At 42.0% G+C, this 546,929-nt stretch overlaps 13 protein-coding genes, 1 long non-coding RNA gene and 1 pseudogene across 35 annotated transcripts; 9 read left to right on the forward strand and 6 right to left on the reverse strand.

Annotated features, from left to right (window-relative positions):
* The first annotated feature begins 10,504 nt into the window (after positions 1 to 10,504).
* On the forward strand, positions 10,505 to 12,817 carry GUCA2B (guanylate cyclase activator 2B). Its single transcript, XM_042953149.1, has 3 exons — positions 10,505 to 10,594; positions 11,714 to 11,900; positions 12,635 to 12,817. The coding sequence occupies exons 1-3, from the start codon at positions 10,505 to 10,507 to the stop codon at positions 12,694 to 12,696; spliced, it is 339 nt and encodes a 112-aa protein (XP_042809083.1). The 3' UTR covers positions 12,697 to 12,817.
* Positions 12,818 to 16,383: 3,566 nt separating this feature from the next.
* GUCA2A (guanylate cyclase activator 2A) lies at positions 16,384 to 22,197 on the reverse strand. Its single transcript, XM_042954123.1, has 4 exons — positions 22,178 to 22,197; positions 17,474 to 17,582; positions 16,841 to 17,036; positions 16,384 to 16,448 (listed from the first exon to the last, which is right to left on the reverse strand). Exons 2-4 carry the CDS (start codon positions 17,546 to 17,548, stop codon positions 16,384 to 16,386), a joined length of 336 nt encoding a protein of 111 aa, XP_042810057.1. The 5' UTR covers positions 17,549 to 17,582; positions 22,178 to 22,197.
* A 5,203-nt stretch (positions 22,198 to 27,400) lies between these two features.
* Positions 27,401 to 174,540, reverse strand: FOXJ3 (forkhead box J3). Of its 3 annotated transcripts, XM_042950254.1 has the most exons (13): positions 174,389 to 174,540; positions 151,970 to 152,030; positions 123,723 to 124,047; positions 110,592 to 110,666; positions 87,084 to 87,167; positions 69,635 to 69,736; positions 56,933 to 57,061; positions 53,569 to 53,743; positions 49,254 to 49,670; positions 45,406 to 45,507; positions 44,587 to 44,778; positions 32,465 to 32,572; positions 27,401 to 30,420 (listed from the first exon to the last, which is right to left on the reverse strand). In XM_042950254.1, the coding sequence occupies exons 2-13, from the start codon at positions 152,011 to 152,013 to the stop codon at positions 30,305 to 30,307; spliced, it is 1,869 nt and encodes a 622-aa protein (XP_042806188.1). In that variant the 5' UTR covers positions 152,014 to 152,030; positions 174,389 to 174,540; the 3' UTR covers positions 27,401 to 30,304. The 3 variants fall into 3 exon arrangements, with proteins under 3 accessions (XP_042806188.1, XP_042806189.1, XP_042806190.1); XM_042950255.1 differs by lacking the exon at positions 69,635 to 69,736; XM_042950256.1 differs by lacking the exons at positions 110,592 to 110,666; positions 123,723 to 124,047; positions 151,970 to 152,030; positions 174,389 to 174,540 and adding an exon at positions 100,017 to 100,228.
* Positions 100,146 to 144,449, forward strand: LOC122226687. 4 transcript variants are annotated; one of them, XR_006205720.1, is made up of 7 exons: positions 100,146 to 100,511; positions 107,360 to 107,470; positions 107,693 to 107,749; positions 111,759 to 111,872; positions 129,622 to 131,247; positions 133,189 to 133,270; positions 143,712 to 144,449. It is a non-coding gene; the product is annotated as an uncharacterized LOC122226687 (long non-coding RNA). The 4 variants fall into 4 exon arrangements; XR_006205719.1 differs by lacking the exon at positions 111,759 to 111,872 and having other exon boundaries at positions 107,355 to 107,470; XR_006205718.1 differs by lacking the exon at positions 111,759 to 111,872.
* Positions 174,541 to 206,629: 32,089 nt separating the features above from the next.
* LOC122225861 (translation initiation factor IF-2-like) lies at positions 206,630 to 227,914 on the reverse strand. Its single transcript, XM_042948585.1, has 5 exons — positions 227,785 to 227,914; positions 227,496 to 227,731; positions 226,715 to 226,782; positions 211,841 to 211,880; positions 206,630 to 206,820 (listed from the first exon to the last, which is right to left on the reverse strand). Exons 1-5 carry the CDS (start codon positions 227,912 to 227,914, stop codon positions 206,713 to 206,715), a joined length of 582 nt encoding a protein of 193 aa, XP_042804519.1. The 3' UTR covers positions 206,630 to 206,712.
* On the forward strand, positions 227,913 to 260,888 carry RIMKLA (ribosomal modification protein rimK like family member A). The gene is made up of 5 exons (XM_042950257.1): positions 227,913 to 228,075; positions 243,863 to 244,093; positions 248,179 to 248,265; positions 253,647 to 253,850; positions 256,325 to 260,888. Exons 1-5 carry the CDS (start codon positions 227,913 to 227,915, stop codon positions 256,813 to 256,815), a joined length of 1,176 nt encoding a protein of 391 aa, XP_042806191.1. The 3' UTR covers positions 256,816 to 260,888.
* Positions 260,889 to 272,687: 11,799 nt separating this feature from the next.
* Positions 272,688 to 300,500, reverse strand: ZMYND12 (zinc finger MYND-type containing 12). The gene is made up of 9 exons (XM_042950488.1): positions 300,415 to 300,500; positions 299,908 to 300,158; positions 289,337 to 289,478; positions 288,057 to 288,228; positions 279,562 to 279,731; positions 277,131 to 277,253; positions 276,787 to 276,898; positions 274,688 to 274,833; positions 272,688 to 273,045 (listed from the first exon to the last, which is right to left on the reverse strand). Exons 2-9 carry the CDS (start codon positions 300,015 to 300,017, stop codon positions 272,920 to 272,922), a joined length of 1,101 nt encoding a protein of 366 aa, XP_042806422.1. The 5' UTR covers positions 300,018 to 300,158; positions 300,415 to 300,500; the 3' UTR covers positions 272,688 to 272,919.
* PPCS (phosphopantothenoylcysteine synthetase) lies at positions 300,189 to 303,936 on the forward strand. Of its 5 annotated transcripts, none has more exons than XM_042950490.1 (3): positions 300,189 to 300,489; positions 301,280 to 301,383; positions 303,085 to 303,936. In XM_042950490.1, the coding sequence occupies exons 2-3, from the start codon at positions 301,291 to 301,293 to the stop codon at positions 303,406 to 303,408; spliced, it is 417 nt and encodes a 138-aa protein (XP_042806424.1). In that variant the 5' UTR covers positions 300,189 to 300,489; positions 301,280 to 301,290; the 3' UTR covers positions 303,409 to 303,936. The 5 variants fall into 5 exon arrangements, with proteins under 5 accessions (XP_042806424.1, XP_042806423.1, XP_042806425.1 ...); XM_042950489.1 differs by lacking the exon at positions 300,189 to 300,489 and adding an exon at positions 300,509 to 301,108; XM_042950491.1 differs by lacking the exon at positions 300,189 to 300,489 and adding an exon at positions 300,572 to 300,663.
* Positions 303,937 to 310,025: 6,089 nt separating this feature from the next.
* Positions 310,026 to 310,158, forward strand: LOC122228868 (annotated as a pseudogene).
* A 1,914-nt stretch (positions 310,159 to 312,072) lies between these two features.
* On the forward strand, positions 312,073 to 438,121 carry CCDC30 (coiled-coil domain containing 30). Of its 4 annotated transcripts, XM_042950487.1 has the most exons (20): positions 312,073 to 312,096; positions 315,155 to 315,229; positions 315,984 to 316,040; positions 317,360 to 317,480; positions 321,418 to 321,611; positions 325,035 to 325,124; positions 326,940 to 327,093; positions 336,754 to 336,825; positions 343,215 to 343,330; positions 345,924 to 346,022; positions 382,920 to 383,099; positions 392,977 to 393,186; positions 396,797 to 396,951; positions 407,177 to 407,342; positions 408,173 to 408,285; positions 423,899 to 424,040; positions 428,092 to 428,228; positions 430,864 to 430,978; positions 437,336 to 437,403; positions 437,761 to 438,121. In XM_042950487.1, the coding sequence occupies exons 2-20, from the start codon at positions 315,221 to 315,223 to the stop codon at positions 437,957 to 437,959; spliced, it is 2,397 nt and encodes a 798-aa protein (XP_042806421.1). In that variant the 5' UTR covers positions 312,073 to 312,096; positions 315,155 to 315,220; the 3' UTR covers positions 437,960 to 438,121. The 4 variants fall into 4 exon arrangements, with proteins under 4 accessions (XP_042806421.1, XP_042806419.1, XP_042806418.1 ...); XM_042950485.1 differs by lacking the exons at positions 312,073 to 312,096; positions 315,155 to 315,229; positions 315,984 to 316,040; ... (5 more) ...; positions 343,215 to 343,330; positions 345,924 to 346,022 and adding exons at positions 360,289 to 360,343; positions 362,965 to 363,090; positions 364,432 to 364,569; positions 366,540 to 366,709; positions 378,974 to 379,217; XM_042950484.1 differs by lacking the exons at positions 312,073 to 312,096; positions 315,155 to 315,229; positions 315,984 to 316,040; ... (5 more) ...; positions 343,215 to 343,330; positions 345,924 to 346,022 and adding exons at positions 361,545 to 361,648; positions 362,965 to 363,090; positions 364,432 to 364,569; positions 366,540 to 366,709; positions 378,974 to 379,217.
* A 1,987-nt stretch (positions 438,122 to 440,108) lies between these two features.
* On the forward strand, positions 440,109 to 456,764 carry PPIH (peptidylprolyl isomerase H). 2 transcript variants are annotated; one of them, XR_006206104.1, is made up of 11 exons: positions 440,109 to 440,221; positions 440,564 to 440,628; positions 440,950 to 440,973; positions 441,244 to 441,288; positions 441,558 to 441,600; positions 445,118 to 445,210; positions 448,563 to 448,650; positions 449,127 to 449,167; positions 449,996 to 450,084; positions 456,383 to 456,533; positions 456,630 to 456,764. XR_006206104.1 is itself a non-coding variant. In XM_042952115.1 (10 exons), exons 1-9 carry the CDS (start codon positions 440,156 to 440,158, stop codon positions 450,062 to 450,064), a joined length of 534 nt encoding a protein of 177 aa, XP_042808049.1. In that variant the 5' UTR covers positions 440,109 to 440,155; the 3' UTR covers positions 450,065 to 450,084; positions 456,383 to 456,566. The 2 variants fall into 2 exon arrangements, 1 of the variants encoding a protein (XP_042808049.1); XM_042952115.1 differs by lacking the exon at positions 456,630 to 456,764 and having other exon boundaries at positions 456,383 to 456,566.
* Positions 456,765 to 461,273: 4,509 nt separating this feature from the next.
* On the forward strand, positions 461,274 to 481,473 carry YBX1 (Y-box binding protein 1). 2 transcript variants are annotated; one of them, XM_042950982.1, is made up of 8 exons: positions 461,276 to 461,596; positions 462,296 to 462,359; positions 472,022 to 472,055; positions 474,899 to 474,988; positions 475,285 to 475,587; positions 475,869 to 475,951; positions 479,957 to 480,222; positions 481,088 to 481,473. In XM_042950982.1, the coding sequence occupies exons 1-7, from the start codon at positions 461,431 to 461,433 to the stop codon at positions 480,189 to 480,191; spliced, it is 975 nt and encodes a 324-aa protein (XP_042806916.1). In that variant the 5' UTR covers positions 461,276 to 461,430; the 3' UTR covers positions 480,192 to 480,222; positions 481,088 to 481,473. The 2 variants fall into 2 exon arrangements, with proteins under 2 accessions (XP_042806917.1, XP_042806916.1); XM_042950983.1 differs by lacking the exon at positions 474,899 to 474,988 and having other exon boundaries at positions 461,274 to 461,596.
* Positions 481,474 to 499,189: 17,716 nt separating this feature from the next.
* On the reverse strand, positions 499,190 to 507,104 carry CLDN19 (claudin 19). 4 transcript variants are annotated; one of them, XM_042953165.1, is made up of 5 exons: positions 504,401 to 504,753; positions 503,211 to 503,375; positions 503,017 to 503,101; positions 501,082 to 501,234; positions 499,190 to 500,327 (listed from the first exon to the last, which is right to left on the reverse strand). In XM_042953165.1, exons 1-5 carry the CDS (start codon positions 504,621 to 504,623, stop codon positions 500,279 to 500,281), a joined length of 675 nt encoding a protein of 224 aa, XP_042809099.1. In that variant the 5' UTR covers positions 504,624 to 504,753; the 3' UTR covers positions 499,190 to 500,278. The 4 variants fall into 4 exon arrangements, with proteins under 4 accessions (XP_042809099.1, XP_042809098.1, XP_042809100.1 ...); XM_042953164.1 differs by having other exon boundaries at positions 500,253 to 500,327; positions 503,017 to 503,375; XM_042953166.1 differs by lacking the exon at positions 499,190 to 500,327 and adding an exon at positions 506,851 to 507,104 and having other exon boundaries at positions 500,970 to 501,234; positions 503,017 to 503,375; positions 504,401 to 504,527.
* Positions 507,105 to 510,256: 3,152 nt separating this feature from the next.
* P3H1 (prolyl 3-hydroxylase 1) lies at positions 510,257 to 530,895 on the reverse strand. 3 transcript variants are annotated; one of them, XM_042952008.1, is made up of 16 exons: positions 530,390 to 530,888; positions 527,315 to 527,467; positions 525,290 to 525,479; positions 524,953 to 525,084; positions 523,546 to 523,685; positions 518,654 to 518,713; positions 517,891 to 517,980; positions 517,541 to 517,593; positions 517,245 to 517,366; positions 515,305 to 515,432; positions 515,084 to 515,179; positions 514,514 to 514,664; positions 512,051 to 512,168; positions 511,581 to 511,656; positions 511,147 to 511,287; positions 510,257 to 510,729 (listed from the first exon to the last, which is right to left on the reverse strand). In XM_042952008.1, exons 1-16 carry the CDS (start codon positions 530,852 to 530,854, stop codon positions 510,595 to 510,597), a joined length of 2,250 nt encoding a protein of 749 aa, XP_042807942.1. In that variant the 5' UTR covers positions 530,855 to 530,888; the 3' UTR covers positions 510,257 to 510,594. The 3 variants fall into 3 exon arrangements, with proteins under 3 accessions (XP_042807942.1, XP_042807943.1, XP_042807944.1); XM_042952009.1 differs by lacking the exon at positions 518,654 to 518,713; XM_042952010.1 differs by lacking the exons at positions 510,257 to 510,729; positions 511,147 to 511,287; positions 511,581 to 511,656 and having other exon boundaries at positions 512,065 to 512,226; positions 530,390 to 530,895.
* Positions 530,896 to 531,188: 293 nt separating this feature from the next.
* CC1H1orf50 (chromosome C1 C1orf50 homolog) lies at positions 531,189 to 539,761 on the forward strand. 3 transcript variants are annotated; one of them, XM_042953140.1, is made up of 5 exons: positions 531,189 to 531,299; positions 531,419 to 531,534; positions 538,133 to 538,219; positions 538,715 to 538,846; positions 539,409 to 539,761. In XM_042953140.1, the coding sequence occupies exons 1-5, from the start codon at positions 531,221 to 531,223 to the stop codon at positions 539,592 to 539,594; spliced, it is 600 nt and encodes a 199-aa protein (XP_042809074.1). In that variant the 5' UTR covers positions 531,189 to 531,220; the 3' UTR covers positions 539,595 to 539,761. The 3 variants fall into 3 exon arrangements, with proteins under 3 accessions (XP_042809074.1, XP_042809075.1, XP_042809076.1); XM_042953141.1 differs by having other exon boundaries at positions 531,189 to 531,290; XM_042953142.1 differs by lacking the exon at positions 539,409 to 539,761 and adding an exon at positions 538,322 to 538,383 and having other exon boundaries at positions 538,715 to 538,769.
* The last annotated feature ends 7,168 nt before the right edge of the window (positions 539,762 to 546,929 follow it).

A 546,929-nucleotide genomic window follows, 5' to 3' on the forward strand; every position in this document is an offset into this window, starting at 1 on the left:
AGGCTGACAGTAGGGTCCATCCACCCCACTGAACGGCCGCTGGAGAGCTTCAGCTGGGGGGTAAGGGCGAGAGAGAAATAAACACACAACTGGACAATACGTGGAGGAGAAGAGGGTCCCTAATATGTTTCGCAAGCTAGAGGTGTCTGTTACAAAAGCTTGGTAACCCTGGTCTGAGGGTGTCACCTATGCCATTTGAGTCACCCGTTTATTCAAGACATACTCTCCAGTACATGGCCCTGGGAGGCACACACCATGAGCGCACCACCCAGGGTTCCTGCCTCGTGATGGAGAAGACACATCCGGGCAGGAGTTGCAAAGGCACTGAGTGCCATGAGGAGGTACAAAGAGATTTGGGACCATCTTAATGGGGACCGGCCTCCTCTGAGAATAAGGACAAGCTTGCCAGAAGGAGGCACATTTTAGCTGAGTCACTTATGCTAAGTGAGGAGGAGGGAAGTTCTAAGCCAAGGGGAAAACGTATGATAAGGTCATAATGTTGGAGACTGTCCAGAGCATCCGAGCACCTGGGAGAAAGCCCATACGACTTGTGTGTAGGAGAAGAGGGGAGGGACATGCTTGGTGGAGCCTGGAAGGCATTCAGGGGCCAGGCTTTTCCGGACCCTTCATCCTGAAGCAATGAGGGAGCCACAGAAGCAGTGGAGCACTCCAATTAGGGTAAGCCAAACTGCTATCGCAAGTCAACCCCAAAACGTACGACAGAACTTTCCGGCACAGATTCAGTCCTGGCTGGTAGACTGCTGTGTCGGCTACCTATCGTCGTGATGCCACGTAACGAACAACCGCGAAACTTCAGCGGCACACAACAGTGTCTATTGCGCAGACATCTGGAGTCAGATGGGGCTCGGCGAGATAGCTCTGCGCATCTCACCGGGCTCATTCAGGCGTCAGGGATTGCTGGTTGAAGGCTGGTCTAGGCTGGCCTTGGCTGCACAACTGGGGGACTAGGCTTACTCCATGCAGGCCAAACTCTCAAGTGGCCATTCGATGGGGTGGGTGGGCTCTGTTGCCTGGGTCCAAGGCCTGGATCTACTTCTTACCAACTGTGACATCTCCAACAAGCTTCCTAGGCTCATCTCGTCTCCTCTAGCAGACAAGTCAGCAATGTTCACGTGCAGATGGCAGAAATGAAAGCCCACACACAGAAGCATGTGGGGTTTCATGAGATTTAAGCTTGGAAGTTTTGCCTCATTTTACTGATTCCCCATTCCTCTGATTTGACCAGTATACTTCACCTTTTTGAGGGGAACTATGAGTTCACATAACAGTAAGACGTAGATGCACACGGGGACAAGACGTGGAACCATTCGATGTACTCTATCTGCCATGGACCCTATCCTGAAGGTATCGATTTAAGGACCCTGGCTCCTTCCCCTTTGTGACCCTGCCATCTTATAGAACATTGTCATCATCTGAAACTAACCAGCAAAAGAGGGAAATAAGGATGGAGGAGGCATGTTGTCTCTCAAGAGCCTTGAACTTCAAGTGGCCCGCATCACTTCCTGACATACTCCAGCGATGAAAGCTAGCTTTATGACCAAGCCTAGCGGCATGTTCCCAGCTAGACAGCTGCTTTCCAGCCATGACTGTATAGTTCGGGAGGGGAAAGGGAGCTTCAATGGACGACCAGCCATCTCTGACATCGGGAGTGACTCACCATTGTGCTACCTTAAACTCCTGAGAGGATGAGAAGGAGGGTAATAATCTCTTGCATCATGGCACTGCCCCAGGTAGAGGTGATGGCAAAGCCACATCACCCAGCCAGATGGTTCAGAGAGTCACAGGGAGCAGCGTATGTACTGGGGCATCATCGGGTGGGCCACGATGCCAGTCTTCGCAGACCCTAATGCAACTGACAGAGAGATACAGAGGGGCCAGACAGGTTACATTGTCCCTGGGCTCCACCTACCCTCCTGAAGTTCAGCCAAGCTCCCAGTGGGGCTTATGTGAGGGGATCCCCCTCCCTCCACGCAGATGTCCTCTCCCACGAAGAGGATGCCATGCAAATACTCGGGACACCCAGCCAACATCAAGCTCAACAGGCTCCACTACAAGGCAAGGAGGAATCCCGGCACCCCCTGCCTGCTCCCTCTCAGAATGATGCCCCAGGAGCACGTGTCTCTGGAAAGCAGTGGGTCGGCTTGGCAAGCCTCTCTCCAGAAAGCCGAGACATGACGTGAATGCCAATGATCCCCTACGCCCGAGAGGAGGGGGACGCAATTATAGCAAATTCTGCTTACGGTTCAGATTCAATATTTGGAAGGGATAATCCTGAAATAAGAGATTGCCTGATTTCTCTCCCAAGCCTGTGAATGGTTCATTAGCTCCTATTTGACATTTGATGGTTGAGTCTGATTGGCTTTATTGTGGAGTTGGACTTTAAGACGTCCCCAAGACAGAGCAATCAAGTTTCACAATGATCCCCAACTGCAAATTTTAAAACATAAATGGCAGCTGTGCCTTGGACATCGATCCATGAATGCTGCGGAGAATTTGTGTTTCAGCCCCACTTAATGAAACGCAATCCTGCTTGGCAAAGCTGGGCCCTGACTCAGCACTTAGGATTTCCTCAGCAGTTCAGCCCCGGGGGCTGCAAACAAAGAACCCCCAGACTCAAGCATCAGTAAAGATGAGTGTGTCCCCATCTTGCGTGGGACCACCTAGGCACGGGCGTCCCTGAGGAACGTGACATTGAGGTTGTACCCTGGAGGGGACACAGTCTGTGCAGATGGGTCCCTTGCACCAAAAACAGAATTATAAAGATAGCAGACACTCGGTTCCACTGTGGGGGGCCCAAAGACTGCAGGAACTCCTCAGAAGAGGAGAGAATGGGGAGCCATGGTCTGGGCTGGTGCTCCAGTAGGGTGGGAGAGGGCATTCCAGGCATGAGATGTAAGCAAAGGGCTGAAGGAGCCTGACAGCTCCCTGCTTCCTCACTGGAGGAAGGCGGTGCCTTCTCGGGGTTCCTGCACCTCCTGAGCTTCCGCATTCCCTGCATCTAACACATGACATGGTCCTCATCTGTCCTTATCGACCATGGGCCCTTTGCAGACCGACACTGTCTTCTCCATTTCCAGGTGCCTAGTAAACGTTTGTGGGTCAAACGAAGCATCACGCCTAACCATGTTCTACACTCTCCATATGTTGTTGCTGTGATGTTGCCAGCGGTGTGGTTACACGAGCCAACATCTGAGTCTATTCTTCAAGCAACCAGGATTCCAGGAATCCAGGAACTTCCCGTGGTGTAGTGGTGTTCACAGGGGACGGGAAGAAGACTCATTCTCTCCCTCAGTTGATCCCTTAAGCCCTAGGAGGGACAGAGAGTGGAGGGGATGAGGGGACACCTGTGGAGGGTCTACGATGTGCCCAGCACTGGGAGGGGTGCCTCATAGTCACTTATGGCTCACGGAGGCCGATCGTACAGTGCTTAGGGCATCAGCGCGGGGGCTCTGCCACTTTAAAGGTGTGGGTTCTCAGGCAGGTCAGCAAAGCTCTCTGTGCCCCGGTGTTCTCTCTAAAAAGGGAGTTGCCTACTGCCCAGGCTTGTAGGAGGAAGCCACGTGTTTGCACTTGCAAAGGCCTCAGATCGGGGCCCGGCGCGTCGTCGGCTCCCAGCGAGCGCTAACGGGCACGACTGCCCCCATTCACCCTCATCACCCCCACTTTGCAGCCAGGTGTCGTTCCCACCTCACCACTGAGAGCTCACACTGAGACAAGTGGGTGACCGGCCCCAGACCCGGCAGTAGTGGGACCTCACTCGGCCTGACTCCAGAGCCATACCATTCAGGTGGCCACTGGCAGGAGGGAGGAGTGGAAGAAGGGAGAACGTTCTGATATGGCTGCCACAGGCTGGACACCCTCCCGGCTCCTGCGTCACTTCAAGTCAGCTGCCCGAAGGCCCACCTCCGCCTGGCTCCAGCCTCCATCTGTCCACACCGCGAGCCCTCCCCTCACCCTGGCACCACGCCACAGGGTCTCCCACGTGGGACGGAACCCTCTCAGCCACTCTCCGCAGGCAAACGCGCGTGGCCTCCCTTCCAACACCGGACACGCACTCACACACCCTCACCTGTACACACTCATGCCGACCCAAAAATACACACACACACATGCTCCTATGCACCACTCGCACACACATCTGCTCACCCTCGTGCTCTTGCACGTGCCTACACACACGCACTCAGATACACACACACCCACGCTTTCACACCTACAGGTGCACGGACACAGAAACCGTACCCATATACAAATGCACGCTATTCTCACACATGCACGTACGTGGACACATAAACACACTCACACGGGCGCACAGTCACAACACATCCTTCTCACCCTTACGGGCACAGATACACACAAACACACTCACGTGTACGCACACGCACACACACACGCTCGTTCACACGTGCGTGTTCATACACACACACACAACTTGCCACGCTTGCCTTTGACACAGGGGAGGGAAGGCAGAAATGCCGGCAGAAGTCAGGGTCAAAGGCACACACCCACCCCTTGTACCAGAACAGCCCGGCTCAGGCAGCACCGGTCTCCGGAAGCCCAGTGTCTCTTCTCAGTTTCTCTTGCTGCCCCAGCAGGCCCTTGGCTGCCCCCCAAGACCCGATTTCAGTGCCAGGTCCCCCCTCCCCATGGCCTGAACATTCTCTTCCCCATTTCAGCCTTTTTGTTCACCTCAGCATCTGCTATCTGGAGACCACAGGACTTGGGTATCTGCCAGCAAACAGGAACTTTTCCGAAACAACCTCACACGTTTTCCTTCCTGGCACCTCCAAGGAACATCACTGATGGTGACCATCATGATCGTGCTGGTAGGAGCCCCCCCCCCCCGCCCCCCACCTAGGCATACACATGGGGACCAAGCCTTCCCATTGCCCCTCACATCAGAGACTATAAATGTCTGCTCACCCATTAACTCTCAAGCAGCGCCTCAGAAAGACGTGGATTCTTCGAGGATTAAAGGCAATTCATCTTTCTCTGTCTGCAGTGTCACCTGCCCATCACCAGGGGGCAACCCTGATTCACGTATTTGTGTTTAAACACTTCTTACCCCACCCCCAGTCCATAAAAACAGTGAAGCTGGTGAGAATATACACAAGCCAGAAAGGAGTGTGTGGGGGGTGGGTGGGTTTGGGTAAGTGGGTGTGTGTGAGTGTGTGTGGGGGTGTGGAGGGATGTGTGGTGTGGGTGGGAGTGAGGATGACTTGGTGAGGGTGAGTGCGTGGGTGTGTGTGGCTGTGGGTGGGGTGGAGGAGGGAGGGGGAGGGGGAGTGTGTGTGGGTATGGGTGTGTGGGTATGTGGGTGTGTGTGGGGTATGGGTGGGGATGTGTGGGTGGGGTGGGGGTGAGGATGAGTAGGTGAGGGTGAGTGTGGGTGGGGGATGAGAGTGAGGGTGAGTGGGTGGGGATGTGTGGGTGGGGGGGGGGGGGGTGGAGGTGTGTGGATGGGGCTGAGTGGGGGAAGGTGAGTGGATGGAGGGGGTGAGTGGGTGTTAAGTGTGTGGGGTGGGGTTGGGGGTGTGTGGAGAGCAAGATCAGTGCAATATGGATAGACTGGGAAAAGAGACAAAGGGGAAGACATAGACTGGATGAGATTCAGTGTGGTTACTACTATTGGGGTATATATTTGATTCTGAGTTTCCTTTTGGCCATAGAAAAAATAGAACCATGCCCTAGGTCACCCACTTCTCCAGGGACAGGCCAAAATTTCATTTGGGAGGCTGCTGGGAAATCCACCACACCTTGGCTTATACAGCTGCCCACACAGGGCCTTCCAGATCGATCCTGCTCATGCATTGGACCCAGTATGCTGACCCTTCTGTAAATCTGTCATTTTCCCATTTTAGCCTTGAATGTAAAGGGATAGCTAAGAGCTCTCACCCTACAGCCACACCTGCACTCCCACCAGGTCCTGCCCTGGTGCTTGTCGCATGGTAGGCCATCAGTAAATATTTGGTGACTAAGTTATTGGATGCCTTAGAGTTTGCCAAGCACATAAGACACAAAGAGGATTCTGTTTCTTGATAAATGATTTCTCAACTCCGAAAATAATAATCACCAGCATTTTTTGAAGACGCACCACGTGCCAGGCTCCTTGCCTGTGTCAGGAAGGTGCTAGATGAGATGAATAAGGCTCAGAGAAGTAGGATACTGTCCAAGGCCAAACATCTAGTGGTTCCTGGAGTAGATATTTCAAATATATTCATTTATTCAACTCATCAGGTGTTAGCTGAGCACCAGCCGTGTGCCAGATACTGTTTTGGGAGAACAAAATGGACAAATTCCTTACTCTAATAGAGCTTACAATCCAGTAGGGGGAGAAATGTAAGAAGTAAAATGTATATATAGGACCAGTGCTACAGGAAAGCAAGTTAAGAAAACAAGGATTGATGGGGGAAGCTCTCTGAGGTAGGATGGCCAGGCAAGATCTCTTTGGGCAAGTGGCATTTAGGCAGAGACCCGGATGAAGTGACAGGTGAGCCACATATATAGTGGGTGAAGAGCAAAGACCCGACGTAAGCAACCTTTAGTGTGTTTGGGTGACAGCAAGGAAGCTAGTGTGGCCAGAATCCAGAGAGTGAAGGGCGGAATCTTTGGAGATAAGCTCAAAATCTTTGGAGGGATGCCAAAGGAACCTTACAGAACAGTAGAAGCCTTTGGGTTTACCCTGAGTACACTGGAAAGCTGTTAGATTTGAGCAGAAGAGAGACATGGTCTCACTTAGACTGTGATAGGATCACTCTGGCTGCTTCAGGTGGAGAAGGGCCTGAAGAAAGCCAAGAGCAGGTACAGAGAGATCTAGCCGAAGGTCTCCCTTGGCCAGGCTATGGTGCCCAGTTGTTCGGTCAAACAACGGTCTGGATGTCGCTATGAAGATATTTGTTCAGATGTGATTAACATTTACAATCAGCAGACTTGAAGTGAATAACACGGATGGGCTTCACCCAATTAGTGGGAGGCCTGAAGAGCAAAGACTGAGGTTTCCCAAAGAAGAGGGAAATCTGCCCCAAGACAGCCGCAGAAAGACCCTGCCTGCGTTTGCCACCTACTGACCTGCCCTACAGGTTTCCGACTCAAGACTCAGACTCAAGACCCAGACTCAAGACCCAGACCCAAGACTACAGTGTCAACTCTTACTGAATTTCCAGCCTGCCAGTCTGCAGTCTGCCCTCCAGATTTCAAACTAGCCAGCCCCACAACGAAATAAGCCAGTTCCTTAAAATACATCTAGATAGATAGACAGACATAGATTAGATGATTGATTGATAGGTAGCTGATAGGGGGATAAATAGATTGTACAAAGAAAGGAAGGATAAAATATAAATTATATATATATATATATATATATATATATATATATATATATATATATATAGGATATGTGTGTGTGTGTGTGTGTGTGTGTGTGTATTCATATTCTGTTTCTGTTTCTCTGCAGAATTCTGACTAATACAAGGCTGTTGGAATAATCTGTGAGACCAATGACCAGGGATGATAGCTTGGACCTCGGGGAGCAGTGGACATGGTGAGATACGGTTAGAGTCTAGAAATATTTTAAAGGGAGAGCCAACTGGATTTGCTAATGAATTGAATTTGGCAGATAAAAGAAAAAGAGGCATGAGGGATGACTCAGATTTTCGGCCTGAGCAATGAGGTGATGTTAGTGCCATCGACTGTTATGGTAGATGCTGAGCTCGTAAATAAAGGAGTCTGGAACAGAGGGGAGAGGCCAGGTTAGGGAGAGAATAGGGCACTGGTGGCATTTAAGTCCTTGAGACTGGATCAGATCACTGGTGACTATGGACACAGGAAAGTGGTCCGAGGATCGAGCCCTGGGGTCCCTGGGTCATTCTGAGGAAACAGAGAAGATGAGCCAATGAGATTGGCAGAAAATCTGGGGAGCGGGTGGCCCAGTCGGCAAGTGGAAAAAATGCTTTATTCCAAGAAAGACAGGGTGGTCTGCTGTGACAAACGCTGCTCTGCTGGGGAAGGGGTTCGTTTAGGGGCAGGGAGGGTCACAGGCTCTGGGGCACCACGGCGGGGGGGCCCTGAGTGGGGAGCCCAGTGTGGAGATAGACGTTCCCAAACATACACACAGTGAGCTGTCACTCACTCCGCTGGGGTGTTTGAGGCTTCCGCACAGGGACCAGAGTACAGGCTAGCGCGACAGTCGTTTCCCAGGTCCCTCAAGAAAGAAGCGCCCCGAGAAACGTCAGAGTATGCTGGCCGAACGGGGCGGCGGGCAGGGTTTGTGTCTGTGACTGGTTTAGTTTTGATAGATAATGGGTCATTCGTGAAGTGATTAGGAGGAGCTGGGCTGAACTATGAATTTGAGTCATGTTAGGCAGATAGGGAAGTCACACAACTTGTTCCCAGGGAAAGAAGAACACATGAGGGGCCCTGGCTGGCAGAGCTGGAAGGCAGAGAAGAGAAAGGGGGGCCTCCAGCCCCTCCAGGTTTGTTCCTCACCCTTTGGTGTGGGGGCAGGGGGGCTGAGCTTGCTCTGATGGGGAAAGCAAGGGTTCGGGAGCCAAAGATCAGAACTGTTCCAGCCGTAGGTTCAGAGATGGGGCTTGTCAGGGAGAGCTCCCTGGAGAAGGAGAGGTGGACGACCCAGCACTGACTGCGTGGCCACCGTGGACCAGACGCTGGCTGGGGAGACAGTCCGCTTGGGGACAGGGGGAGTCACCAGTTCCTCTGGGATCGGACTGGTCCCATGAAGCCACGATGAGGTCGTCCATTATTTCCCACACTTACTGATGAAGAAACAGAGGCTCGGAGAAGCTAAGTGAGGTATCGAAGGTCACACAGTTGAGAAGCACTGAGATCTTCTTGCCTCCAAGGCCCAAGTTCCATTTTCTAGAACACCATCAGCTGAGCAGATGCAAGAATCTCAGCGATAAAGGCTGCTCTCCCCTCTCACTCACATGGTGCTTGACCTTGTCAGGCCTCAGGTTACTCATCTGGAAAATGGAGACAACCATTACACCTCTCCTAGAGGATTCGAAGGACTCGTGCACATAAACCAGGCCTAGCACGCGGGGCCTGTTCAAGAAACGAGAGCTATGGTTCCCGACGATTCTTTTCAGTTTGCCGATGAGAAAGCGTGTAAGGGCGCATTAATTCCTTCATACTCTAAACAATAAAGGCTGAAGTCTGGATCCAGAGCTAGACATAGGAAATGCCAGAGTTCACTCCAGCCCTTCTCCATTTCCTGCCAAGTTAAGAGAAAGGGACATGGGCATCCTAGGCAGGTAGAATGCGTCAGCAAAGGCATGTGCAGGTAGGGTTTGTCTTAGGACATGTGATGACAGCAAATTTGAACCACAGGTTGGAGAGTGAGCCTCAGATACCTAGCTGGGCCACCTGGGCTTCAATTCAATGTCACGTGTGGGGTGCCTATCACATGCCAGGCTCCCTGTCCGGCAGAGGTGAGTCCTGACTCTCAGGCACTGTTTACAGCTACCTGGTGGCAGTGGTGATAACACCCTCGCGGACTTTGTCCTCTTCTCTCTGACCCCACCTTCAGCCACGGATATAGTGGGTTACACATTGCCTAGAAGGAGATTAGGGGGCAAGTATTACTCAGTGGACCCGGCCCCATCACCCCCACAGCAACCTCATGCAGTGGATTTTGTCATTATGCCCATTTGATGGAAGGGGAAAGAGGCTCAGTCAGCGTTGAGGTGACTTGTCCAAACTGATAGAGCTGCAACAGGACCAGAATTCGAGCCGAGGTCAATCTGTCCCCAAGGTCGGCATTCTTTCCTCCTCCTCTAACCCAATAGCATGCTGGGTTAGGCGATTGGCTTCTGCAAGGCACGGACAGGCGAGATGGGTCAAACATGGCCTGAGGGTCCCGAGCACCATTTGCAGGTGGCAGAGAGAGGCAGGTTAAGGGCCCGGGTGGGGACTGATCAGGAGGAGGGGCCTTAAACTGAACCCGGTAGAGGGTCAGGAGACAATCAGGTCCAGAGCCACGGAGAGTGCTGACATCAGTCCTGTGTCTGCCCATCTCACCCTGGACCAGCCCGTCTATCTGCCTCCTTTGCCCGGAGAAAGGACCATAGGCTGACCTGAGTCAAAGACGCTTGAGTCCCTGCTGTGTCACTGACTAGCTTGGTGACCTGAGGCAAGTGAATTCACCTCCTGGGCCTCACTTTCCCAGTCTGTACAATGGTCTCTCCATCATTCCATGTGAATAGGTGTCTCGCGGAGCTAAAGAGAGGGGTGGATCCAAGGCCCTCCCACAGAGCCACCCGCACAGGTGCCTGACACATAGTATCTTGTTTCTGAATTCTCTGGGCCTCTCTGCCCTCATCACCCCCAGCCAGCCAACCAGCTGTCAACCCCGCCCCAGCTGGCCAGTTAATGAGTGGCTAGGGTACTGGAGCCTGGCCTATAAAGAGCTGCTCGCTGGGGAAGCAGGTGGGAGCCTGTGGGAGCAGCAGCAGGATACAGACGGCGTGAGATGCGCGGCAGGATGGCGTCAGGACTCCTGTCCAGGATGGCTGTGTTCCTCCTGGTGCTCCTGCAGGGCACACAGTCAGTCTACATTCAGGTGAGTCCCTCCGGCCAGTGTGCCCTTTGCCTGAAGGTCCCCCCGTGAGGGGCTGGGATGGAGAGGGGACGTTAGAAACGTCATGGGATATAGGGGAGCAAGAGCTGGTGGGCCCAGGGCTCAGCCCAACACCCAAGCACGACCCAGGGACCAAGACAGCTGGTGGGTGGCGGCAGCGAGAAGGCTGAAGGGAGTGATGATAGCAGTGATGGCAATAATAAACCGCTGCTATTCAGCATTGCTCTATCAGAAGGCCGGTCCTGGCCAGAGGTCAGAAGGTGGAACAAGACATAGTCCCTGCCCTTCGGGAGCCCAGAAGGAGGGGGGTCTCCCACAGCTCCCTATATTCTCCCATGAATGGGTGGAGCGGGGGAGAGTCACCCGAAGAGCTTCCCTGGCAGGTAACTGAGCTGATATTGCAAGATGAGCGGGAGGTAGCTAGGCACAGAGGACAAGGACAGTTCAGGGCAGAGGGCACCGCGTATGCAAAGGCTCAGAGAGAAGACAGCAGGGGGGCAGGGGCTCCTTCCTGGACAACCGTGAGGCTGGAGGGAGTCGTGGAAGCAGGGTCCGCCTGCCAGGCGGCGGGATGCCGCTGGCCAGCAAGAGTGGGGAGGTCTGTGGCCCTGTCACATTCCCAACTCTGGGTGGAGCCTCCTTGGGAGGGACGGGAAGAGTCACCTTCCCCCCACCCCTGCATCCCTGGCCTTGGAACCCGGCCAACTTGGGGTTGCCATCATTTTGCCACGTCGGTTCAGGGGTGATCGCCCAGTTACCCAGCGTGGACTGTACTGGTGGCAGGCGCTGGGGAGGGGCCATTTGCCAGATGACGCTCAGAGTGCAGAAGACACAGGCGGCCTATTGGGAAGAGCTGGGATTTGAACCGGGGTGGGGGAGGGGGTTTACACTGGTCTCCAAAGCCCGTGCCCTGAACCACCTGCTCCCCAGCCCCATCGGATCCTCATCTACAGTTCCTGGGGGCCTGAGGCACGATGGGGTGTGAAGTGGCAGGTGCCTGCTCCCACCTCCCAGGCTGTCCTTTGAGTATGGCCTGGACCCCCCATGAGAACAGGGAAAGTTCTGCGGATCCCTCTCATCTCCTCTCCTCTGCCCCCCTAGTACCAAGGCTTCCAGGTCCAGCTGGAATCAGTGAAGAAGCTGAGTAACCTGGAGCAGCAGTGGCTGCCCAACCCCCGCCTCCAGGCCCAGAGCGTCGTGCCCTCCGTGTGTCACCACCCAGCCCTGCCACAGGACCTCCAGCCCATCTGTGCATCCAGGGAAGCGGCCAGCGTCTTCCAGGCTTTGAGTGAGTGCCCCCACCCCTGCGAAGCTTCCTGCCTCTGGCTCCCTCTCCTGCCCACACCCCAGCTCCTCCACTGCCCGTTCTTTCCATTAAGCGCCCAGTGGCCGGGCCAGGGAGAGTCAAGGCCTGCCCCCTCAGGCCCTGGCAACCTGGACCGTCGATTGTCCTACCAGACGTCACGGATGGGAGGGAAGGGGGCACCGGACAACAGACCCGTAGGCCATGCCTGCAATACGGTGGCTGATGGGGAAGCACGGGGGACACAGAGGAGAGATGGCTCATGTCTGGGGTGGCATAAGGAGTCTGAAAGACTTCCAAGAGGAGGTGACATCTAAGCTGAAATGTGAGGGAAGAAGCAGAACTGGCCAGTGACAATAGCGACTTACTAGCATTTGTTGAGCACCTACTAAGTGCCAGGCCTGTGTCAGTCCCTTTGCTGGTCTTCTCTCTTCACGGCCACCCTGTCAGTTGATGCTGTCCACAGAGTCAGCAGGGAAACTCCAGCCCAGAGAGTGTAAGAGGCACGCCCAGGCCCCGCTAGGAAGGAGAGGGCCGGGACTTGAACCCGAGTCACTCTCTGCTTCTCCAGCATCATGCTCCTGATCTGTGAGAAAGATGCTGGTCCTCGCCCTCAGGCCCCCTCCGAAGCAGCCTTCTCTGGCTGCCCGGCCAGCAGCTCCCTGGACCACAGGTGGTTCACGGGCAGGGTCAGCTGACCGGTTTTCTCCCCTGCCCAGGGACCATGGCTAATGACGACTGTGAGCTGTGTGTGAATGTCGCCTGTACCGGCTGCCTCTGAGATGGCTGGGCGTCCTGAGCCCACCCCGGACACTTTGTCCCCAGCCCGCTGCCTTCAGAGCCTGCACCCCCACCCGAGTTCCGGGGGGGACCCTGAGGTCATCACCACCAGCCAGAGGCTCGAGCGGCTAGATCGGGCACAAAGCAGTTGGACACTTGGTTGGAGGAGAGTTTGGCCCCTGAGGCAACCCTGCTGCTGAATAAAGATTCCCCACCTACACACGGAGTCTGGAGTCCATTTGTTCATCCCCGGGGGCCATGGGCAGAGGCGCTCGGGTAGCTGAGCGGTTGAGGAAAAAGGTTGATCTAATGATATGGTCAGGAATTTCCCAGTTTCCAGCGCCTGGGGAGTTGGTTCATCAAGCCCTATTTCATATAGGAGGAGGGAGGCTCCAGGATGCGGGCCGGGGGAGTGAAATGAGTCTCAGACCTAAGAAACCATGGAGCACCTGTTCCCACCTGACCCCACAAGCTGAGCCCAAGGGCTGGCCCAGCGGCAGAGCCAGAGCGACAACCAGGGGGCAGGGAGGGCAGGGAGCGTCCCCCAGGAGGTGGGGCTGCAGGAGTAGTGGGTGCAGGGAAGAACCACGTGGTGCCCCCTCCCCAGGCCCGTTTTCTGCTCTGCCTCCACCCCAGGGCTCCCGAGAAGAGGGGCCTTGGCCCTTATCCTTACCTTCCTGAGCTCCCCAGGACCCTCTGGCCAGCTCTAGATGGAAGGAAGACCTTTCCTCCCTCACTCCATCCTGGCGGCCCTGAGGAATAATAATAACAATAATAGCCAACATCTACTGAGCATTCGCTATACCCTAGGCCCTATTCTAAATGCTTTGCACTTATTAACTCACTGAGTCCTCAAAACTGTCTGATGAAGCAGGTGCTACTATAAATACTCCACTTTATGAATAAAGAGACCCAGGTGAAGACAGAGAACCAGCTCGCCCAAGACCACAGGCTCGGCAACGTGGCAAAGCGGACTTCTTCCCAGGCAGTCGGGGACAGAGCCCATGCTCTGAAGCATCTTGTTGCCGCCTCCCTGTGACTCGGCCACGCTGATGACACCTGATGCAACACCCTTGCAGCTGCAGCCCACTCCTTCACTCAAGGCAGGAGCCGTGCTGGGCATTCCCTGAAGAAGGGCCCTTCCACACGATGGGCTCCTCCACAGCCCCTGTCCCAGGCAGCCAGAGAGGAGAGCCAGGCATAAAGGGGTGGTGATCTCTGAACTCAGATCACCCAGGGCCAAGGCCATGGCGAATTTCCCCAGACCAGCTCCCCATCCCAACCGCCCAGCTCTGCTCATGAGCCCCACAGCCCCCCATTTGACCAGGCCACAAACCCCAGAGTTCTAGTTCCTTCCTCTCCCTCACCCCACGGGCAAGGCTGGCTGGGGCCTTTGCAATGCCTCCTGTGACTCTCGGGGCCCTCTCTTCTCTTACCACCACTCGAGATGAGCCCTTATCACATTTCCCCAGGCCAGGCAGACCTTCCTCCCTGGCCCTGCATCCTGCAGACTCTCTGTGCCCAACATGCCAGGGGAACCCCGCAGCCCTGCTCTGACAGGGCCCCTTATCCTTCTGGGGCTCCCCAGCACGCCCTCTCCGTTCTAAACTGAGCCCAAAGGTACCATTTGGCCTCGCTCCCACTGCTCCCTTCAGCTACGTTGGGTGTCCACCTGCCTGGGGAGGAGGCAGTGAAGGGAAATGCCACTGACCGACCACCTACTATGTGCCAGGCTCAAGCTGAGCCATCTACACAGAAACTGTAATAATAGCAGCCGCAGAAGTGTCCACTATGGGCCCTGCAGGGCTCTCAGAGTGACTATGTGACTCTGACTATGTGACTCTGACTATGTGACTGCATTTAACCTTCCCTCAACCCTACCAAGTAGGGATTCTTGTGATCCCCATTTCACAGATAAGGAGACTGAAGAGAAAAGACGCTAAGTAACTGGCCAAAGTCACACAGCCGGTAACAGGCAGAGCCAGGATTCACACCCAGAGCTCAGCTCCAGAGTGGGAGCGTTTCATGATTCTGCCCCAGCATGCGTCACATCAAATCCCCTGCAGCCCTGGGAGGTGCTGTCATCATCCCCATTTTCAGATGAGGAAACCAAGTCTCAGGGAGACTTGGTTCGTAGGGTAAGTAGCATTACATACACATTTGCGTGCATTATTTGTACACAGCTTGTAAGTGACATGGTCAGGTTCAAACCCAGCCCTGGGTGCCTCCCAGGACCCACCCTGTCCAGACTGAACCATTCTAGTGCCTTGGACCTTCCCACTTCTAGGTCCGCACCTACTCCCCCTTCTGGAACGCCCTCGGCCTCCCTCCCTCCAGATTGGTTTTGAATGTCCATCCACCCCAGTGCCTATCCCAAACACTCGTGAAGATGCCTGCCACCCCTCCCCTTTGCAGAGCCTCCCCTGACCTGGCCCTGAAGACACCTCGCCCTCTGAATTCTGCGGCCCAAGGACTTCTGCCTCAATCACCCCATGACACTTCTCTGCCTGACTCCCCAAGAAATACCCTGGTCACCTCCTCTTTGCCCATTCCCTCTAACTTTGCTAACAAGCAGCCCTCCATGCCTCGCCTCCTCACCCCTGTCTGAACCATTCTCAGCTTGGCTCTGGTTCCCCATGTTTTGGTTTACTTCTCCCAGCCTGGGTGGCAGATACTAGTACAGTCCTAGTTTTACAGGGAAGGAGATTGAGGCACAGAGAGGGAAAGTGACTTCTCCTAGCATTGCACAGTATGTGGTGTGGGGCTGGAACTGGGTATCTCTGGCTTTTGCCTGCCCTAGGTCATATCCTCATGCAATCATTGGCGTGGTGGGTTTCACCCACTCTGGGGGTCAGGGAGACTCCCCCGGCACAGAAGCCATTATGGCTCAGGGTGGCCAGAGCCTCGCAAGGGGCATGGGTGATCAAAGTGCCCACAGAGCACAGAGGACAAAGCGGGAGCATGAAGACCCCCCTGGGAGGGTAAAGAAAGGCTTCTGGGGAGGGGCCATGGGAGCACAACCTTGGCACCTGAGCAGGAGTTTATCTGGCCAGGAGTGTGGGAAGAGGAGCAGAGCACAGGTGAGGGGAGCAGAGGAAGGGGTGAGTCCCAGGGGGTAGGGCAGGAGGCAACGCTGAGGTGGTCAGGGAACCAGGGCTGGGGGTCCCCTGAACACCGCAGAGTTTGGGGCCAGTCTCACAGCCACCCAAACTGGGCTGGACATGCAGACCAGGGACTCCTGAGCTCACTCAGGGCTTAGAGACTTTGGTGCCCTCCCCCAACCCGCCCGGAGGAGGTGAAAGAAAAGCAGAGGTTCTGCTCCACCACCCCTCCCCCCAGCTGGTGGCCTGCAGATTGAAGTCCCCTCAGTGCCTGTGTGCGATGGCAGCCCCAGTTCAGTAGGGAGAGAGGGTCCTTGCACTTCATACAGTAAACTCTGAGCTTGAGGGCAGGGTAGGCACCCATAAAGCTGGGTGATGAGTCGGCTGGCAGATGAAAGATCGACACCAGGAGTACTCTGGGATCTGGTTTATTAGCTGAGGGTCGGAGGGGATCTTGGGGGGCAGGGGCCGGGCTTGCGCAGGTCGCCCCAGGCCACGCCCTCTTCACGCCTCCCCTGGGGGCAGGGTAGGCCGAGCTGCGGGCAGTGGGAGCATCGGCCGGGGCAGGAGGCAGCGAGCCGACCGTCCTAGCATCCAGCACAGGCAGCGAAGGCACAGATCTCGCACGAGTCCGGGTCCTCGGCGATGGCCTCTGCGCAGGAGAGATGGGGCGCCCAGAGAGCTAAGGCCCCGCCCTCCCTTGAGCCAGAGCTTGGACATCTGCCCCGGAGTCCCCAGGAGAAACCCAAGCCTGTCCTCTCCGACCGGCTGGCCTTTCCCCCTCAAACAGGTAGCGCTCAAGCCAGCCAGTCAAAGTGGAGATGCCGCCCAGAAGGAGCAATTGCTAAGGCCGGAGGGGCGGGATGCAGAACTACCAACGAATCATCAGCCAGAGCGGGGATCTTCCTAGAGCAAGCTCCACCAATTACAACTTAGAACTACTTACGACCGCCTCATCAGACCCACCAATCAGAGCACATCCCCCTCCCGTGCCACCAATCAGGGAGTTCCCAGGCCCCACCCACCAGGGAGGTGGCTACTCACCCAACCTCCGGAGGATCTCCTGGGCATTGGGCTCCTTGCAGAGAGGCTTGAGTTCTTCGGGAAACTTCTGGTGGCTGCAGGCTTTGGGAACCACGGGCCCACCACTCTTCCTACGGTTCCGAATGCTGGGCTCCTGGAGCTCCCGAAGGTCTTTGAGCTTCTTCACTGACTCCAGAGAAAAAGAGAACTCTCCATCCTGAGAGAGACAAGTTGAGTGTCAAGCCAGACTACAGCCTGCTCTGGGATGTCCGCATGGTTCCCAAGACCCAGGTCGATGCTCTGGCTGAGAGGAAGGTCTAGAACTGAATCTAGCTCCTTCACTTCCCAGCCGTGTGCCTAGGGCTAGTTACAGAACCTCTCTGAGGCTCAATTTTCCTCCTCTGAAAAATGGGACTAATAATCCCATTCTCAGTAAATTGGCTAATCAACCCGCTTTCCCAAATGGTGATTTCTCTTCTGTCCAAGTTTGAAGGGGAGGGCATACGAGACAGGACTGAGAAACAGGTTCCTGAGAAAGGGCCACACCTGAGACCTTGCTCCAGCTCCAGAAAGAGGGGGTGCTTTCTCAGGGGACAGGCCCTGGGAACTGGGAGCAGAGAGCAAGCCGGGCCGGGGTAGGGACAGAGGATTTACCTGTACGGTGACTCCCCCTGCCAGGACTGCCCAGGTCCCGAGGAGGCACAGTGCAGAGAGCAGGAAGGTATTCATGGCAGCAGTGCCCAGGAGGGAGAAGCGGTCGGTTCTGGATGCCAGGGGGAAACAGTGGGATTTTTAAAGAGGGCAAGGTTACTGAGTAACCCGGGAACCATGTCAGCATGTCACCAGCTTGCTTTCAACTCAGGCCTAACCAGATAAGGCTGGAGACAGCCCTGGCAAATAAGAGATCAGTCCCAGAAGCCCGGCAGAAGCCCCGCCCCACCCTGAGCTCCTTCCTACTTTAACCCCTAGCCAGGTGGGTCCTGTGTTCATTCACCAACCACACGCACTCACTGACACCTGCTGTAGGCCGGCCCTGGCTGGGGTGGGGCTGCAGACCGAGCCCAGCCCTTAAGGAGGGAGGCCTAGACAGTGGTAATGCAGGGTGGTCAGGGAGTGGGGGTTGGGAGGTAGAGAGGCCAGGGTGGTGCCCCCTCACCCAGCCTGGGGCAGGCAGTTCAGAAAGATTTCCCAAAGGAGGTTGTGCCAGGGCTGAGTTCTGGAGAAGGGGTGGAATTTTCTTAGAGAAGGGGCAAGGGTTAGAAGGCCACTTCTTGCACAAGACGCTATATGCAGAACATCCAGGAGGTGAACACGGTCTGGAATATTCAGGGAAATGCGAGGAGTTCAGCCTGCAGGGAGGAGGGGCTTCCAAGGGGGCTTCAAATGATGAGAGATGAGTCGCAGGCCAAGGCAGGTCCTAGGTTTGGCCACTATGACTTTGAGGGAGGCCTCAGCTCTTCCTGTCCCACAGGCCTGGGTTCAAGTCCTACCTGCTGCCTGATTTTAATGTGCATGAATTTGGGCAAATTGTTTCTCCTCTCTGAGCCTCAGTATCCCTTGTGGATCAATAATTCTAATACCACCCACCTGGTGGGCTCATGCTGGGGATTAAATGATGTCATACAAATGCTCAGCTCGGTGCCTGGCACACAGGAAGCACTCGGTGAAAGCTCATTCAGCTATTATTATTATTATTATTATTATTATTATTATTATTATTATTATTTTGATCAATATCAGCAGCTTCTGGCCCCGGTTGACCCCTCTGGTGACCACCTGCCTGCCTGTGCTGACCTGGCTCTCCCGTCTGTCCTTCAGTCTCAGATGGTCTTAGAATGAACTCCTCCCCTCTCCCTCCAGATACCCTGGCCGCTGCTCCCCCAGCCCTCTCCATCCCGCTGTTTCTGCCTTCCGACTACCCCCACCATGTGTGCCTTTCCTCCTACCCCCTTTCTTCCCCAACTAGACCAGCCTAACCGCCCTGCCCTGGCCTTTCTTACCAGGCTCACCTCCCCAACCCTTCCTGAACATGCTTCCCTGCCTTTGAACGTGCTATTTTATCTGCCACCCTTGTCACTAAGTGAACTCCTCCTCAAACTTTAAGACCCGGACCAAAGAACCCCCACTCCATCCCTAGCTGCCTCTTGTAGCTCCCATAGAAGCAGGCACGTTCCTCTACCGGGAATGTTGGGCAGGATTACCCGGGTGTATGTCTCTGCCCCTCTAGACTCTGATCACCACGAGGACTTGCCCTGGTCCAGTGGGTGTTCATCGGACTCTGTTGTGAGCCAGGCCTCCAGGACACAGAAGAAGGAAAGCCCTGGGAGCTCCGTGGTTCTAATGTACAAACAAACCAGGCTAGAAGCCAGGAAAGCTGGGAGAGGGGCAGGAACCGCTCGGTGGAGAGAGTAAGTATTGAAGAAGGAGCTGGAGGAGTCCAGCCGAGGGTGGGGCACGTTGGAGTGCGTGCATGTCTGTGCATGCTGAGGGGCGTGTGTATGTGTGTGCACCCCAAGGTCTGCACATGCAGTCCAGCCACATGGCGGCCTCTGCTAGCTGAGTGCTGGGTGGGAGCGCACCCGCGGGGAGGGTCAGAGATGGGATAGGGTCTGGTAGGGTTATGGATGGAGTCCAGGTTGAAGGTGAGGCTAGACGTTTGCGTAAGGGTAGAGTCTGCTGTGATTGGGATGGAGGTGAACACCCAGGTACAGATCCGGGGTACAGCTGGGGTAAGGGGAAAGCTGCTTAGGGTCAGCCTGAGGTTCTGGGCTGGGGTCGGGGCTAAGCTGCGGCAAGGCAGACAAGCAGTTAGTGTAGGAGTTCAAGTCGGGAGCCAAGGTTAGAGGGAGCGGAGGGTGGGGCGGGACTTCAGGGTGAGGTTTGGAATTGGGGTGCGTCTGAGATTGAGTTGATGTCGGGATTGCCAATGATGTGGATGCTGGTTAGGACTGGGTTTGGGATCAGGGTTGCGTCAGTGGGGGACTCAAGGAAACTGAAATATAGTTTAAGGATGAGGCTTGGGTGGGGCTGCTGTGTGCTGGGAGAGCCCCATTTCTGGCTTGCTTTGGTTTTTTTTGTCTTTCCCCTCCTGAGGAACAGAGGGACTGAGGGGCTTTGGTTCTTAGAGCCTCTTTGTCCCACAGCCCCCTAGCCGGGGGCTGTCTGGTGCCAGGCGGGACTGGAGTGGGTGGGGGCTGCAGGAGTGACGTAGTTAACACAGTTCACACTGTGGGAAAGAGGAAATAGCTCCCTGCCCTCAGGACTTTGGGCCCTGCCCTACCTAACTCCACCTCTGATGTCTGCCCTGGGAAATGGGAACCAGCTCCCCTTCCCGTACCCTCCCAGCCCAGCCCTGGCCCAGGTGTGAGTTCGGGCCCCCTCCCTGCCGGGGGCTGGATCTTGGGGCCCTTCTGGAACCCCGGGCCCACACCTGAGTCCTGAGGCATTGGTCCCCAGGACACCCAACACCCCTCTTCGTTCCTTATGGGGAGCAGGGGAGGCTGGGTTTGTTGTGCTTTCCACATCCGAGGCCACCTCTTTTGGCAAACTCCTGCTCCTCTGTAGGCTTCCAGGCCATTCTGCCTCTACCACCTGCTGCCCTACACGAAAACCCATCCGTGGCTGTCCCAGACCTTCAGAAGAAAGCCCAGACTCCCTGGCCTGGCATTCAAGGCCCCTCATGATCAGCCCCTGCTCACCCTTCAACCGGAATCCCAAAAGCGCCCCAAAGAATGAACCGGGAGGCAGGGCCCAGACCTGCTGTCGGTGACAAAGCTCCAGCTTTGAAGCTAAGCAGCCCTGGCCTAGAGTCCCAGCCCCATCAGTGAAAGCTGTGTGGCCTTTCCCAGACTCAATTTCTACATCCGAAAAGTGGAGACAAGAACCCCATTGCGAATTTCGGATTGTCCGGGAAACTTTCCTCCCTGACGCCCAGCTCCAGTAAGGCTGGCTTAAGACCATCTCTACCTCCTCTGGGCTCCACCAACCTCCTACCTACCCTTTCCCACTGTAAAACCTGCCAACCTGTCTGTCCTGCCCACTCTCCGGTGAGCTCCTGGAAGCAGAGCCTGTGTCGTGCTTTGTTGTGACCCCAGTGCTCACACAAGGCCTGGCATCTAGTGGGGCCGCTGAGCCCTTAGGGGATCAGGAAGGTAGTGGTTTTTGCAATAGCCGTGGATGGATATTTGTCAGACACCCATTATGGACTAAGTGCTCTACAGGTGTGGAAGCCAGCCACCCCTCACCCCCACCAGCAGCTGCCTGAGAGGATGCCTGGTGCTACTCCTTTCTGCCCAGCGGTTAACTCAGCCTGGTTCCAGCGTGCACGTCAAAGTTGGGTCCGCCGAGGCCCGGTCCGCCAGGGCCAGAGGCCCCCCGCTGACTCTAGCAGGAAAGGCCCGAACCAGAGCCCAGGCAGGAGTCTCTGATATGTGTGACCTTGAAGAGGGCGTGGCTCACATTTCACAGGCTCCCCGTCCGGTTGTAAACATGTGCTGGAGGGTGTAACAGGTTCTGGTTCCTCTAAGAGAAAGAGTTGCAGTGTATGTGAACTTCTTAACACTTCTGGGAATATGTAAGAAATAATATTTAAAAAATTTTTTTTATTTGAGAGAGAGAGAGTGGGGAGAGGGGCAGAAGGAGAGGGAGAAAGAACCTCAGGCAGGCTCCATGCTTCAGCGTGGAGCCTGAGGCAGGGCTCGATCCCATGCCCCCGGAACCATGACCTGAGCCGAAATCAAGAGCCAGACACTAAACCAACCGAGCCACCCAGGAGCCCTGGAAGAAATAACTGTAGGACCCCACTTTATAGATGAGTACACTGAAGCTCAGAAACCTAGAGAGGTTGGGTTGCCCAGGTGGCTCAGTTGGTTAAGCATCCGACTCCGGCCCAGGTCATGATCTCGCGGTTCGTGAGTTCGAGCCCCGCGTCGGGCTCTGTGCTGTCAGCTCAGAGCCTGGAGCCTGCTTCAGATTTTGTGTCTCTGCCTCTCCCCCGCTCACGCTCTGTCTCTCAAAACTAAATAAAACATTAAAAAAGAAAAATAAAAAGGCATTCCTCTCTTTGAAGAAAAAAAAAAAAGTTGAGAGGCTAAGAAACCATGGCTTTCCCAAGGGTGCATACACAGGTGCCATGTACAGTTGTACTGGTAGTGCACTGCTCAGGGCACCCAGCCAGCAAAGAGGATAAAGTGCAGACACGAGCACGTGGCTACCTAGGCCTAGAGGAAGGTGCAACTTTTCGGATTCGTTGCCATATGGGCTTGGCCGCAGCTACGGTCATAAAGCTGAAAAGTTCCAGAAAAGAAGTCAGTTCTCACCAATTCCAAAGAAAGGATTCAACATCTACTCAGTCCATACCTCCGCACTATCTTCCTGGCCCCAGGCTCCCATCTTTAAAGAAGGGGAAGAAGAAAGGAGCAGCTGCTGAGTCAGACTCCAGGAAGTAGGTCAATGATGCCCATTTTACAGAAGAGGAAACAGAGGCTGTCGGAAGAGAGTGCCCAGTGTTACACAGGAAATGCCTGCTGAGTTGGCATCTGAAGCCTATTGGCTTGATCCAAGTCCAGGCTGGGCTGGAGGGGTCCCTCCTCTCCCCCAGGCCCTGGGGTAGGCAGGCTCTTTCACTGATGCTCCAGGGGGCAGCGGGGGAGTGGACAGAGGGTGTGTCTGGTTGTCATCTCACATCCCTGTGGCCTGGCCAGGAGGCGGCAGTGTCGGAGCCCCATTAACTGGCAGCTGCCTCCTCACCCCCCCAGCCCCCAGTCTGCTCTCAGCATTGGCCACTGAGACGCCCTACCTCCCCGAAGACTGTCGGGAAGGAAAGGGACACAGCTGGAGCTCCCACCACATGCTCCGGAGGCCACAGGCTTGAGGGAGGGCAGGACACGAGCACAGGAGCACAGCCTCCCCAGGGCTCTGCAGGAAGCAGACCAAGAGCCACCAGAGAAGATCCCCTGGGGCCAGGTCTGAGAATGCTTGCCCGACCAGGTGGCGTTTGAACTGGGCCTTGGTCACTGGGCAGATTTGAGGCCCCAGAGATGGGGGCCGTGGGGCAAAGGGCAGGAAGCACAGAGAGGAAGGGGGCAGTGGACAGGGCTGAAGCCGAGAATGTGTCAAGAGGTGCTGTGGGCAACAGCCAGGGAGGGAAGCTCTAAATACCGGGCTGAGGCATTTTGCCCTTCACCTCGAGACGGTGACAAGTCGGGGAGGGTTCAGAGCGGGGGAAGATCACGAGAAGAGCAGCGATTTCCAAAGACTACGCTGGCACCTGGGGTGTTGCACCAGTCCAGCAGCCGAGGGATGCATGCCACCCCTGTCCCTGCTCCGGGAGGGCGAGGATGGCGTGCAGGAGACTCGACTGGTCTGGACGGCGCAGCGACAGGCTGCGCGTGGAAGACAAAGAAGGCGGCGGCAGACAGGGCAGGGCAGTGTTCAGGACTGAGATGGGCCGGGGCCGGGCCGGCTGCCTTCCGTCGGGCTTCTCCTGGACCGTCTCATCAACGCTTTGAGATAAGGCGTTTCATCTCCATTTAATAGATAAGGAAACCGAGGCTCAGAGAGGACAGTGTCTTGCCCAAATGGAACCCCAGCTTCTTCTGACTGCAGAGTCTGTGTTCTTACTGTAGCCTCTTGTATTTTTCTGGCCTTTGGGGCCTGCAGGGAACATGCTTAGCCACAGGCCAGCAGCTCAGGATGGACCAGCTTCTGGGAAGCTTTGGGCGGGGCAGGGTGGGGGCTGCCTGGGGACAGGAGCAGGTACAGCTAGATCTGGGATCCAGCTCCGATCAGGAGGGAGGAGTGGCAATGGGGCCAAGGCCGGGGCCAAGATGACAAAAGGGGAAGAATTCTTTTGTATGGGACTCCCAGTCCTCAACCCTGACAGTGCCTGGGAACCCAGCTCTCTTCCAGGGAAGCGTCCTCTGGGACATGGAGGATGTTGCCTCTTTGACCTTTTGGGGCCTGCGTTGAGAGAGGGGCATCATTCACCCGCGATGACGTCAGCTCAGACCCTGCACCGAGGTGGGTGGGGTGGAGTGGGGTGTGGTGTGGTGACTTTTGCGGGGAGGGAAGTCAAGGGCACCTGGACAGTGCTGTGGAAGAGGCAGCGTGCCTCAGTGGGAAGAGCAGACTGGAGGGAGGCAGAGCTGACTTCCTGATCTCTTGCCTGCCTCTCTCACCGGCTGTGACCTTGGGCAAATGACTTCACCTCTCTCAACAGCAGGGACCAGCAGGAAAAGGGAGATGATGACCCCGACCTCCAAAGCAGTTGGGAGTGTTAACTCAGATAGTGGCTGTCAAGCACTGGGCAGAGGGCCTGGCAAATGGTGGCAGTAATCACAATGTTTGTGACGGCCGCGGGAGAGTGTGAGTGTGTGGGGACACCAGAACCTGCTTAGGCTGAAGCAGGGCTGGGAGGGCCACAGCCCTCTCTCCATATCTGCCTGAACAACGCCAGCCCCCAGCATCAGTCGGTCCGAGAAAGGCAGAAACTCAGGACAGTCAGAGTTTGGGGGTGAAGGTGGGCTGAGCTTTCCCACCCTGCCTTCAGTCAGAGTAGGGGGACAGCAGACAGCAGAAGGGCTGGGACAGGGCAGCAGGCTCAGAGGCAGCTCTGGAGTAGGCCCCAGCAGTATGTTTACTGATGAGAACTAGGCGGGCTCCTGGCTCCGTCCGGCAAGCTCTAAATCGGGAGAAGATCCGAGGGCCGGTGGCTGGGCTCCCTACCCAGGGAGCAGCCAGCCCTGGGGGCTGTGGAGAAAGGGAGCACAGCCCCAGTGGGAAAGGCACACAGCCGCAGCCCTCTGCCCTCTGGTGGCCTCCGGTGCTCACTGCAGCCTCGCTGCTTGGAGGCCCTGACGCTCTGACGGGCCAGCCCTGGGAATAGGAATCAAGGGCACGTTGTGATGAAGAGGGCAGAACAGCAGGGCTGGGCGGCCTAGGTCTGAAATGGCAGCTCTCCGGCTGTCGCTGCTATTATTACATCTACTAACTTACGAGCTGGATGACACTGGGCCAGTGACTTGATCTCTTTATAGCTCAGATTCTGCGTTTGCAAAAATGAGGTTGATAATAATAGCTGTTTCGAACAGTAAATACGCTCTACATCAAGCGCCTGGGATAAGTAATATTAAGTAACAATAAACAGTCGCCGTCCTATTCTGTACTTCTGGGGTCAGCGTTACTTAGGGGCACTGCTTGAGATTTAGAGGTTGGAGACAGCCCTGACTCGGGGCTGAGTTCTGGCTCTGCTGCAGCCACCTCCCAGGTCTGTGCTTGGCACATGTTGACTAGTCACACATCATAAATGGAGGGAGAGACACAGGGAGGTGAAGTTCAAAGCCACTCTTGAAAATCCTTTAGGAAGGCACCATGTTGGGGATAAAGAGACCATGTCTCAGTAAGGCCAATAACGCCAGTTTTTCTACTCTTGGTTACAGTAGGTCTTTGAAGTAGCTGGCTTGCATCCAAAAGCAATATTGCACAGAACAGGTGTATCTTAACCCGCCGGAATCACGCTCGGCGACGAGACAGATGCTCACGCAGACAGGTACATGGACGCAGCTACCACTTATGGTCTCAGGTTCAGATTTTCCACCTCGCACTCACAGAGGGGCACATGTTCGTCGCAGGTGGATCTTCGGTATTTCCATTCTCCCTTTTTGGCTGAGCTGAACTAGGAGAGCTTTGATGGAAGGCATTCAGGATGTAGCTGCACTGTGCCTGCTTCTCTGCTGTAAAACGGGGAGTAACATACTACAGCATCAGGTTCTTGCGTAGATCAAATAAGATCTATGTAGGAGTTTTAAATGCTTGCCAAGTAAATGACGTTCTCCACTCCTGCCCTTCCCCAAATCCTCTAGATCTGTGACTTCGAGCAAGTCACTTCCCTTGCTCACTAGGTCATCACTAGACTTCAAAAGCCCCTTCTAGCTGGAAGCCTTTAAGACAGCTCTGTGATCCTAGGGCGTTTACACTGGACCCTCATATGAATGCTAACTGATGCTACTGTGGCTTCTGCAGGACTGCTTTATCCAACTGGTAAGGGCGCATCTGTAAACAGCAGCCCTTTGCACACTGGAACATGTCAAAAGCTCAAGAGTTAAACCTGCATCTTAATGATCTTGTTTACTTTTTTCATTTGATGAGCCCAAATTCAGCTGCACCTGAATCAGCACAAAGTGGCCAGACTTAACCATGCCCCAACTACAGTCCTTCAGAGGCCCTGCTGATGACCAAGATTTACCTCTAACGGGAAAAAAGAGCTCCTCTCTCCAAGGGACCCTTATACGCTGGTGGGCAGGCGTTATCTCTGGCTTTGGGAAAATTCCCTTGTGGAAGGCAGTAGGGCAAAAAGAAATGAGCTTTGGGGTCAGTCCCAGACTGAATTATCCCAGATCCATTGGCTTGGGAGAACTCAGGTAAGTTAACCTTTCTGAGCCTCAGTTTCCCCAACTGTAAAGTTGCAACAAATAGCTTTTCCTAGCAGTGATGTACAGTTAAGTTAGAAGTAGCAAGAGGCCCTGGGCAGGAAGCCCTACCTTTCCTGAGGGAGGCAGACTGCAACTTCAAGTCCACTTCCATCCATGTTGCTCCCTGCCCAGTGCTTAGCCTCTGCACCTGTCATGTCAGTCAAGCTGGGCCACCATCACTTACCTCCTAGGATCACTGTGCTTGGTTCTTCCCTGACAAGCCACAACTACTCCCGCTTCAAACTCCAGCCCTCTGCTGGTCTAGCTTTCGTGCCTGGCCCAGTAGTATAAATGGAAAAACCTTCTCCTGTGTGTCCAGGGCCCTTTTAAGACTCAAATGAAACAGCCCATGCCAGCCTGAGGCCTTCCTAAACCATTGCCTCAGCCCTCAGCATGACCCACCTCCTCACCAGCAGAACTTTGCTGTGCCAAGGCTGCTCCCCCCGGCTGCTGTCCACACCTGTCCCGGAGAAGTCTGCACTCGCTAAAGGCAGGGGTTGTGGCTTTCTCATGGAAAGGCTTGAGCTGGTGTCTGTTCGGCAAACTTTAAGAAGCTCCACTTTCACCTTTAGAAGTAGCTCTCTGGGAAGGCCGCACGGGGGCAAGAACAGGGGCCAAAGATAGGGGGAAGGTAGGGGAATTTCCTGGAAGTAATGGAGGATGGTGTAAAAAGAACACAACATTGGATTCAAATGACCCAGATTCAAACTCAGCTCTGTCACTTCCAACAAAGGATCTGGGGGAGCCATTGTACCCATATCATGAGAATAACAGTATCTACTTAGCATCGCACCTGGCACACGCTGAGTACTTTTTTGTGTTCCGATACTGTTCTAAATGTATAAATGCATTGATTTATTTAATCCCACTACAACTCTAGGAGACAGGTATTATTATTCTCATTTTAGAAGCACTGCAAATGAGGAAAACGAGGCTCAGAGAAACTAAGGAAGTTCTTCTTAGAGCTAGTGAGATATTCCTAAAGGCAGCAACAAATGGGACATACAATCTCCAAGACCACAAGGACTGACTGCAAGTTTCTGCATCAGGACTGGCTCCAATCTTGTTCCCTCAACTGTAGCAAATGACACAGGCCAACTGGTGTTGTAAATAGAGTTAACATAATATATTTATTTTAAGTGCCATTCATGCATATCAGTCTGGCAGCAACAATCCTAATGACACTTGGGATATTTCTTTACAGCACTAAACAGTTACAAAGAATGGGTGCCGTTCATCATAGAGGCAAAATATGAAATCGTGCAATAGCAAAACTGTAGAAACATTAAAACACTGACTGTCCAACAGCAGTACAGAGAGCAGATTGTGTTTGCACAAAAAGCCAATGCATTTTCATCACATATATACAATATAGATATGTACACATCACCCTCTGAATGAACAATATCAAAATACTCTATTCCATTTGAAATAATCCCCGGATTGATTCCCTCCCACTTCAAAGGACATCTGAGAGACATGTATTTACAAGAACACACATGAATACGTTTACATTTCAAAAACTGCCACAAATGCCAGTCGGATTATTCTCCTGGACAGAGTGCCCCCATCTGATTATATGCATTTATTATTCTTTTCCCCAAGAGTCTTCGGTCAATTTAAACCCAAGACAGAGCTTGTTCTGCACTGACAACTAGCAACAGAAACAGCCGCCAGAGGGGATGCGCTGCACCTCACCGGGTAACTCCCGGCTGTCTGGCGCCCCCCACGAAGGCCTGTCCTGGGCTCCCGGGCCACCTGAGTCACAAGGGTGGGATGGGTCCGAGTGGAGGCTCTGCCTCCAGGGCCGTGTGTGGTTAGGTTTAAATTCTCATAAAAATATTGATCACTGCAAATCAGTAAATGATTGCCAAATGGGAAATCAGCTTCACACAATTTGTAAAATCTTCATCAGTGGTTTCTACTCAAATCATTCAATGTAAGACTGCATTCCAATACCCAAATTGTTTAAAGTGCACATTGCTACCCAAGCAATTTAAAGTTTCAAAACAGCTTTTGTGGTATCTAGAAAACAGTGACTTGAGCAGACTATTGAAAATCACCCCCATTTTTCCAAGTGTTTGCTCTGCAGGCTGCTAGCTCATCTTGCCTCCGATCCACGTAAGAGGGGCCTGTTGGCTGCCTTGCCAGAATCCTCCGATTTTCACCGAGCCAAGGGGCTGGAACCGAGCTTCATTTTTCATGCCAAGCAAGGTCCAAACAACAGGAACATAAAAGCCCTTCCTTTCTCCCCAACCTCATCAGCCTTTTACCGTGGCTGGCCTCCCAGTGATTCATTAAAGGCAACACTCCATTAAAACAAAATAGCCACACACAGTGACAAACACTCTCACATACACACATACAGAAACAAAGATGTCTGTCTAGTCCCAGCAGAGGACACTCAACCACAAAATCACTAAGGCTAACTGGAGTGATTTAATAAGCATGGCTGTAGAGACTAGAGATGCTGAAAAGCAACCAGTGAGCAGTGATTACCCCCTGATTTGATGGAACAGATCATTCCCTCATCATAACTGAAAGAAATTCCACCTTTTTATGGTCTAAAGAACCAATTAAAAATCTATTCATTAAAAAAAAAATGTAATTTCTGTTACTTTTATTATAAAACTAAGACAATCAATCCATGCAAAGTAACTATGATATGATATGAAACAAAACAAAACAAAAAAAACAACTAATAAAAACCTCAAAGAGGCAGGCTGCATTTCAAGGAAAGTAACCAAATGTCATGCATACACAGACACAAAGGACAACAGAAACAGCAAACCACTTAATGACATCTGCACTGAAGACTGAGGCAAATAAAATCTATGTGTGGCTCTACCCTCCTTTCAGTGCTTCCTAAGTGGAAAGAGAATGAGTGAGGAAACCTGCTTTATAAACAGTGCCCTGCTGTTCTACTGCCCAAATGAACTCTGATTCAAATTCCAGAAAAATTCTATTTAGCTAGTAAGTCTCAATCAGCAGGAATGCTAAGACAGAGACATGCACTCTCACGGTAAAAGGAGTGCTGACAAAGAGAATGACACAATCTTTCTGATTGTCTTGTCTGTAAACTCTTAAGAAAAACAATTCTGTGCTTTCAGACACCGCACTTCTCCTTAATGAACCCAATAGGAGCTGAGCATTCACAGAAGGTAGCAATAAATATTAAAATAACACTTCTGAATAATAAATACAAGAGTGAATATGGAGGCAATGATTTTGTTAAAGAGCTGAGCAATATGCCCAGCTGCTAATCGATCAAAGAAATTTTAGAACTGTTATAATGCAGATTTAGGGAAACAGACGTGGAAAAGGTACAACATAAACTCTATAATCCCCCCAAGCATCAGAACAAATTTGGTCAGTTCTTTATGCTGCTCAGGAACAACATGCCCCTCTGGACTGTTTGGAAAGCATCAAACTCTGGGTCCTTACTGAGTAGAACTCAATGCCCATGTTTCTGAAAAACAGATTAAATGAGGGGAACTGGGCTTTGAAAAAATCCATTTCCTTTCAGTTGCCTACATCAGTTAAAAGCATCCTGCAGAAAATAGCCTAACGAGGAATAAAAACTCACAGTTAACTTTCTTTCCAAGACGTAATAATCCAATTAGAAAAACTGAAGCCTTTCAGTAATTTTTGTACATATATTTACACATATGTATCTATAAACTGCTTGCAGCAAAATAGGCTCTGTCTGAAAAATCAGTCTGGCACTTGTGGTCAACATGGAACTGACACAAATATGCAAAAGCCGTTCAAATCACACAACAGTTAGGAGCTACATAGGGCAGCTGGCAGGGAGACAAACATGTAGTACTTGTTTGGGTCAGATAAAAGCAGTAATTTATCCAGCTAAAATCTTTTTGATTGTCTTCAAAAGAAATTTTGATAACATCGGTAAAGTGATTAGCAACTTTGTTTTCTCGACTGGATTCTCTGAAACCTTTCCCTTCACTGCACAGAAAGGTGACGCTGGGGTCTGGTGCCTTTGCAGAAACAAGCTCTACACAATTGAATCCCAATCAAAGTCATCCTGGATGTCATCTGGAGGCAGAGAGCGCCGCATCTGGAAGGCTTGGGAAGGCATCATGTGCTGCTGGTTCATGGCTCCGTGATGGCCTAGAAGGAAGGAGGCAATGTCAGCAGTGACTTGGGTAGAGAAGAAAGAAATAAATGAACACTGATTGAGTACTTACTATGTGCCAGGCACTCAGTGCACATTATTGCTCTAATCTACGTAAGAGCCTTCACCGAGGTGGCTCTTATGATCCTCATTTTATAAATAACAAGGCCTGGGTTTAACAGAATGAGCAAGTTACCCATGGTCATCCAACTAGTAAAGGGAAGTGATTTGAACTCCATTCACTTGGCTCCAAAACCCACACCTGTTGGATTAAACCAGGAGATAGCAAGGAGGGCATAAAAAGAATGCTAGAGTGCCCAAGTATGGGCACAACCCTTTCTCTTAGTCTGTCCTGCGTCAATCTGTGTTTCAGCAACATGAATTGGCTCCCATGAGAATGGGAAAAGGAGAATGATGTCAGTGTACCAGTGAGGTCACACTGGGTCATCATGAATTCTCACCAGCAAGTTAACTTTTGAGCCACCAAGTAACAGCGGGTAAACACAGAGGATATCAGCGTGGCTGAGTGCCGGAGGCCCTCCCTGAGTGCAGGACAGGGCGCCCGCTCTCCACGTTCCTCTTCTTAGATCTGTGTGGCCGTGTGCAAGAGCTTGTGCTCTGCAATTTTGGTGTGTTCTACCCTTGTCACCATGGCTTTGACAAACCCCTTTCCAAACCAGACTTTTTTTTAAAAGTAATAATCTCTGTTTACTTGCAGAATTCATTCTTTTATCAGGAATTAAACATATCCTTTTCATGCAGATTTTTTTACTGGATTACAGTTTTTGTTTGGCTTGCTTGACCTGATTACAAAGTTTCAAGTAGTCTGCTGCTAATCTCATTTTTCTTATAAGCCCTGCCATTTTTAATGTACCGTTTTACAAAATGCTAAGGTTTTCAATACATCACAGTACAGCAGAAATGCCTATATTTATTTTTTAACTTATAAATATCTTAACTATGTGCCAAGCACTAATTTAAGTGATTTGCCTATAATTTTCATTCAATTCTCTTAACAATCCTCGGAGTTAGATAGTGTTGTGAGCTCTCTTTAACAGAGAAGGAAGTGGAAATAGTAAGGTTAGGCAGCTATCAAGTGGCAAAGCACCAGAATGCAAACCCTGCGAATCCAGTGCCAGAGTCTTAACTACCCTATCTTGCCACTTGCAAGTTCCTGGTGAGTGCTGAGGACAGATAACACTTATTCTTTCCTGTTCACCAAAGAACAGGTCACTTGGCCCCCAACTCCTCCTTCACTATTACCTGGCACACAGTTCTTTGGGGGTTTTGAGTTCCTGTCTGCACATCACCATTCTGCTCCTCGAGCAGCCTAAGTGGAGGGGGCAGTGTGGTACACGAGAAAAACAATGAACTCTAAATCCAGATATCAAGGCTTGAGTCTTGGTTTGGCAACTTAGCCAAACTGGGGGCTCTGAGCAAGTTATCTCAACTTCTGAGCCTCCATTTCCTCGTCTAGATAATCCTTAAGCTCCCTTCCACCTCTAACCATGTGCCTGCCTTTGCTGCCCTGGTAAATGTAACTTATCCTGTATTCAGGAACCTAGGGGGGAAAGCTTATGAACCAGTGACTCCTGCAACTTACCTCTTCTGTAAGAGGCTTCCTTAGAAACTAGAGGTGGGGAGGGGGGAGGGGGACTTCAGCAGAATGAATGGAACAGAATACGTAGGAGCTAATCAAAGCAAGTTCTTGAAGCCTGCTCAAGTCCCATCAAAGTCAAAAAGCCTCAAAGATTCCTAAGACCCCAGGACAAGCTCTATGCCCTGGACCTCATTAGAGAGGCAGGACAACAATTAGAATCATAGCATCGAAGAGACTTCAGGTCAAATGGCCTAAAGAGCAAATGGCACTTGAATCCCCTTCCTCAGCACTGAAGCCAAGTAACTCTGCACCCCACACCCCATCCTCCCTCACCAAGGAGTTTACTCCCTCCTCAATGGCCTTGTTCACTGCTGAGACAGCTAAAGCTTTTCCGTATCACCCTCTGAGTACCAAATGCAACGCAACACAGCCCAAATTACCTGCAATAGTCGTTCCTGGAGTGCTGAGTGCCTGTGGGATGTGAGGGTAACCAGGGGGCGGCATCACTGAAGGAGGGAGATTTTGCCTGGAGTCTATGTACAAATTTCCTAATCAGATTGAAAAACAGAAAGAAGGAAAACATATTGCCATAAATAAACAAGTTAAACATTAAAATCTTAATACAATTGTTACCTAAAACTAAATTAAGCAGGTAAGGCAAGGAAGAAAAGAGAAAGAAAAATTACTCCTTTCAGATGCTAAAACTACCAAAAGGTGGTGCTGGCTTCTCGAACATGGTGCCAGGCTGGATGTGAGTACACGATGCTAATTCCAGCTCTCTTACCGTCTGGAGGCCTGAAGGCAAGTTATATGTCTCTATTGTTGTTATATACTTCATAACAGTTCAAAAGCATTTTCATATCTATTACCATCTGAGCCTCCCATTAAGTCCAAAATGAGGGCAAGACAGGGATTATCCCCATTTTATGGCTGAGGCAACCGAGGCTCAGAGAGACTAAGCAGACTTGCCCAAAGAATATCAGTTTGACAGGGGTAGGGCTACAATCCAGTTCTCCTAAATCACAGGCTCTTTCTAGTAACCACTGTCCCTATGTCCCTGATTTTCTCACTTTCAAAGCAGACCTATCTGTAAGTGCCCTAGCTGATTAACAAAGTGAATGGGGGCACAAAATGACAGGAAAGATCTGCGCAAGTTTAACAAGTAAAGGTGATCAAAAATGTATTATTCAGAAGTGTGGAGATGGGAAACAGAAATCTCATTTGAATGGCATTTCAGAAGGTTCTTAATATATTTTTGTTGACAGGAGCCATTAAGTGTAACAGCTCTAAAATGTCAATTACATTGCATCCTAATGCAAAGTAGAAAGAGAGGGAAGCAAACATCATAAGCCCACCACCAATTACTCCTGGGGAAAAAGAACCATAACACTGGCTCACATTGTATGGAGCATCTGGAATTCTGGAAAGGCTATTTCTCCCTTAGGTATTCTATTGTGTCACACAAATTACAATTGCATTCTACCACTGCTGTAATCAAACTAGAAAATAGCAACCATTTTCCCAGAGGAAACTAAAACGATACTCATGGTAGGAACACTGTATTTGGCTGCTCACAAGTTTTTACCTGTCACTGGAATGTCAGACTGTCCATGCTTAAAACAGCGTCTGAAACAGTCTAATTCAGGCCTACCTCTGTTCATGCAAATGAGGACCTAAGACCAGAGGAAAAATAAGACAGAACCAGGAACAGAACCCAGACCTCTGACTTCCAGCCACTGCTTCCCAAGATAACATGACTTTTTATAGCAAAGTTTACAGTCAGAACTAAACTCTTTGGCCAATTTCCCATACTGAAGATTTAGGAAGAAAAGAAAGGAGAAAAGTTACACTAAGCTGCAGCTCTAGTATATTCTTAGAGGAAAAATCCTGCCCCCAAGTGCTGATGAGGCTTTACATGAGTGGCTGGTGCAATTTCTAAACACTGCACCAGGGTGGAGGGACTATGCCACTTTGAGTAATATGGTCACTCATTTATCAGTGACTTCTCAGCCTCTGTCTTGTAAAATCTTAGCTCTCTTTCTACTCATCCTTAAAAATTCAAGTCACAATCAAAAGACAACTGATTTTTATGGAGATTTATATCAGTTTAACTTCTATAATACCCAGAACCTCAGTTCCTTTACAGCTCCATCTCTACCCCTTTTGGTTGCTGACATCACATAATCACTTCTTTATACATAGTGTGCCCAAAAATATATATCAGTAATTCCTTTAAATGCATTCGTCTCTTAAATTATGTAGAAAACAACATGTGGAGTTACAAATGAAAGTTACAATAATATAAGCTTCTAGACTAATCGTTTTTAGAAAATATATTAGTCTCTTTAGTCGTGTAGAGAAGAAAAAGTAGTTATAGATTGTTGCTACAGTAATACTAGCTCTTGTGATTCTCATGTATTTACCTTTTTTGAGATCTGTATTTCTTCATACAGCTTTGAGTTACTGTCTAGTGTCCTTTTATTTCACCCTGCACAACTCCCTTGAGCATTTCTTGGAGGGCAGGTCTAATGGTAACAAACTTCTTTAGCCTTTGTTTATCTGGAAATGTCTTATTTTCTCCCTCCCTCTTGAAAAGGACAGTTTTGTTGGGTTTAGCAATTCTTGGTTGACACTTTTTCTTTTAGCACTTTGAATAGATTAGCCCACTGACTTCTGACTCCCAGCATTTCTCATGAAAAATCTTCTATCTTATTGAGGTTCCTTTGTATGTGACAAGTCACTTCCCTCTCCTTTTAAGATTGTCTCTTTATCTTTGGCTTTTGAAAATTTGATTAGAGTGTTATAACTTTAGGATGGTAAATGTAATCCCCATGGCAACCACAAAGCGCTATGCAATATACACAAAAGGAATGTGAAAGAATTCAAATATTTCACTACAAAAAATCAACTAAATACAAAAGAAGACAGTAATGCAAAAATAAGTGTCAAAAACCTATAAAACCTTATAGATGACAGAAATCACTCACCAGTAATTACTTTAAATGTGAAGGGATCAAATTCTCCAATCAAAAGACAGAGACTGGCAGAATATGTAAGAACACATATCTATAAAAGACTCACTTTACATCCAAAGACACACATAAAATGAATGTGGAAGGATTGAAAAAGATATTCCATGCCAAAAAGCAACCAAAGAGAACAGGGATTACTACATTAGTATCAGACAGACTTTCAATCAAAAAAGGTTACAAAGACAAAGAAGGACATTATATATCAACAAAAGGTTCAATACAGCAAAAAGACATAACAATTATAAACACCTTATGCACCTAATAATAGACCACAAAAAATATGAAGCAAAAACTGACAGAATGGAAAGGAGAAATAAACAACTCTGCAATAATAATTGGTGATGTAAATACCCCACACTCAATAATGGAAAGAACAACCAGGCAGAAGAGAAGTAAGGAAACAGAGAACACAATAAACCGACTAGATCTAACAAATATAGAACATTGTACCCAAAACAGTATAGTATACACATTCTTCTCAAGTGCACCTGGACATTTCATAGGACAGATCATATTTAGGCTCCACATTAAGGCTCAACAGATTTTAAATGATAAGATATACAAAGTATCTTCTCTGACCACAACAGGATGAAGTTAGAAATCAGTAACAGAAGTAAACTGGAAAATTCTCAAATTTGTGGAAGTTAAAACAACCCTCAAACAACTAACAGATCAAAGAAGAGATCATTAGAAAAATTAGAAAATACTTAGAGGCAAATGTAAACAAAACAACATATGGAGACTTATGGAACAGCCAGAGTAGTGTCAAGGGGGAAATTTACAGCCAGAGTAGTGTCAAGGGGGAAATTTATAGTCATAAACACATAAAAACAAGGAAGATCTCCATCAAAAACCTAACTTTACAATTTTAAGACCTACAGGGGCACCTGGGTGGCTCAGTTAAGTGTCTGACTCAATTTCAGCTCAGGTCACGATCTCATGGTTCATGAGTTCAAGACCTGCATCAGGCTCTGTGCTGACTGTTAGCCTGCTTGGGATTCTCTCTCTCCCTCTGCCCCTCCCATGCTGGTGCACACTCAATACCTCTCTCAAAATAAATAAACATTAAAAAAAAAAAAAAAAAAAAAAAAAAGATCTACAAAAAAAGAACAGAATAAATCCAAAGCTATCAGAAAGAAGGAAATCATAAAGATTAGAGCAGAGATAAATAAAATAGAGAACGGATAAAATCAGAAATGAAAGTGGTGATAGTACAATGGATAAAAAATGGGGCACCTGGGTGGCTCAGTCAGTTAAACATCTAACTTTGGTTCAGGTCATGATCTCACAGTTTGAGTTCAAGCCCCATGTTGGGCTCTGTGTTGACAGCTCAGAGCTTGGAGCCTGCTTCGGATTCTGTGTCTCCCTCTCTGCCCTTCCCCACTTGTGCTTGCTCGCTCGCTCTCTCACAAAAATAAAATAAACATTAAAAAATTACTAAAACTGATCAAAAAGTAAAAAAACAGGATCATATGAGAGTACTACAAGCAACCGTACACTAATATATTGGATAACCTAGATGAAATGAACAAATTCCTAGAAACACAAGAGCCACCAAGACTAAATCACAAAGAAATAGAAAATCTGAATACACTTAAAACTATAAGATTGAATCAGTTAATCAAAAATCTATCAGCAAACAAAAGCCTTGGACCTGACAGCTTCACTGGTGAATTATACCAAACATTTAAATAACTAACACCAATCCTTCTCAAACTTTTCCAAAACAATGAAAGATAGGAAGCACTTCCTAACTCATCCCATGAGGCCAAAATTAGCCTGATACCAAAGTGAGACAAAGACACCTAACAAGGAAACTACAGACCAGTGTCCTTTATGAACACTGATCCAAAAAGTCTAAACAAAATACAAGCAAAATTAATTTAATACCATATTAGAAGGATTAAACACCATGACCAAGTGAGATTATTTCTGGAATATAAAAGGGTAGTCCAACATATGAAAATTGATCAATGCAATACACCACACTAACAGAATAAAGGGGGGGATAAACCTACATGCTCATCTCAATTGATGCAGGAGAAGTTAATGATGAAAGTTTCATAATAAAAACACAAACTAGGAATAAAAGGAAGCTACTTTAACATGTTAAAAACCATATTCGGAAATCCCACAGCAAACATTATGTTCGATGGTGAAAGACTTGAAAACTTTTCTAAGACCAAGAACACAGCAAGGATGTCGACTTTTACCACTTTCATTCACCATACTACTGGGAGTTCTACCCAGAGCAATTAAGCAAGAAAGAGAAATAAAAGGCATCAAAATCAGAAAGGAAAAAGTATATTTATCTCAGCTCACAGATATGATCTTATATGTAAAAACCTCCAAAGTTTACACCCCCAAAGTAAGCAAACTGTCAGAATAAGTAAATCCAGCAAAGTAGAGGATACAAAGCCAATATGCAAAAATCAGTTCCATTTTTACACAATGAGCAATCTGAAAAAGGAAATTATAGAAATAAGTCCATTTACAGTGGCATAAAAAATGCTTAGGAATTATTACAGAAGTTTAAGACTTGTACAATGAAAACTACAAAAACACTGCTGAAAGAAATTCAAGACGACATAAATTAAATGAAAACGTATCTCATGTTCACAGACTGGAAGACAATACTGTTAAGATGTCAATACTATCCAAAGTGATCTACAGAGTCAATGTGATCTACAGATACAATGTAATGTATCAAAAATCCATTTTTTCTTTTTGGCAAAAACAGAAAATCCCATCCTAAAATGTATAGGGAATCTCAAGGGACCCTGAAGAGCCAAAACTATCATGAACAACAAAGCTGGCAGACTCACACTTCCTGATTTCAAAACTTACTGCAAAAATATAGTAGCTGAAATAATGTGGTGCTGGCATAAAGACAAATATAGTAAGAACACTGGAATAGAACACAGAACCCAGGAACGAACTCTTGCATATATAGTCAAATGATTTTTTTTCAAGTTTGTGTATTTATTTTGAGAGGGGGTGGGGAAGGGGCAGAGGGAGAGGGAGAGAAAATCCTAAGCAGGCCCTGCGCTGTCAGTGTGGGGCCCAATGTGGGGCTTGAACCCATGAACCATGAGATCACGACCTGAGCTGAAACCAAGAGTCAGACGCCCAACTGACTGAGCCACCCAGGAGCCCCTGGTCAAATGATTTTTAACAAAGGTGTCAAAACCTTTCTATGGGGAAAGGACAGTCTTTTCAGCTAGGAAAAGACTGGATATACATATGCAAAAGCAGGAAACTGGACTATTATCTGACAGCATATACAAAAATTAACTCAAAATGGGTCAAAGACTTAAATGCAAGACCTAAACCATAAAATTCTTAGATGAAAACATAGGGAAAGAGCTACATAACATTGGATTTGGCAATGATTTCTTGGATAGGATACCAAAGTCATAGGCAACAAAAAACAGATGAGCTGGACTCCATGAAAAATTTAAAAACTGTGCATCAAAAGATACTATCAACACAGTAAAAAAAGAAAACAAAATAATAAAAGAAAATATCTGCAAATCATGTACCTGACAAAGCGTTAATAACCAGAAATATCAAGAACTACTAACAAAAACTACTAAAAACTCAGCAACAAAACAAAAACACAACCCAGTTAAAAAATGGACAAAGGACTTGAATAGACAGTTCTCCAAAGAAGATCCAAAAATGGCCAATAAGCAGATGAAAAGCTGCTCAGTATCACTAATTATCAACGAATGCAAATCAAAACTACAATGAGATACCACCTCACACCCAATAACTATTTTTTTTAAAAAGAAAGAGAAAAAAAAAAAAAACAGAAAATAACAAATGTTGGCGAGGCAGAAAAACTGGAACCCTTGTACACTGTTAGTGGGATTGTAAAATGGTATAGCCACTGTGAAAAACAGTATGGTGGTTCCTCAAAAAAATGAAACAGGGAAGCTTGCTAAGAGGGTTCTCGGTGAAAAGCCTGGCTCGGCTTTTGGCAGGCCGACCAACTGGAAAAGAGCTATTCGCTGATAACCCTGCTGCTAACCATAGTCAAGCAGTAATTTGGATTACTTCCGCAACCCAGGGTGGAGCTCCCGCCAGTGCTAGACCCTGAGCTTGGCACAGTGGGGATCTCTGAAGACCTAAAGTAGGATAGATCTGCCTGTGAATGAGTGGAAATCATATGTATTTCAGAAGTGGTTTTTGTTCCGGAAGTCCATTCCGGTCACAATCTCTACTGCAGAGACTTTGAGCGATATCTTTCTTCACTCCTCTTTGCTTCTTCAACCTGAGGATGAGATGTTTTTGCAATCCAGGCCTATCTCAAGAAACAAGAAAAATCCCAAATACAAAATCTAACAGCACACCCCTAAAGGAACTAGAAGCAGAACAGCAAAGACACCCCAAACCCAGCAGAAGAAGAGAAATAATAAAGATCAGAGCAGAAATAAACAACATAGAATCTAAAAAAACTGTAGAGCAGATCAATAAAACCAAGAGTTGGTTTTGTGAAAAAATAAACAAAATTGATAAATCTCTAGCCAGACTTCTCAAAAAGAAAAGGGAGATGACCCAAATAGATAAAATCATGAATGAAAATGGAATTATTACAACCAACCCCTCAGAAATACAAGCAATTATCAGAGAATACTATGAAAAATTATATGCCAACAAACTGGACAACCTGGAAGAAGTGGACAAATTCCTAAACACCCACACACTTCCAAAACTCAAACAGGAAGAAATAGAAAACTTGAACAGACCCATAACCAGCAAAGAAATTCAATCAGTTACCAAAAATTTCCCAACAAATAAGAGTCCAGGACCAGATGGCTTCCCTGGGGAATTCTACCAGACATTTAAAGCAGAGATAATACCTATCCTTCTCAAGCTGTTCCAAAAAATAGAAAGGGAAGGAAAACTTTCAGACTCATTCTATGAAGCCAGCATTACTTTGATTCCTAAACCAGAGACCCAGCAAAAAAAAGAGAACTACAGGCCAATATCCCTGATGAATATGGATGCAAAAATTCTCAATAAGATACTAATGAATCTAATTCAACAGCATATAAAAAGAAGTATTCACCATGCTCAAGTGGGATTCATTCCTGGGCTGCAAGGCTGGTTCAACATTCACAAATCAATCAATGTGATACATCACATTAATAAAAGAAAAGAAAAGAACCATATGATTCTGTCAATCGATGCAGAAAAAGCATTTGACAAAATTCAGCATTCTTAATAAAAACCCTCGAGAAAGTTGGGATAGAAGGAACATACTTAAACACCATAAAAGCCATTTATCAAAAGCCCACAGCTAATATCATCCTCAATGGGGAAAAACTGAGAGCTTTCCCTGAGATCAGGAACACGACAGGGATGTCCACTCTCACCGCTGTTGTTTAACATAGTGTTGGAAGTTCTAGCATCAATGATCAGACAACAAAAGGAAATCAAAGGCATCAAAATTGGCAAAGATGAAGTCAAGCTCTCACTTTTTGCAGATGACATGTATACATGGAAAACCCGACAGACTCCACCAAAAGTCTGCTAGAACTGATACATGAATTCAGCAAAGTTGCAGGATACAAAATTAATGTACAGAAATCAGTTGCATTCTTATACAGTAATGATGCAGCAACAGAAAGACAAATAAAGAAACTGATCCCATTCACAATTGCACCAAGAATCATAAAATACCTAGGAATAAATCTAACCAAAGATGTAAAAGATCTGTATGCTGAAAACTATAGAAAGCTTATGAAGGAAATTGAAGAAGATACAAAGAAATGGAAAAACATTCCATGCTCATGGATTGGAAGAATAGTTAAAATGTCAATACTACCCAAAGCTATCTACACATTCAATGCAATCCCCATCAAAATTTCACCATTCTTCTTGAAGCTAGAACAAGCAATCCTAAAATTTGTATGGAACTACAAAAGACCCCGAATAGCCCAAGTGATATTGAAGAAGAAGACCAAAGCGGGAGGCACCACAATCCCAGACTTTAGCCTCTACTACAAAGCTGTAATCATCAAGACAGCATGGTACTGGCACAAAAACAGACACATAGACCAATGGAATGGAATAGAGACTCCAGAATTGGACCCACAAAAGTATGGCCAACTAATCTTTGACAAAACAGGAAAGAATATCCAATGGAAAAAAGACAGTCTCTTTAACAAATGGTGCTGGGAGAATTGGACAGCAACATGCAGAAGAATGAAACTAGACCACTTTCTTACACCATTCACAAAAATAAACTCAAAATAGATAAAGGACCTGAATGTGAGACAGGAAACCATCAAAACCCTAGAGGAGAAAGCAGGAAAAAACCTCTCTGGCCTCAGCCGCAGCAATTTCTTACTTGACACATCTCCAAAGGCAAGGGAATTAAAAGCAAAAATGAACTATTGGGACCTCATCAAGATAAAAAGCTTCTGCACTGCAAAGGAAACAATCAACAAAACTAAAAGGCAACCAACGGAATGGGAGAAAATATTTGCAAATGACATATCAGACAAAGGGCTAGTATCCAAAGTCTGTAAAGAACTCACCAAACTCCACACCCGAAACACAAATAATCCAGTGAAGAAATGGGCAGAAAACATGAATAGACACTTCTCTAAAGAAGACATCCAGATGGCCAACAGGCACATGAAAAGATGCTCAACGTCACTCCTCATGAGGGAAATACAAATCAAAACCACACTGAGATACCACCTCACACTGGTCAGAGTGGCTAAAATGAACAAATCAGGAGACTATAGATGCTGGTGAGGATGTGGAGAAACGGGAACCCTCTTGCATTGTTGGTGAGAATGCAAACTGGTGCAGCCACTCTGGAAAACAGTGTGGAGGTTCCTCAAAAAATTGAAAATAGATCTACCCTATGACCCAGCAGTAGCACTGCTAGGAATTACCCAAGGGATACAGGAGTGCTGATGCATAGGGGCACTTGTACCTCAATGTTTATAGCAGCACTTTCAACAATAGCCAAATTATGGAAAGAGCCTAAATGTCCATCAACTGATGAATGGATAAAGAAAAATTGTGGTTTACATACACAATGGAATACTACTTGGCAATGAGAAAGAAAGAAATATGACCTTTTGTAGCAACACGGATGGAACCGGAGAATGTTATGCTAAGTGAAATAAGTCATACATAGAAAGATACGTATGTTTTCACTCTTACATGGATCCTGAGAAACTTAACAGAAGACCATGGCAGAGGGGAAGGGAAAAAAAAAGTTAGAGAGGGAGAGAGCCAAACCATAAGAGACTCTTAAAAACTGAGAATAGGGGCGCCTGGGTGGCTCAGTCGGTTGGGCGTCCGACTTCAGCTCAGGTCACGATCTCGCGGTCCGTGAGTTCGAGACCCCGTTGGGCTCTGGGCTGATGGCTCAGAGCCTGGAGCCTGCTTCAGATTCTGTGTCTCCCTCTCTCTCTGCCCCTCCCCCATTCGTGCTCTGTCTCTCTCTGTCTCAAAAATAAACGTTAAAAAAAAAAAATTTAAAAACTGAGAATAAACTGAGGGTTGATTGGGGGGGGTGGGAGGGAGGGGAAGGTGGGTGATGGGCATTGAGGAGGGCACCTGTTGGAATGAGCACTGGGTGTTGTATGGGAACCAACTCGACAATAAATTTCATATTTAAAAAACAAAAGAAAAGAAACAGAATTACCACAAGATCCAGGAATTCCAGATATGGATATACACCCAAAAGAACTGAAAGCTGGGCCTTGAAAAAATATCAGTACACTCATGTTCACAGCAACATTATTCACAACAGCTAAAACATGAAAGCATCCTAAGTGTTCATCAACAGATGAGTGGATAAGCAAATGTGGTATACACATAAAGTACACTAGTACACAGCCATAAAAAGGAAGGAAATTCTAACATGTGCCACAACATGGATGAAGAGATGTGAAGTGAAATAAGCCAGTCACAAAAAGACAAATACTGTATTTCACTTACATGAAGTACTTAGAGTAGTCAAAAATCAGAAACAGAAAGTAGAATAGTGGCTTCCAGGGCCTTGGCAGGGGGTTGAGGGATGGTTAGAATGGGGGGCGGGGGATGTATTGTTTAATGAGTACAGAATATCATCCACTTTACAAGATGAAAAGAGTTATGGAGATGGATGGTGGGGACAGTTGCACGCTATGAATATATTTAACGCCACTGAACTATACATTTAAGGATGACTGGGATGGTGAATTTTACATTATATTTTACAATAAAAAATGTTTTTCATAGAGTATATATCAGGAAGATACCAAAAACGAAGTGACAGAGAAAGACACAGACAGGAATGAGCTAAAGAGTTATCAAAACATGAAGCTTAGTTGTCAGGCACATAGAGGGCACTCAACAAATTCAGGTATATGGCAAGCACTGAATGAGGTTCTTGGATATAATTTATGAAATGAGTAAGTCATCAAAATCAAATAGCCACTGAGGGTTTCACGTTAGGTAAGCTATTCAAGTGGAAGAAGCACAGATGATGGAAGATTTCTACCAAAAGACACATAAATAAAGATTTCAGGAAAAGAAAGATCTGGGAATCTTGAGAATATGTAAAGACCAAATATGTGAAATTTGCTAGGATAATGGTTGAAGAAAGCCACTCAGGATAGAAAAGAAAGGACTTTTGGCGGCACCTGGATGCCTCAGTCGGTTAAGCATCCAACTCCTGGTTTCAGCTCAGGTCATAGTCTCACGGTTTGGTAAGTTCAAGTCCTGCACTGGGCTTTGTGCAGACAGCACAGAGTCTGCTTTGGATTCTCTCTCTCTCTGCCCCTCCCCCACTCATGCTGTCTCTGTCTCTCTCAAAATAAGTAAATAAAATGAGAGAACTTTTTAAAAATGCATCAAATATAAAACCAAAATAACAAACAGAAAGTCAACTTAAGAGATAAAAGGTGGAAAGAAATTAAAATGAAGAAAGAACTTGGATATTAAACACCTACAGAACAGAAACTTGAGAAAAGGGAAGGCATTGTAATCAGAGATGGCTACAAAGGTAACGAGAAAAGAAAGTGAGATGAAAACTACAGAGCACAAATTTTGAGTCAAGAGTAAAATACTGAGACTATTTACCATTATGTGCTCTTCAAGTAAACTTTGAAATTTAAATCTTAACATTCTTGGAAGATATATAAAATTAGACATGCTGATTTTCTTTGCAAGTCTATACACATTTAAACTGATATAACTTCATAACTATATTCTTATAAAAATGTATCTAAAACATTTAATTCTTGTTTGAGAACTTAAAAGATCACAAAGGAAAGTCAATTGTAAACAAAAGAATCATAGAAATCATGACAGAAAAATATAGTCTCTTTATCTCAATTTTTCTAAAATATACCTTAAATACATATATTATTTGAGTTCATTTCATTTCTTAAAAATAAAAAGATGCAAACAGATCATTGTCACCATTAATATACCAGGTAACATACCAAGTTACCTCACTTACTGAATTTCACACAAATAAAGAGAGAAAATCGAGAAGATAATTAAATCCATACCTGTTCCAATGTGTTGGGAAGGTTTTGCTGGATGCATGGCACCATGACAGACGTTTTGCTGAACATTACTCTGTGAGTGGATAAGGCCAGTTTGTGTAAAGAATTGGTTAAGAGAAGAACAGAGATCAGCAAACTGAACCTGATCCAAAGACCAGTTCTTGAGATCTGCCTGTCTCATACTCTCCATCAAACCTATGAGAAAAGCATTAGAAATACAGTTAGCATAGGTTGTTCTACAAATATCCCAATGAAAATAACAAGACACAATTTTTTTTTAGCCCTCAAGATTTCCACTGGTAGTGATTTTCCCATGCAATGCAAAATGACATTTAAAAATTATTCAAAGCCTAATTATTCTAAATGTGGCCAAACTTCTTTCAGAACTCTTGTCTGACCCTCTGCTATATCAACTGACTAAAAGACTTAATTATGAATTTTGCAGAATTTTTAAGCATACTCCAACTGCAAAAGAAACACTAGATAAGAAGATATCTGGGGTGCCTGGGTGGCTCAGTCGATTAAGCGGCCGACTTTGGCTCAGGTCATGATCTCACGGTCCATGAGTTCGAGCCCCGCGTCGGGCTCTGTGCTGACAACTCAGAGCCTGGAGTCTGCTTCAGATTCTGTGTCTCCCTCTCTCTCTCTGGCCCTCCCCCGTTCATGCTCTGTCTCTCTCTGTCTCAAAAATAAATAAACGTTAAAATAATAATAATAAAAAAAAAAAGAAGACCTCTATTTCTACCACAACGAAACTTGTATCTATGAGAGAAAACAGGATCATGTGTATTTGGTTATATGTCAAAAAGACCCAATACTCACCTTGGAACTGTGAAAGGTCTACATCTGACCAATTAACACTGCTGGCAATTCGACAACTTTCTTTTAGCATATCAAGTGTTGCATACCAATCATTCGAAACACCTATAAAAATAATATTGACAACACTATAAGTCTTGAATAGTGAGTGTGAAGTATAGAGGGGAAGATAATGAGCTGGGCTTATTCCTGACACTGGCAGATTCCTATCCAGTTTTACAAATGGATTTGCACACATTAATATCATGTATTTCTGGGGGCAGTCATCTCTGTGAAACAGGAAGAGGGGTCTTATTCCTCTTCGTTCCATAAATAAAAAGAAAATGAACCCAGAGAGATGGCATAACTTAGCAAGGTCACCATGATGAATCCAAAACTTGAACCTGGTGCTTCTAAGCTCTAGTCTGACAGCTCACAAATAGCCCTATCACCTTAAAATGTCAAACTTGATTAGTGCTCTTTACATCTGTACAGTACAAATGAATGGCCAGGCACTACAGGTCATATAAATCAATAATACATCTGCCCTCGCCACTATATGAAGTTCATTTTCCTGTCTTGTTATGACATTAAGAGATATGTTCTTTGTAACTCAGAGGTAGGTTCCCATTTAGAAGCAACACAGTATAACTTAAAGCACTGACTTAAGTGACTTAGGGAGTTAAATGAGATTGTATAGCAAGTAGACAAATTTCTTACAAGGCAACCTTAGGAGAGAGAAATGTCTTAATACAGTCCTCCTGGCAAAGTAGCAAAAGAAAGGGTTGAGACCTCTCTAAGAAATGCTGATGAATCCAAACCAGGGCATTTCTAGTCAGGAACAGTGCGCTCTGATGTGACATCATCAGGAGGGTTAAGACTCCACAGTTTGTATGTCAGCAAAGTGATCACTACTCAGGGGCATGGGGCAAGAACTACCCTCAATGAGACAGTACTGAGCAGAGGAAGAAAATCCTCCCTTCAGTGACTGCTGCACAAATTATTCTGTTATCGGAATCATCCCTGGATGGATAAAGGTAAGAACTAGTAAAAAGGATTTTTTTGCCGTAACACGGATAACTCTCTAGCAACTACTGGTTACTTGGTTTACAAAAACCTGCCAATTATGGACTTTTGTTTCAAATAAACAATGAACCAGAGACAACATGACTCTGCCCTTAGGCAACTCTTAATTTAGCGAGAAATTTGTTGGGGAAAAATAATGCCCTAACTGAGGCACAAACATTCAAGTCCATCAGACTTTCAAGTCCATAACCTATAATAAATGCTGACTTGGCAACGCAAAGCAATCTCTGCAAGAGAGTGGCTAGGCAAACAAGCTCTACAAATCAGTAAATGGTTACTGATTTTAGTCCTTTTGGAATTACTAGTGTTACAATCTTTGAAGTCCTGAAGAGCCACAAAATAAATTCCAATTCTACCACTTATTAGCTCTGATCTCAAGCAAACTACTTAATTTTTTTGAGTTACACTTTCCTATCTACTAAATGTGGTAATTCATACTTGAATTGGGAAGATAATATGAGATGATGTATCTAAATTGCCTACCACATAGTGGGAACTCAAACAACTATTAGTTTCTTCCATTCCTTCCCTATTTAAGACAACCTGCTTAGCCTCATCTTATAAATGACAAATTTTTAATTCAAAGAGATTATTATCACAGCCAAAATGTTTATTCCTAACAGCTCCAGGTGAACAGCTACTTTCCTTCTCCTGCAAGCAACTGCTGATATAATAACAGGCGACTAAGACCACATGATGGAGTGTTTTCAGCTGTAATAGTACTTTTTTTCTGCCCTAGCAATCATTAGATTTAATAGAAAGAAAGACCAGAGCATCAGACTTCTACTGGTATCAAATCTCTACAATCATTAGTCAATCCTTAAAATCATATTAAAAACAAGGTGCCTGGGTGGCTCAGTTGAACATTTGACTCTTGATTTCACCTCAGGGTATGATCCCAGGGTCATGGAATCAAGCCCCCCATCAGGCTCCATGCTGGGTGTAGAGCCTGGTTAAGATTTTCATTCTCTCCCCATCCCTCACTCTCTGCCCTTTTCCCCCACTAGCGCTCTCTAAAATAAAATACAATAATTTTTTTAAAGTGTCTTTAAAAAATCATACTAAGAACAAGCTTAACTTTCTGAAGAGTGCACTGACATTAAAAGGTAGGCAAGTGTAAGTGAAGAAAGTCAGAGGAAGTCAAATATCATTAAGATCTCACTTATATGTGGAATCTGAAAACACAGAACAAACAGGTTGGGGGTGCCAAATGGGTGAAGAGGAGTGGGAGGTACAGGCTTCTAATTATGACACAAATCACAGGTATGAAAGGTACAGCGTAAGAAATACAGTCAGTGGTAGGTATTTTAACAGCATTGTATAGTGACAGATGGTAGCTATACTTGTGGACAGAGCATAACATGTAGAGTTGTTGAATCACTGTGTTGTACATCTAAAACTAATGTAACATGGTGCATGAATTACAAGTTCAATAAAAAAAATTTTTTTTAAAGGTGGGCAATAGTGACTAACACTAACAGTTACAAAAGAGGCCTATATTTATACTTTTTTTTCTAGGCATAAACTTAAAAATAATTTTAAGGTGTTTTAGGAGATCTTCCATCAAGGAAAGAACTATACCCAATTTTCAACTTTATTCTAGAACCTACTTAGTTATTAACTGGGAAAACAAAATAAATTATGAAAAGAAACTTACTAAGTTTCAAGTACTCTGATATGCATTTCTGTACCTTAATTCTCCCCTCCCCCCAAATTATATTTTTTCTACTTTGTAAAAAAGGAAACCATTTCAGAAAAACTTAAACTTTATAGCAAAGTCAGAATATAAGAGACAGTATACACTATCTAAAGGTTACTTCCCCCTCAACAGATTTTTAATTGCCTGAAATAATGATCAATTTCTAATTGGTAAGAACTAGCACTGGCCAGCACTTAGAAATTGTCCCTCCAGGATAGAAATCTCATCAGTGATTTAGATGGTTAAGTGGGCAGCCAGGCAAGCTGAGGGAAGGATCTGTACTCTGGCACAGCTCCAAAGGGCCCCAATCACCTTGTAGTCTATGTCTGTGGCACCCCTTGGGAGTGCTGCAATACAGAGAGATGCCTGGTCTATAAGCAATGTCAATTAAGCATGTCACCAGAAACTATCAAGACCTATCTTAAGAGCAATAGATTTTTTAAAAATGAGAATGTGAAGAATGTCTTCTTCCTTTGCAATCTATCTTTCTAAAATGAGATACTTGGCAGGAATAAGTGAAGAAAGGAAGAGTGGGAACATTCTCTGAATACTTAAAGGCTAGGTACCTGACGAGGCATTTCCTATTTGTATTCTCAAAGCAATCCTCATAACAACACTGTATATCAGGGTACTTTAGTTCCATATTTATAGATGAGAAAATAATAAGACTAAGAGAAATACATGAAAGATCATAAGAGCCATAATGAGGACTCAAATACACGTTTTTCTGACACAAATCTATACTTTCTTCTATACCACACTGAATCACAATAGATTGTAGACAGACTGTGCATCCCACTCTTATTTCAAATGATCACAAAAACACTTATTTTCCAGATAACAAACAAGAGTTAAAACCAAAACCTACAAGGTTACTGAGTCTGCCTATGATGTCACGATAAATTTTAATCACAAAAATCTGATACAATGTACAGATTCAATGCGTTACAACTACAGGATTACAGCAAGGAAACACAAAAGGAGAAGAGAGAAGAGTTTTGGTAGTAAATATACATAAGCCCCAGATAACAAAGAACATATCCTAATTCACAGTTAGCCAAACACAAGTCAGGAGACACCAACTTACCAGAATTACAGGATACCTGTTGTGGGGGTGGCGGCGCCTGATGTGTTAACGGCTGATGTTGATGGTTCGGATGGTGCTGTACGTGTTGATGTGGAGAGGGGTGCTGGGGGTGAGGGGGCTGGAGCTGGCTGTGTTGCTGCGGGTGCGATGCCGGGTGCTGGGGACGCTGTGGATGCTGTGGTAAACCATGTGGTCGATGGGATGGGTGTGGAGACGGCTGTGTATGCATCTGGGAGTGAGGCAGTGAGACCTGTGCGACTGAATTACTGCCCGTGGTGCTGAGGCCACTGCCATGATTGTTGGACAGGTTGCTCTGGTTGCTGTGTGGATGAGAGCTCACTGTGTTGCTAGGAGAGTGCTGATATGGACACGAGGTGTGGGACTGCTGGGAAGATTCGGAAGGGATGGTCATCAAACCTAGACATAGTCAGAGAAGCAAGAGCATTCAGGGTCAGATTTCAGTTGTATTTTGTGGCAGACGTTTACAAAATAAACAGACGTTTACAGAGCAGAGGTACACATCCTCAGGAAACAATGCAGTTCGGTTTAAAAAGTGTTGATGGAACATCCACTGAACACCAGACTCTGGAATCACTGAGAAGAGTTAAGAAACACCAGGCTCTGCCCTCAAGTAGCCCATGGCCTAGAAGAAGGACAGACACTCAAGGAGGTTATGTCCAATAACGTAAGTACTAAGGCAGAAGTATACAGAAGGCACACAGGAATTCTGCCTCTTGCCTATTCAGTTAGGAAAGGGCTGGGATATGGAAAAGCTGTCCTTAAAAAGGCAGTATCTGAGGGGCGCCTGGGTGGCTCCATTGGTTAAGCATCCGACTTCAGCTCAGGTCATGATCCCACGGTTCATGGGTTCAAGCCCCGCATCGGGCTCTGTGCTGACAGGTCAGAGCCTGGAGCCTGCTTCGGATTCTGTGTCTCCTTCTCTCTCTGCCCCTCCCCCATGTGTGCTCTGTCTCTGTCTCTCAAAACTAAAAAAATGCAAAACTTTTTTTTTTTTCCCTTAAAAAGGCAGTATCTGAGATAAAGTCTTGAAAGACCGAGTAAATGTTAGGGGAAAAGTGGGAAAGGTGTTGGGTTACGTCCAGGATGGTTCTCTACAGGCCTGAAGACCAAAGGCTTTGACAGAGGTGGAAAGGAAAATAACGCCCTGTTATTTCTGAACTCTTTGACTACTCCAAAAACTCTTAAGTCAAAGGTAGCTAGAATTCTTAAAACTAAGAGAAACAAAACAGCCACCTCCACTGCTTCTTCATTTGGCTTATGGAGTATTCTTGAGACATGTACACTTTAGGGACTAAGACTGCATAATTTACAGCACCGGAAAGTAAGGATTCAAGTCTCTGTACTGCCATCTGCACGCTTGGTAACTTTGAAAAGTTATTAACCTCTGCAAGCCACCATTACCTCAATTATAGATGGGTATGATGTATCTATTTCACAGAATCGTGAGGATTAAATGCCATGGTGCAAGTGCAGGGTGCGGATGAGCTCAGTAAATGTTAGCTGCTATGATGATAATGATGATTAGACCAGAAGCACCTAATGTTAAAAATAATGTACTTTTGGTTTGCAGGTACACATTCATTTTAAGAAATCTTATTCCAATATTTTGTTCTACATGACTACGCTACTTACAGATCCCAAAGGATGGCACATAACACATTTTACTGAACCAAACACAAGAAAAATTTTATTAAATGAAAAATAAAATCTTGAAGCGTAGTGCCAGTCAGTAAAAGAATCAAACCTTTTAAACAAAAGTGATATTATTCTCATACTCCCCATTAATAGTAAAATTACATTAGAGGCACCTGGGTGGCTCAGTCGGTTAAGCATCCGACTCTCAATTCAGCTCAGGTCATGACCTCACGGTTCATGGGTTCGAGCCCTGCACTGTGTTCTGTGCTGACAGTGGGGAGCCTGCTTGGGATTCTCTCTCTCTCCTTCTCTCTCTCTCTCTCTCTGCCCCTCCCCTGCTCTTTCTCTCTCTCAAAAAATAAACTAAATTTTTTTTAATAGCAAAATTGCATTAGAGTACATTGTAAGATAACCTCAAAACCTAATAAATTAAGATTTTATACACGGAAGAGTTAAGTTCTTGCCTTGGCCCTGGAAAGAACTGTTATTTACAGGGAATCTACAAGGTTATTACAGTCACATAAAATAAAGCAGTTACTTCATTATCTATTTCCAATAACATCTTACCATTTTAAAAGGGAACCCAGATATGATCTATTCCATTTTCAATCCCAAATTGTTTAAAAAAAAAAATTTAGTGTGATGAAATATCATTAGGGGTTTCAGAAATTCTTGCCATTGCTATTTCAAAGCCAGTATTTCTCTTTTTTTAATGTTTATTTATTTTTGAGAGAGGCAGATAGAGTGTGAGCAGGGGAGGAACAGAGAGAGAGAGACATCATCTGAAGCAGGCTCCAGGCTCCGAGCTGTCAGCACAGAGCCCGACGCAGGGCAAAGCCAGTATTTTCCTAATATGATCACCACAGCTGGATCTGCTAGCAAAATCTTGTATTAGTCCCTTTTGCACTTTTCTAGAAAGAAAATTTAAAACAAAATTTGAGAAAAATACATGAATCTTACCTTAACCAGAAAAACCAACTTCCTGTACAAGTTACTGATATTCACTGATGCAAATAACTTTCATAGTATTTGACAATGATAATCATTAAAATGTAAACTATAAACACAGGGATTTTTGTCTATTTTATTCACTGCTGTGAACAGGTACGCTCTCTGAGTTGGGGCAGAAATAATTTGTCAAACGAAGCAATTAGAAAGTACTTTAATAGTAGAGTTCCCAACAATTTCTGACTAGTATTTTATGGAGGAAGGACAATGCAACATCTTGATCCTATCACATGACTCTAACTAAAATTAAACCAGCAGCTAAAGGACAGTAACACATAACAGAACAATCTAGCATTTGACTGAGATGCCAACAGAGCATCTCAACCAAAATCACTTTTATTGCTAAAATATGATTTAAGTGTGTTGTATAAAATGGTGATCCTATAGTGTTCACTTATAAGTGCCACACATTAAATTACAAACTTGGTGCTACCATATTCCAACAGCTATCTCTTTGCTAATAACGGTACAGAAAGGCAAGGCACATCTATTCCTGTAGTGCAACATTTACCACTCAAACACTTCACATGCCAGACACTAATTAACCATGGCAGCCTCCCCCACAGGGCACAGATGCAGTGTCAGAACTCTTCACACAGCACTCCTCCAGGACACCACTAGGAAGTGAAGTAAGTATGCAAGATGAAATTGATCTGCATTCTTGTGCTATTATATAAATATACACAGGGCACAGTAAAGGCACAAAGAATATTCAGTTTGATCATGATGATACTGTTCAACCATTAAAGAAATGTAACAGCTGCTATGTGAAAATAAGCCTTAAAAAGATTTTTCAATAAAAATTTCCTTTACAACAGTATCATATGACTTCACTCATATGAGGACTTTAAGATACAAAACAGATGAACAGGGGCGCCTGGGTGGCTCAGTCGGTTAAGCGGCCGACTTCGGCTCAGGTCATGATCTCGCGGTCCGTGAGTTTGAGCCCGTGTCGGGCTCTGTGCTGACAGCTCAGAGCCTGGAGCCTGTTTCAGATTCTGTGTCTCCGTCTCTCTGACCCTCCCCCATTCATGCTCTGTCTCTCTCGGTCTCAAAAATAAATAAATGTTAAAAAAAAAAATTTTTTTTCAAAACAGATGAACATAAGGGAAGGGAAGCAAAAGTAATTAAAAAACAGGGAGGGGGACAAAACATAAGAGACTCTTAAATATGGAGAACAAACAGAGGGGTTGTGTGGGGGGGGATGGACTAAATGGGTAGGGGCATTAAGGAATCTACTTCTGGGGGCGCCTGCGTGGCTCAGTCGGTTAATCGTCCGACTTCAGCTCAGGTCATAATCTCACGGTTTGTGAGTTTGAGCCCCACACTGAGCTCTGTGCTGACAGCTCGGAGCCTGGAGCCTGCTTGGGATTCTGTGTCTCCCTCGCTCTCTGCCCCTCCCCCACTCATGCTCTGTCTCTCTCTCAAAAATAAATAAACATTAAAAAAAAAAAAAAGGAATCTACTCCTGAAATCACTGTTGCACTATATGCTAACTAACTTGGATGTAAATTTAAAAAATAAATTAAATTTTTAGAAAACTTTACTTTACAAAAAAGGTATTTTAAAAAAGTCCACCTGAAACTAATAGGATATGTATGTCAATTACACTTCAATAAAACAATCCCCACCCCCAAGAAAACAAACTCACCTTGTTGACTAAGTGACTGCTCAAAAACTGACTTATAAAGGCTCCGAAATGAGGCACTGAGATCTTCAAAATTATACTCTGAGAAAAGTAGTTGTTTGTCTCGTTCGGGAAGGTTGTACTGTGGCTGCTGTTGAGGAGTTAATGACTGAGAGACCGTTTCTGGATGGTTTGTCACCTAACGTTAAAAGAAAATACCACTAATTTAGTAGCTCTATACATCAGAATTGGTTTGTTACATACAATACAGGAATGAAACTATTTGAATATTGTCCCTGTCTTTGGCTTTCCCATTCTCTGTTAAGTTGGGTACACATAAAGGACAAGACCACAAAATTGTTAACTTGGATTTTAAAGAACCACAGAAATCTAACCCAATCACCACATCTCATAAAAGAGGGGAAAGAGTTCAAAGAAGTTCAATGACCTTCCCAAGATCACACTAATAAATGATGAGCCAGGCCTGGAACCCTTCCAGTTTCTGTAGAATCTTCATCTTGATTCTTCTGAAGCAATTTCGTCTCCAACTCACTCTATTAGGGTATTACTAACATTTCTCATTCATTTATTCAATTAATCTTTAAGTATTTAAACTCAAATACTGTGAGTCAGGTTGTATGGCACTGCCCAAAGCAGCAAGGAGCTTCAATACACCTAACTCTCCATTTCTAAAGAAAATTGTTTCAAATGAAACCAAGGGGAAATAAGAAACGAAAGGTAACAGGTAAAGAAGATTCTGAGAAAAACAAATACAGCCTGGCTTTGAGCTATGCAAAGAAAAAAAAAAAAAAAAACAGCATAACTACCTAAAAAATAAGAATTATCGTTGAAGGCAGCACAACTAGAAATAAAATAAAAAATGATCATCTGTATCTCTTAAAGATTTTATCAAGGGGTGGTACTGGCACTGACACATTGGCAACATTACACATCTCTACACAGGCCATAGAGGCAAGGCTCAATGGCAGGATGACCTAAGCTGTGGCGATTATCCTGGAACATGGAATGCGAGTGGTCTTATGAGGAGCAAGTTCTCATCCATTTCTCATCTGCCTTCCTATTTTGTGGGAGGCAGCCATGGGGCAGTTTCTCATCCCCCTCTCTACCTTGCAGGAAGTTGCCACGAGACAGTTTCTCATCTGCCTCCCTATTTCCAGCGAGGCAGGGGACTTTCTACTTTACCCTCTTAGGGTACAGCTGTAAGTTATACAACTGCTTAGTTGCAGTATGGAATGTGTTCCTGCACTACAGTGACCCACCACTTGTGAAGTCTGTCACCTGGCTCCCCTAGTTTGGAATCATCCTGTGGGATGTGGAGCTGACACCATACTGATCTGGCTTATACATAAGTAGTAACACTGTCCCAGTGCATCTGGGCTCACTGTGTCATTACAGACTCAATCTATACACCTGTGACAAGCCCAACCAGCAGCTGGTGCTATACGATTGCTTAAGAAGTGTTTGATGACCACTTGGTGTCTTGTTAAATGAAAAAGAGCAGTCTAGGGGCACTCAGGTGGCTCAGTGAGTTAAGCATCCGACTCCTAATTTCACCTTAGGTCATGATCTCATGGGTCGGGAGTTGGAGCTCTGTGTCCGGCTCTGCAAGGGCACTACGGAACCTGCTTAGGTTTCTCTGTCTCCCTCTCTCTCTGTCCCTCCCCTGATTGCTCTCTATTTCTCTCTCTCAAAATAAATAAACATTAAAAAAATAAATAAATAAGAGCGGTCTACAATGTCTGGCTTTTCACAGAGAAGTTTAACCCTCCTACGTGTACATAGATAGGTTTGTTCTTTCTTCTGTCACCTAGTTCTACAAATTTAATTTTTTCCTTTCCTTTTATTTTATTTTCTGATACCATACTCTGTGTTCTTTGATTCTGTTTGCTGTCAAGATTTCCTACATTCACATTATTTTAAAAGCAACTTAAAATCATTAAATCTTTGCTTAGTTTGCTTCAATGCACCAACCAATCCTTTTATATCGTGATTTCATCATTACTGAATGCTTTACTCTAGTTCATCTCTTGATCAGCGAAGTAATGTTTTTTAGGAAGGGTACATGAAAACAAAGGTAGGATGCTTTTTAAGCTCCATGTATCAAAGAAGGTCTCTCTCTTGAGTTCACATATGAATGCAAATTTAGCTGGACATAATCCAAACCTATTCCCTCAAAACTCTACATGAAGTATTCCATTATCCTCTGATACTTAGCATTCCAGAAGTATGATTTGTGTTTCTTTGAATATATCTTATTTCTTCTACCAGAGTATTTATATGGATGATTACTTTTGAAATTTTAAAATGTGTCATGATGTGTCTAGGTATAGGTTTTTCCCCATTAACCTTTCCTACAGCTCAGTAACCCTTTTATAATCTCTATTTCTTCTGAAAACTGCTTCTATGCTAACTATTCTAGCTGCTTCTTCAGGGACACCTATAATTCTCAATTCTCCAGATCTAGTACCTTCTTTTACATAACTGTTATTCCATTATGTTACTTCTGCATTCTGAAAGAGTATTTTTTTCCCCAGAGCACTGAAAACAGTTTTGCAGAGCCACCTTTTGTTTTTTTACATTCAATGTGAATTTTAATTCTGCTCTTTCAGTTTGGTTTCCCTGGAGTTGTTTTCTTATTTAAGGTTCCTCCCACCCCTGTGTATCTTTATCCTGTATAAGGTTTTGCCTATTTACTCAATCTGGGATAGGGACTGAACTAGTGAGACCAAATTTAAACCAAAGAACAGAGTAGTATATGGCTCTTGGGCTCTGTTCTATCTTCTAGGGAAGACAGTTGCCAGATGATTTGAAAAGAGGTATCAAATAACACAAGGGTCATGTTCTTATTATAGGTAACAAAATCAGCACACACAGGTCCCTTAATAGCATAGCTTTGTTTTCCAGACTAAAATTAAAAATATAAGGCTGCTTAACAACTGGGTACCAAGTCATCCTAATCTTTGTGGTTTGTAGAATCCCCCTCTCATATCTACAGCTGGAAAACGAGGTGATATGTACATCTTCTAAACTCTTTTACCAAGGACTGTAAAGTATCATCAAGTATAGCTTTGCTAGACTGAAGTAGAATTTTTTTTCCTATTCCAATTACTTTTCATTTGGACACAGAACAGATAAAGTAGACCAAAATAATAAAACATCATACAACCATATATTTGTATCTAACCTGGTAAAATATAAGTCCAATTAATACACTGTCAAGGTAGGAATCTGCTCTACTTATCTAAGCTAATGAATTGATTGTGAAAAATACACATTTTCACTTTTTATTTGCACTTCAATGATATCTGGTTTAGTTTTAAGCACTAAAGGAGTACTTAACAAAGATGTTAACTTCATCAAGACTTACCGGTGTATAATTATGCACACTTCCAACACTGTTCAAATTAACAGATGCCAAACTCTGATCTGAGAGACTGTTGTTAAGGCTACTGCGTGGGCTATCACTACCATCCTGATCAGTGTTGTACAATGTTACCTAGAAAAGAAAAAAACATTTGTATAAGTAGTTCCCACTGAAAAGAGTACTTTTTAAGCAACTCTACAAAAATACAATTAGGCTGGTATATGGCAGGAGGATAAAATGTTAGCAGTCTTTCCTTTGCTGCTTACCTACCCCAACTCCATGCCCTTCATTGCTAACTCCATGTTCACCATTAAATAAACAATTTACTCTCAAACTGAAAAGCATATCCTATCTAGAAGTCATAAATTCGATATATTTTCAGGTATAATTAGTTCATCAACATTCAATAAGGGGATTGTAGATTTTTACTGTTAAACATTTCTACAATGCATACATTTATTTTTACTCAAGCCTTAAACAAAACTGTTATTCTCTTCTGTCAAAATCTTAGGCATCAGGGTGCCTGGGTGGCTCAGTCATTTAAGCATCCGACTCCTGATCTCAGCTCAGGTCATGATGCCACATTTTGTGTGACTGAGCCCCATGCTGGGGCTGTTAGCACAGAGCCTGCTTGGAATTCTCTCTCTTCCCCTCTCTCTGACCCTTTTCCACTCATGTGCGTGCGTGGGCACATGCTCTCTATAAAAAAAAAAAAATCTTAGGCATCAAAAAACACAAAAAAGGAATTTTTAAAAATCACAGGCATCATAGTGGTTGCATTATTGAAAAGTGGAAACTCAACAGTCTAACACATTTGCAAACTCATAGGTATGTGATCTAATTTTTAAAAATAACAAGATGAAGGGGTGCCTGGGTGGCTCAGTTGGTTAAGCTTCCGACTTTGGCTCAGGTCATGATCTCACGGTACGCCAATTCAAGCCCCATGTCAGGCTCTGTGCTGACAGCTCAGAGCCCAGGGCCTGCTTCGGATTCTGTGTCTCCCTCTCTCTCTGCCCCTCCCCCACTCATGCTTTGTCTCTCTCTGTCTCAAAAATAAACACTAAAAAACAAAACAAAACAAAAAAAACCCTCATTAAAAGTAACAAGATGCTAATATAAACATTAGATGTTAAGGTCTATAAATCAAGCTGTTAACAATGGTTAATTGGCAGGTGGCTGGGTATTCCTGAAGACTTATCACTGATATTTTTACAATGCTCAAGTTTGTTTAAAATAAGTAATATAATTTTTAATTAGAAACCAATAAAAATGAGATTTTTTAAAACAGTTAACTAGCCTAAGTATAATTCAACGTTCTATTCAGATGCTACTACCAACTTTCCTTTCTATGCTATTTCCATGGGCACAATACATTTAGCTGTATGGTATAACTAATTTTTATCAAATTTTTATCCACTATTAGACTGTTAGCTCCTTAAGTCCCCAATAAGTAATCATAACCAACATAGTGCTTTCTACCAGTATACAGTTAATAAATATTTGCTAACTTAATAACCAATTGACCTATCACCACCCTTCTGTTTGTGCTAAAAATGGAGTCATGCTAAATGCTACAAATATTTGCCAAGAGGCCAAATATGTAAAAAACTGGGCATGTATGCCTCTATACTTAAGGCAAAACCAAACTGTTCCTCATTCAACATCAGCTAGGAACAATACATGCCTAGGAACTAAATAGGGAAAAGAATATAAGAAAAACTAAGAGGGAGTAAAGGAAACTCTGGCAAAGATTTTTCTGGTAAATACTTCCAATATAAATTTCATTTAAAAAAAAAAAAATCAACCTTACAGGCTCCTAGCCCAACAAATTACAAGCATCCTATGGTAATTTTCTTAGCCGATCACTCTGTCCTGTCCATGCTCAGTTACCTATCACTCAAGTCAGAAATCTTGGACAAAATCTTATCTGGAAGAAGGATAAACATTTTTTATTAAAATGTAACACATACACAGAGTAAAGTGCACAAATTACTAATTTATTACAAAGTGGGCTACTTATGTAATCACCAGCCAGAACAAAGTATAGAACAGTTCTCAAACTGATCTTAGAACACTTTTGCAGTCTTAAAAATTGGAGAGTCAAGGAGCTGTTTGTGCTGATGTATCTACTAATAATTAGCATGTTGTATATTAAAACACATTTTTCATTAACTTAAAGAAAACAATTATAAACCCAACTAAATGTTAACATAAGAAATATTTTCTCCCAATAAACAAATAAAATTAGAGGAGTTCCTTTAGTTTTACATTATTGTAAATCTCGATGCCTGGCTTAAGAGAAAACCACTAGATTCTCTTTCCTGCTGCAGTAAGTTGTTTAGGTGCAACTATAGAAAGCAAGCCCAGTATCTATCTCTCTCTCTCTCTCTCTCTCTCTCTCTCTCTCTCTCTCTCTCACACACACACACACACACACACACACACACATATATATATATTTGGAAAAGGGAAGAATATTTTAACAGGCTTTCAGATCATTGTGGATGGACTTTTTTGATACCATACCAAAACAGGACAAATGACAATTTTTTAAAGATTAGTTGCAATGTGGACCTGAAAACATACCACTAAATTTTTCATACTCTGATACATTAAAGTCCACTGTTGGACCCTGTATTGTGAATGGACCGTTCATCTATGCATGGTTTTGTAACATTATTCACTGCCATATGGAAAATACTCGTTCATTGTTATACAGATCTTCTAAATACGGACACATTTCATTACACAACATCAAAACATCATACTTGCTAATATCACCAATGATCTCATTAGAAGTCTTTTGTGGTGGATACAAGTGTTCCAAACTTCTACTTTTTGCTTCAAAGCTCAAATTTTACCATTGGCAAAGGATACTGCCAACAGTTTTCCTGGAGGTGACAGATTCACTATGTTCATTACCAAGAAAACACCTGCCAAATACCCAAATCTGAATAATCAGTGTCAACTGTTCTTTCAAGTAAAAACAATGATCCAGGGGCACAGGGGTGGCTCCGTCCAACTCTTGATTTCGGCTCGGGTCATGATTCCAGGGTCATGGAATTGAGCCCAGTGTGTGGCTTTGCACTGAGTGTGGAGCCTGTTAAGGATTTTCTCCCTCTCTCTCTCTCCTTCTGCCCCTCTCCCTCAACCCTAAGGAACCCTATGATCCACGAACAAAGCAGTTGGCTTCACATCCACCTCAACCAACCACACAAAACAACCACAGGCAGGTACTTCAGCATGTAGTCTAAGTGTTTTATGCATACTTCCCATTTCATTACAAAGAATGTTAAAAAGACATGTACTCAAAGGTCACAACTTAATAAAACTATTTTTCCTGCTTCACCAAAGAAATCTTTAAGTAAAACTGTTATTCTTTATTTTAATCTGAAGGGTGTGGGCAGCGAAAATACAATGACTATTAATACTTAGGTGTCACTGCCTTGATCTGTGCTAACATTTACATACTACTGCTTCTGCTCCATCAATGAAAATACAAAAATAAAGGAAAAGACAAATAGTATGATAGTATTATTATAAAAATAGTTTTGACCTGATGGAATCCCTAAAAGGGTCTTAGTTACCTAGGAGTCCAAAGACCACAGAACCTGATACAGAACATTACCAGCATTCCAGAAGGCCCACTCAGGTGCTCTCCCATTCACCAGCTAGTCATTATCCATCCCTTTCTCTATCACAGGCACCCACTATACCAACTTCTACCACTATTGACTGGTTTTCCTGTTTTTGAACTAAGTATAAATGGAATCATACAATGTATGCTTTTCTGTCCTTTTATAGTAAAATTAAAGGATTACACAAAGCTTTATTTTCTGTTACACTAATATCTACTCTTAAATCTTTATTACTTCATTACATTTCTTAAAATTCCTTTTCTTTTTCATCCAACTGAGAGTTTTATGGTTTTATCATTTATATTTGTATCTCAGATCCATCTCGAACTGATTTTTGTGAATGGAAAATCTGGTTTCCCTATTGATCCAGCACCGTTCGTTCAAAGACATCACTGAGTTCTGTTCCTTAAGTCTATTTGTGGACTCTTATGCCAATATCACTCTTTCAATTATTGTAGGCTTACTCTTGATATTTGGAAGTATAAATATAAATCCTCTACCATTTATCTTTTTCTTCAACATTTTCTTCAACTACCATTTGCCATTTGGATTCTCATTTACATTTTAAGATCAGTTAGTCATTTTCTATTCCCTTCCCTTCCCCCCCAAAAAACATAGGGGACTTTTGATTGAGATTTTAATCTACAGATCAATTTAGGAAAAACTGACTTTATAATAATCTTCTCAATGAAAATTATACATACATTTATTTATACTTCCTTTGTTTTCTCTGGGTTTTTGATTTTTTATTTTTTTAATTCTTATTTTGTTCTTTCTATAATTTATTTTTCTGAGTCTTTTTTTTATAGTTTTCTGTGTAGAGTTCATCTTCCATTTAATCCTAGGTATTTGATGTTTTTGGAAGCTAACTTAATGGTCATCTTTTTATTTTCTGTCTCATATAGAGAAATGTAATTGATTTCTAAAATCTAATACTGATATCAAGACCTTGTTAATTTATTAGTTCTCAGTTTATCTGTAGATTTTTCTGAATTTTCCATATAAACAATCATGTCACCTATAATAGCTTTGTTTCTGCTTACTCAAAGTTTATTTAATACTTCTTTCCTAACACTTCCATTTCTCCTCTACCTGCCTGAGTACTACTGTTGTCCTATATTTTATTTCTACATGTTATAAACCCAGAACATACTTTTGTTATCTTTAAATAGTTTATTATCGGGGCGCCTGGGTGGCTCAGTCAGTTAAGCCTCTGACTTCAGCTCAGGTCACGGTCTCCCAGTTCCTGGGTTCAAGCCCCGTGTTGGTGTTGACAGCTCAGTGCCTGGAGCCTGCTTCAGATTCTGTGTCTCCCTCACTCTCTGCCCGTCCCCTGCTCACACTGTCTCTCTCTCAAAAATAAATAAACATAAAACATTTTTTAAAAAATAATAAGAAAAAGTTTATTATTTTTTAAAGAGATTTAGATTAAAAAGAAAAAGCTTTATATTTACTCATGTCGTTACCATTTCTAGTCCTAATTCCTTTCTATAGATCCAGAGTTCCATTAGGAACTTCAATTACACATATATTAGGTTGCTTTAAGTTGTTACCAGTGCTAATACTCTATGTATGTACTTTTTTAAAGTCTTTTCACGTATTTCATTTTGTCTAACTTTTACTGCTATATTTTCAAGGTCAATCATCTTTCTGTCTTATCTGCTATTAATTCCATCAAGTGTATTTTTCAAGTCAGACATAATTTTTATCTCTAAGAAGTTTGATTTGTATTTAAAAAAAATATCTTCCATGTGTCTATACAAATGTTCAACCTATCCTTTAGCTCCTCCATGAATACAGTTATAATAACTGGGCTTTTTCCAACTTTGAGATAGAACATAAAAGTTTAAGGTATACAAGGTGTTCATTTGATACACTTATGTACTCCAAAATAAATACCACTCTTGCATCAACATAATTACCATTTCCGTTTAATGATGAGTATATTTAAGATTTACTCACCTAGCCAGCTTTCATGTACACATGAATACAATACTGTTAACAATAATCACCACGCTATACAATAGATCCTCCACACTCAATCATCTTATAACTGAAAGTTTGTACCTTTTGACCAACATTTTTCCATTTCTGCCACCCGATAGCCCCCTGGTAACCACCGTTTTACTTTGTTTCTAGGAGTTTGGCCTTTTAAGATTCCACATATAAATACAGTATATATCTTTCACTTGGTATAATGCCCTCAAGGTCTATCTATGTTGTCATAAATGGCAGAACTTGCGTTTCATGGCTAAATAATATTCTATTTTGTGTCTACACACACACACACACACACACACACACACACACACACACACACACACACACACAGAGCTTCATTACCCATTCATCCACTGATAGACACTTCGGTTATTTCTGTATCTTGGCTTACAGTAATTGTCTATGTCCTTTTATACTAATTCTATCACCTGTGTTATTTCTGGGTCAGTTCTGATTAATTTTCACCTCATTATGGGTTGTTTTTTTTACTACTTCTTGCCAGCCTGGTAATTTTTTATTAGATGCCAGACCACTGTGAACTTTACACTGTTAAGTGCTAGACAGTTTTGTATTCTTGTAAATTTTCTTGAGCTTTATTCTGGAACACAGTTAAATTATTTGACAACAGGGACGAAGTCCTGATATATGCTGCAACATGGCTGAACCTTGAAAATGTGTTTAGTGAAAGAAATCAGACATAACAGGTCACATATTTATTATAGGATTCCATTTATACGAAATGTCCAGAATAGGCAAATTCATAGAGTTAGAAAGTAAATTAACAGTTACAGGAAATGGATGGAATAGGGAATGAATGCTAATAAGTACAGGGTTTTCTTTTTGGGTGATGAAAATGTTCTGGAATTAGATGGTTGTTAACAGGAGCACAACCTTGTGAATATACCAAGAACTCCTGAATTATAAACTTTAAAAGGGGAAATTTTATAATGGCCTCTGAATTACATATGAAAAAAATCAAAATCAAATTTAAAAAACTGATTTATCTGAAAATAGACCGATCTTCTTGGGTTTTGCTTTGAAGGTGTGTAGACAGGACCAGAGCAGTGTTTTAGTCTAGGGCTAATTTTATTCCACTATTAAAGCAAACTCCTGAGTACCTTACCTAATGACCTGTGAATTACGAAAACACTTCACTCTTGTGTGAAAGTTACTATGCCTGGCCCTATAGGAATATCAGTAATTATCCACACTAATCCTTTCAGGTGGTTCTTTCCCTTGTCTTCCTTACTCATGCATGCACTGGTAAGTACTCAGCTGAAGACTCAAGGAGACCTTTTGCATATCACTGGAATTCTCCCTTGGTGCAGCTTTCTCTTCTCTGATATGCTGCCCTGCGAACTCTAGCCACCCTGGAGATTCCATGATCTCCTAGATCCACATGCTCTACTCAGGGAGACCTCTGTACCTTGGAAACTTTCTCCAGACAGTAAGCTAGGACAATCATAGGGCTGACCTTATTTGTTCACAATTTCTCAGGGATCATTGTCCTATGGCCCAATCTCTTAAAAACCATTGTTGCACATATTTTGTCTGTTTTTTCAATTGTTTCAGGTAGCAAAGTAAATTTAGACCTTGTTATCCCACCTTGGCTAGAAATTTTATTAATCCTTACAAAGAATCAACTTCTTGCTTGCTGACTTATTTATAACCTTCGTCTTCTTCAGATTTATTTTGATCTTTATCTAGATGCTTAAATCATTAATATTCAATCTTTCTTCTGTTCTAGTACATGCATTTAGGCTAATACTTCAACTGCATTCTACAGGCTTTCATATTTTATGTTTCTTTAAGTATTTTCTAATTTCTATTATGATTCTTTCTTGATCCTGGGTTATTTATAACTATACTGCTTAATCTGCAAACTTTAGGTAATTTTCTAATTATCTATTTGTTATTATTTCCACTTAAATTCCCCTGTGCTGGAAAAGATACACTGTACGATGGTCTTCTGAAATTTGTTGAGACTTCTTTATAGTCTAGCATTCATCAGTATTACATGATCAATTTTGGTAAATATTCCATGTGCACTTAAAAATGTATATTCTGCAATTGTTAAATGCAATATTCTATATATATCAAATGGGTCAAATTCCTAAATTCATGATTCAAATCTTCTCTATCTTTAATGGGATTTGTTTGATTTGTTATGTTTTAATTTTGATCTGCTTCTTCCAGGAGTTATAGAGAGACATAAAATCTTCCTCTGATCAAGGACTTATCTATTTCTCCTTTTAGTTTTGTTGGCTTTAAAAGGCTGACAAATTTAGTATTACTAAAATGATCCTTTTTCATAATAAAGTATCTTTTATTTTCAGTAATGTGTCTTGTCCTTTAAGATATACTTCTTGTAAGTAGCACATAGTTGAATTTTACTTTTTTATCCAGTCTGACAATCTTTGACTTCTAAATGGAATATTTTGTTCATTTACATTTCCCAACACAATTCAATCTGAATACATATTTATTTTCCTATTTCTCTATCTCTTCTTTGCTCATTTATTTCTCCTTTTGTGTCTACTTCTGGATTTATTATTTTTCCTTGCTTATTTTATATTCTTTTACTCTTCTTGTAGTAAGCAATAATAGGACCAGTATCTGAGTACTATTAGAAATTCAAATTTTCAGGGGTGCTTAGCTGGCTCAGTTGGTAGAACATGTGGCTTCTGATCTCAAGGTTGTGAGTTCCAGGCCCATGTTGGGTGTGGAGACTACTTAAATCTTAAAAAAAGAAAAAAAAGTTCTAATTTTCAGACCCCAAATCCAATGTACTAAATCAGAAATTCTGAGGCTCAGCAACCTCGGTTTTAACAAGTCCTCCTAGTTATTCTGATACATGCTGGTGTGTTAAAATAACCACTGCCCTAAATATCACAACATGCCCTTGACTTCGTACTTTTACCAATTCCCATGTAATGCAAAGGTTTCAACTGTATACACAGCTGGTCCTTAACAACATGGATTTGAACTGCGTGGGTCTACTTATACAGAGAATTTTTTCAATAAACCCAGCACAGTACTAGGGAGTCTGACTGCCTTAGTAGGTAGAGCATGTAACTTTTGATATTGGGGTCATGAGTTCAAACCCCATGTTGGGTGAAGAGTTTGATTTAAAATTAAAAATAAATAGGAGCACCTGAGTGGCTCAGTCAGTTAAGTGTCTGACTTTGGCCCAGGTCATAATCTCATGGTTTGGGAGTTTGAGCCCTGTGTCAGGCTCCGTGCTGACAGTGTGCTGACAGTGCACTGTGCCAGTGAGGAGCCTGCTTGGGATTCTCTCTCTCCCCCCTTCTCTCTGCTCCTTCCCCACTTGTGTGGGCACACATTTGCTCTTTCTCTCTCTCTCTCTAAAAACAAATAAACTTTAAAAAATAAAAATAAAAAAATACAAGGGCGCCTGGGTGGCCTAGTCGGTTAAGCGTCCAACTTCAGCTCAGGTCATGAATTTGCGGTCAGTGAGTTCAAGCCCCACGTCGGGCTCTGTGCTGATGGCTCAGAGACTGAAGCCTACCTCAGATTCATTTTTCCCACTCTGTTCCTCCCCAGCTCTCACTCTGTTCCCCCGCCCCCAAACATAAATAAAGATTAAAAAAATTAAAAATAAATACAAATAAATACATACATACAATACAGTACTGTAAAAATATTTTTTCTCTCCCTTAAGGTTTTCTTAATAACATTTTCTTTTCTCTAGCTTTCTTGTAAGAATACAGAATATAATGCATATAACATACAAAATATGTATTAATCAACTATTTATGGTATCAGTAAGGCTTCCAGTCAACAGTAGGCTATTAGTTAAGTCAAAAGTTATACACGGATTTTCAATTGTTTGGGGGGCATGGGAGGTGGCATCCCTAAATTTCACATTGTACGAGGGTCAATTATATTTCTTCCTGCCTTACCCTAGTATTGTCATGTATTTTAACTTCTGTAGTATTTTAGACTCAAAGGCATTGTGTTATGTAACAGAAATGTTATTGTTTTAAATACTCAATACACATTCACATTTATCAACATACTCTTTTAGTGTTCTCCATTCTTTCCAGCACAGGATAATTTCCTTCTATCTAAAAAATTAGTTCCCTTTAATTGTTTACTACTGATGTATTAGTAACATATTCTCTCTAATTTTGTTTTTATAAAAATCTATTTATTTAACCTTCATTTTCCACAGAAATTTTAATTGCAGAATTCTGGATTAGTAGGTATTTCCTTTAAGCATGATACAAATTTCATTCTCATGTCTAGCTTTTAGCATTTCTATTCAGAAGTCAGTGCCTGGCTTACTGTTGTTCCTTTGAAGTTGCCTGTTTTGCCTCTGATTTTAAGATTTTTTTAATCTTTGTTTTTTTAGGAGCTTGATTTTCTTTGCCCAATAAGGTTTCTTTTCATTAATCTTTCTTGGGGTTCTCAGAAATTCCTGAATCTGTACTGTGTTATCATCAGTTTAAAAACTTTAAAATATTGTTCCTTCCTTATTCCTTTTTCCTCTGGAAGACTAAAAAGTTTGTTAGACCTTTTCCCACATATCCCATTTATCCCTTAAGTTTTTCTGAATTTTCATTGTTTTTCTTTGTGTTTCATTCTATTTTCTACGAACCTTTCTTCCAGTTCACTATTCTCTCCTCTGGTGTGCCTAATTTACTGCTGAACCCATCTATCAAATTCTTAATTTCAGTTATTATATTTTTCAATTTTAGAGTTTCCTCTTGATTCTTCCATACAGATTCCAATTCTTGGATAAATTTTCTATAATTCGACTATTTTGAACATATTAGTCATAGTTATTTTAAAATCCATATCTAGATCACTTGTAGATATGTTTATGTTGTCTTTCCGTACCCACCCCCTTGTCACTTATTTGGTCCTGTTTCCTGGAATGTCTGAAATTTTTGACTGAAAGTTGAGATCTTATGAAAAACTGCAAAAGCTCAGTATGATGCTATCTTCTTCCAGAAAGGATTTAGTTTTCTTTTGGCAAGTAGAAGAATATTAGCAACCACCCGATAATAATTTGCAGTTGGTCTATTTTGGTTTGCTCTTCCTCTGGAACATAACCCTTCTGAGGTAACTTGAAAGCCTTTTACCATGGCTTCCTCCTCCCTGAAGATCATGAACGACAATTTTTGTCCCTTCCTTCTCTGTGAAACTGCTTAATTCTGAGTAGTGAAAAATCCACTTGTTTTGTCTAGGCCTGAGCCCAAGTACATAAATGAATCAGGAGTTAGCAAATGCCTTAAGTGGATATTACTTGCAAGAAGGTAAACTTACTTCTGAGATCCATGAGGATCTAGTCCTCAAGCCCAGGCTGTTTCGTAGCCCCAAACTCCAGTTTTTGTCTCCCTAACCCAATGGCTGCTTTTGGCTTCTGTTTTCTTTTCAGTCTGTATGTCATGCATTAAGAACTGAGAAATGTCCCAAGGCAAAATTTGTAGGGCTTATCTCAATGTATTTCCCTTTTTTATGGGATCTTCATCCCTGAAGGCCTGGCTTTTCTGTTCTCCAGTGCCTCTTCCCTGTTTTTTATTGGTAGTGGGGGATGGTAGTATTTTATATAGATAGGAAGAAGGATTAATCTAAAACTAGCTACTCCGTTGTATCTAGAAGTCCAAAAACTCCACCTCCTTTGACCTCCATATTATTTCATCATGAAGTCCTAGCATTACTAGTTCCTAATTGTTTCTTAACAGCCATAACTACCTATGTTTAAGCCTCCTACTTGGACTACCACAAAGAACAGTATTGGATATTTCTGATCCTAGCCCATTCTGCTTCACCAGAAATTCTCAAGTCTAGTTGGGCACAATAAGGGATGATTTCTTAAAGTACAGATTTCTGAACCCTATCCATAAGTGTAAAATAAATGATCTGGTAGGCCTGCTATAAAACCTTGTAATTACCACCACCACCACCAAACACTCACACATATGCACCCACACAGACCTCTCCTAAGTGATTCTGATGGAATCATTCCATGGACTGGTTATTTGAGAAAAATCAATACTCTACACCTCAGGTGCCAGTTTACTTTCTAAATTGTAAATGTGATCAGTCACTAAAATTATAAACTGTCTTCTATTGGTTTATTATCTTTGTACAAATAAAAAGATCCTGTGTACGCTGTGTCAGTATAGTTATGGGTGTGTGTGTGTGTGCGCACGTGCACGTGTATGTGTTTATGTGTGTGCATGATAAAGTGGAAGAGAAAGAGACAGAAATAAAGTAAGAACAAGTGAAAGCAAGGGAGAGAGGAGATTAGGGTAAAAGCAAGATTTGAAAGTTAGACTGAATGAGAATACAAGCATGAGTGTCAGAAATATATGGCTTCAAGGCGTTCATGGTCTAGGAAGGGAGGAAATGCATGCATAGAACTGAATTACTTCATAAACCTCCCAACACCTTTTAGGATTTTGAGATATGACCTTAACAAATTACCTTGTAAAGATGAGACATGTATTTCCCACTAGGTATCTGACTTGGCATGAAATTTGAATGAGAAGGGAGGGGAGGGGAGGGGAGGGGAGGGGAGGGGAGGGGAGGGACAGCAGATTATAACATACTGTATTTCTGGATATGGACCTACAGTTGAATATCATGAAATAGGGTGACCACCATTCCAACGAACTGTATGAGTTTGTCCACATTATTCATTTTCCTGGATTGTGCTGACTGCTTGGGAATCTGACAATCTTTTCTTTTTCAATCACATATTTAGAGGGGTAATCAATGGTTTTTTTTTAAACAAACTGATTTGATAAAATGCAGACTCAAAATTTTATCATTGGGAACTGGCAGTGTCAAGGATTTAAATTAATATAGAGCTTCCCAATAAGCATCCTCCAACTTGATCTTCAGAGAAATATTTCCTTCTAATTTGTGCACACCTCAAAACATTGTGGATTCAAGCTTTCAAGCTGCCATGAATAGGTTAGCCAAATTTATATCATCTGTAACCTCACTCATACAGAACTCTATTGTTATTATAAAGGCAAATTAAATGTATTATTCAATCACATTTCAAAAGTGTTTAAAAAAACAGAATTACTTTGTTAGTCACAGTGTTGATTGCCAGAGTTGGAGAGGCACTTCCCGAAATAATACACTCCATTCCCAAAGAATCTGAATCTATGCTATATGGAGTTGAGGCCTAAAATACAAGAACAAAATAAATAATTATTAGCTCATATATCCAGCAACTTTAACACAATTTGAAGATATTTCATCAAATTCTAACATCTGGTTTTGTGCTTTGTTCCTAAAAACATGAACTTAAATCCCTGCTTAAATCTCTTGTACTATATTTTAATATGCTACTGACTTGATATCACAAAGTCCATTGGTATGGCTACTTCTTACCAGCTCTTTTAATTGACTGTAGGATAGTTTAGCAAAAATTCTATAGCAGAGACTGCTAATGGTCCTATAAATATCCATATTCCCCCCTTCTTCCTTTTAGTAATAAAACCCTACAGTTACTGACTTATGGCCTGCCCAGCTAAATACTACCTTTTCCAGCCTCATTTGCAACCATCTGTGTCCATGCGACTAAGGTGTATGTGGCCATATAACTAACATGTGTAAAGAAGATGTGAGCAAGAGTGATGTGTGCAAGTTCTGGATCATGCCTGTGAAAAAAAACCTGCTTGTCCTCCACTCTTGTCTTTCCCTACTACTGCAGGCTGGGACACAGAGTGGTGGTAATCTTGCTTCATCATAAAGCTGAGGGTAATACCCTGGGGAACACCGAAAATACAAGATTAGAAGGAACACGGACATCTAAATGAATTTGTGGAACACAGCTGGTTATCTGTCTGGTCCAATCTATCTCAAAACTTCTACTTGAAAGAGAAATAAATCTCTCTGATTTAAGGTTCTCAGTTGTTTCATTTTTCTTCCCTTGTTAGTGCAGCTAAACAGCACTGAAGAACATAACTTCATACACATTGCTTATAGAGCTAACATGGGGGGTCAAAATTCTGTATTTAGAATTTGGGGTATAAATTGTGATAACTCCTCTTTCTTCCATCAAAATGGTGCTTATGGCTTTGATGAGCACTCAAGGGAGTTCAACTTCAATGCTGGAAGTTAAAGAAAGGGAAGATATAAACAATTTGTGGCTATGATGCTAGTTCTATGTACATTCCTCTTCTGGAAAAAAAAAAAGTGCCACACATGATCTCAACTGAATATGCATTTTTAAAAGATCACACTAAATGAAAAAAGAGAGCAATTTCACTGAGACATATTTCTAAGATTAATCTATTTATCAATTAATTCCTCACCGTGAATTTTTCACCAGATATCCTGTGAAAGTAGGGAATAGGCAGCTTATTGAAATGAACAAAATAAAAGATAAGAATCACCCCCCAGATAATAGTATCTGGCACTTAGGTGCTGGGTACACAATGAGAATGAGGTGAAAGTGGCAAAGGGCTTCAGAAATACAAGTAGAAAGGGGCGCCTGGGTGGCTCAGTCGGGTGAGCATCCAACTCTTGATTTCAGCTTAGGTCATTATCCCAGGGTCGTGGGATACAGTCCAGTGTCAGGCCCCACACTGAGCGTGGAGCCTGCTTAAGATTCTCTCTCCCTCTGTCCCTTTCCCCAACTTGTGCACACACTCTCTAAAACAGAAAGAAAAAAAAAGAAAAGAAAGCAATACAAGTGGAAGAACTACACAGACAACTGTGTCTATGCCTCAATTTTGGTGCCAACCAATTTAGCTATACCTGAATTAACATTTACTTTGGAACACTGCAAATCTCATGTTCCTCTAACCCAATTTAGTCATCTCCATTTCGACTATAATTCTCACTCCTCCTCACTGGTAGGAAGAGGCAAGCCTGTGTGGTGTGACTGCAGACAAATTACTCAACCTTTATGCTCTTTTATCCATGTATAAAAAAGAGGATTATGTCACTTCCTTTAGAGGTCTGTTAAGAGCATTAATGAAATAACTTGTGCAAAGCTCTTAGCACAGTACCTGAAATGCATGGTAAGGGCTAGCTGTTATGATAACCACGAAAACTTAGCTGTTACTGATGCTGAATATCTATGATACAGAAGGATATTTAATAGTGATTAAGGAGAAAAGAAAGAGCTTTGATATGAGACACTGTTTTCCTACAAAGGCAGATTCATAACTTCAGCTATAATAAATTAGATGGCAAAATTTAAAACTCTTTTAATTATATATTCTTCATGGATACTTCAGTCTGGTTCCATCAAGAGAATAAACAACATTCTCTTTACATGCTTTGATATGCTCAATAGTATGGTATATATTTTTAGTAATAGGTTCAAGGATTCTACATTATTAACAGACAATAAACAGTCTGATTAGTAAAGCCAGTCATCTAGGTATCCCAAAATGTATCCTGATAACTATTATAATGGCAGCCGAAACTCAAATTCTGGACAAAGCAAGTATCAATGAGTCTAATCTAGGAGAGAGTAGTCAGCTTGTGAAAGGTCCTTTCTGGAGTTTCCTCTTTCTCCCTGTCAAAATCCTATTCATTCAAATTCTACTTCCAGAATGGTGGTGTGATCTTCCCACAGACCAAGCTTCTGCTGATAACAACTACAAGTTGGGGGCGGTGGAGGAGGGAGGCATGGGACACAGAATGAAAACTAGCTGAGGATTCTGAAAAGTAATTCTATGAGGCAGATGTGGAGACAAGTCAAAACTTGGGAGACACCAGCCTCAGTTTCCTGTTTTCTTGCAGCTTTGCCCCAAGACTGGGCAGTAGATGTGGAACTAAGTAGATGTGGCTGAAGTTATCTTTCTGTCAGAGGGAACTAGGGAAGAGAGCCCAGGTAAACACTGCCAGCTATCAGAGAGAAGACTGAATCCCCTGGGGAGAAAGTCAAAAGAGATGCCCTAGTACTATGTATGAAACACCACAAAAGTTTTCACAAAAGGCTGACTTCTGAACCATGCAAATGCAGACTAAAGCACAGACTTAAAGAATTAAATTGAAATTAGAACCACTGTCCACAGAAGGCTAGAGAGAATTAACAGTTTGAGTCTAACGTGGTTACCTGCCAGCTAAAACAAAAATATCAATATTCTATACAAGATTATAACAGACCTCAGAGTCTATATAACATAACACGGTGTCCAGGATACAATCTAAAATTACTAGACATACAAGCAACAGGAAAATGAAACCCATTCTCAAGAGAAAAGCCGATCTATAAAAGCCTACAACAAGAAGACTGAGCTACTGGAATTATGTGGCAAAGATTTTTAAGAAGCTATTACAATTAAGCTCAATGAGGTAAAGTAAAAACAAAACAAAGCACACATGAATGAAAACATAATAAAGGAAATCTCAGTGGAGAAATTAAAAAAATAAAAAGGAACAAAATCAACAAATTTTTCATTTACAAATGAAAAGTACATTATCTGTATTTTTAAAGTCAATGGATAGGCTGAATATTAGAATGGAGATAAAACAGTGAAGAGTCAATGAACTCAAAGGCAGATCAACAAAAATTACCCAATCTAAAGAACAAAAAGAATAAAGACAGAAGAAGAAGAAGAAGAAGAAGAAGAAGAAGAAGAAGAAAAAGAAGAGGAGGAAGAGGAGGAAGAGGAGGAGGAGGGAGAGGAGGAGGAGGGAGAGGAGGAGGAGGGAGAGGAGGAGGAGGGAGAGGAGGAGGAGGAGGAGGAGGAGGAGGGAGAGGAGGAGGAGGGAGAGGAGGAGGAGGGAGAGGAGGAGGAGGAAGAGGAAGAGGAGGAGGAGGAAGAGGAAGAGGAAGAGGAAGAGGAGGAGGAGGAAGAGGAAGAGGAGGAGGAGGAAGAGGAGGAGGAGGAAGAGGAGGAGGAGGAAGAGGAGGAGGAGGAGGAGGAGGAGGAGGAAGAGGAGGAGGAGGAGGAGGAGGAGGAGGAAGAAGAGGAGGAGGAGGAGGAGGAGGAGGAGGAGGAGGAGGAAGAGGTGGAAGAGGAGGAGGAGGAGGAGGAGGAGGAGGAGGAGGAGAAGGAGGAAGATAGATCAGTGCATCAGAAAGCTATGGGATAATCTCAAATGGTTTAATATGTGTCACTAGAGTTCCAGAAGGAGAGGAAAGGGGGGGGGGGGAGCAGAAAGAATATGAAGAATTGATGACTGAAAACTTCAGAAATTTATTCAAAGACAAATGTACAGACTTGAGAATTTCATAGTGAACCTCCATCAGTGTCAATTAAAAAAAAAATCCCACTTGGATACATCATAATTGAGCTGCTGAAAAATAAAGATAGAAAGCAGCCAAAGAAAGATGGCATCCACATACAGAAGAACACTGATTGGAAATGACTGTATTTCTCATAAAGATGACAGAGGTCATTAGACTGTAAACATCTTTAAAGTACTGAAAGAAAAAAATTTTCAATCTAAACTTGTATATCTAATGAAAATATTCTTTAGGAATGAAGGCAAAAGAAAGACCTTCTCAGAGAATGTAAAACCAGGAGAATTTATTGCCAGGAGACTTGCAATATAAGAAAGTTCCCTAAGATGAAGAAAAATTATAGCACAGGAAAACGTGGATCTTGAGGAATGAACTAAATAAAACAAAAGAAATGGTAAACATCTGAATAAAATATAAGACTGTTTTCCTCTTACGTTTCAAAAATCACATATGATTATTTAAGGCCAAACTTAAAACACTGCCTTGCAAGGCTTCCATGTAATACGTCATACATATTACAACTAGGAGAAATGATGAGGAAAGGGGCAAAAGGGACCCATATGGTTGGAAATTTCTGCATCTTGTATGAAATGGTAAAATACTGGGGTGCCAGGGTGGCTCAGTCACTTAAATGTCTGACTTCGGCTCAGGTTATGATCTCACAGTTTGTGGGTTCGAGCCCCGCATCGGGCTCTGTGCTGACAGCTCAGAGCCTGGAGCCTGCTTTGTATTCTTTGTCTCCCTCTCTCTCTCTGCCCCTCTCCCACTTCCTTCTCTGACTCTCAAAAACAAATAGATGTTCAAAATATTATTTTTTTAAATGGTAAAATATGAACTGAGTAGACTGAAAAGGTTAGGAATGTATACCAAAATGCCCAAAAATGTACTGAAATACTCAAAAAGGTGTAGATAAGTTAAAATAGAATACTAAATATAGCTAAGTAATGTAAGTAACATATAAGTAATCTAAAAGAAGGCAGGAAAGGGGGGAAGAAAGGAACTAAAAATGTAGAGGTCAAACAGAAAACAAAATGTAGACCTAAATCTAACAATATCAATAATTACAAAATGCTAATAATCTAAACCCTCCAATAAAACAAGATCATCAGAGATACTAAAAAAGACTTAGCTAACTGCAGCCTACAAGAGTCACAACTTCATATAGACACAGATGAAAGTAATACATGGAAAAATATATACAATGCAAACAGTAAAAATAAGGGTGAAATAGCTGTATTAATATCAGATAAAATAGACTTTAAGACAGAGTATATCAGACATTTTAAAAACATTTGATAAAAGAATAATTGAAGATATAACACTTATAAATGTAAATGTGACTAATAACAAAGCTTCAAAACATATGAAGTGAAAAACTGACAATTAAAAATCAGTAAGAAAAAGAACACTGGGGTACATTAGCAAATGCCTTGATCTGAGAACATTACACTAAACTGTGTAATACATATTCTTTTCAAGTGCACACAGACATTCACAAAGATATAGGAAATGTTGAGCCACAAAATAAGTCTGAATAAATATGTAAAGACTGAAATGAAAAAAAAAAACTATTCTAAAATAATAAGATATCCAGGAAAACCCAACATTTGGAATATTTGGAAATGAACACATCTGTAAGTAATTCATGGGTCAGATAAGGCTCACCAGAGAATTTTTTTAATATTTTGAACTAAATTATAAAAAAGATGCAACATACCAAAATTTGTGAGATGCAGTTAAAGCAGTGCTTAGAGGTAAACCTATGGCTTTACACTCCTATATTACAAGAGGAGGTGCATCAAATGGGTGATGGGCATTGAGGGCACTTGTTGGGATGAGCACTGGGTGTTATATGTAAGTGATGAATCACCTGGTTCTACTCCTGAAGCCAAGACTACACTGTATGTTAACTAACTTGAGAATTAAAAAGAGAGAGTGAGAGGGAGAGGTGGAAGGAGAGGGATGGAAGGAGGGAGGGAGGGAGAGAAATATAATAAACCCCAGGTATTCATGAGGGGAAAAAAAAAAAAGAATGGAGTGCATTTTTACAGCACAGCCTTTACATGCAGGTTGGTTTTTTCCTAAATATTCTCTACTTTCCAATATAAGTATCATTATTATATTCCTCTTCATACAATGAGACCATTAAAACAAGTGTAAGTTTTTCAGGATACTACCTGGATTACTTTTTGGAATTTATCAGAGGATAATAATGTTGTGAATTATCTTTCTTCTTTCTTGATATTTGAGATTCGTAATGGAAATAGTATAATCTGTAAAACTGCAGAAGAGTAAGCAATTTAGGCTAAGTTAAACCTATAATTATACAGACAATAAATGTTCCACTTTGTGTTGAAAAAAAGAAAGAAAATTTTAATAGTCCTATATCAAATAAATTAAATATCAAAAACAGGGGTGCCTGGGTGGCTCAGTCGGTTGAGCGTCCAACTTCGGCTCAGGTCATGATCTCACAGCTCGTGAGTTTGAGCCCCTCGTCCAGGCTCTGTGCTGACAGCTCGGAGCCTGGAGCCTGCTTCGGATTCTGTGTCTCCCTCTCTCTCTGCCCCTAACCCACTTGCATCCTCTGTCTCTCTCAAAAATAAATAAAAATTAAAAAATAAATAAATACCAAAAACCTCCCCCCAAAAAACCCTGCAGGGCCAGATGGTTCCACTAATGAACTTTCTCAAACATTCAAGGAAGATATACCAATCTACAGAAACTTTTTCAGAAAATAGAGGAAAGAATACTACCAACATAAGGCCAATACAACTCTAACACCAATACCTGACAGACATTACAAAAGAATAAAATTATAAATCCATATCCTTCATGAACATACATGCAAAAATCCTTAACAATAAATACAGCAAACTGAATTCAATAATACATGAAAGGGGTAACATATCACGACTTAGTAGGGTTTGTCCAAAGAATGCAAGGTTTAACATTCAAAATACAACCAATGTAATTCAACATGCTACCAGAATAAAGAAAAGCCATATGACCATTTCAATAGGTATGAAAGGCATTTGATGAAATTCTTTCTACATCCATTCATGATAAAAACTCTCAGCAAACTAGACTTAACAGAGAACCTCCTCATTCTGATAAAGGGTATCTACAAAAGCCCTACAGCTTATGTTCCACTTAGTGGTGAAATACTGAACACTTTATACTTTTCCCCTAAAAATGGAATTAAGGGAAGGATGCCCACTTTCATCACTTCTATTCAACAATGTAGTGGAGATTCTAGTCACTATAAGGTGGGAAGGGACAGAAGAGCAAGAGGGAGAGGGACAGGAAAACTATTTGCAGATCACATAACTGTTTATATAGAAAATCCCAAGGCACTATAAAACTATTACCAATAACACGATTACAGGATGCAAGGTTAATATATAAAAATTAATTACATTTTTATATACTAGCAGCAAGCAATTGGAAAACTGATTTTAAAATATATAGCTTCCAAAAACAAAATATTCAGTATTAAATCTAACTGGAATTATCACAGTCCCCTACACTGAACTCTAAAAACATTCCTGATAGAAATTAGAGATCTAATTAATGGAAAGATACAACATTTTTGTGACTTGCAATGATCAATATCATTAATATGTCAAATCCCCCCAGATCAGGGCAGCCTGGGAATGAAAACGGAGGAAGGCATAAATTCCAAAGGGGCATGAGAAAACTTTTGGGGGTGACAGCAGTGTTCATTTGATACTGGTGATAACCTCACATGTGAAAACTCCTCAAATTGTAAACTGTATTTGACGAATTGTCAAATCCTACCCATTCGTCCAAATGACCCCTCATGAAACACTTCCTGGTCAAAAATCTCTAACTGGATAGGATTTCTCTGACTTTAAAACTCCCAGGAAATTCTAGTCACACCTATCTCTTGCAGGCAGCATGTAGCTCCTCCCACATAATGTACACTCTGTACATGTTTGTCCACTTGAAATAAATGTTTTTTTCAGTTCTAGGAGTTCGAAGAGCGGGCATGTAGATTACATTCCTTCCTCTGTTCACTTATACCTTTAAATGAATCCCCCCTTATTCAGACTCACGCAGGCACACAAGTGGGCTCTCTGAATCAACAAGACCACTCCATATGACTGAAACTGCGTCACAAAATAACAACAGAATGACAACAATCTGAGATATGCAGCAAATGCAGAATATCCTGCCTAGAAGAATGTCCTCTTTTCTATTTATCCATCTATCTTTCAGTTATCTCCCCGATTAAACCTGTAATCACCTTTGAACTGTTAACACACAACTTCAAGAAAAAGTAATGTGTTACGCCCCCATCTTTGTTCCAATAAAAGCTGGCTAATCGCAGAGTAGGTGTTTCTTTGCAGAGTCCAACACGCTTAAGGCAGTGAGTTTATATACTTCTATCTGGCCTTTACTCCTTCAAATAATTTCCACAGCAGTGCTTGGAAGATTTAAGCAAAACTATCCACAGCAATTTCCTCCTGATTTGCCTGCTTCTAGTGCTGTTCTCTTACAACTTACACTCCACACAGCAGCTACAGTGTTCCTATGAAAATGTAAGTCACATTATTTCACTACTTTGCTTATAGCCTTCCATTCAATGGCTTTCCACACCTCCCTCAAAGTAAAAACAAAGTCTTTATAAAGGCACACAAGGCGCTACACCATCTTTTTCCTGCTCCCACCATTTACTTCTCTGATGTCAGGTCCCACTACTCTTCCCTCCTCACACATGGCCACAGTGACCTCCTTGCTGTTTCTCAAGGTGCCAGGTATGTTTCTCCCTCGGAGCCTTTGCACTCGAGGGATTTCCTGGGCCTACAGAGCTGACAATCCACTTATATTTAAAGAAACCATGACCAGAAAATTAAATATTTAAGTTATAGTACAATTAATTTTAAAACTAGATCTCCTAACTTCCTGGTTAAATTCTATTTCCCCCCAAATCTTGTACTTAATAAAAGTGACACCTCATGACTCTGTAATATGACTTGATTGTGCTCATAATTTTACTATATTCTTAAACAAAAGAACTTTGAATAATTACATGAAGCTAAAACATAACACAGTCCAAACGTTGTTTTTTTCTTGTTTTTGTATTTAGAATTTCTATTTCCTACCACCAGCAGTACCCCATCCTCCTTCCCAGCTTTGAAATGTTCAGAAATTTTACATTCCTAACAGGGGCATTATTTCCTACTTACAATTCTTTCAAAGCACCTTACTTGTGCCAAGCATAAAACAAAAACACTTCACTATCCATAAGCAGCAGTCACATACAACCATTTCAACAACTTCTCTAACAGTACTAAATTTTGTCCACTTATTTTAAAACCCTGAATGAGGCACCTAGGCAAATACTAACCAGTGACCAGGAAGAGTCTCTTTCAATTACAAGAAATCTACTCCAAAAGATGTACCTTCAATCTACCAATTTAACAGTTGTGCCCATACACACCTTGAAGAGACAAAAGATTTTTTAAAGGATTTCCTGGATTGGATTCAATCAATTTCTTAGGTCAAAGGCTATGAACATGCAAGAGCCTGTGAAACAAACAAACAAACAAACAAAGGTGCACACAGATCTGAAAACACACACATACACTCCACTAGTAGAAAAGAAGTAAAGACACATAGTAAACACTGTCAGAACCCAACCACATTCCCCTCGGGTTCCTCTCTACCCTGCTTACTACAAACACCTCTACCTCTCCACCTGAGCATTTTTTTTCCTAACTGGGGAGCATGCTTTGGCTTTGTGCAGGGCAGGCCAGAAGTGCAGAAAAGGTCATGTCCCCGGTAGCATCATCACTCAATGGGGGAAGAGCTGATGGACAGATATCTTAGCTTGTTGTCCACAATTCTAAACCACCTCCCAACATTTCCCAGTTGGACTGCGCTCTTAAGTGCTCACAGTGGTAACTGACTTGATAATTGCCCTACTTTCCTAGTATCACCCCTCAAACTACCTGCACTCAATTCCTTGTCTACTTGCAGTAGAACTTAAATCATGACAAAGATCTTTTCTCAAAAGGAATGTCTCCTGGAAGAGACAGGAAATCTTCCTTTAATACAATATGCCTCAAATTTTATCTCAGGACCCCTTTGCAACTATTTAAAGTTACTGAGGCTCCCAAAGAGCTCTTATTTATCTGAGTTATATCTATTGATATTTACCTACTAGAAATTTAAACTGAGACAAAACTTATTAATTCATTTACATTGCATGCTAACATAGTTCTGTATGAAAAATACAGTCTCTAAACAAAAAACTAAGTGAGAAGAATGGATTTTAAATTTTTAAACAAACTGCTTTAATGCTCTACTTAATAGAAGACCACTGGATTCTCATATCTGCCTCTGCCTTCAATCTATGGTAAAATCACAGGTCATGTAACCTCTGAAAAATTATGAGTAAAAAAGACAAAGTTCTTTGCCTCAGTATTATGAACAGTTTTCACCTTGTGGGTCCCCTGAATGGGCCTTACACACAGAGAACCACTGCTTTAGCATAAGAGATTCCATGTAAGTAAAGAATAACTACAAAATAACTAAGACACATGATTTAGTTTGGGGAAGGGGAGGGCAATCAAAGCATGAACAGAGAATATGTTTCTGTGATTATCAATATGATAAAGGAAATAATTTACCATACTAATCTTCTGGAGTACTCATTCTCTCAAAGCATTTTTTTTTTTTTTTTAACAAAAAACTGCCCAAAACTGGAGTTACCTTTTCTATTCCTTAATATTTGGTTCCCTTGAAATAGTTCACTGCTTTGCAGTCTTCAAACAAAACTCTGTAGATAATATCCAGCTAATCTTGCTTTTTTTCTACACTAAGCAGCTTCCAGGACAGGGCACTTTTCAGTAATATATCCTTTGGCTGAACTGAACAAGCAAAGCCAAATTAAAAAAGAAAATAAATGCAAAAGGTCAAAGAGAAATGTATTTATTAATCAACGTAAGAACAGAAACTAATAGGACAGAAAAAAATGAAAGTTAGAAATTACTGTCCTTCTTGGACTCTTATGTTCCAGCCACACTAACTAGTCAGTTCCTCAAAACTTTGGGCACTTGTTTTAACGACTAGGCTTACACATGTGATTTCCCCTCACTCTCACATTGCCAACCACCCTCATCTGCCTTATTTCTGCTCATTTAACAGGCCTCACTGCAACATCAGCTCTCTGCTATATGGCCGCAAAGTTCTCAAAACCCTTCTCTTTAGAGTACTTACATAATTTATCATCCAAATGCTATTCTGAGAATGATCAGGGAACTATTAATTATGCTAAGACAACAAGCCATATTATGAGTTATCAGCTTAGCTTTCCTGCTTAAGAGCTTCGTAAGGAGAATCTGTCTTGCGTACTACCACTATTCCCCCGACATTTAGCTCTACGCTTATAAAAGGTGTACACTCACTCTCTCAACGAATGGCATGTATAATGCAAATTAAAGTAAAAGAGGAAAAATTCATCCAGATAAAATGACCTACTATGTTCTCTCCCAAATCCTGACACTATTCCACCCCTATTATCTTACCTTTGATCATGCCCTCGTATCTCATGCCTCTCTATCCACACCCCACCTCAACAGAATATAAACTTCAGGAGAGCAGAGAATGTCTGTTTTGTTAATTGAGGCTTCCCCAGCACCTAAAACAGTGCCTGCTCAGAGCAGGCACTCAACACTCAGTAATTGTGTGCTCAGTGAATGCTGTTCTGTGTTGCCCTGCTTATCTATACTTGAAAGCCAAACCATAGAACCCATATGAAGGTGCCCCAGATATTATGGTAAAACATAATTTCTCCTTCCTTTGTATACAATAACATGTCATATCCTTCTTAAGGATATGTGTTTGTCTTTCTAACACAAAAACACTTTGTCTTTGTGTTAGAATTCTAGGTCTTATCAGGTCTCATTATTCTTGGTATACCGTACATTTTAGCATAATGCCTGACACAGTATCTAGAGAACAAAGATCTGTCAAATTAACGTGGTAAAATGACAGCATTTCACAAAATTATGAGTATGTATTAAGAAACCTGATACTATGCTAATTTTCTAGAGAACTTTCTTATTCATATATATATCCCTAGCCCAGGCCATTGTCATTTCACAATGGCAACTCCATCCATTGAGGGGATTCAGAACAAGGCATCCCAAAACATGCCCCACTCCGGCACATGATTTTTGAGCTGAAGGCAAACAGGACCCAGTAGATTCAGTAAAAATTACTTTCTCCTTCACTGCCCAAAAGAAATGAGAAAGGGATCTGTACCAGGAAGTTTTTACCAGAGAAAACTTTTTATATCTGACTTTTCTGCACACCTGGGAAAACATTTATTTACCAAACATCTGCTCTTCTCTCCCCTTTCTGTGAATTGCCTTCTTCCTCTCTGAAACCCCAGACCACACTCCTTTCCTTAGCTCAGGGTGGTATATAAGCCTCAAATGCCTTTGAGCCTGATATCTTTGTGGGACTTCCATATACACATGTGTAATTAAATTTGTTTTTCTTGTATTAATCTGCCTTTTTATTACAGGGGGGTCCCAGCCAAGAACCTAGAAGGGTAGAGGGAAAATTAATTTTCTCTGCTACAGCATATTCCTTTTGCAAGGAGTATTTTTATAAAGAGCAAGTATCTTCCTTTTTTTTTTTTTTTTTTAATTTTTTTTTTTAACCTTTATTTATTTTTGAGACAGAGAGAGACAGAGCATGAATGGGGGAGGGGCAGAGAGAGAGGGAGACACAGAATCGGAAGCAGGCTCCAGGCTCTGAGCCATCAGCCCAGAGCCCGACGCGGGGCTCAAACTCACGGACCGCGAGATGGTGACCTGAGCTGAAGTCGGACGCTTAACCGACTGAGCCACCCAGGCGCCCCAAGAGCAAGTATCTTTCTTAACTGTTTGATTCCTTTCTCAACACTACAGGTTATCAAATCAAAATAACTTCCTTGATTCCAAGGCTTTAGGCTTTCTACTCCTTATCTAAATGTCCATGCCCTAAATTCTTCACTATTGTTAAAAGGGTTCTCAATTATCCCACCTGCACTTCCTACCTGCCACTCAATCATGCACAGTTTTCTCCAAGTGGAACAACTATTTCTAGGCAAAAAAATTCCACGCCAAGCTTCACTCCTCTTCCCAAAGGCCTTCCCAGGGCAGTATTATCCATATTGTGCTACTTTAGTTATCCTTGCTTGGTGTAACAGATTAACTAGTACTTGTTCTGTCATTTATAATCATATTCATGTCCCTAATTATGTGTCTATGTATGCATATATATTATACATGTATGTTAAATGTTAGGGTTCTCTTTTAAAATCAAGGACCATTAATTAGCTCGCAAGATATGCACACATAAGAAGAAATTTGATTCAGTAATGTGGTCTTCAGCATAGTACATACTAGTGGCAGGACAGGACAGTTGTAAACAGCACAGACTCTAAAGGCAGACTACCTGGGTTCATAATCCTGGTCTTGGTACCCAGTGGTCTTAGTACCCTTTGACAACTTACTCAACATCTATACCTATCCGTTTCATAATTTGGAGTTACTATAAAAATTACAGGAGTTAATATACATAAAATTCTTTAAAGCATCTGGCACATACACTCAATACAATTATCTATTATTATTACAATGTTGTCTTAGCACACAGATTTCTACAACAAATCATAAGCTGGATGGCTTATCAACAAATGAAATGTTATTTCTCACAGTTTTAGAGGCAGGGAGCCCAAGATCATGGTGCCAGCATGGTCAGGTTCTGGTGAGAGCCCTCTTCCAGGTATTCTCATGGGTATTCCCACATGGTACAGACAGCTGGCTAGCTCTTTGGCCTATTCATGTAAAGGCACGAATCCCATTCATGACAGCTTCATCCTTTTGACCTAATTACCTCCCAAAGGGCCCACCTCCAAATACCATCACACTGGAATTAGGCAGGGTTTCAAACATATGAATTTGGGGGGTTTTTGGTTGTTGTTTTTTTTTTTTTTTTTTTTTTTTTTTTAACGTTTATTCATTTTTGAGAGACAGAGAGAGACAGAGAGGGGAAGGGGCAGAGAGAGAGAGGGAGACACAGAATCTGAAGCAGGCTCCAGGCTCCGAGCTGTCAGCACAGAGCCTGATGCGGGGCTTGAACTCACGAACTGCGAGATCATGACCTGAGCCGAAGTCAGACACTTAAACGACTGAGCCACCCAGGCACCCCAAACATATGAATTTTGGAGGAACACAAACATTCAGTTCATAGCAGCTGTCAAGACTTCTATCTTCTTACTTTATAACTGAGGATACTGAAGCTCAAAAAATGTCTAACAATTTGCCAAAAGTCACAAGAACAAGTAAATTGTAAAGCCAGAAGAGAAACACAGGACTCCTAGTAAAGGAGCCCATTCATTTCACCATGCTAAATTTTATTCAATATATTTTTAAGGTCTACAGGTCCATTTTATGATAAAAGTGGTAAGAAAATGGAAGAAATAAGAAAAAGGAAAATGAGAGACATTTATACTCAAGAATTAAGAAAAGAAGAAAGGGACACTGTAATGATCAGGCCAGAACATGGGCTTCTGTTCAAGTAAATAGAGGGACAGGGAGGTGGTCCAGAGAACTGAGTTAAGAATATTAGGCTGGAAATAATGATCATGCTTCATTTTTCATTTAGGACATAAAGACATTGTTACTTGCATTTTTAAAAATTCTTTCTCTTCAGCAGTTTAGAAAGCCAATTCTGTTCCACTACAAGCTCATCTCTTCAAAAATGTGTGAAATATTTTGATTTTTCACATAGAATTCTGATGTTTACACATGGAAAAAAATAACAAATTTCAGAAATTTAATAAGAATCTTTGAGGGATGTCAACATATTTGCCATCTACATTTTAAAATCTTTTAAAAATTTAGAGGTGTCCAACTGGCTCAGTTGGTAGAGCATGTGACTCTTGATCTTGGAGCGCTGACTTTGAGCCCCATACTAGGTGCAGAGATTACTTAAAAAAATAAAAATAAATAAAATCTTTTAAAAGTTTCAACTTATGGGTCATGTTTAGTTTTTGAGAAAACTTTAAATACATGAAAATCACATTCAGAACCATCACTATTTGACTGTCTTACACATTTCCTTAGATAAGACCCAACGGTCATTTAAAATACAAACTCTGTTCTAATAAAAATATTACTACCCCTCTACTCCCAAGAAAACCTCTAAATGAAAAATATAGACATAACCAGCTTGTCAAAGCAATAAATTTTGTTTTGAAAGATTATCGTTTAGAGAATTTGTTAAACAACATCTGTCTCCCTGATTATATGTACTCTGCTTACGGCTAGAATTTTCTATATAGTTTCTCTCTTATGGTAGCAACCAATACAAGCTCAGGCCAAAATAATTATCAACAGTACTAGCCAAAAGGCTCTGGTACTGGATATTTTATGGGACTATACTACAAAGATAAGTTGTTGAAGTTTTTACACACATTTTAGCTTAAAATGAAAATAAAAAGATAAACATCAGAAAATATGTCCAAAATTCAAGAACACATGCTTTGTATGTAAAACATACTTCTGTAATCTGAATCCTTTATTTCTATAAACTTCCACTGTAAACTGGACAATATGGTCTTCAGAAAAAAAAAAAAAAGGACTCTCAGAGTGATTGCTCTAAGAACTATGAAACAAGAATAAAATTTAAAGCTGATACCCAAAAGAAATGCACAGTTGTCAACCCAACAATCAATTCAAATTTCCAAAAATAATTCAAGTTCCAGGCACTGCAGAAAAAGAACAAATGGTTGAGAAGACCACAATTCCTCAACCCTCCAAGATATGCATCCCTGCTGATGCTCTGGGTTAACAATGTGGATACCTCTCTCCTTCCTTCACATTCTGGCAAGAGATGCTAAAAATCTTGTGCTCCACGTTCTCACACAATTAAAGTCCATGTGCTAAGTCTCTTCTAAAAGGCGGAAGTGGGAGGGCAGGAACTGAGGTTGGTTCCCTCTCAAATCATTACATGCATAGTTCATCAGCATCTCAATCTTAAAACTGTTAACAGAAGACCATCCCACCAATATGAAACTTTAATTTCTTAAACTTTGGTATGTACAAAACCAAAAAGTGGGCCTAAGAGTTCACCTCTAATTCCATATAGCTTGGTAACTGGAGTATCAAATTCCTTCTGCTGGCTCCATAAATCTGCCTCACTAAATCCCATTGCACCTATACTTCATGAGCTCGCCTGATCCCAACTTAAACCCTCAGCTTAATTAAGGTCCTTATCTTTAAGATTGAAAAGTTTTATCTCTCTACCAGGAAGGGGCATAAAACAAATTTATCTGACCAAACAATTACCCAGTTTCCTTTATCTTATCTTATTCCCTTTGCCCTGATTTATTCTGAAAACACTTACTGATACTTATAAGCTGTGAAAAATACTAACACTGGAGATACAAATATATTTTCTCTGCTCTTAAGGGATCACAGTCCAGGGAAGGAGACAAATATGGAAACAAATAATTTCTACCAAGTATGAGAAATTCTATAAAACAACTTTGTAAAAGTTCTACAAGAACACAACGAATTGAGGAAAGGTTTCACAATGCAGTTAACGTCTGAAATGAGTCAAAGAATAGTAGGGTAGAATGGGGTCTGTATGTGTTTTAGCTGAGATGGAAATACAGAATGAGGAAAGCTGAAAGGTAAAGTTAATGTCTGATGATAGCCAAAGTGCTGACTAAAAGTATGTTACAATAAGTATCCTAGGATATCAACTAGAGCTCCTTTTCTCTTTCGTTCTTGCAAATTCATTCTAACCATAAATTCCCAAGAATGATCTTACAAACAACACAGAGGCACAGATTTTGTACACAAAATAATTATTCCATGGTTGGAAGCAAGAAAAACCATTTTGAAAGCCATCAGGAAAATTCAATGTAATCAGACTGATTCTCTGCCGTGAAAAGGAACAGCTCTGTTACATAAAACCAGTCCTCGGTGTTGGAGATACAGAAGAAAGAATAGCAAATTACAATTCAAGAGACCTGGACTCAAGTCTATGGGAACAGTTATGCCATAATTACGAAACAAACCTTTTACTTAATTCCTAAACTGCCTACCTCACTCAAAGAGTTATGAAGATCAAATAAAATGAGTCTGAAAGTGCTCTGTAAAAACAGAAATGCTATACAAATAAAATACTACCTTCATTAAGGTTGTAGTTGCTATATAGGAAATGAACTTTAAAAAGCTGTACTGCTGACATAAACCCTGCCATATTCAATTTGTGATAAAGAGCGTTTTACCCGTTCTACAGATCGTGCTCTCTTCTTTGGCCGAGTAGGCAGTGCATCTTCCTTCGGATTGGTGTCTATTGCCCAGTAGGACCCCTAAAGGTAAAGAAAGAAATATTAACAGTATATCACAGCAACTCTATAAGGTTAAAAATGGATTTTTACAATCTTCTGCTCCAGAAGCAAATATTTTGCAGATACAACAGTGGAAAAGTAGCATGAGAAGAAATACTAGCTTTGCACTGAGAAAAATAAGGTTTACATGAGAAAAAAGGTCCATTTACAACTAGATTATTAAAGAGGAAAAAAAAAATCACAATCTGAAGTAGTTAAGTCCAAGAACTTCTGCCACAGCCAAAGAACAAATGAACACACTTTTTAAATATATACTAATTCTTTGGACACATATGATAATTACAACAGCATATGACATTCAAGTCTGGGGAGAGTTTTATATATATAAAGATACTACAGTTTCCATACTCTAGGACCTCAGAAATCTAAATGGTAAATGAAACCATTTATATAAAGACAAACTGCTTGAACACATTTTATATAATAAATGCATCCTGGAGAGCAATGGTCTGTACATAAATCTTTTATTGCTTATTGTGTTAAAGCTTTTTAATTATTTATCCTCTCTTAGATACAAATTCTCAAGACCACTCATTTGAACATACATATTTAGCACCTACTGTGTTCCAGGCACTCAAGAATTGGGACTCCCTCAAAAAATATTTGAAAAGTATAGATCATGAAGAAACCAAAGCTCAAAAAGAGAAGTGGTTTGTTCAACCAAGGGTATGAGAACCGGGACCAGAACCAAGGCGTGCTTCCTTTCTCCCTCAGTTAACTTGTTTATACACACACACACACACACACACGCACACGCACACACACGGGAGGAGGGCAAGGAATGAGGGAGAAAGTAAAAGGAAGGGAGGGAGATATGCATTTCAGAAACAGAAATACAATGCACATCCCAGTTTTATAATTTTACAATTAATCCAGTGTTAAAAGTTTAATCTTTGCCTCTATTACTTCATTAACATTCTCAGGCTGTTTTTTCAGGCAGTATTTGACAATAAGGGGAAATATAGCTCTCATCTAACAATCCTCATTCTTTGTGTCCAACATGAATTATCTGCTTATCGTCTTTTAAGCATACGTACCATGTTCTTTCACACAGCTTTGCCTACCCTACATGCTGATCTCAGTACCACTGACAAACTCACATTCTACCTTCAAAACCCAGCTCAGATCCCATCTAAAGGAATCCTTCCTCTGATCCTCCTACTAAATTCATCACTCTCTCCCTCTGTAAGATCTCCACACATTTTATACATTTAGACCACTGACTGCACTTTACATTATAAGCTTATTTATAGGTCTGTATCCTTTCTGGGCTGACTGAGTTCCTTAACGGTAGAAACTCATTTCTATATCCACTGCGCCAGGTACAATGTCAAATACATAGTAAGTACTCAATAAACATTTTTTGAAAAACGAAGAAGAGCATTTGAACAGTGCCAACAATTTTAAGAGTACAGGGTATGATACCAGGTCTTCCCAGGTCCTAGTCTATAAAGGTACCTCAACTTAGCACTCATTTCATCACCCAGCCATTACTGGAGGATTCATCTCTATCTTTTCAAAGTAGTCACTGTGGTTTCAGCTAATGAATCTAGCAGACCTGATATAAACTTGCCAAGAACCATGTAAAATGTAGACACTACAGAAATTAAGCACTAAAAATGAAAACAATGATTTTTGAGTAGGTTCAGCTAGCAAGTTGCAAAATAAAGAAGGAAAAAAGTTTTATATTCCGTTGTTATAGAAGTTGAAAATTAAAGCAGGAAGACAAATACCAACACTTGTTGAACAATAGTTTAATGTTCATGGAAATGACAAATTCCAGTGTTTCATGCTGTTTTCATGGTGTACACTTGTGTGTTAATCTGGGGAAACGGTTCACTGTCCAAACTTCAGACTTATTAAACATTTTAATAAAACTATTTTTAAAAGTATCTATTCTTCCACACAAAATATGATGGGTGTAGCTTATCACAAAGAAAAAAATTGTTCATACGCCTAACTATTTAGGATATAGTCACAAAACCCTGAATGCCTAAATGCAAACACAAACCGTTGAAATTCACAAAAGAAACTGTAAAATCGTCCACCTTAGGTAGCTCTTGCTAACCTACTGACTGAATTTCATCTGCAAAATCACAGGTTTGGATTAAATGACCTTAAAATTTCCCTTCACAAATGAAAACCACAAGATACCACTTCACACCTATTAGGACGTCTATTATCAATCAATAAATAATAAATAAAATAAAATAAAATAAAATAAAATAAAATAAAATAAAATAAAATAAAATAAAATAAAAATAAAATGTGCTGGCAAGGAAATGGACACACTAACAATGCAAAATGGTGCAGTCACTGTGGAAAATGAGTGGCAGATTATCAAAAAATTAAACACAGAATTACTATGTGATCCATCAATTTCACTTCAAGGTATATACCCACAAGAATCAAAAACAAGGACTTGAACAGATATTCATATCCTCATGTTCACAGCAGTATCATTCACAATAGTTAAAAGGTAAAAGCAACCCAAATGTCCATCAATAGATAGATAATATGTGGTGTATACATACACACACACATACACACACACAATGGAATGTTATTCAGTGTTTAAAAGGAAGGCAATTCTGTCATATATGCGATAACATGAGTGAACCATTATGACATCATGCTAGGTGAAGTAAATCACAAAAAGACATGGTGTAATTCCACTTACATAAAGTACCAAGAATAGTCAAAATCACAGACACAGAAAGTAGAATGGTGGCTGCCATGGGCTGGGGGATGGGAAGAGGAAGAATTACTATTTAGTGGGTGTAGTTTCAATCTGGGAAGTGAAGGAGTTCTGGAAATAGATGGTGGCGATGGTTGTACAACAATGTAAATATGCTTAATGCCACTGAACTATACACTTACATGGTTACAATGATAAATTTTATGTTCTATATCATACCACAAAAGGTCCCTTTCAGCTACCTTTAAAAAGCAGTTATCTTTGTTCTTCCTTAATAATATTTCTCACAGAAACTGAACTGCCCAAATATAACCTATCTACAAACACACATTTCATCGAACTTCTTCCCAGAGTAAGGCCTACTACTCTAGGCTCATGTGCAACAAGTAGGAAACAACAGTTTATTGTTGTGATTTTATTTTTAAAACCAACTTCATTGGAGTATATATATTTTTAAATGAAGTACACCCATTTGAAATATACAGTTCAAGGAGTTCTGACAAATGTATACACTCATGCAATACCAAAATCAAGATACAGAACATTTCCATCACCCCAAAAGGATCCTTTTTGTGACTCAGCAAGCAATTCCCTTTCCTTTGCCCCCACCTCCATCCCATACAACCATTGATCAGCTTCCATTATAAATTATTCGCCCTTTTCTAAAATTTCACATAAATGGAATCAACCTGTCAAACTATTTTCCACACCGACTAGCAATGCATGAGTTCAGCTGCTCTATGTCCTAACCAACACTTAGTATTTTAAGTCTTCAAGGACAAACAATATAGTGGAAGTTGTCATTGTAACTCAGTGATTTTTATGTGTGCTTCCTGAATGAATAATGATAGTAGGCAGCATCTTTGCATGTGCTTGCCATCCATGTATCATTTTGCAAAGTGTTGAAAACTTTTGCCCATGTTTTATTTGGATTATAAGACTTTGGGTTATTTGTATTCCAAGAATTTTTTAATATTTTTTGAGTAACAAAAGAGATATAGATAGAAAGATAGATAGATATAGATATAGATAGATAATATATAATAAATATTTTCTCTCAGTCTGTGGTTATCTCTTCATTTGTATTACAGCATCACCTAAGGAGCAAAAATCTTAAATTCAGCAAGTCCCAATTATCAATTTTCATTTTGTGGTCTGTGCTGTTTGTCTAGCTTCAAAAAATACATTTGCCTACTCCAACATGGCAAATATTTTCCTCCATTTTCTTCTAGATGTTTTATAAAATAGTCTTAATTTTTATGCTAAGGTATCTCATCCACTTAAGGTTAACTGCGTAAGTCTGAGATAAGGATCAATATAAATTGAGTCTATTTCTGAACTCTATTCTATTCCATTGATCTACATGTCTATCCTTATACCAATACCACTGTGTCTTAATTATTGTAGCTAGGTAGAAAGTCTTGAAATCAGGCACTACAAGTCCCACAACTTCATGTTTTGTTTTGTTTTTCAAAACTGTTTGCTTATTCTAGGTCCTTTGCATTTCCTTGCAAAGCTTGTTGGTGGGGTGGGGAGGGGAAGGGAAGGGAGGGGAGGGGAGGGGAGGGGAGGGGAGGGGAGGGGAGGGGAGGGGAGGGGAGGGGAGGGGAAGAAAAGTATGCTAGGATTTTTATTGGGATTGCATTAATGTTATAAATCAATTTGGGGAAACTGACATCTAACAGTGAGTCCTCTATTCCACAAACATGCTGTATCTCTCCATTTACTTAGGTCTTTTATTTCTCTTGGTAATGTTTTACAGTTTTGAGTAAACAGGTCTATATTTATTTTGTTAAAATACATCCCTCAAGTATTTCATTATTTTGCTACTGTAAATGGAATTGCTTCTGTTAACTTGCAGTCATTCCTCAGTAATATAAAGAAATTATACTGACCTTGTATCTTCTGACTTTGCTAAACTCACTTATTAGTTCTAGGGGCTTTCCCATAGATTAGGATTTTCTATATATGCAATAATGTTGCTTCCAAATAAAGACAGTTTCACTTACTATTTTTCAATATGGATGTCTTTTCTTTTTCCTGCCTTACTCCATTGGCTTGGACCTCTAATAGAATGTTGCACAACAGTGAATACAAACATCTTTGTTCTTAATCTCAGAGAGAAAGCATGCAGTTTCTCATCATTAAATATGATGCAAATTGTTAAGTTTTTGATAGATTTCTTTAATCAAATTAAGGAAATACCCTTTTATTCCTAGTCTGCTGAATGAGTGCCAAAACTTTTCTACACTTAAGATGATATGATTTTTCTGTTTCTTCTACTACATGGTGAGTTACATCAATTAGTTTTCCAATTTTAACCTGCATCGCATTCCTGGGACAAATCCCACTTGATCATGATGTATTCTTTTTATGTATCAATAAATTTAGTTCGGTGCTATTTTATTAAAGATTTTTGAGTAGTCTATTTTCACAAAGGATATTGGTCTGTAGTTTTCTTATTGTTTCTTTGCCTGACTTTGGTATCATGGTGATGCTGAACTCATGAAATGAGCTGTAAACTGCTACTTCATCCACTATTTTTTTAAAAGTTTCTGGAAAACTGGCATCACTATTTCCTCAAGTATTTCAGCTTCTGGTTTCGTTGCTTTTGTTTGTCCATTTTCTATTTTATTTATTTCTAATTTTACCTTTATTGTTTCCTTCCACTTACTTTGGGTTGAATTTGCTCTTTATTTTCCTAACTTCTTAAGGTAAATGCTTACATAACTGATTTCAGACCCTTCTGATTTTTCTAATTTAAAGTTTTAAGCTTCTTTCTCAACATGCATTGGCTGTATGTCACAAATTTTTATATATTCTGCTCTCATTATCATACAGTTCAAAATACTTTCTAATATCCCTTATGATTTTTGTTGTTGACCCAGAGGTACTTTAGAAATGTATCATTTAGGGGCGCCTGGGTGGCTCAGTCAGTCGGTTGAGCATCCGACTTCGGCTCAGGTCATGATATCTCACAGCTCGTGAGTTCAAGCCCCGCGTCGGGCTGTGCTGACAGCTCAGAGCCTGGAGCCTGCTTCGGATTCTGTGTCTCCCTCTCTCTCTGCCCCTAATCCACTCGCATTCTGTCTCTGTCTCTCTCAAAAAATAAACATTAAAAAAAAAAAGAAAAAAGAAAGAAATGTATCAATTAGTTTCTAATTTGGGGTTTTTAAAATATATTTTTGTTACTGACTTCTAATTTAATTCTACCAGTCAAAAAATATATATGTAAATTTTCACCCTTTAGTTATGTACTGAAACTTGTTTTCGTGTTACTTTAGTGTCTGGGCATTGTGGACTGATGGGCAATGATGAAATAAGGAGATGCAATCATTTCAAGATTTAGGAAAAATAAGATCAATAAAATCCCATAATGCATGTTAGATTTATAAAGGAATCACATGGTAATTGCAAGAGAGAATAAGTTTTATTCACTTTTTAAAATGCATAAATTTTCTATTTGTCCTTTAGAAAATTTCTAAGAAAGAATATAAGTCATAAAATAACCATCTTTATGAATCAAAACTGCTCAAAAGAGATGCTCAAAAACTGAACCGGGTCCAATGGACTCTGATGAAGTACTGAGGATTAAATAAAACATATATAAAATATTTCCTCCTCCAGTATTTGACCACATATTGCTTCAAATTACTCTTCCAATATTCTTTCTCATCTCCTACAATTTCTATCAAACAGCAAACAAAAAAATATTTGGCAAATCTTAAATTTTAAGGGCTGAAAAGGACCTTTGAAATAATCTATTACAACTTTCATTTGATTGCTTGAAGAGAGCTGTGCCTGAGAAAGTTAAATAATTTGGCTGATCCTAAACTTTCATCTTTTCATTTAACATTTATTTTATTTGTACTTTGCACAAAAAAAGACAAAAGATTAATGATAACAGCCAAACTACATTTAGTAAGGCTTATCAGAAAGTAAATGCAAGAACAGCAAGCTATGCCTAGATATAACCTGAATATTATCTAACCCACCACTGGGAAAATGACACATGTTCAATCACCCAAACTGGTTAAACTTCTCAAACTATGGACAGACACAAGAAAGGTGAACAACCTTTCTCTTAATGACAGTTCATGAAGGGCTGATTGTGTATGTGCTAGTCACAACATTAGCACTAGGAATACAAATAAAAAGTCAGTCTTCAGCTGTGGTGAAGGAGACGGAAAAGATATCTGTATTGTTAACTCTCACCACTTCCATGTTCTTGTTAAAAGTCATTTTCTCAATCAGCTTACCTTGCTTATTACTCTTTTGAAAATGGCAATGCATACTGAATCCACTTTATCCTACTGCATATTTTTCTACAGCATTTATAATTATCTAACATTCTATATAATTCTATATTTATGTATTTGTTTACTGTCATTCTCCCATAAGGCTGTAAGTTCCTCAGGGGCAAAGATTTTTGTTCAGTTTCCTGATGTATTCCAAATACATCAGAATAGTGACTAGCAAATAAAAGGCAAGTAAATAATCAGCAAGTGCTAAGTGAGACAAGTGAGCTAAATCTCAGGCTGATCATCATCAGATGCGGCAGGAGGAAAAGGGAATAAAAAACAATTTTAGGCAGAGGAAAAGAGTGGAAATAGCATTTTTAACCTGGCATTCATGAACTCCGCAAGGGTCTATGCACAGGATTCAGGAACATTATGAAATTGGGTAAGGAGAAAATGCTGAAAATTCAGCATGTCCTTCCATTACAAATGTAAGGAACAAATGACAAATCGATTTGATTCCTGTCACGTTAATAGTTTTTGTCTCAAAAGGTCAGTCATTACTACTCATTATTCATTTCCACTTTTGTTATTTAATAGGCTACCACACTCAAAAATACTACTACTACTATGCTGCCACATTCAATTTTGTTATTTAGTGTTACTAAAGCAGCATGTAGATTACTGAATCATGAATTTGTTATAATATTTTTATAACAATTTTAATATAACTGTTTATCTTTTGCATCCTGATTATTCTGGCTTAAGTAAAATATTATTCTGGGGAGCGCGGGTGGCTCAGTTGGTTGAGAGTCTGACTCTTGATTTCGACTCAGGTCATAATCCCAAGGCTGTGAGCCTTGTGTCGGACTCCGCACTGAGCATGGAGCCTGTTTGGGATTCTGTCTCTCTCCCCTCTGCCTGTAATCCCCAACTCATGCAAAATAAAAAATAAAAATGAAGTTAAATTAAATTAAATTTAATTTAAATTTAAATATTATTCCAAGAGGGGTTCCCAGGCTTCAACAGAACTGCCAAATTCTGGTGCTAAAGTCTCACACAGATCTATGAGACAATAATAAATTAAATAGGACTAGGTTTTAAAAAAAAAAAAAAAAAAAAAAAAAAGGCAAGAAAGGAGTCCAGATAGCTAAAGAGAATTTTTTTCTTTTTTTAGTTTTTCTTTTGCTTTACATGAATGCTGTTTATTTCCTTCAATATTTTAGGTGGCATGCTGATTCTAAGTTTTTTTGTAATTATTAATTCATAAATCCTGAAAATTCATTAAAAATGTATTATTGATACTAACAATCCAAAATTCAAAGTCTTAAGAACCTTTACGGTACTTATTTTTAACTTCTCTATAAGCTATCACAACTAGGAAAAGTTGTGCTAATACACAATTCATAATCACTTTTTCATGTAGCAAAAAGCTTTACACAGTGAAGACTGGCCAACAACTCTCAAGAAATCTTTATCTCTGAACCTAATATACTGTATGAAATTATCTTTATAAGTGATTTCCTCCCTAGACCAGAAGTCTTAATGGCAGTGATCTCTTAGTCATCCTTGTATCTCCAGAGCCAAGCTTAATAACTAGCATAAGTTATAATTTAATAAATGATTACCAAGCTTAACTCCAATAAATGTCTTATTTGAAGATACACTAAAATTATTAAAATAGTTAAAATATTCAGAACTTCCAGAGGTTCATGGGACTATAGATACTGCTGCTCTACTTGTTTTTATACATACCCAGTATTTTATTCAAGTTAAAAGGAATAAAGGATGTAAAAATATATTGTGCTCATGGACTGGAAGATTTAATATTGTTAAGATGGCAATACACCCCAAATTGATCTCTAATTCAATGCAATTCCTATCAAAATCACAGTTTATTTGTAGAAATTAACAAGCTGACCCTAAAATAAATATGTATTTGACCTAGAATAGTCAAAACAATCTTGAAAACGAAGAAAAAGTTGGAAGATTCACATCTCCTAATTTTAAAAGTATGAAATTATAGTAATCCGAATTAAGAGTCTAGAAATAAACCTGTATATTTACAGCCAAAGGATTTTTCCACAGAATACTGAGATAAAACAATGGGGAAAGAATAGTCTTTTCAACAAATGGTGCTGGGAAAACTGGATATCCACATGCAAAAGTATGAAACTGGGCCTCTTCACAGCATACAAAAAATTTACCCAAAATGGATCAGGGACCTAAATGTAAGAACTGAAAGTATATAACTCTTAAAAAAGAAATATAAATCCTCATTACCTGGGATTAGTCAATGACTTTTTAGATATGACACGAAAAGCACAACAACCAAAGAAAAATAGATAAATTTATCAAAATTTAAAGTCTGTGTTTTATCAATAGACACTATCAAGACAGTGAAAACACACCTGCACAATGGAAGGAAACCTGCAACAAACATATGATACCGGACTTGTACCTAAAATAGATAAAGGACACTTAAAACTCACTAATCAAAAGACAACCTGATTAAAAAATGGCCAAAGGATCTGAATAGACACTTCTCCAAAAGAAATATATGAATGGCCAATACACACATGAAAAAATGAACCTCATCATTTACCGTTAGAGCAATGCAATCAAACCCATAAGAGAATGAGATACCACTTCAAACCCACTGGGATGGCTGTAATCAAAAAGGCATAATCAAAAGGGTTGGCAAGGGTATGAAAAAACTGGAAGCCTCATAACTGTGAAAATGTAAAATGGCATATAGTTCCTACAGAAAAGTATGGCAGTTCCTCAAAAGATTAAACATATGACCCAGCAATCCCATTTCTAGAAAAATGAAAACATTATGTTCATACAAAAGCTTGTACAAAAATGATCATAGCAGCATTTTTCATAATAACCAAAGTAGAAACAACCCAAATGTCCATCAACTGATGAACAGATAAATAATTGTGATATGTTCATACATATCACAGAGTATGATTTAGGCACAAAAAAGGGATGAAATACTGCTACATGCTTCAATATAGATGACCCTGAAAATCTTACGCTAAATGAAAGAAGCCAGACACAAAAGGCCACATACAATGAGTCTATTCACATAAAATGTCCAAACTGGCAAATCCATAGAGATGGAGAGTAAAGGCAGAATGAAGGATGACTACTAATGACTACTGAAGGGTTTCTTTTTGGGGTGATAAAATAAAAACGTCCTGAAATTAGACAGTGGTGATGGTCCCACAACTTTGCAAATATACTAAAAACCACTGAATCATATGCCTTTAAACGCTAAATCTTATAGCATGTGAATTAGATCTCAATAAAAAATATTTAAGAAAAAATAAGAATCAAGAGCTCTAATCTAATAAAGTGATATGCTTAACGGTCAAAAGTCACTTTTCACAAAACCAAGTCAGTAGTATTGCCCAGAGAGAACTCAAATCTCTTGATTTCTTTGGACCATGTGAGTCTTTGATACAAGTTCTAACTAGTCATTAATGTCAGAGAAAGTCAAGCAGTTCATCTACTTGAAGAACTCCAAAGATTCTCTCAAACTCGTATTAGTAAACTAATGTTGAGAAATGAAATAAATTGTCTTGACGCTGCCTTACTGATCAAGAGTAAAAGAAGAAATAAAGTGACAACTTCTAAACACCTAAAAACCATCCTTAATTTAAAATACCAAGAGAATTAATGCATAATTAGAAAAGTTTCCTTAAGAAACATACAACAGCCACTTCTTGGTTAACTAGGAAAAGATAAATATCATTCTTGTGATAAATGTTTATTAAACAGCCACTATGTACAGATAAAATGCTAGGTGCTATGGGGGTATGAAGATGTCAAGTACAAAGACCCAATCCCCAAACCTTATCAACAAAAAACTCACAACAGAGTATAACAGATAAAAATACAGATAGCTACCATCGTTCAAGAACTATAATAGTGGTATGCTCAAAGAGCTATGGTAATAAAAAGAAGAGAGGTGAAAATAAACAGAAAGGAAGAAAAGTTGTTACAGGGAGAATAAAGAGTTTTACCCACTGTTCAGAGTAATGTGGACATTTCAGTTGGCCACCAAAGGATGAAGAAGATGGAAAGAAAGACTATTTTAAACACAATGAAGATAGGAAAATACCTTCAGAAATAAAAAGATATAAAACTGCATCATAAATGGAAGAAAAATAATGCAGTATAGCCTGAATATAACTTTAGGGGCATGAAGCGGGGGGCTGGAGTTGAAAATATGACAATAGAGACATGTTTGTGGTTTTACTTGCATATCATAGCTAAAGGTAGCATTGCAGAAGATAGAGCAGAGGGAAACAGATTAGAGGAAGGAGACCAGTTGGAAGTAACACAGTAATATAACTTATCATTAAAATAACTTTATTTCTTAAAATTCTCATTTCTTGTAATAACTTTGTTTTAAACATAAAAACCCAGGATCCAGGGGCACCTGAGTCCCAGTGACTCAGTTGGTTAAGCGTCCAGCTCTTGATTTTGGCTTGGGTCATGACCCCAGGGTTGTGGGATCAAGACCCATGTTGGGCTCCATTCTGAGTGTGGAGCCTACCTGGGACTCTCTCTGTCCCTCTCCCCAACTTGTGTGCATGCTCACTCGATCTCTCTCTCTCTCTCTCTCAAAAACACAAAACAAAACAACTCTTTAAAAACCCAGGATCTGAAAACATCAAAGATGTAAGAAATCAGATGTAAGAATAAACTAGGTTCATGAGCTTCCTAAACCCTGTACAGATCAGGGCAGTACTACATATCTTCTTACTATAAAAATGAAAAAAAAAAAAAAAAAACAACCAAAAAAACAAAAAACACAATGAAGCAGAAGCTCCTGGGCATGTCTCAGGTCCAGGAACTGGCTGGGACAAACAAAAAAGCCCTAACGTCCCAGCATCAAAGCATTTGATTAAACTAATTTCACCAATTATCTGTGAACATACCCAAAAAGACCAATGGAAATTCTAGATTTAAAAATCCAGTAACCGGAATAAAAAGTTCACCAGACAGGTTTAACAGGACAAAGTGAAAGAGAAATCCTGAAGATAGATCAGTAAAAGTGATCTAATATGAGGAATAAAAAGAAAAAAAGAACAAGTGAAAATAAAGCCTCAGTGACCTATGAAACGATGTCAGTCATTTCTGGGGAGGGGCAGAGAAAAGAAAGGAGTTGAGAGAATCCCAAACAGACTCTGCACTATCTGTGCAGAGCCCCATGTGGGGCTCAAACTTATGAAACATGAGATCATGACCTGAGCCGAAATTAAGAGTCAGATGCTTAAAAGACTGAGCCACCCAGGTGCCCCAAACAGTCTATATTTTATTTTACTTTATTTTAAGTCTGTATTTTAACTGGACTAGAAGAAAAGAAAACAGGGCCCTAATTTTTTGAAAAAACTAATGACCCAAATATCCCAAATTTAGATGAAAACCTCTCTTTGTAGATCCTAGAAGACAAGCAAATCCCATGCAGAATAAATACAAAGAAAATTACACTGGGGCACAAACTCCTTCAATCTAAAAATAGAGAAAAATCTTGGAAACCACAAAAGACAGAGAGGGGAGAGCAAGGGGGCACATTACCACAGCCCCCCTTATCTACAGGAAATACATTCTAAGACCTCCACAGCGGATGTCTGAAACTGGATAGCATCAAACCCTATTCATACTATGTTTTTTCCTATACGCACATACCGATGATAAAGCTTAATTTAAAAATTAGGCACAATAAAAAATAAAAATAATAATCAGGTACCATAAAAGATTAACAACAATAATAAAGTAGAACAATTATAACATACTATAATAAAAGTTATATGAATGTGGTCTCTCTCTCAACATATCTTATTGTGCCATACTCACCCTTCTTCCTGCGATGATGTGAGATGATAAAATGCCTATATGATGAGATGAAGTGAGGTGAATGACGTAAGTATTGTGACACAGCATGAGGCTACCACTGACCTTCTGACGATACGTCAGAAGGAGGATCATCTGCTTCAGGAACACAGCTGACCACGGGTAACTGAAACTGCTGAAAGCAAATCCATGGATAAGATGGGTCTACTACAGGTACAGGGGAATAAAAATACAAATGACACCTGACTTTTCACCAGAAATAAGGGAGGCTAAGTACAACAGAACATCTGAAAGGTGGGGGAAACCCTGCAAACTGAAGATTCCACATCCAGAAAAAGGATTCAGAGGATGAAATAAAGACCTTTTCAGATAAATAAGAGCCAACAAAATGTGTTTTCTGCAGACGTGCACTATAAAAAATGCCCAAGGATGGTATTAGGCTAAAGGGGAAAGAGATCAGCTTGAAACTTGGATTTACAGAAAAGAACATCAGAGAAGGTAAATAATTAGGAAAATATTTTCTGCAACATGATTTCCTTAAAACACAGCTATCTAAAGCAAATAAAACAATCCTAAGGTGAGACTTGTGTCGTAAGTAAAAGTATAAGCTATGACAGCACAAAGAAAGAAAAAGATAAATAAATAGAACTGTACTGTTCTAAGGTTATTGGATTTGTCAAGTGGGTGGGAAAAGGTAAGCAGTAAACGTTATGAAGTATGAAATATGAAGTGAAAGGTGGTATATTACCTCTAGACTTTGGTAAGTTAGTATTACACATTTAGCTCTAGCATGACTAACAAAAAAATAAAAAGAGCACAGTTAAGTCAATAAAGGAGATAAAAGAGAGTACTTTAAACTAGTTGATTAATCCCAAAGGTTGCAGAAATGAAGCAACAAAGAAACAAAAGAAAAACAAATTGCAACCATATGAATAATCATATTAAATATGGACTAAGCACCCCAACTAGAAGGCAGAGATTGTTAGACTGGATTTAAAAGGCAAGAGCCAATAACTACATGCTGTTTATAAGAGACATACTTTAAATACAAAAGCATGTATAGGCCAACAGCAAAATACTAGAAAATATATACCGTAAAGCTACATAAGAAAACTGTAGTGGTTATATTAGGATAAGAAAAAGTAAGCTTCAAAACAAAGAGTATTTTAAGAACATTTCATAAAGATAAAAGACAAATCAACAGGAAGATTAAACACATTAATTTCAAATGAGTTACAGACCTAAAAGTTAACTCTAAAACCATAAAATCTGGGGTGCCTGGCTGGCTCAGTCGGTAGAGCAGGCAAATCTTGATCTCAGAGTCCTGAGTTCAAGTCCCACGCTGGGCATAGAGATTACTTTATAAAATTTAAAAAATTAAAATTAAAAAAATGTAAGATCTACAGAAGAAAATAGAGGATAATATTATGGCCTTGGCTGATTTCCTCAACGCAAAACTCACTAATCATTAAATTAAAAATTGGTAAATTAGACTTCATCAAAAGCCAAAATGTCTACTCGTTTTAAGACACTATTATAAAAACAAAGGCAAACCAGTCTGAAAAAATATTTACAAAATTTAAATCTAAGAAAAAAACGTATCCAGAATACATTAAAAAACAACAAAACCCTCCTACAGCTCAGTAATAATGACAACCAAATTTTAAAAAGAAAAAAAAAGGGCAAAAGACTTTAAAGGAAACTTGAGAAGAGAGAATATACAAATGACCTGTAGGCACATGGAAAGATGCTCAACATAAAAAATTCAAAATAAAACCATAACAAGATACCACCTCATACCCCCCAACATGGCTAAACTAAAGAGATAGCTGACACCACCTGTTGACCAGGATGTGGAGCATCTGAAATTCTCATGCACTGCTATTGGGAATTTAAAATACACAACTACTACAGAAAAGGATTTGGCAGTTTCTTATGAAGTTACTCTTCCACCTGCCCTTTGACACAGAAATACTGTATTATTCTAGAGAAATGAAGGCACATGTCCACAGAAAACTTGTACAAGAATTTCTTAGTAGCCTGTTCTTAATAGTCCCAAAATGAAAACTACCCAAATGTCCATCAACAGATCCATGAATAAATGGAATACTACTTAGCAATAATAAACAAAAACTGACATATGCAATAGCATCACAGACATTACTGAAAGAAGTCAGACATAAACAGAAAATACAGTTGCCCTGAGAACATGCTTTGGGGCATGTTCATCAAAATTTAACTTTTGACTCTCCCATACCTTAACTAATAGCCTACTGTTGACCAGAAGAAGGCTTACTGATAACATAAACAGTTAATTAACACATTTTGTGTTATATGTATTATACTCTGTATTCTTACAATAGAGTAAACTAGAGGAAAACAATGTTTAAAACAAATGTAAGAAAAACAAAATACACTTAAAGTACTTTATTTCTTGAAAAATTCCATGTATAAGTGGATCTGCGTTTTCAAGGATCAACTGTATACTGAATGATTTCATCTACGCGAAGTTCCATTATGTGACACTTACAAAAACTAATCTTCTATGGAAAACTCTACCATGGGCTTAAAGATCACCATCTAAAACTGGGGTTTATTGTAAAGATTGAGATAATACCTATAAGTAACTCCCTCATCTGTAAAGTAGTATACAGATGTAGAATTGTTATTAATTCATGTCAACAATTCTGGTACAGCAGGTTAATGTCCTCCTGAGGGAGAAAACTGCAATGTCTTAGTGTGCAAAATCCCAAAGATCACAAACTAGAATTGTACAGCTTTGAACACATCTTCCAAAAACAATCAACTGCCAACTTCAAGATATCCCACATGGGGTACCTGGCTGGCTCACTTGGAAAAGCGTGCAACTCTTGATCTCAGGGTTGTGAGTTTGAGTCCCAAGTTAGGTGTAGAGATCACTTAAAAAAAATCTTCTTGGGGTGCCTGGGTGGCTCAGTAGGTTGGGCGCTTGAACCCTGTGTCGAGTTCCGTGTTGACAGCTCAGAGCCTGGAACCTGCTTCGGATTCTGTGTCTCCCTCTCCCTCTGCCCCTCCCCCGCTCATGCTCTGTCTCTCTCTCTCTCTCTGTGTCTCTCTCTCAGAAATATGTAAACATTAAAACAATTTTTTTAATAAAATATTTTTTAATGCCATTATCTGATTAAATATAAACATAAGAAGTTACTATTTATTTCATACTCCTGGGGAAAACAGTCCCTATCATAAGTTGCTAACCATTCCAAATGGCTAAATCTGTGAATTTTATGTTTTAACGAACCCTACTGCCAAGTATACATGGTTCGCTGGTAAAGTGAATCATCACAGACTATTCTCTGCTCATCCTCATCTCTCAATGCACATCATCAAGAGCCTCAGACACAATACTGGATGCTTTTTGTCCCTGACTTCTTTGGCTTTATACTTCATATTTTGTCTCAATGTTTTATTTCTCTCCCAGTTTAGATTTGCAAATCAGTTTAAAAGGTTTGTTTTGTTTTGTTTTGTTTACCTTCCAACATCTTAGGATGCTGGTAACTGCCTGGTAACTGCCCATAGTTCCATGGTACAGCAGTTGCATGTACCATACAGAGTGAACATACTTCCCAGTTTGTCTTGGTTTATACCTGTTTCCTAAGCATAATTACGAATAGTGCCCCCTTTCATTCTTAGCAGTCTCTAGTTTGGACCAGAAGTTAAACAGTCATTCTACTCAGACCACAAAAACAGACTATAAGCAGTCGAATACACAGGAGGCACTCAAAGGCAGGTAGCGTGGCTAAATGAATATATGGACAAAAATTATCCTGATGCCAGCTCAGTTCCCTGGAATACTCTTGCTGAACAAGTGAAGGTTTTTATTACTTTTAAATATATTGATTATCAAATTAAGCTAAGTGTTGCTCAGGAAAGACTGTTAAGGAATTTACCCCTAATCACTGAATTAAAAATATATAATTAGCATATCAATTATAGTATATCCTTAAATGTTAAGGATACTTAAAAATAATATGCTCTAGTAAGTGATTAATAGTTGGCCATATCTTGTTTTTAAATCATCAGTGCCCTTAGTCCTTTTGGAAATTAATTTCTTAAGCTGGAAATAAATAAAGTTTACTGTATCACAACTGATTTGCAAGAGACAGAATGCTCACCTATATTTAATATAACCCACAAAGCAGTTTAGTATGACTATTACAGGTTATTAGTTTAGATTAATTCAACATTGTCCTGTATCTTAGTATTTGCCAAATTAATTATTGAGTCTAAGCCTAAAAGAAAAGAATTTGATGGTCAAATGAAATTACGGCTGGCAACAACCCACATGTTCTTCAAATGGTGATTAAATGTGGTAAAGCTAAACAATGGAATATATACAATAAAACAGAATGAGCTGCTAATACAACAACATAGATGGAACTCAAATGCCTAATGCTAAGTGAAAGAAGCCAGACTCAAAAGGCTACCTACTTTATGAGTCTCACTTATATGAACTTCTGGAAAAGGCAAAATTACAGGGACAGAAAACAGATCAATAGTGACCTGGGAGTGGAGGAAAGGGCTGACTACCAACGGACAATAATATTCCACAGCTTGATGATAGTGTTGGTTAAATTGTATCCATTTGTCAAAACAACTAGAATTCTACACCGAAAAGGAAATTTTACCATATATAATTTTTTAAATTAATTTGTTGGCAAAATACTATTTTTTAAAGTAGTTTAGATACAGAAAAGAAAACAGGAGGCCAGCAACAACAAAATGTTACCTCCCACCCTTAAAAAGAGAAGAGAGAATATGGTATGGTGCAAATAAAAGGCCACTCTAAACTGCCCTAAGTATACTGTCAAGGCTCTATGGCAGCACTTCTGTCGATTTCTGCAATGCGCTCTCTCTCTCTCCCCCTCTCTGAATATGACCCTCATATCTCTTACTTCACTCAATCTTTCAAACCTCTTCAAATGCTGTGCTCACTCTGGGCTTTCTAATCGTGGTTTGTCTAATGAACAGTCTTACATTCATAATCCACCTTTGCCTTAAAATGCACTCATGGTACCAATCCTTTTTGTCATTCTTGGACCTCATAAGAGTACACTAGTCCCTCCCCTATCCCCAGTTTCACATTCTGCAGTTTGTCACAACTATGGTCCAGAAGCAGATGACCCTCCCTCTAACATCGTCAGAAGGACAAGAGTAGCCCAGTGCGACATACCACAATACCTACATCATTCACCTCTCTTCATCCCATCAGGCAGGCAGGCATTTTATCATCTCACAATCATCACAAGAACAAGGGGGAATAGATGATAATAAGATATTTGTGGGGGGCATGACATTCACATAATTTTTATCATAGTATATTATAAAAATTGTTAATATTTTACCATTAGTTATTATTGTTAATCTCTTACTGTGCCTAATTTGTAAATTAAATTTTATCATAGGTATGTATGTATAGGAAAAAGACATAGTATAGAGCCTCTGTATTATCCACGGCTTCAGGCATCCACTGGGGGTCTTGGAATATATCCCCTGCAGATAAGGGGTGACTACTGTACTTACATTAATTCCCTTAACTCCTGATTCTATCCCAACTTTGTTCTCACTAGTCCCTCAGCTCAACTTGATCATGTCCTGTTCTCAGCCTTCAAGTGGGGCTCTTACCTACCATGAGTTAAAACCACAAAGATTAAGAATTTCATCTATCCTTAAAATGCTTCAGAAGTGGCAAACTCTAAAACATCCCTTGGAACCCTACCAGTGTTTTTTTTCAATCAAATAAATAAGATGCCCTTATTTTTGTCTAACCAAACTCTTGCTTTTGTCTTTACAGCCTATTTCCTGTTTGGTTTTACACAAAGACAAAGATAAGAAGTTAACTTCTTCTTCACAAAAATCATACACCTACTTTAAGATTAGTATTAAAATTACACTCGTATCTTCCTTCTTTACGTTACGCACCTGTGATTGCTACAACACTGTTAAATCACTTAATGTTGTATCTTATGTACTTTCAAACCTCTCCATTTTTTTCTACATCTTTTAACAAATAAAGTGACCAAAACAGGATACCAACAAATAAGAGACAATTTATAAATAAATACAACACAATACTAATAAGGCCAAAAAAAGAATATCCTTTGAAAACAAGAGATCAGTCAACTAAGCTATGGTCTCCATATCATGACAGAGGACAAGAATAGAAAAAAATTACAGTCTCAGAACTTCCAAAAGTTCATTTTCTAGCAGCTGAGTTTGTTTCCTCACCAACCAGGAGACTCCGATATTCACAGCCACGAAGCCTTTACAACTTTCCCATCCCCGGGCAAGAAAAAGCATCACCTCCACCAGCCCCAAAAAGCTCTTCTTACTATGAATTCACTGAAGTTATCTTTCCCAGAACAGAACAGACAGGTGGCCTTCACGGGGTATTCTTAGCTATCACCTCAGTTCTATTAGAACCCACTATTGCTAATTAATTATGCAATTATTGAAACCACTTCCTATTATCTTTCATTTCCTTTAAAATCAAAGTACCATTTTTCTGAGTTGGAGAAGAGGGAAAAGGGTTGAGAAATGATGAAGGTAGAAAGCAAAGAAAGACATTTTTTTTTTAAAGTAAATTTAGCTGATAGGCTCTGTTTTCCCATAATGTGAAAATATTTACCTTCCTTTAAGTTAATTAAGAGGCATGTGTGAATAAAAGGCAGGATAAGAAGACTTTAACAACAACAACAATTAGATTAAAAAAACAGACAAAAATACAGAAAATAAAGCTAATGAAAAGAGAAGAGATAAAAGGCAGAAATAATTAAAAAAAAAAAAATGGAGATGGACTAAAACATACAGAAACATGGTTGTAATCAAGGGAAAAGGGGCACCTGGGTGGCTCAGTCGGTTAAGTGTCCCACCCTTGGTTTCTGCTCAGGTCATGATCTTACCATACATGAGAGTTCGAGCCCCACATCAGACTCTGCACTGACAGCATGGAGCCTACTTGAAATTCTCTCTCTGCCCCTCCCCCACTTGCTCTGTCTCTCTCAAAATAAATCAATAAACTTTAAAGGGGGTTGGGGGAGAGAAAATAGAAATCTGTCCCACAAAAGACAGAGTTATGGCTGCAAAATGTAATTTCATTTTGTGTTTCTTTTTAAAGAAAGTATAATGTGGCTATTTGAAATTAGTTTAAGGGAACATAGGAAAATCAATGTCAGCCCATTAATGTACATGGGAGAAATTCAAATATTAAGGGTTTTTATGACAAAGATTTCTAGAAAATGAAGAAGTGAATCAGGAATAAATAATCATATAAAAATATCTGTAATTCATCAACACTCTTCCAAGTTTAGGTCGGCCTTCATATCTCTCCGGTAATCCACTGAACAGGAAGCCATACAAATGAAAATAGAGGGAAAAAGACGCTGGACACACTACTTCTACCTCTACCTCTTGGACCCAATGTGAGTCATGGCAGCAGCTAGTAAAATCCTAAGGGGTTAAAGTCCACCCCATACCCAAGACCGAAAACTACTCCCACCCCACCTTGGCTCAATGGTTTTCTCCCACTGTGGTGAGGGTGGTTTTGGAAAAGCTCCTCAAATGCCAGGAAACACTGTAATACAAAAAGAAAAAACAATTCATAAGTACCAAAACTTAACTAACATTTTGGTCTCTCTCTCAAGGAAGACTGGTACAGCAGAAAAAGCATTAGTCTAAGAAACAAGGAACCAAGAAACCAGGTATGTTCTGCTTGCTCAGCAGGCATTCTAAGATGTTTGCTCTATTCCAGGTGACTCGGTGGGGGAGGACACCAAACACCCCCCTTCTGCTAAGGGTTAGTAAACTAGTAGAACAGAAGCCAGAATAAACTAGGAGAATAGAAGCCAGAAGCTGCTGATGGTCATCTCTGCCATTAACTGGGATGAAAAAAGAAGCCATCAGAGAAGTTAGCAGAACTAAGGGATGTAAAGAGACATTTGTGGTAGAACCAGGCTCCAGCTCGTCCTGTAGATGTTTAGTCCCTTCAGTTGGTCTGTAGTTGGGTTACTGTGACTGCAAGTAAGTCTGGCCAATTGGGCTCTTATTCCACACTAAACCTGGACAAGTCATTCTTCATTTACTGGCCTGAGTTTCCTCTTCTATCAAATGGGCTAGATCTGAAGTTTTTCAAAATGTTTTTTAGGCAATGGGATTTTTAAACAAAAATCATATTTTGATATCAAAAATTAAAATGATTTGATTCATATAAATTTTATAAGATGAGATTTACAACATTTACTTCTGACCAAAATAAGTAAGAACAATGGGTATTTAAATCTCACCTTGAGACTGGAAAAAAAAAATGTATCTATTATTAATATACTGTACTTTATAAGATTAAATGTATGGTATTTACTATTGTGACCCAAATCAATGATAACAATGATGCATTTTGATTAAAACAAACTTTAAAACTGGAGACTAATGGTAAAAGTTGAAATCTGTTATTAACTTCTCAGGATTCTATTTATTTCTGCATTTTGTTTTGGTTGCATGTTAAGACAATTCTGATTCAAAAAGAATAGTTGAAGAGTAATATATGTTTTCTACATCTGCCTTATCCATGACACTATTTAATTAAAGGTGGAGAAAAGTTTTAGGTTCTGCACAAAAGAAAACCTGACAGCACAAGCTTTTTAAAATAGATCTCCAACTGGTTAAGACTTAGTACATAATATAGTAAAGCACTCAGGTGTGTTGGTTTATTTTTTTAATGATTTAAACCTCATGTAAAAATTAAATCTGAACCAAATATTTATAAAATCCAATTAGTGCCCTCAAAGAACTCTAATAATCTCTAAACTCTTAAGAACATTTTCACTGAGATTCATATATACTCACTGCCCCCCAAAATTGTAATGAAGCAAATATAAAAAGTTACAATTCATTATTATTATTGTTTTTTTACAAATAAGCCTGCTTTAAAGAAAAGAAACAAAACCTTGGAGAATTATGAACACAGACAAATAATAAATTGGACCAAATAACCAGACTATAATAATAATTTATTCAATCTTACTGAGAACCAACTTAATGGGGCAGGTCACAGAAGGTGCTATAGAAAACTTCCACTTTTTAAGAGTGCCTGCTTTATAGTGAAAATGAGTAACTCTCCATCTCTAACCTCAAGAAATTAACCATCTAGAAGAGGATACAATACATTCATTCATTCAACAAGAGTGTGTCCTCCCTCAGTGCCACCAGCTACTGTCCAAGCAACTGGAGCTAAAAAGTGAACAATATACATGATTCCCTACCCTCATAAGTTTAGACTTTAACCCAAGGACAGTAGATAAACAATGAAGATTTTAAACACAGAAAACATGTGATTAGCTTAACATTTTTGAAAGACAGCACTGGCTACTTTGTGAAAGTTACTATACATTGTAGGTAGTAAACCCAAGAATCGAACAGTCAGAAGCTACTGCAATGATGACAAAGTAATAGGAAATCAAGAGGGAACAACAAACTCAGCTGAAGTACATGGAAACAAAAAGCTTCAGAGAAGTAATGCTGTAGCTCAATCTTAAAAGACCCAAGGAGTAGGCCAGGTAAGCAGAGAAAGAGAGTTTGTGCAGCAAGAGAAGATCATATGAAAGGCATGAGAAACTTTAAGTAGTTCCTCACAGTGGGTCTTGAACGAGAATCATAGCTAGAAAGGCAGATCAAGGAAAAGCATAAAGGGTATTTGACAACACAAGGAAACATCTCCAAGACACGGGGAGTACTTTTAAGCAGGGTGGTAACATAACCAGGCTTACTAAAATTTTAGAAACATTCTTTCAGGGATGGTTAGCTTAAAACACCGGCTGGTTCCAGCCAAACAACAATGCACGTTTGCCAACAGATACACTCTCTCAAAGTCCTAATCTAATAATTTATCATGACAATGAAATTATGGTCTAACAGAGTACCCTGAGGTTTAGAAGCCAAGTAACTAGTACCAAGTTCAGGGAACACTGCAGTTAATATGACTATTAAAACCAAAAAGAGGAGAAGTCTCTGTAGATAAAATACTAAAAGTGTACTGGTGACAGGATATAAACGGAATGCAAAGGAAAAAACAGCAACTAAGAAAACAAGGAACATACAATTTTATTTCAGGGTAAGAATTACTTCTATGTGTTGTCAAGATCTACCAAATCTACCTCCTACATGCAATAAATAACAAACTGTGGTTCCTGACAAGCAGTTCAAAAACCAAATTTAAATTAATATACAGTACTTAATAACCAAAGAGAAACAAGATTAGAAGTACTAAACTTTAACAGAAGACCAGCTCTACACTAGCTAACTTCGACTGCTTAAAAAGAATGCTGTCTCTGCCTAGTTGGTCCTTGAAGATTACCAATTAAAATGGGGATGAGGTAGGGTGAAGTGAAAAAGGATCAGGAAGGTTCCTAATCAATGAACTAGGCATGTTCTTGAGTGCTCTCATTCCAATTCTGTTTCTCTATATATAAAAGACATTACTCAGATACAAACGTGATAACAGATATAATGAAGAATCCAATTATTTTATCTTAAGATAATGAATCCTACCTTTCCGGGGTCATCCTTTGATCGAGGCACTTTAAGGAAACACTTGTTCAGTGACAGATTATGTCGTATGGAGTTCTGAAATTAAAGAAGAGAAGCCACAGGGTCATTGGAAATCCAAAAAACCAAATCCCATCTTTACAAACAGAATTAGGGGATGCCTGGTTGGCTCAGTTGGTTAAGCGTCCAACTCTTGGTTTCAGCTCAGGTCATGATCTCATGCTTTCATGAATTTGAGTCCTGCATTAGGCTCTGCGCTAGCAGCACAGATGCTGCTTAGGATTCTCTGTCTCCCTCTTTGCCCCTCTCCCACTTGCGCGGTCTCTCTCAGAATAAACTTAAAAAAAAGTAAAACAACAACAGAATCAGGAGTCTAAATATCTCTATGCATAGAATACAATTTCAAGTAGAATAAGCTTTTTAAATGAGCTTCAGATTTAAATCTTTCTGGGGGGTGCCTGGGTGGCTCAGTTGGTTAAGTGTCCATCTTCAGCTCAGATCATGATCTCATGGTTTGTGAGTTCAAGCCCTGCATCGGGCTCTGTGCTGACAGCTCAGAGCTTGGAGCCTGCTTCAGATTCTGGGTCTCCCTCTCTTTCTGCCCCTCCCCTGCTCATGCACATGTGCACACACACTCTCTCTCAAAAATAAACATTAAAAGAAAAAAATTGTTAACCTTTCCAATTTTCAAATTATCAACGCTGAAAAAAATTCCACTGTGCCATTACAAAATGAGTGTATAAATGCCAATTAGGTTCTTACTACAATGAGAAGATTACTACATGAGAAGACACTGGCTACAGAGGGCTAGCAAGAACACCTACATTCCTCAGTGCGGCAAGAAAGAATAACCATCTTGGATGACAGGAAAATGCACTTGAAGACCTGAAGAATCTGTGAAATAGGAAATCTTTTCATGAATAAGTAGGACTGTGCCATAATTTTTATAGAAAATAACCAAAGGCCATTTCTTTTTAATGAAATGCTCCAAATCCATTCCATAAATTTTGTTCCACAACGGCCAGGTATTTGGTAGAGAGGGACTCCAACTGCATTTAGCCACTACTTAGAATTTTAGGAGGCATATTTTGGCATAATGTCTATTTTATTTTTTAACATAAAATTCAGAACTCTAACAATAATGCCTATATGAAAATTCCCCTCTCACAGGGTAATACTGGCATTAAAAAAGTTTTTAAAAGATGACCATAGAACATAAATTCAAGCCTATCTTATCAAAACATCAATTGAAAACTTATGAATGGGAGTTCCACCTCTGCTTGGGTAAGTAAAAATAAAACCCTATTTTTGAGCCACACTGGGGAGCTAAAGCTACAAGGCAGACCAATAAATTAAATTCCTGAGAAGGACAAGCCCAAAGAGAAAAGGGACAAGTTGTCTCACCTTTTGGCAGAGTATAGGAGAAAGAGGCGGCCACCATCCAAGCATGTAAGAAGCTAGCTAAAATTTGAAAGGCCAAGGGCTAGTGTGTCAGTTTAGAGTACCAAGGGCCCCAAATATAAGGGAAGTTCCCACTCACTCTTCAAGCTCTTCTCCATGGGCCTTTACTATATGCTCACAAAAAAAGAATGGGGATAGGAAAGGAGAACAAAGAAAGTCTCCCTAGTGGCATAGGCAGGAAGTAATAGCTCTAAGTGGAAGACAAAGTCCTACCACGTTTGACAGATTTCACAAAGCCAAAGCCTTAACTGTGAGGTAAGAACAGCAAAACTTCTCACAGGACTCTGGCAAATATAGCTTTCGAGAGAACAGAAACAAAAACCCTTCTCAAGACACAAGCAAAGATCTACCGCTGGCTGGTAGAGGAAAGATAGAAGCAAAAACAGTTTTATCTCTGAGACAACTGTCAGAAACTACCTTGGGTCCAGGACCCTACATCAAAAGCAACTACAGATACAGGCTAGAATGGCTGAAGGAAAGAAACACTGAAGAAGCCCCACCTAAGTCCAAGGGCCTGAGTAAGACTGAGGCTGAATCAAGAAAACAGAAGGGTGCCTGGCTGGCTCAGTGGGTAGAGCATGTGACTTGATCTTAAGACCAGCAGATTAAGCCCCACAATGGGCACAGGTATTACTGAGAAGAGAAAAGAGAAGAGAAGAGAAGAGAAGAGAAGAGAAGAGAAGAGAAGAGAAGAGAAGAGAAGAGGCGATGCGACGCAACAAGACAGCGGAAATGCACAGCCTCTACCACAAGCCTAGCAGTGAATAACACACACTAACGACATATTGACAGAGGAGGCACAGGAGCATGGAGAGAGACCCCCATTTGTAGCAAGGTAGGCAGAGACAACTAACAGCTAAAGAGAAAGCAGGAAAACAGAAAATTCTACAGCACCCATGCCCCTCATTCCAAGCACAGGTAGTAAAACCCTACTGCTAGAGGAATGCAAAATCTATGGTATACTGAAGGTAAAGATACCAACAACAAAACCCAAATCCAACTCAACTATTGACAAATCGACTCAATTTCCCATACAAATGGCCTGAGGAAAAAAAAAAGAGTCTGTGCATCTACAAGTATAAATACCATTTATCTCAATCTCTACCACTCTTTTCTACACACATTATCTGGCACTCAAAAATTATACGACACATTAGAAATGCAAGGAAAAACAAACATATTGACATGAGATAAAATCATCAATACTCAACTGAAAGGTGTTAGAACTATCAGACAGGAAATTTAAAATAACTATGACTAATATGTTCAAGGACCAAGTAGAAAAAGTGGTAACGTGCATAAAGAAGTGGGAAATTTCTACAGAGATATGGAAATTGTAAGAGTCAAATGTAAAGGGGTGCCTTGCTGGTTCAGCTGGTACAGCATGTGACTCTTGATCTCAGTATCATGAGTTCAAGCCCCACAGTAGGTATGGAGCCTACTCAAAAAAATAAAATACACACACACGTGTGTCTGTGTATATATTTATTTATTATATATTTATATATACATATGTGTGTGTGTGTATATATATATATATATACACACACACACACAATGTAAATGATATGAATAAAAAAACATGATCAAAAATAAAGAATTCCCAAGATGGGTTCATCAGTAGACTGGACACAATCAGAGAAAGGCTCAGATATCCTGAGGATACATCAACAGAAATGATCCAAATTGACTCACACATGTACATAAAACTTACACACACAAGATATTTCAAGAACTATGGAATAATATATATATTGTGAGTCCTAGAAGGAGAAAAAAAAAGTATGGGGCAGAAGAAAAATGTGAAGAAGTAACAGCCAAGAATCCTCTGTAAGACATGTAGGACATCAAATCAAAGATGTAAGAATTTCAGAGATCACCAAGAAGAAGAAATTAAAAATTCACACACATATATTCATTATAGATCAAAATGGTGAAAACCAAAATGAAGAGAATGTCTTGAAGGCAACAAGAGGAAAAAAATGATGTACAGAGCAATAAAAATAAAAATCGTAGCAGAACTCTCAAAAACTATGCAAGTTAGGGGCACCTGGCTGGATCAGTCGGTTAAGCTTCCAACTTTGGCACAGGTCATGATCTCAGTGTTCGTGAGTTTGAGCCCTGTGTTGGGCTCTGTGTTGACAGCTCAGAGCCTGGAGCCTGCTTCAGATTCTGTGTGTCCCTCTCTCTCTGTCCTTCCCCTGCTCATGCTCTCTCTCTCTCTCTCAAAAATAAAGAAACATTAAAAAAAAAATTACAAAAAAAAAACAAAACTATGCAAGTTAGAAGACAACAGAATAACATCTTTAAATACTAAAAGAAAAACTATTCATATGCAGTGAAAATATCCCTCAAAAATGAGGGCAAAATAAAGACTTCCAGACAAGAAAAAGCTGTAAGAATCTATTTTGAATAGTGCCAGGGGGCTGGTAATATTATCAGGAAGTCTTCAGGCAGAAGTATGATAAATAGAAACTTGGATCTCAAAAAGAAAGAGTTCCAGAAACTGTAAAAATGAAGGTAAATTTTAAAAACCCTTTTTCTTATTGGGTGCCTGGGTGGCTCAGTAAGTTAGATGTCCCCTTCTTGGTTTTGCATCAGGTCATGATCCCATGGTTTGTGAGCTTGAGCCCCGCATCAGGCTCTGTGCTGACAGTGTGGAACCTGCTTGGGATTCTCTCTCTCCCTCTCTCTCTCTGCCCCTCCCCTGCTCATGCTCCCTCTCTCTCAAAATAAATAAACTTAAAAAAATAAATAAAAACACTTTTTCGTATTTATAATACCTTTAAAATGTAACTGTCTAAAGAAAATGTAACAATTACATGGTTTATAACATGTGAAAGTAAAATGTACAATGATAGCACAAAAGATGGGTCAAAAGAATTAGAAATATAAGGTTTATAAAGTTCTTACACTATACATAAAATGGTATACTTGAAGGTAGGCTGTGATAAGATAAAGATGTATGTGGTAATAGCTAGAGCAGCCACTAAAACAAAATTTAGGAAAAGGTATAATAAACTTATAGCAGAGATAAAATGGAATCATAAAAAATAGTCCAAATATAAAAGAAGACAAGAAAAAAAGAACTAATCAGATAAACTGGCATTCACCTAACCACCTTAGAAGTTCAACAGGGGGGGAAAAAAATCAAGATGGTCATGTTTTTTCTAAATGGCCAAAGAGGAAGAACACATCTCTACTTGAGGCTTCCTCCTCTACAGAAAGTTTAAATGTTGGAAATCATCAAGGCTCTGCTCTAAGTCCTTTTTTCATTTCTACATTTGCTGCCTACGAAAATATCATCTACAGTCACGGCTTCGATGACCATCTGTGACAATCTATCTAGACCTCAAAACTACACCTGTTTCCTGAGTGCCAAACATATATTTTTAACAATCTACTGGACATCTCCAGAAACACCTAAAACTCAGAATGTCTAAAATTAAACTCGATCTTTATCCCCAGTGTGATCTTCCAGTTTTCTCTTCTGAGGTTAAAAGCAGTTATTCACATAACAGCTCCAATCAGAAAGCTGTAAAACATCCTTAACTCTTCCTTCTTCCTCACCATCTAAAACAAATCTGTTACCAGATATTAAGTCTACCTTTGATCTACCTACTTTATTCCATCTCTACCATGCTCCTTCCTGAGGCAGTTATCTCTTCATAAGGTAAATTCAGTATTACTTAAAACTTTTCCATGACTTCCCACTGCACTTAGGATAAAATCCAAAATCCTTAACAAAGCTTCCAAAGGCCCTTCATGATCTGACCCCACCTCCCTACCTTGCTGTCCATACTCATCCTCTCCAATGTTCTTTCTCACTACTAGGCTTTCCATTTGTTGCTCCCCCTGCAAAGATGACTGTCCCTGGTATTACCCCATCCGCTTCACTTAAATGACTCTACTCAACTTTCAATTCATTCTTGACTTAAACATCAGTTCTTTTTTTTTTTTTTTTTTAAGTAGGCTTCACACCCAGTGTGGGGCCCAATGCAGGGCTTGAACTCACGGCCCTGAGATCAAGAGTTGGACACTTAATCAACTGAGTCACCCAGGAGTCCCAACATTAGTTCTTTAGAGAAGTCCTTTCTGACTTTTCTTGACAGGTTAGCTCTCATCATAATAAATTTATCACCCTGGATTTCTCATCACACTTGTAATTATTTAATGTCTTCTTCCTATATACTGCATCCTATACCAAAATGTAAGTAGGCTCCATAAGGGTGGGAACCTTGTCTATCAACTCACAACCTAGAATATAATGCTTTTCATACTGTAATCCCAAATCTGTTGAAAACAATACCAAAAGCATATTGAGAAAGTAAAAATACCCAGAAAGATACCAAAGCCAAGACAAGAATATAGACACACACAATTAAGAAAAGAGATTACTGGGGGACCTGGTGGCTCAGTCAGTTTGATATCGCAGTTCATGAGTTCAAGCCCCACATCGGGCTCTGTGCTGGAGCCTGAAGCCTGCTTTGGATTTGAGGTCTCCCTCTCTCTCTGCCCCTCCCCCACTCATTCGCTCTCTCTCCCTCTCCCTCTCTCAAAAATAAATAAAACATTTTTTAAAATTTAAAAAAAAAAAAAAAAGAGATTATTTCATACAACCTGGGCAGAACCTACCTCTAATAATCACAAGAAAAGAAGTTGGGAGAGTAGAGAGGTAGATATAATTTAAATGGTCTAAGTTAATGTGGAGAAAAATGGCCCAGGTTAAACAATTAACCAAGGCATATTGCTTGGGTTTGAAAATCCAAGCCCCAAGTGTGGTTTCTCAAAAGTACTGTCTACCTGCACTAGAATTAAGATGAATTTTAATGCAGATTCCTAGGCTCCATCCAAGATGACTAATTCAAAATCTCTGGAGTTGTGACCCAGGAATCTAAAATTTAAAAACATTTAAAAAAAAAATTTAAGTTTATTTATTTTGAAGGGGGAAGGGGGAGGGAAAGGAATCCTAAGCAGGCTGCTGTCAGCACAGAGCCCTACGTGGGGCTCCAACTGACAAACCATGAGATCATGAACTGAGCCCAAATCAAGAGTGGGACACTTAACCAACTGAGCCATCCAGGTGCCCCTAAATTTTAAAAACACTCAGGGCGCCTGGGTGGCTCACTTCGTTAAGCGTCCAACTTTGCCTAAGGTCACATCTCACGTTTGCGAGTTCAAGCCCCTCATGGGGCTCTGCTGAGAGGTGGGAGGCTGGAGACTGCTTCAGATTCTGTGTCTCCCTCTCTCTCTGCCCCTCCCCTGCTTGCACTCTATCTGTCTCTCTCTCTCAAAAGTAAACATTAAAAAAAAAAAATTTTTAAACATTCTAAGTGATTTTTACTTTAAACTTGAGTTTAAATGGGAACCTCCAATTCAAATTAACTGCCACATTCCTACCTGTATCTTTTTTTCCCCCACTGTGAGAACCTTGGTTCCCCCACAACATCAATATATGTACTCATTTTTTCTACCCTACCATGCACATAAAATAGTTTCAGAATTGTTCCCAACTTCCCAACTTCTTTTCTCGGGGTTACTGGAGGTAGAGACAGCCTCTAGTGAAAAACCACTAGACAAATCCATTAAGTAAAGGTCATAATTTCTTTGCAATTCTTTTCAACCTTAGTATGTATCCCATGAAAACAACAGAATGCTCTTTAAGTTTTTTGAATTTTTTTTGTGTGATTATTTTATCCATTTGATATGATATACAGCTTATTTGTTTCTGCTTATATTCAGTTCCAAGGTTTCCTTTTTCCATCCTGTTTGATTATATGTAATATTTTTTAGATGTGTAAAACACTTACATGGCTTAGAACTAAATAAAAAGATATACTTGAAGTCTTATTCTTGTCTATATCCCTTCTACCTGAGTTCCATCCAACCTCCATGGTTAACTATGTTCACTACATTTCTAGTTTATTATTCTTAAGTTTCTTTTTGTAACAATAAGCAAATATGTATTTTTCTCCCCCCACACACACACATAAAAAGTAGCACAATATACCCCCACATATATATAACATTCTTTTGTTATTTTTCTTTCTGTACCCTAAACTCCAGTAAGTTAATAGGCTAATTTTCTTTAGTAAAGTGAATAGCACAAAAATGTTAATTCCTTTTCCTCTAGTTCAGATTACATAATTATTCCATTATAGAAACCTAAAGAGTGTTTTTTAAATTCTTCTGGAATATTCAAAGAGTTATTTTTTTTTTAATGTTTATTTATTTTTGAGAGAGAGAAAGAGACAGAGCATGGGGGGGGGGGGGGGCGGGGGGCAGAGAGAGAGGGAGACACAGAATCTGAAACAGGTTCCAGGCTCTGAGGTGTCAGCACAGAGCCCGACGCGGGGCTCAAACTCACAAACCGCGAGATCATGACCTGAGCCAAAGTTGGACACTTAATCCACTGAGCCACCCAGGTGTCCCAAAGAGTTATTTTTAATATTGTAATCTCCCTTCAATACTCTGGCATAAGTGAAAAGGAATTTTACCTAAATATTAGAATTTTATTTGAATTCTTTTAAATGACCATGGCAACATTTGTCCTCTGGGTGATAGAAGAAATAGTGAGCAGCACACTGTAGGAGTGTGCAAAACAAATCTAAGGATAGCAAACTGTAAAATATGAAAAGAGAAATAGGACCTGAGAAAAGGAGAAGATAAACCAGTTTCCATTTGTCTCCATTTGCAATGTTTACTTACACTATTTCTGTGTTTACAAAAATAAAATTAGAAGCATTCATGGCAAGTTCTAAGCACCTAAAACTAGGTGGAAAAGACTTTTTTAAAAGAATAATCATGAGGGATGACTGGATGGCTCAGTCTGTTAAGCATCTGACTTGGGCTCAGGTTATGACCTCACAGTTCATGAGTTTGAGCCCCGCGTCAGGCTCTACGCTGGCAATGCAGAGCCTGCTTGAGATTCTCTCTCTCTCTCTCTCTCTCTCTCTCTCTCTCTCTGTCCCTCCCTGCTCATGTCTTCTCTCTCAAAATAAATAAATAAGTAACTTTAAAAAATAAAAAAATTAAAGAATAATCAGGAGCTGGCAATCTCTGGAAGTATTAAAGGTCTGCCTAAAGCAAGAGACTAGAACAGATAATCTCTTTGGTTCTAAGAGCAACATCATCCTCCACCTTCCCATTTCTCCCGTTCCTCCTTCTTTCCTCGTTATATCTAAATTATATCTTCCAGTTGAAACTGTAACAGTTACCTCCAAACCAGTTTCAGAATATGACTTGGGCTGGCCAGCAGCATGGAATTCAGCAGACTGGATCTGGCACTCTCAGGTGGACTTACACTTTAGTTGAAGCTGAGGTCAGACAAGTAAATGCAGTATGTAACTGATATCCATGTACTATTCACTACCAAATTTGGACCAAGCTCTTCAGCTTGGCACTCATATATTCATGGAATCTCTGCATTCTGGCTCCATCCCAATTCTTATTGGTCCCTCCCAAGAACCCCTGTAACCAACTGTTTCCTAAGAGTGTTTTTTATTTAAAAAAACAAACAAAAGAACCTAAATCTTACTCTTCTTCAAAACAGAGCTCAATTACACTTCCTCAATACTTTTCTACTGATTCACCCTTCCTGTATTCTCATAACACTTACTTAGTCTTTTTGCCACTCACTTTAGAACCTCATCACACTTCCTATAAGCTCTTCTAAATTTTCACAGCACTTATTAGTTTCACCCCTCATTTAACACTCTTTTGCTAAGTCACATATACAGTAGTTATTATTATGGCTTACACACAGTAGGTGTGCCCAATTAGTCAATTCATCGTAGCACAGCACTCTCTCTATTACAGAGCTGTTTACATACCATCATAATTCCTTGTTTATATATATATCCCCCTTATCCATTAAAGATTATAAGCTTCCTTAAGGGCCCTGTGCTATGTTTCTTAGTACTGCCAAAGCCCAACATACTGCTCATAAGAGTATGTAAATAAATCCTTTTCAAATTTAATGAATGAAAGACTAAATTAGCTGAAAACAAGAGGATATGATCTAGAATAGTGATTGGAAATTTGTAGTCCATAAACTGAACTCACTCAACAGACTCATGTTTGGCCTGCACAGTATTTAAGAAAACGAGAACTAACAACATTTAGAAATTGGGAAACTGCACACAAAATCCAGATTTCTGGGAAAAAATTGTTAAGATCTGACATATGCCCTAAAAACCACAAGTGCCTGCTCCACATTAGACATGCACTCCTCAGGCATCTTTTTTGCTTTGCTCTTTTATGTCACCTCTCTGGTCCCTGCAAGTATGTAAGTTTACAACCAGTGATATAGACCCATGAATCTCTGGTGGGCTTTCTAAGCCACTTATTCAAATTTGGGGCATTTCTACTCCCTATCTGTGTTTTTCCAATGCTAAACAAGTTTATCAAAATCTGCTAGCCTTCCCTCATCCTCAATCTTGATAAAAGGACTCTACTGTATAGTAGTGCCTAGTAGTAAAGCCAGAAAACACAGCTTAGATAGATCACTATACTTGGTTAGAATGAGTTTTTTCTTTTTGATTCATGGATCAAATTTTATTATGTATTTCCTCCACTGAAATATTCTGTAAGAATAGACTCTTATTCAAATTATACGATTTACAATCACTTCTCATACCGAGTCAGCCAGTTAAGAGACAGTTCATCCTGGCAAATTAAATTCAATAAACATTTATACATTGTTTGCAAAATTATAGGCCCTGCACAATGGTTAAGGCATGAGATTTGGTATCTCCAAATCTACCAAGTCTGGTACCAAATATTGGCTCCTCTCTTCTATAGCTGAGAAACTCTATATTACTTCTTCTCTAAGCCTTAGTTGCCTTACTTTTCAAATTTGGACAGTAACGGTACTTATTTCCTAATACTGTGGTGTGACTTAAAAAGACAAAGATGTAAGAAGGCACTTTGGCATGTAGTGCCTGACACACAGAAAATAATAAAAGAAGCTATCATTTAAGTACTTGAGTACAGAAATAAAAACTAATGAAACAAGATATTTAAACAAAATTCTCTAAATCTATGATACTGTCATTAACCAAGCATATGGAAACACAAGAGATTAGTTCTATAGGGAGGAGAGAGGTAACATGTGAGCCAAAAGAACAAATAGGATAATGCCAACTAGAAAAAAAGGCAGAAGGGAGAAAGTCTAAGGACACGTAAGAGACAAACAAAAGCAAGAAAAAAAAAAAAAAATCACAGTTTTTATTTCCAGGGACAGCTAGTAGGTTGGAATAGGCAAAAAAAAAAAAAAAAAAAAAAAAAAAAAGATACATGCGAAGGAACTTGAGACACTTGATTGTCTAGCATGGTACACAGTACAATGCATAAATCAGTAAATGCCTTTAATAAATCTAGTCAAACAAAAAAGACAAAAGTGTTGAGACAGGAAGGCTTAAGAAAAAAAAAAGAGTAACTACCATCTAAAGCTCTATAAACTCCCTTTTTTCCACATGCACATACACACATACACAACATACGACTGGGTAATTCCCGTATAGGAAAATAAACATAACGTGTGCAGGCACAAAAATAAGTTGAATTATTTGTTGCAGAATATAAATTAGGTAGGAAACCAATGTGACGGTCCATCAAAAAGCCCAGATGAGGAACCAGGGCTTCTTAAAGAACTGGTTAATTTTAGGGCTAAACAGGAATGAGACAAGATGAGCCTGGAACATCTTGTGGTGCCAGGAAGTTAAGAAGGGCTAAACAAGATAATAGGGCCATGTCAAAAGGGCACAGGAGCCAACTTGCAAGACCCCTGATGGCCAAAGCTGCAACAATTTGAATAACAAATGACAGCACAAAGAATAAATGCCCATGAGTGGATACTATGCAAATAAATGATTAAGTAAATAAAAGGGGAATAAAGAACAAATCTTCCATACAGAAGAGTCCCAATTAGGGGCGCCTGGGTGGCTCAGTTGGTTGGGCATCTGACTTTGGCTCGGGTCATGATCTCACAGCTTGTTAGCTCGAGCCCTGCATCAGGCTCTGTGCTGACAGCTCGGAGCCTGGAGCCCGCTTCGGATTCGGTGTCTCCCTCTCTCTCCCTCTCTCTCTCTGCCCCTCCCCCAACTCACACTCTGTGTCTCTCTCTCAAAAAATAAATAAGCATTAAAAAAATTTTTAAAAGGAGAGCCTGGGTGGCTCAGTCAGTTAAACAGCCGACTTTGGCTCAGGTCATGATCTTGTGGTCCGTGAGTTCGAGCCCTGCATCGGGCTCTGTGCTGACAGCTTGGAGCCTAGAGCCTGCTTCAAATTCTGTGTCTCCCTCTCTCTCTGTCCCTTCCCCATTCACACTATCTCTGTTTTTCAAAAATGAATACATGTTAAAAATTTTTTTTAAAAATTAAAAAAAGAAGAATCCCAATTAATATAGAGAAGGAATGAACGAAAAGAAAAAAATCACTAGTAGAAAATAATAAATACTGCTATAGTTATGATCTACCAATGAATGTTAAAATTAGCAAAAGCCTAAGAAACAGGGTACTTACTTGTATGCCCTCTAAGTAGCTCCCCAAAACATTTTATAACTTACAAAGTAATAGTAATTTAATGCAGAAACCTGAAAGACATCACCTTTACCAAAGAACCAAGGTTAACATTACCTTGTTATAAGACAGACATACTAACAGCAAGTACCTCTTGATATGACATACAGAGAAGGGCACATCATCTCTGCATTATCCTTCCCCAAAATGCATTACCTCAATCTAATCATGAGAAAACACCAGACATATCCATACTATAAAACATACCATCCAATACCATTCTACCAAACATTTCCACAAAATACCTGACAAGGACACTTCAAAAGTATCAAGGTCATAAAAGACAAGTCTAAAGAACTGTTACAGATTAGAGGAGACTAAGAAGACATGACAACTAAACATAATGCAGGATCCTGGATTAGATCCTGAATTGAATCCTGTAATATAAATGGACATTAGGAGAGAAACTGATCTGAATGAAGCCTTGGAAGTTAACAGTACTATTTAGTCAAAAGTATTGTACTAACATTAATTTCTCAGCTTTTATCACTGTACTATGTTTATATAGGTTATTAACACAGAGCAAGTGAATGAAGAACACATGGGAACCCTTTCTACTATTTATGTAACTCTTCCATAAATTTAAAATTCTTTCAAGATAAAAAGTTGAGGTCAAACTTTCACTCTTCGCAGATGACATGATACTCTATATGGAAAACCCAAAAGATTCTACCAAAAAACTGCTAGAACTGATTCATAAAGATAAAAAATTAAAAAAAAAAAAAAAAAAAACAAAACCATAGATGATGAAAACAATAGTAGTTGTAATACTTTTTTTTTTTTAAACCATAAACTCACTATCAACTTACCTGAACCATAGGTATTGTTTTCCAGTGAATGCTACATTATCTCTGGTCTTAATTTATGCTGTCAGTCTTGTAACATAATAAAACTCTAACAAATTGATACTCTACCAAAAATAAAGTTATTCACTTAATAAAAAAACATTTAATTTCCCTTTCTGACATCCTAAAAATGACTACTAATCAGAATTTTTTTAATTATATAAGCCTCTACAAAGCTTTATCTTTAATAGAAGCCAATATTGTTACTGTTCACAGCATAAAAATAATAATTTAAATAAAATCCTTACCTTCCAACCACTGCCAGCCTCTCTATAATATGGGAAGTTATCGCAAATCCACTGGTAAATCTCACTTAGAGTCATTTTCTTTTTGGGTGAACTATTAATTGCAAATGTAATGAGGCTGGCATAACTGTATGGAGGTTTCCCATCTTTGTGCTGTTGGACTTCTTCCTGGTCCAGTGTTGTATTTGGGTCAAGGAGTGCATTCTTCTTGGAAATTCCTGTTCCGTGTGCATTTTGTGTAGCATCAGATTTTTGGATGGCTGCTCTCATGGTGAGCTGTGGTAACCAGTCCATAGATGTTAGGCTGCTCTCCAGTTCAGATGTCATCCTGAAGGTAAATAGACTCCTTAGTCAATATCAAGGAAAGAACCCCTGCTTCTCAAAATATCCAATATTCACAAATCTAGGAGTTCCAAAGTGAGGGAAAGCCTGAGTTAAATCTGGAGGAAAAAGATTGAGTATGTTAATGACCAAACCAAATATTTAAGGGATCAATATTTCCAATCTTGTCTCTTAATTTTTTCCTCTCCAAAACACAACCAATTTGGTTTTAAAATGTTTAAAATACAGGGGCGCCTGGGTGGCTCGGTCAGTTAAGCGTCCGACTTCAGCTCAGGTCATGATCTCACAGACTGTGAGTTCGAGCCCCGAGTCAGGCTCTGGGCTGATGGCTCAGAGCCTGGAGCCTGCTTCCAATTCTGTGTCTCCCTCTCTGTCTGCCCCTCCCCCGTTCATGCTCTGTCTCTGTCTCAAAAATAAACGTAAAAAAAAAAAAAAAATTTTTTTTTAAATGTTTAAAATACAGAACAATACATACACACAAAGTGATCCCAATGCCAATGTTTCTAAAAGACTGTCACTTTAAATAGGGCAACAGGATCACAGTATGAAAAATAACTCTGCAGTCCAGCTCTTTACTCACCAACACCACAGGCCCTTTAAAAACTTAAGATTGTACATCTGGCATTTCTTTTACACAAATTTTAGGGAAGTCACACAAACAAAAGAATACCCAAAGTAGAGGTCAGAGAAGTAACGGAGAAATAGGCACAGGAATTTCCAAGGAGGAAAGAAGGTAGAATTGAGCAGGTGGGAGGTAGGAAAAGCAAGCAGGATACACAAGAATAGTAAGCAGACAAGCTAGCTGGGGGAGCTGATAGAAAAGAGGAATGCAAATTCAAGGACACTGATGAACAAGAGAAAAGAGAATATGCAGTACCCAGGCAGTTAAAAAAAGCAAAACAAAACAAAAAACAAAGGCAAGGAACAAGATTAAGAATACTAAAGATCTGGGAGCATAGGATAGGAGAGATTAAATCATATAAACGGATAGCAAGAAGCATTAAAAGCTCAGGACAGGCTAATGCAAACATCCAATGATCTGGATTCTATAATGCGTTTCTCTCCAAGGCTAAAAAATGCAGGCCATTATCATCCAAAGAAAGAAACAAGAAAAAATCTACCAGGTCGACACATATTCTGGAGAAGGGAGAAAGCTGCTCCAAGAATTGAAGATAAAAATATAGAAACAAAGCCTGACACTTCACACTGTAATTGCTAACTTTCGACGGAGAATACAAACCTCTCTACCATACCGTCAAAGAAACAGGAATAATGACCCTGACAATAGAGAATTAATGAAAGACTTCTAAGTGATATCAAAATAATTGGGGGGGGGGGGGGGGGACAAGAAACTTGAAGTACCTCAGTCAAAAGAAACAATGTGTGGTAAATAAAATCCAATACAGGCCCTTATCCCAAATGGAATATGTGCTTAGGATATGAACTTCTGGGAAGCAATACAGAATTGATAAAGAACATAGCCTCTCAAGTCAGATCAGAGTTCAAGTACTGATTCCACTAGTTATTAGCTGTGGGAAATGAAAATGTTAATATCTCTAAACTCCAGCTTTCTCTTTGGTAAAATGAAATAATAGTTCCTACAGTTAAAATACTACTTTGAGAATTAAATGTGGTAGCATTTACACAGAAGAAACATCCATCGTGTGTTAGTTAATAATATTACTCTAGGATTATCTGGCAAGGCAATGCACTATAAAGTAAACCAGATTAGGCAACAACAATTATAAATCAAAAAACAGCCAGGAGGATTCTATCTACACTGTAGTAGAGTCCTATTACCTTGCTCTTCAGAGATTTTGAACCATCGTTTTACCTTTTTCATTTCCTCAAATTCCCTCCATCTCTACTCTACACATTCCTCTGATATCTAAACTTTAAATTCCTCTACACAGCACCTTCAGAGATGTAAAACAAAAACAAAAACCTTACCATCCTGCTCTATACTCTCAGCATTATATGAAATGCTTTTTTCCCAGCATGAAATAGGTTACGGGAACTTATGGAATAAGACAACAAGATAACTCAGACATCACAGATTGTCAAATGAGTGGGCAAAGTACCCTAGATCTCAAGTTAAAGACTTGCCCCCATTCACAAAGGTAGTTAACAGAACTAAAACCAGAGCCCAGGTCTCCTCATGTTCAATCCAGTAGCTTTTCTACCATACCTCATCTGTAAAGTGAGCGTAACAGTACCTACCTCACCTGATGTGAAGTACTGAGAACAGTGACTGGCAAACAGTAAGTATTCAATAAATGTTAGCTACTGGTGGTGGTGGTGATGATGCTAATAGTAGTTGCTGCTGTTATTATTATTCACATTTCATTTATAAACACTGGCAATTATTATGCCATGCTGTCATCCTATTTGCCTCAATTAAGGCTCCACTGAGTAGCTTTATTTTGTTCAAATTCCCAAAGGAGCCAGTCACATATATATTCAAAGTTACTATAAATGTACATTCCAAATTGGAATATAACTGATATTGCAGATACCCCATTCAGAACCATCTTTAATTTCTGCTTCCTTCCCCCAGTACCACTGAAAGTTTGAGTCTCAGTAATATAAGCATGTAATCAGTAGGTACTTAATACATGTTACAACAGTAAACAAGAATTTATAATTACACATGTACAAAACCGTTAGAGTAAAATTTTGTGTATACACACACACACACACACACACGAAGTATGATAAAATTTCTGGAAAACTGTAGTCCAATTAGGAAGGCCAAACATAAGGAAGAATTGAAAAAGAAAGTAAGGCTGAGCTCTGGGTGCAGTTAATAGTACAAAAAAGGGAGAGGACAACATGGACCACAGTCTTCAGAGGTAGAGAAGAAAGAACTTGGGCTAAGATTTGAAGAAAGTTAAGACCTACACAAACTAGAAAGAAAATGGTTCCTAGTCATCAAAAACACCATGAGTAAGAATCTTTCCATTGCTGTACTTATCTTCATATGGTTCTGCTAAATCAAACGTGAAGTACACTATAAAATATCTTAAACTAAAAAAAAAATTATAATGTCGTTTATTCTTGAGAGAGAAAGCATGAGTGGGGGAGGGACAGAGAGAGAAAGGGACAGAAGATCTGAGAGCAGCAAGCCCGATGTGGGGCTCAAACTCACAAACTGCAAGATCATGACCAGAGCCGAAGTTGGGATGGTCAACCGAGTTACCCAGGTGCCCCTCAAATTTAAACTCTGAAAAAGTGCGGCTTCTGTTTGCAATTTATTAAATTTTATATATTCTTAGCAGTAAGGTAAAAACTGCTTCCATTGTTGATGCATCATCTGGCTGTGGCCATGGTCCTCCATTAAACGCTAAAGCACATAAAAAAATGACCATTAAATTTGGCCAGATCATCAGTAACTTTAGAAAGAAACCTTTTAATGGAATGGTGATGACAGAAGTCCACTTGTATAAAAGAACAGATGGTGACAGAACAACAGCACGGGAGGCTCTGAGGAATCTGGTTATGGAAGTCTGGTTAAGAAATGTCAGGCCCTCATTACCTCACCTCATTCCAAGAGCTTCCTAGCTGGCCTCCTAGACTCTAATTTCTTACCGCCCCTCTCTGCTAATCACCTCCAGAGTCCAAGCATACCCTCTAAGAGAAATCTCTGAGCACTGTTTTCATGTCATCATGCCCAAAGACTTTCAGTGGTTTCCTTTCTCCCATTAAACTACAGGTACTTTAGTTTTTATTAATTCTTTTCTAAATTCCTGGAGCAACTATAACCTCAATTTGGTATTTACCATGCTGTTTCATATGTTTAACTGCATCATATGCTTAAGCTTTCTACCCTCACTCTCTCTTCCTCCACCTCCACATTGAGGACAGTAACCACACAACTAATACTTCAGATGCTACCTAACACCATGCCAGGTACATGTTATCCAAAAAACACAGTACTTGGATGAAGAACATTCGTTTCTGGAATGTCTTTTCCTTCTAATACTGCCTAGCTGGCTTCTACTTTTTCTTCAAGACTCAGCCCAAACACCTCCCTCTCCAGAAAGCCTGGTCAATCCATTCTTCTTATCTTCCATTTCCTAAATTAAACTAGATCCTGCTCCCATAGAATACAAATATCTCTATCCCAGGATTTATACAAGATTATAATGATCTTTATCCACCTCTCCAGAGACCATGAGGTCCTTGGAAGAAAAAACTTTCTTCTTTTCTCTCTCTGTCCAAAGCCTGGGAACATAACGGGTAAAGGGTCAATAAAAGATGGTTAAATGACTGAAATAGTGACTATCCAATGAAGGTGTGGGTGTGGTTCTTCCCAAACAAGTGAGACCATATACTTTTACAAGCTAAAAGGAAGAGATGGGGGGGGGGGGGGGGTAGGGGGGGAAGACCAGTACCAGTAAAGATATCACAAGATTGAAGTCCTTTATGAACTGGAAAAAAAAAAAAAGTAGGACTCAAACTGACAAGTAGCACTACACAGGAACAGAGACAGTTTTAGAAGAGCAGGGAAAAATGGGGAGATGGAAGCAAAGACAAAAAGATAGTGTTACTTATGGGAGAAAGCAGGGCATGAAAACTCACGTCTGAAATTTTTCAATCTATGATATTTATTACTTAAAAAAAGTTCCGTAAGAAATCTTTTCTGCATAAAATGAAAATGTAAAACAGCATCAACATACAACAACTCAGGGTTGCCTGGGTGGCTCAGTCGGTTAAGCATTGGACTTCAGCTCATGATCTTGCAGTTCTGGAGTTGGAGTCCCGCATTGGACTCTGTGCTGACAGCTCAGATCCTGGAGCCTGCTCCACATTGTGTCTCCCTCTCTCTCTCTGCCCCACCCCCGCTTGCACTGTCTCTCTTTCTCTCTCAAAAATAATAAAGATTTAAAAAACAGTTTTTTAAAGATATGACAACTCAACATTAAGTCATGAAATGGGGGGAGAGGAGAGGGTTCTAATCCCACTTTATGAAACACCGCCACTGATACGATACCAAATACGCTTGCTAGCTACTTTAGCACATTGCTTGGCCTCCCTCTGCAACTTCCCTAACTCCCAAGAAGTAACCAAGGATTACTCAGGTAAGTTTTCAAGTTTTCAACAGTATCAAAAAGGGGGGAAGTGGGTAGAGATATTGCTGGCTTCCTAAATAAAGGTAAGAAGAAAACACCAAGGAAAATAAAATAAGAACAATGAGGATAATGATGTCGTGATCTAGATATTCCTGAATCCTTGCACTCTTCCTAGCATGTGGCATTTCATCTTAAAAGACTTAAGAAAAATCGTAACAAAGATTTACTCATAAGAAAAACTGAGCAAGTGAAAACTCAAAAGAAATCCTTGTAATAACCGCAGGAGTACTTCTAGTCACAGGCATTTCAAGGTATGTATATGTATATGTATATGTATATGTATATGTATATGTATATGTATATGTATATATTTTTTTAAATATATATCTCCTGTTACAGCATCTTAGCACCTAAGACAACCGGAAGCAAGGTCTATGGCAGAAAACTACTAACCGCCACCCAACATCTGTTTTTACCTTCTTCCTTAGGAATACAACCTTTCATTCTGGATGGCATTGTACCTCTTACCGTTCCTCCTCTCTGAAATGTGGACACAGTAGCTATTGCTCCAGAAGTCAGCTTGGATCACAAGGTGATCTTTGAAAATGGAAGTGACACACTGAGGATATGAGAGCAGAGAGAAGAGATCTGGGTCCTTGATTTTTTTGTGAAGCAATTGTGAAGCTGCCATCTGAGCCCTGAACTGCCTACCTTCCAGACTTCTTCTGTGTGAAACTACTACAAAAAGATATCTATCAGCAGATGAATTCAATTATTAACAAACATGAAATTTGGGACATGAAGTGGGGTGACACAAATAATAGAACCTAAAATAAGATACTCTTAAAGCAGGAGTTGATGAGGCAAACAATAACTCTGATATTGCAGGCTGGAAAGCTAGTGACCTTATTAAAGAATGAAAAGGATTTGGTCAAATTTGGTCATCTACAGAAGTTAGAAAGCAAACCATATACCAAATGAAGCTAGAGCAAGGAGAGAAATACAGGAAAATTTTAGAATGCTGGCATGTGTTGGCTCCCTCCGGTCACTTAGAACAAAGTTGTAAGAGAAATAAAATAAACTTCGATTAGAGTTGCAAGCAGAGATGGAGAAAATGCAGATTTGCTAAGGGAGGTAACTCCCTATGGCCTGCAATTTAAACTAACACTCCCATAATTTAAAGCTTTGCATAGCTGAAAAAACACCAACTGTTTCTGAAGAAGCAAAGTGAAGTAATTGAATGGTAGCTGCAAAACTGCAGCCTTGGCAATAGAGAAGACTGGTGCCTTGCCACACAAAAGCAATGATGTAAGGGTGTTGTCTTTCCACCCACGATTTCCACCACTGTTTCAAATGGCCTCATCAGAACCATCATTTCTTCAGAACCCAGAAGAGGTCAATGAACTTGAATGGGGGAAAAAATACTCTTCGTTTCCACTAACTTGTGACTGAAATTTAGCATCCCCTTGAATTATGAAGTCAGACAACAAATCATAGTAGCATTAACAGTACTTGTGACTTCTGCCACCAATAAAAATAACAAATATATTCCTATCACATGCAAATGTTGCAGAATCTCAACTATTAAAGTCAACTACTTTAAAATTACGCTACTGTATTAGACTTGCCACTAGATCTTTTATTTCAAGTGTTAAAAGCACAGATATTATGACGTTTTCAAGTTAATATTTTGCCAACCATATTTCAACAGAATCAGTTTCCTGTGTAATCCTAAGTATTTTATTTTGTGAATTTTGAGACATTATTCTGAAACAGATCCACAGGTTTCACCAGACTGTTAAAGGGGTTCCATAGCACCAAAACAAGATTGGAAATTCCTGGGGTAAATGGAGCACAAAGGCCACAGTCTTCACACTGAAAAACTGTCTTGGCAGATACTTTAGATCAAAACGGCAAAAAGCCTACGAAGTATTTTAAAATAACTGTATGGAGGGTAGGGGGAGAGAAAGAGACTAGACACAAAAGCTCTTCTGTTTCCAAAATAATACCCAAGCCCATCAATAAGAAGTGAGCTATAAAAGCTGCACATTTCCCAGAAAGGGCATCTTCAATAATATCCATCTCAGATGTGGCCATGGAAGATAATGGACAAGGTAGGATCTTTCATAGGGCACAGGGGACAATAGAGGCCCTATCAAAGAGCAAAATCAAGAAATTTATTACACTGTTAGGGAGTCACTGTCATTCTTACCCAGTAAGATTTTATAATGCATTAATGACTGTTGAGTGTTACCTGTTATCCTCTTTTCTGAATAAGTTTTTATTGCTGTTATCCTTACTCCTTCTCCACAACTATGTATTAGGTAGAATACAGACAACTCATCTTTGGTTTATAGATCTTTGAACCACAAGAAGCCACACCAGGATCTAATGAAAGAGACTGCAGCTATAGAGCTTGGATCTTGAGCTAATTATAGTAACTGGATGAAACTCTGGGTTGTCTCCCTTGGGAAAAGAGCAAGTAAGTTCAAGATACAGGAGGAAGAGTACATATGAATATTTATGTACTCACAGGGGCAGATTTGTAGTGGAAACCTAAAAAGAAATAAAATAATCCAATATAAATTGACTTTACATTCTATAACCATATGACATGAAATTAATTTTTTTAAGTTTATTTATTTATTTTGAGAGAGAGCAAGCACAAGAGAGTCAGGGGGTGGAGGGGGCACTGGGGGAGAGAGAATCTCAAGCAGGCTCCACATGCCAGCACAGCAAACCATGAGATCATGACCTGAGCCGAAATTAAGAGTCAGATGCTTAACCGACTGAGCCACCCAGACTCCCTGACATAAAATTAAATTTTAACTTACAAATGAAATAATTTATTTCCAAGCAAAAGTAGCTGGTGTTACTTTAGTTTTCATATACCAGCAAAATCAAAGTTTCTACTCTTAGTTCAATTTCAGCAAAGTGGAAAAGATAAGACTTAGTGATTAAGAACACAGGTTCTTGAGCAAGTCTGCCTGGATTAGATTCCTAACTCTCCCACTTTCAGCTATGTGACCTTACACAAGTAAATTAACCTCTTTATGCCTCAGTTTCCTCATCTGTAAGATGAGGATAAAAATAGTACCAAACCCAAAGTATTGCTGTGAGGATTAAATGAATTAACACACACAAAGCACGAAGAATAGTTTCAAAGAGGGGCACGTGGGTGGCTCAGAGCCTCACGGTGGGCTCTGTGCTAACTGTTGCAGAGCCTGCCTGGGATTCTCTCTCTCCCTCTCTCTCTCTCTGCCCCTCTCCTGCTCTCATTTTCTCTCAAAATATATAAACTTAAAAAAGAATAGTTTCTAACTTATAGTCAATAAGCACTCAATAAATGTCCACACTCGATTTTTATGATCAAATTCATACTCTTCAGGATTTTCTAAATTTTAATTTTTTTTTTAGATTTTATTTTAATCTCTACACCCAACATGGGACTCAAACTCAAGACCCCAGATCAAGAGTCACACTAACTAAGCTAGCCAGGTGCTCCAGAATTTTCTAAATTTTAAATGGTTATCACTCTTACTCAGTGGTTTTAGACTTACATGCCCTAAATGACACAACAATCATTTAGCAACCTCAATGGAAATGAGCCCCTCATTCATACACTAAAGTGACCCAGAAAGGATTACATTTAAAATTTTTGTTTGTAGACTGTATATGAGAATTGAGAACATACTTTTCCCCATAAAATAAGGTGATAAGATGACTCCTGCAGCAGCCCACAAAATCCTACTTATTCCATAAAGGAATTCTAGGTCGACAGTTCTTAGAGTATAAAAGCCCCAGTTGGACATCTTGCAGCAGAGAGAAAAAGGAGTTACCCAGGAAAAAAAAAAAAAAAAGAAATAAGATTTACCATTTTCCTGGTGCAGGACCAGCTTGTTCCTGACAAAATTTCAATATGGTTTATATATGGCATACTTCTAACTACCTTCTATTCCTTGGATCTCCCATCTCATATGTCCTAAGTCTCTAATACTGGTCCCCAAGGTTGGTGTTATAAACTCCAAAATTAATTACTTGTTCTTCTTTTCTAGCAAAAACTCCCATCTTTTCAAAACAGTGATCTCTGCTCCATTTAGGAGAAAAATGGACAGCATCAAACTAATCTCCACTAAGGTATGAATAACTGAAGCTTTAAACTTTCTAAGTTTATGGCCTTTTTAAAAGATAAACTGAAAAATCCTCAGTGGTTTCAAGTGTAAATACAGGTGAAGGAATCATAATTGAGGAGAGGGAATCCAATACACAGTGAACTATCCAAAACTCTTGACTTTCTCAACTTCTCTTTCCCCCTAAAATTCCAAGAATATTCACTAACGCAAAATTCTGGGGGATTTAGTAGTGAGACAACCACCATTTGTAAAAACTAATGTGATTTCAGAGTATTTATCATAAAATCAGAGATGAAAAAGAACTTCATTGGATCATTTTTTTTTTTAAGTCCTGGTATTACCCATCTTGGAGACCAACAATATTAAGATCTCCAAGGGAAGAAAAGTTCACAATTTACTCAATTATATACCTGTCTTAAGGTATATAACTCATGGTGTTTGGGGGGGGGGGGGGGGGTGGTTCGTTTTGGGGTTTGTTTTTGTTTTTGTTTTTTAAGTTTAAACTAGCCAAGGGCACCTATGGCTCAGGTGGTAGAGCATGCAACTCTTCATCTTGGGGTCATGAGTTCAAGCCCCATGTTGGGCACAGAAATTACTTAAAAATAAATAAACAGGGGCACCTGGGTAGCTCAGTCAGTTGACTTGTCCAACTTCAGCTAGGTCATGATCTCACCGTTCATGAGTTTGAGCCTTGCATCAGGCTCAGAGCCCACTTCGGATCCTCTGTCCCCCACCCCCTCCGCCCCTTCCCCTTTTGTGTGTGTGCTCTCTCTCTCACACACACAAATAAATAAAACATTTAAATTAACACTAAATAAAAATAAATATTTAAAAAATTAAAAGTTTTGGGGTGCCTGGGTGGCTCACCTCAGCTGAGCATCCAACTCCTGATTTTGACTCAGGTCATGATCCTAGGCTCATGGGATCAAGCCCTGCATCAGGCTCCGTGCTGAGCATGGAGCCTGCTTGGGATTCTCTCTCTCCCACACTGCCTCCCTTGCTCATGTTCTTTCAAATTAAAAAATATATATAAAAAGAAAATGAAAAAAAAAATTAAAAGTTTTAACAGGTTAATCTGTATCTCCCTTGCTACACAGAAGAAAATTTCTTTACATTCTCTCTTGGAAAATTAGAACTGGTCAGAGTTCTATTCATGATGATGCTTCACATATTTTACAGTATTAACACATCTTGTGTTCCTTTTCCTGTAAGTTTCAAGTCCAGAACTTCTCCAACAGGACCGGAATTTGAAGCCCTAATATACTTACTGCCCTTCTCTAAATTATCTCCAAATTACTCCAAATAGAATCTTAAATTCATAAAACTGTATTTTAAATTTATACAAGCTATACTCATAGTTCTAGCTCCACTCAGTGTACAAACTTAGGGATCATGCAATCAAAAGATATTTTTAGGGGCACCTGGGTAGCTCAGTAGGTTAAGTATCCGACTTCAGCTCAGGTCATGATATCATAGTTCTTGAGTTCAAGCCCCGCATCAGGCTCTGTGCTGACAGCTCAGAGCCTGTAGCCTGCTTCAGATTCCGTCTCTCTCTCTCTCTCTCTCTCTCTCTCTCTCTCTGTGCCTCTCCCATTCGTGCTCAGTCTCTCTCAAAAATAAATAAACATTAAAAAATATTTTCATGCTATATGTGTAACTCTCATCTTAGGTATCTTCTGCTCTACAATGTAGGAAGGAAAAATAAGTATTTTTGGACATTGACCACTGAACTACATTCTGTCATTAAGTAAATACTATATTTTGCATTTAAATCTCACTTACTTACTGGAATCTGAGTAGTCCGACAGACTGATGAGCACTAATCCCTTTAACACAAGAACCCCCAAAGCCATCTTTGCAGCTGTTTTTTAAAAATCCAGACAGAATCTGCTATTAATAGTCCTTACACTTAGTTTAAAACACATATATAAAATGTACATACAGTAAAAGTCCTCTGAATAACACGTATTCACTGGCTCATCCTGTCTTAAGTGTACATTTATCCTGACCTCTCTACAACCATACTGCTTCAACCTACCATACAACATTACACAAGTAGTTTGGCATTAGTGCTGGCAGAGGGCTAACATTGGGAAGCTAATCCCATCTTATCATTTAGTGTTAAGTATGATGCACAGAAAATGCTGAAGAAACAGCCTGAACTTTTACACGTGAGGTCTATGATTCAGCTGGTCCTCAAAGTGTGATACAGACACCCTTTCAGGGAATCTGAAAGGTCAAAACAATTTTCATTATAAGATGTTACCTGCCTTTTTCATTCTCGTCCTCTGATGAGCTTTTCAAATGCTATGTGATGGGTGATATCACATCAGACTGAATGCAGAAGCGGAGATGAGAATCCAGCTATCTCTATTAAACCAGTTTTTAAAATTTGCAAAAATGTAAAACCAATGCCAAACTTCTTACTTTTTTTGTTTTGCAAAATACACTTAATGTTTCTTAAAGCACGTTATCATGGGCTTACTGTTGTATCTTTGTAAATTAACAAATGTTTTAATTTTTTCTTAGTTTTAATTCCTAACATAATAAAATTTGATAGATAAAACACACAAACAAAAGCTTTGTGGATACTAAATAATTTTTGAGAGACCAAACAATTTAAGAACCATGTTATAATAACTTATTAACTTAAAGACTAAAGATCAGTTTCTAATATATTACAATGTAATGAAAAAAGAGCTTTCAAGTCACTCAAAAAGCTTGAATTTTCACTCTTCCACTTATTAACTGCATCCTCGAACAAGTCAAACAAACCTGTAAGCCTCACAGATTTGCTTTGAGTTGTAAATGACAAAAAATATGTGGAACACCCTAACACACACTTAATGCCTGGCATACAGTAGACATTCAACAAATGACAACTATTAGAAACCTTTAAAAAAGAAAAAGACACCTTGCTTGTTTTCCCCTTGGTCAGTGAAGTCTCTGTAGTGCACAGCATACAACAAATTTAGTTGAATTCAGTTCCACGTTGCGTATTTTTAAAAATGTTCAGTATCATTTAAGTTTCCCTGGCCACAACAGGTAGGGAACATCAGGCCTTTCATCCATGTCGTGGATTTTTAAAAACGTCCAGTATCACTTAAGTTTCCCTGGCCACAACAGGTAGGTAACATCAGGCCTTTCATGAGATGCACAAAACTTGAAAAGGCCAAAAATCAACCTCTAAATTTCCTGTAAGTCTTAAATAAGCAATCTGACATACAGCTGTTTAACAGTAGGAAATGTCTGTAATAAGTATAGACTACTTGAATTAGAGATGTTCTCAGAGTATCATAAATGTATTCTTCTAATGTCTACTTTTAGACTCCTGGTTATAACTTCAAGTATGGCTAGGTTAAAAGAAAAATCAGACTGAGTCTTACACAACAGACTTCAGTTTTCATAAGAAATGGACCAAAAATTTTAAAGGGTAGAGAGGGAGGGATCTGTGTGAAGAGGACACCCAATTCTAAACTTTAAAACAATCAATGAGGCACCTGGGTGGCTCAGTCAGTTGAGTGTCTGACTTCGGCTCAGGTCATAATCTCACGGTTGATGAGTTCAAGCCCCGCGTCGGGCTCTGTGCTGACAGCTCAGAGCCTGGAGCCTGCTTCGGATTCTGCATCTCCCTCTCTCTCTCTGCCCCTCCCCCTGCTCATGCTCTGTCTCAGTCTCAAAAATAAGTAAACATTAAAAAAAAGTTTTAAACAATAATCAATGAAGAAGAAAATTACAGAACTATACCAGTCAAAGGCATATTCGTTGAGGTAATTCAGAAAAATAAGTGAGAATGAGTTAAGCTAGAATCTAAGGGAATTTCACCATGAGTCAACTGATCAAACTATTAAAATCTAAATACAGACCTTCTATTGTAAGATCACATCAATCAAACATTATCAGTGCACATAATACATCAATACTGATTATCATTCCATGGCGTGAGATGGTCTGAAGAGGATTAACTTCCACAGACATCCCAGTGCTGTTTAGGGTAAAATGTTTACTAGTAATCTATAAAAAGATACTGCAGCTCAAACTTTATTAGACTCTAGGGGAATCTCTCTGCCTAGAGACTTACCTTGCTTATTCTACTATTAGCTCCTAAAGACCTTACATTTCTGTTTTTGTTTTTTGTTTCCTATCATCATCACTTCAAAGTTTCTCAGCTTTGCGGTCTTTAACACAGACTTTATCCTTTTTCTTTTCATCAAGCATGGCAATTTCTTCCATAAATCATCACAATCTTTTCTTAATGGAATAAACTACTTCCATAAACTACTTCCATGTGCTCAAAAAAACCACAGTTCTTTACCATCTTCTAAAAATTTATTTGGCAATTTATAAATATGAAAGTTTTTCTTTACCCTTTTAACCCACCACTAAGCAGATACTGGGTTATCAGGTTCTTTTCTCAACAGAGTACTTAAAACTACCAGATTTCAAGACTTACTGTAAAACTGCAATAATTAAAACATACACACAAACTACAATAATCAAGACAAATGGTCTCAGTGAAAGGATAGATATATAAATCAACAGAACAGGGTCCAAAAATAGACCCACACCTATATGGTCAATTGATTTATTATTATCATTACTGAAGTATAGCTGACATACAATGTTATAATAGTTTCAGGTGGACGACATAGTGATTCAACAATTCTGTATGTTACTCAATGCTCACCAAGTATAATCACCAATATTAACATTATTACAGTATTATGGACTATATTTCCTATACTGTACTTTTCATCTCCATGATTCATTTATTTTATAACTGGTATTCTCTACCTCTTAATCCCTTTCACTTACTTGTTTCCTGGCCAACTGATTTTTGATTAAAGTACCAAGACAAGTTAGGAAAGGAAAAACTTCAAAAAATGATGCTGTAACAACTGGTTATCTATCTGTATGAAAAAACATGCAATGGCCCTTATCTCATATCATAAACAAAAACCTATAAACTGAATTACAGAAATGTAAAAGCTAAAACTATAAAACTTCTAGAAAAAATCATGAGAGAAAATCTTTGTAACATTTGGTTAAGCAAATATCTCCCAGATAAGACATGAAAAAAAATCACAATTCATAGAAGAAAACTGGTAAGTTGAACTATATCAAAATTAAAAATTTCTGTTCTTCAAAAGACACCGTTAGGAGAATGAAAAGACAAGCCACGGCCTGGAACAAAATACAAAGCATGTATCTTAAGAAGGACTTGTATCTCAAGTCCTTTGTATTCTCAAAACTTAGTAATAATAAAGAACACCCAACTTTTTTTTTAATGGGCAAAAGATTTAAATATTTATGTCTCCCTTTTGTGTTGACAGTTTAGCTCGTATGGGAAAAGTCGAGCAGTGTTTTGCAGTTCATTGAAAGTAGTTCTATATATAACAATGTTATAAGCATTTCTTTAGAAATGGTTGAAATGCTTCTAAAATGTGATTATCGGCATATGCATGATTGCTGTAATGGTTGACATTCGTTTTAGAAGTTGTGAAATGTTATGACTTGTGCTTATGTAGACACGATCTTCTGCCTCAGTATAGAGGCAATGGACTTCAATAAAGTCTACTGAAAGAAAAGATGAAAAAGAGAAAAGAAAGGAAAAAGAAAAAATGAAAAAGAGAGAAGAGAAGAGAAGAGAAGAGAAGAGAAGAGAAGAGAAGAGAAGAGAAGAGATAAAGGGAGGGAGGTGGGAGGGCAGAAGATCTGAACAGATACTTCAACAAAGAAGATATAAGATGGTAAAGAAGAAGCACATGAAAAGATGCTCAACATCATTAATCATTAAGGAATCGGAAATTAAAACTACACTGATTATCACTACATACCTATTAGAATGGCTAAAATTAAAAGACTGACCATACCATGTGTTGCCAAAGATATGGAGCAACTGGAATTCTCACACACTGCTGGTGAGAATGTAAAATGGTACAATACTTTCAAAACCAGTATGACAGTTTCTTAAACATAAACCTACCATGTGATCCTGTCATTTAATTCCCAGGTATTTACCCAAAATAGATAATATGTCCAAAGACACACGTATAAATGTTCACAGCATTTTTATTTGTAATAGCTAAAGCTGGAAAACAATCCAAATATACATCAACAGGTAAATGTTGTACACATATCCAATGGAACAAAAAGGTATGAACTATTGATGCATGCAGAGACACAGGTGAATCTCAAGGTAATTATGCTAAATTAAAGAAGATGACAAATAAAAAAATATATACTATACAGTTCCATTTCTATACAACTTGAGAAAATGCAAATATACATATAGGGACAGAAATGCAGATCAGTTGATATCTTGCAAAAAGTGACAAGAACCATACAGGGACTTGGGAGTGAGTTATGTTGTGGTAATAATTTTATGGGGGGGGGGGGGGGGCAAGCTTATCAAATCATACTGTATCTCAATAAAGCTGTTTTAAATATATATACCGTAAAACCTTGGTTTGTGAGCACAATTTGTTCCAGAAACATGCTTGTAATCCAAAGCACTTGTACATCAAAGCAAATTTCTCCTTAAGAAATAATGGAAACTAGGATGATTTGTTCTACAACCCAAAAATATTCATATAAAAACGATTACAATACTGTAATATAATACAAAAAAATAAAGAAAATACAAAATATAAAGAAAGCTAAACAAATTAACCTGCACTTACCTTTGAAAACCTTTGTGGCTGGTATGAGGGAAACAAGAGAGAGGAGGATTATTGTGCAGGACGACTTTCACTAGCACTAACAAAATCACTGCTACCTATTGGTTCAATGGAATCTTTTTCTTTCCATGCAACTTTTAAAGGAACTATCCAATGACACTTTTATTTCCTTTTGAGGATTTCACGGAAATGTGACATTGCATTGTCTTTAAACAGACTCATTTCTCACATTGCTAAAGCCTTATTCGGGTGGTGCTTTTCTACAAGATTTTGAACTGTTTCCCACATTTTACACATCTCCCTAATCTCATTTGAAGTGAGGGATTCCTCTGCCTTTTTCTCCTCCTCCTCTGCAGATGAGATCTCGTCGATAACCTCTTGCTGTTGCTCATGATACAGATCCATCAGTTTGTCAGCTCCTGGCCATGTTCCTCTCCAACTCTTCTTTTTCTTTTTAATGTTTATTTTTGAGAGAGAGAAAGAACACAAGCAGGGGAGAGAGCAGAGAGAAGAGAGGGAGAAGAGAGGGAGAAGAGAGGATCCCAAGCAGGTTGCACACTGCCAACACAGGGCCTGGCAGAGGGCTTAACTTATGAACCATGAGATCATGACCTTAGCTAAAACTGAGTCGGACACTTAACCGATGAGCCACCCAGGCACCCCCCTCCACCAGCTCTTGAATATCGTCTTCATTCACTTCCAGTCCCATGGTCTTCCCTAAGAATATAATTTCATTGACAACTGGCAGCTCCTATCCATGAGTAAGCCCCTCTAAGTCATGTCCAAGAATCCAATCAGGCCACAGTTTTCTCCAAGAAGAATTGAGGGTTCTCTTGCTGATCCCATCTTAGGCTTTACTGAGGACCTTGAGACAGTTCACAATGTAGAAATTATTTTTCCAAACTCTCGGAGGGTAAGGTTTGTTCCTTAGGTCACCTTGAAGCATCAGTGAAATAGTGCTTTGGTGTAAAGCTTTTTAAAGTTAGAAGGACTGGAGGACTGGAGTGGTGCTGGGAAGAAAGAACTTGACTTTAATGAACTCGAATTCCTCCAGTAAGTCATCCTCAAAGCCTGGAGGATGAGCAGGAGCATTATCCATAACCAGCAAGGCTTCAAGTGGCACCTTTTCTAAAAGGTGTTTCTTCACTGCAGGACCAAAGACCTTGTTGATCCACTCAATGAACAAGACACAAGTGACCCAAGTCTTACTGTTGGACCTCAATATAACATTTAGCTGGCTCTTCTGCACCTTGCATTTCTTGAAGGCTTGTGGATTCTCAGAATGATAGATGAGCAAGGGCTTGACTTTTAAATTACCGCTTGCATTAGCACAAGAGAGTGAGACAGTCTTTCATGGGCTTGTGATGGGGTATTGTATTCTCTCCTTCTGTAAAGTAGGCCCTCTTTGGCATCTTTTTCCAAAAAAACTGTCACCTCGCAGTTAAAAACTTACTCCAGCCAGTATCACTCAGAAACCATGAGCTTCTGGAACTCAGTAGTGAACACCTCAGCTGCCTTAGTGTCCAAATTCACAGGCTCTCTGTGCCTCACAACACTTTGGATGCCATTTCTCCTCTTACAGTTATCAAACCATCCCCTGCTTGCCTTGAAGCCTTGTTCCTTTTCTGTTGACGTACATGGTGGTTTACTTACAAGGCTGGTGTACAAGGCCTTTGCCTTACTGCAGATGAAATTCTCTCTCATGGTATCACCTGCTACTTGCTTCTCATTTATCCAAACCAGAAGTAACTTCTCTACACCTTCCAGAACACGTGGCCATTGCTTTGATATTTTGCTGCATCTAGCCCCCTTATTTCTTCTTTAATATTGTGCAAATGGTCGATGTAGACTTCTAAAATCTTGCAATTTCAGCCACTCTCATTCATACTTCACGATTTCCTTAACTTCCATCATAATCATTTTCTTCTTCTTACCACCTTTTTTTTTTCAACCTTTTTCTGTATGGGGGCCATTGTATACACTCTCACAGATGTTGACTATAGTACAGTATTAATAAACTCTTGTCATATACTGTATTTAATGTAACTGGCAATAAGGCAGCAGAGCAAAGAGTCTATATCTGCAGGCAGCCTGACCTAGAATGAAGCAAAGCAATCCTAAGCTTACTCTTGTGTGGAAAAGCAAAGGACTGTCCATAGGTGCATTAAAGTGACCAAAAATACACTAATGCCAGATGTGGACACCTTCCAACATTCTGAAAAATCAGATTTCTGCCAAATACCTTGGCCTGAGACCAGCATCCAAGCAAGGGAGACAATCACCCACAGTCCCACAGCAAGAGAGAGAGAGAAGAACCACTGGCTCAGTTGTGATCATGTGACATTCAACGTCACATACTACTCATACTGCAAGACATTGCTCCTTTATCAAGTTAAAATTTACTAGAAATGTTTGCTGGTCTTACAGAATACTCACAGAACAAGTTACTCACAATCCAAGGTTTTACTGTGTGTGTGTGTGTGTGTGTGTGTGTGTGTGTGTGTGTGTGTGTAGTGATTTTGAGTAAATCACAAAGAAAAAGTAAACTGGAAGAAAAAATTTAAAACCTTTTTTGCTCTAACCAAAAAAATTGTGCCCAGAATATTTTAAGAACTCTTACAATGCAATAAGACAACAAACTACACGGTTTTAAAATGTGCATAAGGTATGAATAAAGACATACAAGTAGTCAATGAGCACATGAAAAGATGTACAACACATCATTAGTCAATAGGAAAAAACAAATTAAAATCACAAGTGAGATACCACTCTATACCCATTAAATATCTAAAATCAATTTGAAAAGCAGTAATATCTTCCTTTATGAATTTAAACCCCGTAAGTTTTGTCTTGATTATCAATAACAAAAATAACTGTATCTGTGCTATACAGTAAAGCATGAGTGATTATCCCCACTTTATATGGCTTCTAATCCATTAATCTGATTACAATACATGGGCTTCTCAGGTTTTTATTTTTTGAATTATCTATAGGCCTACCTGTAATAAAGTAAGCACTGTATTTTTCTCAGGCTCTACTCACTCAAATAGCGTCATCTTTCCATAACCTCCACGAATTATCTTTTTTATACCTTCTTACATAGCTAATATATCACTCTCCAAGTTGGGCGGGGGGGGGGGGGGGAAGGGGGGGAGGGAAGGGGAGTGGAAAGAGTGTTAACTGTGAGGAAATGGTTTCCTATGCTTAAAATTTCCATTCTGTACCATAACCTTCAACAGGGACCTGTCCATCAGCACCTATCCCTTAGGCTCTCAAGTAAGCATCAGTATGGGGCAAAGTCATCTTTCTGCTATCCTTTTCTTTTGTTGTTTCTATGACAATCTTGAATGCTAATAAGCACATAATGAGTATGGATTCAATATGTATCTGTCAAATAAACAGAACTGGGGTAACAGTCCAATTCCAAATCCACAATTCTAAGGATACTCTGTTCCAAAAGGAAGGTAGAAATCCAGTCTTCAATTTATTACCCACATGACTATTAGGAAAGGGTCTGAATCCTAAAAACATCCTCTCTTGAAATCCTAACTCTTCTCACCCAACACAGGATACATGCTGCTTTGTATCAGACACTCCCTGTAGTATTTTGCCTAGCTCACCATGCCCTTTCTCGGAGTTGTCTCCACCCCCAGAGCCCTGAAAGTCTTCTTTACACCATATCTGTATGAGTACTACAACAAATTAAAGGATGAAAACCAGGGTTGATATTTGACCTAAATTGTTCACCTGAATTCTCTTCCTTAGGAATTCAGAATTAGGACTGAAGTGGTCTGGGCTGGTATCTTGAATGAAGAAGCTATGAACTTGAGAGGTATGGGATGACCATGTGCCCGAAAGACAAAGAAAGCTTATTTGCATAAATGAAGAAATAAATTACAGAGAAAAGCAACAGAGAAGAGAGTATACTGCCTAGTTTCCTAAGAACCTAAGTTCTATTTCCTCAAGAGATCCAGCTATCCCTGGGTTCTGTGAAACACCCCTGTATTCTCCATAAATAAATTCCTTTTCTTTTTTGATGTATCCAGTGCTGGTTTCTTTTACTTGCAGCCAAGCAAAGCTTGACTAAAATAAGCTTACTAAATCATAAATCAAATCATATTTCTTTTTTATTTTTCAGTATTTTTTTATACCATATACACTGTTGACAGGCACAGATTTTACATTTAACTCTTTTACTTTGCCAGTATACCCACTGATACTTTTTATTCCCTATTATCTCTTATATTATTTCCCCCATATGTATATGAATTCATGACAACTCAAATTCCTCTACCATCTCCCCATAAAAAAAGCTGATGCTTTTCATAAAAACATTTTTTCAATTTTAGACAATGGATTTCAAAATTAAATCACCAGTTTTCTGTCACTTTTTTCCAGTTTCCTGCATTCATATTTCCCTTTTACAACTATTTTTTATAATATCCTCAATTAAGTGGATTTTTTTTTACAGCCTTCATTTTAAGAAAAAGCCTCAAATGATGATAAATAATGACAACCAAGAGGCAGAACTTCGTGATTAAGAGCATGGGTACTGGAGCAAGACCTACAATATGAATCCCAGCTCTGTCCACTAATTCACTGCATGTGCTTCAGTTAAGCTCAACTTTTGTATTTCCATTTCCTCATTTGTGAAATGAAGATAATGGTACCAACTTCATAGAGCTGTTGGGAGGGGATTTAATTTATATACTTTAAAATGCTTAAATAATGCTTGGTCTAGTAGTAAGAACACCATAAATGCTAGCTTCCAAAGTCAATATTCAGTCACAAAAGTAACTTGTAATAATATGTCCTTAAGTCAATGACTGATCAATGGTACTCTTCAACGCCTAATGCTCAGAAATGGAAGCTCTAGGATATTCGGTCATTTTAGATCAAAGATTAAATTACATTTCGTATACTCCAGGCCAGCACAGTCCAACAGAATTTCCTGCAACAATGGAAAAGTACATGTGCTATCCAGTAGGATAGTCACTAGCCATGTGTAGCTACTGAGCACTTAAAATGTGGCTAGCGTGCCTAAGGAACTGATTTTTCTTCTTTTTATTTTTAATTAATTTAAACAGCCACATGAGGCTAGTGGCTACTATATCAGACAGTACAGCTCTAAAAAATAAGTCAGAGGGGCGCCTGGGTGGCTCAGTTGGTTAAAAGTCCAACTTCAGCCTAGGTCATGATCTCACCATTCCTATGTCGGGCTCTGTGCTGATAGCTCAGAGCCTGGAGCCTGTTTCAGATTCTGTGTCTCCCTCTCTCCCTCTGCCCCTCCCCTGCTCATGCTTGGTCTCTCTCTCAAAAATAAACAAACATTTTAAAAATTTTTTTGTTTTTAAGCCAGAAAAGTTCAAAATATAGCTTAGAAAAATTTGTCAAAATTACATAGTTGTCAAAATTAAGAGGATTTCTCATTACTCCTCATTTAATTGGAATATGCCACATCTAACGTGCAAATTAACAGATTCTATCAATTTCCCCAAAAAGCTTGATAAAGGTGGTAACAATGAGGGACGACCAGGTAGCTCAGTTGATTGTGTCTAACTCTTGATTTCAGCTCAGGACATGATCCCAGGGTCATGATACTGAGCCCCAAGTCAGGCTCTGTGCTGAGCATGGAGTCTGCTTAAGATTCTTTCCCTCTCAGGGTGCCTGGGTGGCTAAGTAAGTTAAGTGTCTGATTCTCAGTTTCAGCTGGGGTCATGACCTCATGGTTTCATGAGTTCGAGCCCTGCATCAGGCTGTGCGCTGCTGGTGTAGAGCCTGTTTGGGATTCTCTCTCTCTTCCTCTCTCCCTCTCTGCCACTCCCCTACTCACGCTGTCTCTGTCTCTCTCAAAATAAATACGTAAACTTAAAAAAACTTAAAAAAAAAAAGGGGCGCCTGGGTGGCTCAGTCGGTTAAGCGGCCGACTTCGGCTCAGGTCACGATCTCGCGGTCCGTGAGTTCGAGCCCCACGTCGGGCTCTGTGCTGACAGCTCAGAGCCTGGAGCCTGCTTCAGATTCTGTGTCTCCCTCTCTCTCTGCCCCTCCCCTGTTCATGCTCTGTCTCTCTCTGTCTCAAAAATAAATAAACATTAAAAAAAAAAAATTTTTTTTAATTAAAAAAAAAACTTAAAAAAAGATTCTCTCCCTATGCCCCTCTCCCCTGCTCACTAATTTAAAAAAAAATTTTTTTTTATTTTTCAAAGATAGTAACAATGATAAACTATGGCATGATCATGCAAAAGCTATTTTTGCCACTGTGTGGGAGAGACCTGACAGCATAAAATTATAGACATAACAAACATATGACATTCAATGTCAGCGAACATCCTTAGCCTGAAGGCCAGTTGCAAACCTGAACACTACTGGTAGATACTCTAGAATCTACGAATTCAGAGTGAAGGGGAGATAGAAGGGAGAAAAGAAATCCCACCCCCCCACCCCCCGCCACCATGTTCTTGAGCTGACAGCAAAGGATACCAATTTGTCCTCTTTTATTCTAAAAATGATGACCTCTTTGCTTCCTACTATTGAAATAGAGAAAAGAGGAAAAAATATGCCAGGTGACTTATGTATACATTTAATCCCATGAATCTTAACAGACCAGTAAGGTAAGCATTAATAACCCTATTATAGCAAAATTGGGAAAAGTGAAACAACTTCCTAAGATCATATGAGTAATATATGGCAGAGATTTAAACCTGTAGCTACTTGATGCTAAGACTACATATCAGAGCTGCCTTATCAATACCAAGCCTATTACTAGAAACAAGGCAGCAAGAGGTCTTAAAATAAATCCACCCTGCTCTGGCCATTCTAAATAGCAAAACAGCAGGATCAACAGTATCAAGAGAAGAGAAATGAGGAAACAGATGGATAGGAAATACATCTGGGATGCTAACACATGAGCTTCACTGGTGCTAAAATATCCCTATGTGTTTCCTAGTATATCCTAAACAGACAGCCTGGATCAATAATCCTCTTTAAGGGAGAGGTATAACAAAAAGGAAAAAGCAAGTGCAAAAAAAAGGGTAAAAGCAGAAAAAAAAAAAACAAAAACCCACAACAACAAAAGGACAAGATCTCAGGTAGAAGTGTCACCAGAAACTACTTATAGTGCTACGAATAACCCAGTGTCCCAAAATTTATATACATATGAATCATAAAAATTCAATCCTATAAAATTACCAGGCAATTCAGAAATGCAGAAAGGACCTCATTTGAACAAGTCTAAAGAAACATCAAATTTTATTTTGCTTTAATCAAACCAAATAATAAGTCTATTGCTACAACATGTGAAAGAAATTATGTACACATATGTGTTGACTTGTCTACATAAAGCAAATGTTCAAGGTGAGTTTCTACTTTCAGTAAGCATTTGCTCTTACTGAATCTGTACTTGGAAATAAAATACAGGTACATCTCAGGATTCAAATCCATCTTATGCAAACTCAGGAACCAAACAAATTCTGCTAAATTTTTAAGATTCTATTGTTTGATAGAAACCATATCCATCATCATCTGAATTCTCACTCTTACTATTCAAAACTGAGGAACTGAACAGATGTACATGACTCAGTATTCACTATCTAGATTATCCAAACTGAGACTATGAATGCAATAGATTTAAACTGCAAGCAATATTTGTGAATCTTATATCAACTTTTAATACAATTTCACATAATTTACAAAATCAGGATTGTTTTTTCTTTTAGAAATGTAAGCATTCTGTTAAAATCACATAAACACTAGCTGCAAAATAGATCTGAAAAAAACATTTTTTTATACATTTTATTCTTAGCGGTTTGCCAGAACAAGTTATTAAGTTACTGCCTCTCAGCTCCAACCAAACCCCAAGCCCTTCTTCCCAATCTGCCTTAATGATGCTAGAACTGGGACTCTGTAAACCACATGTGCTTTGCCAGGTGGTTTCCTATAAGGTTCTGCCAAAAGGGAGCGTTTAAAGATGGACCACAACTCTGGGGAAGGACAAAAGATACTGGTGCCTTCTAGTTTATTCTTTAGGCTTCATAAAAGCATTACCCCACCAAAGATTTCTTCACTCCTACAACAGCAGATCCTCCCCCATAGTACTAAGTGAATCCCGTTTATAGTTTTCCCAACACCTGTGGAACTATTTTCATCATACACAATTGAAAGACACCCAGCACTGATCAATACCCATTCCTCCGAGGTCTGGGTCTCAAGCCCTAGGGACCCCTCTTTTGAACTCAGACACCAGCACAAGTCATACAGTGCCTTCTCCTCAGAGCTCCAAGTTTTGGTTCTACAGGACCCTTCCTTTAAATCTCTAGGTTTTCCCTTCGGTCTCAGAGCCCTTGGGGCTGGTAGATGCTTCTGGAAGTCTCTCTCTCCATGATCCTTAGAGTTTTATTTTTATCCTTTCTGTTACCTAGTTAACATTCTGTTAAGGTATCTCTGTACAAATAAGTGGTGTGGTTTCTGCCCCTGACAGCACCCTGATTTAAGAAAAAAAAAAAAAAAAAAAAGGCTCATTATACAGAATACAGTGTTGTTACAGTAACTTGCAAATATTCAATGCTACCTATACCAACAAGCAAAGAAAAACAAAGTGTTAATTAAAACCAACTTGGTCAAAATTAAAGAGTATACCTTGCTATTGTAGGGAAATAGGTGCTATTTACATAAATGGGTTAGGAAAAAAAGCTTAGGGCTGAAAGCTGCCACCAATGGGGTGAAAACGCCAAAGGTTAGCTAGTGAAATATTGTAACAGGATCGTAAGTAAAACTACTTTCCATCTGACACCAATGTACCATTGTACTTTGATCAGAAACTCCATTTGCCCCCCAGACCCTTTGCTTTTTACACATACAAGTTAATGATTACTATCTGATTGTTTTCTCCACATTCACATATATAAGATCTTGTTTTCTTCATGTTCACCACGTGGGTAATATCTTGTGAGCTCAATAAATTTGGAGCAGAAACCCCTATTTGGGGCTCCTGTCTCCTCCCAGACATTTGCCTCTCTCATATTCAATTCTGCATCTGCTCTATTGCTGGACAAGAGAGAACTCCAGACTCACAGTCTGTGACACCTATCACTACAAAATTTTTTGCAATCATTCTTTTACAGAAATATGGGGTGTCTTTTTCTAATTCATACATTAACACCTACTAGTATAGAACTGTATGATACGAAGACATTAAAAATGGCCATCTCTCTCTGTCTTCCCAAATTTTCTACAATGTGTTATTTTAATACATAAAATACAAGTTCAATTTAAAAAATAATCCTAACATATTCAGATTAAATACTGAATATCTACCAAAACAATACTTAACTTGTTTATTAGCCTAAATATTTAAGGTAGTGGGGCATAATCCATTTACTACCCTTTCCTACCCAACAGATTTTTAAATATCACATACTTTCATTTCAGCCCCTACCTTCATTTACACTAAAAGGTCCACTCCCACTCTCACCTATGCCTACAAATCCCTACCTACCTACCCATTTTCTCATTCTCAGCCACATATCCAGCTCTTCACCACCAACTCATATACTTCCTATTTTGAAGCTAGCCATTTTCTAGATATACAGATAGTACAACCCAAGATACATATAAAGGTAGTACGTACAAGTAAAGTATGTTTATCAGTGCATTTGAGTTAAGAGTTCTGACTATTCCTATTTGGATCGTGTCACTGGGGAGGTCATTTCTGGTTTGGGGAAGACTATGGGAAAGCAGACTAAAATTTGTATGGTTTTAAGTAATCCAGTTTCTATCCCACCACCACCATCAAAGAATAGTCATTCTTTTCTCTTCCTTGTATCAAACTCAAGGCTTGCCTCCAGTTACAAAAAAAATCAATGACAAACGACGGTTTTCTACCCATACATTTAAGGCTAGGAACTCTCTGCTTCGTAAATGGACCGTGCAGAATATTAACAGAAATGAAAGCTGTATATAAAACTACCAAATAACCCAACTCAGACACCAGAGTCCTAATGTTAAATTTATAGCTATATGTTCAAAAAAGATTCTAGAATATTATGCACAATTGTCAGTGTTACAAATTACCAAATTATCAAATAACTCAAGGTTATCTCTTTTCTTTCATCATCCCTTCCAATTCTATAATTCTACCAAGCACAAAAGTTAGATATACATTATTCCTAACCCAATGTCACATGCAAGCTTAAACCTTAACATAAAAACTCAAATAAAGGGGTTTATAATCTCAGTCCATGACTTTGGTATAGGATTATTTCAGCATATTCCACAACTAAAATTACTTTCAGGAAGTCTAATCAACATAAGATCAAAGTCTGAAAAATATCCCAATATGACCATATCCAAAGTTTTAAACATTCAAAAAAAGGGTAAAATGATTCCTCCCATCATACTGGGCAGTAATCACTATTAGGTCAATTAGTTCCACAGGAGCTTTGGGAATTAAAGAAACGATAATAGTCTTTTTTAAAAGGTTCTATTCAGAGCTACATAGGTGTCCCTTGTTTGGAGGCAGGGGCAGAGGACACACAAAGTAGAAAAGCAAATCTCTCCATCTATTTCCTCAAGCTGGAGATGCATTCTCAGGGAAAGAGGTGCCATAATGGCAAAGATTAAAGCTTTCCTAACTGAGGACAAAGGACAGCCATCCCTGACTGGCTGAAAATTCAAGAACATAAAAAGGCAACTTCATTTTTCTTCTGTGGCATTCTAGACAATCAAAACTGCTTTCAAGCCAAGGATTCCTTGAATTCACATTCATCACTCTAATAATTTTTTATCCCTCCTTTCTCTCCTGCCCTCCAAAACTGAGCAATCCCAACTCTCTTCATCACTTACTCTATTTTAGCCACACTGACTTCCTCACTGTTCCTCCAACACACAAGGCAAGTCTCCTGCTCTACCAGTTCCTGGATTCCCTCTGCCTGGAATGCTCATATTCCACATACCCAAAGTGGAAAAGTCCATCTCTCTTTCACGTCTTCAATTGTCACCATTTCAGTAAAGGTTTCCTTGGCTACCCTATCTAAAAATAACACACACCCCTGTATTTCTCATTCCCTTTCTCTATTTTATTTTTTACCTTAGTCCTTATCACTAACATACTTTTTGTGCTCACTTCAGCACCATATATAACAACAGATACTTCTTGTTTATTAATTGTCCCTTCACCAGAAGGTAGCTCCAGATTATAGGATTTTGATCTGTTACATTCACTGTTACAGCCCTAGCATTGAGAATAGTGCTTGACAACATATTAGGTGCTCATATGCTGAATAAATGATGCACTAGTTGAAGCAGTTGCAAGTAGTTAAATGATGCTTCCATCAACACTTCATACGCTAGTCTGAAAGATTTTAATTAACAGATTAGACTTAGGTTATTTTTTCAGACTGTTCTCTGGGACCTGCAACAACCCCTCAGGGGCAACTGTGGGGGTAGAACATGAAAGCCTAAGCAAACAGAAAAAAGTCCTGTATATATCTGTTTTATTCACTGGATTTCACATAAGATTTAATTTGTAGAAAGGACTTAGCAACTTCAAAAAAAATCTAAGACTACTAGGTTGTATGTAACTCAGCTCCTACTTTTTACACTTTATTTATTGCAAATGAGGATCATCAAGGTGTCATGTTTACATCATCATTTACAAAGAGATAAAAACTAGCACTGAGTCTTATTTAATCTGCTACACAAAGGCAACCAAAATTTACTGGGTATTTTCTAATTAAAACAAGTAGAAAGCAGAATCCTTTTTTTTAAAAGGAATGACAAAGAAGTATAAAAATTTTGTTACTCCATATACAAGAACATATGTAAATTCACTAAATGGAAATTAAGACCCAAATCCCATTATCACAAATGTCTCTGTGAGCAAAAATATCTCCCAACCCATCAGATAGCATAGTCTGACAAAACTATCAGTATTTTATTACCTCACCTTGATTTCATCCTAATATGATCTGACCAGCATAACTTTTAAAATGTTACATGTTCCAATAAGGAAAAAAAAGAGTACTCACCTTAATGAAGTTACAGATGGACAAGCTTGTCCATACAAACCCATCTGGCCACAAAGAGAATCTGAAAAGTAAACAAGAGTTAGTTATTAGAAGCTCCAAAGTAAATTAAACTGTAAATAAGACTCATTTCTAATTAAAACACTCTGAAAACAAATAGAAGGCTAAAACATTCACCACTATCTGAACAAATACCCATATGAATCAAAAATGCTATTAAACGATAAGAGGAATTATACTGAAGAAGACAAACATACCAGAGAATAAGAGAAATACACTGTAACATCCAAAGGAGCTGAAAACTCAAAATTTAGCAAATTGTTATGCTTATGATATACAGAGACTGCGTCCAAACTATTTAGTAGAATCCCATGGATTGCAGAGAGGTGTCTAGAGGAGACCAAAGAGCTGAGTATGCAGGTTCCCATCCCCACATAACTGTCCCCCACTCTATCTACTCTTCAATCAAAGCAGTGCTATCTTTCCTGGTTTTATACACCAGACTTCACTAAGACTTCATCTGAAGAATGGTTCCATTATTTAAAAAAAAGAGTTAATAATAACATTTGAACAAAGGAGTTTGGAATAAGAAGTTCCAGGTTCAAATTCTACTGTGACACTGTGAAACTTTGAAGAATTTATGTAACCTCACTGAACCTCAGATTCTTCACCTGTAACATGGGGATAAATACCATCTATGTAATTTTATTTACTCATCAGGGATAAACTGCAGGTTTGTTGTTAGATTAAATAAATTAATGAGCAGATGTAAAAGTCTCTATTAGCACTACTAATTGGCAAAAGGATGATCCACAAGTGTCTACAGGTAACATGAATGAGAGAAGCTGGAATGGATATAAGCATATACACATGAATACACTGCACAAATGGTAGAGACTGCGTGCAACTAAAGAAAACATGTTCATGCTGCAGGGGATGGATCAGCTACTATTCCCAGTTCCAGCCAATTGCTGTTAAGCATGACTGCAAGCCCAGTATTCTAAGAAATAATTTTTATTTTTTTAAGATTTTATGTTTTTTTAAATCTCTACACACAACGTGGGGCTTGAACTCACAACCTCAAGATCAAGAGTTGTTGCATGCTCTTCCAAATGAGCCAGCTAGGTGTCCCTCTAAGAACTAATTTTTGCAGAGAAGCAAGATATCCAAAATTTTATTTATAATCTCCTGATTTTTATTTTCTTAACACTATGTGGACCAAAGAAAACATCAGATTTTGTCCCAAGTTTATAACCTTTAATCCAGAGGCTGACTGAACTCCCTGCATCTAATTGTTCCACACACACTGGACAGAGACAAGGCACTTCTCTTTCTGGCAGAATGACAGACTAGATAGCTTAATCAACATGCCACTGAAAATTAAAAACAATGGATAAAATCTTTTTAAAATCTTTTATAAATTAATCAATAATCCTGCCAAACACTAAATACAAGAGAGAAGCTAAAGAAGTATACAGAGTACTGAAACCAGCTTTCATTCACCTTCAAGGCGTTTTGCCAAACCCTATGAATTTCAGCTTGCAATTACAAGGCCTAACGGGACCCAAGGTACAAGCAGCAAAGTCCAGGTGTTACCCAATAGAATAGTAGCAAGGAAAATGGTTTCTTGGCACTGAGTGCCAAGGAGGACATGGGGGGTGGCTATGATAGCAATAAAACAGTATCTCCTCTGATATTCATAACCATAAGCTGACTCTCACTAGATTATGGTTTAAAAAGCTTCATACTTAAAATTTTCTTTAGGGTAGTCCTAGGATGGTAATGTTCCCCACCCATCCTTGAGAAAAGCAAATGCAAATCCTTTCTGGGGAATCTGCCTTTGATCTAGGCCTAGAAGAATTTCCACAGGTAAGGTTCCAAAATAAATAAATTCACAATAGAAAAATCACAAAACCCAGAAGGAGGGAGGGGAAAAAGTCACAAAACATAGAAGAAAACAAATCACTCAGAATAAGATACAGTTGAAATATCAGTAGGCAGAATCAAAACCTCCAAGACTTCCAGATATGGTAACTACTAGACACTTTACTGTTTCACTTTATGGGTGATTTAACTATCCTGTATTTCAATTACCGTATGAATCTCAAATCTGTATCTCTAGCAGGGATCAATCTCCTAATCTTCACATAAATATCTAGTAACATTCTATCCTGGAAAACCGAAATCTGTCATTTCCAAAACAAAATTCATCCTCTTTCTTTAATGTCTTTCCTATCATAAAATGACACAATCCTATTATCTAAGAATGGCCTTCTAGCCTAACTCCTTTCTTTGCCTTTGTTAGAGCAGAACACTTCTTTCCAACTCTTGATTTCTATGAGGAATGACTGACTTCTCTAAACACTCCTGGGCTCTTAGCCCACTCCTCACCAAAGAGGTAAGTAACTTGGTTACTAGGTAGAGATAACTCCAGGACTCTACATCCAGGACTCTACTGGCAGTGATCTGGGTGTACCTGCTCTGCTGACCCTAACAATCTAGATACCAGGTGGGCTGTCCCATGGTCTAAATTAGGTCAGTGGGGATAAAAGAATGTGGAGAGTGAGCTAGACCATTTGGTTTTTAAATCTAAACCACATTCTACAGTCGTCTACAATATCAGCTTTAGCAAAAACAAAGGTAACTCCTCGAAAAGTTACCATATGAACCAGCAATTCAACCCTAGACATGTATGTATGTGTGTATGGCTATATAAAAAATCTTCTTTGGGACAGATGGACAGACACACACACACACACACAGATTGGTATGTGCACATCCCAAAAGAATTTAAAACATATGTTGACAAAAACTTGCATACAAATGTTCATAGCAATATTATTTATAATGGCAAAAAAACAGAAATAAAACAAATGTTCAACGATGAATGGATAAACAAAATGTGGCATATCTACACAATATCCATACAATATACAATATTATTCAGCCATAAAAAGGAATGATAATCTGTAACATGCTACAACATGGATGCTAAGAGAAAGAAGTCAGACACAAAAGGCCACATATTTGGAAAGCAGATTAGTAGTGACCGTAAGATGGGGGGGATGCAGATGGACTGCTACCAGGTTTTTTTGGGATGATGAAAAGTGTTCTGGCACTAGACAGCAATGATAGTTGTACAAAACTAGCACAAAGTTTGTAAAAAAAAAAAAAAAGAAAAAAAGAAAAGAAAACCCAATTTTAAAAGCAGTAATATTTTATTTTTTCAACTGTCTGTTCTTGTTTAAACTCCTCAGTTCAGAAATCAGGCAAGGGAACAGGATATTTTGAGTCCCCCAAACATCAACACCTTTAGGATCCCCAATGGGTTACCAATTACCACCAACTCTAGCTCCTAGATATCTTTCTAATCTGCTCTAGCCTTAGTTTCAGTTTTTTGCCTTTAATCCAGATAACTGCTGGATCCAGATAACTGCTCCTAAATGGTGAACTCCAGGCTGGGGTTCTGCCAATCTTCTCCCTACCCAGCAAATGATCAGCAACATGGAAATCTCACAAAAGAAGGTTAAGGTTCACAGTTCAGTCAGGAAAGTCTCAGTGTCCTCTGAATTATAAGCTCATATTTCTGAAGCCAACTGTAGTTGAATAATCGTATTAACTAATTCAATTACATCCATAATTTATACAGTTTAAGGTGGTGTCAAAAGTACCTAGAATTTTCTCCAAATGCTTTAAAACCCAACATGCAAGAAAGTCTGTGCAGAATGACACTACCAGACTGGTAGTAAAAACCAGTCATTTCATTTGATGAGTATACTCCAGTAGAAGCTACTGTACTACATACCATTAGCAACACGAGAATATGGAATTCCTTTTAACACAAGCAGTCTTCAAGTGTATATTAAATTGAGTTACAGAGGCACTTGCCTGGCTCAGTCAGTAGAGCATGTGACTTGATCTCGAGGTCATGAATTCAAGCCACACAGTGGGCACAGAGATTACTTAAAAAAAATTTTTTTAATAAAATAAAATTATTTTATTTATATATATAAATATTTATTATTTATATATATAACTATATATATAGTCACATAAAAACTACATATAGTTTTTATATAACTATAAATAGTTATAAACTATTTACACTTAGGAAGCAAATGTTTAACAAACTAAAAGTAGTATAATGATGCATTATTTGGGAGCAGTAGGTGAAATGGGACTAAGTATTTTGAAAAAGCTCCGAAATAATTACCTTAATTCTTATTTTCCTTTCTCCCACCGACACAGGGATATAATGCCTTATAGTTTACAAATTAAGTCAAGACCTAGATTGGAATCCCAATTGTGACCTTTGGTATAGTGTTAACTTCTCTAAGCTTAATTTCTTCATCTCCACAAAAGAGAAGATTCATGCATCAGTTCCTGTGAGCACAGCTTGAATGGAAGCGTAGGCATAATATTAGAAGAATTAAAAGTTTATTCAAAATAAATGCTACAGCACTAGAGGTAAGAGACTATTCCTTCTCTTTTTCTTATTTCCTAACTCAGACCTATCTTTCAAAAGATTTCAAAGTATAAAATTCACTAGCACCCATGAAGGAACAACCCCTTTGACTCATGTTACTTAACTAAGCATTGTGACTTGTTATACCATTAGTCACAGGTAATTATTAAAGCAGTCAAGGAAATAACCTCTCTTAATCAGCCTGAAGAGAAGAAATCTGCCAGAGGATGGAGTAAAGGGAAAAGAATCCCGCTGAGTAGCAATCAGCTGCTCATCTCAGCTCCACTAGATAAACCTGAAGGCAGTGGCACAGCTTGAGCTAAAAAAGTGAGATCTGAGTCCTATACTCTTAGAAAGCAATTAAAATCATGTGAGAATGATGGATTCACCACAGGAATATTAAAGGAAGACGAGAGGCCAACCTTAACTTTGGAGAACTTTAATAGATAATTAAGAGAAGAGGCACTAATTAAAAAAAAAAAAACAACAAAACTTGGGAGAATTGTACTGGAGATGGCTGCAGGTGATTTTAAAGCACAGAAAGGCAACAATGTTATTATTACATGTCAATTAAGATGGACATACACAGAAAACATTGGCTTTTAATACAATATCATGAACACTAAAGAGGGTAGGTTTTGTAGCCTAGGGAAAACAAAAAATAGGCTGCAAAAGGGTTAAGAATTAGGAGAGAGAAATACAAGTTTAGCCACAAATTGTATAAAATGAAAGTAAATGGAAAGTGCAATAAGGTCAAGCAGTAAGAGCAGAGAAGAACAGACTAAGAAATCAGGAAGGGTGAAGAATATGTCAGAATGTTCATCACACTATATCCCCCATTATCCTGTTTTGGAGCCTGCTTGGGATTCTCTCTCCCCCTGCCCCTCTCCCCCGTCCATGTGTGTGCTCGTGCGCTCTCTCGCTCTCTCTCTCTAATAAAAAAAAAGATCTGAATGAAAATTCACCAGACCTTTTAACTATGGTCTTTGTATCCATCAAATACTTCTCCCTACCTCAAGGCAAGTAATTTAGGACCAATCCTCAGTAAGAAGAGCAAGTATCCAGAATATATGAAGAATCTTCAAAACTCAATAATAAAAAGATAACTCAATATAGGGATGCCTGGGTGGCTCAGTCAGTTAAGCCTCCGACTTCGGATCAGGTAATGATCTCACGGTCCGTGAGTTCGGGCCCCACATAGGGCTCTGTGCTTAACAGCTCAGAGCCTGGAGCCTGCTTCAGATTCTGTGTCTCCCTCTCTCTGCCCCTCCCCACTGATGCTCTGTGTCTCTGTCAACAATAAACAAACATTAAAAAAAATCTAAAAATTGGCAAAGATCTGGATACATAGCTCATTGGCAGAGTATTTGACTGCAAAACATGGCTAAGATCAGTGCACCTGGGTGGCTCAGTTGGTTGCGCATCCAACTCTTGATTTCGGCTCAGGTCATGATTCCAGTGTTGTGGGATCAAGCTTCGTGTTGGGCTCCATGCTCAGCATGAAACATGCTTAAGATTCTCTCCCTGCCCTCCCCGCCCCTCTCCCCCACGCTCTCTAAAATAAATAACTAAATAAACAAACAGTATTTTAAAAAATGGGCAAGATAAAAGTTACAAAGATCTACAAATGGCCAATAAGCACATGAAAAGATTAGTCAGCAAGGAAATGCAAATCAAAACCACAATGAGATACCACTTCACACCCACTAGGATAACTATAATTAAAAAAATAGACAATAGCAAGTGTTCAAAGACATGGAGAAATTGAAACTTAAATATTACTAGTGGAAATGTAAAATAGTGCAGCCACTTCAGAAAACAGTTTAGCAGTTTACTGAAAAGTTAAACACAAAATTACCATATGACACGACCATTCCACTCCTGAGATATATAGTTAAAAAATGAAAACATACATTCACAGAAAAATCTGTATACAAATGTTCTTAGTTGCATTAAATCATAATAGCAAAAAAGCGAAAACAATCCATATGCCCATCAGCTAATGAATGGGTAAATAAGATGTGCTATATCCATACAGTGGAATAGCTGGCAATAAAAAGGAACGATGTACATGCTATAACATGTTATGAGCCTCAAAAACACGCTAAGAAGCCAGTCACAAGACTACATGATTTCATTTACATCAACAGGCAAACTCATGTTAGACTATGGATTAGTAGTTATATCAATAATTGCTATTAATTACTATTAATAATTATTAATAAATTACTATTAATAATTGATAGACTATGCATTAGTAGTTATTAGACTATAGATTAGTAGTTTCTCAGGGCGCCTGGGTGGCTCAGTCCTTTAAGCGTCCAACTTTGGCTCAGGTCATGATCTCGCAGTTTGTGGGTTCGAACCCCTGTTGGGCTCTGTGCTGACAGCTCAGAGCCTGGAGTTGGTTTCAAATTCTGTGTCTCCCTCTCTCTCTCTGCCCCTCCCCTGCTAGTGCACTCTCTCCCTCTCTCTTGCTCTCTCTCAAAAAATAAACATTAAAAAAACTTTAAATCAGATTAGTAGTTTCTTAGGGTTGATGGGTAGGGGAGTAAAAGCCACTGGGTATGGGGGTTTCTTTCAGAGGAAGAGGAAAATGTTCTAAAATTAGACTGAAGTAATAGTTTCACAACTCTGTGAATACATTAAAAAACAATGAGTTTCACACTTTAAATAGGTGAACTGTACAATATATGAATTCTAGCTCTATAAGGCTTAAAAAAAAATTTAGAACTCAATCACAGGCAAATGTTCTTTTTCTGTTCAGTTCCTGCTTCCCTGGCTAGTACATCAGGAGCCACCTCAACCTCCCAAACTAGAACAGGAAGGGGAGAGTAAAAGTAATGACTTCACCAGAAGGCAACACTACAATAGCAATTCTTTTCAAATCTATAACCCCCTGAACCATTAGTGGTTCAGGAAAGTTTGTTTTCTGGTGGGCTCTACTATTTCCAAACTATACCATCTATTAATTAAACATGTTTCATGAAAATACATGTATGGTTCATAAAAAAAAGTGTTATACTAAATTCTACAGACAATCATTCTACTAGTATCTACAAATCAACTACTTAGGTCATACCTCCCTTCTCCTAAAACAAAACCAAGGCCAGGTCCTGTTATTCTCTAATAACAGAAGATTAAAAATTCATGCCAACCAACAATCACATTGGCTTTTTAAGACTATTTTAAGACTAAGAAGTCTGACCTGTCTCTTTCCCCACCACAGTTTAGGTCTGGTGTCAATCAAACAGGTGGTAAATGTTGGGGAGAGGAGCTTCTTGGCCAAACATCACAGAGCTATAGCTTCTTCCAAACACCAAACCTTACTTCCTGCAATTTATACAAACAGATCACAGGCCACCCTCTTCAAACTAAATCATAACCCAAGCAAGTAACACAGGATTCTATTTCTGGGTCTGTCATTAACTTACTGGATAATCCTGAAGCTTCAATCGCTCTACTTTGCTCAATAACTTAATCACAATTTCCAGTCTCAAAACCAAATTATGTGATCTAATAAAAAACTTTTTCCCAATTTATAGATTTGGTTTTATGATAATGACAAAAGCATATGATATTAAATGTTGTATGTTTAAACCATTTTTATTGAATGTACACGAAATATGAAAAATTCAAAAGATTGGTCTAAAAATGTTGAGCCTTTCTATTTTAAACTCTTAAAGGTATTCACTAAACAGAGGGAGAATAAGCTTTCAGAGAGGGCTGAAGTATTTTGAGGCTTTAAATTTAAACTCAGTTATATTTAGAAAGTCAAGATGCCACCTCTCTGGATCCTGTATCTTTATCTTGGGCATTTGATTCATGTGCTTTGCCTGGTGTAATTCAAAGCAAGAGATCCTACCATATCCCTAAAAAGTAAACATATCAGAATGTACTGATTACCAGAGGAATGTCCTACTGTACTGCCAATGAAAAGATGGAAAGCTGTAGTCTCCCACTGCTATAGCTGTTTAACAAAATAAAAATTACCTGTCTGGTCCCCAAAGTCAGTCTACAAACCACTTTATAAGAACCAATTCTATTCCATTCTTGAAAATCCTGACTCAAGAGTTCACAGTGAAACCTAGAGAATCTATTAAATAAAAGTATGTCAGGAGATTCTGATGTACAACTTAATCCAGGAACTATTGGTTTAGGACAAGGATAGCAGAAAGGTTCCATATCATTTACCAATTATGCTCAATTGTGCTCAACAGGTAATAGCTACCTGCAGTGCTACACCGAGGTCATGCCTAAAAACAACCGGAAATTAGTAGTTTGCCACAGACATAAATGATGGGGAAGTGGCCACATGCAAACCATCTAGCTGTCATCTGTGATCGAGACTACTGAACGGGCTTTTTTTATGGACACTTTTGGGGTAAGAGAAGAAGAAACTTAGATCTGGATTATTTACTTTTAACTGGCAGAAGCTCTGGCTGATTCTGGGAGGGTAAGAAGCAGCAAGAATAGGCCCACTGGCATATGTATCAGTATTCTCCAAAAGTACTTATTAAGCTTCCCAGTATTATACAGGAAAAAAAAAAGATAAAGTTTCTGCTCTCAAATTGTCAATAATCTTCTGTGACAAATGAAAATTCTACACAATTATATAAATTTGGTTCAGAAAAAAAAAGGTGGATGTGCCTTGAGGGGTTCCACTTTAGGTAAAGGTGGAAGCCAGTAGAACATGGAGTACCATGCAAAAACAACTATAATTTTTTGATTCAAGAGGAAATCAACTGTAGGTTCCTCATCAGTACATGACTAAATTAACATGTTAAGATTTCACTGGCTGCATTTTCCAGGGTGAAAAAACAAAAACAAAAATGGGAGGTGGGGAGAGGCTATATAATCAAGGCATGACCCACTGGAAGGCAAATGATCTGCTTTATATTGTTTTGTATACATCTAACATTCGATTGCTGGCTCATAGGGGGCCAGGTATATACCAAATTAACTTTTCTATGTCCCACAATGCTTAGCTCATGTTTTGTACATAATACTCTAAAAATGTATGAATTGGTGTAAAGAAGGACAACTCTTACAGATATTTCAAAAAGAACAGTAAAAGAACTTGGTACCGAGACATGAAGGGTCAAAGGAGCGGACAGGGTGAAATTATGCCAAAAAGTAAGGGGAGGGGGGAATGTGTTAGGTTAAAAGAGAAAATAAACATAATAACCAAATGTAATATGTAGACATTGTCTGGGTACTGATTCAATTAAAAACCAACTGTAAAAAGACAAACAATTGAAAGCATTTTATTATAAACTGGTTGTTAGCTAACACCAGGAAATATTGTCAACGTTGTTATACACGATGGCATGTGGTTATGTGCCAAGATATCTTTAAGAGATGTATACTAAAGTTTACAGAGGTGAAAAGATTTTCTTTAAAATAGGCAAAAAAGAAAAAGACAGTTGAGGTATATGTGACACATATGGTCAAATCTGTGATGGATAAATAGGGATTTGTTATATATTATCTACTTGTGCATATACTGAGCAATGCAGTTGTGGACCTTCCTGTTACTTGATCAACTCCGGCACTGTACAATTAATTCTTTTTCTTTTCTTAGATTTCAGGAAGCTTAAGAATGACTAGTACTTCTGAAGAAAACAGCCTAGACTCAATGAGAAGAAAACAGGCATTCATTTGTTAGCTCTACTAATAGGAATCTCTCTGAATCTACTCAAAGAACTTCTTGTAAATTAATATGAGAACTGAATATGAGCCAAGAGAGTGACTCAGCTGCTAAAAAGAAACCAAATACAATCTTAAACTTCATTAAAAGAATAGCACCCAGATCAAGGAGGGTAGCAGTCCCATGCACTCTTCACTGCTTAGTTCACAACTGGAGTATTGTGCTCTGTTTTGAGCACCAAATTTTAAAAACACTTACAAGCTAGAATGCTTGCAGGGAGAGATATCAGACCAGTGAGGAGTTTAGAAGCCCAATGTCAAGTGTAGAATGACTGAAAAAACTAGGTGTGTTTAGCGTAAAGAAGAAAACACTTCCCAGTCTTCCATGTCACCTCAACCACAGAGACCCCCAGTATAGTATTTTCCAGAGGATTTCAAGAGTTGGTAATAGGCATTCCACTGCCAGATAAGTTTAAAATAAATATTGTTTTCTCTAATAGATTTATCAAAATGTGCAATATCCTCAAGTGCTTTGTGATTCTTTAAGGATGGTCAGTATTTCCCAAATGTGACCATCTGTTCATTCATACAACAAAAATTCACCAAGCCGCAATTATTTGCCAAACACTCCTCCAAGTGCTGGGGATACAATGAACATTTTTAAGATTCTGGAGCATACCTTGTAAAATAGCCAACCTGAACCTCTTGATATTCCTCTAACTTCCATTGTGCTTCCATATCTCTAGGGTTTTTTTTTTTTATTCTGTCAGCCTAGAAGGTCCATCACTAATCTTGATTCAAACATTATCTCCAACACAAAGCTTTTCTGACCATAAGCAAAAACTCTCTTTTCAACAAGCCAATGGCTCCTTCTCTGTATCCGTTCTTTGTGAACAGACTATGCCTTTTAATCACCTTCAGATCTCTCATAATGCCCAGGACAGTGTCCTGCATGCACAGGTGTTCAAGAAATATTTGCTCAATGAATAATCATTGAATTATTGAAGGATTATCTTGTTAAAGAACACAAACTAGGTCTCTACTGTTCCACACAGGACCAGAAAAGAAATGAAGTTAAAGGAAATTTTGCCTCAGTTAGAGCTAATGACAATCTACCTTACAGGTATCAGTGACTATAGGTGTTCTAAGAGTAGCCAAAGGACTATGTATTAAGTGCTTTAGTGGGAAATCTCACTGGCCAGAATGATTAATTCTCAAGATCCTAGGAACTACTGTATTTCTCACTATAGTAGATAAAAGGAAACTTTTGATATATTTGTATCAATATTAAAATTAAGCTTAAATACCCTTTCATTTACTGCTATAGTGAATATATAATGATGCCTGTTATGTGTTATTTACAGTGCTAAGTATAGAGGATAAATAACAAAAGACACTGTCTCCATCCTAGAAGAGTCAATATAAGGTTGCTCCCAAAGCAAATATGAATGCCTAGGTCATTTACCGCAGTAAGAAATGCTCCTTAGATGAGGAAATTCTTTAGATAAATGATTTTCAATATTTTGCAGGCAGAGAAATAACCATGAAGCCATTAGCTCTTCTTAAAGACATCTACTGAAACCACTAAATACATTAAGTTCTTCAAAAAAACAAAGCTAGCCATTCTGCCTTTTTAGTCAAAAACTAGAAAACAGAAGAAATTCCAGGATACCTCCATATGCCAAGGCTTATCTCTGCAATGTCACTCCCAAACTAAAACCTGTAGTCTTTTACTTGTGTAAGGACCCTTTTACTTGTGTCCCCAGCATTTAGTACATTGCCCAACACACAGCAGATGGTAATAAATGAGCAAACATGTGAGAGAAATTAATGAGCCCAATGTCCCTGGATGAAAACAGTATCTTAAAGAAGCACTAACAAGTGGTTTTTCTTATTAGAAACCTGCCAACAATACAGTACCAGACAAGTAGATCTTAAGTCTAGTTTTCATTATAAATCAAAGTGCTATTTTTAGGTCACTTATTGATAAGTAATTACTGTAAGTAAACCTAAGGTCTTGGTTGCTTCTAGGGAACTAAAATTAATTCCTTAATCAGCAGAGTTAAACGACCAAATTGTAATGCAGAGAAAAACCCAAACACTTAACACACCCTCAACTTGACCCATAGATTACAATAAAATAATTTATTATAAAACTGATTTATTAACATAACCGCCCAAAAAGGAAAGTACTTTGGGGCACCAGGGTGGCTCAGTCAGTTAGGTGTCTGACTTTGGCTCAGGTCGTGATCTCACGGTTCGTGGGTTCAAGCCCTGCGTCAGGCTCTGTGCTGACAGCTCAGCCTGGAGCCTGCTTTGGATTCTGTGTCTCCTTCTCTCTCTGCCCCTCCCTCCCTCCCTCACACTCTTTCTCTTTGCCCCTGCCCCACTAGAGCTCTGCCTCATCTCTCAAAAATAAAACGTTATAAAAAAAATTTTAATAAAAAAAGCAAACTTTGATAACACCAAGTGTTTAAACTGCTCTTCAAAAGTGTTATGATTCACGTTTTTCTAAGTTCTCATATAAACCATAAAAATCATCCTTGTTTATTTTTTCTGATTATAAAAATGGTATGAGCTCACTGTAGAGAACTTAGAAAATATAAACAGGTTCAAAGGAGAAAATAAGGACTACCCATTGTAACGGTTTCTTTCAGTCTTTTTTTCTATCCAGTTATAGCTTCTTTATATACCATCACTCTTCCTACCCACTGGGCAAGAAACAATATCCTAACTATGATAGTAACCCAAATAGCCACAGTAGATTCATGTTCCAGGTACAATTTCTTATGTCTAAATTTTACAGATGTGTACTTCCATAAAATAAGACCAAATCTGCTATTCTGTAATTTTTTTAAGTTTATTTATTTTGAGATGGCATGTGCGTGCACAAGTGGGAGAGAGGCAGCGACAGAACAAGAGCAAGAATATCCCAAGCAGGCTCCACTTGCTGGATCGATCTCACGAACCATGAGATCATGACCTGAGCAGACATCGAGAATCGGATAAGCCACCCAGGCGCTCCACTATTTCGTAATTCTTAAAAGTATCCCTTTTGATTCTGTCTCCTCCTTGCCTCCAGAATTCTACAAAGGAGACTCAAGTAAAAATACATCCAATGACTGGAAATGGACCCAAATTTAACAAGGGAAGAAGGTATTCTCAATAGTTTTATGTCCCTTACTCTGTTATTGTCACAAGACAAGTTCTGCTCCAAGTAGCTCAGGTCCTTTGGGGTCCATAACCTTTAAGTTCTATCTCAAAAACCCAAAGTATGTTCTTAAAACTTTCTCAGTTTCTACTAAACAGTACAAGACCAGAAACAGAATGCAGGATCTGGGTCCCAGTCTCTGCTCTACTAAACAACTGGAGTGACACTGAGTCTTAGCTTGTATCTCATTTTCTCTATTTGTCAATAAGCATATTACTTGCCCTACCTCTATTACTTGGCTGGTGGGAGGTTCCAGAATCCAACAAATTAGAGAAAATACTTTTCAAAAAGTATTATTCAAATGTAAGATGAATATTTTTCCAAAATACACATCCCCTATAATAAACTATATAAAACATGACTTCCCCATTTCATGGGGAAGGCAAAGATGCCTTTTCTGATGGTGATTCCTGTCTATTTACATGAGGATATAATACCTTCAACAGCTCCTTACAAAGGGTAGACAGGTAAAGCATGTCTTAGATTCACAGACCCAACCACACTAGCAGAAACTGAATCCATATATTATTTATCTCCGTACCATGAGTCAGTCAACCTGCTCCTGACTGTAGCATATTTGACTATTGTATATTTCCCGAAGTTCTACACCCAAACCACAGAAACTTTGCATTTTTAACAATTTAATAAGCACCCACGTACCCACCAACTAAAATCTAAGATCTTAACAATAACTTATTTTTACCTCTCAACCCCATCTCTATAAACAAACAATTTAAAATTATTAGCGAGTTCTAGTGGTCTGCCCCCCTCATCCATTCCTCTCACAAATCTGTGTCAACATACAATAAGGACAGGTCTGAACTGTAAGAAAAATTACAATTCCAATTTCTGAGATCTTCAATAAGGTAACATCAGCACTACAACAATCAGATCAATCTTATTTCCTTGATATCACTATACTACTGTCCAGGTAGGTGAATTCAGTTACAGCTTTTAGCTGTACTGAAAATGAAATGTACTGAAATGTACTGAAAATGTTGTATACAGATACACAGAGTCGTCCTGGAATAATCAACTCTACAGTGTCTCTCCCATATGTGACCTAACTCTTCAGGACCATCTCTACATAGGAAGATTATGAAAAAATAGCCAATGTTATGCTACAGTTTGAATGTGTCCTCCCTAAAATTCATCACATGTTGAAATCCTAACCCCCAAAAACGATGGTAGTAGGAAGCGGGTCTTTGGGAGGTGCTTAGGTCATGAGAGTAGAACTTTCATGCATAGGATTAGTGTCTTACTAAAGAGGCTCCAGAGGGATCCTTTGCACCTTTCACCATGTTAAGGTGCCAGCTACAAAGGGGGCCTTTACCAGAAGGCAACCATGCTGGTGTGCCTTCATCTTAGACTTACCAGCCTCCAGAATGACAAGCAATTAACTTCTGTTACTTATAAACTACGTAGTCTGTGGTATTTTGTTATAGCCGTCCAAACAGACTAAGACAGCCAACATGCAAAGTTTGTAGAGACTCTCTCTAAAAACTCCCACACAAGGACTTTCCCCACCCCCAAACTGTTAGCATTTCAACTCAGAAGAGAGTTCTCTAAGATTATGTTTCGACAATAGTGCCTCTTATTGCATTCCATAAGCGTGAGTCCATTACAAACTACTTCACCCATTGATGATGGGAAGGAAGTCAGACAGGGCAGCGTCAACGTAGGTCTGATTAGGCTAAAACGAAATCACTTCAGATTTATGGTAAAAATTCTTAAAGCAACCAGAGTGGTTTAGTTAATTATTAAAACTAGGTTTATTAAATGTGTCAAAGTAAGAGTTCTTATTGAATATGGTTCTAATTATATTCTTATTTATCCTATATTTTATCTTGTTACAGTACTAAAGTTTGACACCATATATGAATCTCATTTGCTTTCTGTTTCAGTTACTTTGTTTCAATTCTATAGAAAAGTGATAACCATTTTGAAAGACATCACATTCTCAGGTAATCAGTTGATATGTCAAGCAGAATAGCAGCCAAAGGTACCTAACTACAAAAGGTTACTTAAAATAAGTAGAATGCCATTGTTATAAATATAAATACAACATCTGGCTCCACATAACAAAGCTATTTCCATATCCCAACAGATGGCCCATAGTAATAATGCTTTGCTGATCTGGTTATAACAAATTATATTAAATCCAAAATCCTGTATAGCAGATGCCTTTTCCAATTTCAGTATAAGTCAATCTCTTGAACCAAAACACTGTGCTTTGGTTCTTGTGATTTGTGCACTAAAATCCAATTACACCAATTAAGATGGTCAAATTTTTTGACAGTTGTTATAAAATGCCACTGTGGGGTTTTCTGAGTTTTGGAGTGAAAGACGGTAGTGTACCTCTATCTAGGACTGAAACATTAACTGCTGAAAATGGAAAACAAAAATTCAGTTATAGGAAAGCTAAGGAAGGTAAAAGTGAGTTTCTGCTGTCTTAAGCCAAGGTTTCTGAACAGTAACAACGTGGTTAAGTTACTAAAGGTTAAGTGACTAACAAAGACAACAGTGAAGACCATGAAAATAATGCAATTTCTGAGCTGAGAGGCTATTAGCAAGGACAAACAAAAAGCAGCATAAACATGTATCCCTGTGCACTACAGTATTAGGTTCACATTTTTTTTAATGTGGACACAATGTCAACTTTAATTTTGCTGTTTGTTTCCCCAACATACTCAAAATCCAATCTTCATATTCTCGTCATGCCCCCTTACTTGAAATATTACCCTCCGTTAACTCCTATAACGCAGTAAGCAGTACAATGTAGTGATTAACAGCCATGGAGTTCTGAAAATAGACTGCAGGCGTTCAAATCCTGCCTCTTTCCATCCCTACCTACACAACCTTAGGCAAACTACTTAATCTCTCTGTGCCCATTTCCTCTCTGTGCCTACAAAATTGATAAAAATAAAATCTTTCAGAGTTGTTATGAGAATTATATAAATAATAAATGTAAAGTACTTAGAACACTTTCAGACCCACAGTAAGACTTCAGAAAATGTTAGCTATTACTATTATCACTACCACTATCATCATCATCACACCCACTGATGTTCTGAAAGAAAAGGCAGAAATATGAGATGACTTATCTAAATCACAAACAAGTGACAGAATCTGGTTAAAAAAAACAACAACTATACAAACACACACACACACACACACACACACACACACACACAAGTGTTCATTTTAAGTCCTGAAGATTAAACATTAAAAATCACTGATTCACTGGGGCGCCTGGGTGGCTCAGTCGGTTACGCATTCGACTTCAGCTCAGGTCATGATCTCACAGCTCGTGAGTTCGAGCCCCGTGTCGGGCTCTGTGCTGACTCAGAGCCTGGAGCTTGCTTTGAACTGTGTCTCCCTCTCCCTCTCTACCCCTCCTGCGCTCATGTTCTGTCTCTCTCTGTCTCAAAAATAAGTAAACATTTAAAAAAAAATTTTTTTTTTTTTTAAATTACTCATGGGGCGCCTGGGTGGCTTGGTCGGTTAAACATCCGACTTGGGCTCAGGTCATGATCTCACAGTCCGTGAGTTCGAGCCCCGCGTCAGGCTCTGTGCTGACAGCTCAGAGCCTGGAGCCTGTTTCAGATTCTGTGTCTCCCTCTCTCTCTGTCCCTCCCCTGTTCATGCTCTGTCTCTGTCTCAAAAATAAATAAACATTAAAAAAAAATTTTTTTTATTAAAAATAAATAAATAAATAAATAAATAAATAAATAATAAAAAATTACTCATTCACTAAGGGGATTTCCCAGCCCCTCTAATTATCCAGAAATTCATATAAGAATCCTTTAAGGGGCGCCTGGGTGGCTCAGTCGGTTGAGCATCTGACTTCGGCTCAGGTCATGATCTCACAGTCTGTGAGTTCGAGCCCCGCATCAGGCTCTGTGCTGATGGCTCAGAGCCTGGAGCCTGCTTCTGATTCTGTGTCTCCCTCTGTCTCTGCCCCTTCCCTGATCATGCTCTGTCTCTCTCTGTCTCAAAAATAAATAAAAACATTAAGAAAAAAAAAAAAAAAAGAATCCTTTAAGTTAGAACAGCAGCACAGAGTAATAGGAAGCAATGAACAAGAAGATCCAATGGACTAAGAAGATCCAATAGCTCCATTACTGATTTAAATTTACAATCTTGGGTAAATAAACTAATCTGAACTTCAAATCGCTCATCTCAAAAAATGCTTTGCCTACATTATAGGACTGGGAATGCTGTATGGTATACGTAAACCATTAACACTACATGAATGTTCGAGGGCCGTGTCTTACTCATTTTTATATCCCTAAGGCCTAGCAGAATGCATAGCAGAGGTTACACTCTAAAAGAGGGGTGGAGGGCATCTGGGTGGCTCAGTCAGTTACACATAAGACTTCACTCTGGCTCTGGTCATGATCTCAAGGTCATGAGATCAAGCCCTGCAGTGGACTCCGTGCTGAGCATGGAGCCTGCTTGGGATATATTCTCTCTCTCTCTCTCTCTCTCTCTCTCTCTGTCTCCCCCTCTGCTCCTCCCCCAGCTAGGGCGAGTGCTCTCTTAAAAAAAAAAAAAAAAAAAAAAGAAGAAGAAGAAAGAGAAGAAAAGAAAAGAAAAATAAAAGAGCTTTAAGAAATTTTTTAAAAAATAAAAAATGAAGTAAAAGGGGTAAAATTGGCAGGGTGAGGATGAAGATGAAGAAATGGAAGGGTTTTTAAAAGTATAAGAAACTCAAAAATTCAATAGATAAATGAATAAAAGGTAGCATATTATTCAGCAATAAAAGAGAATGAAATAGTGATACAAACTACAAGATGGGTAACCCTTGAAACATTATGCTAAGTGAAAGAAGCCAGACACAAAAGACCATATGCTGTATGATTCCATTTATATGAAATGTCCAGAACAGGGTACAGACTTCCTTTTTGGGGATGATGAAATGACTAAAGATGATTGTGGTGATGTGATGGATAAACAACTTGATGAATATACTAAAAACTGTTAAGCTGTCTAAACCAGTGAACTGTACAGTATGTGAATTATACCTCAATAAAACTTTAAAGAATTAAGAAAAAAGTTTGCGAGAACCATTAAAGTATAAAGTCACTGGCTTTAGAACATGTTTCTTTTTTAAAGAAAAAACATCCGGGGTACCTGGGTGGCTCAGTCGGTTAAGCATCCAACTTTGGCTCAGGTCATGATATGATGGTTTGTGAATTCGAGCCTTGCGTCAGGCTCTGTGCTAACAGGTAGGAGCCTGGAGCCTGCTTCAAATTCTGTGTCTCCTCCTCTCTCTGCCCCTCCCATGCTCATGTTCTGTCTCCCAATAATAAATAAACGTTAAAAACAAAAACTTGAGTTTTCTGATATTTGAGTAGCTCTGACATGTGGACAAGAATGAGACTGGCAGAAGCATTAGGAGAAAACACTTAAAATTACCACCCCAGACCATAAGATCTCTACAAATCCTTCTGTGGAAAAAAAATCTGACATCTATTCTTATCCTTCCTTTCGAAATTCTAAGGTTAAAAATTACTTCCTGGTCCTACTTCAATAGTGTTTTCATCATGATCATTGATTCTAAACTTCCAGACTACCTTTGATACCGTGAACCATACTGCCTCTCCTCTTCTTGGCTTCTGAGGCAGTAAGGTATTTCCTGATTCTTCTCAGAATGTTTTACCTGTTAGCCTATATAAAACGACACCCAAAATTCCAAACTTCAAAGTTACTTCACCAGCATACTACCAACTTCCCATCACTCATCTGCTCACCTGTTTTTTACTTCCATCTGTAGCCCTGGTCAGTGAACAATCTACATTTTCATCTGTTAATCCTATAGCAATGTACTACTCTACTCAATTCTTCATTGTCTTCACTAAGGTTGGAAAGCAGTGGTATGGCTCAACCAAAATAATTCCTATGCTATTTCTAAGTGGCTTTGCAACATGGGGTACATTTTTTTCTTCTGAACAGTCTCTGTTTTTCTAACTGTTCTGCTTAAACTAGCCCCCATTTCCAGAGTCAAACGAGCGAAGAGAGAAGGCCATCAGGACTGGCAGGAAACTAGCCTGCTACTGAAAAATTTATTGTACACAATCTAGCGTTGCCCATAACCAATCTTAGCTCATTTTCCTTCACAGTGATACTTCCCTGATTTCCCTATTATCAGTCATCCTCCCAGGACTCTAGGCTTTTTGTCTTTTAATGTTTTATTTGCATTCCTCCCTTTGCCCACAATCATTATTAAGTTGAAATTAATTTTTACTCACATATACATCTTCTTATATATCCTATGCTTCTTAGGACAGTGTAATAACCAAATATAAAAGCTCAAAAATGAGACTGCCTGGGTTCAAATCCTGGCTCTGCAGCTTACTCTATGGGATTTGGAGCAAGTTACTTAACCTCTCTGTAGCTTGGTCTCTTCATAGGAATAGTAAGACCTTATTATGAAGATTTTGAATTAAATACAATTAATAAGCTTAGAACAGTGCCTGGGAAACAGGAAACAATAAACGTTGGCTATTAGTTTATTCCCATAATCATTATGTCAGAACCTAATCTTATTCCTAAAATTCTCAAAGAGCATTCTAGTCAGTCTCCTCGCTCCAGAACATTCAGATAATACAAAAACCTTCATCGGGAACCATATGCATGATCTCAGTCCTAGTCGTTAGAACCCAATATGGCACCTCATCAAACTAAACCTTCCATCCTTGACAGATTCTCCACAAACACCTACTCACCAATCCTGAACTCATCTGTCACTGCTCACCAACACAGATTCTCTGTGCAGGCCAACAGGCTTAGTATCTTTTATAAACACTGTCACTTCTCCACCTTTGTAAACACCCCTCCTTCACCCTCCTGGAATACATCTTCTTCCCTTTGAAAATTCCTATCTTTTGCAAATCTCACTTATACCTTGAACGTTGGTTGCACTGCTATTCCAACCAGGCGTTTGATGATGCTTAATAATTATGAATGACGTCTTACATGCTGTTTCCCCAAAGAAGTTGAAGCATTTGTAGAGACCACATATTTTATTCCTTGAGTCTCTTCACACAGACTACTTCGCACACGGCACAGTATTTTGCCGAAATACACAAATGCAGACGACTTACTAAAAAACTGTTTCAGAATGCATCAGAAAAAGTCTCTATTTTCCACTGCCCCACCCAAACTTAGCATGATGAAAGCAGATAGAATCTGTATTTATTTTTATTTTGCACAGGAGAATACACTAACAGTTGTACCACATAAAAGGAAAATATATTCAAAGAGAACACACAATGCAAAAGAACAAATCAAGAAAAAGTGACAGTGCCAGCCATCTTGGAATCTGAAAAGTGACTTCAAAATATTAAGATTTTATTTCACCCAAACTAATGAACCAAAGAGAGCCAAAATAAACATGTCCTGACTCCATCCAAAAACTACCTAATGAAAGCATGACAAAGTCCCCGGTATCACAAAAAAATCAAGAACAAGATTCACCTCAACTCCGAGAGACACAAAAAGAAAAAACAAATCCTCAGGTGTACATAAAAAAAAAAAAAAAAAAAAAAAAAAACCTAAAAAAGTCAATCACATCTATATATGCCACCAAAACAGAAATATGAAGGGAGTTACTGCTTTTCTACAAATATTTGCTATGGTCTAGGAGGAATAAAAGGCTTCTCTCACTGCTACTCTAGCTACCGGGAGCAATCTGTGGTCACACAAGAGCAAAACACAGGAAGATGGAAACCTTTAACCTGGAAGAGACATTAAAAAAAAAACTACCCAAAACACATGTTTCAAAACCAGTTTCAAAATACAAAGCAGCTCAAAGGTACTCAATAGAACGAAAAGAAAAGTGAAATAAAAGAGCTCCCACGAAATATGTGACTCAGTGAAAACTATCTAGTACCCCCTTGCAAGTAAAGAGCAATGGATGGAATACTTTCATGACATGCACTCGTTCCAGTGGGAAGCAAAATAGAAGGAAAAAATAAAGTGAATGTCAGGAAAAGCCAAGATGCCCACCAACCTCTGACTCCCTGGCCAGCCCAACGCAGCTCATTCAGGAATCCAACTGAACTGCACAACACAGAAAAGGGACATCTTTGCCAGCCAAACACGCGCGCGCACACACGCACACGCACACACACACACACAAAGTAGAACGGAGAAGTGAAAACTATACACCTCAATGCATCAGCAGCTAGAGCCCACTCTTTTAGACGGAGCAACAGAGAAAAGAACAAGAACAGCTAAATGGAGAGGAGGAAAGACGTCTCTGAAAACTAAGCCCTGTCATGTCCCCTACTGCTCTCAATTTCCGAGAGTACAACTCTTGCTTTCTCCCAGCTAACCAACAGTCGGCCTCAGCAAAGCAAACTGACCCTAACACCTTCCACGCCACGGGAGGAAATCAGAGAGGAAAAACCACCGCGTAAACCTCCCTCCTCACCAGCTGCAAAAAATGGAGGGGGGAGGGGGGAGACACCCTACCACGTGGGCAGGATGCAACACACACAGGGCAGCAACACGTCCGCATGGAACGGCGGCCCCTGCCCCAATGCCGGCAGAGGACACGCCGTCAGGATGGGTGGGAACGGAGGCCCCTCGCGCGGGCCTCACCCAGAAGGGCACCCCTGAGACGCGACATATTGCCCGACCCGCCGGCCGAAAAGCACCCCAAGCTTGAAGGGAAGAAGCTGCCATGCCGAGGTAGGGGGCCAGCCCAGGCCAGGGGGCAGGTCGCGGAGAGGAAGAGACGGCCGCTGTCCTCGGACTCGGCGCCCCCGGGAACCCCGTCTGGCTCCCCCGGGCCCCGCCTGGGGGAGGGGCCGGAGGCGCGGAGCTGCCGCTTCCCGGCTGAGGGGCAGCAGCAGCTGAGGAGAAGCGCCGCGGGGGAGGGAGGGACCCAGCCCTCGCCACCCGCCAAGCCCCAGCCCGGGCCCGGGCCCCCTGCCCCGCCCGCCACCCACGCCGCAGCGCGGCCGCGGCCGAGAGAAGGGAGAGGGCGTCTCGCGGAGGGCAGCCCCTGCCTCCGTCCCGGGAGATGCCCCAGCCCCGCCTCCTCGCCCGCCGCCCCGGCCCCGCCGCCCTGGCGGCTGGCACTCACCTCAAGGCTGCGCAGGCCGGGACGGCCCGGCCGAGCCCCCGGCCGCTGCGTGCGTCTCCGCCCCCGGGAAAGATCCCAACGGCGCCTGGTGCGAGCGGCCGAGGCCCCGAGCAGCGCCGAGAGCGGCGGCGGCAGCGGGAGCAGCCAACATCCGGGGCCGCGCACCCGGAACTACTTCCCGACCCGCTCCCCTCCCGCCCCCGCCGTCGCCTCCGCCTCTCGCGACGTCGCTGCGCCACCGGCACGGCGTCAGCGGCGTCCCCTCCCCTCCGCGGTCACGGCCACTTCACCGCGCGCGGGATCCCTCCGCTGGGACAAGTAGTGCCCCTCGACTAGGGGGGCTCTGCCTCGGCGCGGCGGGTGTTTTGGAGCGGCCGGCAGCTCCGAGGAATGTGGGGTGTCCACGCATCAAAGTGGAGACTAGGAAGTTTGGGAGAGGGCTGTGGACAGCAGGGACCTGCGGCCTTGGACCCTGCTCACAGATTTCCCAGACCCCGTGCTCCGGAGGGTTGACGCCTCGTGACCTTGCCCCCCACCCCTTCCCAGCCACCTCACCGTAGCGACAGGCCCCTCGGCCTCTACGGGGAAACCAGACCCCTTTTCCAACTTCGCACACCGCGAATTCTACGGGCCCCAAACAAGGGCACCTTGGACCTTCGGCTCACCCTTCCTTTTAGAACCTCCCAAGTCCCGGGCTCTAGGCCCATCTCTGCCGAGGCCATACCCTGCCCTAGCCTTAGTTTCCTTCTTAAAGCAGCTGGCATTCTAAAGGCCCTTCTTGATTCTAAAGTTAGTTGTTCAGCTTATGGTCCTTGCTATCAACAGGTGGAGCCTACAGAAGGGCAGTTTGGACGACTTGTGAACTTTGGAATTTACCTCTACGTCAATCTTCACTGATTCTTTCTCTAAACTATTAGCACTGCTAATCTGCCCTGTAATTTCACACTTAATTACATTCAGACCTCTAATTTGCTGTTGCTTCATTGGGTTAGTCACATACATAAAAGCAAGCACCCAACATGCTTTTGAACTCACGGTAGGTGCTCAGTATTTGGATACTCGGACATTTGTTAGATGAATACTAGCTTAATCGGATGAAGGAAATAGGAGAGGTTTGAGTGAATTGGCCCTGGGAATCTTTCTGACATGGTCCGGTAGGGATCAGATAAAGACCTCAAGTAGTTAAAGAGCTGAGGACCCAATTCCCTCAGCAAACACGGAACACCTGCCATTTGCCGAGCATTTCTAGGCAATGGGGATTCAAAGTACTCCGATGTTCCTTTTCTATTTAAGACTCTAGCGAGAGTCTGAAAATAAAAAGATTCATTCATGCATTTATCTAACAAATATTTGCTAATTACTGCTAATGTTGTCAGACACGATTTTAGTGCTTGGGATGTATCAGCCACATAGGAGGACACATATCTTTCCCTTTTGGAGCTTTCCTCTGTTATGGGGAGGAAGGCGATTAACCTAACAAAAAATTATTTGGTGTATTAAAAGGTATTCAGGGGGCGCCTGGGTGGCGCAGTCGGTTAAGCGTCCGACTTCAGCCAGGTCACGATCTCGCGGTGCGTGAGTTCGAGCCCCGCGTCAGGCTCTGGGCTGATGCCTCGGAACCTGGAGCCTGTTTCCGATTCTGTGTCTCCCTCTCTCTCTGCCCCTCCCCCGTTCATGCTCTGTCTCTCTCTGTCCCAAAAATAAATAAAAAACGTTGAAAAAATAAATAAATAAAAAATAAAAGGTATTCAGTGCTATAGGGGAAAATAGACCAGAGTAAGGTACAAAGAAAACTGGAGGATGGTGGGGCTTGGGATTTTTTTTTTTTTTTTAAGCAACAGTTTATTTATCAATAAGATGTTTATTTGTTCACCAAATACTTAAGCCAAACCATGTGTTAGGTGCCGGGGCTTGAGTGGAGAACACGCTCAACAAAGTTCCGACCTAGTGGACTACCCAGCTAGTGGGGACCACATACCAGGTACTTTTGCGTGTCCTCTCATGCAATGCTTTCGCAAGTCTGTCGGAAAGAACTCCTGTGCTCGTTTTTGCTGCTGGTGAAACTGCAGCTCAGGAGAGAATCACCAGCTGGGGAGAAAAAACAGCCAGGGTTCAAACCTAATGTCTTCAGAGTCTAACTCCCTTTCTAGCTTCCCCTCAGCTTCATCTCCTGTTTCTCCGTTTCATTATACCTTACCTCTTTCATCATGGAAATGCAGGTGTTAATCTAGGCAAGTGGCCTTAGGCCTATATTGGGGCAAAAGGGAGGGGAAAAAAAAGGAAAATATATTTAGAGGAGGAGAGGGAAGACTTCTCAAAACATCTAGACTCGTGGAGCAAAGTAATACAGGTAGCAAGAGGGTTTAGTAGAAGGGAAATGAAGGTAGATTCATAATATCCCAATTCTGGTTTTAGAGGATGGTTTTAAACAGCCATTAGAGCCCAATTCATAAGGTGACTTTAACGAGAAGCTTGAAAGAGGTAAGGGAGTGAGCCACGCCATTGTCTGGGAGTGTCCCAGGCAGAAGGAATGGCTAGTGGAAAGGCCCTGAGGCGACAGCATTCCTGGAAATGGTAGAATCCAGGACAACTGGAGCGGGTGAGCTACTGAGACAAGAATGGGGAGATAAGGGCAGAGTTGGGTCTTGTAGGCCATTGTGAGCATCTTGACTAAAATAAAACCGCCACAGGGCTTTGAAGAGAGGAACGCTATACAGTTCATGCTTTCAAAAGACTACTCTAGCTACTGTGCTAAGAGTAGATGGGGAGAGGACAACATTGGAAGCCAGAGGCTCCACTATCCTGGTTCAAGGTGATGACTTGGACCAGTCAAATAGACTGAGTAGGAAAAATATGATACAATCTCTCTACTTTAAGAACTCACAGTATAGTGGAAAGCAAATAGATTAATCACAGTACACTATGATAAGGGAAATAGTATCCTAAGAAGGGGCTACCCTTGCCAGCTTGCTTGAGAGAGAGTAGAAGATCTCTCTTCTACCAAGTTGCTAAGGGAAATGGAAGACTCTAGTTCTTTTTTGGACCACTGGGTGAATCCTTGATAACACAGCTAAAATTCATCTTCTTCCCAGTCCTCCAGGTCTCAAAACTCACCATCATCTGAGGGGCTTTAGGCAGAACAGTTCTGAAGAACAGTCTGGGTCATGCAATTAAGAATATGGGAAAAGCTGAGATTATCCCTATTTATCAGAGGAAAAAAAAAACTATGGCAAAGAGTCACCAGGTTTCAACTTTAGACTAGGATCAAGGTCATCAAAGTCCCAAACCAGAAGTCTCTCTGAACCACTTGAGTTGGGTCAGCCAAATGATGGGGTAAAGGAATAGAAAGACTTGTGTCTGGACAGCTGCCAGAATGGGGTTGGGGCCTTGGGGATCAGCAGCCTTTGATAAGGAAAGAAGCACAAGTCCCAGAATGTCAAAGATGGAGAAGCACCCCCCTCACCTACCCCCAGAAGGATGTAATGGCCGGGGAGGGATTCTGGGACCTGGTAGGAGTGGGAAGGAAAAGCTTAAAGCTCGGGCTGGGAAGGCAGACCTGGGTTCAATCATGTTCCATAGCTTACTTCCTGTGTGCCTATATCAAGCTATTTAGTTTCACTTAATCTCTATTTTCTTGCCTACTAAATGGAAACAATAATCACAGCTACGTAGCAAGAGATCACGCACTGGCTGCTATAAAATAAAGGCCGCCAAAGATTGTTATGTACAAGGTTGAGTGTCAGTACAGAAAAGAGTAGTTCACACAGTCTTGGGAAGTGGAGTAGGCTGGGACAGAGTGTGGGGAACAGGAGAGCCCTCAAAGGGATCGACTCAGGGGACAGATCCTTAAGAGAAATAGATTGCTCAAAGCAATGAGATAGAGGTTTTATTGCTTTGTGTTATTTGCAATCTTTTCCTAGCCTCATGTGGATTATAAATTCCCTGAAAGAAACACAGCCCTGAGCTGGGCTGCAATTGCCCTACAAAAACCTTGATTCAGCGGCACTGGCAGTACATCAACAGCAGGGTGTTCAACACTTCACGTGACCCACAGCCACTTAGACAAATGAGGCTTTACCTGATCCTTTTCTCCCTCTTTATTTAGTGTAAGAGGAAAGCAGAAAATGAGAAATGAATTTTAAATGAGCCAAGACCTACAAGAGGGAGAGAGAAAAACACGAGAGAGTCCATCCTATTATTCCCAGTCCTGGAGGATCCTTCCAGATTGCCTGGATATTTTTATATAATATTTTATATTTCATGTATTAGATGAACAACAACAAAGCCTGTATACAAAGGCCACTGGGAAGCTCTTGGCACCACTAATGCTATTTAAAAACAACTCTTGGGAGTTGGATGTTGGTCACTCTGCACACTTAACTGGCATTCAGTAATCATTTATTGAGTTCCCACCCTATACCTTGCATTGGACTAAATACTAGCGGATCAAAAGGGAATTCGTAAATTCTCTATCTTCAATGTGCTCCTAAGCTTCTGGAGAAGCAGACATGTAAACAACCACAATGCTATTTGGTAGAGATTTGTACTTGTGCCACGGAAACTGAGAAGAAACAAGGCTTAACTGAGTCAGATTGGATGGGGATGGGGCACCAAAAAAAGAGGTACCCTGAATGGTAAGGTCAAGGCTAAGTCTGACTAAATGAATAGGAGTTTGCCATGTAAAGACAGAAGCAAGGCTGGAGTAGAGAAAGAAAATCTGGAGTAGAGGAGGACAGCTTGTGTAAAGTCAGAGGTTGGATAAGTAAGAGAAAAGTAGAAGCCATGGAAATTACAGTCATGTAGGTGGTAATTAAACACTAGTGACTAATGGGAATAACTAACTCATGAAGCTACACCATATCAGACTACGTAAACCATCCATAAACTGATTTCCTGCCCTCTAGAAGCTTGATGTTAACTTCAGATTATATCAGTACAGCATAAGAAAGGAATAACTTAGAATATTTTTCCCCAGTAGAAGACAGTAGCCTAAACTTCTTCTAAGTTCTACCAATGCCATTTGCACTAGGGCACTCATGCCATCCGCCTTCCCCACTCCACAGCCCCCATCCTGAGGTGGTACCCCCTTCCGTCTTCCTTGTAACCACCTGGCTCAAACTTTGGCTTGCCTCCACTCATAATCAACCAGGCTAATTAAAAGCATAATGAAAGACAAAAGGGCATGGAGACAGCTGAGCAAACATTAACAGATACGTAGATTAAGTGAAGTATTTACCTTATTATGTGTAAGCAACGGTGTAGAAGAAATTTAGGCAGCACTAGGAAGAGTGAGTCAGGGGATGTTCAAATAGTGGGATTAGAGGAAACCTCCTCTCTTCCAGATAGTTAGCTGTATCTTTTGGAACGATTGAATGAAAAACGTAGTTAGCAGGAAAAGACAGCCAAGGTTTGCAGCTCAAAGGAGGCCGAAACTCTGGATACAAACAAGGTAGTTAAGAAACTACTAAAATTATTTGAGGGGGCACCTGGGTGGCTCGGTTGGTTGGACGTCCAACTTCAGCTCAGGTCATGATTTCACGGGTTCACGGGTTCAAGCCCCACATCGGCTCTCTGCTTTCAGCGTGGGTCCTCTGTCCCCCTCTCACTGCCCTCCCCTGCTTGTGCTGTCTCTGAAAAATAAACTTAAAAAAAAGAAACAATTATTTGATTTCAAGTTGTGAAGTATTGACCTACTCCATGCCTAATGCGCTAAATAAGAACAATCAAGAACCTCCAGCATGGTGGGAGAGTGGCTAATATTTATTGTGTTCCTTGTGCGACTAGGAACATGATAGCCTTTTATACTTTTTAATTTAATCCTTAGAGCAAAACCAAGAGGGAGGTGTCCCTGTTTTATTTATTTGTTTTTCTAAAGATTTTCTTTTCTTTTCTTTTCTTTTTTTTTTTTTTTAAGTTTTTATTTAAATTCTCGTTAGTTAACACACAGTGTAATACTGGTTTCAGGAGTACAATTTAGTGATTCATCGCTTACATATAACACTCAGTGCTCATCACAAGTGCCCTCCTTAATATCAATCACCCATTTGACCCACCCCCTGCCCGTCTCCCCTCCAGCAATCCTCAGTTTACTCTCTATTGTTAAGAGTCTCTCTTACGGTTTTCCTCCCTCTCTTTTTTTTTCCCTTCCCCATGTTCATCTGTTTTGTTTCTTAAATTCATATGTATTTGTCTTTCTCTGACTTATTTTGCTTAGCATAATACACTGTAGCGCCATCCATGTCGTTGCAAATGGCAAGATTTCATTCTTTTTGATCGCAGAGTAATATTTCATATATACATCCCCTCTTTATTCATCAGTCAGTGGACATTTGGGCTCTTTCTATAACTTGGCTATTGTTGATAGTGCTGCTATAAACATCAATGTGCATATGTCTCTTTGAATCAGTATTTTTGCATCCTTTGGAGAAATACTTACTAGTGCAATTGTTGGATTGTAGGGTCGTTTTATTTTTAACTTTTTGAGGAACCTCCATACTGTTTTCCACAGCGGCTGCACGTTTGCATTCCCACCAACAGTGTAAGAGGGTTCCGCTTTCTCTACATCCTCATCCACATCTGTTGTTCCCTGTTAATTTTAGTCATTCTGACAGGAAGTGTTATCTCTTCATAGTTTTGATTTGTATTTCTCTGATGGTGAGTGATATTGAGCACCTCTTCATGCGTCTGTTGGAAAAATGTCTATTCATGTCTTCTGCCCATTTCTTTACTGGATTATTTGTGTTCTGGATGTCGAGTCTGATAAGTTCTTTATAGATTTTGGATACTAACCCTTTATCAGATACGCCATTTGCAAATATCTTCTCCCATTTCATTGGTTGCCTCTTAGTTTTGTTGATTGCTTCCTTCTCTGTGCAGAAGCTTTTTATCTGGATGGAGTCCCAATAGTTCATTTTTGCTTTTGTTTCCCTTACCTCTAGAGACATGTCTAGTAAGAAGTTGCTATGGCCAATGTCAAAGAGGTTGCTGCCTGTGTTCTCCTCTAGGATTTTGATGGTTTCCTGTCTCGCATTTGGGTCATTCATCCATTTTGAATTTATTTTTGTCCATGGTATAAGAAAATGGCCTCATTTCATTCTTCTGCATGTTGCTCTCCAGTTTTCCCAATACCATTTGTTGAAGAGACTATCTTTTTTCCATTGGATATTCTTTCCTGCTTTGTCGAAGATTAATTGACCATATATTTGTCGGTAAGATTTTTTTAAATTTTTTAATATTTATTTGTGGGTAAGATTTTTTAAATTTTTTCAATGCTTATTTATTTTTGAGAGACAGAGAGACAGAGTGTGAGCAGGGGAGGGGCAGAGAGAGAAGGAGAGACAGAATCCAAAGCAGGCTCCTGGCTCTAAACTATCTACACAGAGCCCGATGCAGAGCTCGAACTCATGAACTGAGAGATCTTGACCTGAGCCAAAGTCAGACGCTCAACTGACTGAGCCACCCAGGCTCCCCTGTGGGTAAGATTTTTTTTAAGTAATCTCTACAGCCAATGTGGGGCTCAAACTCACAACCCCAAGATCAAGAGTCACATGCTCTGCCTACTGAGCCAGCGAGGTGCCCCGGTCATCCCCGTTTTGAAGAAGAAGACAGTAGTGAAGGTGGTAGCAGAATTTGAACCCAGAACTGCCTGGTTCTTAAGCTCATCTTCAAAGACCCTCAAAACCATCAATTCACATAGATATGAGAATTGTAGCCTTTTGAATGCCAGGCATTGCAAGAGGGTGTATTTATATCCAAGTACTACTTCAGGAAACCTTTCAAACCTCGTTAGTGACACAATAGGGGCTGGAACCCATACACAACGTCCCAAAGAATTCTCTTCATTTTTTTCTATAGACACACAGACCAAATAGTTTTTACTGCAGGAGGGGGCAGGTAGCTGAAAATCTGTTTGTTTTGCAACAACAACAAAAGGATAAAGAGAGCAACTGTAGACCATTTTGTTGTTCCCAAACATCTACTGTGCCTCTCAGGGGTAGATCCAGGATGGATTGTACTTCCCTCACTCCTTTGACAACACGCTTGATTATGTAACTTGCGTTAGCCACATGAAATGTGTGAGGGGCTATATGAACCACTTTCAGATAGAAGCTTTAAGAGTCAGTGTGCTTCACTGTGTTTTCCTTTCCTGCCGTGCTGATGACCAGGAACATTCAAGGCTAATCCATCTGCCTTGATTCCAGAGTGAAGACAACGTACAGCAAAGCTACAGCTGACTTAGGAAGGACACAAAGCATAAGCAAAAAGAACAACTTTTGCTGACTGAGTCATTAAAATTTGGGAGTTACGGGGCGCCTGGGTGGCTCAGTCGGTTGGGCGTCCGACTTCGGCTCAGGTCATGGTCTCGCGGTCCGTGAGTTCGAGCCCCGCATCGGGCTCTGGGCTGATGGCTCAGAGCCTGGAGCCTGTTTCAGATTCTGTGTCTCCCTCTCTCTCTGCCCCTCCCCCGTTCATGCTCTGTCTCTCTCTGTCTCAAAAATAAATAAACGTTAAAAAAAAAATTTTTTTTTTTAAATAAAATTTGGGAGTTACTACCACAGTGTAACAGAGTCTATCCTGACTAATGCAAACTCCTGTTGAATTTTTTCCTTTTGGTGATCCAAATTTCTGGCGTCATCCCCAGGTATAAAAGGTTGTTTGGGAAGTAGGAGAAAATATAGGAAATGAATGACTGGTGTAATGTAGTGAAAGCCTTTAAAAATACAAAAAAAAACAATTTTTTTAAGATTTTTTTTTTTTTTAAGGAATCTCTACACCCAACGTGGAGCTCGAACTCACAAACCCGAGGTCAAGAGTTGCATGCTCCACTGATTGAGCCAGCCAGGTACCCCATAAAATTAAAGATTTGGAACTCAGTCTTGATCTATAGGCTCAGACAAGCCTTTATAAGATAGGTTCCATAGACCATGTCACGTCTGAGAGAAAGTTTACAAAGATAAAGATACGGTCTCCGTTCTTGAGGCAAGGGCTATCCTCATATTCTTTTTTTTTTTTATTTTAGAGAGAGAGAGAGAGAGAGAGAGAGAGAGCACAAGTGGGGGGAGGGGCAGAGGGAGAGGAAGAAAGAAAGAGGGAGAGAGTCTTAAGAAGGCTCTACGCTCAGTGTAGACCCCTGGTGGGGCTCAATCCCCCAACCCTGTGGGATCATGACCTGAACCAAAATCAAGAGTCAAACATAACCGACTGAGCCACCTAGGCACCCTTCAGATTAAACCTAGCGCTCTGCTGGGTGCCTGGCACCCACAAGACTCTCAATAAATTTTTATAAATTTTTCTTGAACCAATGTAATGGAATGATCTGGAATTATAACTCATGTCTCTTAACTCTCCACCAAGGCTCTTCCTGTGTTGTGTATTGCCTATGTGGGCTAAGAGATCTTAGAGGGTAAGCCTATAGTAATGTCTTTTTTGTTTTACTGAGAAATAATTTACATATGTCAGTCTATAAGTTTAAGGTGTGCAGCATGATGGTTTGATTTACACATATTGTGAAATTATTACCACAATAGGTTCAGTTATTCATCGTCTCATACAAATGCAATAAAAGGAAAAGGAAAAAAGGGGAAAAAATGTCTTGTGATGAGAACTCTCAGGATTTACTTTTTTTTTTTAACTTTTAGTTATTTTTGAGAGAGAGAAAGACACAGCGTGAGCGGGGGAGGGACAGAGAGAGATGGGGACACAGAATTTGAAGCAGGCTCCAGGCTCTGAGCTGTCAGCACAGAGCCCAACACCAGGCTTGGACTCACAAGCTGTGAGATCATGACCTGAGCCGAAGTCAGATGCTCAACCGACTGAGCCATCCAGACGCCCTAGGATTTACTCTTTTAACATCTTTCCTATGTACGTGCAGCAGTGGTAACTAGTCATCGTGTTGTACACTACATCCCCGGTTACTTATTTGTCTTAAAACTAGAAGTTTTTACCTTTTGGCCACCTTCCTCCAAGTCCCCCTCACTCCACCCTCTGCCTCTGTTAGCCACAAATCTGCTCTTTTTCTATGAGTTTTATTTCATTTTAGATTTCACATATAAGTGAGACCAGATAGTATGTGTCTTTCTCTGTCCAATTTATTTCACTTACCATGATGCCTTCAAGGTCCAGCCATGTTTTCCCAAATGGTAAGATTTCCTCATTCTCTTTTATGGCTGAAAAGCATTCCATATGTGGCATATATACCACAACTGTTTTTTTTTTTTTTTTAAATAGGGTTTACACCCAACATGGGGCTTGAACTCTTGGCCCTGAGATCATGAGTCACACACTCCGCTGACTGAGCCAGCCAGGCATCCCCTATACCACAACTTCTTTATCCATTCATCCATCAATGGGACACTTAGGTTGTTTCCATGTCTTGGCTATTGTGAGTAATGCTGCTATGAACATGGGGGTGCAGATATCTTTTTGAATTAGTGTTTTTGTTTTCCTTGGACATATTCCCAGAAGTGAAATTACTGGGTCATATGGTAGTTCTGTTTTTAGTTTTTTGAGGATCCTCCCTACTGTTTTCCATTGTGGCTGTGCCCATTTACAATCCCACCAACAGTGCACAAGGGTTCCCTTCTCTCCACGTCCATGCCAGCATTTATCTCTTGCGTTTTTGATGATGGCCATTCTGACAGGTGTGAAGAAATATCTGACTGTGGTTTTAGTCTGCCTTTCCCAAATGACTGGTGGTGATGTTGAGCATCTTTTCATATACCTGTTGGCCTTTCATATGTCTTCTTTGGGGAAATGTCTACTCAGGTCCTCTGCCCATTTTTTAATTGGGTTATTTGTGGGTTTTGCTATTGAGTTGTAGGAGTTCTTTACGTATTTTGGATATTAACCCCTTATCATATATACAGTTTGCAAATATTTTTTTCCTACTCTGGAGGTTTTGTTTTCACTTTGTTGATGTTTTTTTGCTGTGCAGAAGCTTTTTAGTTTGATGTAGTCTCACTGGTTTGTTATTTGTGCTAAATTTGTTATTCGTGTTGTGTTATATACTTATGGTAATATTACTACTAATTTTTATATGATACCTTATCATTTATATGCACTTCATTTATTTGAAGGGCCACATAAATGAAAAATGTCTAGGATATTAGCATCTGCTGGGCTGGAGCATAGTAGGCACTCAATAAAGTGCACAAATCTCCCTCAGTAAATTACAAAGAGTAGAAAGCCATGAAGAGCCCAGGGGACTTGGCAATAAGAAATCCAGCCTGAAGTGTACTATGAATCAATTTTTTAATGTGACCAGACTAAGAGAATATGCAGGAGAAGGCTAAACTCATACAAACAAAAGTACAGGGCCCTGAGGCATCTCCAAAGAGTACAGAGCAGTAATTGAAAAACTTTCCATGGAACATCCTTGAAGCAAGCATTGAAGACAGTCATGAAAATAAATTAGGACTGCCCAAATCTGTGGATCAGTCCTTCAAAACCAGAAAGAGATTCAACCTGGTATTACTACTATTCATTTAAAAAGCTAAGATCCTGCAAGTATGATTTGCATCTAATACTGAAGTAGAACAGGGTTTGGGCATAATTAGAATATCCAAAGAGCTAATACAAAGCAGAGAAATGGAGAGTTATCCAGGGAGCCTATTTGGGTTAACCTTACCAGGTTAACCAAACTGAAAAACATGTGCAAAAAGATTCTTAAATGTTTATTTATTTTTGAAGGAGAGAGAGAGAGAGAGAGAGACAGTGTGAGTGGGGGAGGGGCAGAGAGAGAGGGAGACACAGAATCCAAAGCAGACTCCAGGCTCCGAGCTGTCAGCACAGAGCCCGCTGCAGGGCTCAAACTCACAAACCGCGAGATCATAACCGGAGCCGAAGTCGGATGCTCGACTGACTAAGCCACACAGGCGCCCCACAAAAAGATTCTTTATATTTTTTGCCAGGAGACCACATTGGGGATTTTTTTGGTAAAAAAAAAAAATAACAAATTTTTGCAACTGAAATATTTAAAATGAACTAACATAATGTCTGGGATTTGCTTTTAAATACTCCAGGGGAAAAAAATGTGGGGGAGATCTGTGAAACAAGACTGGCAAAATGTTAATGTCTATAGAAGTTAAGAGGAGGGAACAATGGCTCCCTCAGGAATAGGAAGTGGAAAAAGGAAGTAATATTTTGTCTTACTAAATTGCTATAATGATACTAAGTTGGAGATCATCATCCCCACTTTACAGGCAAGGAAAATTGAGGTCATATTGCTAGTGAATGACATAAAAACTTGAGCCTCAATACCATGACTTCAAAATCCCTTTTGCTTATACCCCATATTGATTGTCTAAATATATTTTTTCAGATTCTGATATTTTAATGGAAATGGTGAAGAGTTGTTTTTCTGTATAATGGAAACTTATTTGCAATTCCTCCACCTTTCATTATAGGTTTTCATCTCTACTGTGTTGTTGTTGTTGTTGTTGTTGTTGTTGTTGTTGTTGTTGTTGTTTTTACATTTTTTTTTTAAGGTAACGTCTATATGCAACATGGGATTCAAACTCATGACCCCAAGATCAGGAGTCAGATCCTCTATCAACTGAGCCAGCCAGGTGCCCCTCTCATCTCCACTTGTGAGCAACTATTTTGAATACTTTCTGACTCATGAAGTTGTTTTAATTTCATTTAATCTGAATTCATGATCCATCTGTGGTTTGCTTCCATTATTCAGCATAGAATGAATGTGAAATGGTGTTTTTCCTTTTTTGCAACAATTCTCAAAGCAAGAGATGCCAAAATGCCTGCATGCACATGCATATCCACACATAAACACAAAGCTTATGTATACGTACTTAGGTACAGTTTTTCCTTTTTAACTACTTAGTGATTTATCTGTGGCCTGCTATGCACACTTCCTCTACCCAATCACTTTTTCTGCCATGTAGGTATAGCCAAGCTTAACCCTTCTAGTGGGCTTGGTTCCTTGCTACCATGAAAGACATTTGTCATCCTTGTGCCTATAAATTGCATCTGGATTTGATCCATTTCTAAAATGAAATTTACTAGAAAGGCTGATGTGATGGCTATCCATTCATTCAGTAAACATTTATTAAATGCTGACTCTAGGCTGGGTCCTGTGCTCAGGGTTTGGAGCACAAAGAGAAAAGCAATATTTTGGGGACAGTACAGCATAATAGTAATTAAATGACTACGTGGTCGTGATAAGTAAGCACTAGTGAATGCTAGGTGAAGAGGGGCTCCCTTACCCAGGGTGAAATCCCAGCCCTGCCAGTTAGTAGCTCAATGACTTTAGTTGGGCAAATTGCTAATCTCTCTGAGCCTCAATTTCTTCATCTGTAAATGGGTAGAATAATAGTACCTACTGCATAGCTATGTCGTGAGTTAACTGAAACAATTGCACATGTAGAGAGCTCAACATGGTGTTTAGATGTTAAAAAGTGTTATAAATGGGAACTCTTTCTATTCCCCTGTGTGTTCATAGAGGAAGGAGAGTGGAGGAAGAAATTTGACCTGACTGGGGATGGAGTTTTTTTAATTTTTATTTAAATTCCAGTTGGTTAACAAACAGTGTAATATTAGTTTCAGGAGTACAGTATAGTGATTCGACCGTTCCCTACGTCACCCAGTGCTCATCACCCAGTGTACTCCCTAATCCCCATCATCTATTTAACCCATCCCCCCACCAATCTCCCCTCTGGTAACCATCAGCTTGTTCTCTATAGTTAAGAGTCTGTTTCTTGGTTTGCTTCTCTCTCACTTTTCCTTTTGCTCATTTGTTTTGCTTCTGACATTCTACACATGAGTGAAATCATGTGGTATTCTTTTTTCTGACTTATTTCACTTAGCATAATACTCTCTAGTTCCCTCCATGTTGTTGCAAATGGCAAAATGCATTCTTTTTTACGGCTGAGTAATGTCCCATTGTACATATATACCGCATCTTTTTTTTTTAATGCTCATTTATTTTTGAGAGAGAGCAAGTAAGTAGTGGAGGGGCAGAGTGAGGTGGGGACAGAGGATCTCTAGTGCACTGTGCACTGACAGCAGCAGGCCCAGTGTTGGGCTCAAACCCATGAACCACTAGATCACGACCTGACCCAAAGTCCGACACTCAGTCAACTGAGCCACACAGGTGCCCCTACACCACATCTTCTTTGTCCCTTCATCAATTGATGTACACTTGGGTTGTTTCTGTAATTTTGCTATTGCAAATAATGCTGCTATAAACATTGGGGTGCATGTATTCCTTTGAGTTAGTATTTTTGTATTCTCTGGGTAAATACCTACCAGTGCAATTGCTGGATCACAGGGTAATTCTATTTAAAAATTTTTGAGGATCCTCCATACTGTTGTCCACAGTGGCTGCACCAGTTTGCATCCACCACCAACAGTGCAAGAGGGTTCCCATGTCTCCACATCCTTGCCAACACCTTGTTGTTTCTCATGTTGTTGATTTTCGTCATTCTGAAGGGTGCGGGGCCATATCTCATTGTAGATTTGTTGGTTTGTTTGTTTTTGAGAGAGAGAGAGTAGGAGCAGAGGAGGGGCAGAGAGAGAGGGAGAGAGACAATTCCAAGCAGGCTCCACATTCTTAGTGCAGAGCCCACATGGGGCTTGATCTCACCAACCATAAGATCATAACCTGAGCCGAAATCCAGAGTTGGATGCTTAACCAACTAAGCCACCCAGGCGCCCCTCATTGTAGTTTTGATTTGCATTTCCCTGCATAACTGATGTTGAGTATCTTTGCATGTTGTCTGTTGGCCATATGTATGTCTTCTTTGAAAAAATGCCTATCCACATCTTCTGTCCATTTTTTTAATTGGATTATTCATTTTTAGGGTGTTGAGTTTTTAAGTTCTTTAAATACTTTGGATACTAATCCCTTATCAGATATGTCATTTGCAAGTACCTTCTCCCATTGTGTAGATTGCCTTTTAGATTTGTTGATTGTTTCCTTCACTGTGCAGAAGCTTTTTATTTTGATATAGCCCTAATAGTTTATTTTTGACTTTGTTTCCCATGCCTCAGGAGACCTATCTAGAAAGAATTGCTATGACCAATGTCAAAGAGGTTCCTGCCTGTATTCTTTCCTAGCATTTTCATGGTTTCAGGTCTCACATTTATGTCTTTAATCAATTTTGAATTTATTTTTATGTATGGTATAAAAGAAACTAATTAAAATGTCCATGCCACCCAAAGCAATCTACACATTTGATGCAGTCCCTATCAAAATACCAACAGCATTTTTCACAGAGCTAGAACAAGCAATCCTAAAATTTGTACAGAATCACAAAAGGCCCCAAACAGCCAAAGCAACCTTGAAAAAGAAAAAACAAAGCTGGAGGCATCAGAATTCTGGACTTCAAGTTATATTACAAAGCTGTAGTGATCAAAACAGTATGGAACTGGCACAAAAATAGACACATAGATCAATGGAACAGAATGGAAAACCCAGAGATGAACCTACACTTACATGGTCAATTAATCTTCAACAAAGCAGGAAAGAATATCCAATGGGAGAAAGAATGTGTCTTTAACAAATGGTGCTGGGAAAACTGGACAGCAACCTGGGGGTGGATGTTTTAAAAAAAAGTTCACAGACACAGAAACATTTGAGATCAGCCTTGAAGGCTTAGTTCAAGTTTGTTGGGGCAAGGGAAGGAGGAGGGTGATGTCAAGTGTAAAGACCTGGCCCCAGTGCTCCAGGCTGTGTATATTTGAAGGGCCCTCCTATCTCCTGAGCTCCCTAGGTGTTGGGGGTAGCGGTGCTGGATCAGATGACATCTGTTTGGCAACTGGATCACAGGTCCAGTTTACTGGACCTTTACTCTGCCCATTCCTCTTTACTGCATTCCCCACGAGAAATGATCACAAAAGCACACTTCACCCCCTCTTGCCCACAAACTCCCTATCAGAGTCTGTTGTGTTTTTTTTTCAAGGAATTTAACCTACAACATTATGAATGATAATAATTGTAATTTGAAGTGGAAAGATATCATTTGTGTGTACATTGTAGAAACCTCACTGTGGAGGACCAACAAGGGGAGACATATACATTAATTTATTTGTTAAACCAACACGGTGTATTCGTCCAACACTGCAGCATGGAATATCCTGTATTTCTTTACATCTGAGCATCTTTATTGTGCATACAATCTTGGATAAATGCACTTCCTGTTTTAAATATGATTCTTTAATCCTCTTCAAACAGAGGCAAATAGACAAATAATACAATGAACCCTCCCCATCATCTAGCACCAACGGTTGTCAAGTAGTAGCCAATCTTGTTTCATCTAGACCCCACCCTCACCTTGCCCCTTCTGTGTTATTTTAAAGCAATTCCAGATACCATACTTCATCAATATACACATATCTTTTTTTTTTTTAATTTTTTTTTCAACGTTTTTTATTTTATTTTTGGGACAGAGAGAGACAGAGCACGAACGGGGGAGGGGCAGAGAGAGAGGGAGACACAGAATCGGAAACAGGCTCCAGGCTCCGAGCCATCAGCCCAGAGCCTGACGCGGGGCTCGAACTCACGGACCGCGAGATCGTGACCTGGCTGAAGTCGGACGCTTAACCGTCTGCGCCACCCAGGCGCCCCAATATACACATATCTTAAAGCTATATCTGCAAAAAGTTAAGAACAGTTTTTGTTTTAATGTTTATTTATTTTTGAGAGGGAGAGAGAGAGAGAGAACACGTGAGCCAGGGAGGGGCAGAGAGAGAGGAAGACACAGAATCCAAAGCAGGCTCCAGGTTCTGAGCTATCAGCACAGAGCCCGATGCGGGACTCGAACACCAACCTCGAGATCATGACCTGAGCTGAAGCAGGAAGCTTAACCGACTGAGCCACCCTGGTGCCTCAATAACAGTTTTTTTTAAAACAAATCATACCATTCTCTTATCTAAGAATTAATGGAATCTTTGAAGTCAGAAAATAAATTAAAACATATGTGAAGATATATCTTTTATCCATCCTGTCAGTGTTTAAATTTCCAATCCCCTTATGAATTTCTTAAAATTTTGTTTGTTTGAGTCATGGCTCAAGTAACATCCACAAATGGAAATTGGATGATATGTCCCTTAATTTTTGTTTTTGTTTTTGTTTTTTTCTAGGGAGAGAGAGAGAGAAAGAGCATGCATGTATGTGCGTGAGTGGGGGAGGGGCAGAGAGAGAGACTCTCAAGCAGACTCGGGACTATCAGCACAGGGCCCCATGGGACCCATGTGATCATGACCTGAGCCGAAACCAAGAGTTGGATGCTTAACCGACTGAGCCACCCAGGTGCCCCAAATCTTTTTTAATTTAGAAGTTCCTTCTACTTCTTTTTTTCTTGCAATGTATTTGTTGAAGAAACTACACTATTTTTCCTGTAGTATTTCTCACAATCTGGATCTTGCTGATTGCTTCCCTGTGGTGGTTTTTAACGTGCTCTGCCCTCTGTGTTGTAAATCAGTAGTTGGGTCTAGAGGCTGAATCAGATTCATGTGTGATTTTTGAGGGGTTGGGGGGGGCACAACTACTCCACTGGTAGTATGTTTTTCTGTCTAGGAGGCAACAAAATATGTGGTTCTCTCTCCTCTCCTTTTTCCTCACTAAACAGTTAACAAATTTTTTCTCCCAAGAAGTTACAATCATCATAACTTGGATTGCAAGCTAAGAATTGCAGATGAGGTGGGGTGCCTCGGGGGCTCAGTTGATTGAGCGTCCGGCTTTGGCTCAGGTCATGATCTCGCCGTTCATGAGTTCAAGCCCCACGCTGGGCTCAGTGCTGACAGCTCAGAGCCTGGTGCCTGCTTCAGATTCTGTGTCTCCCTCTTTCCCTGCCTCTTGCCTCTCACTCTCGGTCTCTCTCAAAAATAAATAAACATTAAAAACATACACACACACACACACACACATATATATGTGTGTGTGTATATATATATAAAAGAATTGCAGCTGAGGTATAGTTGGGCGATCACAGGACAACTGATCTTTAAGGACCCTGAAGATTAGATCTAGTTCTACTGTTATCCTATCATCTGTCATCATTGTCGTATTGTTCATCAGGTATTACTAAGTGCTAATCATGGCATCCAGGACTGGGCCTGGGCACAATGTTATAATAATTGGAACTATTTATTGAGTCCCTACCATAGGCCAGCTGCTTTATTTAGGTTATCTGTAATCACCGCAACAAACCCACAATGCAAGTTTTATTATCCCCATTTTATAGAAGACAACTAAATTTCAAGAAGATAAAATGACTTTGCTAAGGCCACACAATTGACAAATGACAGAAGCACACGTGGTATGCAAATGCAAATTTGTCTAGCCCAAAGGTCTTCTTGGTCTCTTTTTTTCCACTAACCCCCAATCCTTTGAAAACATAACTGAATTATACGAATGATCCCTGCCTTCAACAGGATTATATCTATATAGGAGAAAGAGATAAATTGCTAAAATAATTAAAGACTATCAGGCAAGAAAACACTATATAGAACATGAACAATGAAAATGTGTGCACTTTACAAGCAGTGATTGCTATAGATGAACAGGAAGGAGGAGAGGGGCCATCAATGGTGATTGAAGTTCCTGGGGGAGGTTTCATCAAGCAACGCAAGAATTATTGCAAATATAAAAGCTTTACCAATGAGCAAAGGGTCCTTTGCACAAGCATCTTCTCCCTTGGGATCCATGTCACACTGACACAAAGATTTTGTCACCATGGCAACTGGTCATTGGACCAATGAAATAATCAGTTGTCATGGTAACATGATCTCCATCTTACTCCCACCAGGCACCTGTTCCAAATCGTCACCATCCTCCAACAACCTCATGCCACCTCAGTGATCCTTTCTTTTTTCCCTAGTCACCCTGTTATCCCTAGCTACCTATGTCTGAGCCCCTAAATTTATGGCTCAATATATATTTGAGACTATTAAAGCCAGAGCAAAGGAAAGCGACTTTGTAGTATAGAGCTTCACTACAGATGGGGGAACCCCCTAAAATCTAAGAGTTGAATAAGCCAGAGTGCTGAGGAAAAAAAGTATATGATGCTTCCCACCCCTCACCCCCCACATTTCCCTAAGTAAAATTCCTTTGGATTTTGAAACATTGCATTATTCTGATTCTCCTCCTACTTCTGTCTATTCATCCACTGGGTCCATTTCCTCCTCCTATCTCCTAAATGCATATGTCTCTCAAGGCTCCACCCTTTGTGTCTGCTCTTTCTCTAAACAGGACTGTCCAGTTCGGCACCCACCAACCACGTGATGGTCATAGAGCTCTTGAAATTATAGATATACCGAACTGAGATATGCTGTGAGTATAAAATGTGTACAAGATTTTAAAGACTTCATACAAAAAAAAAGAATAAAAAATATCTCATTAATAATTTTGTAGTGATTGTATGTTGAAATGATAATAATTTGGATATGTTGAGTACAATTAAATATGCCATTAAATTTTAATTTTATATCTTCCTTTTTAATGCTTTTAACACGGTTCCTGAGAAATTTAAATTGCAAATGTGGCTCACATTCCTGTTTTGTGTTCTATTTCTATTGCACAACATCGCTCAAAATTTTCTCTTTCAAGCCATCTCCCCCATGCTTCAGGTGAAGCATCTATGAGATGATTCTAGTATCCCGAATCGCACCCTCTTTTCTGAGATCCATTTCAGAAAACCCGCATTTCCAATGGACTTCTGGCCCTTTCACAAATAACCACCTGCTCCTTACCATAGCAAGAGCAAAGCCATGAGCCTTCCTTCAAAACCTTTTCTTTCTCCTGATTAGCTTTATTAACCTTTTGTGTTATTTTCTTATTGTTGCTGTAACAAATTACCACAAACCTGGCTTAAAATGACACAAATTTACTAGCTTACAGTTCTGTAGGCCTGAAGTCTAAAATGGGACCTACTGGGCTAAAATCAAGGTGTCTCCAGGCTGCGTTTTCCTCTGAAGCCTCCAGGAAAGAATCCATTTTCTTACCTTTGTCAGCCTCTAGAGGCTGCCATTATTCTTTGGCTTATGACCCCCTTCCATCTTCAAAGCCAACAATAACTGGTCAAGTCTTTCTCAGGCTGCATCCCTCTGGCACTAACTCTCCTGCTTCCCTCTTTGACTTCCAAGGGCTCTTGTGATTACCCTGGGCCCATGAGGATAATCCGTGATAATCTCCCCATTTAAACATCAGCTGAGGAGTGCCTGGATGGTTTTAGTCGGTTAGGTGTCCGACTTCGGCTCAGGTCATAATCTCATGGTGCATGAGTTTGAGCCCCACATCAGGTTCTCTGCTGTCCGCACAGAACCCACTTCAGATCCTTTGCCTCCCTCTCTCTCTGCCCCTCCCCCGCTCATTCCCTCCCTCTCAAAAATAAACAAACATTAAAGAAGTAACTAAAATTAAAAATAATAATTAAAAATAATTAAAATAATCAGTTGATTAGCAAATTTATTTCCATCTTCAATCTTAGTTCTCCCTTGCCATGTAACGTGACATATTCACAAGTTCTAGGGATTAGGGTGTGGACTTCTCATCTGAAAGGTCTGGGCAGAGGGGGACAATCTGTGTGCAAGGCCAACAAGAAAAGAAATGTAATCAGGGCAGACCAGACAGAGAGCTCCCATTGCTTTCAGGGCAATTGCTGATTTATAGGAAACAGTTAAATTCCATATGGCCGGTGTGGACAGCAATGGTCTAACACCTTTCTTAGTTCACTGCAGAATATACCTCCTCTAAGACTTCTTTCCTGATCACTCCTTTTCCCCAGTTACACCTCCCCTCATGACAGTTTTTATACATCCTAGACATCTGTCTTACCTTTTTGCATCGTGATGATGTATGTATGCACTTGGTCTTAACCTCTCTACTAGGTTGGAAAATATTTTGTAAATAGGAACTATTTGTTCATGCCTAACATGGTACTTAATGTAGTTTCTCAATAACGATGTCTTGAATTTAGTTGAATGGAGACAACTCATGTGGACTTACGAAGTGTGTGCTTTGTCGCCACAGCCACCGATTTCCTTAAACCGAACGCTTTTTAAATTGACTTCCACTTAACCGATACTCTCAATTCTGTTTTAAAAGGACCATCAGGGGTGCCTGGGTGGCTCGGTTGCTTGAGCAACCAACTCTATGATTTCGGCTCAGGTCGTGATCCCAGGGTCATGGGATCGAGCCCTGTATTGAGCCCTGCGCTGGGCTCCACACTAATCATGAAGACTGCTTGAGATTCCTGAATTAATTAATTAATTAATTAACTTAAAAAAATAAAAGATCTATCAGTGTGGGGCGCCTGGCTGGCTCTGTTGGTAGAGCCTGTGATTCTTGATCTTGGGGCTGGAAATTCGAGCCCATATTGAGATTATGTAAGCATAAAATCTTTAAGAAAAAAAAAAAGAAAACAATGGGGAACCTGGGTGGATCAATTTCAGCTTAGGTCATGATCTCACAATTGGGAGGGCCTGCTTTGATTCAATCTCTCTCTCTCTCTCTCTCTCTCAAATAAATAAACATAAAAAAAAAACAACAACCATCAGTATAATACTTGTAGGTAATGGGCTGCTGTGCACTTGTGACCCTGCCCATCCGGGGTCAGCTGTATTTGATTTCATAACCTGATGCCAGGTGTACTTAAATAATATAATATAATTTAATTTAAAGTTATGTACAGCAATGTAATATGAATGTCAAAAGAATGAGAATTGTTTCTATGAAGACTCAGTTGGTTATCCAAAAAAATGAAGGAATTACAACAACCTAAAATCTATTGATATTATATACCACGTGAACAGATTAAAGGAGAAAAATTGACCGTGCCAGTAAATGCAAAAAAAAAAAATCAACAACATTTAGCACTAATTCATGATTTCTAAAAATCTTTAAAACTGAGATCAGAAGACCATTGTCCTTATTTACAGATAAAATGATTGATTACATACAGAATCCCAAGATAATTCACAGAATAGAATCTATTTAAACTAATAAGGGAGTTTAGCAAATTTGCTGTATTAGAGATCAATACGGAGAAATCAGTAGTGTTTCAACATCAGTAAATAATCAGAACTTGTAGCAAGAATGACAATCCCATTCACAATAAGGACAAAAACAAGATTACTAGGAATCAATCTGACAAAATTATCCTTGGGAAGAAAAGTACAAAATTGAAAAACGCATGTACATATATACATACACAGAGATCTGAGTAAATGGAGAGATCTACCAGGTTCATGAATTGGAAGATTCAATGTCATAAATATGTATGTAAATTCTTCTCGAATAAGTTCATAAATTCAATACAATGTTAAATAAAATCAAAAAATGACTGTGAAACTAAACAGAATGGTCTTAAAATTCATATAGAAGAAAAAAAGAATAAGACAGTTTTGAAGATGAGAACAAAACAGACTCTCCCACCAGATAGCAACTTATTTTAAAGTTACAGTTAACATGGCATTATATTGGCTTAGGGATAGACAAATTGGTGAGTGGGATAGAAAAGAGACTCTGGAAAGGGGTCTGTGAACATATGCAGACTTTGATATATTCAAATGTGGCATTATAATGGGGGGAGGGTGGGGAGGATGAACTATTCAATTATGAGAAAATTGGTTGTAGAGAATCCGAACGATACACCTGGACCCACCCGTCCCAGGAAGCCCCCAGTCACTATTGACATTTCTTCGTCTACTTTTGGTTGTCTCAATCTCACCATAGAGTGAGAGCCTGCCTTCGTGTGGTCTCCATTGTTCCTAGTACAGCAGAAGACACGATGGCTCTGGTGCCCAGGTTCCCCCCCTACCAGACTCATGGAGGATATATGCCTCTTCCATCACTGTCAGGCTCGGGTAAAGCATGAAGCTCTATATAAAAGCCCTGGAGGGGTGCCTGAGTGGCTCAGTGGGTTCAGCATCCCCCTTCGGCTCAGGTCATGATCTTGTGGCTCATGAGTTCAAGCACCGCATCGGGCTCTGTGCTGACAGTTCAGATTCTGCGTCTCCCTCTGTCTCCCTGCCCCTCTCCTACTCTCTCTCTCTCTCTCTCTCTGTCTCTGTCTCTCTTTCTCTCAAAAATAAAAAAACATTTAAAAAATTTAAAAAATAAATAAATAAAGGCACTGGAGACTGGTTTGCCCCCTGGCTATACAGAGAAAATGTGTAACTCAACCCAGAAGTGAATTAAATCCCTGTGGAGTAAACTTCAACCAAGAACAGGGAGGGGAAATTTATCCAGCAGGTAAATTGTTCACCCTTCTTCCTCTCCCTGATGGACTGTTCTGAGGTGTGGTGCTTACACAGAACTTGTCGGGAAGATGTCCTAGGTGACCAAGGCTGGATTTCCTTGGGAGGCTATAGCCAGCTTGCTACCCTAACATATCAACTTGCTATTTGTTTTCTTCTACTCCTCACTTCTCTTTTCCTTAACTCTTGCTGCCCTGGGATTGCTCCTCTCAATACTTCAGCAAGAGTGCCTTGGGTTCTATTTTTCAGAGAACCTGGGGTAAGATGATTCTGTATATAGAAAAAAAGAAAGCTAGGTCCCTATTCCCACACCACACGGAAAACCATATCTAAGTGGAATAAAGACCTAAATATTAGAAATAAAGCTTCAGAACATTTTGAAGAGAATGTTAGGAGAACCTTTCTCTCAGAATAAGCGAGTATTTTTTTTTAAAACCCAAAAGCACAAACCATGACAGAAAAGATTGGTAAATGTGATTACCTACAATTTAGAAACATTTATTCAACAAAAGATGACATGAACAGGAGTGCCTGGCTGGCCCCACTGATGGAGTGTGAGACACTTGATCTCGGGATTGAGAGTTAGAGCTCCGCATTTGGGCACAGAGATTACTTTAAATCTTTAAAAAAAAAAAAAGATGATATATGCAAAGTTAAATTACAAGCTGGAATCTGAGAAAGAAAGATATTTGCAGTTCATTTGATTGACTAGGTATCCGGAATTTAACAACAATTTCTACAAGTCAAGAATAAAAGACAACAGAGAAATGAGCAAAGGACAGAAACAAGCAATTTCTAGCAGAGACTTCTGGATGGCCAATAAACATATGAAAAGATAATGAACCTCATTACCGATTGGGCAAATCAAAGTAAAATCACTTAAGATACCGTTTCACCCCCATCTAACTGGGAAAATCCTGAAAGAATGATAAGGTGTATTGGGTATGGAGCAATGAACTCTCACACGCTGCTAGCGAGAATGTAAATTGCTACAACCGTGTTAGCAGTTAATTTGACGACATACTTGTGAGGATGTGCATGCCTTTGACTCCCAAATTCCATTTCTTGTTATATTTTCTAGGCTAGAGAAACTCCCACATATATCTACCAGGAGATTTATGAAGGAATGATCACTGTAGTGTTGTTTGTAATAGAAAAAATGGAAATAGCTCGAATGTTCGATAAGAGAAAAAAACCAAGTTTTGGAATGTTTGCAAAATACTACAAATTGAATGGAAATGAATTAACTAGAGCTCTATCAACAAGGATAAATCATAAACGCATAATGATGAGAGAAAATAATCAAGTTGCAGAATAATGCATGTAGTATGATACTATTTACATATAGATGCAAAATATGTAAAACAAAGCCATACACTTATTGGCACACATATGTAGTAAGTATAAAAACTCATATGTAAAAGGTAAATGCTAAATTCAGGACAGTTGTTATGGATGGGGAAAGTGGGATAGAAATGAAATCAGGGACGCGTGGGTGGCTCAGTCGGTTGAGCATCAGGCTCTTGATTTCAGCTCAGGTCATGATTTCACAGTTTGTGGGTTCAAGTCCCACGTCCGCATCAGCGCAGAGCCCTCTTGGGATTCTCTCTCTTCCCCTTCCCCCACCGTCTCTCTCCCTCTCTCTCTCTCAAATAAATAAAAATAAACATTTTTTTAAAAAGAAATAAAATCAGGAGTGTGCAGGAGTTTTCAACTCTATCTGTAATGTTTATTTCTTTTTGTAAAATCTCAAGCAACTATACCAAAACATTAGCATTCATATAGCTGAGTGTGGAAACAGGTGTTCCCTCTGTTTTTCTCCTTGTATGTTTGCAACATTTCATTAAGTTTTTTTTTTAAGTGGAATGCTTTGAAAAGATTCAGTAAAAGCTGAGTCACTGAAAAACTAAAAAACAAAAACAAAAACTACCATTGAAATAAGTGTGGGCAAAACAATTGTAAGAAGTTGGGTAAATAATTCTAACCACGGTAATTTCAAGTCCCGCACACAGACTTCCTTCTCAGGTGTGTTGAAGTTCTTGTTCCATTGTAAAGAACCCAAAGTGGGGCACCCAGGTGGCTCAGTCAGTAGAGCATGAGACTCTTTCTTGATCTGAGAATCCTGAGTTCAAGCCCCAATTGGGTGTGGAGCCTAATTAAAAAGGAAGGAAGGAAGGAAGGAAGGAAGGAAGGAAGGAAGGAAGGAAGGAAGGTGGGAGGGAAGGAGGGAAGGAAGGAAGGAAGGTGGGAGGGAAGGAAGGAAGGAAGAAACCCAAAGTAGAAATCATCAAAATGCATATTGTGGGTGTAGTTTGCTCAAGAAAGATAATGCAGAGTTCCAAACAGTGGACTCATTCTCAACCTTGCCTTACATCAAATATTGATGTATATAAATATGCTTGAGAAGCACCTAGGTGGCTCAGTCAGTTAAGCATTGGACTCTTGATTTTGGCTCAGGTCATGATCTCACAGTTCATGGGATCGAACCCTACATTGGACTCTACGCTGATAGTGCAGAGCCTGTTTAGGATTCTCTGTCTCTCTCTCTTTCTCTAGCTCTATCTCTCCCCTCCCCTGCTCGTGCTCTCTCTTTCTCTATCTTTCAAAATGAATCAATAAACATTAAAAATAAATAAATACGCTTGAAGTTAAAATATTTAAAGTAAGTACAGATCCCATTATTGTGATTTCCTACTTTAACAGAATTGTTCCATTTCTGGTCCTGATCTGTTGGATAAGAAGGCTTCTACGGTAATCATTCTAAGGCCCATAAACACACATTATGTGTTATATGCCTCCATGCTATTGAACTAGGTGTAGATGTCTCCTTGAAGGATTGAGTGAACCAAAGAGGTGGGGGTGCAAGCATCCTGGGCAGAGGATAAAATGGGAGCAAATTCAGCAAAACATGGACAGGAAATAGAGCATGAATTTCTTCTACTGGAAGGTGTAGGAGCAGGAAAGAGATAGATTGAGAAAATAGGTTATGGTAAGACTGAAGAAAGAGGGGGGCGCCTGGGTGGCTCAGTCGGTTGAGCGTACGACTTCAGCTCAGGTCACGATCTCGCGATCTCGCGGTCTGTGGGTTCGAGCCCCGCGTCGGGCTCTGGGCTGATGGCGCAGAGCCTGGAGCCTGCTTCTGATTCTGTGTCTCCCTCTCTCTCTGCTCCTCCCCCGTTCATGCTCTGTCTCTCTCTCTATCTCAAAAATAAATAATAAATGTTAAAATTTAAAAAAAAAAAAAAGACTGAAGAAAGAGGTATTTGAGTTTTGTCTTAATCTCGGTTTTAGCATACTATAGTTTCCAAATTGAATGCATTTTGTTCATTATATTTTTCTTAATGTTTATTTTTATTTTTGAGAGAGAGAGAAAGAGAGTTTGAGCTGGGGAGGGGCAGAGAGAGAGGGGGACGGAGAACCCGCAGCTGGCTGGCTCTGCACTGACACAGAGCCCCGAGCCATGAGATCGTGACCTTAGCCAAAGTCAGAAGCTTAACCAACTGAGCCACCCAGGCACCTCTTTTGTTCATCATATTTTAAATTGTCATGTCAGAAAGTGGTCACCTGCAGTTTCTACAGTGCTTCAAAAAAAATGCTAATGTAACTTCTAAGAATAACAATGTGGGATCAGAGTTATCTCTTTCACCTTCTATAATAATTGGTAAATTATCATATTTTTAAAATAAATTTTGACACAAAAAATTAATACACCTTTAAAAAAAAAAACAAAGACCCTACGAATTAGGCCATGGTTCCTTTGGCCACCATGCCAATCCTACTTCCCCCTCCCCACAGAAAGCCACAGTCAAGACCTGTAGCTCTGAAGCAAGATTGTCTATGTTCAAATCTTTTGTTTGGTTGTTTGGTTTTGGTTTTGATTTTTTCTCTTTAAAAAAAAACACACTTTATTGGGATACCTGGGTGCCTCAGTCAGCTGAACGTCCAACTCTTGATTTCAGCTCAGGTCATGATCTCAGGGGCGTGGGATGGAGCCCCGCATTGGGCTCTGCAATGAGTGTGGAGTCTGTTTAAGATTCTCTCTCCTTCTGCCCCTCTCCTCCACTTGCACTCTCTCTAGAATAAAAATAAAATAAAATAAAGTAAATAAAATCAAAGTATAAAAAACACTTTATTGATGTATGATTAACATGAAAAATGAGATATATATATATTTAATACAGACCATTTAATGAGTTTGGGATTAAGTATAGGCCTGTGAAATCATCACCGCCATTAAGACCATAGATGTTTCCATACTCCCCCGAAGTTTTCTTCCTCCCCCTTTATTACTTTTTGTTATGTGGCATTATTATTTTTTGTTGTGTGGTAAGGGCACCTAACATAATATCTACCCTCTTAGCAAATTTTAAGTATAAAATATAATATTGTTAGTTACAAGCACTATGCCATAGGTTTCTAGAACTTATCTTGCATAACTGAATCTTGTTCCTCTTTGACCATCACCTCCCCATTTCCCTCTCCACCCACCCCCTGGTAACCACTGTACTACTCTCTTCTTCTATGAGTTTGACTCTTTTTGATTCCATATATAAGAGGGAAAATATTTTATTTTAAATTAAATTTCTCTGATTCCTGGGAGAATTGGCCAAATGTATGTTTTAATATATATATGTATACATATTATGTATTATACATATATAATACACATACATATACATGTACATGTACATATATTAACTAATATGTATATTAGCACTTGTGTTTCCCCATTTGTAAATTCTTGGTATCCTATTTTCTTTTTTTTAAATTAACTATATGAGTTGTTTATATATTATGAGTTTTAATTCTTTGATACATATACTACAAATATATTTTCTCAGTCAACTAACTGCCTTTAGCTTTCCTTATGGTACCTGCTGTTCTGCAGAAGTTTTTAATAGCAATATAGTCAAACGTATCAACTTTTCTTTTAAGTTTTTCTTTTTTTCTTTTTTAATGTTTATTTATTTTGAGAGAAAGAGAAAGAGCGTGAGCAGGGGAGAGAGAGAGAGAGAGAGAGAGAGAGAGAATGAATCTCAAGCAGGCTCTGTGCTGCCAGCGCTGAACCCAGTGCAGGGCTCAAATTCACAAATTGTGAGATCATGACTTGAGCAGAAATGAAGAATTGGGAGGCTTAACCGACTGAGCCACCCAGGCACCCCATAAGCTTTTTTTCCCCCTATTTGAATCTTCTTCAGCAAGATTTTTCTTACACATAAGGCCATAACCATTTTTCTATAGTTTTTTGTCTAATAATTTGATACCATTTTTTTTTTTATATCTAGGTCTTTAATTAGTCAGAAATGTATATTTTGGGGGCACCTGGCTGGCTTAGTCTGTAGATGTCTCCAACCCCAGTTTTTGGACATCAGCTTCATTGATCTCATGCTGTACAATGCACCCATTTAAAATGTACAAGTCAGGGCACATAGGTGGCTCAGTCAGTTGAGCACTAGACTCTTGATTTCAGCTCAGGTCATGATCCCAAGGTCGTGGGATCGAGCCCCCGCATCAGGTTCTGCACTTAGCATGGAGCCTGCTTAAGATTCTCTCTCTCTCTCTCTCTCTCTCTCTCTCTCTCTCTTTCTTTTCCTCTGCCCCTCTCCCCTGTTAGCATATGATCTTTCTCTAAAATAAAAAAATAAATTTAAAAAAAATCTTCAAAAAAAAAAGATTGCCAAATAAACTAAACTAAAATATAATATACAAGTCAGTGGGGGTGCCTGGCTGGCTCAGTCAGTAGAACATGCAACTTGATCTCAGCGTTGTGAGTTCAAATCCCACATTGGATGTAGAGATAAAGCTAAAAATAAAATCTTTAAAAAAATTAAAAGTAAAATAAAATGTACAAGTCAGTGGTTTTTAGTATATTCACAGAGTAGTATAATCCTCACCACAATAAATTTTGGAACATTTTCATCATTCCCAGAAGAAACCTCATCCCCTTTTTACCCCAACATTTCCCCCAGTCCTAGACAACCATTAATCTACCTTCTGTCTCTAGATTTGCCTCTTCTGGACAGTTCGTATAAATGAGATCATACAGCATGAGGTACTTTTTGTCTGGCTGCTTTCACGTAGCATGATGTTTCAAGGGTCATCCATGTTGTAGAATGTATCAGTATTTCATTCCTCATTTTATTTATCTCTGCATCAGTCGATAAACATTTGGGTTGTTTCCATTTTTTTATTATGAATAAAGCTGCAATGAGCATCATTGCCCCAGGCAATCACTAATCTAGTTCCTGTCACTCTAGGTTAGTATTCCCTTTTCTAGAACTTCATATGAACAAAATCATATAGCGTGTATTCTTTTGTCTCTGACCTTTTGTACTGAGCATCATGTTTGTAAGATTCATCCATGTTATTGTACATATCAGTAGCTGATGCCTTTTTCTGGCTGATTAGCATTCCATTGTGTGGATGCATCTCCAAATTTTTTAATTCTGATGGGACCCAATTTACCAATTTTTAAAAATTACATGCTTTTCCGATCTCATTCACAATGTGCCTTTAAAATGTATTCATTGGGGAAGCTTTCTCCTTTGGTCCTGATGAATCTCAGGCATTCACATGACTTAGATAATAAAAGGTCCCATGGTCACAATAAATGACCATCTTAGTTCAGGCATTGGAATGCCGAATTCTATGTAATAATTAAAAGGCCAAACTTTATTAAAGTGAAATCTCCTCTCTTGTAACTTAGACCTTCTGCACAAACACTTACAGCAAGAACGAGGGAGATGGGGCCATGGTTATGCTCTCTTTCCCTATCCGGGGTATCACATCTCCTTCCAGGTGGCAGACAGGCAGACTCTCAGTTTTGGAAGATAGTCAAGAAAAATTTTTTCTCTCAGGTTTGGGAAAGAAACACTTTTGTTAAGTGGTTTCAAGTTCTCTGGGATTGGCAAATATTCAAAGCCGACTATTTCTTTCTTGGCTATGTTTATGCATTCTGCAGAGGCCCCCAGTAGATACCTTCTGTAGTATCTGTCACAGTGCAGGTGACACCATTTTCCTTCTATTGGCTGCTCCCATCTCAGCTTTTGTGGTCTTTTGTTTGTTTGTTGGTTTGTTTTTGTTTTTGTTTTGTTTTTTAGTGGCCCACAATATCCTGGGTCTTTCTGTTGGAGTCCCATGGCTCTTCCAAGCAATTCTCCTGGGCAAGATCTAATAGGGTTTAAGCCAGCTCTCCTTCCAAAGAAATCTTCCACCCTAACTCTTGGAGTGCAGGCCACTTGACATAGCCATTTCCCCTTCTCCCCTATGGGTTGAGCAGCTACCCAGCCCATCTCTGCTCTTCCCATGTTCGAAGCATGAGGCAGTCACTGACCTACCACCTGGAGGAGTTACAGATCAAGGTCTCCACGTGGTCGCATTGAAATGGTTCCCCCTTGAGAATGGGAAAATATCCCCTACCCCTGCTCACTGAGCATAGCTCTCTTCAGAAAAGTCCTCTTTACAAAGTTTTACAGCAACCTTAAACCCCTGAAGGTGAGAGGGTTGAGAATGTGTAAACTAGGTTTTCTTAAAGTTTATTTATTTATTTTGAGGGGCGGGAGGGGGGAGGGACAGAAAGAGAGGGACACAGGGAGAATCCCAAGCAGGCTCTGCACCATCAGGACAGAGCCCGATGGGGGCTCGAACTCCTGAACAGTGAGGTTGTGATCTGCACTGAAATCAAGTGTCAGACGCTTAACCAACTGAGCTACGTAGGCACCCCTGTGCAACTAGGTTTGACCATTTACTTTGAAACTTCCACAAGATGGTTTGCTGACAACTTTGTTATCTAATATCTACTGCCTTGGGGTTTCCGACTGAAACTTCTAATTTAAAATCCTATTACACTTGCATTTGTGAGCTAAAGGCTACTTGGATGTGATGGAGTATTCTTTTTACTATCCTAATGGATTACATTTGTCAATGTTTTATTTAAGATTATGGAATCTATGTTCATAAATGAAATTGACTATACTTGTGCTTTTTCTGTACCAACCTTGTAAGTATCATGCAGCAGGACAGAAATTTGCAAACTATGGCTCAGATGTGCCAAAGAATATAATGTTCACTATTTTCTACAATAAATTCTTAGACTCAAGCCTCTATTCCTGCTAATAGCATGGGGAAAAAAACTTTTCATTATGTTTATGTCTCTATAAGTTCAAATTGAATTTAGTCAATTCAAAATTCTACTCCCTGCTGGCTGTTTTCCCCACTCATGACAGCAGGGGAGGAACCCCACGCTGTCCTGTGGCCTCCCCTGATCCCACTGTTACAGCCTACTGAGGAAAAGCTAGTCCTCCCTTATCTTTTGCAGTATTGTTCTGATGTCTACTACTGAAATTCATCATCTCTGCATTCTGCACCCCCCATGACAACCTCAGGCAGGAAGAGAATCCAAATTATTAAGAAGGGGAAAATGCATCAGGAGGTGTTTTCTAAACATTTTAACTAGCTTACTTATCCTTAAATCCAAGACATTTATTGTTCGTATGTTTTTGTGGCTAAATCAAGAATCCAATCACAGGACAGTTCCCAGTTATAATGGTGGGAGCGTTTCCTCCAAGTGCTTTACTCAGCTTCTCAGAATCCTCTCAGGAGCCCTATGCTAATAACTATTACTATAATAGCTCTGTCAGGTGCCTTACTTATATTTTTTAATGTCTTTGTTTAATTTATTTTTGAGAGAGAGAGAGAGGCAGGGGAGTGGCAGAGAGAGAGAGACAGACAGACAGACAGACAGAATCCAAAGCAGGCTCCAGGCTCTGAGCTGTCAGCACAGAGCCTGATGCGGGGCTCGAACTCACGGACCAGGAGATCATGACCTGAGCCGAAATCAGACGCTTAACCAACTAAGCCACCGAGGCACCCCTTACTTATAATGTTTTAAATTCTTGCTATAACCCAGTGGAGTACGTAATGCCATTGCCATTTTACAGAAAAATAAACCGAGGTACAGAAAGGTGACTGTATTAATTAGGATACAGGCTAAGTTGCTGTAACAAAGAGATAACAAAAGACAGTGGCTTAAACAAGCTGGAGGTTTATTTCTCTCCCAAAACACAGCAGAGGCAGGCAGAAAGTCCAGGATGCAGGTGGCTCGGCTTCACTCACCCGTACCTTTCTTCTGTCTCATTACTCCACCATTGAATCATCCATTGTGCTGTCCTCATTTGTTTGGTAAAAGCTGGCTCACCACTACACATGCATGTCCCAGCCTGTGGGAAGGAGGAAGAGAGGATGAAGGACAGGCAGTTCCTTTAAGGAAATTGCACACAAACACTTCAGCTCGTGTCCCATTGTCCAGAAAGATCATAGTCACGTGGCCACAACTAACTGCAAGGGAGGCTGAAAAATAGAGGCTCTACTCATGCAAGGGAAAACTAGTGGTAGGCAGATGTGGTAATGATTCTATTACTAGAAGGAGGGAATCACGGGGTGCCTGAGTGGCTCAGACTGTTGAGCGTCCAACTTTGGCTCAGGTCATGATCTCACAGTTCATGGGTTCAAGCCCCGTGTCAGGCTCTACACTGAGCTCTTGTTCAGAGCCTGGAGCCTGCTTTGGATTCTGTGTCTCCTTCTCTCTCTGCCCCTCCCCCGCTCGCACTCTGTCTCACTCTGTCTCTCAAAAAGAAATAAATGTAAAAAAAATTTTTTTTTCTTAAAGAAGGGAATCATGGACACTGGGGATTGGTTAGGCATTGCTGCACAGAATCTAACGTGATTCCCTCCTTCCAAATTCTGAGCACTGTGTGCAGATGAAAAACTGCAGTTCCCATTTGCCCTGCAGATAGGAGCCACCAATTAGATATCAACAGAAGTCACTGTGTGGGGCTCCTGGAAAACTTCTGTTGTCCTTCCTCCCTTCATCCATTCTGCTGCTTGGAAAGCAGATGAGGTGACTAGAGCTTCAAAAGCCGTATTAGACCATGAGTGACCTAGAAGGTGCTAAGGATGGTGAGGCATGCAGAAAGGAACTAGAAACTTAATGATCAAGGAGCCACCATACCAAACTGGGACAACCTAACTCTGCACTTCTTTATTTTGAGGGAGAAATCAGCCTCTTTCACTTTTCAGCTGCTTTATGACCTACACACAACCAAATGTAATTCTTAACGAATTCAAATTATCCATTTAAGCAACATATTCACAGTCATGCAGCTAGGAAGATGTTTGTACTCAGATTTACCTGGTTCCAAAGCCCATATTCCTGCCCCTGCGGGATTAAATTGGCCTTTTACAAGACAAAAATGGTATCCTTTTGTTAAGATTCTACAACGCAATGAAGAAATAGTGGTATAGTCTCCATCCTATTTAGGGAAAGATATTTATCCTTTACATCTAGAGTCCTTTATGTGATACAGCATTTTGGCTAGCAAAATATTTCTCTGTTAGAAGTATGCAACATAAAATTACAGGAAAGCACCATGAGCTATCGAGCCAGGCATGATTTGTTATTCTTATCTTTGACTTTTTTCTATTAATTTTAATTGGCTTCCTATTCATTCCTTTTGTTGTCAGCTTGCACGTGCTGACAGGCAAGCAGTAGGAAGCACCAGTGTTAAGGAAGATTAATGGGGAACATTTTTGAAATGTATAACAATCTATTCATCACTGTAACTTTTTCCCATTTGGAAAAAAATCCATAATTATTTAACTTTTAATTCTAATACACTGGGCCCACCTTATGGGACACATAGTTGGAGATTCTCTCATCTACATGATTGACAGATGAGCCTTATATGCCAGGATGGAAAACACATAGATAAGAAACAGGCCAGGAGAGCCACTATGACCCTATGAACCTGGATAAAGGCTTTATTCTTTCTTGTCTGGAGAGCATTTGGTTAAAGTAGGAAATCAACTACATGGACTGTTTAAGCCACATGTTCTAAATTGCTATTGGGGATGATATCACTAGAATTAGGAAAATTGTGCTACTTTGGGGGGGTGGTAAAATGCCAGAAAGTTGACATATGTTGTTTAGAAGGGTTTATTAGATAATATTGTTATTATCTCCTTTTGAGAAAAGGAGAGATGATTGTCGGAGGCTGTCAAAAATACTTAGATTTAGAATGTCCTATGTAGTATAAAGGAAATAGGTAAGACTGTGATTTACCAGCAAATGTCACTTTTTCATTGTAGGGGTTTGTGGCAGATAGAAGAATGGCCCTCCAAAGATGTTCAAGTTTTAATCCCCAAAACCTGTGAGTATGTCACCTTACATAGCAGAAGGGGTTTTGCAGATGTGATTAAATGAAAGGTTTTAAAATAAGAACATTCTACTTTCTTTTATTTATTTGAGAGAGAGTGTGAGCATGAGCAGCAGGAGGGGCAGAGAGAGAGGGAGAGAGAGAATCCCAAGTAGGTTCTGTGCTGTCAGCACAGAGCCCAGTGCGGGGCTCAATCCCATGAACCGTGAGATCATGACCTGAGCTGAAATCAACAGCCGGATGCTTAACCAACTGAGCCACCCAGGCGCCCCATAAAATAAGAATATGTTAAAGGTTGCAGGAGTCGAGATGCCATTGCTGGAAGGGGCCATGAGGCAGTGTGGATTGCCACCAGAAGCTGAAAAGGCAAGGGACTGATTGTCCCTCAAGTCTCCAAAAGGAGCACTGCTCTGTCAACACTTGATTTTAGTCCCATAAGGCCCGTTTCTGACCTCCAGAACTGTAAGATAATAAATTTGTGGGATGCCTGGCTGGCTCAGTCAGTGCAGCATGTGAATCTTGATCTCGGTGTTGTGAGTTTGAGCCCCACGTTGGGCATAGAGATTACTTAAAATAATAATAATAATAATAATAATAATAATAATAATAATGACAACAACACCCAAGTGCCCCTCAAATGAGTTCATTTTATTTTTTTTTATTTTTTTTTAACGTTTATTTATTTTTGAGACAGAGAGAGACAGAGCGTGAATGGGGGAGGGTCAGAGAGAGGGAGACACAGAATCTGAAACAGGCTCCAGGCTCTGAGCTGTCAGCACAGAGCCCGACGCGGGGCTCGAACTCACGGACCGCGAGATCATGACCTGAGCTGAAGTCGGCCGCTTAACCGACTGAGCCACCCAGGCGCCCCAAATGAGTTCATTTTAGATACAAATATGCAAATCAGGATAAACTCTGGCTCCTTGGAGAAATGGCTGATTCTAGGATTGGGATAGGAAATATTCAAGATGAGCCTGAAGCATCTTGTAGTGCCAGAAAGTAATGGAGTGCTAAAAGACATAGAAATAAATAAATAAATAAATAAATAAATAAATAAATAAATAAATAAATAAATAAATAAAAATAAATAAGACAGTGATGGGGATATGTCAAAGAGGCAAAGGAAGCACCTGAAAGAGCTCCTAATGGCCTAAACTGGTACAATTTAAGCAACAAAATAAACAAAGTAGTATTGGGTTATAACCCAATGTACAGAATAAATATCCATGAGAATCCAATGTGATTCTCTCCTAAATTCTGACCAGAATTTATGTGACCAGAAAAAAAACAGACAAACTACAAAACTACATGTCCATTTCTTTTGCAGATAGGAATAGCAATTGAATATAAGAAGTCACTAGGTGATAATAATGATTGAATAAATAAGTAAATGGGGGAGAAGAGACAAATGTCCCGTGCAAAAAAAAAAAAAAAATATATATATATATATATATATATACACACACATATCTATATATATATCCAAATAATTTATGTAGTTGCTCTGCTTTTAAGGAGGTAGAACAACTCTTGATATCAGGTATCAACTGATAGGAGGTATCAACTCTTAATATCAGCTCAAGTCATGATCTCATGGTTGTGAGATAGAGCCCTGTGTCGGGCTCTGTGCTGAGAGTGGAGACTGTTTGGGATTTTCTCTCTCTCTCTGCCCCTCCCCTGCTCATTCACCCTCTCTCTCAAAGTAAGTAAATAAACTTTAAAAAAAAAAAAAGGAAGTGGAATATAATTGCCTCCCCTTACGTATGAGCTGCGGAGTGACATCTATCCAAAGAGTACAGTATGGAAAGGGGGAAGGGGAGAGTAATTTTACAGTAGAGAAGCCTGACCAGCACTACCTCAACCAGGTGATCAAGGTCAACAACAGTAGTTACAAGTCATATTGATAGTATGTATCCTTGATACAATGTGATGAAAACTGGCATCTATTAAAAAGAAAACCATAAGCCCAAAATGGCATCACTTAGACCAACTCACCAAACCTGGGCTTAATACCTAACCTAAATGCAATTTCAACCTCCCCCAGAAATGTAGTCTTAACAGGTCAGTCAAGAATTTTCTGGGGTGCCTGGTTGGCTCAGTCGGTGGAGCAAGTAACTCTTAAACTTGAGGTCAGGGGTTCAAGCCCCATGTTGGGTGTAGAGCTTATTGAAAAAAAATTTTTTTCTGATAAGCACCAGTGAGGTAATCTGTCACATGGGCCCTCACTGTTCCACACCGCCCAACCGGGTCCCTCCCTCCCCTACCCCCCCCACCCCCCAACAAAGGAAGAGGACGTAAAACTCCCTGCTCTTTCCACTAAGAGAAGTGACCCAACCTGAAACAATCTTTTCTTTCTTTTGCTAGTAACTTCCTTGCCCACCCTCCTCCCTATAACAATCTTCTATTTTATACAACTCTTCGAGCTCCTACTTGCTGGGTGGGATGCTGCCCAACTCATGAATCACTTAATAAAGTGAATTAGATCTTCAAATTTACTCACTTGAATTTTGTTTTTAAAAAAAAATAAATAATAAATAAATGGAAGATTCAAAGATTATATATGTTCTCCAAGCAATCCTCCCTAAATACTGCTTCTCTGAGCCAAACTAATAACAATGGAAAGCATTTTGATTCCTAACAAGTGGTGGGTCAGAAGCTATTCTGCTCATGCTAAATACAGACCCAGCTGGGAGCAGCACTGACTGAACTTGCTTGTAAAAAACTGAAGGGCTGGGCAGAGACCTGGGGCCAGAGCCTCACACAGGTGAGCAGAGCAAAGACGTGGCCGGGACAGGAATCTCTGTAGAAAATGGTTTTGGATCCACTCCAACACACAGATATCTAGATGATGGAGACCCCAGAGTTCTCCTCCAGTTAGTACTGACATGGGTTAGGTCCCAGAAGACACTGGGGGCAGATGTAGCCACACTCCCAGCTCTGTCATTAAAAAACAAAGGAAACAAAACTCCCTTTGGATAACTAAAAATAAATAAATAAGTCAAATTTGTTTTTTAACAACCCTTACCTCTTGTGGTCTTCCTCCCAAAAGGCAATGACCTTTTATTCTATAATAATAATAATAATAATAATGTATCAATATTTTCATATGCTCATATATTGTCATTGTTCGTATGTTCATTATAACAAATATGCCATAGTAATATAAGACATTACTAATAGGGCAAACTGAGCACAGCGTACATGGGAAGTATCTTTACTATCTTTGCAAAATCTAAATTTTTCTGTAAATCTTAAAGTTTTACATTATAAAGCTTACTTAAATTTTTTTTTTTGACATTTATTTATATTTGAGACAGAGAGAGACAGGGCATGAACCGGTGATGGTCAGAGAGAGGGAGACACAGAATACGAAACAGGCTCCAGGCTCAGCTGTCAGCACAGAGCCCGACATGGGGCTTGAACTCACGGACCGTGAGATCATGACCTGAGCTGCAGTCGGCTGCTTAACCGACTGAGCCACCCAGGCGCCCCTATGAAGCTTACTTAAAAAGAAGGAAGAATGTGGGGCACCTGGGTGACTCAGTCAGTTAAGTGTCTGACTCTTGATTTCTCCTTAGGTCATGATCTCTTGGTTCATGGGATCAAGCCCCAAGTAGGGCTCTGCTCTGACAGCACAAAGCCTGCTTCTGCTCTCTCATCCTATCTCTCCCTGCCCCTCCCTTGCATGCTCTCTCTCTGTCTCTCAAAATAAATAAATATTAAAAAAAGAAGAAGAATGAATCTTAGTTTCTGATATATCATCTGTGGGGATAACAGACCAACGATAAGCTAGTCCTTAATCTTGTGTCATGTTGAATCTGATATTCTTGGAGGATGTCCTAAGATCCTTCACCATTCAGTTTTTCCTAGGATCTCAACAGGAATTCAGCATCTACCAGGCAATTATGCAATTCCTCAATAAGTAATTATTCAATTCAACTATCACCACACCCTGTGGCAGGCCTGGTTATCCTAAAAGAGGAAGGTACTCTGGACATAGAGCTGGAAGAAAACAGGATGTACCTACTATCCTACTAATTCTTTATCCCCCGCACCCTAATGAACAGTGTTCTACTGGGTGTTATGAGCACTTAATTTATTTTGTCCCAAGGGGTAGGTTAGATGTGCTGTTTCACTTCTGAAACTTTAAGCCTCCCTATGAGACTAGAAAAAGGTCTAGGACTTTGTTAATGGGAAGAGTGGCTGGTGGAACAGTGCTTCCTCTCAATTTCACACATCCCTTCCGTTTGGCAGGTGCAGTACTCTTAGCATAATACTGGGGAGGAGAGTAAGTTATCTGATTGGTAAGTTTGAAAGGAGAATCTGAGGCTGGACAATTGGTTCCTAGACCTGTTTGAAAGCAGAAACAACACTATAGCTTTTTTTTGAGAGAGAGAGACAGAGACAGAGAACACACACACACACACACACACACACACACACACACACACTCAGTGGGGGAGGGGCAAAGGGAGAGAAAAAGAATCTCAAGCAGGCTCTATGCCCAGTACAGAGCATGACATGAGGCTCAATTTTACCACCATGAGATCACGACCTGAGCCAAAATCAAAAGTTGATGCTTAACCGACTGAGCCACCCAGGCACCCCAATAGTTGTATTAGTTATATTATTAACGTATCTCCATGTTGTTCTGTTCCCTACTTAATTATGTTTTATGCATGTCTTAAGCCCAGTGCACGACCAATCATTAACTGTGCCCTTGTAACTCTACCACTTGTTTGCACATTGATTATTATAAGAATCTGACGGGACACAGATGCTGACATTTGCCTTAAAACTATCTGATGTACCAAGTCCTGAATGGCACTTCATTGTCTGGAAGCATGTATACCTCCAGATGTTTCAAGCCCTCCCCCCCCCACTTAAGGTTTCAAGAAACCCTTCACCCTCCTCTTATGAATTTATCTTCTTCTCCAAACATACATAAGCTGTGCCTAGGCTCAGCAGGGCAATGCAGCTGTTGGAAATGATCCCCTGCCTCCTCATCGGACTGCCCTCTGGTAACAAAGCTTTCTCTGCTTCAAAACCGGTGTCTCAAGACATTGGCCTACGGCACATCAGGTGCACGGACAAGTTTGAGTTCAGTGACAAAACTAGGTATGCACAGCAGAACCCCTTTCCTACCTCCTTCCTTTGGGGAGTGTGTCTGGCCAGAGTTAGCAGGCTCTATGCTCTGCTCCTTCGTGTTGTGTATTTTATAAATGCCCTTCCCTTATGGAGGAGTCCTACAGAATTCAGTGATTTCTCTGACTAGGTGATAAATCCATCTAACTCTAGGTTTCAGCATTGAGAAGACAGTTGAACTCTCACATCTAAGCCACGTTCTCTGATGTCATAGAAACATAGTCTTTTGGCCTCCATCTACCAGCTCTTGCCTTGTTTATCAAGTGGTTCAGAACTTGGATAGAAAAGAGAAGTGTTAAGCATTACCCCTATAAGGCCTAAGCTTTGGAGTAATACTCCCCAGGGAAGTCAAGGCCATGGTGTATTGTGCTCAACTGAAAGCAAGTGTATGCAGTAGGATGCCTTGCCTTGATTCCAGGACTCTTGTGTTGGGACACAGGATCTGCACATAGCCTGGGACTATCTCTTGAAACGCTGGCGTTCAGAAAGACTTCCTAGGTGTCTCATAGGTCTCGTCTGCAGCCTGTGGGAATGTGATGCATATTTCCAGACCTAGACTGAGCCTTGTCTCCTATAAGCCAGGGCCCTCTCTCCTGTCTTGTAGACAACTAAGAGGGCATTTGGAACCTAAGCTGCGCCATCAACAAAGTACAGATCATATCTTAGGAACGTGAACGATATCAAGCAAGGCCGGGGGGTAACCAGTAACCTTTGGGTCACATTTAGGCACATCTAGAATGGCTACAACAACATAATTCTTTATCCTAGTGTTAGCCACTGGTCCGTTATGTTGTGTACAGCCTCAGCCTCTATAGGCACATGAAGAACTTTACTGTGTGAGTAGATCTCTTGGGATATATTTCTCTACAGTTATAATAGACAAAAGGGGAAAAGAGGCAAATCACAGAGCACTTTTAGATGTATCTTTTTTTTTTTAATTTTTTAAATATTTATTTTTGAGAGAGAGACAGAGCACAACAGGGGAGGGGCAGAGAGAGCGAGACACAGAATCTGAAGCAGGCTCCAGGCTCCAAGCTGTCAGTACAGATGTGATGCAGGGCTCGAACTCATGAACTGTGAGGTCATGACCTGAGCGGAAGTCAGACACTTAACTGACTGAGACACCCAGGCGACCCTAGATGTACCTTAATCTCACACCTAGACCAAAAGGAACATTTAGGGAGCCCGGGACTAAGTATTTTCCCAGGACTGTCTGCCATGGCCCCTGTGCCCAGCCATCACACAGCTCCCTGGAAAACAGCGGCAGACTTTGCAGCTCTTTAGCCTTTACCAGCATGGGCTTGTTTCCTCTGCGGGTGGGCTCAGTTCAGTCCATTTACTCCTGGCTCCTGGTATTTGTCTATGAGTTTCTCGAATACCTAGTGATGTTCCAATAAGACTATGGAATTATAGCATTGTATTTTATTTTTCAAAGATTTTAGGCAATCTCTATACCCAAGGTGGGGCTCAAACTCACAACCCCGAGATCCTGAGCCACACACTCCACCAACTGTGCCAGCCAGGCGCTCTGGACTTATAGTATTTTAGAGCTGGCTTTAGAGATTATTTACATAATGGGTTATCTAATTTAAATTCTTCATCTTGCAGGTAAAGACTAGTGAGGGTTACGTGACTTTTCTAACATTCCATTGCTGGCTAGTTACAGTGCTAGCTTGCAGGACAAGAACGTGGGTCTCCTAATTCAGTAGGTTTTTTTCCTACTACCTGTGCTGCCCCCCATGTATCCCATCTCTTGTCTGCTGTATACAGTACACTCTCTTCTACTAGACATGACTAAATTACCTGATGCTTTAGCTGGTATCAAGATTTTAAAAATAATACAATCTGAAGTCTTCAGAGAGACGGGACCAAAGAAATACCACACAGTGTGTTGTCCGATTCCCTGGCAAGAAGGGACAGAGTCAATTACTATTAGTTTTTCCAAGTAATGGGTGTGTGACTCATGCAACCTTTGCTTTTCATCAAGGGTTTAGTTCATCAAGGGTTTAGCCCCATGACTGCTCTCCCTTGGCAAACGAGTTTGAAAATGAATTATTCACAGATGTTTCACTCTCATTGCTGAAAGTATCCTTCTTCACAGTTTTTTTGGTGTGTTTTTTTTTAATTTTCTTTAATCGTGAGCAGTCAAATAGAAGCTCCTGTGCCTCGGGCTGTCTGTCTTACTATCTCCACTGTCTCTAGATTAGTTTCTTCCAACTCTCTTTGATGGATTCGGTAACCACCTCAGGACACATCCCTTCCACACCTCCCTCCTACCCTGGCCCTATCACTGGCTAGAACCCCATCCGATTTAGTTTTATGGAGGATAACACAAAAGGAGAACAGGAGAACGTCTGAGCGGCAGAGTAGGAAGCAGTCCTGTGTCTTCAATTTTACACCCTTCTGCCGAAAAATAAAGCCCTAGGGCAGTGGTAGGGGAGACACAGATTGAGAAATGTATACACATTTGACCACCTTTGACTCACCACTCCAGGGGACACCCCAGATGGCAATGGCGGCCACATTCTCCTCTATCCCTACTGGAGCGAGTGCCCACTGGGATCAAAGTGGGATTTGGGTACTGCTGGAGTGTTAACGAGATGACACGTCTCCCAGTTTTCTGCTGCATTCTGTTTTGCCCGATTGTGAAGGAGCCTTCCAGGAAAAGAACTCAAGCCATATCCACGCTGTGTATGTAGGTATGTCTGAGGGGCTGGGGGAAAGGAGGCAGGGGAGGGCTGACAGAAGCAAACTGCAGGCAGGACTCCAGATTCCCAGGAGAGCATTCATCACAAAAGAAAGGGTGCAGTATCATCGGCCACGTGCAGCATCAGGGCTACAGGTTTGGTTTGTATGGTAGTTCTGGGACCAACATGGTGGCTATTACCTAACCTTGTCAAGCCCAGTCTCTCGCCATTGGTATCTTCTCTATGTTCTGGGGAACAGGAGAGGGCCAGGTTTAAGCTGCATGTAACACTACAAAGCCCTGCCTTGGCACATCGGAGAGCCATCACGGTCTTAACAGCGTGACTAAATGTGAGCATGGCTTACCCTGACATGGTGTGATGGTCAGTACTTCCGTGAGATGGTTCTCACAGCTTTTCTTTTTTTTTTTTTAGTTTATTTATTTTTGAGAGAGAGAGAGAGAGAGAGCAAGCGGGGGAGGGAGGGAAAGAGAGAATCCCAAGCAGATGCAGGACTTGAACTCATGTACCACGAGATCATGACCTGAGCCAAAATTGAGACCTAGACACTGACTGAGACACCCAGCTGCCCCATGACAGATTTTCTTAGATTTTATTTTCTATCTTGATAAGAGATGTACCAGTTTCAGAAAACATAGAACCCCCCAATGCTTCATAATTTCCACAGCTCATGACTGTGTGCTTTTGACAGCTCTGTCACATTCGTGATGGTTTTTCATTATTTGTTTGCTTTGGCATATTGAGAGGGCATATGAGGCTGTTATAGTTGGATGACAAGGTGGGATGGGCCTGTGATCCCTCCTGCTCCCCCGGTGCTATGTTGAACATAATGGCATTTCTTTGATACACTGGCGAACAAGAGAGGAAGCTGTTCCTCTGCTTTTCAGAGGAAACAGTAGGAGCTGTGCTCCTGGTAGCCTTCAGCTGCCTAGGGGCAGTCACAGTTCCTGAGGGCAGGGATCAGGACCCTAGTACAAATAGAAAAAGTGCTTCTTCCTCCTGGAGAACACAGGTGGGTGGGTGGGTAACTCAACATTAATGAACTACGTTTCGTGCTAGACTTTGGTCCCCATGCTTGCCCTTACTGGGTGCCCTTGTGCACTGCACAGTCTCTACAACTGGACATAATGGCACAACTCTCTGGACTGGCCCCTGTCAGATAATCTGGGAAACTCACGGGCACATCTCCAAATAGAGTACTAAAAGGAGGTGCAGGAAAGAAACACAGCACAGGCATTGGCCTGAGCACCAGAGTGGCCAACCACGGTCCAGCTAAGTGGCATCAACAACATAAGCAGCGGGAAATCCAAGGGAACCATGGAGCAGGAATCCACACAGAAAGCAAGCAGTGATCAGTGTGGAACGTTAAGAGCGGAAACATCGAAAGTATGACATGAAGCCTGGGCTGTTTCGTGGGAACACTGGAGATATTTAGTTGGGGACTCTCAGGCATGAGAAAGGAGAATGTGGTGGAAAGTTCTTGTTTTGTCTGCCCAGACCCACACAAATTGCGTGAGTCTGGTGAGGCTGCCAACTATTCCTCCCGGCTTCACAGCCACAGGGCCCAGCCAACCAAGGAACCCAATAGCCTTGGCTATGATTAGCCCAGAGGTAGGCCAATCAGGTTCTTCCTGGGGATTTTTTTTTTTTTTTTCCGTTTAAAGGTAGAAGAAAAGGCATGTGGCCTTCCAGATAAAGAGTGTTAAGAATGTGAATGGGGGCCCTCTTCTCTGCCATGTAGAGGAACGTATCTCTTGTAGAAGAGAATGGGGCCAATGTCAGAAAGAAGCAGAGTAAGAGTGAGAGAAAGGAAGGGACAGGGATTGAAAGAGTGAGAAAGACCAATTTTGAAAATGTATTTTAGTCCCCTAGATCTAGCTGTGACTGAAGTCCACTCCTAGACTTCCAAGGGTTGTAAGCCGCCAGTACATTCCCTTTTTGCTTATGCTAGTTTAAACGGAATTTGTCACTTGCAAATTGTCAAATGTACATGCAGGTGGGACCTATCTCTAATTCTTTAAAAATCTTTTTAAAAGTTTATTTATTTATTTTGTGAGGGAGAGAGCGTGTGCATGCACACACATACACATGTGTGCACATAAGCGGGGGAAGGGGCAGAGAGAGGGAGAGAGAGAATCTCAAGCAGGCTCCATGCTGTTGGCTGAAACTCAAAACCAGGAGATAATGACTTGAGCCAAAATCAAGAGTCGAATGCTTAACTGACTGAGCCACCCAAGTGCCCCCCTATCTCTAACTCTTAAGTGACCTTTTAGAGTTGGGAACCTTCAGTTCAATACAAACTGCCAATGCATCTTCATATTCTCAAGGATGCTAAGAGTTACCTGCCTCTCAGTTCCCTGGATATTCCCAAGGTCTTTGGATGATTTGACCAAATTCCTGACTTTTTATGGTTAAACTTCCTTGCTTCTGACCCATCTCTTTGATATACAGAAGGACAGATTATGTGGCTGACCAAATCATCCATCTGAACTGGGAATTCTGCCTTACTGAATAATTACTAAAGTTGCACCAAAAGAGAGACATATTAATTCCTAAGATTTTACTGGCAACTCCTTTTGTAAAAATAAAACATATTTGCAAATGAGTAACCTGCTCAATACACTGGTTTTGCATACTCAAATATTTATATTTTAAGCTATATATATGTGTGTCTCTCTCTCTCTCTATATATATATATATATATACTTTCAAAATGTTTATTTTATATATTTTATAATGTGCATTATAAAATAAATAAAAATATATACACACACCAGTAATTTTTCATCCAAAGAAAGTCTATATAAAGCAAAAAGTATATATCCCTTTGTGCCAGTGATATGCCACAAAGCTAAGAATTGATTCCTATCTTGGACCAGTTATCTTCAAACAGAAGGTACAAACAATACTTATTAATCCTAACATGGGCACATTTATTCACAGGTCAAGCATGATAGAGCTTTAGCAGGATGACCAGTGGTGAATGGGAAATGGCCAGAGCCCACCAGGAGCAGAACTAGGGAAAACTGACCTAGCTAAAGGGTCATTTGTCAACATCCCAAGATAAAGAATATGCCAGGACTAAGTTCCAGCTGGTTTCAGTATCAAGGAAGTACACAGCAGATGAAGCATAGCTTAGACTTAGTGAAGGGTCTAAGATCAATGTCAGCAAATGGCAGTCATACCATGGTTCTAGGTTGGCAGCCAGCCCCTAGAGGGTAACAAAAACAGGTCTTGGGCTCACGAGGGACAGGAATTCAAAGAGCTAGGAAGAGGGTCAGGATTTTAGACCTGCCAGGGTTTCAGGCTAGTCCTTTTGTCCAAATGGGAAGAATGCCCACTTAGACAGCCTGGCCATTACGGATGAAAGCTATACCTCAGTGGGCATGCAGGGGGTCAGGCGATGGCACAACTTATTTCACCCACTGGTGGGAAAAGGAATTCAGCTCAACCTAGGTAGTAAGACACAAATATGACTAAGACATAGCAAAATTGCTCTCAAATGGCTTACAGTCTAGACAGAAACAGAGCACAAGGAGATGATTTCACACGTGTGCAGATACTGGAGGACTTTGACAATTGCCAAAGGAGAAAAATGCACAGTGTGCTACCGTTGGGAAAATGAATACAGTTTTACACCGTAAGATGGCCAACGGGACTAAAACCAGCTCTGGTCTCTAGTTTGGAGGCCCCTCTTCCAGGTTCTTCTTGCCCTGTTTGCCACGCGCACAAGCCTGCCACAGATATGGGAGCTGACCACTATAAATTACCCTTCCTCCCTTCATTCGGAGCTCAGATCTTTGGAAAAACAGTCTCCTCTGAGCCCGCTGGTGTTAAATAAATCTCCGATCCACCAAGATCTCCGAGTGCCGCTTGGTTTTTCCGCCAGCGTTCCAGCCTGGTTCCATGACACTATCAGAACACAAAGAAGGGCCACTTACCCCAAACTAAGATAGGAAGACTTCCTGGGGAAGGTGCTACTTGAGCCGATGCTAGCAGGCAACGAAAAGTGAGAAAGATTTACCGTGAACAGTCGTGGAGCTGGGACACAGAAATGCATATTCAGGGAATTTGAAGAAACTGGAGATTACTAGAGTGGCACATCCGTAGGGTCTCTTATCCCCACATAAGGATAGGGAGGTACGGTGGGAGCTGTTCTTCATCTTCATGTCCATTTCTTCTCTTCCTTTTAGTAACAGAAGCCCTTCTCACCCCACACTGAGTTTTAGCTGGGCACACACCTAACCAATTGGGGAGTACAGTCTCCAGCCTCCTTGCAGTAGATGTGACTATGGGTCCAGGTTCTTGGGATGTGAATGGAAGTTAGGAGTATAATGTTCATGTTACATCTTTCAAAGGCGGCCACTTGTCCACTTCCTCTTTCCTCTCTTTCTCCTTCCAGAGGCCTGGAACACAGTTGTGGCCACGAGAGCCGGCCCCAAACATGCCAACAATGAGTTGGTGGCACAGTAGGATGAAAGGAACCTGGGTCCAGGGTTGAACCAGTGAAGCAGAGCTACTTCCCCATCCCGGACATCCTCCTTACTGGACTACTGAGTGACAGAGAAATTTCTTGTCGAGTCACTGTCTTCTGGGGTCTTTTTGTTATTGAGCATAGCCTGTTCCCTAACATGAGAGGAAAGGAAAGATAGTGTTAGGATTTCTAATAGAATTCCCGACTTGGTCAGAAAAGGCTAAGGAGCTAGGAAAGGCCGACGGAACAACTGTCTGTCTTAATGATTACAGCTGCATGAGGCTGGGGCTGGCAGATAACAAGATAAGCAATTATGCAGCCTTGTCTCCAGACAGATAGGGCAAGCCCCTTGAGAACTATAAACTCCTACCTGGTTCTGGGAGTCTAGTTCATCCAGAGCAGGACAGCAGCCGGCAATCCCCTCCTGGACGTCTTCTTTGTACCCTGCCTTGCAGACCTGTGTCCGCTGTACTCTTCAAAAGCTGGCTCCAACAAGCTCCACATGAAGACTTCATGAAAAAACCCCATTTAGTCGTTTTGTGTTAATTAGGTTTACAAAAGAAAAATATTATTTATAATCGCCTTCTATTTCCTGAAGAGGGAAGGTCCTGTAACTGGAAGAACTTGCGGTTTTGCTGAACGTGGTCATTCGTTGGGCACAGGTTTGGATGTAGAAACTAGGATGAAATGCATTCCTCTGAATAATGAAGGGTTGAGAAGTCTACATAGGGCTGGTGGGGGGGAAGGTAAAGAGCAGGAAAGCTGGAGGCTGGGAGGTAGGATGGGGTAGGGGATGGGAAGAGATCCCCGTGGCAGAAGCGGAGAGTGTGTACTCTGGAGAAAGAGGTGTGTCGTAGCGGGGTTCCAGCTGCTACAGCCCACGTGACATAAATCACGTCTCCCCTTCAGCAAATTCTATCTTGTTCACTAAGATGCTGGTAGGAGAGGGCATAAGGGGTGTGAGCTTGAATAAGAGGAGGAGGGGAAAACTGACACCTGGATTACATACAGCACAGAGAGAAGAAACAAGAGCACAGAAAGTCAGAGTCAATGCCAATGATGAACAGTTATAGAATTGCAGACCCCTTCTGTTAGTTATTATTTCTATAATTCGAAATTATGTGTACTGGACTGTCTTAATCTGAGTTACTATTCACCCAGTAGCTACCCAATGCCCATTACTGGAATAATCATCACTAGCACATATTCATCACTTATGAAAATTCAGAAACAGCGTTCTTCTAGCTGAGGGTAGGCTGAATTTAAGGAAGGCACCAGACAGGAACTGTATTTGAGCTGGGCCTTGAAGAATGGACAGGAATTGGTTATGCAAAGTCTTCTCAGAGGAAGGGAACAGCACGGATAATCTGACCAAAGCCAAAGTCATGCATTTTTTCCACATATACTTAGCAACGTGCACTGTGTGCCAGGCACTAAGCAAGGTCCCAGGGAGGTGAAGATGAATTTGGCTTCACAGGCTTCTGTTAATATATCCTGCTGTTTTTCTTTTCGTTCTGTTATTGGTTTGCCGCATCTATCAGGTTTTTTTTGGCCACATTTCTGCCCGGCCAGTTTTTCTTTCTTGAATTTCTTGAATTGTGTGTTTGTGTTTGCGTGTGTGTATGTGTGTGTGTGTGTGTGTGTGACAGAGAGAGAGAAAGATGCTTCTTTCGCTACCTAATGCATTTTAACCTGCCATTGATGACCATTTCTCTAATTTATTGAGGTCAATTGAATTTTGATCTTCTATATACTTGGCACATCCATCTGCTTAGGGTCATATGTAATATTTATGAAGACTATCACTTTCTTTCCACTGTCCACACCCACATCTCAATACCCATTTGTGCCAGTCTATACTGAAGGTTAAAAGTAAGATGAGAAATATAGCCCCAGAATCCCAGGTTACAAAACCTAGTACGCTTGACCCTTGAGCAACACAGATTTGAACTGTGTGTGTCTACTTATACATGGATTTGTTTCACTAAATATAGTACAGTCCTGTAAGTATATTTTCCCTTCTTTTTGATTTTTTAAAAAAATTTTTTAATGTTTATTTAGAGAGAGAGAGAGAGAGAGAGACACGGGGAGGAGCAGAGAGAAAGAGAGGGAGACACAGAATCCAAAGTAGGCTCCAGGCTCTGAGCTGTCAGCACAGAGCCCGCCGCGAGGCTCAAACTCACGAACTGCAAGATCATGACCTGAGCCCAAGTCAGACACTTAACTGACTGAGCCACCCAGGCACCCTTTGATTTTCTTAACAACATTTTCTTTTCTCTAGCTTACTTTCTTGTAAGAATACTGTGTAGAACACATATACAATATATGTGTTGTTTATGTTATCAGTAAGGCTTTTGGTCAACAGAAGGCTGTTAGTAGTTAAGTTTTTAGGGAGTCAAAAGTTATAAATGGATTTTCAACTGTGCAGGGGGTCGGCATCTCTACCCACCGTGTTATTCAAAGGCCAACTGTTTATCTGTAATTGACCACAGTTTTGTCAACTGAAATTGCAATGATGTCTCTTAATGATGGTCATAACTATTATCAACAGTTACCTGAGTACCTACTACAGGTAGAAACAGTGATACACAATGCTTTAGCCCCTGTTCTTAAGAGGCTTACTGTCTAGATGAGGAGGCAAATAGATGATGCACAGGCCACTTTTCTATTCCTCTTCCTAACAGAGTAAGAACAGAAGTGAGAGTGTGGGAACATAGGAAGGGATTCCCTTTTCTGCCCTTTTATGTATTTGTTTGTTTGTTTGTTTGTTTGTTTATTTCGAGAGCAAGTGGGAGAGGGGCAGAGAGAGAGAATGCCCTGTCTTCTTAATGGTTTCCTTCAGAAGGAAGAATTTGTTAATCTGATTGCTCAAAACCCAGTACGTTAATGAGTTCACATTTTACATGGTTACGGTCACTTTGTCTTCAAAGGTCACATGGCCGTGTGTGCTGCTTTGCTCCCCATTTCCTGCTAAGTGGCCCGGCTCAGTCTCTAGCACACACTAAGAAAAGTAAATCCGGTCTGCTTTGCAGATCTGATCATCTTCTCCCCTCTTTCTGCAGGCATGCCCACGCATACTGGCCCCAAAATGTAGAGGGGGGAAAGGGAACAGGGAATTAGGGAGCTTCACTGTAGCCTTAAACCTATGCCATGTCATTCAACCTAGTCTTCTGGCGGCAGATTTCTGTTCTGGAGGTTATTGGGTGCTAGCTCAGCTATGAATAAAATAATCCACTGGTTTCGATTCCAATTTCTTTCTTGTGCATAGTCCCCTTGGGAACTCTAAGGAGAGGAGAGATGATTAGCAGAGCAAGATCTGGTTATTTCTGGTCCTTGTGTGTGGCCCGCTGTGTTGTTGGTCACAGTTTTAAACAAATATTTGCTGTCCTTCCTTAGTGACGTCAGAGTTGGCCAGAGGAACTTTTTGTGACCAAGAACATGTATCGGTTCCAGGTAGAAATATTAAGAATTACTGTGGGATTCACATGATCACTTTTCTTCTTTCATGAGACCAACTGTGTTCCAGATAAGGGTCCAGTGTGGGTCCCAGCATAAGGACAAACTAGAATATAGCCAAGTTGACCTGCCATGAACATGTAGGGTATTTCAAGAAAAAAACTTTGTTGTCGTAAGACACTTTGAGATCATCTGTTACCACAGCCTAACCTAGCTGACATATTTACTGTATTACCACATGTATTAAACACTGCTATTTGTCCCCTTAACATCTATTCTCCTTTCATTCCTCCTAAGAAAACCCCCATTTTGCCCAGGTTATTCACCTAAGTCTACACGTGCTTGGGGAAAAAAAGTCTAATTCTCAGCCACAGGGGCGAATCATAATTAATTTAAGCCATTCATGATAGTTTCTTCCTCCTTGATGGTGACTGGTTTAGATGTCAGCATATGAGATTGTGGGAAGATGGCTTGAAGAATTCCAAGACAGGTTTTCCTTGATAATAAAAGGGATACATGGGAAGAAACAGTCTCTCTACTTCTGCCAGATGTTACGTGTATGCATGTGTTAGGTGGAACTGTGGCAACCATTTTGTGACTACGAGGGGCACTAACCTAGGAAGGTCAGAGTGACAAAATGGAAAGAATCTGGGTCCCTGAGAATGTTATTTAGCTGTTAAATGAACTAAATCTAAAGCTGCCCTACCTGCCACATGAGATAATATATTTTCCTTACTGTTTAAGAGAGTAGAATCTAGGGGCGCCTGGGTGGCTCAGTCGGTTGAGCGTCCGACTTCGGCTCAGGTCATGATCTCGTGGTCCGTGAGTTCGAGCCCCGCGTCAGGCTCTGTGCTGACCGCTCAGAGCCTGGAGCCTGTTTCAGATTCTGTGTCTCCCTCTCTCTCTGACCCTCCCCCGTTCATGCTCTCTCTCTCTCTCTCTCTCTCTCTCTCTCTCTCAAAAAATAAATAAACGTTAAAAAAAAAAAGAGTAGAATCTGGAATGGAGGGGGAAAGAGTGAGTTTGGCTTTAGGGATGTTGAGATAATGACAGGACAGCATTCTGTTTTATACTGTTGAAGCTCAAAAGATGTCAGGATTCAATGTGAATTTGGGAGTCATCTATGGAGAAAGTTACATAACATAATACACCTGGGAAAAATAATCCTAAACCTGGGACCATATCTCTGTGCGTGAGGAATTTCCGTAATATAACAAAACGTTACACCTATACAAGCATAGCCATCTCCTAATGGGATATGCCGCTGTCCCACGTCCTCACCTGTCACCCATCCTAGAAAAGGGAGACCACAGGGGTGGTATTAACCTGCTAGCAAGGAAGAGCAAAGACAGTGAGGAAGCAGACCCTGCTCTGCCCAAGCCTGGATATGCATCTGTATCTTCATATGACTTAAGTATTCTAGCCTTGTATAGATAGCTATGGACATAGATGATAAGCAACTTCTAAATTTACAGACCCTTATACGGTTTTCAGTAAACAAGTGTGCCAGCAAACTACGGTTCGTCATCTCATAGACATGCTATGTGTGATACTGCAAAAGCCCCATAGGAAGCACCAGGGTCAACAAGGTGAATACCATGGAGCATCAAGGAAATGGCCAACGTAGAAGACAGAGTCTCTAGTGCCCAAGCTCATCTGTGGTTAGAAGATATTTGGGGGGGGGGAGCACCTGGGGGGCTCAGTCAGTTGAGGGTCAGACTTCGGCTCAGGTCATGATCTCATGGTTCATGAGTTCCAGCCCTTCATTGAGCTCTGTGCTGATCGCCTGGAACCTGCTTTGGATTCTGTGTCTCCCTCTCTGTTGCCCCTCCCCCTCTCACACTGTCTCTCAAAAAAATAAATAAACATTAAAAAAATTATAAATAAAAAAAGATAATTTTTGGAAATTACTAATCCATAGGGCACTAGTGTACTGATTCTTGAAGAAAATACATGGTAGGGGGGGGGGGGCATTTTGCAACACAAAAGGATTTAGTTAACCTTGCTTGAAAAAGAATTAATTTTTGAAATTCTATTTAGATATAACTTTTCCAAAGGCACATCTAGTGGGGTAAATGCACACATCTGCATGATATTTACAGTGAAGCCTGTACCTTACCTGAGACATCTTAAGATGGGTTTCCAAGTCGTCACTGCTGGGCCTGCCTTGAAATTACTCTTGCTTCCCTAAGCCAAAAAAAAAAAAAAAAAAAGTCATATATTTTAATGAGCTGGAAGAGCAATTGCGATCTTCAAAGATGGCTAACTTCAGTCTTGCAGTTATTTAGAAGGGATCTGGCTTCAAACATTGTTTGCAGGCAGAATATGCAATTGGCTAGGACCAAGGACGGTATTTAAAGATGACTCAGTTGCACGGCCTGTGGGGGTGGAGAGGGGGAAGATCAGCCAGTGGTCCTTCTAAAAGGACTCTTAAACCCGTTTTCGTCACATTGAGGTTCTGAGGCCCACAGCCGCCGCAAACTAGTTGGGGGTGTCCAGTGCAAGAAAATCTGAGACCCTGAGAAATGTACCTTCAAATTATCTGAATGGGAGGCGGCTAAAGCCTAATCCCCCTCAAAACCCCCCACCCTCCACCCCAGCTCCAGGCCGGGATTTCGGCAGAGAATTCCGAGGCCAGGGTCCAACTGGGGGCCTTCCCGGGTGACCTTCGCCAGGCCCCAGAATCCCCCTTGGGATGTCCCTGAGGCCCTGCCCGGGACTCTGCTGGGGCCCACCGGTGCCCCTCGGACCCCGCCGCTCGCGACCGCGTTTGGGACGCAGCCCGCCGCCCGCTGCGCATCTTTAGCGGGGTAGCGGGGACACCCTCTCCGCCCCGCGGGCCGCCGCCGCGGCCCCTCCCGCTCCCGCCGTCCCACCCCGGCCGGCGACGCCACGCCCACCGGGGTCCCGGGCGGGGCGGGGATGCCCTCCGGCTGCCGCGCTAGTCGCCCGCCTGCCACCCGCGGACTCCCCGGGGCCCGTCCGCCGGGCGCCGCCCCTCCCCCGTCCGCCGCAGGCCCCCGGCCCCGCCGCCCCTCCCGGGCGCCGCCCGCGGAGGCCGCCTCTGCAGCTGGCCGCGCGGCCGGCCCGCGCCCGCCGCCGCGCGCTGATTGGCTGGCCCGGGCCGGCGGCGGCGCTGAGTGGCCGGGCAGATTCGCTGGGTCAGGGCTGCAGAGGCGCCTGGCGCACCGGCGGGAGCGGAGCCGCGGCTCGCGCTCGCCCGGGACGCCGGCCGCCCGCCCGCCCGCCAGCCCGAGCGAGCGGCCCGGGGCGTCGAGGGGGCCCGCGCCGCGCCGGGCGCCGCCGCCCTGGCCGCCATGTGCTCCCAGCTCTGGTTCCTGACGGACCGGCGCATCCGCGAGGACTACCCGCAGGTGCAGATCCTGCGCGCTCTCCGTCAGCGCTGCTCCGAACAGGACGTGCGCTTCCGGGCGGTGCTCATGGACCAGATCGCCGTCACCATCGTCGGCGGCCACCTCGGTGAGCGAGGCGGGCCCCGGGAGGGCGGGGAGGCGCGCCGGGGTCCCCGGGAGCCGGCCGGTGGGCGCGCGCACCCGGGCCTCCCCCAGCCAAGTCTCCTTCGGGCCCCGCAGACCAGCCGCCCTCCCCCGCGAGCCCTCCTAGGGTTGGAGAAAGCCCCTAACCTTGAGAGCATCCTTTGACCACCACCATCTGCTCCGAGACCAAGATTTGAGAACGGAATTTCACGTACTTAGGGGACTTTGTTTTGGGAGGAACTCGAATTCACCTGAAGCCGTCTGGAGGTCCGAGGAAAATTTGCAAATTCTGCTCGCATCCATACCCTGTCAGTATAGCTTTATGGAAACCCTCACTAAATTTACAAAATTGCCATTAAGATGAATGTTTTTAAAAGTTTTCTAGGAGCGTGTAAGCGTCAGTAATGCACTACATAGAATGTCATTCCCAGACTAGGAACCTACATAGGGGAAGACATTTACGATTGGAGTCACCTCTTGAGTATGTAAGTGGGAGAGTGGACCGTTGATGGCTTCTCTTTAAACTCATCCTCCTTCCTAGAAGTGTTGAATTCTGATTCCAGAAAAGCCAAGGTTTCAGGTACAGACCATTCTGGCCTCAGATTTCTCTATGCTGTGTCCAAGAGACATTTTTTGGGTAAGACTTGGTTATCATCTGTGACCCTGACCTCAAAAGGTTAAGTATGTTTTTAGATATTCTTAATTATCTTTAATACAAGCAGTCTGTGACAGGAATCCGTGGCTTAGGAACCTCCCTCTGGTTTGCAGTTTGAGTCGCTCCAGCCTCCACTCTGGAAGTAATCCAGCTACTTCAGGGGGATCAGATGTAGGGCTGGGGGCGAAGGGAATTGGGGCCCAGTTCAGGGTGCTTTTTGGGACACCATTCATAATATTTCAATCATACCTGGTTAAATAAGCTCATGATTCGTTACTCTTCTTTAGCAGAGGAAAGGGATTCCAAATTCTGAACAGGATACTTACAGGCATTTTGAATGTGACCTGTGTAGAATGGATCTGTTCTAGATGCTTCATCCATAAATTTATCTAAACCCTTCATAAGTAATATCAGATTATATAGCCTGCTGGAGAAATATACTATAAACATTAGGTGTCACACATTAATCTAAAGCAATGTGTCATCTATAAGGGGTACTGTCTCTCTATTCCCGATTTGTTAAAACGCTTAACAGTCAACGTAGAGTAAGATTCCTGAATAAGGGTTCTGCAAAGCTGAATTCTTACCACAGCTTTGCTACTAACAAGTATCTTGGCTTTACCTTGGCCAGGTCCCTTTATGTCTTTGAATCTCAGGTTTCTTGTTTATAAAAACTAAGTGGTTCTTGCAGCTCTAAAATTCTTAAATGGAACAATCTGTTATATTTTCCTGATCTAGATCTAGTATACATTTTTCTACCCCCAAGGTCAGTTTGTTTGCTCTTCATTTTATTTCTTTATTTTGCAGCTTGTAAAGATGCCATTTTTGAGATATAGTCATTGAAATTCCACATCATATTCCTGTTGTAAACCCATCACACATTCTGTGAAAGAGTAGGGAAGTGCTGTTTTGTATCTAAAATCCCCTTTTAGGGGTGCCTGCCTAGCTCAGTTGGTAGAGTATGTGGCTCTTGATCTTGGAGTTGTGAATTTGAGCCCTATGTTGGGCGTAGAGATTACTAAAAATTTTTTTAAAACATTTTAAAGAATTCATCCCAGAAAAAGAGAAAATTAAATTCTCGGTGCTGCAGAAAGCATTTAAACACTTCTGTTCAGTGTCTTAAAAGTTTATAGGAATTTATTTGTGACTGTAGCTCAATCTATTCACAAACTAGGAGTTACTTCTTCTTACAGTAGAAGAAAATATAGTTATTTGCCTAGTTAAAGGAGAAACTGAAAACAGGTATTTTTTGAAGCAGTTTTAATCTTTTGCTAATTCAGAGATAGCCACACACAATTTATATAATATAAAACAAACCTATCAGATAACTATTTCCTCCGTCCAAAGGAAGGGTGTGAAGGGTGATCTCGCTTGCTTGTTCAGTGCTGTAGCGATGACTGGAATAGTGTCTTACAATAATAGGCACTCAATATATATTTTTGAGTGAATAAAGATATGCACTCTATTTCCCAGTTTCTTCTGCAGTCAAACTATAGAAAAGACTTGGTGATTGGCTGAGCCAAGTATTCTTCTGAAATGAACTCTAGAACTTACTGGCTTTGAAATACAGAAATAGTTACTGATATTAATGCAATTTCCCATTTGAAAATTATTGAGTGAGAGCTGGGAAAGCCTTTGGGATTGTCCATCCCGACCCTTTCATTTTACAAATGAAGAACCACACGCTCAAAGATACTCAGTGCCACCCAGCTGGTCAGCAGTAGCGACAGTTAAAGACCTGGTCTGATTTCCAGCTGTGGATACGGAATAAGTCTGTGCTGGGGCATCCACAGCCTGTAGTACCTTTTCCTGTGGATGTGGAATTGAACTGAATTAAATTACATTGAGGCTAGAGCGTGACTTTTCAAAGTGATTTTAAAGTTTAGGAGTTTAATGAACCACCTTTACAAAGTCTTCATTCATACCATTGCTTCCTTCATTCCTTCTTCAGATTAGTGTAGGGGTTGATGCAGGAGTCAGTATGGGCAGGACCTCAGCCAATTACTTCAGTTCTTTCCTGAGCTTCCCCCTGTGGAGGCTAGTGGGACCTTAGATCCAGAGACAGAATTTCAGGTTATATTCAGACAAGAGATGAAAAGTTTAGGATTTAAAGATGGCAGTTATTTTAAACAAGATAATACAAGTAAGCTGAAGATGCCATGCAAATGCAAAGTTTTGTGATGAGTATTTTTTTTAGTGTTTATTTATTTTTGAGAGAGAGAGAGAGAAAGAGAGTGTGCACAAGCGGGGGAGGGACAGAGAAAGAGGGAGAGACACAAAATTCAAAGCAGGCTCTGGGCTCCGGCTGTCAGCTCTGAGCCCGATGCAGGGCTCGAACCCATGAACCATGAGGTCATGACCAGAGCCAAAGTCGGATGCTTAATTGACTGAGCCGCCCAGGTGCCCCTGTGATGAGTATTTTTAACCAGTGATCTAGCTGCCCCAGCCTACCTTTGGATGGGGTGAGTGGGAATGGCCACTGGGAAGAGTGGAATGACCTTCAGGTGACTGAAGCAATCCTGTAGAAAACACTTTCCCTTCACCTTTCCGTGGGATGTAGCATCTCTGTTCCTTCTTAGAAACCACAAGTTCTTCATTCATTCAACAAATATTTCTTAATTGTTCCTAACCACAGGCTAAGGTGGTGGTGCATGTGTCACCAAAATGCACATAGTAAGAGTCAAAGCAAAATATGTGTAGTGTTTGTTGTGTGCCAGGCAGCTGTTGAGGTTCTTTCTGCAAATTAACTCTCAAAAACGTCACTAGGGTGTCTGGCACACAGTACTGGCTGGCAGTGAGGACCAGCGCTCAGGAATTCCAGTCTCAGCAAATTTGTTTCCTCTCTTCCACTCTGCCCCATGCATCACCTGCACTGACTTCCCCGTGCCCCGTGCACTCGATTCCCTTGGCCCAAGGTGCCCATCTGGTGCAGTTCCCCTCACATGGCAAACTTTCTTTCTTTCTTTTTTTTTTTAAGTTTATTTATTTATTTTGAGAGAGAGAATACATGTGAGTGAGGGAGGGGCTGGATGAAAGGGAGAAAGAATCCTGAGCAGGCTCCATGCTCAGCATGGAGCCCAGCATGGGGCTCGATCTCAAAAACCATGAGATCATGATCTGAGCCGACATCAAGAGTCAGATCCTTAACGGACAGAGCCACCCAGGAGCCCCTCATGTGGCAAATTTATTCCTCCTCCATCCTCAGCTCCCATGATTCACCTCTGTACAGTCTTTCTTGAACTTCCTCCCCTCCCCTCCCCTCAGGCAATCTCTTTCCCATTTGCTGCCAAGTAACATTGTGTATCTTTCTAAAATAGCATCCATCATATTTTATTGTAATTTATCTATTTACGAAGTTTGTCTTCTCTTTGTCTCCCGAAACGACTGGGGATCCCTCAAATGTATGTTCCGAAGCCGGTCTCCATACATAGTAGGCCTCCAGTTAATGTTTGGGTGATTGAGTGAAGGGCATGAGAAGCTAATTTGAAGCGTATGAGACTTTTACTGTAATTAGGTTCTGTTCGGGAGATCATTTTTGGCCATGTAAATGTTTTTGTGATGAGCCATTCTATGAGGACAGAGCCACCAGTGTAAATTAAGTTCTTTGATCACCCACAGGTCTTTACAATGGCAGTTTATTGTCTCAAAAAACAAGTATAGTCACAAACTCAGGGATAGACATCGAGACCAAAAAGATGCACCTGACCTGGAAATGAGGGTGTGTGGCAGTTTGTCTCTTAGGAGCAGAATGACTCAGCATTCCTTGTCTTCCTTTCAGAGCTGAAACCTTGGTGGCCATATGGCAATTTCTAGGTCAGGTTCTTTAAATTAAGGTGTTCTGGGATATTTTTCTTTGGTTCTTTGTTGTAATCAGCTGAGTTAGATGTAAGTGCTCGAGTGGGAGGAATCCGAACTGAATTTGATGAAATGGTCGTGTCGCAGCCTTCCAGAAGATGGCAGAGGCCTCACAGAGAAGGGATGGTCTCCCATTGCTGTGCAAGGAGGCCCTAGCAGGCAAGGGTACATACTAACCTGTGCATAGAGGTTGATCTTTGACCTCGCTCTCTGCCCAAAGCCTGGGCCTGACACTCTGTAATCTGAATAAGCTACCATACGGGACTAGTGGAAAAGTCTGAGAGTGGATGGAAGCATCTGCCATATACTGTTTCTAAACCGACGTGAGCACTGAATGGATACGCCTTACCGCGTGGGTCTGCATTTATATCCGTGGGCCAACCTCAAGGACTGAGGATGGACTGGATGTGTACTTTATGATTCTAACGGTAGTTTTTAGGGATACCTCATGAACTGTGTTGGAAAGAATTCTAGAACCAATACATTGGGGTCCTTAGTAGATCTCAAAGCCTTACTTACAGAGTTCTGAACCACCTATTGCTGTTACCATAACACTTCCTCCAAATTTGTTAGGATTGCCTGGTGGAAGGGGTAGAGCCATCGTCAGAGAGGTCCACGTAATCCCCATCCCTCCACACGTCCTTGTCACTCCCCTTATTAGCAGGGAGTCCAGTGACATCCAGGTATGTCAGTGCCAGCCTCACCCCATTCCACCCTCTTCTCCAGTGGTTAGGTACGCCAACCTTACCCACTTTCCTGAGACACGTTACCTTATTATGGGTTTATATTGTTTTAACACATAACTACAACATGATCTGAAATGTTTAATCTAGTCCCATTTGATCCTTCACTCTTAAAAATAACTCAAGCGATGCCCGGGTGGCCTAGTTGGTTGAGTGTCTGACTTTGGCACAGGTCATGACCTCACAGTTCATGGGTTCAAGCCCCACACTGGGCTTTACACTGACAGTATGAACCTGCTTCATATTCTCTGTCCCCCCCCCCCGCCCCTCCCCCCTCACGCACTTGCGCGCGCTCTCTCTCTCTCAAAAATAAACATACATTAAAAAAATAAAAGTAATTCAAGAAGACCCCCCCACCATGAGAAAGTGATAAATTTAAATTAGTTACTTTGCATTGAGGAACCAACAGGAATAATGGAATAACTATTTCTGTAACTCTGTTATTAATGCTTTCATATCTTTTATGTGCCTTCGTCTTCACAACAGTCCTTCCCATTCACAACTGTTGCCTGCCCAATCTGTGCCAGGCACTGTGCTAGGTACTGGAGATGTGATGGAGAGTAAGAACAGTCTCCATCCTCATTGTTAGGATTTCGTTCATTCTTTTGGTCAACAAATACCTGTTGACTACCTACTATGTGTAAGATATCATTCTAGGTACCAGAACAAAACAGGAAGAAATCCCTGCCCTTCCAGGAAATTAGAGTCTAGATGGGAGAGATAGGATACAAACAAGATAAGTAAAATATATAGTATGTTGGTGAAAAGGGCTAAGAAGAAAAAAGCAGGGAAAGGGGATGGCATGTTTCTGGAGGCAGGAGAGGAGATGCAATTTTGGATAGGGTGGAAGGGTGTTCCTCACCTAGGAGATGATGTTCAGCTAAAGACTTGAAGGAGGTGAGGAAACAAGCCATTTAGATATCTGAGATTAGAGTAGTTTAGGCAAGAGGGAGTAGCAAAGCAATTAGTATGGCCAGAGCAGAGTGAGCCAAGGAGCAGGCCCTGAGAGGAGGTCAGAGAAGTGGCGAGTGAGGGGAGAAGAGCCAATATATCGGGCCTTGTGGGCCATAGAAGGACTTTGTATTTTACTCTGGATGAACTGGGAATCCATTGAAGGGTTTTGAGCAGAGGGGTGACATGACCTGCCTTATGGTCACGGGGTCACTCTGGTCACAGTGTTGAGAACAGACTGATGGTACCAAGGGCAGAAGCAGGGAGATTGCTGAGGTCATTGCTACAATTCGGGTGAGAGATGACGATCGTTGGACTAGAATGATTTCGGGGGAGGAGGTGCAAAGTAACTGGATTTGGGGTAGATTTTGAAGACAGAGTTGTCAGGATTTGCCTACTGGATCAGATGTTGGATGTTCAGGAAAGACGAGTCAAGGAGGACTCCAATGTGTCTGTCCTGAGCAGCTAGAAGAATAAAGTTTGCCATTTACCCACCTGGAAAGGATGTAGGAGTAGGTTTGAGCAGGGGGTGAGGATCAGGACTGAGACTGAGATGCCCATTAGACATCCAAGTGAAAATGTCAAGTAGGCAGTCTGTTATATCAGTTGGGATAAAGGGGAAAGCCCTGGCCCGAAGATATCAAAAGTAGAAGCATCTCCACATACCTATCAAGGGAGTGACTTCATAGAAAAGAGAAGAGGTCCAAGGACTGGGCTCTGGGGCACTCCAGTTAGTGGTTGGGGAGATGAGGAGCAGCCAGGAAGGGAACCTAAGTATAAGGGATGAAGAAATCCAGGAGAGAGGAATGTCCTGGAAGCAGAGTGGGGAAAGTATTTAAAGAAGGAAGACGTGATCAGACTGTGTCAGATTTTGCTGATAGATCAGGTTAGATGAGCAGTGAGAATGGACCATTGGATTTAGCAACATGGAGTTAGCATTAGTGTCTCTGATAAGAGAAGCTTCATGAAATAATGGAAAACAATGAATATACGCACTGTCTTAGGAGTTTTGTTATAAAGGGAAGGTGAAAAATGAATTAGTAGCCTGCTATGAACTGAACTGTTTCTCCCCTGAATTTTCTCTCTCCCTCTCTCTCTCTCTCTCTCTCTCTCTCTCTGCCTTCTGATGATACAGCAAGAAGGCAGCTATCTGCAAGCTAGGAACAGGGCCCTCACCAGAACCCAGTCGTGCTGGCACCCTGATGTCAGATTTCCAGTCTCCAGAACTGTGAGAAATATATGTCTGTTGGTTAAGCCCCCCAGTCTGTGGTATTTTGTTGTAATAGCCTAGCTGGCTAAGACCTTGCTCAAAGGGGAGATGGGTTTGAGAGTCTTTCCTTAAGACAGAAAAAGCAGTGTGTTATATGCTGGTGTGAATGATCCAGTAGAGAGAGAGAAATTGGTGATGCAGGGGAGGTGGATTGCTGGAGCAGTGCTTTATAAGTGAGAAGGAGGGATTGGGATCTGTTACATATTTCAAGGAATTGGCCTAAGCTAGGAGCAAGGATGCTTCAGCCATTGTAAGAGGGAAGATAACCTACATGGCCCAGGTGCCAGTAGATGGATAGATGTGCTTGTGGGAGCTTATAGGGAAGTTCCTTTCTGATTGCTTCAGTTTCTCTCATTGAAATAAGGAGGGAGAAAGTAGCAAGAAGAGAAAGTGAAATCATTCTTTAGGGTCAGGGAGAGTGAATGGACCAGGGAAATAGGGTGCTTGCCAGGCAGCAGTAAGAATGCCCTTGAGACCAGTCGGCAGGTTTTTGTATTTTTTTCTTCATGTTCCACTGCACAGGAGGGAACACGAAGTAGGCAGAGTTGGATTGGTCTAACCAGGGATGTGGTTCAGCCAGGCAAAAACTAGGTGCAAGATCTGAGGATGTACCGTAGATTTGAAGATGCATGCTACGGTGCTTTCCTATGAAATTTAAATAGGTTAAGGCAGGAAGTGAGGGTCTGAAGCGAGGGGCAGTAAAAAACAGGGATCTACACATGGTAGTTCCTAGGGTCAAAGTGGGGTCAAAGTTTGGCTGGAGTTGGGGGTACTAGAGAAAGTAAGCTGGAAAGATAGGAGACGGTGTTTGGAGACTGGAATTATGATGATTGCATCAAGTCTAGAATGTAACCCGGAGTGGTGACTGAGTTGGGGTGGTGGACTTCAGCCAAGGACTTCTATCCTTGGAGGAAATGAGGTCAGGAAACAGAGGCATGGGCATCGGAAGAATTCTGCACAAGGGTACTGAAATCAGCATTAGCTGTGGCAGTGTTGAGGGGTCAATGAGTCAGGAGCTAAAGCTTCAGAGACAGAGGTGGGTGACTGGGATCCCTAGATGGCCTGTACAAGTGGAGTGCTGTGCAGTCTGATGAGAGCTGAGCTGGGAGTTTTAGGGGAGAGAGAGGAGGAAGGTCTGGAAGCCACAACAAGGAGCGCATCTCTCCCACTGGCAGGTTCGGGAATCCCAGGTGCCAGGAAGAGAGCACAACCACAACTGGGAAGGACCGTTAGGGAAGCGGGTTAACTGGGGAGAGTCGGGGGTGAGCCACACTCAGGAAAAGAGGGTGAAGGGAACACTCACTATAAAGGTTGAGGATGGGGGATTTGCTGCCCGTTGAGTCCCAGAGGACACCGCGAGGTGGAAAGAGGTGGAAGATGGGAGTAGAAAAGACAATGTCAGAGCCAGGTGGGGATTAGCGTCTAGGGAGATGAGGTGGCCTCGGAGACTGGAGTCTTGGGTGACTGATGTGAAAGGGATAAAGGGCTTGAGGAGATTTGTCTTCGTGGTTGCAAGGAGGCTCGTTACGGTGAGGTAGGGGTGGGGAGGGTTTGGGAGAGGGCAGGTTGGTTTCCTGGGACCCTTCCATTTTACGGATGAGGAAATCGACACCCACAGAGACTTGTGTCTTGCCAAGTTGTTGAATGACAACGAGGCATTTTTTTTTAAGTTTTATATATTTATTTTGAGAGAATGCGTGCATGCTTGTGCACAAGTGGGGAGGGGCAGAGGGAGAGAGAGAGAATCGCAAGCAGGCTCCACGCTGTCAGCACAGAGCCCAACACGGGGCTTGATCTCACGAACTCCAAGATCATGACCTGAGCCGAAATTAAGAGTTAGGCACTTAACTTAACCTACTGAGCCACCCAGGTGCCCCTAAATGACAAGGAATTAAATCACGTCTCTGACTTGGAGACCAGCACTTTATCTCCTTCATCATAATGGCCTTTCATCTCAAGTTGTCTTAACTTCTCCCAGTGCTTTTGCAAATACATTCACCCTGGGATATCCCTGAACTCAGTGCTTGTAAGATGCCAGACCTTGCCCATAGATTTCTTTCTGAGAGGTGAACGTGCATTTATTAGTTTCACATATTTTTTATGAGCCCAAAGGCACCATGAGTCAACATCTCCTTTCCGAAACTTTCCTTGATTCTCTCACATATATATGTCACTATATGTGCCCTGACATATAAACCTGTTCGACCACTTGTGTTATAATCAGTCACCTCCTCTCCCCACCCACTGCCCAAACCAGACTGATAACTCTTCCTAACACCCAGATACCCTGTACAGAGCATCGACAGCATTAACCACAATTGTGTGTTGTCTTTCTTCTTAAATTCCAGGGATATCATCTGTTTCACCCACACCCCTCTACCCCCGTGCCCAGCCCTTAAGATGGTGCCTGTTCCTTAGCTGTGAGTGGCCCTCCAGTGTCCCTGTTGCCCTCCCATTTGATGGCACTGGGGCCCCACTTCTAACCATCAACACCAGAATCTCTGAGGGCTCTCTCCGATCCCAAGAGGCCACTTGGCCCATACGTGCAAGGCAAGCCAGAAGGGCCAGGAAATTAATAAGCTGCTCCCTGGAGCAGCTTTCAACCAAAGACTGAGTTGGTGCACAAAAATTATCGATTGCCAACTCCGTCACCCCTCACGTGGGATAACTGAGGCGTGTGCACTAAACTATTTCTTACTGTTACGCAGCAGGATTAAGCCCTGGTTGCCAAGGCGGTCACTCACTTAATAATATACCCTCTATTTGCCACATTCCCTTCTCTCCTCTCGCACCCGTGTTTCCTGAAATTACCATCCTAATAATAAACTTCTTGCACTTGTCTCGGGAGCGCTTCTGGGGACACCCAAACTAACAGTGGACTCAGCCCAGAGTAGCTGCTAAATAGATAATTGCTGAATGGATGTGTTGAGTGACAGACTGAATGTTTACGTTGTGTCTGTATGTCCCTAAGGAGACTAAGCCCCTCATAGGCAAAGATCCCCTGGCTCAGCTTGGTATTCCTGCTTCATAGTGTGTCTGACTCACCCCAACAGTTCACTAAAGGTTGAACTGAATTAAATGACCTGAAAATAGCAATTGGTGGAGAACAAAAGCAACCACTAAATGACTGTGGGTTTTAATGAGGTGGAGGTAAGACCTCTTTGGGCCTTGTGACAAAGAACTTTAAAAGGGAAGGAGTGGCGATAGCATCTCCTTAAAAATAAAAATAACTTCCTTCTGAGAAATAACTTCCTTATGGGGGGAGGGGGCGGGTGGAGGCTAGAAACACACAGGGAAAGCCTGGAACATCATCGAGAGGGGCCAGGTCATGTTTCAAATGACACATCTTCCTTATAACACGATGAGATCATGTGAAGCGCTCCGTGGATCATCCACTTACTTTACTGTCGATGCCATTCTGACAACTTTCAGAGCTTCACTACCAGCCACTGTTACACAATCCTGAGTCTGGGTGGCTCAGTCTGTTAAGTATCCGACTCTTGATTTTGGCTCAGGTCATGATCTTGAAGTTCATGAATTTGAGCCCCACTTTGGGCTTTATGCTGACAGTGCGGAGCCTGCTTGGAATCTCCTGCCTCCCTCTCTTTCTGCCCCTCCCCCGCTCTTTCTCAAAAATAAACATTAAAAAAATATATATGTATATGTATATACATATATATATGTGTGTGTGTATATATGTGTGTATATGTATATACATATATATATGTGTGTGTATATATATGTGTGTATATAGGGGTCCCGAAAGCTGCCGTAAGTGAGGTCCTTGCTTGCCATCATCCTATAGTGTCCTGTGATTTTCTTATCTCCGCTGCTTGCTTTGTACATGAAGGTTTTTTTCTAGTGCACTACAAACCAGTTTACCTTTTTTTTAAATGTTTACTTATCTTTGAGAGAGAGAGTGCGAGTGGGGGAGAAGCAGAGAGAGAGGGAGACACAGAATCTGCAGTAGCCTCCAGGCTCTGAGCTGTCAGCACAGAGCCTGACGCAGGGCTTAAACTCACAGACCACAAGATTATGCCCTGAGCTGAAGTCGGATGCTTAACTGACTGAGCCACCCAGGCACCCCTAAAACCAGTTTACTTTTGAAGCTTTCTCTCATGAAATCAAGGATGTGTGCGTCTGTGCACATGGGGTGGGAGGTAACCCATTATGCATCAATCAACGTGGAGACTTTTAAAGTCAGATCTGGGCGCCTGCGTGGCTCAGTTGCTTAAGCGTCAGACTTCGGCTCGGGTCATGAGCTCGCAGTTCATGATTTGAGCCCACGTCGGGCTCTGTGCTGACAGCTCGGAGCCTGGAGCCTGCTTCAGGTTCTGTGTCTCCCTCTCTCTCTGCCCCTCCCCTGCTCACGCTCTGTCTCTTTCTCAAAAATAAACATTAAAAAAATTTAAAAAAATAAAGTCAGATCTAAGGCAGGGATCCATATGACAAGAAATCTTTATTTATTTATTTTTAATTTTTTTTAAGTAATCTCTATATCTAGTATGGGTCTCAAACTCACAACCCGGAGATCAAGAGCCACACACTCTGCTAACTGAGGCAGCCAGGCGCCCCAAGGAATTTTTCCTTTAAATGAGATAATATATGTGAAAGTTCTTAGCAAAGTACCTAAAATACAACAGATGCCCACTAAAAATGCTAGCCAGATTCAGATCTGAGTGGCCTCACCTCTGACTATCTGTGCTTCTGTTTCCCTCTATTGATATCAATGGTTGAGAATGGTTTTTAATATTTAGAGCTCTACTTTCCAAGAATGATTTGCTTCTTTCTAAACCGATTTCTCTGTATTACAAAGTACATGTCTTTGCTGTTGTACATATAAATGCAAAAGTCTAGTTTTGATTAACTTAATTGAACCTGATATGTGAGTTAGAAAAAAGCAGGCTTGGTTCTTTGGAAAAAGTTATCCCATTTTTCTATCCTGTTTTTAATGTAGTTAAATATTTCTGAATGTGAATAACAGACTTCAAAAGGAAATCAGAATATAATAACCCATGAAAGTAGATTATTCTTTTTAGAAGTAATATGAAGAAAACATTGTTATGGCTTTAAATGGTTGATTTAGATCAGATTGGCTGTTGGCCACTGTACTAACTAGTTTGGGGTCTGATCTTTTTCACTGTCTTACTGACCTGTTTGGGGACAGAATGATATAGTTAAAAAAAAAAAGTGGTTTGAGGCTGAACAGTAAATTTCAAGCCCAATGTAGGAGTCTGGGAGAGTCTGAATATTCCAGAAACAGCTCTGCTCCCTTCCTCCTGCCCTGTCACCCAAGTCAAGGTGATGCCCAAAAGCACTGGGGCACTTAGTCACATGAAATCCCTTGTTATTTGTTATTTGAGGGCACGAGCCTCTCATTGCTGAGCGCTTTCCGTCTATCTACAGGCCGCCAAGCAGAGCCCTGCCCTCCCTGATGTCCTGCATCAGCTCTTTATTCCCTTGGCCTGAGGCCTTTGGATTGCAGTGAAAATGTTAAGGACTCTGGGAAAGGTGACACATTTAGGCTGCATCCTGTATTAAGTGTATCAGTTCCTTTCCTGAGAGCAGATATTTGAATGGGGAGAGGGGAAGCCATTTCTGAGTGGTTCAAGGTCTCAGAGTTCAGCAGCAGGTTTGCCAAGAGCCAGCCTTAAACTCAGGTTGTTCTTGGCCACGGCCGTGTGGAACTGCCGTTCACAGTGAAGCCACGGGCCAGCAGCAGCCTCTTGTCTACTACTTCTAGAACCGACGATTTCTTTAGGTTTAGATGGCAAAGAGAACAGGAATGACCGGGACAAGGGAAGATGCCCACAGCAAGAATCGTGGGAGCTGTGGACGTGGGCGGAGGCGGAGCTGGGTGTGCACATGTAATTCCTTAACCTGTCCCACCCCTCTCGGCACAGAGCTGGAAGCAGGCACGGCCAGAGACCACACCTGTCTAACTGCTTGGTAGAGTCTTTTCGGCTACACTTAACCCCCTTCCATTCTTCATTTATTGAAGGCTCCAGTTGGAATGAGCCAGGCCCAAAGATTTACCTTTGGGGAAGAGAGATGAAGTTCTGGTAAGATTTCCTAGGTGTACGTGACTCTGCTTGAGGCCGCGCTGTCTCCGTCCACGTGTGGTTGATATTTCCAGAAACGATTGAATTCTTTTCTTCCCATTTAGAAGCTTCACTGTTCATGTGTGGCCTCGTGTTGGGATTTAAAAGCCAGACGGTTCTGCTGCTTCTCGTTTCTCTAGGTCACTTTTCTGTTGCAAAGCCATTTTCCTCCCCAGCGGGCACGAAGCTGCATAAGTTGTCCTCGCTGGCTTCATCGAATGTGCAGTGATGATGCCAGCGCCTCACGTGTGTATGGCACTATATGGTTTTCAAAGCATTTTTGCTCGTATTAGCTCCTCGTGTGATGTCATCTCAGGCTGTTGCTTTTGCCCTGCGTGTTTACTCTCCATTTTCACCAACATGAATACTTTTCTTTCTTTCCTCTATCAGTTTTGAGGATGCTATACGGGGTTTGCTCTTTTTTTTTTTTCTTCTTCTCCTTTTATGTTATTTTCCCCAATGGCTGTAAGTGGCAAAAGGAAAAAGCCTGTATAAATGATACTGTTTTCTGACGGCAAAGGGAAGATAACCTAAATGCTCTTTATAAATCACCCCTGAGAATTCTGTTCTAGTTCCTCGGGTTCACGCTATCCGCAGAAGTACTAAAAACAATTTATCTCCGTGATTACGCCGACCCCCTTTTGTTGCATTGATGAAACATCTTCTAGAACGCGGGGGAAACTATGCAGGTTAGATCCATGTAGTCGTTTTGTGGTTTTGGTTTCTTTGCTTGTTTACTTTTGTTTTGCTCTGAGTTTTTGTATTGAGATTCTTCATCCCCCCCAGTGGAGAAATAGTGATTTCATGAGCATCTTTTGCGTTCTCCGAATTCTGTGGTTGTATAGCGTGTCACTTATGAAATAGAAGGCACTTGGGTTAAAGCCTATAAGATGGTTCTGACACTGTTTAAATTTTAGATTTAAACACTGTGTTTAGATTTTCTTTAGAGCCTGGTAGAGACTCCTTTAAGGTTCACGAAGGCTGACCAAGTAATTCCCTGAACTCACTCCTCGTTGCCCTACCCATCCCATTTCCTGCCTCTGTGGTTCCAAACCTATTTCCCTGGGGCCTCTCAACAATTCAGCAACCATCAAGTGCCTATCATGCACCAGGCACTGTTCTAAGGGCTGGGGATACAGGAGCGAGCAGACAGACAAAATAATGCTCATGGATAGCTCTATCTCTTGGGGCTAGAGAAGACAAACCAAATTATGTCTTCTGCATGAAAGCCCTGCGGATCCGTGAAGACTGAACTGCTGATCCTCTTGAGTCTTCACTCCAAGCTGATACTCCCGGTTTGCCCGTGCCCTTATGCTGTGTGGACCAGCTCTCTTCAGACGCATTCTGATTTTGTTTAATATTGAATTGATTTTTAGCAGATTGATATTTTTTTAAGAGTTTTGTTGTTATAAGGAGAATATGCACTTGGAGACATCTTGGAAAATACAGATAAGTAGAAAATAGGAAATTACCTATAATCCCATTACCCATTGTTAAAATGTTGGTATATTTCCTTCTAGTCTTTTCTAACTTGTATTTATAATTTTGTGTCCTGTTTTTTTCCACTTAACATTGGCATTTTTGCATTTATTACATTCATGAAAATCATTTAAATGGTTATATAATATTCCAGACATGTTTTTATCTTTTTTTTTTTTTAAGTAATCTCTATGCCCAGTGTGGGGCTGGAGCTCACAACCCCAAGATCAAGAGTCACCTGCTCCCCTGACTGAGCCATCCAGGTGCCCCTCCAGATAGACTTTTCAAGGTTAAGTCATAAAAGACTAGTAAGGATTCCTTAAGTGAGCTGCACCGCTTCCTTTTTATTTCGTCTCCAGCCTTGAAAGACACTACACTTTGAGTAATACTAGTGCTCCATCGAAGGAAGATGCTGGACTATGTAAATCTCCTGTGGATTCTTCTAACTTGGATTATTCTTGATATGCTGCTTTTCTTTTCTTTCTTTCTTTTTTTTTTGTTTCCCGTTCATTCTTTTGTGTTTCCTCATGATCATGCTCTGCCCATTTGTGTGGAGTGCGGGGTTGACTGTAGCTTTCTTGTTACTACAGGATATCCAAGTGCCATTTTCAAGGCTGTCTCCCTGCTGGGTTGAGCCTTGAGTCTGTCAGAACCAGTTCTTCTGGTGGGACCAGACCGTGGCAAGCATAGAACTCACGCTGGCCCTTCGATTGCAGGTCTTCAGCTGAACCAGAAGGCACTTACCACTTTCCCAGACGTGGTGCTCGTGCGGGTGCCCACACCCTCAGTGCAGTCAGACAGCGACATCACCGTCCTGCGCCACCTGGAGAAGCTGGGCTGCCGCCTGGTCAACCGCCCACAGAGCATTTTAAACTGTGTCAACAAGTTCTGGACTTTCCAAGAGCTGGCTGGACATGGGGTTCCTATGCCGGACACCTTCTCCTATGGTGAGTGTCCTTGGGATTGGAACGTAGCTTTCCACATCACCTGCATCTCTGTTTTTTTTTGCCCAGAAGCGCTCCAGCATCTTGGTTTTCAGTGTGAATCTGTTCCTCTTAGGTGGTTCAACATCTTGAGTTTTTCACATGGCCGCTCCCTCTGTCTGAAATGCCTTCGCTTCTTTCTGTCTGTGATTCACTCATCCTACATGCATCTGGTACGCACTATGTGCCAACCCCCATGCTAGGTACTGGGCTATAGCAGCAAGTGAGACAGAGTCCTGCCCGGAAGGCGTTCCCAGTTCACCAGAGGTGGAGCACGGCAAGTAAACTGGCCGGGTCAGGGCAGTGTAACAAGTGCCACGGTAAGAGCCAGGGCAAGGTGGTACGGGACACGCAGGAAGGCTCCGCATGCAGTTTAGGAGATGTCGAGCAAGGCTTGCTGAAAGAGAGAATGTCTGAACTAAGCTGAAGTTATCCAGCTGAAGCACTGGGGACAAGGGGGTTCCCTACACAGAGAACAGAATATAGATCAGCCTGGAGGCAAACGAGAACATGACGGATGGGTGGTACATAACAGATTATGTAGAACATAAAGGTGATGGAATTGAGATTTAAACTAGAACGAGTAGGGGGCGCCTGGGTGGCTCAGTCGGTCAGGTGTCTGACTTCGGCTCAGGTCATGATCTCATGGTCCGTGAGTTCAAGCCCCGCGTTGGGCTCTGTGCTGACAGCCCAGAGCCTGGAGCCTGCTTCAGATTCTATGTCTCCCTCTCTCTCTGCCCCTCTCCCGCTCACACTTTGTCCATCTGTCTGTCTGTCTGTCTCTCTCTCAAAAATAAATAAACATTAAAAAAAATAAACGGCATGGGAAGTGGAGTAGGGTGAATCCTAAGACTAATAGGAAGTTACTAGAAGGTGTTAATCAAGGAGGTGGCCCAATCAGACTTCAGTACTTCATACTTTGGCTAAAGTGTGAAGAAGGAATCAGACAGGGCAGAGTAGAGACAAGGAGGCAGTAGGGTTTTTAAACTGTCAAAGTGAGGGGCACCTGGGTGGCTCAGTTGGTTAAGTGTCTGACTTGATCTCAGCTCACATCTTGAGCCCAGGGTCATGAGTTCAAGCCCCACAATGGGCTCCATACTGGATGTGAAGCCTGCTTAAAAATCAGTCTGTCTGTCTATCTGTCTGTCCATCCATCCGTCCAAATGAGCAGTGATGATCTAAACTAAGGTAGCCATAGTAAGAATGAAGATATGTGAACAGATTCAGAAATTATGAAAGAGACCAAAATAACAGGCCATGATGACTGGTTGGATGTGAAGAATATACAGAGGACTCCAGAGTGACTCTGGTTTCTGGTTTGGGCAACCAGATGTGAAAGCAAACATTCACTGCAACTAGACACACCAGGGAGGAGAAACAGGTTGGTGGGGGGCAGGGGTGGGGTGGTGAGGGGTTATCGGGCAGAGATGATTTCAGTTTGGGACACATTCTTTTTGAGGCGTCTATAGTATGAGCAAGTAAGAATACTCAGTAGGCAGGAGATAAATGGATCTGGAGCTCCTGAGAGAGGTGTAATTTAGGGAAGCGGATTTGGAAACCTTCATTAGGTTAAGTGAAGTCACAAGAATGGATGAGATTGCTTCAGGGAGAACGTATAGAATGAAGAGAGTGCTGAACTCTACACTTAAAATGGTTAACATTTTATGTATATTTTACCACAATAAAAAATAGAATTTAGTAAGAGAGGGTTCAAGAGGGAACCCTTTAGAAAATGGGTAAAGGAAGAGGAACACATACAGGAGACCAAGCAGGAGCATTTGGAGAGGTGAGGAGGGAAGGCAGAGATGCCAGATGCCAGTGGAAAGAACATTCCAGAAAGGATGAGTGTTGTTTGGTTCTGAAAGGACAGGTGTGTTGGGTAAGTGATGGGGAGAAAAGCCCATCAAGGTTCAAGGATGAGGGAATGAATGAGAAGTGAGAAGATGAAAACCCGTCTCAGTAGCTGATGGTAGTTAAGGGATGATACAGGAGCAAGGATGGCGATTTTGTTTGTTGAAGGTGGGAGAGAACTGGGCATGTTTAAAATGGCGACAGAACTAGGAACGGGGAAGCTGAAGACCCGTCAGAGAGAGCACACTTAATAGCGCAAGAGCTCCGAGGAGGTGAGAGGGAGAGGGGTCTAAAGCACAGGTGCAGGGATGGCCTTGGATAAGAAGGACCCCTCTTTCACTGTTTTATAAGGGAAGGAAAAAGCATAGCTAGAGAGGAGTTAGATATGTCAAGGGATGTCAGGAAGTTGGGATATCCCTATTTTTTTTTTTTTTTTTTAAGGAGAGAGAAGTTTATTAAATACACTGCAAGGGAGCGGCGGGCAGGAGAGAGACTGTCTGCGGGAGTTCCTTTCTAATAAAGTGTACTCTTCGTGAGGATGTTCCTGATTACCTACACGGCCTCACCATGGTTTTGTTCTAATCATTAACACTTTTGTAAACAAGGCAGATCTTATTAGTATGCCAGGGTATTTTGCTTTGCAAAAATCGATGAACTGTAATACCACCTGTGGCAGGCAGACTGCTGTCCCCCAGAGAGGCGAATGTATAGAAAATCAAGGACGCTTATGAAACAATTTAGAAAGATTTTAATATACATTATTATTCATATTTTTTAAATTAAGAATTAGCGTATAGTGGAGGTAATTAAGGCTTTTGAGTCATGCCTTAACTGGTGAGACAAATCCCCAGGCTTAGTTTCTCTGGGCATCGGCTTTCTATTGTTGTACCGCAAAGTACTAAAAACTTAGCAGCTTAAAATAACACCTGTCTAGGAGCAGCTGGTGAGTTGAGCACCCAACTCTTGATTTTGGCTCAGGTCATGATCTCAGGGTTGTGAGATTGGGCCTCACGTGGGGCTCTGCCCTGGGCTTGGAGCCTGCTTGAGATTCTCTGTCTTCCTTTGCCCTGCCCCCTGCTCACACAGCCTCTCTCTAAAAAAAAAAAAGAGAGAGAGAGAGAGAGGGAGACATCCATTTATTATCTCACAGTTTCTGTAGGTCAGAAGTCAAGCCACAGCATAGCTGGGTTCTTGCTCAGGCCTCACCAGACTGGAATCAAGGGACAGCTGGGCTGTGGTCTCATCTGGGGTCTGGGGTCTTCCAGGCTCACTAGTTGTTGGCATTTAGTTCCTTGCAGTTGTAGGACAGAGGTGTCTACTACTTTCTTGCTGGTTATCAGCTGAGGGCTATTCTCAGCTTTTAGAAGCTGACTGCTGTCCCTGTCACATGGCCTTCTTGACAATGGCCAAGGACAATGTGCTCCTTCAAGGCCAGCAGGAGAGTCTCTCTGACTTTTCACCTTTCCTTAAAGGACTCACCTGATTATGTCAGGCCCACCATAAATCCTCCCCCTCTTTATCAACTCAAAGTAGACTATTAACCTAGTCACAGGAATATCCCATCATATTCACTGGTCCCTCCCATACCCAAGAGAGGGGATTATACAGGGCGTGTAAACCAGGGTGTGGGAATCTTAGGGCCATTTTAGAATTCTACCTACCACAGTCATTTTTTTTTTAATGTTTATTTTAGAGAGAGAGAGAGAGAGAGAGAGAGAGAGAGGGAGCATGTGCGGGGGAGGGGCAGAAAGAGAGGGAGACACAGAATCTGAGGCAGGCTCCATGTTCTGAGCTGTCAGCACGGAGCCTGACACGGGGCTCAAACCCACGAACCGTGAGATCATGACCTGAGCCGAAGTTGGCTGCTTAACCTACTAAGACCGCCAGGTGCCCCCTGCCACAGCCATTTGAAAGGGAAAGATACCTGCCCTGCCTATGGGATTGTTAGGAGGATCGCATGAACTAAAGCAGGTGCAGCCTTTGCCACACTGAAATAGTTGAGGCGCTCCAGTTTCCTTGTGTCTCTACTCCTGCATATAGTATAGGTCCCCCATGCATGTCTGTCGGATGGAATGGGTTCGAATCGCTTTAATCAGGAACACGAGGCCTTGAAAGACATCCTACAGAAGGGGCACTGCGGGGCTGACCGCTCCCGACCATCAGCCTTACCTTCACTGACGTTTACCTTTTCTTGGCAGGTGGGCATGATGACTTTTCCAAAATGATCGATGAGGCTGAGCCCCTGGGCTACCCGGTCGTGGTGAAGAGCACACGAGGACACCGGGGTCAGTGCTGCTCCTCCTGGACTTCCGTTAGGGCCGCACCTCTGCGAGGGCAAGACCCTCACTGGGTGTCGCGGAAGCGCTGGTTTAGAGAAGCGGAGCATCCCCTCAAGGGGCTCACAGTGTAGTCCTTCCTCTGTCCCCTCCTCTCTGTCCCCACTGTCCTTGCTTGGTCAGACCCTTCTCATCCATCCCCTGGACTCTGACTCGTCTCTCTGACTTCAGCGCCCGTGTGTCCTCTCTTCCTTGGAAGTGATTTCTCTGAAACCTCTGTTCTTGTCACTCCCTTGCTAAAAAGCCCTCCCGAGAGCCCTGTTGCCTGTTAGACAAAGCCCATATTCCGCTCTGTAGCTCCAAAGGCTCTGAAGCTTCAGCCTTCCTTTGTAGCCTTCTCTGGCCCCGTGAACCCTCATAGTCCACTGCAGACTACTTCTCATTCACCAGCTGGACCGTGCGCTGTCTTCTCTTTCCTTTGCTGGAAATGCCATCTTCCTCTGGTACCTAGGGATGCCACCTGTAAAGGCCAGCCCTGGCTATTGTCTCTTTCCCCTCCACACCCCCAGTCTCCCTGCCTCTCTGCCAGGCAGAATTAACTGCTCGTCTTTCATGTTTCCGTAGCACGTTGACCGTGCCTCTAACAGTACTGTGCTTTATGACAGTTACGGGTGTATGTGCCTTTTCCCCCTCATTGGCTGTGAGCTGCTCAGGGTTGGGAACTCAGTCCCATGCATCTCTGTCCCAGAGTCCTGCTCCGGCGCTCCGTGCATAGCAGAGACTGGTGCAGCAGGTGAGCAGGTACCCCCTGATGCAACCCAGATGGCATACTTAACTGCTCAGGGCATCTGCAGCGAGTGGAGGCACCGTGAACAGACATGTCCTGAGCAGTTCCTGGGATGTAGGGACTGGGCGGTGAAATGAACTGGACGCAGTCACTGCTGTCAGGGAGCTCCAGTGTGTAGAGAGTAGAGTTGGTGGCCTTGCAGGGTGATGGCCGCTGTGGCAGGCTCATCCAGCACCTGCTTGTACCCAACAGAGGGGGACCAGCTCTGCCACGAGCAGGGTGGGCTTTGCTGGCGGGGGAGGAGACTTAGGCTGGAGTGTGCAATTCGAATTGGAGGAAGGAAGTGAAAAAACAGAAGTAGATGTGAGCAAAGCAACTCGTGGGAACCAAGGACACTGTCGAGGAGAAAGAAGAATGAGTTTGAGGGGCAGAGTGGGGCCCTCAGTGCTATTTAGATATGCTACACTGCTGAAGTTCAACATCCCATTTCTTTTGTGCTAAAATATACAGAATTTAAAATTCAACTAATATTATTAGCCTACAGACTGCCAGGGACTGTTCTAGCCTCTGGGGATACAGAAAGGAACAAAACAAAAACTCCTGTCCTCAGGGAGCTCATATTGTAGAAAGGTAAGAAAGACAATAAGCAGAAATTAAATAAAATACATCGTATTGTCAAACGTTTCAAAAATTGAGAGGTAATTCACATAACAAAGAGTACACTTTTTTAAGTGTACAATTTAGTGGATTTTAGTACATTCACTGTTGTGTACAACCATAGCCACTATCTAATTTCAGAACATTTCCATCCCAGAAAAAAACCCTGTATCTATTAGGGGTCAATTGCAATTGCCCTTCCCCTTGTCCCTGGCAACCACTAATCTACTTGCTGTTTCTATAGATTTGCCTGTTTCGGACATTTCATATCGATGGGATCACACCCTATGTGGTCTTTTGTGTCTGGTTTCTTTGACCTAGCATGATGTTTTCATGGGTCACCCATGTTATAGCGTGGAATAGTACTTTGTCCCTCAGTAATACTCTGTTGTATGGATAGACCACATTTTGTTTATCTGTTCACCAGTTGATGGACGTTTGAGTTGTTTCCACTTTGTGGCTATTGTATATAATGCTGCGATAGACATGTGTGTAAGTTTCTATGTGAACGTATGCTTTCATTTCTCTTGGGTATCTGCCTAAGCACGGAATTGCTGGGCCAGTATGGTAACTCCATGTTTCACCTTAAAGGAACTGCCAAACTGTTTCCCACATTGGTTATGCCATTTTGCATTCCTACCAGCAGTGTATGAGGGTTCTAATTTCTCCACATCCTCCCCAACCCTTGTTTTATTCATTCATTCATGATTAGTTGATTGATTTATTGATTGATTTTTTTGGGGGGAGTAGTAAATAAAACTTTTTGATTGTATATATTAATTTGAAAGCTTACAGCCTGAAAAGTGAGCAGGTTTAACTCTTAGAATATACATGTATGAATGTCCTCTTTGCCTTGACAAATAAAGAAAATAGCCCCCACACTTCCACCATAAAAGCAAGCCACAAGCCAAAATACATGTTTTTCAAGCATTAGTGATGTAGAGGCCCACTTCATTTATTTTACATGTTTTTTTAAGATATGGATAAACAACATAATATCAGTTTCAGGTATGCAATGTAATGATTCAATATTTGTATATATTGCAAAATGATCGGCACAGTAAGCCCATCACCATACAGAGCTACAGAACTTTTTTTCTTATGATGAGAACTTTTAAGATTTACTCTCTTAGCAGCTAGCAAATATGTGATTTGTTTTTACCCTTATGGTATCTTATCATGGTTTTGCTTTTTATTTCCCTAATGACTAATGATGTTGAACATCTTTTCATGTGCCTGTTGGGCGTGTGTAGATCTTCTTCAGACAACTGTCTGTTCAGATCCTTTGTTCACTTTTCACTTGGACTGTTGGTCTTTTGATTGCCGTGTTAAGAGTTCATGACATACGAACATAATTGGAACAGGTTTTTTCCCTACCCTGTAGCTTTTCGTTTTCACTTTCTTGATAGTGTCCTTGAATGCACAGAAGGTTTTGATTTTGATGGAGTTCAATTTGTTTATTTTTTTTTCCTTGGGTGACTTGTGCTTTTAGATGTCATTTTCTGGTTGCTTAATCCAGGGTCACACAGATTGACACCTGTGTTTCCTTCTAGGAGTTTAATAGTTTTCACTCTTACAAATGGGTCTTTGATCCATTTTGAGCTAATTATGTATATGGTGTGACAAAGAAGTCCAGCTTCCTTCTTTTGCATGTGGATATCCAATTTCCCCAGTATTACTTGTTGAAGACTATTCTTTCCCCCATTGGATGCTTTTGTAACTCTTGTCAAATATCACCTGACCATTGTGGGCTCTCAGTTCTACTCTGTTGATCCCTATATCTTTTTATGCAAGACCACACTGTCTTCATTACTGTAACTCTGTAGTAAGTTTTCAATTGGGAAGTGTGGGTCCTCCAACTTTGTCCTTTTTTTTTTCCTCAAGATTGTGTTGGATATTTGGGATCCCTTGCATTTCCATATGAATTTTAGGATCAGCTTGTCAACTTCTGCAAAAAAAGAAGTTGGGCTTTTAGTGGGGACTGCATTGAATCTGTAGATCAATTTGAGGAGTGTTACCGTCATAACAGTATTAAGTCCGCTGGTCCCTGAACATGGGATGTCTCTCCATTTATTCAGATCTTTAATTTTTCTCAAAAATGTTTTATAGTTTTCAGGGGTACGTCTTCTACTTTTTTGGTTAAGTTTATTTTTTTTTTATTTTTTTTTTAACGTTTATTTATTTTTGAGTCAGAGAGAGACAGAGCATGAACAGGGGAGGGGCAGAGAGAGAGGGAGACCCAGAATCTGAAACAAGCTTCAGGCTCTGAGCTGTCAGCACAGAGCCCGACGCGGGGCTCGAACTCCCGGACCGTGAGATCATGACCTAAGCCAAAGTCGGACGCTTAACCGACTGAGCCACCCAGGCGCCCCTGGTTGAGTTTATTTCTAAATTTTTTGTTCCTTTTGATGCTATGGAATTGTGTTCTTAATTTAATTTTCAGGTTGTTCCCTGCTAGTGTAATATATAGTATCTTAGGGGAAATGGGTTGGAAGTAAACAAATTATAGCAGCTATTAAACTTCAGTATGTGGGAATAAATCTGAAGAAGGCAGTGGGATGGTACAGGCTGTGCCCTTGAGAAAGTTACTAATCTTGTAGACCTTTATTTCCCTCTACTGTAAAACAAAAATAACTATCCTGTTCTAATGGCTTCATAGGGCTAGTATGAAGTATAAATGAAATAATAAAAAAAACAAAGGGTTTGGCACATGGTAGATGATTAATCTTAGTCCTCTTTCCCACCCCCTCCCCCTTTTTGCTCTGTGCCTAAAAACTAACTGCAGGCTAAGCCCCATACTGGAACCTGCCAGCAACCAACGAACCACGTCCCTGTATCTAGCCCCCATTTCTGCTGAAAATCCTACCTAATGTCCAGGGAACCCCCAGTGCCTCTAATTGAATCCCAGCCATCTGGTGTCAGTTGCCAGATCTCCTGGTGCCAAATGTGCAGTGATGGAGACGTGTGTTGGAGGTTACTTCTCAGTCTCCTAGGCCACTAGGGCCTGAGATCCATCACTCTTTTTATTAAGATTTCAGAAGGGTCCCAGTCCTTTTAAGGTGGTTACACACTTCCTAGGAAAACCGTGTCTTCTTTTCCCATATTTGCTAACAAGAAGGCTCAGACTGGGTATGCTCATGTCAGATTTGCAGACATCAGAATCTCTTGCTCAGATTTGTTGGCTAGTATGCAGATGGAAAGCAGGTGCCGAATAATTGTAAAAGCAGTGGTGATTCAAGCAGAAAATAAAGAATTGGGAGTCAAGAAGGAATGCTTTCCCTAGACAGCATAAGTATAGATCATTCCATCTAGGATTGAACAGGTATAGCCAAGTAAGAAACTTCCTATGTTTAAAGGGAGGAGGGAGTCTGTCAGTGGCTTCTTCTTTGAACTCCCATGGCATTTTGCATAGACCTCTTTTAATGCTATATCATGCTGTGTTGTAGTTACCTTTTGCGGGTCTCTCTCCACCTAGACTTGGAATTCCTCTGAAGTGTGTTCAGTTAATTGTGTTCTGTAAGCGTGGATTGGCACCTGCCTTGTGCCTCGAGCCCAGTGTAAGTTTTGGAGATTAAATAAATGGGGTTAGAGATGGACCCTGCCTAATCAGCATCCTGGGGTGATTGGAGATGCTAACTGCTTTTGGAACTGAATTGACTAGATCCTTAGGATTCTATGTTGGCCTCTTCTCTGTGTCTCTGGAATACATTATTGTTTCATCTTGAAAAAAGAGTTGTTGAGGGAGAGGGACCTGAGTAAAACCAAGAGAAAATAAGGTTCAGTGGCCATTTGATAAGAAGCTCGAGTCTGGTCAGGAAACAGAAGGGGCCAAGGTAAGGCAAGTTTGGGAAGAATTGACAACTGTATGGGCCAGGGAGATGGGAGGGCAAGGACAGGACTCAGAGGCTTCTGTAACTACTCTTGCTCTGTGTCTTTCTTCTTAAAGGAAAAGCAGTTTTTCTTGCAAGAGATAAACATCACCTCTCAGACATCTGCCATCTGATCCGCCATGATGTGCCCTACCTGTTCCAGAAGTATGTGAAGGAGTCACATGGCAAAGACATCCGGGTGGTGGTGGTCGGGGGCCGGGTGATAGGCTCTATGCTCCGCTGCTCCACAGACGGACGGATGCAAAGCAACTGCTCTCTCGGTAAGGTATAAAAGCTCACAGTCAGTGTGTCAGTCACGGGAGGCCACCGGGATTTTCATTAGGATGTTTGCACCCATTCAGTAAATGTGGATGGATCCCTCCTATCTTGTCAAATGCTCTGCTAGGCGCCAGGATCACAGAGAAGAGTTAGAAACGAGCCCTTGCCACAGCGAGCAGTCCAGGAGAAGAATGGACAGGTGTAAGTGCTGTGATAGAGGTCAGGCCAGGGGTATCAGGACACTGAGGTTGAACCCTATCTGGGAGGTGTTGGGACTCAGTCAGGTTTAGTGTAAGGGGTGACAGGGGGATCTGTGTTTGAGAAAAACCCTGGGTAGGGGAGGGATCGAAGGCATAAGGCAGGAAGCAGGAAGATGAGTTCAGAAGATTTTACAGTAGCTCAGGCAAGAAATAATGAGGGTCTACACTAATGCATGGCAGGAGGAGAGTGATTCTGCTTTTACATTGTAATTGAAAATTGTGTTTTTCTTATACGTATGATACTATTAGCTGCAGTTTATGTTTGGGTCAAACGCATAACCCCATCCCATGAACCTATTGTTTTTTGTGGGGTTTTTTTCTTAATGTTTTTATTTACTTTTGAGAGAGAGAGAGAGAGAGAGCGAGCATGTGCAAGTGCTAGCGGGGAAGGGACAGAGACAGAAGGGGACAGAGGATCTGCAGCAGGTTCCACCCTGACAGCACAGAGCCTGATGCGGGGCTCGAACTCACCAACTGTGACATCGTGACTTGAACCCAAGTCGGGTGCTTAACTGACCGAGCCACCCAGGTGCCCTCCGTGAACCTGTTGTTAATCTTGTTTTCTGTTATGGTGAATGGAGATGTTCCAGGAGGGATGTAGATTTTTGTCCCCATCAAAGAAAGCTCTCGTCACCCTCATTGAATGAATGTGTGTGTTGGTAATATGAAAGAAACAACAACAAAAACAACTATGGTTATTTCTTAAATGGCCCGGTGAGTGTACCAAGGCTAGTGATTGATAAAGAGGCCGAGACACAGATTCGGTCCTTCATTAATACTGGTTAAGCAGCCACCACGAGCAGACTCTGTGAGTATAGTGATCAGCCGGGGAGCCCCTGCTCTGGAACAGCTTACGGGTCCATGAAGGAGAAGACACGAAAGCACATCATTGCAAGACACTGTGATGAAATCCTGTGAGGGGGGCAGATGCTAGGCTCAGGCTGACACAGTGCTAAGTACCCAGCATGCTGTCCCATCTCATTTTCGTGTGTGGTACCACCACAGTGAGCCTCGTGGATGATGCTGTCTTTTTTAGTCACCTTACAAAATCCCTTCTTTAACTAGGAACCACACAGTTTTGTCATTTACCCATGTTACTGAGCTAGTCCAAAACTCTTTTATAGCCTTTTCCTTCTATAACCTAACAGGTGGGGAAGGGACAGTGTTAAGGTAAAGACGTTAGTTGTTGGACCTGAGAACACAAGTCTTAAGTCTTTCCAGGGAGACTATTAAACCTGAGGTCTTAGCTTTGTGGTACGTAAGGGCAGTCAGACTCTATGTGTCTTTGGTATAGGATTTTGTCTCATAAGCCTTTCCGTCTCCCTCTTCCTAAGACATAATGTTAATTTTGCTTTTTCTATACGAAAGGAACACATTCTCGATGTAGAAAATTTGGTAAGTATGACAAAGTCAAATGAAAAAAGATGTCTATCATTAATCCCACTCCCTAGAGACAGCCATTGTTAACATTTTCTTATCATTATTTCCAACAACATCTATTTTATTTATTTATTTGGAGAGAGAGAGAGAGCACGCATGCACAGGGGAAGGAGGGAGGGAGAGAGAGAAAGAATCCCAAGCAGGCTCTGTGCCATGAGCACAGAGCCCGACATAGGGCTCATTCTTACAACTGACCTTGAGGTCACGACCTGAACTGAAACCAAGAGTCAGATATTTAGCTGACTGAGCCACCCAGGTGGCCCCAACCAACAATATCTCTTTGCACACTTGTGGTCATACTGCACAGTCTTCAGTCCTTTCACGTGTTTTTCCAAAGGATCACAAGCTGTCTACAAGCATTATTATTAATGATTCTAAAATATGCTGCTTTCCTCCATTAGGAGATATTTGTAGCTTTTCATTTATTTATCAACAAATATTTAGTGAGTGCCTACTATGTACAAGTATTTCAGTTTTCCAGGATTTTAAATAACTCTACCATCCATTTTGTGCAAAAAGCTTTTTTCCATTATGTAAGATTATTTCCTTAGTGGTAGGATGAGTGGGTCTGAGGAAATAAACATTTTAAAGACTCTTAGATAAGACATGACCCTGTTGTTTTCCCAAAGGGTGTGCTGATTTCCGAACAGACCTTCTGTGAGTGATGACAATGCCCGTCTCACTGCCCCTCCTTGGCATTCCCCATCTCTTCTTTGAAGGGTTATTGTGTCCTCGGTGTCTGATGTCACCATTATGTCACTGTGCTTTCCCCACAGGTGGTGTGGGTGTCATGTGCCCGCTGACAGAACAAGGCAAGCAGTTGGCTATTCAGGTGTCCAACATCCTGGGCATGGACTTCTGTGGCATTGATCTCCTCATCATGGACGATGGCTCCTTTGTGGTGTGTGAGGCAAACGCCAACGTCGGCTTCTTAGCCTTCGACCAGGCATGCAATTTAGATGTGGGTGGCATCATCGCGGACTACACCATGTCCTTGCTGCCCAATAGGCAGACTGGCAAGATGGCTGTCCTCCCGGGACTGTCCAGTCCCAGGGAGAAGAAAGAGCCAGATGGCTGCACTTCAGCTCAGGGAGTTGCAGAGAGCGTCTACGCCATCAACAATGGGTCTACCTCTAGTGAGAGTGAGCCTGAACTGGGAGAGATCCGGGATTCCTCAGTGAGCACAGCCGGGGCCCCGCCCCCCATGCTGCCTGAACCTGGCTACAACATTAACAACAGGATTGCTTCAGAATTAAAACTTAAGTGAATTCCTGCTTTTTGGGCAGCATTTAAACCAAATCCTACTGCTTCCCTATAGTTTTGAGTGAATAAAATCTGGACTAATGTGATTTCATTTGCACAGAAACTAGAAATCCCATCTGGGCACTCAGCATTCTTTCTAACGATGATTTAAGCAAACGGCTTAGCTTTGTGGTTTTTACAAAGACTAACCTAAAGACACTCACCACGAGCAACATCCCGACTGATCAACTTGAGACCGATGTCTGCTGCGAGCACTTGGATATACGGCTGACTTTTAAGGCGCTGACTCTGTCCTGCTGCTTCTGGCTGTGATCAGCAGAGCCCATTAACTCAGAACGGCCCCTGGAAATACTGTACTCAGAAGCCCCACTGGACGGAGGCGGGTGCAGAAGAGACCGAATGTGACTGCGGTTATGTGCTCTTCGTTAAGTGTGTGTGTGATGTGTGGAGAATACACGGTCCAAACGCTATGAGAGGATCGATCTCTGCTCCCCGTCAATCACCATCTTGGCCATATTTCTCTGACACTCAGGATATGGTGTTTTAGGGAGCTTCCTCATTAGCAGTGAAGCACTTTGTAGAAAGTTCGAGATTGAACGTTCTTTGACTTCACTGGTTGGCAGATAATCCTGCTGCGTAACTGGGGCTTTCTACAAATTGCTTTGCCGCTCCGAATTTATAGACCCTGCTTCAACTAATGCCAGCCCCAGCAGCCTCTTGCACCTTTGCTGCCTTTGGCCTCAGCTGGAAATGCACTTCAACGAGCTAGTGGCCACACACTTTATTTCTTATGCGTGCACTAGAATTGAACACCATGAACTTTCTTGTCAATGGACTCTGTTCATTTGTCATCCAGAAGCCGGTGGGTTTTTATCATAGAAGCTACTGGAAGATAATCATTTTCCCTCTTCTCTCCTAAAACTTTGTGTACTGCTTAGCTGTAGGAGGTTTTCTTGTACGTGTTGGTGTTGTGGGCCTGTTGGGTAGATTGAGCCATTGGAAACACACTCTAATCCCCTTGACCTTCTAGTCCTATCCAGGTTTCAGAGACCTGTCCTTACCCACTTTTCCACACTGGGGAGACTCAGGTATTAGGAATTGCCCATTGCACATTTTGGGGGAGGACGGTGTTGGATAATGTAGACGTGACACCAAGTGCTTTTCATTTTCACTCTTTAAGCAGTAGATGCTGATCCTTCCCTTGGGAGAAATCATGGAGATAGAGTTTTCCATTTCTGCTCATATGAAGTATGATGAGAATGAGCAAGGCTCCCTCTTTAACCAAATACACTAAAACGTAAGCCCTCAAGAGTTACCGTAACCTATTATTTCCTCGAGAGATCATACTCTGGAGCTGTGATGTTACATATGCCAAGAACACATAGACTTCCTCTTTGGAATGATCTCTGAAGCCATGCAAGGTAAGAGGCCTCCCAGCCTTACAGTGAGACCTCGTTTTTCACACCACCCCTCCCGAGAGGTAGTCCCAAGCTCCATCACCCATTTTATTTATCAGACTTATCTTCTAATGCCCTTTGGCTCTTCAAAAAAAAAAATCATTCCTCAAAACATAAATCTACCCATAAAGGACAAAGACCTACCAACACTGAGGAAGCTCACAAGTGGACAGTTTCCAAGGAAGGCTCTAGAAATAGTCTGACTTAAGGTCAGCTTCACTGGACTAAACATCTATCTTCCCAAGGTGACTAGTTTGAAGGCAGCAACACCCATTTGGGTGTATAAATTCCTGTACTTATTCTGCTGTAAATGTAAAAATGTGTATAAAGCCAACACTGTCACGTTTTTTCACAACACATCTAAGTAGCAATTGGCTTTTAAAATATTGTGGCTAAAAGCACATCTCACCAAGTAGTACTTAGACAACTGAAAAACGTTTGGCTCCATGATATGGAGATATGCACTACACCATTGTAGTCTAAATGCAGTCCAACGTAGGGTGCATGCCACTCAGTTGTAGCTCTAGTAAATTGTACGGTTGACGAATGATAACGCTTCACCTTTATACAGGTTACGACATTTACCTTATCTTTACCACTCAGGGTGGGTTTAGGAGGACAGTTCTAGGTCTGTTCTTGTTGAATTGTCCAAATGCTTTTGACGTAAACATCTGAACTGAGTGATGACCTTCTGGAAGCTGCATTCACTCATTCCCACCGTTCAGTGTAAGCCCAATCCCCCCACCTTATCTCAAAGGATACTAGCGGGCCCTGTGCTAAGCAGAGCAGCTAGAGGGTGCTTCCGGATTTGTCGAAGGGGGCTCATCTTCCAGCTGCTAGTGACATCTATAGTCATTGGCACCATTGCTTTTTGGCCCAGCCTAGAAGCAGAGAAAGCTGGGTCACACCCAACTCGTAGCTCCCCTCCAGGATTTCCCCTACTGGCCGTGGGCCCTGTGAGCCTCGGTCATGCGTCTGGGCCACACTTGTTACACCTGCGGACCAGACCTGCTGGAAGGAACTCGGGGCTCAGAGCCAAATCCCGGTTTTGACTCTCCCCTTAAATAGCTCACTAACCTTGTGCAGTCAGGTGGAGTCTGCCTCCATTTTTCCATTCTGATAGGGGAGATGCCTACTCTGTTTACCTCTTGGGGGTGCTTTGAGGTTGACGCGAGTTATTTAATGAGACTTTGCATCATGTGGGAGGTGGTAGAAGAATACCTCCCACATCTGGTTTTATAAGTTTCTCCTCACCCCTCCTCTGAGGGAGTTAAGAAAGAAAGAGGCCACGAATTCTTGGCATCAGCACATTAAAGAGTGTCAGGGGAACCTGAAAAGGATGCAGCTTCTCAGAGGCTTCACCACCTGAAAGAAGGAAGGCTCTCCGTGTACTCGAACAGCCTTCTGGATGTATCGTATATAACCGGAAACTCCTGACTCTCCTATATCAACTAACGGTCTTCCTTGTGTAACATAAATTGCAGTGTCTGTACACGGTCTTCCCATTATCTTGAAACTGGTCGAAACTTGAATGCCAGTAGCTCAGTCACGCAGAATATATATGATCCTGCACTTGGGAAAAATGTCTTCATGCTATCTGTCTGATTGCTGAGGGGCATGGGGTTGCCAGAACGTGCGTTTGGGCCTTTTAGGTCTTTAAAATCCGATAAAATCCTAAGCTCTTACTGTCACCGTTGCAGACTCCCTGCACGCAGCTCAGAGGGGATTCTGTGACAGTTGGGGGTGGGGCAAGGAGGAAAGGGAAGGAGAAAGGTCTTGGATACTTTTGTGACATTTCAGGGGAAGAAATAAGAAATTGGATCATTTGGAATTCCAGGGGGAAAGAGGAAGAAGTGGCTCTTCTGTGGATTGTTTTAAGGAAAGAATCACGCACACGTATTCATTAGAAGTAGGGGTCTTTGAAACTCTTCTGTAGAAAGAAAATGAGATGCACGGATTCTCATGAACCCTGAGGAAGTGGGAGAGACATCCCCTAGCGCTTTATGTCCTGATGAATGTTGGTCTAAGATGATGCAAATCCAGTGGAGATTGAAGCAGCTCACCGGGGGTTCCAGGATTCCCCCTAGTAACAGCTGGCCCTTCTGGAAGTTAACGACCAGAATGCCACGTGCAGGCAAGCTTAGAGCCACAGCTCTCTGAGGTGGGTCTAAGGAGCCATGTCAGACCGAATCCAAAGGCAGTAAAACAGGGCACTTCAGCTTAATACTTTCCTTTGCACCTGGAGGTGAGGCTACTATTTGCTGTAAGTCTATGCAGATGTTCGGGGAAGAGTCCTGACAACTGTCATCTTTGTCCCTGTCCCTGAAGTTAGTGTTGTTCCATCTGTTGCTGCAGCCCAGCAGCAAGCCTTGTCCTATTTTTGCCTCTGAGACTCAAGATCATGACTTTAAAATGTTTCTACCTGGAGAACCCCCATCTCAGGAATATGTTGTTTGAATACTTTCTTAAAACTATATTATGCTTCCATTGCAAGCCTACCGTCAGACGCTGCAGCCCTCCCTTCCAAATGAAAATTTTTTTCCTTCAAGCTCTTCCGTTTCTTTCTGGTGTGGCTCCTGTGCCCACGTGTGGCACTTTTCTGGGCCCTTGTGCCGGCATCCCAACCCTGTCTGGTAGTCTCACTGTGCCATTTCGGGTTCACTGTGGCTTCGAGGCAATACTGGGAAAGTCACCCATGAAGCCAGATTTGAGGACACAGGAACAACAGCGCTTTGGACACCAGTTCAGTTCCCCATTTTATAGATGGAGGATCTGAATCCCAGAGGCTGAGATCATTTAGCGAGTCAGCCACAGGGCTGGGACCCGGGCCGTCCGATTCCCCATTCTGGTTTAGCATGCTGCCAGAGGTGGCTCTGTTCTTCCCTGGCGCCTAGCCCTTGCTGCCGTCCTGGGCTCACCCTCTGCCCTTTTTCCTGCTGAGCCTCTGCTCAGGATTAACGTGGTGTTGATGTGCCAGCTCTGAAGTGTTCGGCTCTTGGATGGCTCGTAAATGAGAGCCCCAGAGGTGTATATGAGATTTCCATGGTGCAAGCTGGCCTAAGGCCCGAGCCTTCAGACCGGCTAAGACCATTTAGCCCCGCCCCACACCATCCGTGAGAGAAAGAGGGAAGGTCCCGGCTGAGCTGGCGGAAGGCTCCCTCGGCCCCAGTTTGGCTGATGTTTCCCCACTGCGGAACTTCTTGGATTTGTAGAGGCTTTTATGGGCCTCCGTGGAAGCCAAGGGCTTGAAGGGCCCATATTTCTCCCATCAGGCACCCCTGCAGGGGCATCCTGATGGACGCACACGCTCCAGCTACAGCCAGCCACAAAGTCAAAAGTTCGCTCCCTCTTGGTGCTTCAGCCCCATGGCGCACCCGCCTGCAGCCAGCCACTGGGCCGGATCCCTCCCTGTTGTAGCCCTCATGTCAGCTGAGGACCATCTACCCCTCGAGATCCAGACAAGCCTGATAACTGGGCCTTCAGATGTCTGTGATTTCTAAGGCGCTTACATTGTGGCAGCCACAACTGACTCCAGACTTCTGCTACCTCATTTTAAGCAACGATGGAGTCTCATCCCTGCAGTGCATCAGCTGACACGAAGCTCGGTTCTGTCCCCCATTTTCACACAACAAAATGCAAATGAGCCAGTGTGTGTGTGTGTGTGTGTGCGCGCGTGCATGTGCGTGTATGAGCACGTGTGTGCTTATGTATCTTTCAAAGATGTGAGAGGAAAGGACATTGCAGCATCGCAGACAGGGCACTCCCATTCATTAAATGTTCTTTTGATACGCTACAGAGGAACCCATAACCTTCCACCCCACAAGTACCTGTCTCCCTTCTTGGGACAGACCCAATTCATTTACATTCTCTTGTACAGCAGCATAGCCAGTCCTTTCCTTAATTTGATTCCTGCCAATGCCATTACCTTTAAGATTTCCCCTTCTCTAACAGGTGGCTTATTTAAAAAAAAAATTTTTTTTTAATGTTTATTCATTTATTTTGCGAGAGAGAAAGAGTTTGAGCAGGGGAAGGGCAGAGAGAGAGGGAGAGAGAATCCAAAGCAGGCTCCATGCTGTCAGCACAGAGCCCGATGGAGGGCTCGAACTCATGAACCCTGATATCATGACCTGAGCTGAAACCAGGAGCCAGCCACTTAACTGACGGAGCCACCCAGGTGCCCCACCAGTGGCTTATTAAAGGTATTTTCCTAAACAAAGATGGCTCCCTCCTCAAGAGAAACTCAAGTGTCATCTCCCAAGGTGATATTTCTTTCCCACTCTGCTAGCCAGGCATCACCACGACTGGCTGTCAGGATCGTCACGCTTTATGGAAGGCAGCACGAACTCACGCCAGTTTGAGTTAGACATCCCCAGTTCAAACCCTGACTCGATAACTTCTAGCTTGGGAGACCTCAGGAAAGTCAATCTTGCCAAACCTTTGTTTCTCTACCTATAAATGCGATAAATACAATCTTGAGTGTTTGACCACAAGTGTTTGAGCACTTGACCACATGCCTAGCCTTCAGCAGCTTCCTTTCCTCTTGCTTCCTCCACCGTCAGCAGTCACAGACAGCTCCTGCCGGTGACCGTGGCTCTGTGCCAGGAGATAAAAGCTGGCAGACAGCAGCTTTCCAGCTGGGAGGGCGAGGAGGGCCGGCAGCTGCTCAAGCATGCCATGGCTTAGGCTTAATAATTGGAAGGCCCCCTCCATGCTTGAGATGATGCTATAGTGTAAGAGGTAGGTGGTGTATTTGGCTTAGGCTTGTATTTGAAGGAAAGGCTGCCTCGGACAACTGGGAGGCTGGAAAGCTGCTGAGCAGCCTGACCTTGGATGATTTAGCACCTGGTTTCCTTGGCTTTTCCTGTATTAGGTTTCCTGGCCTTGCATCAAATGGAGGGAGGAGGTGCCAGGGACTTGAATGAAATCTGTCAAACAGAGGGTGAGGGGAGTGCAGAAGGCCAGGGTGGCGCAGGGCACTCCGATAGCCCAACGGCACCATCTGGACTTGGCAGGGATGACAGCCCTGAGATCAGATGGGGAAGCAGCCGATACAGTGGCTAAGGTCCTGCTGGCCTGGGCCTGTCCTGAATGAGACGCCCATAATCTCCTGTCTACAAGGAACGCTCGTCTCCTGAAAGGGGAGCTGGGGCTCTCGAGCCCTCTGCTGAACTAACAAAGGTCTCTGTGAAGACAGGATCGGGCAGGTCGCTGGTTCCTTTTAGTCCCACCCGGAAGTCCCCCAGAGTGCCAGCGGTGTGCTGGAGCTGGCCCGTAGTGGCCCGTGAGAGGAATTTGGAGAGCTGGTTTTTAAACACGGCCATCATTAAACAGTAAATTCTATAAACCTACAATTAAAGTATATTAAAAACATAGGTGATAAATACTCAAAACTCATCACTTCCTAATTATTTTACTACATTTTGCTATTCTCGATGCTCTTGAGGTTACGCTGTCCGTTGTATCTGTGCGGTGGCAACGCCATGTAACGAATGGCGAGCTGCTTGCGCGTCTCTTCAAACGCCCCCCATTCAGGGACATCACGTTGGCCACTTGAAATCAGCCGTGGTAGGATATGTCCGCCACAGAGATGCGTATCCAGTTGTTCCCCCCCCGCCCCGGAGGGCTGGTTGTTCAACATTTGTCAGTACGCCACTGCCACGGGGTGACGGAGAAAGAAACTGAGCATTGGCACGCCTGACCCCAGGGAGGTGGCCTGTGTGATGTATTTCTCAGAAGCGAGTGTGCTGGTCTACTGTGCAGAGCTGGCAAAGGAAAACACTCGAAAACGCTGCTTCTCTGCCTATTTTGTCTTGCCTCTGTTTGTCACGCGTGAGCAAGGTGTTTAGTTTGCTCCTAAACTGAACGGAGTCATGTGTAGGTTCTGTCTCACTGTGGGCTGTGCTTCAGTTCCCTCCAGGAAAGTGCGTGCGGTTCCTCCACCCTAATTGGCAAACTGGAAAATGTGCTATAAGGGACGTACCTTAACTAGGCACCAAAGGAGCTCATTTCCAAGTGGTTTCTACAGCAATAACAATGTTAACTTCTCCGACAGGGAAGAAATCATTCCTAAATGATTGTTTTGCTGTCTTTGCTTTTTATTAAAATTAGTACTGTGGGACAAAATGCCTTGTCTGCCTTTGTTCTCCAAACCCTGTGCCTTTTTCAGTGAGAACCACATGCTGAATCTACATTTTATTATCTTCATATCATAAAAGGAGGGAAAAAGCGTCACAAAAACTTCATCCCATTCACTGGCACACCAGCTGCATTCTGAAAAACCGTAATTTTCCTTTCAAGTGCCGAGTGTCATCTGAGTTGTAACACCGCCAACTCTCAACCGTCAAAATGATGGAGGAAAATACTAATGCAGATCGTGGGGGCTTGTCATGGGCCTGCTCCGTGCGTTCTCCTGGGCTGACGTTTGAACTAAGACTCAAATAGCAAGAAAGGGCCGAAGGCCATTAACGGACGGATGGCCGCGTGGTGCAGTCAGGGTCACGGGGGACCGAAAGGATCTGTGTACCCATCTGAAGAATGCTCCCGGGTCAGGCTGAGCCGGCAGGACCTGTGTCCGCATAACGCTTCGCAGGGCTTCCTGGCAGAAAACTGCGATCTGACCTTGAACTCACCGTGGTCAGCACCAGGCCTGAGGCTCCTGAACTTAGGCTGTTCCTCAGTTTGTGAGGGGGAGGGAGCCCAGCCTGAGGCAAGAGAGTGGCTCCATTGTTGCAGCCCGGGATGATTTGGACATCGCTACTGTCATACCACTCGTGCTTCGAACCACATACTGGGGAATGTGACCATGTTTCTTTTTATTTTATATGAACATCTTTGAAGGACACAAAAGCAAAGAGTTTAGGAAACCACCCAGATTTTAAATTATCAAAAGTTTCTATTTTTACTGCATCTACTCATTTCTTTTCCTTACTTAAGCATTTAATACAAATCCCACACACTACATCTTTTCTCCTCTGCATTCTTCAGCATGTATCTCTTTTTTGAAAGAGGGCATTTCCTTATGCCTTGACCACATCTACAAAAAAAATGAACAATAATTCCTTGATAACACCCACTTCCCATTCTTTATATTTATTTATTTTTGAGGGGGGTGGGTAGGAGCAGAGAGGGGGACAGAGGATCCAAAGCGGGCTCTGCACTGACAGCAGCGAGCCCAATGTGGGGCTCGAACTCATGAACCTTGAGATGATAACCTGAGCCGAAGTCGGACACTCAACCGAGCCACCCAGGTGCCCCACCCACCTCCCATTCTATCTCACTCCCCAGGTTGTCTCAAGAAGAACTACCTTTAGCTGCACTGTAGACCAGGGCATTTGATGGGGCAGGAGGTACACTGGAAAGGGTGGTGGTCGTTTTCCCACCATCCTGATTATGGTTCTGGCAGAAACAGTGGCACCAGGGGAGACACCACTGGAGGGGCACCAGCTGCCTACAGACACCCTCCCAAGTTGTGGGATCTTGGGATTTCTCCTCCTCAAGGAATAAGCCTATGAAGCTCCCCTTTTATTTTTCAGGGTCCCATGGTCTTCCTCTGAGACTTCCCCAGCCTCCACGCTGCTGGCACCCACCTGGCTGTCACACTGGTACCCACTGCTTCTCCTGCGGCTGTGTCTTTCACTGCAGGAATTGCCTAAATCAGGGAAGGGGCTTCTCCCAAGGATGACCTCTTTCCTCAACCTCAGATCTATTGTACCCTCACGGAATCACAACTCTTCAGATCTCCCAAAGATCCTTGGCTTCTTCATTTGTTAGAAAATTTTGGCTGCGGGGAGCCTGGGCAGCTCAGTCGGTTAAGCATACAACTTCAGCTCAGGTCAGGATCCCACAGTTTGTGGGTTGGAGCCCCATGTTGGGCTGTGAGCTAACAGTGTAGAAACCTGCTTGGGATTCTGTCTCTTTCCCTCTCTCTCTGCCCCTCCCCCACTCACGCTTTTTTCTCTCTCTCCCTCTCTCTCTTTCTCTGTCTCTCTCTCTAAAAAATAAATAAATAAACTTAAAAAACAGAAAAGAAAATTTTGGCTGGATTTCTCATGAGAGACCAAGAGGACGTCTAAGGAGCAGCTCACTGTCACATCCGAAGGCACACCTCTGACTAAAGACACAGGGCAACCGATGTACTGCCTGCTCAGGGATTTTCTTTTGCTACAAAGAACTTTAAGACAATTGCTGAAATCTGAATAAGGTCTGGGTTTTATTGTCTGATAGTATCATATCAATGTTAATTTCCTGATTGTGATCATTGCGCTGATGAGCGTACATATGTAAGAGCGTGTCCTTGTTTTTAGAAAATAACACATTAAATGTTGGGGAGGTAAAGGGGCATCATGTCTGCAACTTGCTTCCCAATGGTTTGGAAAACAGTGAATATGTACAGAGAAAAAATAATAAAGTAAATGTGGTATGAAATGTTTGGGGAATCTGGATGAAAGGTACACGGGAATTCTCTGTCTGAACAGTCTGAAGAAATCTGAAATTATGTCAGCCTCCCCTACCTTCGGTTTGGGGGCATTTCCTTTTTTCTCTTCTCTCTCTTTTCCGTAGGCGATCTCCTCCTTTTCCGTGGTATTAATTACCATATACACGATACTCTCAAATTTATCTGGGGCTCAAACTCACGAACGATGAGATCGTGACCTGAACCGAAGTCGGATGCTTAACCGACTGAGCCACTCAGGTGCCCGTAGGCTGCTCTTCTTAATGTCAGAATGCATGCCCAGTTGTACCTTTCCATCTATCTTCAAATGTCTCACCTGTTTCTCAATCTTGCCCCGCCCTAGTCTCAGTGCATGTTCTTCTTTTTTTTTAATATAAAATTTATTGTCAAATTGGTTTCCATACAACACCCAGTGCTCCTCCCAACAGGTGCCCTCCTCAATGCCCATCACCCACCCTCCCCTCCCTCCCACCCCCCATCAACCCTCAGTTTATTCTCAGTTTTTAAGAGTCTCTTATAGTTTGCCTCCCTCCCTCTCTTTTTTTCCCCTTCCCCTCCCCCATGGTCTTCTGTTAAGTTTCTCAGGATCCACATAAGTCTTCTTTCTTCACAAACCCTCTCCTCTTCCAAGGCCTCCTCACCTGAGTGCACAATGCCAACTGCCTGCTCAAACCAGAAGAAAATAGGGGTGCCTGGGTGGCTCACTCAGTTAAGCATCTGACTCTTGGTTTTGGCTTAGGTCATGATCTCGTGGTTTCCTGAGTCCAAGCCCCTGACTTCAGGCTTTGTGCTGGCAGCACAGAGCCTGCTTAGGATTCTCTCTCTCTCTGCCCCTCCCCTGCCCACACTGTCCCTGTCTTTCTCGAAATAAATAAATAAACTTAAAAAAAGAAAAAAGAGAATAAGAGACTCTTAAAAACTGAGAACAAACTGAGGGTTGATGGGGGGTGGGAGGGAGGGGAGGGTGGGGGATGGGTATTGAAGAGGGCACCTTTTGGGATGAGCACTGGGTGTTGTATGGAAACCAATTTGACAATAAATTTCATATATTGAAAAAAAGAAAGAAAAAAAAAAGAAACAGAAGAAAATAAACCACGACTCCAGTACTTACTTTTGGCTACTATCTTCCCCATCCCCCGTGTACACGTTTATTTCTTGTGGTGAAACTTGACTTTCAAATTATGAATGGTCTTTTGTCACTGAAACCTTTTTTTGCCTTGTTCATTAAGATGTCTGTAAGGATCTACGATCCTTACAAAAGTTTGCAAGCAAAGGACAACAATTTTATAATATATGATCCTAGGTTTATAAGCTGGTCCCAATAGTAACTTGTTCATATGCTTTTAAAGCCTGCTGATGTTTATTGAAGACTTTGCTATGTTTGTGTGGGGGTAGACATCAAAATGTTTATCTCCATCACATTGCCATCAATATTGATGACTATCAGGAATGACATAACCTTTTCTATCAAACAAAATGACAGCATGGTCTGTCATTCAAGTAATGGCTCATTATCTTTTTTTGAAGTATTTACTTTGTCAAACAATTGTTTCTCGTGCCCTGTTATTCTTGAGAGATGTCGCACTTCATTGGGCCATCGTGAATACAGAGACCCCTCACTTGCCTGTGCATATACATCTGTAGGTAGGGGTGGTGGCAAAGGTGCCGACTGGTGGCAAAGCAGTTTGTTACCAAGCTTGGTCATTGGAGGACCTATGACACAGCACCACTCCACAGCCGTCAGTGATTAAACGTTATATAGTAGGAAGGCAGAGCAACTACTCAAAGTGAATTTCTGTTAAGGTTCATAGACAACATGATCAAATTTCTAACAGTGAATATGTACTTGCTGGTAGAAAAAATTTAGCTAGACCTTTCAAGGATGATTCCTCAACTCCATGCCCGAAAATTCTGCTGAAGATGCATGGGGACGATGCGATGACCTGGCTGGAAAGACAAGAGACACTCTGTGGAGGACCCAGAGCCTCACCGAAACTCCTGGTTCTCTTTAACCTGCTTGTACTTTTCTGGGTCAAGCAAACCCCACTTTGCAGAGATCTTTGGAATTGAGATTATGTCCTGCATCACTGAATCACATATGAAAATGAAACACATTTTCATTGAAGAGTCAAAAAAGTGAGGGCAAAATAAAACATTTTAAGATTAACGAAAGAAAGAAAATCTGAGAATTTGTCATCAGCACACCCTCACTACAAGAAATACTGAAGGATGTATAAGTAATGTGAGCTCAGATCAAAGTAGGAAAAGCAAGAAGGATTAGGACGACTTTATAAAATAATAATAATTGTGACTTGTGGCCTTTTATAAAGTTTATTTATTTATTTTGAGAGAGCAGGAGAGCGCATGTGCGTGCTTGAGTGGGGGAGGGGCAGAGATGGAGAATCCCAAGCAGGATCTATGCTGTCAATGCAGAGCCCATCAAGGGGCTCGATCTCACGAACTGTGAGATCATGACCTGAGCAGAAATCAAGAGTCGGACATGTAACTGACTGAGCCACCCAGGTGCCCCATAAGGTATATTTAAAATAAATAACAGTAATAACATATAAGTTAGGGGGCAGTAAATGGAATTAAAAGGTTTTAAAGATCCTGTATTATCCAGGATGAGAGTAAACATCCTGAGGAATTTGAGACTTTGTTAAGTTAGGAATGAATACCTGAATTTCTGGGGTAACCACTGAAAGAATGGAAACAATGGTATATACCCTACAATCTAGTAGAGAGGAGGAGAAAATAAAATGAGAAAAATGTATAATCAATCCAAAAGAAAGAAGAAAACAGAACATGAAGAATAAATAGAAGACATAAAATAAGATCGTGGCTTTAAACTCAAATAATTCATGGGGCGCCTGGGTGGCGCAGTCGGTTAAGCATCCGACTTCAGCCAGGTCACGATCTCGCGGTCCGTGAGTTCGAGCCCCGCGTCAGGCTCTGGGCTGATGGCTCGGAGCCTGGAGCCTGTTTCCGATTCTGTGTCTCCCTCTCTCTCTGCCCCTCCCCTGTTCATGCTCTGTCTCTCTCTGTCCCAAAAATAAATAAAAAAAACGTTGAAAAAAAAAAAAAATTTAAACTCAAATAATTCAGTGTGTAAATAAAATGTAAGTGGCTAAATGATTCTTTAACAGTCACCAATATAAAAATATCCAACTATATTTTTACAAGAGATATATCTAAAAAATAAGGATACAGACTGTTTGAAAGTAAAAGATTGCAAGAAGAAACATCAAGCATTTCAGTCAGGTTTTAGCTGGGAAAACAGAAGCCTCTAGGTGTTCAGAGTGAAGAACTTTATTTAATACAGGGAATTAGAGACTTCAATGATCTTTGAAACAGCCGGGTGATAAAGAGCAGGGAGCAAAGGTCAGCAAGCTGCTTTCACACGAAATCTGCTTTCAGGAAAGCAACTGGGTGATTTTCAGGAAGATTAATAGCTGCTCCTTCTCCTCCAGTTTCCAAATCCTGTGCAGTTGTCTCTCATTGGCTAAGTTCAATCCAGAATCATAAAGAAAAGAGATACAGGGAACTGTAGTTCCAAGCTTCCTATTGGAAGCAGAGATAAATGCTGAAGGAAACAGTGAGGATGCCTACCTGAGATCAAGCAATCCAGCCCAAAAGGAAACAGAGGTAGCTATGTGAGTATCAGATCAAAGTAGACTCTAAGGTCAAAAGTATTACTAGAGACAGAGAGAATCGCTTCATAATACAAAAAATAATAAAGATTCAATTCACGAGCAAGATCTAATATTTGAATTTGCACTTGCCTAATAAGAAAGCCTCAAAATATATAAAGCTGACAGAACCACAAAGAGAAGTAGATACACCCACAATCATATTGGATGGGTTTTATATACTTCTCCCAGAAATAAACAAATAATTCAACAAGGATGTACAAGATTTGAAAATATGAACAAGGTCACCTTAATGGACATACATAGGGCAATGTGCTCAATAATTCTATTCTTTTCTAGCACACACAGAATGTTCTCAAATAATGAGCATATCCTGGGAGATAAGGCAAATCTCAACAAAGTTCTAAAAGTCAGAGTTGTACACAACTGACCTCAATAAAATTAAGCTAGAAATCAACAACAAAGAGGCAATTAAGGTCATCTTGTTTCAGAAATTAAGAGTCATAGATCATAAAAAATTAAGAAATATTTAGAACAAAGAAGGGGTGCCTGGGTGGCTCACTCAGTTGAGTGTCCAACTCTTTATTTTGGCTCAGGTCATGATCCCAGGGTCATGAGATCAAGCCCCACATCGGGCTCCATGCTGATCCTGCTTGGGATTCCTTCTCTCCCTCTCCCTCTGTCCCTTCCTCACTTGTGCCTGTGCACTCCCTCTCTAAAAGAAAAAAAGAGAAATATTTAGAACAAAATGACAATTAAAATACTGTACTTCATAGTATGTAGGATAAACTAAGGCAGTATTTAGAGGAAAATTTGTAGCCTTAAATGCAAGTGTTCGAAAAACAGAAAGACTGGCAATTAAATTACTAAACATGTGAAAAAGGAGAAGACTATGGCCCATAACCAAGAGGAAAATTGGTCAAAAGGAACAATAAACTAAAACACTTTAATTTAAACAATAATTTTATAAATGCACTCAGCGGGGAAGGACTCATGAACAAGAACTCTGGGGTGGAGAAGACAGAGAACAGATATCAGAGGGGGGACGAAAGAGAAAGGGGCCAGTGAATATGGTTGAGGAGAGAGCTAGGCTTAATGAAATGGATTTGACAGACATCTTCGGAATAGGGAAGTTCCAATATTTTCTTTTAAATTATCTGCTAAGGGTTGTTGATCCCCCTCTGCACCCCTCCAGCCTTCACCAGACGTCTGTTTGAAAGAGCGGCCTCTTATCTGGGGTCAGAGGGTGAGAGTCAAGCAGCAGGGGGTGTGTTCTGGGAGAGAGGAACAAACAGCTGCGAGATGAACTGTGCAGACAATGATGCAGCTGGAGTGCCAGGCGTGGGGCAGGAAGTAAGGCCCTGTGACTTTAGCCATCATGGAGAAGCAGAAGAAACCCACGGGTACGGAACAGGGGTGCCAGCAGATTTTTCCCTAGACCTGTTTATTATGCATGTCGGGGTGACTGAATTTACAGGGAGGAGCATAAAGCTACCCCACAGGTCCTCGGCATCCTCTCCCCTGGATGCAGATCTGCCCAGGATGCAAAGTGCTACCGGGCAGGCTGCTTGGCGAGTCTGGAGGCAATAAAAGGATGTGCTAAATAACCAGATTCATCGATGGGACGTGCCGATACAGCCATGGTCACCTCTGGGCCGTTTTACAACAATGGATGAAGTTATGGGCGGGGGAGGGGATCAGGGTCACAAAGCTATTAAAGTGAGAGAACGGGGATTTGAACCCGGGTATGTCTGCCACAGAGGCCTGCACTCTGTCCTTCACATCAGCATAGATGGCTCACGTCTGTTTCAGTCATTGTCGAGGAAAAGAAAGACCCCAGCCTGGAATGGTATCTCAGCCAAGCCAGACTGGGTGCTCTGCAAAGACCTATGATGGATGTCGCATTTTGCTCCTTGTATTTGATATGTCTCGTGTCTTTTTGTTCTGCTATTCCTCCTTTTCTGCCTTCTTTTGCATGAAGTGGATATTTTCCAGTGTACCATTTTAATTTCTTTGTCGATCTGTAACTACCTTTCAGAGTAATTTTCTCAGTGATTGCTCTAAGAAGTATAATGGACATTTAAGTCACAATCTACCTCAGATTAATGCTAACTTAATTCCAGTAGAACAGGAAAACTTTGCTCCAATATAACTCTGTCCCCTACACCCTTCTTTGGCAAAGATCTATGAAACATGTGTCCCTGGGAGACTTCTGGTAAATAATAAACTATTTGTGCTTTACTTATAATTCAGGAAAGCAACTGGGTGCTGACAGCACATTACTCAAAGTCATACAAAGTCACGGGAAGCCAAGTGCAAAGGTCATAATTAAGATCACTTTTACTGATTTTTATGTCTAAAGCTCTATAGTCCCTCGCATATGCTGTGTTAAGAATAAAAACATGGCTATGTTTGCACCTGTGTGCAGTGCCGGGGGAAAGAGTGTGAACTTCAGCAAATCATAGTACCTCAAAGCAGTCGTGCAAGCTGGAATGCATTAGACGTTCAATAGCCCCTTGAATAGCCCCTGATGTAGAGTTCATGGGTCACTAAGTGACAGGATGAGTTTCTTCAGCTGAGATAAGACTTAGTAACTCTTGAATGGTACTTTGTTCATGGACACTGAGATGGTGTTCTTTGGCTAGACCGAAGGCTCTCTCAGCATATTCTTGTGCCTGGAATGGAATTACAGTTACAAAAGGAAGTCGTCATAGGAAAGCTTTACACTGGGAAGCCCCATCTGTGCTCAACATGGGAAAGGACCCATCAGCTTCTCACGCCAGCCACCGGTGTGAAAAGTTTCCACTTTTGGAGTTTCCACTTGTTGGAGACTTGCGAATACCCACTAGGTCCTTACAACTAGCCACACACGTGCTGAGTGGGGCATGGGGGACCAGAGAAACCCACCTGGCTTGACAAACTAAGTACAAAGTACGCCTTCTTAACAAAGTGAGATCTCCACAGGATCTGAATCAGGACCCTCTGAACCAGCACCGGGAGGCCAGGGGCGACAGGTTCCACAAGCAGCTTCCCGTCCTAAGGGGCCATGGTCTAGAGTTTTGACTTGGACAGAGGCCTCACAGGACATCCTGGGACGGACTCTGGGCTGGCTCTTCTCCCCTCCTCCCCCTTCCTCCCTTCCTCCCTCACTTCCAATAAATATTTATTGAATGGCTACTATGTTCCAGGTACTATGACCACAGGTGGAAATTCCTGCCCTCCTGGAGCTTACAGCACAGTGAGGGAGAGAGGCAATAAACAAGACGAACAGGTAAAACACCACAGTATCCTCAATAGTGATACATGTTAAGGAAAAGGATAAAGTAGGAAAGGGGGGTTGGAAGCACCAGTGGCAGTAGCAGGATTTTGCAGCTTTCAGTGGGGGGGGGGGGGAGGGGGGGTGCAGAGAAAGCTTCGCTGAAGACAGTTGAGGAAAGACCTAAAGGAAGTGAGGTGGCAATCTGGAGTAGATATATGTGTCCCTATTCTCTAAGGACCTCTTATAGATCTAATACCCTTCACATGCCTTAGGGTAAGGACTTCCTTGAGTACACAGTAGAAAATTGGACCTGGGACTGTAGAAAAGAGATTTTTACAGTGTAAGCTTGGAAATGTTTCCCTGTTCCCTAAGCACTCTTACTACATCCCAGATAGGGTTGGTGTCCCTCCCTCGCATTGCCCACAGAGCCCCGGTCTTCACGATCACACTGGATTATAACCCACTGACTGCGAGCACCTCTAGGTCCTGGTATACAGAAGGCACTTAGTAAAGTTTGCTGAAGAAAGGTAGGGAGGAAGGGAGAGGGGGGAAGGGAATCCTAAATTTTCCGTGACACCCACACACAAAGGCCTCCTCCAGCCAGCCCTCCCTCTCTCCTTGCCTGCTTTCGTTTGCTTTGCAGCGCTATTTGCGATCTGAAATTTTATTCCCCATTAAATGTTGCCTTGTTTATTGTGACCTCCCCTCCTCCAAAAGAAGTTGGGCAAATAATGGACCCTCTCTGCGCCTCAGTTTCCTTACCTGTAAAGTGGGACTAATAAAATACCTACTTCATAAAGTTGGCCTGACAATTAACTGCATTAGTTCGTGAGAAGTACTTAGGCTAGTAACGGGCATATCCCTCTGGAAGAAGACAATGCAGTTTCCATTATGCAGGCTGGACTCAACAAATGAGAAACATCATGAACATCTGAACTCTTCTGAAGTGCGGCCTTACTCAGAGGGCAGAAGCCAGTGCAACTGGGCAAAACACAGCTGAATGCAACTAGAGGAACTTCTACCTCCATTAGACATGGCGCTTTTCTGGGGAAACTTGCCTTTGAAGAATTCATCATCAGGTAGTAAAGCATGACCAGGGTATTCAGAACAAAGATAGTTTTTTGGGGGGCTGTGTCAGATGTAGATTCTCGAATGTTCCAGACTGAAGTCAGGATCTGAATGGCTTCTGCTTCCTGGGCTTCATCTGCAAGGGGAAAGGGAGGAAGCTGGAAAGAAGAAACAGGCTGCGGGGAGCCGCTGGGTCTCCCCTCACGGGTGAGCACAGAGCTGACAGGGCGCTGGCCTTGGGCACAAGGCACAGCAGGTTCTTCACCCAGAGGACTGCGGCCACACGCGAGCAAGAAGATGGGCAGTTTCAGGCAGCTCCGTAAAACCTGCTCACCCCAGTGGGTCTCAAGGTAACTTCTGTCTTTCAGAGTCCTAAACTCTCGATTTCTTAGGCTCCAAATGCAGAGGCTGTCCCAGCGGGATTCCTTGGTCCCACTTAGCTTCCGCCTGAGAGCCAGAGAGGGAGCGGGGACTTCCAGCAGCCAGCAAGCAGCTTAATCTTCTCCCAAATCCAAGGTGCTGGCGCCTCGGCCTTGCTGCTTCCCCATGTAAGTTTGTTTACACTTCCTTCCAGTGGTGTTAGGCCCTACTCTAGCGACTATTTATTCACTTATTATGAGTTATTTGGGGCCACATACTTCTAAACACTTTTTACATACTTAAGAAGTACGTAAGAGAAGAAGACAGAAAGGGCATACACCATAACCCTAAGGTTGGCTGCCTTTGGATTTCTAAGTTTTCTGCTTTCACATAAACCACTTTTATAATGAGAGAAAACTGAATAAAGTTATTAATTTAAATTGTTTTTAATGTTTATTTATTTTTGAGAAGGAGAGACAGAGAGACAGAGCATGAGCGGGGGAGGGGCAGAGAGAGACGGAGACACAGAATCTGAAGCAGGCTCCAGGCTCTGAGCTGTCAGCACAGAGCCCAACATGAGGCTTGAACTCACGAACCTCAAGATCATGACCCGAGCCAAAGTCGGATGTTTAACTGACTGAGCCACCCAGGCGCCCCTAATTTTTAAAATTTTTTTTAATGTTTATTTTTTCTTGAGACAGAGACAGAGCATGAATAGGGGAAGGGCAGAGAGAGAGGGAGACACAGAATCTGAAACAGGCTCCAGGCTCTGAGCTGTCAGCACAGAGCCCGACACAGGGCTCGAACCCACGAACTGTGAGATCATGACCTGTAATTTTTTTAATGTTTATTTTTGAGAGAGAGAGAGACAGAGTGCAAGTGGAGGAGGGGCAGAGAGAGAGAGGGAGACACAGGATCCAAAGCAGGCTCCAGGCTTCAAGCTGTCAGCACAGAGCCCGACACGGGGCTTGAAGTCAAGAGCCATGAGATCATGACCCAAACCGGAGTCACTTAACCAACTGAGCCCCCCAGAGGCCCCTGTCCTAATTTTTTAAATCTTAGTTCAAAACCTCTCCTCCAAGAAGTCTTCCCTATTTAACACCATCCAACTATCCTCACCTCTTCATTCTAGGACTCATCTTGTAATATAATTTGTACTTGTAGGCGTTTCCTTTTATTTCATATAGGTCCTGTGTCATCAACTACACCGCATGTCTCTTTTGAGCAGAAACTAGATCCTCTGTCCCTTTTTATTACCTCAGAGGGAACGATGCTGTACAGTGCCACTCAGTACTCACCCTCTGTTGAGCCTGGGGACAGAGAAATAATGAGACCTGGCCCTGCCGCTGAGAAGCTCACTGCCCAGTAAAGGAAGAGGTGAAGGCCCCAGAACAAATGCGCAGTATGAGAGAATTTACCTTGCCTTATGTGCCCTGGAGAAATGGAGGCTCTGCAGAAATCACAGGGGGCTCTTGTAAGTCTTTTTCTCTTCACATCCGTACCTTATGAGCCCCCGGAAAGGCTGTGTATAGTACCAGGGCTCTGAATTCTTCCCAACACTGGTGAAATCCCTTTGGTTTTCCTATCTCAGTGTCCGCTTCAGCAAACTACAGGAGATGGCACTGGTGTGCTCCTGACAGGGACAGTGGCTCTCCCTCTTGGGGAGAAGGCCTGTGGATTAGGTGGGGTGAAGCCACTGCTCTGTTCCCCAGGGAGAGCTGCCACTTACCCAAGCCGGTGTCAGTCTCAAATCGTTTGCCCAGCAAGTCTATCTGTTGGATGCGAGCCTCTGAGAGCACTTGGTAGCGATTGTTCAAGTATTTACTCCAGATCTCAGAGACCTGTTGGGAAAGCAGACACAATCAGAGAAGCAGGCCAGACCTGAGCCTAGTGTATTTTGCCGGTGGAGAAACAGGAAGAAAGAAAAGTGGGATATATCGTGTATCAGGCCATGTGATCTTGGGCCAATCATCTCATCTTTCTGTGCCTCAAATTTCTCATGAATGGTCTGACACCGGTTGTAACTTAGAAGGCCAAAGCATCAAGGCTCAACCCCCATATTCCCCAGCTCACCTTCGTGTACAATGTGTCTGCCACATCCAACTTTTTAAGGCCGTAGAAGATATTAGCCAGGTGGAAGTAGCCTCCTGACGTCCTGATATCCTCTGTTCCAAATGCACAACTGGCAAAATAAATCTACAGCAGAAGGAAGAAGGGGTGCTTCAGTTCCCTTTGTAAATCATGTATCTGATTTTAAGAACTTGTACACCTAGAATTTGTAACGATACAAATAAAATTAAAAAGCGGGCAAAGGATCTGCATAGACACGTCTCCAAAAAGATATGCCAGAGGCTAATAACACATGAAGTGATGCTCAACATTATTAGTCATTACAGAAATGCAAAATAAAATTGCCGTGAGATACCACTTCACACACACTGGAATGGCTCTCATCAAAAAGGCGGAAAATCAGCGTTGGCAAGGACATGGAGAAAACGGAACCCTCGTCCACGGCTGGTGGGAATAGAACATGATGCAGCCTCTGTGAAAGACGGTTCGGCAGCTCTCAAAACATTCAACAGTGAGTTACTACATGACCCAGCAATTTCGTTCGTAGACGCACACCCAAGGGAAATGAAAACTTGTGTCCACACTAAGACTTGTACACAAACATTCACAGCAGCGATACTCATAACAGTGGAGACAACCCCAATGTTCATCAAGTGATAAATGGCTGGACAAAAATTGTGTATATCCAGAAGATGAACACTACTCAGCAATAAAAGGAATGAGGTATTGATACAACAACATGGATGAACCTCTAAATAATTCTGCTAAGTGGCAGAAGTCAGATGAAAAGACAACATATCATTCTGCTTATAGTAAATGTCCAGAAAAGGCAAATCTAGGGAGACAGAAAGTGGTTGCCTGGGGCTGGGGGTCAGAGTGAGAAATAAACTGCAAATGGATATGAGGGATCTCTGGGGTGATGGGAATGTTCTAAGACTGGACTGGACTGATGGCTGTACAACTCTGTGAGTTTACTAAAAATCATTGAGTTGTATACTGAAAGTGGGTGAAGTCTATGATATGTTATCAATGAAGCTATGGTTGATTTTTTTTTTGAAACGTAGGCAGAAGAATCTGAGTTTGATCTGTACCTTAACTATATGGCCCAGCTCAAGACAGAATCTGTTCCTCTGTTTAATTTGTTGTAGAGTGAGAGTATAGAGAGAAAAGGCAGAGGGAAAAGTGTCTTAGTCAGTCTCCTAGGTGGAAATAGATGGCATCCTCAAAGTATTTCCTGAAGACAGTTTAATGAAAGGATTCTTAAAGAGACATACAGAGGTCAAGGAACCAACAAGAGCTAGTAAAGCCCCAGGGACCATGAACGGCAAGAAACTATTACTGTCCAGACTCCTGAAAAAGCGAGGGAGAGAGCAGGGTCACCGGGGCCCCACAAGAGCTAGAGCAATGGGAGAAGGCCACCTGCCAGGAGCTGTGGCCATGGAGGAGCACTGCTCGTGCCAGAACTGGGGTGAAGCAGGAAGGCAGCAGAGAGAGTAGATACCCAACCTCTATCTCCTCCCAACATCCACTCCCCTGTCACGCCTCTCACTCTGCAAATCCAACAGAAGCCAAAAAGCAATAGAGTCCGGTCATGTAGTCCACAGAGGTCGGCCTCACAGGGCACAGTAGAGCAGAGAATGGATTTGGGGTAAGGGGATATGGAGACTAGCCAGCACAAGTTTCCAGTGGATTTATCGACATTGTGCAGTGGCAGGCAATCAGAGGGAGGGCTGCCCGGTGGAGAGGCTGAAGAGACAACCAACTTGCGTGGAGATTGCATCCTGACCCTAACCTCATCCAGATTTCAGGTTCAGGAACTTTTCTGTCTGTTAATGTTGTCCACTGCTGAAATCCTAACAGAAACAGCATAAATTCTGAAAGAACAGCTCAGTCCTCACCCTCATCATCATCTTATCTAACATTTGTACATAGTTTCATAGTTTATAAAGCATAGTTTATAAAGAACTTTCATATGCCAACAGCTCTGAAGTAGAAACATTGATGTTATATGTAAAAACAACAGCCAAAATGCTGCATAGATATTGTCCTATTATTAATCTCTTCAATGACCCAATGAGGCACAGGCTATTTGATGATTTCTGTCTTATACTTGATGAAAGAGTTGAAATAATTGGTCCAAGATTATGGCCAAGAGTAAAAGTAAAGCCCTTCTCTTAACCAGTGTGCTGTTCTGCCTCCCTTTATTATCCTCAGAGCAGTCGGGCTTGCAGAAGTGGCGTGACCTGGCCTAAGGATGCACAGTCAGGAGGTGGAGAGGCTTGAACTCAGGTTGTTAGAACCACGTTCTCGCTGATACCTCACCGGTCAGTTGTAAACGGAAAGTTTTAGAGAAGGGCTCAGTTAAAAAAGAACAAACAAAGCTCAGCATAGCTGCTCTCAGAAACATTCAGGTGTCATAATTTAGCTTGTTTACATCATTGGCCAGATGATAACGGGCTTCCTCGTAGTTTTCCTTAGCTATGTGGAGAAGTCCCAGGTTCCGATGCAGTAAAGACTGGATGGCATAAGAGCATTCCGTTGATTTGAGGACTGTCCACTGGGCTTGGGATAGGTATTCCTCAGCTTGGACAGTCTGGCCCAGACCTGCCCAAAAGAAGTAAAGAAGGTTAGAATTTATATCCTGGCCAGAGAACACATGATGAAATACGATTCAGCACCTATTCACTCATTTATTCATTGACTCAAACATTTATTGACACACAAAACTTGTACATGAACATTCATAGCAGCCTAGCCATAATAGCCAAAAAGTAGAAACAACTTAAATGCTCATCAGCTGATGACAAACGTGGTCTATCCATACCCATGGGTGGAATATTACTCAGTCACAGAAAGGAATGAAGTACTGATCCAGGCTAGAGCATGGATAAACCTTGAAAACATTGCACTAAGTCAAGGCAGACAGACATAAAAGGCCACATAATGCGGGATTCCACTGATATGAAATGTCCAGAACAGGCAAATCCATAGAGACAGAAAATGGTGGCCAGGGACTGTGGGATGGAGAACGGAGGGTGACTACCAATATTCCATATTGGTATGGGGTTCCATTTGGGAGTGACTAAAATGTTCTGTAATTAGACATGGTGATGGTTGCACAATCTTGTGAATACACTCAAACCGCTGAATTGTACTTTAAAGGAGTGGATTTTATGCATGTGAACTGCACCTCAATTAAAAAGTTATGTCTATGTATACTTAATATCTTTTATGTACCAGGCCTTGTGTTGATTGATGAGGATTCAAAGATGAATCAAAGCCACTGCCCTTCAAAAATTTACAGCTGGGTTCAGGAAATGCATGTGTGTGTGGCATGAAAACAAATACATTTGTAAAATAGTGTAAGTGCAACAATAGTAACATCATAAGGTTTGGAAGTGGCAGAGATGAGGAGGCGTTTAATTCTATGGATGGGGTGGAGAGGGGGCATTGGAATGGGGAGAAGCATGGTCAGTGCTCTGGATTGAATGCTGTAGTACCCCAAAATCCATAGTTGAAGCCCTAATCCCCAAAGTGATGGTATTTGGAGGTGGGCCTTTGGGAGGTAATTGGGTCATGAGAGTGGAGCCCTCAAGAATGGGATCGGTGCCTGTAAAAGAAAAGGTACAAGAGAGATGATCCCTCTCTCTGCCCTGTGAGGATGCAGTGAGAAGGTGGCTGTCTACAAGTCCAAAAGTGCGCCCTCACCAGACACCATATCTGCTGACAACTTGATCTTGGACTTTCAGCCTCCAGAACGGTGAGAAATAACTGTTTAAGCCACCCAGTCTGTGGTATTTGTTACAGCAGCTGAACTAAGACAGGAAAATCTGAGCTGAGTTTGGAAGATGAAAAGAAGTTTTCCTGAGAGATAAGGGAGGGTGGGCATCCGGGGTGGACAGTAACACATGCAGAACCATGAGATACAAAATAGTGCGCTGTGTTTGGAGAACCATATATGGGTCTGTGATGCTGGAACACAAATGTGTGAGTGATCGAGTGGCAGGAAATGAGGCTAAAGAGGCAGTCATAGGACAGATCATAGAGGGCTTAGTAAGTTGCGCCAAGGAGCTGGAAGCACGTGGATAAAAGGTAGAGGATTTTCAGAAAGGGAGAGAGAATTGGATTTAGATACAGAAGGATACCCAGGAGCCAATATGGAGGAGGGACCAGAGGGAAGGAAGAAAACTGGAAGACTCTGGAAGACTTTGGAAATAGTTCAGGCCAGAGCCTGAACTAAGGCAGTAAGTAAACATGGAACAGATACACAAGAGGCATTTAGGAGCCAGAATGGACAACACATGGTTACTAGGTAAAAGGCACCTTTATTTCTAATGTTCAGATATTGTTGATGCTTAAAACTTTTTCTTTGGTTGTGGGGCGCCTCGGTGGCTCAGTCAGTTGAGTGTCTGACTTGAGCTCAGGTCATGATCTCATAGCTCATGGGGCTTGGCCCCACATCTGGCTCTGTGCTGACAGCTCAGAGCCTGGATCCTGCTTCAGATTCTGTGTCTCCCTCTCTCTCTGCCCCTCCCCCGCTCATACTCTGTATCTCTCTGTCTCAAAAATAAACATTAAAAAAATTTTTTTAAATATAAAAACCTTTTCGTTTGGTTGTAAAGATACATAACAGTTTCCTGCCTACCTGCTTGCCTTCTAGGGAGGCTGTCAGAAAACTAAACAGAAAACTACTGTGACAGCCTTCTGCAGGAAGCATGCTCTGGGTGCAAAGTATTTCATGTAATGGGTGCTGCAGCAGAAATGGTCAGGAGATGAGGCCACACACCCCTCACAAGACAGTCTTCAGTTCTGCTTGTGCTTTCTCCCAGGCCCAGTTCATAGGGATTAAATAATAATTAGGAATTATTAAATAATGATTATTTAATAATTTAATAATAATTAGAGATTAAATAATAATTAGGAATAAATAATGTAGGCATTATTTATTCTAGTTGTAATCACAGGTCACCGAATTAAAGGAGGCGAGCTGAAGAAGCAGCAAGCTAAGGGAGGAAACAAGGAACTTATCTTGACTGAAGTTCAAACTAAAACAGGAAAATCCTCAATGAGAAGCAAGAGGCTGAGGCCATGATCCTGGCTCATGTGGACATGGCAAGTCACATCTTCCATGCAGATTTGCTCTGTAAAATAAGAGCTTGAGACTGCGGTCCTCTCAAATTTAAAGAAGTAAATGACTCTTAGCAAAGGTTATTTAGACGGGGGAAATTGGTAGAGGGCATTGACGTATATTGGACGTTTCTCATTCTCATTGTCCAGTTTTCATTCAAGAAGGCCATGCCAAGGAAGGAAGGGCCCAAAGCTAAGCTGTACCAGCAAATAACAAGCATCCCAAAGGAAAAGGCATCCTTGGGAGAAAAATATTTGAGGCCCCAAATTCAGAGAGCAGGGATAGTGAGGCAGGAGGAGTACACTGCTCCAAGCAGGTCAGAACTGAGACTGCGGCTGCTGGGTCGGTAAGTTCAGGCATGCTCTCCTGGGCACAGTGTTCGCCTGGACAGGCGTAGGAATAGAGTGGAGATACTAGATGCACAAAGTTGCCAAAGGAAGTGAGACTATCCTCAAAGGTCATGTCCTAAAACGTATGGAATAGAAAAAGAAGGGATAGCCAGTTAAGGAGTAACGACACTCGTCTGCAGGGTGAGACAATAGGCTTACGCCGGGCTGGCGGCCGAACTGAAAGACATTATGGAGGAAGATTTTGTAAGGCTTGGTGACGAAAGCAAAGGAGCACAGAATAAAGCAGTCACAGATAATCATCTGGGAGGCTGGGAGGCATCCAGGGGAAGGAAAGGGAATTCATATTTACTGAGGGCCTGCTATCTGCTGTGTGTACACCACGCTAGGCCATTTGCATGCCAACAACCCTGTGAAATACGTATCAGAGGAGGAAACTTCATCCATTCATTCAACCGTAAATTCGTCTAATTTAGACTCTGCACCGCTCTGCTAGCTGCTCAGCGCATGCTAGTGAGTGAATAAAACACACATGATCTCTGACCTCAAGGAGCTTATAACCAAGGGAAGTAGACACACAGTAAAGAAACAAAAATGAAGTGCTGTGAGGGAAATGAACAGAACACGGTGATCAAAAAAAAAAAAGAGGGAAGAAACCTACCTTGATTGGATGTTTAGGGAACACCTCTCTGAGAAGGTGATATTTACACAGACACCTGATGATTGAAGAGAAGCCAGCTGTTGTATAAGGGACTAAAGCAAGAGTTGGAATTTGAACCCAGGTTCTCCTGCTTCAGATGTGCTGACAACAGTGGGGGAGGGTGAGTGAGGTGGCTCTTCAAAGTGTAACTGAAAATATCATCTCTAGCTTATTAAAACTCCAAAGTTCGACGGAAAGGAAAAGAAAAGGCTAAAATACCTCTTATTTTCCCACTCCAGTCTGAAGGAACCGCTAAGATGAGAAAGAGACATGTGCTCAAGGAATGTGATTTATTTAGGGGCGCCTGGGTGGCTCAGTTGGTTAAGCGTCCGACTTTGGCTCAGGTCATGATCTCACGGTTCATGAGTTCATGAGTTCGAGCCCCATGTCAGGCTCTGTGCTGAAAGCTCGGAGCCTGGAGCCTGCTTTGGATTCTGTGTTTCCCTCTCTCTCTGCCCCTCCCCTGCTATTTAAAAAAAAAAAAAAAAAAAGAATGTGATTTGTTTAGACTGACAAAAAGGTTGAAAAAGTTTTCAGTCAATGACTGGGGGAGGTATTAATGAGAACTTCTATTTAGACAGAACCTTCCAGCTTGCAAAGCACTCTCACATTCATTACACACAAATTCATTTAATCCTCAAAACAATCCTGTGAAGGGCACTTAGATTTGCCAAATGCTTTCTCAGGGCCCACTCGGCGCCAGGTTTGTGGGGAGGCAGGTGGGGTTTGAGCACCTCCTCTGTGTTAAGTGCTGTTCTGTGCGTGAAGACACTCTGATGAGTGAGAACAGGGACAGTTCCGATTCTCCCTCAGCTTATAGTCCAGAGAGAAAGAGAAACTGTAATTAAGTAATCTCATCAATGGATATGTACACCCAGAAGAGGAAGAGGTTTTTAAGGGGACATATAAAAAGAAACTTGGTCCAGTCTGGGGGCTTAAAGAATTAACTCTTTAAATTCTTTTTTTATATTTTTTTATTTTTATTAAAAAAATTTGTTTTTAGTGTTTATTTATTTTTGACAGAGACAGAGACAGAATGCAAGTGGGTTAGGGGTAGAGAGAGAGGGAGACACAGAATCTGAAGCAGGCTCCAGGCTCCGAGCTGTCAGCACAGAGCCCGGCGCGGGGCTCGAACTCACAAGCTGTGAGATCATGACCTGAGCCAAAGTCGGACGCTCAACTGACTGAGCCACCCAGGCGTCCCCAAATTTTTTTATTCTGAGAGAGAGAGAGAGAGACCAAGCAGAAGAGAGGGGCAGAGCTGGACAGAGAACCCCAAGCAGGTTCCATGCTCAGTGCAGACTCCGATGCAGGATTCTATTCCACGACCCTGCGATCATGACCTGAACTGAAATCAAGAGTTGGATAATTAACTGACTGAGCCACCCATGTGCCCCAAGGGGGTGGTAACTCTTGAGTTTAGACCTAAAAGATGAATAGGAGTTAGTTAGGTGGAGGGGAGGGGAGAAGAGATGGGGAGAGTGGCTAAAGAGGAGCCTTCCCAAACAAGGAGGCCAGTGTAACTAAAAGGGAGAGAGAAGATGTGAGATGAGGTGACAGAATTCATAAAGGCTCGATCACGCCGCAGCTCATGGGCTGCTTGGAGAATCTGGTCTTTACCTAGTGGAATGGTCTGATCACATTTTGTGTGGAGGCCAGACTGGAGGGAGGCCAGATCCCAGCTAGTGAGCAATAGTCCAGAAGAGAGATGATGAAACTTAGGCTAGGGAGACTTTTCTCAAATCCCACAGCTAGTCAGTGTCAGAAATACACAGAGCCTGAGCTGTATCTCTTTGTCCAGTGCTCTTCCCAGTAGTTTTGGTGGAGGGACAGCTGGAATGGGGAGCCAGACCTGAGCAAGTGAGGAGGGGCATTCTCGCAGTTACATGGCCTGGTAGAGGGGAGTAAGAGTCCAAACTGGTGAGGAGGGGATCGATGCAGAAGCAGAAGCCCTGATTGAGGAGTCAGAGCCCATGGAAGGAGAGAAGGACATCTGCAAAGGGAAAGAGTAGGGATGGAGATGGGAGATTAGTTCATACAGGGGAAGTGATGAAATGTATTAATGAAAAAGGAAGCCAGCATTCTCATTGTCAGAGAAGAGAACTACAGATATGGAATGGGAGGAAATTAGATTGGGCATGGGTTCATGCCAGTACCTCTAAATTCAGTCCAACAGGTGTTGGTAGAGGTACCAGGTACTGGCATGGACCCATACTCATATCTCTATCTCTATCTATCTTTCTATCTATTCATCTAACTATCTTTCTAGAGAGAGAGAGAATGAATTTAGATGTAAAATGTGCATACATTATTATATTCATACATATTCCCTAACTCTGTCCATTGAGAAGGTCTAGGAGTAGCCCTACCCCAACAGCAATGCATATGTCTAGTGCACAACTCTTGGCTTCTGAATCCCATTTTCCACTAAAAAAAAAAAAAAAAAAAAAAAAAAAAAAAAAAAAAATCAAGGCTCCTTGGAGGTATGTTGAGAAAGCAGGAAAGTGATAAAGAACATTGGGGATTGTCAAGGAGACACAGAAGCCAGTTTGAACGGGCAGCCACAAAGCATAAGAGACTCTTAAAAACTGAGAACAGGGGCGCCTGGGTGGCTCAGTCAGTTAAGCGTCCGACTTCGACTCAGGTCACGATCTCGCAGTCCGTGGGTTCGAGCCCCGTGTCAGGCTCTGTGCTGACAGCTCAGAGCCTGGAGCCTGTTTCGGATTCTGTGTCTCCCTCTTTCTCTGACCCTCCCCTGTTCATGCTCTCTCTCTCTCTCTGTCTCAAACATAAATAAACGTTAAAAAAAATTAAAAAAAAAAAAACTGAGAACAAACTGAGAGCTGATGGGGGGTGGGGGGTGGGGGGGTGGGTACCGGGTATTGAAGAGGGCATCTTTTGGGATGAGCACTGGGTGTTGTCTGGAAACCAATTTAACAATAAATTTCATATATTTTTAAAAAAATGAATGGCCAGCCACTTAGAATAATCTAAGCACCAAATTAATGATAGTAACAGATTATTAACCCATTGAATAGAACAGGGAACCAAGAATTCATTCTGATATAAATAAATAAATGAATATATTAAAAGTTTGATGGAATGGGATATTTCTATAGTTTCAGAATACCTCCCCATAAAATACTTACTAATTGCAAAGAGAGGGAAGAGTATACAAACAAGCCTGTCAGACGCCACCAGTAAAGTAACTTAAATGGGTATCATCAGTAATGGAACAAATTGAAAACATATGCCAACTTGCAGGATGAGGTGAGAAAGAATACAGCCCCACTTCTGTGATATTCCTGCCAAAGATACATCACCTGAGTCCAGTCGTGAAGAAACATCAGAGAGACCCAAATCAAGAGACATTTTATAGAATACTTGGCCTTTAATCTTAAAAGTGTCAGAGTCATAAAAGCCAAAGAAAGATTGAGAAACTATTTCAGAATGAAGGAGACTAAAAATACATGGCAACAAAATGAAAAGGATGATTTTGAACTGCATCCTTCTGCTATAAAGATGTTATTGGGACAGTTGGAGAAACTTGAATGGGATCTGCTTAGTAGATGATTGTAGATGGTGGTGGTACTGTGTTATGAAGGAGAACGTCTTTGCAGGAAATGCATCAGGCAAGCAACTTACTCTCAACGTAGCTCAGGGGGAAAAAGTTCAAGGTACTGTATTTCCAATAGCCTTTCTTTTTAAAAGTTTGTTTTAAAAAATTTTTTTAATGTTTATTAATTTTTGAGAAAGAGAGAAAGAGGGAGGCAGGGTGGGAGGGGCAGAGAGAGAAGAAGACACAGAATCTGAAACAGGCTCCAGGCTCTGAACTGTCAGCACAGAGCCCAAGGTGGGGCTCGAACTCACCAGCTGTGAGATCATGATCAGAGCCGAAGCCGGACACTTAACCAACTGAGTCACCCAGCGCCTCTAAAAGTTTGTTTAAAAAAAAAATAGTGGCTATTAAGATGTATAAAATGGTTGGATAGTAATTAAAACATTGCAGATGCTCAAAAAGGTTAATTCCCCTCCAAAATGCTAATTGTCTTCTTGTAGCAACCACTGTGTGGGATGGAGCTCTGCCAAAGCTGTGCTTCCCACTCTCAGAACCCCCTCTCCCATCCACGGGAGCAGGTTCCTATACTCCTGTTACCATGTGACCCTGACACAAAGGTAGGTAAAGGTAAACACCACACTCAAGCTGAGTCAACACAACCGTCTCTTCTAGGAATTGAACACTGGAAATCAGATGCTAATTAGTTTCTGTTACCCTCCTTGAACCTGGAGGACATGTAGATTCCCTGTAAATTCAGCTACATCTGATATTTTGGAGTAGTGTCTTCTGTGGTAGGCATCGGGCAGAAAAATCTGCAGAGATGGAAAATAAAGCAGATGCGAAGACAGAAGCAGAGACAAGAGACAAGGCCCAAGAGAGAAGCAGAGCACCAGCCTCAGTTGGTTACAACACTCTGATTCTAGTGCCTCGTGAAGACTCAATTCCCCTGGGACACACCAGGGTCCTCGTAAATGTCCTCTTTCTGCTTAGACCAGCTATTTAGTGGATTTCCATCAGTAGTAGCCCAAAGTTGATGACATCTGCTTCCCCACCTTATGCCAAACTTTACAGCAACACTGCTCTTTTACGAAAAGTGTCTTGGTGCCACTTCCAAGGTTGCACTCTTTGGCCACTGAAACGACCCAGTATAGTGCTCTTTAAGGGGCCCCCGGGGATCTCAAGTCATTTCCCTTACCCAGGCTCGCCTCGGCCAGCAGCAGGTAAGCAGGCACAAGCTCTACGGAACTCAGGCCGTGTAGGTTCATGCGGAAGCGAAGCGAATGCAAAGCTGCCGGGACAGCGGCTTCGTGTTTTCCTTCAAAGAGGTATTTCTGGGCTACAGTGTAGCAGAATTCAATCAAGTGCTTCTGCGGAGGAAAAAACTAGACCATCAATGGCGGGCATGGGTACACCTGGAGCAAGGCCAACACCTAATGAACTGGTCGAGGGCACCTAGCTAACCTGCTTGTATTAGGGTGGCCATGAAATCCAAAATAGGTGATAGAAAAAACCCGGATTGTGAGTTCCTCAAGGGCCAGAAACAAGTGTCCTTTCACCGTAGTTCATTGATCAGCATAAATGAGTGCTTAATAGAAAACTATGCAATAAATATTATTCTTATATTTGTAATAAAATTGTGGTTTAGCAGAACTGTCATGTCTTAGGACATTCTAAAAAAGTCTGGCTTTCTGCTTGAGTTAACTTTGAGAGAAATATCTTCTCTTTCCTTCTGGAGTTAGGATAACAGATATAGCGAATATCAGAAATAACTTAAACTCTGCATTGTCCCAAGGCCATTCTCAAAGTGCCACGATACTAAAATGGATGAATCTGGTGTTTTGAGATTTATGGCTTATAAAGCCCTAATTTTTTTTAGAATAATTGAGATGCTTATCAATGCCATAAAATCTCCTTTATGTATTCCCTAGTGTATTCATACATCATTTTTTTGACCTCCTCCTATGCACCTATGCTGTTATCAACATACTTGGCATATATGGGTGTTAAGGCTGAATTCTGTTCTCCCCTCCCCCAAACTCAAGCTCTAACCCCTAGTACCCAAGAATGTCACTGTGTTTAAAGACGGGGCCTTACAGAGGTGATTGTTAAAATGAGGCCATTAGGGTGGCCCCTAATCCAATTTGACTGGTGTCCTTTTAAGAAGACATTTGGAAACACCAGGGATGCCTGTGAACAGAGAAAACCAAGCCTGTTGATACCCATCCTTGATCTTGGGACTTCTAGGCTCCAGAATTTCTGTTGTTTAAGCCACCCAGTCTACGGTATTTTGCTATGGCAGCCTTTGGCACCTAATACAGTAGGTATTCAGTAAATATGTGGGGAACAACTGACTGAATGGTACTGAGGGCATAGAGCCACAAAACAAAGTCTCTGTCCTCAAGGAGGTTCGCCCTTTCTCCTGGGAAGTTTCGCGTCACCCGTGAGCCACCCCTGTCACAGTCCCGCAAGACCCACCTGCCGCTGCCGAAGCTGCTGCAGGCCATGCTGCCGCTCTTCCTCTGAATTGTAGAAGGGCATGGTGGTGCGCAGTGGGATCAGGAGCTGACAGATCTTCTCATGGATGCTGTCCCAGTCAGCTCTTTGATGAACCACACCACTGACAATAAAAGCACGGATTTCATGATCTTTACCTTGGGCCTGACCCACGATTCTCTTGGCCCTACTACTGGCCCAGCCCTAAAAACTAGAGAAGCCAGCCCAACACATACCGTCAGGCAGGCAACCCGATGCCATTTCTGACACAAATCCCTTTTTTGTCATGAGGCTATTTGATGGTGTAAGAACTAGTTGGGGAGGGAGGCTGCTGTTTCTTTGGGCACAGGGTCACGTTACGAAGCCACGTGGTGACGCCGTGGCTGTTCCGCTTTTCTGCTTGGTTAGGAACAACAAAGACGACTTTATCTCTCCATTGTTCTAAGACCATTTTCAGAATATCTGAACACCAAAGTTGATGGGTGAGAGGGTCTTTTCCTCGGGGAAGGGAGAGGAATTTACACTGGTTGAGGCTCTAGGAGACACTTTCCTACCATGAGTGCCACTGTGTCACTTAGCTCTGGAGAGCTCCGCTTGCAGTGTCTGTTGTTCCAGGGGGCACACTGACACGAACACCCTGGGAACGGCCCCAAATCCCAGTGGCGCAGCAGGTGTTTTTGCTAGTAACTATTTCATTTTTTGAGAGCAAAACCAAAGCTATTATTTCAAAGATAAGGAAGCATAGGTGTGGAAAGCTTAAGTAGTTACTCCGAGCCTATACTCCAGAGTCAGGTGTTTTCTTAGTTCTCCAGAGGGAAGCGCTGTGACAGTTGGTATAAAGCTTTTCTGAAATTTACATACAGATTTAGTATTTTTAAACACTTAATTGGACAGGACAGCAGCCCTACAGAGAATCCATTCCCATTCCTTAAGTAATTACCTCTGTGAATGATTCCCAAACCTATTACCTGATTCTGACCCTTTCTCCAATTATTTTTGTTTTACATTTCTTTTACATTTTTTTAAATGTTTACTTATTTTTTGAGGGAGATGGAGACAGAGACAAGAGTGTGAGTGTGAGCAGGGGTGGGACAGAGAGAGAGGGAGACACAGAATCCGAGGCAGACTCCAGGATCTGAGCTGTCAGCACAGAGCCCGATGTGGGGCTTGAACTCACGAACCGAACTGTGAGACCATGACCTGAGCTGAAGCTTAACCGACTGAGCCAACTAGGAGCCCCCTTTTTCACATTTTTAAGTATACTTTAAATTCAGTGGTTTTTAGTATAATCACAAGATTGTAAAACCACCACCCTATCTAATGCCAGGACAATTTCATCAATCAAAAAAAAAAAAAAATCCATTTGCTCTAGCCGGTCCCCTCATTTTTCTCTCTACCCACTGATGCCCAGAAACCACTAATCTACTTTCTCTCTGTGTTTGCCTCTTTGGGACATTACATATAAATGTTAACAGATAACATGGGACCTTTTGGGTCTGGTTTCTTACACTTAGCATGATGTTTGCAAAGTTCATCCATTTCATAGCATTTATCAATATTTTATTCCTTTGTACGACTGAATGATATTCCACTGCGTGGCTGTATCACTTTTAATGTTTATCCACTCATCAGTTGGTGGACATTTGAGTTACTTCTACTTTTTGGCTATGATGAATAATGCTGCTATGAATACTTGTATCCAATTTTTTTGTGAACATATGTTTTCTTTTATTTTAAAGTTTGAAATTTTAATATTTTAATAGTGTGGGAAGAGGAGAACTTTCATGCAAAAATTTGGATGGTTTTATGGTAATGTCTAGCAAATTTATACATATGCATGACCCTTGTCCAAGCAATTCTCATGTAAGAATTTGCACAACATATGCACAAAACTGCAGCAGACTACATGTGAACATATTATTACTTGCAGAGAAAAATGGACACAACTCACATCTCCATCATTCTAGACTGAACATATATTTTCAATTCCCTGAGCACATACCTAAGAATGGAATTGCTGGGTCATATAGTAACTCTATGTTTAACTTTTTGAGGACTGCCAAAACGTTTTCCACAGAGGCTGAACACTTTTATAGCCCACCAGCAATATATGAAGGGTTCGGTTTTCTGTATCTTTGCCAACACTTGCTATTCTCTTTTTTTAAATTAAAGCTATTTTAGTGTGTGTGAAGTAGTATCTCATTGTGATTTTATTTTGCATTTCCTTAACAAAAATGTTCAGCATCATTTCATGTGCTTGTTGGCCATTTGTAGATCTTCTTTGGAGAATTGTGTATTCAAATCTTCTGACCATTTTTTAACTGAGTCTTTTAGCTTTTTGCTGTTGAGTTTTAAGAGTCCTTTACATATTCCAGACAGACGATCCTTATCAGATATCGGATTTGTAAATATTTTCTCCCATTCTGTGGGTTGTCTTTTCACCTTCTTGATGATGTTCTCTGATGCACAGTTTATTGGGTTGTTGTTGTTTTGTTTTGTTTTTTGGTACTTACTTTATTTGTAAAAAAAAAAAATCTGCCTTTTCTTTATAACAAATTTCTAATTCTTTTTTTTTCTCTTTTGAGATTTTTATTTAAATTCAAGTTAGTTAATATATAGGGTAAAATTGGTTTCAGAAGTAGAATTCAGTGATTCATTACTTACATACAACATCCAGTGCTGATCACAAGTACCCTCTTTAATACCCATCACCCATTTAACCCATCCCTCTATCCACCTCCCCTCCAGCAACCCTCCATTTGTTCTCTATCATTAAAAGTCTCTTGTGGTTTGCCTCCTTCTCTGCTTTTTTTCTTATTTTGTCCTTCCCTTCCTCTACGCTCGTTTGTTTTGTTTTTTGAATTCCACATATGAGTGAACTCATATGGTATTATCTTTCTCTGACTGACTTATTTTGCTTATCTGATGCACAGAAGTTTTAAATTTTTATTTTTTAATTTATTTTGAGAAAGAGAGAGAGCAGGGGAGGGACAGAGAGGGACAGAGAGGCTCCCAAGCAGGCTCCACACTGCCAGTGCAGAGCTCCACACGGGGCTTGAACTAATGAACCGTGAGATCATGACCTAACCAGAAATTAAGAGTCAGGCACTTAACTGATTGAGCCACCCAGGTGCCCCTGATGCACAGAAGTTTTAAGTTTTGATGAAGTCCAGCTAATCCATTTTTTCTTTGGATCTTTGTGTTTTTGGTGTCCTATCTAAATGGTTGCCTAATCCTAAATTACACAGATTTACAACTAAGTTTCCCTCTGAAAATTTTGGTTTTAGCTCTTACATTTAGCTCTTTTCGTATATGGTGTAAGGTAGGAGTCCAAATTCATTCTTTTGCATGTGGCTATGCACCATCTGGAAGGGACCATTCTTTCCCCAGTTGAATGGTCTTGGCACCCGTGTTGAAAATTAATGGGCCAAAATGTATGTGCTTATTTCAGGACTCTCAATTCTAGTCCATTGATCTATATGTCTATCCTTACATCAGTAACACACAGTCTTCACTACTGTAGCTTCATAGTAAAATGTGAAACTGAAAAGTATGAGTCCTCTAACTTTGTTCTTTTTAAAAGACTTTTTGGCTATTCTGGGTACTTTGCATTTTCATATAAATTTTAGGATCAGTGTGGCCATTTATGCAAAAGTGACAGTTGGAATTTTGACACGGATTGCACTAAATCTGTAGATCATTTTTAAGTGTCACTATCTTAATAATAAGTCTTCTTAATACTTCACAAACATATTCATAAACTATGAATATGGAATGTCTCTCCATTTATGTAGGTCTTTCATTTCTTTCAAAAATGTTTGTGTATATACAGTCTTGCCATTCTTGGATTAAAAAATTTTTTTTGACGCTATTGTGAATGGAATGGCTTTCTTGATTTTCAGATTGTTCATTGCTAGCATACAGAAATACAACTGATTTTTGCACATTGATCTTGTATCCTGTAACCTTGCTGAATTCATGTATTAGTCCTAATAGGGTTTTTTTTTGTAGGTTCTTTAGGGATTTCTCTATATAAAATCATGTCATCACCAAAAAGAAGGTCTTTTTTACTCCTTCTTTTCCAAGTTGGATCCCTCTTATTTCATCGTCTTGCCTAGCTGCCCCAACTAGTTCTAGAACAATGTTGCATAGAAGTAATAAAGGTAACATTCTTGTCTCATTCCTGATTTTTGGGGGGAGGGGGAGAAGCTTTCAGTCTTTGATCACTCAATATGATGTTAGCTCTGTTTCTCTATAAGTTTATTCACAGATACCCTTTACCAAGTTGTGAAAGTTTCTTTCTATTCCTAATTTGTTGTGTCTTTATTATAATGGGTGTTGGATTTTATCAAATGCTTTTTCTGTATCTGTTCAGATTGTGTGGTTTTTGTCTTCTAATCTGTTAAAATGATGTCTTAAGCTGATTGATATTAGCATGTTGAGCCAACCTTGAATTCTTGGAAGAAATGCCACTTGGTCATGATGTATAATCCTTTTTTATATCCTGCTGGATTTGGTTTGCTAGTATTCTGTTGAGGATTTTTTGCACCCATATTCATGAGGGATGTTGATCTGTAGTTTTTTCTTGTGATATTTTTGTCTGGTTTTGATATTAGGGTAACGTGGGCCTCATAAAATGAGTTGGGGACTTTTTCTTCCTCTTTTACTTTTTGGAAGAGTTTTTGAAGAATTCGAAGTTTTTGAAGAATCTTGAAGAACTAACTAGCATTAATTTTTCTTTTAAGTATTTGATAGAATTCACTAGTGAAGTCATCTGGTCCTGGGCTTTTCTTTGTGGGAAGTTTTTGGGTTGCTAGCTAAATCTTTTTAGTTAATAGATCAACCCAGATATTCTTTTTCTCGAGTCAGTTTGCCAGTTTGTGTCTTATTAGGAATATATTTCATCTAGGTTTTCTAATTTGTTGGCATACATTTCTACATTGTATTCTCTTATAACCTCCTTGATTTCTGCAAAGTTGCTAGCAATGTCCCCACTTTGATTTCTGACTTTAGTAATTTGGGTGTTCTCTTCTTGGTCAATCTAAATAAAGGTTTGTCAATTTTGTTAATCTCTTTAAAATATCAATTTTTAGTTTTGTTGATTCTTTCTCTTGCTTCTCTATTCTCTATTTCACTTCTCTCTACTCTAATCTTTAATATTTTCCTCCTTCCATTAGTTTTGGGTTGAGTTTGCTTTTTCTTTCTCTAGTTTCTTAAAGTGGAAGGGCAGGTCACTGACTTGAGATCTTACTTCTTTTATAATGTATGTGTTTATAGCTAGAAATTTCCCTCTGAGTACTGCTTTTACTGCATCCCGTAAGTTTTAGTATTGGTATTTTTGTTCTCATTTCATCTCAAAGAATTTTCTAATTTCCCTTGTGATTTCTTCTTTGACTCACAGGTTAAGACTGTGTTATTTCCATACATTCATAAATTCTCCAAATTTCCTTCTGTTATTACTAATATCATTCCGCTGTGGTTACAGAACATACTTTGTATAATTTCAACCCTTATAAATTTATTGAGACTTGCTTTATGGTCTAATACATGGTCTATCCTGGAGAATATTCCATATGCACTTGAGAAGAATGTATATAGATGTCTGTTAGGTCTAGTTGGCTTATAGTGTTGTTCAAGCCTTGTATCTCCTTGCTTATCTCCTGTTCAGTATTCACGGTGGAATACTGAAGTGTCCAACTATTAATTATTTCTCCCTTCTCTACTTCATGCATTTTGAGACTCTGTTGTTGGATACATAAATCATGAATTTTTGCATTTCTACTGCCGATTATATATTTTTACTCAAATGTCTAAGTTAACTGATTCCATTTATACATATTCCAAAACTGGTAACAATAATCTAGCACAGGGTCAGCAAAGTTTGTCTGTAAAGGGCCAAATATTTTAGGCTTTGAGAGCTACATGGTCTCTGTTGTAAAAATTCAACTCTTGTGGTAGCACAAAAACAGTCATAGACAACATATAGCTTTGTTCAACCTCTCTCTCCTTCTTTCCTTCTGGGACAACAGAAATGCAATAAAGTATTTTCTCTTTAAACTGTAACTGCTATCATAGAAATGACATAGAGCACTTAAAAAATTTTATAGAGAATTACTGTAAACAAATCAATTAAAGCACTTAACAGCCAGGATATAGAAACAGTTGAGTTCCATAGGATATTTATTAAATAGGGACTTTTTGAATAATCGTGTGAGCAATGGAAATATTAATTTACTTAACTGCCTGAATTTTTGTTCCACTGAGAGCATTTGACATATCTAGCCTTTCCAAATAAAATGAGCATTATTTATATATTCATGAGTTCTTTTTCTTATCTGTCTAATCCCTAATACCCAGCACAGAGTCATGCATAAAGGAGTTGAAAATATGTTTTCAATCAGGGCTCACAATCAAGTAGCCTGTGAGCTAGACATTTTTTGGCCAATATCATGTTTTGTTTTGGGTTTTAATAAGTTTAATTTTTTTTAAGTTTATTTATTTAAGAGAAACAGAGACAGCATGAGTAGGGGAGGGGCAGAGAGAGAGAGGGAGAGAGAGAATCCCAAGCAGGCTCCACGCTGTCAGCACAGAGCCCAATGTGGGGCTTGAATTCACCAAACCATGAGATCATGACCTGAACTGAATCTAAGAGTTGAACACTTAACCAATGAAGCCATCCCAGCCCCCCAACCATTACCATGTTTTTTAGACTAAATTTGGAAGACATTAGGCAGGACACTCATTCTGCAGTTTACCACAGATCATACTGTCTCCTACTATTGAATACCACTTCACTATTCGTTTTCTTTTCCTGATCAGTGAAAACATTTTAATTTGTGCCCCACATGTTAGATAAAACTTACTGCAAATCACTCTTATCTATATGCAATGATTTGTTAACTTACAGTACTAAAGCCTCTTGTAACTTTCTGTAATGTTTCAATGTGTACTTTAATAAAATTGCCTTTTCTTACAAATGTTCTGTTCCCTGGCTATATTCTCATAATCCAATATAGAACAATATGTGCAAGATTAACAGAGTGTATAAAACAGATGTATTTATAGGAAAGGAGTATAAAGAAATTGACCAAAATATCAGACTATTAATCTCTAAATTGTGAGATTATAGATTATTTTTCTTCTTTATTTTTTATATTTTCAAATTCTCTATAGTAAGCATGAGTTACATTAATAATTAGGGAAAAAAATCTTTTGGGGTGCCTGGGTGGCTCAGTCAGTTGAGCATCCAACTTCGGCTCAGGTCATGATCTCACAGTTCATGAGTTCAAGCCCTGCATCGGGCTTTGCGCTGACAGCTCAGAGCCTGGAGCCTGCTTCCAGTTCTTTGTCTCCGGCTGTCTCTGCCCCTCCCCTGCTCACCCTCTGTCTCTCACTCTCTCAAAAATAAATAAACATTTGAAAACATCTTAAAAGAAAAAAACTCTTTTGCAAAAAAAGAGAAAAAAAAGCTTTCACAAATTCAAGTTTACTGTCCTTCTGCCTCCTTAAATTTGGAATGAAAGGAAAGAATATTTACTGAGTGTCAGTTTGGTTTCAGGCATGATGCTACATGCTTTGCACTCGACCACAAAACCTGGTGAGGGAGGAGTATTAAAGCCCCCATTTCTGAGATGCAGAACAATTAACTCAGCTTTATTTTATGGAAAAATCTTAAAATCCCCAGGACACAAGCATAGAGAAATCTGAAGAAAAGAAGGTGGAGGGGAGAGGAGAACACCTTAAAGAGAATTAAAGGCAGTGAAAGAGGAGAAAGGAACTAATGGTGGATAAGGGCATAGGAAATAATAACTTATTCATGCATTCATCACATATTTAGTTCCTACTGTTTCACGACACTCTGCAAGAGACTGTAAGGTATATACAGATGGGTTTGACATAGATCAAAAGACAGCATTTGCAGGATAGTCCTTCTACACATATTCAACATAATATCCTGCATTAATGGAACATAATAAAATTGAGATAGCACACGTGTCAACAACTAAAATGAAGAAGGGAAGTAAGAGTCATCTGAGAGTAGAGAGTGACAACAAAGTGAGTTGAGAGGAAGAAGGAATTACTTCTGGCTGCAGGGATGAAGGCAAGAGGGAAAGAGGTAGATGCTCATATCAGGTAGAGGCTCTCCTCTCTCCCCTGAGTGCCAGGCCTGTACTTGAAGTGGTTTACTAGCCATCTCTCCCAAGGGACCTGAAGGCCCTCAAACTGTGTATCCCCTACCCAATCTGTCACCCCCCACCACCTCCTTCTGTGTTAATAGGTTTACTATCCACTCAGAAGCTCGCTTATTCAACAAATGATCACTGAGTGTGCGGTATGTGCAGCCAGTAGGTTTAGGAAGAGACACAGATACTAAACAAGTAAACACGAAATACAAAAGTACAGGAAAAACGAAGAAAAAGGTGAGCGAGAAAACTCAGAGAGGAGTACTTCCAGAAAGACCTCTTTGAAGAAATAACATTCCTGAGAACTGAAGGATGACAGGGAGCTTGTGGCTGAAGAGGACATTCCTAGTAGAGAAAACAGTCCAGGCAAAGAAACTGAGGGAGGAAAGGACTCGGCAAACTAGACCTGAAGAAAACCTCGGTAACTACATCAAGGAGAAGAGAGGGTGAGTGTAGTGGGAAATGAAGGTAGAGAAATGACCAGGGCTTTGTAGTTTTTGCTACAAATCCTGAATTGTATTCTAAAGGCAATGAAGACACTGCAAGAAAAACACAGATGCCGTCCCTTCCCTCATGGGATATACAGACCTAGTGAGGAATATGGACTACTAAACAACTGATGTCAATCTGTGTCCTAAATTTTAGGCTAGGGAACATATAGAGTGCTGCGAGAGCACTGAGGAGGAACACCTAATTCAGTCTGAGAGAGGTAGATTCACTTTCTGCTAGGATCACTGCAACAACTTCTTTTTTTTTTTTTTTAACATTTATTCATTTTTGAGAGACAGAGAGAGACAGAGTGTGAGCAGGGAAGGGGCAGAGAGAGAGAGAAACAGAATCCGAAGCAGGCTCCAGGCTCTGAGCTGTCAGCAAAGAGCCCGATGAGGGGCTCAAACTCACTGACTGCAAGATCATGACCTGAGCTGAAGTTAGATGCTTAACTGACTGAGCCACCCAGGCGCCCCAACTGCAACAACTTCTTAAATCAGTGATGCGGCCTCCAGGGTCTACCTTCCAATTTATCTTCCACACTGCTACTGTCATCCTTCCTTAACACAAGGGAGAGCCCGTCAAAACGATCCAGGACATCCCAGAGGGTAAATTCCAAACTTCTCGATCTCATGTCACCATCTGGCCCTAACCTGTATCTCCTTGGTTTAAACTCCTACTACTACCTACCACAATCGTTTTTAAATGTTCTTTTTAGTAAGAAATACATTTTACCATTACAAACACACATATCCACATAAAATGCTAAAAATTTTCAAGAAACAATTCAAGTAGGGTTACTCTGATACTTTCTATGTTATTCTACTTTCTTCCTTAAAAAAGTGCATTTTCCTTAAAATGCTGGTTGTGATTTATCCACGATCTGCTAAGGGGTCCAGTCTGCAATGTGAAAATCAGCAACTGCTTCCTCCACTATCTTCTCTACCCGGCTCTGAATAAACTCTGTTCTTTTAGCTTTTACCCAAGTAGACCTGGATGCCAGGAGTACCCTGCCCTTCTGTCTTCATTGTTCATTCACCTGGCAATTTCCTACTGACCTTTCAAGAGTCATCGCAAACATTATTTACTCAGAGAAACCTTTCCAGATACTGCCCCCAGCCACTAGGCTTCCATCCTTAGAGGTCCCAGGAAACAGCAGACCTTGAGTGACAGCACTTGTCATGCTGAGTCTATTATAATGACTTTTTAAAACAAGTTAGTTCGCTGGACTAGGTTTCTGGCCATCTGCCACCTAGCAGTTTTATCTCAGGTCCAACATAGGTCTAACTGGAAGCAAAGATCAGGGGATGTTATGTTGAACGAATGAAATCTCATCTCATTTTCTACTACCCTCCCCACACTCTCACCGTCTTGGCTGTGCACCAAACTGGCCTGGTTTCTATTCCTCTAACACACCACAGCCTTTACACCCTCAGAGCCCAGCATTTCCACGGTGGACTGCTCCTACTTTATTTTCACATCAGTATCTACCCTCCAAGAAGCTGTCTGCCCTACTTCCCATCACATTTCCTTTGTCTTTATGGCATTTATGACTCTCTGAAATTATCTGGTTTTCTTTTTGTTTATCTATCTTCCGCATTAGTATGTTAGATCTTTGAGGGACACAGTCCACCAAGTTTCCACTAGTAACTTCAGCTTCTAGAACAGTGCATTGCGCACAGTAGGCGGTCAACAAAACATCTGGTGACGAATGAATGAGTGGGAGAAGAGGCACACACAGAAGTCTTGGGGACCTGTCTTGAAACCGCGTTGAGTGTTCCCTGGCAGAGCTGGTGCTATGGCTTACGCAGGGCACCCAGACCTGTAATGGGGAGAGAGGGAGGGAGTTGAGGGGCCCACGTGCCACATTTCAGGGCCTACCAGTAATAAGTGACCGTGCAGGCCGTGCACACGCGCTCGGCCGGGGCTTCGCACACTTCGCAGCAGAGCCGGCGCCCCTTAGGCACCGCCAGCGGGCAGATGATGTTCATGTTGCAGCCAGCGGCGTCTTCGGTCCCCAGGACGGTTGCCTGGAGAGGACACGCCGGACGCCGGCGTCACGTGACCACTACCGGGCAGCCTCGTTCCCAGGAATTCAAGCTCAGGGGGGAGAAGCGCAGTTCCACTGACATCTAGAGTGTATTTGTGGGGTTAAAAAATAATAATAATTAAAAAAAACAAACAAACACAAAACTCCCCCCCGTTAAGTCCCGAAGGTTAAATGGCCGGGCAATCTGACGCCAGTGGAATCAAAGTCCAGGAAGGCCTATACGGTGGCCGGTTAGAGGCAAAAACGGACAGTTCGTTACCGGAGGAGGAAACTAACATGAGGGGATGTGACCCTTCCAGATGCCTGCCCGCCCACAAGTCCCGCTAGCTCAGGGTCACCTCTGCCGCGCTGTGGGTCGAAACCGGCACGCCTCCCCCGACGCGAAGAAGGCTGGCGCCGGCGTGCGGCGTAAGGTAAAGGTCCGCCCCCTCGCTATTGCGGCTGCGCGGGGACCTGGAGCCGGGCTGGGGCGCGGCGCCGGTGGCGGTAGAGTGTGCGCCAGTGTGGGGCGCGCCCAGGGACTGATGGCGGAAGTGGACCTGGTCGCCGAGTTCCCCAAGCCTGCGGGAGCTGCGCGCTACGCCGAGGTTATGGCTCGCTTCGCCGCCAGGCTGGGCGCGCAGGGCCGGCGGGTGGTGTTGATCACGTCCGGCGGCACCAAGGTCCCCCTGGAAGCCCGACCAGTGCGCTTCCTGGACAACTTCAGCAGCGGGCGGCGCGGTGCCACCTCGGCCGAGGCCTTCCTGGCCGCGGGCTACGGGGTCCTGTTCCTGTACCGCGCTCGCTCCGCCTTCCCTTTTGCCCACCGCTTCCCGCCCCAGACCTGGTTGTCGGCGTTGCGGCCCAGCGGCTCAACCCCTTCGGGCTTGCTGAGCCTGGAGGCCGAGGAGAATGCACTTCCGGGCTTCGCGGCCGCTCTGCGGAGCTACCAGGAGGCTGCGGCTGCCGGCACCTTCCTTGCCGTGGAGTTCTCCACTTTGGCGGACTATTTGCATCTGCTGCAGGCTGCGGCCCAGGCGCTCAATCCGCTGGGTGCGTGCTCTAGGAGTCCAAGGTTTCCTGCAGGCAGAGCCTTTCTCCCCCAGACACTTTTCCCCTCACCTTTTCATTATCCGCGGTCTCACAGCCAAGGGAGCCTGAGTTGAAAAGGACCCGATCCCATATCCCACTCCGATTTATTACACCCTGTGCTTCTCTCTGCAGGCTCTTCTGCGATGTTTTACCTGGCTGCGGCCGTGTCAGATTTCTATGTTCCTGTCTCAGAAATGCCTGAACACAAGATCCAGTCATCTGGGGGCCCACTGCAGGTGACAGGCGCTTCTCTTCCAGAGATCTGATCCCCCTATAATCAATCTTGGGTTAATTCCCTCTTGATCTGGAGATGGCCTTTCTGCATTCCGTATGTGCTAGGCACTAGGGATACAGAGATGAATAAGACACCGCCCTCCCTCAAGAACCTCACACTCTAGTGAGGGAGCTGGACACAGACATAATTACAGTACAGAGTGATAAATGCTCTAGTAGAGGTACGTACAAAGTGAAGTCAGAGCATGGGGTGAGTGAATCTTGGGGAAGTCAAGGAAGGCTTCCTGGAAGAGATGACTTTAAAACTGGGTTTTAAAAGATGAGTAGAGAGTATACCAGACAAAGTAGGGAAGGTCATTACAGATTGAAGTTTGGAAATGAGCAGTGTGCGGTGAACTGAAATTCTTTGGTAAGGCTGGAGAGCAGGGAGAGTGGGGAGCTGGGCAGGGGGTGGGGAAGCTGAAGAGAGCTTACTTCGCAGAAGATTTTGTATTCCCTCTTAAGGAATTTTATCCTGTGGAGCTAAGGAAAACAAGTAGGAGAATGAGACAAAAATTCTTGTTTGAAAAGAACATTCTGGCATCAATAGGGAAGGTAAATTAGAGAGAGAGAGCGGTGGGTGTAAGATAACCATGATGGCTGTAGTTTGAGGAAAGGGTATGGGGTGGCTAGTGGTGTGGTTCAGATGTTGAGATGATCTGGCTTCTTGGAACCTGAGAGAATTCTTAATCATTTATGATACAAGCAGAATTTAAAAGGAGAAACTCTGCCTGTGGGGCACTTGCTGTTCATTTGTTCAACAAATAATTTATTGAGTACCCTCTATATGCCAAATACTATGGCAGGACTTGGAGATAAAGCAGTGTAAAGAAATACACTGTGCCCCTATGTTGCTTCTCCTTTGCTGAGGAGACCATAAATAAGCCAAATGCATACTATGTTAGATAGTGGAAAATGCTAAGCAGAAAAATTAAGTGGGGAATGTATGTCTAATCCCTATGCTAACTTTCTGAGGGGGATATCCTGATAATTATCGTAGTAATTTCACACTTTTAAAAATCCGGGAGCTTTGATGTATCCTGTATTTTTCGGTTCTTCCTTGAAAGTACACAAACCGACTCAACATTCTTAGAAGGGATCAAGAATGGCATAGTGGGAGTTTTGATCAAATGAAAATAAAAATCAGTTCTGTTTCTTCAGCGCTAAGATGTGTTATGAGTGACAGTGTTTAAGTGGAGTCAAATAGCCATTCTACCGGTGCAAGAAATACTTTAGGCAGAGGTTTAAAAACCCAACTTTAATTAAATTTCTGCCAAAGTTACATTTGGGTTATAGATTTGCATGAACAGATTATTTGCCTTTGTTTATTTGAGTGTTTGGTAAAATGAGGGGAATGTTTAATAAAATATAATGCTCTTTTTCTAGAGCTCTGTTAATGGTAATGAGGGTGGTAGGGCAAGGTTAATTCATGGCTTGTCCCAGGATTTGTATAAAGCCTTGGAATTAGGTATCTTTATGAACCCTCTAGAACCAAGGCTTTTAAGCCAAGCATGTATAATGCTTTGAAAAGTTTGACAATGAGAAATACCACTTAAACTGACTTAGCCAAAAATCTGAGTCCTTGCTTCCTTAGTTTCCCATGAGATTGACCTGGTAGATACTGAGCTTTGTTTGCTTATTAAGCTTTTCTTTTTCCAATACAGATAACCATGAAGATGGTGCCAAAAATGCTTTCTCCTTTGGTTAAAGACTGGGCTCCCAAAGCATTTATAATTTCCTTTAAGTTGGAGACTGACCCTTCCATCATACTTGATCGTGCACGGAATGCTTTGGAAGTTTATCGACATCAAGTGGTGATAGCTAATAGCATTGAGTCACGACGGTCCTTTGTGGTTATTCTAACCAAAGACTCAGAAACCAAGATATTGCTATCAGAGGAAGAAGTAGAGAAAGGTGTAGATATAGAAGACAAGATAGTGGATGATCTTCATTCTCGACACACGGCTTTTATACATGACAAAAACTGAAGTGAAAAGCCTTTGTAGGATCAAAACTTGTTCAGTGGATCAGGGCTCTTACAAGTGGTGAAAATAAACCCTTTGCTTCCATAAAGACAGAGAAAATGAAGGGAGAAAGCAGTGAGTGGTATGCAGGTGAATATAGTTTGGTATTTGTCTTTTAAAGGTCATTTCATACTCCATAAAAATGAAAACAAGAGCAAAGCAGTTACGACCAAGCCACCTGACACACTCACCTGATTATCATCTGGATTTTGAAAATGAACACAAACTGTTGCTCACCTTTAGAAAAAGAGCTCATTGGGAATTCTATGCCTCAGCATATACATGTGAGGCCTGAATATCAACCGTCTTCATACTATGAGAAGGATTAGGGATGCATGAATGGCCATGCCTTGAAGATCAAATATTTCTTGATGCCTACTATGTGGTAGGTCCTGAGGATTATGAAGATTAAAAAGATGAATAAATATGTCTCTGTTTGGGAAATGGATGTATGAATAATAAAGTGCAATAAAGTATGTGCCCAAAAGCCAACACAATGGAAGTGATGTTGTTTTTATCAAAGATGGGAGTAGGAGAGAAGGACCCTTCCCTTGGGATAGATTCCCTGTAGAATGATGTGCTTCCCCCTACATTTACTTTTTGCTCCTTTTCCTAGATTGACTCTCTATTTGAGATAACAGTTTGCCTTTCAAATATTTTAGAACTGCTCTTAGGGGAAATTTAACTTTGGCTTCTATCCCGGGGCCAGGCAGGGACCTATTAGTGACTTCTGCCTTGAGGGAAGCTTTACAGTGTGGTAAGGAGTATGGGCTTTGGAGTCAGCCTGTTTGATGGTTCCAGCTGTGTCACCTGTGACCTTTGTAAGCTTACGCCCTTAACTTACTCTCAGGCTCCTCGTTTATAAACCAGAGATAATAAATCTCTCTGCTAAGTAATGCCCTTTGTGGCAAGGGTTAGATAAAACAGCGAAGATAAAGCATTAGTCTGGTGCCTGGCATTTAGATTTTTCACCTACGCTTAAATTTTATGGTGTATTTTCTGGTGGTGGCAGTATTATTCTGGTGCCTCGCTTGGTCCCTGAATTCTTAAGATTTCAAAGCAACTTTCACTGTCCTGAGCTTTGGGTTGGGAGTGCACAAGAAGTGTGGTTCAGAAAAATCCCCTAATGATCTGTAGGATGATCCAGAGGGCATATTGAAAAACTACCATTAATAAGTAGATAGAAATAGGAGTTATACGTATTTGATTTTAAATGCTGTTAGTGGAGCACCTGGTCGCTCAGTAGGTTAAGCATCTACCTCTTGGTTTCGGCTCAGGTCATTATCTTACGGTTTCATGAGTTCAAGCCTGGAATCGGGTTCTGCACTGGCAGCACAGAGCCTGCCTGGGATTCCCTGTCTCTGTCTCTCTCCCTGTCCCCCACTCGCGCTGACTCTCTCTCTCAAACTTTTAACAAAATAAAATATAATTAGTCCTATTTCATGGAGTTGGGAAGGGTACCCCCTTGTGTCTAATGACAGGCACAATTTTAGTTGAAAAGATTTGAGTAGAGGTGCCGAAATGCATTGAAATAAATCAGTAAGTCAGGAGATGTGACTCTTTGAGCAGAGGAAAAATAACTGCAGCAATCAGGACTATTCTGTAAGCAGCAGTTTCATTGAACAAAAATTTTAAATTAACTTAAGGTCCAATTAGCAAAACCTCAAAGACAACAAGCTGTCAGCAGTGGCTGCAGTACTGAAGGGATAGGAAGCAAAAGACTGATTTTCTTCCCTACATCTATAGCTTTATGTGAATGATGACTGTCATTATGATGTTGGAATGTCCAATAAGAGCAAATGGAGTGAAAACTAGAAGAGATCTTAATGTTTGTTTCTGCCATAATTATTACTTCCCTGGAGAACCATTTCCTATCCTGTTTTGTTATGCTTAAATAAACGCCACTTCCCTACAGGCAATTATTTAAAGTGTTTCCCAATTCAGTTTAATTTTCATTTGGAGCACTTAAACAGTATTCACACATGTTAATATTCCAAGAGATTTTTTGTTTGTTTCTTTAACAGCAAATAGGAGTGTGCAAGGGAAGAAATAATGAAAAGGAACATGAGTCAATGAGAGCGAATGAGAAGGCACTTGATCTAGATTGGATGACCAAGGATTGTTTAGAGGAAGTGACACTTGAACTGATAAGTAGGGGTTAAGTGGGCCGGAAGTGATGGTGGTGAGCATTTTAGATCAGAGTAAAAACACTTGCAGGGCTCTTGCACGAGGAAATGGTTGAAGCACTTACAGAAAGTAAGGGATAAGATCTGTCCAGACAACTGGCCAAGCTTTGGAAAGGATCCTATGTGGAACTAGAATAAGACTGAAATGTACCTGTGTGGGATATCAGCAAAGCAAGGGCCCCCAAAACAGGAGTCAAATCAAGCTTTGAAGAACTAGAATCTTCCGATAAGAGCATTTAAATGAAGATGATATAAACCAAGCCTCTGTGAAATTGTCACTTAGAAATTATTTTGCATGACATAGGTGGAGGAAGGAAGGGTTCATCCAAACTGAATTTTCAGTGCTTGGGACTTCTCCTTCCTCTCCTCCTCCTCTTCTTCCTCCTCCCCCCCCCCCCTTTCTTCTTCTTCTTCTTCTCCTCCTTCTTCTTTAGTGCTTAGAACTTCTAAAGGGCTCTGTCTCAGGGACAATTCTAGTCAAGTCCGGTTTATTCATGTTTTACAGTAATAAAGACGGGTCCAAAAATGTGATTTGTCTTAGGCGCCCCAGGTAGTGACGGATCTAGGCTTAAAACTCAGAACTCCTGACCCTCTCCCTTTTAAGAATGAAGTTGCTTCTAGAAAAAAATAAAACCATTAGGCCCGGTCTTTAGATAAGGCCAGGCGGGAAGCTATTTGATAGTTATAAATGCCCGCTAACAAAATGTATCCCCGAAGTAGCAAGCGTGCGCCCGGTTGTGACCATGGTTACTGCAAAGCCAACGGAATGAGCCGTACCTTCAATCCTGCCGAAAAACCCCGCCCCATGACCCAAAAGCCAATGGTGTGCACTGTCTCCACAGGAAGAGCAGCCCCTGAGCCAATGGTGCGCGTCGTTTCTATGGTTCCCGCCGGAAGGATGCCTTGGCGTCCCTGCGGCCAGCGCGGTTGCTATGACGCTCCGGCCTGAGAAGGCACCTGCAGCTGGCAGCGGAGCAGCGGTGGAGGAGCCGTGCGACTCGGGACTCCCCAAAAGACAATTTCCGACCTGGTTCCTGAGGTTCCCCCTGTTCCCGCTTCAGCCCCGAGGAGGAAAGCGCCTACTCCCCGTCCCTTTTCAGCATTCTACGTCTTTCCCGCTCGTCTCCCCAGTATGGCCTGAAACGGGAGAGCCTGTCGCAGCTCTGCCTTTGTAGTCGCGGGCTGGAGTGAAACCGCCTGAAGAAGGGCTCGTCCGTCTCCTGGGACCCAGCCGCCCCAGGCCTTTAGGATTAGGCTGCCTGTCTTACTGAGAGAGAGCTTGGAACCCCGTCAGTCAGCTAGGCGGGCGTTCCTTTTCCCACCGCCCAGGCGAAGACTCGGCCCTGCACCGACAACCGCGCCTGAAGGTCCCGGCCCGGACGAAGTCCTCGGAGCCACGGCTTCCCCTGGTTGTAGGCTGTTTTCTGCCCTTTCGCCTTATGTTCATCATGCGGAACCTTAATTCCCGATGAAGCTCTGGAGGCCTTTTGTATCTTCAGCCTCAGACGTCATCAAGTCAGTTACTTTCTGCCTTTCCAGCTACAACCTCATCCATTTCTCTCATCACCCAGAGTGCCAGTTTTCTCATCCTGCTCATTCCACAGCCATTTTCACCCTTTCTTGTCCACGCTGCGCGTCACTGAATGTCCATTCGTCTCCACCACCTCTGCCATCTATAGACCACCTCCCTCTGCTTTCCTACTACAATGCTTTGGGTAGCTAAGTATTCCACATTCTGCAGCTCTGGGATCATTTGGAAGATTTTCTCTGTTTCTCTGCACTGTGGCAAGCTTCCTGTCTTGGGTAAACTAGAGACTAACATGGAGAAGCGCACATTGGTAAATACAAACAGTAAATTTCTACAAGCCTAGTGTGTTTTGAAAGTGGAGGGGGAAACAACCAAAATGCATTTTTAGGCCGGTCCCAGGCTTATATAAAGAAAGAAGATTGTTCCTGGCTCAAGTGAATACTATGTTAGGTATACACGATGCTTTCATGCATGTGAAAAGATCATTCAGGATGATCATGTAACAGGATTTCAACTTTCATAAGCCCATATGAATTCAATGCCTTGATACGATAGAATTTTCTGGAGAGGAGATGCTTGAAACAGCATCTCTTGTGCCTTCTCTTCATGTCAGTTTCTTAATTAGAAGGCGTTCCTTGCTGTGTGAGCCAAGAAACAGAAATGATGAGGAGTGGTTGAAAATAAATATTTTTGGCAAAGGAGCACTCTTAGTGGTCCTTAAAAGACTGGAACATAGGACCTTAAAAATAGAGTGAGTTTCATTTAGAGCCAGTGCAATTTCCTTTTAGTTGGAAAACTTTATTTAAATTGTCTTAAAGTATGTGTTCCTTGTTGAGTCTTACTATTTCTTTCTCAGTATTCAGATTTTAATGTAAACCATTTTGAATATATGCAAAGTGTACACTTTGAGAGGGTATTTTGGGAGCCAGAATGATTTGGATATTTTTATTTCTCAGGTCAATTACGACACTTATTTATGATATCTCATACTTACAGCCAGGTCAAGTTTCCAAACACTGAGAAATTCATCTTTCTCTTCTATAATAGATTGGGGGCGGGGGGGGGGGGTGGGTAGAAGTTCTGAAACTTTTTCAGTTCTTCACATTTAATGGATAAATTCTAACTTTTGAAAAAGAGTGTTAGATGCTGTATCGCAAGGGGTTTACCTTTCCCTTCCAAAATGTATATACTGAACAACCATCATGATGGCAACATTGGAAAGTAACTCTTTTTTTAAAGATTTTATTTTGAAGTAATCGCTATACCCAGCGTGGGGCTTGAAACTCACAACCCCACAACACCGAGATCCGGGGTCCTATGTTCTACTGACTGAGCCAGCCAGGCATCCAAACAGTAACTTTTAAAAAATTTCTTTCACCGGGCGCCTGGGTGGCTCAGTCGGCTAGGCGTCCGACTTCGGCTCAGGTCACGATCTCGCGGTCCATGGGTTCGACCCCCGCGTCGGGCTCTGTGCTGACAGCCTGGAGCCTGTTTCGGATTCTGTGTCTCCCTCTCTCTGACCCTCCCCCGTTCATGCTCTGTCTCTCTCTGTCTCAAAAACAAATAAATGTTAAAAAAAAAATTTTTTTTTTTTTAAATTTCTTTCACCCTGCACAGTAGTTCTAAACCCAGGGGGTGATCTTGCTCCCCAAGAGATGTGTGGCAATGGATAGAGACATTTTTAGTTGTCTCAGCTAGGGAGATGTTACTGGCATCCAGTTGGCAGAGGCCAGGGATGCTGCTTTATATCCTTCTGTGCACAGAATATCCCCCCACAACAAAGAATTATTCAGCTCAAATGTCAACAATGCTGAGGTTGACAAACCCTGCCCTAACGTATCAAGTTTATTTTTCTGTTCTGGGTCAGTCCTTGCTCGTGTGTGTGCATTTTTACATAGCTGTAATGATAGTGTACACTTTGACTTTCCTTTTCTCTTTATATTTTAAGCATTTAAACATTGCTTTCAATTTGAGAGAGGCGGGGAGGGGGCACGCATGTGCCAGCACAAGCAGGGGAAGGGCAGAGGGACAGGGAGAGAGAGAATCTCAAGCAAGCTGCACACCCAGTGTGGAGCCCAGCGAGGGGTTCAATCCCACCACCATGAGATCATGACCTGAGGCAAAACCAAGAGTTGGATGCTTAACCACCTGAGCCACCCAGACACACCTATAATTCTCTTAATGTGTATTTATTTTGAGAGACAGAGAATGAGTGGGGGAGAGGCAGAGAGAGAGAGGGGGGGGGAGAGAGAGCATCTGAAGCAGACTCTGCACTCTCAGCACGGAGCCCAATGCAGGGCTCAATCCCACAAACCATGAGATCACGATCTGAGCTGAAATCAAGAGTCAGACGCTCAACCGACTGAGCCATTCAGGCAGCCCAAGATGTCTATCATTTTTAAATTGTATTTGTGTAGAAGGAAGGAAGAAAGGTTAGGGTGAGTAGCCTATCTGGATATTTCAGTTTCTGTGGCCATGCTATTTACGTTTGTTTCCTAATGTCATTCTAAGACCATGAGATCCCAACCTCATCTTTCGCTCGGAGCCAAAAGATGTGCTGTAGCACAAGGTGTGGTCCTGGCCCCTTCACCATAGTTTGAGGGCACCTGTAGGGGAAATAAGAACGAGAAGCGATGAATCTACACCCATTCTTCTTGCCCTCGTTCCATTTAAAATCCTTTTTCTCTGTCTCAGCTTGCTTTGACAGCTTTACCAACTCATTCTTTACATCTGGAAGTTTTGAGGGGCCCCTAAAAGTTTTTAAGATACTCAGTGAGCATGTATTCAGTATCTACTTTGTAGAGAATAGTTGTGTGTGCTTTGATATGTGGGTAATTTGAGGCACAGTTTAGATGTCAGAGCATTTAATCGCTTCTCGGCCTTTTGGCTAAGATCAAGTGTAGATGTCAGAGCATTTATAATTCAAATAATGGATTTATATTGCTTTAAGGTCTGCTTTTTTAGAATTTTCTATCTCCATTGAGTCCCAGTAAATCCCCTGGGAAAATGTGCATTCTGGGATGTCATAGCAGAACAGGCAGAGGGGCCCAAATGTTCAAAGTCATGGAAATAATCAGCAGCGTGAGGGGGATCAGTGAGTGCACCGGCGTGGAAGGCTAATGTCAAGGTGTGGCGGAAGACAAGGCTATAGAGACAGGCAGGAACCAGGTTGTGAAGAATCTCTGGTGCCAAGCTAAGGGGTTGAACTCTTCCTGAAAGCACTGCAAATGATAAGCAGCAAGTGATTTGCATTCAGAACGGTCAGTCTGAGGGCTGTGGATGGGGGCCAGCCTGGCAGCAGGGACATCAGTTACGGATACAATAAACTGGACAATAAATGAGGAGAGCCTACACTAAGGCAGCACTGTTAGATAAGAGGGAGAATCTACACATTCAGGGACTGGTTGTTAATGAGAGTGGGATAAATAAGAAGGCAGGGCCATGGATGCCTCCCAGGTTTCTGGCTTATGAAACTATATTGATGGTGATTTTATTAACTATTGAATACAGAAGGCGGAGCAGGTGGAAAGGAAAGATGAGTGGATTGTTCAAACTGAGTTGTTCATCAGATAATTAGATATGCATTGGTCTTAAATAGTAGACTCATTTTAGATTGCCTTCCTAGCCTACATCCTCTTCTTTGGAATTTGTACCTCTCCAGCAATCCTTGCTTAAAGAGTAGACTTTGGTTGGGGCGCCTGGGTGGCTCAGTCGGTTAAGGGTCCGTGACTCTGGTCATGCATGAGGCGCTCTGTGAGTTCAAGCCCTGTGTTGGCCCTGTGCTGACAGCTAAGAGCCTGGAGCCTGCTTCAGATTCTGTGTCTCCCTCTCTGCCTGTCCCTCCCCCGCTCGTTCTCTCTCTTTCTCTCTCACCCTCTCTCTCTCTCAAAAAACAAATGAACATTTAAAAAAATTTTTAAAAGAGGAGACCTTGGTGGCTGTATTTACACCCCTACTTCCAACCCATTCTAGTCACAATGGACTGAATGAGGATTATACAACTAACTTTGGAGAGGGGGGCACAGTTCATTGGGTGAGCAAAAAATAATCATCCCTCTTTCATGAATTCGAACTAAAAGATAAAGAACAGAAATGACTTATCTGAAAAGTTACATAGGCTTAACATGTGAATGGCTGTTTTTAGCCTGGCCGATGAGCAGGCAGAGACAGTCCATCCATGTAGAAAAGCTAGCAAATGGGGGCAGATTCATGGGGAAACGACAGAGCCGAAAGACCTCATGGGTCAGGCTAGTTCCAGTCTAGTCCAGGATGCGCTGCACAGTTCCATATCCAGCTCCTATGTAGTTATATTTATTTTCCAGCGTATGCCCTTGTGTTTTATTCTTTAAGTAACCCTCCTGTAGTAGTTTGGATTGGTTGGCCATGAGGGTCAGAAAGCTCAAAATAAAAATGGCTGGAGAAAGATAGAAATTTATGTCTGCCAAATAAGAGTCAAGAAGAAATCAGTCCAGACATCTTGAAATTGTCAGAGATTCACAGATTTCTTTTCTCATGATAGTATATTATCTGTGGCATGTGGCTGCTAGCCGATGGTGTCCAGGATGGCTGCTCGAACTTCAACTATCTTGTGTGCATTCCAGCCAGTGGAATGGAAGAACGAGTGAGGAAGGGGGAATCCTGTTCCTTTCAGGGCACTTCCTAGAGGTGGCACACAATTCCACTTGCATCCCATTGATCAGAACTTAGTCACATGGCTGTATCTAGCAGTAAGGCAGGCAGACGTGTGATCATTCGGGAAACCAGATTATTTTACGCTGCGGGAAAGGGAAGAATAAATATTGGAGGACAAAGCGCAGTCTTTGCCACATGCACTTGTGTTTGTTAACTTCAGTGTGTTTCTGTTTTTTCCCATTTTTTCTAGATAGATCTGGAGCTTCACAGAGATGGATTATTATTTAATGCTAACAATCCCATGAGGTAGGCATTATTATTAATCCACTTTGGGGGGAAACCAAAGTTTAAAGAAGTTAGGTGACTTGCCTAGTCATGAAACTAGAAAATGGTGGAGGCAGGGTTTCAAGATGTGTCAGACTCCTATACCCAAGCTGTTAATGACCATAGTAGTGAGAAAGGCAGAGAGCCAAAGGCAGAGTTCTTAGGAATGGCAGCATCTCAAGGGGCTGTGGATGAAGAGGAGCCCAGGAAGAAAACAGAGAAGGAAAGGTCAGAGAGGTAACAGTAAAAACAGGAGAAAGTGATGTCACAGAACAGAGAAGGGAAACACTTTCAAGATAGGAGTGGACATAATGCAGAGAGATCATATATAAAAGTTACAGAAACATGTCCAATTTGGCATTTTGAACAATTTTTAACAGTTATTCATTTTTGAGAGAGACAGAGCATGAGTGGTGAGTAGCAGAGAGAGAGGGGGATACAGAATCCGAAGCAGGCTCCAGGCTCTGAGCTGTCAGCACAGAGCCTGGCGTGAGATCCAAACTCGTGAACTGTGAGATCATGACCTGAGCTGAAGTCGGAAGCTCAATCAACTGAGCCACCCAGGTGCCCATTGGTAACTGATATTTTTAGTATAGTGGTAAGAACAGAAGCCAAAGTGCAGTTATTTGAGGAGGGGAAGACAAATTAGAAGGAGGACAGTAGCTTCTGAGGAATGTGGTGGGGTCAAAGGAGGGTTATTTTTGTATCTTTATTTCTACGACAAACATCTTGAGCAAAGGGCAAGAGATCAGTAGAGAAGGAGATAATGAGTATACAGAAGAGAAAAGCTTTCTTGAAGAAGCCATAGGGACAGGATCTAGAACACAGGTGAAGAAATTTGCTTTGGTCAGGAGGATGGAAATCTCCTCCACTGAGGGGGAAAGAGAACAAGGTCTCTAATGATGAAGGCTAGTACCTTGCTGTAAGGGAAGAAGCTGACAAAGTTATATGATGACCCTAGTTTTGCTAGTGCTGTGGGAGACAAGATCATCTGCCAAAAGAGGGGAGAGGTAAGACTTGGAGTTTGATGGGAGAGATGAAAGTTCTGAATAGCTGCTGAGTGAAATGGTAACAGAATCTGGTAAAGAATGCATAGAATGATCTAGCAGCCGAGAAGCTTGTCTCAAGCTGCAGCCATGAATTTGTAGTGGCTTCAGTCGGCTTGCTTGTTTTATTTTTCCGTACCAGCACTCAGCAAACTGAAATAGATGGTTGAACTTTTCAGTAGAAAAGGCAAATGGTTGAACTTTTCCAGGGCTAGGATTTTCAGGGAAGGTGGGGCAAGGAGCAAGATAAGGGGGGACATTGATGAGAGGTTGAAATGATCAACTGTTGGGTCCAGGCTTGGCAGGAAAAGCCAAAAATATCTGGTAGTTTGAGAGAGGTAATGGTCCAGGGACTAAAGTCTCACTGTCATTGTAAAACAATTATAGTTTAAGAGAGCAATCACCTCACACCCGTTAGTATGGCTATGATATATATCACTGTATATATAAAACAAATATAACAAACTTTGTCAAAGATGTGGAGAAATGGGAACCCTTCTACATTGCATGGTGGGAACATAAAATGGTGCAGCTGCTTTGGAAAACAGTACAGCAGCTCCTCAAAAAGTTAAACAGAATTATATGATAACAATTCTACGTCTAAGTATATACCCAAAACAATTGAAAGCAGGGGCTTAAATGGATATTTGTATACCCATGATCACAGAACTGTTAATTCACACCAGTTGAAAGGTGGAAACAGCCCAAATGTCCATTACAGATGAGTGAATAAACAAAATGTAAACACACGTGTGCACACACAGACAGGAACTAGAATATTATTTAGCCTTAAAAAGGGAGAAGGAGAATGTGATTGGGGACCAGATGATGGGAGTGTGGGGGAGAGGAGCATGGCAAGATTTTTAGCTGTCAGTCATGAGGAGGACACATAGGGTACAAAGATCCAGACCTGGGTCCTTTTTTCTTCCTGTGTGAGATTCAGATGATAATTAGAATTCTATATTGCCCATTAAAAATATTAATGTGAAAATGATAAGACTCTGAAGAACATAGCAAGAAAGGAGAAAAATAATAAAAAACATGATTTTGCTGTTAAAAAAACAAAACAGTATTATTTCTGTGGACTGTCTGCAGTACAGTAATAATTATGCATATCACTACAATTTGGGTGAGATTAACTTGGTTAAAAGCTGTGTTTGATTTTAACAGCAAGTCTGATTCACAGCTGGAGGTTCTAGTAACACAAATACAAACAACTCCAGCAAGTGGGAATCTATGTTTCACCTACTATTATAGTGTAAACTGTTTTGTAGCAGGACTACTTTGAATTGAAAAAGCTAAAGATTATATTGATGGCAGGCTTATATCAGGAAGTTTTGGAAGAGAGCTGAATGATTTAGAAGTCACCAGAAATTATAAGCCATATACTGTGAGCACAATAATTCCTTGATGGCACAGGAGCAGTGTGCGGTCTAGCTTCCAGAGGAGTCCCTGTGTCTCTCAAATTCAACGGAGGGCGCTTCTTTGGAATTTATAACTTTGCAAGGGGCCTTCGGGCGATTTTCAGATTACTAAATTATAAACTTCAGAACTGGGTATACAGAAAAGCGTGTATTTTTTTTAAACACACATTTGTATTGTGTGTGTGTGTGTGTGTATATATATCATGTCATCATTTCTTTTTTTTTTCATCATTTCTTATTTTAGAGATACTGTAAAGCTGTTTGAAACTTTAATTTTCTTTGTGTTGTTGGCTACTTCATGTAAGTGTTCATCATAACTGGATAACATACCCATTAATTAACAGAACTAGACTATACTTTGTACAGAGACTAACTCTGGGTGTATATACATATCAGATTTCTTGCATGCTCAGTTGTGTGTGTGTGCATGTGTGTGTGTGTACATACACATATGCTCATCTCTTCCACCAAGGCACAAGTGCAGTTAGAATACGTACTTCACCATCTTGACAAAGAAGGGATTGGACCCCTTGTTGCTACAGAAGAACCACTCTATTTCGTTTATTCCAGAATGAAGACAGGCTGAGCACTGCTACCAGAAATTTAGAAGAGCTTACAGTGAAGCACACGGAAGCAATGAAAGAAGTAAGAGCTAATAACATAAAGTTTTAAGATACCTGTGGTTTTGTTCATTGTCCTTCATTAAACTGACACATTAAAAACCAACATTTGAATATTACTGTGCAGTTTGCAAAGCACTCACAAGTATAATTTTTTTCATGAACTATGCCAACAGTCTGCATTGGTTTCCAGTAGAGTACATGTACAGGATGTTACCCAGAAATGAATGGCTGAAGATCCCAGCAGGTCTGCTCAAGGTGGCTTTCGTTATCTTTGTTTCAATAACCCACCCTCCAGCCGACTCTCTTGCTTGTAGGCTTAGAAACCTGAGTAGTCAGTGTTCTGTAAGAGGATCTGTTTCTCAAAGATGATCTTGAATTAACCACACTCACAAAGAAGTTTATGGAAAAATAGATACCAGCTTACTAACTGACGGTAAGAAACATAATTGTCACAGGAACGAGACATACATGTCCTGTGGCTGATGGATTCTTTCCCTACAGGTACACTACATGGGAAGCCAAACAGATGTTTGGTTACAGATGTTTACTCGCTGAACAAATCATTCTAAATTTTTATAGCACTGGCTAAGATAGCCTGAATTCCACAAGAGGGCTAATCTATACCTGCCCTTACTTCTGGACCTGTTATAGACTAGAACCAGGGTCCCCAGCCCTTAGATGAGTAGATAATGACATCTTTTGTCTTTCTTATCACTCTTTTTGATGTTTCCAATACTGATCAACATACTTTCTGACGTATTCTTTCTTTAAACAAGTTAAGAAATTCAGATTGCTTGGAAATCACTCTGCTGTGTTTCATCATCTCAGCTCAGGTATGCAACTTACTGATTTTTAAATTTAACTCTTAGAGGACAACTTTATTTCCAAACTCAGAGAAGAATGCAGCTCCTTTAGAACAAAAGCAGGATAGCATAATAGACGATGCTATTATTATCTATAGCATAATAGACCAATAATAGACCATGAACTTTAACATTAGGCACAAGGGGGTGAAGCATTGCCTTTAGTACTGTCTTTGTGTGTAACCTTGGGTAAGTTACTTCACTTCTTTGAACTTGAAATTCCTCATCTGTAAGATGGGGATGATAATAGCTTCTTCAAAGAGATTTGTGAAGTTTACAAGTACATGTGAGGTTAAAGCACACAAAACATTTCACACACACATACTTGACACCTAGCAAGTAGTCAATAAATTATAGGTGTTATTATTAGAAATAGGTAGTGTTGTTCCTGCCATTTTGAAGAGAAAGACATTGAAGATTAGCAGGAAGTTATTAAGTTGGGTGGCAGTGCTCTGTTACCTCCTATACCACTCAGCTTTTTGTGTTTGTATTGTGAGGAGTTGTCCTCACAATTCAGTAAAACTAAATTCAGTTACTTTGGTAGTCTATCTCTAAGCAATTTGGCACAGTAGGTAAGAGCTTAGCCTCTGGGTGGGCCTGCTGAGTGTGAGGTCTAGCTCCTCCTCTTACTCAATCCTGCATGACACAGCAAACCCCTTGGACTCTAGCCACCTGCTTCCTCCCCTACAAAGGGGGAGGATAACAGTCTCATAGGATTGTGGTGAAAAGTAAATATTTGATGTCCTTAGTACAGTACCCAGAGCATCGAGTTAGCTTTTAATCTATTATTATGAGCCACATAAAAGTACCTGTTGTGAAGCTGCCATATGAACCAGAAGCTGTTTTTTTAATACTCAATAATTTATTTTAATGCAGTCTTCTATTAAGATTTCAGACTTCTTAATCATCATTGTTAGCATAGGAGTATAAACAATTATTGTGGAGATTTTTCTCTGTTTATGAGTATCATGACTATATTCCCTAAACTATAGATAAGGCAACTTGATTTAAAACCTGATATGTTAATGGGAAAAAAAAAAAAGTAGAGATTGTGACTGTCCCAGAAATTTGTGGTGATATATCGTCATATCTATGGGAAACAATGACTGATAACATAAAACAGCTGGAAGGAAGTTTAGGGAGGGAGACCCACACTTAAGGAAAGCTGAATTTTCTGCCTATTTCTTAGATTATAGACACAACAGTATAGTGATCTCTTCATAGACTTGATATGGGGTACTATATGATCCATGGACTAACAGTAAAAAAATGTATTATTTTCTTTCTAGATGGAAAAGTATGCAAACCATGTCCATACCTTAACAGAGGAAAGAGAAACATTGTCTCACGGTTGTGAAAAGGAAAACAAACAGTTTAGACATGAGGTTAAAGTGCTCCAACCGAAACAGGGTAATTTTTCCTCTTATAAAAATATAAAGTTAATTTTTTTTCTAATTCTAAAAGGAATATGCAACAATTATAGGAAATTGGAAAATGTATAAAAGAAGGAAGGGGAAAATTACTATATGTCTTCCACTCCAAGAAAAGTACTTATAATGTTTTGGGTGTATTTTCTGCCTGGTCTTTTTAAATTATCTGTTGTGAAATAGTCTGAAATGTGTGTGAGAGAGCACAGGATGGTCATTTCCTTCAGCCTCTATTAGAGCACTTACCACACTGTCCTAGTGACCTGTGTCAGCTCCTCTGGGGCAGAGATCTTGCCCTGGTCTTAGTGATTTCTGTGTTCCCCATCACACCTGCCCTGTAAAGTACCTAGCATATTATGGACTCAGAAAATATTTAAGTACTGCAAAGCTACAAAAGAGGATACAGATAGGACCCCTTTAGAATATTCTATTTTGTTTAACCTCACAAATTAGATATTATTATTATATATGGTCGGTGATTATATCTACCACACATTTATTATTTTCTGTACTCAGCATTTTTCCTTGCATCTCAGATATTCTATTTGAAATCTTTTTTTTTTTTTTTTTTTTTCAATTTAGAACTTCCTTTCATGAGGGTCTGCTGATGGAAGTTTTTTCTTTATTTTGAATCTCAGACGGGAAAGTTGAGTTAATCACAGGATATATCTCATATGAACTACACTCTTGTTTCCTTTAATTTCATTTCTTGTTTTGCATTGAATATACTGAGTTTCCTTCTTCTGGCTTAATAGTTTGTGTTCTATTTTTGTTTGTATAGTGGTTGCATTTTAAGAGTTTTAAGTTTTCTTCTGGCATTTTTAGCTATTCTCAGCAGGAGTGTTGTTCAGGGCTCTAAGCTGCCATTCCATGAGAAACAGAAGATATGTATGTCCTGCTGCCAGCATAAATTAGCTTTTGAAGGATTGGTAAATAGGGGAATTATGTCATTTCAAGGCAGAAGTTCATATACAGTTTCCCCCAGCATGTTAATGATTTTGGCTTACCAGCAAGCAAGCCTTGGAGTTTATACGTGAAACTCATTTGTCCCACATTATTCTTCTGGCCTCAGTTTGGCCACATGTTTCTCCTTGGAAGTGCTTATTGTAAAGATATCCCTAATCTTTGTGCATTTTGCCTTTGTTTCCATAACTCCACAGACTCAACTCTTTTAGCTCACCTTTACAGCAAGCCTGGTTTTTAAAAAGAAGATAAAGCCCTATATTTACTATAGTATTTCTTTTTTTTTTTTAATTTTTTTAACGTTTATTTATTTTTGAGACAGAGAGAGACACAGCATGAACGGGGGAGGGGCAGAGAGAGAGGGAGACACAGAATTGGAAGCAAGCTCCAGGCTCTGAGCCATCAGCCCAGAGCCCGACGCGGGGCTCGAACCCGCGGACCGCGAGATCGTGACCTGAGCTGAAGTCGGACGCTTAACCGACTGAGCCACCCAGGCGCCCCTACTATAGTATTTCTATACTTGATGGAATTTGATGTAACTCTTTTAATGTACCAGTATAATTATAAGGATTGTCAGTGTTTTTTATAGCACTCTAGTTACACAATGACAGAGATTTAGAATGGTCTATACCAATCTGTTTTTTGCAAGAAGCCCTATTATTTTTAGTGAGCACTTTACAAAATACAAGTTTGTTTGTTTGGGGAACATAAAACTTAATTACTCCAGAAAAGCTTATATAATTGAAGGTTGAAGATAGAGCTAATATGACTAGATAATGGACGTAATGTTGGGTGGGAGAAAATGGGGGAAATCACTTGTGTCCCAAAGCTTTCTGGCCTGGGCATTTGGAATATTAGAGTTCCAGCTACTCAGGTGGGGGAGACTATGGGAAATCCCATTTGAGGAAGACCGTAAAGAGCTTGCTTTTGGACATGTACATTTTGATGCATGTATTAGACATCCAAGTGGGAATGTCAAGTAGACAACTGTGTAAGTTTGGAAGGCACCACAAGCTGCAGCTGTGAATTTGGGAGTCATCAGTATATAGCCAAACCTAAAGCCTTGGGACTATAGGGATTATCTGGGGAGTAAAAGAGGATTCGGGGATGGGCCCTGGGACATTCCTATGTTTAGAGGCTGAAAAGGTGAGAAATTAGCCAAGGAGTCTGTGAAGAAGTGGCCCGCAAGGTGGGAGGAAAACCAGCAGAGTGTGGGGTCCCAGAGAGAAATGACGACAGTGTTTTAAGAAAAGGATGTGAACAAGTAGGTCAGATATCACTGATAGGATATGTAGAACAAGGACAGATCATTCACTATAGGATTTGGTCACATGAAGGTCATCAGTAACTTTGACAAGAGCTGCTTCTGTGGAGTGGTAGGTATGAAAGCCTGCTTGCAGTGAACTCAGGAAGGAGTGGTAGGAGAGGAAGAGGGGACATGGCAATGGTTGATCCCTTCTTGAAGCTGTGCTATAAAGGAAAGTGAGGAAGTTGTGTAGAAGCTGGAGAGGGATATGAGATTGAAGGAAGATTTCTTCTTGTGTTCATTGTTGTTTTTAGTGGGAGATATGATAGCATGTCTTGAAGATAATTACAATGCTAAGTTGGGAAGAAAGCTTGATGGGGCAATCGAGAGGAGTCAACTGCGAGCGTGTGGTCTTTGAGATAAGTGGGAATGGGATCCAGTGCACAAGGGGAGAGTTAGAAGCAAGGATAGTTTGTTAAATTGCACGAGAGATTTATGAGATTTAAAAGATTTTGGAATCTTTGAAAGATTGTGGAAGCTGTCTTTGGAGTGTGCTTTTTTTCTCAGTGAAATAAGAAGCAGGGTATTCAGCGGAGAGTGAGGGCAGGGAAAGGAGCTGTTGGAGACTTGAGGAGAGAGAGGAATGAAATAATGGTCTAGAGCTCTAGAAAATATAAGAGAATGAGAGAGAATTCTGGGGAATTGTGGGAGGATTGCTGGACAATAAAGACTCACTTGAGGCGAGTAGACATGAAGTGAGAGTGAAACCAATCAGCCCTGGCTGTGCAGTTTTCTCCAGCAACATTCAGCTTCTGGAGTGAGGTGCAGTGGGGCTGAAGGGTTGGACTTAAACAGGCTGGAATTCTGTCAACCAAGTATAACGGAAGGAAAGAGAGGCATGGGAGTTGTGAATGTTTCAAGAGAGTGATGATAACAATGAACTGGTTGGATGAATCTAAGCTAGTTAAGAAAGTGAGAACAAGAGTGGGGTAAGGAACATTGAGCAGTGTTTCAAGTCAGTGGATTATAGTTACCAGTATGGCCAAAAACTTGTTGACATCCAGCTGCTAGAAGTACATAGGAAGGGGTGATTGGAGAATGGGATGCTGGAAATTGAGACTGGGGAGTTGCTGCTAATGACTCCCATAGAATTACTATGGGAGTAGAGAATGAGATGGCGTAGAGGACTCTTTGGAAGTTAGTTGCTAAACAGACTGAGAAGCCAGGGCACTAGAATAATCTATCTGAATGTTGAAATCACCAAGAATTTTGGTAGGACTTGTTGCGTAATGTTATGCAAGTTAATTGGCTTGTCGGTGCCTGCATCCTTGTCTCATGAATGAGATAATCATGTTTCCTACCTCAGTGGCTTTTGCAAGGATTAGATGAGATAAATTTATCTTAAATGCCTAGTACAATACCTGCCACATAGTAAGCACTCAATAAAACAACAACGAATTTTAAAGTTATCCAATAGTAAGAATATCTACCATTTTTGAGAACCTTTTCCCGTTTGTTTTTTTTTTTTTGTTATTATTTCTGAAAGTTTGCAAACACCCTGGACAGATAGAAAGAAGAGTGGTAGTAACAGTATAACTGATTTTTAAAATTAATTTGCTGTGTAATTAAGAACACATTTAACATCATATAACCGCAATTATTTGCCTGCATTTCTTTTAATAGTTTTGTATTTGTTATTTCTTCCGAACAGAAGTGCAAATAAAAGAGGTTGAAGAAATGTTGTATCAAGAGGGCTTATCTGAAATAGCTCTGAGCAGCCCCAGTGAACAGATTGCATACTTACTGGTAGAAAGAAGTACACTCTTGCAGAAACTGGAAGCCCGGGGCCCAAAGCCAGAGTCACAAAGGTGTATGACCAGTAAATTCCTGAAAGAACATCCCCAGGTATTCTGAAATTAACTAAGTAATTGAATAAGAGGCAGGCCAGTCTTTTAGTATTTGTTTTTTCAATCATTCATTCATTAAATTATAAGGAAGCCAGTTTTAATAATGCTTAAGAATATAAGTTTTAGGGCACCTGGGTGGTTCAGTCAGTAAAGGGTCTGACTCTTAATTTTTTTTTTAATTTTTTTTAATGTTTTTTATTTTATTTTGAGAGAGAGACAGAGTGTGAGTGGGTGAGGGGCAGAGAGAGAGGGAGACACAGAATCCAAAGCAGGCTTCAGGCTCCGAGCTGTCGGCACAGAGTGCGACATGGGGCTTGAACTCACGGACTGTGAGATCATGACCTGAGCCAAAGCCGGACACCCAACCAATTGAGCCACCCAGGTGCCCCTGACTCTTGATTTTGGCTCAGGTCATCATCTCACGCTTCTGCCTGAGTCTGAGCCCCACTGTGGGATTCTCTCTCTCCCCGCCTCTCTCTCTGCCCCTCCCCTACTCACATGCTCGCTCTCTCTCTCTCTCTCTCTCTCTCAAAATAAACTTTAAAACAAAAAAAGAATATAGGTTTTAGATTGGGGTGGACTTCCCCTGCTACTTGTTTGTGGTATGACTTTGCACAAGTTACCTTTTGTGAACCTTGATTTTCTCATTAATAAAATCTGAGATCCACTCAACTACTCCACAAGGTGATCATGAAAATGAAATAACACATATAAGGCTCTAGAATAGTACCTCACACATTTATTAGCATTATTGTAGGGGACTTTTTCTCCACAAAAATCTGTAGTAAAAGGTAAAAGATTTATGCCATCTGAAAAAAAACCAGAGTATTAATTAGCATTATTGTTTTTATTTATTGAGAACATTCCATGTGCCAGGATCTGTGCCAGTGGATGTAGAAACAAAGTCAAGTCAGACATGATTTGGACTTCCAAGGAACTTACAAGCTAATGGAGGAAGGAAAAAAAGCCAGTGGTTACAGTTCAGTGTGGAAAGTCCCATGATAAAGGCACAGAAGGCTAGGGAAACTCAGAGGAAGGGCTGAGTCAGATGTGATGAGTTACGGGACAAGAAAAGCCTTCCAGAAGAGGTGTTGAGTAGGATTTTGAAAGCTGAATAGGTGTTCATAAAGCAGCTGGGAAAGGCATTGCTGGCAGGGGAAACAGTGTATAATGCATACTGGTTCATGTGAGTGAATGCTAAGAGATGTGGCTGGAGACTCATATGCTGAACTGAAGTTTGTACTTAGCACCCAGCAATGTTCCTGGATCACAGTAGAGGCATAAATCATTTTTTAAACGATTTTATTTTTAAGTAATTTCTACACCCAATGCAGGGCTCAAACTCACAACCCGAAGATGAAGAGTTGCAGGCTACACTGACAGAGCCAGCCAAGCGCCCTGAGGCATAGAAACGTTTGGAATGCATAGATGATGGACTTGGGTGTAGAAGGTCTGGAGAGTCACTAAATAATTTTAAGAGGAAAGAGTAACGAGCTGATTCATGTTATTACAAAATCTGAGATTTTGATTTTTGGTTGTATTGAATCTATAAATCAGTTTAAGAGGAATTTACTATCTTAAAATATTGATGTGATCTGTGATCATGGAATATCTCTCCATGTATTTTTAGAAGTATATCAGTAAAGTTTTATGATTTTCCCTACAAAATCTTGCACTCTTTGTTACATGTATTCCTAGGTACTTCATATTTTTGGATGCTATTAATAGCAAATGCTATTTTTTTAAAAGAATTTAATTTTCTAATTATCTTTTGCTGGTATTTAGAAGTATAATTATTTTACATATTGGCCTATACCTAGGATTGTTGCTAAAAATTTCCATTCATTTTACTTATTTATTTATTTCTAAAATATTTTTCTCTCTATTTATTTTTAAAAATATTTACTTATTTATTTTGAGAGAGAGAGAGACAGAGAGACTGAGCAGGGGAGGGGCAGAGAGAGAGGGAAAGAGAGAATCCCAAGCAGGCTCTGTGCCACCAGCACAGAGCCCAACATGGGGCTCAAACTCACGAACTGTGAGATCATGACCTGAGCTGAATTCAAGAGTTGGACACTTAACTGACTGAGCCACCCAGGTGCCCCTTGTTTATTTTCTTAAGTAGGCTTCACGCCCAATGTGGGGCTTAAACTCACAACCCCACAATCAAGAGTCACATGCTCCACTGACTGAGCCAGCCAGGCTCCCCTCTCGTTCAGTTTAGTAAGTAATTTAAAGATCTAAAGTATTTTCTACCTGTACAATCATATTACCTAAGAAGAATGATACTTCTGTTTCTTCCTTTTCAGTCCTTATTCCTTTTAATTCTTTTTCTTGCCTTATACTGGCTAGGCTCTCTGGTATTATCTTGAAATTCATCTTATTACTGGTATTATCTAGTATTATTGTCTTGTTATTGATATCAGAGAAAGTATTCAATGATTCACTATTAAGTATGATGTTTGCTGAAGGTTTTGTTTCAAATGGTACTGTTTATTTATTATTTATACTCTTATTCCTAGTTTGCTAAGAGTTTTTATTAGAAACCAGTGGTAAGTATTTTAAATATTTTTTTATAGCCACTGAGATGATGAAATAATTTAGAACTTTAATCTGTTAATGTGAGAATTTTGTTGATTTATTTTTCTAATGTTAAACCTATTTTGCATTCCTGGGGCAAATCCAGCTTGTTCATGATATATTATCCTTTCTAGATATTACTAGCTTAGATTTGATAAAATTTTAAGATTTTTACATCTATGTTTATGAGTGAGACGATTGCCCTGTGATTTTTCTTTCTCATGTTATTTTTGTTGGGTTTTGATCTCAAGGTTTGTCTAGCCAGTGTTAGCCAACCATTTTTCGTTATTTCCTCTATCATGAGAATATTTAGATAATTTTTCCTAATCTCTCTCCCATGAAATTTTAATACTACTGATAGAGTTCTATTTATATACTGTGGAGTTCTATTTATATACTGTAGGTATATCTTGATTTGTAATAAAAAAAGTAATATTTTTTTCGCCCCCTCAGAGTCAATTTTCACTCCCTTGGGGATGATATTGTCTCACTGAGAATGCATGATCTAGCCTCACAAAATGGATTGGACTGTGCTCCTATATTTTGCTTTTAAAAAAAAATTTAAGGGGCCCCTGAGTGGCTCAGTCGGTTAAGCGGCCGACTTCGGCTCAGGTCATGATCTCGCGGTCCGTGAGTTCGAGCCCCGTGTTGGGCTATGTGCTGACCACTCAGAGCCTGAACCCTGTTTCACATTCTGTGTCTCCCTCTCTCTGACCCTCCCCCGTTCATGCTCTGTCTGTAAATGAATAAACGTTAAAAAAAAAATAAAAAAAAATTTAAATGACATTATTTAGGAAGACTGATTGATGTAAATTTCATTTATCTCTTGTTATTTATTTAGGAAAACTTTGAACAAAACCACCAGCCTCTGCGGAGAGAACAGGAGAAACATCAGGAACATGTGCAGCAGTCTAAAAAAAATCTGAGAGAGGTAAAAAAACAATCCTTTACTTAATAATAGTAGCTTTTACCAACTATTTTGTTTGAATATATTAAAATGTATAGATTCATGCTGTGAAAATTATAAAATTGTGCATAAAAGTATTATAAACACATCACAAAAATTTGAGAAGAAAGAAGTTAATACTGATTTTTATTGAATGTATCAAAATTTAAACAGCGTGTGTTATATCCCTTGAAAAATCACTTTGGGATAATACATACTTCTTCCCAAATATGTTTGGAGCCCTTTTTGTGGGTAGTCCTTTAATATATAGCACATTGTTTTAAGTAGAATCAATTCTCTTCATAGAATTAAATTTTTTGATCTGAGGAAATGTTATTAAGCACTAAATCCAGTGAATAAAGTATTTGCTGGGAATTTAACCACAGGAAGTAACCCAAGATAAATATATATGGTTGAAACTGTATATCATAGCGGGTTGTTTTGTTTTGTTTTTTGATTTTTTTTTGTTTTTTTTTGAGAGAGAGAGAAAGAGAAAGAAAGAGAGCGTGTGCACATGCACGTGCACAAGCGGGAAGGAGAGAGAGAGAATCTTAAGCAGGTTCTGCACTCAGCGCAACCCTGAGATCATGACCCCCGCTGAAATCAAGAGTCTGTCACTCAACCAACTGAGCCACTCAGGCACCCCTCATAGTGTTGTTTTAAATAGCAAAATTTGGAGACTACCAAATGCTTAAGTGATTATATAAATCATGTTGCACCCACTCTGGAACATTATATAGACTTTAAAAATTATCGTTACAAAATCGGCGCTGTTATGTGGGAAAATGTCTCTCATACAATGTTAAATGAAAAAGCCAGACAGAAACATGTACATAGATTGGGATTATGACTATGTAAAAAATATCTATAAATAAAAAATATTGCAAGGATATATACCGATACACTAGTAGTTTTGTTATGTATATGGTATTTTGGTTGTCTTCTTATCTTTTAGAAAAATTTGTATAATGACTATATAAATTAATACATATTTGGGGATCAAAAGCAAGGTATGATTGAGACTGAATTTCTTAGCTCTTAAAATGCTTTGAAAATAATTACAGGGGCGCCTGGGTGGCTCAGTTGGTTAAGCATCCAACTCTTGATTTTGGCTCAGGTCATGATCTCATGGTTTGTGAGTTCAAGCCTTGTATCATGCTCTGTGCTGACAGCATAGAGCCTACCTGGGATTCTGTCTCCCTCTCTCTCTGCCTTTCCCCTGCTTGCTCTCTATTTCTCTCTCAAGATAAATAAAAATAAACTTAAAAATAAAGAGCAAGGTATAATTGAGACTGAATTTCTTAGCTTTTAAATGCTTTGAAAACAATTGCAGAAAAGGAGCTGGAGCTGTAAACATGATTTGAGCGTGTGCATATCTTGAAATTAAATGAAATACGTTATGTGAATGAATTTTATAAACTGTATTTAATGGACTGTATACATGAGGATGACTTTCTCTCTTTTTTCCAGATGATACTCACTTCTATGATAAAGTTTCTATTTTTTATAATTCAATAATTTAAATTATATATTTAATTTAATATAATTATATGTATAAATTATATAATTTAAATAATAATCTCTTAGATTAGGTTGAACTATATGAAGTTGTACGTTTATAGTGGAAAAAGATTAAATATCACCAACTTTATATGGTTTAACTTAATAAAAGAAATACATATAAATGAAATACTGTTTGCTACTTTCCTTTATTAGCTTTCAAACGCTTGTAGGAAATAGTGCAGTGTTATAAGAGTACATTTAATTTTTGTTTTATGACTAAAAATAGTTTTATTTCAGTCCCATAATGAAGACCTGGAAAAAGATAAAACATCACAAAACTGCCTAGAGAGAAACGCAGAACAAGTAGCAGAGAGGTTAGGGATGGCCCAAGAAGAAATCCGAAGGCTCACTGATGAGCTACAAGGGAAGGAGAAAGAACAGAGTAAATTAGGTAAGTTGTGGTTACAGAGGAACATTTCTGACCATGTTTTAATTATATATTATATATGATACATTATATATTATGTATTATATTATATCTGATATCATATATTATATATATTATAGTTGACATTTTCTCAGGATAGAATTTGAGTACATTGAGGGAAAAAAATCTCAGTTTGATAAACAGCTTCTTTTTCTCCAGTGTCCAGAAATGTTTTACTGAAGCATAAGCATAACCTACCTACCAAAATGCTTAAGTCCCAAGTTTACACCATGCCGTGCAACAGATTCCCAGAAAACCCCTTTGTTTCTTCCTTCTAGGTCTACATCTTACTCAGAAGTAACTTTTAGCATTATTTCTGAGTTTTGATTGCAGGCAATACACATTCTTAAACTGGGTTTGTTTCTCTTGTTCAATCTTATGTTTGTGAGATTCCTTCATGTCATTGCACGTAGCCGTAGTTTATTCACTTATGCTGGTTGTGTATATTCCACTGAATAAATATTCTACAGTTTACGTTATCTAGCCATTCTACTGTTGATGGATATTTACATTGCTTCCACTTGTGGCCTATTACGAATAGTGCTGCTATGAATATTCTTGGACTTACCGACACATTTCTGTTTGTGATATACCTAATTATTGGATCAAAGGGTTATGTGTAGATTCTACTTTGGTAGGTAGCTGCCATACTGTCTTCCAAATAGTTGTATTAATTTAAGCTCTCCTCACTTGTATGTGAGACTTTGTGAGTACTTGATATTGTCTATCTTACTAACTTTGCCTTTTCTGGTGAGTGGGTAGTGGTATTTAGTTATGGCTTTAATTTGCATTTCGCAAATGGCTAATGAAGTTGAAAACCCTCTCATAATTTGTTGTTATTGTTGTTGTTGCTCATTTGAATATACTATTTTGTGAAGTACCTGCTCAAGTCTCATGTATATTTTTCTATTGGGTGGTATCTTTTATTAATTTGTACAATTTCATTTTTTTTCTTTTTTTTTTAAGTTTACTTATTTTTGAAAGAGAGAGTGCAAGGTGGGGGAGGGATAGAGAGAGGGAGAAAAAGAGAGAGAAAGGGAGAGAGAGATTGAGCAGGGGAGGAGCAGAGAGAGGGAGAGAGAGAATGCCAAGCAGGCTCTGTGCTGTCTGTGCAGAGCCCAACGAGGGGCTCTATCTCAGAAACTGTGAGATTGTGACCTGAGCCGAAATCAAGAGTTGGATGCTCCACCGACTGAGCCACCCAGGCGCCCCTAATTTGTAAAAGTTCTTTATATATCCTTGGGACTGTCGGCTGGGTCAGCCAGTTGGCGGAGCATGCAACTCTTGATCTCAGGGTCATGAGTCCAAGCCCCATGCTGAGTGTTGAGATTACTTAATAAAAAATTTTTTAGTTAATTCTTTATGTATTCTGGATATGACCTTTTATTGGTTCTAAATGTTACGTTGGAGTTTTTGCTATATCGAAATGCTAATATTTATCAAGTCAGGTTTAACACAGTTATTTTGTATGGCTTCTAGGTTTTCACTCATAAAGCCTTTTCTATATCACTGTAAGATTATTGAAATGTTCATCTCTATGGTGTTTTATTGTGCTTTTATGGTTTCATTGTTTATATTTCAATCTTTGCTTTATCAATAATTTATTTTAGTATAAAGTTTAAACTTTTAAAACTATCCCCTTTCTATTTAATAATTTACAATGATTATGAAATTAGGCTGATTTTCAAATGCAGCATATAGGTTTCTTTAGGATAATATCTTTAAAGGGTTAAATGTATAAAACAGTAATTATTCTGCCAAACTGATCGTGGGTTTAAAAACAATATCAGGAGGGTTGAGATTTTGTTAAGTATGTGTTTTAAATAATGAACACAAATGAAATTTTTGGAATATGGAATTTTTCTATATCCTAATAGGGTATATACACCATTATATATATTTCTTAAAATTCACCGAACCATACACCGATAAGGGTGAATTTTACTGGATGCAAGTTAGAAACCCAATTTTAAAAAATTTTTGAAAAGAAATTCGGCTATGTGAGTATGATGAGAAGCAGTCTTTGCTGCTTGCAATACAGAAGGAAAGAGGAAAAGCAGGACACCCATTCCTTTTAGTCACATTTGGACACAACAGAACTCAATCACATGGCACTCTGTTCCATCAGCAGTGGTTGGTCTGGTAGATCCTAAACTATTAACTGAAAGTTGTCACCACAGTAAGTATACTGGGGGGCTGTTGGGAAGCTGAATTAGCAAGTCCTTTAAAAACATATGTCGTATCATGGGGCACCTGGGTGGTTCAGTCGGCTGAGCATCCGACTTCGTCTCAGGTCATGATATCATGGTTTGTGAATTCGAGCCCTGCGTTGGGCTCTGTGCTGACAGCTCAGAGCCTGGAACCTGTTTTGGATTCTGTCTCCTCTCTCTGCCCCTCCCCACTCGTGCTGTGTCTCTCTGTGTCTCAAAAATAAATAAACGTAAAAAAAAAAAAAAGTTTAAAAACATATGTAGTATCAAAAAAATTAAAATAAAATATATGTAGTACCAAAGTGTGCCCTAGATATAACTTCTTGAGTCATCGGTTTACAAGTCAGAATGTATTCCTAGGTAAATGTGTTATACAACAGTGTTTACCAAGTATCAGTCTACTTTCAACACTCTTTTTTTTTTTTTTTTTTTTTTTTGAGAGAGAGGGCGCAAGTGAGCAAGGGACAGAGAGAGGGAGAGAGAGGGAAGTGGGGCTCACCTGATGCAGGGCTCCAGTTTTACCTGAAGTGGGACTTATGTTCACCCAAAGTCAGATGCTTAAAACCGAGCCACCCAGGTACCCCCAAACTGACTCTTCAAAAAAAAAATTTTTTTTTTAGTTTATTTAGTTTTGAGAGAGAGACAGAGACAGAGACAGAGTGTGAGTTGGGGAGGGTCAGAGAGAGAGGGAGGCACAGAATCTGAAGCAGGCTCCTGGCTCTGAGCTGTCAGCACAGAGCCTGAAAAGGGGCTTGAACTCCTGAGCCATGAGACCATGACCTGAAGTCAGAAGATGCTTAACTGACTGAGCCACCCAGGTGCCCCCAAACTGACCCTTAAATGAAGGACTCTATTTTAGCTTAATCTCTACCTCTGTCTATATCACATCCAAAACCTTGGATGGGAATGAAAAATTTTGGACAATAACAAAGATATTCTTCAAGAATAAAAAAAGAGGGTCACCTGGGTGGCTCAGTCGGTTAAGTGTCTGACTTCGGCTCAGGTCATGATCTCATGGTTTGTGGCTTCGAGCCCCGTGTCAGGCTCTGGGCTCTGCTGACAGCTCGGAGCCTGGAGCCCACTTCGGATTCTGTGTCTCCATCTCTCTACCCCTCCCCTGCTCGACTCTTTATCTCTCTTTCAAAAATAAATAAGCATTAAAAAAAAAAAAAGAATAAAAAAAGAATTAATGTCAAATATTTATAGTATTCTTCAATAAATAAATTATATGAAAAAGATGAATTTTTTTTCATTTAAGGGAATTATTAACCAGTTATAATGTGTGGACTTTACTCGATACTGATTGAAACAAATTTTTAACATTCGTGAAAAAAATTGGAAATGTGGATATTTACTGGATATGTAAGGAATTGCTAAATTTTCTTAACCACATGTGTACTGAATGTTTAAAAAGACTTCTTTTAGAGATATATAGTGAAATATTTATGGTTGAACAATATGTCTAGGATTTGCTTTTATAAAGACCCCTGTACCACACCCACACACAAAAAATAACTCAAAATGGATCACAAAGCTAAATATAAGAGTTAAAACTGTAAAACTCTTAGAAGAAAACATAGTAACTCTTCATGATCTTGGATTAGGCAATGATATTTTAGTAGAGCACCAAAAGCAAAAGTGGTAAGAGAAAAACTAATAAATTGGACTCAGTCAAAATTTGAAACTTTTTACAAATTAAGTTATTTATTTATTCTAAGAGAGAATCCTAAGCATGCTCTACTCTGTCAACACAGGGCCCAATGCGGGGCTTGATCCCATGAACTGTGAGATCATGATCTGAGCCAAAATCAAGAGTCAGACACTTAACTGACTGAGCCACCCAGGTGTCCCCTAAATTGAAACTTCTATACTTCAAAATACAACATCAAGGGACACTTGGCTGGCTCAGTCAGTAGAGCATGTGACTCTTGATCTTGGGGTTGTGAGTTCAGGTCCCATGTTGGGTATAGAGATTACTTAAGAAATAAAACATATTTTTTAATTTTTAAAAGTTTTATTTATTTATTTTGAGAAAGAGAGAAAGAGAGCATGAGCATGGGAGGAACAGAAAATGTGAGAGAGAATCCCAAGCAGGCTCTGTGCTCAGCGTGGAGCCCAACACAGGGCTCCAACTCACAAACCACGAGATCATGACCTTACCCAAAATCAAGAGTCAGACACTTAACCAACTGAGCCACCCAGGAACCCCTTAAGAAATAAAATCTTTAAAAAAACAAAACAAAACAAAACAAAACAAAACAACATCTGAATGTCCCAATCAGATGTGAATATTTCTATTCATCAGTTTTTTGGATTTGTTTTATATTAATAGTGACACAAATAAATAATGATATTATTGTCATGAATCTAATATTTGCAGCTAGATGAATAATTATGTGACTCATTAAATCATAAAAGGAAAACAATTGTATTTCTATATGCTATCAAGAAACTATTGAGGGGTGCCTGGCTGATTCAGTCAAGGGAAACCTGATTTTTGATCTTGGGGTTGTGGGTTCGAGCCCCATGTTGGGTGTAGAGATTACTTAAAATCTTTTAAAAAAAGAACTATTGAGAAATGAGATAAAAATTACCACTTGCAATATCAAAAAAAAAAAAAAAAAAAAAACAACCAACATCAAGAAAGTGAAAAAGACAACTCACAGACTAGAAGAAAATGTTTGCAAATCATGTTTGATACAGGACTTATATTTAGAATATGTAAAGAATTCTGATAATAGTAAAAGAAAGCTTGATTTAAAAATGAGCAAAATATTTGGGTAGACATTTCTCTGGAGAAGATATATGAAAAGATGCTCAATATCATTAGTCACGAGGGAAGTGCAAATTCAAACCACAATGAGATACCAGTACACACACACTAGAATGGCTATAAAAAACCAAAAACAAACAAAAAAAACCCAAAACAAAGCATGACAAGTGTTGGTAAGGATGTGGAAAGATTAGAACCTTCATATATTACTGACGGGAATGTAAAATGGTGCAGACACTGGAAAATAATTTGACAGTTTCTCAAGATGTTAGATGTAGAATTATCATGTGGCCCATCAATTTAACTCTTAGGTATCTACCCAAGAGAAATGTGCGTGCGAATGTTCAGAGCACTATTTACAATAGCCAAAAGATAGAAGTGACCCAAGTGTCTCTCATTGGATGAATGGATAAACAAAATGTGATACAGTAATTCTTTGTAGGAAATAGTTAACAGAGACCTGACACTGCTGTCCTTAGAAAGGCATGCTTGTGAGGTCAGCCCTTGACTAGCATCTGGGAACTTGGATTTTGGGAGTGTTCCCACCATTCCCTAACTGATAATAGGGGCTCACTGTGCCTGAACTGTTTGTGCAAACAGTGTGGTTTATACTTATATAGGATCCCAGGATACAATTTCAAGGTGGGAGAGGGGTGTTTCTCTCACACCACCCAGCAATTCTTGGACATCATTTGGGTGTCCTACGTTTCAACTTAATTCTGACACTATTTACCTTTAATTCTGACGCTGTCTACCTGAAGATACTGTCAGATTGTACAGGCTAAGGCTCAGTCTTGTAAGACTGCTACCCTCCTTCAGATGCCAGTTGCAAGCCTAGGGTATCGCCTGTGCTTCTGACCAACTGGCTATAGATTGGAATTTCCAATTACCCCCTCCTTGGGTTTGATGAATTTGCTTGAGTGGCTCATAGAACTCAGAGAAATATTTAATTTGCTAGATTACTGGTTTATTATGAAAGGATATAACTTAGGAATAGCCGGATGGAAGAGATGCATAGGGCAAAGTATGGGGATGGTGTGCAGAGCTTCCATGTCCTCTCTGAATACACCATCCTCCCCAAACCTCCATGTGTTCAGCAACCCAGAAGCTCTCCAAACCCTCTCCTTCTGGGTTTTTACAGAGGTTTCACTACAGGCATGGTTGATTAAATCATTGGCTATTGGTAATTGATTCAACCTCTTGCTCCTCTCCTGTCCCTGGAGGTCAGAGGATAGGACCTCTAATCCCATGGTTGGTTCTCCTGGAAACCAGCCCCTGTTGTTAATTGCTGGCCAAAAGTCACCTCATTAACATAAGATGGCTTTATCGCTCTCATCACTTAGGAAATTCCAAGGGTTTTAGGATCTCTGTGCCAGAAATGGGTTGAAGATAAGGTCAAATGTATATTTCTAATCACAAAGTGCAGTATCACAGTGCTCAATACCTGCCTTCCTTCTGAGAATCTGGAATTTTGGTACCTGGTGGGCAGAAGTGGTATATATGTGACTAGTTAGCCCCAAACAAAAACCTTGGGCACTGAATCTCTAATGAACTCCCTTGATAGAAGATACTTCACATGTATGATCAGTTTGTTGCTGGAGAAATTAACCACACCCTGTGTGACTCCACTGGAGAAGACTCTTGGAAGCTGGAGCCTGATTTCCTCTGGCCTTTGCCCCATGCACCTTTTATCTTTGCCGATTTTGCTTTGTATCCTTTTGTTGTAGTAAGTATCAGCTGTGACTATTAGTATATCTTTAGTCCAGTGAGGCAAGTCCCAAGAGTCACCGAACCTGGGAGTGATTTAGGGGACTCCAAACACTCATGCAATGGAAGACAATGTGCCTGTAAAAACCAAATACTTAACGCTTGCTACAACATGGATGAATCTCAAAAACATAATGCTAAGTAAAGAAGTCAGATGCAAAAGGTCACATATTGTATGATTATATTTATATGAAGTGTCCAGAAAAGGCAAAGTAGATTAATGGTTGCCCAGGGCTAAGAGTGGGAATTAGGGTTAACTAAATGGGCATGAGGTTTCTCAATGGGGTGATAGAAATGTTCTAAAATCAGATTGTGGTGGGTTTCACAAATGTAAATATACTAAAAGTCATTTAATAGTACACTTTAAAAAGGCAAATTTTATGGTATATAAATTGCACCTCAATAAAGCTGTTAAAAATAGAAGAACTGGTGGAAATAGGTGTATTAGATAGAAATCTAAGATGGTCTCCACGAGCCTCACCTGGTATACACATACCTTTCCCAAGTTATTCAAAAATCAACTACAATATAGATGCTGCTATGAAGAGCTTTTGCAGATGTAGTTAAGGTCCCAAATCAATTGGCTTTAAGAAAGAGAGATTATCCTAAGTGAGACTGACCTGATCAGGCGAGCCCTCAAAAGAGGTTAGGCTTTTCCCTGAAGAAGATATCCAAAGTGTGAGACGGATTTGATGTGAGGTAAATTCTCCTTTGCTGACTTTGAGGATGGAAGAGACCAAGTGGCAAAGAATGTTGGTTGCTTCTAAAAGCTGATAGACCTCCCAGGCTAACAGTTAGCAAGGAGATGGGGACTTCAGTCCTACAACCATGGGACTGAATTCAGCCTGCAGCCTGAGTGAGCTTGGAACTACATTCTTTCCCAATCCCTCCGAGATGAACACACCCAGCTCATACCCAGCTCATACCTTGATTTCAGCCTCTCACGAATCTTGAGATCATGACATGAGCCAAAATCAAGAGTTAGACACTCAACCAACTGAGCCGCCCAGGTACCCTCATTTTAAGTCACTGAGTTGTGGTGATTTGCTTTACAGCATTAGAAAACTAGTGTATGATAGTTATGGACATAAATGAAACAAGATTGGCCATGGCTTGATAATTGTTAAAAGCTGGATGATTTTAAAAAAAGCGGGATGATAGATATAGGTGTTTCCATAACTGTTCTATCTACTTGTGTATATGTTGGAAATTTTCCTTAATAAAAAAAGTTCTTAAAAAAATACCCAGGGCAACCACTAAAAGGAGTAGACTTAGAAAATAAAACTGTCAAACAGTAGAGAGGTCATAGAAACTTGGTCATAAAACCAACACAGTTTTGGAAATATTACTAGTTTAAATGCTCTGAGAGAGAGCTATGATTTTCAAATATCTGTGTGGACATGACAGGAGATGCTAACCTGGCAGTACGAGTTCATGCATTTGGTGGTCTCTGATATACCTGACTTTGGTATATGACATATTTGGTGTATGTGTTATTGTAGAAATAGGTTTGTTTTTTTTTAAGTGGAAATTAAATCTCGTGTTCACAGAACCTCTCAATTACCTCCTCGGTACTTTAAGCTTCCATAAAAAAATTTATTGTGTAGAGTAAATTCTGAGCTCTCTAAGGCTTTTCTGGTTTGCCTCCTGTGTATCTATCCAGCTTCCTACCCCACATTTCCCCTAATCCTTTGCTCTGTAGGCCCAAGCAGTATCAGACTACATATAGTCCCCAGAACACTCAATGTTCTCTCCTACCCATTCTCTTTCATTTATGCTCTTCACTGTCTCTGAAACATCCTCCCACCTGCTATCATTCTACTCCCTCTCTTTCCATAGATGAACACTTAGGAAAATCATTGTTCTAGTAAAACAGAGTAATTCTTACATCTCTGGCACAGTGTAGTCAAACAGACCTGAGTTCAGATCTCAGATTTACCATTTGCTTGTTGTGTGACATTGAGCAAGTTGGTTAATTCTTCTGAGCCTCCCTTATCTTATCTATAAAATGAGAATGCTAATATCTACTCTGAAGGTTTGTTATAATGTTAATACATCTGACACTAGTAACTGCTGTTGCCAGTAGCAGTGGCAGTAATAGTATTGTTAGGGTCAGAATCTAATTTTAGGTGAATCTGGTAGATTAGACTAGGATTTACTCCAAAGAACTGAGCGTTTTGGGGTCAATAATGAGACATGCACGATTGTGCTGATGTACTTACTTTGTGATTAGGAATGATCTCATAAGATTCACCTTAGTCTCTTACCTCTCGGAGGTTCTTCATCCTGACATAGGAAGCCAACCAGACATACCATTGGTGATGACTAGACTCCAGGAGGCCAAATGATAAAACCTGGATTGGAAAACGCAAATCCGGTTGACTCCAATGCTCCATGTTCTTGCCCTCTACCATTCTGCCATCTTCATATAATTCTTGAATAGTATCAAAAGATACTTCCTGAAATTCTGTTGTTTTGATATTTCTAGCAACTACTGGTAAAATTCTAAATATTACTAATTGCAGGAACTAATTTTAATATTTCTGAGTATAGTTTTCTTTTTTTAAAGCTGATAGTACCATGCTTAAAAAGTTTAGCTTTTTTCTATTTGTTTATAGTAGTCCCAAATTCTTCAGCATGGAATCTAGTTAGGGAAACAGAAATATTATCAGATCAGATAATCAGGAATAATAATAAGGTGCAGCAGGAACACTAAAAGGAGTCTGGAAAAGCTTCCTGGAGGTGACATTTATGCAGAAACTTAAAGGAAAATCAGCAGAAATAGAGTGTTCCGAAACAGGAGACCACTTCAGATTTGATCATTACACTAACCATTCACTCCTTACAGAAATATTTTGTTTCTTTTTTCTTTAGACTCTGCACTTAAGAAGGCTCAACTAGAAATAGAACACTTGAAAGAAAATTTGATAAAGCTGAAAGAGAATGGTGAGTCATGCATGTTAGTAGATATAATGTTTAATAATACATTAAACAATAATTTAATATGTATTAAATATGTTTTAATATAATAATATCTTTAATAATAATACTAATAAAGCACTATTGCCATTGTTATTACTTATTTCTACTACTATTACCTTACTTATCACTTACTGCTTACTAAGTAACAGGTATTCTCCCAGGCACTTTATATGCATGAACTCTAATCCTCACAACCCTTCCAAGTAGTATTATCATTCCCATTTCAAACACAAAAAAACTGAGTTATGGAAGGTTAAGTGAGTTATCCAATAGCTACATTAAGTATTAATGAATTAAGTAATGCAGAGGGAGTATTAGAACCCATGTATCTGGGTTAGTCAGATACTCATGTATCTGACTCCAAAACCTGTGGTCAACACCAATAATACCTATTTTGCCCCTGACATCAAGACACCTTATGATGAATTTAACAATACTTCACACACACGTGTTCACTGGGAAGCCAATAGGCTTGGAATCCATGGTGAATTAGTTAACCTGTCCCTGGCTTGACTGTAAAAATGCTACCAGCTATAAATAATACAACAAAAGTTGAGTGTTGTAATGGTAGCAACTACAAAAATAATTAAAAACGTGTTACCAGTTTTAAATAATTCTAAAATTGAGCTTACCCGGTGATACTGTGATTTATAATAAGAAATTTGTATTTAGTCTTTGGCCCTGTTTCTGACACCAAGCTTCTAAAACCCTGCAAATTTCCCATGTGGAAATTTGTTAATGAGGACTCTTGGAAAGCCCCTGGTTTACCAATGCTGGAAGGGGACAGGGCTGGAGACAGAGTTTAGTCACCAATGGCCAATGGATTTAATTACTCATGCCTATGAATGAAGCCTTTATAAAAACCCCAAAGGACAGGGTCTGGAGAGCTTCTGGTCAGTGAACACATGGAGATTTGGGGAGAGTGGTGTCCACAGAGAGGACATGGAAACTCCTCACCCCTTTACTCATACTTTGCCCTGTGCATTTCTTCTATCTGGCTATTCTTGAGTTATATCTTTTTATAATAAACTGGCAATCTAGTGAGTAAAATGTTTCTCTGAATTCTGTGAGCCACTCTAACAAAGTAATCAGACCAAGATGGGGGTCGTGGCAACCTCTGATTTATAACCAGTCAGTCAGAAGCACACGTAACAACATGAGCTTGCCATTGGCATCTGAAGTGGCGAACATTCTTGTGGGACCGAACCCTTAACCTGTGCAATCTGATGTTATCTCCAGCTAGATAGTGTCAGAATTGAGTGGAATTATAGGATGCCTGGCTGGTGTCCAATAATTGCTTGGATGTATAGGAGAAAAGAGCCCTTACATTGTAATTGGTGATCAGGATTGTTAACCCTCCTTTTCAAAAGTATGTGATACAGTTATAAACACTGCCTCCTTAGTAATTGATAGAACAATAAAACAAAATCAGTAAAGATATGGAAGACTTAAGAACACTACCAGCCAACATGATAATTATAGAAATTGATAATTATGGAAATTTTTGATAATTTCTATAATTGATAATTATAGCAAACTCCACCACATCACACATTCTTTTCAAGTATGCATGGAATGTTCACAAGGAGAGGCCATACTGAGCCATAAAATACATTTCTGTGGAAGAACTGAAATCACAAATTATGTTCTCTGACCATAATAGAATTAAACTGAAAAGCAATAACAGAAGTATGTTTAAAAAATCCCCAAATATCACAATTGCACCAAGAAGCATAAAATACCTAGGAATAAATCTAACCAAAGATGTAAAAGATCTGTATGCTGAAAACTATAGAAAGCTTATGAAGGTAAGTGAAGAAGATATAAAGAAATGGAAAGACATTCCCTGCTCATGGATTGGAAGAATAAATATTGTCAAAATGTCAATACTACCCAAAGCTATCTACACATTCAATGCAATCCCAATCAAAATTGCACCAGCATTCTTCTCGAAACTAGAACAAGCAATCCTAAAATTCATATGGAACCACAAAAGGCCCCGAATAGCCAAAGTAATTTTGAAGAAGAAGACCAAAGCAGGAGGCATCACAATCCCAGACCTTAGCCTCTACTACAAAGCTGTCATCATCAAGACAGCATGGTATTGGCACAAAAACAGACACATAGACCAATGGAATAGAATAGAAACCCCAGAACTAGACCCACAAACGTATGGCCAACTAATCTTTGACAAAGCAGGAAAGAACATCCAATGGGTAAAAAACAGTCTCTTTAACAAATGGTGCTGGGAGAACTGGACAGCAACATGCAGAAGGTTGAAACTAGACCACTTTCTCACACCATTCACAAAAATAAACTCAAAATGGATAAAGGACCTGAATGTGAGACAGGAAACCATCAAAACCCTAGAGGAGAAAGCAGGAAAAGACCTCTCTGATCTAAGCCATAGCAATCTCTTACTCGACACATCCCCAAAGGCAAGGGAATTAAAAGCAAAAATGAATTACTGGGACCTTATGAAGATAAAAAGCTTCTGCACAGCAAAGGAAACAACCAACAAAACTAAAAGGCAGCCAACGGAATGGGAAAAGATATTTGCAAATGACATATCAGACAAAGGGCTAGTATCCAAAATCTATAAAGAGCTCACCAAACTCCACACCCAAAAAACAAATAACCCAGTGCAGAAATGGGCAAAAAACATGAATAGATACTTCTCTAAAGAAGACATCTGGATGGCCAACAGGCACATGAAAAGATGCTCAACGTCGCTCCTTATCAGGGAAATACAAATCAAAACCACACTCAGATACCACCTCACGCCAGTCGGAGTCGCCAAAATGAACAAATCAGGAGACTATAGATGCTGGAGAGGATGTGGAGAAACGGAAACCCTCTTGCACTGTTGGTGGGAATGCAAACTGGTGCAGCCACTCTGGAAAACAGTGTGGAGGTTCCTCAGAAAATTAAAAATAGACCTACCCTATGACCCAGCAATAGCACTGCTAGGAATTTACCCAAGGGATACAGGAGTACTGATGCATAGGGACACTTGTACCCCAATGTTTATAGCAGCACTTTCAACAATAGCCAAATTATGGAAAGAGCCTAAATGTCCATCAACGGATGAATGGATCAAGAAATTGTGGTTTATATACACAATGGAGTACTACTTGGCAATGAGAAAGAATGAAATATGGCCCTGTGTAGCAACATGGATGGAACTGGAGAGTGTGATGCTAAGTGAAATAAGCCATACAGAGAAAGACAGATACCATATGTTTTCACTCTTATGTGGATCCTGAGAAACTTGACAGAAACCCATGGGGGAGGGGAAGGAAAAAAAAAAAAAAGAGGTTAGAGTGGGAGAGAGCCAAAGCATAAGAGACTGTTAAAAACTGAGAACAAACTGAGGGTTGATGGGGGGTGGGAGGGAGGGGAGGGTGGGTGATGGGTATTGAGGAGGGCACCTTTTGGGATGAGCACTGGGTGTTGTATGGAAACCACTTTGGCAATAAATTTCATATATTGAAAAAAAAATCTTCCTCATGAAGAAAACTCTGAGTTCAGATATCTTCACTAGTGAATTCTAAAAAGCTTTTTAAAGAATAAATAATACCAATTTGACATAAATTCTTCCAGAAAATTGAAGAAGACAGAACACTTTCCATATGGGCAGCATTACCCTGATAACAAAAACCAGGAGGAAATGTTACAGTATCCCTGATGACTATAGAAGAACTTGTGAAAGTATGGAGAGTAAGAAGTAACTTTGGGAGTAGTTGTGTTTCTCCACAATGAATTGGCCAAATAAATGGCTGTGCATCTATTAATAAGAATGACATAGATGTATGTGCATGACACAAATAGATGTCCGTGATATGTTATCAGGTGAAAAAAGCAAGTTGTACAGTACTATATGCGGGACAGTGTTATTTTGGCTTTTATTTTGGGGGTCTGGGTGTATGTGTGTGTGTGCCCACAGGACTTTGATGAAGTGGTACACATTAATGTGGGGCAGTAGAGTCGTGAAGACACCGGAATAATTTTGCGTAAGTTGTAAATACCTGCTGCACTGAGTGTTTCAACTGTCAACCACCTACCCCACTATCCCAGCTCCTTCCAGCCCCTGTCTTCCCAGCTGCTAAAGGAATAATACTTGGCAGTTCTCTAGAATTTTCCTCCTGAGCTCATTCTTACAGGTGAAGGTCCATGCTTTAAGAGTTGTTAAATATTTTTAATAAAACCCTTGTCTGTATGTTAGAATGTGTATATAGAATCTTTTGAAGAGTATTTACTAAGTATTAATATTATTTTGGGTGAGGGTGGTGAATAAGGGTTAGATGAGAATATTCAGTTTGAACATAACATTGTTTGTTTGTTTGTTTGTTTAACTAAAAGCCTATATTCCATTTGTGATCAGCAAAACAATATTGCATTTAAAACAAGCCATAATTCAACTGCATTTTTAAGATTTATGAAAACTAAAATTCTAGTAACCTCCAGTGTGGACAAATGGGGAGTGTCATTGTACAGAATGTAACTTTGTACAATCTTTTTGAAGATTTGTTTTGGCAGTATCTATTACATTTTCTAAATGCACATATCAGCTGATCCAGTGGTCCGATTTCTGGGGACTTGTTTTTTGGAAGTAATGTCATAAGTACCTAAAGACTGATGAAAAAGGATAATGATTTTAGAATTGTTTATAAGAGCAAGTCATTGGCAACACACCTGAATCTTCATCAGTAGGGGAAATGAACGCACTGGGCAGAATAAAATGAGAGGATGTGTTGAGACCAGTAGATTAGTAAGTGATGTATGAATAAGATGGACTAAAGTAGAGAGGAATACATTACTGATATGACACAGCTGCATACCCAAAATATATATTGAGTTGAAAGAAGCCTCACACACAAAAAATATGCATATTAAGAATCCATTTGTATGAAAACCAAGAATCAGTAAAACTAATTTAAAAGTAGTTCCAAATGAGAAATGGAAAATGACTTTGTAAGGACAGTCCTGTAAAGACATCCATGATACAAAACAACAACAACAACAACAACAACAACAACAACAACAACAACAACAAAACCCACACATCGATATGGTAAAGTTGCAGACAGATTGTATAGCATCATTTAAATCTTTGAAAGATTCCACAAGCCAAAAAACAAATGTCTCTGTCTCTGTATATATGCACCCACCCACTGACACATATACAAGGTGGGATTGTGAATGATTTTTTTTTCTTTTTGGTGTGTGTTCAGCACTTTTCAAATTAAAAAAATTACATGCTAAGAGGGGGAAAGGAAAAGGAAGCAAGGGGGGAAAAAAGGAAGAAAGGAAAAATACAAGGAATAATTAATACAAAACAGGTGATAAAGAGGGAAAACAAAGGAGACTCTTTTTTAAGTTTATTTATTTTATTTGTGTGTGTGTGTGTGAGAGAGAGAGAGAGAGAGAGAGAGGAAGCACAAGCCAAGGGAGGGGCAGAAAGGGAAAGAGAGAGAGAATCCCAAGCAGGCTCCATACCACCAGCACAGAGCCAGAGCCCTACGTGGAGCTCGAACTCACAGACTGTGAGATCATGACCTGAGCCGAAATCAAGAGTCAGACGTTTAACCAACTGTGCCACCCAGGTGTCCCAACAAAGGAGACTTTTAAGCAGAAGAAGAAAAATAAGAGAAATATATGTGGAAATGGCTAAAAAGAAACAGCTACAAATTCAGGAAAGTTTCCCATAGCAAGTTTGCAATAATAAGGAAACTGATGAGCCCTGGAAAGAGCAGGTCTTAGAGTGGACTACCATTTTTTGGGCTGTGGTGCAGGCAGAAAGATGGTTTTGATACATTAACTTGATTTAGCTTAGAAAATCTGTCCATTCACTGCTCGTGGCTCACCATTTGTTGTCTGGGGGGCCCTACCGTTGCTGAATAGAAGTGTCTAGGAGTGTATGTGGTATGTATGAGAGATAGGACCACAAGCAAGTAGGAAGATAATTTTCTCTGCTGCTGAACTTCTAGGAGGTAGGCTCCACTGCTTTAAAAGTACATCTCCTCCAAGAGCCTCTAGTGCCAAAAACCCTATCCTCAAAATATCCAGCTCTGGGGCGCCTGGGTGGCTCAGTTGGTCAAGCGTCCAACTTCGGCTCAGGTCATGATCTCATGGTCCGTGAGTTCGAGCCCCGCGTCGGGCTCTGTGCTGACAGCTCAGAGCCTGGAGCCTGCTTCAGATTCTGTGTCTCCCTCTCTCTCTGACCCTCCCCTGTTCATGCTCTGTCTCTCTCTGTCTCAAAAATAAATAAACATTAAAAAAAAAAGTTTAAAATATCCAGCTCATTAGTCTGGTGTGAGAAACAAAAAAAACTGTGTTCTTTTCTGTTTTAGATTCAATTGACCTACAGAAAGCAAAGGAACATAATCAGAGACTGGATGAAGAAATTCTGGCTTTAAGAAATCGGGTTCGATCACTTGACTCAGAAAAAAAAGCGCTTGGAGAAGTAGTAAGTTGTTGAATGTCATTTGTTCTTAGAATTTATTTAAATGTGTATAAAATAACAATCAGCAGCTAGAGCAACATAGATCTGTATTGCCTATATATATGATTGTGTATATATATATATATATATATATATATATATATATATATATATAGTCATTAATGAGGACTGATACTGGCGGCTATAGCATCCCAGATAGGTGCCATACTGTGACTTAGATGACCTATCAGTATTTATATTTTATACATTTTAGCTGCCTGTGCTAAACAGTAATGTGACTGCTCTTATGTCAGTTTAGGACCTTTTTAATAAGGATTTAGATATCAGTTTACACTTAATTTAGCAAATAGAAATTATTATTCTATTATATTGGATAAATTTGAGTTGTGCCACATTGTTGAATTATTTCTTTTTAGTAATGTATTGATTTTTTTTAATTTTTAGTTTTTTTAATGTTTATTTATTTTTGAGAGAGACAGAGACAGAGCGTGAATGGGGAGGGGCAGAGAAAGGGAGACACAGAATCTGAAACAGGCTCCAGGCTCTGAGCTGTCAGCACAGAGCCCAATGAAGGGCTCAAACTCACCAACTGTGAGATCATGACCTGAGCTGAAGTTGGATGCTCAACCTACTGAGCCACCCAGGAGCCCCTGTATTTATTGATTTTTACTATGGACTTCTAAGTTCTGGATATATGTCTCTTCAATTTTAGTTTATATTCATTTTACAGTCATATCTCTAGTGTCTCACACAACAGCCCACATAAACTAAGTGCTCAAGTAATTTTGTTGCAAGAATGAATAAATACCCAAGAGGATGGCTATTATCAAAACAACAGAAAACAAAAAATGTTGACAGTAATATGGAGAAATTGGAGCCCTTGTGCATTGTTATTGAGAATGAAAAATAGTATTGCAGTGACTATAGAAAACAGCATGGCACTTTCTTTAAAAAGTAAATGTAGAATTACCATATGATTGAGCAATTCTGCTTCTGAGTATATACCCAAAGAATTGAAAGCAGGGACTTGAACAGATTTGCACACTCATGTCACAGCAGTGTTATCCACAGCATCCAAAAGGTTGAAGCAATGCAAGTGTCCCTTGATGGATGAATAGATAAACAAAATGTGGCACATACATTTAGAATATATAGATAAACAAAATGGAATATTACTCAGCCTGAAGGGCATTCTGACCTGTGCTACAACAGGGATGAAACTTGAAGACATTATGTTAATTAAAATGTTAGTCACAAAAGGACAAATAGTGTATGATTCCCTTTACATGAGGTACCTAGAGTAGCAAAATCACAGAGACGGAAAATAGAATGGTGGTTGCCAGGGGCTGCGGGGGGGGGGGGGGGGAAGAGAGGGACAGAATAGGGAGTTCTTATCTAATGGGTAAAGAGTTTCAGTTTTGGAAAATGAAAAGAATTGTGAAGACTGATGATGGTGATGGTTACATAATAATGTGAATGTACTTAATAGTACTGAACTGTGTGCTTAAAAATGGTCAACATGGTAGGGACGCCCATGTGGCTCAGTTGGTTGAGCGTCCAACTCTTGATTTTGGCTCAGGTCATGATCTCACTGTTCATGGGACTGAGCCCCAAATCAGGCACTATGTTGACAGTGTAGAGCCTGCTTGGGATTCTCTCTCTCCTTCTCTCTCTGCCCCTCTCCTATTCATGCTGTCTCATGCTCTCTCTCTCAAAATAAATAAATAAAACTTTTTTGGGGCGCCTGGGTGGCTCAGTGGGTTGAGCGTCCGACTTCAGCTCAGGTCACGATCTCGCGGTCCGTGAGTTCGAGCCCCGCGTTGGGCTCTGGGCTGATGGCTCAGAGCCTGGAGCCTGCTTCCGATTCTGTGTCTCCCTCTCTCTCTGCCCCTCCCCCGTTCATGCTCTGTCTCTCTCTGTCTCAAAAATAAATAAAAACGTTAAAAAAAATTTTTTTTAAATAAAAAAAATAAAAATAAAAATAAAAAAACTTTTTTAAAAAGGTCAACATGGTAAATTTTGTGTTACGTAGGTTTTATCATAATTTTTAAATGTAATCATAAGCCTGAATAAACAATGACTGTTCAAGTTGTCTTAGTCTTTGTAAATTTATATATTTAATACTGACATATACTTATATGTTTAATACATGCATGTACATATATACATCTGCATTATAAAATTCAAGAAGGGTACATCCCACACAGTGTTGTTTCTGGAAAGGGAAAAGGGATTGTGGGGTAAGGTTATGATAGGATAATATCATTTTTTTCAAGTTTATTCATTTTGAGATGGAGCGTGTGAATGGGGGAAGGGCAGAGAGAATGGGAGACAGAGAACCCCAAGCAGGCTCTGCACTGTCAGTACAGAGCCCGACTCAGGGCTCGAGCTCAAGAACCATGAGATCATGACCTGAGCCAAGATCAAGAGTCAGAAGCTTAACCCACTGAGCCACTTTTTACTCTATAAACCTATGTGTGTTAGTTGGATTTTTTTTGTGAAGAATGTATTCATGTATTACTAGTACCTTTTAATAGCAAAGCAAACCCCCTCCCCAACCCCATACTCTCATATTTAAAATACTTTTGTATTTAAGGTTGAAAGGCTCAAAGGAAAGATTCATGAATCTCAAGAGAATAAGCAACTTGGAAACCACTCCCCTGGGAAAACTGTGGGTGCTGAACAGAGAGAACAGGTATTTAAAAGTCTATTCTTTCTGGTTTCATATTTTGAAGTGAGTCCCATTTTTGCAAAGTATACCAGAGCGATTGGTGCTGATCATTTATTACTCTCCTCTTATTGCCTCTTTTTCTATTGCTCAGCCAATTAGAATGGAGGAAGAAATTGGGGTGCAGAGGATGTGTTTCTGTTCACTTCTTCCCCACAGTGTGAAGAAAGGGATGGATTATTTCTTTTAAAGAAAAGAGGAAAGGAATCTTACAAAGAGACAACCAATTTGAGCATTTTTAATCATCACAATGAAGTTGATTTATAGAATCAACCAATGGTGGGAGAGGGGGTAGTTGGAGCCACACTTAAAGTAATAAACCGGGGTAGAGAACGAGAAAGGCCTAGACGCCATGTACAGTGTCTAGTCTTTTCAGTGTGATCGGCATCTGAAGCGGTGGACAAAGTGATCGACTTTAGGGCTGGAATGAAGCAGGAGCCAGTATGTGTTAGATAGGGCTGTTTCAGACACTCAGGGCAAGGAGCTAGACTGCTTTGGGGGGCTTTCCTCTTATATACTTAAGATGAGTGACATCCCTTGTTGCTGAGGGGTCTCATTCACGAGAGCTGTTTTTATTGTAGCTCCCTGGGCCCTATAGCCCAGACCTCTTAGGTATCATGGAAACTACAGCTACAGAATTTCTTGGCTCTGACCCAAGGAGTTAGTGTCCTTTCTTGTCTTCCAAAACCCTTTTCCATATAAGCAGTACATTTTTGTAGGAAAGAAAGGAAGAAAAGCAGGGAATGAGGAGTGGAGGAAAGAAAAGAAGGAATTTACAACCAAGACTGCAGTAACTTTTACCAAAATCATTCCCCAAACACTCAGTAGGGCTCTAGTTACAAGCAAGTTGATTATTAATAACTATTTTGATTAGTTTCTTATTTATCCTTCCAGTATGTCTTTATGCAAATGTAAGAAATTTGAATATTTACTCAGATTTCCTCCTTTCCTGATTTCTTTTTCTTTTTACTTCTGTATCATACAAAAGAGAGATCCTTCTGTATCATACAAAAAAAAGTCTTCCTCATTCTTTTTTCTTTTTAATTTTTTTTTAACATTTATTTATTTTTGAAAGAGAGAGACAGGGCATGAGCAGGGGAGGGGGAGAGAGAGAGAGGGAGACACAGAATCCAAAGCAGGCTCCAGGATCTGAGCTGTTTGTTAGCACAGAGCCCAGCGCCGGGCTTGAACTCACGAATTGCAAGACCACGACCTGAGCTGAAGTCAGACGCTCAACCAACTGAGCCACCCAGGCACCCCAAGTTTTCCTCATTCTTTAGAGCAGTGTAGCTTTCTATTGTGTGGATGTACTACATTTAACCAGTCTCCTCTGATGAACACTTGGGTTGTTTCTAGTCTTTTGCACATGTATGCAGGTGTTTCTGTAGGATAGAGTCGCAGAAATGGGATTATGGGATTAGAGATTAGATACATCTGTAATTTGGGTAGATATTGCCCGATATCCCTCAGAGAGAATTATACCAGTTTCCTCTCCCTCAGCAATGCATGTGAAAACCACTTTGGTAAAAAATTCACCAACTGAATATATTGTCAAAATTTTGTGTTTTTACTAAATGAGAGCTGAGAATGGGTATCCAAATGTAGTTTTCATGTTTATTTATCTATTTACAGTAAGACTGAGCATTTTTCATATGTTTAAAAGTTATTTGTATTTCTTTTCTAAAATAGCTTGATTGAAATACCTAATACAATACAGACATACATATTTTAAGAGTTGAGTTCAATGAGATTTGACAGGTGCATACACCTGTATAACCACAACCGACCACTGCAATCAAGAAAGAAAACACATTCGTTAGCCTAACATATTCATTAGCTCCCTCCCCCTTTGCCATCACACCCCTCCCTGCCCTGTCCCCACTCCACCACTTCCTGTTATAATACGTTTTCAGAATTTCTAATAAATAGAATCATCTGGTATATACTCTTGTGTGTTTGGCTTCTTTCACTTGAAATGATGCTTTTGAGATTTATCCACGTTGCTGCCTGTGTCAAGAGTTCATTTTTTATATTGCTGAGTAATATCCCTGTATGTGGATATACCATAAACTGTCTACCCACTGGTTGATAGAACATTCAGATTATTTTCAGGTTTTGACTGTTATAAAATAAAGCTGTCACTAGTATCCTCATGCCAGGTTTTGTTTTTTTTTTCATCTTGGATAAATACCTAGTAGTGGAATTATCAAGTCATAGAGTCAATGCATGTTTAACTGTATGAAAAACTGCCAGACTGCTTTCCAAAGTAGTGGTACTAGTTTACATTCCCATTGACGATGGTATGGAAGTTTCAATTGCTTCCTCATCTTCAACAACATTGTTATTGTCAGTCTTGTGAATTCTAGACATTCTAGTGGACACGTAATGGTATCTCACGGTGCTTTTAATTTGACTTTTGAGAGTATCTAATGACAATGAGTATGTTTTGATGTGTTTATTGGCCATTAGTGTATGTTCTTTTATGAAACCTCTGTTCAAATATTTTGCTCGTTTTTAATTCAGGTATTTATATTAAGTTGTAGGAATTCTTTCTATTTTTTGGATAACTGTCCTTCATTAGATAGATGTATTTTAAATATTTTCTCTCAGTCTGTGGCTTGTCTTTTCGTCTTTTAAAACAGTGTTTTATGAAGAGTAGTTGTTTTAAAATTTTGATGGATCCCAATTCATCAAATTTTTCTTTTATCATTTTATGATAGGACATAAAAGCCATCTAAGAACCAAGGACACAAAATATTTCTCCTCTCTTTTCTTCTAAAGGTTTTATAGTTTGAGCTTCTACATTTAGGTTTATGATCCATCAGAGATAATTTTTGTATGTAGTGTGATGTAAGGGTTGAGGTTCATTTATTTCCAAATGTATATCCAATTATTCCAGAACCATTTATTGGAAAGAGTGTTATTTCCTTATCAAATTACTTTGGCTCCTTTAGCAAAAATTAGTTATACAGCTCAGTTTCTGGACTCTATTCTGTTCCATTAATCTACGTTTATTCTTAAATAATGCCATGCTGTTGTTTTATTGTAAGTCTTAAAATCAGAAAGAAAACCTTTCCAACTCTGTTTTTCTTTTTTAAAATTGTTTAGACTGTTCTAGGTCCTTTGCATTCCCATATATATTTTATTTTTTAATGTGTATTTATTTATTTTTGAGAGAGAGAGCAAACATGAGCAGGAGAGGGGCAGAGAGAGGGGGAGAGAGAGAATCCTAAGCAGGCTCTGCACTGTAGCAGGCTCTGTGCTGACGGTGCAGAGCTCAACACAGGGCTCAAACTCACAAACCATGAGGTCATGACTTGAGCTGCAATCAAGAGTAGGAAACTTAACTGACTGAGCCACCCAGGTACTCCCCTATATACATTTTAGAATGAGCTTGTCAGTTTTGACAAAAATGCCATGTAGGATTTTGATTGGAATGGCATTGAATGTTCAGATCAACTGAGGAAGAATTTATATTTTAACAACATTGGGTCCACCAATGTGTTAACATGGTCTATATCTTTCCATTTATTTGGGTCTTTAATTTGTCTCAGCAATGTTTTGTAGTTTTCAGCACACAGTTCTTACCTATGTAGAATTACATTTATTCTTTAAAAAAAATGGAAGTATAATTTACATTGCCATAAAATTCACCCTTTTAAAGTGTACAGTGCAGTGAATTTTAGTATACTCACAAAGTTATGCAATTATCACTACTGTCTAATTTCAGAACATTTTTATCTCCCCCAAAGAAACCCCATATCCATTAGTAGTCATTCTCCATTCCCTTAGCCCCCAGCCTCTTGGCAACTACTGATTTACTTTTTGTCTCTAAGAATTTGCTTATCCGGGTACATTTCATGCAAATGGAATCATAAAATATGTGGTCTTCTGCATCTGGCTTCTTTCACCTTAGCATAATATTTTCAAGACTCAAGCCTATCATAGCATAGGTAAGTGCTTTATCTCTTTTTTGTGGCTAAATAATATTTCATTGCATGGATTATACCACATTTTGTTTTTCCATTCGTCAATTGAGGGGCATTTGGTAGTTCCCACTTTGTGGCTATTTTGAATAATGCAAACTTTTTGTGTGGACATGTTTTCATTTCTTTTGGGTATGTACTTAGGAGTGAAATTGCTAGGTCATATGTTAACTCTCTGTTTACCCTTTTGAAGAAATGCCAGGCTGTTTTCCAAAGCAGTTGTTCCATATAATATTCCCATCAGCAGTGTATAAGAATTCCAGCTTCCCCACATCTTCACCAATATTTGTTATAGTCTTATCTTTTTTATTATAGCTATCCTAGTGGGTGTGAAGTAGGATCTTAATGTAATTTTGATTTGTGTTTCCTGTGTAATCTTGAACATCTTTTCTTACGCTTATTGGCCATTTGTATATCTTCTTTAGAAAATGTCTATTCATGGGGTGACTCAGTGGCTCAGTCTTTTAAGCATCCAACTCTTCACTTCAGCTCAGGTCATGATCTCATGCTTTGTGGGATCATGCCCATGTTGGGCTCTGTGCTGACAGGGTGGAGCCTGCTTGGGATTCTCTCTCTCCCTCATTCTCTGCCTCTCCCCTGCTCACATGTGTGTGTGTGCGCACTCACACGCACTCACGCATGCACACACGCGAGCTCGCTCTCTCTCAAGATAAATAAATAAAGGGGTGCCTGGGTGGCTCAGTCGGTTGAGCGTCCGACTTTGGCTCAGGTCATGATCTCACTGCTCGTGAGTTCGAGCCCTGCATTGGGTCCTGTGCTGACAGCTCAGAGCCTGGAGCCCGTTTCAGATTCTGTGTCTCCCTCTCACTCTGACCCTTCCCTGCTCATGCTCTGTCTCTCTATGTCTCTCAAAAATGAATAAACGTTAAAAAAATTTTTTTTAAGATAAATAAGCATTAAAAAAAGAAAATGCCTATTCATATTCTTTGCCAGTTTTAATGGAGTTGTCTTTTTATTGCAAGAGCTCTTTATATACTCTATTTATTATCTCTGTCATGGACTGAATTGTGCCTCCATTGAAATATGTTGAAGTCCTAACCCCCAGTACCTGTGAACACGACCTCATTTGGATACAGGGTCTTTGCAAATGCAGTAAAGTTAAGATGAGGTCATTAGGATGGGCCCTAATCCAATATGACCGGCGTACCTGTGAGAAGAGGAAATGCTATGTGAAGACAGAGACACACAGGGAGTGCCATGTGATGACAGATGGAGAGATTAGAGGGATGCAGGTACAAGCCAAGACATGCCAAGGATTGACAGCCACCACCAGAAGCTAGAAGAGGCAAGGAAAGATTCTACCCAGAGTCTCAAAGGGAACATTGCTTTGATAATAGCTTGACTTCAGAGTTCCAGCCTCCAGAGTGATGAGGAATAAATTTCTGTCGTTTTAAGCTACCCAGTTTGTGGTACTTTGTTATGGCAGCCCGCAGAAACTCGTTGACATTTTGGTACCAAAAAGTGAGGTACCTTCTATAACAAATAGCTAAAACAGTAGAAGTGGCTTTGTACTTGTATTACATGTGGAAGCTGGAGTAATGTTGGGGTGCTAGATAGAAAAAGCTTAAATTGCCTTGAAGGGATTGTTGGTATAAATACAGACTTAAAGGTGATTCTGGTGAGAGTTCATGCAGAAGTGAGACTATAGGGAAAGCGTCTGTCTCTCGGAGAATACGTAGATTGCCATGATCGGAATGTTGCTTAGAAGCATGAACTTTGAAGCTGCTTCTGGTGAGGCCTCAGAGAGCAGTGAGGAACATGCCCTATTTGACTCTGAAGAAGAGATGATCCTTGTTATAAAGTAGCAGAGAACGTAGTTGAATTATGTTTTGCCACTGAGTGGAAAGTAGAACCTGGAAGTGGTGAACTTGGATATTTAACTGTGGTGATTTCTGAACAAAATGTATAAGGTGTGGCCTGTTTTCACCGTGATGCTTATGGTACAATATGAGAGGAAAGAGATAAATTGAATGAACTTCAATAAAAAAGAACAACACTCGATGTTATAAATCCTATAATATATTGTTAATTATTTTTGCTTAAGCCTTTTAAGGGGAAAACAAAAGTATTTCGTATTTAACCACATACTGACCACTTCTAGAGTTCACCATTGCTTTGCATAGATCCAAGTTTCTACCTGGTACCATACTTCTTTAGCCTAAAGACCATGATTCAACATTTCTCCTGGTATAGATCTACTAGTGATCAACTTTTTGTTTTTTTTCCCTTTTGTCTGCAAAAGTCTTTGTTCTACTTTTGTTTTTCAAAAATGTTTGTTACTGTGATAAAATACACATAACTATTTTTAAGTGTACAGTTCAATGATAGTAAGCACATTCACAATGTTGTGCAGCTATTACTAACATCTACGTCCAGAACTCCTTTCATCTTGCAAACCTGAAACTGTGTATTCATTAACCAATAATTCCCTCTTCTGCCCTTCCTCCCAGCCCCTGGTAACCGCCATTCTATTTTCTGTCTCTATGATTTGGACTACTCTAGGTACCTCAGATAAGGGGAATCATATTCACTATTTGTCCTTTGGTGACTCACATTTCAATTAGCATGATATCTTCCAAGTTTCATCCCTGTTGTACCACATGTCAGAATGCCCTTCCTATTTCAGGCTGAAATTCCATTGTATTGCCACATTTTGTTTATCTATTCATCCATCAAGGGACACTTGAGCTGCTTCAACCTTTGGGCTGTTGTGGATAACACTGCGATGAACACAAGTGTGCACATATCCATTCAAGTCCCTGCTTTCAATTCTTTGGGGTATATACCTTGATGTGGAATTGCTGGATTATAGTAACTGGCTTTCATTTTGTTGAAGAACCATCATACCATTTTCCACCGTTTACTTTCTCACTAACAGTTTCACAAGGGTTCCAATTTCTCTATATCACCTTCAACAACACCTATTTTCTGTGGTTTTGGTGGTAGCTATCCTAATGAATACAGGGTAGTTTCTCATTGTGGTTTGAGTTGCATTTACCTAATAATTAATGATGTTAAACATCTTTTCATGTGTTTATTGATCAATCATATGTCATCATTGGAGAAATATCTATTCAAATCCTTTGAGTATTTTAAAATCAGGTTGTTGTTATGTTGTTGAGTTTTGGGAGCTCTTTATATTTTCTGCTTATATCAATCCCTTATCAGATATATAATTGCAAATATTTTTCCATTCCATAGGTTGGAATCTGTGTTTTCATTTCATTTCATCTGTGTTGATGCACAAAAAATTCTAAATTTCATGGTCAGTTCGTCTATTTTTTCTTTTATTGCCTGTGCCTTTGATGTCATATCCAAGAAATCATTGCCAAATTTAATGTTATAAAGCCTTTTGCATGTTTTCTTCTATGAGCTTTATAGTTTTACATCTTATATTTAAATCTTTGATTCATTTTTAGTTAATTTTTATATATGCTGTTAGGATACAACTTCATTCTTTTTGTAAATGGATGTCCAATTTTTTCAGCATCATTTGTTGAAAAGACTGGTCTTTTCCCATTGAGTGGTCTTGGCGCATTTGTCAAAAATCATTTGACCATATCGGGACACCTGGGTGGCTCAGTCAGTTGAGCGACTGACTTCAGCTCAGGTCATGATCTCACAGTCTGAGTTCGAGCCCCGCATCGGGCTCTATGCTGACAGCTCAGGGTCTGGAGCCTGCTTCGGATTCTGTGTCTCCCTCTCTCTCTGCCCCTCCCCTGCTCATGCTCTGTCTGTCTCTCTCTCTGTCAAAAGTAAATAAACATTAAAAAAAAATCATTTGACCATATACATGCAGGTTTATTTTGGGGCTCTGTATTCTGTTCCATTGGCCTATATGTCTGTATTTATGCCTGTACCACACTGTTTTGACTACTCTGGCTTTGTGCTAAATTTTTAAGACATGTTTATTTTGAGTGAGAGAGAGAGAGAGAGAGAGAGAGAGAGTGCATGCTCATGCGCATGTGAGCGGGGGAGAGGCAGAGAGCGAGAGAGAGAGAGAGAGAGAGAGAGAGAGCGAGAGAGAGAGAATCCCAAGCAGGCTCCATGCTGTCAGCACAGAGCTCCAGCACAAAGCATCATGGGGCTCAGTCCCACAAACTGTGAGATCATGACCTGAACAGAAATCAAGAGTTGGACCCTTAACTGACTGAGCCACCCAGGCACCCTGCATATTTTAAAATCAGGAAGTATAAGTCCTGAAGCTTTGTTCTTCTTTTTCAAGATGGTTTTAGCTGTTCAGCATCCCTTGAAATTCCATATGAATTTTAAGATGGGTTTTTCTATTTCTGCAAAAAAAAAAAATGTCATTGGGATTCTGATAGAGACTGCATTGAATCTTCAGATTGCTTTAGATAGTATTGACATCTTAATAATATTAAGTCTTCCAATCCATGAACATGGAATGTGTTTCCATTACTTTCTCTTCTTTAATTTTTTTCAGCAATGATTTCTAGTTTTTATTGTACAAGTCTTTCACCTCCTTGGTTAAATTAATTCCTAACTATTTTTTTGATGCTACTATAAATAGAAGTGTTTTTGTAATTTCCTTTTCAGATTGCTCATTGCTACCATGTAGAAGTGTGACTGAGTTTTGTGTGTTGACTATGTGTCTTGCTGCTTGGCTAAATTCATTTATTAAGTCTAACTGTGGAATCTTTAAGGTTTCCTACATATAAGATTATATCATCTGCAAACAGAGATAATTTTGCTTCTTCTTCTCCAGTTTGGACGTCTTTTATTTATTTTTTTCTTGCTTAATTGCTCTGGCTAGAATTTCCAATACTATGTTGAATAGAAATGGTGAAAGTTTGTTCCTGATCTTACAGGGAAAGCTTTCAGTCTTTGACCATTGAATATGATGTTCACCGTGGGTTTCTTATAAATCTTTATTATGTTGAGATAGTTTTCTTCTTTTCCTAGATTATTTTGTGGTTTGTTGTCATTGTTGTTGTTGTTTTAAGTAGGATCTATGCCAAGCATGGAGCCCAATGCAGGGTTTGAACTCACAACCCTGAGATCAAGACCTAACCGAAAATCAAGAGTCAGACACTTAACCAACTGAGGCATCCAGGCGCCCCTCTTTAATGTTTTTTTAATCATGAAACGGTGTTGAATCCTGTCAAATGCTTTTTCTGCACCAATTAGATGATCATGTCAATGTTCCTTCATACTTTTAATGTGGTGTATCACAATGATTAATTTCTGTATATTGAACCATACTTACATTTCAGGAATAGATCTCACTTGGTTATGGTGTATATCCTTTCTAACATGATGTTAAATTCATTTTGATAATATTTTTTGAGGATTTTTACATCAATTCTCATAAAGGATATTGGTCTGTAGTTTTTTTCTTCCTTATAGTATCTTTGTCTGGCTTTCATGGCAGGGTAAGCTGACCTCACTGGGTGAGTTAGAAAGTGTTTCTTCCCTTTCAAGTTTTGAGAAAAGTTTGAGAAGGCTTGGTGTTAGTTCTTTTTTTAATGTTTGGTAGAATTTACCAGTGAGGCCATCAGGCCTGAGACCTTTCTCTGTACTGGAGATTTTTGATTACTGACTCAGTATCCTTACACATTATAGGTCTATTCAAATTTTCTGTTTCTTTATGATTCAGTCTTTGTTGGTTTTGTGTTTCTAGGAATTTGTCCATTTCGTGTATGTTGTCTAATTTATTGTGGACAATTGTTCGGAGTACTCTTTTTTTAAATGTTTTTATTTATTTTTGAGAGAGAGAGAGAGAGAGAGAGCGCGCGCACAAGTGGGGGAGGGGCAGAGAGAGAGAGGGAGAAACAGAATCTGAAGCAGGCTCCAGGCTCCAAGCTGTCAGCACAGAGCCCGATGCAGGGCTCGAACTCATGAACTGCAAGATCATGACCTGAACTGAAGCTGGAAGCTCAACCAACTGAGCCATCCAGGTGCTCCTGTTCAGAGTACTCTTATAATTTTTTTTTTTTAATTTCTGTAGAATCAGTAGTAATATACTCATTTTCAACTCTTACTTTAGTAATTTGAGTCTTTTTTTTTTTTTCTTAGTCTAGGTGAAGATTTGTCAATTTTGTTCATCATTTCAAATAACGAATTTTTGGTTTCACTGATTTTATATATTGATTTTCTATTCTTTATTTTATCTGTGCTCTAACCTTTATTATTTCTTTCTACTATGTCTGGATTTAATTTGTTGTTCTTTTCATACTTTCTTAAATTATAAAGTTAGGTTGTTGATTTCAAATCTTTCTTGTTCTTTAATGTGAGCATTTATTGCTATAAATTTCCCCCTTTTATTACTTCTCATAAGTTTTGCTGTGTTGAACTTTCATTTTCATTCATCTCTGGGTATTTCCTAATCTCTCTTGTGATATCTTCTTTGATCCATTGGTTGTTTAAAAGTAAGTTGTTTAATTTCCACAAATATGTGAATTTTCCAGTTTTCCTTCTGTTCTTAATTTCTGTCTCCATCCTACTGTGATCAGAGAAGATACTTTGTATTACCATATTACCAATCTGTCTTTTAAAATCTGTTAAGATTTAGTCTGTGGCCTAAAATATGGTCTGTTCTGGAGAATGACCTGTGTGCATTTGAGAAGGATGAGTACTTTGTTGTCATTGAGTAGAGTGTCCTGTATGTCTGTTAAATATTACTGCTTTATTGTGTTGTTCAAGTCCTGTTTCCTTACTTATTTTATATCTGGCTGTTCTATCCATTATTGAAAGTAGGATATTGAGGGGTACCTGGATGACTCAGTCGTTAAGCATCTGACTTCAGCTCAGGTCATGATCTCATAGTTTGTGAGTTCGAGTCCCACATCGGGGGAGCTTGAGCCCCACTTTGAGTAAAAACATGAACCCCAGGTGAGCCCTGCTTCTCTCTCTCTCTCTCTCTCTCTCTCTCTCTCTCTCTCTCTCTGCCCCTTGATAACTTGCACCCTCTCTCTCAATCAAAAAGAAAAAGAAAGAAAGAAAGAAAGAAAGAAAGAAAGAAAGAAAGAAAAAGAAAGAAAGAAAGAAAGAAAGAAAGAAAGAAAGAAAGAAAGAAAGGTATTGAAGTCTCCAATTCTTGTTGTAGAAATGTCTCCATCTTCTTTCAGTTTGGCCAATTTTTGCCTTATATATTTTGGTTGGTGATTAGGTACTATTATATCTTATTGCTGTATTGAATGTTTTATTAATATATAATGTCCTTCTTTGTCTCTTGTAATCTTTTTTGATTTAAAGTCTATTTTGTCTGATATTAGTTTAACTAGCCCTGCCATCTTTTGGTTACTGTTTGCATGAAAAACTTTTTTTATCCTTTATCTTGCAACCTGTTTGCATCTATGAATCTGAAGTGAATCTTGTGTGGACAGTATATAGTTGGATCATGTTTTGTTTTTATTCATGATACCAATGTCTGTCTTTTGATTGTAGAGATAATTACCTTAAATTTAAAGTAATTATTACAGTAGGACTTTTGTCATTTTGCCATGTTTCTATGTACATTATAGCTCTTTGTCCCCTTCATTTCCTGCATTATTGTCTCTCTTGTGTATAGTTGATTTTTTGGTAATAAAACATTTTAATTCCTTTTCATTTCCTTTGAGTATACTCTATAAGTATTTTCTTTGTGGTTACCATAGGGATTACATTTAACATGCTAAAGTTATAACACTCTAATTTGACTTTATGCCAGCTTAACTGTAATAGTATGCAAAAATTCTGCTCATTTACAGCTCTGCTCTCAGTAACTGACATCACAGAATTACAATTTTATATATTGCGTGTCTAAAAACATGAACTAATAATTGCTTTTTTAAATGTATTAGTCTCTTAAATTACATAGAAACCAAATTATGGAATTAGAATGAAAGTTACAATAACACTAGCTTTTAGGCTAATAATTTTAAACAATATATTCATCTCTTAAATCATGTGGAAAAAAGTTGAGTTTTAAACCATTGTTACTATAATACTAGCTTTTATAATTGCCCATGTATTTACCTTTACTGAGATGTTTATCTCTTCATATGGCTTTGAGTTACTGTCTGGTAGCTTTTCATTTCAACCCGCAGGACTCCCTTTAGGATTTCTCACAGGGAAGGTCTACTAGTAACAAACTCCCTCAGCTTTTATTTATCTGTAAATGTCTTAATTTCATTCTCACTCTTGAAAGGACAGTTTTGTTGGATATAGAACTCTTGGCTGACAGGTTTTTCCTTTTAGCATTTTGAATATATCAGCCCACAGCCTTCTGACCTCCAAAGTTTCTGATGAGAAATCTGCTCAATAATTGAGGATTATTGAGGATCTTATTGAGGATCTCCTGTAAGTGACAAGTCACTTCTCTCTTGCTGCAGTTGAGATTATCTCTTTGCCTTTGCCTTTCAATAGTTTAATTATAATGTGTCTTGGTGTGGGTCTCCTTGATTTCATCTTTCTTGCAGTTCATTGAGCTTCTTGGATGCTTATATTCATGTCTTTAAACAAATGGTCATTTTCTTTTGTCTTTGATGGTGACCATGACTGTGGCCCATTCCTGTTCTGTCACCCATATATCCACTGAAAGGAGACTGATCTGGGAAGCAGGCACCAAGACAAACCTAGAATTACAGGAGAGTTATTGGGGGGTGGTACCTGAGAAGGATCAGGGAAGGGCAGACATGGGCTAGCAAAGCCTTTAGGTCGTGATTCAGGTCTGATATCTGTTAAAGAAGAGGGAGACGGAAGGAAGATTGGAAGGAAGAACCTCAGCCTGTGGTGTAGCTCTGAGAAGTCTCATTCAGACCAACAGGGCTTTGGCTCTGTGATAACCTGTGATGAAATTCCACATTAACCAGAAACGGCCAGGCCTTAATATCCCTAACCATGCTCAGTTGTTCACTGGAGGATGCCTGGGAAGTGTGCGCCAAGTTCTTTCCTGAAGAGAGAGATACCTACCAGGGGTACAGTTACATGTGGCCCTCTGTATCACAGAATCCTTTTTTTTTTTATGTTTATTTTGAGAGAGAGAGAAAGATCGCTGGTGGGGGGTGGGGGTGGGGCGGGAGAGAGAGAGGGAGACACAGAATCCGAAGCAGGCTCCAGGCTTCGAGCTGTCAGCGCAGAGCCCAATGCAGGGCTCAAACCCACAAACTGGGAGATCATGACCTGAGACAAAGTTGGACACTCAACCAAACCCAGGCACCCCACAGAATTCTGGATGGTAGAAAAGATTCTTGTAGAGTAACTGGTAAATCTACCTCCCTCTATGATAGATGTTATCTATGACATTCTGAATAAATGAGCATCTGTCTTATTTTAAAACTTGTTTAGAAAAGAAAACACATTTTCCTATCATGTTTAATATTAAATACCAGGGTTTTTTTCTGTCTGATCTTAGTCCTACAGCTATGGTATAAGCCAGTTTTCTTTACCTTGTCATCAAGACTTGAAATATGTGTGGATTTCTAAAATAATAAAGATTTATATTGACTTTTAATGATCCTTTCATTTCATCCCACATAGAGCCCCCTGGAAGGGGCTAAGAAGGAACATTGTAAATATATGGTTCTTCCCTTTAAGAGTGTTTACAAATAAAAGTCTTTCAAATTAGAAAAGGTATTCAATGAATAAGTAATAAATTATAGTTAAATGGCCTTTTAAAGTCATTTCTTGGGGCGCCTTGGTGGTTCAGTCAGTTGGGCGTCCGACTTCAGCTCAGGTCATGATCTCACGGCTCGTGGGTTCGAGCCCCGTGTCAGGCTCTATGCTGCTGGCTCAGAGCTTGGAGCCTGCTTCAGATTCTGTGTCTCCCTCTCTCTCTGCCCCTCCCCTGCTCATGCTCTGTCTCTCTCTGTCTCAAAAATAAATAAGAACATTAAAAAAAATTTTTTAAGTCATTTCTTGAGGAAAGAGGAAGTAACTAAATAGATTTTTGCCATTGAAGTTATCTTGTGATCTTTCAAGAAGAAAAAGACTGAAGCTTTCTTGATTGTGTTTAGCAGCCAGGCAATGGTGATATCACTCAGTATTAACCAAAGAATCATTCTCAACAGCGTAATCGAGTGAACTGAATGCTGTAATCCGGGGGTTAGGAGCTTCAGATCTTGATGTAGGGTCACGCTCCCCTTCGCCTGCATCATCAGCTTTTAGATGGGTGCTCAGGTGCCTCATGCCATCATTCCTGGTCTCTGACTACTTTACTTTCTGTTTCCTACAAATAGGAAGTAAAAGGATGGAAATTAAGATCTGAGTGCCTACAATGTTGTAATGACTCTGCTGTGGGTTTGATATAACTCATGTAATGTTAACAGAAAATTCTGGGAGGTAAGTATCGTTCCGTCTTCTGCATAGTGAGGAAACCAAGATCACAAATTCATAAATGTGGAAGATCTCAAATTTCAACTGACTACAAAACCCACATTTTTGCCACTGTGACTTTCAAACTGTGTTTTAGGGATCCTTGACATTCTACAGATGCAAAGCTCCAGGCCTTCTGCCTCCACACCGACCAGAGAAGCTTCCATTTCTGGGAGCCCTGGAGGCAGTTTCCCCATAAGAATTCTTTTGAAAATAAATGAGAGGGGGTGACTTTAAAAGAACAAATAATTTAGTGACTACTGGGTGGCTCAATCAGTTAAGCGCCCAACTCTTGGTTTCTGCTCAGGTCATGATCTCACAGTTCCATGGGATCGAGCCCGCATCAGGCTCTGTGCTGGCAGCATAGAGCTAACTTGGGGTTCTCTCCCTTCCTCCCTCTCTGTGCCCCCTTCCCAAAAACAAATAAATATTTAATTAATTTTTAAAAATTTTAAAAGAACAAATAATTTAGAAAAGCAATCCTTTAAACCAAGTCCTCAAGATAATGATCTGTATTCCTTACCAATTTCTATATGCAGACAGATTTATCATTAATTAGATCCTCTTAATGTGGCTAGTATGCATATTCTCAGAGAAAATGCTTAAAAGAGAAGAAATGCTAGGTATCTGGTAAGAATGATAATAGCCACAATATGTCAAGCATCTCTCATATGCCATGTTCTGTTCTAGATGTTTTATAAACATAGTCTCATGTAATCCCTATAACAACCCTCCCCAAGGTAGGAGAGATAGTCCCACTTCATATTTGAGAGAATTTAAAGGAACTTGAACAATGTAAGAGACAGAGCTAGGAGTTATTCCAGGTTTGTCTGGCCTTCCAGCTGATTTTGTTCATCATATTAACTCTTATGAGGATTTATGGAGGGGTTTATATAGTGGATTTATTATAACTGATGGGGGTTACAGCATGCCCAACACTGAGCACATGAACCTGGAGCTGATGACCTGGCATGTTTCTTCCTGTCTGGCACCCACATCTGCCACCCCATTGGCTATGCCTGTGCGAGGGCAGAGCACAGTGCAAGCACACAGCACGGATGGCAGGAACATTTGTCATACTGTGCCCAGGAGGCATAGTTTGGTTCAGAGCATTAGATGATCCCCACCTTTCAGGTAGTGGAACACTGAAAGTGGAAAATTCCAAGCTGTTACACCGTTCTCCAGAGCTGTTGGTAGCTACCCTGTGCCAGTTAGGCAATTCCTTAGCACGTCAGTCAGTGCTTCCCTGTTTGCTGTTGCCTGACAGATGAGGTAGGCTCCCTTCAGCTACCCAGAGCTCTCGCCATCCCACTGCTCATCTCTCACATTGTTTGCTGCCCTTTTCCTGTGTTTTTCTGCTTGAAACTTTGGTCACCACGGAGTCTGTGAAGGACATAAATTGCCTAAGTGCATAATTATTTTTAGAATGGCATAAATTATGGGAGATTTCAAATATATATCCCTTTGAAAACTATCTTTTAAAAGTTATGGCATTAAAATACATGACATTCTTATGCTAAAAAACACAAAGGAAATGAGGGGAGTTGAACCATTTCCCTACACTTTGCACAGAGGCATCTCAGGTGGTGGAGGGGTGGGGCCAAGAAGAGCTTTGCCTTGAGTGCTGAATGCTCAGCGTGTCAGGTATGGATGTGCAGAAACATTCACCAGGGCAGAAGAGGGTGGGTGATATCCTTTCCTGTATCCTTGTATGGTGCTGCTAAGAAGTCGACCTCATTCTTAGCCAGGTCTTTTTTCTATGCCCTTAGACAGGAGGATTTGCAAAAGTTACACCGAGGTTTTAGCATCCATTTTTCCAGTTTCCTTTTCCATTCTTTCCAACCCATCTCTTCCTGTTTTATTGATATTAAACACAAAAAAGGGAAATTATTAATAATCAACGTTACTAAACTAATGGATTAATTTTGGAAAAACCTGTAGGTCAAATGAATACATATCTGGCAGTAAATTATGAATCCAGAAGTACAAGCAAAGCTCCAGCATACTTTTGTCCAAAATTTAATTAGGTAAAACTCTTTGGTTGATCCACCCTTTCCTTTCTTCAGCTTAAGTAAATATATCTGAGCCTCACCTCTGTTCTCTGTAAAAAAAAAAAAAAAAAAAAAAAAAAAAAAAGTACTAATTTTGTAGGGTTCTGGGAAAATAAAATGAGATTGTGCAAGTAAAACATGTACCGTAATGTCTGACATATGCTAAGCACTAACTACCTATTAGCTGATCTCATTATTATTGCAATTATTATTACCAACGAATTTAGAAAGATTTCAACAATACTTTGTATTTGGTCGGTGCTTAACATTTACAGAATACTTTCAAAATCTCACTTTATTCCTACTCCGATGGCTATAATGTATGTAGGAAAAGTATTAGCTCCATTTTACAGTTGAGAAAACAGACTCAGAGAGAAAAATGTCTCTTACGAACTATGGTACCATGAACTATTTTTCCCAGCTTTATATCTCCTTTAGGTGACTTTATAATTTAGTTAGGGTGTAAATTAGTATTATTAGAATTTATAGGAAACATTATTGTATGTAGAAATAATTATGTAAAATGCTTTTTTGCAGATTTTGAAAATGAGCCAAGAAAAAATTGACATATTTGAAAGTAAGTTGTCAGAAGAGAGAGAAAGGAGAAAGCAATCGACATCTGATCTTAATACTGTACAGAAGGCTTTGAAAGTTGATAGTGAGGTATTCTGCCACTCAGGATGTTATTCTCCTCTTTTTGCATTCCTAATTTAGGGATTTCATGTTACCATTTATTTTGATTTTAAAATAAATAGTAGCTCTAGAATATGTGTTTCTGTTAGTAATAATGGGGTGACTGTTGTTCCCTCACGCTGAGTTCCAGCTCCAGCACTAGCCAAAAAGAGACCTTTAAGTAGTAGGTGGTTTGATTAGTATGGTGGCCATAGAGTCATGGACTTGTCTCTCCTTTTAACTGCTTGTCCTACCATCTTGGAAAGGTCTATCAGGAGACAACCAGCCTATATTTAAAAGAGAGACCTGGAAGTGAGTCCATGGAAGTCTAGATCACCAATTTAGAGGATGGTGACATTTAATCAGTTTGCAGGGTGGGTGACAGCCAGTGCAATGCCCCAAATCCCATCCTGATGACCTACAGGAATTTCCAATACAATGAGGTAGGAAACTGATACCACTTGCCTTCTTCCTGTGGCCACTCTCTGTTCTCTCTCCTTTTTGCCCAACACTTTCCTCATCAACATTCTCTTCTCCTTCTGATTTGAAGGCTTTGGGAAAATACCATGTAACTCCTTTCCTAAAGTAAATTTAATATCATCCGTTTCCTTCACAGGACACCACAGACTAACTCTCAGGCCCCAGTCATCCACCAGCCAAACTACATCTTCCATGTCATCAATGTAGAAATTTGATAAGACTCTACATATAACTAAAGGGTTTTCTCTCACAAATATAGGGGGAAGAAATCAGAGGATTAGAGGAAGCCCTAGTCACTGAATACACATTATTAACTAAGGCAGCATAATTTGTTGTGAAGAACACAGAGTTTGAAGTTGGTCAGATGGTTGAATCTCAGCTTTACCACTTCCTGGCTATGTGAACTTGGGCAGGCCACTTACACTCTCTGAGCCTGTTTCAGTAGCCCTTCTGCATGAGGTTGTCACAAGATTAAAGGCTCAGTTATTCTGTAAAAGGTACATTTGAAAAAAGATACACTTTAAGCAAGAAAATATAATTAGTGCAGGAGTTGCTGAAGAATGTACCCTCTCTACAAGCCTTGTAAAAAGTAGGAAGAACTCTGGAAACCCAGTCCTTCCACCTGTGAGTGATAGAAGCTAAGAATGCTCAGTTTCATTAATTGACTTAAGTAAACTTTACTACTTAACTACCTTAACTACTTTCTTAAAAGTAGTTCTGCTAGAAGAATAAGTTGGGGGGAAAAAAGCAAAAAAAAAATTGTGAGAGTTGTTTCAAAGATTCCATTTTAGAAATATTATACCTTTTATGGGGAAAATCTCATTTTACTAAATGTCTTTATTTCTTAATCAGGAGGTGCAAAAATCAAGGTCAGAACTTATATGCCTTTATAATGAAATTCAAAGTCTTCCAAGGGCAGCAGAAGACAGAGACCATTATTTAATAACATATGACCTGCTACAAAGAGAGAATTCTGAATTAGAAACAAAGGTGAGACTGGATTAATTATTTAAATGTTCAGTGTTAGACTTTATCTCTTATGAGGATACAATAAAAGGAAATTAATTTTCAATAAGAGATTACATGTAAATTGGAGTTTCTTTTATTATTATAGAATAAATTCCCATATAGTGTAGGCTATAAGCCAAGCTATGACTCAGAATAGACTTCAGTCTTTCACTCTTAGAATTAATCTGTGAATTTTTTTTTTTTTTACTTTGAGTCAGTTTCCCAAAAGCTTAAATTTTGGACCACATATTATAATGTAAAAGGTTTGCTCAAAAATACAACCACCAAATGATCCAGCAATTCCACTATCTAGAGAGATATACCCAAAAGAATTGAAAGCAGAGTCTTGAAGAGATATTTGCACACCCATTTTCACAGCAGCATTATTCACAATAGTTAAAGCTTAGAAGTATCCCAAGTGTTTCTTGATGGATTAATAGATAAGCAAATTGTGGTATATACACACAATGGAAAGTCATTGAGCCTTAAAAAGGAAGGAGATTCTGCAATATGCTACAACATGGATGAATCTTGAAGACTTTATGCTAAGTGAAATAAACCAATCACAAAAACACAAACACTGTATGATTTCAATTATATGAGGTACTCAGAGTAGTCAAAATCATAAAGACAGAAAGTGTAATGGTGGTTGCCCAGGGACTGGGGGAGACAAGAAAAGGGTGTAACTGTATAATAGGTATTGGGTTTGTTTTACAAGATGAAAAGGGTTTGGGGGATGGATGGTGGCAGTGGCCGCACAACCGTGTGAATATATTTAATACCACGGAACCACACACTTAAACTAGTTAAGATGGTAAACTTTATGTTAAGTCTATTTTACCACCACCCCCCAGTACTCAAAACAAACAAGTTGACTTAAGTGTCTTCAACCTTAAACCTTTGAATCAAAGCATTTTTTTTTCAGTTATACTGAAAATTAGGCTTATACTTAGAATTAGAAAAATATTTAAATGTCCTGACCCCACTTTGTTCCCCAGGTATAAAAATGGCTGCCAGACCAGGGTTAGTCAACATTGGAGGTTGCCTGTAGTGTAATTTCTGGAGTCCCACCTATTATTAACAACTCTGGGCTGAAAATTCCCTTCCTCAGTTACTCTCTGGGTCTTGATTAAAATGGCAGAAAGAAGTGAAGGCTTGAACACACAGTTAAAAGATATTGGGTTATATTTTAGTACATGTGAAATGAAGGACTAAGTCCAGGCCTCATTTATGTGAAGTTTTTATCCTGAAAGCAGGGTACAAGTTGCTGAGAGATTGGGATATGGATCAAATAGTATGTGACTTAGGGAGGGAAAGGTTCAGAACATGGGGTTTGCTGTCTGGGAAGGGAGATTATGGGGCATAGCCTATAACTAAGCTTTGTTTGTGGGATCTTGTCAGCAAAGTGAGTTACCCTCACACTGTGCAGTTAAAGGATCTTGTCTTATGAAATATCATTGGATAGTTTAACACAGGAGATAAATGTAGACAATAAGAATATAATATAAAAATGAGAGAGCCGTATCACTATCCTGCTAATCTGGCTCTCTCTCACTTAAAAAACTTTTTATTTTGAAATAATTTCAAATTTATAGAAAAGTTGCAAAAATAGCAAAAAGAATGCCCATATACCCTCACCTCTCCAATGTTAACATGGTTGGTACTACATTTGCTTTATCTTTCTCTCTCTCTCCCTCTGTCCAAAAATACCCTTCTTTAAAACCATGGATTTATGCATCCTTATGCCTGTGGTAAAAATGGATTAATTATATAACAACTGCAAAGTGTTAAGTTAAACTAGAAGAAGATCCTTCAATTAGATGTTAATTTATATTACTTGTCAATAATTATTTAAGCATTTAATGGACTAAATGACTAAATGTACTTTTTTTCATAATCATCTGTAAGAGTATGCAAAATAGAATATTTGTCTTTTCACTTTAACTTTATAGGTCTTGAAGCTTTCACAAGAATTTGAACAATTAAATCATTTTACTGTAGAGAGAAAAACTGCAGCTACTAATTTAATTACAGGTGAAAATATCTGTAAAGATCTTGTGTCTAAAGAACCAATTTTGGAAGTAGAGATTCAAAGCCCAAAGGAAGAGGAAAAGGAACTCTGGTAAATTGAGAAAATCCCATATCACATTAATTATTTGGGGGTACATTTGGCTTAATCATCATAAGAATTTGATATTTGTTGCCAAATGATGTGAGTGGAAAAATTAGTTATAAGCAAGCATTCCCCAAGAAGGTTGTCTTTTAATATATTATTAAATTTTTAAATCTTTTCCTGCTTTTTAAAATAATTTTATGCTTCTTGTAGAAAATTTGGAAAGCATGGAAAAGTGAAAGGAGATGTTAATAGCCCATAATGTCACCAGGGGAATATGTTAATGTCCTAATTTTTCTTTCTTCTCTCTATAAACCTACATATATGTGGGATTTTTTTTTTTACATAATTGGACTATACTCCAAATATCAAAAAAGCTGAGAGATTTTTGCTGTTTTTATTTAACATTGTATCTGATAATTTTGATAACCCTTTTCTTTCTTTTTCATTCTTCTTTTCTCTCTTGTTAATCTTGCCCTTTAACTCTTGTCTTTCTACTTTTTCACCAAAAGTATTTTTTCACAGAAACTTGTTAGACTTTGGGCAAATGTATTACTCTGCCTTGGCACGATAATAGATGCAATCGAATTCTGTCCAGGCAAAAGCCTAGAACTAGATCATCAAAATGGAATGAAAGATGGCAATTTGACTTATATATTATATACTAAAGGATACATCATCAATGAACTAGGAAAATATGGTCTAGGTATGGCCACATTTATATCTTTCAAAATGTTTTAACATACAAGGAGGGGTTTTTGCTAGTTTTGGACCTCTGAATTGTATGCCCTCCTAAAAGTTGCTTTTAACTTTAGAGTGTGCTTTGAGTCCAAGATTCACAACCATGAAACCTAGTTGCACAAGTGGGAAAAGCATATTGGAGAGGTGGTGGGGAATAGGTGTAATAGTGGTCACAAGAACAAAAAGCCAAGAAGCTAGATCACAGCATTTAGGTTTGCTGTAGGGGAAAAAGGAAGTCTAGTTCTTGAGCACTGGAAAAGTATATTACTGGGTTTTTGAGGGAGATTATTCTAGAATCTCTATAAGAGATAAATTAAAGAAGAAAAATGGACCAATTAATCCAGATATGAGCTACAGATGAAGAGACAGTGGCCTAGATTGAGTAGGCAGCAGTGGAGATGAAGTGTCCAATTTGAACACTCTTCAGAGAAGAAGTTGACATTAATTATCAAAGCTGACAAAAATCCACCCACCTGACTTGGGGTAATTGGTAGGGATACTTGCCCCACAGAACAAGGCTATGGCCTTAATTCATTTGGAGGTGGGGAACCTTGCCATGATAAAGATACTGGACTTCTCTATAAAGAGCTCCTTGCTGCCACCTGTTTCCATGACTTGGTCTAAATTAAATTACTTCCCAGCACCAAGACTGTGAGATGTCTACATATCTGCCCTATGCTTCCCTCTCTCCTCATAATGTTTCCTTGCTTATCTCCTCTGTCCCACTTCACAGCCTCCACATATCTCAGATCCGTTACACAATCACAATCAACAGTAAAATTGCCTATCTACCATGTGCCAGGTACTATAGGAAGACACTGAGGATACAAAATAAGACACAATTCCTACCCTTATGGTCCAAATAGCCTGCTGGGAGAAGATAGTGTTGGATACTATGGAAGCACAAAGGAGGTGCCCTGGCCCGGGCTAATAAACCAGAAAATATTCTTAAAGGAAATAACAAACCGAGTCCTGAAGTATGGGTAACCGAGAGCCAAGCAAAAAGATGGGGGATTAATTTTCAAGGGGGGTATGACATGTACAAGAGAAGTCATGATTTGTTTGAGGAACTCAATGACCTCAGTGCTGCTACAGCATAGAGCTTGAAGAGAGGAACTGGGGAAGGAGACCGTGAGAGTGAAGAAGTAGGCAGGGACCTGATCATGAGGGAACATGAGTGTCTGCATGAAGAAGTTTGGACAACAGGAAACTACCACAGGGTTTAGTAACATAAAAGAGACTAAGAAGATTTGTGCTTTAGAAAAATCACTCTGTTGGGGCGCCTGGGTGGCTCAGTCGGTTGAGTGTCCGACTTCGGCTCAGGTCATGATCTCGTGGTCCGTGAGTTCGAGCCCCGCGTCGGGCTCTGTGCTGACAGCTCAGAGCCTGGAGCCTGTTTCAGATTCTGTGTCTCCCTCTCTCTCTGACCCTCCCCCGTTCATGCTCTGTCTCTCTCTGTCTCAAAAATAAATAAACGTTAAAAAAAAAAATTAAAAAAAAATAAAAAGAAAAATAAGAAAAAAAAAAAAAGAAAAATCACTCTGCCAATTGTGTGGGAAATAGATTATTGTACAGGAACAAAGGCAGTGAGACCAGTTAGGAGACTGTTGCTATAATCTAGCTGAGAGATGGTGGTATTTGTGAGGAAGAGAAAAGTAAAGGGAATTGAGAAGAGGTAGACTCAACAGGACTTCAGGATTAATGAGTATAGGAAATGAGGAAGAAGGCATGGAAGTCAGAGTGTGGGCAGAGTTTAAAGAAGACTTTCAAGGTTCTGGTTTGATGGTGTCATCCTCTGAGTTTGGGAACACAGTTTAGAGGGAGGAGGGGAAGGAGTTCAGCTTTTGAAACACTGACTTTGAAGTGTCTCTGGAGCAGCCATGCCAAGAGCAAATGAAGACTGGGCTGGAGATAAATTTGAGAATCATCTACAAGTGGACATAAGCAGAAGTCATATGATGGATGAGATGGCCCTGGTTGTTGTCTGATGAAAGTACCTGAAGGCAGAAACCAAAGAAAAGCCTCTTTATAAGAGACGAAAAGAATTACCCTCAAAAGTAACTGAGACAAAACAGCCAGAGAGGTAGAAGGAAAGTCAGGAGAGTATGTGTTACAGAAGCCAGATTAAAGAGTGTTTCAAGAAAAAAGGAATAGCAAATAGTGCCATGTACTGCCAAGAAAATAAAGAATAAAGAGTGATTACTGAATCAGATTAAGAATGTGGTTGAAGACTTTAGTAAGAGTAGCTCCAAGGAAGGGCAAAAAACAAATGGCTCCCTAGATCCCATCTCATGGGATGGTGAATGGGAGTGAACTGAGGAGTGAGTGGAATTTGAGGAAGTACAACTGGTGAGTGTAGCTGCTTTCCAAAAAGTCTGGTTGTGAAAGGGAGAAGGGAATATGGAACTGAAGTGAGAGAAAATTTGTGTATGTTTAAATGCTGATCAGAAAGAGTCCCCAAATGGACAGGTTTAGGATTCTGCATACCAGAGAGGGGCTAGCCTTAGGAAGTCAGCCACCTGGTCCGCTGTAACAGGAGGAAGAAAGGGAGAATGGACAGAGATCCAAGTGAGTTTTTAACTTGACACCAAAGGATTGTGTGACGATTTGTGTCTTCTGTGAAGTAGGAAAGAAAGTCATGTGCTAAAAGAGGAATAGAAATATCAGAGTTTATAACATAGTGAAAAAAGTTTGAAATAATCACTATGGTGAGTGGAAAGGGAAGCTGACTAAGGAGGGCAGGTAGTGTTGAGGACCCAGTTAAGCTAGAGACTGTGACTTTGTATGGCATCTGTCTTTGAGAATATGTGATCTGTGGGGCAACATTTAGTATAGGCATGAGAAGACAGTTGGATTTGTCCAGGACCAAGGTTTTGCCACACGAATGCAGTGGAAGGACAATGGGGGGCGAAAGTTGAACATTTTATTTAGGCAGTGATTAAAATAATGAACAGTAGGCTCTACGTTGGATAAAGAAGCAGGTAAAGGGAGCTGATAGAAAAAGGGAAAAGTAATTGAAGGTACTTATGTAAAAATTATGTAAAAAGGAAAACCTGAAATCTGGATATCTAATTTTAGTTATTTTGGAAGTGAAGCATTTGCTGATGATATAACTCATAGTGTGGTTATGCAAGTAGCTGGCAAAGAGGGAGAGATGAGAAGATAACTGGAGATAAGGAGACTGAGGAAGTGAGATGCCAAGGCATTGGTGGGTGATCTGTATGGACCTTGGAATCTTCCAGGATGATTGCAGGACTTGGGGTGAAGAAGACACCAGAAAGCCATGAGCGAAAACCTTCCATTTGAAGAGAAGTAGAAAGTGTTTACAGCACACCTAGCATGGTCCAATGCACATAGAAGCTGCTCCATAAGCCAAATTGATTGATTCTTGTAGCACATCTCTTCTACTAGATTTTAGCTCCTTTAAGATAATGGGCTCTTTCTTGTTTTTCTGTTGTTTATAGTGCCTTTCTTTTAGAACAACAGATCTTAGAACAGGAGGGACCTGCAGATCTTCTAGTGGTTTACAGAGGTCAACCTTCTAAAACTTTAGGAGCTCTGTAAGGGTCTCAGAAACTGCCATGGGAGATGAGGAAAGACTGATGAGTGGAATTCTGTGTAAGATTTTACTTCGAGAAAGAAGCCACAGCTAAAATGTTTGAAAACCACTGCTATTTAGCTAAGTCTTCTCCTTTCACAGAAGAGGTCTCTGAGACCAAGAGAACTAAAATGACTATTTTGGTCACAGTCACGTACTTAGCAAGTTATCAGCAGGACTGCAAGAGGTCCACATCCCCTAACTCTGAGTCAGAAGTTACCACTTTATCTACTTTGTAGAGGACATAGTCACAAATATCCCAAGGGCAAGAAGGTGCTGGGACACTTGGGGTCTAGGTAATTGCTATGAAAGTGAGTTTTATGGTGTTAAAAAATGACTCAGGACTCTGTCTCTGTATATGCATAACATGGAGGGGGGAAAGGGGAGAAGAATGAAGTCCCATCTGTCTTGTTCTGGACTGTCTCCAGTGTCTAGAACAATGCCTGACACACAGTAGGTACTTTTAAAATATTGGAATGGGGCGCCTGGGTGGCTCAGTCGGTTAAATGGCCGACTTCAGCTCAGGTCATGATCTCGCAGTCCGTGAGTTCGAGCCCCGCGTCGGGCTCTGTGCTGATAGCTTGGAGCCTGGAGCCTGCTTATGTTTCTGTGTCTCCCTCTCTCTCTGCCCCTCCCCCATTCACGCTCTGTCTCTCTCTGCCTTTCAAAAATGAATAAATGTTGAAAAAAAATTTTTTAATAAAAAATAAATGAATAAAATATTGGAATGAATGGAGATTTCCTCCTCCCACTGTGTACTTGCAGCTAAACCCAAAGTTGGACTTCCAAGAGCAGCTCTAAGCTTGCAGAGCCCAGCTGATCTCAACCTGGGTTTGCTTTATTAGGAAGCTTGGGCCAGAGCAGCTGGTAGCTTCCCTTGACCTTAATGAGCTGTATTTTTTTCTAACACATTCTCATTTACCATCTCATTACATCTTACTACCTTTATCAAGAATTATATGATAAATCAGGGCACTAGTGTGGCTCAGTTGGTTAAGCATCTGACTCTTGATTTCACCTCAGATCATGATCCATAGTTCATGGGGTTGAGCCCCACATCGGGCTCTGTACTGACAGTGAGGAGCCTGCTTGGGATTCTCTCTCTCTCCCTCTCTGCCCTTCCCCAGCTCATGCTCCCTCTCTGTCTCTCTCAAAATAAATAAGTATTTTTTTAAAAAGAATTATATGATAAATGTTCAAGTTGATTTTCACTTCCGATTCAACTTGACAGTGAATTTATATCCATTGCACAAACTACTGATGCAATTTTCCTCTTCCTCTAAACTATTCCTTCCCGGGTCCAATCTATTCAGTGAATAGTCCCTCCCTTCACACAGTTGATCAAACCAAAGCCTAAGGAGTCACTTGCTTCCTCCCCACATCTAAGTCATCAACAAATCCTGTCAGTTCTACCATGAAAACATAAAATATTTAACCTATTTATTTCTATCTGTATCTCCACTGCTACTACCCCACTCCCTGACACTGGTATCATTCACTGGGACTATCACGATATCTTCTTAACTGACCTCCCTGCTTCAATACCTCTTTCCTAATCCATTCTCCATAGATTAACCAAAGTGGTCCTTTAGTAATGCAACTTGAATAATATTACTCCCTCTCTTAAAAACTTCTCAATGGCTTCCCATCATGCTTGAAATAAAATCTAAACCCTTACCATAACCAGTAAGGTCTTCTGTGACTTGGCCTCTGCCTACCTCTCCAATTTTATCATCATACCATTTTCTGCCTTGTTTATCATGCAGCCTTTCAGAGCCTCTAGCCCTTAAAGCACTTTCCCACTTCAGGAATTTTGCACTGACAAGCTTTTCCTGCCCAGAATGCTTCTCCCCCAGTTTTTCATGTGGCTGACTTCTCTGCACATTCGCAGGTAATCACTAAACACCATGTTAGGAAAAGTCCTAACTCCTGCTCTCCCATGTTACCTTATTTGTGATGTATCATAATCTGATTATCTTGTTTACTTGTTTGTTGTTTGTCCTCATATTCTTCCTCTTGGTATGTGCTCTATGAGAGCATGGTCCCGGCTGTCTTGGTCACCGTTAACTTTTTAGCACATACAACAGTGCTTGGCATATAATTGATATTCAATAAATATTTGATGAATGAATGAGCTCATCTTTTCTTTTGCTTCCTCTCTGGAAACAGAGTTCTACTGCTACCCAGAAAGAAAATGCACATGAGCAAGGGAGATGGGCAGAGGGAGAGAGAGAGAATCTTAATCAGGCCCTATGCTCAGTGGAGAATCCTACGTGGCACTTGATCCCACGACCCTGGGATCATGACCTGAGCTGAAATCGAGAGTCACATGCTCAACCAACTGAGTCACCCAGGCATCCCTCTATTTTTTTAAGGAAATCTTTTTATTTTTAGGTACTTGTAGATTCACATGCATACGGTTGTATGAAATAATAGAGAGATCCCATGTACCCTTTATCTGTTTCCCCCATTGGTGACGTCTTGTAAAATTGTATTGTAATAGCATAACCTGGATATTGACATTGATACGGTCAAGATACAGGACACTTACATCACTACAGGGATCCCTCATGTTGCTCTTTTATAGCTACCCCTCTTTTCCCTCCCACCTCACCCACTCCTTAACTCTAGACCCTATTCTATTGTAATTCTAACTAGTTTATTCTCCATCTCTGTTAGTTTTTCATTTCAAGAATGTTATATAAATATAACCCTAAAATATGTAACCTTTTGGGATTAGCTTTTTTCACTCAACATAATTCTCTGGAGATTCTTCTGGATTATTGATACAATAATTGGATCCTTTTGACTGTTATGTAGTATTCCATAGTATGGCTGTTCCACTTTAACCACTCATCCATTGGAAGACATCCAAGTTATTTCCAGTTTGGGCTATTTTAAATAAAGCTCTATAAATAGTCAAGCTTTTATATGAACATAATCGTTCATTTCTCTGGGATAAATCCCCAGGAGTGCAATTTCGGGCCACGTGGTCATTGCACATTAGGGTTTTTTTGTTGTTTTTTAAGACACTGCTAAACTGTTTTCCTCCAGTGGCTATACCATTGTACATTCCCACTAGCAATATAGGAGTGATCCATTTTTCTGCATCGTCACTAGCATTTGGTGTTGTCACTTGTAAATTTTAGCCATTCCAATATGTGTGTAGTGATATCTCATTATAGCTTTAATTTGCATTTTCCTGAAGGCTAATAATATTGAATATCTTTTCATGTGCTTATTTGCATCTGTCTTTCCTCTTCATTGAAGTCTCCTTTCATACTTTTGCCTATTTTCTAAGTGGGTTTGTTTTTTTCACTGTTCAGTTTAGAGAGTTCTTTATGAATTCTAGACACTAGTCCTTTGTCAGACATGTGATTTGCAAATATTTTTTCCCAGTCTGTAGCTCATCTTTCACCCTCTTACCAGGATTTTCTCAACGTGAAAGTTTTTCATTTCGATGACATATCCATTTTTCCTTTGATGGATCTTTTTTTGATGTTAAGTCTCAGAATGCTGCTTAACTTTAAATCTTGAAGACCCTTTCATTTTATTTGTAATTTTGCATTTAGGTCCATTTTGCATTTGAGTTTTTATTTTGATTATTGTATTCTTCATTTCCAAAATTTCCATTTGATTCTTCCTTATATCTTCTCTTTCTGTGCCAAGACTTTGTAGTTCTTTTCTGAGACTTTGCATTTTTTCATGCATTTCAAGTATATTCATAAGTTTATCAAAGCATTTTTATAAGAGCTGATTGAAAATCTTTGTCAGATAATTCTGACAAGTTGGTTTTTTCATCTATTTTTGCCTTTTCTCATTTCCCTGCATTTTGGAATAAGGAGTAATTTTAGATTAAAATCTGAATATTTTGGGTATTATAAGACTCTAGGTCTTAATTAAACCTTCAGTTTAGCTAGCTTCTTCCGATACCCCTCTAGCAGGGGGAGTAGGAGAGTGCTGTCTCATTACCACCCCAGGCAGGGTAAAAGACCTTGTTCCCCGTCAACCTCCATGGACACCCAAGGAAAGGGGAGGGTGCTCATTACAGCTGGTGAGGGTGGGGGTTCTTACTCCCCACCAGGCCTCTGCTTAGACGGCTCTGGCTGTGAGTGGGGGGAATGCCTTGTTACTGCTACCACTGGGTCTCCAAGACCCCACAGGGAAGTGGGTAGGGATGATCTTGTTATGCTGGACAGGGGTGAAAGTCCTTACTCTCCACTAGGCCTTCTCTGACACCACCCCAGTGGAAAGGGAGAAAGGTGCCTCCTCACTGCCAGGTCGGGGTGAAAGTCTCCCCATGTCTTTTACTGCTTGGCAGGGATGAAAGTCTCTGCTCCCTGTTGGCCTGTGACACCACCCCAACAGGGAGTTGGGGTGCCTCATGATAGCCTGGTGAAGGTGGGAGTATAGACTCCCAACCTGACCTTTGCTGACATGGGTGAGGGTGGGGCCACAATTTTTTTCTGTGGCGTTTGGAGTAAAGCAGATATTGTCCACAAGTTTTCTTACTTGTTTTGCTGTCCATTTCCTGGTCCTCTGTGTTTGTTGGTGCTGTCTGGGTTGCCGGCTTCTCCACCTGCAAGTCTAAGATATTTGAGGTAAAAAGAAAATGCAGGAAGCTCGCAGTCATGTCATTCCTCAGGTCCTGAGTACCTTACCTAGTCTGCCTTCTCTCTATCTGTCAGAGGCTTCTTATGTCTGTCTTACATATAATCCCCATGTTTTTAGTTGTACTTGGTGGGAGAAATAGGGAAAACTATGTTTACTGTTTTCCTGGAAACAGAGTTAGTTTTTCCATTTTAAAAATTATGAGGTACGGGGAGCCTGGGTGGCTCAGTCGGTTAAGCGTCCAACTTCAGCTCAGGCCATGATCTCACAGTCCATGAGTTTGAACCCTGCATCAGGCCCTGTGCTGACAGCTCAGAACCTGGAGGCTGCTTTGGATTCTGTGTCTCCCTCTCTCTCTGCCCCTCCCCTGCTCATGCTCTGTCTCTCTCTGTCTCAAAAATAAAGAAAAACATTAAAAATTTTTTTTTTTTAATTACGAGGTGTATGTTTGCATTTTCCCAGTCTTCAAGTGTATCTGGCTTCCACTGGAAGTAGGAAAAGGAAAAGAGTTTATGGAGGATGGAAAACATCATTGTTATTTTATCAGAAATTTATTTTTAAAGGATTTTAGTCTTTATTTCATATTGTTTTGTATAGTTTGAATACATCTTTTTTAAGTTTATTTCAAGAGAGACAGAGAGAGTGGACAGGGGAGGGGAAGAAAGAGAGGGAGAGAGAAAATCCCAAGCAGGCTCCACACTGTCAGTGCAGAGCCCTATGTGAGCCTGAAACTCATGAGATCATGACCTGAACTGAAACCAAGAGTCCGACATTTAACTGACTGAGCCACCGAGGCACCCCTCGTTTGAATATATTATCTTTAAAAAACTGCTGAGTTCAAAATAAAATATTTAATTCTTTTTTTAATACAGTACTAAAGGAATTTTAAAAGGGAAAAATAAAGACTCCCTGACATAATTTTTCCCCTGTTCCTTTCCAGTTTCTTCTATATGTACATTTCCCATGGTATCATATATGTTTATACGCATATACATACACATATATGGTTTATTGTCCTACCATTTTACTTTAATTAACGTATTTTTCATGTTGACGAATAGTCTTTATACCACTTTCAAGTTGATTTATCTTTAATTCTCTCAGCCATTTCTGTGTCTCCATTTAATCACTGTTTTAAGTAGCATGCTTATGAGCGTTATTATACATTCAGCTCTTTTCTTCTCATGAATTATTCTACTGCAGTAAATTCATTGGTATTCAATTATTCAGTCAAAGGGTCTGAACATTTTTATGGCTCTTGATCTGTACTGCCAAATTGCCTTCTTGAAGAATTTGAGCACCAACTATGATTTGTGAAGCATGCTATGCTAGGCTCCAAGATAGCTGAAACAAATTTAAAATGAAGGAGCAAAAATAAAATCGGCATGCTTGTGTTCATACTACTTTTCATCCACTCTATCTAACCACTGAAGGTGCATTCCCTCCCCTCAGCTTCTGTGTCTCACAGTCTCTTGGTTTCCCTCCTCCCTCCCTGGCTTCTCAGCTTCCTCTCCAGACTCTCATTCCCCTGCTTGTTCCTTACCGGTCTTTAGGTTCCTATCTAGAATGGTCCTCCTCCTCTCACTTCCTGTTCTTCTTGGCTCATGTTATCCCATCCCAAGGCTTCTCACATTCTTCTGTATCTGTATCTTCACCAGAGGCATTTTTCCAATTTTTTTTTAATGCTTATTTATTTTTGAGAGACAGAGACAGAGACAGAGACAGAGAGGGATCAGGGGAGGAGAAGAGAGAGAGGGGGACACAGAATCCAAAGCAGGCTCCAGGCTCTGAGCTGTCAGCACAGAGCCCAAAACGGGGCTCAAAGTCATGAGCTGTGAGATCGTGACCTGAGCCAAAGATGGACACTTAACCGCCTGAGCCACCCAGGCGCCCCCATCTTTCCAATTTAAATCCCCATTCCCCCTTCTTGGTCTACCATCCACTGGCCTCTCTGCTCCAGGCAGAAATCCAGGTGTCATCCTTTATTCCTTTTTCTCTCTCCCCTGCCACAGCCGGTTCATAACAAATTTTTATCAATATTGTGTTCTAAATATCTCTAGAATCCACCACTTGTTTCCATCCCCACCACCCTGTTCTAGTCCCTGTGGTTTATCACATGGATCACTACGATAATCTCTGGTTTCCCTGCCACGTGGCATCCAAATGATCTTCCTAAAGGACGTTCTCTCTTTTGTCTCTGGGCCTTTACCCATTTTATTTTTTGAGACATCCTCGAATACCCTTTTTTTCTCTCTGTTCTCATCTATACCAACACCTTCTCCCAACACACCTACATACACGCGAGTATGCACACACCTGTCCCTTTATGTTTTCCTAGTTTGTGCCTACTCATCCGTCAGGACTCAGATGGCTTACTACTAGTTTAATCTACTCCCTTATTTACTTATCTTTTTTTACTCACTAAATTGTAAGCCCTTTAGGGCAGGGATATGTCCTAGTGCCTGCCAAAATGCCTGATGCTTACTGAGTAATTTTAAAAAAATCTTTAGGGGTGCCTGGATGGCTCAACTGGTTAAGCAACCAACTTCGGCTCAGGTCATATCTCACGGTTTGTGAGTTTGAGCCCCACGTGGGGCTCTCTGCTGTCAGCACAGAGCCTGCTTCAGATTCTCTGTCTTCCTCTCTCTCTGCCCCTCCCCTGTTTTCACTCTCTCCCTCTCTCTCTCTAAAATAAATAAACATTTTTTAATAACAAATTATAAAAAATTTTTAAAATCTTTATAAGCTGTGTCTGCCCAATGTCATACTTAAAGTTGAAAAGTGAAAAATTCATTTAACTGGTTGTTTTGGCATAGACAAAAGTCTTTGATGGGTCATCTCCCTGAATGTGAGTTAAAAAAAAAAAAAAGGACTCATCTGTATTTAAAGTTTATTTATGAGAGTAAGATAACCGTTCTGCTGTAGAATTCAAGTTGGAGGGGTGCCTGGGTGGCTCAATTGGTTAAGCATCCAACTTAGGCTCGGGTCATGATCTCACAGTTTGTGGGTTTGAGCCCCGCATGGGTCTCCGTGCTGACAGCTCAAAGCCTGGAGCCTTTTTCAGATTCTGTTTCTCCTTCTCTCTCTGCCCTTCCCCTGATCATTCTCTCTCTCTCTCTCTCTCTCTCTCTCTCTTCCTCCCTCTCTCTCTCTCTCTCTTTCTCTCTTTCTCTCAAAAACAAACATTAAAAATTAACAAAAAAAAAAAAAGAATTCAAGTTGGAAAATTGGCTTGTAGCACTGTTAAGGTTTTTTTTTTTTCTCCATATTCTGCTACTGTAATGAACATTTTGACAGTTTTTTGTTGTTATATTTGCACCAAGTCCTGAACTAGGAGAAAGTAAGCAGAAGGAAATTCCTGAGGAGTCAGTAGAGGAGGGCACTTTGCCAAAAGAGAGGCAGGAGGAGGAGGACTCACAACAGAACCAAGATATGAAAGGCGGAGAACAACAGTTGACCTTGAAGCCTGAGGAAACTGTGAGGCTTAGACAAGAGCTGAATTGTGTAAATCGGAGCTTCCTTCCATCTCAGAGCTCCGGGGATAATTCAGATGACAGTGGTACCCAGGTAGGTGCTGTAAACACATGCTCTGACTGGGTCCATTTCCTCCGGTCAGCTGTGGATATAGGCATAATTTTTACAACAACATCAGTGTGTTTTGTTAAGCACGCTCATAACCATGGCCTGAATGGTAATAAAATAGCAACCAAAATCTGAACTAGGCCCGGTCATTGATGCACTTTGTTATAAAGGGCTCTTAGGCTCGGTTAGGCTCCGCAGAAAGGAATGCTGATTGGTTGTCAATGTCTGCCCTGGGGAGGTAAGACAGGGAAGGGCAGGATTTGTGCCACATTTTTGTTCATTGCACCTAGCTTAGATGTACAAAATACTTCGTTTGGGTGGGGAAGAGATCACAGTCTTGGAATTAAGTTTGGCTTTTGCTATTTACTAGAGATCTACCTGCTGGAGAGATCAAGAGAGTGACGACCAACCACACTTCAGCTCTTACAACTCAATTTTGCAGGTTCTCTCTCATACAAATTAAGATATCCCTACACATACCTTTCTAGGAATTATTCTGAGATCCACAGAGGGAAGCCTTTGTACACATAAGTAAACTAACTTCAAAAGACTGACAAGAGGCATTTAAAAATGGATTCAAGTGTATATTTGGGGGGAGGGGAGAGGCAGAGTAATAGTAAAGGAAGTCAAAAAAACGTTTGAAAAGAGATTCAGATATAGAGTCTGAAAACTAGGCAAGTCACAGTAGAGAAAGAAAATAGATACCTGAAAGGAGATTCAGATACATTTGAAAAAGAAGGGAGTCTCTGGGTTTGTTCAGAAGACCAGAGGGATCTAGGACATCAAATGTTCAAAAAGAAGTTCATTTTCAAACCCCCAGGCAGTCTATTTATTGGGAAGTAAGCCAGTGTAGGCAACTTGGAAAGAGGCTGAGCACTGTGGTCACAAAGGTTATAAAATCTTTTGTTTATGAGCTTAAAATGATCAATCAATTTTATTTAATTTATACTTTCTCATTATTTGAAGAATCATTTCTCAATACTAGGGGGGATGTGACAACAATTAAATATATATGAATTATATGGGAAATCTGGGCAAATAGCCACTTTGTGAAAGGACAAATAGTCCTTTATGCCACACAGCTTCTTAGGGTTTCACTGAATTCTTGCAGAGTTCAGTAATTTTATTCCACAATAATGACTTTGAATTATTGAAAGAAGAGTAAGTTGCTCTTACTCGTTTATCCAGCTGTTGTTAATTGAGCATCTATGATGGGTCAGGCCCCGTGTTAGGGCCCATACAGCAGGAAACAAAATAGATGTGGGCTTCATGGGAAAAAAATAACGTATTCGTGTTTTGAACTTTACATTTCCCAAAACAGTGTAACACACACTGTTTCATTTACTTCTTTAAGGAGGCAAGGATTTTGGACAGACTTTAGCGTTTCTGCAGTGTGCTGTGCAGTGATAATTGCAGAACCTTTTTCTGTGTAGAGGGTGCTTGGGTCTACTGGTGGCTATAAATTTCCCCCTAGAATGGATCTGTATCTTGGGGATAAACTCAAACCAAACTTTTGAGACTATTGGGTAAAATCAGAATGGCTGTTAGTTATTATTCTGTAATGATTAATCATAATTATCACTTGAACTTGTTTAAATAAACAGCACATTTACCTGTAGAGAGTGAAGAAAAATCAAAATCTGAAGGATGTTTGCTGAGTAGAGAGAACAAGTGGACTTTGTTTGTTGAGTGACACATTCACAGGTGGGATAGCCCATTCCATCCACATTCACTGGATGAGAATATTTAAGGTTCGTAAGCTTTAATTGTTTCCACAAAAGGAATGATCTTGTCATTGGGACCAGTATATGGATTTGGTTCATGTTAGATTTTTCTTTTATGAAGACAATATTTTAAAATATTAAAAGCTAGATTTTAAGCCTATAAAATTAAGATAATTAGTACTGGGTCCATTTTTATTTAATTCTTAAGGAATTATGAATTCCTTAAGATGGAAGAGACATTACGCATCATCTGGTCTTATGCCTTTAATTTGCAGGTGAGTCAGCTGAGACTCAGGATGAATTGCCTTAATAAATCTGTTGATTGATCAAGAAAGGATGCTTGTGTACTTTCCTTTGCACTCCTACATGGTTCCTAGTAGCCTGGCTGAGTCTAACTGCCTCTGTAATAACTTTCTACCAGGAAGCAATTTACATGTGGGGAAGAAATAAGGACACTGTATGTTGGTCACTTGACTGTTTGGTAGCTTCTTTAATGGTTGCCTTTCATGAAAAATAATTTGCATTTCTACTCTGGCAAAGTGACTTGACTTGAAAATGTAGGCAAGAAAAACTATTGTTCTGGCTTTTCTCATCCTCAAAACAGGCTAAAAACTTCTGTACATGGGTGTAAAGGGGGTGCTTCTCTTGTATATCTTGGGCATGTTAAGCGGCCATATGGGCCACCGATTACTAATTGATTATTAAAAGCTGCTGTTGTCTGATAGTTAAATAAGAAGCTGGACTGGTGATCAAGGCTTTCCAGGCTTCAGGAGAACTCTTGTTTCAGGTGGAGCAGAAGGCAGTTAAAATAAAATTGGGTAGCATCCACAGTAATGGGTAGTGGGTAATGGGCGGTGTCACTGAGTGCTTCTTGTGTACTACATCATGCTGAGTTCTTGCATGCATTATCTTACCCTTCACTCCATCCAGCAGTTATCATTATTATCCCCATTTTAAGATGAGGAAAATGAAAAGCAGAAAGACTAAGGAACTCCTCCAAGACAGATTCAGGACTGAAACCCAGATGCATCTAGTTCCAAAGATAGGGTTCTTAATAACTACATTATAACTCCATTAAAGAATTTTTTTCTAGGTATCTTAGACACTTGCAACTCTGGGACAAGCAAATTGGACTTAGACTGCCTTTTTGAATATACCAAGATGAGAACTGAAGGGCTTATAGGACTTGGGCAATTCTGTGTTGCAGTTCTGTTGTAAGCAAGAGAGACTAATGACATGGGCTTTCTGGGAAGTCATGGACAGGAAGTACACTGGACCAGGACTCAGGAAACTCTAAATATATCTTATCTGTTAACTGGATACAGTTGAATTCTTTATCTACACAGCACACCGATGTGAGCCCACCTTTTAGAGAATCCAAATGACTCCTCCTTTGGTCAAGGTGGTTTTATTGCACTGGAGACCTGACAGGAGGGTGTATGGTTGTCGAAGAAGGTGTATGGTTGTTGAAGAAGAATCATCTGGTAGTAACAGGGAAAGTGATGAGGAAGGCTGAAAATTTAAGATCTCCTGCTAAATGTTCTTTCTTTTTGCCAACAGACACCACACACATGCACACATACTACATACACATTCACACTTTCCTTCTTCACATATTGACTCTTTGAACTTTCCATTGAAATATTTTACCCTAAAATGGTCCATGCTTCTGTTTCCCTTCATTGATGTGAAAAATAAGAAAGTTAGTTGTCTATGCTTAACTGCTTTGCCTAAATAATTTCTTTGATATTTTCATTCTAAAATAACAAGAGTTAAATCATACGAACATGTACCAACTAAACGTAAGTATAAAAAGAGTAATTTGCTATAGGTAAGCCAACTCCAAAAATATTTACCTATGAATAATCAGGTCCTGACATTTCTGCTTCTGATAGCTGGAACCCACGTTTTACCGATATTCTTTCAAATTGTCCATGTTTCTCTTTTAAAATGTTTGTTTTAGTATCCATCATCTGGAGAAAAACAGAAATACCAGCAGCAAGAGGATGTACAACAGCTTCGCCAGAATTTACACCGGCTCCAGATTCTGTGCAGCTCAGCCGAAAAAGAGCTCCGGTATGAGCGAGGAAAGAATTTGGACTTAAAGCAGCATAATAGCTTACTTCAGGAAGAAAGCATTAAGGTAACTCTAGTGGGTGTGTCCTTGATTGGAGGGTCTCAATTGCTTAATCAGCCCTGTGGATAAATGAATTAGAACTCCTCAGCTGCATAGTTCATGATAGGATCCACAGATGTGTGGACAATGTGAGCTCTCTGATAACTCGCTCTGACTGTCCTACCAAGTAGGTACACAGTTCAATTGTTTCTCTGCTGCTGAAGCTGTGTATATACTGTCAACCTGTCAGTGTGAAACACTTTAAGTTATACAATCTTTTGAAATCATTAGCTACAACTTTTAACACTTAATCAATTTGAACCACCTGACCCCAAACACTAGTGGTCTTGACCTAGTTCTAGCTGTAGTCTTATTTATTCCCTAAGAGATGTATCCATTATTATTGGTTGAATCAAATATCAACTGCACCGAGGTACAATTCCTAGGAGGGCAAACTTGTTCTTCCTGACTCAAGACTATCAAAAAGTTAGGAGGACATCCCCTAAATATGCCTGTTTTAAAATAACCTATCGTGGATGCCTGGGTGGCTCAGTCATTAAGCATCTGACTTCCACTCAGGTCATGATCTCATGGTTTGTGAGTTCAAGTCCCAGATCAGATGAGCACGAGCCACACCTCGGGTAAAACACGAGTCCCATTTCGAGTGGGCTCTGCTTCCTCCCTCTCTCTCTCTCTCTCTCTCTGCCCCTTTCTCACTTGTGCCCTCTCTCTCTAAAAAAATAAACAAGTAAAATAAATAAAATAATCTATGGAGAAGTGTCATCCACAGAGTCATCTAAATTTTGTGAACCACATAAATATTCAAACTGAACCATCATGTAAAGTAGCGCTTCCTTTTAACTGAGGTTCAATTCTGTAAGCATATATCAGGGACCTAGTTTCTATAAGTCCCCATCTAAAGTTCTGGAATTCAATATTCAACAAATATGTGCTAAGCATCAGTCATATCCTGGGCAGGCAATCTTGTTGATACCGAAGGTTTAATTGTAGGTAAAACCAATACAATTCTTATCCCCTGGTTAGTAGGGACCCATCCAGAGTCAAATCCTGTCTACATTTTGTTTTTGTAAATAAAACTTTATTGGCACACAGCCATACCTGTTTGTTTACATATTATGGATGGCTGCTTTTGTACTACAAAAGCAGATTTGACTAGTTCTGACAGAGACCATGTGGCCCACAAAGGCTAAAATATTTATGCTCTTGACCTTTTATAGGAAAATTTGTCACATCTGGTGAGGCAGGAACAAGGTAACTTATTCAAATAGTGACATAAAAATGAATTAAGGGGCACCTGGGTGGCTCAATCAGTTGAGCCTCTGACTCTTGATTTCCGCTCAGGTGATGATCCCAGGGTTGTGGTATCTAGCCCCGTGTCGGGCTCTGCACTGAGCATGGAGCCTGCTTAAGATTCTCCCTCCCCGCCTCTCCCCTGCTCACAGGCCCTCTCTCTCTCTCAATAAAAATAAAAAATAAGATAAAATTTTAATAAATTAATCAAGAAACATCCCTACTTTTTAGTAACTCACAATCTAGTAGAGGAGATATAGATGAAAACAAGCAGTCATTTATGTCAAACTTTAAGGGAAGCCTTTCTTTTCTTTTTTTTTTTTTTCAATATATGAAGTTTATTGTCAAATTGGTTTCCATACAACACCCCGTGCTCATCCTAAAAGGTGCCCTCCTCAATACCTAAGGGAAGCGTTTCTAGGGAGTCCTAGTGTTCCAGGATTATTTGAATAAACCTCTTTCTTACCGTCACTCCTCATGATTTTTTTTAATATTGGTCACATTCTCTCAAGCCTTTGTAGTTTTAAATTAAATTCCAAATCTTGGGGTGCCTGGGTGGCTCAGTCGGTTAAGCGGCCGACTTCGGCTCAGGTCATGATCTCGCGATCCGTGAGTTCGAGCCCCGCGTCGGGCTCTGTGCTGACAGCTCAGAGCCTGGAGCCTGTTTCAGATTCTGTGTCTCCCTCTCTCTGACCCTCCCCTGTTCGTGCTCTGTCTCTCCCTGTCTCAAAAATAAATAAATAAATAAATAAAAACGTTAAAAAAAAAATTCCAAATCTTTATCACATTTCCTTATAACACATTTCTGAGATCCTCTTAACTATCTAACTCTGAAAATATTCAAGCAATACTACATCTTTCTTAAGGTGTAATGATCGGACAACACAGATTATAATGCCTTATCTGTGGTTGACACCCTAGAAATTTTTGTTGAATTAATGAATGAGTCCTTCAGGGATAGGTAAATGATAAATTGGTAAAAAGTGAAGCCATCTCTTGTTCTGTTTTAAATCCCTTCATGGTGGGATAAAATATTGGCCATTCCAGTAATGAGACATCAGTGTTTTGGCTGATCCCTTAGGCCAGGCACCTAAGCAAAGTCATATATAACAGCCAATTACCTTTTATTGACACTTTGTCTGTTTTATCTCTTATAAACCTCCCTACAGCCCTAAAGGGTCAGCATTTTATAGATGAGAAACTATTCAGTATTGCAAAGCTAACAAATCATGGAGTCAGAATTTAAATTCAGGTCTGTTTCTCTTTTTCCTATGAAGGAATCTTTCTGTATTATACCTTTCCTCATTTTGGAACCTCAGCTTTGCAAACTTAGAACTCACTCTTTAAAATCCACTCAGAGATGATCAAACTCTGGGACTCTGGCTAATGTTAGGCATACTTATAAGACTAAGAAACCAGAGAATGGGATGCTTGGATGGCTTGGATGGTTGAGTGCCCAACTCTTGATTTTGGCTCATGTCATGATCCCAGTGTCATGGGATCAAGCCCCAAGTTGGGCTCTGCACTGAGCATGGAGCCTGCTTAAGATATTTCTCTCTCTCTCTCTCTCTCTCTGTCCCTCCCCCACGCACACACATATACTCTCTCTCAAATAAGAAAGAAACTAGAGGGGCGCCTGGATGGCGCAGTCGGTTAAGCGTCCGACTTCAGCCAGGTCACGATCTCGCGGTCCGTGAGTTCGAGCCCCGCGTCAGGCTCTGGGCTGATGGCTCGGATCCTGGAGCCTGTTTCCGATTCTGTGTCTCCCTCTCTCTCTGCCCCTCCCCCGTTCATGCTCTGTCTCTCTCTGTCCCAAAAATAAATAAAAAACGTTGAAAAAAAAATTAAAAAAAAAAAGAAAGAAACTAGAGTATTTATTACTTTTAAACCATTTTATTATGAAATATAACACTCAGAAAGTACATAAATATATAGTTTAACAAATTGTTATAAAGCAAGTACCCATATAACCACCACCCAGGATACGAAACAGCACATTGCCTGCACACCAGCAGCCCCTGCCTGCCTCTTTCCCATCTATAATCCTGTCGCCTTCCCATTTTAGCAGTAACCACTAATCTTGATTAATAACTCTTTTGCTTTACTTTATAGTTTCACCAACTATGAATCTCAAACAAAATAGTTTTGCCAATTCTTGAATATTTTACAAATACAATCAATCAGTGTATGCACCTTCTATCTTTTTATGACCTACTTGTTTGGAACATTCACCCATGTTGTGCTGTATAGCTATTGTTCGTCCATTTTCTTTGCAGTATAGTATTCCACCATAAGAAATTGCCATTACCTATTCTTTCTATGGTTTATGGGCATCTTGTATGTTTCCAGCCTGGGCTATTAAGAAGAATGCTATAGGCTTTCAGAGCTTCAGGCAGAGAATTGTTCTGACATCACCAGCACTGAGACACTGAACTGGATCCTCTTACTGGTGTTTGAACATCCCAGCCTGAAGCTAAAAATGCCCTCCTACATGCACATATCATTGGCCATAATAGTGTTTGCTCCACTGTTGTCTCATTCCATCATTACCAGCATGATCAAAATGCTGCATGCTAGCCCTATGACTGATGATCACAGGTCCCGGAGGCCTTTAGCTTTCTTGGCCTGTGGAAGAGGTGGTCTTGTATGAAAGGACTTGTGCCTTTTCTATTTACAGTAAGAAGTTTAGGTTTCAAAACCCCGAACTAATCCAGTGCACCAAATATTCCAACACTTGATTTTTTCTTTTCCCCTATTTCTTTGTTTCTTCTTCTAGTCATTAGATCTGTGTCTTACTGAGTTTTTCTCTCTCTCTACATTTTTCTTGCTACATTTTTCTTTTTTTGTAACTTCATAATCCCCTTCACCTCTTTTGCCCATCTGCCCCACCTTCCTCCCTCGTGGTAATAACCAGTTTGTTTTTTGTATTTATGAATCAATTTCGGTTTGGTTTGGTTTGTTTCAGATTTCCCATATAAGTGAAATCATATGTCTTTATCCGTGGCTACACTGTTCTTGAAAAATGAAAGTTCCAGGCTAACTAATAGGTTAGAGTGCCCTTCGAGAAGAAATCGAGATTTCATAGATTTGTTCCTGTCAATGAAGTTTCAAAAATGTACCAATCCTCCAAAATAAAATGAGAAAAGTTTTCTAAAAATTTTTAAAAAAAGGGGAGAGAGTAGTTGAACTGGTTTAGAATAGTGGAGGGAGACAAAGGAGGATTTTTACTGAGAAAATAGGAGGCTTATTAAAGTCTGCTCTAGAATTTCTTTTTGATAATACCAATTATCCAATTGATAATACCAATACCTTATTACAGTAGTTTTTTCCTCTTGATCTACATTGACCCACCAATGATACCGAGGCATATTACTTGTAGGGTTTAATTTCTTCATTTCTACACGCATTCATTTCTACTCTGTTTAATAAATTATTTTGACCTTTTTACATGCCTGTTAACATTTTTGGAGATGGCATATCTGGTCTTCAGAAATTAATGCAAAAGGAGGTATCATAAGCTTAGCACTCTGGATGCTTGAATAGCCTTTATGCAAGGATCTTTGCTTTAAAACAGAGAGCATAAGAGCACATTATTTCAGGTATGTTCGTTTATTGAATGTAAGACTCTTTCCTGAACAGTGAGATGTACAAAAGGATCTGAGTTAACACGTTTACTTTTTTAAAAACTGCTGCTGGGGCGCCTGGGTGGCTCAGTCGGTTAAGCGTCCGACTTCGGCTCAGGTCATGATCTCACGGTCCGTGAGTTCGAGCCCCGCGTCGGGCTCTGTGCTGACTGCTCAGAGCCTGGAGCCTGTTTCAGATTCTGTGTCTCCCTCTCTCTCTGCCCCTCCCCTGTTCACGCTCTGTCTCTCTCTGTCTCAAAAATAAACGTTAAAAAAAATTTAAAAAACAAACAAACAAACTGCTGCTATGAACATTCGTATACATGTATCCTGATGTCCACAGGACGTATTTCTCTAGGAAGGGAGTAGGAGTGGAATTATTGCATCACAGCGTATGCATTACTTCAACTCCTGTCTAAAGGTTTATACTCCCACCAGCAGGTAGGAAGGTTCCTGTTGCTCTGCGTCCTCACCAACTCTTGGTACTGTCAGACTTTAAATTTTTTGCTAATCTCGGATACATGTATAGTGGTAGCTCCTAGCATTTTAATGCACATTTCCCTGTTTACAAATGAAGATGAACAGCTCTCTCTAAATGTATTTGACATCTGAGCTCCTATTTTGTGAACTCCCTGTTTAAGATTTTGTTTACTTTTCTTTGGGACTTCCGTCCTTTTAATTTTCCCATTCATTTGTAGGAATTCTTTGTATATGAAGCCTTGATCAGGTTTGTATCACCAACACCTTCTACTCTGTGACTTACATTTTCACTCTCTAAATAGAAGTTTTGATGAATCAAAGTTTTTCATTTTAATCTAATCAATGTTTTACCTTTATAATTGGTGATTTCAGGTTCTGACTTAAGAAATCTTTGTCAGCCTCAAAGTCATAAAGATATTCTCCTACATTACTATACTGTCCACTAGGACATAAGAAGTGTGTGTGGTCTGTTTCTGAGCTCTCTCTTTTGTTCCATTGTTCTGTCTATTCTTGTGCCGATAGCATGCTATCTTAATTAATTTAGCATTATGCAGACCTCAATATTTAATAGAGCACAGCTTTTCATTTTGTTGTTCTTGTTCTAGGATGCCTGGATATTCTTGGCCATTTGAAATTTTATATAAATTTTGTCATCAGTTTGTCAAGTTACACGCACAAACCCACATGTACTCACACACAACATACATATACTAACACATAACCTTTGGGGATTTATACACTGAATTTATACACTAAATCCATAGATAAATTTGGGCAGAGTTTAAATCTTTACAGTATTGAATCCTCCATGAAATATGTGTGTATTATATTTAGGTCTTCTTTAATTTTTCCCAATATCCTAATTTTCTTTGTGGAGAACTTATACATCTTTTATGTTAGACACATTCCTAGGTGCTGATGTTTTCCATACTATTGTAAATGGTAACTTTTTAAAGTTTCATTTTCTAACTATTGCTAATACCTAAAAATGCAGTGAATTTTTTTGAATAAAACCTTGCCATACTTTTAAATTACTTCTTACAATTGATGCTTATATTATTCTGTATTGTATACACAAGCAATCATATCATCTAGGAATAAATATAATTTTCTTTCTTTCCTTCCACATGTTATACCTTTCATTCTTTTTTCTTGTCTAAGCAGTGGCTAGTACAGTGCCAAATAGAACTGATGATGGTGGGTAACATTTTCTCATTCCCAGTCTCAAAGAAAAAGTTCTAAAATATCAGTTAATATGCCTTGTAGGGTTTTTTTAATAGACATTTTTTAATCACATTAAGAAAATTCTTGGGGCACCTGGGTGGCTCAGTTGGCTAGGCATCCAACTTCGGCTCAAGTCATGATCTCACGGTTCGTGAGTTCGAGCCCCATGTCGGACTCTGTGCTGACAGCTCAGAGCCTGGAGCCTGCTTCAGATTCTGTGTCTCCCTCTCTCTCTGGCCCTCCCCAGCTCTCACTCTGTTTCTCTGTCTCTCTCTCAAAAATAAATAAGCATTAAAAATTTTTTTTAAATAAAATTCTTTTATAGTGTTCATTCAGTGTTTTTGGATGAGTACATGTTGAATTTCATCAAATTCTTTTCTGCATAATTTTTTGAGAAGATAAGATTTTTATATCTGTTAATACAGTGAATTATACTGACTGATTTTCTAATGCTAACTCAACTCTGCATTCCTAGGATAAACCCATCTTCATCCTAAATTATTATCCTTTTTCTACATTGCTGGTGTTAGCTTGTTAGTATTTCTTTGGAATTTTTGCATCTTAGTTCGCAAATGAGACTAGCTTGTCATTTTTCTTCCTTATAACATTCACATCAAACTTTAGCATAAAGGTTACCCTAGCCCCTTAACATGAGACAGGTAACATACCTTCATTTTTTGTTCTCTGGAAGAGTTTGTAAGAGTGAATTACAGTTGGGGCACCTGAGGCACCTGGGTGGCTCAGCTGGTTGAGCATCTGACTCTTGATTTCAGTTCAGGTCATGATTTTGGTTCAGATCGTGATTTCACGGTTGTCAGATCGAGTCCCATGTTGGGCTCTGTGCTGACAGAGCAGAGCCTGCTTGGGATTCTCTCTCCCTCTCTTTCTCTCTCCTCCCCAACTTGTGCATGCTCTCTCTCTCAAAAATAAATAAACCATAAAGAAAAAAAAAAAAAGGAGTAAATTACAACTATTTCTTCTTTAATAATTATAAGACCTCATTTCTGAATCCTTCTGATTCTAGAGTTTTCTTTTGGGAAGATTTTCAATTACTGATTCAGTTTCTTAATGATTATAAGAAGTCACATTTTTTATTTCTTCTTGTATGAACTTTGGTATATTTTATTTATTTATTTTTTTTTTAAATTTTTTTTTTCAACGTTTTTTATTTATTTTTGGGACAGAGAGAGACAGAGCATGAACGGGGAGGGGCAGAGAGAGAGGGAGACACAGAATCGGAAACAGGCTCCAGGATCCGAGCCATCAGCACAGAGCCCGACGCGGGGCTCGAACTCACGGACCGTGAGATCATGACCTGAGCCGAAGTCAGACGCTTAACCGACCAAGCCACCCAGGCGCCCCTTTTTTTTTTTTTTTTTTTTTTTAATTTTTTTTTTATAGAAATTTTTTTCATTTAAATTTTCAAAATTTTTATTAAAGTTAGTCATCAAATGGGGCGCCTGGGTGGCGCAGTCGGTTAAGCGTCCGACTTCAGCCAGGTCACGATCTCGCGGTCCGTGAGTTCGAGCCCCGCGTCAGGCTCTGGGCTGACGGCTCGGAGCCTGGAGCCTGTTTCCGATTCTGTGTCTCCCTCTCTCTCTGCCCCTCCCCCGTTCATGCTCTGTCTCTCTCTGTCCCAAAAATAAAAATAAAAAAACGTTGAAAAAAAAAAAATAAAAAAAAAATAAAGTTAGTCATCAACTTTTAAAAATAGAGATGACCCTTTTTATTTTCATGATGCTAAATAACCTGTGATTTAAAAGAGGTTGGCAAAGACCAGACCATAGAAGGCCAGGCAAGCTGCTGGGATTTGTTTCCAGAGTTTCAGGAAGCCTGAAAGATTTAAGCAGTGGAGTGAATAGTTCAATCTATGTTTTTAAAAGAACACTTTGGGGGCGCCTGGGTGGCTCAGTCGGTTAAGCGTCCGACTTCGGCTGGGGTCATGATCTCGCGGTCTGTGAGTTCGAGCCCCGCATTGGGCTCTGTGCTGACTGCTCAGAGCCTGGAGCCTGTTTCAGATTCTGTGTCTCCCTCTCTCTCTCATCCTCCCCCTCCCTCTCTCTGTCTCAAAAATAAATAAACGTTAAAAAAAAATTTAAAAGAACACTTTGGCTGCATTGTAGAGAACAGATTAGAAGGGCGTAAAAATGGAAGTGGCAGAACCATGTCATTATTGCAACAACCAAGGCTGGAGACCATGATGTTGGAGACGAGGGTGGTAGACACTGATGGGCCGATACAAGACGTGTTGTGGAGGGAGCACGACAGCAAGTGCCGAAGGGGCTCGTGATGGGAAAGGAAGACTCAGGGTTACTTTGAGACTACTGGCCTGAACAAAACCTTGGATGGAGGCAACATTTATTGAAATCAGGAAGACTGAGAGAGAAAAATCATTTTTTATATGGACAGAATCAGGGAGTTTTATTTGGGCAGTTCCAGGCACACAGATGGTATTTCAGATTGTGACAGTGAACTAGGGAAAGAATGATCGACTCTCAAAGCCTAGGAGAGTCCAGTGGTATTTAGAAGCTGGGCAGCATTAGAAGGGTCTACACAAGAGATGGGGAAGGAACTGCAAAGAGATGCAAGCAAACCAGGAGAGTTTGGTATCACAGACTCCATGATAATTTTCTTTCTTTTTTTTTTTTTTTTTTAATTTTTTTTTCAACGTTTTTTATTTATTTTTGGGACAGAGAAAGACAGAGCATGAACGGGGGAGGGGCAGAGAGAGAGGGAGACACAGAATCGGAAACAGGCTCCAGGCTCCGAGCCATCAGCCCAGAGCCTGACGCGGGGCTCGAACTCACGGACCGCTAGATCGTGACCTGGCTGAAGTCGGACGCTTAACCGACTGCGCCACCCAGGCGCCCCTCATGATAATTTTCTGAGACAGAGGGAGTGAATGCTACCTAAGAGGTCAGTTGTCCACTGGGTTCATTTTGGCAGTGGGGACATCAGTAGTGCCCCAGCATAAATAGTTTCATGGAGGGGTGGGAATGAAAGCCAGCTTGCAGTAGACTTTTAAAAAAGGATGGAAAATGTTTAGACCATGCATGTGTAGAAACATTAGGAAAATTCCTCTGTCCAGCGGCCATCTGGCAAACCTTACTGACACAAGACAGTTCTGGGGAGTTAATCATCCATGTGACATTGGTTATTTGTCAGCTCTTAGGAGACTGCACTGCTTGGAAAAGTGCTTATTCTGGCTCATGTTCATGTTCTTTCCACGCTTATTTCTATCACTCTTGTTTATTCTCCTCCTCTAGATCAAAATTGAACTAAAGCAGGCCCAGCAGAAGTTATTAGAGGGTACAAAGATGTGCTCTTCACTCACGGCAGAATGGAAGCACGGTCAGCAGAAAATCAGGGAACTGGAGCTGGAGGTACTTAAACAGGATCAGAGCATTAAATCACAGGACAACCTGAAGGAAAAGCTGGCTCAAGAGAAATCAAAAGTCGCTGATGCAGAGGAAAAGGTAATTATCCTCATGCTTAGTAAGTACCATACGCTGGATACCAGTACTAAAATGCTGTTTCCCTAAGGATTCCCTGATGCACACTTCATAGAATTCCAGGGTTTTTCTTTGCTCTTCCATGCTTTCCTTTCTTTTGACTTCACCTGCTCCTGCAGTTCCAGTAAATCTCATGTTTCTTTAAACTGCATGAACTTGAAAAGGTAAGGGTCTGTAAAGCTATAGCATGAACTTAAAGTAACTGACTGAAACCATATGACTTTTGTTTTATACTTTCAACTTTTAAAAGACTTACTCTCCTCTCATTTGGATTGTCTCTCTCTATGGTTTTTATTTTATAATTTGGGGGTGGATTCGTGTTGTGAAATGAACCATTTTGAAATAATGCCCCTGCATTTTAGATTCGCTAACACCAGGTGGCAGTAGTACGCAACAGTTGCATATTTTGATCTGTGGGTTTGAGTCAAATCTCACGTAAAAAATAAATCCTTAAATAAATAAATAATGTAATCCAACAGTATAAATATGAAACAAACATCAAAAAGCAGATGACAGCAATCTTAATTATGCTCAAAAGCCTAATTTTGAGCTAAAGAAACCAGAACAAAAGACTTCATACTATGTAATTTCATTTATAAGAGGTTCAAGAAGAGACAAAACTAAACAGATGAACATAAGGGAAGGGAAGCAAAAATAATATAAAAACAGGGAGGGGGACAAAACATAAGAGCCTCAAACATAGAGAACAAACAAAGGATTGCTGGAGGGGTTGGGGGGGCGGGCAATGGGCTAAATAGGTAGGGGCATTAAGGAATCTACTCCTGAAATCGTTGCATTATATATACTAACTAACTTGGATGTAAATTAAAAAATAAATAAATTATTTAAGAAAAAAAGAATGACAAAATAAGCTACGGTCAGAGGATGTTGGTTGTCTTTATGAGGGTTATTAACTGGGAGAGGATGAGAGGGACTCTTCCATGGTGCTGGGCGCATTCTTTATCTTAGCGTGGGAAGTGGTTATATAAGTAACTTCATTCAGTATGCTTCAAGATATGTGCATTTTATGTATGTTGGTACTCCATTAAAAAAGTAGTTGGCTGGGGCGTCAGGGTGGCTCAGTTAAGCATCCGACTCTTGATCTTGGCTCAGGTCATGATTTCATAGTTCATGGAAGTCAGCCCCAGATCAGGCTCTGTGCTGACAATGCAGAGCCTGCTTGGGATTCTCTCTCTCTCCCTCTCTCATGACCCTCCCCTGCTCATGCTCTCCCTCTTTCAAAATAAATAAACTTAAAAACAAGAAGTAGTTGGTAAAACTGATACAGATTAGTAAAAAACTCTAAATTTAGACAGTACTAAATACTGGTGAGGATTTTGTGCAACAGGGACTCATATATTGACTGCAGTTGGAAGAGTAAATTAGCATAAACACTTTGGAAAGCAATTGGCATTTGCATCTAATTAGGTTAAAGACGTGTGTATCATACAACCCAATGCTTCTACTACTGGGCATAAATACTAGAAAAAGTATTATACTGCACAGAGGTATCAGGAGACAGGAATACAATCAGTTTTGTAGAAATATTGTTCCAAATAGCAAAAAATTGGAAGCAACCCAAACGTCCCCTGACATAATATCAAATAAATAAACTGTATATTTACACAATAGCATACAACAGTGAAAATAAATGAATTACAGGTACAAGCTGTAGTTCAATATATATTGAATAAAAAATCAGGGGCACCTGGGTGGCTCGGCTGGTTAAGCGTCCGACTCTTGATTTTGGCTGAGGTCATTACCTCACAGTTTGTGAGTTCGAGCCCCATATCTGTCTCTGCACTGGCAGTGTGGAGCCTGCTTCGGATTCTCTCTCTGCCCCTCTCTTGCTCATATTCTCTCTAAATAAATAAATAAATAAATAAATAAATAAACAAACATTTTAAAAAATCACCAAAAACACGGTATGATTTCATTGATTCAGAGGTCCAAATTATGTAAAGTAAAAGCCACGTTACACAGATTATATATTAAAGAAAAAGCAAGGAAATGATTAACCCAAAACTCAAGATAATTGGTTTTCTCAAGTGAGGAGGGAAGGGGGATAATTGACAAGGTCCCAGAGTAGACTTTAAAAGTATTGGAAATGTTCTTTTCTTAACTGGGTGACAGGTTCAAAAGTCTGCATATGTCCCTGATAGAGAAGCCAATGGGGTGGTGATATTTGCCTCTGTGGAATTAAGAGTGAATATCTGTAAGGAAGCATTTTCCCTTTGTAGGACTAAACAGGGGCAGCTCAAAGGAACTTGAACTGGCCGCGGATGACTGGCCGCCCACTGCCATTGCCCTCGAATCATTCTGCATTTCTGCATCTTCACCTCTCCTATAGTTTGTGGGTTCTGCCAGGACCTAGGGCTGGTGCACAAAGCCCTGCTCTTAAAAAGGGGGCTGCCGTGCACTGGCGTTCACGAGTGTTTGTGGGGACTGTGGTGCCAAACCGTCATAAAGAATGCATTTTTAGATCAGGAATACATTCAGGAGACAACAGCTATTCTGCTAAGAACTACTCATTCAGCAGATATTTATTGAGCACCTACTATGTACCAGTCACAACTTAGGGTGACACAAAGGTTCATAAAAATATGTAAACAAATTAAAAGGAGACTTATCTAATAAAAAAAGTTTTAATGAAGCTTTTAATCTAACATGTAAATTCTAAAATAAAATTATACATCTCTCTTTCAAATTCATAAATCTTATTGTTAGTCCTACCAGTGCATTAAAGAGCATATTACTGGTGCGAGGTGATACGCTAACAGGAACTCGATTTGTAAGAGACTCCTACTTCGTTTTAAGATCTTATCCTGAATCTAGTCACACATGGAGAAACTAGACACAATCCTACATTGCTGTTGGAAGTGTAAATTGGCCTAATACCTATGGAGCCAGCTTGGCATTATCTATTAAACAAACAAATAATAGTAATCTTTGCCCTAGCAAACCCACATCTTGTAATGTATTCTAGAGATTTGTTGATAACAGCAAAAGATTGGAATCAATTTAATTGTCCATCAGTAGGGGTCTACTTAAATAAGTTATAATGTATCCTTATATATGCAGCTGTAAAAGAGAGGGCGATTCTACATAAACATATAATATGGAAAAATCACCAAGTGTATTTTTATTTACAAAAAGCAAGCTGCATAAGTATATATGGTATGCCATCATTTGTGTAAAAAAATATGTATATGAAGGAGAACTGTATAATAGTATTTATTTATATAGGCATAAATAAATCCCTGGAAGGGTACGTAAGAAACTAATACCAGGAATTGTGTATTTAGTGGAGGAAAAGTGGCAGGAAGACAGGATAAAGATGGGAAGGAGTTTTCACTGCATAGCTTCGTTTACCCAAACATACATTAAATTACGCGAATGTATCATGTAGTGTCAAACTTAGGTAACTTATTTTAAAATTAAATCTAGCCACATTCTCTGCTTTAGATCAGATTTGTTTGTTAGCACTATGTTTGCTAGTTACTCATCCAGCACTTCCCTGATTGGAAAAAAAAGGTCATGCTTAATGTTTTATTTGTGAAATTTTTCCTTCAAGATTTTGGATCTGCAGCAGAAATTAGAACATGCTCATAAAGTCTGTCTCACAGACACTTGTATTTCGGGACAGAAGCAACTAGAGGAAAGGATAAAGGAAGCACTAGAAAATGAAGCTAAGACAAAGCAACTATATGAGGAGGAACAACAGAAGAGGTAAGAAGAGCAAAGATGTCAGTTTCCCATGGGCCAACCTGATTGAGTTTAGCAGGAATGTCAGTTTACGGATGTATTTCCTCTGTGTTCCCACTGAAGTGAAGTACATTACACAACTTCTTGTATATAGCACTCGTTACACTGTATTCGAATTGTTTTTCCTGTTTGCCTTTCACAAAAGAGTGTCAGATTCTTAAGGGCAGGGGTTATTTCTTGTTGCTCTGAGCCAGGTGCACGGGGTGCACGAGTAAATTTTCTTGAATGACTAGATTACCTATGAAATATGATACTCTGGGCTTTGCTTTTCCAACTCTAACATGATTGGCATAAACTGCAAACTAAAGGAAATTGATTTTTGTATTTATCACCTGATTTCCTTGAAAGAAATTCCAAGTACTTTACAGACCTCTTAATCATCAGTAATCTGTCACCAAATAGGAGCTTTCATTTTTTTCTAAAATTATTATGATTACTATTAGAATTCTTACTTAAATGATCTTCCTGGATGCCCTAAACTTCAGTAACTGATGCTTCTTATTTCTATGGCACTGAAGAGTGAACCACGTATGCTTTAAGAAAAATATGGTTGTAGCCACTGAAAAGACATGCAGACATTCACATATATAATGAAGCTCAGAAATTTATTTTCAGCTTTAGCTAAAAGCTCTAACATCAGCCCTGGCACTAAAAGGTACTCAGTAAATACTTAGTGAATGAATAATGTGTAAGTAAGTAAATGAATGAACGTATGAATGAATAATGAGCTCACTCAGGGAAGTACAGCAGAACAATACTTGTCTCACTGCTACAGCCAACAGGACAGCAGACCATCCTGTTGTAATACACCTAGATCCTGAATAAACTATAGTAAGTATACCTTTTAAGTGTTGCCCACAATAAAGCAAGAGAAAGTGCTAAGAGCAAACATACAATAAGCTACAACAAAAATGATGAACGGGGCAAACAAGCTTCTAAGTCAGGGGGCAAATAATAATATCAGCCCCAGGTTTGAGAGAAGGAGCTGAGGAAGTTTGCCCCAAGGGGGAAGAGGTGAACTAGAGATTCTAATATTAAAGCTGGGAAGCTTGAAGGAGCTGAAGGGTTCCCAAACAGGCAGCCCCCTGGCTTTCCCAAATTATCTCTGGAGGAAAACAACCCCAATTTAGATATTAAAGATTCCCATATTTGTTTTTAATTTTTTTTTAATGTTTATTTATTTTTGAGACAGAGAGAGACAGAGCATGAACGGGGGAGGGTCAGAGAGAGAGGGAGACACAGAATCTGAAGCGGGCTCCGGGCTCTGAGCTGTCAGCACAGAGCCCGACGCAGGGCTCGAACCCACGGACGGGGAGATCCTGACTTGAGCCGAAGTCGGACGCTTAACAGACTGAGCCACCCAGGCGCCCCTAAAGATTCCCATATATTAAGTTTAGTCAAATGTAAGCTTACAATGAAAAATCAGCAAATAACACAAGGAAGCTGGCTACCATAAATGATAGTCGGTAGAAACAACAAACACCAGAGTTGTAACCCCCAAGAACTCCAGCAGCTAGAATTATGAATAATAGATTGTAAAACAACTCTATGAAGTTTTTAAAGAAACACAATATGAAGGAACCCTCATACACTGTTGGTAGGAATGTAAATTGGTGCCGCCACTGTGGAAGACAGTATGGAGGTTCCTCAAACAATTAAAAATAAAACTATCATATGATCCAATAATTCTACTACTGGGTATTTACCCAAAGAAAATGAAAAAACATTAATTTGAAAAGATACACACATTCCTATGTTTATTGCAGCATTATTTATAACAGCCAAAATATGGAAGCAACCTACATGCCCATTAGTAGACAAATGGGTAAGGAGGATGTGATGTGATGTGTGTGTGTACCATACATAACGGAATATTATGCAGTCATAAAAAAGGATCCGATCGTGCCATTTGCAACAAATTGGATGGACCTGGAGTGTATTATGCTAAGTGAAATAAATCAGACTGAGAAAGAGAAATACCATATGACTTCACTCATATGTGAAATCTAAAAAAAACAAATGAACAAACAAAAAGCAAAATTGGACCTATAAATACAGAGAACAAATTGAGGATTGCCAGAGGGAAAGGGGGTAGGGACATGGGCAAAATGGGTGAAGGGGTGTGGGAGATAAAGGCTTCCAGTTATGGGATGGATAAATCATAGGAATAAAGCAGCATAAGGAATATAGTCAATGGTATTGTGATCGCATTGTATGATGACAGACTGTAGCTACACTTTTGGTGAGAACAGCATAATGTATAAACTTGTTGAATCACTATGTTGCTATGTTGTACACCTAAAACTCATGTAATATTGTGTGTCAACTATAAGTAAAATAACACAATTAAAAAATAACTCAAAGAAAAACATTCTTTAAAAAGGGACAAAAGATGTAATTCAAGAATTGAACAAGGAAAAAGGCTATTTAACTTTCCCAAAACTAGGTTTTTTGTGTCTAAAGGGGGATTAGTAATACCAGCTCTATGCATCTCCTGTGAAGACTGGCTGAGATGAAATATGTTGAAGTAATATTTAAGCTAGCTATAAGAAAATGGAATACTGTAGGGTAGGGAAATTCTTCTCTACAAAAAGAATAATATAGTATACATTGTTTCAACACCTGGAGGAAAGCAAGTCCAATTTAGATATTTAGATTATAACCTACTTTTTTCACTGTTCTATTTATCTTCTTTTAAATCTTCTAGAACATTATTTTCACAATGTATCATAATGAATTTAATCCATTAATGCTGGATATTTACATTTTTCCCAGCTTCTTGCTATAATAAACGATACAATATTTTATCCTTGTAGTCAAATTTTTGTGCACATCCTTTACTACTTCCTTGGAATAAATTCTAGCAAGTACAATTGTAATTATAACTACTTATATGAAATTAAATTATTAAAGAGCTATATAAAATAAAAAGCATAAATCCTTCAGATTTCTGTTCTTTGGCAGTAACCACTTCAAGTGATCAGATTTTTTCTATGCATATGCACATATTTTTTGTTGTTCTTATTTTGTTAACATAAGTTGAGCCATTTAAATTATATTGCTTTGGAATTTGCCTTTTTCACCTAACAATATTACATGGGCAACCTTTTAGCCACTTAAGAGCTACAAAATCTTAGACAAGTTTATCTTTTCAGTGCCTGTCTGTACCAACTTCATAAGATCATTGTGCGGATTGAATGAGTTGTAAGTGGTTGGTTGGCTTATATTATCAGTATAGGGCACATAGTAAGCACTTGTATCAGTCCAGGTTCAATCAGAATAGAACTAGTAGGAGAAATATATGTTTAGTAAGAGATTTGGTATGGGGATTTGCTCTTTTTTTTTTTAAGAGAGAGAGCACGCACAAGCTGGGGAGAGGGGCAAAGGGAGAAAGAGAGGATCTCATGCAGTTTCCACATTCAGCACAGAGCCCTATGGGGGCCTTGATCCCACAACCCTGGGATCATGACCTCAGAAATCAAGAGTCAGAATCTCAACTGACTGAGCCACCCCGGCGCCCCAGGGGTTTGGTCTCTCATGCAGTTGTGAGCAAGGCTACACACAGCCTGTAAGGCTGTCTTCATTCGTCTTATGCTGGAGCTTGAAGTCCACTCAGGAAGTGAAGATGGGTACCACAGGAGGGAGAGCAATGTCAAGCTAAACCTATGAGCACAGGATGAACCCATGTCAGTTCTCCCTACCTCCCAACCTGATAAAGTAGGCGTCCTGCAGGAGAAGATGGCCCCCTCATCAAGGACCTAAACGGACACCTGGCCCAGGAGCTGGGGAAGGTGAAGGAGGACCCGAGGGAAGGTGGAGAAGTTGCAGGCCTGGCTGTTGCCTCATGCAGAGGTGAGCAGCAGATACCTGGTGATGGGGATGAGCTACAAAAGCACTTGGTCCGACTTTCCAAGTGTAAAATCCAAAGTGCTTCACTTCCGCCCTCCATCCCCTGCACCAGTAAACTCTACGTCTTGTAGCCCACTCTAATAGAAACATACACGGAGGTCATGCCTAGCCAAGCTGACACATTACCAGCCACAACTAAAAAGGCGCTGTTGGGGCGCCTGGGTAGCTCAGTCGGTTAAGCGGCCGACTTCGGCTCAGGTCATGATCTCATGGTCCGTGGGTTTGAGCCCCGCGTCGGGCTCTGTGCTGACCGCTCAGAGCCTGGAGCCTGTTTCAGATTCTGTGTCTCCCTCTCTCTCTGCCCCTCCCATGTTCACGCTCTGTCTCTCTCTGTCTCAAAAATAAATGTTAAAAAAAAAAAAAAATTAAAAAAAAAAGGTGCTGTTATTATTCTTGCAATATTTTATGTTATTTTTGTTACTATTGCCATCATCATCTTCAGTAAAGTGAGAAATGTTCATTTTTGCCAGAACAAAATGTTTGGGGATGAGGGAAGTAGCGAGAAAAGGAGGCGAGAAAGGTAAGCTTGACCTGGGTCCTGCTGGACCTAACAAGCCACATAAAGAACCTTGGACATGTTCATGGAAGACACTGGTCCACAGCTTTTGTTTCCTGTAAGGTCTAGATCTGGTTTTGGTATTAGGGTGATGCTGGTGTCATAGAATTGAGTAAGTGTCCCCTCTTCTTTGCTTTTTCTGGAAGAGATTGTAAAGAATTGCTATCATTCCTTTTCCTCCTCCTCCTCCTCCTCCTCCTCCTTTTTTAAAATGTTCACTTATTTATTTTTTGAGAGCGAGAAAGTGCAAGTGTGAGCAGGGATGGGGGGCAGAGAGAGGAGAGAGAGAGAATCCCAAGCAGGCTCCACACTGTCAGAGCGGAGCCTGACGCAGGGCTCAATATCACAAACTGTAAGATCATCACCTGGGCCAAAATCAAGAGTCAGGAGCTTAACAGATGGAGCCACCCAGGTGCCCCAACATTATTTCTTCTTTAAACATTTGGTTGATGGGGCACCTGGGCGGCTCCGTTGGTTAAGCATCCGACTTCGGCTCAGGTCATGACCTCGTGGTCCGTGACTTTGAACCCGCGTCAGGCTCTACGCTGTCAGTTCAGAGCCCGGAGCCTGCTTCCGATTCTGTGTCTCCCTCCCTCTCTGCCCCTTCCCCATTTATGCTCTGTCTCTCTCTGTCTCTCAAAAACTGAATAAATGTTAAAAAAAATTTTTTTTAATAAATAAATAAATAGAAATAAATGTTTGGTTGAATTCACCAGTGAAATCACCCGGGCTTACTGCTCTATTTTTGGAAAGTTATTAAATATTGATTTAATTTCTTTAATAGGTATAGGCCTATTCAGAATATCTATTTCTCCTTGTGTAAGAGCTGTTAGATTGTGTCTTTCAATGAATCAGTCCATGTCATACAAGTTATCAGATGTGTAGGCATAGAGGGGTGCCTGGGTGACTCAGTCAGTTAAGCATCCAACTTCAGCTCAGGTCATGATCTCACAGTCCGTGGGTTCGAGCCGCGCGTCAGGCTCTGTGCTAACAGCTCAGAGCCTGGAGCCTGCTTGGGATTCTGTGTCTCCCTCTTTCTCTGCCCCTCCCCTGCTCATGCTCTGTCTCTCTCTGTCTCAAAAATAAAGAAAAACATTAAAACAAAAATTTTTTTAAAATGTGTAGGCATAGAATTGTTCAAAATATTCCTTTGTTGTCCTTTTAATGTCCATAGGATCAGTTGTGATGGTTCCTCTTTCATTTCTGATGTTAGTAAATTGTGCCTTCTTTGTTTCTTGATTAGCCTGGCTAGCGGTTTGTCAATTTCATTGATCTTTTCAAAGAACCAGTTTCATTGTATTTCTCTATTGTTTTCCTGTGTTCAATTTCACGACTTTCTGCTCTGATTTTTGTTACTTCTTCTGCTTTCTTCAGGATTATATTGATCTTCTTTCTCTAGTTTCCTAACATGGAAGCTTAAATTATTGATTTTTGATCTTTTCTTTTATAATATTTGCATTTAATGCTGTTAAGTTTCCCTCTAAGCACAGCTTTTGTTTCCTCTCACAAATTTTGTAAGTTGTATTTTCATTTTCATGTAAAATATATATAATTCATAATATTTTTAAAACTTCTCTCAAGACTTGACATGTATTATTTAGAAGTATGTTGTTTAATCTCCAAATATTTGAGGATTTTCCAGCTATCTTTCTGTTATCGATTTTTAGTTCCATAATATTATTGTAAACAGTTGTGTGGCATTCTGTAACACAGATATATTATAATTTATGTGAAATGCTTTTTAGATATTTTTGCTGTTACAAATAATGATGTAACAAATATCCTTGTACATAGACTTGATGATAAGTCGTATACAAAGGGAGGCTTAGGATGCTGTGATAGTGCATAGCAGAGACACCTCGTCTGGTCTGGGGAACTCAAGAAAGCCTTCCTCAAAGAAAGCTATTCGAGCTGAGTGAGAGGTATTTGGGATGGATGGCTAAAAGAGAATATTAGGGAAAGGAAGGTCTGGAAGAGGAAGATAAGGAAAAGGAGTTGCAAGGAAGGAATAAGTGTAGAGGATGACTTATTTCAGGAAGTGAAAAAAAGCTCATTTTGCCTGGAGCAAAATGCTTGGGGGTAGAGAGAGGGCAAGAGAAAGAGGCTAGAAGGGTAAGCTAGCTCACAAGCCATATTGAAGTGTTTGGACTACATGATATGATGAGATTGTGGTTTAGAAGGACCACTCTGATTGCTATATAAGGGATAGATTGAAAGAGAGGTTAAGGCTATTGGGGAGACAGAGAGTTTTATCAATCCACTGATTTCTTAATTTCTTTTTCCTTTTTTGGCTGGGTATAGTATATGTTATTGATGGTAATGACAAGGTAGGGTTCCCCAAGTCCCTCCCCTTCTTCAGGAGGTCTAGGATAGAAACTGTGGAGGTCAAATGATTCTCAGTGTGTTAAGGGATGCATTGGGGCAATGACTCCCCAACAGTCCTTCCTCTTGCTCTCGCTGGGACTGGTAGTCCAAGAGGCTCTTACTCCTTGGAGGCCATGTGGACCCTAAGGTCTGCCACCCAGTTGGTGTAGTCAAATTCATTGTCATACCAGGAAATGAGCTTGACAAATTCGTCACTAAGAGCAATGCCAGCCCCAGCATCGAAGATGGAAGAGTGGGTGTCACTGTTAAAGTTGCAGGAGACAAGCTGGTCCTCAGTGTAGCCCTGAATGCCCTTGAGGGGACCCTCCAATACCTGCTTCACCACCTTCTTGATATTGTCATATTTGGCAGCTTTCTCCACGTGGCAGGTCAGATCCACAACTGATGCATTATGGGTAGGGACACAGAAGGCCATGCCAGTGAGCTTTCACTCAGCTGGGATGACATTGCCTGCAGCCTTGGTGGCACCAGTAGAAGTAGGGATGATGTTCTGGGCAGCCCACGGCCATCACACCACAGCTTCCCAGAGGGGCTGTCCGTGGTCTTCCAAAGGGCAGTGATGGCATGGACTATGATCATAAGTCCCTCCACAATGCCTAACGTCGTCATGGATGACCTTGGCCAGAAAGGCCAAGTGATTTGTGGTGGAGGAGGCATTGCTGACAATCTTGAGGGAATTGTTGACCTCATGGTTCATGCCCATCACAAACATGGGGTCATCAGGAGAAGGGGCAGAGATGATGACCCTCTTGACCCCACCCTTCAAGTGAGCCCCAGCCTTCTCCAGGGTGGTGAAGACCCCAGTGGACTCCACAACATACTCAGCACCAACATCACCCTATTTGATGTTGGCGGGATCTTGCTCCTAGATGATGGAGATTGCGGATGCCTGGGTGGCTCAGTCAGTTAAATGTCCAACTTCAGCTCAGGACTTGATCTCACAGTTTGTGGGTTTGAGCCCCACATCAGGCTCTGCGCTGATAGCTCAGAGCCTGGAGCCTGCTTTGGATTTTATGTTTCCCACTCTCTCTCTCTCTCTCTCTCTCTGCCCCTCTCCCACTCATGCTCTGTCTCTCTCTCTCCCTCTATCTCTCAAAAATAAAATAAACATTAAGATTTTTTTAAAAAAGAAGATGGTGATGGGCTTTCCACTGATGACAAGTTTCCCATTCTCAGCCTTGATTGCGCCATGAAATTTGCCATGGGTGGAATCATAGTGGAACGTGTAGACCATGTAGTTGAGGTCAATGAAGGGGCATTGATGTTGACAGTATCCACTTTGCCATAGTTAAAAGCAGCCCTGGTGACCAGGTGCACAATAGGGTAGGGCCACATTTGTTTACTCTAACCATCACCACCATATCTGGGGGATGCAGCTGGCACTGTACCAGGAAATGTGGCCATCTGTCGAGTGGGGAGGAGCAGAGAGCTTTCTTAATTTCACTCATTGGCATAGCTGGTTTATTTGTTAGTCTTTGTTCAAGCTATATGTAATATAGGAGTTAATTTCTAACATATTTGTGAGTTGCTCTTTAAATGTTGACTTCCTATATTTCAATGCCGTTTTCCAACTCCTAAATTCTATTGAGGTAACTCAACTTTCTTTAATTCTAGCAGTTTAAAATTTCCCTTTCAGCCCCAAAGCTTTTCTCTTAGTCTGGCCCCTTGATCAGAAATTCAGAATGGAACCAAAAATGGGAATGCAAGCTGGTGCAGCCACTCTGGAAAACAGTATGGAGGGTCCTCAAAAAACTAAAAATAGAACTACCCTACGACCCAGCAATTGCACTACTAGGTATTTATCCACGGGATACAGGTGTGCTGTTTTGAAGGCACACATGCACCCCTATGTTTATAGCAGCACTATCAACAATAGCCAAAGTATGGAAAGAGCCCAAATGTCCATCAATGGATGAATGGATAAAGAAAATGTGTATATATATATATATATATATATATATATATATACACACACACACACACACACACACACACACACACACACACAATGGAGTATTACTCGGCAATCAAAAAGAATGAAATCTTGCCATTGCAACCACGTGGATGGAACTGGAGGGTCTTATGCTAAGTGAAATCAGTCAGAGAAAGACAAAAATCATATGACTTCACTCATATGAGGTCTTTAAGAGACAAAACAGATGAACATAAGGGAAGGAAAACAAAAATAATATAACAGGGAGGGGGACAAAACAGAAGAGACTCATAAATATGGAGAACAAACTGAGGGTTACTGGAGGGGTTGTGGGAGGCGGGATGGGCTAAATGGGTAAGGGGCACTAAAGAATCTACTCCTGAAATCATTGTTGCACTATATGCTAACTCATTTGGATGTAAATTTTAAAAAATAAAAAATAAAATTAAAGAAAAAGAATAATAAAGAAAGAATGGAACCAAAAAGAAGTGGACAGTAATAGCTGGGAATTGCTCAGGTTTATAATGATGAAACAGGTGAAGGGGGTGGTGCTGGTGCAGGGGTGGATGTGAATGGGAGAAGTTCAGCTTAGAGAGCCTGTAAGCCTGCACTTAATATCGGGAACCATGACAGGAGCTGGAAGTGCTGGAGGTTGAGAGTGAGGAGTCCCACGTCTCAAATATCAATCTTTGCCAGTAAACCATCATTTTTTTCAGAAAACTGAAGTTAGAGAAAGGGAGCGCTTGTCCCGTCTCAGTACTTTAATGACCCAGCATGTAAGTGCTACCTCAGCATCCTCATCATATTCTTCTGGGTAATCTCCTAGATCCAAAGAGCCTTGTCGGAAATCTTCCACAACTATAGTCTGATGAGATTCCCTCTGAAGGAGTTAAGTACTTTTGGCCCTTTTGAAAAAGGGTGAATTTCCTCATCAAACACAGGCTCATTTATGATTCAGCTCCTGCAGCGTTAACATGTGTGCATTAGTATCAGTAGTGTTTGTAACTTACAACCCTATATTGAACCAAGAAAATCAAGGGACTCAACTTGTAAAGCAGTGAGGATGAGTAGAAATAAAAGAGGATTCAGGGTTAGAGCCCCACCTCCATCTTGTCCTAGCAAGTTAATTAAAACTCTCTGTTGCCACAGCTTCTTCTGTGAAATAAGGGGAGTTATTTTCTTTTTCAGAGGGGTGGTTTTTTTTTTGTTTTGTTTTGTTTTTTTGATGAATGAGAGAGAGAATTGAGAAAAGCCTCACAAAGGAGGTCCCCTGTGTCGGTCTCTTTATTTTATGGACACATACCCGACCTCATTGAACTAATAAAATCCCTTGTGATGGTATAACAATTTTAGGTCAAAGAATTTCATAAATCCGGTGTGATTTAATGTACATTAATTGCCCTCAGGAAACTCATAGATCAGAATGTAAATGAGCTACGAAAGCAAGTGAGAATCTTACAAGATAAAGGGAATCAACTGGAAATAACCAGTTCTCAGCAACAATCCAGAATTCAGCAACAGGAGGCCAAACTTAAAAAATACTTGGAAAACAAGAAAGAAAAATCGGATGAGGTAAGAAAGTAAATAAACATACTTTCTCAGTTTTCCTGTTTCCATAGACCCGAGTGATCTAATCATAGCTAATAATAGCTAGTAATGAGTGCCTAGCATTTCACCCCTTAGGTTTATCAGGAAAGCAGAAACTACTCTAGGTATTTCAAGCAAGAATGGGTTTAACACAGGGAATCACATGCTTACAAACTGTTGGAAGGGAGATGTAAGGGTGAGGAGAAGGTCAGAAAGAAATGCTGCTGGCCTTTAATAACCCCAGTTCAGAAATCCCAGGGAGGGGCGCCCAGGTGGCTCCGTTGGTTGAGTGTCCGACTCTGGCTCAGGTCATGATCTCACAGTTTGTGAGTTCAAGCCCCACACAGGGCTCTCTGCTGTCAGTGCAGAGCCTGCTTCATATCCTCTGTCCTCTCTCTCCGCCCCTCCCCTGCTCATGCTCGCACGCTCTCTCTCTCTCTCTCTCTCTCTCTCAAAAATAAAACATTGGAAGGAAGGAAGGAAGGAAGGAAGGAAGGAAGGAAGGAAGGAAGGAAAGGAAAAGAAAATCCTAGGGAAACCAACTGCTGCAGCACCAGAATGGGAGATTTTCAGGAACACTCTCTGAAACCCCTGGAAAGGTCCCATCTGCTGGCAGCCCCTTCACCCACCTGCTAGTGCTAGAGGAGAACGGTGGGCTTTCCTCCCCCTGTGCTTTCCAAACTGTGTTCAAGTGCGTCTCATTCCCAGAAACTAAGCTGGAACTCTGCTATCAAGAAGGTCTGGGAAATGTAGTTTTCAGACTTCCAACCTTACAGCACAGAATGGTCTCATTTAAAAAAAATTTGTTTTTTCAGCATCTCAAGAGCAACGGAGAACTGTCGGAAAAGCTGTCCAAGTTGCAGCAAGAGAAGGAAGCACTGCGTAAAGAATATGCGCAACTTCTGAAGCAGATGGATGCCCATATGAGGTAAACAAAAAAAAGTTCTGGAAAGGGATTTCATGCCTTTTCCCAAATACACCCTTTTCATTTGCCTTCATGCTTTTATTCCCCTTCACATACTTTGCTCAGTCTGGACCACCCCCTCCCCATTTCAACTCTTCATTTCAAATCCTAATTCTTAGACTAGGAGTCACCTTCTCCAAGAAGCCCACCTTTCTTTCTTTCTTTCTTTCTTTCTTTCTTTCTTTCTTTCTTTCTTTCATTTATTTTTGAGAGACAGCGTGAGACAGAGCACGAGTGGGGGAGGGGCAGAGAGAGAGGGAGACACAGAATCTGAAGCAGGCTCCAGGCTCTGAGCTGTCAGCACAGAGCCCGATGCGGGGCTCAAACCCATGGACCATGAGATCATGACCTGAGCTGAAGTCGGACGCTTAACCGACTGAGCCACCTGGGCACCTCTCCAAGAAGCCTTTCTTGACCCCACCAGCCTGGGCTGGGTGAAGTACTCATTCTTTGTATCCTCCTCTTAGCCCTTTGCACATGCCTCTTTGTACTTATTTCAGAGCTTGCCACTTTGTCTTGAAATAGTGTGAGTTACTACCTGTCTTCCTCACCAGACTGTAGGCTTTTCAAGGGCATGGGCCATGGTCTTATTCATCTTTTTATCCATAGTTCTGATTATATAGTAGGTGCTCAATAAAAAATGTGTTTCTGAACTTCCTTCTCTTTCTGCCATTCACTGCTCATCATTCCACCAGATTCCTCCCACTCTCCTCCTCTCTGGAATGTAGCAGAGTAGTTCAGAGTATGGACTCTGGAGCCATATTGCCTGGGAACAAATCCTGGTTCTTCCAGAAACTAGCTGTGCGACCTTGGGTGAGTTATGTAACCTTTCTGTGCCTGAGGTCCCTCATCTTTAAAATGGGTAAAATAACAGCACTTACCTCAGAAAGTTGTTTTGAGAATTAAGTAAATCACTATATATAAAGCACTTACTTAGAACAGTGTTTAGCACACAGCTATTATCATATCTAGTTATTGTTCATTGTTTTTCCGTGATCCACCTTTCTCCTACCAGCTCTGTAGTCTTCTGCTCTATTCCTTCCATTAGGCTGAAATTTCTTATTCTCTTGTGTTCTTACCTGCGTAATTATCACATTGATGAGAATGATTTAAAAACCCCTGTTTACTGCTGTAGAGCAGAGTGTTTTTAGAGTCACTGGTATCCCTTACCTTGCTTTGATCATCATAATACTGAAAAATGTAGAAACCATGGTCAGGGGAGGTTGTGGTTCAGTATGTGTGGTTCAGTTCATGCTGCTTACAAACCTAAAGCTAGAACTCAGTCGTCTAATAAGCTCTTTAGGGGCACCTGGGTGGCTGAGTTGGTTCAGTGACAGACTCTTGATTTCAGCTCAGGTCCTGGCCTCACAGTTTGTGAGTTCAAGCCCAGCTTTGGACTCTGCACTGAGAGTGCAGAGCCTGCTTGGGATTCTCTCTCTCCTCTCTCTCTTCTCTGCTCCTGCCCTGCCCTGCTCACTCTCTGAATGAATGAATGAATGAATAAATAAATAAATAAATAAATAAATAACTTAAAAAAAAAAGTGAATAACCTATATAGGGCTCTTTCCACATCTTGCCTTGGTATTAGAGGGAGTTGAAAGAATGAAGTGTTAGGTCTAGGGCATATAAAATGCCACAATTCTTGACAAGTGAGTTGATCCTGAATCTAATATGTGTAGAAATTGCTTACCCAGAATCCTTTCTGTGTTTACTCCTAGTCTCTGTCATTTAAACATAGTTTTATGACTTTACTATCATAGCTTGGATAAAATTTTATATTCTCTTCCTCTTTTTTTTTTTTTTTTTGATGCAAAAAAGGTGATTTTATTAAAGCACAGGGACAGGACCCATGGGCAGGAAGAGCTCTCTACTGCAAGTGTGGAGGTGACCCTTTTATAGAGTCTGGGAAAGATAAAGTCAAGAGGAAGTTTCCAAAGAGACTTTCACATGCTAAAGACTTACTGGAAGCCTAGATATTGTCAAGCTAAAGTTGTTTATCTCTTTAGCAAAGCATTATCATTAAGACCGGAGGGAGTTCCTGGACTTTTGGCCATTGATGGGATTGCCTTTTTGTTGTAAACTGGTAGAGACTATTTGTTTTTTGTCCTTTCCTGTTTTGGGATAGCTGGGAGTGTCCAAGGACTATCATACATGTCCTACCTGCGGGGGTGGGGGGTTGCTGTTAGCCTGTACTTTACCCCCAGCTTGCCCCATGCTCCCCACTGAAAAATTTTGACCCTTAAATCTTTACGGTTGTTGAAAGTGGAAGGTCTCGTCTTCTGTAGCTTCTTCCTGCTGAGTAGGGGTGTAGAAATGTCCCTACCTATATGGGTCAATATTGTTCAGTTGGGGAAGGTATAGGGGAGTTACAAAAGACAGAGGCAGCTGAATCCAAGGTGGACAATCCTTTCCTGAGTAGAAAGAAAGGATCATCTGTTGGCTTGAAGTTATTGCAGTGATGGAGTCTTAGCACCAGGCAGAGAGACATGGCAGAAAACAGCAAAACATGATTAGAATAACTAGAAAGATTAGCCCAAACAAAAGTCCTTTGGTAGTTGACAAAAATCCTCCAGTCCAGAAATTTAACCAATCATTAAAGGAAAGAGAGGGATTGTTTCAAGCACCAATTCAAGTATTCATGTCAGTTAGAAATCCGGAAATATTTTTGTGGTCATCTGGAATGTATACACAGCATTTTGTTTTTATGAGAGTACAAGTTTCACCTTGTGCAGCAGTTAAGACATCTAATACTATTCTATTTGGTAGAACTGCTCTATGCATAATGTTATTGAGAGTCATTGAAGGCTTTAACTGTGTAACAGGTGGTGTTTAACCATCATATAGACTCTGTTTTGTTTAGTAAGCAATTAGTCAATCAATAAAAGGTACTTTTATAGAAACAAGAAAAATACAGGTTAATGGTTAGAGCAAATTACAAACCCAGTGTTTACCAGTGCTACCAGTGAGATTTTTAGATGTCAGGCTTGAAGCATCCTCCAATGGGAGTGGGAACAGGCAGCAGGAATCAGATGGGTTTTTCTGATTAGTAATTCAGATGTCTCTTGTGATCCTTTTGAATGGCCCGTTTTAAGAAGGAATTGTTAGTATAAATTGGGGAAAGGAGAATGAAAAAGAAAGGTACAACCATCATAAGAGAAGTTTGAGCAAAAGTTTGAGGTCTTCCACGGGTTTACAAGAATAAGAAGGCACATTAGTTTGCTCATTGGTTTTCTGAAGGAGGTACAGGTTTTATTTGAGATATAGGAGCCCGTAAAGAGTGCCCCTCTAATTTTACTTCAGTGGGAGTATATGATATGACCCCGTAGGGGACCTTTTATTTTGGAGTGAAATTCCCTACTGTATTGGACTTTCAATTTACCAGGTCTCCTGGGTTTATATGGATGGGGTGGGTTTCTAGTAAATGTCAGATCAGGTTTAGGGAGACTATGGTTTGCATATCCACTTAAGAGATTTATGAATTAACCTGGATAATTCAAGTGAATAACTTAATAAAGTGAATAATTTAATAAAGGACTATAGTCTTTATCTATTGATAGGTCTACAGGGAGAAAAGTCTTTTCATACAATCTTTGGGGAATCCATCGCATTTTCCAGTTGTTTAGATAATCATATGCCCCTGGGGTTTTGTTATTATCAGCACAGAATAACAAGCAAGAAGATTGTCCATACCTGTGGTATTATGACAATTTTTCTGAAGTTTACCTCAAGTTGTGTAGTTTAGGCAAACAACATTTAAGATGATCAGAACTAGAATTTAACATCCGTAAAGGTGTGTTATTGAAACCTGTTATTGAAACCTCTAAAAACCCTCATTTCCAAAGACAGCCAAATGGAAACCAATTTGTTTGTAGAACAAGTCCAGTTTTAACAAACTTGGCCTAATTATTTACAGAAGTTCAGCAAGAACAGTTATTGATCATATATATCTTTTAAATTTTACTTTGCTGGAACTTTTTAGAAGGAATCTCCAGATTGAACTTTTTAGTAGCCTCTCCAGGCCAGAAGCCAAGCCAAGTACTTACTGTCAGACATGCCTGCAACACCTGTAGATTTGGGCGAATTCCTCTTCACAAGGTGCCAAAGATATCCCGAGGTTCCTGCACCTGCCAGGAAGTGACATTCTTTACTCACCTGGTTAGGCTGCTGGGAACTTAGCCAAGGAGCTTTATGGCTGCATGTGTCATAAAGTCAACCTTAGTTCCTTTTAACTGTATGGTCATAACTGAGTCTATGCATGTCTCTCAAATATGACATTCCAGTTAAAGCCTTGGTAAAATTACCAATATTTCCAATGGTGTCCTGTTCCAAGGAGAACAGATTCTTATTGAACTTATGTAGCAGTGAGACATACACATAGAGACGGGACACCAAGGCTTTTCTTTACAGGAAGCAGTTTTATTTGTGCCAGCACAGGCTCAGCGGGCTAAGACCCAAAAGGCTGAGCCCTGAGAACCGTGGGGGGCAGGAGAGGGTTGCCTTTTGTATAATTTTTGCTCCTTTGTCTCCCACATATGGTAACCTACAGTCTGAATGGGCGGTCTATGTTACAGAGTCGTGAGGAATGTTGCGCACGCACGTGCACATAGCCAGGTTGCCTTCCCTGGTCTTGAGGTTTTCACCACATTCCTTAGGGAGGGGCTCTACCACACTTAGGCAAACAAGTATGATGGCCACGGAAGAAAGAATGCTCACTGAGAGCTTTTGAATTTGAGAGGGTTTAGGCAGAGAGAAAAGTTAAATACTTTGTACACAAATAAATACTTTATGACATTTCTGTATATCATAGATATCTTGAGAAAGTTTCCTTAATCTGGAAGAGCAAATGTTAGAGAACCGGCAATACTTCAAAACAAGAGCTGCAAAATGATAACCCATCTTTTTCAGTTCATTTAGTCCCATGTTACTAATTCTTCTTCTGTTTCAATGCAACTTTTTAGTTCTGAAAATTCTTACCCATCTTAATATTAATCTTAAAGATGTCAAATGCCTGTATGTGTCCTAAAAGTTCTTTGTATAAGTCTCCTTGAAGATGAAACATGTTTTCTTATACGCATCAGAACAAATAACTATAAATGACAAAATCTCAGAAACGGACATTGGTAACAATCTAATATGAGAGTTCATTAAGATGCAATTGACAGGCGCTCGGGTCATGATCTCGCGGTCTCTGAGTTTGAGCCTGGAGCCTGTTTCGGATTCTGTGTCTCCCTCTCTCTCTGACCCTTCCCCGTTCATGCTCTGTCTCTCTCTGTCTCAAAAAAATAAATAAACGTTAAAAAAAAATTTTTTTTAATTAAAAATAAGATGCAATTGACAAGGAAATTCGGTTATTTTTGGGACACATAACACTTCAATAATCGGCATAGCAAGTGCCGACCTTATTACCAAAACATATTAAAACATCAGGATTTGCATTTATATTGGAGCATTTACCCATGCATTTACCCATGCACTTACCCATGCAACACAACCTAAGGTTTACTATGAATGACAGTGTTTTCCAAGTAACTTCACATACCAAAAAAAAGGCCTAACTGGTCAAAAAGACTTCATTTACAATTTAAATCTTGGGAAGTTTGTTAAAACCTTAGAAAGTTACAGAGCACAACCTAAACAGGATTACTGCTCATTACAAATTTTATTTATTCATTTAAATTTTTTTTTTAACCTTTACTTATTTTTGAGACAGACAGAGACAGAGCATGAATGGGGGAGGAGCAGAGAGAGAAGGAGACACAGAATCGGAAGCAGACTCCAGGCTCTGAACCATCAGCCCAGAGTCCGACAAGGGGCTCGAACTCACGGACCGCGAGATCGTGACCTGAGCTGAAGTCGGCCGCTTAACTGACTGAGCCACCCAGGCGCCCCAGAAATTTTATTTATTCATTTAACCAAGGTGGCACTGAGAGATTCCAAAGGCAAATATGTAGGGTTATATAGTTGTTAGCAGAACTTAGCTCCTTTCACATTGAGAAGTTTTAACTTGAAGTAATCAAAGACTTGATAAAGAGGAAACCCAAAGCTTCGGTTTTCTCCGGCAGACCAGAGAGAAAAATTTTGCATATTATTTTTTTATCAAGAGCAGATCAACAATCCAAGAAAACTTTTGTGTTTTGAGCAGAGAGAAAAGCAGAATTTTAACCTTATACCAGTGTACTTTTAAAATCCATTCGTTGCAACCTTAGCGCATCCTAACCACACATGAAATTCCTTTCCAGAGATTTTCCTTCACGAACCTTCTACAACTTTCCTTTGCCATCAGATTTTGTTCCAAACCATTTCTCTCCAAACAGCCATTCTCATTTAGGACAAGATTACTTTCTTTTACCTTCCACAAAAATGTATTTCCATTCCTTATATTCTTCTTACACATTTCCTACATTTTTACATACTGAGTTGTTTCCCTTATTTCTATTAGTATTAACTACATTCAGCAGAATTTTAACTCTTAGAAACCTTAGTTTCCAGTGAAAACTTAGTAGTAACCGATTGTGAACGGTTACCAGAATTCTTTAGATGGCAAATTTATGAACCACTTAAGCACAAGCATGTTTGCCGACAGACCCAAATAGCCTTAGTTTCTCTGCAATAAGAAGTCAAAGCGCAAACCCAATTAATGTTTTAGCATTCCATTCTATTTGGAAAAGACCTAGATGTCCAATGAATTCTATCCCGTTCATTGTGCAATCGAAACTTTAGTGTTTCAGGTTACCAAAGACTTTGAAAGCTGTCTTAACAATTACTGCTGAAAACTTCAAGACAGACAAAATTAACCATTATTTTAAGTAATCTTCTTGCTAACACATTGCAGAGGTAACTTGAGCTTATTTGACCTTCAGCAAACCTAGATAGAATAAAAAAAAGTTTTATATTTAATGCTGATAAACAGGTTTATCTCAAACCAGCAAACTTAAATTCGTTTAAATACCAAAAATGTTACCCCTGCATCCACTTAAAAGTCAATCAATTTGTTCCCTGTTTTTAGTTTTTACCTGGAACATCAGTGGGGAATATGAAGTGGGGAGCCCAAGGAGGTGTCCTTTACTCCTTGACTTAGAGGGTGGGAGGAGGAGCCAATGGTGCCTGAGGCACTAATGATGGTTGTGCAGGCTGCACCCAAGGTGGTGCAGAAATAGGAGGAGGAGGAGGGGAAGGCTGAAGAGGTGAGGTTCTACCCAGAGGCCTGAAGGCAGATAAAATTCCAGAGGGCAGAGAGAGAGAGAGAGAGAGAGGTCTAATTGGTCCTAAAGCCTGTCCACTTGGACAGATGAGCAGGCACCAGGTTTTTTGTTTTGTTTTGTTTTGTTTCCAAAGTGGAAATATGGAGTCCATGTCAGGTAGGAGAAGGCAGACATTTGTTTCCCCGAAACAAATGGAGTTTCGGCAGCTGCTTGGGAATATTCCTTAAAGTCCCCGTCCCTAGGTAGACTAACCACAGTTAGTTCCAATTATAGCCATTAACCCAGGAAATGAATGGAGAGGCCCTCACATCTATTAGCAGGAGAACACAGAGAGAGTCAAGTGTCCCCTTCATTAGGGATGGCCTGGGTTTCCTCCAGCGACTTAGTTCTATCAGGAGGAGGCCTGTTTAGACATCCAATATGTCAGGAGGGAGTTTACTAACCAAACACATTAGGCAAAGGCATTCTGTAAGAGGACTTTTCGTCTGGGTCCTGATTTAGAGCCGTGAATGCCTGCACCTAGGGTACCTCTATCCATTTGCCAGATTTCCTGCAGAAGAGATCTAACGGCTAGATCCTAGTAAGGCCAATGCAGTGTTATGGGAGATCAGTCCTTTCCTAAATTTTGCAATGCAAATTGTCTCCACTGGATTGAAAAGGCATCTCAAGGGAGGATCCCTGAGAACTGCAAATTGTCTCCACTGGATTGAAAAGGCATCTCAAGGGAGGATCCCTGAGAACTGAAGAGGAGCTCCCATGCTCCTCCTTCCTAGAGAGAGAAGTAGAGAAGGTCCATTACTATGGAGATCCGCCACCTCACACCGGCCCCCCCCCCCCAACTCCCGACTCCCAGTTGGCGTCCCACACGCAGGATGTGTCAGAGGTTCCTGGTGTTAAAGTGACCTGAGGCATCCCTTGAACAAAGTTGCTATGATCACTGACCAGCCAACTAAGGGCCCCTGAAGGAAGGATGCTAGGGTCCCTCCCTCCCTCCCCGCCCCCCCCCGCCCCCCCCTCCCCGCTTCCCCATTGCATCCTAGAATACAGATGGGTGCTGATGTATGGACTGAGTTTGCCTTGTCAAAAAGGCTGAGAAGAAACCGCCATTTTTAACCCAAGGAAAATACTGGAAAAGTTTTACAAGGGGGAATTAGCCAATTTTGTAATGTAAGTAGCAGTTAGTAGAAGACATTGACAGAAAACAGTAAAGATAGAAATCTATCATGATCTAAGCGACATTCCAACACATATAGGCTTTACAGCCAACTCCCCTGGGAAATGGTCCCCAGTTGGGTTTTAATTCAATTGAGTACTGGTTTCGGCTGGCTCCTAGTGGGGGTCTCCTGGCCAGAGGCGGCTACACCAGAGATTTGGAGGGGAATTACATTAGACCAATGAGGAGGAAACCTCACACTGGAGTCTTAAGATCGGTGGCCGTCCTGGTGACTTAGGTGGCTGTCCCGTGCCCAAGACAGACAATTTTGTATAAGGACAGGAATAAAGAGAGGGCATCAAGCTTCTGGGTCTTATTACCATTCCCGCCAGGGTACTAACTTTCAGCCAAAAGGCAGGCTTTTTCCTCCCCATAGAGTAGCCACAGCTAGAGGATTGCAACCTAAGCAATCGACATGAAAGTGTTCCAATTCGACCACATTCCTTGAAAAGCCCCTGAAATGAGAGTAAAGGAAGAAAAGAAAAGGTACTCATCAAGTTTGCACCAAGGCTCAGAGTCCAGATGAAAAGACTCAAAGCTCCCATTTAAGGGCACCAAAATGATGGGATTCTTACCACATGTAATCTTTTGTGTCCAACTTCTTTTGCTCAACATATTCTATGATTTTTGATGCTCACGTATAGTCACAAATATTTGTCATTTTATCTTAAATTTTTTTGCTGGCTGTGAGGCTGGCTATTCTTCCATGTTATTTTCCCCTTGCCTTTGGGACAGTGGATCCTGACCCTAGCTGCATGTGCCTGGGCACCAGCATAGATTTAGTTAGATCAGAAGCAGTGGGGATAGGGCTTAGGGATCAATGTTTTTATAAAAGCTTCCTCATGTGATTCTGATGTGCCATCCGGTGTTAAAAACCACAGATTTAGGAAAGAAAATGGAAGGAACTGTCAAAACTCGAAGTTCATTTTTGTTTTCATTCCCCTGATCCCAGTCCTGACCTTTATGGACCATGCCTAATTTTTCCATGTTTTCCCAACCACTCTTCCAGAGGAACAAATTCCTTGCCTTTTTGAAAGAAAAATAATGGAAAAGTCCATCTGGTTTTACTTGAACATAAACAAAAAGTTGTCCCTAAATTTTAAAACATGAGTATTGTGCTGCCTCATAGATCTAGTAGTTAATAAAACCAAAAATAAACTTAGAAAATGCCTGTGCTCTTCAGGCAAGTTGGCCAACAGAGCTTCTGACCAAAGCAGAAGGTGTGCCAAACAGCCAGCCAGCAATGGCGAGGGAAGGCTCCAGCCTCTCACCCACTGTACTGAGTCAACATACTCTTCAAACCATGCATAACACTACAGGAAGAAGCCTGAGTATCAGGCAATAGGAGCTAGTTAGGTCAACCCTAATCCACTCACTTAATGGAACTTCATTCCACTGTAAAAGATGGGGGCCCTGAAGGTGAGACAGCAGCATGAGGAAATGCTTACAATATAATAAATGAAAAGGGCATAAGATAAAAATTTTAATATAGGTAAGATTTAAGGAAAAGATGCTTATAAAAAGACTAGAAGGAAATACAACCACTATTTTAATACTAATCATATTGGGAGTTGGGTTTTCTTCCCAAATTTTCTATAGCTTATCATCTTACTTTAAAAAATAAATTAATTTCTGGGGTGCCTGAGTGGTTCCAGTGGGTGTCTGACTTCGGCTCACGTCATAGTCTCACAGTTCATGAGTTCAGGCCCCGCATCAGGCTCTGTGCTGGCAGCTCGGAGCCTGGAGCCTGCTTCGGATTCTATATCTCCCTCTCCCTCTGCCCTACCCCCGCTGGTACTCTTTCTCTCTCTTTTGAAAATAAATAAAACATTAAAAACAATTTTTAATAAAAAAATTAATTTCTTTTTTAAAATGTTTATTTATTTATTTTGAGAGAGAGAGAGAAAAAAGAGAGAGTAGGGGAGGATCAGAGAGAGAGGGAGAGAATCCCCAACTCCGCTAACAACACAGAGCCCGACCTGGGGCTTGAGCTTTAAGCTCGACACTGACAGTGTGGATCCCTCCCCATCTCTCTCTCTGCCCCTCCCCTGCACCCGCTCTCTTTTTCAAAAATAATGAACTAAAAAAAAAAAAAAAAAAAAAAAAAGGACATAATTTACAAAGCTGTACGACTCTCTTGGAGTAGCTCTTCCATCACAGTTTGATTAGAATTAGCATCTAGATAAGTCTGTTTTGCTCCTCCCCTCCAGCTGGTTCCTAGTACTTGTATAAAACAAAATATCAAACCCACACATATTTGGTCAATTTATGACAAGGAAGCAAAGAATATACAGTGGGGGGGGGGGGGCCCTGGGTGGCTCAGTCGGTTAAGTGTCCGGCTTCAGCTCAGGTCATGATCTCACAGTCTGTGAGTTCGAGCCCCGCGTCGGGCTCTGTGCTGACCGCTCAGAGCCTGGAGCCTGCTGTGGATTCTGTGTCTCCCTCTCTCTCTGCCCCTCCCCTGCTCATGCTCTGTCTCTCTCTGTCTCAAAAATGAATGAAAAAAGAAAAAAAAAACAACAAAAAAAGAATATACAGTGGGGAAGAGACAGTCTCTTCAATAAACAGCGTTGTGGAAACTGGATGGTTACATGCCAAAGAATGAAGCTGGACCACTCTCTTATACCATACACAAAATTTTACTCAAAAAATGGATTAAAGACTTGAATGTAAGACCTGAAATGTAAGCCTACAGTTAACACCATAGTCAATGGTGAAATGCTGAAAGCTTTCTCTAGTAGATCAGAAGATATAAACTTTCTGTTATAAAACAAATAAATTGTGGAGATGTAATGTATAGTTAATACAGACCAGAGTTAGTATTGTATTGCATCTTTGAAGGCTGCTAAGAGAGTAAATCTTAAAAGCTCTCATCACAAGAAGAAAAGTTTCTATATATGGTGACAGATGTTAGACTGTAGGGATCGTTTTGCAATATACACAAATATCAACTCATTGTGTTACACAGCTAAAACTAATATAATGTCAATTATGCCTCAATTTAAACAATAATGACATTTAATTTCATTTTAAAAAATTAAAAAATAAACTTCTTGCCGGAGAAATCAGCAACATCTGGTTTGCTTGGCTTTGCTGGCATTATAGCATTAGGGTAGAGTGGGAGATCACAGGCTCTAAGGTCAGATTCTTCTTTGTACAAGTAACTTCCTTCTGGGTCAGGAGTCTCAAGAGCACCCTTAGGTTTGTGATTCATTTGGACTCACAGAACTCAGAAAAGCTGTTATACCCGTGGTTATGGTATATTACAGTGAAAGAATACAGATTAAAATCAGCAGAGGAGAAAGGCACATAGGATAGAGTCCAGGAGAGACAGGATGCAAGCCTGTTGTCCTCTCCCAGTGGAGTAGAACGGACAGTACATAATCCTACCAGCAATGATGTGTGACAACACGTATGAAGGTTTCCCAACCAGGGAAACTCACCTGAGCCTTGACATCCAGAGATTTTTATCGGGGGTCAGTCTCATCGGCATGGAGTGCCCCAGTGATTACCGTTAACTACTCAGTCTCCAGACTCCCAAACCCCCAAGGTCAAACTGATACAGCATGGCCCAGGGCCCTAGGAGAACAAAAATGCACTGACCATAAATCATACTGGGGTTTTGTTTTTTTTGAAATGTTTATTTATCCTTGAGAGAGCACAAGCAGGGGAAAGGCAGAGAAAGGGGACAGAGGATCCTAAGCAGGCTCCGTGCTGACAGCATAGAGCCCGATGCGGGGCTCAAACTCATGAACCGCGAGATCATGACCTAAGCTGCAGTCAGACGCTCAACCGACTGATCCACCCAGGTGACCCGATCATATTGTTAACATAAAATATTGGTGTGGTCCAAGGCCACAGGTATACAAAAATGTTATTGAGCAGGATATTCCAAGGCCTTAGAGAGCTAGTCAAGGAATGTGAAGGGTTTGGATACCTCAGTTCCACTGAGTAAACTCTACTGCACAGCCTCCATGTCCTGATTCATAGAGAGGAGATTGGCTGCACAGCTTTGCTTTAAAATCAAATGAGAAAAATAAATAAATAAATAACAATAAATAAATAAATAAAATCAAATGAGGTGTGTGAAAAGCCTGGAGCACAGGTTTTTAGTTAGCTGGTAGTTCCCTTCAGTCAGGGCTTCCCCCAGTTTAAGTATCAGAGGTAAGATCAGACAGTTGACATGTGCAAACTGCTCAGGACCGTAGGCCTGAATGACTGTGCCCTCAAGTGTCTACAGTACCCAGAGTGGATTCCTCATTCCTTAAACACTTTCTGTTTCAGTTAAAAAGGCATTACCCCAATGTCTAGGCATTCAGGGAAATCAGGAGGCTACAGAGACCATTAGAATAGTTTCTTCTTGTTTGGAGTAGTTGTGGTTTTTTGTTTTTTTGTTTTTTAAGCTATCAGGATGTAATTAACCACAAATAAAAATAAAGTGAAACGAAAGAAACCAAAAACTTGACATCGATTTAGACCAAAATTTTCTCTTACATAAACAAGAAATCTGGAGGAAGGTGATTGTTGGGGTAGCTTTAGCTGCTCAGTAGTGTCGTGAAGGCCCAGGCTCTTTCCTTCCTTTCGCCCTGCCATGCTTGGTGGGTCAGCACCTTTGTCTTTAGGCTTGTCACATCATGGTTACAAGGTGGTGACTGTAGGGGCAGGTGGCGCAAGCTCAGCAGGAGGCCAGCCAGCGCAGAGAGGGCTGGTTTCTGAAGTTCCTGAAAGTGCCCAGCAAGCATACCTTTGTCACAGGTCCATCCCTGTAGCCACACACACACACACACACACACACACACACACACACGCACGCACACCTGGGACCCACCCACCTTTCTTGAGATCAAGAGCTCTCTGTGGGCACCTAAATGAAATCTGGGTTTTGCCAGCAGGAGCGAAGAAAGGCTCTAGGTACACTTAGCCTGCCACAAGTAGTCTGTTTGTGATGAAGTGGAAGTGGTGAGGGATCCCTCCCAAATATGCCCAGGGCTTTCTCTCAAGCTTTAGGTTGCATTAGAATCCCCAGAAGCGTTGCTAAAACACAGATCCACTCCCAGAGTTTACTATTCTGCGGTTCTGGGAGAGAGCCCGAGGCTTTGCACCTTCGAACAAGTTCCCAGGCGATGCGGATGTTGCTGGTCACAACGCAGCTTGGGGAACACTGCTGTAGGCTGAGAAAACCTGGTTTAGGAACGTTAGCTACAGCAGCGCTTCTCAGTGAGCAGTGGTTTGCCTCCCAGGGCAAGGGAACATTTTGCAATGTCTGGAGACATTGTTATGACTGGCATCAAGTGGGTAGAGGCCAAGGATTCTACAAAGCACAGGATAGCCCTCCACAACAAAGACTTATCTGGCACAAGATGCCAATGGGGCAAAGGTCAAGAAACCCTGGTGTGGAGTGATTTTGCGTGATCAGACCTAATAGGTTCAAAGTAAAACTTCTCCTCAATTTTTCATTAGAAGAAGCACTTTCTGAATAACAATGTTCTTACGTGGAAAGCACAGCCATTCTCAAAGAGGTTTGCCTAGTGGTGGCATTGAGGTATTAATCTGTTCTCTTGTTTGCTCGGATTAGGTGTTACAGTAGCTTGAAATGATCATTTAGCTTTTTGTTCTTTAAAAAAACCCCAACAGGTTTATTGATACAATTAATACACCGTATAGTTCACCCACTTAAAGTGTCCACTTCAATGGCTTTTAGTTGCACATCCATCACCACGATCAATTTTAAAACATTTCACACCCTCAAAAGAAGCCTTGTAGCTGTTGTCCGCCATCCTCAGTTTCCCTCCCCACCCCTAGCCCTGGGCGACAAGGGATCCTCTATTTGCCTCTTCTGGACGTTACATATAAATGGAATAATAGAATGTGTGGTCGTTTGTGACTGACTCTTGTCACTCAGCATAATGCTTTCAAGGTTCATCCATAGTGTCACATGAATCAGTACTTCATTACTTTTTGAGGCAGATTCGTGTTCCATTGTACAGATTTCCCATATCTTATTTATCCATTCTTCAGGTGATGGTCTTTGGGTCGTTTCTACCTTTTGGCTATTGTGAATGGTGCTAGTGTGAATATTCATATTCAAGTTTTTGTGTGGACATATGTTTTCACTTCTCTTGGAGAAATACCTAGGAGTGGAATTGCTGGGTCATATGGCTCTATGTTTAACCATTTGAGCCAGGCTTTCTCCAAAGAGGCTGTCATTCCCACCAGCAGTGTTTGAGAGTCCCAATATCTCTACATCTTTGCTGGCACCTGCTATTATCTTTCTGTTTCATTTTAGCCATCCTAGTGGGTGTGAAGTAGTATCTCGTTGTAGCTTTGACTTGCGTTTCCTTAATGCCTAATGACGTTGAACGTCTTTTCATGTGCTCATTGGTGGTAAGTTCAACTTATGTCAGAATCAGAGTTAGAGTCTTGAGCAGAAACCTACAGACAACTGGCCTGCAGAAGTTCAGACTTGGGGAAAGGATCGAGAGCAGACTCCGTTATCAGAGACTGAAGTGGGTTATATCACTGTCCACAGGTATAGCCAAGAACTAGAAACTTAAATTAACAGCTGACTCCATGGAGCAGGATTCAGAATTAGATGTCAGGGGTCAGAAGTCAAGGAGTGTTTCCTGAGTTGGGGATGACTAAAGCTGGTGTTATTTAAGAGGTTATCCTTGGTCCATTTCCCCTACTTGGGGGCAAGAAGTCCTGCAGGAGTGAGGCAGGACGAATATCCACATCTGGTGGCAGGCCTCGAGAGAGCAAAAAGAGGACACCCGAGAGAGGCGTGCACACACGAGGAGGCAACATAAACTTCCACAGTGCTCAGCTGGGCCTCTATTTAAATTTACTTTGGGGGTGCCTGGCTGGCTTAGTCAGTTGAGCGTCCAACTCTTGATTTCAGCTCAGATCATGATCTCATGGTTTGTGGGATCGAGCCCCGTGTTGGGCTCCGTGCTGTTAGTGGAGCTTGGGATCTTCTCTCTCTCTGCCCCTCCCCTGTTCACACACACACACACACACACACACACACACACACACTCTCTCTCTCTCTCTCTCTCTCTCTCTCTCAAAATAAAGAAACAAACTCAAAAAATAAACTAAAATAAAATAAGAATAAACTAATAAATAAGCAAACAAATAAATAAATAGAAATTTACTTTTACAGAAACTTCAATGAGAAGCATCACCACCACAAAGTCAAGCTTCGCCGAGTCAAGAACCTTTTACTTCAGGAAGTAGAACTGCGAGACAAGAGAATTGAGCATTTGGAAAATGAAGTCAGAATCCTGCAGCACCAAGTGGAAAAGGTGGGCAGAAGCGAAGAGCTCCCCAAGTTGTCGCTGCTCAACCCATTCGGGAGAGCGCGCTTGGGCGGCAATCCACCCGGTGGCCCCTTTGCAGCCCAGGTTTTCACTTCTTTGCACCTTCTTTTTTTATTTATTTATTTATTTATTTATTTATTTATTTATTTATTTATTTTTATTTATTTTTTTTTAATTTTTTTTTCAATATATGAAATTTATTGTCAAATTGGTTTCCATACAACACCCAGTGCTCATCCCAAAAGGTGCCCTCCTCAATACCCATCACCCACCCTCCCCTCCCTCCCATCCCCCATCAACCCTCAGTTTGTTCTCAGTTTTTAACAGTCTCCTATGCTTTGGCTCTCTCCCACTCTAACCCTTTTTTTTTTTTTCCTTCCCCTCCCCCATGGGTTTCTGTTAAGTTTCTCAGGATCCACATAAGAGTGAACACATATGGTATCTGTCTTTCTCTGTATGGCTTACTTCACTTAGCATCACACTCTCCAGTTCCATCCACGTTGCTACAAAGGGCCATATTTCATTCTTTCTCATTGCCACGTAGTATTCCATTGTGTATATAAACCACAATTTCTTTATCCATTCATCAGTTGATGGACATTTAGGCTCTTTCCATAATTTGGCTATTGTTGAGAGTGCTGCTATAAACATTGGGGTACAGGTGCCCCTATGCATCAGTACTCCTGTATCCCTTGGGTAAATTCCTAGCAGTGCTATTGCTGGGTCATAGGGTAGGTCTATTTTTAATTTTCTGAGGAATCTCCACACTGCTTTCCAGAGCGGTTGCACCAATTTGCATTCCCACCAACAGTCTTTGCACCTTCTTTTGATGTGAGTCATCCTTTAAGACCTGCCAGAAAGGATGTAAGACTCGTGGGGATGCTGAACCGAATCAGACGCTGAAAATAGCCCGCACTTCCAACTCAGGAGCAGTGTCTGGTCTTCTCTGACATACCCTTCCGAACCACACTCAGTAACTCATTCCTACTCCACGTTGCCCTCATCATGCCTCGAACTCCTGTCGGTCTTAAATGGCAGTGAAAATATATGGCCCCTATTCCTTTAGCAATCCTTGTGGGGTGTCTCCAAGCCTTTTTCTAAATATCCGTGGTTTCCTTATCCCTGTCCCGTTGCCCCTGTGACTTACTGGTAAGCGAGAAGACAATGAGGCAGATGGCACGGTATTGACTGCAGAATGGTCTTGAGATCATCAAACGACACAAATTCAAAATGGAGCGCGGCTGACGAGGCCAGTCATGCTTTCCCTTCTTGAGATTCCCTAGCCCATTTCAGAATTTTGAAAACTCGGTCCTCACTCCTAAAATACTCATAGCTATGCACGTGCCAAGGATTCCAGAAGAATTCATGCAATTTCAGTCATTCCACGGGCTGTTATGGGATGGTGAAGAATTCTAGACTACACACATGAGACATTTTTGGATTATAACAGATGGGTCACCAATGTTGGATTCTTAATTAAAAAAATCCTCCTGATACTCTACACTATAGTGAGGGAGAAAAATAAGCTGGATTTTGCAGTATCCTTTTATCTGGGTACTACATCGCCAAAGACTCAGATCTAGGTTAGACTCACAACTAGGAAAGGTATGCAGAAGAAAGGAGCAATCCTGGCTCATGGGCCCACCGGAAATATTCTGCATTATCACTTTCTTGTACTGCCTGCCTCCCACTTCTAGCCTTACATGACAGAAACAGCCCCCCTCCTTTCAGCAGGCATCTTCTCTTTCTCCCTGACTGTACCGGGTTAAATAGTGTCCTCCACAAAGTCGTGTCTATCCAGAACCTCAGAGTGGGATCTGATTTGGAAATAAGGTCTTTGCAGGTGGGATTTGTTAAGATGAGGTCATAGTGGATTCGAGTTGGCCCTAAATCAGGGCCCGAAATCCAATATGTCTGATGGCCCTATGAGAAGAGCAGACACACATAGACACGTGCAGGGGAAGATGGATGATGGATGCAGCTCCATCAGGGAGCACCAGGGAGGGCTTGCCAACACCAGAAACTGAGAGAGAGGCGTGGAGCCCCCAGAAGGAACTAACTCACCCAACACCCCAATTTTAGACGTGTGGCCTCCAGGAATGTGAGAAAATCAGTTCCTCTTGTTCTAAGCCATCCAGTTTGTGGTTCTTTGCTACAGCAGCCCTGGAAACCCGACACATCTACCCAGAGAGTGGCAGGTCTCCAGGAAGTACACTGGAGGAGGCAAGTAAGCAGAGGCTAAGGAAGAGCAGTTGACCCTTTTCTCACTGCCCTTGAAGGGGGCTGTGGACTCTGGCCTTAAACAGACTTGGATGCAAAATCTAGCCCTGCCACTTAATAGTTCTGTGACCTTGCACAAGCCTCTGGGTATCCTTTCCTCATCTGTAAAATGGCATTGCTAGTACCCATCTCACAAGGCTTTTTGTGCAGTTAAAATATGAAATGCCCGTATCTGACACATACAACTTTCCATAGATGTTACTTTCTTCTCTTTTGTGTGTAAGCTCTCCTAGAAACATGTTAACTGGTAGATGCACAGTTCACAAGAGAGATTGTTAATGGAGTAGGAAATACTTAGCCTAGAGAAGGCTGATGTGAGATCTTCTAATGCCACAGTGGTACAAACCTGGAGGTCCTGACTTTACTTAGTTTAGCGTCTGGATCAGAGCCATGAGCATAAAAAAGCTGGGCTCCCTTTCCAAGCACCAAATGTCCAGAAAGCAGTGCCACTTTTTTGGGCTTTGTTCCTTCAGCCTTCTCTTTATAGGGTGAGCCAACTGAGTCTCCTGACTATTGTAAACATCCAAACCAGAGTTCTCCAAATATTTTATCCTTTTATTAGAGAATGTGTCCTGATTTTCTGGCTAAAAAAAAAAAAAAAAAAATAGGGTATTTCCAAAGGGCAGGGTGTCAGTAGCCTTCTCCCTCCAGTTTCCTTTCTAATCCAGTTGTAACTGTGGAGTATTATCTGTGGGGTGGCTTCTTCTCAATCCTTACCAAAAATGTATTTAAATAAGAGTAGGCAAGATTACTGTTAGACATTGAAGGGTCCCGGATGCAGGACTTTAAAACCTGGAGTGGTTTGTTTCAGAACATAATGTAATATCCTTTCCTATAATTCTTAAATAATAGATGGAGTCTTTTCTGAATGATCTATATTAGTGTCTTTATTAAAAGCAAGAAAGTTGCCCCTCTTAACTCCATGATTCACACCTGCCAGCAGCTCAATATTCTTCTCCTACCCCAACTCACTCCCGCCATCAGCACGTGGGAACAAACATAGAAGGGTGAGGGCACTTAACACTGACAGTCATTAGTGACATGAGGAGGGCAATTCTACACTTTTGAGCTTCTAGAGTCCTCCCCAACAGTGACATTTATTAATATCTATTGACTCTTTCAGTATAAGAAGTTTAGTATTGTTTTCACAAGACACCCTCCTTTCTCACTTTAGCTATAGCTTCACTAGCTGTTGCTTTCAGGGAAAATTGTTGGTAGAAAATGAAACATGGTGTTAAGATGGAAGTCTCTTCTGCATGATCACTATACAGATATTCTCAGTAGCCAGCTTACTCGCTTGATATGCCAAGCCAACTGAGATCCTGACACTGGTTGCCAAGTGAGGGGACTAAATGTCCATCTTCTTGCCTTTGCCTTAAGAAGACTATCACCACAATGCAGATGGAGATGTATTATATGAAAAAATGTCAAACTGGAGCTTCAGGGAATTCAGTTGTATTTGTTAGTGATTTGATACCTATGGTATTAGAATAAATATGAGAGGCTTGGGAACTTATTGAAGTTGAGGTCTCAGATATTTTTAAATGTTAACCCAGAAGAATGATTAATTACTCAAAAAAAAATACATGACAAAAAAATAACCAAAATAAACAGAAGAACTCTCTAGCCGACAATGTCAGCAAACAGGTGAAAAACAGACCAGGGGGCAGGAGAGGAAAAGTCAACAAGGGAAATTTGCTGTCAACTTTGTAATTCTTTCTCCTGCTGTGGTAACAAGGGGCTTTATTATCTCTAGGAGAAGGCATTCCAGGACAAGATCATTGCTCAAAATGATTTACTGCTCCTAGAGAAAAGGAGCCTTCTGGAAAAACTCACAGAGAAAGAAGAATTGATCAACAGCAATAAAGGGGTAATATCTTCAGTCCAGAACAAGTAGGTGCAGTCCTGACTGAGGAGCCAATGAACTCTATAAAGGTGTTCCTCCCTCCACAAAGAGATTGCTCCAGAGACTATCCCTTGAGTTTGCAGCCTATCTCATAACTGTTGCTCTGCTGTCTGCTGTTTCCAGTAGTTTATGCAAAAGTTGTGAAATTAAAGAGAAAAAGATCACGGAGGAGGCGGGTCGGCCATTCAGATGGGCTCTTTCACATAGGCATTGCCTGACTGAGGGCCTAGCTATGCTTATTCTGGCCTGTCACTTTGTGTTTTGACACTCATTTGTATCATTTGATACCTATGGAATCAAGAGAGATCGAGAGAGGAACAGGCTCATACTAGTGACTTAAATTCATGAAACCCATAGGATACCCAATGTATTAACTTGTAATGAGAAGTATCCACAGCAAAGATGAATTCACATATTAGCCAGCCCAAGCCCTCTCTCCTCTATAGGAAACTTCAATTATAATCAAAGTTTTCTTGGAGCACAGAATTAGGGCAAAGAGAGTGGGTTGAACTTAACAGATAGTGTCACTAATAATAACTGTAATGAGGGCACCGGGGTGGCTCAGTCCTTAAGCATCTGACTTTGGCTCAGGGCATGATCTCACAGTTCATGAGTTTGAGTCCCACACTGGGTAAACTTGAGCCCTGCTTCGGGTAAAACGCAAGCCCTGGGTAAGCCCCTCTTCCCTCCACCCCCCACCTCTCTCTGTGCCCCCTTGCTCACTTGTGCCCCCTCTCTCTCTCAAAAACAAACAAACAAACAAACAAACAAACAAAAAAACTATGATTAACATTTTTCAAGCACTCACTATGTGCTTGGCACTGTTCTAAACTCTCTCTCTCACCAATCCTCACACTAATCCCAGGAGGGAGACACTGGGATTAGACTTATTTCATGGGTGAGAAAGCTAAGGTCCAGAGAGGCTCAGGAACTCAGACAGCCTAGTCACTGACAGAGCAGCGTGTGAACCCCAGTAGCTTGGCCTTAGAGCCCACAGCACCACAGTCTGTGGGGAGATCTGTTCAGCAGATTGGAACTCTCCTTTCTGCTGTTGGGGGCACCTGCTTCTCTGGGCAGACCTGGAGAGTCTCTGATTATCTTTTACTATCTATGTCTCCCCTTTTATGTACTCTAAATAATCCATGGCCCTTCTCAATCTACATCATTGATTTTGACATTCCCAATGCAACTGACTTGTTATCTGTGCCTTAATATTAATGATATTTCCATATTGTCCTCCTGAAGGCACACTCTGGCCATCTGGATTGGATTTGTATGTTTTCCTTAGAGTAGGTTTCTTCTACAGGATGCTGCTTTCTTTTACAGATGAGAAAAACTGAGGCTCAGATTTGGTTTTTGTCAAGGGTCACACAGCAAGCAAATGGTAGAACCAGAACTCAAACACAAAACACAAAAAAATCTCTGATCAAAACTATGTTTTGATCATGTGTCCCAAATAAACCATGGTCCTGGAAAATGAGCCTGGTATAGTGATTATACCAGCGCTTATATAACTTCTATAACTCAGGCTTAGAAGTCTGAAAGATCTGGATTGCATCTCGGCTCTCCGATTTTCTGGTTTTATGTTGCTTTTCTCTGAGCTTCAGTTTCCTCGTATGTAAGATAGGCTCCATAACAACATCAATTTCATGGAGTTGTAAGGATGAATAAAATGAGCCAATACAGGGGCGCCTGGGTGGCTCAGTTGGTTAAGCGTCTGACTTCGGCTCAGGTCATGATCTCATGGTTCGTGGTTTCAAGCCCCACTTCGGGCTCTGTGCTGACAACTCAGAGCCTGGAGCCTGCTTCTGATTCTGTGTCTCCCTCTCTCTGCCCCTCCCCTGCTCATACTCTGTCTCTCTCTCTCTCTCTCAAAAATAAATTAAAAAAAAAACATAAAAAATTTTAAAATAAAAAAAAAAAATGAGCCAATACATGAACAGTTTTAAGTGTCTACTCTGTGGGTAGGTTATAGTGCCTAAGCGCATGGTAAGTACTTGGTAAATGGTTGCTGCTGCTGCTACCACTACTGCGGCTGTTACTACTACTACTACTACTACCACTACTACCACCACTACTGCTGCTACTGCTACTACTACCACTACTACTGCTACTGTTATTGGTGCTACTGCTACTACTACTGCTGCTACTATTACTATTCCTGTTGCTGCTGCTGCTGCTACTACAAAAGTAGAGGATGACTGTATGAGATCAGAACCAGATGCAGTCTGTGTAGCTACAATATTTGAAGGGATGCAGAGTCTCTTGTTTCAGTCCCACCCCTGAATAGGATCGTATCCTTTGTTAAGTTTCTCTGTTGCATACGGCATGTTTCTATTCTCAATTTGTATTTAATGACTAGGTATAGGCCAGAAGCTTATTAATTTCGACTTCATCTTGGGACATGGTAGGAATTATTCTGCCAAAGTTGGTTCCAAAATCTGGGCAGTGGGCTAAGACCCAGAGCTAGTGGGAAGTGAGGACACAGTTTTGAGTTTTTAGTAATTATTAAATACTATGCATTATTATTATTTATGATAATACTATATTATTAGTAGAAAGTAATAAATTGGTAAAAATACAGAAATTTTTAGTTATTCCTCTGATTTATCCCATTCTTAGAGTACTTCTCCTGGACAAAGAAAATAAGCATTTGCAGGAAACCAGTCTCTGGCTCAAACACCAGGTTGGCTTCTTAGAGAGTATCATAAAGAACATCCAGATTAGCAGAAAAGAGGTAAGCTGGGTGCTGCTATGAGGGCCTTCATATGAAGCCCGGTTGCTAAGACTATTGTGTTCTCTCTCCCCTTCATCTTCCTGTAGCTGTAGGCTGTACTTGGCCTCATGGTGGACTATGGCAAAGAGGCCCATTGGCTGCACCAGGGCAGCACACCCCGAGACTACTCTTGGCCAGCTTTGCTCTTCTTTGGGTCAGCTTTTATTAAGTACTCTCATCCTATGTGATCCCAAAGCAATTTGTGCATGCTTCATAGCTTCTTCCTTAACACTGTATCATCATTGCCTATTTTGCTTCTCTATCTCATCCACTTAGCAGTGAGACCCTGGAGGGCAAGGATTGTATCTCGTATGTCATTGTATCTATAGGCAGGTGCTCCATAAACATTTCAGAGTGAATGAATATTAAATATTTTCACAGATATGCCTCATTCTCAACAACCCTGTTTGCCATGGATTGTTTTAGCCCTGTCTGAGAAATGAGCAAATCTGAGACTCCTAGGGGTAAATGAAGCTAGTCTGGTCTGGCAAGGAGTCAAGCCTAAGGAGAACATCAGAGTCAGAGAAAGAAAGAGAGTCAGAGTCCGAGAAATTATGTTACAAAAATCCAAACAGACAAGTGGCCAAGTCCAGGCAGATGTGGCAAAGAGTATAAGTTCAGAGAAGGTCCAGAGTCTAGCTGGTGAATGTGTCAGCAAGAGGGACTTCAAGGAGCAGAGTTGCATTCTGAATCCAGGAGAGAGGCTGCTTTCTTTCTCCCCTGGCTTATATCACCTCCTAGATGTTTCATCCCAGGATACTTTATGTAGATCCTGCCTGTTGAGTACTATTGCTATGGGCATAAGACCCTCATCTGGTTTGCTCTAGGAAAGGTGATTATTTCCAAGCTATAGGAGTTGTCTTGTAGATTTTTTTTTTCAAAAGCAGAACTTCCAGAGGCGCCTGGGTGGCTCAGTCAGTTGAGCATCCAACTCCGATTTCAGCTCAGGTCACGATCCCAGGGTTGTGGGATTGAGCCCCGTGCCAGGTACTGCATTGAGTGTGGAGCTTGCTTAAGATTCTCTCTCTCCCCCTCTGCCCCCTCCCCTGCTCATGCTGTTTCTCTCTCTCTCTCTAAAATAAAACAAGACAAAAAAAACTATTTTTTTAAAAAAGGAGAACTGCCAGATTATATGGCTTAATTTCCAGTAGTTTATGTTTTTGCTTGAGCTACAACTATGCTCAACTGTCTAGTCATTCATGGGTGCCTGGCTGGCTCAATCAGAAGGGCATGTGACTGTTGATCTCAGGGTTGTGAGTTTGAGCCCCACGTTGGGTATAGAGATTACTTAAATAAATAAATATTTTTTAAAAATTGTCTAGTCATTCACTATTTTACTTATTCATTCAACAAACATCCATCAATTCCAGGAACTATGCTATGTCCTAGGAATATGAAGATAGACCCTGTTTCCAGAGGTCTTTAGTCTAGTAGAGAAGGGCAGAGACATACCTGAATAAGCACTATAGTATTATATAGGTGGTGAGTTGGAGCCTTAATGGAGTATATACTAGAACAATAGCTTTGATATCCACAATAGTATCCTCAAACAAAATAAATGTGACATGGGTCAGGATTACACTACATCGAGCTCAATGTTTCACATGTGACAAAAGTACCAACTTATAGCATCTTCATATCTGTTAAACAATCCCAAAATTGTTTTTAAATTTAGAATCTTAAGGATCTTCCAATTCAGCCCCCTCATTTTATACAGGAGGGAGAGAAAACTCAACGAGGTTAAATGACATGCCTGTGTCACACAGCAACTGCTGACATTTCTCATATCTCTTGATTCTCGGTAATTGAGTATCACGCTAAAAACAGACCAGCATATAGATCCTGAGATCAGATATATCCTAGATCTCTTCTTTCCTTGCAATACCTCAGAAGCTAAAGTGGTGAGAACTTGACCTTTGGCGAGTGCTTACTATGTGCCTGTTATTGTACTAAGCATTTTATGTATATTATCTCATTTAATCTACAACGTAGATTCCCATTTTCACAGCTGAGGAAAACTGAGCTCTAGAGAGGTGAAGTGACATCATTGCCCAGGGCACATAACTAAGAAGTAGAAGAGCACGGACTGAAAACAACTCTCTTCGGCACTTTGTTCCTTGTACTTAGCTGCTATCTCATTATACCCTAAGTCTACTGTTTCCCTTTCAAGGGTATTGGGGTAACTAGGGACCTAGCCTTGTAAGAGACCATATTGCTTCCTGCATTGTAATTCCATCTTTCTTCTCTTCTGGATTATAAATATGCTCCATGAGAGCAGGATCTATGTCCATCATGTTACCCTCTGCATCCCAAGCACTTAGCACTTGAGTTACAGCAACAACTTAATGCAGTCTTTCCTCCTAATCTGTCCTGCCCATGCCTCTAGACTAATCTTCATGAAGCACTACCTGCTTTCATAGTACTTCATCTCATAGAGTTTCAGAGACTTCCTTTGTCTCTAAGACAAAGTTCATTCCTTCAGCAAATATTTATTAGACATATATAGGCATTATAATCCAATATAGAATATGGGCCTCATTCTGTTCCCTATATGGTCTAGATATGATGATGTATGAGATACAGTGTCTGCCCTCACAGAACTCAGCCCTAGTGAGAGTGACGCCAGATAGCTGGCAACTACCATACGTTGTGGCAAGTTCTATAATAGCAGTAGGCCCAGAATGCTGTGAAAGCAGAAAGAGCGATATCTAAACCTATCTGGGGTACTTAGGGAAGGCTTCCAGAGTTGTTGATGTCTAAGCCAGGAGAACTGAAGCCACGTAGGAAATACCTTTCTGACATCAAACAAGCCTGATCAAATGAAACCAATCTATTTATGGTTTTCCCCCAAAGCTCTGAGGTTTCCTCCCTCTGGATCTTGTATTTCCCTTACTTGGAAAGACACATCCTACTTTCCTTCTTTCATCTTCCTGGCTTTTGTGTTTTGAAGTCCTACTGTTCCATTAATCTATAGCCAAAGTATATTTACAAAATACACTCTGAGCATATGACTCAAAATGATGCAATGGCTTCCCACAGTCTTCACAATAAAACCCAAATTTTCCAATGCAGTGTTTGTATCCTCCATGACCTTGCCTCTGTCATTCTTATCCATCTCATCACATCTCATCCCTGGTTGGTTCCTCTCTCCACTCTGGGCTCCACATTGTCTGTGTCCCTGAATTCTATGGCATCAGCTTCAGGCTCTTCCAGGAAATCCCTCTCCCTCCATTGCCTTCTCCCACGCCTTTCTTCCCTCAGATTTTCTCTTGGCTTGTTCCAGCTGTCTCTCAGAATGCAACCTAAATAGCTTCTTTTCCATAGAGCTTTTTCTGAATCCTCCCCTCCCAAAATCTTATCCTCCCCTCCCAAAACCTGGCTTTGTGCCCTTGATAGGTTTTCTCATTGCACCTTATGTGCCAAATCCCAGCTCAGCATTTTACTAGCTGTGTGAAAAAAGGAAACCTTGTTCACCTTCTAGTTCCCTCATCTGGGAAATGAAGTAATCACACTCAAAGGTGACTGTTCCACATAAAAATCTGCATATGAATATTTATAGCAGCATTATTCATAATAGCCAAGAGGTATAAACAAGCCAAATGTCCATCAACTGATGAATGGACACATAAAATGTGGTATATCCACACAACAGAATATCATTCAGCCATAAAAAGGAATGACGTATTGATCCATCTTATAACACAGGTGAGCTTTAAAGATATTATGTGAAAGGAAAAAAGCTGGTCACCAGAATAGGCAAATCTATAAACATAGAAGTAGATGAGTAGTTGCCTAGGGCTGAGGCATTGAGGGATAAGGGGGTATAGTTAAAGGGTATTAGGTTTATATTGGGAGCAATGAAAATGTTCTAAAATTGATTGTAATCATGGTTGTACAACCCTGTGAATACACTAAAAACAATTGAATTGTGTATTTTAAATGAGTGAATTATATAGTGTGTGAATTATATCTTCATAAAGCTATTGTAAGAATGAATGAATGAATGAATTTCAGAGATGGCAACTGGGGATAAGATAGGATAATTAGAATAATGTACATAAATTACCCAATGTAATAGTTGGCAAATAGATGGCCTTCAATAAATATAGCTTCTTTCTCCCAGTATACATACATTCACTTGCTTCAATATATATTGAATATTTACTGAGTTCCTCCCATTGTTAGGTATGTTCACGTTAATTTTCACAACGCTGGAAGATTAGGTATTGTTATTCTCTCATTTTAGATGTAGGAAACAAAACTCAGGAAGGTGACAAGACATATCAGAGTCTAATTAGTAGAGCCAGAATTCAAGCCTGGTCCTCTCGGTCTAGTAAAATTTCTTTTCTTTTTTTTAACATTTATTCTTTTTTTTTTTTTTTTTTTTTGAGAGACAGAGAGAGACAGAGCATGAGTAGGGGAGGGGCAGAGAGAGAGGGAGACACAGAATCCAAAGCCGGCTCCAGGCTCTGAGCTGTCAGCACAGAGCCCTACACGGGGCTCGAACTCATAGACTGTGAGATCATGACCTGAGCTGAAGTCGGACACTTAACTGACCGAGCCACCCAGGCGCCCCTAGTAAAATTTCTAATGCATTATAAATTTCTCTGAATGCTAGTTTTTTCCTCCTTATAAAAGCTTCTCATTTATTTCAACACAACCAAGAATTTCTTACAGGAACTAGTTGGCGTGCATCAAAGGTTAAACAGAGGTCCAAGTTTAGGGGAATCAATAAGCCTCCATAACTGTATGTAAAATTTGGTCTGTGTTGATTGGTTCCTGTGAGAAAGGGTATTTGGTTTGTTTGTTTTTAATATTTATAATATTTTTAATATTTGTTTTAATGTTTGTTTAATATTAATTAAATATTAATTTTTTAAATGTTTATTTATTTTTGAGAGAAACAGAGACAGAATACGAGTGGGTTAGGGGCAGAGAGAGAGGGAGACACAGAATCCGAAGCAGGCTCCAGGCTCTGAGCTGTCAGAACAGAGCCCGACACGGGGCTCGAACTCACAAGCTGTGAGATCATGACCTGAGCCAAAGTCGGATGCCCAACCGACCAAGCCACCCAGACGCCCCAAGGGTATTTGGTTTTTAAAGTCATAGGATTTACCAAAACATAGATACTTTTTATCCATGATTTAAAGGGACATAAAATGTTTACCAGAGTATTAAATAAAAACTTACCTGAAAGTAGAATGGACTGATTATATCAGCCAATATAAAGTAACTCATGTATAAAAATAGATATAAAAAGCTGGCTTACAATGAAAGCGCTAATACAAAAGTGTAAGATTTATAATTGCCAAATATTCTTCAGGTATTTAGGGATTACATTTTCTTCAGTTTTATCGAGATGTAATTATAACATTCATTGTATAAGTTAAAAGTATCCGGCATAATGATTTGATATATGTATACAATGCAAAATGATTATCGCATTAAGATTAGTTAACATCTATCACCTCACATAGTTTTTTTCCCTTGTGATGAGAACTTTTATAAGATCTACTCTCTCAGCAACTTTCAAATATACAGTACACTATTGTTGACTATAGTCTTCATGTTGTACATTACATCCCCAGAATTGATCTTATAACTGGAAGTTTGTACATTTTGACCATCTTCACCTAATTCCTCCAACCACTACACCCCCACCTCTGGCAACCACAAATCTGATCTCTGCTTCTAGGAATTTGGTTTTTGGTGTTTTTTTTTTTACATTGTACATATATGTAAGATCATGAAGTATTTGTCTTTCTCTAATTAACTTATTTTACTTAGCATAATGCTCTCAAGGTCCATCCATGTCGTTGCAATTGGCAAGATTTCCTTCTTTTTTCATGGTTGAACATTCCGTGTGTGTGTGTGTGTGTGTGTGTGTGTGTGTGTGTGTGTGTGTGTGACATTTGCTTTACCCATTTATCTGTCCATGGTGTTGTAAATAATGCTGCTACAAACCTGGGGAGGGTGAAGATATCTTCAGACGGTGATTTCATTTTCTCCAGCTATCCAGAAGTAGAATTGCTGGATCATATGGTATTTCTATTTTTAATTTTTTGAGGAAACCCCATACTGTTTTCCATAGTGGCTGCACCAATGTACATGCCTGCCAACTATGCACAACTATCCTTTTCTCCACAACCTCACCAGCATTTGTTTTCTCTTGTCTTTTTTATGATGGCCATCCTAACAGGTATGTAGTGAGGGGATTAAATCTTTAACCAAAAATGTATATAAAGTATAAGTTTTAGGATAGTATGGCCAATGGCTTATTATTATAATTTTAAATATTCATCCTTTCTTTTCTTTTAGGAGACAAAAATTAGTAACATCCCTGAATTTGAAGTATTTTATAAAATCTTGCCCCTTCCAAACTCCAGGTTAGTAAAGCCAAGACAATCAACTGCATGCTTGAGACTCATGTCTGCCTAACTCATCCTGAGTTGCTTGTTGTCTTGAAGAAACATAGCATTTGGGGGTAATTTTGTTTTATATTTAGTATTTGAATCCTTTTCCAATTCCTTTTCTCTTTCCACTTTTTCACTCCTACACCTGACAGAATCTTGACTTAAGGTAGAAAGTAATCATAAACATAAGTTTACGCTAAATGTTATTTGGTTTCCTTTGTGCTTGACAGTTGTAAAAACTGAAATCCTATCGATGCCTTATCCCCATACCCCCAAAGTGCTACCAGGACATCCTGTTTTCACCAAGTTCTCACATATGGCCATTCTTAGTTTTTCAGGAACAGGTTTGGTAGAGTCAGATGGAAGTCTTCAAGGGCTTGAAGAAAATAAGTCAGAAGAAGCAATGCCAAACCCCAAGTCCTCCAAGTCTCCTTCATGTTCACAGAATTCTAAAGCTGGATATGTAAATGTGCCTTTTCTTAAAGAGACACATTGCATCGTAGAACAAGACCAGAAGTCAGAACTATAAAATCATTGGTGGCTAAACTAGGCTGATCAAAGCTGCTAACTTAAAGCTTGGGCATGAAGGTGGAACATGACATGGAGAACAGTTACCACAGATCCTCATGGGACATCAACCAGGAGCCTTCAGAATTACTGATAAATTCATTAAACCAGTTGTAAAAATGGATTTCTCAAGTTTGTTTGATATCCTCAAATATCCTTGTATTGATCAATAATAGTGATTAGTTCAATGGTTTAATTAGGTTTCTGTTTAGCAGAGCATACATAGGCTAATTCAGCACTTTTTTACTATTATGGGTATTATTCATTTTTTAAAAGTTAAAAACAATGTAATCATATTAAAGCAAATACTTTAAAAAGAAAAAGATATCTCCTATAATCCTGCATTCTCAACACAACTATTTTCATTTATTCCTTTTGGTTATTCAAATGCATATATTTTAAATGGTTGTTATATTGTATGTTCATTTTCATGGTCTGATTTTTAGTTTAATATATTATAATACATTTTCCTGTATTTCAACAGTCTTCATAACTATTCTTTCAATAGCCACACGATACCCTATCACGTTGATGTTCCATAAATTCTGTTGTTTGCATTTTAGTTGTTTCTACTTTCTCACTATTTGAGATTACGTTGTGGTGAAAGTGTTTGTGAATGTAGCTCTTTTTTTCTATTGAGTTACTCCAGAAAAGATGAGCATAATTGGGTCAGCAGATACAAATGTTATATAGTTTTGGTATATCACTTATCTCATTGCTTTAAAAAAAAGTTGTGTCAACATAATGTTTCTATAGTCAACCTCCAAGCTTCAATTTCTTGATGCATAAAATGAGAACAATAGTCATTCCTGTCCCATAGAGTTGTGAGGACCAAATGAAATGAAGCATGCATGCATTTAGAATTTAGCAACTGCTTAACAAACGCTAGATATCATCATTTATTTTCACTAGCAGTTTGAATATACTAGTCTTTCCACAACCTCATCAACATTGGATATTACCAATTAAAAAAATTATTTTAAAATAGCATAAAGTATACTGAAGGGTGATTCCTGTTCCTTCTTCCCTTCCTGCCCCTTTCCCTCCTTATTCTCCTCCTCTTCAATTGGAGATAGAGAAGGAGACCAAAGGGAAAGGAAAAGTAACCAAAAATTAAGAAAAGATATAAGTTGAGACATTGAATTTTTACATGTAACCCTTGCTTCCTCAGACCACTGACCCAGAAAGGATGATCAAAGGATATAAGACATAATAGCTATATCAGATACATGCTCGGGCTCCAAACCTTGCCCAAGGTCACCTTCTTTCACTCAATTCATCAAATCTATTTACTGAATTCCTGCTATGGGCTAGTCAATAGTAGGCACTATAGCTCACCTATAGTCTGTCAAAGACAGACAAATTTGGCGTGAGGAAATAAACCAGTGATGCATCTGAAAGAGTGGGCTACTTTAGACTGAGTGCCAGTGTTCCCTTCTGAGTGACATTTGAGCTGACACCTGAAGTATAAGGAGCACTTCCTACCTCCATTAAGACCTAGAAGGGTATTAAAGACAGTTAACATTACCAGGTCTCTACAGTATCGATCTCCGTGACCTCGAGGGACAGAAAGGCCTGAGTATCCTACCTATCTGGCTCCAGGTATGCGGGGCCAGATAATGTAATCTAGGCCCTTGTATGTAAGGAATTGGATTTTATTCTAAACATGGGAAGCCAGGAATGATTTATAAGCAGATTAATTTTAAAAGCTCCAGCTGAAAAAAATAAATAAATAAATAAAAGCTCTAGCTGCTCTGCAGGAATGAATTGTAGGTGACAAAAGCGGAAACTTGTGCCCCAACTGGTGTCCGGACTTAAAAGAAGGGGTACCTATGTCAGGCTGTTCTAAGCGCTGAGGACAAACAGATTCCTGTCTTCGTAGGGCGCACTGACTTATAGGCAGGGGTAAGAAACATCACGTATAGCGGTTTAGAAGTCCTGGCCGAAGCCACTCCTGGCCGAAGCCACCACCGCAACGCCCAGTTTCGTCGAGAGACGCAGATAGCGCTCCGCAGGCGTGTCGCAGGGCGGGGCTTCCGGGGGCGGGACCCGGCCTAGGTTGGTTGGTTCCGCGCCTGCGCCGCAGAGTAAACTGGCGGAGCGGGGAACAGGTTCACCGGAACCCGGCGCCCCCGACTTCTGCTTCCGGGTCGCAGCCATGGCGGTGGCAAATTCAAGCCCTGTCAATCCTGTGGTGTTCTTTGATGTCAGCATTGGCGGCCAGGTGAGGTCCAGGCAGCCGCCGCGTCCAAGGGACACTGCACGGGGCCAGCCAGGAAGATCTCACCCACCCAGGGAAAGCGGACTCGAGAAGCCAGATAGCATTACTTGGACCAGAACCTACCGACCTGCGGGGCGGGGGCGAGGGAGGGAGAGGAGGAGTCTTTCACATTTGAGCGCCCCTATGGGGGAGGGAATGGGCGCCACGCGAGGATAGACTATGCAGGCGGAGGTGGGAGAGACCAAGCGGCAAGCGGGAGAGAGGGGTTGGACCCTCCTATTCCCTGCTGGTTGAGTCCTCGGTGGTCTTGGGCCGGCCATTCTGACCGTCTCCTGCCGCTTGCAGGAAGTTGGCCGCATGAAGATCGAGCTCTTTGCCGACGTTGTGCCTAAAACGGCCGAAAATTTTAGGTAAGAAGATGATGCTCCAGCTCTGCCAGATTAACCCAAGCAGAAGCTGGACCGGTCTGCGGAATCGTCTGCCTGCCTCTATCCGTCCACTCACTGCCCTTGAGATCTGAGTCCCCTTTGTATCGCTCTGTCTGAATAGTCACCGTTTTTTCTGTTCCCATGTCAATATATGCTGTTAGTTTTATGCTTAGTGTCTGGACGTCGGCTGGCCAGTTGATGGGCTTGCTGGCGCGAATGTTACCCCACCCCCACCTCCCATATTAGGGGCGCTCTCAGCTGTGATGTCATGGTGACTGAATCATTCACTCTTTTCTCTTTCAGACAGTTCTGCACTGGAGAATTCAGGTAAGTCTCAGGCGTGGTTGGTTTCTCTGCTTGCTCCTGAAGCGTGTCCTAGGGCTGCAGTGGGGTTTTGGGGGGAACCACCGGCAGGCCTTGAATGATTATTGGTGACAGTAATAGGTAATACCGCCATGGGTCTGTCTTCAGTTTATTTGCCGTCTTTATCTCTGTTCTCCTGACCTTTAGGAGAGTCCCTTGGCTCCAGTGTGGGGTAAACTGGAAAGGCCTATGATTACCTGTCATCATTCCAAGTCTCTTTCTTTTTGGTTATAGAAAAGATGGGGTTCCAATAGGATACAAAGGGAGCACCTTCCACAGGTAAGTCCTTGGCAAGCCATCCCTACAGGCTTTTAGAATTACTTCCTTAGGGGATTAGTCTCTTTAGAGGAAAATAAAACCATAGGATAATTCCTAGATCTTGAGAAGGAATGGTTTTGTGAACTCAAAAGCTTATTTGAAGGCTTATTAAAAGCCAAAGTGATAAACATTTTATTTTTAAATCAATGTTAATCTAAAGTATAATGACTAAGTCAATGTTTTTCTAAACCGCAGAGCCTTCTCTCAGGATCCTTAATTCTCTGTTTCAGGGTCATAAAGGATTTCATGATTCAGGGTGGGGATTTTGTTAATGTAAGTACTATTCCTTTGCTATCAAAGACCTATAGGAATATTATTTTTTTGTTATTGCTGCTACTGCTGTTTTTACTACAGAGCCCAGTCTTAAGGCTTGAAAACAGTAGCCAAGTTTGAAGGAGGAGGGGGTGATAGGAATGTCCTTTAGGGTTGTTGGCTACTACTCTTTAACCATTAGATGATAGACATCAGCATTTTGATTGAGTCACTGACTTCCAAATCTTAGCCTTTTAGGGCCAGAAACTGAACTGTTCCAGCACACCTACAGATGATTCATGAGAGACACAAACTAGTTAGTCACATGAAACTTCGATAGATATCAGATGAAATTTTTTTTTGTTAATTTCTAAATGGCAGTAAGTCCTTTTCCAGTGAGCTAAATTCTTATGCCCCATTTTCCTTCCATTCCTCATATCACAATGCCTGGAAAGCTGAGTTTTTCATCAGAAACTGATTAGTGGACAAAGAATTAGAGTATCAGAGGTAGATTGTTCTGGAGGGGTATTTCCTCTGTTTTCTAGGAGAGCCTGGTGGAATAGTTTTTCACTGCGAAGCATGTCTTTCTTTTGACTAGACTATCTGTGTCTCTCATACCAAGTCTCATTTCCTTCTTCTGACCTTGGCAGGTGTTGAATAAACCATATCTTTTCTTCTTAAACCTACTTTTGTCCTTGGCCAACCTCTTGTGTGTATGGTCTTTCTTATTTATATCATTTGGTTAGTCATGTTGGGATTTTCTTGGATCTGGAAGACATTCTTTCTCCTTCATAGGTATATTTATTTAACTCTTAGGAGTTTTTTTGTTTTGTTTTTAACTTTTTAAAATGTTTTCTTTATTTTTGAGAGAGAAAGAGAGACAGAGTGCAAGCAGGGAGGGGCAGGGAGAGAGGGAGGCACAGAATCTGAAGCAGGCTCCAGGCTCTGAGCTGTTAGCACAGAGCCTGATGCAGGGCTTGAACTCATACCGTGAGATCATGACCTGAGCTGAAGTTGATGCTTAACAGACTGAGCCACCCAGGTGTCCCTAATTCTTAGGAGTTTTTGAAGACCTGTCTCTTTCCTATCTAGGGAAGGTTACAAAGGGGCAGATTTTAGGCCAAATCAGACTTTCAGATATGCTTTGTTTCATGTGTGTGATGTTGTAAAACTGGGAAATTTCACCAGAAAATTCCAGAGTTTTCTCTCTAAAGAAGGGAAAATAGAGGTGCATTAGGCCTGTGTTTCTCACATAGCAACAATTGTTTGGAATCACGTAACTGCTCCCTTTAAATAGCATGTGTCCTTGCCATTTCACCACAGCCACTACCGCCTGCTTTCCTTATTTATGTCACTTGCCTCTGTAGGCATTTAAGTTTGCAATCCCTGGCCATAACTGATGGTAGTAGGGCTTGAGTGACCGTATACTTTTTTGTTAGCTGGTAAGAAGGGCTAAGAATCTATTCTCTGCCTTCTTTTCTTTCTTCCCTAGGCTCCTGTGTTGCTATGTTGTCTTAAGAGGGCCAGGACCAACTTCTTGCATCATTGCCAGGCACATCTAGTCGTTTGCTGATAGCTCTAGAATCAGACAGTACAGTTGGTCAGCCAGAGGCTGTGTCAGCAAGAAACAATTGTTCAGAGCCACTCTTAGGAAAGAAAAAATAGAATGAGCAAGAAGCAGAATAAGTAGGTATTGAGACCTTCTAAAGTGGGACCAAGAATATGTGTTTCTTTGTTTTAATAATTTTTTTCTGATTGCAAAATTGCAAAATTATCTCTCAAGGAATCTCACTTCTCAAGGAATATATTCTTGGCATTTTAGTTTACATTTGCCAGTCTCATCATTGCACGTGTATGTGGGTCAAATATAATTCTTAACAGACTTAAGATCACGTATATATTTTAATTTTTTATACTTAATAATTGTCTACATTTTCCCTTGTCATTAAGTCATTCTTTATAATAGCTACCTAATACTCCATTATGAATAGATAAGTTATTTGATCAGTCCACTGTGGTAAAAAGATTTAAGTTGCTTTCTATTATTTTCTTTGAAAATTAATTTTGTCATTTTCCCTACTCTGGCTCCTGGAGAGCAACCGATAGTGTAATTATAGAGAACGATGTGGTAACTGATCTGTCCCCCAGGTTTGTTGGGAAATTGGAAATGAACTTGTTTTTCTCTTCCTTCTGTATATATGTAGGTATTTATGTGGAGTTAAAGATATAATAGCTCACATTTAAATAATTGTGTATCAATTGCAAGGTCTTTTCTCAGACACTGTTTAATTCGATCTCCGTGGCAACGCTGTAAAGAGCAGGTGATTTCATCTTCACTTGATAGTTGAGGAAACTGAAGCTCAGCAATGGGAAATGACTCTCCCAGCTTATAAATGATGGACCTGGAACTCACATCCAGGCCTTTCCACCATACAGAGCTTAGTTTTATTGATAATTTTTAGTCAAATAAAGGTTTGATTTTGATTTTGATTCTTCCTTCCTTGGCTTATGTTAATACCCTTTGATAATCTTTTTCCCAATAAGGGCCCTTTGATTCTGCCCTAGGCCGGTGCTTTCCCTCTCTACCATTCACCCAATATTCTTTGGCTGGAAGAGATTGGGTTTTGGCAGGCACCTTCTCTTTATTAGCTTTAGACCCCAGGGATTCTGTTTAAGGTACTGCAAATATGGCTGTGGTCAAGTTGCTTTATTACCCTGACATAAGTTGGCTCACTTGAAAAATGAGGAAGATGATAGCGCTTATTCCACACGGTTACTGGAAGAGCAAAGAGATAATGAAAATAAAGCTGGTTTAAGCTAGTTTAAGAAGAAACAGAACTAAGAACTGGAAAGCCACATAGGACCAAGGCAGTCCTTTATCTCTGTTTCTCTCGTGCTCTCTACACCTGTGTATTGCCTTTTCTTTCTCTTCTCCAGTCCACCTTGCAGAGCATGGTCACTGCTGGCTTCCAGGTTTACATGATACACATTCAAAATCAAAGAGAGCATCAGTCCTTCATGATTCCCAGAGAAGGAACTTTAGTTGGCCCTGCATTAGTTAGGCGTGCTCTCCTGGATCAATCAACTTTGGTCAAGAGGGTGGTGTCCATACAGACTAGGCTTCCAGGAGCCCATCAACCTGCAGTTTTGGGGAGCAGGGATAGTGGCACTTAAGTGGGTAATTTTATTTGATAACAGGCATGAGAGTCTTTGGGAGTGGCAAGGATTATGTATGGGATCACTATACTATTGTTCCCTACTCTGCCTTGTCTTAACTGAGCTTTCTAGAGGCCCAGCTGTGACCTGTTTTACCCAATCTGTGAGATGCCCCGGCCAGTCTGTGAGCTGCAGGTGCCTGGGACAGGGCCGGCTTTGATTATAAGACAGGGTCAGAGAGGTATGGCTCCCAAAGTGACCTTCAGGAGTAAGAGTGCACCTTCAAAAAGTTGGCTACGGTACAGCAGCATTCCTCCAGGGGGCCCAAGGAGGGGGAGCCCAACACTCAACACTTGCTAACACGTCCTTTCTCTCTGCTCAGGGAGATGGTACTGGAGTCGCCAGTATTTACCGGGGGCCATTTGCAGATGAAAATTTTAAACTTAGGCACTCCGCTCCAGGCCTGCTTTCCATGGTAAGTGAGAGCCAGTCAAGGTTTTGGGTTAGATTTGTAGCCAGCGGGTCTGTGGGCGCCCCTTGAGGCACGGTGCCATCTCTTGGGATGGAAGCTCGTTCTTTACTTGTCTCGCTTGTCCCAGGACTCAGCTCTGCCACACCTACCTCCTTCCTCAGTTGGCTTTGACTTGGTTGGGCTGGGCCCTCAGCATAGGAAGTTTTGGGGGGGGCGGGCAAAACTGAAACTCTGATGTGTGTTTTCTTACCTCGTTCGAGCGAGGGTGTGCGGCTCAGCCTTCAGCCCTGCCGCTCGGAGTGCAGCCAACTGTGCTGTCGGGACCTGGCGCCCATGCACTTGGCGCTCCACCCTGGCGTCCCGAGATGACTTCCCACTCATGCTGCCTCCTGGCTGGTCCTCCTCTGGGCTCGCTGACCACTCTCGCTCCCTCGGCCTGGCACCCCTTCCTGCTTAGACCCCCCTCTCCCACATCTCACTTGCCTTTCTCAGCTCCCTATCTGCCCCACTTAACCCCCTCATCTACCCACTCCTGATCGCTCCCCCTTCTTCTCCGTATTCACTCTGCCCTCATTTTTTCTTACCCGTCTCACCTTCCCTCCCTCTCACTCTCCAATCTCCTCCCTGCCTCCCCTCATCACCCATTTCCCTGGCACTCTCTCTCAAAATAGACCCAATATTTACAGGCACACTTTCTGTCCTTCTTGCCTCCCCTTCCACTTATCTACACGGGCCTTTATCAAGTGAAGGTTTACCGGCACCCACTTTGTATCATGTCAGGGTAGGGTACAAGGATACAGACCTGATCCCTGCCCTTGTGACACTTAACATCTAATGGGGGAATCACACATGCAAAATGACAAGTCCAGTATAGTGTAATTCATGCCACTGTGTATTAAGATGAGGGCACCTTAGGGTATGTAAAAGTACCGTGAGGGCCCCACGGAATGAGAGTAATTACTTTGAGGGGTCAGGCACAGGTTCATAGATGGGAGAGCTTTTGAGTTCTGGAAGGAGCTCTATTCCAGATGGCATTTCAAGTTGAGCAAATAGCCTAGGCAAAGCTGTGTGACCATGAAATGGCAGGGTGGCATAGTCAAGGGACCAAAGGTGAGGAAGGTGATGAGAACATAGGATGTGCATGGGGAGGGGGAAGGGCCAGTAGAGACCACTGAAGAGACTGGTGGGTCTAGCTCCTAAAGGGCTTTAAATGCCAGAATAAGGACGAAGTGTGTGGACTTGAGTTCACTGGTTATGGAGAGGTGTACGTTTTTTTGACCAGGGTTGATCAACTTTGTGATTAGAATGAAGACCCTGGCTGCAGTGTGAGTGGCAGATGGGAATGGAGAGCTGGGGGCAGAGAAGCCAGGAAGGAGGCTGCCATGAGAACTGGGCAACACTAAGCCTAGCAAACAGTGTGCAAGTCCCTTTTTTCAGACAGCCAGGCCAGGCAAGTGCAGGTTAATGCTGCAGGAGTAGTTTAGGTGGGCTTGGATCTTTGCCAGGAGGACTAGAACCCTCTAGGTGCATGCCACCTGTTAGCATCTATGGAGGACTCAGAAAACTGGAAGGAAACATTGGTCTCTACTCCCTTCAGGCTGACACTTGTGAAGTTGTGCTGTCCTTTCACATACCGTGTAATGTCCTTGTTTTTGTTTCCATCCTCTAAATCATGAGTTCCTCAAGGGCAGGGACAGGGCCTCATTGATCTCCAAGACTTACTTGCTACCTGATACTGAAAGGTGCTGAGTAGATACCAATAAACATGAATGACTGAAAGATAATCAGAATGATGGCTACCATTTATTGGACAGTTACTCAACAAGCACCTTATTTGCATTAATTTGTTTTAATCCTCTCAACATCCCTTTGAAATGGGTACAAATGAGGATACCGGAGCACAGGGAGGTTATGTGACTAATCTGAGGTCACACGTTCAGTGGTGGAACTAGGATTCCAGCTACGTCATCACCTGGCTCCAGAGCTTCTTCTCAAAAGTAGTAAGCCATGCTGCCTAAAAGAATGAATAAACGAGTGGCTAAGGGCAGAGCGTGTCCCCTGAGCTATAAAAACATATGGGACTGTTTTCCTGCCTGTTTGCTAATAAATATTTATACAGCAAGCAGCTACTTAGGTAGATTGATTGGTGGAAAGCTTGATTGAAAGGAAAGAACTGGGAGTCTGGGAAGTCTAGCCCTTGTTCCACAGCACCCTCCTGCTGCTGCTGACTCAGGCACCCTCAGCCGACTGAGCCGCTCAGGTAGCGCTCACATGGGGAATTTCTAAGTATAATATAAAATCCCCCATGAGAATGTACCCCTGGACAGTGTCTTTAATGTATTTCATACACATTTTTATTCTTGCACGGTTGAACACAGAATCAACCAATTTAAATCCATTAAGCATCCAATTACTGCTAGTGACCTATCTAATCATTTCCAGTGCTGCTGTAGTCATATTAATTTTAGGAGACCTATGCTGTTAATAGTACTTTCAGTTTCCCATTTTCCACTCCTTTTTTCCAAAATAAGGGAAGTATGCAATAAAAGGTGCACAGAGGTAGTAGGGCAGTGCTTTTAAAAGGTAACTTGGATTTGTTAATGTACAGAAATCTGAATTTAGCATATTAAAGGCAGTTTAGTAGTATCAACATGTAAAGTATGAAAGTACACTTCCTATGAAAATTAAATTTCGCTTTACAAAGCATTACTTTGCATTGTAATACTTGCCTGTTCTTTTACAGTGCATTATGAAATGTAAAGATATAGAAAGAATTTCAGGGGAGGAGACTCTCAGATTCTCAATTAAAAAAAAATACTTCTTCCTGTAAAATTCAATAATAAAAGATTGGGTGTAGCTGTAAAAAGCAAACATCATTGATTACATGTAGTCTTTTTTTCCTAGCACAGCACTAGTGTAGCAACTTCTCGCACTTTCTTAAACTTCTTTATTACCATTGTTATATGCATTGTGATGCAGTACAAAGCTATTCAGTTTATGGCATAGGCAACAGGCTTTTTCTCACTGGTATCTAATTTATAACTGTAATCCAGTTCTAACCAGTATTGGATTAAATACAGCAAATTGGGCCCCATGAACAATTGTTCCTTTAATAAAAATTCACACTGCAGGGGAATTGTACATTTATTCAAGAATCTGGCTCCTTGACGGCAGATATTGTGTATCCTATTTATCTCGGTATCCTTGGATCCTAGCTCAGGAACTGGCTTATAGTAGATATTCAGTAGGGTTTGCTGAAAGAAAGGAATCAGGGCTATAGGCTCTTTGGGGGAATCTCACCCTTCGGCTAGCATGGCCAGGAAAACTCACTGAAGGTATATTTGGTTTCTGTCAGGCAAACAGTGGTCCCAGTACAAATGGCTGCCAGTTCTTCATCACCTGCTCTAAATGTGATTGGCTGGATGGGAAGCACGTAGTATTTGGTGAGTCCTATTCCTGTCCTGGAGTCCAGGCCCCATTCACCCAGAGTGGGACGTCCAAAGGAGCCAGCCCCCAGACTCCAGTACCGAGAGTGCCCACCTGGTGTAACTGCTCTGGCAGTAGCAGGGAAGGCGGAAGTGATGGGAGGTGGAGAGAGCTAGAGGGAAGAGCAGAGGGCTGTGTGATGTCGAATGCAACCACTTGGGTGATACGTATGTCTGGGGTGGACCTGGATGGTATCACTTGAGAAATGTCCTACAGAGGCAGCGTGGTACAGTGGGGCTTTGCAATCACTCAGACCTAGTACTCTGCTCCTTATGAAGTGTCACCTCGGGCAAATCATTTCACTTCCATCAAGTCCCAATTTTCAGATGGTCGTATGAAGATCAAATGAGATGATAGATAAGAGTGGACATTGCAAGCTGGAAAATACTCTGCAAATGAGAGTAATAAAGTCCAGCTCATACTCTTCCCACAGGAAAAATCATCGATGGACTTCTAGTGATGCGAAAGATTGAGGTGAGTCCTATTTTGATTTCCTTTCTTGCCCATTCTGGTCCGGTAGCACCTGACTAGTGTGGAGGGGCTGGAGAGCCAGGAGATGGCTCCAGTGTGTTAGGTCCAGTGTTTACTGCCTCCAGTTGCATGGGCTTCCTCAGGAAGGGGGAGGGAGTACAGGAGTAAAGGACCCCCACCTCTGTTATCTTGGCCTGTAAGTTTGCCTCTAGTGGACACTGAGGTTCGGCCTCTGGTGGCCCCTTCACCTATTTGATAAAGTCCTACTCAGCATTGAATTCAAGATCCTTCATGACCTGGTCCCCGCTATCTCTCCACAGCCTCTTCTGCCACTGCTGCCTCCATGTTCTAGTCACGTTAGGCCACTAGCTCTTCTCTAAATATGCAATACACATTCCTGCCTCTTGTTGCTTTCTGCCCCTGAACGTTTGCTCGTGCTCTTTCTGCCACTGGAATGCTCTTTTTCTTTCTTTTCCTCCTGGTGGGATCCCATTCGTCCTTCTAGGCCCAGCTCGAATGTCCTCTCTTGTGTGAATCCTTCCCTGACCTGTTTAAGCAGCACTTTAGTTGCTTCCTCTGCCCTGTTGTATAAACTCCCTCTTATAACTTATTACACTGTTATATGTCATAGGTTTGCTATTTTTTTAAAATGTTGTACATTTTCTTTTTGATCTGGATTATCTATACCCTTCTGCTAGGACATGCATGGACGGTTACCATTTCAGTCTCTGAGTCCTCGGTCCTTAGTACAGGGGCTGGCAGGCGTCAGTAAATGTTTATGTGTAAGTGCATGTGTAAGTCGATGAATCTCCACCATGCTTTTTCTCCTAGAATGTTCCCACAGGCCCCAACAATAAGCCCAAGCTACCTGTGGTGATCTCACAGTGTGGGGAGATGTAGTCCAGAGCGAGACTGATCAGGTACGTGTGTCTTTCTCCTCCTGGTTAGGAGTCCCTAGTGAAGTCAGCACCGTCTAGGGGAAAGAACTTTAGACTTGAAAACTTGGGGATTGAGCCCATTTCCTCTCTCTGTGACCTTAGGGAAATCCCTTCCCTTCTCTGAGCCTGTTTCCTCATCTGTCAAATGGAGATAATATCTATCTCTTAGGCTCATTGTAAGGATCTAAAGAGAAAGGGTTATTAGGGCATTTTCCTCCTACCACTTTGCGGTTTACAAAGTATCAACCTGAAAAACAGTAAATAAATAAACATTAAAAAAGTTAGGGGCACCTGGGTGGCTCAGTCAGTTAGGCATCCGACTTCGGCTCGGGTCATGATCACAAGGCTTGTGAGTTCAAGCCCCATGTCAGGCTGTGCTGAGAGCTCAGAGCTTGGAGTCTGCTTCGGATTCTGTGTCTCCCTCTCTCGCTGTGCCCTTCCCTCATTCATGCTCTGTCTCTCTTTCTCTCAAGAATAAATAAAACATTAAAAAAAATAATAATAAAAATAAAATTAAAAATGGGCACCTGAGTGGCTTAGCCGGTTAAGCGTCCAACTCTTGATTTTGGTTCAGGTCATGATCTCACACTTCGTGAGTGTGGAACCTGCTTGGGATTCTCTTTCTCTGCTCCTCTCCTGCTCGCTCTCTCTCTCTAAATAAACTTAAAAAAAGAAAACCTGACAATATACTATGTTTGTAGCATATAGCTTTTTTTACCCTTTTCTTAGGATTTGAATAGTTACAAATTCTGAGTCTTTGTTCTTTATTTTATATGTCGTGACTCTTCTGTCCAGAATGTATTTTAAGCAAAAAACTAACATTGTGTTGCTTATTTTAACTTTGGTGATCATCTTTGTTAAACAGAAGTTCTAAATTTTGATGGGGTCAAAATTATCAGTCTTTTCTCTTATGGCTTTTGTGGTTGTGTCTTATTTAAGAAGGTCCTTAGTATCTCAAATCATAATGTCTTTTGTATTTTTTCTAATATTTCTATGATTTTATTTATATAGTTAAATTATCTAGAATTTATTTTTCTTTTCTCTGCCTTTTTTTTTTCCTGAATGGAGATGTAGTCAAATGTCAGATCATTTTAATGACTGTACATACCTCTTTATGTGACTTAATTTGTGTTCATAGCATCTGGCACTTGCAGGCATTTATTAAAAATTTACTACATGAGGGGCGCCTGGGTGGCGCAGTCGGTTAAGCGTCCGACTTCAGCCAGGTCACGATCTCGCGGTCCGTGAGTTCGAGCCCCGCGTCAGGCTCTGGGCTGATGGCTCGGAGCCTGGAGCCTGTTTCCAATTCTGTGTCTCCCTCTCTCTCTGCCCCTCCCCCGTTCATGCTCTGTCTCTCTCTGTCCCAAAAATAAAATAAAAAACGTTGAAAAAAAAAAAAAAAAAAAATTAAAAAAAAAAATTTACTACATGAGTTAATAGAGAGGGAGAATGTCAGGCATTTTAGGCAGGGAACTGGTGTTAGCAAATGCTGGCAGGCGTGCACCAGTGTGTGCTAGAAGCTGCACGTGGTCCTCTCTCTTGTCCAGCCAGATGGTCCCTTCTCAGGCACAGGCAACACTCTGAGCTGTCTCTCCTATCAGTACTAGAGGTCCCTAGCTCTCAACCTGGTGTCCCCCTTCAGTAGTGGCTGGCATTTCCCTCCTAATCCCACTTATTTCTTTGCTGAACCTAAGTTAAGCTACCAGGTCCTTTTCCTTTTAAGGATTGACCACTGATCACTACTGGAGGACAGAGATGAAAAGAATAAAGTTTAGGGGTGCCTGGGTGGCTCAGTCGGTTAAGTGTCTGACTTCAGCTCAGGTCATGATCTCACAGTCTGTGAGTTCGAGCCTCTCATTGGGCTCTGTGCTGACAGCTCAGAGCCTGGAGCCTGCTTCAGATTCTGTGTCTCCCTCCCTCTCTCTCTCTCTCTCTCTCTGCCCCTCCCCTGCTCATGCTCATCCCTGTCTGTCTCAAAAATAAATAAAACATTAAAAAAAAAAAAAAGAATAAAGGTTAGAAATTTTTTGTTTGGGGCCTTTTTTCTGTGTTTTTCTGAGTCCCTTACAGAAAGTTAGTGGCAGTCCTTGTTGGGGGTTTGATTTCTGAGGGTGGTGCTCACAACCCTCCCCTCCTCATCCCTTAATAACAAAGGGCATGTAAACCTTTGCCCCCATGGAAGCCTCTCTTCCCAGCCTGCAACCCAAGCAGAACAAATCCCACAGGGGCCATTTGATGTTCCAGAGGCTTCTAGACCAGAACTGTCCAATAGAAAGTCCTCTCTGTGGTGGTGGAAATGTTCTGTGTTTGTGCTGTCCATCATGCAGCTTCCAGCCACATGTGACAGTTGAGCACTTGAAATGTGGCTGATGTGACTGAAGGGCTGAATTTTTTATTTTATTTAATTTTAATTAAATTTAAATATAGTACCTCCAATTCAGTCTCCTACCCCTGACTTGCTCAGAATTGAATCTTTCATAGCTAATACTTAGGGGCAATATAATAATAGCAGTTATCATTTATTACATCTTCTATCATTTATTTATTCTTCTTATGCTCAGATATTGAGCTGAGAACTTGAATGATCTCATTTAACTTTACCAAAAATCCTTATCATGAGTTTTAAGGTGTTAGGGAATCTAGGTGCTTTGGGTTTCTAAGTAATGTGATGTGGGAGAAAGTAAGGAAAAGTAGAGATTAATTCCCCAGGGTGTATGGGAGTATCATCCCATTATTTACCTTCCTAGCTGTTAAAATTATAAGCATCTCTAATTCCCATGGGAGTGTTTCAGCTCTCCCAGGTTGTTTGGGCAGGATAATGGTTGACAGCCAATACAGAGACTGTTTTCAAGCCCTGCTGAACAGTACTTCTCAAACTTTACTGCACTTACAAATCACCAGGAGATCTTGTTAAAATGCTGGTTCTGGTTCAGTGGGTCTAGATGGGGCCAGAGATTTTGCATTTCTAACTAGCACTTGGGAGATGCTGATGCTGACTTTGAGTGGCAAGGCGATAGTGGAATAACAGAGCCTGCTTTCTCATTGAGAAGCCACCATATTCCAGTCAGAAAAGACCCAGGAGATCCTCTCTTGGTGGCCCTGGTCCAGCAGGAATCTACTGCCTTCAAATCAAAGTATCACCTAATCATGCATGTGGGGCCTTGTGCCTATGCACTGGAAATAAAAGAAGATGGGACGGAGATAGAAGACAGGTACAGTGATTTAATCAGCAGTACTTCCCTAGGAAGCACTTCCTTCTAGAACTTCTGTGTTTTGCCTTAGGGTCCTGACTTTGGTTTTGGTGAGGATGAAGTTTCTGTACAACTCTAGATGTAGAAACCATGGTTTTTTTAATCTCCATGGGTCCTGTGAAAGCTTTTTGTGAGGAATTTGGTTAGGTATACATAAGTGAACCTTGGCCCTCAGGGTTCCTCTGCTCTAGTCTGAACTGGGTTCTTTGCTACTTACAACCACTTGAGGGCTGGTGGAACCTCTGTTTTGAAAGCCAGAGCGTCTCTTGGAATAGAGAGTGGCTGTGGGCTCTGGCAGCCCAGCTAGTCTGAATTGTTGCCCTTCCAGTTATCCACAAATCTGGGGCCTGTAGCAAGGTGTAGATAGCTTTCTTCTGTCGTTTCCCAAATTTCCCTAAGAATCCAATCACTCGGGGGCATTTGTTAAACCTACTCATTCCCAGATCCCTCCCCTGGAGAGTTTGAGTGAGTGAGTTTGAGTTAGGATCCTGGATGCTGTGTTTGTAACAAGCACCTCAGATGCTTCTTATCAGAGAAATGTGGGTAACACTGCTTTAGGTAGTCCTGTGATGAATATCTTTTAGCATTTGCATCTTAGAAAGAATACATAATTAGCGCAACACATAATTTTACAGTTATTATAACTTACAATAAGGCATTATTAAAGTTGTGATTATGTTAAAAATTAATTGTACTTGTGGATGATGGTTATGAGGACACTGGTGATGGTGCTGTTGGAATTACTGAGCTTTAGGACACACTGTCCCCCAGCTCCTGGGATTACCTGTCGATGTGATGTGTTACTGTAGAGGAAGGTTATGAAAGACATGTTGGTGGCACACAGACTGGTCCTTCATTCCTTCCACAACTAAGCACTACTTAATTGAGATGGGTCTCATGCTGCATATGAGGCTGCAAATATGAAAAGCCCAGTTCCTGTCTTCAGGGAACTCACAGTCTCTTGAGGAAACTGACAATTACAGTAGAGTAAAGCACCGGACTGGAAAAAGTCAGGGAAGCCAGAATGTCTGTGTCTGCCTGGAGTGGTTTGGGAAGACTACAGAAGAGACGATGCTTTGGCTGAGTACAGGAAAGAAGAGAATGTCTCGGGTGGCTAAAATGGGAAGGCATTCCAGGCAGAGGGAACAGCACGGGCAAAGTGTAAGGGACACTGCTAATAATTCCATATGGCCAAAGCAGGAAGGTATGAAAGAAAAGCAAAGGGTAAGAGGTAAGGCAGGTGGAGGCCAGGGCCACTCGTGAGAACCAGTGCAGTCTGAGACATTCATATGTTATCCTGAGGTAGGCTTTAGACAGTATGCACCTTTTTCCCCCGGGGGTGAGAGTCTTTTGTACTCCCCAGATTCTCAGAAGGGAGCCTGGCCCTCCAAAAAGAACCAGGCCAAGAGGAGCCACTGGAGGATTTTGAGCAGGAAAACTTGGGGATTGAACTTCCTTATTCTGAAGATGATTCTGGCAGCCATGTGGAGGATAAGCTGAGGCCAGGGAGGTGTCCACTGCAGCAGTCCAGGCCAGAGAACAGGTTCCACATGAAAATACGGGTCTAGGGAGCTCCAGAGATTTGGCAGCAAATATTTGCATGCCTGCTGGGTTTGTGACACTGTTTGTTCCCTGCCCTGAAAGACAGATGCCCTGCCAGCTAAAAAAGGGAGGGGTGGGGAAAATGGCTCTATTCCAGTTCGATCCAGTACAAAGGCAGAGCTCCCAGCCTCGTAATCAGGTCTCACACATTGAGGTACACCACATCAGCAAAATACTACATAGCCTTAAAGGTAGATGTGTATGTGTTGGCAGATTTCTAGGGTACATTAAGTGACAAAGTCAAGATTTAGTACATTTGAGTAACTCTTTCAGAAATTACTGTTGTGACATATAGCCAACTGTTAGTAATGGTTACTTCTGCAATGTAGAGATAGCAGAGTCCTTTCTTCCCGTTGCTCCTACTGTTGTGTATATGCTTGAAATTTCTATATTGAGCATGTATCTTATAAGAGAAATATATACTGTATATGCATAGTTTTAACAAATCCTCCTTCCTCTCAGCTGCTCCGAGGAACATGTGGCTGATATCAGTGTGTCAGTCACTCCCTGGTTACTCCATCTCCTCCCAGGTCTAGGCCCAGGCAACGGCGCCTTCCTCGGTGCTCCCACAGCACTTGATTCATCTCTCTACACAGCATTTAATGCAGCATATCACAAATGTGTTCACTTGGTTTTCTCTAGACAGAACTCCTTGAGGCAGAGACCATGCTGACTAACAAACACAGTGCCTGGTCTACAATACAGCTTAGATCCTGGAGCACCATGGAACTTACAAAGCACATTTATGCAGTTTTGTACATTCTGCTTGGGGGCCCAGGGTTACACTTCTGTCTGAGCCTGCAGTATGACACCAGGACTCACTGTCCCCTGGAGGAAAAGGGGTGTGGCTATGTTTAGGGAGAGGGAGACCATAGTTTCTGAGTGTACTCATTCTGTTCTTTTAGTAAAGCTAACTCCAAGGCCATAAACAGAGGGTGTGACTTTACTTTCTCTATAACCCTGGGACCAAAACCTGCAAGGAGGAAGGATTTCTCTTTGTTCTAGAGTTCCACGGAGAGCCGTCAAGGTCTGGCAAAAAGTACACAGACTTTGGAGCCAAGTAGACCAGGAAGCTCCATCACTGTCAAACCATTAAACCCCTTGGGACTCTAGTTTTCTCCTTTACTTAACTACAGGCAATATATATTGCACAGAGGTTCTGAAGGGTAAATAAATGCGATGATATGTGTGGCCATAAATGTTAGTTTCTTTCTTCTTGGTTCTTCTGTAATATACCTCTCAACTTTACCCTGGGAAACCAAAGGTCTGACCTAGGGCAAGAGACCAGTTCTGCTCTTTTGGGAAAAGAAGATTAGGAGTGTAGAGAAGAGCCGGGGGTGTTGTCTCTCATGAAAGTCCCCTTCCAGTGCCTCTGAGCTGCTTATCTCTTCCATCCCTAACAGACTTCCATGTCTCTGCCATTGTAGGCCTTCCCTTGCTCTGGGTGACGCTCTTGAGTAAGATAATCTGGATTGGCCCCTGTGTTTGCTTCCCTGCCTGCTGCTGCCCTTTTTGATCAAGAGACCTTGGAAGTGTCACAGATTCAGAACCCAAGATTTTCTGCTTAAGTTTTCAACTGTAAATAAAGTGGTTTGTTTGGTTTTTTTTTTTTTGTTTTTGTACACGTGTTGTTTTTAAATGGTTGTAATAACAGACTGTCTCCTCACGCTTTAGCTTCAGCTGGGAAGACTGGCCCTTGACAGAGGCTAGCGGGGACCAGACCCCAACTGTGGCTGTGACTAGGTGACGCCTCAGATCTGCAAGCAGTTGTAGCAGTCCCCCCTCAGGCTCCAGCTGCTGGGCAAAGACGGTAAAGCCTCGGGGCTAGAAGCACTAGTTATTCCAAGGATATTCCCAGTAGGTTCGGTTTGGTTGGTTCTAGAACCTGTGGGAAAAGGGTCACTAACTTGGGATAGTTTTGGATGGGAGACCATTTGGTAGAATGTGTCTTGATCATGAGGAATTGGGAATAATTTACTCAAAAATCTTTGTTTCAATCTGGGGTCATTTTATAAACAACAGAGGTCTTGAGAACTTTTCTTCCCCTTTCATAGCCCCAGTTTTCTCCTCTGTAAAATGGGGATAATAATATGTATGTACTTCATAACACTGTTGAGAGGGTCAAATACGAGAATGGATAGGAAGGTAATTTGTAAACAATAACATTCCTTGGAAAATGCTTATCTTGAAAGGACCTAGCCCAACATAGAAAGATCCTACTGAGCATAATGTTCAGGAGCTAAAGGGAGTTCCATAGTGTTGCTTTCAAGAGGCAGTTTCTATGCTATCCCATTCCTACTTTTTCTCTCTTGGCTCATGGGCAGGGATGATTCACCTCCTGGCAGTGGCAGAGGTAGCACGGAGCTGAATTCTATGACAGAAGAGAACCTGGTTAAAAGTGCCATTTCAGTGTATTAGGGTCCAAGGGAGCTGGTGTAAGGGCCCTACAGTACAGATATTTGCAACTCTCTGTAGCTAGGTAAACCGGGTTCAGGGAGCAAAGGGAAGGAAGGACTGACCTAGCAGAGGAGAGACCTTTAACTAGACAAGGTGGAATTAGAGAGTAAGGAGGATGAGCTGCTGGGATCCTAAGCTGACGTTCTTTTGATGGGCCATTAAACTGAATTGTTACACTTGGCACCTGCATTCTAGGTCAGGCTCTGTCCTGGGCACAGGAGCCGCAAGATGAGTAGGATGTGGCCCTTGCTTGTGACAGGAGATAGGCACATTTCGATTCAGTGTGGTATTAGAATGTGAGCCCTTAGGGGGGCAGGAAATTCGGTCGTTTTGCTTTGTTTTACTGCTATGTCCCTACACCTAGAAGAGGTATCTAGTACCTAGTAAGTGCTCAAGAAAGACCTGTTGCATGAATGCTATGTACAAGATGCTGGAGTGGGCAGGGGGTTGGGGGAAGAGGGTGCGGGCAGGGGGAGGTGTGAAAGGAAGAGGTAACATTTGTGGTAAGTATTGATGGATTGGTTGGAATTAGCCAGGAGATAAGGGTGGAAGGGGCTTTCTAGGAAGAGGAACTATGTTCTTGGGCCAGAGTCTGTTAGAGATAGAGGACAAGGTGTATGTTATTTTGCAAAAGAGATTCTTGGAATGAACTCTCTTACCTTTCACACCACTTAAACGTAGGCACTGGGGTTGTCTACACTGTGGTCACCATGCTGGGCAGTGTGGCAGGGGTCTAGCAAAACTGGAGTGGAAAGCTCCCACCTTGGAAAAGGGGTTGAATTTTGACATGAATTCTTTATCCTCTAGTGCTTCAGTACTATTTTGGCAGTGGTATGGAGGTGGCTACAAGGAAACTAGTTTCTTAAATAACTCATCTTTATGCTCTTTGAGCAGGAAGAGAGAGCTTAGTGAAATAATTGAGTAAGTAAGTAATGATACTTTTAGGTAACATTTTAAAGACAAATGTTACAGAATTTAGATTTCTGCTGAGGAGCCATCCCTTCAAAGCAGTTACATAGAGAAGGTTGCTCTTTATTGGCAGAGGTGCTAGTCCCATTGTTCAATCTGTCTTTGTAACTCTACCTTGGGGAAAAAGTCTCAAGCCAAAGGGCACACTTTTAAAGGTCCCCAATGTTGACAGAACTGCCTTTTGAGAAAACATTTTCTTTTTAACAGTCAAAAGTTATCTGGATCTGGGGCACCTGGGTAGCTCAGTTAAGCACTCTTGATTTTGGCGCAGGTCATGATCTCACGGTTCAGGAGTTGGAGGCATGCATTGGGCTCTGTGCTGATGGGGCCCAGCCTGCTTGCTATTCTCTCTCCTCTCCTCTCTCTGCCCCTCCCCTGCTCGTGCTTTCTCTCTCTCAGAATAAATTAATTTTTTTAAAAAGTTATCTGGAGCTGGAACAGATGAGTAGCAGTTCTAGAATCCACCTATTCTCTCCATACATATTGTTGCTGCAAGCCTTCTTCACCTGCCCAGATGACCTCTCTACTGCCAGTACCTCCTCCAATCCATTTTCTGTACCACGTTATTCATATAACAGATTTCTTAAGATATTGTGTGTCTGGTACTAGGCCAGATGCTCAGGAACTCATAGTCTGAGGAAAGGAAGATTTAATTCATGCAATACAGTGTGTTAGGATAGGAGGGTTTCCTAGTGAAGTAACATTTGAGGCAAGACTCAAAGGATGATGAGTTAAGCAAGCAAAAGAAGGGAGAAAGGAAGAATGTTATAAGTAGAGGGAATAGTATGTGATAGCTTAAAGGAAGCAATGTCTAAAAGATCACCAGGAAGGTTGAACAAGGAATGTGAAAGAAGTGTCAGGAGGTAAGTTTAGAGAAGTCCTACAGAGTCCTGTAAATCACAATAAGGAATTTAGACAGTAGTAGTCACTGAAAGATTTTAAGTAAGACTGTCATGATGAGATGTTTTCAAAAGAACACTCTGGATGTCATGGTGGAGAATGTTAGAGAAAGAGGTAGAGACTGGCTAGGAGGCCACAGCAGCGCTCTAAAGAGAGGGGTCAGCAAACTAGTTGGCAGGTCAGATCACATTCCCTGTTTTTCAGTGGCTCATAAGCTAAGAATAAGAATGCTTTTTTAAATGCTTAAATAGTTGAAACAAGACTATTTTGTGACATGTAAAAATATGAAATTCAAATTTCAGTGTCCATAAATAAAGTTTTCTTGGAACACAGGTGCACTTGTTTATTGATTGGCCGCTTTCAGGCTCTAAAGTTGAGCAGCTGAGACAGAACTGTCTGGTGTACAAAGCTTAAAATATTTGCTATCTGGCCCTTAGAGAAAACGTTTGCCTACCTCTGCTGTAAGCAATAGATGATTGCCTACACTAGTGTCATGGCAGTAGCAATGAAGAGACTCTGGTTTGGCATTGAGAGATATTTATGACCGATTCTGATTCGGGAGGCCTTTAGGAGGTGGAAGTGACAGGCTAGATGATACTGCTGGGGTAAGGACTACTGCACTAGCTTGCTGTCTCTCTACTTCCATTCTCACCCCTCTACAACCCATTCTCCACACTCAGTAGCCTTAAAAAAAAAAAATCTTCCACTCCCTACTGACAATTCTAAAACTACCCTTTCCACTATTACCCTTAGGATAATTTCAAATAAAATGTTACTAATTTGAACCTGCCTACCTCTATAACCCAATTTTTCATTCTAGTTTTTCTCAACTACTTTACTTCTATTCTCCCAGACCCCTATCTTCTTGCCGCTAGGCTTTTCCATAAACCTTGCTCCTGGAGTCAGCATTCCACCTTATCACCTCCACTCCCAAAATGCTTTGTGCTTTTGCAGAGCTGGAGTATTTGTGGAGTGTTGGGTGTTTAAATTTCTGCCTTCATCCGTAGACTGAATTTAAGGCGGAAACTGACTCGCGAACCAAAGCATCCCCGGCCGATAGTAGATAGTAGAAGCTTAATGAAGAACAAATGAAGGTGGAGGACTTGAGCTACATCAGGTGGCAGCCTCAATTATAAACCATTTGTGAACTGTGGGTAATAATCCCCGTTTCGCATGGCTGTTGAAAGGATAAAATACAAGAGAAATGCCTAGCTTGCTCAATAAACGTGAGTTGAAATTAAATCTGATTTGTGGCCAATACAGAAAGACGTGAATACTTAACGAGGCAGTCCTTATATGCCTGGGAAGATGGATCAGAAGGCAGGTCCCCGTGGAGTACACCACCGACCTCCGCCCTAAATATGCCGAGCCGGGGCGGTCTGAGGGACTGCATGGTCCCTCCAAGGTGACTGACTGCTCCGCCGAAACAGACGCTCTTTGAATGCATACGTTCCAGAAACCCTCGGCTGTGCCGAGAGTACACGGCCATTGTAGAAAAGACGGCTTTATCCGCAGTAATGGTCCGGGGTCACAAGGACCACATTTACAGCAGAGGGAGAGAGGGAGGCCTTTCCTCCCTATGGGCTAAGGTGCCGTCGGGTCCCCTTCCAAGCCCCCGGGTCAAGGCAGGGTAATCCCGGCTCAGGCGTTTGGCGGTTGCCCTTCCCTTGGCCAAGACCCAGCCCTGGACGTGGGGCCCGCCCGCCCGCGCTGCAGCCTCGTGAAAGTCACGTTCACTCTGCCCGTCCTCTCGGGTACTCTATGGTTCTCGTGGTGACTCTACTCTAATTCTAGTTCCGGTCTCTATGGCGGCGGCGGAGGCAGGAACGGTTGTAGGTCGGCCGAATTAGCCGCCTAAGAGCCAATGAGAATGGAGGAGTGATAAAGTGTTAGCCAATAGAAGCCAGGAGTCGGGGTCAGGTGGTGAGATTGGCAGCACTAGTGGCCAATGAACGATGCTTGGGGCGGGTCGCTCGCAGGGCTTATCCCGCCCGTCCCGCCATTCTCGCTAGTTCGATCGGTAGCGGGAGCGGAGAGCGGACCCCAGAGAGCCCTGAGCAGCCCCACCGCCGCCGCCGGCCTAGTTACCATCACACCCCGGGAGGAGCCGCAGCTGCCGCAGCCGGCCCCAGTCACCATCACCGCAACCATGAGCAGCGAGGCCGAGACCCAGCAGCCGCCCGCCGCCCCCCCCGCCGCCCCCGCCCTCAGCGCTGCCGACACCAAGCCCGGCACCACGGGCAGCGGCGCAGGGAGCGGCGGCCCGGGCGGCCTCACATCGGCGGCGCCTGCCGGCGGGGACAAGAAGGTCATCGGTGAGGGCCGGACGGGACGGGGGTGGGGCCGTAGGGAAGCCTGGCGGCGGAACCGTTACCCGAAGCGGGGCGAGCCGGCGAGCGCGCGGCCGGCGGGGACCGACTCGGCGGCGCGCGGCCGCCCCTCCCCCAGCCTTCCTCACCCGCGCCCTCGCGGACGCCGGCCCGCCCGGTCCGCGTGCCCGGCGGGCGCGCGCGCGCGCCGCCTCCCGCGCCCCCTGCGGACCCCGCGCGGCCGCGCGCCCCTCCCCCCGGGCCGCCGCGCGCCGCCGACCGCGTGTGCGGCGGGGTCCCTCCCCTCTCCGGCGGCCGCGTGCGCTCGGGCCCGCACGCCGTTGTTCCGTCCCCCCCGGCCCGCTCCCTTCCGCGTGTACCCTGAGGGCGCGGCGCGCCGCCTACGCAGGCCCGTGTGGGCCGGACGCTTCCCCTTCCCTCACGTGCTCCCCGCCCCGCAGCCGCGCCCGCCCGCTGAGGCCCGCGCCCAGCGCCTGCCCACGGGCCTCTCCGCCGCCCCGAGCTCACCCACGTGTGCCGCGGGGCCCGTGCGCGGCCTCGGAAGAGAGAGGCTGTCAGGGGGTCTCTGGCCGCTGCGGAGCGCATGCGGGGCCGGGTGCCCCAGCGTGGCGGGTCTAAGAAAGGACGTCTGGTAATCGTGCGTTTTTTGTTTTTGTGTGTGTGTGTGTGTTTTTTTCCCTCCAGCAACGAAGGTTTTGGGAACAGTAAAATGGTTCAATGTAAGAAACGGATATGGTTTCATCAACAGGTGAGATGACCGCTACCGTAGTCTCGGTCCTACCTTTTCGCTTGCTCTGCTCCTTGGGCAGGCCCTGCGGGCTTGGAAGGGGTTAAGCAGGGGGTAGCTTGTTCCTTCTGGTGGGGTAGTGAGGTTTTGTTTTCCTTGAAGACTGAAGGGATCAGGGATCTGGAGATGGTCTTTTGTTTTGCAGCTAAATATTAATTTAAAGCTAAGTGAAGAGGCTGCTTCTGGTACAGAGCAATTTAAAAGGCGAGCGCAGTGGACGAGCCAACTCTCAACAGTTAGGGCAAACTCAGGTAACCAGGATCTAGTGTGATTCTCTGAGGTGCATTTTTATCCTTGTCACGTTAGTGAAATTGGTATTGAAAAATGTGATGTGATCCACTGGATTAGTACGTGGGGATTATTTCTAAGTGGTTAGCCTTTGGAGGTAACAAGAGTTGACAGTGCAGTAGGGGAGGTCTTGTCATCTTGACTGCTAAGGTTATATCGCCTTTGTTTAACGTTTCAGCGTATGATGTCTTGAGGGCCTTGGAGAAATTTCACATTAGAACTACAATTTCTGTTTGTTCCTGTAGTGGCCTCTGGAAGAAACTACCCTTTTCCCTTTCTCAGGTTTTTTATTTCTCCTACTTTTTTGTTCTCATCTTTAGGATTAGTCCTTTGAGTCGTTTGTAGCAGTAGTGATGATAGCGTGCAGTTTTCCTACACCGTACTCTTCTTCATGGTCTCCCTTGTGAGCCGGGCATCATTTCCAAGATGGCTGCCAAGCAAGGCTACTAGTGCAGTTGCATATGGGTGTAGGGCATGGTGTGTGCTCGTAGCACGTTGGCCTTACAGGTGGGATACCTTCATCTCCTCCGCGTTTTCTTACATTCTTGTTTCAGAAGGGATTAAACAACTAGAAAAGAACACCTAAGAGTAGGAAATAATACTGAATGTTTGTGTAATGGACACTACTGCAAGAAACCAAGTGGGCAAGATCAAGCTTAAAGACAGACATAATTGGCTGATGAACAACCTTTCATTACTCAACCATAAAATATTGTGGAAATGCTCAAAAGCAAAAGAGATTGTAAGCATTTGATGGTCTGTTTTCCACGTTTGCAGTTGTGGGGAAATAATTTTGTTTCTTCCAAAATCTTTGGGGAATTTTCCATCTGTTATTAACACTTTTTGTGACAGGTCAGAGCTACGTTTTTTCCTCAGTTTTTTGATAATTGGTTACTAGTGATGAAGAGAATGCATGGGTGCTTATATTTGACCACTTTTTAGCTGCTCTCTGAATGTTAGCATTTCAGTTATTATTTCCATCTTACCCTGATTCCCTTTAGTGGTCTATACCTTAAACCAATAGTTCTCAAATTAAAGTATGCTTAGTACCTTGGAAGGGTGTTAAAAATGCAAATTCCTGAGTTCTTCCCAGCCTAGATTCTTTGGTTCTGGGGTACATTTTTAACAAGAATTCCAAGCGATTATGTCTTGTGGGCCATTCCTTGAAAAATAATGCTTCTAATTTTTGACCCAGTGTAATGCTGGTGTATACATTAGAAGGGAATGTAATGTGCAGCGTTTTCTGTGGTTGGATTGTAGTTTGTGTACTTTTGAAAGTGTATGCGCGTGCCTTATTTTTGCTATATTTTGTTAAATGGACAGAGGTTATGATTTTTTAAGTGAACAGTTTCTATCCAAGGGTAAAAGTAGTTTATTTACATATTCTAAGTTTTTTTATTTCATGAGATGCCATTCCTTGAGTATCTTTATTCCAACCTGCAATTAACCCAATTGGTAGTCCTCCAGGGCAAGTTAAATGTAGATTGACTTTCGATGATCCTTCGCTTGGACTATCCTAACCTCAACTATTTTGTCAAGTTAACCGGTTTAAATGTGCTTTGTGTTTCTAAACTGGTTTCAATGATTGTAAGACTTTCAAGTCACTGTAAAATGTGACTATAATAAGTCCAAGAGAGGTTTACCTTGATGAAGGGAAAATGTAGGTCTTAAAGAACTATAGTCTGGAAGTTTGCAAGTTGGTTGGGTATGTAGACAGGGGTGGAGGTACCTGGCTGTCGATTGGGAGGGGGTGGGTAGACACTGCTGCTGCTGTGTAAGGGAGAGGATGTAGTCTTTGGGATGATGGCTGTGACTCTAATTTTAACCTTGGGAGTTCTGTGAGTTATAATCTAGGTTCTTCAGATTTTTATAATTAAAATTGAAGGTATTTTTATGTAAACTTTTTTATTGTTGAAGAATGTATTTTCATTGTAAATATTGTGATCTAAATTATTACTCATGAAAATAATGTTAGTTTTGTAAGGATTATATTTAAAAGCGTTTTCTTCTGGTGGTTTTATTGTACAAAAGGCATAAGAGCTTTTAAAACATCAAACGTTTGGCAGCTTTTGTTAGGCTGCAGAATCTAGGAATGGTGAGAAATTCATGGTTAGTCTTCCTGTGCTGTCTTGAACAATAATTGGATTATGTGACTAAGAGGGGTTTGTTGAACACCACCACCACTCCCCCCCCCCCCCCAGTTTCTTTTCAGTTTATTATGAAAAACTTCACTCAAAACTGTTGGAAGATGTCATTAGAAGGATGCCGCAGGGGTCAGTGGTTTCAGGGTTTGGTTCTTTGCTTTTTAAATCTGGAAACCTGATTTTTGTCTTTTGCTTCCAGCTGTTGAGGATTAATCCATGCTCACCAAACTCATGAAAAGTTACCATGAGTCGGTAACAATGGGACATGCATCTTTCATAGTGACAACAAGAGAAATACTCTGACTCTGTTCTCCAGAGTACTTAAAAATGCTTAATTAATCATCCTAGGGTTTGGTGGTGAGCGAGGGATTTGGAGCAAAGAGGATCCAGTAGGGCAGAGGGCACAAACTGGTGACCTCCTAGCTGAATCTACCCCCAGATGTTTTGTTTGGACAATAGTGTTTTAAAAAGGATTAGAAATAATTACTGACACTTAGGGAGATAATACCCAGATTTTCAAGTTATCTTTTTTTAAGATCTGAATTTTAGCTTTGGGGCCTGAAGTCCATGTAAATAAAAATCAGCTGGCCATGAGTATTATTACAACTTTCAAATAGGGCATACATTTTTTTTCTTTACCGCAATATGACAGGTTGGGTTTTCTCCTGTTGTTGACTTCCCTTCCTGCTTCGCTTCTGTGTATGCATTTGAATATATTACCTGTGGTCTAGGAAGATGTATGATAAACCAAGCCAAGGAAGGACTTAGCTATCTCTCTTTAGCAAAAATACTGAAGTTGTGGTTATCAAGTTTAGTCTCCCTTCTAGGGATTCCATGTGTATGTAACTGATGAAGGTGACTTCCTTCACACAGTGATGGCACATAAAAGTAGCTAATATTTCTCAAACACTTAACACCAGGAACTATTGTAAATGCTTTAGGTGAACTAAACTGTTTAATTTTTAAAATCTTTGAGGTGTAGATACTATTCTGAAGACAGAGGTTGAGTGATTTGCCCTAGGAAACATAGTAAGTGGCAGAGGTAGGTTTTGAACTGTTTTCTTACTGTGGATTTTGTTCATTAGCTGCTGTTCTACTGTCCCTGAAAATACAGGCCCTTAGTCCTCTTCAATTTGGTTGGTGTCCACAAAGTTACAGGTAATTTCTTAGTGTGGCTATTCTTAGCCATTGAAAGGCTGTTTTCCTAAGTGATACCCAGCATGTCACTGGAGCTCCTATATGTGCTCACTATTAGTTCCCTGGATTTTAAAAGCTTTCTGCTTTGCACTGCCTGTTTCATGTAGTTTGGTATTGGCTATAATAGTCCCAGTTTAGTGTGCAGATTGGCTTTAACAATTAAAAAGGACTTGCTTAATAGTCAGTATTGGGATGCAGTTGAGGAATTAAAAGAGAGAGCCTTTGACCCTTATTTCTTGGATCTTTTCACTCCGTCTTTGTATGACCTGCAAGCTAAGAATGGGTTTTACCTTTTGAAGGGTTATTTAGGAATATGTGACAGTCTGTGACCTTACGTGGTCTAAAATATTTACTGCCTGGTTCTTGGATTTTAAAATGTGTAGACTTATGGAAAAATGATTGCCAAGTCTTTTGGGCTATTGAAAATCAGACTGAAGTTGATTACGCAGTAAGGTCTATCTAAAGACACGGGTAGTCTGTAATATAACTAAATGCTGTGGCACTAAGAAGACTGTGCTACTAAGGCAGGATGGGTGGATGGAAGCATAAAATATGATACCTAAATAGTCCTTAGGTCATGATGTATCATTGGCAGTCTCGAAAAAGCAGTTATTGGTTGTGGAGGGGGGATTTGTTTTGATTTCAGAACTGAGGCTTTTCAGACAATGGCTTTGTATACAAGGCACTTGAGGATTAATTTACATGCTGGTTGGGTTAGTTGCTCATCTTAAGTTGGCCAGAAGTCATCCTTGTTCACCAAGTCACTGATAATGTAAAAGCTTTTCATCTTAAGTCTAGAGAATGAATGTATTCACGTGCTGGTTTTTTTTTATGACTATAGAATTAATAATTTGTGCAATTGAGCAATTTAAGTTGTTAAAAGGGCATGGTGTAGTAATCTGCAGCAAGGTAATAGAGCGTTTAGTTATGGATAGATGAACTTATGTATATGTTAGGTTTCATTTAAGGCAGTGCTGTGGATTGGCACAAAAAAGTTTCCTGAAATTTTAGGACATCTTAAAACACTTTAATCTGGATAAATTTAGTAGTATAGGAGTTTAGTGCTAGCTACATGTTTTTGCCTTCATTGTGCTGCATTAGGAACTTTTAAGAGACTTGTATTTATAAATCCCAGCAGTATTTCTCTTTAGCATTTTCCCAATTTAAAAACGGTAGCCTCTTTTTTTTTTCTTCAGCTGCTCGCTATCTGTGATTCCTTTTTTCCTTGAAGTCAGTACTGTGTCCTCATTTGCTGAATAAGGACAATACTAGTTAAGAGTGAGAAAACCTAAGAGGAGGGGTTTTTGTGAAAAATTTTCAGTATAAATAATGCCCTTAATAACAGCAAGAGGTGGAGTAGAAGAATACAGCAGAGAGCATACATCTGAGTGCAGAACAGGACTGTGTGCTATATGGAATGACACTGTTGTAATATTGTGGGCCTGTGCTGTCTATACAGTAACTATTAGACTTGTATGGAAGTGTAGTTAGTGCATGCATCTGAGAGACTGAATTATTTTTAACTTGAATTTTAAAACATACCCAATTTAGTGTTTGTTTTGAACCACTTTCTTTTGCACAGCTTGCATTTGTGAACCTACTTTGCAGAAGTGTAAAACATAGAGCAGGTTATGAAGGCTTAGTATGAAAAAAGAAATGTAAAATACTTGGCATTTTTAATAATTGATTTGTACGTGTTTAAATGCAAAACTCGTTTTATCTGTTTTTACTTTTTTTATTGTGACTACTGGAAAATAAACTTAGATACAGATTTCCCCATGTTGCCCAAAAGTAGTGCATTTCTGTGAAACCTTTCATGAAAGTGAAGTGGTGTAAAAGTTAAAGTGAACTTTTAGGTAACTAGGCAAACCTGTATTTATTTAGCTTGCATTTGATTTCTTTTGGACAGCAGTACTAGGCACTGAACAGCAAGTAAAATAATTGCCTCAAGTGGCAGCAGTAAGGAAGGGTTGAGGTTTGATTATATTGTGGCCTGTAGGTAAGTGTTTTATCCCCACTATGCGTATAAGGTAACTTGCCCCAGATCATGTAGTTAGTAATGGAATAGCCAGAATTCTAGCCTTGGCTTCTAGTAAGGAGTTCTAAACCACTGCTCTATGTATATTGCCTGCTCTTCTCTCCTCTTCACCCTCTCTGATCAGAAGGACTTAACGTACTATATAGTGTGTGGAAAACAATACTTGGTAATTCTGCTGCATTGCATTGAATGTGGTGGCCTTCTAGGTTGAAATCCTAGGATAGACCATGTCCTATTTTTGTTACTGTTGTTAGCCTAGTGCCTAGCTAGCTAGTTAGCCTGTTAAAGGGATGCATAAACTAGTCTGCCCTGCCCATAGTCTTCCACCCTCAGTAAAGTACGGTAAAGACAGAAAGAAGTGTACCTTTTAGTTCTCGTGGATAATACCGCAAAAGGTAAGGTGCAGTCCTGGGGATGTCTCTCTGTTCCTTCCTTATTATGTTAGTAACAGCTAAAAGTTTCAAACATACTTCTTGATGATCCATTTTGGTCAGCTTATTTTAATTGCTGCTTTTCCCTCTTTGGTAAGCTCTCTCTATATAGTAGCCGTGAGCATGCATTATTTCCCAGTGTTACTGTAGATAGGGGTCTACTCCACAGCGATTTGTATGACTTGTGAGGCCAAAATGGTTTTTACATTAGGGGAGGGGATATGTAGCAGAGCCTTGGTCTATTTACAGGGAATAATTTGTAGAGTGGGGTTAATGATGGTGCCTACCTTGGGTTGTGAGGATTGAATGGTATGTATAGTTAAGCACTTGGGACAGTATCTGGAACCTAAATCCCTCAGTAAGGTATGCCTTAGACTTGTGTCTAAGGTTTTCCCGTTTTGCAGGTGGAGATACAGTAGAAGGGGAGGCAGCTTTCCAAGGTTGCACAGCTAATAGTGGAATGAGAACTAAAGATTGGATTTTCTTTTAGCAGTACCTTGAATTTGTGCACAGTCACTTAATAAGTTGCAACTAGATTGATTTGGTGCATCCAAACTGTAGTATTCTATCTTGGCTAAAACTGCATTTTTTGAGCTGTCAAATTTCTTCCTAAAATCAGATGCACTTTGGCCATGGTAATTCCCCTAACAGGCCGGTTTGTTGTCAAAAGAGTGAGTGCTGTTGTTGGCACCACACCAGTTAATGAGCCCATATTGGTTTCCACATATCTTTGTACCTGCAGAATATGTTAAGCTGTCTTCCAAGGGACAGCATTGTGTATATTGCCTACCTTGTACTGTTTTTAGGAAGATATGTTCTAACTAGATAAGTCATTTTGGTAAATTTTTTAATTCCTTTTACAACCTTGAAGTAAAACTGTAGATAAATTTTTATTGCAGTGCATAGTATATTCTGTATGTGCATAGTTACTTGCAGCTATATTAGAAGACATGATGAATAGTCAGTGCCACCACAAATACTGATTGATAAAAGAAATGATGTATTGGCTACCCAGATATGCAGGTCGCATTATCAGTAATGAAAACTTCTTTCCATGGAAGTTGCATTTTTAGTAAATTCAGTGCATGTTAAAACAATGTAAAATACCAGATTCAAAACTCAAATATACTGGGGTGCCTAGGTGGCTGAGTCGGTTAAGTGTCCGGCTTCACCTCAGGTCATGATCTCACGGTTTGTGGGTTCGAGCTCCACATAAGGCTCTGTGCTGTCAGGTCAGCTCAGTCTGGATCCTGCTTTAGATTCTGTGTCTCCTCTCTCTGCCCCTCCCCGATCACACTCTGTCTCTCTCTTTGTCTCTCTCTTTGTCTCTCTCTCAAAAATAAGTAAACATTAAAAAAGATTTAAAAAACCCCTCAAATGTACTTACATGAAAGTCTAGTAGGGTACCAAATAATTCTTTACCTAGTTCTCTAGTGCCTGACACCCTTCACCCCAGTTATGGCAAATAGTGCCCATCTTTGGAACAACTTTAAATGACCTGTGGTGGTCAGCACTGCCCCTGTTGAGAGTTCCTGTTCTAGACTTTACTACTCTACTAGTTTTTCATTGTACTTCTTCTGAGGGCCCTAGGGTTCAAAATTAAAGGGTTCACTATTAAAGATCTTAATAGTGATGGCTATGGAATTGTTTGTAGGATGCCTGAGGACCTATTTGACAGATGGGCATTTTGGCAACCATAATTCCCTAGGTGTTCCTAATATTCAACTAGCTTATAGAGGTCAATTTTCGGTCACCTGCCTTGAGTAGCTTTTGCAGTGTTCTGCATTTGTGTGTAGGTTTTTCTTCTAAAAATTTAAAATTTTGTTCCCATAAATTAAATGTCCTCATGCTACGTGGGTTCTTTGGCGCACAGCATTTGTTGCTCCATGGTTCAACAGGAAGCCAACAGTCAGTAAGCCAGTCAGTCTAATTCACTGTAACCTTTGTTCCTTTTGTCATTAAACATTAGAACTGTTTTTAAGCCCATTCACTCTGATCTACCTGACAAAATGAAGAGGGTAGGAGGAGGTCAAAAAAGATCTGGAAATCTATTTCTCCTGTGGTGTTTACTTACAATATCATTGCCTTCACTCCAGCGTCCTAGGTAAAAAGCTAAAAGCTCATTCTCCTATTTTCCTCTCACTTCCAAAATCCACTTGTTCATAAAATTTCCCCTGCTTTTACCTCAAGAAAGAGACCTCAAATACTCTCCCTCACATAGGCTTCCATCAATCCTGGTCTGGGCTTCTGGAATAGTTTTTTATAACTAACTGGGCTTCTCTTGTATCTGAAATTTTCATAGTTGCTACTAGGTTTTAATATTTGATGATGTTATGCCATATTCCTCTACTCAAAAAAGGCTTTGCTGGCTCCTCTGCCTACATAATTTAGCTCTTGTTCTTTCCCTCCTCCACAGCCATATTCCTCATGACCCAGCCAGTTTGAACTCTTCTTGCATTGAGTTTGCTAGTTGCTGGTTTACCCATGTCCATGACCTTTCTGTCTACCTCGGGAACATCTTTCTCATTTCCGTTAACTTCTTTAAGACTTAAGGCAAATGTTGTCTCCTTTAAAGTCCTGAAGCAGGTATTTTCAACCATATTTCTTTAGCACAGTTTAACTAGACATTTAATGATTGTTGCAAAATGGTGTCTGATAAGAAGTTAAAGGGGTTGTGTGCTAGTAGGAAACTCATTCATCTTCACCTCCTTAGTTCTCCAGCACAATGCTTGCCTGCTTGCCACAGGAATGATGGGGGTATTGATGGCATCCATGTTTGTACCTCATTGTGGTCTTTTGTTTTTCTTTAAGAGCAGTTTTAGGTGCATGACAAAACTGAGCAGAAAATAGATTTTCCATGTACGCTGTGCTCATGCATGCAGCCCCCCCAACAGGGTCGACTCCTGCACGACCTCCACCTGTACTATCCACCACAGTAGTGACATTTGTTAAAATCAACAACCTTACATTGACGTGTTGTCACATCACCCAAAACCCATAGTTCACATTGGTACTCATTCTCGGTCTAGTACATTCTGTGAGGGTTTTTTAGGAGTCACCTTTATGACCTCGAGGAGATCTTGGAAATTGGAAATGGTGAGGAGGAACTGAGAAGGAAGCTAGTAATTAATGGAATGAGCTATATTTTTGGTCTCCTACTTAAATTAGTAACAGTGCTCTTAGGAGTAACAGTGGGGTGTGCTGGAACATTGTTTATGTTTAGTAGGATAAGTGTGACAGTTGCTAGTCACACCTTAATGGCTTAGTAGGTCACACTTGGACTTTTTTAAATCCTACAGTAGTAACGTTACAACTGTTGGTAATCTCTTGGTCTTAAAAAATGAAACAAAACAAAACTTTCTGCTTTAAATTTTCTAATGGCTCTATGGCATCCAGAAAGTCCAAGTGATGATAGGAAAAATGGGGGCGGGGGGAGATGTACAGAGAACCAAGCTTATGCTTAATCTTTGGTAACATGAAATGTATTCCATTTTCTGACTTGTTCAACTTGGTTCTGTCTTGTAGGAATGACACCAAGGAAGATGTATTTGTACACCAGGTGAGTGCTTGTGTGAATGTTTACAATTCTGGTTTTAAGGGTTGTGAGAAGGGATGCATGTTTTCTCAACTATTGTTCCTTACAAAAAGGTTATTCTATCCAACCACCAAACAATTTAGTTCCCACAGGAAGTGCTAAAATGTATACATTGAAATATTGTATTGGCAGCTCACTTAATTAAAATAGGTGTATCTCAGATGGGTATTTTGTTAATAGTAGTTTTTAAATGATGAAGTCTGCTCAATTCATACTAAATTTTTAAACCCAATTTCAGAGGAAGAAAAAAAATCTCCCATTAACCTAAACTTGAACTAATAATGCTATAAATACACACAAAACAAAAAAACACAAAAACTTTGGTGAGGTGTTTGCAAATGCTGCTAGGTTTTATCTCTGTGGTGGGACAAAATCACAATAATCATGGGGGAGAAGTAGGACTAAGCTGCAAAACCTATAAATTTGAAGTGAATGCTGGGGGGAAAAAAAACTAGCAAAGTAGCCTAGGTCCCTCTGTTTATGTTAAAACACTTTGAATAGGAATTACCTTCGGAGAATTTTGTTCTGGCTTGAAAAATTTAAGAGTCCTTAGTTTAGGGTTGAGGTGAAAAGGCGGTGTGGCAAAGTTGGTAATTACTCATTAAATAATTTTTAGATTGGCTTCAGTGTTCTGTGGGTAAAAAACTAACACAGGATTAGGTGCTACAATGCTAAACTTTGACAAGTACATTTAAGAAAACTACTTTGGAAAATGCGCATTGAGGAATTTTATTAAAGCCACTGCCAAGTAAACACTAGTATCTCGAACTTAAGTACATCATGGGCTCCGTTGGACTTCATTATCTTCACAGGTGTGCTGTGGGTAGGAAAAACACATTTGTATGTGTGTACTTGAAGTTTTTTCACTAAGACTATTGAAGTATTATCAGCTTGTATTGAAAATCACTTTAAGAACTTTTTAGCCACTTTATCTTTTTATCCAGACATCAAAAGACATAGTTGGTTTTCACACTCACTGTTAATCAGGCAGGTGTGAGCTTGGATGGCAGCATACTTCTTAGGAAGAGCTGTCTGAGGTTGGTACTTTGTCACCTTCTGAGGTATCCTATGCAGCATTCAGTGGCAATCAAGGGGGGAGCCAGATCAATTTCTTGAATATCCAAAGCCCTATCAGATAATCTCAGGGTCAAATATATAAGAATGGAAACAAATGTTCTAAACATAGGGGCCCCTGGCTGGCTCAGTCAGAAGAGCATATAATTCTTGATCTCGAGCTCATGGGTTCCAGCCCCATGTTGGGTGTACAGATTACTAAAAATAAGTAAATAAACTTCAAAAAACAAATTCTAAACATAAATATGGGACTGTTCAATGTTACTTTGAAAACAAGTGTTTAATAAAATTGAATGCCAACGCCTTTGTGTTCTTAATTTCCCTTCACATGTTCAAAAGAATATGCATAATTAGAAACAGGAGACAGCAAGGCTGGTCAGTCTTGTTACTTGTCAGCAACATTAAAGAGTTTGGGGAAATTGGGGTGTTTTGAAGATGCTGACTGAAAGAAGTTTTGAGATTATAATTCTCCATACTTCTGCTATCCCCTATGACTGCAGGTAATTGAGAGTTGGCTATATATGGAAGGTATGAAAACTTTGTGACAGTTTAGATGACAGATGAGCTCAATTATTTGGCTGAACGCATGTCACCCACTTGGTACTGACCCACAGGTGTCACCAATATGCTTTCCTCTTTATTTTGGAAGTGGTTTCAACATTTAGTTGTTTCTTGGGACTTTGGATGCTCAGGTCTTAAGTGTATCTGGGAGACTGTAGTTCTGGGCAACTTAGCTTAATTGGCTTCAGCTTTGTTGGTTGTCCTGCCTCCTATGGAATGGAAATGCATGAGTGATCCCGTAATGGATACCGCTGTGATGTAGTAGAATGAACATGGGATTTGGAATCCCAAGACCTGGATTTAGAAAAGTCCATACTTTTCGAAGTGCCACTTAGCTGTGTGACCTTGGGCAAGTCACCTAAGTTTTTTTAAAGCCTGTTTAATTGTCTGTAAAAAGGGAGTAGTAATAACCTCACATCATTTGTCATAATGAGTTTGACTGAGCAACACATGAAAGAACTTTATTAAGTAGTACATTCAAATGTGAGGTGTTACTCTTCCCCTTTTACTTTGTTGTAGCAGCAGTCTAGAGAACAAGTAACAATGTGAGATTTCTTGTATTCTGAGGAGGTAATAACTGACTATCCCACACGGTCAGATAATGTAAAGAGTGGCGCATAGTCAATACATGTGAATTGCATTTCCATTGAAGTATTATCACAGAGCGGTTGGAAGGGATTTTGGTTGACATTTGTAATTGAGTTTGATACGGTTAACACAGGGACAAAGTTGGTTTGGTCAACTTTGAAGCATGCAAAACTAAACTCGCCTGTCATCTAAACTGGCCCTGTGTGGGGCTAGCTTCTACTATTAAGTGCAGTCTTTGGGGGATAGATGGATATCCTCATTCTGTCTAAAGCTACATATGATGCTTTTGCAAAAAGCGTGTAAATACATATATATATATATTGTTGTGTCTTGAGTGTTAAATTACTTGTTTTAGTTTGGAAAATAGTGGTAAAATGCTGGGGCCTTGTAAGTTTAGAGTATTTTGGTTGAGGTTGGGGGTAGCATTGGTCCCTGTTTTCCTAAATTTATTGACGGTTTGGTCTTATTTAAAGCTAATATTAAGTGTATATCCAAGCTAAAATAATATTGACTCTGGTACATTTTGAATGAAAAAGCACATTATTCTCCCCTGTTAATCTATTTTTGGAATGTGATATTACTAGACTGCCATAAAGAAGAATAACCCCAGGAAGTACCTTCGCAGTGTAGGAGATGGAGAGACTGTGGAGTTTGATGTTGTTGAAGGAGAAAAGGTGAGGATGCTTTTTGTGTAAAGGTTTGACTTCAGTATGGAAATATTTTGGAGATCTCATCCGTTAGGATGGTGGCTCTAATGTGGATGGATGGGTCAGGTGACCACATGAACACAGGTGCATCAAGCCTTATGTGCTGGCTGCAGTTAGAGGGCAATCTCTTCAGAACAGTGAGGAACTGATACTTAATCATTTCTATGCACCCCTGGCCACATAGACCCTTTATTTGCTTTGTGTAAATTTTGTTAAGTGTACTTAATTCTGTTGTCACTGTCAATATATGATGGCTTTTGTAGGGTGCGGAGGCAGCAAATGTTACAGGCCCTGGTGGAGTTCCAGTGCAAGGCAGTAAATATGCAGCAGACCGTAACCATTATAGACGCTATCCACGTCGCAGGGGTCCTCCACGCAATTACCAGCAGAACTACCAGAATAGTGAGAGTGGGGAAAAGAACGAGGGATCGGAGAGTGCTCCCGAAGGCCAGGCCCAACAGCGCCGGCCCTACCGCAGGCGACGGTTCCCACCTTACTACATGCGGAGACCCTATGGGCGTCGACCACAGTATTCCAACCCTCCTGTGCAGGGAGAAGTGATGGAAGTAAGTTTTCACCGAAAAAAGTAAAAGAATGAACAGCATGCAAAAACTTTGAATAAGTCTGCGTTTTAAGCATATTGTGAGTGTCTTCTCCTATCTGTATTGGAGCAGTTAATCTAATGGGAAGCATTTTTTTGATTCCTAATAAAAACCCAAAAGATTAATTTATAATATAATTACAGTTAGATGATTTCTTTATTTTTAACTCCTGTATGCAGACTTTGGATTTGTCTGATGGGGTTCATTTACTGTTACTGATTGAGTCAGCTTGATTGTCTTTCCAGGGTGCTGACAACCAGGGTGCAGGAGAACAAGGTAGACCAGTGAGACAGAATATGTATCGGGGTTATAGACCACGATTCCGCAGGTATGGTTTGTGTTAAATTTCTCAAGCATGTGTTAGGACTCAGCAGCATCATAATTCTCCTGCAGCCTTTTTGAGTCATTTATTTGTTAACACTTAACATTTTCTTTCATCAGATGCCTAAGAGGTGAACCTGAAGTCAGTTATCTTTGAGAATGTGTTCTTTGCATCTTCTTGCTGGTACTCATTAAAAACAGCTTGTATAGATGAGGTCTACTTTATATGATTGTGTCCCCCCCCCCCCCCTTTGTAATAAGGGTGTACGGAATTTCAGTTTTTCTGTCCTTGCACAGGTAAGAGAATAGTTCAACCTGTATTCTATTACATGTTTTAAGACCTTCATTAGGAGGGAGAAAGGTAAAGGTAAGCATTGCCTTTCAAGCGTTAGAGGAATATCTGAACTGTACCTTAACATAAATGAGGAATCGATAGCGTAACCTCTTGAGATGGTATAATTTTCCATTAATCACGTCTCAATTGAGGGTTTTTTGTCACCCTTAAATTGCAAAATAAAATCACCCAGTAGAGTATAGAGTAATTGGAGAAGCGTTTCATGAGCCAGATGTGTTTGTTTAGTATATAAATATGGTAGTCCTCTTTGAGGCAGTATGCCCAGTCTGTCCCACAGTGGGTGGATAGAATGGTGTAACAGGTACTTTTTAGGGCTCTTTTTTTTATTAAAGCATTGAGTCTCTAGGTGTGATCCTATAACTAACAGTTTACTCAAGGCAATACAGTAATAACTCTTAACTAATGATGACTTATATAGCAACTTTAACCGTTGATGCCTAAGTAAGCTTTAAGAAACAAATTCCTTACTATAAAAAGTATCTAAAATACAATATAGAAGTCTTCAAAATACATTGTGATTCTAATTTCTATTAAAGAGGTTTCTGACAACACCACCACCCCAATCTTTTGTGTACTTCAACAGAGATGGAATACTGAAGCTTTAGAAACTAGGGAACCCCGCTGAGATTACCCTATCTGCATCAGTATATATGCATTGAGAGTTTTGCAGTAGCCAGTGTCTATAACGTATTCTTGTTTCCATTGATGTATGTTGTGTCCTGAGTTTTTAATTCATGAAAATAGCCTGGAGCTCTAGCTGGTTCATTTAAAATCTCCACCAGGAGTTTGTTAGCTGTGTGTTGGATGTTGGAGATAGATGGTGTTTCCCTGTTGAGTGTGGAAGATTATTTTTGATGCTGACAGATGAGCTTTGTTGATCTTGAACTCAGCTACTGTTCAAAGTAGTTTTAAGCCAACACAAAGATACCTTGTTGAAATACTGCAAATGATATCACAATGTCATTTTTCAAAGTGATCAGTGTTTTTAAGATTGGTCTAAAATAGGCTCTCGTGGCAGTTTCCATTATATCCAAGAGTGCCAACAGCAGAAAACTTGGTTTGCCTTTTTGTTAAGCTATAAAGTTGCTTAAGTTTTCTGCCTAGCTTTATTGATGTCTTTAAAAAATAGCCTGTGAGTTTTTATTGTTGAGTGCTTTGGTTTTACTGTTTGCCTTTTAATTAGACGTAATAGTCTTCATTTGGTGGATAGACGGGTTGACAGAGCCACATACGATGCATGGGGTTAAAATCCTGATTAGTGTAGGTTCCAGGGCAAATTGAAAGATCTAAGGCAAGTATAGCAGTTTCACTGAGGAGACAAATGAAGTGGCAAGAAGGGAGAAGTGGCATCAAGAAAGTGTTTTTGAGAAGTAAGGGCACTACTATAGGCTAGAAAATTCAGTAGAAGACAATTGTCAGGAAAGTGAGTGTAGAACCATCTTCAGGTAGGGTAGGATTTTGTCCACACTTAAGGGGTGGGCCCTTTGTTAGGAACCCTCGGTATTTTATGTGTAAGAAGCCCGAGTATGTGAGTATGATGTGTTAGTGGCATCAAAAGGAGGGGTCAGTGAAGAGGTGTGAGGAGTTTGGGCCAAAGATGTGGGATTATCTCAAGAAGAGAAATCAGGAAAATCAAATAATAGAATAAGGGTCACAAATCTAAAGTGGGGCCAACCAATGTGGTTGTGTTTTCCAGCCATTTTCAAGCAGCAGGCTCAGGTTGAGCAGAGTTGAATTTGTCCTACATTTGTTGATCCAAATGAAGAACCTGGGGTTGGGATTGGTTATGCTTAATTAATGGTCAGCTTTTTTACTTGGGTAAAAGGGGAGACAAATATTAAGGGAGATTGGGAGATAGAATAATTGTAGCATCACTGGATTATAAATTCTCATGGAAATAAAGAATGGACGAACAAGAAGGAATTAAACTAGGAAAATCGGAAAGGGTGTTTGGAGAATGGAATACTTGGAAATTGAGAGAACCCAAATAGAAGAAAACTGGATAGGAGGTAAAGAACTTAAATACCCTACCCAGGTTATTTGGGGCTGTCAGGATAACGATAACAGGAAAAGGATAGTAAATGGAACATAACCTAACCTAAGATGTGAAAGCTTGGGGTTTTAGAAAGAAATGGGGAAAACTGACTTAGAAGCCACAGTGATAGGTGTAGAGCAGCCACTCTTGAAGACTTCAGGGGAGAGCTAGAGCAGTTTTGCCTAAGACTTGCAGCGAGGTCCCAAAACTGGGGTGGGGTGGGGGGGTGGGAATTAGAACCCATGATGACCAATATGTATAAAAGACATGATACTAATCTTGATGTTTTTGAGGTGATGTAATGTATGGATGGAGGAAAGGCCAAGAAAACCTCACTGGTTTCTAACACTTATAGTTATCAGCTGAAGAAATTCTCATCTTTTCTTTGGTGATAGAAGTGTTGATAATTTCTTTGATCCTGATCACCTTAAATTTCAGGCCATTGACCATAATATTGCTATAGTGTAAACTTGAACTTTGTTTTCTCAGTGTATAGCTCTGGATTTTAGTAGTATAGTCACATAGTTATGCAACCATTACCACTATCTCTTAATTCCAGACGTTTTCACCCACCTCCCGCCAAAAAATACCCTTGCATCCGTTAGCAGTCACTCATTTCCTTTTTCCCTGAACCCCAGCCCCTGGCTACCACCAATTTCTGTCTGGATTTGCCTGTTTTGCACATCTCATGAATGGGATCATAGATTTGTATGTCTGCCCTCTTTCACTTTAGCATATTTTTTAAGATTCATCCATGTTGTGGCATGTAGGATTTAATTCCTTTTCATGGGTAAATCAAGGTCCACTGTATGGATATCCTATTTGTTTCTTCAGCAGTCAGCTGATAGGCACTTGGATTGTTTCCACACTTTTGTTAATGTGAATATTGTAATCATAAAATAGATATTTTCTTGGGTATAGACCACTGAGTGGAGTTGATTGCTGGGTCACATAGTAACTCTAACAATTTGAAGAATTGCTGGACTATTTTCCAAAGCTGCTACACCATTCTTATATTCCTGCCAGCAGTGTGTGGGTTTCCGGTTTCTCCCTATCTTCACCAACACTGGTTATGCCTCTGATCTTTTGATTATGGCCATCCTGGTGGGTATGAAGTGGTCTCTTACGGTTTTGATTTGCCTTTCCTTAATGACTGATGGTGGCTGTGTGCTTTTGATTTCTTTTGAGAGAACATGTTGCCTTTGATTTTGATTTCCTGCCTTTTTAGCAAGTGCTCATCTATCTGTAAAGGGTTAGTGGCACTTGTTCCCAAACCTGATTACCATGAAGCCCATTTAAAATGACCTCATCCAAGTGTCTGTGGTGTGCCATTTTTAGTCAGCTCATGATTTACTCACTGTATCATCTATTAAAAAGTTAGAATTTGCTGGTCCATTAAAACCAGTTTTAAACTCTCATCTTCTAGTTTACACTTCCAAATCCTTGCACTAAACCCTCTCATTCAGTTTGTGAAATGCGAACCAAGTTTTGCACTTCTCATTTTTGATAAACAGGCCAGATATGGTGTTTAGTTGTCTGAACCAAGTGATAAACATTGGTGGGTGGGTTAAAGAAAGCGTGAAGGTTTTCTGATTGCAGTTTTGGCACAATGTTCATTCCAGGGGTCCTCCTCGCCAAAGACAGCCTAGAGAGGACGGCAATGAAGAAGATAAGGAAAATCAAGGAGATGAGACCCAAGGTCAGCAGCCACCTCAACGTCGGTACCGCCGTAACTTCAATTACCGACGCAGACGCCCAGAAAACCCTAAACCACAAGATGGCAAAGAGACAAAAGCAGCCGATCCACCAGCTGAGAATTCGTCCGCTCCCGAGGCTGAGCAGGGCGGGGCTGAGTAAATGCCGGCTTACCATCTCTACCATCATCCGGGTAAGTAAGCTTAGATGGCCTCTGGCTTCTGAGCAGTCATGCGTGGGGTCCATTAATGCAATAGAAAGATAAGCCATTGTGACTTGGGGGTGTCTTCACCCATATTAATTTTCTAATTCCCTAAATACGCAGTTTTGGTAGTGGCAGGTATCAGGGCCATACTTAGCCTCTCGCCCACCTCAGTTCTGACACTTAGAGGCCTAAGTATTTCTTGAATATTAATTAGAGCCTTTGTCAACTGTTCTGAATGAATTCTGTGATTTTACCAGTAAGCTGAGGAAAGTCTTGCTAACTTTATTTACCCTAAGAAGTATGATGGTTGCGTTGTGTTTCTTCTCAAAAAGAGGTGGGATAGCTACTAGAATTCACAACCTGTGTGGTGATGAGCAATATAGTCTCTTTGGGGAAAGTGGCAGTTTTGACATCATACCAGCTCCAATATTAAAGGATTCCTTTGCGTTCAACCTTTTACTTGATACTCAGAGGCATGTAATTGTCTCTGTTTTGTTCCGGAATTGTCATTTTCAGCCAGTAATGCTTTTGTTTTTTGGAAAAAACCCTCTATTATTTTGTGGTAAAAAGTGGTAAAGGGGAGAAGGCATGCTCTAGCATCCAATAACTGGACTCATGCCTGCATTATTTTCCCCTCTGAATGGCAAAAGGTCATTCAGAACTTACAAGTAGCCATTCTTGTCACAGCATTGTCAGCCCCCTGTTGGAAAATCAGTGTCTTGGAATAAACATAGATTTGTTAATGCCTTCCTACTTAGCTAGTGTGATCTGGAGCAATTTGGTGTGTACTAAAAGAATGTTGTAGACGATGTAGTGCGAGATGATCTTAAATTTATTTATTTATTTTCTACAGTTTAGTCATCCAACAAGAAGAAATGAATATGAAATTCCAGCAATAAGAAATGAACAAAAGATTGGAGCTGAAGACCTTAAGTGCTTGCTTTTTGCCCATTGACCAGATAACTAGAACTATCTGCATTATCTATGCAGCATGGGGTTTTTATTATTTTTACCTAAAGATGTCTCTTTTTGGTAATGACAAACGTGTTTTTTAAAAAAAAAGAAAAAAAAAGCCTGGTTTTTCTCAATACACCTTTAAAGGTTTTTAAATTGTTTCATATCTGGTCAAGTTGAGATTTTTAAGAACCTCATTTTTAATTTGTAATAAAAGTTTACAACTTGATTTTTTCAAAAAAGTCAACAAATGGCAAGCACCTGTTAATAAAGGTCTTAAATAATTGTCTTTGTGTATATTTCTGTCTTGTCTTATTTTAGTTTGTAAGTCCTTAGCTAGCTTAGATGATACTGGTAATTATTACTCAGGGAAATTTCCTTAAAACATGTAGTTCTTTAAGGGAGAGTATTTATTTTGACAACTTGGCCATTTTCCTTCTTGTAAGATTCCTTTGGCTGTGGGGGGCAGTGGTAAAGGGGAGAGGGCATGCTCCAGCATCCAATAACTGGACTCGTGCCTGCAAGCCACTTATTTCTGGCCTTTTGGAAAGTTATTTTACCCTGCCAGTTGAAGATACCCACCGTAAGAGTTACCATATACCTGCCACGGAGCCTATTGTGCTCAGTAAAGAGGTTCAGCTCCTGTGTGAGGTTGACTGAAGATGGTAACAACAGATAACGTAATGCCTATAGGAAGACTTGCTAAAGAATATGGAAATTGGTGAAGATAATTTTGTCTTCTCAGCTCCCTTCTACCCCTAAGCCTCTTCTGGTTATTTTTTATAATATCTTGCTAGATGTTCACTTGGAATCCTCCTGGTCAGCTTTTTGGGCCCAGGGGAGAAAGATGATGGGGATTTAGAGAGGCACATCCAGGAGTCCTACAGTGCTATGTAAGTCCAGGTGGGGGTGCCCCTTTCCAGAATGTGCTCAGAATTCACACAACCAAGATTGCATTGTACTGGTGCTTTTAATTCTAGGGGACTGGTGAAATAAGGCAGGAAAATAATATCAAGTAAGCTAGTATCTTTCAAACTCCTTCCAAACTTAGGAGCAACTTTTTTTTTTTTTTTTTTTTTTTTTTTTTGGCCTGCTGTAAAAAAATATTCACTGCTGGCAAGAATGCAGTGGAACAGATTTGAATACTGCTGATGGTTGTAAGATGTATTTTTTGTAATTACATACTTAGGACGTGTTATAATGTTATCATGGAAATTACAACACCAACAATACTGGTTAAATATCCAATACAGGTATTCCTCACTTTTTCAAAAGTTAACATTATATACTACGTTGCCTTTAGGAAGCATGTACATTATTACTTGTTTTTGCTAGCAAAGAAATCTGAAAAGAATTTTTGCTTTATGAAAATAGCATTCAGTGTTTGTTTTGCTGCAGTGAGCTGTTAACAGAGGGCAATGCACACTGAGCAAGAGTGGTGCCACCAAGTTCCTTTCCTAGAAACTACACTCAGCATCAAGCTCCCATAACGTGGAAGAAAGTTTCCTGCAGTGTGGTCTTGATGCCAATGTTGCAAACAAAATTGCTTATGCATTTTTTCATGTGTGTTTGTCTTGGGTCCTGTTGCCCAGCACCTTATGAATGCCTTTGCCATATGTAAGAATTAGATAGCCTGTGAGTCTCTAAGGTAACCCAGAGAACGTATTTTTTTCTCCAGCTAGGATGAAGGTTGAGTGGCCGATCTGGCAGTCAGATGGCACAAGCATGAGACTTGGGAGAGGTCAGCACTTTGCTAGGCGGGAGTAGGGTTCTTCAGAAGCAGCGGTTTCCTCATCTGACAACTCTGCTTTAGTTTTTGAGCCTGGTGCTCCAGCCTTTAACAATTACAAGTATCTCCTATCCCTTTATAAGAATTATTTATGTGGCTGTAGCAGAGAGATCACAGGAGAGTGGTAAGAAATTAGGTACCAAAAATGAATGAGGTGGGGTGCCTGGCTGACCATTGTCAGAGCATGCAACTCTTGATCTTGGGGCTGTGAGTTTGATCCCCACATTAGGTGTAAAGATGGCTTAGAAATAGTCTTTGGGGCATCTGGGCGTCTCAGTTAAGTGTCTGACTTCCGGCTCATTATTTCACAGTTTGTGGGTTTGAGCTCCACGTCTCTGTGCTGACAGCTCAAAACCTGGAGCCTGCTTTGGATTCTGTGTCTCCCTCTCTCTGCCCCTGCCCCACTCGCACTGTCTCATATAATCTAAACATTTAAGAAAAAGTTTTCTTAGAAATGGCAGTGGTGTGATATAGAAGAAAGCCTACCAAGAACCCTGATGCTTCAGGTTTCAGGAGGAAGGAAAGACACTGAAAGGGCTCTAAGGGAAGTTTAATTTAGAGGCAGAGTAAGAAAGTGAATCAGAAGAGGCTGGGGACCAAGTTTCAGAAGGCACAGTTGAAGGTTTGGGAAGTGAAGCAGCATGGGTCAGATTTGGAGCTGGTGAAAGCTAATGGAAATTGAGTAAGTGCTGACTGGAGTAAGCTTGAACATCTGCTTAAGCGACAGGTAAACCAGAAAGTGTCACGTGACTGGCTTCATGCTGAGGTTTTGCTAGCCGAAGGGTTAGTCTGATCTGTCATGGTTAGTTGACTTGTGGCTGGGGAAGGAGCAGTCTTCTGGAACTCTCCCTTCTCTGAGTAGTGCTCTGTAGGTAGAGGAGGTTGTATACCTTCAATCTGGCTGCTGTAAAGTTTACAAATAGTACAAAAGTGAATAGAAGGTTAGCTTGAACCATATTCACACCTTGAGTGATGTTTTAGTGCATCTTACAGGTTTGGGCAGTTAGCTCTATAGTCCTTCTGCCCTGTAATTCTGTCTAGGCTGAGGAGCTGGTGATGGAGTTACCTGGATTATTTTTAAGGAGAATGATTTTTATTTTAGAAATCATACTCTGGGGCAAGAAAAAAAAAGTGATCAGAAAAGAAATGGCCAATTTGGTCATTATTGCAGGAGTCCAGATAAACAATGAGACCTGTATCATAGTTACAGCAATTGGAAAGAAGGTCAAATTTGAAATGTTTTCAGAAATGGAGTTGAGATCTAGGTGACTAGTTGAATGTAGGGATGAAGAAGTCCAGCATGATGGCAGAATGTTGATACATACAAATGACAAATGGTGTCATTTGCTAGAATAGAGAATGCACAAAGGGGAGACGTCTTTTGAGTTTATGTGGTGTTTGAGGTGCCTATGTATGCAGCATCCATGGGGAGTATACAGGAAGCAGATTTGGAGCTAAGGAGTGAGGTGTAGGTGGAGTTGAAGGACACTCATCCGGCAGCCATTGAAAGCTGTGGTTGTGGATGAAATTCCATCACTCTAGAGCATCTGTGGGGAACAGAAGGTGGAGGCCCAAACTTTTGGAATAAGGTCAAGATATAAAAGCAAAGGCCAGAAAGATATGTGGAAATTCCAGAAAGGGAGGACCTCACAGAATCCTAGAGAACAAAATAGGAAATGACTCGTTTGCCATTACTCCAAAGAGGTTCAAAAAGGTAAATGTGGAAAAGTGTGCATTGTGCTTCACAACAAGGAGACAAGTCATGAGAGCAGTTGTGGAAATGTAGGGGTGGGCAGCAGGTTGAAGGGCTGTTGCTCCCACAGCCTGCCTTCCATCTCAGTAACAACTAGCCCATCCCTCCAGGTCCCAGCCAAAACCCTCAATCCTGATTTCCTTTTTGTTTTTTTTTTTCCTCATCTCCTACCCTGACATGGGTCAAGGCCTCCACCTTTCTGCTATAGTTCATTTTAAAAGTCTATCAGCCAGAGTCACATTGCTAACTCTCCAGCGGTTTCCAGTCTTGTGCAGAAGCCGGCCTGGTATGGAAAACTTCACAATGTACCCCAGCCTGTCTTCCACTTTCTCAGCTCTCCCCCTGGTTTATGCCAACCTCATAGGCAGCTTTTTCCAGAGAAACTCCCAATTTCTAGGCTTTTCCCTCTTGATGGGGAAGACAGTTTCCCCATTTAACTAAATGGCTTTCTTATTATGTTCTTTCAAGTCTAAAAAGCCTTCTCTGACCATTGTTTTAAAATAGCAGCCTCTCCCCTCCCCATGGCCAGATCTCCCAGCTTCCTTACCTTGCTTGGTTTTTCTCCAGTGCATTTCCTCATCTGCCAATTCTATATTTGTTTGTTCTTTGTGTTTGAGATTTTTGTTCTGTTTACTGCTGCTGTATCCCAGCATTTACAATAGGACTGAAAGTAAAAGCTCAAAAAATATATATTGAAGTGGGATAAGGAATGTGAAGGCTGCTGGTGAAAGGGCAAATTTGACCATCTAATTTACATATTAGCCAGATAGGATGCTCTTGAGTGGAGGGTTGTGGTTCTTAGTTACACTGGCCTGAAAGGACTACCTTGAGCAACATGGACGTTCTGGTCCCTCTAAAGATAAGTTGGAGGGGGGCGCCTAGGTCACTCACTCAGTTGGGTGTTCAACTTCAGCTAAGGTCATGATCTCACAGTTCGTGAGTTTGAGCCCCATGTCAAGCTCTGTACTGACAGTTCAGAGCCTGGAGCCTGCTTCGGATTCTGTCTCCCTCTCTCTTTGCCCCTCCCCTGCTCCCACTGTCTCACTCTGTTCTCAAAAAATGTATAAATTGAAGGGAAGGTGTTTTTTGTTTTTTTTTTAAATGAGGGGACATGTTTATGAGGGGGAGAGGAGCCAACCAAGAAGACAGCTTTAAGATTATAAAGCCTTATGTACAATAAAATGCCTTATTTTATCCTGTGCATAATGTAATTTGTCAAAAATCATTTGAGCCAATAGGAAGGAAAGTGGTTTAGAGTCAGAATACCTGAGTTCCAGTTCTTTCAGTGAAACTTGACCTTCCAGAGCCTCAGCATGGAGCTACTATGTAAGAGTCAGTCCTGAACTTTGAAATCGCTCTCAAAATAAGATCTATGGACCATCCACAAGAATATGAACAGATTTTCTTGGATCCCACCTTCAAACTGCCTAGTCCAAATGTAGGGGAGGAGCCTCAGAATGAGCATTTTATATCTTTAGAGATAACAAGAATTACTTCCTGAAATTCTGGTGAGGATTAGGTGAGAGTAAAATAGAAACGTCTGACATTTTGTTAGTGCTCAGTAAATGTTGGTTGTTCCTGTTAAAGGAACATCGTAAGGGTCAAGTGAGATAATAGTTGTGAACTTTGTAAGCTGAAAGTGATGGACATGGGAATGTGACTTGTAGACCTCTGACTATAGGAAACAGAAAAGACCCAACATGCTTTGCTTTGAAATCTACCATGTTTGCCCCGGGGCCATAATTCCCCAGGGTTTCCAAGCAAGGGAGTGACCTGGCAGAGATTCTAAGGCAGACCTGACCTGTTCATGGAAGATAGGGCTCCTCTGACAGCTGACTTTGGCTCAAGAACTCCCCTGATGGCCTTGCTAAGTTTTCCATGATGGTCTAAGATGCTTCCACCTGATATTATTTCACTGAGGTCCTGTCTGATGGCTCTCTCCACTCCCCATTTTCTCTCACAGGTGTTTCCCTCATCCTTGCATGCTTAATCCTATATGGGGGTCTACTGCTTGAAGGACCCAGACTAAATGAGCATCATAGAAAAGTAAGGAGGAGAAAAGTAAAAGGATGATTCTGGGAACAGAATCTGAATTCTGGGAATTCAAAATCAGGGACAGAGTATGAAGCACCAGGAATCTGTCCCCCTCCCCTGACAACAAGTACACTGGCAGAATTCATTTGATGTAATTATTTTGGAACTGGATTCTTGAAGGCTTGAAACATTCAGGGAAGGCATAGATGGCAAAATGAGATTAATTTGGGGGAATTCAGCTCTTAGCTAAGCTTCGGCTACCCATCCCTCACCCAGCCCAGCCCCGTGGCAGGCGGTTGTGCACATGTTCTTCCTGGAGTAGCTTACAGGAGCCAGAGAGCAATGAGGAGTCTGTCCTCCAAATATGGGGGCTCTGTGTTCTGATTGTTCACTGCTGCTTCTGGTCAAGGAAACGTAGACCCAGGCCACAGCCATTACTGTTCTGTCTTCTCTCCCCATTAGTGTAAGTCCCTCCCCTCCAGCTAATGTAAATTTTAGGGAATATAAAAGGCTATTCCTCCCCCACTTGTTGATTTTAGTCTTTTCCCCTTTGAGGAGCCAGACATTAAAGGACAATCAAAAGTAACCAGTGTGTGGGGAAATTTTTAAAAAAGACATATATATATGCCCAGGGGAGGGCACAGGCTCAGATAAGAGCTAAAAAGACCTTAAATGTACACCTTAAAGTCTAAAGGGGCACCTAGGTGGCTCAGGTGGTTAAGCGTCCGACTAAGGTCCTGTTTTTAACAAAACTCCTAAAGCATATAAAGAAAATGGGAAATCTGGCCCATTCAAAGGAAAAAAGTAAAACCAGCAAACCATTTCTGAGAAAGATCTGATGGATGAACTACTAGACAAAGATTGTAAAACAACTATCTTAACAGATGCTCATAGAGCTAAAGGAAAATGTGGAGAAAATGAAAATGATATATGGGGACACCTGGGTGGCTCAGTTGAGTGTCTGACTGACTCAGGTCGTGATCTCACAATTCTGGAGTTAGAGCCCACTTAGGCTCCTCTAACCCCCGCCTCCCCCCACCCCACCTCTGTCCTTCCCCTGCTTGCACTCCCTCTCTCTCTCAAGAATAACAAATATTTTAAAAATGTATGTGCAAAATGGAAATAATAAAGAGATGGAAAACATAAAAGTTCTATAGCTGAAAAGTATAACTGCAATGTAAAATTCACTAGAGACCTGCAAAGGCAAATTTGGGCATAAAGAATCCATGAGCCTGAAGCTAGGACAATTGAAATTATTGAATCTGAAGAACAGGAAGAATAGGTTGAAGAAAAGTGAACAAAATCTAAGGGACCTGTGAGGTAACGCATCATGGGAGTCCCAGAAGGAGAGTGAAAAAAGGGTAGAGAATATTTAAAGAAGTAATGGCAGAAAATGTCCTAAATTTTATGAAAGACATGACTAGCGCCGTACAAAAAGTTTAATAGACTCCAAGGAGGATGAACTAAAGAAGGTCCACGCCAAGACCCGTTTTAATTCAAACTGTGGAAAGCTGGAGAGAATTTTGAGATTGGCAAGAAAGAAGCAACCATGTACAAGGGGAAGCCTCTGTAAGATTATAAGCAGGTTTTTCATCAGAAACTGAAAGTCGGAGAGCAGTGGGCTTGATACATTTAAAGTGCTAAGAGAAAAAACCATAAACGAAGAATCCTGTATCTGGAAAATTACAGAAACAAATTCTGTATGATTCCACATATGTGAGGTACTAGAGTCCAACTAGAGGAAAGAGTAGAATAGTGGTAATGGGGAGTGGTCGTTTAATGGATATAAGAGTTTCAGTTTTGTAAGATGGAAAGAGTTCTGGAGACAGGTGGTAGTGATGGTGGCCCAGCAATATTAATGAACTTAATGTCACTGAATTGTATACTTTTTAAAAAAAACTTTTATGTTTATTATTATGTTTTTTGAGAGAGAATGAGAGTGGGAGAGGGTTAGGGAGACAGAATCCGAAGCAGGCTCCAGGCTCTGAGCTGTCAGCACAGACCCGACGCGGGGCTCGAACTCATGAACCACGAGATCATGACCTGAGCCACCCAGGTGCCCCTGAACTATATGCTTTAAAGTGGTTACGATGGTGAATTTTATGTGTCTTTTACCCCATTTAAAAATTTTGGAAAAAATGATGGGAAAGGTGTTGAATAAAGGTGTAAGGGCACATTGGAAACAAAACTGATTCTAGGGTCTTGCAGTCATTGTCAGTTTTATAGGAGAGAGGGCTTGTCCAAGGAAGAAAATCTTTACTGGAAACAACTGATATTTAAAGGCCATTTTGGGGCGCCTGGGTGGCTCAGTCGGTTAAGCGTCCGACTTCGGCTCAGGTCATGATCTCGCGGTTCGTGAGTTCAAGCCCCGCGTCGGGCTCTGTGCTGACAGCTCAGAGCCTGGAGCCTGTTTCAGATTCTGTGTCTCCCTCTCTCTCTCTGACCCTCCCCCATTCATGCTCTGTCTCTCTCTGTCTCAAAAATAAATAAACGTTAAAAAAATAAAATAAAATAAAATAAAGGCCATTTTATAAGGCTTTGTCATTTGAAGATCATCTTTTCCATTTTTGTAAGAATGTCATATAGCAAGGTTCATGTGCTCATTAGATGATTTTTGGAATGCGTAAATTAAAAACTTTTTTAAATGAAGTGGTATAATTTTAAACCAACTCCGGTAAATATTTTAATATCTAATGGTTCTTGTGTTAATTTGGATTGATCATGACCACTTTCACAGAAGTAAAAATGTAAATTTTTAAAATATATTTTCTTAAGTTTTAAAGTTCTATTTATTTTGAGAGAGAGAGAGAGCATGCATGAGTAGGGGAGGGGCAGAGAGAACGAGCAGGCTCCACACAGAGCCCAGTGCAGGGCTCAATCCCACTACCTGTGAGATCATGACCTGAGCTGAAATCAAGAGTCTGACACTTAACTGACTGAGCCACCCAGACGCCCCGGTAATAATTTTTAAATGTTCTCTGAAAGTATATCGTAGCCCTTTGAAAAGATAACTCTGGACTTCCACTTGTGGTAATGTTGGACCACCTATTCTGTGGAAGACAGCTAAAAAGATTAGACAAAGTATATTCTAAAATCTTATCAAAAGCAACAAAATTTTGAGGGATTCCTAGACGAGGTTCAGGAAGAAGGTGGTCACGTAGCAAAATGATGTTCAAGGCTACTTTTTCCCTGGATATGTTTGCAAATCTGGAAGGCAACTTGAGAGGCCGAGTGCTGATCTGAAAGTATGTTTGCTGAGCTGGAAGAGGCAGTTGTACAGTGCTGGAGGGAAAAAAGTCCAGCCCCACCAACTGTGGGAACCCTTGTAAATTACCTTATGCTTTGAGTTGGGGACCTCCAACGGTTGTACGATAGTGGCTAATTAAACCAACCCTCATGTAGATTGCATTGCAACCTGACTTGGAGCCACGTGAGGACCCAGAAATCTCAAGTCTTGAATGGATAAACGTGATCCCGAATAGCTAGTGCCCCCAGGCACAAGTAAATACTATCTGAGGAAAATAATATAATCCTATCTTGAAGTTATTTCTGCACATATTTTACAGATGCCAAATCAAGTGCATATTCAAAGATAACTAGGTTTACAAGGAGACAAGGAACCATGAACAAGGTTGAAACACAATAGAAAAGGACCCACAGGAACCCCAGGTGCCAAAGATAACAGACACAGAATGTGAAGCAAACACGTTTACTATATTCGGTGGAGATAGAAGAAGTAACTTGAAAATTTTAGGTGTTGTGGGCTGAATTGTGTCACTCTCCCACTCAAATTCATATATTGAAGTCAACCTTCAATACCTCAGAATGTGACTATTTCTGCATAGAGTATTTAAACAGGTAATTAAGGTTACATGCGGTCATTGAGGTAGACATTAATCCAATGGGACTGGTCTCCTCAAAAAGAAGATCAGGACATGGGCATACACACAACTGAAGGACCATTGAAGAGACCAGAAGAAGACAGCCTTCTACAATTTCAGAAGAGAAACCTCAAAATGAAACTAACTCCGCAACACCTAGATCTTGATCTAGACTGCTAGCCTTCAGGAACGTGAGGAAGTAAATTTCTGTTGCTTACGCCACCCAGGCTGTGATACTTTCTTATGGAAATCCTCACAAACTGCAATAAAGAAGGGAACCAGAAACTGTATAATTAAACCAGCAGATTTTTAAAAAAATTAACCAGGTGGCAATCTGAGAACAGAAAAATACAATACCCACCCCAAAGAAATCAATAGATTTAGAAGCTGGTTAATGCAACTGAAGGTAGAATTCGTTAGCTGGGAGATAACTGAAGGAAACCATATATAATGAAGTACAGAGAATTTAAAGACTGGAAAGTAGAGAAGAAAGGTAAGAGAGAATAGAGTAAGAAAATCAAGCAGGCTATGACTGAAGCCACAGAAGAAAGGAAAAAGAGAATTAAAGAGAGAATGTCTGAGACTTAGGGATAATTAGGGGGAAGGAGACACCAAAAGAAAGTCAAGTCCAAAACCTACTTAAAATACCCACATCTACACATCAATAACAGTACCACAGTTTTTAGATGACAAAAGAGGAGTCAGGAGGAAAAAAAAATTACTTGAAAGGGATGATATTAAAGCTGACATCTGATTTCTCAACAGAAAGACTGGGTGCCTTAAAACTGTGGAATGCTATCTTCAGTGATCTGAAAGAAAATACTTGCCAACCTAGGATTCCTATACACACTAGGATATGAAGGTAAAAAAAAAGACATTTTGAGGCAAAAATGGAGAGCATTGGCAAGCAAGCAGACGAGCAAAAGAAAATGATCCTGTTGGAATATTAGGAGATACAAAAGCAATGAAAACAAAGAAGTAAGTTCCAAACAAAGGTTGCCTACTTCTTTTGTTTGTTCCAGGCTCTGAGCCATCAGCCCAGAGCCCGACGCGGGGCTTGAACTCACCGACCGCGAGATCGTGACCTGAGCTGAAGTCGGACGCTTAACCGACTGAGCCACCCAGGCGCCCCTGTTTGTTTGTTTTTAAATTTACATCCAAGTTAGTTAGCATATAGTGCACTAATGATTTCAGGAGTAGACGCCAGTGATTCATCCCCTACATGTAACTCCCAGTGCTCATCCCAAGTATCCTCCTTAATGCCCCTTACCCATTTAGCCCATCCCCCCACCCTCAGCCCCTCCAGCAACCCTCCATTTGTTCTCTATATTTAAGCATCTTATGTTTTGTCCCCCTCCCTGTTTTTATACTATTTTTGCTTTCCTTCCCTTATGTTCATCTGCTTTGTATCTTAAATTCCACATATGAGTAAAGTCATGATATTTGTCTTTCTCTAATTTCGCTTAGCATATACACTCTAGTTCCATCCTCATTGTTGCAAATGGCAAGATTTCTTCTTTTGATTGCCGAGTAATACTCCATTGTATATATATACCACATCTTTATCCATTCATCTGTCAATGGACATTGGGCTCTTTCCATACTTTGGCTATTGTTGATAGTGCTGCTATAAACATTCGGGTACATGTGCCCCTTCGAAACAGCACACCTGAATCCTTTGGATAAATACCTAGTAGTACAATCGCTGGGTGGTAGGGTAGTTCTATTTTTAATTTTTTGAGGAACCTCCATACTGTTTTCCAGAGTGACTGCACCAGTTTGCATTCCACCCAGCAGGGCAAAAGTGTTCTTCCTCCACATCCTTGTCAACATCTATTGTTGTCTGAGTTGTTAATTTTAGCCACTCTGGTGTTAGGTGGTATCTCATTTGGTTTTGATTTGTATTTTGCTGATGATGAGTGATGTTGAGCATTTTTTCATGTGTCTGTTAGCCATCTGGATGTCTTCTTTGGAGAAGTGTCTATTCATGTCTTTTGCCCATTTCTTCACTGGATTATTTGTTTTTTTGGGTGTTGAGTTTGTTAAGTTCTTTATAGATTTTGGATACTAACTCTATCTGCTATGTCATTTGCAAATATCTTTTCCCATTCTGTCAGTTGCCTTTTAGTTTCACTGATTGTTTCCTTCACTGTGCAGAAGCTTTTTATCTTGATGAGGTCCCAATAGTTCATTTTTGCTTTTGTTTCCCTTGCCTCCAGAGACGTGTTGAGTAAGAAGTTGCTGTGGCCGAGGTCAAAGAGGTTTTTGCCTGCTTTCTCTTCTAGGATTTTGATGGCTTCCTGTCTTACATTTAGGTTTCATCCATTTTGAGTTTATTTTTGTGTATGGTGTAAGAAAGTGGTCCAGGTTCAGTCTTCCGCCTGTCACTGTCCAGTTTTCCCAGTACCATTTGCTGAAGAGACTGTCTTTATTCCATTGGATATTCTTTCCTGCTTTGTCAAAGATCAGTTGGCCAACGTTTGTGGATCCACTTCTGGGTTCTCTATTCTGTTCCTTGATCTAAGTGTCTGTTTTTGTGCCAATACCATACTGTCTTTGTTTTTCTTTTTCAGGATTGCCTTGGCTATTCAGGGTCTTTTCTGGTTCCACGCAAATGTTAGGATTGTTTGTTCTAGCTTTGTGAAGAATGCTGGTGTTATTTTGGTAGGGATTGCATTGAATATGTAGATTTCTTTGGGTAGTATAGATTATTTTAATAATATTTGTTCTTGCAATCCACGAGCATGGAATATTTTTCCATTTTTTGGTGTCTTCAATTTCTTTCATAAGCTTTCTACAGTTTTCAGTGTGTAGATTTTTCACCTCTTTGGTTAGATTTATTCCTAGGTATTTTATGGTTTTTGGTGCAATTGTAAATGGGATTGATTCCTTGATTTCTCTTTCTGCTGCTTCATTATTGGTATACAGAAAGGCTGCCTACTTCTGGGGTGCATAGACACAAATGCTGCCTGCCACTAGAGGAAAGTAGAAAACCCTTTCAGGACCAGGATCCTGTGTTGATATGAAACAGAAGTCTGCTGCCTGTTGGGAGGGCAGGAAACTCACTCCCACCTAAGACCTAGCACCATTACAACGCAGAGGTCAGATGCTATGTGTGGAGGACAAAGCCCTATCCCCAAGGCTCAGGTGCACAGGGCCTGTCTACAACTAAGGCTGGATCAGGAGGAATGAGAAAACTCTCCTGCCACAAACATGAGCCTTGCATCATAAACAATGACAAGCTGCTGCTAGGAACCGGGCAAGGGTTTGGAGAGGGACTCCCTCTGTGGTGCAGGCATTCAGGGAGTGGTGAATGCTGAGGAACCCCAAAATACTCTGGTCACAGATTAAGCACAAGGCAGCAGCAACCCACTGTCAGAAATGAGGAGTTGTGGGGCTCCTGGCTGGCTCAGTCAGTTAAGTGTTCGACTCTTGGTTTCGTCTCAGGTTGTGATTTCACGGTTCATGGGTTCGAGCCCCGCATCGGGCTCTGCTGATAGCATGGAACCTGCTTGGGATTCTGTTTCCTCCTCTCTCTGCCCCTCCCCTTCTCTCTCTTTCTCTCTCTCTCTCTCTCTCTCTCTCTCTCACACACACACACAAAGAAATAAATTGACATTAAAAATTTTTTTTTGAAAAAAGAAAAAAAGAAGTGAGTTGCTCCAATGTGCTCATCAAATGACACAGCAGAAGAAAGAATTCTTGATGACAGGTCAGTAGAAATTATCTAAACTGAAACAGAAAACATGGAAACAGTAAAAGAGAGCAAAATATTTAAGAGCTGTGCCACAATATCAAGCAGGTAATTGAAGTAGCAGATGAAGACAGGAAAAATATGACACAAGAAATATTTTAAACAATAACAGCCTTGGGGCGCCTGGGTGGCTCAATCGGTTAAGCGTCCGACTTCGGCTCAGGTCATGATCTCACAGTCCGTGAGTTCGAGCCCCGCGTCGGGCTCTGTGCTGACAGCTCAGAGCCTGGAGCCTGTTTCAGATTCTGTGTCTCCCTCTCTCTGACCCTCCCCCGTTCATGCTCTGTCTCTCTCTGTCTCAAAAATAAATAAACATTAAAAAAATTAAAAAAAAAAATAACAGCCTAAATTTTTCCAAAATCAATATAATAAACCACAGATCCAGGAAGCTCAGAACACCCCCAAGCTGAATAAACACAAAGGAAAAAAACATACCCAGGCACTTCACAGTGAAACTTGGTGAAAACCAAAAGTTGAGAAAATCTTGAAAGCAACCAGAGAGAGAAAGAGGAACAAAAATGAGTAAAGCGAGCTTTTTATTTAAAATCTATGTAAGCTATGGGGCGCCTGGGTGACTTGGTTGGACATCTGACCCTTGATTTCGGCTCAGGTCATGATCCCAGGGGTGTGGGATCAAGCCCTGCCTTGGTCTGTACTGATCATGGAGGCTGCTTAGGATTCTCTCTCTCTCCCTCTGTCCCCCTCCACCCACCCACACTCTCTCTAAAATAAAAAATAAAAATAAAAACTGCATAAGCTAGAAGGCACTAGGATGACATCTATATAGTACTGAAAGGAGGAGAGTCAACCCTAAATTCTATACCCAGTGAAAACATCTTTCAAAAATGATGGCAAAATACAGATTTTCGCTTGTCACCGTAGGTGAGCCCAAAGCTTTCCAGCACCATCTTGGAAGGAATCTAAGTTTGTGTAGGTTTTCAAGTACCTTCTGAGATCAGCATCTCTGTGTACTAGCTTTCCCTTAGACTTTTTTTTTAATCTTTCTATTTGAAATAATTTCAAATTTAAGAAAAGTTGCAAGAACTATTTTAAGAACTCCAGTATGCCCTTCACTTACATTGTCCGATTAACATTATACCGCAGATATCTGCCTTGTAACCCTCTTCAGGTGTATCTATGCATATTTTTTTCTGATGCTTCATTACCCTCTTAGCACTTCAGTGTGTGTTTCCTAAAATATAAGGACACTGTCCTGCGAAACTACAGGAAACTATCAAATTCAGAAAACTAACTTTGAAATGGTACTACCATCTAAACCACAGACACCAAATTTCACTAGTTGTCCCAAGAATGTCCTTTATAGGGGCGCCTGGGTGGCTCAGTTGTTTGAGTGTCCGACTTTGGCTCAGGTCATGATCTCGCGGTTTGTGAGTTCAAGCCCCACGTAGGGCTCTGTGCTGACGGCTCAGAGCCTGGAGTCTGCTTCAGATTCTGTGTGTGTCTCTCTCTTTCTGCCCCTCCCCCACTTACACTCTGTCTCTCTCTCCTTCAAAAATAAATAAACATTAATTAAAAAAAAAAAAAAAAGAATGTCCTTTATAGGTCCAGGATCCAATCCAGGATCACTCATTGCATTTAGTTGTAGTATCTCTTCAATCTCCTCAGTCTTTTCTTGTCTTTCATCATGTGGACAGTTTTGAAGAGTGCAGGCAGTTACTTTGGATTTTTCGGTCTTGTCGGAAGTAGGTTCAGTTTGTGCACCTTTAGCAGGAATATCACAGAAATGATGCTGTGTTCTCAGTGCATTGTATCAAGGGACGCACAATTTTGACTTGCCCATTACACTTACTAGTTAATAAATTATATTAGTTGTCATTTCACTGTAGACCTTTTTCTCCATTTATTTAATTATTCACATCAATATGGACTAGCAGATTCCTATTTTTTTTTATTTAAAAAAAAATTTTTTAATGTTTTATTTATTTTTGACAGAGAGAGAGAGAGAGAGAGAGAGAGAGAGAATGAGCGGGGGAGGGGGAGAGAGAGAGGGAGACACAGAATGTGAAACAGGCTCCAGGCTCTGAGCCGTCAGCACGGAGCCCGACGCGGGGCTCCAACTCACAGACCGCGAGATCATGACCTGAGCTGAAGTCAGACGCTCAATCAACTGAGCCACCCAGGCGCCCCTAGCAGATTCCTATGTTTATTCACTGAATTCAAATCCATTACTACTATTATTTTGATGCTCAAATTGTCGCGGATAAAGCGAATAGAAATCCCTTTAATCTGGCTTCTGTATCCTTTGGACATGTCTCCATTATTCCTTGAACACTTTCTTACTTTCTGGGACATCAAGATTCTCCAGGCTGACTTTGAACTTTCTTTACCCCAGTCCTCAAATCAGCCATTTCTCCATGGAGCCTTGATATCTATTATCAGAGAGTGGTATTCAGAAATCAAAGTGTGTATGCCTTGCGACTGGGATGGCATTGCCTCTAGGCTTTTCTAGGGGATAGAACTCAGACATACGTACATACGTATTTCACACACATGTACATACAGATATGCAACTATAGCCATTTTGATATTTATCTAAATATATTAAAAGCCAGGTGTTCATCTAGATACCCCCAGTTCCAATCCAGTACCATAAGATTTATTCAAATCTTCCCCATTTCCATCTTCATAAATCGATCCTCTGACAGTGAGAAAGGAGCCTGGCTCCCATCATCTTCAGTATGTTTATTATTTGTTCGGTCCCTTTATACGTAACTCATCCTCGAACCTGGAAGCCATGGACAACTCGGCTTCGTGGTGACTAAGTGGGCCACCGTGTGGACAAAAGGGAGTGCTTCTCGGATTTTGACTTGGTGATTCCATAGCATTGTGTCAGCCCTTTGATGCCCTTTGAAGAATTCTTTACCCTTTCCCCAACATTTTTAGCTGTTTTGAACAGGGGCATTGTCAACAATAAAACGGTAGTGTTCTGTAAATTGAGCCAAATATTATTTTAATGTGCTCTATGAGGAGAAAAAGTCTGGAAGCACTACTTTGGGTTGTTACCCGTTCATTTCCAGTTTTGCCTGGATCAGGTTTAGCTGTGGCTTCCTATAATCTTGCCAACTCTAGACGAAATCATAAATTGAACTGCGTTCATTGTATCTGGTAGTCAAACCATGGAAGAGACCAACACACCCCACGGCTCTTCCCTCACGAGCCTAGATCAGTGCTTCCCAAATTTCAGTGTGCACCCAAACCACCCGGAGATCTCATGAAAATGCAGAGCACGTTACCCAGTCTGGGGTGGAGCCTGAGAGTCTAACAGAGTCCGGGGTTAGCAAGTCTCTAGAGTATTCCTCACCCTTACTCCAGGGGTCAGTGAGGGGTGATTAAATTGTTCAACCAGCAAAACTTACAGGTATGTTCAGCTTTTTTTTTTTTTTCACTTGCAAACGTACACACAAACAGAGCAGAGTGAACCCCGAAGCATCACTGGCATTTACCAAACTTCCCCTGCCCCTGACCTTTCTGTTCTTGGACTATTTGAAAGCAAATCCAGCCATTTTATCATTTCAGTGTACGCCTCTAAGAGAGCAAAATTAAAAACACACACACACACAACCCCGTGTCATTATCACACAAAATTAACAATACACACAACACAAAACATCATTCCTTGACATCACCTAATACTCAGTCCATATCCATGTTCTCGGATGCAGGCAACGGATGGGTCCCCGGGTCAGCTCCTCCGGTGCCCCAGGCTCACTCCCCTAAGCTGAACACCTTCGGTTGCCATGCTCCTTCGGCTTTCCTCACCAGCAGAGAGCACAGGTCCTCCGCAAACCGTATCTTATGGCCTGCCAGTTTCATTCTTGGGAGAACTCTGCTAATAAGCCTTAGCAAAATCTTTAGGATCGCGTCCTTTGACCCCCTTCCTGGGGCTCTGCCAGGTCCTCTAGCCCTGAGGCTGGGACAGTAAACAGCAGCCCGGTCAGGAGGCCTGGAAAGTTGGCCCTGCCTTAAGTTGGCAGCCCGGGTGACCTTGATGTAGACGTTTGAGAAAGGTTGCTTCGGGAGAGGCCTGAGGGATCAGGCTTCCCAAACTCTCCCAGCCTTATAGCCCTCTAACTTTCCCCAGACATCTACCCATTGCTAGGATCCCACTGTGCTGTTAATCGGTGTATTGGGCTCTGTGCGTGGATTACCTCTCCCCTCTCCAACCCCTGGCTATAGGCAGAAAGGACATCCCTTCACAAAGGACCAGAGTGAAGCTTGTTCCTGCAGCTGTCAGCCCCCCACCCCCCACTCACTGGCATGCAGCTCGTCTCTCTTGCAGCCCATCCCCGAAACTCACGGGGAACAGCCCGCACATTTCCATCCCAACGTTTTCCTACCATATCCCAAGCCTCTGGTGGACCGTGAGCCTCAAGAGAATACACATGGTTTCCTGGCCAAGTGCCTTGTGTCCAGAGAGCAAGGGCTGCCAAATCCTCGGCTGCGGACAGGAGAGAGGTCCTGGGGAACCGGGAGAGGTGGCACGTCTGGGCCCCACATCCCACCCTGCTCAGCCAGTGCCCGTGACAGGAGCCCTCACTCACACACTCAATTTCCGGGTTCCAAAGTTGGTGTCGGTTGGGGCTCTTTTGGCTATAGGTGACAGAAGTCAAAATTGTTTCGGCAAAAAGGCGGTATTTATTGGGAAGGTGTGGGAATCTCCATGGAGCAGCCCAGACGCAGGAAAGGCGGAGGGAGACAGGGCTTCCTCTCATCTTTCTTCGGCAGGTCCCCTCCGAGTGGCGAGAAATGTGGGCCCGACAGCCCCGAGCTTCAGGCCTCACCGAGGTGCCCACACAGCGCAGTCCCTTAGGAGCTGCCTGAACTCAGTGCCAGGTCTACCCTAGGCCGATTCCGTCTGGATGCCCGGGGTGGAACCTGGGCACCGGGTCCCCGGGTGACTTGAAAGCAGGCAGGAAGTGCTGCATTATAGCTTCCAGCCCCCAGACAGACGTGTCGTTCTCATTCATAACTCGAGAGCCGGGACTCTAAACCCGTGCAGGGTCAGCTGCCCACCCCTCTCGCCAGAGGCTGCAGGCGACGGCCTCTCTTGAGGCAGCCTGTGGACGCCCAGCAGCTGCCTGCCCAGGGCCCTGCGCCCATAATCCCACAGCCCCTCCGCCGCTTGCTCCTTTCCTCCCATCCCCGACCCCCAGGGAGCGTGCCCGCCATCATCTTGTCAGACTTCCTTCAGGCCAAGCTTGGGGGAGAAGGCTGGGCTGCATCCTTGGGCTTTGGTGACTTGATGAGAGAGGTGGTCACAAGACAGGCGTCGGAGGAAGCCAGACAGCTGGCAGAGGAGGGCAGGGGGAAGGCAGAGGACAGTTATGGTCAGCTCTTTCCAGATGGCAGAGGGCAGTGGCCACTCAGAGACTCTGTTTGGGGTGGGTGAGGCCCGAGCACGAGGTGAGGTGCCGATCTGGGTGAATTTTCCCTATCTCCCTCTGAGGACATTTCCCCCTTCTATACTAACATGGTATCTGTACTTCAAGACCAAAAGCCCCTCCAGGCTGGCTCACACACTTCTGCATGAGGACAGGACTCCAGCCACAGTCCCAGGCAGCCTCAGACCACCTCTCCCTACTCTGGCTCCTACAATGTCCCCTCATTCTGGCTCTGAGGTCAGAGCCAGGCTGGGGAGTTTCCTGGAGCCCTGATCAGCACCGGATGTGCTGTGTAACCCACCCTGGAGGTCTGTCTCCCCATCTGTATGTGCAAGGACCCAGGGACCCATCGTAGCCATGCCAGGGACAGATCGAAGGACACCACACTCAAGACTGGATGTTCACTTCTCTTTCCAAAAAATACCAAACACACAGTCTAGGTGTGGCAGGGGGACAGTCGGGCTGGGGACCTGGACATTACACACCCAGGGGGCCCTTGGCGGAGGCGGACAATTTAACAACTGGTCTGAAAGTCAAAAGAGAGGAGAGCTGGTTAGTGGGGTGAGCAACAGGGCAGGGCAGGGGCTGTGGGGTTCAGGCCTAGGAGCAGGGACTGGCCAGTGTGGTCAGACCTGGGCCCTCACAGCAGCCCAACCGGGGGCCCATTCCTGGGAGTGGGGGGTTGTGGGGGAAGGGCACATTCTGGCCTGGCCTTGTGTGTGGATGTGCACGTGGTGCTGGATCTACTGGAAGAGCCTGAGACCTGAACTCAAGGACAGCGGGCCGAGCACGTCTCTTGGTCTTTCTGAACTGTTTCCTCATGTGTAACATGGGGACATTCATCATCCTGGCACTGCCCCCTTCGTGGGGTTGCTGTGAGGAACCTGTCAGCCTGGGAAGGGGACAGACTGTAGCCACCCCAGGTCACGGGGCACCAAGGTCCACCTTTGTGGCCGTGTCCCCGGGGCCGGCACAGCGTAGGCCCTCACGTAGCCCTGCAATGAGTAAATAGCGGCCCGTGAAAGTGACGACATCTGGGCTGGAAACGTGCTGGTGCCCGTGCGTGGTGCAGACGGGTCCCTGCCTGTACCTGGACGTGCACGTGCACCTGCGGGCTGAGTCCTGCCTCTGGCCGCCCTCTGTCTGGTTCTGAGTCTTAGAGTGCAGGGTGGGCGCCTACGTGGGGACAAGCTGCTCAGTGCAGCTCGGGGATGCGCTGTGCCCTACTGGCCCCGCCCAGGGTGGCGCAGGGGACGGCAGAGTGCAGGGCTCAGACGTACTCTCGCGCAGCAGCCGAGGGGCCCGGCCGGTAGGGCTGCGGGCTGCTGTTGGTTCTCTCGGGCTCCGGGCATGTGCAGCAGAGGAAGGAGCCCCCCAGCATGGCCAGGCCGGCGGAGGCCCAGCCCACGAACAGGGCCGAGCCGAACTCGTACCTGCAAGAGGTAGGGAGGATGCCTTCAGGGGTGGCTGCAGGCCCGCCCTGTCCCGGGGCTCCCCCCTCCCAAGGGGCGTGCAGGGTGTGGGGAGCTGAGATCAGGGGCCTCCCAAGCCTCCCCAGTCTCTCTGGATAAGTTCAGATGAATGCCCCCCATTCCCCCTCACCGACATCACCCAGCACAGCCGCATCACCCAGCGTGACCCAGGCCCAGGGCGGCCCGCTCTGTGTGCGTACTCAGGCCCCTTTCCTCATCTGGCCGGAGGAGGGCGTCCAGGGGGGCCGCCGAGTGCCACGGGGAGGAGCAGGGCAATCCCTGCCATCTTTCTCTTGGTCACCCTCTGACCCACAGAACTCCCAGCCTGGGCTCCCTGCTCTCCTCTGGGGCGCGCGGGCCCCTCCACCTAGTGCCCCGTGTCTCCCGCCTCCTGGCCTCTCTGCAGCGCCCCCAGGACTCCCCGCCTCCATGCTTTTGCCTGAGGTGCCCCCCTCCTGGAGGGACCCTGTCTGTGACTCCTGTGCTCCGCTCCTCTGCCTTAAGGGCCCACTTCAGATGCCACCTCCTCCCAGGGTCTTTCCCTGACCCCTTGTGCCTGACCCTGACTCTCACTGGATGGCCATTCAGCCCCCAGGGCTTGCCCGAGCTGAAGGGAGGGCCTGGAGGGCAGAGAGCGCGGGATTCCTCCGTTCCTCCGCGGCTCAGCACAGGGCCAGCATACTGGGTGCCTTGGGAAATGTTGAAGGGATAAGAAACGAGTGCCAGGCTGGTGTCTGTCTCTGAGCTGAGCCGCCTGTTGCTTGGAGATCTTTGTGGCTGGAACTGCCAGCCCCAGGGAACAAGCCCCATGCCTGAGGTCTCCTTTTTCTCCCTCACCACACCTTTGCCTTCTCCAGGGAGCCTTCCAGACTGCAACATCCCCAGCATCTTTTCCTATTCTCCCTCCACTCCGGGGCCCAAGGTCTTTTGGGACGTCTGGGGTGGAGACTGTCCCATTCTCTACTGTGGCAAGCTGAGATGGGAGGTTGGAGCCAGGTGGGCCCAGGCTTTTCACAGAGCCCCCTCTTCCGCCCTCATGCCCTCGGCCTTACTAGTCCTGGTCATGCTAGCTCCTAAATATCTCTGAATGTATTTTTCACTGCTAGCCTCTAGCCCCAAGGCCTGCTCCAGACCTTTGCACTTTACTGGTCTTATCTCCTCCCCACCAACGTTGCATGCCACAGCCAGGATTGTTGGCTGCCTTCCGCCCCAGGATGGGGATCCAAATCTTCCTATGGCCGTAAGGTCCCCCCACATCTGCCCTTACCACTTCTCCAGTCTCCATCTCCCAGCCCAAAGCACCTGCTGCCTTCTGCGGGAATCACAGCAAAGGGGTTGCTGAGTGCTCTCCAGGGCCCTGGCATTGTGCTAAGTCCTCTCCGCGGTATCTCACTGAGCCCTCACAACCACGTGTGAGCTGGGTCCTTGGGTCCCAGCTCCATTTTACAGGGAGGAGACCAGGCTCAGGAAGATAAAGGAACTTGCGTTTTCACACAGCAAGCACACACAGAGCTGGGATTTAAACCTGGATCCGGGTTGCTTAGCCCCTGGAGCGCCCTCCACAGGCCTCCTGCCCCTTCAGAGGGCCCAGCCACACCCTGCCTGGCTCCCCGCTCCAGAGCTTCTCAGTGGCGACACCCAGTGCTCATCCCCTGTTTCTCCCTCCAGGTGCCCTGCTGGACAAAGGCAGTGGAGCGGGAGGCCCAGCTTGTCCCCTGGTCCAAGCCGTGCCCTGGCACTCACCTGGCATTGATTGGTGTGCTGGGGTTGAAGAACTCCTGGGTCACCAGGGTGGCATACCACGAGACGGCTGTCAAAGTGCAGAGGCCTAAGGACAAAGGAGGGAGTGCTCAGCCCTTCTCTGGCCCCAGTCGGCCACCCAGAGTGGGGCCACCTGCCACGACCGAGATGGTGGAGAGGGAGCCAGGGACACTCACCTGCCAGGAGGAAAAGGGCACCCCCAGAGATGGCGATGCGGCTCTTGGCAATGGGGTTGCTGTCTCCAACCCGGGTGCACTTCATGCCAACCACACTGAGGACCATGGCCACAAAGCCCAGGAGCACGGCCACCACCATCAGGGCTCGGGCTGACTGGATGTGACCTGGGCAGGGCGGGAGGGACCGAGCAGGTGGTCGGAGAAGAGGGGAGGGGGGGTAGGAGGAGCGGCAGGGTAGTTTGAGTTCTCTCGTCTGCTGCTCTTTGGCAGGTGGCCTCCCTTTGGGGCTTGGCCCACCTTCTCCCAAGCAGTAGGGGTCAGTTCCTCCTGGGGCCTTGCAGATTCAGCAGAAGAAAGAACCAAGGGTGTCCGAGGCCCAGCTCGTCCCAGGTTGGCTCTCGGGCAGGGACGCCTTCTCTATCGGTCATTCTGCCTCCTGGTCACCTTCCCCTCTGCCCTCTGAGTCACCCACGGCAGGTATACACCTGCACCCAGGTCAGTCCTGGACCTCAGGCAGCTCAGGAGATCTGGGTCCCTGAAGGAGCCAGGTGATCTGCCTGGATGGGCATGGGGAAGGGGGGTCGTGTGATAACTGCCCGACTCGGGCCTGTGGGGCCCTGGGCAGAGGGTGGGTGGGCTGGCCCTGAGCCAGGGACAGAGCTCCAGTGGCCCGTTTACAAGCCAACTTGTCAGGCTCAACCCCGCACCCCAGGAGGAGGTGAGGGACCTACGTGCCCAAACGCCATGTGCACAGGCCTGTGTGTAGTGTGGGTCGGTGCACCCAGATGGGGGCATGCGTGTCTAGGTGCAGGCCTGGCACGAAGGTGTGTGTGCACGCAGTGTGTCTGCATAGGGAGTATGGGGAGAAGCGGAAGGGAATGAGCCTCTTTGAGTGCCACGCACCCCTCTCAGCTAACCCTGCCACAGTCCTGTACTCTCCTCTACAGATGAGGACAAGAGAACACAGAGAAGGGGTAGTGGCTCCTTTAAGGTGAGCTCGGATCGTGGCTGCCAGAGCCAGAGCCCCTGCCCTCCACGGAGCACCGGGCTGGCCTGGATTTTCTAAACGCACAGGGATAGGGGCTGGAGAATGAGGCCCAGCGCAGGTGGCAGGCTGTGGGCAAGCCTCCTCCAGACTCCCCCCTTCCCCCACATCCCACCTCCCCCCACCCAGCCGGTGGGAAGCCTACCTTCCAGGGCGAGCAGGGAGTCGTAGAGTTTGCACTGCACCTGCCCTGTACTCTGGGAGGCACAGGACATCCAGAGCCCTTCGTAGAGGCCCACGGCCGTGATGATGGCGTCGCCCGCGTACGAGGACTGCTTCCACTGAGGGAGGGCTGTGCTGGCGATGATGCCCACCCAGCCACCCAGGGCCAGGAAGTAGCCCAGGAGCTGGAGGCTTGAGTTGGCCATGGCCCAGGGGAGGGGAGGAGGGGGCTGGAGGTCCCAGGGCTCAGGGCCGGGCCAGGATCCCTGGGGAAGCTGGGGTCATGGCCAGGTGAGAGGAACAACTGGGTGGGGGGTGAGGGAGCGGCGAGTGGCCAGAGGCTGAGAAGGAGAGGTGGCAGCCCAGCAGCGGCAGCGGCAAAGGCAAAAGCTCTGGGCTCTAGAATGCAGGGGGAGGCCGAGGGGCCCGGAAGGCCAGGGGCCCGCCCACAGCAGCTGCCTGAGCCAGGGCAGGGTCCCCAGCAAAGCTCCTGCCAGCCCCCTGGGGGTGGAGGGTGGGGCCCTGGCCCAGGTGGGTGCCTCGGCCCCGCCTCCCAGGGAAAGAGAGGGGAGGGGCTGGGAGGAGTGACCCTGCTTGCCCTCAGGGCCTTCCTGCCGGGGAACCCCCTTTAGCAACCGTGCACATGTCCTACAATTTTAATTCCTGCCCCAGCACCAGCCCTGAGATGATGGACTTTGCTGTTGCTTGGCTGACCTGCCCCTTGGGTTTTCTGTCCTCTGTAGGACAGAAAGGAAATGGAATCCCACTTTGCGTCAGGTAAGACTAGAGTTAGACATCAGAGAGAACTTTCTGGAGAGGGCTCTAAGGCCAGATCCAGATGTGGAGAGACTGGGCTGGGGAGGGGATGTTGCGGAGAGGGAATCCCGGGTTCTGGGGGTAGGGGGGACTATGTATCAAAAACAGGGGAGGCCAGGCCAGGGAATATGCACTGTGGGGTCTGAGATCTGAGGGGGGCAGAAGGACCCCAACAAGGCTGGGCCAGACCTGGCTGCCAGCCAGCAAGGGGCCTGGTCGGGGAGGTGGGAGATAGGACTGACCTCCTGGCATCAGTCTGAAGGAAGGCAGACTGTTCAGCCCCGTTAATCCCCTTGCTGGCTGGTTTAGCAGCCCCTGCTGGGGCCGGAGGCACGGGGCCCTGGCCTCCAGCTCCAGAACAGCCTGGCGGGGAGCCGTGGCCTCTGCACATTCCTGGGGTTCAGGCTGCCCCTCCTAGCTCCCCACACCCTCCTCCTCTCTCCCATCCCAGCTCAGCCCTCTGGAACAGGGGAATGTTTAACTCTCCTCGAGCTCATTAGCAATCCCCTCACGTTCAGTTTGGCCCCGTGGGCACCGCCAGGCGTGGGTGCAGGGGGAATGCCACAATCTTGCTCCTACTCTGGCCAGCGCCCCGCCTCCTGGCCGCCCCCTCCATCCCCAGCGGCCCACCTGCCTTTCCTGGACCGCACTGGGGGAAAGCAGGGTCCTGCCGTGGACCCCCCCACCCCCACCCGCAGGCTTCCTCCCCCACAGCCCGGCCCCCCTCCGCAGGGACTCGTCCCCAGCCTGCTCCCTCACATTCTTCACGTGGCTATGCAAACGAGAGGGTGCCAGGCACTGCGCAGACAATGGCTGCCCTGTGCACCCGCCCAGGGCGTGGGCCCCTGGTATGGCCTGCAGCTCCAGCAGCTGGGGGCAGGGGTGGGCGCTGCTGGCCTGCAGTTCCAAACCCCGGGCCCCCTCTGTGCCTGGACAGCCAGGGCCACGTGGATCCACGGACACACAGACCTGCTTCTGGGACACCCCGAGGGTCCCCAAACTCAAAGGGGGCCTAGAGCTGTTGTAGAGAAGTCAGGGTGGGTTGGGATCCCGTTTCTACCGCAGACAGTTCGGACACAGTACGATCCGGGGAAACAGAGGACATCGCCGGAGCCCAGAGCAGAGACTTCTGGGGATGAAGTGAGCATCCTTTCTGCGCCCAGAACCGTCTAGTCCTCAGGGCAGTTCTCTCCGCCCCAGTGGAGGCAGGCCCTCCACTGACAATGAGCCAAGGTGGAGAGGTAGCCTACCCTGGGCGAGGACGCAGCAGGTCTGTGCGCTAGAGCCACATGGACCCCACACCCCGCCTTTCTGAGGAGGACTCTGATCAATGAGGGGGCCGAGAGCCAAAGAGGGGAAGTGAGCCACTTAGGGTCACATAGCTGTCTCCAAGAGCAAAGTCTGGGGGTGCTGAGGCCTCGGGTATACGGGGATGCCTATACACCCCTCCGTCCAGGGCATCCCTCCCTCCTACTGGGGACCCAGAGCCACTTTGTGGTCCAGAATGAGGCTCACCTCCCCTCTGAAGCTTTTCTGTGTAACCCTCCTCTTTGTTACTTGAGGTTTCAAGACTGCTCTACCAGAATGTTCTCTCCTACCCTGAGGGCCTTCCCTCACCAAGGTTCCAGCCTTTTGGAATCCAGATCCTGCTCCTGGGTGGGGTCCGCTGCTATGCCTGCAGTCCAGTGACTCCCAGGCCTGTGGGGAAAACAGGAACACTCAGGGCCCCAACTCAACCTCCATCAGGAACTAATTCGAAACTGCCCTGGGGTGCCACACGTCCCTGCTTAAGCGCTTTCACTTAGGTTACAAGGCTTCTGGCTTTACCTCTGCCACCAAAAAGTTGTGTGACAGGCAAGTCCCTTAGCCCCTCTGAGATAAAATAGGGATAATAGCACTGGCCCTGTCTAGTTCATCGGGGCCGGGGGCGGGGGGGGGGGGGCGGTCACAGGGATCAAATCATAGGTAAAAGTACTTTTGGAAAACATAACATGCCTGAAGAAATGTGGCTAATGAAAGCTCTTCTAAAAGACTCCCACCTGGGTGAGACTCCCACCCTCACCCCCCGCCTTTGCCCTCTCGTCCTGGGCGGGGTTGGCTGCCTGTGGCTGGAGACCCACAGCCACGCTGTGCCCAGCAGTACCTGGCAGAGAGCCCTGCTTAGCAGATATGTGTTGATCATTGACTGGTTTGGGGATTAAAATGTTTCTGCCTTCCTCCCCGTGAAACACTGGAGCTGTTTCCCTGGCCCTCTCCCACTGCCAGCCAGGAGGGCCTGATTCATTCGGCTGCCATCCAGCACATCCTCAGCAGCCGCCACCTCAAGTGTTGGGGGCTCAGGAGGTGGTGCCGGTCTTACTTCCCTGCCACCGAGACTCAGGCTCTCCTGTGGAAACACAGGCTGGGAATGGAGAGGACTTGCTTCCGGCCACACAACCAGGAAGTGAGGGGGTCCCCACACTTCACCCAGGGGCCGGGAGGGTGTCTCTGCAACTCGCGTGGCTGCTGGTGGTGCCCTCTCCTCCCCAAACAACGCTGAGCATAGGCTTTCTTTGATACCCTTGCCGAGAGCCCTGCCAGCGGCCTGGGGGGCCAGAGACCAGCTCCTTCCAGGTCTGTATCTCCCTCCCGTCGGCTGGGTTGTCTCCCATCCCTGCCGTCCCTTCATCTCAAGCAGACTTCTCGCCCGGGCTCGGCCAAGCAGTCACAGCCAGCACCCTGCCATCACCCCCCTGCTTCCTGGACAACCAGCCCTCGCTCCTAATTGCGTGCACTTTTCCTGGTTCTCTGGACGGTGAAAACATTTGGCCTTTCCTGACAATCGGCTGTCTCTGTGTGGTTGGCATACAGTGAGATTGTATAAAGGTCATCATCTGCCTTACTGTGGAAACTTCTGGAGGACCAGAATCAGGCCGATGTAGTTTTCTGTTCCGTTGGGTCTCCACTACATGCTAAGCATGGAGCATTCCTTCCTTACTCCTGTCAAACATCCTGGGTGGTAAGGGCCCTGGTCCCACGTTACTGGGGAGGACACGCACTCTGAGGTCGCACGACTCCCAGGGTGGAAGTGAGCTTCGCCCAGCCCAGCCTGTGGGCAAAGCTCATGCTCCATCAGTGTGTCCTCTCTCCCTATGGTGAGCGCGTCACCAAACAGGACACGACTGCCAGTGACTGGCGGAGCAGTGACCGCCCCTTGCCCTTGAGCACGGTCACACATGCGGCCGTGTCCCAGCTTAAGAGCAGCTGCTCCGCCACGTCACGTCTCCCGCCAGCTCATCCCGATGCCCCCACGTAGAGCTGAGCTCCTTCCTGAGAAGAGCTGTCTACACCCGCCATCCCCACTTCACTCTCTTCCCCTTCCTGCGAGGCGCTCTAGCCCACCTTTCATCCACATCCCCTCTCCAGAATGTGGCCAAGCTATCGCAGATCTCCACGTCACCTGGTCCCGAGTGGCTCCTCAGTTCCCATCCCCTCAGCCTCTCAGCAGCACTGCCACCTGCTCACCCCTCCTCTGGGAGCCACTGCCATCGGCCGCCCCGGGACGCCGTCCCTTTTGGTTCCCCTGCTCGCGGCTGGCCCCCCATCCTCTGTTGGGTCCCGCCGCCCCACCAGGCTCAAGTCTTCTGCCTCTTCCTGTCTACGCTGACCTCAGCCTCCCTGCTTTGAACACCGTCCACGGCCGTGATGGTTCCCAAAGTTTTGGCCCCTCCCCCCTCCTCTCCCTAAACTGTCCAACCGCCTCATTGGCATTTCTGCTTCGAGGCCCAACAGGCTCTTTGAACCCCGTAACACTCGTAACACCGGGCTCCCGGTTCCATGCCCAGCGCCATCTCTCCACAGTCTGTCAGGGGGAAGTGGCTCCATTCTTCCAAGTGCTGGAAGCCTTCATGATGTTCCATGATGTTCCTCCTTCTCACACCACCCGACCCACCAGCAACTCCTGTGGGCTCTACTTCAAAAATGGGTCCAGAACCTGATCGCTTCCACCACCTTCACCGCCGGCACCCTGATCCACATTACCCTCCCCTCCCTCACTGAGGACTGCTGCAGTCTCTTCATCTGGTCCTTGCCCCAAAGCCCCTTCTCCACATCCACCCTTCACTGAGGCCTTGGCAAGGTCAGCAGATGCTGTCACTCCTCCGAGGGCTTCTGTCTCACTGAGTCACGGCCCAAGCGTCCACAGTGACCGACGAGGCCCCTGAGATGCCCGTCTCATTGGCCGTCCTTCTTGCCTACTCTGTGCTGTGTGGGCCTCCTTGCCCTGCCCCTGCCTCCTCTGGGCCTGACTCGCTTTCTTTCCTACCTTGAAAGGTCACACACACATGTGGGATCACATGCACACGTTTCCACATTTGTTACCTGTCTCCCCCCACTAAAATAGAAGCTCTGTGAGGCCAGGAACTTGTTTGCTACTGTATTTCCAGCACAGGCACTTCGCTGGCGCTCAGGACATCACTCCTGGTTGAGGAAATAAATGAGAACTCAGAGTGCAGGTTCCCAAACTCCATACCCCACAGCATCTCAAGCCCAGGAGGAGAGACTGGGTTGTGGCCAGGGGAGCTGTCTGCTCCTTGTCTCCCGGAGGTGTGCATTGTCTTGCACACGAAGGCCCTGAGGTACGGGGACTCTGAGGCCAGACGGCAGAGCAGGACGCATGTGGCTGACATGGAGGCATCACGCCAGAGCACTGCTGACCAGCTGGTCGCTGCCAGAGAGGGATTAATAATAATCCCTACCATTCATCCAGAGCATTCCAGTGTACGAAGTGCTGTCACAGCCGATACCGAACCCGGGCCACACAACTGCCAGGAGGTGGGCAGAGCGAGCACCGGGGTCCCCATTATACCGATGACGCTCTGAGGTTAAGTGTCTGGCCCACGGCTGCACAAGAAGTGGCCGAGCCGGGCCCTGAGCCAGGCGTCCCCACACGGCACCGGAGCTGTATCCTGCCCAGAGCGATCTTTATCAAGTGAAAGTTCCACAGCAGGTGGACATATTTCTACCCTCCGAATAAACTACTGAGTAAAAAAAAAAACCCCACAAATCATTTATTCTTTGGTTGTCTACACAGACACTCAAATACCGTAGTGCTGTCATGTGGCTGCCTGTGCAGGCCTCCGGGGGCGGCTTGGGGCCTGCGTCCTGAGCCCACAGCCGGGTCCAGAGGAGAGAGGGCCGTCCTGCCATGTCCACTTCGGGGAGCAGTAGCACCGTGCGGATAGCCGTGAGCAGGGTCCCGTTGGCCGGGCAGCAGATGGAACCTTCTCACTGCTCCGCAGCCCCCAGGGGCCGGCCGGTCCAGGGTGCAGGACGTTTACTCCAGGTGGGTCTGGCCACCCACCCACAGTGAGCCGGACGCTGTCAGAGCTCATCCCTGCGCCCCGCCTCACCGCCAGAGAGAGACTCCTCGACAGGCTGGGGGGGCCCCTCCTGGGGGAGGACCATCTCTTCGGGGTTGAAGAGCATCTTCACCAGGTCATCCGCTTGCACCCTGTCCTACAAGGACAGACCCGCCTATTCAGAGAGGCCTCAGGACCAGGCACTCCCCTCTCTCAGGCGCTACTCGCCCGAGAACAAGAAAGTCTTCCTCCCTGGCTTCTGAGCTCCTCTCCTTCCCAACAGCTCCTCCTCTCTGGGCGGACAGCTGGGGTGCTGCCCAGCCAGGGAGTCAAGCACCAGGACCGTCCCCGATCCTGGCATCCCTGACCTACAGCCCCGTTTACAAGTAAGGAAGAAGGGCCGGGGAGGACAAGGAGACGTGGCCACGGTGACACATCGCTGGAGGGAGGGGCCTCTGTGGACTCAAGGCCTGGGACTCTTGTCATGTCTAAGCCACTGGCAATGAGACGGGAAGGTGGGAGCAGAACCCGAGCCCTTCCAGGAACAGACCACAGCGGTACCAAGTGCTCTCACCCGCTCACTGTGCCGGGCGTCCAACGTGAACCACAGGGCGATGGCACAGCGCTGGCCTCTGGTGACAGCCCTCACTCCGTGCGGGTTTTCGGTGCCTGAAGAGAACCCCACAGCCCTTCCGCACTGGGGCTGTACTTCTGCCTGAAGGAGACACAAAGTGTGGGGTGGTGGGGTGGTACATGGGATGGAGACTGTAACCTGTCTTCAGAAGGGACACGGGATCATCAGGGTCCGGGATCAAGGGTGGTTCCTCAGCCTGGTTTCCCAAAGACCAGAGCTGGAGAGGTGGCCATTCAGAGGAGTAGGTGACACATCTCAAAGCCCCCCCCCCCCCCCCCCCCCCCCGCCGGCTTGAGGAGGGGAGCCCTGGCCGCTGGGCCCATGGCACTTTGGGTGTTTCTGTCTCCCAGGGATGGGGACAAGGGCATACTCACTGTCACAGTCTTGGCATCTAGTTCAGTGAAATAGAAGGTTCCTCCATCGAAGTCTCCATTTAGATAAAGAATAGCACTGGGAACAACAGACAGTGTCTTGCCAAGGGCCTCCTCCTCCTCCTCCCCCCCTCCCTTCCCCTCCCTTCCCTGCCCTTCCCCTCCCTTCCCCTCCCTCAACAACCCACAGCTCCAGTTCCTTCATCTCCAGGTGCTCTCAACCAGCAGCTGGAGGATGGCTTCATGGAAAGAGAGCCTTCTAGACCCTTCTCTGAAGCCTCAAACATGACCCCAGCCTTCCCACCCCTCTACCCTCACTCCAGAGAACCCGCTGTCCTTCTCATGACACCACACTGGAATGACTCCCTGTCTGACCTCCTAGCCAGAGGGCGTGGGGATAGGGATTGGATTCTGGGGACAGCTGGGCCCACAGCTCCGTGTGCGTGTGTGTTGGGGAGGGGGACAGCTGTCACCTGTAGTCCCGGAAGGTGTAGGCAGGGGGCTCCTTGATGCATACGAGGGCCTCGGCGTTCAGGATGCAGTTGTCCACGTGGACTGGGTGGCTGCTGTCCTTCCTCTCAGCCTGTGCCTCTGGGGCCGGGGTAACGCACATTAATGCAGGGACACCTCAGGAGACACTGCAGCTCTCCTGTTGGCATGGGGGGGTACTTCCCCAAATGTGTCTGGGTCTATGGAAATGGCCAATGAACTAGGGGGGGGTCTCTGGCTCAGCCACCAGCCCAGAGGCCAGGACAAATCTGCAGGTTTCCCAGGAAGGTTCTTGGTGGGGCAAACAGGTGCAGCAAGTAGGGTCAGGAGGCTCTAACCAAGGGGCAGGTTCCTGGGCTGAGCTGCCAGACCCCAGCTTTCTGGCTACAATACAAAACAGGAATCCCCAGAGAAGTAAAAATGAGGAGTCAGGAGGGTGGCAGGATGCAGGCAGGGTACGGTGAGACTCCATATGCAGTGGGAGACAAGGTGAGGACGGCATGGAGGGGGAACAGATAGGAGCAAAGGTAAAGAGTTAGCAGGGTGCCTGGGTGGCTCAGTCGGTTGAGCGTCTGACTTTGGCTCAGGTCATGATCTCACGGTTAGTGGGTTCGAGCCCTGCGTGGGGCTCTGTGTTGACAGCTAGGAGCCTGGAGCCTGCTTCAGATTCTGTGTCTCCCTCTCCCTCTCTCTCTCTCTCAATCAATCAATCAATCAATCAATCAAAAGGTAAAGAGTTAGTCTCAGTAGGGCTTTGCAGGTGGAGGAGCCATGCAGGAGGAAGGTCGTGAAAGAGAACAGACGGCACATACTCTAGGACGCCAGGCAAGCACGCACATCACACGGAGCCATCGCCCCCAGCGCAAATGTCTGGCATGCCCTGAGAAGGCTGGTGGCCCTGTCAGGTCACCATAGATTCCTTCTATTTGTCCCCATCTGTGCAGCCAGTCATCAGGCCCTGTCCCTCCACCTCCTACACCCCCCTCGTGTCTTCCCTTCTCTTTACTCCCAACACCACCTGCCAGCTCTAGGCCTTTGTCCTCACCCACCCAGGTCACGGCTGATGGGCTTTCCTCCCTCTGGCTTGATCCATGCCCTCCGAATCTCTCAACACAAAGCAGCAAAACTAACCTTGTAAAAAAGAGGTCTCACCGAGCCCTTCCTGCTTGATGACTCTTCCCAGCTTCCCACTGCCCATGCCCCCAGCTTGGGATGTCGTGACACATATAGTTGTGTATCTGACACATTCCTTTGGGTGTGTCCAGATTTTGATAGAAATCCAAACCTTCCAGGGGAGAGTAAAGCTCTCTAATCCCTGCCACCTAGCCACAGCGCATCAGTGCCGAGAGCCTCTGAAGGCTGTGGCACGACAGATCTAGCTGTAGGCCACGTGTGACCCCCGCCCCCCTCCACGGGCACTGGCCATCCCTCACCCCTCCTCAGGACAGCAAAAGGGATAGAAGAGAGGGCGAGTGGGCAAGGACTGACCTTGAATCTGCTCTGACTTGGTTTTTGTTTTGTTTTAAAGATTTTATTTTTAAGTAATCTCTACACCCACTGTGGGGCTTGAACTTACAATCAAGAGTTGCATGCTTGGGGTTCCTGGGAGGCTCAGTCAGTTAAGCATCTGACTTTGGCTCAGGTCATGATCTCACGGTTTGTGAGTTCAAGCCCCGCATTGGGTGAGCTTGAGTTTTGGGCTCTGCGCTGGCAGTGCGGAGCGTATGTGGGATTTTCTCTCCCTCTGGGATTCTCCTCTCTCCCTCTCTCTGCCCCTCCCTCACTTGTGCACTCTTTCTTTCTCTCAAAAAAAAAAAAAAAAAAAAAAAAAAGAGTTGTACGCTCTCACTGAGCCAGCTGGGTGCTCCTTAATTTTCCTTGATTTATAAAATTAGATCTCTCACAGATTTGGTATTTAACATGTGGTGACAGAGAACTTGCAACTTAGCTCATGATTGATCTACACCCCTGTACGTCCAACACCACTGCTGAGAACCAATGGCCTACAGGATGAAAACCAACTCCTGAATGTAGTTCTCCATAATCTGGCTTCTGAAGGCCTCCCCAGTCTTATCTGACTACCCCAACTTCACCCCCACTCCCCAGAAACGGCCACTTTCTTAGCCCCCACCACCAGGCCACCAGGTTGTCCAATGGCTGCCCTCGTTTGCACATGCTGTTCTCTCTGGCTTAAACAACCTCTCGTCACCTGCGCACTCCACAGCTCCTATTCATCCTGCACAACTGTCATCACCTCCTCCGGGAAGCCCTCCTGTCCTCCCGGTTGACTGTAACTTCCTGGGCTGCACTGATTGCACTGGGCTGCCGCTTTCTGGTTCCCCAACTAGGATGAAAAGGACCTTGTCCTGTTCCTCCCCACGTCCTCGGCACCAGTGCCAGGGCGCAGAGCGTGTGTAGTGAGAGCGGCAGGGATGGAGAAGGCCCACCTTCGATGGCGGTGCGGCACACCAGGTGGGAGTAGGAGAAGTAGAGGGGGGTGTCCAGGCGGAAGTAGGACTCCATGACGCGCCGCACCTTCTCGGTCACGTTGTAGTACAGGTGGGCGCTCTGCAGGGGAACCTTCCCTTCCTGTCCCAGCTGCCAAGGAGACCAGTGGTCGGCTGCCCTGAACGCCCGTCTGTGGGCTGATGGGACCCACCGAGGCAACAGGCCGCCCTCCCTGTCCCTCGCCCAAAGTGCCAACGCTGCACCCATGCACAACGGCCCCCCAGTGTTACACCCGCCCCTCCTCCACCCTTCTCTTTATGAACAGTTTGTGCAGCCCTTCAGAAAGCACTCTCCCGGCTCTGGACACCGGTCGGTCTTGCTGCCTCGCTCTGATCACACTGAGTTTACTAGCCGGGACTCAACAGTCCACCTCCCTCAACTTAATTCATCCTGTGACAGGCAGACACCTTCACCTTTCCTGCCTCCACCCCCAAGTCTCCCCTCTCCCAAAGCCTGAGCGTCCCCTCTCCCCATCCCCCACACTCTAGAACACTGAGTATTGGTTTTACCTTGAGGGCCTTGAAGACAGTGACTCCATAGAACTTTTCACTGGGGGTGTGTGGGGAGGTCTGACCCCGGTAGCCATCTCCTGAGGTCGCTGCTGCCTACAAGGCCCAAAACACAGGACGTAGACAGGGCAGCTGGGGTGGTTAAGGGTGAGCAGTGAGGGGCACTGGTGCAGGGGAGGCTGGGCCTTGGGGTGAAGGCGCGGTCACCGGGTTTCCCTTACGTTGGTAAGTCTCTGCAGCTCTCGGCACTCCTCATCGGAGATGACACCATCCATCACCACCCTCTGGGAACCATTCAAGACTTTGGAGTTCATGGTGAGACTGATGCCTTCGTAGAGCAGGGGGCCACCTGCAAAGCAGTCGTGAGACTGGGCTGAGACCTGCAGCAGTTCTGTCCAGACACTCTCCATTGGATGGGGATAGAAATTCCAGGTGTTTCCAGGTCACCAGAGAAACCTCCTACTCGGTCACTTCCAAAGGTGGGGTGGCCAGGAGGACAGAACTGGGAGCTGACAAGACAGAAGAGCCAAGCGCTAGTCCTGGCTCCCCTCCCGAACAGTTGTTGGTTCTTGGGCCTTTGCCAATAAGGAAACATCACCAACACATTCCTAAGACCATGAGCCCCAGAATCAGAAAGAACATGCTTATTAGCTGTGTGACCTTAGCAAGTTACTTAACCTCCCTGAGCTCTAATTTCCTCATCTGGAAAATAGCATCTACCTAAGTCTGATGCTTGTTTGATGTAAGAGAACAACAAGGCAAATTAAAAACCTAGCACAGGGGCGCCTGGGTGGTTCAGTCAGTTAAGCGTCTGACTTCAGCTCAGGTCATGATCTCACAGTTTGTGAGTTCAAGCCCTGCGTCGGGCTCTGTGCTGACAGCTCAGGGCCTGGAGCCAGCTTCTGATTCTGCATCTCCCTCTCTCTCTCTCTCTGCCCCTCCACCGCTCACACTCTCTCTCTCTCAAAAATAAACATAAAATTTTTTGAAAGGGGAGCGGCTAAATTAGCCGCCCCGTTTCAAAAAAAACAAAACAAAAACAAAAACAAAAAATGAGCACAATCCCTGGCACATAGTTAATGCTCAAAACTTTAGTTCCCATCATATCATTGTCACCAGCAGCAGCGGTATTTATTTACAATGGGGACTTCCATCTGCCCAACCCACCCCCCCAGGCAGTTATGAGGATCCAAAGAAACAACAGAGTGAAAACGGAGGAATGCGGGGCCAATTCTTTTCATATGCTAATCTTGTTAAATTAACCACTGTCAACTTAAGCCACAGCAGAGCAAAGGCCAACCTTCTCTTCTATCTATTTCTCGTGGCCTCCCTCCTTGCTGGGGACCCACTGGAGACGCAATTCAATTCCATCTATTTACTGAGGCTGCACTGTGTGCCCGGCCCCCGCGAGGGTCTCACACCAGAAGGTGGCACCTCTTCCAACAATTATGCACACGGGCAGACCTCGTGCAAGCACAGAGAAGGCTGCCAAGGAAGCTCAAAAGGAAGACGGAGGGGATCCTCAGGGCTGGGAGATTAAGAAAGGCTTTGTGGACAGAGATGATGGGCGGGCCCTGGGAGGAGGGACAGGCTGGCAGATGAACAGAAGGTATAAGCAGGGGAAGAGCTCAACATGAGGTGAAAGGGGCAGGCAGGGTGGGTAGGGGCAAGGTCCTTGTATTTGGAAGACTGGTCTAGCCACGTGGCGGGGGAGGGGAAGGACAGACCAAGGAGGGACAGGAGTGCTCTGACAGCACCGGGGCCTGCAGCACCGGGAGAGGAGAGGCCTAGGGAGACAGGTGAGGAAAAGCAGTTTCAGTGCAGGTTGGAGGGGGCAGGCACGGGGGCAGAGCCCTCGGATCTGGAGGCTTGGTAACAGGGTACATGATGGAAGCGGTGGGGGGGGGGGCGGACAGGATGAGGTCTGTGCTGTAAACACTGACTGCAGTGAGCTGAACCAGCGTTGCAGTGACAACAGGAATCCTATCTCTTAACCAAAGACCAATCGTCAGTGCCCCTTCTGGGTGGAAGTCCTGGTGAGTTAAAAAGGGCACCAGGCGAGGCTAAGCCTGGCACAGGTCCCGGGGCTGGTCAGCTAGCGCAAGGACACCAGCTTGCTGCGTACATGACAGCCGCAGACCCCCAGGCTCTGACCTCTCACCTTCCCGGGTCAGCCTGCTCACATCCAGCGACTCCTTGGTCTTCTCCTCCACCAGGGTCTCAATCTCCTTCATGAGGTTTCCGATCTCCTGGGAGATGCGGACGGCTGTTTCCCTTTCGGACCTGTGAGCACGGCCACCCTGAGCACTGTGTTCTGGGGCCACCCTGGCTCCCACCCCAGCCTCCCAGCCTGGACCAGCCCACCCCCCTGCCAGGAGTTCACATCTGCCTGGGCTCAGGAAGCCTCGAGTGCCTCATCAGGCCGGTCCAGCCATGCAGTTTCTTCAGGGGCCTCACTTTTGTTTCTCTTGCAATCTTTTGGGAATCACCTCTTCTGGAGTCCATGAATCCTAGAAGCAGATCAGGAGAAAGATCAACACTGTAGAGCGACCTGCATCATCCTCCAAGGTCTCCATGCGTAGATTAGGGCCTATGGGAGGACCCGCCTCAGCGCCTGCCTCCTCTCAGGAGGTAAAGTGAGGTGTGGGAGCCGGAGTCACCCCTGGCTGCCCAGAACTCCCCTTTGTCTTCCTCTGCCTCTCGTCCACAGGTTTCACAGATCCCATGTCTGGCTCAGGCCCCTGATGGTTTTTGCCCAGAGTCACACAGCTAGCCCCCTCACCCCCAGCTCCTGCATCCTGGCTCACCGGGTCAACAAAGGGAATTCCGAAAACATCGTAAGCGAAGAAGAGCAGTTCTTTCTCCAGCAGGCTGCGCTGTCGGTACTCCCGGGCACTCTGAGGAAAAGGAGTGGAAGGAAGGCCCTGGAACTCAGTCCTGTTAGCTCTGCAGCAGGGGTGGGGAGGGGGGGGTCCAACCCCACATTCTGCGCTGTTGCTCCCTGTGTGACCCGAGACTCCTCTCCCACTCCCACTAGTACTAGTGTGTCTGTTCTCCAGCACCTCTGTGCTCCGGGTTCCTCTGGCCTGGCACAAGCAACGCCTCTGAAGGTGGCATAAGACCCCCTGCCTCCCCCCATTAATCTCCGAGACAGGAAATCTGATGATTCTCAGGAGGTGGGGAAATATTCCTCAAAGAAGGAGAGTTCTTTCTGGACTTCCATAGGGGTTCAATGCTGAGGCAGGAGACCTAGGTGCTCCGTGACCCATGTGTTATCACTTAACCTTTACAGCCACCTTTGAAGTTGACAGTATTCATTTTAGAGACAAAGACGCTGAGGAGCAGAGGGGATATGTGACTTGTTTAAGGTAACACTATAGGAAATGGGGCAGGGACCGACATTCAGACCCAGGTCTTCCCAATCCTGAAGCCCATGTGATTTTGGTTAGGCCCCTGCCTCCTCTCAGACTCTGAGCAGACCGGATCCCTCCCGGAGTCCCACGGCTGCAGCTACAACAGCAGGGTCTGGCCTTCCGGCCCTCCCCACACATGCTCACAGAGAGGGCTTACCCAGGGCAGAGAAACTAAGTACCTTCCGGGGACACATCTCTCCCTAGGTGCCCTGCTAGCCTCCAAGCAGCAGAAGGAGGAAAAACAAAAAGAAAAAGAAGACACCATCAATTGAAAGAAAAGATGAGGGGAGTAAGGAAAGTGTTAACAAGACATCAATGAGTTTTACATCATGTATCATATTTACCCAACGGGGAGATGGAAATTTTCTCCTAAGGAGTTTAAGTGGTTCACCAAGTTCTAGACACCCAGCTAGGTGCGTTCTCCCATTCAACCCTCTCCCACAGCTCTATGAGGCTCCTAGGAAGCAAATCCCACTCCTATGTTTATTCACTCGGCAATGATTTGTGGAATATCAGCTATGAGACAGAAACTGTGCCAGCCCTGGGGTAATGCAGGGCCAGAACCGGGTCACCACCACCAGCCACAGGCCACTGTGCGAGTCAGCCCATCTCCTGGAGCCAGAATATTCTCATCTGTAATGTGGGAGAATAGCGCCCCCTACCAGGGCTGCTGCGGTGATTAAATGAGATGATGGGTGTGAAACACATAGCACAGTGCGTGGCCTGGGACAGGGCTCAGCAAATCCTAGTTACCTTCTTTCCATAAAGGAAAGTTCTAGTTAAAAGTGGTTTATTTTCTCCCTCTGCTCCAAACTCACTAATATGACTATAAAGTGGAGGGAAAAGGGTCTTAACTGAACAAGACAAAGGCACCTGAAGCAGCACCCTCTCAAATGAGACGGTCCCCACCTAGTGGCCAAAGAGGACAACTACAAGGTCGGGTCTCCACAGGAGAGGGGATCGCAAAGGAAGGGTTATTTCTTTTCTTTTTTTTTTTTTAATTTTTTTAAACGTTTTATTTATTTTTGAGACAGGGAGAGACAGAGCATGAACAGAGGAGGGTCAGAGAGAGGGAGACACAGAATCTGAAACAGGCTCCAGGCTCTGAGCTGTCAGCACAGAGCCCGACGCGGGGCTCGAACTCACGGACCGCGAGATCATGACCTGAGCCGAAGTCGGCCGCTTAACCAACTGAGCCACCCAGGCGCCCCGAGAAGGGTTATTTCTATTAGAGACTCGGGATTCCAGAGCCAGGAAGGAAGAACCTTGCTTTTTTTCCTTCAGGGCAAGCTGGTGGCCCTACCTCACCATATGAGAATCAAATGAAACAAAAGCTGTGGAAGAATTTTTCAAACTAAATGCCACACACATCGGAAGAGTGGTTATTTTCAACAGTAAGCTCCGCAACAGCCACAATGGGAAGTTGGCTACTGCCTCATTCTCTGCCTCCTTCTCCTGGTGAACAGGGGAGAATTTAGCTACCTGGGGCTGGAGTACAGACAGGGCAGACGTGTGAGGAAAGCGCCCTGCTCCACCTGTATGTACCTGAGTTAGGTAGGCGGCACCACTCACGTGTCTCCAAAGCTGGAAGTTTGGTTCTAATTAGATGGGAAGATGGAGCAGTGAACCATTCTGCCATCGCCGCCTCCTATTCCATCTAGACAGTTCCTTCCTCCAGCCACCGCCTCCCTCGGCCCAGCAGCCCCCCTCTGCCTTGCCACCGTAGCCCTGTACTGGTCTCCTGCTTCTAGCTCCTTCCTGTTCTGAGCCTTGCACCGTGTCAGCTGGTCGGGCTACTGTTTAAATCTCTTCGCGCACCCACCACTGTCTGCCTTATGGAATAGAGGCCAAGGTCCTGGGAAGGCACTCAAGACCCTTCAAAATCTGACCCTCCCAGGCCTCGTTGTCTGTAACTCCCCAGTATCATCTTCCATTTATGTGGGACAATCGTCCAGGTTGTTTGCCCATGCTGTTCTTCATCTAAAAGGCCCTTCCTTGCCTCATTCACCTGCTGAAGGCTTTTAAAACCAAATGTCAACGGCACTTCCTCTTGTGAAGCCTTCCATGACTTGTCAGTCGATTATTTCCTTTTTTTTTTTCAATTTGAGAGAGCGAGAGAGGGCACATCATCAGGGGAGAAGGGGAGAGGGAGAGAGAGAGAGAGGGAAAATTTGAAGCAGGGTCCACACTCTGCATGAAGCCCAATGCAGGTCTCGATGCCATGACCCTGGGATCATGACTTGAGCCAAAATCAAGAATCGGATGCTCAACGGACTGAGCCACCCAGGCGGCCCAGTCGATCATTTCTCTTCCATGATTCCACTACAGCTTGCATACGTATCCACTATTAGATTTACTACGGTATTCTGTAAATTTTGGATTAAATACCTTTCAGTATCATCAGTGCCCTAAGGTTGTGCTTTAGATGGCATTCAAGGGGCACTTGGGTGGCTCAGTCGGTTAAGTGTCTGACTTCAGCTCAGGTCATGATCTCACGGCTTGTGGGTTCGAGCCCCGCGTCAGGCTTTGTGCTGACAGCTCAGAGTCTGGACCCTGCTTCAGATTCTGTGTCTCCCTCTCTCTCTGCCCCTCCCCTGCTCATGCTCTCTCTCTCAAAAATAAACATTAAAAAAATTTAGATGGCATTCAAAAAGACACAAAAGTAATACATTATAGTGACTCCAGCTCAGGTTATGATCTCATAGTTCATGGGACTGAGCCCCATGTTGGGCTCTGTGCTGACAGTGTGGAGACTGCTTGGGATTCTCTCTCCCTGCCTTTCCTCTCTCTCTCTGTCTCAAAATAAATAAATATTAAAAAAAAATTTTTAATGTGTATTTATTTTGAGAGAGAGATACAGTGTGAGCAGGGGAGGGGCAGAGAGAGAGGGAAGCACAGAATCCGAAGCAGTCTCCGAGCTATCAGCACAGAGCCCGACGTGGGGCTCAAACCCACGAACTGTGAGAGCATGACCTGAGCCAAAGTCGGACACTCAACCAAGTGAGCCACCCAGGCGCCCCATCAAAATAAATAAATATTAAAAAAATCCCACATGTGTAGCTATAAGAAATCTACAAAGTGCCAACAGCCATAAATACAAACATTTTGGTCTCTCTCCCTACCCAGGACCTGTAGGCCCATTCCTTGGGGGTAATTTGACGAACAATTTCTCATCAATCTGTCTAAAAGGTATACAGTTGAAAAAATACCTATGTGTTTTAAAAAACACAAATAGGATAGAATATAACTACAGATCTCTTTTGTTTTCCTTACCTAAAACAGTCTCATGGAGACAATTTCACAGTGGTGCATAGTAATCTGCTCATGCAATAAAACAGGTGTCTTGTATACCATTGAACAAATGTACTGCCATTTACGTACACAGTTCCCAAACTGACGGCATTTAGCGTGGTTCAGTTGGTTGCTTTCAGTGGCAAGGTTCTGATGCATATCTGTGCCCGTTTACCTCTGCATACCGGGGCAACTCTGCTGCGGGCCAAATCTCTGGCGGTAGAATCGCCAGTTAAATGAACAGTCCCACCGACAGTCCCGCCAGCGGCGCGGGAGTGTGGTTGCTTTTGCACCCCCTACATTTGTCCCAGAGATTTGGTGCATAGGCAAATGGGTTACCTCTAGAGTAACAGTAGCTTTTGGCATCTGTTTGAAAAACTGGTCCAAAGTTACTTTTACACAGTATATAGACGGGGTTTGTTTGAGAGGAGCCAGCAGGACACAGGCGACAGGCTCGCTGTCCTAAGTCTCACTCATTCTCCTGTTCTGAAACCAGGGATCGCTCCTGCAGTGACAGGCCACCCCCTATTTCAAGAGATGGCTGAGGTAAGAGGTGAGGAAACCGGCCACTGGCTGCTTGTGTCATATACCATCGGTAAGGCCCTCGTGATGCTACCTGTCCACAAAACACTTGGGAGATATTTGTGCCTGTTGGCTTACAAAGTGCATTTATACTCAGTATGTCATTTGACCCTCATGCCCATCTTGTGTTAAAGAAAAAGTAAGAACCACAATCCTATTCTATGGAAGGAAAACCCGAGACTCAGAGGGGCCATGCCATGTGCCTGAGGTCCCACATGACATGCAGAAGTTTATACAGCTAGTAACTAGAGGAGCAGGTGCTTGAGCCCAGACTAGTGACTTCAAATCCAACTCACCGTTCTGGGCTCAAGAAGAGGGTCCAGGGTGTGTGCAAGGCGTATGTGAAAATATCAAGGATCATAGTATCACATTTCACTAAGTTTAAAAACAGAACTTTCGGGGCGCCTGGGTGGCTCAGTCGGTTAAGCGGCCGACTTTGGCTCAGGTCATGATCTCACGGTCCGTGAGTTCGAGCCCCGCGTCGGGCTCTGTGCTGACAGCTCAGAGACTGGAGCCTGTTTCAGATTCTGTGTCTCCCTCTCTCTCTGCCCCTCCCCTGTTCATGCTCTGTCTCTCTCTGTCTCAAAAATAAATAAATGTTAAAAAAAAAAACAAAACAAAAACAAAAAACAGAGAACTTCCTATGTTTCTAAGTGCAAAAATAATACCATTCGCTGAAGGGAATTTAGAAAATATAAATGGGCAAGATACAAACATCACCCATATTCCACCACCTAGAAATAATCCACCACCTAGAAATGACCACTGAACATGTCAGAGAGTTTCACTTTGGTCACTGGGTCTGCTTGGGAGGGAGTCGGGCATAGTGCTGAGAGAGGGAGAGCTCAGCTCACACAATGGCAGAAAGAAGGGACAGGGAGGAAACGGAGGCAAGAAAATAGGTGAGTGAAAAAAGAGTTTAGCTTGAAGTAAAAAAACGATAGATGTTGGCCAAACAGTATCAAGTCTCAAAGCAGAGGTGCCAAGAAAGGGGAAAAGGGGTGCCCGCACTGCAATTCTGTTTTTCTTTTACGACTCAGACAACAGACTTCGGGGCCCCGATCGCACTGAGAGAGGCTGTTCCCTGTCCAAGCAGTGCCAGACCGCACCCTGCCTCCCTTCTGCCCTCTGGTCTGGGTTCGGCTCGCAGCTGCCAGAACTAAGGCAATCTCTCACCTCACGGGGGCCAATGGATCTGGCTGGTTCTTCTCCAAGCATGGCTGTGTAGTAGGCCAGATTCTGGTTCATCACCTCATCGTCGGGGAAGAAGAGGAGGTAGGTCTTGGCACATTCAATAGCCTGTGTATAATTCCCAACTGCAGAGCAAAAAAAGAGACGGCTGGGAAGAAAGGGTCTAATCCTGGGTACCAGGAACCACTGATGCCGAGTCTCAGTGCAGCTCGAGGCGGTGATGACACACAAGATGGCCCTGCTACCTAACACAGCTGCTTGATCTGAGGGGGAAATTCTAGAATAAGAACAGAAGTTACATAAATACAGAATATAGAATTGATTTAAGATGCTCAACATCCTCAGGCCTGCCTAATGTTTAAAAAAATTTTTTTAATGTTTTATTTATTTTTGAGAGAGAGAGAGAGAGAGAGCATGAATGAGGGTGGGGAGCAGAAAGAGAGGGAGACACAGAATTTGAAGTAGGCTCCAGGCCCTGAGCTTCAGCACAGAGCCTGACACGGGGCTTGAACTCATGAGCTGTGAGATCATGACCTGAGCTGCCCCTCAGGCCTGCCTAATGTTGAATGCCCACATCTTTAACATTTCATAAGTAATTTAAACACTACCCTCACATGAGACCAATTTCACGAACATTCCCATCTTCCTACCTTCTTTTCCCTACAGATTTTCAGAAGATGGGGACAGACCAATAGCAGATTGCCTCTCTGACAGGACAGTTCTCACGCACATGTGTTGGTCTCCCCAACTCAACTAATAAACATTTTATACTCGGGCCGCCTGGCTGGCTCAGTCATTAGAGCATGCGACTCTTGATCTCAGGGTCGTGCGTTCAAGCCCGTAGAGATTTCTTAAAATAAATAAAATTAAAAAACAAAACAAAACACTAGATGCCTATCTTCTAAAAAAAAAGAAAAAGAAATAAACACTTTATACTCTTGAGCGTGTGGTGATGCTTAGCACACAGAAGGAACTCAGGAAGGATCTGCTCATTGCTACTTGTTTGGATACTGGCAGTCCCCTGCCCGGAGCATCAGCACTGTCCTAGGGAGAAGGGCTGGAAAATGTCCTGTGGACTGGTTTAAATGGCAGTAATGGTAGTATATACCCTTGCCTTTGCTCTATCTTAATTCAGATGGGAAATCAGGTTATAAATGTTATAGAAGGGAGGAGAGAGGTCCTAGGTCCTCTCCCAGCTTTGCCGGTTGCTGGCCTCGGCTCCTGGGGCCAGTCCCTTGTCACAAAGCACCCAGGGGTCACCTGGCTGGGTGCCTCCCAGAGTCACAGTGAGAAGTCAAACATGTTGAAGCAGCACAGGGGCCATCGTCCCTGCCTACCTTGCTTTGGGCATTCTACTGAAAAGCAGCAGAGAAGGAAGAAAGTCGGTCTTACTGTTATAGTAGGCAAACTGCAGATAATTATAATGTGATGGGAGGAAGTCTTCAAAGGGCTTCTCTCGGCTTGGGTGGGAAGCCAGCTCCGTGACGCAGTTCTGCTTACAGCTGAGGACCTGGATGTAATGATCTGAAAGGAATCAGAGGGGTAGTAACTATCAGGTCGACCTTCAGGATTCAAATTCTGGTGAAGATGAACACGTTCAAGCGGAGGGAACTTTCAGGCCCATCCTCAGACGGCGGGGATTGAGGCGGAAGACGCCGTGTGCGCATCGTCAACCCGTGGCCCCGGGAGCCCCCGGGCGGCAGGCGAGGGCAGGCCCGCGGCCGCGTACCTGCGATGGCCTGGAAGAGGTCCGCGTTGTACTCCAGGTAGTTGTAGCCGTCATAGTCGTACGGCCCCTCGCAGAGCGCGCGGCACTCCGCGTCCGCCACCGAGTACTCGCGCAGCGCCGCCTCCAGGTGAGCCACGGCTTCGTGCGGCTGCTCCTCCGAGTAGAGCCGCACTCCCAGCCGGAACTCGTGCTACTGGGAGGAAGGGGGGACTCAACTGCGGGCCGCACCCAGCCCCCGGCCCGCGTGCCCCCACCCCTACCCCCACCCCTGGCCACCTGCACCTGCGTCCTCATGGCCTGCCTCGGGTTAGGGACGCAAAACGGTGGCTGCTACCCAGTGGAGGCCTTTCGCAAATGGCCTTCACAGGTTTCTCTGAACACTCAAAAGCATTTAACTCAATCTCGATAAAAGATACACGGGAGTTCGTTGCAATTTTCTTGTACTTTTCTATAGGGATAATAGTGTTCAAAATAAAGATTTAATGAAAAAGAACTCTTAGATGCTAGAATGAGGTCTGTGCCGATGGTAGCGACCTTTCCAGCATAAGGGGTGATGTGGGCTGCAGATGACTGTAGCATGGGTTTTGCTATCTGTGACACATAGCTCCCATTCTCGTGTACAGCAATTTTCATTTGCCACAGAGTCACTAAGACACACACACACACACACACACACACACACACACACACACACAAACTGTGTGTAGTTGTATAACATATTTGATGTACACAATTTACTTTTAAAGTCATTTTGGTATTGTTTGTTTCTAATATCTCTATTTCTAAACTATTAAAACTTGAGAGAACATAAGCTCTTTACAAAATGCTATTAGCATCACAGATAATATCTCTTGTGGGACATGGATTTCTGCTAAACAAATAGAATAAGATCATCAAGGAACACTGCACCACTTATTGTAGTGAAAGCAAAAACCTACACAGTAGATTAATACAATTATGCAAAAAATGGACTGTCATGCAACCATTAAAAATTGTATTTTCAAAGAAAATCTGAAGCCATGAGAGAAGCCTCCTGATATAGTGTTAGTTCAAAAAGGATTTTGAAAAATACGTATACAACATGATACCAAATTAGGTTAAAAAATTAAGATATAGTGGAGGTGCCTGGGGGCCGAGTTGGTTAAGCATCCAACTCTTGGTTTTGGCTCAGGTCCTGATCTCATGGGTTGTGGGATCAAGTCCTGGATCTGGCTCTGTACTGACAGTATGAAGCCTGCTTCACACTCTCTTTCTGTCCTTCTCTGACTTGTGCCCTCTTTCTCTTTCAAAATAAATAAATAAACATTAAAAAAAATTAAGATACAGAAGACTTTAAAAATAGGCTAAAATATGAACTACTGGTTTTCTTTTCTTTTTTTTTTTAATGTTTATTTATTTTTGAGACAGAGAGAGAGAGAGAGAGAGAAAGACAGAGTGTGAGCAAGGACGGGCAGAGAGAAATGGAGACACAGAATCCAAAGCAGGCTCCAGGCTCCCAGCTGTCAGCACAGAGCCAGACACGGGTATCAAACCCATGAGCTGTGAGATCATGACCTGAGCCAAAGTCGGACGCTTAGTCGACTGAGCCACTCAGGTGCCCTGAACTACTACTGGTTTTGTTAAGATGGCAGTATTATAGATGATTACTTTCTCCTTTGTACTTACCTGCATTTTTCTAGTGTTGTACAATGAACATTTACTACTTCTGTAATCAGAAAACAAGCCTAGTAAAAGTCACTTTAATAAAAAAAGAGAGAGGGGGGTGCCTCGGTGGCTCTCCGTCAGTTAAGCATCCGACTTCAGCTCCGGTCATGATCTCACGGTTCATGGGTTCGAGCCCCGCGTCGGGCTCTGTGCTGACAGCTTGGAGCCTGGAGCCTGGAGCCTGCTTCGGATTCTGTGTCTCCCCCCCTCTCTCTCTGCCCCTCTCCCGTTCATGCTCTGTCTCTCAAAAGTAAACAAACATTAAAAAAAAATTAAAAATAATAAAAATAGAGAGAGAGAAAGGGACAAAGTTTTTTTCACCATATGGGGTTTGGCCTCAAGATCCTTGAAGTCAGCCTCCTTCACCCCAGACATGGTTTGGTAATAGTCCAGATTCTGCCGCATCTCCATGTGTTCAGGATTGCCCACGAAGAAGGTATGTGCAGCTGCTACTGCTTTCTCCAGCTTGTTTATCTAAGAATAAAGCACAAGAACATAAGCCTCACATCCAAGCCCTGAAGGTTTGTGTCCAAATGCACAGTCCACGGTAAACAGGAAATCCCAGCCTTCCTGAGCCATCCACTCAAACGGTATGCTCTAGACCTTGCCAGCCGCAGAAAACACACCTACTACAGGAACTACATACCAGAAATTAGGAGTACAGGGCCCTGGGCAGAATTAGCCTTTCTCAAATCAGGCGTAGCAGTTCCCCAAATCATTGGAGGTGAAACCTTCAATAGTGTAAACATTCTATTTTTATTTATTTTTTAATTTTTTAAATGTCTATATATTGTTTAATGTTTACTTATTTTTGAGAGATAGAGACAGAGAACAAGCAGGGGAGAGGCAGAGAGAGAGGGAGACACAGAATCTAAAGCAGGCTCCAGGCTCTGAGCTGTCAGCACAGAGCCCAACACGGGGCCTGAACCCATGAACTGTGAGATCATGACCTGGGCTGAAGTCAGACACTTAACCGACTGAGACACCCAGGCACCGCTAAACATTTTATTTTTAAACAAAGGTCATATTGTGGGGGGAATGCTATGGAAGATTGACTGCCCAAATAATATATTCTCAAGATTCAGATGTGGCAACTGAGCTGAAAAATGTGTAACGCTTCAAGAATTTAGTAGTAGAGGAGAAAGAACAGTTAACAACGACGCCGTGTCTAAGGATTTCCCTAGAAGATACTTTTCTTTTTTTTGCATAAAATATAATCAAGTGTTTTTGACACATTCAAGGAAAAGATGAGTGACTGAAAAATCCTAAGGCCTTATACAAAATCCAGACATGGCATCTTCTGACTCAAAGCCTGGGGCTCATGAGGCTAAAACAAGTGGTTATATTGAAACCTGAGGAGAAAAAATTGTGCTACATGCCACAATAATGCCCATAGCAATGGACTCAAGCATATCGGTGTTACACAGTTTCCTATGTAGAAGCTAAAATAAATCACTGATGATCTAATGATTAACATGGGCTTAAGTGTCAGACAGATCTGTGACAAAGCTAGGTTTAATTAGTCACTTGCTGGGGCTTTAGATAAGTCACTTAAAGTTTACTCTCTAAATTCAGTTCCCTAATCTGTCATCTGCAGATAGCACTCACTAACTCACAGGGTTGTTGAGAATGTTACACAAGGTGATATACACGCAGCTTCTAATACATGGAGCTGGGCACATACGAAGCGCTCAATAAATGTTAGCTGGTATGATCAATATCCTAAAAATTTTTTCCTTTTCCTCTTACCATCAGAACTAGTAAATGCACATTAGATAAGGAGTTGGCCCTGGCTCTGACCCTAAAATAGCTAGGTAACCTAGGGTCAATGGTCGCCATCTCTGTACTTGTTTTGTTAATTGTACAATTAGAAATTCTCCCACGCCTGTCCCCTTTATGGATTTATTCTCCCACTGTTATCTTTCTACATTGCTCGTGCATTTTCTCGTTCTCTCTTCTCTCTCCACCCCCAGTCCTACTTTACTAAGCACCAAGGCACCTAATTTCCTTCTCTCGTGTGGACAACCCACACTCATCTCCTAATGGTTCACCCCGCCACCTCTTTCTCCTTCTCCCAAGGCTTATTCCACCTTCCAGAAATAGCATTCTAAAACCTGACACTGGCTCCTGAAGCCTGCAGAATTCTCTTCTGAGTCTGGCCTCACTTTACCTGGAATGGCCATTCTTCCTCTCCTCTAGTGAGATTTAGGACTGACCTCAATTGTCAACTCTTCTTTCAGTCTCCCTGGTTTCTCTGAGACAAAGCTAGGTTCTCCCTCCTTTGTGCTCCCACAGCCCTATGTACATACCTTTTTTAGCCTCTTCTATAGTGATTCTTAATAGGGAAGCGATACGAAACAAAACAATGTAAAGTTAAGCATTTTAATGACCTGTAGGAGAACTGGAATGTAGTAGGTATTCAGGAAACATTTGTCAAAGAATTTTAGAAAGTGCTGTTAAGTGACACGACCAAAGACATGACCCACTTATTTTGGTTTCAAATACAGTACTTTCCCAAGTAACAAGGAGGAAGGGAACAGAATTGTGTAAGCAAAATGCTTGTGGAGAGGTGGAAGTCTGGTCTCCACAGTTCTCTCAAGTCTCTCTTTAGGTGGAATTGAAGGTCTGTGAAACTATGGATATAATAAATATGCAGCACGGCTCCTCCTTCTTTGTTTCCCCCCAATAAAATGGGTCTAATAATAGCACCTACCTTACAGGATATTGACAAGATCTGGGCAAATAAATCAATAAACACAAAGTTCTTAAAATAGTGTGTGGAACAATGTGCTGGCTATCATCACCACCACCACGCAAGCCAGGGACGCTCCAAATCCATGTATACACTTGGTCTTAAGCCACTCTGGAATTCCTAAAAATACTCATTTTCTTTGAAAACCTGACAATAGCCAGAGGGTCCCCCCACAGCCTTAGTGGCTAGACAGCCCCTACTGGCGACGTGGCAAACTCACGTCCTGAAAGAGAGCTGCAGGAATCGTGTGGCAGGAAAAGCATCACTGAACAACGAACCGGAAGGAAGATATTGTAGAAAGGTCCTAGCTTCTCACTCGGACACTTACAATGAAATCCGGATGAGAGACCCAAGCTGCCGCTTTAGTTCCCTCTAGGAAGCCTCCCGGGGGATACAAGGCCAAGGTTTGCTTGGTCGTGCCTTAACCCCACGCTGGACCTTTGGGGTTACCATCTGCCTATGTGAACCTGGCGTAGCAGGTCTTCCGGCAGGGTCCCTCTTCTCCCTGGGTCCGAGGAGAGCTCCCCGGCCAGGAGGCCACCTTCCCTCTCCGCGGATACTTCCCCGGCCCCCCAGGTTCGCCCGGGTCATCTGCAACCACGCCCAGAAGGATCCCTGCCACCCAGGGCCGGACAGGTCTGCACCTTGAAGTAGGCGACCTGCAGGTAGTTGTAAGGGCTCCGCTTGCGGAACTCCAACTCCAGCTCCTCGCTGAGCGAGTGGGCGGCCGGCGGGCCGAGGCAGCGGCGCAGGCAGGCGGCACGACGCAGCAGGCCCCCAAAGAAGCGCAGGTCGTGCAGGGCGGCGGCGCCCGAGGCCTGCGCCAGGCTCGGGGACGAGTCGGGGTCCAGCTCCCACGGGAGGTCGGCGGCACACCGGGTGCGGCAGCGCAGGCGAAGGGCGCGCAGGGCGGCCCTCGAGCGAAGCGCCCGCTCCATGCTCAGGACCACCCCAGCCCAGTCCCCGCGCGCGTAGGCCGCGGTCCCCTCCGCGAAGAGCAGATCAGGCGCAGGCATGTCCCATCCCGTCTCGGACTCGACCTCGGCCCGGGAGGCAGCGGCGGCAATCGCCAGCAGTGTGGTCAGCAGCCTCAGAGCGCGTGCAGCCATTGCCGCCTCAGACCTAACGGGACAGCCTGCCACCCGCCACGGAGGCCGGAGTCCCACCCCCGAGGAGCCCCGCCCACCACGTCCCTCCCCTCCCCGCCCCTTCCCTGAGTGGAGCCCCGCCTCCCAAGCCCGGCGGCGCATGCCCACGAACGTTGCACTGCCCTTTTTGGCTTTCCCTAAGCCAGCACCCCGCCCCTCAGCAGAGCCTAGGGCGTCAGCTGGAGCCCCGCCTCCGGGTTCAGGCGGTGCCCCTCAGCCCTGATGGCCAATGGCCAGGGAACACAGAAGCTCCGCCCACAGGTCTCTATGCGCATGCTCTTCCCTTTCGCGCCGCGGCTGGGGACGCAGGGAGGTTCGGCTGTTGTCATGGGGGACGCCGAGACGCCGGGGCAGTCGGGGGGAGTCCCCGCAGACCAAAGAGTTCAGCCGGCTACAGGTCGGGGAGGTACGCAGGGCGGGAGTCCGAGCGGGGAAAGAAGCCCTCACGGAGCAGCTAGTCTCCCGGGCTGCGCGGGAGGCCGAGGGCGGGCGCTCACGGGCTGTGTTCCTGGGTATGTGTCGCAGGAGCCCTGGTGGAGCTCACCCCGACCCCCGGAGGCCTGGCCCTAGTGAGCCCCTACCACACCCACCGGGCCGGGGACCCCTTAGACCTCGTGGCGCTCGCAGAGCAGGTGCAGAAGGTGAGGAGGCGCGGCTGGGGAAGTAAAGAACCGTTGTGGTTCACGTTTGGCCCTGCATCTTGAGACTGGGACCTCACAGCCAAAGCCAAAGCCATTTGCTTTTTGTCTCCATTTTACAACTCGGGAAAACTGATTGTCATTGAGGGTCGGTAGTCTGACTCGCACTCTGAGCTTCTGAGACCAAAGGCTCCATCTGCAATATGAGTGCCCGTAATCTCCTTTCGTGGGAAGTTTTGCACAGCACTTTGAATATTCAGTATTTCATTTGGGCCTCAGGACAGCCCTGTAAGGTAGGCAGTACAGAAGTGATTCTACCCATTTGACTCGTGAAGAGAAGTTTCCATGCAAGTGTCAGATTACCCTAACGGATTCTGCAGGGATGCATAGTCCACTTACTTTAAACCGCTTCCCATTAGATCGTTATCTGTGCCCTGAACGGTTTTAGAACGTAACATCTTTTAGAAGGACAGGGACTTTTTGAAATTTATTTTCATTTAATTTATTTTTAAAATTTATATCCAAGTTAGCATATAGTGCAACAATGATTTCAGGAGTAGATTCCTTAATGCCCTTTACTCATTTAGTCCCATCCCCCCTCCCACCACCCCTCCAGTAAACTTCTGTTTGTTCTCCATATTTAAGAGTCTCTTATGTTTTGTGCCCCTCCCTGTTTTTATGTTATTTTTGCTTCTCTTATGTTCATCTGTTTTGTATCTTAAATTCCTCATATGAGTGAAGTCATATGATATTTGTCTTTCTCTGACTGGCTAATTTCACTTAGCATAATACCCTCCAGTTCCATCCACGTAGTTGCAAATGGCAAGATTTCATTCTTTTTGATTGCCGAGTAATACTCCATAGTGTGTGTGTGTGTATATATATATATATATATATATATATATATATATATATATACCACATCTTCTTTATCCATTCATCCATCGATGGACATTTGGGCTCTTTCCATACTTTGGTTATTGTTGATAGTGCTGCTATAAACATTGGGGTGCATGTGTCCCTTCGAAACAGCATACCTGTATACTAGGAGGACAGGGACTCTTAAATTTTGTCCTGTGTTCTCATTCACTGGGCACAACATTCCCAAGCCCAGTGCTTACACATTCATTGCCAAAAGAATAAGGAGGAAATGTGAAATAACAAAAAGCATCAGAAATTTTGACACGTGCGTGTTAATCCCACTGTTGATAATAACTTGCACTGTAACTTAAGGGAAATTACTTTTCTCTGGACTTAAGCTTCTTCATCTGTAAAATGCAGGGTCTCAATTAGGAAAGTTCCTAGATCTAAAGCTGCGAAAAACCAAATTCCATCTAATTTTTTTTTTTTATAAATTTTTTTTAATGTTTATTTATTTTTGAGACAGAGAGAGACAGAGCATGAATGGGGGAGGGTCGGAGAGAGAGGGAGACACAGAACCTGAAACAGGCTCCAGGCTCTGAGCTGTCAGCACAGAGCCCGACCCGGGACTCGAACTCACGGACTGCGAGATCATGACCTGAGCGGAAGTTGGTCGCTTAACCCACTGAGCCACCCAGGTACCCCTCCATCTAATTTTTACCAAGACTTCCAGTTGTAGAACCCTCTTCAATATGTACAGATAAAGGGCCCTGCTGCTTTAAAGCTTCTGATATTCCTCTCACCCTTGTGTGCACTATCACATTTGGCTTTGGTTATATTCAAAGGTCTTTATTTTGTTCAAAATATTTAATAATTAATGTGCTCAAATTCCCTCACATAAACATCTCTGTACTTTAGGTTTTGTTGTTTTTTTTTTTTAATTTAAGGAGTATTCACATGCTTAGGAAAGTGCTTTTGATTCAAACTTAGTGACTTGTCTTTTCTAGAGAGGTGGGAAGCAAAGCATAACTTTTATAGATTAGGAGAATACCATGTGTCTGTTTAACTGGATCACTTGTTGGGAGGGAGGCAACTAGGCCCAAAGCTTGGGCAAACATTTTCATGGCTTACTGAGTGACCATCATATTTATTACAATGGCCTGAAACAAAACAAAAAAAAAGAAGATGGAACACAGTTTTTGCCCTTCAGCGTATGATCTAGTAAAATACAGAGGATGCATTATGGTGCTGCCTCCTTTTTTCCAATATTATCAATATTGAGCAGCTGGAATAAAAACACTAGAAACAAACAGATTGAATCAAGCATATTTACTGTTTGTGTCCTGAAATGTACTTTGTAGCAGGACTGACTGCTGCCATGCCATTTTGGTATTGATGTGTGTTTAGAATGCTCTAGAGGTCTGGTATTAAGGCAGAAATTTGGAATCAGACTGATCTGTGTTCAAATCTTCAACTGCCATTTATTAGCTGTAATTAACCCTTGGACAGGTTGCTTTACCTCTCTGGGTATAATTTCTAAAATGAGACTGAAGTTATCATCTCCAACTTCATAAGGTATTATAAAAATTAAGTTAAATAATATATGTGAAGGGCCTCAGAATGATTGGGGCCAGTAATTAGAAGTTACTCTTTAGTAATTAGAAGTGTTTAGTAATTAGAAGTACTCTTCATTTCTGTTGTGAATTAGACTGTTTTGTTTACAAGGAACAGATTTGCTGCCACCACCTTAAGAAGATTAATAATGAGGCCACTCCTAACCTAGAACTCTCTTAGCTCTAGAAACCACCTGCTTTCTCTTTGGCCATCAGGTGCCTCACTGTCCTTGGAACAAAATGCAGTACTTTCACCATGGGCCATAAGGCCTTGCATGATCTGGTCCCTGTCCCCTTACTGACTGCTCATTAACTACTGCCCCTCGCTAACTGCCTTTCAGACATAACTTCTCCAGTTTTTGTTGCATGGCTGGCCCTTTCTTTTCTTCAGACCCAAGTCAAATGTCACATCTTCAGTGAGGCCTTCTTGTCTATTGAAGGTTATACTCCACTCCATCCAGATGATGGTATTATTAAATTGAATATGGGTACCTGGTGGCTCAGTTAAACATCTGACCTCGGCCCAGGTCATGATCTCATGGTTTGTGAGTTCGAGCCCCACATCCGGCTCTCTGTGTCAGCAAAGAACCCACTTCAGATCCTCTGTTCCCCTTTCTCTCTGCCCCTTCCCAGCTTATGCTCTCTCTCTCTCTCTCTCTCTCAAAAAAAAAAAAAAAAAAAAAAGTAAACGGGCACCTAGGTGGCTCAATTGGTAAGTGTCTGACTTCAGCTCAGGTCATGATCTCCTGGTTCACGAGTTCGAGCCCCCACATCAGAGCCTGGAGCCTGCTTTGGATTCTGTGTCTCCCTCTCTCTCTCTGTTCCACCCCCACTCATGCTCTCTGTCTCTGTCTCTTGAAAATAAATAAACATTAAAAAAAAAACCCACATTAAAATAAATAAATAAATAAATAAATTGAATTTGCATCTAGCCTGCTCATGCATGCATGCCAATCCCTGGGGTGCTTACCACTACCTATTAAACCAGTTACTCCACTCACTTGTTACCTCTGATCTGCTTCTTTTTTTTTTTTTTTTTTTTTTTTAATTTTTTTTTTTTTAACGTTTATTTATTTTTGAGACAGAGAGAGACAGAGCATGAACAGGGGAGGGGCAGAGAGAGAGGGAGACACAGAATCCGAAACAGGCTCTAAGCTGTCAGCACAGAGCCCGACGCGGGGCTCGAACTCACGAACTGTGAGATCATGACCTGCGCTGAAGTCGGACGCTTAACCGACTGAGCCACCCAGGTGCCCCACCTCTGATCTGCTTCTACCACATAATTCTGGTTATTTTCTTCATAATAGCACATCATTATTCTGAGTCCACATAATACTAGCTCTAATTGTCTTTCTTGTTGGTGTCTGTATCTCTCACCAGAGCTGTGTTATGCATTATGGTAGCCTCTAACCACATATGGTTGTTGAGCATTTGGGCTATATGGTAAATGCAGCCGAGAAACTGGATTTTAAATTTTATGTAATTTGAACAATTTACATTTTAAAATGTGGTAATTGATTCAATTATTGGACACTTTTTGAGTATATTTGGAACAAGCTTAGTATGTGAACTGACCCTTTTAAATGCAAATTTTATGAAGTTTAAGTACCGATTATTTCTTTTAATTTTTTTTAATGTTTGTTTATTTTTGAGAGAGAGAGAGAGAGCACGCACGAGCAGGAGAGGGGCACAGAGAGAGGGAGACACAGATTCTGAGGCAGGCTCCAAGCTCTGAGCTGTCAGCACAGTGCCTGATAGGGGGCTCAAACCCACAAACTGTGAGATCATGACCCGAGCCGAAGTCAAACGCTTAACTGACTGAGCCACCCAGGCGCCCCAGATTGACTATTTCTCATGATAATTTGGTATCTCAATTGATAGTATGAGTGTAAAATATAAGTATATACTTAGTATGAAATGTAAAGTATCTCATTAAAATTTTTTATACTGATTACATGTTGGAATAATGTTTTTTGATGTATTGGGTTAAATAAAATATTATAATTAATTTTACTTATTTATTTTTATTTTTAACACAGCTGCTAGAAAATTAAAAATTTACTACTTTGGGGTACCTGAGTGGCTCAGTTGATTAAGCAACTGACTCTTGGTTTCGGCTCAGGTCATGATCCCACAGTTTGTGGGATTGAGCCCCTCATTGAGTTTTGTGCTGACAGTGGAGCCTGCTTGGGATTCTCTTTCTCTTTTGCTTTCTCTGCCTCTCCCCCACTCGTGCTTTCTTTCAAAATAAATAAACATTAAAAAAAATTACATATTTTACTTCATATTCTGAAGGACAGTGCATTAGGCTGCAATCTTGATGGAGGTAGGGACTTCTTTCTCCTGTTTCTAGTATGTCCAGGGCCTGGCATGATGTCTCATACACAGTGGTTGCTCAGTCTCTATACACAGTGGTTGCTCAGTCTCTATTTGTGGAGCAGATAAATGATTGACTCTGTTGACTCCATTGTTTTCTTCTCATGTGATGCTGGCTTATACCTGACTTTTACCTTGAGCTTCCTCAACTCACCAGCAAATTCTCTTAATATTTCTTTTTTGTATTTTTATTAAAATAAAATTTAAATATATACAATATACATATATAATTATGTATAATATTATATATTAATTATGATAATATATAATTACATATATTATATAATATGTTATATTATATAATATATCTTTAAATATATTACAAAATATTTGTAATAAATTTAAATTAAAAAAAATTTTAATGTCTATTTTTGAGAGACAGAGACAGAGCATGAGGGGGGAGGGGCAGAGAGGGAGACATGGAATTGGGATCAGGCTCTAGGCTCTGAGCTTTCAGCACAGAGCCCGACCTGGGGCTTGAAACCACGAAGCCTCAGTTGGAGGCTTAACTGACTGAGCCATCCAGATGCCCCTAAAAAAATTTTTTTTAACGTTTATTTATTTTTGAGAGACAGAGACAAGAGTGTGAGTGGGGGAGGGGCAGAGAGGGAGGGAGGCACAGAATCCTAAGCAGGCTCCAGGCTCCGACTTGTCAGCACAGAACCTGATGTGGGGCTCGGACTCATGAACTGTGAGATCATGACCTGAGCCAAAGTCAGACGCTTAACCGCCTGAGCCACCCAGGCACCCTCTTGATATTTCTTCTTCTTAACTTGCCGTATACCCCTAGACATTAATCAGGTTTTCTTGATAGTAAGCTGGAAGTCTTTGACAGATTTCTGATGCCTGAGTGATAATCCTTCCCATTGGTCACACCAGTCTCTCTGGTTTTGAAAAGTGTTTGATTTATTTTAAGCAATTTCCATTGCCTTCATTTGCACTTCCTAGCACAAGACAGGAAGTCTTATGTGCACAATATAACATTGTTTCAGATCTACATCCTAGTATAGTCTTTAAAGGCTCAGTGGGTAGTTAGAGCATGTGACTCTGGATTTCACGGTCGTGAGTTCGAGCCCCACATTGGGCCTGGAGCCTACTTAAAAAAAACAAGAAAGCGTTTGAAGTAACAATTAGGAAGCCAAATATAAGTTAAAATATAACTAGGTATGATGTAAATAATTCAGCTGAGGCAACGGTCAGATTAATAGGTCCTTCCTATATATAGCTAGATTCCTACATAACAGGTGATAAGAACTTTATCACAAGTGTCTTTTTATTTTAAGACCCATCCCAGATCTCAGAAGTATTTAAACATGAGAAAAATAAATGGAGACCTGAGGAATAAGTGTGTTTATTTGGGCAAAGAGTAAGAGGGGAAGTATTTTCTGTTGAGGAGAGGGCATATTCCGTACATGCGTTAGCATGTGAGAGTAGACCATGTTAGAGGACTGAAGAAGTGCAGAGTGACTGGAATACAGAGGGTAGAAAGCTCTGGGACGTAGAAAAGGAGGAGGACTTAGTTCTGCTGTGTGGGGTCCTGGCAGGGTGAGCTTCTTATAAACAGTGCTGTTTGAGTTGGGTGGGAACTGGGTGAGATGAGTGCGAGTTCCCAGGACTGTGTTGAGGCTAGGAAGGGTATTTAAGGCATAAGCAAGGATGTTGAGGTAACTCTTCACTCTGAGCTCTAAATACGAACATTGTCGAAGTCTTATCCTTTTTCCACCCACAGTTTGGTTTTGTCTCACCTGTAGGCTGACGAATTCATCCGAGCAAATGCCACCAACAAACTAACAGTCATAGCTGAGCAAATCCAACATTTACAAGAACAAGCCAGGAAGGTGAGTAACACGTAACAGCTTTTAGGTAGGGACTCCTTTTCCTCATTTAATTCACAGGTCTGCCTGGTCTTGCTTATAATCGTTAAACTATTTTGTCTTCAGGACCTCCTAGAAATATAGAAGTGTTGAGCAAAATAGAGTAAGCCCAAGAAGTTAGGTATAAGGTAAGCTTTTTCACTGGGAGACAGTTTCAGTGAAGTAAAGCATTTTGAGGGGAAAAACATGTTCTCAGTTTTAAAAGAAATGTACATACTGCAGAAAAATAGGAAAGAAATTTAAAAGGCACTCAAAGCCAGTAACGTTCACCAATGCAATTCTTCTAAAGGCATTTTTACAGTCTAGTAGCATAGTCTAATTTTTGTCTCCTCAGAATCATCTGGGTCCTAGTAGTGACTGTTTGCTATGGGGGAGCAATTCCTAAGCATTGATTGGGATGATCACTGAGTGTGCCTGTTAGGTCCAATACTTAATTTGTTACATCTCTGCGGTTCTTAGGTACTGGAAGATGCTCGCAGAGATGCCGACTTGCACCATGTAGCTTGTAATATAGTAAAAAAACCTGGCAACATTTATTACCTTTATAAACGGGAGAGTGGTCAGCAGTATTTTTCTATTATTTCTCCAAAGGTAAGAACATGTATTTTTGCGCAGAAATCTACTCTGGTCTTTGAGAAACTCTTGGCATATGTGCGTGAAGATGTAGGCATAAGGGTTTGTAAATGGCCTTCTAGAAAATTGGAGGTTTTCGTGAGCCCTGGCATGACTCTTAAAAAATATACATGAAAAACACAAATTATCTCACAGTCATTATCTCTGTTAAGGGAGGTATCTGATGTGTAATGCAGTGAGGATGATTCTGACTGATCTGAAGTGAAAACCCAAAAAAGAAATTTGTGGCATACAATGAGGAAATGAGGGGAGCCTGGGTGGCTCAGTGGGATAATGATTCTTGGTTTTGGCTCAGGTTATGATCTCACTGTTTGTGGGTTCAAGCCCTGCATCAGGCTCTGCACTGACGGCTCCGGAACCTGCTTGGGATTATCTGTCTCCCTCTCTCTGTACCCTTTCCCCGCTTGCTCTCTGTCTCTCTCTCTCAAAATAAGTAAATAGACATTTTAGAAAATGAGGAAATAAGCTCAATTTCTTTACCTTCTACCCTGATGAGAACTGACTCCTTTGCCTTCTTTAGGAATGGGGGACAAGTTGTCCACATGACTTCCTTGGCGCCTACAAGCTCCAGCATGACTTATCCTGGACTCCGTATGAGGATATTGAGAAGCATGATGCTAAAATCAGCATAGTGGACAGGTTGCTAAGCCAGCCAGCGGCCCTGCCTCCAAGCACTGAACCCGCCTTCCAGGGACTGACTGACTGAGAGAGGTCTCTGACAAACAGCTCTCACAGCAAGGACTTACCACTATCACCTCCTTGTTGCCCTCATTTTCTGCGTTGATGGGAGGGGGCATGAGAATTGAAGTCTTGTGGGGGAATCATGCACTTCTTGAAAAGAGACCCTGTGTGCATATAAATGCTGTCGTAATTGCTTTCAGTTCCGATGGTAATGAATCATACCAGACCCAACCAGTCACTTTCAGAGTACTGGCCAGTGTACTTTCCTTCTCCTTTATCTCCATCTGTTCTCCCGTAAGTCAGAGCATTGGAGAAAGAGGGGTGTCTTCTACCCACATAAAGGTTCGCAAGGCATTTTCCAGAGAGGACTGTTTTTAGTCTTTTTGTAACTGGAAGTGTTTGAGATTGGTTTGAGGTTGAACATAGGGGGGAAAGAGAGAGAGAGAGAGAGGCAAACCATAAAACAAACTTTAACAATAGGGAACAAACTAAGGGTTCATGGAGGTGGGTTGGGGATGGGCTAGATGGATAATGGGGATTAAGGAGGGCACTTGTGATGAGCACTGGGTGTTCTATGTAAGTGATGAATCACTAAATTCTACTTCTGAAACCAATATTACATGATATGTTAACTAGAATTTAAATAAAAACTTGAAACTTAAAAAAAAGATTGGGTTGAGGCTGTTGAGCAGTTAGTGTAGCTCCAACTTCAGATGCGTCTGGGAACAGGAATGTTGCGTAATGGAGGTTGATGAACAGCTCGGCTTGCCTGGACTAGACAGTGTGATTCTGGTATTTTTGCACTTTTGCGGAAGTGTGGCTTGCCTGTTTTGCTCTTTCTGCCTACTTTGAGTGACTGGAGATTCTGGGGCAGCAACAATGGACAGGTTTGGGGAAGGTCTACCTGTCACCTCGCAGAATTCTAGACTTGGAAGAGATGTGGGAGGCTGCCGCTGACCACTGTATGGATCTGTGCTGTAGCCTTGCTGAAGAGGAGATCCAGAGTTTAGCCATCTGCAGCAGGCCAACTCCATTTAAATGGCAACCTCAAACTATTGTGGAAGAGGGGCAGTGGGTGAGAAACAAGAAAAAGAGCCCACCTGTTGATCATGAGTTAATTCAGATTGAAACTGATTTTGACCTGAATTACCCAATAAGTTAGCAGAGGCTTTTTAGCTGAGTTCCTCTAGTTCTCATTCTGACTAGACTCTTGTGGGACTCTACCTCACCTCGTGTGTTCAGTGGAATTAACTAAATTTACAGCATATCCAGTGTGGCTGTACTTCAGTGCCATATATCTTATCACAGTCTGCTGTAACCACAGTTGCCCAAGTTCCTTTCTGGGTATGGATGTCTCTTGTGCTGATCTGCTTGGTAATATCCTAACCCCATCCTAGTTTTCATGGCCTTTCCTCATAAGGTGTATTTCTTGTTAGCTGTAAAATGGTCCATGAAGGCCTCACACAGAATGGGGCTAGAACCTGTCAGGGCCACCCAGGTGATACTTGGTCATTTCGTTTCACGGGGGGGATGTTCTGTGGGGTCAGCTGCAAAAGCCTCTGATGGGGATGGTATAGGGGACACACACACACACACACACACACACACACACACACACACACACTTTAGTGGTATAATAGTTGATTATGTAAGTTTCCCAGGTTTTCAAAAGGTCCTGACCTGCATGGTAATGACACATTCTGAGTAGGTGTTTATTAGTTATCTGTTGCTGCATAAATTACCAGAAACTTAGTGGCTTAAAACAACACACATTTATGATTTCATAGTTTCTATGGGTCAGGAGTTCAGGCACACTTAACCTGGGTCCTCTGCTTCAAGGTTTTTCACAGGCCTGCGTTCTGATTATTGGCCAGGACTGGGTTCTCATCTGAAGGCTGGAGAAGGGTCTGTGTCCAAGCTAACTTAAATTTTGGCCCAATTTTAATTCCTCCTGTTGGACTAACATTGTTAATTCTGTTTACCAATAGACTATTAACCAGAAACTGACTTCAGTTCCTTGCCACATGGGTCTCCCCAACATGGCACCCTTCCTTATCAAAGCCAACAAGGATGAGTCTGCCAGCAGGATGGAAGTTACAGCTTTGTGTATTCTAATCACGGGAGTGACATCTCATGCTTTTGCTGTATTCTGTCCATTGGAAGCAAGTCCTAGGCAAGCCCACACTCAAAGGAGGGAATTAAACGAAGGCGTGAATACCAGAAGGCAGAAATCATCAAGCAGATCTTAGAATCTCTGCCACAGTGCTTAGCCGAGAGGGAGAAAAGAAGGTCCTTGGGTAAAAGAGGCAGTATTACGAAGTGGTTAAGCATGGTAGTGGTAAAGTCACAGAGCGGAACTGGACTCTGCTCTGACAAAATAACTTCCCCAGCTAGCATCCCTGCTTCCTCCTGTATCCCTTCTCCAATCCATTCTGCAAAACATCATCAGCTTGATCTTTTTAAAATCCAAATCTCCCTCACTCTTTACATTTCCTAACCACTCTAGAGCAAAAAAGAGAGCAGTGGTTAAAAAAAAGTTCTTCTGTTCAATAAGGTGCGTTCCCTGCACTGACCACCAGGTAGTGCCATTGCCCTTTGCTACTTCTGCCAATTACCAAACTTCGGGAAAGTCAGTGGCAATGTGAAATGACTTGGGAGGTAGCACCTCTGAGTGGGGATCTAGGACTCCTTGGTTATATACAGTAACCACTTTTCATTCACCCATCCATCTACCCATTCAACGATTTTAGAAGTATTAAGTGCCTTCTAGGTTCCATGTTCCGGAGAATAACACAGCTGAATAAAACAGGCACCTATTCCCAAGAAGCTCACAGTCTAGTGGGGGAGGAACCAAATCAACAATTATAGTGTGGTATAAAAAAGGCTATGATAGTGGCATGTAGGATATGGAGCACCACGGAAGGATACCTAACGGCTTGGAGAATTTTGGAAGACTTTGTGGAAGAGCAGACACCAGCTTACGTGTTGAAAAACAAAAGTTAGAGCTTGTTTGGACACTCTCACCTGTCCTTTAGAGAAAGATTGTCTTTGGAATTTGGAGTAGGGTTCATTTTTGGATGTTTGTTTGTGAGTGAAGAAAGGGATATCCATTTTAACAAGCCATGTCAACCAAACTAGTCCTGGCAGGAGGGCTAGAGTAAGGTATGACCCGGCTAGAAAACTCTTTCTCCTCCTCTTCCTCTTCCTCCTCCTCCTCCTCCTCCTTCTTCTTCAGAGAGAGGGGGAGAGAGAGAGAGAGAGCGCAGGGGGTGGAGGGGGAAGAAGAGAGAGAATCTTAAGCAGGCTCCATGCTGAGCCCCCGACGTGGGCTTGATCCTACAACCTTGAGATCATGACCTGAGCTGAAATCAAGAGTCGGAAGCTCAACTGACTGAGCCACCCAGGTGCCCCTAGAAAACTCTTACTTCTAGTAGCTAAGAGATAAGTAGATGAAGGGGAGGAAAAGCAATTCTGGACTAGAAGCAATATGACATTTGGAAAATTTCAGCCAGTTTAAAGTGAAGAATGTGGGCCAGGGGCTATGGGAAAAGGGTTGATTGAAAGATTTGGGGGTACGTAGCTGGCAATATTGGCCTTTTAGAAATCTGTTTGGGCGTTAGAAGATGAGTGGAGGGAAGACCATTAGGAGCTTCCATCCCTAGTCCAGGCAAGAGAGGACGGAGGCCTGAACTAAGGTAGCAGTGATGCAATGAGAGATATAATTTCATCAGTTGTAAGGTGTATTCTTCTTCCCCCACGTTTTAATATCTCTGAAACTCGGATGCTTCTAAAAGTCAGTGGCACGTCGTAGTTTAAGTGGCAGCACTTTTTCCTTTCTCAGAGCTGCATAACATAATGCTGTGTCTTACAATGGTTGGGGTCTTGGATTTGATAAAGCTTGGCATTTTTTTTTTTAACGTTTTATTTATTTTTGAGACAGAGAGAGACAGAGCATGAACGGGGGAGGGGCAGAGAGAGAGGGAGACACAGAATCGGAAACAGGCTCCAGGCTCTGAGCTGTCAGCACAGAGCCCGACGCAGGGCTCGAACTCACGGACCGCGAGATTGTGACCTGAGCTGAAGTCGGCCGCTTAACCAACTGAGCCACCCAGGTGCCCCAAGCTTGGCATTTTGAAGGTACAATAGATTGCAGCTTGTTAAGTAATAAGATGTCGGGGGATGAGTGAAAAGAAAGTCTTAGGTAATGCTTGAGTTTCTGGCTTGAATGCTGATATGGACGTTGGGGATCCACGCGACAAAATACAGAAGTGGAAGACATCCTGATATTTCCCAGAATAATGAGCAATCTGTGTTTGCTTTATTAATCCACCATGCTGGTCCTGTCCAGGTTCACTAGGTGTGAATAGCAGCTGACTGTACTTGCCTCTCTCCACCCTAGCTGCCTGGAAGGAGGTTTGCTGTGTCTTAACCTTCTCAAGTTATCAGTCAGTCCACCAGTTTTGGGAGTATTGGTGTCGTAGATGCAAAGATGACTAATACTGCTTAGTGAGCTTTTATTCTGCCAAGCATATCCATTACCTGATTGAATTTTCATATAACCAACTATCTATGAGGTATATTGTATTCCTGTTTTAGAAAATGGAAACATCTGCTCAAAGATTAAGCAACAGGCCCATGGTTATAGTGATAGAGAGTGGTATGGCTCAGACTCAAACCGTCCTGTTGGATTCAAGTCTGAGCATAACCAGCGCTCGAGGATCCTGACATAGAGGTGTAAGAAAGTTAAATACCAAAGCGACAGAGGAAGATGTGCATATGGGATACCATAGGAGTAGTTCACTGGGATGTGTAGTGATTAGCACACAGGGCATGTATATCACGGCCCGGAGAAGTTAAGTAACTTACCTAAGGACATAACTCATAAGCAGTGGAGCCCATGTTCCTGGCACTAAAAGCGTGTGCAAACCCCCCAGGCACAAGATAGGGTTCATCCCCTTAAAGAGCTGGAGATTGGGAGGAAGGAGCTGCTAAGTGCCTGGAGTGATTATTTCTAAAGTACCTTTGATTCAGTGGACCAGCCTCTAGTTGAAAGCTTTTGTCTTCATTTTGATTTGGAATATTACCATCTCCTGCTTTTTTCCAACCTCACTGACTACACCTTTTCTGTCTCCTGACATCCAGCTTTTGGATTGCTCTGGGGCCTATTCCTTAGCCCTCTTTTCTCTCTATTAGGTGATCTAACCCATTCCCACGGATTACATACCCCCCATACGCTGTTGACGCACTTACATGTCTCCAACCCTGCTCTCTCCTGAGCTTCATGCAGACTTACTTACCCAACAGCCTCACTTGACGTCACGATAAACCTAACATGTCCAAAATGAGTCTGGAATTCTGCCCCAAGCGTGTTTCATTGCCAGTCCTCTCCACTGCCATCAACACCTAGCTCACTGTTTTGGAGGCCAGAAATCTAAATCATCCTCGATTCTGTTTGTTCTTTCTGTGCCAGTCAGCAGGTCTTGTCAGCTGTCTTCAGAATATATCCCACATCTGACTGCTTCTCACCACTTCCACCCGTACCCCTAGGGCCAGACCACCGTGGTGTCTCTGGCCTGGACTAATGCAGTGACTTCCCAGCAAACCTCCCTGCCCCGGTTCTCACGGTGCTTCAGGCTACCTCCACAGAGACTGGTAGCATTGTCCTTTATTATTGTTATTTTTAAATGTTTATTTATTTATTTTGAGAGAGAAAGAGCCTGAGTGGGGAGGGGTAGAGAGAGGTGGAGAGAGAGATCCCATGCAGGCTCCATGCTGTCAGCACAGAGCCCAATGTGGGGCTTGATCTCACCAACCGTGAGATCATGACTGGAGCCCAGATCAAGAGTTGGATGCTTAACCGACTGAACCACCCAGGTGCCCCGGTAGCGTTGTCCTTTCAAAATATACATTGGGTCCCAATACTTCTCTATAAAGATGATTCAAGAATTTCTCATTACACTTAGACTAGAGCCCAAGCTTTTTTCCAGGATTCTGTGTGATCTTGCCACGTTCCTGCTGACCTTGTCCCTTTAACAAATGAAGCTCATTTCTGCTTCAAAGGCTATACATTTGCTGTTCCACCTGCCTGGAACATTTCCCCCAAGGTCTTTGCATGGTTTGTGGCTTCTCACCATTTAGGTCCCTGCTCAAGTAGCACTGCACTGATTCCCCTGTCAGAGATACCAACTCGTCTCACGTCAAAATAACTTCTGGCCCTGCCTTGTTTTCCATAGCACTTATCACGAGCAGATGTTATTTGTGCCCACACTCGAATGTAAGTTTCGTGAGGACAGACACAGTGTCTGCCTTGTTTGCTGCTATATCCCTTGCACCTGCCATAGTGCCTGGCACGTAATAAATACTCTAATAATGTACGAATGGATGGACATCTATAGCTGTGTACTTACTTAGATCCTGTAAAGGATCTAAGTCAACATCACTAATAGAAATGTAACGTGAGTCACATGTATGGTTTTAAATTTTTTAGTAGCTACATTAAAAGATAGAAGCAGGTGATATTAACTTTAATAATACATTTTATCTCACCCAGTATATCCTAAATATTAACACTTCAAATAATAGTAAAAAATTATTAGTGTGTCATATATGGAATAACACGCTAATAATTTTTTAGTATTATTTGAATATATATTCCATATATATATTCCACATATATGTATTCCAACTCATATATATATATATATATATATATATATATATATATATACACACTTGAATATTTGAACTCTGGTGTGTATTTTACACATATAGCACATCTCAATTCAGACTAGCCACATTTTAGGCACTTAGGAGCCATATGTGGCTAGTGGCTACCATATTAATACAAGTGTAGACAGTCTACTGTTCCTGCTCTCTACTTCCTTGTGACATTCCAGAACAGAAGGATGCTAGAAACTCCTGACAGACGGGGACAAGTGTCTTTTGTAGCTATCCCTCCTTCCTCTCCCTCTTCAGAAGGAAGCCTTGGGGATGTCCAGGCTGACAGATGCATGATCGTGTGCTTAGAATAATACTGATAATGATTGAACTTCTACTCTGCGCTAAGCACTTCATATAATCTCATTTAATTCACACAAGAATCCCATTTTACAGATTAGGGAATAGGTTCAGGAAACAAAGTAGGATTTACACATCTGGTAGTGTTAGTGCTGCAACATAAACTTGGTTAAGAGGTAAAGCCAGCATTGCCATTAGTATGCTGTAGTGGTTTTTGTTGTTTGGCTTTGTTTTGAGAGAGAGAGAGAGAGAGAGAGAGAGCAATCACAAGTGGGGGAGAGGAGCAGAAGGAGGGAGAGAAAAAATCGCAAGCAGGCTCCACACCTAGCACAGAGTCCGATGT

The sequence above is a fragment of the Panthera leo genome, chromosome C1 (genome assembly GCF_018350215.1).
Source record: "Panthera leo isolate Ple1 chromosome C1, P.leo_Ple1_pat1.1, whole genome shotgun sequence".
NCBI classification, from domain to species: domain Eukaryota; kingdom Metazoa; phylum Chordata; class Mammalia; order Carnivora; family Felidae; genus Panthera; species Panthera leo.

What these genes read in the sequence shown, in the direction of transcription:
- PPCS (XM_042950489.1), top strand. Translation starts at nt 300,601, where the DNA reads ATGGCGGAAGTGGACCTGGTCGCCGAGTTCCCCAAGCCTGCGGGAGCT. An exon ending in CCAGGCGCTCAATCCGCTGG is followed by an intron (nt 301,109 to 301,279) that starts GTGCGTGCTCTA and finishes TTCTCTCTGCAG; the next exon opens with GCTCTTCTGCGATGTTTTAC. An exon ending in CATCTGGGGGCCCACTGCAG is followed by an intron (nt 301,384 to 303,084) that starts GTGACAGGCGCT and finishes TTTCCAATACAG; the next exon opens with ATAACCATGAAGATGGTGCC.
- YBX1 (XM_042950982.1), top strand. Translation starts at nt 461,431, where the DNA reads ATGAGCAGCGAGGCCGAGACCCAGCAGCCGCCCGCCGCCCCCCCCGCC. An exon ending in GGATATGGTTTCATCAACAG is followed by an intron (nt 462,360 to 472,021) that starts GTGAGATGACCG and finishes TCTGTCTTGTAG; the next exon opens with GAATGACACCAAGGAAGATG. An exon ending in ATGTTGTTGAAGGAGAAAAG is followed by an intron (nt 474,989 to 475,284) that starts GTGAGGATGCTT and finishes TGGCTTTTGTAG; the next exon opens with GGTGCGGAGGCAGCAAATGT.
- FOXJ3 (XM_042950254.1), bottom strand. Translation starts at nt 152,013, where the DNA reads ATGGGTTTGTATGGACAAGCTTGTCCATCTGTAACTTCATTAAG. An exon ending in CAAAGGATGACCCCGGAAAG is followed by an intron (nt 87,168 to 110,591) that starts GTAGGATTCATT and finishes CTTTACCTTTAG; the next exon opens with GGGTCCTACTGGGCAATAGA. An exon ending in GAGCACGATCTGTAGAACGG is followed by an intron (nt 69,737 to 87,083) that starts GTAAAACGCTCT and finishes CTTGTATTTTAG; the next exon opens with GCCTCAACTCCATATAGCAT.
- CC1H1orf50 (XM_042953140.1), top strand. Translation starts at nt 531,221, where the DNA reads ATGGGGGACGCCGAGACGCCGGGGCAGTCGGGGGGAGTCCCCGCAGAC. An exon ending in TCGCAGAGCAGGTGCAGAAG is followed by an intron (nt 531,535 to 538,132) that starts GTGAGGAGGCGC and finishes TCTCACCTGTAG; the next exon opens with GCTGACGAATTCATCCGAGC. An exon ending in TTTCTATTATTTCTCCAAAG is followed by an intron (nt 538,847 to 539,408) that starts GTAAGAACATGT and finishes TGCCTTCTTTAG; the next exon opens with GAATGGGGGACAAGTTGTCC.
- CCDC30 (XM_042950487.1), top strand. An exon ending in CTAAAAAAAATCTGAGAGAG is followed by an intron (nt 325,125 to 326,939) that starts GTAAAAAAACAA and finishes GTTTTATTTCAG; the next exon opens with TCCCATAATGAAGACCTGGA. An exon ending in GATAAAGCTGAAAGAGAATG is followed by an intron (nt 336,826 to 343,214) that starts GTGAGTCATGCA and finishes TTTCTGTTTTAG; the next exon opens with ATTCAATTGACCTACAGAAA.
- P3H1 (XM_042952008.1), bottom strand. Translation starts at nt 530,854, where the DNA reads ATGGCTGCACGCGCTCTGAGGCTGCTGACCACACTGCTGGCGATTGCC. An exon ending in AGCTGCAGAGACTTACCAAC is followed by an intron (nt 515,180 to 515,304) that starts GTAAGGGAAACC and finishes TGGGCCTTGTAG; the next exon opens with GCAGCAGCGACCTCAGGAGA. An exon ending in GTGCCGCACCGCCATCGAAG is followed by an intron (nt 512,169 to 514,513) that starts GTGGGCCTTCTC and finishes CCCCGGCCCCAG; the next exon opens with AGGCACAGGCTGAGAGGAAG.
- RIMKLA (XM_042950257.1), top strand. Translation starts at nt 227,913, where the DNA reads ATGTGCTCCCAGCTCTGGTTCCTGACGGACCGGCGCATCCGCGAGGAC. An exon ending in GCCGGACACCTTCTCCTATG is followed by an intron (nt 244,094 to 248,178) that starts GTGAGTGTCCTT and finishes TTTTCTTGGCAG; the next exon opens with GTGGGCATGATGACTTTTCC. An exon ending in GAGCACACGAGGACACCGGG is followed by an intron (nt 248,266 to 253,646) that starts GTCAGTGCTGCT and finishes TTCTTCTTAAAG; the next exon opens with GAAAAGCAGTTTTTCTTGCA.
- PPIH (XM_042952115.1), top strand. Translation starts at nt 440,156, where the DNA reads ATGGCGGTGGCAAATTCAAGCCCTGTCAATCCTGTGGTGTTCTTTGAT. An exon ending in TTCTGCACTGGAGAATTCAG is followed by an intron (nt 440,974 to 441,243) that starts GTAAGTCTCAGG and finishes TTTTGGTTATAG; the next exon opens with AAAAGATGGGGTTCCAATAG. An exon ending in AGGGTGGGGATTTTGTTAAT is followed by an intron (nt 441,601 to 445,117) that starts GTAAGTACTATT and finishes CTCTCTGCTCAG; the next exon opens with GGAGATGGTACTGGAGTCGC.
- GUCA2A (XM_042954123.1), bottom strand. Translation starts at nt 17,548, where the DNA reads ATGAATACCTTCCTGCTCTCTGCACTGTGCCTCCTCGGGACCTGGGCA. An exon ending in CAGGGGGAGTCACCGTACAG is followed by an intron (nt 17,037 to 17,473) that starts GTAAATCCTCTG and finishes TGTCTCTCTCAG; the next exon opens with GATGGAGAGTTCTCTTTTTC. An exon ending in GGAGATCCTCCGGAGGTTGG is followed by an intron (nt 16,449 to 16,840) that starts GTGAGTAGCCAC and finishes TCTCCTGCGCAG; the next exon opens with AGGCCATCGCCGAGGACCCG.
- LOC122225861 (XM_042948585.1), bottom strand. Translation starts at nt 227,914, where the DNA reads ATGGCGGCCAGGGCGGCGGCGCCCGGCGCGGCGCGGGCCCCCTCGACG. An exon ending in CCCATCTTAAGATGTCTCAG is followed by an intron (nt 211,881 to 226,714) that starts GTAAGGTACAGG and finishes TTATTATTATAG; the next exon opens with AATAAAAGGTCATTGCCTTT. An exon ending in TGGGAGGAAGACCACAAGAG is followed by an intron (nt 206,821 to 211,840) that starts GTAAGGGTTGTT and finishes TCCTTCCCACAG; the next exon opens with GCTGGGACATGCATGTGTAG.
- ZMYND12 (XM_042950488.1), bottom strand. Translation starts at nt 300,017, where the DNA reads ATGAACATCATCTGCCCGCTGGCGGTGCCTAAGGGGCGCCGGCTCTGC. An exon ending in AGCAGCTTCGGCAGCGGCAG is followed by an intron (nt 288,229 to 289,336) that starts GTGGGTCTTGCG and finishes TTTCCTCCGCAG; the next exon opens with AAGCACTTGATTGAATTCTG. An exon ending in CAGACACATTGTACACGAAG is followed by an intron (nt 276,899 to 277,130) that starts GTGAGCTGGGGA and finishes CTTTCCCAACAG; the next exon opens with GTCTCTGAGATCTGGAGTAA.
- GUCA2B (XM_042953149.1), top strand. Translation starts at nt 10,505, where the DNA reads ATGCGCGGCAGGATGGCGTCAGGACTCCTGTCCAGGATGGCTGTGTTC. An exon ending in CACAGTCAGTCTACATTCAG is followed by an intron (nt 10,595 to 11,713) that starts GTGAGTCCCTCC and finishes CTGCCCCCCTAG; the next exon opens with TACCAAGGCTTCCAGGTCCA. An exon ending in CAGCGTCTTCCAGGCTTTGA is followed by an intron (nt 11,901 to 12,634) that starts GTGAGTGCCCCC and finishes TCCCCTGCCCAG; the next exon opens with GGACCATGGCTAATGACGAC.
- CLDN19 (XM_042953163.1), bottom strand. Translation starts at nt 504,623, where the DNA reads ATGGCCAACTCAAGCCTCCAGCTCCTGGGCTACTTCCTGGCCCTGGGT. An exon ending in CTCCCTGCTCGCCCTGGAAG is followed by an intron (nt 503,376 to 504,400) that starts GTAGGCTTCCCA and finishes CGCCCTGCCCAG; the next exon opens with GTCACATCCAGTCAGCCCGA. An exon ending in AGCACACCAATCAATGCCAG is followed by an intron (nt 501,235 to 503,016) that starts GTGAGTGCCAGG and finishes TACCTCTTGCAG; the next exon opens with GTACGAGTTCGGCTCGGCCC.